The sequence below is a fragment of the Lissotriton vulgaris genome, chromosome 1_2 (assembly GCF_964263255.1).
Source record: "Lissotriton vulgaris chromosome 1_2, aLisVul1.2, whole genome shotgun sequence".
In the NCBI taxonomy this organism is placed as follows: domain Eukaryota; kingdom Metazoa; phylum Chordata; class Amphibia; order Caudata; family Salamandridae; genus Lissotriton; species Lissotriton vulgaris.
Genome location: NC_141686.1, coordinates 170631601 through 171165076, shown reverse-complemented (window position 1 = coordinate 171165076; position 533476 = coordinate 170631601). Strand labels below are relative to the sequence as shown.

Below are 533476 nucleotides of genomic sequence, written 5' to 3'. Positions count from 1 at the left end.
TGGATAAATTGCAGCTGCCGGAAGGGAACTACAACAGGGCGTTATACTCCAAATCGACTGGCAGGAAACTAACAGGACCCACCGGGGTCGCGGTGCGGGTGTGGTGTAGTGCGAACGCAGCGATGGGGTGGTCGGACAGATTGACCCGAGCGACCCCACTTTACGTAGCTGAAAGATTGGGTAGTTTGTGGACAACGAAGGGCTTCGAGAAGTGGGACCTCATCGGCATCAGTAGGGTCGGGGATCTTTGGGTCAAGGATAGGATCAAGACTTTTGAGGAGCTGCAGTCGGAATATGCGCTCAGCGATAGGGAGCATTTCCGTTATATGCAGATCCGTCACGCACTTGACTCGGTTTTTCCTGCCGGGACCGTGATCCCGGAATCTTCTCCTCTTGAAGATAGAGTGCTTGACGGACACGTTCCGGATAGCACTATTTCCCTAATATATAAAAAACTTATTAACGATCGAACGGATTTACTTCTGCAGCTTCGGGAAGCTTGGACCGGTGATGGACTGGAGTTGGATGATGAGGATTGGCAGTCAGCGATATCTTCTCCTAAAGAGGTCGCGATTCCGGCCCGTTTCCGGCTGGTGCAATTAAAGATCCTATATTGTATCTATATAACAGGTCCCCGGCTGCTGCGTATGGGTTATTCTGTGGATGGGTTGTGTAAGCGTGGGTGTGGTTTGAGGGGTACCTTCCTCCATATCATATGGGAGTGCCCTGATGTGGTTGTGTTTTGAATCGTGTGCATGCTGTCATGGAAGAAGTTACGGGAGTCTTGTTGCTGCCTGAAGCCTGACGCTGTTTACTGAATGTATAGGAGCCAAATGATTATAATGTGGCACAGATGCAATGGGCTAGCCTTGGTAACATGGTAGCTAAAAGAGGCATAGCACAACTGTGGGAGTCCCACAGGGCACCTACGATTTCAGCTTGGAAAGAAAACATGGACTGGTTTAGGGAAAAAACTGTGTATGTTGCACGTGGCAGACCTAAGAAGTGGGGGAGAATATGGACTCAATGGAACCTATATCGAGGGGAGATCTGGACGCCTCCTTTTGTAGATATCCCAGAAATGTCGCAGTCCCCATAGCCCAACATTCCTTGTACTGTATAGATTCTTGCTGACGCTGTGATCACTCGCTCCCGACCCCCCCCCCCTTCCCATGGTTTCATCCACTAACATTGCATATATTGTTTCTTGGCACGGCTCTCCCCCCTGGGACGGACACTCACCGTATAGTCTCTTTTGCCTCGTTTGTTTCTTGGTTTGTTTTATTGTTTATTTATATATACTTAAAATGTAAAACCTTAACCTCATCCTGCATAATATCATATGACTCTTACGAATAGTATGCTGAATCGCTGCCGGGCCCCCGGGCTGTCGGCTGAAGAGCTGTGTATCAGTGCAATACCAATTTTCTGTTTCATTTTAGCGACGGCCGGCCCCTGTGGTTGTAGGCCCGCAAATGTATTGCTGCAACTGACAATAAAGGTTTTCAAAAAATTAAAATAAAAAAAATAAAAATAATCTCTGGCCGACCTGTAGAGTGCTAACACCTTCAAGTGCCCAAAATAAACATCCTGAATATACTTAATTTTGTTATTTTAGAAGGGGGGAACAGTGACCATATGCTCTTAAGCTAGATCTGGTAGGGTAAATAACCATTGGTCCTGAGACAATAAAACCCAGCCTTTTAGGTGACTCTGTTCTTTAAAATAGTTAAAAGGCCCTGAAATGGGAGTATGGTGTAGCTCATCCAAACATAAGAAAACACGCATATGCCAAGGCAGCTGATGTGCTGAAGAAATTGCCACCTTTCCCTCCCAAGACTCAGGCTCCAATTCCATTATAGCATCTCATGAGGAATTTTGGAAAATCTGATAGATTTGCTTTCAAGAGAACAACAAACGTTGCCTGAAGGTAAACCGGTCTCACACCCATGCATAATGCTGGGTGTAGATTAGTAAAGCTAAAGACCAGGGTGGAATTCCAGCAGCACAAAGAAACTATAAGGAAATAATGGCTCATGCCAGACTAGGTTGGGAACTTGCGGTCTGGTCAGAACTAGTCCACACAGCCAAAGAGAGACACTAGGACCTTTTCACTATTATAGCACATAGTAGTTGCTCTTTAACTTCCACGGTGGTCATCAATGTCCAAACATATAGATGGATATATCATTTTTATAAGATGTAGTCTAGCAAGGGTGTGGGCTGTCACTGCCCAGCTGGCCAAGACCTAATCAATCATCCTAGAGGCATAGAATCTCCTGAGATTGCCATCTAGGTTTCATATACAGCTTTAAAATCAATATTTGCTGGGAAAAACCTCTGGCCCAGATTGCATACCACCTAAGCCCAACATGTGGACTGCCTATCTCAACCATCTTACTAGGGCAATCATGTATGGAGGGCTGATACCAAAATCATGGCAGAGTTGAAGGACTTGGCTCAGGTCAGGCCTTAACCCTAAGATGTTGAAACAAATTTTGAAATGCACCGCTCCAGAAATCAGATTTGCACCATATATCAGTGATAAAGTCTGTAATCAGAAAGATTGTTCCAAATGAGAGAACGCTGAGTCCGTAATTGCAAAAGAGTGTTCAGAATTCCTTTAATATTCCAATTGAGAAACCAGCCAACGCGTTTCGTTCCGTCAAGCGGAACTTCTTCAGGGCGTGATGGTAGTTGACAAACGTGGATATTTTCTGAGCCGGGATCACGAGATGTAGTAAATATCTATTTCCTCTATCTGGGTTGTGATGAATAAAGTGAATTTCGGGATGTACGTTGGAAATGTGGTAATCACCTTATAGCTTCAAATAGAAATATTCCTTGAGAAGACACTCCTACTTCTTCATCCAAGATGACAATACGTTGTATAATTCATTGTAGAATGTTGACCTTTACTCATGTGGTGTGCACGTTTTGCACTGTCACTTAGTTAGACTCGTAGATCCCTAGTCGGCTCCGAAGGCACAGTCACTTTAAGGTAGTTACCTGTCAGGGTCCCATTCGATACCCCCAGTCGGCGTCTCTACAGTCCGCGCGCCAAATCTTCTCCAGCCAGGTAATACTGAACACTCTTTTGCAATTACGGACTCAGCGTTCTCTCATTTGGAACAATCTTTCTGATTACAGACTTTATCACTGATATATGGTGCAAATCTGATTTCTGGAGCGGTGCATTTCAAAATGTGTTTCAATATTGACCTTTCCCAAAGTTGCTGGGATATACTCTTTGGACAGGGAGTATTTGAAAACTGCACGCAATTTGAAAGATAACTAAAACATAGATAGTGGTGATATATGGATTGGTGCTTATAGGGTGTTAAAAGTGGTCCACTGTCCACATTGTGTTGTAGAAAATTTCTTAACCCTAAGATGGTTGCCAAGAGGGACTGACTCCCCAAGGCATGCTAATACATGATAAAGCTTTCTGGAGACCTCCGCCACGCCTACTGTGGAAAAGTATCGGCCTGAGCCGGGCATGAACAAGGAAGGTACAGAGAGATGAGCTAATACCTGCCAAATGGGTGCGTTATCAGTGCTCCAAGGCCAATGTGCTGGGCTTCAACGTCTCCTCCGTTTCAACGTCTCAATGTCTGTATGTGTAGCAGAACTACACATACAGAAAGGAATGCACGAAAAGAAATTAGCAAATCAGACTTCAACCTTGGAGAGCAGACAAGAAATAATAACCGGTGGGTGGGTATTAATAACGCCATTTGAGCACCCCATACTAATTCATTTGAAACAGACTTCTAGTAGTCACACATTACAATATCGAGGAACACAAGCCAAGGATAACTCGGTGGGTTTCATAATGCTAATACAAATGGCGTCTATTTAGCCACATAATGCTAACTAATATAATATGTATGAATGCATAATGTAAAAGGGAATTTAAAACCTAACAGAGTGGCCAGATCATCCCAATTTATAAGAAGGGCCAGCAGGATAAATATCTGACATTTTAGACCTATTAGCTTACTGGACAGGCTCCAGAAGACTTTTTGCCGGCAACGTTTGGGGAAATTGTCAGACTGGGTTGTAGCGAACCACATCTCAGATTTCCAGGCTGGCATTAGGCCATAAACTAGAACCCTTGACCAGATACTGAGACTCAGTGCAATCTCTTGGAAAACACTAGTGCTTGGAAAATGCTATCTCTATGTAGCGTTTGTAGACTTAAAGTCAGTGTTTTATTTGGTCCCCCAAAATTAGCTGTGGTAGGTCCTAGTCAATATGGGGGTCCCGGAGAACATTTTAGATATCCTCATAAGACTGTACAAGTACAATCACACAAGCATGAGGTATGGGAAGAATGAGGAACAGATCCATTCCTTCAGGATAGTTAGGGTAGTCCGCCAGTCACGTATTTTAGCTCCAGCGCTCTTTTCCTTCTTTATTAATGACCTGGTGGAGTTCTTTGTTTTTCCTGGCAATGATGCCTCAAAAGTAGGCTCCATCAAAATCCCTACTCTATCATTTTCAGGCTAGACTCTCCTTATGTCGAACAATCACAGAACAAAGAAGTGTTAACTCTGAACCTGAAAATCTGCTACTGGAATATATGTGGGTTAAACAACAGTAAAGCTAAAATGTAACTCGAATATAATGAGGGAGTTTTTAAATCATTGCACAACAAGAAACTTGAGACCTGTATTCAGCACTCTGGACTGACTTAACAGCCTATGCAGCAATGGCAATAGCCTCTCAGACAGGGGGCTACATCTCGGGTGGGGTGACCATTTATGTGAAAAATGACTTGCCAGCAAAAGCTACAACACTGTGTAAAGGGCATGGCCATTATATCTTCCTCAAATTGTCACTGACCAAAACCATCAAAGCAAGACCTGAGCCCACATCAGTCATCCCAGGTTGCATTTATTTGCACCCAGCTAGGGCCAAAACAAAAAGCAATGATAAGCACATTACTTCCAACCATGAGGACATTTTCAGCACTCTATCAGGGTGATATATCGATAGTAATGGGCAATTTCAATGCTAATCTTCTGACTATAGGCCAAAACTCCCCTTTTGTGACCCTGGATGATCAGTTTTGGGCTATACCTGAGATAAAGAGGCAATATCAAAGGCCAGATAAGCATGGAGTTATGGTGGCATTTGTTTTCATCTTTTGAGCCTTCGAGTGCTAAATGGAAGATCTCAGACCATCTAGCAAGCGGCTTACAGACATGCCTCTTGTTTTAAAATTGACACGTTGAACTATATCTGGGTGTTAATCGCACATCTTAAGACTATCCAAAGGTTTGCCTTAACATCAACCTTGGAAAGTGACCATGCAATGCTCACCTGTGGAGTGTCAGCCCTGCAACACGCTTGCCCTAAAACAAGAACTATTAGTTCTGATGAACAACTAGAGCCTGCAAAGGAAACAAGGTGGTCGATGAAAAACCAAATCAAGTATTGAGCAAGGGTGGGCCTGCTCATGGATAAAATCCAACTTATGGGAACCAGTAGTGGGTGACCTGAGGGAAAATCTACACATTGTGCCAAAGTCAGGAACAGATAAAGTACCATCAAAATCTCACAAACTAGACAAAAGTAAGCAGTAAATGGTAACCCTAAAGTGTAGCTTAAACAATGCAATGCACAGGATTAGCAAGGAAAAAGGCGAAAAGGCACAACTATGCACACAAGTCAGTCCAATCCGATAAGAATATAGGGCCCGATTCACAGAATGAACTTAAGACTCAATCCTAAACGTATTACTATTTTGGTATTCACAGAATGCACTTACTACTTTTGGCATTCACAGAATTAACTTACTACTTTTGGTATTCACAGAAGTTAGGATTTTGTCTTAAGACAGACTTAAGACAAAATCCTAACTTAAGACTGTCTTAAGTCTGTCTTAAGACAAACTTAAGACGAAATCCTAACTTCTGTGTATACCAAAAGTAGTAAGTTCATTCTGTGAATGCCAAAAGTAGGAAGTGCCTTCTGTGAATACCAAAATAGTAGTAAGTTTAGGATTGAGTCTTAAGTTCATTCTGTGAATCGGGCCCATTGAAAAGCCAGATATTATCACAAGAGGGAGGAGGAAGAATGGAGATGGAAAAATGCAATTGAAGTCGTAAAATTAAAGGATCAGAAAAAAATTATGGATCTGGGTGAATAAATGCTTTAAACTAAACCATCAGACAATCACCACAAACATCATGTCTAACAGCTGGGAAACTCAGATCCAGGCTCTCTATGTGGAACGCAGGAGTGGCAATTGTCTTCGTAGATGCAAAGGGACATGAAATACAGAGCCAATGAAACACATGGATCACAATGGTGACAATAGGCCAGTGGCTCTAGATAATGCGGAACCCCCTAGAGTAACATCAGCCCAAGTAGTACAAATTATTAAGTGAATGCGAGTAGGCATCGGGTCCGCCCCAAACCGCATCCCAGCAGAAGTATGTAAATGGGTGTCGGTTTGCTCCAGGAGTGCCGAAGTTGAGGTCCCCTAGGAGGATGCAGTCTGTGGAGGTGAGGGCGTGCGGACTGACAAAGTGAAGGTGCTCGGCGGCGGTGAGGGTGTCGTCGGAGTTGGTCGTGATGCGGATGGTGCCATCCGGGATGGCTATAAGATCACCCGGAGGGACCGCATCAACCAAACCGGAGGAGGTATCGCCATCGTCCACAGAAACACCATCCGCATCACGACCAACTCCGACGACACCCTCACCGCCGCCGAGCATCTTCACTTCCAGACACACACCGACCCCAAGACCACCCTCAGAGGCACCCTCATCTACAGACCCCCGGGACCACGCACACAATTCAGCGAAGCCATCGCTGACTTCGTCAGTCCGCATGCCCTCACCTCCACAGACTACATCCTCCTAGGGAACCTCAACTTCCACCTGGAGAACAACAAGGACTACAACACCACCGTCCTGCTGGATAACCTTGCCAACCTCGGACTCAAGCAACTGGGGAACACCCCCACCCACTACGCCGGCCACACGCTCGACCCCATCTTCTACTACAGCAAGCACATCTCCTTCAGCCACTCAACCGGACTACACTGGACAGACCACAGCTGCGTCCACTTCAGTGTCAGGAGAACCACGACCCACCACCACCCACAACAGGTTCCCCGCAGAAGCTGGAGCAAGATCACCGGCGACCAGCTCACCACCACCCTCAGCCAGAACCCGCCCACCAACACAACGGACCCCAATGAAGCAGCCCGCAACCTCACACAGCTGCTCATCAACTGCGTCGACGAACTTGCACCACTGAAGAATCCTCCCAGCAGACCCAGCAGCAGGAAAGCCTTGTGGTTTACCAATGAACTCAGAAAACCTGCTGCACCCTCGAGAAAGCCTGGTGCCACGACCAGACAGCAGAACACATGACTGCCCTCAAGAACGCCACCCGCAAACACCACCAGCTGATCCGCACCACCAAGAAGACAATATTCAAAGAACGATTGGACAACAACACCGACAACAGCAAGGAACTCTTCAGCATCGTTAAATAGCTCTCCAACCCCAGCGCCTGCAACAACGACATCACACTTTCGCAAGACCTCTGCGACTCACTCGCCTTGTTCTTCCACCGCAAGATCGCCGACATACACAACAGCTTCGGCGCGCAGACCACGGACCCAACCACTGAACCAACTCCCCCCACCACCACCCTCTGCACCTGGACCCCGGTCAGACTGAAGACACCACCCGCCTGATGAACACCATCCACTCCGGCTCCCCTACCGACCCTTGTCCACACCACATCTTCAACAAAGCGGACTCCATCATCGCACCCCAACTCCAGAACATCATCAACAGCTCCTTCGCATCCGCCACCTTCCCGGAGAGTAGGAAACATGTCAAGCTTAGCGCCCTCCTGAAGAAACCCACCGCGGACCCCACGGACCTCAAGAACTTTCACCCCATCTCGCTCCTCCCCTTTCCAGCAAAAGTCATCGAGAAGACCGTCAACAGACAACTCTCCGCCTTCCTCGAGACCAACGGATCCCTCAACCCCTCACAATCTGGGTTCCGAGCAAACCACAGCACCGAGACTGCCCTCACCGCAGCCACCGACGGCATCAGGTCCCTGCTTGACAACGGAGAAACTGCTGCCCTCATCCTCCTGGACCTCTCAGCAGCCTTTGACACCATATGCCACCGCACCCTGGTACAGCGCCTCAACAACACCGGAATCCAAGGAGCGGCCCTGGAGTGGATCATCTCGTTCCTCGACGGAAGAACCCAGAGAGTCCGCCTCCCCCTGTTCCGCTCCTCGGCCACCGAAGTCTTCTGCAGCGTTCCGCAAGGATCCTCACTCAGCCCCACCCTCTTCAACGTCTACATGAGCCCTCTCGCAGCCATCGCACGCCAAAACAACCTCAACATCATCTCCTATGCTAACAACACCCAGCAGATCCTCTCCCTCACCAACGACCCCGCCTCCGCCAACCGCCAGGAAGGAATGAAAGACGTCACGTAATGGATGAAGGTAAGCTGTCTGAAACTGAACTCAGTCAAGACGGAAGTCCTCATCCTCGGACCATCTCCCTCCGCCTGGGATGACTCCTGGTAGCCCCCTTCCCTGGGCACCGCACCCAAGCCAACGGACCATGCACGCAACCTGGGCTTCATCCTGGACTCCTCCCTCACGATGACCAAGCAAGTCAACGCCGTCTTGTCATCCTGCTTCAACACCCTGCGCATGCTCCGAAAGATCTTCCGATGGATCCCCACCAAAACCAGGAAGATGGTCACCCAGGCCCTCATCACCAGCCAAGTGGACTACGGGAACACCCTCTACGCTGGAACCACAGCCAAACTCCAGAAAAGACTCCAGGACATTCAGAACACCTCAGCACGACTCATCCTGGACATCCCTCGCCACAGCCACATCTCTGCCCACCTGAAAGACCTACACTGGCTCCCCATCAACAAGAGGATCACGTTCAGACTCCTCACCCACGCACACAAGGCTCTTCACGACACAGGCCTGAAGTACCTCAACAGCTGACTCACATTCCACACACCCACCCGCCAGCTCCGTTCCGCCAGCCTCACCCTCGCCTCCGTCCCACGAAGCCGCAAATCTACTGTCAGAGGAAGATCCTTCTCCTACCTGGTAGCCAAGACATGGAACTCCCTCCCCACCCGCCTACGGCTGACCCTGGACCATCTCTCCTTCAGGAAACAACTCAAGACCTGGCTGTTCGAGCAGTAGCGACCCCCACCCATCAGCGCCTTGAGACCCTAACGGGTGAGTAGCACGCTATACAACTTCTGTTGATTGATTGATTGATTGATTGATCAGTGATAGTGTCAAAGTATTTTTGGGGATACCAGGCTGGCGGCTGTGCGATGCCCACAGGACATGGTATATGCAGCAGCTCGGTGGCAGCGGCAGACGTTGTTGTCAGTGAGACCAGGGTTGCGGTATGAAGTGTGGTGTGCCCTCTGCAGTGCCTTCAGTTCACAGAGCCAACAGCAGCATCATTGATGGATTCAGTTTACCTTTTCTCCTCTGTGGCAGCTGAAATATCCAGTTCAAGAAGCCAGTACCCAGAAGAGTTTAAAGTATTTGATTTCCCTGAGACTTCCAACAGCAGGCAAGCTCTACATCAAGCCCTTGGAGATGCTTAGTATGTAGAAAGAACAGTCCAGTCCTTTCCCTACCCAAGACAGAAGCAGCAACTGCAGGCCAACCCAACAAAACACAACAGCAGAGGGGCAGTACTCCTCCTGGCAGCTCGCCCTGCTCTTGTTCCTGGCAGGTTCCTTAGACCTGCAGGAATTTAAATCTCTGTGTTCAGGGCCCAAATATTTATACCACATTTCCCTTTGAAGTTGGCACACACAAAGTTACAATTTCATATATAACCTAGTTCTGCCTGGCTTAGGCCTGGCTCAATCCAAGGGGTATAGACAGCATTGTGAAAGACAGACACCGTCCATTCTGGTGCAAGCAACAACTCCTTCCACTAAGTCCATTTAGCCTGGCTATGAGTAGACCCTGGAAAGGTAGGAGACCACTCAACCCCCCCTGGTGTTGGGGCATGGGGCCCAATTCACAGAATGAACTTAAGACTCAATCCTAAACTTACTACTATTTTGCTATTCACAGAATGCACTTACTACTTTTGGCATTCACAGAATGAACTTACTACTTTTGGTATTCACAGAAGTTAGGATTTTGTCTTAAGTCTGTCTCAAGATTGTCTTAAGTTTGTCTTAAGACAAACTTAAGACAAAATCCTAACTTCTGTGAATACCAAAAGTAGTAAGTTCATTCTGTGAATGCCAAAGGTAGTAAGTGCATTCTGTGAATACCAAAATAGTAGTAAGTTTAGGATTGAGTCTTAAGTTCATTCTGTGAATCGGGCCCATGGAGAGGCTCACAACTGGTCCCAATTCACAAAAACAGTCTCTCGATCACACGATGAGAACTATTGACTGTTCTCTCTGCTAGATGAGATAGGGAAGTGTTATGCCAATATATTACATCAGGATTTGCTAGGTTGGGTAGAAGAAGGAATGCTGATTTCTGCATCTCAAACCGGCTTTCAAAAGGGATGCCTTATTGAAGATAATCTTAATTGCATCACCCATTTGATTGAGGATACATTAGCAGGAGAGAGAAGGGCTCCGTACTTGAATATGTTGACTTTTAAATCACCTATGACAGTGTATTATGCACAAGGCTGTGGGAAAAACCTAAATAATTGGGGCAACCCCAAACTTTACTAAAAGCAATTACTGCCCTCTACTCAGACACTTGGGTGAAAATAAGAGTAATCTCCGGATTTATATAATCAACAGGAGAGAAAGGGTCAGAAAGCCACTCTTGTACCCCTTTAAATTACTCAATATAAATCAACAAAAGAGTGACAGCAAATATTAAAATACAAACAAAGGCAGTAGAATAGTTCAGTTACTACCACCAAAGTAAGAAGACAGGAAAGAAACGAAGAAAAACAAGGAACCGGTAAGTTTTGCAGGTGATAAGTGGTAAAAGAAGAAACGTTTTCGGGCCGTGGTTTTGGACGCTGTAGGTTTCCGGGAGGGGAGTCGCCTGGTAGAAAATGACCCGGGCGTGAAGAATTCCCCCTGCCAAGCGCCTACGGGGCTCTTTCCTGAGTCATATAAAAACTTCATCTCTCACGCTTTGGGGAGGATGCACGAGGAAGTACCTGTGCATTGATTGCATTCAAGTTTGTAATCTGTGTGTTTTTTGTCCCGCCGTAGTTGGTATTGGTGCCTTAGAGAGCACCAGCCACCAGGCAAGGTTTCTTCTTTTTGGTCCTGATGAATGCTGAGCTTACTAGCAGCTCTTTATAGCAGAAACATGTCATGTCGACCTTCGTTGTTTTTCTATGTATAGGACTTATTGGTTTAAATTAACACAACCAAATGTATGTCCGCTCTCACTAAGGTTTTTAACGAGGCTCGAACCAGGTTCCCCAGTTTCGATGTCGATCGCTCTAGCCGTAATACTACATCATCCCCCCTCTCTTCTTAAGGTAATAAGCAGCACATTTCTTCCTACACTCTGGCTTGTAGGGTGATGACATTAAGAAACAGAATGGCAAGCTGGCAGGACAGAGTGCAATCATCTTGCTATCATAGAGTGTTCCTGCTGCTGAAATGTACCTCCCATGCTCAAATGTATTTATAATTCAGGTTGACATGACAGTGGTGGTTATTAAAAGCCAGGGGCCTTATTTATGAAGGCCTTGCGCTACCGGTGCGTCACTTTTTCCCATTTTAAAAGTGACGCACCGGCGGCGCAAGGCCTTCATAAATAAGGCCCCAGGGTTGTAGCTTACTGTGAGAAAGCTAATCAGGCCCAGGATTGTATCTTAAAAAGCCACATCTCGGCTTTTCTGCAATCCTGCAACAAACTGGAACAAGGTCTTAATGCACTCCATGGAGCCCTAAATGCACAATCAATATATACAAATGGACTGCCTACCCTTGTGGTGGGCAAGCTACTGACAAAACAAGCAAAGGCAATATCGGCAGAATGTGATGCACAATTGGTGAAAAACTTGGGTCACGGCAGTTGGCCTCAAAACGATATGACTCCGGGTCTCTACCATCCTACCTTTCTTTACCCCTTAACTTGATAATGAAGCATCAGTTGATGGACTTGCACTTTGGTTTAGTCACGCTGAAGGCATATTGGTACGGACAGAGGAATCTCAAGGAGAAGGACAAACAATGTTGCCTCTGCTCCTATGGGTAGAAATCGCTGACCAAAGTGCTCTGTATATGCAAGGCATTGAACCCTTTAAGAAAGTTCTAGTTTTGCCAAATTTGGACGCATTTTAAATGTCCAGACCTGCCAAGGAGCGTTAGAGACAATGCTTGAGAGGAGATTCTGTACAATTGGAAGCTAGCTTTATGAAATTCATGAAAGCCATTGCAGCCTTGTTGAAGACTGATTGTCATTAGACATAGACCTAAAAACTCACGCTATCATTGGATTTTAAATCCTTGCAGGCATTTTCATACTGAGATTTTATTGATGAGGTATTAATGAGTAATGGTGTATTTTTTATCACAAATTGCTATTTACAAAGATCTCCTTTGTAATGATCACAATAATATTAAGTAATTGTGCAATAGATAAATTAATTTAACTGAACCTTAGCCCTACTTGTAGTACCTTGGATGCTACATCTACAGCACAAACCTGGCAACACCTTTTGGACTCATTTATTTCCTTTTATTCCTAAATCATTTTAAACACTACTTATACGGAACTGTGCTACTCTTAGAAATATTATTGATTGTATTTCATACCTTTTGATAAGCTTTTATTAATAATTGATGTCTAATTGTACCACGTGATTCCATAAATTTAATGATTTTAAACAATCAAACAAGAATACAATAAATGTATAAACTCCTTGGGGTCAATTCCGATCCGGTAATATCCCCCACGATTCGCCGTACGGAGCGTTTTTCCCATACGATTCATACACCTACAACGTCCCTGTACGTGCGATCAAGTACGATCCTAACCCAAAGCAGATCTATGTACGATTCGTACCTAACACCATGCGACCATAAAACACATACGATTCATATCCGGGTCACACTGTACGCGCCGTCCGTACATAAACAGGCAGCAGTTTCCGGACCAGCAAGTACGATTCGTGTCGGCGACACTCCGTACGACCCTATTGCTACGGGAGCTAAAAAACATCCGTATAAGCAGATCCGGCCCGACCCGCACCCCGGTACGGGACAGACACGCCATGAACCCCCTCAGCCGTGTCATCCCAGTCCTGTACGCCTACGACCTGGTGCACAGAAACCGACGACGGCGCATACGGTGAGGACAACCTACCGCAACAACGGAAGTGTACCTGTACGGTGCATCACACGCTCGCGTATCTCACCATTGCAATAGTGATACGAGCCACACACACGCCATCAATGTTGGGGTACGGTGCGTCACACGCTCATGTATATCACCATTGCAATAGTTATACGAGCCGCACACGCCATGAGTGTTGGGGTACGGTGCACCACACGCTTGCCTATATCACCATTGCAATAGTGATATGAGCTGCACACACGCCATGAATGTTGGGGTGCGGTGCGTCACATGCTCCCGTATATCACCATTGCAATAGTGATCATAGCCGCACACACGGAATGAATGTTGGGGTGCGGTGCGTGACATCTGTGGGGTGGGTGGATATGACTCCCAGAAGTGCCCAGACATGAGAGGGGTGGGTGCACAGGACTCCCAGCAGTGCCCAGACATGAAAGGGTGGGTGGATATAATTCCCAGCAGTGCCCAGACATGAGAGGGGTGGGTGCACAGGACTCCCAGCAGGGCCCAGACATGAGAGGGGTGGGTGCACAGGACTCCCAGCAGTGCCCAGACACATGAGGGGTGGGTACACAGGACTCCCAGCAGTGCCCAGACATGAAAGGGGTGGGTGGATATGACTCCCAGCAGTGCCCAGACACATGAGGGGTGGGTGCACAGGACTCCCAGCAGTGCACAGACACATGAGGGGTGGGTGCACAAGACTCCCAGCAGTGCCCAGACATGAGAGGGGTGGGTGGATATCACTCCCAGCAGTGCCAAGACACATGAGGGGTGGGTGCACAGGACTCCCAGCAGTGCCCAGACATGAGAGGGGTGGGTGGATATCACTCTCAGCAGTGCCCAGACATGAGAGGGGTGGGTGCACAGGACTCCCAGCAGTGCCCAGATACATGAGGGGTGGGTGCACAGGACTCCCAGCAGTGCCCAGACATGAGAGGGGTGGGTGAACATGACTCCCAGCAGTGCCCAGACATGAGAGGGGTGGGTGGATATCACTCCCAGCAGTGCCCAGACATGAGAGGGGTGGGTGCACAGGACTCTCAGCAGTGCCTAGACACATGAAGGGTGGGTGCACAAGACTCCCAGCAGTGCTGAGACATGAGAGGGGTGGGTGGATATGACTCCCAGCAGTGCCCAGACATGAGAGTTTGAATGAGAAGTAAAATGCTTTATTCATCTCCAAAAGGAACATGAGTTCAGAAATGAGTCCCGGCTCAAAGAAGGCCAATGGCCAGTCCACAATAATGTCTTTTTTGGTGGTACGTTGGGGAGGATGTCACCCCCAAACTTGCCTGCACATGATGGAGTTAAAGGGTTGTGGACCCATGGGGGCATCATCTGGGTCAGTGACCGGCACCGCAGGGACAGTAGAGGGAAGGGTAGGTGTTGTGGGTGCAGGGGGGAGGAATCCGCCTCAGTGGCTTGTGCAGTGCCAAAGCTGGTAAGATATTCAGCGCTGAACACTGCTGCCAGTTCAGCCAGACCACCACCTGCACCCGGGAACATAATGGGAGTGGAGGTAGAGGGCTCTGAGTCTTGTGGACTTTGTGTGTGTCTGCGTGCCTGCCGTCTGGCCCCAGTCCCTGTGGGTGTGCCTGCATCCCCCAGAGATTGCGATCCAGGAGATCTGCGCTTGGACTTCCGTGGTGGTGTGCTGGGTGGCTCTGTTGGTGTGCGTGATCTTGTGTGTCTGCGTGTTCTTTGGACAGGTATGGGAGAGGAGGATGTGGATGGGTCTGAAGGAGTGGGTTGATGGACCGCTGCAGGAGGGCAGCTGCTGCAATCAGTTAGGAGCCCATGGACGATAGAATCCAAAGTTCGTCCCACATGTTAGCTGACATGCCCATCATGAATGACAACAACTGTGTCAGTATCCGAGTCTGGCCATGGGGGACAGTCAGCATTGATATCTGACCAACAGGAATCTGCCGGAGTAGGTCCACAGACACGGCACTGAGGGCAGCAGGGGAGACAGGGGCAGGAGCTGCGGTGCCGGGGACGAAGGATACACTAGCAACTGGGAGGGTGGAGATGAGTTCAGTATTTTCCATCGATTAGTACCATTCCCTAAGAAAAACGACTGGTCTGCCAACCTTTCTCCCTGTCCTTGCGACGAGCAGTCTGAGCAATCACTTCTGCATGTAACCTTTTTTTGTAGTCTTTACGAATATCCACGGAGACAATGGATTACACCTTTCATAAAATATATGGGATTGCGCCGTTGTCGTCCGGCAATCCTAGCCTTACAATGCCTAGACACAGAATTCTCCATTAAACCTATAGCTTGTTTTTTAAAAACTTACATTAAATATCGCAAAGACTATGATTAACTACCTACAAAAGGATTTGCTGTATTGTTACCTAACAGTACCAGAGACTATAGTGTGTATGGCTTCTTAGTACTAGTATTTATACACTATGCTTCCAGTAACCTGCCCCTTAAGATACCTATTTTAAATGTATACAACTGGTCTAGCTATATAGCATCTTTTCATGTACTTATTATGTACTATTTTAAATGGTTTTTACTATGTACAATATGCTTGCTATTTTTGTACTTTTATGGATATGTTTTCTCTATCTGAATAAAGTTTTAATTGATTGATTGAATCTGGAGAAGATGGTGACAGACACAGTGATGGAAGATAAGAACAGGGGGTTGGGAGCACACTGCCTCACAGTCCTAGCACAGTTCACCCTTTGCATCCTGGTAAATGCAGTACACAGTTCAAACTTCCTTCAAAATTAGCTGGAGTTTTTCACCAAAGTTGTGATGGAAGATGCTGTCGCCGCGTATTCCCCCTCTACCTGGGAGTCAGAAGCCGAGCCGTCCGCATGGTAAGAAGTGTCAGCTTCCAAAGGTCCGGCACCTGACTCCCCTCACCCTCCGTGCCACTGGCTCCCTCCGACTCCTCAGCGCTGGTGGCACTGCTGCTGGGTCCCTCCTCCTGGTCCGTGCTCATGTATCTCCTCCTGTGTCGGTTGATGATGCTGTTGGCAAGGAGAAGACACAAAAATGCATCAGTCACCTGTACACAACTGACACATGAGCACCCAATCATTGGGGCACATTGCAAATCATGGCATGCATCATGAGTAACAGCCACATAACTCAGCACATATTTAAGACTAGTACTGCACAGTTGGTATAGACAGAATGCTACTTGGACACAAGGATCCAAATAACAGACCGGGCTACAACTTGAATGAGAGTCACACTGAGGAGCTTATGTTTGTTTACAGGAGAGCTGATCTATACAATTAAGTTATGCCACCTCAAGTTCACAAATAAATAAACCGTTGTGTTGCCCCTCAGGGCAAACTAACACACCTCACTTCCCAAGGTGACACCACATCCAGAGTCCAGGAAGTACTGTTTGGTGAAAACTAATGTCACACATTCTTGGCATCTTGGGACTCAGCATACTTCACACATTCAACATGTATTAAATGTGCAAATTAGCCATCTTGTGAACATAACACGTATGTTCCTGAATGAAAGATCTCTCACACAAACAACATAGACACATTCATTGAAACAGCTTGCACACTTTAAGATGAAACAGTGTTAGAAACAAAAGGTGTGGACCATATACCATATACATGGTCCAACGGAGGTCTTGATGGATTGACACACCTTAGTCTGTACAATTGACACGAAAGGAGTCTCAAGCACTCAAGACCAGTGTGGGGACATGTCTATGGAGATCAAGGCACACCATTAATCACTAACACTGGCCTCCTTCCAAAGCTTAATGGATGCGGGTTGTGCACTGCATGGTTCCTTTGGGGTAATTTTTGGATATTACGTGCTCCTAGGTATCACTCCCCACTCAGGAGTGTCGAAGTAACATAAATGGTTAGCTGATCCGAAATGTTGGTCTGTCTACCTGGGCACTGTATGTGCTGAGTTCCAGCTCAATAGTAAATAAATGAAGATACTTTGGTTCTTTTCATCAATTTCTTCTTTAATTGTTTCATGTACTTAATCTCAGATGTTGGATTCACATCTATCTTCGCATATAATTATCATTGCTCCGTATTCATATCGCGTTCAAACGTTAACAAATCTACCACCTTTCCCGAGGCATTTCGGCGCCCCGCGCCTTTGTCAAGGGATCAATCTGTCAAAATAACAATACATTTAACTAGTTGCTGTGCATAATATTGCCACCGAAAATGCATTACTTCATTGTTAAATTCAACGTTACAATCACCTAAATAAACAATTTAATCACTCAAATGTGCAGTGTTGCATGTTACCGCCTAGCTATTAATGAAACGATGAGTCCGTTTCGCTGCGTGTAACTGAGAAATATCGACTTTGTTGCTCAAACAGCACTAGGCTTAATGCCTAAAGTTCCAACTTGATCTACTATTCTGAAACTGTTGCCTGTTTGACTAAACTGCGCGTGGGTTTGTAACCTGCCACGTTTATCAAAAGTGCAGAGGGGCTGCGCTTACCGTGGTGGCGTGTTTGGTCCGTTACTCTGTATCCCCGCGTGGTGCACGCTGAGGTTTCTGCAAATGTGTCAGAGGACGCGAGGTCTGAGCGTTTTACTAAAAACTCGTGGCTACGAGTTTATTCACTCTTAAAGTAAAACCGTCTCCTAAATGTTCAATGGCTGTGGGCAGACACCTGCGAGTGTTAATTGGTCGCGCTTGCAAGAGTGCGATCGAATCAATAATTAGTTTCAAATGATTCTAAAAAGATACCTGAGTGAAGGTTCCTCAATGCTAGTATCATTGCGGTAATATGTGTAGTGGTTTAAAAACGTGACGTAATGAAGAAGCTAAGGGGTTGATGCTGTGTGATTAGATAAGAAGGAGGTTTAGTTGGTTCTATATTCTTGCTATTTGGTGCAGGTTTATTTGCTGCCTAAATGTCAAGGGCACTAACTGATCTGACTAGATACATGACATGTTGGATATCGTTTGAAATGCTCGTTCTGTGCATCAAAGATCATAAATAACACATAAATTCAATTCTTTCATTAAGACCCTTAGGCTTCATGGTTTGCAAAAAATATATCCAGTGATTTTCTCTTTTTAGCAAGACTTTTCTGTTGTCACTTCCTGCAACTCTTTCTACATTTTCTAAGATGCAGGCTTTTAATTGTTCAATCTGTTGTTGCGCTTCAACAAAATGAGTTGCTACAGTTGACATCATTTTTGTCCGTATATTGCTTTTGTGCTCGTTGAGTCTGAATTTAGTTTTCTTTCAGTTTGTCCCACATAATTTTTGCCACATGGACAAGTTAGTAGATACACAATGTTCGTTGAATCACAGGTTCCATTTACTTGTAATCTGATTTCCTTGCCTGTTGTGGGATGTGGGATGCTGTCTCCTTTCAAAATGTTGGCACAATTATGACAGTTTAAACAGGGTTTTGTGCCTTTGTATCTCATGATGGTGGTTTTCTGATTGGTTGATTTTAATAATTGCCCAATATTTCTGGACCTCGTGTATGCGAACAATGGTTCTTTCGAAAACAACTCTTTGAAATCCGGCTCTACTGCTAGTAAGGACCAATGTTTTTTCATGATTTTTTTGAAAGGATAACTCATGGTTGAAAATTTGCTTACACACGTGATTCTTTGCTCTTCCGGGTTTTTTTTGCGGTTTTAAAAGGTCTTCTCTGAGTTTATTTAAAATTCTTTGTTTTGCTTGTTGTAGGATGGTGTCTGGATATCCTCTATCTTTAAATCTGCCAATCATGGTGTTAGTCTGTATCTTCAATTGTTGTGGTTCCGAGACGATCCTTTTGACCCTCATTAATTGAGAATAGGGTAAATGTTTTTTGAGAGAAGCAGGGTGAAAACTCTCATATCTGAGTGTGTTGTTTCTGTCTGTTTCTTTCCTGAATAAGTTGGTTTTGAAACCCGTTGGGGTATTGATTATTTCGACATCCAGAAAATGTATGACCTCTTTGTTGGTTTCCCAAGTAAATTGGATCCTGTTGTTAACGGAATTTAAATCTTGAATTTGTTTGATTAGTATTTCTTGTGACCCTTCCCATGCGATGAAAATATCATCAATAAACCGTACATATAGTCGAAAGTGTTGTTTACATGATTCTTTTTTTAAAATGTTGGTTTCTTCAAAGTTTTTCATGAATATATTTGCATACGTCGTGCGGCCGAATTTCCCATGGAAGTTCCACTTTTTTGTAAATACCATTTGTCCTGGTTGGTGAAATAGCTGTGCATGAGGGTGAATTCCAATAGTTCCATCCGAAATATTTTCCTGTCCTGTTCATAGTTACTTTCGAGCAGTTCTTTCCTTACTGCTTCTAGGACTTGGTTACGTGTATAAGGCTTTTACGTCGATGGGTGCCATTACTATTTGTTGATGTTCCCCTATTGTAGTGTAGTTCCTATTTTCCCAATAGGCCCTGTGCATTGGAATAACATAAACAGTAGTATGGACGTAGAAGTGCGGATCTTCCAGGTCTCCACTGACTATGCTAAACGTAATTGGGTTTGTTACCAACAAGCTCAGAGGTCACTGGAAACTTTCTTGACTGAATAGGAAGTGATCAGCTTCCCTGGTACAGACAAGAAGGGATTCAGTTTTCCAACAACCGCATAAACATGACAACTTTGCTCCTTAGAATAAGAGTCAATCTCTAGAGTCGTGTGAAACAATAGACAGTTATTTTACTCAGTCAGTTTTGTGCAGATTACTTTCACCAAAGTGCAGAGAATAGAGAGACGGGCGTTTTCAATAAAAAGGTATTATTTATTGAACAGTCTTTCTTCTCGTGCAAGAGAAATGAATTGCCACAATTGCAAGACTAGTTATTATAAAAAGTGCGTACAGTAAAATGAGGATTGCGAAATAATACTGTAAAAGCATTGATATGGTTTCTTAGCCATACAATGGTTTAAAATGAATAAAACATATATACATTCATATATACATTAGGCTAACGTACTCAACTGGTGCTTCTAACTACGCCTACCCCAGTGTACCTGACCTAAGCCTAATACTTTGGAGGGAGTAAGTAAGTAGCAGTTTTAGTTAAGTTGGTTTTGCCAAAGTTTGCTTCAAGAATTCTCTCTAAGGGTTTAGTCAACACCATACCTCTGGAATAGAATGTTGGAGGTCTTGTATCTCCTTCCAGGACTCGATATCCCAGTCACTCGCAAGAGTAGGCTGGAAACGCCAGAGCTGGATTTTCTCGGCAGGAGAAAAGACAGCGTCTCTCTCAGCGCGTCGAGGAGGAGGAGGGGCAGCATCCGTGGGCAGCTTGCATGTGCTGGGCTTTGCAGGGGACAGCTGTTCTTCTCCTATGTTCACCACACCATCGCTATCATTGATGTCGTTGAGACAGCAGCAGCGGCAGTAGTAAAATCAGCGTTTGCTTAAGGCAACGTTGGTAATATTTATACCTGAAAGGTGCCTGGTTTGACGTAAGTTTTTGGACATAAGACGTCAATAAAGATGTCACTAGGAAGTGATCGTCTCTACTAATCAAAACATAGCAAGCGGGGTTTTCCCAGGTTGCTGAGTTTTATCTTGTTGAAGAACTCGGAGTGTAATCTAGGAATCTTAGATAGTGGCTTCTGCTGTGTCATCCGCTCTAATGAGCTGCAGAGGAAGCTGCAGAGGAAGAGATTCTGAAATGTGGCTCTGATCGTGTGAGGCCAGAGACGAGTTTCTGAATATTGCATTTGATCGTTTATGCCAATATAGGGGAATAAATGGATTATAGCCGTATAGGGGCATAAGGTCACAGTATTGATCGGGGTCCTAGATTAGAACGTTGTTTGCGTTGGATAATTTGTTCAAAAAGTCTGTGGTGTCTTTTATGTATGATTGCGCTGAACTTGCACAGGGTTGTAGGTATTTATCTAATAATTTCCCAATGTGTTCGTGTATGCTGTTTCTAGTGGACACAATTGGTCGACATGGTGGTCTTTTTAAATCCTTGTGCACTTTGGGCACCATATAAAAACTTGGACTTTTAGGGTGTTCTTGCGTGAGGTATCTTTTGACTTGTCCACTGCTTTTTGTATGATTTGATGCAGTGTCTTTTGTCTTTCTTGGGTTGGGTTGTTGTCCAATCTCATGTATAAATTCTCATCCTCCAAATGCTCTTCAACTTGTGTTACATAATATGTCTGATCCATTATAACTAGGGCTCCCCCTTTGTCTGCTTTTTGACATATTATTTTATCATTTTCACTGCTGGCTCGGATGATTCCACATTGTTTCTCCGTCATTTTTAGTAATTTATTTTGGGTTTCGTGTTGAGCTTATGAATATCTTGTTTGCATAGTTGTTCAAATAGATCTATAGTCTTATGGCTCACTTCATCCAATCACTTTCAACATAAGGCCCTGACACACATTTGCATGGTTAAAAATTTGAGCTTCAGCTCCACAACAAATTTGCAACATTGTATAGTTTTGCCCAACTGACTTCTGCAGGACACCTGTAGCACACACTCAAATCTCAGTATCCATGACAACCAGCCTGCATTCTGGCCCTACTACTCGTCCCCTAGGTGTTCCCTATGTATTTTTTGGGATCCAAACACATGTATGGTGCGTTTCACGACGCGCATGCCACCTTTTTAATTGTGTAACGAGGCGCACACATGCACGCAATGTTGGGGTACGGTTCGCTCGCTTATGGCACGATTACAATGGTGAAACGATGCGCACACATGCGCGTAATGTCGGGGTACGGTTCGCTTGCGTATGGCACCATGTTAATCGTGAAACGATGCGCACACACGCATGTTATGTCGGGGTACGATGCATTTTACACTGTGCGTTTCAAGCGCTGAATTGAATGAAGGAGTACGGTGCATTTTACACGGTGCGTTTCACACGCTGATGTGAATGCAGGGGTGTGGTGCATTTTACACGGTGCGTTTCACACGTACCGACAAAATCCTAACTTAAGTTTGTCTTAAGTCTGTCTTAAGTTTGTCTTAAGACAAACTTAAGACAAAATCCTAACTTCTGTGAATACCAAAAGTAGTAAGTTTAGGATTTTGTCTTAAGTTAGTTATGTGAATCGGGCCCTTGATGTGTAGTAGTAGTGTTGCATGTGCTATGTACTTTGGTGTCATTGTTGGCTGACAGTTGTTCTCCATTCTTCCCAAATATGTCCTGCAGGGCACCGCCTCTACCAAGGCCTTTTCCAGACTTGGAGACCATGAGGGAACGTGATTGCATCCGACGTTAGAGATTCACTCGAGATTTGATTCAGAACTTGACGGACAGGCTGGAACCACATCTCCAACCACGTCACAGGTATCTGACTGCGATGACACCAAAGCTAAAGGTGATGGCAGCCCTACATTTTTTTGCTACAGGTACGTTTCAATTTACCATAGCTGATGTGTGGGGTATGTCCCAAACAATGTTCAGCCGTGTCCTACGTGATGTGTTAACTGCCATGTTAGAGCACATTGATGAATTCATCAAATTTCCAACTCCTGAAGAGTTAACAGATGTAAAGGGTGAATTCTATGCCCTGGGAGGGATGCCACATGTCATTGGGTCCATTAATGGAACACATGTGGCTTTAGTGCCACCACTCAATAAATGTCCTGGTGGTGTCTTGCTAACATGCTGATTTCACATGTTTGTGCACGTTTTCAAGGATCGTGCCATGATGCATTCATCATGAGGCGTAGCAGGGTACCACAGATGATGCTGCAGCTGCGCAACGATCTGGCATTTCTTGTTGGTGGGTTAACTCTGTTTGTCCTGTATGTCTAATTTTTTGTTGGCTCTGACGGCATCTTATTACCCAATTATTTACATGATGTTTATTTGTAGGAGACACGGGATATCCCAACATGCTGTGGCTCATGACACCGCTCCGCAACCCAAGAACAACTGCAGACCAGAGGTACAATAATGCACACGGCCAGACCAGGCGAGTGATTGAGCGAACTTTTGGACTCCTGAAGAGCCGATTCCGGTGCCTTAAAAAGACCGGCAGATCCCTCCCATACGCCCCGGTCAAGATGTGTAACATCTTCATCGTGTGCTGCATGCTGCACAACATGGCAGTTGAGAAGGCTGTGCCACTCATCCTGGATTCTCAGGAGCTGGAACATCCACCCGTTGAGGAAGAAGGGCTTGGTCACGATGAAAGTGATGAGGAGGAGGAAGCTGATATCCGGAGTCAGCTCATGCGCAACTTCTTCTCTTAATGGTGAGTCACTGGGAATTAGTGTGTAAGCTTGTGGCTAAGAGTGGCATGTGTTGCATACTGTTTGTCCAGCTGACTGTATGCGAAGTCACTTTGATGTTTGTTGTGTTGTGTCACACAAGTGATGATGTCATGACACACGCATATGCGCAATGAGTGATTTTGAAATGTACATGTGTACTACATTGTGATGTTTTTTCACATGACCATGTCTGTATGGAAATCTTTTTAATGTGTCCCCTCGTGTGCCTGTCATTCCCAGGTTGCTCTGCCTGTTGTCTGTTCGTGTCATCTTAGTACTCCTGCTGTTCATCCTGATGATTGCAACGTGTGCTGAATCAGCATTCCATGCACAGACATGTGGAAATGTCTGTTTAGGTAAGATATCAAAACAGGCTGTTTTGGGTTGGTATGGTTTGGGAATGTGTGAGAACTGTTTCTGTGCATGTTGTAGAACCATACATACATACATCATTAACATGGATCAAATTGCATGTTGCAACACTCCCTTGACTGGACAGTCACACTTCTTGGCAGTTATCTGTTGTTGAGTGTTGATTCTGGTGAATGCATCAATGTGTGTAAACCATGGGCCAGACACATTGCGAATGTCACCGACATTGTGTGTGACATCACAACCACAGACTCCGTGTGGAATTGCAGCCTCACTGTGTGCAGCAGGATGTGTCTGGCTCATCACATTAATGTTGTGGCCCAGTACAGTTTGGTTTACCTAATGACATGTTGTGAAGGTGTGGGCCAGTGTAGGTCCCAGATGTTCTGACAACTGTCCAGTGAGTCTGTTCGTATGGATGCATTGCCCCTTGTTCCATTATGTAATGTCACTGTCACGTTGCTACATCAGTGCCGGTGGAGAACACTTCTTTTCAAGCCTTCTTGGTAAGTTGATGTTAACTTTCTATTCCCATGATGCCAGGAATGTTGCACTGATGACGTACCAACGTAGTGCTGTGGCAAATGTAAACACTTCCATTACACCAGTCGGTTGACGTTAATCCCAGGAATCTTTTGTGCCGTGCTGCATATCCTGGTCCCGGTAGGGGTGGCTTAGTGGCTTTGTTCATCATTCAATTCAATTCAATTCAATTCAATAAATGTATATAGCGCGCTACATACCCAGAGGGTCTCAAGGCGCTTGGAGAAGGGTGGGGGATTACTTGTCGAATATCCAGGTTTTAAGTTGCTTTCTGAATGCTAGGTGGTTCTGAGTGAGGCGAAGGTGAATGGGAAGTGAGTTCCAGGTTTTAGCCGCCAGGTAGGAGAAGGATCTTCCTCCCATGGTGGTTTTGTTGATACGAGGTACAGCAGCAAGGACTTGGTTGGAGGAACGTAGCTGGCGGGAGGGGGTGTAGAAGGAAAGTCGTGTGTTGAGGCATTCGGGTCCAAGTTCGTAGAGTGCTTTGTGTGCGTGGGTTAGGAGACGGAATGTTATCCTCTTATTGACGGGGAGCCAGTGGAGGTTTTTCAGGTGACCAGAAATGTGGTCGTTACGCGGGATGTCTAGCATGAGTCTGGCTGATGCGTTCTGGATGCGTTGGAGTTTTTTCTGAAGTTTTGCGGTGGTACCGGCGTATAGGGTGTTTCCGTAGTCCAGGCGACTTGTAACCAGTGCGTGGGTGACTGTTTTTCTAGTTTCGGTGGGGATCCAGCGAAATGTTTTTTTGAGCATGCGAAGAATGTTGAAGCAAGATGATGAAACGGCGTTGACTTGTCTGGTCATCGAGAGTCCAGGATGACGCCAAGGTTCCGTGCGTGGTCCGTCGGGATGGGTGCTTTTCCAAGGGCCTCTGGCCACCAAGAGTCGTCCCAGGCGGAGGGGGAGGTACCTAAGATAAGGACTTCTGTTTTGTCTGAATTCAGTTTTAGACGGCTGTGCTTCATCCACTCGGCTACTTCTTTCATTCCTTCATGTAGGTTGGTTTTGGGGGTGTTAGGGTCTTTGGTGAGTGAGAGGATAAGTTGAGCGTCATCAGCGTAGGAGATGATGTTGAGGTTGTGTTGGCGTGCGATGGCCGCGAGGGGGCTCATGTATACGTTGAAGAGGGTGGGACTGAGTGAGGATCCTTGTGGCACGCCGCAAATGACTTCAGTGGCCTCTGACTTGAATGGTGGGAGGCGGACTCTCTGGGTTCTTCCGGCAAGGAACGAGGTGATCCATTCCAGTGCTTTTCCTTGGATTCCGATGTTTCTGAGGCGTTGTAGCAGGGTGCTATGACAGACTGTGTCGAAGGCTGCGGAGAGGTCGAGGAGGATGAGGGCGACTGTGTCTCCATTGTCCAGTAGAGTTCGAATGTTGTCAGTTGCTGCGATGAGTGCGGTCTCAGTGCTGTGTTTGGTTCGGAAGCCGGACTGTGAGGGGTCGAGGGATTTGTTGGTTTCGAGGAAGGCGGCGAGTTGGTTGTTGACAGCTTTCTCGATAACTTTGGCCGGGAATGGAAGGAGCGAGATGGGGCGGTCGTTTTTGAGTTCCGTGGGGTCAGCTGTGGGTTTTTTCAGAAGGACGCTGAGTTCGGTGTGTTTCCAGCTATCCGGGAAGGTGGGGAAGTTGAGGGAGCAGTTGATGATGTCTCGGAGATGTGGTGCTATGATGGAATCTGCTTTGTTGAAGATGTGGTGAGGGCATGGGTCTGTGGGGGATCCTGAATGGATGGAGTTCATCAGGCGAATGGTGTCCTCAGTGGAGATTGGGTTCCATTCGTTAAGGATGTTCAAGGGGGGTGAAGGTACGGTAGAAGGTTGGGTGGGGAGGTCTCCGGGTTGATTGTCGAAGCTGTTGTGGATGTCTGCGATTTTGTCGTGGAAGAACGAAGCTAGGGAGTCGCAAAGGGTTTGAGAGGGAGTGATGTCGTTGGAGGTGGCAGTGGGGTTGGTAAACTCTTTGACGATGTTGAATAATTCCTTGCTGTTGTGGGCGTTGTTGTCTAGTCGGTCTTTGAATGCGGCTTTCTTGGCAGTCCGGATCAGTTGGTGGTGTATGCGGGTGGCGTTTTTGAAGGCGTCCCTAGTGCTGGTGTTTGGGTCTTTTTTCCAGGCCTTCTCAAGGGAGCGACAGAGTTTCTTGGATTTCTTGAGATCATCGTTGAACCAGGGGGCCTTTTTGTTGCCTAGTTTGATTTGACGTTTTTTCAGGGGTGCTAGGTTGTCGGCGCTGTTGGTTAGCCATTGGGTGAGGTTAATGGCTGCTTGGTTGGGGTTCGAAGAGTGGGCAGGGGGGTTTTGAAGAAGCGATGAGGAGATCTGGTTGATGGTGATTTTGTTCCAGTTTCTTCGCAGAGTAGGTTGGGGATGGATGTGTGTTGCGGTCTTATTGTAGATAAAGTGAACGCAGCTGTGGTCCGTCCAATGGAGAGCTGTGGTGTGACTGAAGGAGATATGTTTGCTGGAGGTGAAGATAGGGTCGAGTGTGTGACCAGCATGGTGAGTAGGGTTATTAACAAGTTGTTTGAGTCCGAGGTTGGCGAGATTGTCCAGAAGGGTGGAGGTGTTGCTGTTGTTGCTTTTTTCCAGGTGAAAATTGAGGTCTCCCAATAGAATGTAGTCCTCGGAGGGTAGGGCGTGTGGGGTGATAAAGTCTGTGATGTCTTCACTGAATTGTGCACAGGGTCCTGGTGGCCTGTAGAGGAGGGTGCCTCTGCGTGTGGTCTTGGGGTCGGTGTGGATCTGGAAGTGTAGGTGTTCGGCGCTAGCGAGGTTGGCGTCTGAGCTGGTTGAGATGCGGATGGAATTCTTGTGGACGATAGCAATGCCTCCTCCTGTTTGCTTGTTGCGGTCTTTTCGGATGATCTTGTAGCCTTCCGGGATGGCTATGGTGATGTCTGGAGCTGATGAGGCGTTCATCCATGTTTCTGTTAGGAAGGCGACGTCAGGAGAAATGGTGTCTAGTAGATTCCAAAGGTCGATGGCGTGTCTGTGGACTGAGCGGGTGTTGAGCAGGATGCATTTTAGGTCGTTGGTGTCAGGTCTCTGTTTGGTGTTAGTGGATGAGGAGTTGGTCTTGGTGCCGTCAAACTTGCAGGAGTTGCATGTGAAGGGTCCATGGGTGTGTCCAGGGGCGGCTTGGGCGCAGTTGGGGAGTCGACCGGGGTTAAGGGCTAAGAGGGTGGAGGCGGCGTATGTAATGCGGGTGGGGTGGCTGGTACGGGGACCAGGGGGTATGGCGCTGGGCACGGTCCAGGCGCGGACGGGCGTAGACGGGCTTACCTTTGGCGCACCTTCGGCGCAACTGGGGCGCGATCGCTGCGCGTAAACGCTGCGCGCAAATGCTTCTGTCATATGTGGATAGTGGGAGGGGAGGGGCGAGGCAGGCTCAGCTGGGATGCGGGAGCGTGTTGGAGGGACGGGCTTGGACGTCACAACAAGCAAATGGCTGCAACAATAACAACTTTACGCAGGGAGAGGTTGGGGCGAGCAGTGGAGCGCTATTACTAATAATTAATTTACAAATGAAATTGATGAGTGGTGGACGCTATGAGGGGTCACAAAGCAGCGCTATGAGCAGAGCACGTGAAATGCACAAAGCGGCGCTACGATTTTGAACACAATGAAATGAAATTACAAAGCAGCGCTAAGGTCATATCACGCTTAAAGCACAATGCGGCGCAATGATATAGTTGCAGGATGAAAGTACAGAGCACAAGCAGCGTAGGAATAGCGCTACGATACCCAGGAGGACTGAGGGGAGCAACCGGTTCTGCACGGGTCAGGAGAGTCATTACTCTCTGTAGAGTTTGCTCACACCTGCTTGTCATGTTTTGCATTGTAAGGCACAGTTGGAAGAGCCAATGACTGGCTCTTGCTGGGCTTCCTTGTGTTTCAATTATTCCCTTCCTCGTTGGATGAGCTAATTACGGGTGATGTGTAACTTACCTTCATGACTCTCACTGATTCCCAGGGCTAACTACGGATTTTTGACTTTGTGTGTGAGTAGCACTGCTACACATTCAATTCACTGTATTTTTGAGCCTCATTCATACACTGCGACTTACTTGATGAGCACATGGTTCTACTTGCATTGATGCAACCTGGTGAGCGTTAGACCCCCTTCATTTAGATGACAAACTCTGCTACCTTTTATGTGTCCCCTTTAAAACCTCAGATCTAGTCTCATTTCAAAACCTGTGATACCAAATTGGATACAGTGGCTGTGGTTAAACTACACAGGTGTATTTGTTACAGTACAGGTCATGAGGTATTATGTGATTCAGTGACACGAAGTGTTTAATTGTTATGCTAGTTTACCTTTGTTGCAGATCTCCCTCCCTGCTGCTCCCATCCTCTCCTCCCTCACCTGATCACCCTTTTGATTCTGTTATTTATACTCAGACCAAGGGGCTATCTGGAGATGGACCCCTTTCAGCGTCGCACAAATCTTAGGATCAAAGGTACCGACAGTCCATGGCAGTCGTGTGGAGATTGTTTCACCAGCATAACAGGTAACCTCATTGCATGACTGTTATTTTATTCATAGCAATGCCACTGGCCATGTACATTGGCTAAAGCAGCATGGCCTCAGAACCAACTTCATCCATTTCTATAGAAAACGTTTTCCTAAGTGTACATTGGACCTTATTACTGTCACCGCATATCTCTTGTCAGTCTGCATATGTCATCTTTGGTATACTTTACAATTATTGTGCATATGTGGTTATTTGTCCTGGGTCAACATGCATGGTGTTTGTAATAGGTCATGGTCCATAATGTGCTTGACGTACATGGTTGTGTATGTATTGTTTTAGCGTGATACCCACAACGGTCAGGCAACACCTGCTGACACTGTTTGTCCTATGCCCCGCTTGGCATTTTGGTGCCTGATCCTGTGTCCATCATATTTGGTGATTGTCCACCCATTCTCTAGCAGTGACCCATGAGTAACCAGACACTCCTTCCTTTCCATACACATGTAACATGGTGCCTTGCAAAAATCCTTGTCTTTCTGTGCTAGTTTTGCATGGTGTCTCACACCTTCTGCCATCATGTGTTCACACATTCGTGAGGCTGCCTCTCTAGTGACAACGCAACACCGAGGGCCCTGATTCTGTGACACACACACCTCCAATATGCTCCTCCATCCATCTGTCCATTCTTAAGGCAGGCCGAAGCTTGTCAGTGCCACTGTTGCACCACCTTCGTGCCAAAGGCAGCACCATCAGCGCCTGCAACGTGCACAGTGCAAGGCCCTGCGGTCATTCCATTACACAGGTTACAAAACAGACTCATGCTCCTGCCACCCTTCACACAGAGAACACCAGACAATCATCCACCTGATATCAGGCAACCCCTAAGCGCACACATGACAGCTTCGCAGGCTGTGTGTACAACTCATACTGCCAACACCGCACTGCCACATATAACAGTGCATGTCCGTACACGCAGGTCATGTGCCTCATACTGCACACACGCTACTTACACCAGCCCCACATTGGACTCTGTTACCTCATCAACACAACAGCACCACACATCACTTTCATTACTAGGACCTGGTTGTACGTAAGCCCCGCACACTACTTCTACATTGCTATCAGAGGCGGATACTAGATCACCCGCAAGGACAACACCAACAATCCAGGAGTATGATTGGCAGTACTTTATGAGGTAGAGTGACATAGAACACCAAGAACCAATTTTGGAGATGGTCAAAAATTGATGCTCTGACTGGATTTTAGGTGATTAGAAGCTGAATATCCTCAACATACGATATTATTTAGACTTCAGACATGGCAATCGATTCAGCCAGCGGGGTTAAGTAAATATTACAAATGTCTGCAGGCTCTGAGCAGAGCCCTGCGGCATACCCCACTTCTGTGGTTTGAGTGTGGAGTAAAATGTGTAGGTGCGGACCTGATGTGTGCGGTCAGATAGTTAGGACAATATCCAGTTCAGCACTGAGGACCACACACCAATGGTCTTCATGCGGTTCTGAAGAATTTATTTATTTATTTATTTAAGAAGCTTATAGAGCGCACGGCTACCTCCAGAGGGGGTGTCCCGGCGCTAAGGCTACTTGTTTATCACAGAGGGGGTTGCCGAGTTCATGAAAATTTGTCACATGAGCAGATCTGCAAGAGCTTTGCTGACTAGTGCTTAGAAAACAGCCATGTTTTCAGTTTGCGACGGAAGATTTGTTCGGATTCGGAAAACCTGAGATCCAAGGGTAGACTGTTCCAAAGCTTAGCGGCCGTAACAGTAAAGGTTCTGCCACCAGTACGCGTGAGTCTGAAATGAGGGACAATCATCAGGCTAAGACTATTAGATCTCAAATGCCTTACTGAAGAGGCTATCTTAAGCCTTTTGCTCAGATAGCCGGGGCCAATGCCATTAATTGCCCTAAAGGCAAGGATCAGAACTTTAAAGTCAATGCGACGGGCTATTGGAAGCCAATGAAGCTCCTCTCGGTAAGCTCTGACCGAGTTGCGGGGGGGGATGTTGCCAATCAGCCTTGCAGCCGCGTTTTGTATAGTTTGAAGTCGGTCAATGAGATATTGGGGGGCACCGGCATAGAGGCTGTTGGCATAGTCAAGGTGTGACGTGATGAGTGCCTGGACCACTGTTTTACGGGAAGACTGGGGGAGATAGGGAAAGATCTTCCTGATCATGCGCAGTTTATTGAAACAGGCCGCCGCTACTTTATTGACCTGGGTTTTTCCGGACAAGGTGTTATCAAATATAAAGCCCAGGTTACGGGCTGATTGCACTGGTGTAGGAGGTGGGTCAAGAATGGTAGGCCACCAAAGAGATGTAGGGGGAGCGGTTTTCTGGCTGAAAAAGAGGACCTCTGTTTTTTCAGTATTGAGGGCGAGATGGTTAGCAGCCATCCAGGTGCAAATGTTGCCAAGGCAGTTTCGAAAGTTGGAAAAGAGGGAGTCAGAATGGTCTCTAAATGAAAAAACAAGCTGAGTATCATCAGCATACGAGACCACCCTGACTCCTGAAGACTCAACTACCTTGGCAAGAGGGGCCAAGTAAACATTGAACAATAAAGGGCTCAAAGCTGAGCCCTGGGGCACGCCACACAGGAGGGGTTTGTCTTCGGATTGGAATGGATGTAACAGTACCCTTTGGGTCCGTCCGGACAAAAAGGATTTGAGCCACGCTAGGACAGTGCCCTCAATCCCCAGCTGTTGTAGTCGAGATATAAGAATGACATGGGAAACCGTGTCAAATGCAGCGGATAGGTCGAGGAGGACCAACATGGCCTCCTCACCCCTATCCACTGATTCCCTGATTGTCTCTGAGACTTCCAGCAACGCTGTCTCGGTGCTGTAACCGGTTCGAAACCCAGATTGAGAGTCGTGTAATAGTTTATTTGTTTCCAAGAACTGGGCCAGTTGTTTCTGAACAACTTTCTCCAATACCTTAGCTGGCTTGGGCAGAAGCGAGATGGGTCGGTAACTGCAAAATTGGGAGGGATCAGCGTTGGGTTTCTTAAGGATAGGAAGAAGTCTAGCTTGTTTCCAAGCCGAAGGAAAATGACCCTGGGTCAGGGAGGAGTTCCAGATGGAGAGGAGGGGATAAATTAAAACTGGGGCAAGATTGCCCATCACTTTTGCAGGAAAAGGGTCTATGGGTGAGCCAGACTTGACTTGCTGAAGAAGTGATAGGGCAGAATCAAATGATAATTCACTAAAGGAGTTAAAGGAGCATTGAGTGAGGTGAGAAGAATCTGGAATTGGGTTGGGCGAGACAGAGACAAATGAGGAGGCAAGTTTTGTAATTTTGTCCTGAAAAAAATCAGAGAGACCATTGCAAAGATCTTGAGTAGGGCTGCATTGGGTTTTTATGGCCAAAGGAGTAACAAAATCTTTCACAATCGAGAAGAGGGTTTTAGACGAGTTCTGTGCCTGTTGAATGAGGCTAGAGAAATATGATCTCATGGAGGAACGTTTGAGCATTTGAAATTTATTTAAAACAGATTTGTAAGCCAGTTTAGCCACTGGATCGTACTTCTGACGCCAAATGCGTTCCAGCCTTTTGCATTTGCTTTTTTCCTCGCGTAGCAGAGGGGTGAACCAGGGAGCCGATGGACGAGATCTGGCAGACGCAATGGGAGCAAGAGGAGCAATGGAATCAAGTGCTGAGGTAAGGGCAGAGTTGTATCTTGCCGTTTCCTAGTCCAGATCCTCCGTCTGATTAAAGTGGAACTGAAATCGAGAATCAATAGCCTCACAGGTAACCTTGGCCCATTTACGACCACTGTCTCTGTTGAGGGAAAAGGTAGGGGGAGGGGGAGGTCTGTCTATATGAAAGGGGATAAGAAAGTGGTCCGACCATGTAAGGGGAAGAGAAGGAAAGACCGTTATGCAAGGATGATTTGAAAACATCAGGTCTAGTGTGTGACCAATTTTATGCGTAGGGCCTTTAACTAATTGGGACAAGGTCAGTCCTTGAAGGGTTTCCAGAATTGAAGAGGCTTGAGCACAGGAGGGATTATCAATATGAAGGTTAAAATCTCCCAACACTGTGAAGTGCGAGTGTTTAAGGGAAAAGTCCGCAATTGAGTGCATCAGGGCACTGAGAGAGCAAGCAGTAACGGGAGGAGGGGTTATATACCAGGATACCAGCAAAGATAGTGCAAGCGGCGTCCTTAATTTTAAAATACATGGCCTCGATAAGACCGAGGTTAGCAATGGGATGGTCTATGGTGTCAAATGCTGTAGACATGTCTAACAGCACCGACGCCGCCTTGGAACCTCCGTCAGCCTCCCAGCGTATGGAGTCTGCCATTTCTATGGGGGCCAACTGTGTACTATGGGTGGGATGGAAGCTGGATTGCGAGTCGTGAAGGAGGCTATTATCTTCAACAAAGTGCATCAGTTGCTGCCAGGATAATTTCACAGAAATCTTCACCAGAACTGATAAATAGAGTTTGGTGTATGATTGGAAGGTTATACAGGATCTGTGTTGCCTTTACTTAAGATGTGCAGGAGGAACGTGTCCGGGTCCGGGTTACAGACCAATCTGAGGTAAGGGTTCCAAATGACGTTTAAATGTTGATTGGGAATCTTTGCAAGGATGTTGTATTGCTTTGTGGGCAGGGGGTGAGTAGGGGAACTGGATTAACACATATGCTAATCGAGCTGAGAGGCTTCCCCATAAATTGTGTCAAAATCTGAGACCACTGAGCTGGTACACTACTTTACTGATTGCCCCTCGGACATTCGACTATTACTTCAGCACGCAGGCCCACACCTACACAGGATACATGGGTCAGGGATAGAACAACTCCTGGCTGGAGTACAAGCACACAATGTTGGAACCGGAGGTCTCTGGTTGACTTGTGCACTTGTGACAAGCAAGGACCCTCAGCTCCACGTCAGGGCAAGGGAACTACTCCTTCGAATAACCCCTGCTCACCCTCTAGGTAGTGTGGCGCGAGCAGACAAGGCTAATCCTCAGGGCGATAGTAAGTTAAGCATTCATGATCACACACAGTAAACCCACTGACTAAGCATGGGCGGAAAATCCGTTTCGCTCGCGGATTTTGCGGATTTTCGGTAAATTCGCAATCCGCGAGATTCGCGAATCTCCCGCGAAATCCGCAAATCCGCGAGCAGCGGATTTTAAGGCTTGCTCGCACTGTTCGCGTGAGTTCGCGGCTTCCCAGTACAACTTCGCGCCCCGCGAATAAGCGCTAAATTGCAGAAATACGATCTTAGCAAAACTGAAACTACTTACCAGGTTCAAACGTTCAGGCTCATAATTAGTAGCCATTTCCTGTAGTGCTTCCTGAGGGGCCCCTCCAGAGTTCAGTTGCCTACTTGCAACTATTATGTGACCCAGCTCTGAACCTCAGAATAGTTACACATATGCCACAAAGGTCCTGAATTACAGCTAAGGGAGACAAGCAGGAGCCAGGCTGGAAGTTCAAATCCATTAATCAGCCCCTAATTCATTATTGTCAGTTGGGGCAGGGCAGGTGTTGTAACTAATTTTGCAACAATGAAAGCACTTAGCAAGTGCAAAAGATCACTAATCAGGAAGCACTAAGGAAGCAGGTGCCAGCTAAAAAAATATTCTGTGACACATTAATCAGCCCCAAATTAATTCAGGTCACTTGAGGCAGGGAAGGTGTGCTTTGCTTTGCCACAATAATGTACACTGACTGGACAACCAGAGGGTGCTGTGATGAAACAGAGGGTGGCATGGGTGGGCCAGAGGGTGGCATGAGTAGTCAGAGAGTGGCAGTGGTGACAGAGAGTGGCAGTGATGAAGAAGAGTGTCCCAAACAGGCTGGACACGTAGAAACAACAAGTTCGCAAAACTTGCGACCCGACAGGTAAGTTCGCGTTTTGCGAAATTGTACAAAACCCTCGCGAACTGGCAGAAACACTCGCGAACACAAAAAAAACCCGCAAATTCGCGAGAATTCGCGGATTTTGCGAATTGCGAGTTTGCAAATCCGCAAAATTCGCGAACGCGAGATTCGCAAAAGTCGCCCATGCTTACCACTGACCCACCACAAATGGACACCAGTCGTATGGTTGTATCAAAAATACATATACTTTATATAATAGATAGATTCAAGCAGGATTATCACAAGACCAAATAACGTTTAGTAAATTGAGGTCACCAGATTACAATAGGCAAACTTAGTCTTTCAATGTTCGTTGTTTAGCAAGGTACGATGACAGGGAAATAAGAACGTTGCGGACCCTGGATCCGATATGAACTCGAGACGGGGTTCAAGTGTGCCTTGCTGGTGGAAGTCCGAGGCGTTTCAGGCGCGGCTATTTGTGAGGGCGGACCCCGAACGAGGCGGACGGTTCTCCAGAGGATCTCTCCGGCTCAATCCCCCACGAGGAGCGAGGTGAAGGAGCTAGACTGTGGAGGGTTGCGGCGATCCGGGATACACATCCTGGCAGAGGCGGGCTGAATAGTTAGGCGAGCAAAGGCTAACTTTCTAAAAGTAGCATTTGCAAACACAGGATATTAAAATAAACCTTACTAAAGTAAGTATTTTATTAATCTGAGTTCAGGCATACTAAACTCGACCTGCTACCGTGTTCCCTGAGCCTGCCAGGACTATAGCGTGTAATAGCTCCGACAGCTCATCCGGCCTAAGAGAACAGGTAGCCCTTCAATAGTGAATAACGAGAAAGGGCGGTAATTCACAACTAGGACATGCCACACTCTAGGCTTGTCCTACCTTACACTTACAATGCACCCTGCCCGTAGGCCTACCATAGGGATGACTGATATGAAGGTGAGGGAAGGTTCTGGGACTGGTAAGTGTGGGCACTTGCACAGTCAGCGTGACAGTACGAGACTGTACACGGGGTCAGCAATGGCGGACATGAGACATATCTTACGAGGCCGCTTCTGTGGGTGGCGCAACCAGCGCTGCAGGCCCATTAGCAGCATTTGTATCTACAAGCCCCAGCACGCCTCGTGCACTTTACTGGGGACTAACAGTAAACCAAATAATCCAATCGTGGAAATCAATTACACATACACTTTACATTGGGAGCACTTGCACTGCTGCACGGATTGGACGTGGCGCAGTGCCCTGAGCATCGAACACCAGCAAAACATCTGAGGCACATCAGCAAAAAGTGGAAGGGAAACTCACGCCAAGGTGCCAGGTCTAACACGTGTCCCCTCCAGCAGAAAGGTGAGGAGAACTACCCTACCCCAGGGAGTTCCTCATCACTAAGGCGGAAAAACCTCGACAGACCGTCAGCATTGACGTGGTCTATGCCAGGGCGGTGTTCCACCGTAAAGTCCATACTCTGTAGAGAAATGGACCACCTCAACAGTTTCGGGTTCTCACCCCTCATTTGCATCAACCATCTGAGGGGCCTGTGGTCCGTCTGAACTCGGAATGAGACCCAAACAAGTAGGGTCTTAGCTTCTTCAGGGCCCAGACCACAGCAAAAGCTTCTCACTCAATCGCACTCCACTTCTGTTCCCATGGAAGTAACCTTCGACTGATGAAGGCCACAGGGTGATCCCAGCCCTCCTCAGTCGTCTGTGACAGGACAGCCCCTATCCCATGCTCTGAAGCGTCAGTCTGCACTAAGAACTCTTTGGAGAAATCAGGGGCCAGGAGCACGGGCGCCGTGCACATGGCTTTCTTCAGGGTGTCGAATGCTTCCTGACAGGCGTCGGTCCAGATCACTTTCCGGGTCTACTTCTTCGAAGTCAGCTCCGTCAAGGGGGCAACGATTGTGCCGTATCTCTTGACAAACCTCCTGTAGTACCCGGTGAGTCCGAGGAAGGCCCTCACCTCCGTTTGGGTCTAGGGGCATCCCAAGCCAGGATGGTCTGAATTTTGTGTTGAAAGGGCGCCACCTGGCCGCTCCCACCTTGGTGTCCCAAATACACCACTGAACCCTGCCCGATCTGGCACTTGCTTGCCTTGATCGTGAGGCCTGCCTTGCGCAGAGCCGCCAACACTTCGCAAAGGTGCCGCAAGTGTTCCTTCCACGTTCCGCTGAACACTGCGATGTCGTCCAGGTAGGCGGCACTGAACGCGTCCAGTCCGACCAACACCTGGTTAACCAACCGCTGGAAGGTGGCAAGGGCGTTTTTCATCCCGAAGGGCATGACCCGGAATTGGTAGTGCCCATCTGGGGTTGAAAATGCTGACCTCTCTTTGGCCGCTTCAGTTAAGGCAATCTGGCAGTACCCAGACGTTAAGTCAAACGTACTGAGGTACCGAGCAGCTCCCAACCGATCGATGATCTCATCAGCTCTGGGGATGGGGTGCGCTTCAGTCTTTGTGACCGAATTGAGTCCTCGATAGTCCACACAGAACCGGAGTTCGTGTGTGGCTCCCGGCATTGCAGCCTTCGGGACCAAGACCACTGGGCTGGCCCAAGGACTGCTGGAGGACTCAATCACCCCAAGAGCAAACATCTTCGAGACTTCCTCCTTGATGCAGGCTCGTACACTGTCACTCACGCGGTAAGCCTTATGCTTCACCGGTGAGCTGTCTCCCGTGTCCACATCATGGTCGCACCAATCTGTGACACCGGAACCAGGGAGAACAAGTCAGAGAATTGCCCCAGCAGCTGGTGGCAATCACTCTGCTGCTCAGGGGTCAGGGAGGGTGAGAGGTTAACTCCATCCACTGACCCATCTCGCTTGGAGGCCACCAAGAGGCCTGGAAGAGGTTCAGTCTCCTCCTCCATTTCGTCATCGGTTGCCAACAGCATGCCCACTTCGGACCTCTCCAAGTGGGGCTTAAGGCGGTTAACATGTAGGACCCTCAAAGGGTTCCTGGGAGTTTGCAAGTTCACCAGGTAGGTGACAGGACTCTTGCGCTCCACAACCTCAAATGGACCCGTCCAGTTATCCTGAAGTGCACAGGGCTCCACTGGGGCCAAGACCCACACCTTTTTTCCAGGCTGAAGCTCTACCAGAGTGGCATTCTGGTCTTACCACCGCTTCATCTCCTCCTGGCTGGCTTCCAGGTTTGCCTCAGCAAGTTGCCTGAATCGCCTGGTCTGGTTTCGGAAGGCCAGCATGTAGCTATATACATTCTGGGGAGGTTGCCTGGGAGATTGCTCCCAGCCTTCCCTAACCAGACTCCGAGGTCCTCGGACCGGGTGACCGTACATAAGCTCGAAGGGACTGAACCCGAGCAACTTCTGCGGCACCTCTCGGTACGCAAACAGTAGACATGGTAAGAGGACGTCCCACTTACACCTCATTGGTCCTTCTAGGCCCATAATCAATGCTTTCAGGGTTCGGTTGAATCTCTTAACCAACCCGTTTCCTTGGGGGTGGTGAACTTGTAGGTTACACCACACTCTTGCCAAAGGGACTTCATATATTTCGATATGAAGTTGGTGCCCATGTCAGACACTACCTCTAGAGGGAATCCTACTCGTGAGAAAATTCCCATCAGTGCTCCTCCCACCACGGGGGCCGTCATTATCCTCAGAGGGATGGCTTCAGGGTACCGGGTGGCATGGTGCACCAAGACCAGGATGAACTTGTTGCCCATGGCGGTCTTGGGGTCCAGAGGCCCCACAATGTCAATTCCCACTCGCTGGAATGGGGTACTGACGACGGGGAATGGTTGGAGGGGAGCCTTGTTCTTTCCTCCACACTTACCACTTGCCTGGCAAGTCTGGCAAGTCCTGCAGTGAGCGTCTGAGCCCCGGTGCATCTGGGGCCAGTAAAAGTGAGTGACAAGCCTGTCATAGGTCTTGTCCATCCCCACATGTCCTGCTAAAGGCACATCGTGAGCCAAACCCAGTAGGAAGGCTCTGAACTTCTGGGGTACCACCAGCACACGGGCTGACCCAGGTTCAGCAGCCTTAGGCTCTGAATACAGGAGATCGTTCTCCCAGTAGACCAAGTGTTTTCCGGGCCGAGCGCCATTGGCCTGGTCTGCAGCCTGCTGCCGCATACCCGCGAGAGAAGGGCACGTTTTCTGCTCCTCACAGAATTCCTCCCTGGAGGGACCCCCTTCTTGCTGCCAATGGGTCAGCTCAGGCAAGTCTCCCAGTTCGGCGATCTGTTCCCCGGTAGGCTCCAGGGCATCCCCCTCGAGGTCTGCCTCCTCCTGGGCCTTGGGAACTTCGGGGACCGGCTGTCCGCTCCCCCAGTGCCTCCTCTCTAAGGCCGGTTCCTGGGTCTCTCCCTCAGGCTCCAGGACCTCTTCGACACCCCTACTGGCTGCCATGGACCGCGTGGTCACGCATGCCCAGTCGGGTAGACCAACCATCCGCAGATGGGCCGTTTTCTCCACCTTTCCCCAAGGGGAGTTCTCCAAATCGTTCCCTAGCAGACAATCTACAGGCATGGAGGTCCTCACAACAACTTGAAGAGTACCTGAGACCCCCCCCCCCACTCAAAGGGAACCTGAGCCATCGGACACTGGCTCTCAGAATTGTCAGCATTGACAACTTTACAGTAGGCGTGCGGTACTACCTGCTCTTGAGACACCAGGTGCTGCCTCACTGCAGTCACACTGGCTCCTGTATCTCGAAGAGCCTCCGCCTTCTTACCGTTGATGGTTACTACCTGCCCATATTTCTTAGTGTTACTGGGTAGGTAGTTCTTGGGGACCATCTCACTGTCTCCTAGCAAAACTAGGGTCATCTGAACGGGATCCCCACCCATTGGGACGACTACTTCCTCCCCAAAGTTAACATTAGCTAGTTGCCGGGGTGGAGCACCAGTGGGTGCGGGTTTTGCAAACAAGCGACACTTAGGGTCAGAGGCAACGTGACCCAGGTCGCCACACCTAAAACAGGTAATGGGCCCCTTTGGAACAGGTTTACCTGTCGGGGCCCCGGTTGATTTCAGGGGTGGAGGAGGCTGAGAACCTTTCCCTTGGTTCCCTTGGGGATTACTTTTGGGACCTTTGTAGAATCCTTTCTGTTTTCCCTTGTCCCCCCCCACTATTCTGCTGGGGACCCTGCCCACCTTTGGCTGAGTCTCCCACTGGACCTTTGTGGACCCTGGTGCTGATCCAGCTGTCCGCTTCCTCAGTAAGCTTCCTCCGGTTGGACAGCTTGCTATCGATCAGGTGCCTGCGTAACTCAGGAAAACAATTATCCAACAAGTGCTCCCATGCCATCAAATCAAGCAGCCCTTGAAAATCATTTACCTTACTGCCCTTCACCCAACCATCCAGCGCTCTGCAGAAAAAGGTCACATACTCCACATACGTACCCCCTTGAATCTTTACACACTTTCTAAACCGCTGTCTGTACATTTCAGGCGTTAACCCAAATCGATTCATTAGGGCATCTTTCATGTGGGGATAGGAGATGGATTCTTCAGAAGGAAGATCTAGCAGGGTATCCCGCCCCGTGGTCAGGAACCCTCCCCACAACCCCGCTCCCCAGTCTTTCTCAGGGACCCGGTGGGAAGACATCGCTACCTCGTAGGCTCGGAACCACTGCCCTATGTCATCTCCCTTAAACTACTCCTTCACCACATCTTTTGGTACGTAGACCCTTGACTCTACCTGGGCTGGCGTTGTGCTGCCACCAGGAGCTGCGTCCAAGCACTTTGCTTTCAGCTCCAATTCTTTCAGGCGTATCTCGTGCTCCAGCTAGAGCCTTTTCTCCTCCATGGCCATCTGACCTTTCAATCTGGCCATCTCCACTTCATGCGCTCTGGTTGCGGCCCTGTCTGCCAGCTCTTCTGCCGACGGGCCTCCCTGCACTTCGATGAGGCTATCGGGTGGATCCACTACCACCTGATTTTCGGGCTCTCTGGACTCTTTCCAGGCTCTCAGTGCTGTGATGCGCTGGGTTCGGGTTTTGCAGTTTGCTTGAGAAACTCTGAACTTTTCGCATACGGCTTTCAAGTGCTCAGCTTTGCACTTTTCCAGCCCTTCCCAGTCAACATTGTCGATTCCAGAGATAACAGAGAGTGCTCTTGAGGGAAGTGAACCAGGCATGGTTTTTGGAGATTGGAGATGTCTCGGCAAGAATGTAATCTGGTCACGTTATTGGTCTGCTCTCACTACGTGGTGATCAGTAATTCCCTGTATATGAATCTTAAATGCAAATCCGAAATCCCACCGCTGCCACCAAGGTTGGAACCGGAGGTCTCTGGTTGGCACAGGTATGCACTTGTGACAAGCAAGGACCCTCAGCTCCACGTCAGGGCAAGGGAACTACTCCTTCGAATAACCCCTGCTCACCCTCTAGGTAAAGTGGCGCGAGCAGACAAGGCTAATCCTCAGGGCGATAGTAAGTTAAGCATTCATGATCACACACAGTAAACCCACTGACCCACCACAAATGGACACCAGTCGTATGGTTGTATCAAAAATACGTATACTTTATATAAAAGATAGATTCAAGCAGGATTATCACAAGACCAAATAACGTTTAGTAAATTGGGGTCACCAGATTACAATAGGCAAACTTAGTCTTTCAATGTTTGTTGTTTAGCAAGGTACGATGACAGGGAAATAAGAACGTTGCGGACCCTGGATCCGATATGAACTGGAGACGGAGTTCAAATGCACCTTGCTGGAGGAAGTCCGAGGCATTTCAGGCACGGCTATTTGTGAGGGTGGACCCCGAACGAGGCCGACGGTTCTCTAGAGGATCTCTCTGGCTCAAACCCCCTAAAGGAGCGAGGTGAAGGAGCTAGACTGTGGAGGGTTGCGGCGATCCGGGATACACATCCTGGCAGAGGCGGGCTGAATAGTTAGGCGAGCAAAGGCTAACTTTCTAAAAGTAGCATTTGCAAACACAGGATATTAAAATAAACCTTACTAAAGTAAGTATTTTATTATTCTGAGTTCAGGCATACTAAACTCGACCTGCTACCGTGTTCCCTGAGCCTGCCAAGACTATAGCGTGTAATAGCTCCGACAGCTCATCCGGCCTAAGAGAACAGGTAGCCCTTCAATAGTGAAGAACGAGAAAGGGCGGTAATTCACTACTAGGACATGCCACACTCTAGGCTTGTCCTACCTTACGCTTACAATGCACCCTGCCCGTAGGCCTACCATAGGGGTGACTGATATGAAGGTGAGGGAAGGTTCTGGGACTGGTAAGTGTGGGCACTTGCACAGTCAGCATGGCAGTACGAGACTGTACTCGGGGTCAGCAATGGCGGACCCGAGACATATCTTACGAGGACGCTTCTGTGGGTGGCGCAACCAGTGCTGCAGGTCCACTAGCAGCATTTGTATCTACAAGCCTCGTGCACTTTACTGGGGACTAAAAGTAAACCAAATAATCCAATCTTGGAAATCAATTACACATACACTTTACATTGGGAGCACTTGCACTGCGGCATGGTTTGGCCGTGGCGCAGTGCCCTGAGCATCGAACACCAGCAAAACATCTGAGGCACATTAGCAAAAAGTGGAAGGGAAACTCACGCCAAGGTGCCAGGACTAACACACCACCATCCTGCATTTTTACATCAATGTTTGCATCCAGTTCTCCAAATCCACACCATCGCTACCTCATACTGCAAGTCCCTCCACATGCTGGAAATTACCTTCAGATAGATCCACTCCTAGTCAAGACAGGCAGCCACCCAGGTCCACAACACCAGCCGGCTCAACTACGGCAACATCCTCTACACAGGAAAAAAAGCCAGACTCCAGGAGGACATGTGCACACCCAGGGCAAATGCGCACACCTCATCATCAACATCCCCTGCCACAGCCACATGACCGTCCACCTGAGATACCTACTAGAGTCCCACTGTCAACTGCAGGATCACCTTCATACTCCTCAGCCACACACAGTAGGCACTCCACAACCACAGCCCGAAAAACAAATATGGACGTCACCCATCCAACACCCCGTTGCCTGTAGTCCGTCCAGCCACCTTGCCCTGGGCAACATTCATCACTTCCACAGTATAACTCATCATCAAAGCTTTATTTCGATATGTGTGATATCATAAAAGCACATTTACAATTAAAAAACACAGTTCATTAACAGTGCATTTAAAAAAGATTACTTATAAAATCCTTTTATATTACAATAAATAATTAAAAATATATATTAAACTTTAAAAGCTTTGTTGATATATAAGAATATAAAAGAAATTCAGCTTGGACTTAAATCATCAAATAGCCTTCAGCCTAATCAGCGAAGCCCAACTAAGAAATTTAACCACCCCACACACTAAGGCTGTACTACAATCAGCCTTAAGTATTCTAAGTGCAACGGAATGGTCCCTGGTTCCAAGCAACAGGCACACTGGTTTGAGCCATTTCTGTCTAGGTTTTATATAGGCTGGACATACAAAGAAGACATGAGCAATGTTTTCAATGACACCTTCACAATTTGGGCAATCAGCAGAGGTTTGATGTGGTGGCTTCCACTTACTGGTACGATCACGAAGAGGAAGAGTGCCCATCCTGAACTGGATAAAAAGGGATCTGTCTCTGGGTTTCTTAATAAAGTCTAAATAGGTCTCCAGGTGAGTCTTAGGCTTGTGCTGACGGAATACCTCAGGCAGCCTACCTTAGTGTGGGTCCCTCTGTTCCTGATCATCAACCCATGCCCAATAGGCTCGCTTAGTTTCAGCCTTGGATAGCGATACCCCTAGCTCCTAAGCAGTTATAAGGCCCGTTGCCAGTAAAAGCTTCTTTATGTTAGCTATCCAACTAATTTTATGGGCTCCTTGAAGGTTCATGACCTCTCTTAGGCCATCGGCGTACCTTGAGAGCTCCGGGGTACGCCATAGCCGGGCCCAGTATAGAAGAGGGCGCAGAGTGACTAGGTCCTTGATGGAATGGCGACCCAGATCACTCAAGAGTGGCTTAATAGGCGTACCCCTCGGGAGCGATACAAGCTCCCTAAAGAACCTGTTCTCTGCAATAACTAGGGCATCAACACAATCAAAGCCCCAAAGCTCTGCGCCATGGAGGGCACAGCCTACAGCTTTTGCAGCATAAATATCCAAAGCAGGAGCAATGGGCTTGGAAGTGGATGCACGGTGTTCCCTCCCTAAAACTCCAACTACCCTCTTATGGCTTAGCGCCATTTTATCAATATGTGGCTGCCATTTAAGTTTATCCGAGATTCTAATCCCCAAATAGTCGAACTCTTTCACACGTTCCAGAGACACCCCGTCAAGGGACAAGGTTGATCTAGACGATCCACTCAGGTTAAAATAGAGAAGCTTAGTTTTAGATGTGTTTATGGCAAGGCCCTCAGCTTACAAAACAAACAGAAGCGGTCCAACAGCTTCTGCAATCCTGCGGGGGTTTTTGATACCAACAGCGTATCATCCGCGAAGAGTAGTGCGGGGACTTTATCACCCGCCAAGACCGGGGCATCAGCATTAACTTCAAGCAGAAAGGAAACTACACCATTCACAAATAGCGTAAAGAGTGTCGGGGCCAGTACGCAACCCTGGCGTACCCCTCTGTTCACAGGGATTTTAGGCATAGTTTGCGTCATGCATACGAGCCAGGAGATTCAAAATGGGCAAAGGAATCCCCATCTCCTGCAGGACCAGCCATAGGCGGTCTCGGGGAACCAAGTCAAAGGCGGTCTTCGGGTCAATAAATGCCAGATAAAGACCCCCTTTGCCAATGGTAACCACCTTCCAGTGTAAGAGTACCAACCTAAATGCCTGGTCTATCATGCTTGTACAAGCTCTAAAGCCCGCCTGAAAGGGTGATATAATATTGTTCTCATCTGCCCACAAAAGAATCCTCTCCAGGAGTACCCTGCCAACCAATTTCAGCCCAGCATCTATAAGACTAATTGGGCGGTAGTTGGCAGGGTCACCCCTGGGTCCCTTATTGTAAATAGGGATCACTTCTGCCCCCTTCCATGAGTTCGGGACCGGGGAGCCTTCCAAAAGGCATTCGTAAGGATTACAAAGTAAGAGGCCCAACCTTCAATGTTAGCTTTAAAGAGGTCACCTGGTACACCATCCTGCCCCGGGGCCTTAGCAGGTACAATCTTAGTTAATGCAGCCAGGACCTCTTTCTTGTCTACTCTAGTGAATGGAGCCTGAGCAGAATCAATAGCCATGGCACCACAAAAGGGCCCTGGAGTACCGGACTGCTCGTCACCTCCATACAGTTTCCTAAAATGCTCAAACCATTCCCTATCTGTTATATGGTTGGGGGGTTGATCCCGGTCACATCCATTGGATCTTCTAACTAAAGACCAAAATACCTCACCATTTTTAGTTTTGCTTGCAGCTCTAAGACTATCCCAATGTGATTCTTCCCACTCCCTCTTAGCTATTGTAATGGCTTGTCTGTAATGTAATCTGGCCAACCGGACAGCAGCTGGATTACTAGATTTAATAGCAATAATCAGACTGTTTTTTCTCATTCTGCAATTTCTATCAACCCACTTCTGCACTGGTTTGACAATCGTCTGTTTTTTTTTACTGGGAACTACGAACAGTTTACCGATCTGACCTATACTATCAGTATAAATAGTTTCTGCCGCCGCAGACCCAGCTGCATCCTTACATGCTGCAGAAAGCCTTGAAGTCTGCTCACTAAGGAATTCCTCCAATGCACTTAATCTTTCTTCATCCATAATAAACTTTGTCCACTTGAGGAACCTATTACAATTGGATCGGACAACTGTTTTAGTTAATAATCTCACGCTAGTGGAGGGGGTGTACTCCTTCCTCTGCCACAAATCCACCATTGTGAGGGACAAGGGATTATGGTTACTATCTACTGATGGAATAATGACCATATCTTCCACTGACTTCCATGCCCTCCTATCCACCATTATGTAGTCAATTCTACTTTCACACAATACCTTGTTATATATATTTGCCCCCTGAGCATCGGAGATAGTACGCCCATTTACAGCTCTTAGTCCTGATTCAATCATTAAGGCGTTCAGTTGAATGACCACCGGTGACCATCTCTTCACGGGCATAAGCGACAGAGACGGAATACCCCATCGGGCATCTTCCTCATAAACTCCAAGGATGTCATCTACTGCCAAGGGCTCAAACAAACAATTTAGGTCCACAGCAACCAGAACTAAAGAATTAGGGGGGGACACCTTGAGCAAATCGGATAAAGCAGAAATGGTGGAGAAGTTTGCCCCCCCTAGGGTGCCTCTGGCATATATATTAAAAAATTCCCATGTGGTAATACCATTCATACCCTAATGGAAAGTCTCATAAAATCCAATGTTGAGGAGGTGTGGTGAATAATGTTAAGGTTGAGGTCTACCCTTACCCATGCCATAAGCCCTCCAGAGGGAGGACCTCGACCAACCGAGATAGCAGGTGCATGAAAACAAGAAAAACCTGGCTAGTACAGAGGTTCAAGGCACCAAGTTTCCTGAAATAAACATATATCATACCCATCAATAAAATTGTTCCAATCCGGTAATGAGAGCTTATTTCGCAGACCCGCCACATTCCAAGAGACAAGTTTGAAATTATTGGTATGAACATTACATTACAAGAGATTGTCTGGCATAAATCCTGAGTAATGATGTTAGTAACCTTCAGAGGTTCTGAAACCAAAATTGGAAACTCTGGGCCCGAGGACTGTGGTAGTACAGAAGGAAGGGCAGAGCAACTACCCAGGGGGGAAGAGGAACTAGTAATTGCACCTACTCCCTCCTGGAGTCAATCAACAGCCTCCAGACAGTTGAAACGATTTTGGGTAGAGATAGGGTCCAGGGATAAAAAAGGCCTAGGCCAACCCCCCTTAGGTTGCCCCCTCCTATTCCGTTGTCCAGCCATCTGCCAATGGAGTGAAATGACCTGGGGGATAAAAATAGGTCAGTGGAAGGGAACGGATAGTCACACCTGGGCTAGGGTATCTCCAATTACAGATGTACTCGACTGTCCTGGTGTTGTTAAAATCAATCAGGATGCAGTCCCCCCTTATATTTTTGGCCGAATGGCCAACCCATGGTACCCTCCGAACCATAAGAATTTTGATCACAATGTGTAAGGGCAGTGGTCTGTTTATGTTTAACCAGTGGACAACCCTGTTCCGCACTGTTGTAGGGGACTCCACCTCATGCTTACCCAATTCTGGCACCCCTGCTAGAATTACCACAAATGGACAGACCTCCGTTGGTAGATTTAAAATATTTTTCCCCTTGGAAGTCTGTACTATGGGAATCTTTCCACCCTCGCTGTCCTGAGGTGTGTTACGCTGACATGATCTACTTATATTGACAGCTTCTGGGTCCTTGATAAGGGGTGCAGCTGGAACCCCATGGACAGTATTCAGTGCTACCGTGTCCTTCGGGACAGCCGGAGCCTTTGTTCCATTGGCTTTGACTAGTGAGTGAGTAGCCAAAGGAGTAACATCCCTTAACAAGGAATCTGTGATTCCCTTAAAATCGCGCTCAATCCTTTTTAGGTGTAATTCAAGCTTGCTCAATCTATCCTCCAATGGGTGTAGGAGAAGTCTAAGTGTATCATATATGACAGTTGACTCAGGGTCCGTCATCTCTCCCCTGTAGCCTTGGCTTAGCATCCCACCTGCGGCCTGATGCACCGTTCTAGTCAATGCAGGATCTACTATGCCCGGAGCTAGGTTTACAGAATCGCCCACAACGGGCTGCTCCGGAGTAGCTGGAATTATTCTAATATTTTTAGGGGCTTTCTTTTTCCTTCCACCCTTATTAGTAGACAGCCCTTGCTTATACTCCGGAATTGCCCCAGGGTCTCTATCACACAATTGTCTAGTATTGTAAACCTTAACAACATTGGGCACAATGGGCAACTTTTGTGGGGATAGCAAAAGTGATTCTGAAACCGTGGACTGTCCATCAGAGGAGACATGAAATATATCACAGGGTGGTAACTGCGGGATGGGGAGTTCTATGATTGGTGAAGCACCAGTACCACTATTAACACCTTGATGGACAGGAGTCTGCGCATTCGCAATATGTCCCATTGAAGACCTTCTTGCAATTGCGAGGTCCTGGGAAACTCGTCGCTCCATTATCGAGATCCCCTCATCAATGACACAGTTCATCCTCATTATAAACTGGTCCATGGAACCCGTGAGGTTGACAGTGTCCGCTCTCCCCTTGACCTCCTTAGGGGGCATAGATATAAACCCAGGGAGTCAGCAACAAAAGTAAAAAGCAAAAGTACTCACAAGACAAGGCCGCATATAAGTTGGAAAGGGGGTGGCCCATCCCGTCCTTATCCGGTCTTGAACGGGCTTAAACGGGTCCGCCCTTGGCCCGGGTTTCGCCCGGGCGCTCGACTCGCGGGGCGAGAGGCGTTCCTCTGCTTTTGCGCGCCTCCGGGCGCTCTGGTGCCGTCACTCACGCGCCGCGGCCGCCGGGGCACCTGGGAGTTGAAGTCCCTGCCCTCGCGGCGGCGATGGTGCTGGCACTGCGAGCCGTTCCCCTCACGGCGATAGAGTGCGGGTCCTAGTGCAATAGCGAGCCGTTCCCCTCACGGCAGAAAGTAAGGGTGCACCTCCTCCTCCTGACGACAAAACAAGATTCCCCAGTACAACTGCATGTGGGTGATAGTTCTCCCACATCAACAAACAGACCTGGTACTCCCTCCCTGGACACCGACACATTACCCATGACCTGTACACCTTCATGAGACTCTTCCATAACTTTCTGTCAGAGCAGTATGGCAAGCCACCCCCCCCTCAGCAGATAGTAACCATCACAGGTGAGTATTTCCCTCCACGGATGTAGTTGATCATACATTGTGACCTATGTGTGTCCACAACCAGACTCAGATCACAGTGTATGGATGGCTTGAGTTTGTTCAACACTCTGGCATACTTTGACATATCCCCACGTTGTTGACTCTGGGGAAAAATACTTCAACATCAATACGTATTGTGTTTGTTATATTTATTTCTCCATCTTGTGAGTGAAATGTGAGTAGGTGGTAGGCGCTGTACAAAAATGTGGGGAATCCAAAGTTCACAGAGGGAGATGTGAATCCTTGCAGTTTTAGTCATCAGAGACCAGAGCACAGTGTTTGGCATCATTGGTCACACTGCGACCAGCAAGTCCATGTGGGAGAGTCAGACAGTCAATAAGGTGATGCTGTTGCACACAAAGGCAAGATGCCAGACCAGGTGACCTGGGAGATGCGCATGGCCCTTTGCCCGCCAACGTCTTCCCCTTGGGGGACCCTCATATGCAGGCCTTGACGATGCCTGGGACGCTCCGTCGGATGATTCCACCTCCTCCTCCCTGTGCCTGCTGGCAGTCTTTGCCTCGATGTTTCTGGCCTGGTGACACAGGGAGGGTGCTGCAAGTTGTCAGCAATCCGACGGAGTGAATGGCTTATGTCCTTCTGCACCGCCAAGAGCTCAACCAGTCTTGCCTCCATTCGTCCTTGGTGTCGTCTTTGACTGGCGTGTTGCTCGGCCTGCTGGTTTTTTAAAACGATGAGGGCCCCCACTCCCTGGCTAAACTCCCTGGTGTCCCGCCGGTATTCCTCCATGATGTTTCTGTGTTCAGATATACCGGGCCCTGCAGCTTTCTGGTCAGGTTCTCGCCTTCGCCTTGTGCCCCTCCCACCACCCCTGCCCACACGAACCTGGTCTGCTGTTGTGGGAACATCGGGTCGACGGGACCCCTAAGGGTTGACAGTGGTGGTGTTGTCTGCCACCTCCTGGGTGCCCGGCGAACCTTGTCCCTCATTGTCAGACTGGCTCAGTTGTGGATTGTGGGCAGGGCTCCGAGCTGTCTGCTGGGATGTGGCAGGAATGGGTGTGGTGGTTGGCGCAGATGCCCCTGATCCAGCTGCTGCATGGGTTTGGGATCCAGAGTTGCGAGATTGGTCGGGGTCATCCATGGAGTGGTGAGAGGAGTCGCTGTTGGTGGGATCAGGGTCCTGTGGAGCCTGGGACTTTGATCCATCTCTCCCTGGTTGGGGGTAGATTGCGCACGTTGCCCTGTGGGTGTGAGAGACAGACAATGTTAATGCCATTTAATACAAAATCAAATTTGCATATACATTGTCGTTATCACTGTTACACCTGCTTTGGATTTTTCACACTGTTCACTTGTGGTGTCAGAATGATCTGTGTTCAGGACTCATTTTAATGTGAGGGTCTATTTACAATGAATGGCACAGCCAGGCATATCAGCAGGAATTTGGCAGTCATTGTGCACCACAGCTATGCCAGCATGGATGCAACACATTAACACTAGGCATCACCATAGTGTGATAACAGTACAGCTGCATGAAAGTGGCACATTGCTGGAGTTGTGTCGCTGGTGCAACGCAGAACCAGCAGTGCTCTGTGTGGCCCTATCTGCACAATGCTGTGTCAATCCTTACGTCTGCTTCAGGCATGCACAGGGTTTTGCGGCAGCATGCACATAAAAGTGACTGAGTGAAATGTTTAAGATTTCACTCAGCCACTTTTGGAAAGTGTTGCTGCGCCGTGACGGGCAGCCACCACCCACCACACCACGAGCACACCATGACCAGTACACCTACTTCTGGCGCAGGGCTTTAGAACATGGCACATCTCCCAGGTGCATCACCTTGTCAATACCCAGCACCATTGCACTAATATTTGTTTTTTAATTATCGACTAGACATAATACCGAGTAGAAAATATAGAATAGACAAAATATCGACTAGATATAATATAGACTACCAAAATATCGACTAGAAAATTTTAATATCAAATAGAATGGACATAATATCGAATCAAAAATATAGAATGGACATAATATCGACTAGACATAATATAGACAACAAAAATATCGAAATTAAGGTAAGTTAATATTAATTGTTAATTTTTGTGGAATATAATTCTGTAGCGGGTTGTGGGTTTATAGAGGAATAGGGTGGGAAGTAATGTAATTATAATTAACTAATTATGTTATTTTTTTATTGGTATTTATTTAGAATTCATTGTTAATTAATTATTAATTGGTAATTAATTAAAATATAATTGGTAATTTTAATTGATTAATTGATGAATATGTTAATTTTAGTACTTTATTTTCTGTAGCGGGTTGTGGGTTTATAGGGGAATAGGGTGGGAAGTAATTTAATTATAATTAATTTAATATGTTATTTTATTTATTGGTATTTATTTAAAATTAATTGTTAATTAATTATTAATTGGTAATTAATTACAATATAATTGGTAATTAATTTTAATTGAATAATTAATAAATATGGTAATTTTAGTATTTTATTTTCTGTAGCGGGTTGTGGGTTTATAGGGGAATAGGGTGGGAAGTAATTTAATTATAATTAAATAAATATGTTAATTTATTTATTGGTATTTATTTAGAATTAATTGTTAATTAAATATTAATTGGTAATTAATTAAAATATAATTGGTAATTAATTTTAATTGATTAATTGATAAATATGTTAATGTTAGTAATTTATTTTCTGTGGCGGGTTGTGGGTTTATAGGGGAATAGGGTGGGAAGTAATTTAATTATAATTAATTAAATATGTTAATTTATTTATTGGTATTTATTTAGAATTAATTGTTAATTAATTATTAATTGGTAATTAATTAAAATATAATTGGTAATTTATTGTAATTGATTAATTGATAAATATGTTACTTTTATTACATTATTTTCTGTAGTGGGTTGTGTGTTTATAGGGGAATAGCTTGGGAAGTAATTTAATTGTAAGTAATTACATTTTTTAAATATTTTTCTGTCTAATTTTTATTTAATTTTTATATTGTAAATTAATTTATTGGTAATTGGTAAATAATTAGTATTAGTAGGTAATTTTTATTATTATTTAATTTTTATTTGTAATTTTAATTGATTAATATATTTGTTTTATAAAATTGTAAAATATCTTAATTATTTTGTAATTGGTATTAATATTTAAGTCATTTATATTTTTATATGAAGTATTTACTTTCCCTACTATTGCACTCACTGGAGTGGGAATAGTAATTTTTACCCCTACACTATCCAATGCTTTCCCTACTGTTGCACTCTATGGAGTAGGAATAGTAATTTTTACCCCTACGCTATCCAACGCTTTCCATACTGTTGCACTCACTGGAGTGGGAATAATAATTTTTACTCCTACGCTATCCAACGCTTTCTCTACTGTTGCACTCACTGGAGTGGGAATAGTAATTTTTACCCCTAAGCTATCCAACGCTTTCCCTACTGTTGCACTCTCTGGAGTGGGAATAGTAATTTTTAACCCTACGCTATCCAACGCTTTTCCTACTGTTGCACTCTCTGGAGTGTGAATAGTAAATTTAACCCTCTTGCTATCCTACGGAAACAATATTGTATATGTTTTGTTTATAATATCTATATATTACCTACTGGCGGTCTATAGGAAATCTGCAACATTCTATTGGGAATAACTTTGGCGCCGGTTGAGGAATCTGCATGTAATTTTCCTTAAATTTGCCTCGCAGCGCTCCGCTCCTTCACTGAAAGTTTGAGGGGGATTTGTCAAGCGGGGGCCGAGATAAAAGGGGGGTCCCAAAACGTGTTTTCCCCTTGTTAATTTCCATAGGGCGGTTGGACTCACTTTTAGTCCGAACGGCTGAATGGATTTCCACAAAACCTGGCAAAATTGTAGGGACTGGTAGCCCGATGTGCCTTTGCTATGTCTCAAGATATGTGCTCCAGTGGATTTTGAGTAATTTAGGTTAAAAAATATATATATATATCTGGGCGGAGCCTAACCACACATCTGATCTGATTGGCTGTCAACACTTCATCCAAGAAATGTTGGCAGCCATCTTGGGACCAAAATACATGTTAGCACCTCATTAAAAAGCATTGTAGTTAATAGAAGGTTTTAGCACTTTAGTTACATTATAAATGATTTGTTGATGGTACCATACTCATTTTTGGAACTGTGGTGTGTTCTAAGGTGATTTTACCATGTGAAAAAGCCTTCTGCTGTGATATCATGAATCATGTTTGAAAGAAAACTAATATCTCATGATTTTCCCACAGTGGTTTGGAAGGGGATCTAAACTGAAAGCATATTTTCTGTAAATTCACATTATCTTTCTCAGTCATGTGAGAATGAAGTCTGACATTCTCAGTAAAACATGTACATCCAACAAGGACAGAGACTGTCAGTTGATTCCTTTGTGTTCTACTGCAGCCTCCTAGAGTGTTCTAAAGAACAACTAGAGCGCTAACAGTCCTACTTATTACAAAGGTATAGCACACCTGAAGCCATCGTGATGGGAATAAAGTGGTAACTCTTAAAACATTTAATTTAAAAAGGAACAAAATGAGGGGGTATAATATGCCATAGAAAGTATTATTAGTGCTGCAGAAAGAAAAATTAGGGCACATTTTGAGTGACTTCTCAAATCCTCTTCTATTTCATTAAAGAATTTTGACACGCAGTCTCCCAAGATGGCCACCAGAGACAAAAGAGCCTAAATGTAGCCCAATTCTATGGCAGGACGGAGGCTCCGATTATGCTTACTCAATTTCTTTACTGACAAACACAGCAGCCAATCAAAATGCAGTAAAGAAACAACAACACTACCCAGAACACCAGGTAACCATAGAGTATGAGAAGGTATAAATAGGGTCATAGAGGTGAACACTTCCTCTTTCTTTGCTGCTTCGCAGCCAGTTAAGTGCTTTTACATTACTCGCTTTATAGTATTAATGCGTTTTAATTACAGCTTTGTTGCTTTCATTATTACCTCGTATGGTTAATTGTTATTTAGCCCTGTGCTTATATTAACGCTACTTGCTGCTTTGCGCTCCCTTTCCCTTGGTGCGTTGTTGACGCGTCTTCACTTTAGACTCGGCTTCTGTGCCGGTGCTTTGGGAGCGTGGGCGACACCTCCCGACAGGGTTATCTTTCTAACCCGGGTTTTCTTTTGTGGAGCGGGAGCGGGGCTGAAGGGACGCGCGTTCCGCGCAACTCTTCTAGGCGGCAGCGGCTGTTCGCGCATGCGCGCCGGATTGTTTACACGTCTTCGAGCGTGTATTCTTTCAGACGCCGCCTGCGCCACAGCTTCAATTGGTGACTGGATTCACTGCGCCCTTCTTGCTGCCGCTTGAGCTCCTTGACGCCCACAAACGATTGAAAGTTTGGGGGTTGTAAAATTTTGACTAGGCTTTGCCTGGAGTGGTGAAATTTTTGTCTATTAATATTATTGACATTGTGCAGGTCTGCTCCCTCCACATTCAATTCATTGCTTCTTCACAGAGTTTCTGTGTTATCAGACTTGCGCTAGGGGTACCACTCCCCCAATCTAATTGGCTTTGCCTCTATCAACTTAACCTTCACTGGGCATTTTTTGGTAGACTTTGTCGCCATGGCAGATTACTGCGACGAAGAAGGTTATGAATACTATGAGGAGGAGGAATCCTCTACTTCTTTTGATGATTTCATGGGTCAAGCGCTTTCTCAAGAATTCGCGCCTTTGAAAAAACATCTGACAGACTATGCTGCGCAGCATGGCTGGGTGCCTCCTGCCTCAGGGCGTTCCAAAAAATCGCCCAAAACTCCACATTCCAGTCATTTTCAGAAACTTGCAAAAACCCTTTCTGCTCCTTCTACAAGGAAGCGCAAGGGGTCCTCTCGTCCTGACCCTCCGTCTGACACGGATGACGATGCTTCCTCATCTTCTTCCTCCGAGCCTTCAAAGCCTCCTCCTTCCAAAAAATCACGTAAGGAGCATTTTGTTGACGCGCCTTCTTCCCCGCAATTGTTAAACTTCAATCCCGCTGATATTATCCACCCCAATTCTTCTTATTGGATGCCTGCCCCTGAGGTGGCTGAATACATTCAGTCCCACATCCGTCACTCCTACGACAAGGATGTGAGAGCGCGTTTGCGCTCTGAGTGCCCACGTCCTGATTTACCAAACAAGTTGGCCGCTACTCCTGATGTGGATCCTACAATGATCACTTACATGAGGAAATATTCTAAAGACCCTACCAAAGGCCTTGATAGATCGTGGCGTTTGTGTCAAGACAAACTTTTGGATCTCTTGGGCCCACTTACGAAAATTCTGAACTTGGCCTTCCAAGCCAAAGAATCTGGTTCCATCTTTGACCCCGATGCTCTGGTCGGTTGGTCTCAGCGGGCAATCTGTATGCTTGGCAACGCTAATTGTGCCTTTTCCACAGAGCGCTGGCGCTCTATCCTCATGAAACTAGATCCAAGACTTACGGATTTGGCCTCTTCGGAGTCGGGCCCTATGGCCCAAGGTTTACTTTTTGGTAACCCCTTCCTAAAGGAATTGTCAAACTTTGTTTCCACCTTTAGTGGCCTTGACAAAGCCCAGTCTAATTTAAAAAGGGCTTTCCGGCCGGTTTTCGGCAGGGCCGGACGAAGGGGGCGTTCGTCCGGCTGTGGTTCCGACAATGCTCCCCAGCGAGGGAACAAGTCCCAACGTGGTCAACAGCAATATTCTGCAAACAAGTCTTCCTTCTACCCCTCTAAGAGGAATAGAGGTCAACCAGGCAAAGGTGGATACTCAGGAGGTTATGGAGGACGACAAGACTCTTCCCCATCAGGTGAGCTTGATTTCAGCATCAAATGTAATTTTGGGGGGCAGGATTCAATTTTTTCTCGACAATTGGCGTTTGATCTCAAACGATGCCTGGATTCTGGAGACGGTGAAAGGGTACAAAATAGAATTTTACTCTCGCCCTCACCAAGATCTTCGGCCTCGCCCTCTTGTTTTTTCCCAACAAGATCAGAACTTCATCTCCGCGGAAGTCTCCTCTCTTTTGACAAAGGGAGCCATCACTCTTACCTCTCCTCATCCCCAGGGCTTCGTCAGCACAGTTTTTCTCATGGAGAAAAAAGGGGGAGGATCTCGTTTGATCCTCAATTTAAAGGACTTCAACGGCAATGTCGTTTATCGCCATTTCAAGATGGAGGGCATCCATCTTCTGCGAGATCTTCTTCAAGAAGGAGATTGGATGGTTCGTCTCGACCTAAAAGATGCTTATCTCTCAATACCGATTTACGCTCCGCATCGCAGATTCCTTCAGTTCCAATGGTTGGGCAGGTGGTACGAGTACAAGGTGCTTCCTTTCGGCCTGTCCTCCGCACCGTGGTGCTTCACAAAGCTCCTACGTCCAGTGATGGAGTCTTTGCGGTCACACGGAGTGCGTCTTATTGTCTATTTAGACGACATTCTCCTTTTGGCTCAATGTCCTGTTCTTCTGCAGTCTCACTTGCACTGGTCCATAGACGTTCTGCAATCCTTGGGTTTTCTTATCAATCCCCTGAAGTCCGACTTTTCTCCATCCCAATCTATGTCTTTCCTGGGTTTTCAGATAGACTCGGTCTCTTGTCAGCTTCTTCTTCCAGGTCAGAAGATAAGGTCCATCAAGAGGGACTTGAGATCGTTTCTTGCTCAACAGACGGTCTCGCTCAGGTCAATAGCCAGGATTGTAGGTCTCTTATCGTCTTCTATCCAAGCGATCTTTCCAGGACCTCTGCACTATCGGACTCTTCAGCGCCTCAAAATCCGTCATTTGCAGAAGGGTCTTCGTTATTCAGATCACATCCTCCTCTCGGAGGACGCCAAAACGGAAATGAGGAGGTGGTTGGACCACATGGATTCCTGGAACGGCCGGGCTCTGTTTGGGAGGACTCCCGATGTTGTGATAGAGTCCGATGCCAGCCTTTGGGGCTGGGGAGCCCATTGCGGATCAGTGTCAACCGGGGGTCGTTGGTCTCCGGAGGAATTGACCCTACACATCAATTGCCTAGAGCTGCTGGCGGGCTCCTTCGCGATTCGGTGCCTCACCCCTCAGAAGATGAATTGTTGCATTCTTTTCCGAATGGACAATGTTTCGGCGGTTCGTTATGTGAACAAACTGGGGGGTACCAGATCCAAGCTTCTCTCGGAGATTGCAAAGGATTTTTGGCACCTTTGTCTGGAGCGCAAGATCACGATTATTGCAGAATACCTGCCGGGTTCTTGCAATCTGATCGCGGACTGGAACTCTCGTCACCTGAGAGATTTCAGCGATTGCAGACTCCATCCTCGTGTGTTCCGCAAGCTGTCCCGCTTTTAGGGGACTTGTCATCTGGATCTTTTTGCCTCCCGCCTCAACACCCAGCTTCCCCGAGTCTACAGCTGGCGTCCGGATCCGGAGGCGCTTGCCACGGACGCATTTCTCCAGACGTGGCCTCGCCATCTGTGTTATGCATTCCCGCCGTTCCTCATGATTCCCCGGGTGCTGGCCCGAGCACGTCTATTCTTATTGGAATTGATTCTAATCTCCCCTCTTTGGAGGGCTCAAGCGTGGTTTCCAGTTCTTCTGGAGATGAGCTGCTCGACGCCGCTTCTTCTTCCTCACATGTGGAACCTCCTGTTGGATCCGCTTTGCGAGCCTCACCCACTGGTGCTGTCCGGTCAACTCCTTCTGGTAGCATGGAGAATTTCGGGGGACGCTGGCAAATCCAGGGCTTATCGAGCGACGCTACCAGATTTATCAATGAGGCTTGGGCACCTAACACACACAAGCGTTATGCATCATGTTGGAAGCTCTGGTGTGATTGGTGCTCACAGCGGTCGGTGGATCCCGTTTCAGCGGATCTTTCTTTAGTTCTTAATTTTCTGGCATCCTTGGCATCCTCTGGGCTAGCCTACAGAACGGTTAATAACTTCCGTTCGGCACTTTCTGCAGGCCATGTGCCTTTTGATGGTAAACCAGTGGGGGAACATCCCCTGATCTCTAAGTTGTTAAGGGGCATCCGGATGGAAAAACCTCCTTGTCCCAAATATGTAGCCCTTTGGGATGTCTCGGTTGTTTTGCGTTTCCTGTCAGCCTGGCCTTCCAACACTCTTTTGACACGCAAACAACTGTCAGCCAAGCTCACTATGCTTTTGTGCTTGGTCTCTTGCAAACGAGTTTCTGATGTGCGGGCCTTAGATCTCGCCGGTCGTTCTTTTTCTCCTGAAGGTGTTACCTTTGTTATTTCAAGGAGGACTAAGTGTAATACGCCCTCTGTGTCTTACCCTTCTTTTCCCCACAATCCTCAGTTGTGTGTGGTTCAGTGTATTAAAGATTATGAGGTAAGTACGGCGCCTTTTCAACATGATTTAAATGGCCAATTGCTTATTGCATTGCAGAAACCTTACAAACCGGTAACTCCGGCTACCTTGGCACGTTGGTTACGTTGGCTCATGCATGAAGCGGGCATTGACATTTCTCTGTTTGGTGCTCATTCTGCTAGAGGAGCCATGGCTTCTAAAGCTTTCTCCAAGGGTGCCAGCCTTCAAGACATCATGAAGGCTGCAGATTGGTCTTCTGAAACTGTGTTTAAGACTTATTACTTTAAGCCTATTCTTGATGTTGCATCTGTTGTGGTGGCGAAGCTTTAAACAAGCATAATCGGAGCCTCCGTCCTGCCATAGAATGGAAAATTTGCTAACATTCGTGCCAAGAATTTTCAATTCTATTAAGGACAGGAGGCGAGGATTATCCCACCCTTATTTCATGATTGTCTTTATAATGCATCTTGCTTTTATACTGTATAACTCTGGTTCTTCTTTATGAAATGTTTCCCTCCCTGTAATCGTTACTATGTTCAACTTTTGGGGAACAGTTTTTACGGCCTCTGTCTCTTTCCCTCAGGCTCCGACCTTAAATGAGGTGTGCCGGGATTTTCTTCTCCTGATTGGTCTCCTGCTGTTCCTCTGGTTCTTTGAAGTTCCTTCTCCACGTCAGCCAGACGATGACCTCTCCGGGGGACTCCTTTGATGGACTGTTACCTTGATGTTGATTTTTTCTTATTATTGACTATGGACAAAGAAAGAGGAAGTGTTCACCTCTATGACCCTATTTATATCTTCTCATACTCTATGGTTACCTGGTGTTCTGGGTAGTGTTGTTGTTTCTTTACTGCATTTTGATTGGCTGCTGTGTTTGTCAGTAAAGAAATTGAGTAAGCGTAATCCTCGCCTCCTGTCCTTAATAGAATTGAAAATTCTTGGCACGAATGTTAGCAAATTTTCCAATATCACCCAGATGTAGCCAAGTATAGCCCAATGACAGAATGTCCCAGAGTGTTCTAAAGAACAACTAGAGCGCTAACAGTCCTACTTATTACAAAGGTATGGCACACCTGAAGCCATCTTGATTGGAATAAAGTGGTAACTCTTAAAACATTTAATTTAAAAAGGAACAAAACGAGGGGGTATATTTTGCCATAGAAAGTATGATTAGTGCTACAGAAAGAAATATTAGGGCATATTTTGAGTGACTTCTCAAATCCTCTTCAATTTCCTAAAAAAATTCTGACATACAGTCTCCCAAGATGGCCACCAGAGACAAAACAACCTAAATGTAGCCCAAATATCACCTAGAGGTAGCCCAAGTATAACCCAATGACAGAAAATCCCAGAGTGTTCTAAAGAACAACTAGAGCGCTAACAGTCTTACTTATGACAAAAGTATGTCACACCAGAAGCCATCTTGATTGGAATGAAGTGGTAAGTCTGAAAACATTTAATTTAAAAAGGAACAAAATGAGGGGGTTCATTTTGCCATAGAAAGTATGCTTAGTGCTTCAGAAAGAAAAATTAGGGATCATTTTGAGTGACTTCTCAAATCCTCCTCTATTTCATTAAAAAAATTCTGACATGCAAACTGAAAAATGCACTTTGAAGACCAGCAGCAGACTTCCCTGGTGAGCAGTAGCTTTACTACAGTGATCTAATGAGCAACTAGAGTGCTAACATTCAGAATTTATGGCAAATGTGTGACACATCTGAATGCCTTCTTGATGGAACCAAAGTAAACAAGCATTGAAAATGCAATAGATCTCGCCCTCGTTTAAGTTAAAGCCATTCTGTTTGTAATGAGGTGGCTTTTTAGCTTTGCTTTTATTAGTGTTTTTTAAACGTTCATGTAAATAACATGCATCTGTATGCATATATGTATATGTATGCATGCATTTATATTTGTATTTATATAGATATACAGATTATATATGTTTATATATGTATGTATATATATATATATATATATATATATACACACATACACATACATATATATATATGCATATGCATATATATATGTGTATATGTGTGCGTGTAGCGAGAGGTAGAGAGGTAGAGGTGTAGAGGTAGTGAGGTAGAGGTAGAGAGGTAGCGGTAGAGAGGTAGAGACTAGTAGAGAGAGAAGTAGAGAGAGGTAGAGAGGTAGAGAGTAGAGAGTGAGTAATAGAGAGTAAGTAGTAGAGAGTAGTAGAGAGCAGTAGAGAGAGTAGCAGAGAGTGAGTAGTAGAGAGTAGTAGAGTGAATAGTAGAGCGAGTAGTAGAGAGTAGTAGAGAGTGAGTAGTAGAGAGTGAGTAGTAGAGAAGAACCCAGAGAGTCCGCCTCCCCCTTTTAGATCAGAGGCCACCGAAGTCATCTGCGGCGTACCACAAGGATCATCACTCAGTCCCACCCTCTTCAACATATACATGAGCCCCCTCGCATCCATCGCACGCCAACACAACCTCAACATCATCTCCTACGCAGATGACATCCAGCTGATCCTCTCCCTCACCAAAGACCCAAACACCGCCAAAACCAACCTACACGAAGGAATGAAAGAAGTAGCCGAATGGATGAAGAACAGCCGTTTAAAACTGAACTCGGACAAAACGGAAGTCCCCATCTTAGGATCATCTCCCTCCGCCTGGGACCACTCATGGTGGCCACCGGCCCTGGGAACCGCACCCATACCTACGGACCACGCACGTAACCTGGGCTTCATCCCGGACTCCTCCATCTCGATGACCAGACAAGTCAATGCCGTCTCATCTTCATGCTTCAACATCCTACGCATGCTCAAAAAAATCTTCCACTGGATCTCCACCGAATCAAGAAAGACGGTCACCCATGCACTGGTCACAAGCCGACTGGATTACGGAAACACCCTTTACGCCGGAACCACAGCCAAACTACAGAAAAAACTCCAACGCATCCAAAACGCCTAGACTCATACTGGACATCCCCCGCCCAGCTCACATTTCCGATCACCTGAAAGACCTCCACTGGCTACCCGTCAACAAAAGAATAACGTTCCGTCTCCTCACCCACGCACACAAAGCTCTGCGACCTAGGACCCGAATGCCTCAACACGCGACTGTCCTTCTACACCCCCACCCTCCAACTACGATCGTCCAATCAAGCCCTCGCTGCAATTCCGCGCATCCATAGATCCACCATGGGGGGTAGATCCTTCTCCTACTTAGCGGCCAAAACCTGGAATTCTCTCCCCACCCACCTCCGCCTTGTACAGAACCACCTCTCCTTCAGAAAGCAGCTAAAAACTTGGATATTCGATAAGTAAGTACCCCCTCTCCCCCAAGCGCCTTGAGACCCTCTGGGTGAGTAGTGCGCTATACAAATCTCTGAACTTGAACTTGAACTTATGTTTAAGTGACTGATTCATGTCCCTTCAAACTCCCCTATAGGAATATAAAATTGTCTAAACCATAGGTATTTCCATTTAATATAGCTGGTCAGATTCCATCCCAAGTATTCTTGAGCCTGCAAGGTATATGTATCAATTATTAAGCCTGTATGTTTATATTTCCCGGCTTGTAGAAGATCTTAATTCCGCAGTTTTAACTTTAGTGTTTTACGTATTACATTTTTCCGCACATCCCTAGTCATTCGACCCATCTCCTGTATATCAGGCAGATAATAGGATCCTATTTCCATCATTATACTAGATAGTTGCAGATCTCTTACTTTTTTACTCCGAAGTTCTTCCATTATTAGATGTTTTAATGTGCATGAATCGGCCTTAGCACAATCAATAATATAGTTGACACAACTATTCTTATGCAACATTTCCAGAGAATTGAAACCAAATTCCAGCCGTATCATACAATGTGGAGTAGCCTGTCGTAGATGGAGTATGGTGCGTACACATTTCCAAAACATTTTTCAAGCCCAAAGATGACAGGAGATGAGTATAATAAAAACGGAATCATTTTCATTTGTAAAGCTTTGAGTGATGGAATAATTGCATTCCCTCCAAATATTTTCATGAATCTGGCGATTGATTTTGTAATTGTTGTAAGTCAAGTCAAGTCAGAAACACTTTATTCGATTGTTTTAAAATCATAAAAGTATGCTACAGAACCATATTCAATCATACAGACAAGTTTTTAAAACAAGTTAAAAAGTTAAAAAGTTACTATACACATGAAAAATTCATATAAAAATCATCTTTGCAAAACATATTTACAGTGATCACAATCTTATGATCCCTTAGCGGTATTCAGTTTATAAATACAGTACAAAACTAGAAAATCTTTACAATTTTAAATACAGGAGATGCTAGCCGCCTGGGGTAAAGTGCAAAACGTGCCGTTCATGAATTCATATTTGGTACAACTCAGGGTTACATAACCAAAGGCCATTTGTTCAATACAAGCAGTTTAGGTTACGTTAATTATTTGATTTTAGTCTTGCTTGCTTTGTCCGGATTGACATAGTCAAAAAATTTGCTACCCCGTACATTACTACTGGAGTTTCCATAAGTTGTAAGTACAATAGGGCTGGTTTAACCTGCACGAAACCTCTCAGAATTGGTTTAATATATCTTTCCCTCCCGTTCTTATAAAAGGGACAGAAGAACAAGAAATGCAATATATCCTGATCTGAGAAGTAGTCGCATTTGCAGGGAGCATTTTCGTGAGGCTTACACCATTTTTCAAATTCACCTAGCAAAAAATGTGCTTGATTAAAACGAAGTTTGGTGAGGACCCACCTATGAAAAGGTTTATTTACTATCGTTAAATAGGATTGCATAGATAGCGAAGCAATCGTCATATAGTGGGCCCTAACAGTTGGTTTTACAATTTCGATAGCCTCTCGCTCTGAAACCTTTTTCTCAATATAGTTTTTCTTTACCCAATCAATGTCCTCTCTCATAATGCTCTCGGGGTATGTATATAACTCCGGACGGCCTAGATATTCTGCTGTAATTTTAATGTATTGTAGCCACCCGATCTTAGCCACGTTTTCTCTCCCCATGCAGTCCCTAATAATCATATGGTTTAAAATTAAAGCTGGATTAAGCCATATCCTAATCCATGACAGTAATGGGGCCAGAGTCAAAGAGTCCTCAATGTACCCTATCCCCAGTTCCATATGTACGGGAAAGGCTGGGGTGGATTTTGGGAGGCCCAGTAGGGATCGCAAAAATATGTTTTCTTCTCTTTGTATGTGGTCCAGATTTTTATAACCCCATATCATGGCACCATACCTTGCAATGGACAGTGTTTTAGCTTTATAAATTGCTAATATAGCCTCAGGTGGCTTACCACCCAACCTTTTAGCAAAGCCTAGGATGGCGGCAGCCGATCTTTTTACTGCCGCAGCCTTACTTTTAATTTGTGGAGCCCATGTCCCATTCTCATCGAACACCACACCTAGGTAGGTAAAAACTTTTACTTTAGATAACACTGAACCATTACAGGTAAGGGTTTTCATACCATTTTTGCGACTACCTACAGCCATAACGTGGGATTTCTCAATATTAACTGCTAGATCCAAGCCTTGCATAAAAGCCCCAAAAGAATTTAAAAGGCGTTGTAAACCATTTGGGGTTCTAGCCAGCAATACCGTATCGTCGGCATAAAGTTAGACCGGCATTAAGGAGTCACCCATACGTGGTACATCAATGGAGGCCATTTCCAGGGTCTTTCCCAGAGAATTAATATAAACTGAGAAGAGCATTGGTGCTAAAATGCACCCTTGGCGCACCCCCCTTCCTGATTTAAAAAAGGCAGTGCAATTTCCCTCTTGTGACATACGTACTGTTGCCCTCAGATCACTATGCAGTTGTGCCATAAAATTCACCAGTGCTTGGTCTAACCCCAGTTCCAGGAGTATTGTCCACAGCTTTGACCTGTTTACTAGGTCAAAGGCTGTGGACAAATCCATAAAAGCCAGATACATCATACCCTTTGACGCTACAGTGTATTTGCCCAGGGTAAGGAGTAAATTGAGGCACTGATCCTCTGTGCCTCTCCCGGCACGAAAGCCATACTGGGCTTCACACAGAATGTCATTATTTGTCGCCCAGGTTGAAATTCTTTCCAAAATAACTTTACCCAAAATTTTAAAAGAAGAATCTAACAAAGAAATGGGTCTGTAGCATCTAGGGTCTCCCCTTTGACCCTTCTTAAAAATGGGAATTATAACAGACTGCGACCAAGTAGTTGGTGCTTTTGTACCTTCTAAGCTAATGACATTGAAGACATTAGTGAGAACCACTGCCCACATGCCCGAATTTGATTTAAACATATCGGCAGGTACGCCGTCAGGGCCAGGGGCCTTCTTTCCTGCCGTGTCCTCTATTGCCTTCTGCACCTCTTTGATGGTGAAACTGGCCAAAACCTCTTCTGTTTGAAGCAGTATTGGATCTAAGGGGTCTGTAGCAATGTTGCTACCATAGATGTTTTGGAAGTGCTCCAACCAATCTCGTTCCGCAATATTCACTTCTAACGGTGCATTTTCAATCCCGCTAAATAAGGGGGTATTAACAATTTTCCAAAATTTGGCACTGTCCTTCAGGGTGGCTTTGTCATATAGATCTTCCCATGCATTTTTTTTTATTTCGTTTTTACGTCTTTGGATGTTTGCCTTATACTCTTGCCTTTTACTGGCCACTTCCTGCTTATCATGTGGGGTCTTTTTTAGGGCTTTATGTAATTCCCTATGGGATTTGGAGCATTCTTTGTCGAACCATCCCATAACCCTTTTCTCCTTCTTTTTTGTGCTACTTTTGAGGTCGTCCGATACTTGACAACACATTTTTTCAAAGGACTGGATTATATTCCCCTCATACCTAGTAGGATCCATACAGATATTAATTTCTTTACCCATTTTAAGATTAAGAGAGTAGAGAAAGTCCTCAGGGATGATATCGCTCCATTTGACCCGTCTCCCCTGGTCCTTAGCAATCAAATCAGTAATTCCTACTGTGATCAAATCAATATTGTTTACTTTTGAGAATAAAAACAAATTACTATTATCTACTTCTAGTATGACCGGATTATGGTCACTGAAGGACGTCTGTACAGCGCTATAAAACAAAACATTTTGTAACATGCCCGGTGAGATGAAGATGTAATCGATTATTGTATTGCTATCCCTAGCACTATAGGTAGGCACCCGTTCCTTTCTGTCACAGAACTCTGGTTCATATAAATCATTTTCTAAAAGAAGTTCTTCTAGGGCCAACCCCTTTTCCGAGTGCTCAAAGTGTGGTAATTGTGGCATGTCAGTGTTAATTGTATCGATTTGGCACTTTTACTAACCTTATGGTTTAATGATGATAACTTCTTGTTAAATGTTACGCTGAGGTAGTTTTTTTTTTTTAACTTGATTTTTTTTTATTTTCATTAACAAAGATCATCATACAAAGGGAAGCACATAATGTCCATCCATAGCCAGATAGGAGGAAGCATGAGGTAAGTCATTAGATAACAAATGATCAGACACAAATTGTAGGAAGTATGCATTCTGGAGCATTAAAGAGGACAAGGCATTCATGATTACTATTAGTAGAAGCAGATATACATGTCATAGCATTCCATTCCATGCAAATGTAGACCCGGCAGTAGACATTAAGTCATATATTATAAGGAAGGAAACATTCATGCACATATACCAATATCGGACAGTAGTAGGCTACCAAAACATCAATGGCATACTCTAGCAAATGGCTTTTCAAGCAAATATGCCCCCCCCCCCGTACAGAGGATCTAATCCTCTGCTGCAGCTTCAACAGTGGCACTGTGGTATATTAAATAGTTGGTCAGTGGCCCCCAAATGTCCTTAGGTCTACTGGTCAATGGCTGTGCTTCGGAAAAAATAGCACACTGTTCTTGACAATAAATAACATCATTGAGCTAGTCCTTAAATTTTGGGGCCCTCCCCCGACCCCACCGGCATGCCACTCTTCTCTTTGCTAGCAAGAGAGTAATATCAATGAATTTCCTGTACGATTTAGGCACTGGCAGCTTATATCATAGCAACATTAACAGGGGGTTGGCATCTAGGGACTCTCCCACCATGGCCTCCAGGGCTTCGTGTACCTGTGTCCAATAACTCCCAACAGCTGGGCACTCCAAGGCCAAATGGAGAAATCCAGCACTTCTGCATGACAACGCTCACAGCAATCATGATCAGACAGGTGAAATCTAAATTTCTTAGCCGGCGTATAGTACAGTCGCTGCAGAAATCTATAATGAATGATCTTGAGCCGACAACTAGCAGAGATTTTGGCCGTAATGCTACTACAGTACACCCATTGTTCGTCAGAGATGTCTAGGGCCAAGTCTTCCCCCTAGTGTGTTCGGGCAGACCCTTCCAAACCTTTGCGTTGCGTCCTGATATGGCTAGAAATGCCTGACACTAAATGTGCGCCATCCTGCGAGCCTAGCATAAAATGCAGAGGGGTCAGGCTGTCAGGTTCCTGGGGGTAGTCCGGTAAGATTTCTTTCAGCCCTTGACGCAGCTGTATGTAATAAAAATATCGAGTGGCGTAGGTTGGTAATCTTAAAAAAACAGATCTCTAGTCAGGAATTGCCCCTCCGCAAAAAGGTTGCCCCATGTACTCATCTGAAGTCTTTGGCAAAATAATCGGAAACCAGTCTCCTGCAGTAATCCCAACTTGGGATGGTAAAACAGGGGCATCTGTGCAGAGTATAGTAAAAAACATCCTAACATGTTAGCTATGCGGCGCCAAGCATCTATTGTACACGTGACAGTCGTACGTGTATAAGGCCATTTAAGGGAAGAGGATGTGTCACCCAATCCTCCACCGCCAATTGGGGCATATAAGGCTTGGGTATCATCCAGTGATAGGCGTAATGCACCTGGGCGCTCAGATAGTAGACTTTGAAGTCAGGCCGGTCGAAGCCCTCCTGGGCCAGCGGAACTTATGGATGGGCCGCCGAGGTTCAGCAGGAAGCCCGACAGCACCTCCAGCCGTCCAGCGGGCTAATCCTCCAATCCGGTATCTTCTTGACGGACGCTCGGCCTGCACACCACTGCGGGTAGCGGTTCTCGCGTAGCCCTCACTGCCGGACTCAGATAATGCCGCCTTTTCAGGATGATCCCACGCCGATCAGCGATGTGACAGTAAGGGGTCCAGGCTTCGTCCTCAGCTGCTCAGCCGCAGTCAGCCAGTCCGCTAGTACTGAGACATCTCAAAGCATTAGGTTATATGCTTCAAAAAGGGCATATAGCAAGGATAATTAAAGGATAAGTTGGCCGGTCGGCGGGAGCCTCAGAACACTGCGGCCCTTCTGCTTGTGCGCCACCTAGCGCCCCACACGCTGAGGTACTTATATTGGTCCACTACCTCAATTGGGTTTTCTCCTAAAGTCCACATTTTTGATTGTATAGACTGTCCAAATGTCATAATTTTTGCTTTAGACAAATTAGCTATCAAATCCTTCACTTTTTTATATGTGTATAGTTGATTCAGTAGGTGCTGGAGTCCATTTGGAGTTAAGGATAAAATTACTAAATCATTGGCCTATGCTAGGGGTGGTATTGTTTTGTCACCTGATTTAGGTGCCACACCCATATCTGAATTTAGCACCAAATCTATATCTGCAATATACAAAGAAAATAGCAGCAGAGCGAGAACACAGCCTTGCTTGAGACCATTTGTGCTATACATTTTTCGCGATAATGTATTATCCTGAGCCAATGTCACCCTGACCCATTTATCCGAATGCAGGCTGATAATAAAATTTAGAAGGTTCGGATCAACCTCCCATGCCGTTAATTGACTCCACAGCCTTTGCCGATTAACCTTGTCAAATGCTGTGGAATAATCCGCAAAGCAGGCAAATAGCGTTCTCTTCCACATGCTTGCCTTTTTTTCTATCATGGCCAATGAAACAATATTATCAAGTGTCGAGCACCCTAAATGGAAACCGGTTTGAGTTATTGGTATTAATGATTTTTCCTCTGCCCATAACCTTAATTTATTTTGGAGGCGCTTAGCAAACAAATTCCCATTAAAATCCAACAATGCTATTAATCTGTAGCTGAACGGATAATCTTTTGGGCCTCGCTTGTAAATTGGATGGACAATCGCTCCTTTCCAGAAAGATAGTATCGTTCCACATTTAATTACCTCTGAAAACAACTGTTTTAACATCACACTCCAAAATGTTATGTTTAACTTTATCAAGCCTATCCTATTGGGTCCTGCTGCCTTGGATGAGCGAGAACTCTTTATTAGTTTGTCAATTTTTTCTTCAGTTCTTTCTGCAAATAAACCATCCGCATTAGATGTCATATATTCACATAGAACAGATGATTTATATAAAGCTTTGTTGTGATTTTCCCATTTATTGCTTGAGATAAAAAAAGTCATCTGGCTGTTTGTATGAATTTGTGCCATGTCCCACCAGGGACCAGAATGCTTCCTCGTTCCTAGCCGATATAGCGTGATATATTTTGGCATTGGCGATGTCCACACTATCCTGCTTTTCAGTAAATTCCTACTCTTGAATTCTTTCTTTATGTCTTGTATTCATATTGCGCTCATATGAGATTGGAAGTTTTAAGATATGTTGCATCTTCTCTTTAATTCAGTTAATTTTGAAGTCTTTGATACTTTAACATTTGATCGCGGATCCTGCATACTTGCCACAAGACTGGATAATATATATTTTTTAATAGATTGCCAGGTATCCGACCAGCTGTCTCGAGTTTTTAATGTAATCATTTGTTTTTCAGTACCGGCTATCATGGTTGCTTTATGGTTCCATGCTTTCACTTTTAATTTATTTTTTCATATAAGTATTTTCCCATTCACAGCAATTAATCTGTCACTGTTGGCCGTTACATGCGTTTCCCAGTGATGGTCCTTGATGCTCATGACTAACCTTTGAGGATCATGGTCACTCTCGGCTCTTGGTTATAATGGCATACTTTTTACACAAGTAAAAATGGGCATAATGGACAAATGTAAAGTCTATAGTTGAAGACCCCATCAGTCCATGGAATGTTAAGGAAGCTGGTTGGTCATCTTTAAGTCTTCCATTGAGAGTTCTGTATCCTAGATCAGTCCATAGGTCATATGTATATTTAGGAGAAGTACAAATCTTTTTTGCCTTGTTTTGTGAAGGAAATACAACTCGCGGAATATTGTAAGTCATGTCTGGTTCATCACTGGTTATAGGGTTGACCCCCAAGGGCAACAAAGTTTGCTTTAAATCTCCCGTTATTGTGACTTCCATGTGTTCGTTCGCTGCCATTATTTTTTCCAATTCATTCAATGTTGCCTGATAACTGCACTTGTTTTTCACAGATTGAGGAGGGAAATGGATGTTGATTATCAAACATTTAGTGGAGTTTTGATGTGTTAAGATAACTGGCAATATATATTTTGATGGTGTTTTAAGTTTTTTGCTTATCACGCATAGTTTGGTACTTATTGATGTTCACAATCCTCTGCTTGATCTTCAAAAGGCATTTGTTTTGCCTGGATTTCATATGTTGTAAAATTTTGTATATTCAAAATCCCTGAATGCCAAGTTTCCTGTAGACATATCACACATTGATCTTACAGAAAGCTCATCATTTTATCCTCTGCCTTTTTTAGTTGTCGCTCAAAACCCGCTATGTTCCATGACAATATGGCAAACTCACTTTGTTGGACTTTCCTTACGTTAGTCGTATCAAGAGTATTTCTTAGCCCCATATAACGGGTTTATTTGTAAAGTGCACGTTCACCCCACAACGGGGCATCTTGGCACTGAAATAACAGATGTATATTGTTATCCAACTCAGTGGTTCTCATTTTATCGACCTCAAATGGATGAAATGCTGAGTGAACCACCCAGGATTTGAACCTGTGACAATGAGGCCAAACACAGGCCGGTGCAGTGGATCGATTAGTCCACTGAGCCACCAGACCAGACCAGACACTGCCTCTCCCCTAAACGTAGAGCATCATCAGATGGCTGATTATTATCCTTTATTTTCCTTGTGGTGATTTGAAAATTCTCAAATCTGATATTATCTTCAGCACCTTTATACGGAAGTCTGGTGCTTAAGGGTTGGTTTTTCATATTCTGTTAGTCTGTTGGCAGTTCTCAGAATATGTGGATATTTACGTTTCTCCGGCTGTCTGATTATAATTCCCCAGTCGGTTAAGAAGTCTTTAATATTTAGAATCTTTAAAGCCACAGTCTGGGATGCCCATGTTGTTATAGTGATTTCATAATCAGAGTTGGCTTTATTAACCAAGACAAAGCAGACAGCAACAAGTGATTTTGAATTAAGTTCTTTCAAACTTTCAAAACAGTTTAATAACTTTAATATATTTTGCCAATGTAATATGTAGTGAAAGCCTTCGGACTCATATACAGGTATAAAGTCAATTATACAGTTTTCATCACTACATGAGGATTCATTATATAGTTGCTATAGTCTCTTGGCAGAATTTCCCTTTATTTGATCTTTGGGGTTCCCCCCTCTTTATCTGTTGAATTCCCACAAAACCTTCCTTTTGTACATTTTCCGAATCCGTACAATTTTCCACTCCCTCTGGTTTTCCTATAATCACAGTTTTTGCTGGATGTCTTGGATCCCTGTCTTCCAATTTTTTAATAATCCCTAGTATCCCTTCCATAATCTTTTTCAATAAAGTTTTGTCGTTACTTGGTAATAGCATAATTCTATTCTCATTCTGTGAACATATATTAACCGAGGAAGTACTAGTGTTTTGTATTCCCTGTTGTACTACTTAGCTGTGGTACTGTTGATACAAGACGAGTATTTGTTGGTATCTTAATATTGGATAGAATAGGTGAAGTTGATATGGTTCTAGTTACCACTCTTGGTACGGTTTCATGCTCTGATGTTATGTCTATTGATGTTATAACTCTAACTTAGTTAACAGAGTGACAAGATTCTTCGTAACTTGGCCTGTTTCTATCAGACTTAGGAGCCCCATTCAGATTCTCTTATTCCTTTGTCCTTTTTGCCAATTTGTTAAATATTGGGAAGACACACTCTCCTTTGGCACTGGATCATCAGGCAATGTTATTTTGATCTCATTTTTTCTCTTGAGCTTTCTTAGTTTTTTAAAACCCCTTTTGCTTAAATAGGGAGCGAAGCCTTGTTGATATCCATTGACTTGTAATCCACTACAGGGGTTTATCTTATTTAATTTTGGCTCTGACAATATGTTTCCAGCGTCTCTTCTTTGATCGGAGCGGTCATTAATTACGTTGCTTATTTCGTGTTTTGTTTCAGTAAGCCTCTCTCCAGTACCAGGCAAATAGCGTTCTCTTCCACATGCTTACCTTTTTTTCTATCATGGCCAATGAAACAATATTATCAAGTGTCGAGCACCCTAAATGGAAACCGGTTTGAGTTATTGGCATTAATGATTTTTCCTCTGCCCATACCCTTAATTTATTTTGGAGGCGCTTAGCAAACAAATTCCCATTAAAATCCAACAATGCTATTAATCTGTAGCTGAACGGATAATCTTTTGGGCCTCGCTTGTAAATTGGATGGACATTCGCTCCTTTCCAGAAAGATAGTATCGTTCCACATTTAATTACCTCTGAAAACAACTGTTTTAACATCACACTCCAAAATGTTATGTTTAACTTTATCAAGCCTATCCTATTGGATCCTGCTGCCTTGGATGAGCGAGAACTCTTTATTAGTTTGTCAATTTTTTCTTCAGTTCTTTCTGCAAATAAACCATCCGCATTAGATGTCATATATTCACATAGAACAGATGATTTATATAAAGCTTTGTTGTGATTTTCCCATTTATTGCTTGAGATAAAAAAAAGTCATCTGGCTGTTTGTATGAATTTGTGCCATGTCCCACCAGGGACCAGAATGCTTCCTCGTTCCTAGCCGATATAGCGTGATATATTTTGGCATTGGCGATGTCCACACTATCCTGCTTTTCAGTAAATTCCTACTCTTGAATTCTTTCTTTATGTCTTGTATTCATATTGCGCTCATATGAGATTGGAAGTTTTAAGATATGTTGCATCTTCTCTTTAATTCAGTTAATTTTGAAGTCTTTGATACTTTAACATTTGATCGCGGATCCTGCATACTTGCCACAAGACTGGATAATATATATTTTTTAATAGATTGCCAGGTATCCGACCAGCTGTCTCGAGTTTTTAATGTAATCATTTGTTTTTCAGTACCGGCTATCATGGTTGCTTTATGGTTCCATGCTTTCACTTTTAATTTATTTTTTCATATAAGTATTTTCCCATTCACAGCAATTAATCTGTCACTGTTGGCCGTTACATGCGTTTCCCAGTGATGGTCCTTGATGCTCATGACTAACCTTTGAGGATCATGGTCACTCTCGGCTCTTGGTTATAATGGCATACTTTTTACACAAGTAAAAATGGGCATAATGGACAAATGTAAAGTCTATAGTTGAAGACCCCATCAGTCCATGGAATGTTAAGGAAGCTGGTTGGTCATCTTTAAGTCTTCCATTGAGAGTTCTGTATCCTAGATCAGTCCATAGGTCATATGTATATTTAGGAGAAGTACAAATCTTTTTTGCCTTGTTTTGTGAAGGAAATACAACTCGCGGAATATTGTAAGTCATGTCTGGTTCATCACTGGTTATAGGGTTGACCCCCAAGGGCAACAAAGTTTGCTTTAAATCTCCCGTTATTGTGACTTCCATGTGTTCGTTCGCTGCCATTATTTTTTCCAATTCATTCAATGTTGCCTGATAACTGCACTTGTTTTTCACAGATTGAGGAGGGAAATGGATGTTGATTATCAAACATTTAGTGGAGTTTTGATGTGTTAAGATAACTGGCAATATATATTTTGATGGTGTTTTAAGTTTTTTGCTTATCACGCATAGTTTGGTACTTATTGATGTTCACAATCCTCTGCTTGATCTTCAAAAGGCATTTGTTTTGCCTGGATTTCATATGTTGTAAAATTTTGTATATTCAAAATCCCTGAATGCCAAGTTTCCTGTAGACATATCACACATTGATCTTACAGAAAGCTCATCATTTTATCCTCTGCCTTTTTTAGTTGTCGCTCAAAACCCGCTATGTTCCATGACAATATGGCAAACTCACTTTGTTGGACTTTCCTTACGTTAGTCGTATCAAGAGTATTTCTTAGCCCCATATAACGGGTTTATTTGTAAAGCGCACGTTCACCCCACAACGGGGCATCTTGGCACTGAAATAACAGATGTATATTGTTATCCAACTCAGTGGTTCTCATTTTATCGACCTCAAATGGATGAAATGCTGAGTGAACCACCCAGGATTTGAACCTGTGACCATGAGGCCAAACACAGGCCCCTGCAGTGGATCGATTAGTCCACTGAGCCACCAGACCAGACCAGACACTGCCTCTCCCCTAAACGTAGAGCATCATCAGATGGCTGATTATTATCCTTTATTTTCCTTGTGGTGATTTGAAAATTCTCAAATCTGATATTATCTTCAGCACCTTTATACGGAAGTCTGGTGCTTAAGGGTTGGTTTTTCATATTCTGTTAGTCTGTTGGCAGTTCTCAGAATATGTGGATATTTACGTTTCTCCGGCTGTCTGATTATAATTCCCCAGTTGGTTAAGAAGTCTTTAATATTTAGAATCTTTAGAGCCACACTCTGGGATGCCCATGTTGTTATAGTGATTTCATAATCAGAGTTGGCTTTATTAACCAAGACAAAGCAGACAGCAACAAGTGATTTTGAATTAAGTTCTTTCAAACTTTCAAAACAGTTTAATAACTTTAATATATTTTGCCAATGTAATATGTAGTGAAAGCCTTCGGACTCATATACAGGTATAAAGTCAATTATACAGTTTTCATCACTACATGAGGATTCATTATATAGTTGCTATAGTCTCTTGGCAGAATTTCCCTTTATTTGATCTTTGGGGTTCCCCCCTCTTTATCTGTTGAATTCCCACAAAACCTTCCTTTTGTACATTTTCCGAATCCGTACAATTTTCCACTCCCTCTGGTTTTCCTATAATCACAGTTTTTGCTGGATGTCTTGGATCCCTGTCTTCCAATTTTTTAATAATCCCTAGTATCCCTTCCATAATCTTTTTCAATAAAGTTTTGTCGTTACTTGGTAATAGCATAATTCTATTCTCATTCTGTGAACATATATTAACCGAGGAAGTACTAGTGTTTTGTATTCCCTGTTGTACTACTTAGCTGTGGTACTGTTGATACAAGACGAGTATTTGTTGGTATCTTAATATTGGCTAGAATAGGTGAAGTTGATATGGTTCTAGTTACCACTCTTGGTACGGTTTCATGCTCTGATGTTATGTCTATTGATGTTATAACTCTAACTTAGTTTACAGAGTGACAAGATTCTTCGTAACTTGGCCTGTTTCTATCAGACTTAGGAGCCCCATTCAGATTCTCTTATTCCTTTGTCCTTTTTGCCAATTTGTTAAAGATTGGGAAGACACACTCTCCTTTGGCACTGGATCATCAGGCAATGTTATTTTGATCTCATTTTTTCTCTTGAGCTTTCTTAGTTTTTTAAAACCCCTTTTGCTTAAATAGGGAGCGAAGCCTTGTTGATATCCATTGACTTGTAATCCACTACAGGGGTTTATCTTATTTAATTTTGGCTCTGACAATATGTTTCCAGCGTCTCTTCTTTGATCGGAGCGGTCATTAATTACGTTGCTTATTTCGTGTTTTGTTTCAGTAAGCCTCTCTCCAGTACCCAGAAGAGCATTTTTATTTATGCAGTTCACTCTGCAATTCCTGATTTTATTTGGTAATAGTTGTAATAGATCAACAATATCGTCCATACGCTCTAGGTGTTTTATGGCTTTGATTAGTTCTCCCATGTCAAGTTTTATTAATGACAATATAGAGTTATCCTTAATTGATACCATTTCTGCTGCAATTTGTCTGTGATAGTCAACCTGTTCTGTTAATAACTTCGATTGTGTTGTTAAAATTACCGACATTTGAGTCAATGTTCTACTTATTGCCCCCATTGCAGATAGTACTGGGAATTTAGTTGGAGTGTCTCCCACTCCAATTAATTTGCCTTAATTTTTTCCAGTTTCCTGGCTTTTTGTTCCCAGGTCCTGATCTTGCTTACTACATCGTTTTATGTTTGTGCCGTTTTGTGTGGTATTATACTGGATTTTCGGTGTAATTGAGTATATACTCGATTTTGAAAGTGAGTTTAGTGAGTTGGATAAGTAGTTCAGCTTCCTCATTTGACTAGATGAGATTGAACTATTAAATGACACATACGAGCCTTCGACTAGATCAAGATCAGAGTCAACAATATTATCCACTTCCCCTGATATATTCTGATCTTCACGTCCGTATATTGAGTCTGTTTCTGAGTTTGTTACATCTTTACTCCGTGCATTATTTGCAGGTTCTGATTTACCATGTACCGTTACATCCACATCCACATTCTCTTTTTCCAAAACTCCACACTCCATACAAGGTAGACAGCAGCGAGCCTTCGGATGTAATCAGAAGGTCCCCTCCATTAGTATTTTTATTACCCCCTGAGGTGATCTGCGTAACTGGTGTGGATTGTATAGGTAACATAGTTAATGTAGGGAATACGTTTTCTTTGGCTCGAGCAAAGGTGATGGCGCAACTTGTAACTTGGATGTACTTGTGGATGTACTTGTGCCACCCTCATAACTTGCTTTGGCATTATCTCTAAAACCAACATCAGCCGTACTCTCTTTTCTCCCGAAACATTCCTTGATTGACTGCTGTTTCAAGGCTGGTGAGTCCGTTAAAACATTAGATCATGAGATAGCTTTCTTGCAGTATCCTTTATATCTCTAGATCGAGCCTTATACGGTGTGTCACCGACAAAGCTCTTCTCCACACTTCTCTTTTTTGCTCTGGCGGTTGGGCTTGTCTCTCTCCCTCTCCCCATACCACGTCTTGTACAGGTTCCTTTAGTCATACCTTTTTCTGGGATGTCTCACTTTCCCTTGAGACTCTTGAGTCCTTCTGCTTGTATTCTGCTTGTATTTTGCTTCTTCTAAACCAAGGTTTTTGCTGATCTCGTTTTCATCATCCTCTCACCTTCTAATATTATATCAATATGATGTAAAACACTACAATTCAAACAGGACCTGCCTTCTCTGCTGTTTGTTCTGCAGGTACAACACAGATACCGCAGCTGAAGATCAGCTGGAGTTCAGTAAGTGCGGCTGTGCGCCCAGATTCAGGTCCGAGATCAAGAGTGAACACTCCTCTTTGCCATTTCAAAAGACTATGGGCCACTCGCTTATGACCCCAGATAGTCCACTCTATGGCTCTTTTTCTGTTTGTCCCCAATCCCCCTGCTCCACTGACTCACTTGCTTACGGGCTTACTCAGCTGCTCGATTACTCCACCGTCTGCCTCAACAGAATCCGCATACCGCAGTCACAGCTGACCGTCAACTTTCTCCGAAGTGCTCCAAATGCAGCAGTCGCGGTCCAACAACTCCGCACCTCACCATCTTTCCCTGCCTCCCCAGGCTCAATCAGCCCCCCTCGGCCTCTTTCCAATGGCAACTCACGGGGGAGCTCAAGAGATGTGATGAGAGTGGGGGGCCCAGCCTAATCCTCAGCCCGGCGGCAGCGGCGTTCTGAGTGGTGTTCTTTTGACGGTGTTCATAGTCCGGCATTCCTCAGTAGCTGCTGTGCATGTGTTCCACACCTCTCAGCATTGAGCCTTCCAACTCACACCACTGCAAAACGTGTTGCCACCAACTAAGTAGTAAAGCTAATCAGAATGAATGTGATGCCAATAAGCATGTCATACAAAAGAATTATAATCATAATAAAAAATAATGATAATTTAAAAAATGTGGATAAATTAAGGTGTACTGGAGGCATCCCAGATTTTTTCCACAAGAACAATGTTTAGTGAGTCCTGAACTGATTCCTTCTCCTCAGACGATGATTCTGCAATTGCCCTATTTAAAAGCTCCAAAGAACAGACAGTATCCTCATTATCATCCGATGCTGAGGAAGTAGCCTGATGACCTGCATCCATGTTTTAGAGCCAGAGTTCGGTATTCCTGGTGCTAAAATCACCCATCACCCTCAGAGGGAGTGTTGGGTACCATGCATCTGGAACCAGCCACAAGTTCATTGAGTATTGTCAGCAGTTACATCCTATGCTGACGATACTCAACTCGTCCTGGCTATCAACAACAATGGTCTGGAAGTAGCTAACAACTTCAAACTGGGAATGTACGCCATAAGCAATTGGATGAGTAAAAATTGCCTAAAGCTTAACTCGGACAAAACCGAGGTCATGGTTTTTGGCAAACTTACACCCACTTAGTCCCCCATCTGGTGGCCTCAAGAGCTTGGATCTCCACCTGTTCCGGTCAACAAAGTCAGGAACTTGGGAGTGATTTTTGACAATATACTCTCTTATATACATCATGCAAACTCCATTGTCTCCGCTTCTTTCTTTACTTTAAAAATGATCAGGAAATTGCTCCCTTATCTTCCTTTAAATACCATAAAAACTTTGATTTCCACTCTGCTCATGTCCCGAGTTGACTACTGTAATGCCCTACTGGTCAACACACAAGAACAGGTCTTAAATAAACTTCAGCTGGTGCAGAACGCAGCTGCCAGACTTGTCACCTCAACACCCAAATTTAAACCCATCTCAAATGTCATTCGCAAACTTCACTGGCTTCCTGTGAGGCAGAGAATTAAATTTAAAGCTTTGTGTATAGCCTTCAAGACCTTCCATGAAAAAGGGCTGCTTTTTCTGAAACATTCTCTCTGTCCATATAGGCCAGCCCGCACCCTCAGATCCTCTAGGGCAAATCTTTTGGAGATAGCCAGAACAAAGAAAGCAACGTGGGGGGACAGATCGTTTTCGATTGCTACTTCCAAGCTTTGGAACACTCTTCCCAATCAAAGTATTCCAACTTGAAACCTTTTCCGAAAACAGCTAAAAACATGGTTATTCAATCAATAGACTTGCTGGTTACTCATATATACAGCTATATTGTGATCTTCTGTCAAGCGCCGAGACACCTCCGGGTATTCGTGCACTCAACAAGTTTTATAAATAAATTAATTAATTCGACAACTCCGAAAATGGTTCATTATCGGACTCATCAACAGGTTTATGTTTACAGGAAAAGGATATATCAGAGTCAAGTAGACATCCAGAGACCATTCAAAGGGGCACCTCAGGCAGTGAAATACGGGCTGTACATTGGTGGACCAGGCTTGTTGTAATGACAATGACCAGCTAGTGTTCAGTTCCTGGAGCAAAGGCCCCTCAAAGAGTTGTATTAAGTGCTCAAAGCATAGCTGGACCAGTGGTACTTCCGGTACTAATGGGCTACAAAATGAAACATCCATTGCAGAGTAACATAAATAGAACCAAAATGCCGCAAATGAGTAATAATAGAAAACCCATGACACCAAACATACTGGAAAATAATTAATGGATAAATGCTGGTATTAATCCAAAACTCTCTGAAATGTAGTGACTTAGCCGGTCCCAACTTTGTTTTTAAAGTGTGCTATACCGATGGTATTGGAAGCATGAAATATTCAGTGCACAAGCTGACTGAAGTGACATGTATTTAACAAATACTGTAGTTCACTGGACATCCTTGCAACCTGCAGTTCAAATGTTTCTTGGGCAGATATTAATGATACATCTTTTTGAAACAATAAGGCTTTGAGTCAGCTTGGCTTGTTAAAGTCTACCTTCAAATTTGGAATGGAAGGCCAGAATGAACTACCAGAGTCTGCGTAGATTATTGCATCAGGTCACTATCTGGAACACTGTTAGTATATGGAATCCCAGCCTTCATGCCGCAACAGTCTTGGTCTCTTAACATGTAATAGCTTCCATTTGAAAGGACAGTAATGAGGGGGAGAATTGAAGGGGCTGGTATTCCTTTTAGAAAACTGGCCAAATTCACTGCTGAAGCACAGCATGCACTGTGAATGGTAACGTAAGTGAGTGAAAGAAGAGCCCTATTCCCTTCCAGTACGGAATGTCTTTCTCAGCCTCCTCACATCAGTAAGAGAATGATAAAGACATATCTCATGAATACAGCTCTTTCCTAGGAAAATGTTTCATGCAAGTTGTGAACTGGAATGTTGAAATTGGCAAAGATATTATGCCATGTGTCAACCACACTGTGGAGGGTGTCTCTGCTATTGTGAATGAGAGCTGTTCTGAATATTTGAGTGGCATCCTTCTTGGCCATGAGTCAATGTTTACATGTCAAACGGAAAGACAAGAATAGGTGAGTAGAATTTAGGTATTGCTATGGAACATGGCCTCTTTTGAGGACTTGAAGTGTCCAAATAAACTGCACGATAGATCTAAGCTGTCTTTGCCCATGGTATATTAACAACATGTCATTGTGCATAATATAGATGACAGATGAGACAATATTATTCAAATTGTAAATGTGAGGTGACAACGTATCAATATCAATAATAGCAATAACAAGCACACTATCCAAAATATCTTGATCAACTCGTCTTAAATGTGCAGCAGCTTCCATTTGCGATAGTATCCAAATTTCACAATATGTGGCATAAATTCATCTTTTTATGTAGTGGAGATTTAGGACCCAATATAAAAATTCATATAGGTCCATGTTTGCTGCATACATTTCAGCATGCAAGACATGGAAGCCATCATCCTGGAATAAAAAGTTGTGGTAGAAAGTAGGAAAGTAGAGAGAGCCTCTTCTGAGCTCATGGAGGATGAAGGGGGTGCTGGAAGAGCATACACTGCCACAAGAATTCAGAAATATCCATGTTTGTTGCCATATACCCCATACTAATTGTCACTGAATTTACAGACCCACTTGGGGAGTTGTGGTCCCCCTGATATAGATTTTGTTGGTGCAGATTTGTGAACCCGATCTTAGGTCCATTAATATTCTTAATAAAAACAATAATTTTTTGTCTGAAATTCTGAAAAAAAGAAAAGCACATTGCTAACAAATATATATAGTAAGCACTGTTGGAACATTGCCTGGGCGTGAGCAGCTTATCATTACAGGGTATTTCACAGAAGTTCTAATTTAATATGATCAAACTAACTATAACTTTTCTTCAATGAAAATTGTTTAGTGGTTGTAAAACACATTTCCATATAAAATAAAGTTATGAATGAGATAATCCAAACAATTTATCATTCCCTTGAAAAAGATAACTACTAAATTTACTGAAAATAACACTGCTAAAGTGATGTTCTGGTTTCAAATGAAAATCAAAAACCCTTGACACTTTCCAATTATTATGTGGCACACAAACAAGAATTACCCACCTGCCATGAACACCATACCCAGACCACTAAAGCCGCCTTCTTCAGTTATAGACTTAAACTCTGTAGCCTGATGAAGTGACTGGTGTTCTTCCATTGTACTGGTGCATATAAGTATTATACTGAAAATATGTGATGAAGAGAGTCAAGGTACACTCAAGCCACCCTAAGTCTAGAATGGTTTGATAATAATACAAAAAGCTGCATTCTTCAGAGGTAAAGAGTGTCAGTGTTCTATGTAGAATTCTATATTCTAGACCTTCTAACCTGACCCCATTTTTGACAATAAATTGATGTCAACTGTACCACTTCATGCAATTTTTACAACATTGGAAATACTAAATGCTGTGAATAGGGCACAGAAATATATCAAACTCTTGAAAAAATAATCACTCCAAATCTATTCATTTTAATTTCCAGACTTTGGCAAGGAGAGAACCCTCATAGGGGATGCCAGCATTAGGTTTTTCTGGAACCAGGTCAGTATACATAGGTGCTCAGTTCATACCATACTATATCACTGTTAATTGTAGATATAAAGATCTATGCCAACATATTAACCTTACGTTTCAGTAAGATATTGTGCTGTTGGTCATGGCTTTCTACCTGGCAGAGAGAAGGTAGACCATACCATTGCAGATATGGCCTTTCTGAAATGGACCAAGACTAATGTATCAGCCACTAGTATCTGTGCTTTTCAAGGTATAAATGGCACTTGACCATGCACTCTAGTGACTTGTAATGCAGACAGTGGTAATACCAGCAGCCTTTATTGATTGACTTAAATTGATAATTTAAAGGTCTCGGGCATATGCCTACATTACTGGATGTGAGTCAACTGCACTCTGCATCGTTACATGCTTTACACTACATAGATACCCTCTTACCCCAACCCTGTACCATGTTAATGGAAGTAATGAATAGATAAATTACCTCTGTCCATTAGACATCTCCTATTTCAGCATCTGAGGGTTAAATAAAAATAATTTCACAAACTGTTGATTTGTTACTGCATCCACCAGATCAAGAATACTAATATCTTTCATAAAAGAGCTCATAGAAGCAAGTGGTAAAACAGAAGGGTATTAATAATATAGTTGTACATGGCGCTTTTAACTACCAACGAACTCTTATAATTAATCAGGATATGTCATTTGAGATGTCACTGACCAGGTCATATTTGAGCTCATAAGCAGTGCAATATGGTGAGTTGTAGTTAGCTCTGGTAACTATAACTGCAGAATTTCACTGTTTTTGTGTGGGGGAAATCTGAGCCTAACTATAACATATGTATATCTTGTCCTTGGAAGTTGGTGGCTGAAAGAAGGAGCCAAGAGGTCGTGAAAATTCGAACAATTTTGCGGTTTTCCCTTTGCACCGGATCACTTGCATGCTACACCCTGGGACTGGTAGTTCCTGTTATTAGCGTGAGCAAGATTAATCCGGCGCAGGTGAAGCTCCTAACCACTGGGTGGAGGAGTATTTAAAAGAACTGTGAGTGGGAAGCACGTAATGGAACTGTGGCATCTGACGTAGGCACTCCGCCGAAACCGGTAATGCCTGTATTTCCAATAAAGCAACCATTTGAAGCTCCGCTGTGTCCTTGGTTCTTCAACAGCGAGGGAAGGAGAGGCTGATTTTATATTATATATATATATATATATATATATATATATATATATATATATATATATATATATTCCAACAAACCTCCAAGCTTTTAGAAGCGCGACTCCACAAGGGATTGGGTTCAACAGAGCCTTTTTTTAGGAAGCAATTATATGGCCGATTTACTTCAAGTCCCTGACACGTTTCGGTGCCGCAGGCACCTTAATCATAGGGCGGGGCAAGTCGGAAGTACGGTGTTAGGCTGCCACATTTATTACCCTTAAGCAGCTGGGCAGCTCTTTAATTTCGGCATAAAACGGACCCCACCAGAGGGGAAGAATCAGGATTTTTATTACATAAACAACATATTTAGTATTGCAGTTTATAAAATGTCTAATTGCGTATTTTCTGGTTGTGTTGTAGGAGAACTCCTTGATTGTATTCTTCCTATATGTACACATGTTACAATTGAGACATGTGACAAAGCCCATGGGTGGCGCAGGTAGCCAGGTTTTGTTAATAGGGCTCCTATTTTTGAAAAGGGGGTGGTGATGGACAGAGTTTCTGAATGATGCAGAATACTCCTACCCAGTCAAGAGATCAGGGCTTGATCCATCACCGTTTTTTAGCTCACTGCACCATCCCAGCTCAGAACCTGGCTACATGCAAATTAGTCTGTTCCTGTCCCAGTGCATGATGGGGACAGGGCAAACCAAACTACCAAGCCAATTCTTATACTGGGAAGGAAACAAGCTTCCGGGGACCGGTTTCTGGCATTTCAGCCGTCGTCGGTCCGGCTTGCTTGAATCCTGATGGTGAAATGAGCAAGGGACTCACGTCTGAGTATACCCTCCCACACTTAGTGTGGACAAAATCGATTTTGAAAAAGGGGGTGGTGATGGACAGAGTTTCTGAATGATGCAGAATACTCCTACCCAGTCAAGAGATCAGGGCTTGATCCATCACCGTTTTTTAGCTCACTGCACCATCCCAGCTCAGAACCTGGCTACATGAAAATTAGTCTGTTCCTGTCCCAGTGCATGATGGGAACAGGGCAAACCAAACTACCAAGGCAATTCTTATACTGGGAAGGAAACAAGCTTCCGGGGACCGGTTTCTGGCATTTCAGCCGTCGTCGGCCCGGCTTGCTTGAATCCTGATGGTGCAATGAGCAAGGGACTCATGTCTGAGTATACCCTCCCACACTTAGTGTGGACAAAATCGATTTTGAAAAAGGGGGTGGTGATGGACAGAGTTTCTGAATGATGCAGAATACTCCTACCCAGTCAAGAGATCAGGGCTTGATCCATCACCGTTTTTTAGCTCACTGCACCATCCCAGCTCAGAACCTGGCTACATGCAAATTAGTCTGTTCCTGTCCCAGTGCATGATGGGAACAGGGCAAACCAAACTACCAAGCCAATTCTTATACTGGGAAGGAAACAAGCTTGGTAGTTTGGTTTGCCTTGTTCCCATCATGCACTCAGGAACAGACTAATTTGGATGTAGCCAGGTTCTGAGCTGGGATGGTGCAGTGAGCTAAAAAACGGTGATGGATCAAGCCCTGATCTCTTGACTGGGTAGGAGTATTCTGCATCATTCAGAAACTCTGTCCATCACCACCCCCTTTTCCAAAATCGATTTTGTCCACACTATGTGTGGGAGGGTATACTCAGACGTGAGTCCCTTGCTCATTGCACCATCAGGATTCAAGCAAGCCGGGCCGACGATGGCTGAAATGCCAGAAACCGGAGCCCGGAAGCTTGTCTCCTTCCCAGTATAAGAATTGGCTTGGTAGTTTGGTTTGCCCTGTTCCCATCATGCACTGGGACAGGAACAGACTAATTTGCATGTAGCCAGGTTCTGAGCTGGGATGGTGCAGTGAGCTAAAAAACGGTGATGGATCAAGCCCTGATCTCTTGACTGGGTAGGAGTATTCTGCATCATTCAGAAACTCTGTCCATCACCACCCCCTTTTCCAAAATCGTTAATAGGGCTCCTGACATAACTGGGGCAAAGTAGATTACGCAATGTCTTGCCCTTGTGGAAAGTTACTTTTGGTTTAGATGAAACATGTTCTTTCAAACTGAGCGTGTCGTGTAAGGAGCCCCAATGCTTCTGCAAGATGTTAAATAAAGCAGTACTGTTGTTAGTGTACTGTGTAATGAAAGCTAACTATGGATTAGTTGGTTTAGTACGACCTATGTCCCCATTGGCAGCCAATGTGCTTGCTCTTGTGACCTTTTGTATATGTGAATCTGCTTTCTTCAATATTGCTTTATTGTACACTCTGTTCTTAAATCTGTTCTTTACCACTTGGATGTTTTTTTCTGAATATTTGATCATTGCTACAATTCCTACCGACACGTACTATTTCTCCAAAGGGGATGTTTTTGATTACAGATTGTGGATGAGCACGGGTAGCGTGTAGTGTGCTATTACAGGAGGTGGATTTTCTTAAGTTTGTACTTAGGTTGGTGTTATTGTCAATATAGAACAAGAGGTACAAAAATTCCATGCTGTTTTTACTATATTTGATAGTTAAGTGGATATTATGAGGGTTATTATTGAGAAACAAATAATACTGAGAAACTGATCAATGGAACACTTCCATAGTATGATAATGTCATCAATATATCACCCCCAGAACACAATCATGTCCATCCAGGTGAGGCATATCTTCCCCAGGCATGCTCCCTCTCCCACCAGCCCATAAAAAGGCTGGCATACAGGGAGGCAAACCTAGAACCCATGGTCGTACCCTGGATCTGGTGGTACCAAGTCCCATCGTGTAGAAAAAGGTTCTTAGATAAAATAATATCAGTCATCTCCATGAGCATTTCGGTATGATCGGTGTGATATGCAGTGCATCTTTTTAATAAAAAAAAGGAACAGCTCAGATGCCAAATTCTTTCTGAATACATGTGTATAGCCCTGTAACGTCCATAGTCATGAATATTAAGTTGTCAGACCACTCTACTCCATCCTATTTCTGTTAGATGTCTCTAGATTCTTGGATGTAAGCTGGGAGATTGACGACAAAGGGTTGTACGAATTTATCTACATAATGTGAAAGGCGTTCTGTCAGTGAATCAATACCTGCAATGATGGGGCGGCCAGGAGGGAAGACTTCTCCCTTATGAATTTTAGGGAGAATATAAATACAGGGGGACATAGTTTTATGGACTGTTAGATATCTATGTTGATCCTCTGATAGTAGGCCAATTTCGCTCTTGTCGTGCGGTCTGCTGTTGATATGAGTGACAAGGGAGGCAATAGGATTACAGGTGATTCTCCAATAGCAACTTGAGTTGCTTAGTTGTCTTTGAATTTCATCCATGTAGTCTGTGATATTCAGCACCACATTGCCGCCCTTGTCCGGTTCTCTGATAATAACAGAATCATCATTACTTAGGGATTAGAGTGATAGTCCCTCGGCCTTAGTACGTTTTTTTTGTGATGAGCCTGACCATGTGGAGCGTCTTTTAGGGCATATAGATCCTTCACCACCCTCTCTTTAGATAAGTCAATATTAGTGTGTGTATTGACTGGGACAAATTTTGACCTCTGTTTTAGACCACTACTAACCTCCATATTTTCTCTGATGTTAAGATTATCCCTCAGGTCCTGAATGGTAAACTGTTCATCACCTGGTATAGACAACAACATCTGAAGATTATATAAGTCTGAAGCTGTGTGTGTCACAGTCTGTACAGATGTAATCATTGGACATGCATTTGACGGATTTACATGAAAGAAATGTTTTAATTTCAGAAGTATTACAAATTTGTACAAGTCAATAATCATGTCAACTGGATCGCCTCATATGCCTGTCATCACACAAACCTGTCTCCACACCCTGTAGTGTGTCTGCAGCCAGGATAGAGAAAGGCAGGGTTTTGTGCACTATAAAGTCTATCCTTGAAAGTTTTCCTACTTCAAAGGCAGAAACTGGAATAAGTACTGGAGCAGTGACACCATAACTTCAGAATACTTCTGCACTAAGAGGAGATTCTGCCAAGAACAAGAGCTGGAAAAGCTGTAGGAGGGGAATCGCAACTCTGCTTGCTGCTGTGTCGTGCTGGTGACGACTTGCTGCTTCTGTTGTGGGCAGTGGAAGGACTGCACTTTGTGATCTGTATCCTGCCTGGCAAGATTTTCCAAGGGCTTGTGTGCGGTTGCCTCCTATTAAAAAGTCTCAGGGCCATCAAAGACTTCACCTCCAGCCCTGAACTTTTATGCTGCAACGTATGACCTGTCAGTGGTGCCAATTCCTGTCGTAGGCCCTTGGAGGTGACTTTGCTGCAAAGAACTGAAGACAATCCACGCATCGACCTTCAGCACCCGCAGCGCCTGCCATGATGGTGAAATTTCACTGCAGACCGAATCCTGAGCACTGTGCCACTGACGTCTGTATCACCCACTCCAACTCCGACGCAGGCCTTGCTGTGCGGCAGAAGAAATAGCCCATCACCTCCTTTGCACCTGGAAAATCAACGCATTGCCTTTTTCGCCGCTGCGGCATCGACTCTGTGCATCCAGATTTATTTTACACATAACCGCCTCTGCGCTGCATTATGGAACTGACGCATCACCTCCCCTGGGTCTAAGGAACCAAAGCATTGCTTTGCACTTCAGGCGCTTCACCTTCCCAGTCTCAGTTTTCATCTTTGATTTTGACGCATTCCAGGTACTTTGTGATAAAAGTGACACATCTAAATTTTTCTATGGACTGAACTCTTTTGAACCTTTTAAAATCTATATCTTTGCTTAGGTATGTTGGATTTTTGTCTTTTAGGTCTTGTTTTAGTCAGATAAATATTGGTTAATTTTCTAAAGTGGTGTGGTGTGATGTCCTTTTGTAGTGTTTTCGAGGTGTCGTTTTGTGGTGTTTTCACTATTTTACTGTTTGTTTCGTTTATGCACAAATGTTTTATTCATTGCCTCTAAGATAAGCCTGACTGCTCATGCAAAACTTACATGGGCTTTAACAGGGGTTATCTTGGGTGTGTAACGCGCTTACCCTGACTAGAATAAGGGTCTCTACTTGAACAGGTACAAGCCACTGCCAACTAGAGACCCCCATATCTAACAAACAGTACCAGAGACTCATGAACGTCACATGTAAACGCATGTTTAGTTTTTGGAGTGCTTTTACCGGGCAGGTACTGTGTACTTATACCTCTTCTTTCTAAAAAAAAATCTTGCTAATTTTTTATATGGTGCGAACTCCACCAGAAGGTGCTGGAGTCTTTACACGAGCACTAGTTATTTTACACAAGAACACATTCATTTTTAGGTCTCGCCTATGCAGCGCACATGCGCTGATTAGTAAAAAGACCTTTACCCATCGGCACAGCTCTGCGGGCAAAAACGTGTACGCAATGCATTGCTTCCAATGGCAATGCGTGCAGGTCTTGCGATTCCCTTGCGGGAGCGCGCTTTCAAACCATATGTTTTTAATTAACTCTCTCGCTCTCGCAAGGGAAACAGGCCCAGGCTCCCTCCTCTATCCCCTTCCCCTGCTGCGTTTTATTACTTTCAGTGCGCGCTTGTTTTTGAAGTGTAGGGGGACAAAAGTTGAAGGAAAAAATGCCACAGTCTTTGCCTCGCTTGTTCAGAAGTCTTGCTAATGAATACACCACGTGAAACAGCCATGTCAAAGGATACCATATCGACTGTAGAAGGATGAAAGGCTAAAGCAGTGATGCAAGATAGGAAGAAGCGCATTGTACAAAGATCTCCCCAGGAGGTGCGTGAACCTGCTAAGCTACCTAGTAAGCTACAACTTGCAGTCCTGTTCCCTCCTGTTTTGAAAGGGGAACAGCAGGAGTAACTATCAGCTGAGGACGAGGGGAGATGGGCAGAGTAGCAGGCAGTGCAAGAAGCTAGTGTTTGACTTCAAAATCCTGTTTATAAAAACATCATTGATGAAGGCAACCCAAAAAGTTTTCTTGCAGTCCACATGAACCAAGGATATGAACAGTACTTGAGATGGGCATATTATCACATATGCCTAATCCCCAAGGGGAAATGGTAAAAGAAAAACACTAAATTTAGAAAATATATACGGAGACCATCTGGACCCGGAACCACAAAACAATACCTCTCCAAGACATCATATACAGTGAATGGGTACAGGCACCATTCATGTGGAAGGTAGCAAAAGCTGATACAGCCATATGTCAATCTGGTCGAATCTGGCTCTAAGAAAAGGCGAGGGACTGAATCTTGAAATATGTACAACTAGGTATTTAAAGGTAGTAATGCATATCCTCCTCGGTGTTATGCCCTGTTGGACAGGCCACATGAAGGGCCGCTCTCCCCCGGCCCAACCAGGCCCGAGCCCGGTCACGCAAGTACCACACACCACCATTGCCCGTCCTCCGTCCCCTCAGGGACCCCTGCCCTCGAGCATGTCGACCTCGTGGGTCCGATCCACTGCCGGCCCACGCGCCCATCCTGGGGCGCCATCTTGGACACTCCACCACGAGGCCGCCTGGCCCCCGATCGACCTCAACCCTGGGCCTGGCCCGGCCTCAGACATCCCGGCACCACCATCCACCCAGGAGGTGAGCGGACTACTTGGCAAGTCAATGGGAGAAAGAGGTGCCGATGGCTCTCCCCCACCAAGTGCCGCTCGCCCATCGCCTCCCCGGGCGCTGGCTCCACCCCCCTGCTGGGTGTCTGGACTCCCCCATCCCGGACCTCCCGACCTCCAAGTGCGAGGGTCCGGACATCAAAGCACACCAGCCCTATAACTGGGGCAGCTCCAGAGCAGGAAGGCAGTTGTATCTTGGAGTCGAGAGACGTAAAGAGGAACTCATCCTGGACGGACTACTGGCGCTGCCATAGCTCTGTCCTGTGCACCATCGTCCTGCCTGTTGGCGCTGCCACAGTCGTCGTAACCTTCATCCTTCATCGTCGTCGGGATCTGCTGGCGTGGCCGCGGACCGTTGTAACCGTCATCTTCCACCGGGACCTGCAGGCTCCGCCGCGGACCGTCGTCCTTCCTTCATCCATCTCGGGACCTGCTTGGCTCCTCCACGGCCCGATCATCTAGAACGCCGAGCTCGAGGATTGAGAGCTATTTTGTACTCATTGGTAACTAAGACTGTCCCGCTACCCCTTTCCTAAACCAGAGACGAGAACCGAGGGGACCCCTGAGTCCAGACCTCCTTGTATCCATCATCGTGACCTAAGAATTGCATATAAAGTCTCGTTAACCTTCAACCTTGTGTGGTGTCCGTCTGTGGGGGGGAAGTTACTTATCTGTACAGTCGTTGGAGACGGCTCTCCCTGGAGACCTCTCCCCGTAACCTCGGCCGACCCTCCCGGTCCGTCTAACATTGGTGGCCAGCGGCGCGATCCGAATCACCGCATAAACGTACAGAGAGTAGCTCACCCCACGACGGAGTCACAATGACCACGAAAGAGAGCGGATCAACCGAGAAATTCCAAATGGAGAAATTGGGGGAGTACAACCATCGTGAACTTAAACAATTCTGCATCGAACTGGGTATCGCTACCACCGGACTGAGTACCAAGGACGATTTTAAGCATGCCCTAGAATCTTGGGCAGAAACCGGGGCTGCCGGAACCCCTGATCAAAGCACCGTAGAAAAAACGACCACGGCCCCGGAAGAGCAAAGAACGGGTCTCTCGCAAGACGAGATCCAGGAAAGAGAAAGGACCCGACTACACGAACTAGAAATGGCCCGACTTAAAATGGACGTTGAACTTAAGTTGGCCGAACAAAAAATCAACTTAGAGCACCTGCGTCTCCGAGAAGAAAGAGAGGAGAAACAGAGACAAAGGGAGCTCGAGGAAAAAAAACTAGCGTACGAACACGAACGAAACCTAGCCGAGATCAACCTACGCAAGCAGAATAAAGAAGCAGGGGTGCCCGAGCGACCCCCCACCCCAGGGGCCACAGACAAAAAGGTACACATCCCCAAGGATGTTGTCCGAGAATACTTCAGAGAGGACGACATCCAGCAATGGTTTAAAGCCTATGAAATCGCTATGACTGCACACCGGATCGATAGAAGCGACTGGGGAGCCGGTCTCTGGGGAAGATTCCTCAATGAGGGCCGCGACACCCTACTACAGCTCCCGGACCACCAGATGACCTCCTACGACCATATGAAAGCGGCCCTCCTCACCCGCTATGGTCTCACACCCGAGATGTACCGTCAGAGGTTCCGAGACTGCACCCGCATCCCGGGTACAACTTGGGTGGACTATGTAACGTACTTTAGCCGAGCCTTCGAGGGCTGGATCCGAGGAAGCAACGTCACGACCTACGAGCAACTATTTAACCTGATGGTATGGGAGCATCTGTCGAACAATTGCTTCATTGAACTCCGCCAACACCTCCTCGACAGCAAGTTAACGGATCCCCGGCAGCTCGCAGCCGAAGCTGACCGGTGGGAGATCACCAGAGTGGGCCGGAATGGGTCCTACGAACAGAACCGGAACAACAATGGTCAGCACCGACCCAGAGGAGGAGGAGGGGGCCAAGGGCGAGGAAGAGACAACGCCCCGGTCGCCCCCGCTACCAACACCACCCCCCCGGCCAACCAGGGCAGCACCCCAGCGCGACCGGGGTACAGAGCCAATGTCACGTGTCACCGATGTCAACGAGTCGGCCACTATGCGAACGACCCAAACTGCCCGCAGTACCAGAGCCCAAGACCCCGCCAAGTGGCCGCTGCAGCCCTAGGGGAAGAACAGATCTCCGAGGAACAGGAAGAGTACGAACAAGAGCATCAAGAGTGGGAGCCAGCCGCCATGACTCTAGCCTGCTTAGGGGGGAAAGACATGGTCCCGCGGGTCCCCCTACCCGCTAACACCCAGAAGTACAGCCAATGGGTGAGCATCAATGGACACCAGGCCGAAGCCCTTCGTGACACCGGGGCCAGTGTAACAGCCGTCCGCTGTCACCTGGTGGCCCCAGAACAGTATCTACCGAACATTCTCTGCCCTGTACGATCAGCCGATAACTCGGAGAGCCTGTGTCGGATGGCCTGCGTCCCCTTCGAATGGGGGGGGGTCTCCGGCATGTTGAAAGTGACGGTCCGAGACGATGCCCCCGTAGACTGCCTCCTGGGCAATGACCTGGAAAGCTCTCCGTGGGCCGCCGTGGAGCGAAAGGAACACCTGGGGATGTTGGGCGTCCCAGACTGGGCGTGCGTCACCACCCGTTCCATGGCCGCCCGTGCCAACCACCAGCCAGAAGAACCCGAATGGCCGGCGCCACCGCCTCCGGTCGCCCCGGCCGAAAACACCGACCGTAACATTCCCGCCGAACCAGCTCAATCTACCGACCTCGCTAACCTCGACCAGTGGCCTCAAGAAGGGGGGCCCACGCAAGAACAATTTCGCAAAGAACAGAAGACCTGTCCCTCCCTCGAGGGACTCCGCCAGCAAGCGCTCGCCCAAAGCGCAGGGGATACCCCCGGAACTCATTGGGTCTACTGGGACAATGATCTGCTGTACAGCGAGCAAAGAATCGCCGAGCTGGGGAGCAACTGAGTACTAGTGGTACCCCTCCGTTTCAGAGACTTCCTGTTAAACCTGGCCCACGATGTCCCCCTGGCAGGACATCTGGGACAAGATAAAACCTACAGTCGCCTAGTGACCCACTTCTTCTGGCCCAAAATGAGAAACGATGTGCACCAGCATTGCCGATCTTGCCCCACGTGCCAAGCCAGTGGGAAGAGCGGCCGCAAACTAAAGGCTCCCCTGCAACCTTTTCCCGTGGTCACTACCCCGTTTGAGAGAGTCGGAATAGACATTGTGGGGCCCTTGGACCCACGCACAAAACAAGGCCATCGATTCATCCTGGTGCTAGTGGACCACGCCACCCGCTACCCTGAGGCTGTTCCTCTGCGAACTGTGACAGCCCCGGTGGTCGGCCGGGCCCTGATGGGGATCTTCTCCCGTGTGGGCTTCCCCCGAGAAGTCGTCAGCGACAGAGGCACGAACTTTATTTCCAAATACATGAAGTCCCTCTGGCAACAGTGCGGGGTCACCTACAGATTCACAACCCCCTATCACCCTCAAGGGAACGGACTCGTTGAGCGGTTCAACCGCACGCTAAAGGGAATGATCGGGGGGTTGGAAGAGCCCCTCCGTCGCCAGTGGGATGTGCTGCTGCCGTGCCTCCTCTTCGCGTATCGAGAAGTCCCCCAGAAATCCCTGGGCTTCAGCCCATTTGAACTGCTATATGGACACCCAGTGCGAGGGCCGCTCAGTCTCGTCAAAGAAGGCTGGGAGATGCCTCCGCTAAAGAACCCTCCAGATGTCTTCCGGTACCTCCTCACCCTCCGCAACCAGACCCGGCGGTTCAGAGAACTAGCGAAGGCCAACCTAGAGGCCAGTCAAGAGGACATGAAAAAATGGTATGACCAGAACGCCTCATCCATTGAATTCGAACCTGGCCAACAGGTATGGGTGATGTCCCCCACTGAGCCATGCGCCCTGCAAGACAAATGGACGGGGCCCTTCAAAGTAATAGAGCGCAAGGGTCCTGCCACTTATCTCATCGACATGGAATCCTCCCGGAACCCTCTCCGGGTCCTCCACGCTAACAGACTAAAGCCCCACTTTGTGCGAACAGAGCTCAGCCTCCTGATGGCCACAGACACTGGGGTTGAAGAAGACTCCGAGCCTCTCCCTGACCTCCTACGGACTCAAGAGCAAGACGGCTCCGTGGATGGGGTCCGGCTCTCAGAGGCCCTCACCAGAGAACAACGCCAGGAGTGTCAAGCCCTCCTATCACAGTTCGCCAGCCTGTTCTCCCTCACCCCGGGTGTCACTTCCTGGTGTGTGCACGATGTGGATACCGGGGACAGCCCCCCTATCCGCCACCGAGCTAACCGCGTGCCAGACCGGGTACGGGCCTGCATCCAGGAAGAAATAGCCAAGATGCTCACGATCGGGGTCATCGAGCCCTCAGACAGTCCCTGGGCCAGCCCTGTCGTACTGGTCCCCAAAGCAGCTGCCCCCGGCACCACACCAGAACTCCGGTTCTGCGTCGACTACCGGGGCTTGAATGCGGTCACCAGAACAGACGCGCACCCCATCCCCCGGGCAGATGAACTAGTCGACCGAATGGGAGCTGCCCGCTACCTCAGCATCTTCGACCTGACAGCAGGCTATTGGCAGATCGGCCTCACACCCCGGGCGCAAGAACGTTCTGCCTTCTCCACCCCCCGATGGCCATTACCATTTCACGGTCATGCCCTTCGGCATGAAGAATGCCCCAGCAACATTCCAACGGCTCGTCAACCAGGTCCTAGCGGGGCTCGAAGGATTCAGCGCCGCCTACCTAGACGACATCGCTGTATACAGCCACCATTGGACCGAGCACCTCCACCACCTCCGAGCAGTGCTGCAAGCCCTTCAGCGAGCTGGCCTCACGATCAAGGCCAGCAAGTGTCAAATTGGGCAAGGGTCTGTAACCTACCTCGGACACCAGGTGGGAAGCGGCCTAGTGGCCCCGCTACAGCTGAAAATTGCCGCCATCCAGGCCTGGCAGCCCCCCATCACCCAAACCGAGGTACGAGCCTTCCTGGGCCTCACGGGCTACTACCGAAGGTTCGTAAAAGACTATGGTACCATAGTGGGGCCCCTCACAGAACTCACGTCAAAGAACCAACCCAAGAAAGTCACCTGGACCCCAGAGTGTCAAACTGCATTTGAACAATTAAAGGCCGCCATGTGTTCCGCCCCTGTGCTCCAGGCCCCAGACTACAGCCGGGAGTTCGTCGTCCAGACGGACGCCTCCGACCAGGGCATTGGGGCAGTCCTGTCTCAAGTGAACACCGAAGGCCTTGATCAACCGGTGGCCTTCATCAGCCGGAGACTCCTACCACGGGAGCAACGCTGGAGCACCATAGAGAGGGAGGCCTTCGCTGTGGTATGGGCCCTCAAGAAACTCCGGCCCTACCTTTTCGGCACCCACTTTCGGGTGCAGACCGACCACCGACCCCTGCAGTGGCTGATGCAGATGCGGGGGGAAAACCCAAAGTTACTACGCTGGTCCATCTCCCTACAAGGTATGGACTTCACAGTTGAACACCGGCCTGGGCCAGATCACGCCAACGCGGATGGCCTGTCCCGGTTCTTCCGCCTCGACGAGGAGAGTCCCCAAGAGGATGGGTAACTCTCCCCGCCTTCAGCTGGGGGGGACGCATGTTGGACAGGCCACATGAAGGGCCGCTCTCCCCCGGCCCAACCAGGCCCGAGCCCGGTCACGCAAGTACCACACACCACCATTGCCCGTCCTCCGTCCCCTCAGGGACCCCTGCCCTTGAGCATGTCGACCTCGTGGGTCCGATCCACTGCCGGCCCACGCGCCCATCCTGGGGCGCCATCTTGGACACTCCACCACGAGGCCGCCTGGCCCCCGATCGACCTCAACCCTGGGCCTGGCCCGGCCTCAGACATCCCGGCACCACCATCCACCCAGGAGGTGAGCGGACTACTTGGCAAGTCAATGGGAGAAAGAGGTGCCGATGGCTCTCCCCCACCAAGTGCCGCTCGCCCATCGCCTCCCCGGGCGCTGGCTCCACCCCCCTGCTGGGTGTCTGGACTCCCGACCTCCAAGTGCGAGGGTCCGGACATCAAAGCACACCAGCCCTATAACTGGGGCAGCTCCAGAGCAGGAAGGCAGTTGTATCTTGGAGTCGAGAGACGTAAAGAGGAACTCATCCTGGACGGACTACTGGCGCTGCCATAGCTCTGTCCTGTGCACCATCGTCCTGCCTGTTGGCGCTGCCACAGTCGTCGTAACCTTCATCCTTCATCGTCGTCGGGATCTGCTGGCGTGGCCGCGGACCGTTGTAACCGTCATCTTTCACCGGGACCTGCAGGCTCCGCCGCGGACCGTCGTCCTTCCTTCATCCATCTCGGGACCTGCTTGGCTCCTCCACGGCCCGATCATCTAGAACGCCGAGCTCGAGGATTGAGAGCTATTTTGTACTCATTGGTAACTAAGACTGTCCCGCTACCCCTTTCCTAAACCAGAGACTAGAACCGAGGGGACCCCTGAGTCCAGACCTCCTTGTATCCATCATCGTGACCTAAGAATTGCATATAAAGTCTCGTTAACCTTCAACCTTGTGTGGTGTCCGTCTGTGGGGGGGAAGTTACTTATCTGTACAGTCGTTGGAGACGGCTCTCCCTGGAGACCTCTCCCCGTAACCTCGGCCGACCCTCCCGGTCCGTCTAACATGCCCCATTTGTGTTCCTCTTAAGCGACATATCCAAACCACCTCACGGTGACGCAATGCCAATTCCCTGTTCTACCCTTGGGTGCACGGAAATATGATCAATACATTGAAACCACACGCTTTGATCATTAGCGTGATGTTCCCTGACATGGTAAGTCATGGGATACTTAAGGTCATTTTTCCTAATGAACATGCTCCTGAATGTGGCTTTTTAGCGATCAAATTATACTCCGCATATGCTTCCATTTCTAACGATAATGGCATTACTCCTAGTCCTACTCCCTCGCCTTCCTTCAGTACAAATGAGGCCCCGCCTCCCATCCAGACCCACCCCCAGCATAAAAACTCTGCCCGCCCCCACCTCCACCTGTACACAAACAAGCCGAGCTAGCACTCAGTTGAACCGCACCGGGAGGGAGGGAGGGTCCTTGAAGGAAGGCGAGGGAGTAGGACTAGGAGTAATGCCATTATCGTTAGAAATGGAAGCATTACCTCCCGTCCCTCCCTCGCCTTCCTTCAGTACAAATGAGGACATAGCAAGCAGAAGAAAACAGGGACGGACAACTGAGTGACAAAGAACACAAAACAGTGCCCAAAACACAGCAGATCAACATCCCCGGCCTCGCAAAGAGGACAAGACTCTGAGGCCCGAACCCCCACCAGAGGAAAAGCCACCAAGACGGCGGACCGAAACCAACAACCCCACGGAGGGGGAAGCCAAACCCAGGAGTCGGACCAAAGCGAACAGAGTCCACCACCCGGAAGGACACCACAACCAGCAGGCACCACAGCAAAAGAGGCCGGACAGCCAAACAGAGCAAACGAGACTCCACAGCCAAGGAAGGAGCAGGACAGAACACAGGCAAAACCACCCCCTAACAGAGCGAAAACGCCGAGCCACCGGAGGGACAAGGGACGGAACCGGACCCAAAACCAGCAGAACCATACAGACCAGACAGAAGGGAACGCACAAGACAGGGCCCAAACACCCCCAAGTGCCCAGCAGGGGCGACAGCAACCAAAAAACAAGGCCCAAAAGCCGAGAGTCGCAACCCAAGTCCCAAAGGAGCCCAAAGGGCGGACCGGACAGGACATCCAACACAAGCAGCAAAGACCCCGAAGGGAAGGACACGTCAGGGCAGGGAATCAAACACCAGACCTGGTAAAGAAAACCAGGCAACAGACCCCAGGCAACATGCAAGGAAGCCAGTAGCACCAAGAAGCAGGAAAGCCGCCCCCCTGCACCCGCAGAGGAGCCACCGACAATCCCAGAAGAGCCCCAGAAGGAGCGAACCGCTACACAAAAAGGAGGCCAGCACCAAGGGAACAACACCAGAGCAGAACCCCGGGCCAAAAGGGCCAGCAAACACCAAGCATAGGACAGCCGAGAGGAGGACCGACGGGAAGCCCGCAAGCCACCGCCAGCCGGCCGAGAACCCCCAACCCAGCCAAGGCCAGCCGCACAAACGCCAGGCAGCAGGGGCAAGCCCCGCACAGAACCCAGGGGAAGGGCACGGAACATCAAAGGGCACGGAACCCCAGGAAGGAACCCACACTGAGCCCAACACAGCCCGGACAGGAGAGGAAAACAAGGAGTCCAAGGCCAACAGGGAGCAACCAACCCCCGAGAACAGACCCACAGGGCCCGCACCAGAAACGCCCAGAGCAGCAGAAAAGCAGCGAGGGGGAAGGGGAAGGCACACAGAAAAACCCAGAGGCCAAGGAGAGGGCCAGCCGCCGACCACCCCAAGACCCGGGCCCCAGGCCCAGAGACCAGAATCGGGCCACCCAGGCGCCGCAATAGGACCACCACAGGGAGGCCCCAACGACCCACCAACAGGCTGGACACAGGGAAGGAGCGAGAAACCCCAGGAGGAAGGAGGGACCCAGCACAACAGAACAGCCAGCACACAGGCCACCCGCCAAAGGCAGAGAGCAGACAGCCCCAGCACCCAGACCAGAGTCCACAGACACAGGACAAAGGAAACCAAGGAACAAGGACCAGAACCTGGACCAATGTCAGCAAGAGGACCCCCGGGAGACCAGCAGGAACCAGAACCGGAACCCAAACAGAACCCAGCAAAGCCAAGGACAGGCCGGCGACCGAAGCCACCAAAAGCGGAGCCGGAGGAGCCAGTGAACAACCGGCCAGAAGGCAACAGCGGCCGAGCCACCAGGAGAGCACCCCCGGGGACGGACCGACAAGGGCAGCAGGGACAACAGACCCCGGAGACCAACCCAACAGGAGCCGGACGGACAGGCAGAGAAGAAGAAAACGAGCCCAGGCAAACAGAAACACCACAGAAGCCAGGCGCCCCAGCACCCGCAGCCACAGGACCGCCCAAAGAGCCCTGGGACAAAAAGGCCCAAACCCACGAAGGAAGAGAGACCAGGCACCCGGACAAGGGAACGGGGCCGAGCACAGCCCGAAGACGGCACCCCGACAAACCCCAGGCCCAGAGACGGGATCAGCGAAGACACACCCCGGGCCACCAAAAGCCCGATCACCAGAAGAACCAAAAAGGACCTCCTGAACAGACCGAGCAAAAAGACACTCCATCCGTAAGTCGCAAGAGGCCGACCAGAGAAGGAAGAGGGAACACCCCTGCCGTAAGACGGAGAGCCACGAGAGCAACCGGACATGCCGGAAGACCCAGGCTGAAGGCCCGAGGCCGAAGGGGAAGGACGCAACCCAGAAAACGTGCGTACCACGCGCAGAGCCCGCGGAAAAGCCGCCCGAAAGGCCAACACACGGAAGGGAACCGGCCGAAGCCAGGAGCAGACCCCCAGGAGAACCGGAACAGGCACAAAGCCGCCGGACACCATAGCCCCAGCAAAAAATCGGGCCGAAGCCAGGAGCAGACCCCCAGGAGAACCGGAACAGGCACAAAGCCGCCGGACACCACAGCCCCAGCAATAAAACGGAGCGGGCCCCAAACCCTAGCCCCACCGACAGGAACCCAGCAGAGGGAACAAAAGGCAAGCAAACAGGACACCCAGTCCAGGAGAGCCACCCAGCAGGAACCGGAGACGGGCACCGGCAGAGGAACCCCAACGAACCGGAGGAACCGGCACCAAGCTGACCCAGCCCCCATGAACCACCGCACATAGGACCCCGTCAACAGAAATGTCCCGCAGACACAGAGGGAGAAATGCCAAAGAGGACCACCCACTGACAGGGAAAGGACCAGACAGCAGTGACAGGAACCCAACAGGGCACGGCACCCAGAAAAGGAGGCAGCAAGCCAGGGCGAACAAAAGGCCAAAACCATGAGCACCCGAAAGCCAGAGGAGACACCCACAGCGGGGAGAACGGAAAGGCCCCAGTGCAAGGCACGCGGGAAAGGCAGAACTCCCCATCCCAGGCCAGGCAAACAGAGGGCCAAGGCGGCGACACCCAGCCACCACGAGCCGCCGAAGCCAACTCCATGAAACCCAACATCAAGGAGGGCACAGAAGAAGCAGAGAACATGCCAACCAGCGCAACAGCAGCAGCCAAGCAGAACATCAGACCCACCAAGCAGCACGGCCAGGACAGAGTCCGGCAGCACAACGGGAGGAAAGGTGCGACCACCACCAAGAAGCAAAGCCACTGGAGGAAGAGAGGGATGAGTAGCACAGAAGCTAAACCCCAGACACCACCCAAGCGCGCAAAGAAACCAGAAAACTTTCCAGGATCAACACAGCGCAGAAGGAACACAGAGGGCATAGGAGAGACCGCCCTACGGCACGACACACAGGCAATCGCCAGCCGGGCAGGCCACAGTGGACAGAGCAGCGCACAACAGTGGGAACAGCATGGAAAAACACCACGCACGGGCAACGCATGCCACACACCAAACCGGGCACGAAGGTCAAGCCCTAACCAGAAGGGCCAGGAACAGCAAAGAAAGAACCCCACAGTACCAGCCCGGCAGGAAAAGAGCAAAGCCCCCCCAACCCCCGACCAGTGCAGGAGTTCAGCGAAAAAGTCACGACAAGAACCCAGCGTCCTACGCAACGCCAAAGGCGGCAGAAGGACCCCCCAAATCCCAGGAAACAGCCCCGAACAGGAGCCTCAGGATGAAGATGGGAGGGCACAGAAGCCACCCGCCGAACCCCAGAACACTGGACAGAGCAGCCTCACACCAGTCAAGCAACAGAAGCAGACACGAGAGGCAGAACACCCCCATACGGAGCCCCTGCGGTCAGGGCACCCCAGGGGGACCGGAGAACCAGCAGCAGGGAAGAGGCAGCAAGCCCCAACAACCCCCAGCGACCCAGGGGCAGACAAGCGCCAAGAGCACCACCCTTTTTGAGCGCCAGCATCGCATGTATGAGGCCCCGGGTTCAATCCCCGGCATCTCCAGGAGTCACCGTTCCGTATCTAGGCTCATTCCAGAAGGCTAGACTGCCATCACAAGGAAACATGGAGCAGCGGCCGGGGACGCACCCCAGGCAGCCAGAGCCCGAGCCACCAAAGGCACGAGAACCGTCGCCAAGCCACAGCACCAAGGGCCGCACTGCAGGGCAAGAGAACCGCCTAAGCAGGAACAACATAGGAAAAACGGGCCGAAACCCGCCCTACCTGGCCTCCGAGAAGACAGCATACCGGGAGGAGGCAGCCACACAGCCCGACCCGGAAACGCAGCCCCAGCCACAGGAGGACCGCCGGACACCGCCGAGGATTCCTGAGCCACCGCTCCGCCCCCACACCACGAGGGAGACGAGGAGAGGAGGCACCGCCAGGAGAACGCTGCAGAGGGCACCGCCGTAGCAGAGAACCAGACCGAAGACTCCCCGGCACCGCCACAGGGAGGAGCTGAAAGGCAAGTCCCACTAGGGAGACAGAAAAAAACAGGTGGAGGTGGGGGCGGGCAGAGTTTTTATGCTGGGGGTGGGTCTGGATGGGAGGCGGGGCCTCATTTGTACTGAAGGAAGGCGAGGGAGGGACGGGAGGTAATGTATTTTCTTACATCTACAACCAATTACGTAAACTACATATTTAGTATTGCAATTTATAAAATGGGTAATTGCGTATTTTCTGGTTGTGCTGTAGGAGAACTCCTTGATATTATTCTTCCCATATGTACACATGTTACAATTGAGACATGTGACAAAGCCCATGGGTGTCGCTGGTAGCCAGGTTTTGTTAATAGGGCTCCTGACATAACTGGGGCAAAGTAGATTACGCAATGTCTTGCTCTTGCGGAAAGTTACTTTTAGTTTAGATGAAACATGTTCTTTCAAACTGAGTGTGTCGTGTAAGGGGCCCCAATGCTTCTGCAGGATGTTAAATAAAGCAGTACTGTTGTTAGTGTACTGTGTAATGAAAGGCAACTGTGGATTACTTGGTTTAGTAGGACCTCTGTCCAACTTGGCAGCCAATGTGCTTGCTCTTGTGACCTTTTGTATACGTGAATCTGCTTTCTTCAATATTGCTTTATTGTACCATCTGTTCTTTACCACTTGGATGTTTTTTCTGAATATTTGATCATTGCTACAATTCCTACTTACACGTGCTATTTCTTCAAAGGGGATGTTTTTGATTACAGATTGTGGATGAGCACTGGTAGCGTGTAGAGTGCTATTACATGAGGTGGAGTTTCTAAAGATTGTGCTTTGGTTGGTGTTATGGTCAATATAGAACAAGAGGTCTAAAAATTCCATGCTGTTTTACTATATTTGATAGTTAAGTGGATATTGTGAGGGTTATTATTGAGAAACGAATAATACTCAGAAACTGATCGATGGAACCCTTCCATAGTATGATGTCATCAATATACCTCCCCCAGAACACAATCATGCTCATCCAGGGGAGGCATATCTTCCCCAGGCATGCTCTCTCTCCCACCAGCCCATAAAAAGACCGGCATACGAGGAGGCAAACCAGGAACTCATGGTCGTAACCTGGATCTGGTGGTACCAAGTCCCATTGTGTAGGAAAACCTTCTTAGATAAAATAATATCATTCATCTCCATGAGCATTTCGGTATGATCAGTGTGATCTGCAGTGCATCTTTTTAAAAAAGAATGAGCAGCTAGGATGCCAAATTCTTTCTGAATACATGTGTATAGCCAGCCCTGTAACATCCATAGTTACGAACATTAAGTTGTCAGACCACACTACTCCATCCAATTTCTGTAAGATGTCTCTAGAGTCTTGGATGTAAGCTGGGAGATTGACGACAAAGGGTTGTAGGAATTTATCTACATAATGTGAAAGGCGTTCTGTCGGTGAATCAATACCAGCAATGATGGGGTGGCCAGGAGGGAAGACTTTTAGGTAGAATATAAATACAGGGGGGCCATAGTTTTATTGACTGTTAGATATCTATGTTGATCCTCTGATAGAAGGCCAATTTTGCTCCAGTCGTGTAATCTGCTGTTGATATGAGTGACAAGGGAGGCAATAGGATTACAGGTGATTCTCCAATAGCAACTTGAGTCGCTTAGTTGTCTTTGAATTTCATCCATGTAGTCTGTTATATTCAGCACCACATTGCCCCCTTGTCCGGTTCTCTGATAATAATAGAATCATCATTACTTAGGGATTAGAGTGATAGACCCTCTGCCTTAGTCCCTCTGCCTTAATGAGTTTTTGTTCGTGAGGAGCCTGATCATGTGGAGCGTCTATTAGGGCATATAGGGCCCGATGTAGGTGGCCGTTTCAGGCCATTTACCGACCGGTAACGGCCGATTTCGGCCGTTACCGACCGGTAAATGGCCAATCGGTATGTAGGGGCCTAAATCCAAGGCCACATGTTGGTAAATCTACATTTACAGAATCAGTAAAATTACCGATTCTGTAAAATACCGAATCGGTAGTTTTACCGATTCTGTAAATTCCATATGTAGGTGGGACTCTTCTGAGTCCCAAAGGCATTAACGAATCGGTATTTTACCATGAAATCCAACTTCATGGTAAAATACTGATTCCGGTGTGCATGCACACCTATGCCATGTGGCAGGCAGACCTGCCCCTAGGGCTTGTATGCCTGCCACATGGCACCCAATCCTGTTTAGGGGGAGCCAGGGGCTGTCAAAGTGACACCCCCTGCACCCTTGTGAAATTCGGTATTTACCGATTCGGTAAATACCGAATCGGTAAAGCCTATGGATTCCTATGGGCTTTGAAGCCCATAGGAATCCATAGGCTTTACCGATTCAGTATTTACCGAATCGGTAAATACTGACTTTTACCGTTTCGGTAAAAGGGAACATCTGGATTCCCTACATACCCACCCCTCACATTTACCGATTCTTAATTACCGAATCAATAAAATTCGGTAATTTTCAGTAATTAAGAATCGGTAAATGTTACTTACCTACATCTGGCCCATAGATCCTATCTTTAAATAAGTCAATATTAGTGTGTGTATTGACTGGGACAAATTTTGACCTCTGTTTTAGAACACTACTAACCTCCATATTTTCTCTGATGTTAAGATTATCCCTCAGGTCCTGAATGGTAAACTGTTCATCACCTGGTATAGACAACAACATCTAAAGATTATATAAGTCTGAAGCTGTGTGTGTCACAGTCTGTACAGATGTAATCATTGGACATGCATTTGACGGATTTACATGAAAGAAATGTTTTAATTTCAGAAGTCTTACAAATTTGTACAAGTCAATAATCATGTCAACTGGATCGCCTCATATGCCTGTCATAACACAAACCTGTCTCCACACCCTGTAGTGTGTCTGCAGCCAGGATAGAGAAAGGCAGGGTTTTGTGCACTATAAAGTCTATCCTTGAAAGTTTTCCTACTTCAAAGGCAGAAACTGGAATAAGTACTGGAGCAGTGACACCATAACTTCAGAATACTTCTGCACTAAGAGGAGATTCTGCCAAGAACAAGAGCTGGAAAAGCTGTAGGAGGGGAATCGCAACTCTGCTTGCTGCTGTGTCGTGCTGGTGACGACTTGCTGCTTCTGTTGTGGGCAGTGGAAGGACTGCACTTTGTGATCTGTATCCTGCCTGGCAAGATTTTCCAAGGGCTTGTGTGCGGTTGCCTCCTATTAAAAAGTCTCAGGGCCATCAAAGACTTCACCTCCAGCCCTGAACTTTTATGCTGCAACGTATGACCTGTCAGTGGTGCCAATTCCTGTCGTAGGCCCTTGGAGGTGACTTTGCTGCAAAGAACTGAAGACAATCCACGCATCGACCTTCAGCACCTGCAGCGCCTGCCATGATGGTGAAATTTCACTGCAGACCGAATCCTGAGCACTGTGCCACTGACGTCTGTAGCACCCACTCCAACTCCGACGCAGGCCTTGCTGTGCGGCAGAACAAATAGCCCATCACCTCCTTTGCACCTGGAAAATCAACGCATTGCCTTTTTCGCCGCTGCGGCATCGACTCTGTGCATCCAGATTTATTTTACACATAACCGCCTCTGCGCTGCATTATGGAACTGACGCATCACCTCCCCTGGGTCTAAGGAACCAAAGCATTGCTTTGCACTTCAGGCGCTTCACCTTCCCAGTCTCAGTTTTCATCTTTGATTTTGACGCATTCCAGGTACTTTGTGATAAAAGTGACACATCTAAATTTTTCTATGGACTGAACTCTTTTGAACCTTTTAAAATCTATATCTTTGCTTAGGTATGTTGGATTTTTGTCTTTTAGGTCTTGTTTTAGTCAGATAAATATTGGTTAATTTTCTAAAGTGGTGTGGTGTGATGTCCTTTTGTAGTGTTTTCGAGGTGTCGTTTTGTGGTGTTTTCACTATTTTACTGTTTGTTTCGTTTATGCACAAATGTTTTATTCATTGCCTCTAAGATAAGCCTGACTGCTCATGCAAAACTTACATGGGCTTTAACAGGGGTTATCTTGGGTGTGTAACGCGCTTACCCTGACTAGAATAAGGGTCTCTACTTGAACAGGTACAAGCCACTGCCAACTAGAGACCCCCATATCTAACAAACAGTACCAGAGACTCATGAACGTCACATGTAAACGCATGTTTAGTTTTTGGAGTGCTTTTACTGGGCAGGTACTGTGTACTTATACCTCTTCTTTCTAAAAAAAAATCTTGCTAATTTTTTATATGGTGCGAACTCCACCAGAAGGTGCTGGAGTCTTTACACGAGCACTAGTTATTTTACACAAGAACACATTCATTTTTAGGTCTCGCCTATGCAGCGCACATGCGCTGATTAGTAAAAAGACCTTTACCCATCGGCACAGCTCTGCGGGCAAAAACGTGTACGCAATGCATTGCTTCCAATGGCAATGCGTGCAGGTCTTGCGATTCCCTTGCGGGAGCGCGCTTCGAAACCATATGTTTTTAATTAACTCTCTCGCTCTCGCAAGGGAAACAGGCCCAGGCTCCCTCCTCTATCCCCTTCCCCTGCTGCGTTTTATTACTTTCAGTGCGCGCTTGTTTTCGAAGTGTAGGGGGACAAAAGTTGAAGGAAAAAATGCCACAGTCTTTGCCTCGCTTGTTCAGAAGTCTTGCTAATGAATACACCACGTGAAACAGCCATGTCAAAGGATACCATATCGACTGTAGAAGGATGAAAGGCTAAAGCAGTGATGAAAGATAGGAAGAAGCGCATTGTACAAAGATCTCCCCAGGAGGTGCGTGAACCTGCTAAGCTACCTAGTAAGCTACAACTTGCAGTCCTGTTCCCTCCTGTTTTGAAAGGGGAACAGCAGGAGTAACTATCAGCTGAGGACGAGGGGAGATGGGCAGAGTAGCAGGCAGTGCAAGAAGCTAGTGTTTGACTTCAAAATCCTGTTTATAAAAACATCATTGATGAAGGCAACCCAAAAAGTTTTCTTGCAGTCCACATGAACCAAGGATATGAACAGTACTTGAGATGGGCATATTATCACATATGCCTAATCCCCAAGGGGAAATGGTAAAAGAAAAACACTAAATTTAGAAAATATATACGGAGACCATCTGGACCCGGAACCACAAAACAATACCTCTCCAAGACATCATATACAGTGAATGGGTACAGGCACCATTCATGTGGAAGGTAGCAAAAGCTGATACAGCCATATGTCAATCTGGTCGAATCTGGCTCTAAGAAAAGGCGAGGGACTGAATCTTGAAATATGTACAACTAGGTATTTAAAGGTAGTAATGCATATCCTCCTCGGTGTTATGCCCCATTTGTGTTCCTCTTAAGCGACATATCCAAACCACCTCACGGTGACGCAATGCCAATTCCCTGTTCTACCCTTGGGTGCACGGAAATATGATCAATACATTGAAACCACACGCTTTGATCATTAGCGTGATGTTCCCTGACATGGTAAGTCATGGGATACTTAAGGTCATTTTTCCTAATGAACATGCTCCTGAATGTGGCTTTTTAGCGATCAAATTATACTCCGCATATGTATTTTCTTACATCTACAACCAATTACGTAAACTACATATTTAGTATTGTAATTTATAAAATGGGTAATTGCGTATTTTCTGGTTGTGCTGTAGGAGAACTCCTTGATCTTATTCTTCCCATATGTACACATGTTACAATTGAGACATGTGACAAAGCCCATGGGTGTCGCTGGTAGCCAGGTTTTGTTAATAGGGCTCCTGACATAACTGGGGCAAAGTAGATTACGCAATGTCTTGCCCTTGCGGAAAGTTACTTTTAGTTTAGATGAAACATGTTCTTTCAAACTGAGTGTGTCGTGTAAGGGGCCCCAATGCTTCTGCAGGATGTTAAATAAAGCAGTACTGTTGTTAGTGTACTGTGTAATGAAAGGCAACTGTGGATTACTTGGTTTAGTAGGACCTCTGTCCAACTTGGCAGCCAATGTGCTTGCTCTTGTGACCTTTTGTATACGGGAATCTGCTTTCTCCAATATTGCTTTATTGTACACTCTGTTCTTAAATCTGTTCTTTACCACTTGGATGTTTTTTCTGAATATTTGATCATTGCTACAATTCCTACTTACACGTGCTATTTCTTCAAAGGGGATGTTTTTGATTACAGATTGTGGATGAGCACTGGTAGCGTGTAGAGTGCTATTACATGAGGTGGAGTTTCTAAAGATTGTGCTTTGGTTGGTGTTATGGTCAATATAGAACAAGAGGTCTAAAAATTCCATGCTGTTTTTACTATATTTCATAGTTAAGTGGATATTGTGAGGGTTATTATTGAGAAACGAATAATACTCAGAAACTGATCGATGGAACCCTTCCATAGTATGATGTCATCAATATACCTCCCCCAGAACACAATCATGCTCATCCAGGGGAGGCATATCTTCCCCAGGCATGCTCTCTCTCCCACCAGCCCATAAAAAGACCGGCATACGAGGAGGCAAACCAGGAACTCATGGTCGTAACCTGGATCTGGTGGTACCAAGTCCCATTGTGTAGGAAAACCTTCTTAGATAAAATAATATCATTCATCTCCATGAGCATTTCGGTATGATCAGTGTGATCTGCAGTGCATCTTTTTAAAAAAGAATGAGCAGCTAGGATGCCAAATTCTTTCTGAATACATGTGTATAGCCAGCCCTGTAACATCCATAGTTACGAACATTAAGTTGTCAGACCACACTACTCCATCCAATTTCTGTAATATGTCTCTAGAGTCTTGGATGTAAGCTGGGAGATTGACGACAAAGGGTTGTAGGAATTTATCTACATAATGTGAAAGGCGTTCTGTCGGTGAATCAATACCAGCAATGATGGGGTGGCCAGGAGGGAAGACTTTTAGGTAGAATATAAATACAGGGGGGCCATAGTTTTATTGACTGTTAGATATCTATGTTGATCCTCTGATAGAAGGCCAATTTTGCTCCAGTCGTGTAGTGACAAGGGAGGCAATAGGATTACAGGTGATTCTCCAATAGCAACTTGAGTCGCTTAGTTGTCTTTGAATTTCATCCATGTAGTCTGTGATATTCAGCACCACATTGCCCCCTTGTCCGGTTCTCTGATAATAACAGAATCATCATTACTTAGGGATTAGAGTGATAGACCCTCTGCCTTAGTCCCTCTGCCTTAATGAGTTTTTGTTCGTGAGGAGCCTGATCATGTGGAGCGTCTATTAGGGCATATAGGGCCCGATGTAGGTGGCCGTTTCAGGCCATTTACCGACCGGTAACGGCCGATTTCGGCCGTTACCGACCGGTAAATGGCCAATCGGTATGTAGGGGCCTAAATCCAAGGCCACATGTTGGTAAATCTACATTTACAGAATCAGTAAAATTACCGATTCGGTAAAATACCGAATCGGTAGTTTTACCGATTCTGTAAATTCCATATGTAGGTGGGACTCTTCTGAGTCCCAAAGGCATTAACGAATCGGTATTTTACCATGAAATCCAACTTCATGGTAAAATACTGATTCCGGTATGCATGCACACCTATGCCATGTGGCAGGCAGACCTGCCCCTAGGGCTTGTATGCCTGCCACATGGCACCCAATCCTGTTTAGGGGGAGCCAGGGGCTGTCAAAGTGACACCCCCTGCACCCTTGTGAAATTCGGTATTTACCGATTCGGTAAATACCGAATCGGTAAAGCCTATGGATTCCTATGGGCTTTGAAGCCCATAGGAATCCATAGGCTTTACCGATTCAGTATTTACCGAATCGGTAAATACTGACTTTTACCGTTTCGGTAAAAGGGAACATCTGGATTCCCTACATACCCACCCCTCACATTTACCGATTCTTAATTACCGAATCAGTAAAATTCGGTAATTTTCGGTAATTAAGAATCGGTAAATGTTACTTACCTACATCTGGCCCATAGATCCTATCTTTAAATAAGTCAATATTAGTGTGTGTATTGACTGGGACAAATTTTGACCTCTGTTTTAGAACACTACTAACCTCCATATTTTCTCTGATGTTAAGATTATCCCTCAGGTCCTGAATGGTAAACTGTTCATCACCTGGTATAGACAACAACATCTGAAGATTATATAAGTCTGAAGCTGTGTGTGTCACAGTCTGTACAGATGTAATCATTGGACATGCATTTGACGGATTTACATGAAAGAAATGTTTTAATTTCAGAAGTCTTACAAATTTGTACAAGTCAATAATCATGTCAACTGGATCGCCTCATATGCCTGTCATCACACAAACCTGTCTCCACACCCTGTAGTGTGTCTGCAGCCAGGATAGAGAAAGGCAGGGTTTTGTGCACTATAAAGTCTATCCTTGAAAGTTTTCCTACTTCAAAGGCAGAAACTGGAATAAGTACTGGAGCAGTGACACCATAACTTCAGAATACTTCTGCACTAAGTGGAGATTCTGCCAAGAACAAGAGCTGGAAAAGCTGTAGGAGGGGAATTGCAACTCTGCTTCCTGCTGTGTCGTGCTGGTGACGACTTGCTGCTTCTGTTGTGGGCAGTGGAAGGACTGCACTTTGTGATCTGTATCCTGCCTGGCAAGATTTTCCAAGGGCTTGTGTGCGGTTGCCTTCTATTAAGAAGTCTCAGGGCCATCAAAGACTTCACCTCCAGCCCTGAACTTTTATGCTGCAACGTATGACCTGTCAGTGGTGCCAATTCCTGTCGTAGGCCCTTGGAGGTGACTTTGCTGCAAAGAACTGAAGACAATCCACGCATCGACCTTCAGCACCTGCAGCGCCTGCCATGATGGTGAAATTTCACTGCAGACCGAATCCTGAGCACTGTGCCACTGACGTCTGTAGCACCCACTCCAACTCCGACGCAGGCCTTGCTGTGCGGCAGAACAAATAGCCCATCACCTCCTTTGCACCTGGAAAATCAACGCATTGCCTTTTTCGCCGCTGCGGCATCGACTCTGTGCATCCAGATTTATTTTACACATAACCGCCTCTGCGCTGCATTATGGAACTGACGCATCACCTCCCCTGGGTCTAAGGAACCAAAGCATTGCTTTGCACTTCAGGCGCTTCACCTTCCCAGTCTCAGTTTTCATCTTTGATTTTGACGCATCCCAGGTACTTTGTGATAAAAGTGACGCATCTAAATATTCCTATGGACTGAACTCAGGCTCCCTCCTCTATCCCCTCCCCCTGCTGCATTTTATTACTTTCAGTGCGCGCTTTTTTCAAAGTGTAGGGGGACAAAAGTTGAAGGAAAAATTTCACAGTCTTTGCCTCGCTTGTTCAGAAGTCTTGCTAATGAATACACCACGTGAAACAGCCATGTCAAAGGATACCATATCGACTGTAGAAGGATGAAAGGCTAAAGCAGTGATGCAAGATAGGAAGTAGTGCATTGTACAAAGATCTCCCCAGGAGGTGCGTGAACCTGCTAAGCTACCTAGTAAGCTACAACTTGCAGTCCTGTTCCCTATTGTTTTGAAAGGGGAACAGCAGGAGTAACTACCAGCTGAGGACAAGGGGAGATGGGGAGAGTAGCAGGCAGTGCATGATATTACAGAGCTCTCTTTGAACTTAAGGGCAATGTCAGAACGAACTCTCCCTCGGGGAGCTTCCCACCTTCTCCTTCACAAACAGATCGGCATCAAAGACTTCCCTAAGCGACTTGTTTACAAAAACAACTTGCTTCCTAACAGCAATAATATCCGTGGAAACTCAGCGCTGTCATAATAGAAGTAACTTATGCAAAACTCAATTGTTCTCATTTCATACACTTGAGAAGGATGAAAGGCAGAGCCTGCTTTGTAGCATGCAGTTTATAAATACCTACAGTCGCCACCATCCTTGAGCTATTTTAGGAAATCTCTTTATAGGGTCTCTGACGGGACGGGAATCTAATCTGACTGTCTCGTTTACCTGAGAGACAGCTCTGATATTCAATACCTGCTGGCTGCCTAGAATACTTTGGACACTCAAGAGGGGGCTGGGGAGGGTGAGCATGGCCATTTTATTCCGTACTCCGCCTTTCATCCTTACCAGCAGAAGCACATGGCTACAGACGTTTTACTGCTTCTCTATCAACCATAGAAGGTGCCTCTTACAAATAGCGTCATAGCGCTTTTTTCACCTGCACAGCGCTTGCGAAATCTCATGTAAAATAAAAAAATAACAAGCATTTGCAATGCAATAGGTCTCGCATTAGGAAAGTGTGAGCTAATGGTATTGTAAATGAAATTTTTTTTTAATATGTGTTGGCTTTGAAAATATATAAATTAATAGCATTGTTATTCACAAAGCCAATAGCTTACACTTTCCTAATGCGAGTCCTATTGGCTATGGCAATGGTTTGATTGTAGCAAGCAAGGAAAGTGCTGTTGTGGTGCTGAGTGATGATGTGGTTGGGCTGAGTGATGTGGTGGTGTATTAGAGTGATGTGGTGTTGTATTAGAGTGATGTGGTGGTGTCCCAGATTGATGTGGTGGTGTCGCAGAGTGATGTGGTGGTGTCCCCGAGTGATGTGGTGGTTTCCCCGAGTGATGTGTTGTTGTCCCCGAGTGATGTGGTGGAGTCCCAGAGTGATGTGGTGGTGTCCCTGAGTGATGTGGTGGTGTCCCTGAGTGATGTTGTGGTGTTCCTGAATGATGTGGTGTGTGAGGGTGAGGGTGTGTGGGGGGTCTGAGGGGGTGTGAGGGGGTGAGGGTGAGTGAGGGTGAGAGGGCTGTGAGGATGAGGGGTGTGAGGTTGTGAGGGTGAGTGAGGGTGTGTGAGGGTGGGTGAGGGTGTGAGGGTGAGTGAGAGTGTGTGAGGGTGTATGAGGGTGAGGGGTGTGAGGGTGAGGGAGGGTTGGGGTGACGGGGTGAGGGTGATGAGGTGAGGGTGTGTGAGGGTGAGGGAGTGTGAGGGTGAGGGTGAAGGGGTGTGAGGGTGAGGAGGTGTGAGGGTCCGAAGTAAATGGTGGCAAGGCAGACATCATAAGACAGAGAGAAGAGACTGCGTGTTGACTGCATTGGTCAGTTTCAGAATCAGGAGGGACAGAGTCAGCACAGTCTGCGAGGGATCATTGTGTCTAGAGGCAAAGCAGAGCGGATGTAGCATTGCAGCTAGCAAGTTGAGTGTTTTCAAGCTGAGTGTCCCTAGAGAGATGGCAACACAGCAACAGCATTTGAGGAGCAAGGCTACTGTAAACAAGCACGGTAGACTTTCACTTTCATCAAGAAACAAGCTCTCGGCATTGCTGTGGTGGGGGGGCGGGGGAGCTGCAGCCTTTGAAGTCTTATGCCGAGGCACAGACAAATGGCGGTGCACGATGTGCACGCGGGGGCGGGGGAGTGGCAGCCTTTGAAGTCTGATGCTGAGGCACAGACAAATGGTGGCGTGTTATATGGCTGGCGATGGTGTGCACGCTCATAGATCACATGAACAGTATGCGGTCCGCAGCCGGTTTGGTAGACTTTTATTTTCCGCTTACTATAAGCTCGCCGGAGCAATGCGCAAGCGCATTGGCTCAGGCGAGACCTAAAAAATCTTAAAAGGGGCTTACACCCATCCATTACTTACCATTGGGTGGCTTCACTCTAATGTTCTTGCTTCTCATTGGTCAGCAGCATCCTCTTTAACTTCCTCTGGCTGCCTACAGGAAAATGTACTTGGCCCATGCTTCAGGGCACAGACAAACGCCAGGAAGTGTCCTTCAACTGGCTGTGTGCTGTGTGTTCGGTTTTGTTTTTTACTTAAGCACTAGCACTCCGTAAAAGTGCATGTGTTTTCTGACCGTCTCCCCTCCACTGTCACACCCCTTTGCGTTGTTGCTAGCACCACCCACTCCCCGTAGTTGCTTGCAATAGCACCCACAACCAATTGCACAAAGTTAAAAAGTATATATATAATTGCTCTTTAGGAGAAGGCCCCTCTGTTGCTCTGTTTTGGACACCTGGGAACGTTTACTATGTGTAAGTATTTCATAGAAGCACAAGCTGGTTTGAAGCACGGTTTAAAGTAAAAAAAGGCACTATGATGTGGCGACCATCGACCAAGTCATAGAGCTTTCTTTTTTTAAATGTACTTTAAGCCATGTTGCCCACCAGATCTCTGGTGTGGAACATGTATTTAAAAAACATTGACAAAACCAAGAGATCCAGTTGACATCTATTGGCTTTCCCAATGCTTGTTCTCTAGGTAACAGCGGCTCTCGTGGGAAAAATATCAGGGAAAATTGGGTAATCTAAATGCGCAATGGCAATGTAAATGGGTTATATGGAGTTCAGACAAAGAGGCCGCTGAGTACACTGTAGTTGTAAGTACTTTACTTTATAGTAAATATTAAAGTCAAATTGAAATATACAAAAAATACAAGAAAGGTGCTTAGTGTCCCCAGTGTAAGGTAGGAACGAAACAAAGAAAAAGTAGTGACATTTGTGACAGTTATAATCAGGTTTCCTTTGGTTCAAACAAATGATCATTCATTTTTTTGAAAATTATTTCAACACTGTAAGCAATGGTCAGTGTTGATACAATGACTCGTTCTTTCTAAAGTCCACGGCGTTTCGAACCTTCAGGAAATACAGGGTCTCTTCAGGACCTAATATAGGGACATCTGTAAATTAAAAGTCTTCGTTCCAGGTACATCTCGCTATTTGGCCCTTGGAGTAATAGTTTTATACATAATGTTCCCATCGGATTTTAGCTTACGACACTCTCCTTTTAATTTACAGATGTCCCTATATTATTAGGTCCTGAAGCGACCCTGTATTTAGAGTGTTGTAAATAGTTTTCAAAAAAATGAATGATCATTTGTTTGAACCAAAGGAAAACAGATTATAACTCTCACAAATGTCACTACTTTTTCATTGTTTCGTTCCTACCTTACACTGGGGACACTAAGCACCTTTCTTGTATTTTTTGTATATTTGAATTTGACTTTAATATTTACTATAAAGTAAAGTACTTGCAACTACAGTGTACTCGGCGGCCTCTTTGTCTGAACTCCATATAACCCATTTACACATCCATTGCGCATTTAGATTACCCAATTTACCCTGATATTTTTCCCACCAGACCCGCTGTTTCCTGATATAAATATGTACCCTGGGTCTTTGTGAGTAGGGTTTCCCTTGTGTTTCTCTGAGTAGTGTTCTCTAGGGGAAGCAAGAATTAAGGACATCAGAAGGCCTGGGCGAATAAGAAAGAAGGCGGTGGGAGGAATTGGGTATTCGGCAATAAAGTAGAAGGGGGTGGGGAGGACGGGGCCAAACAACAAGGGCAGGGGAGGGGTAGAAAGGGTATGCTAACACATGCACTCTTATGAAGTGCTAGTATTAAACAAAACAAGCATTGGCATAGCCAATAGGTCTCGCCTTTGAGACCTTATAAGTGTTTAGCCATGCAACAGTTGATGTTGTTGCACCAAGGATATTGTGCTGCATAACTAAATCCTTATAAGGTCCCAAAAGCGAGACCTATTGGCTATGCCAATGCTTGTTATTTTTTAGGCACAAAAAGATTAAGTGCTTTGCCTAAAATCACATGATATTGAGCCGATGCCGAGACTCGAATTTGATTCCCTGGTTCCCATGTAGGCGGATCAAGCCATACCGCCAAATCCTCTTTCATTTAAAAGGGAGGGTAGTGTCTGCACTTTTCAGCAGCACTACATGTATAATGGGAGAGTGCTGGCACGTCTCAAGAGCAAACAGGTACAAGGGTGAGTACCTGCTCCAATGTATTTACATTTATAAAACTTGTCTTTGGGGTTTGGGTGTTATGATGCCCCTAAATCAGTGACGTGACATCAGACCCCGGGCCCTTTGTGCACGCCGCTCAAGCCGGAGTCGGCGGGACGTTCTCTCGCACCAGCTCCGATCCAAGCGAAGTGCGTCTTTTTTTTCGGGGGGGGGGGGGGGGCGGATGGGGGGATGTTATATATCACGAATTAGACCCGAAGGTATCAGAGCGGTTTACATTACTAATGTCGATCATTAAAAAAGCAACTTAATCTGTACGGAAACAGGTGCTAATGATTAGCACCCGTTGCCGTACAGAGGCACAGATTAATTTGCTTTTTTTTAATGATTTGCCCTGAATCACAGGACGTTGAGCCTCCCTGCCGAGACTCGAGCCGGTTCCCCAGTTTCGAGGTCGACCGCTCCAAACATTAGGCCACATCCAATCCTCTTAAACGCATTTCCTCTCTCTCACACTCGCTTTTGGTGTTGCTTTATTTTCGCTCCTTTCAACCGCATTCCACCGGGCCACATTTGCTCTCACTCCCCCATCCCCGCCTTCTTCGCTCCTAATTCATCCAGTCAGCCTCGGGGCGCACCGTAGGAGCTCAGCCTGAGCCGGTGCTGCCCGCGGTGTGGGGACCGAGGCTTTGAGCGGGGTTGAGACAAACAAACAGAGTTTCTGAGCAGATGTGCGTTGTCCAAAGGTCAGCGCGAGAACAGGCCGCAGACGCGATGGAGACGGCACCTGAAAGCAAGAAGGACGAGGAGCCGAAAGAGGAGGCCGTGCACCTGAAGAGGGAGATCACGCTGCTGCAGGCCATCGCCCTCACCATCGGCACCATCATCGGCAGCGGCATCTTTATCTCCCCCAAGGGGGTGCTGAAGAACTCGGGGAACATCGGCCTCTCGCTCCTCGTCTGGCTGGCCTGCGGGGTCCTCTCCATGTTTGGTAGGTGCATTTTGAACCCCCTGTCATCAGGGCACTTTGTTTCCAGGCAGTGTATTTTTTTCAAGAAATCGGGGGATTCTGGGAGCTGTAGTCTTGATTTCAGCTCAGTTGAACCAATCAGACAGGTAGTGGCCCTGGAGAGGAGACTGCTTTTCCGAGTGATGAGAAGTGTCTGGTACCGATACCCGAAGGGCAGTACAGAGACCTCGGCCCCGGCCTACTGCACTATCAGCACCAGCCCGTGCGAAGCCTTCCCGTCTCGCTGCAGCCCCCCACTGCCCCCGTACCGTCAGACTCTGCCTTTGTTATTCGAAGAGGATAACACCAGCATGTCCCATCACGGGTACCCCGATACACTGAAAGGTACTGACAGGTCAGAGCCTGGGCCCAGTACTATCCATGGAGAGTACTGGTACTTCTCATATTGGGTTGGAGAGTTGTCACTGAAAAGTTGTGGCTCTTTGCAGCCTGTGTTCAGTTCTTTCATTGGAGAGCACTGGTATCTCTCAGCATGGGTGCGGTACTGACAGCTGATGGGTACCAGTACTTCTCCGCTTCCTGCACTCCGTTTAACGCAGATGATCGGTGCCCATCAGGCCGGTGCATCAATCAATCAATCAATGACACTTATAAAGCGCGCTACATACCCGTAGGGTCTCAAGGCGCTGGGGGGGGGTGCCGCTACTGCTCGAACAGCCAGGTCTTCAGCTTCTTCCTGAAGGAGAGGTGGTCTTAGGTCAGGTGCAGGTCGGGAGGGAGGGAGTTCCAGGTCTTGGCGGCCAGGTAGGAGAAGGACCTTCCTCCTGTAGTCGCTCGTCGGATGCGGGGGACGGCGGCGAGGGCGTGGTTGGCTGATCGGAGGTGGCGTTTGGGAGCGTAGAAGTTGAGTCGGCTGTTGAGGTAGCTCGGGCCTTGGTCGTGTAGGGCTTTGTGTGCGTGGGTGAGGAGGCGGAAGGTGATTCTTTTGTTGACGGGGAGCCAGTGAAGGTCTCTCAGATGTCCGGAGATGTGGCTGGTTCGTGGGATGTCGAGGATGAGTCTGGCTGAGGCGTTCTGGATCCGCTGGAGTCTCTTCTGGAGCTTGGCGGTGGTGCCGGCGTAGAGGGCGTTGCCGTAGTCCAGTCGGCTGGTGACGAGGGCCTGGGTGACGGTCTTTCTGGTCTCGGTGGGGATCCACCAGAAGATCTTCCGTAGCATGCGTAGGATGTTGAAGCACGCCGAGGAGACGTTGTTGACTTGCCTGGTCATGGAGAGGGAGGAGTCCAGGATGAAGCCCAGGTTGCGTGCGTGGTCTGTCGGTTTGGGTGCGGTGCCGAGGGAGGGAGGCCACCAGGAGTCGTCCCAGGCGGAGGGCGAGGAGCCCAGGATGAGGACCTCCGTCTTGTCCGAGTTCAGTTTCAGGCGGCTGGTCGTCATCCACTCGGCCACCTCTTTCATCCCTTCGTGCAGGTTGGCTCTGGCGGCGGCGGGGTCGTTGGTCAGGGAGAGGATCAGCTGGGTGTCGTCGGCGTAGGAGATTATGCTGAGGTTGTGTTTGCGTACGATGGCCGCGAGGGGGCTCATGTAGACGTTGAAGAGGGTGGGGCTCAGAGATGATCCTTGAGGGACGCCGCAGATGACTTCGGAGGCCTCTGACTTGAACGGTGGTAGGCGGACTCTCTGTGTTCTTCCGTCGAGGAAGGAGATGATCCATTCCAGCGCCTTGTCCTGGATTCCGATGTTGCTGAGGCGCCGTACTAGGGTGCGGTGGCAGACCGTGTCGAATGCCGCGGAGAGGTCTAGGAGGATGAGGGCCACTCCATTGTCCATCAGGGCTCGGATGTCATCGGTGGCGGCGATGAGGGCGGTCTCGGTGCTGTGATTGGCTCGGAAGCCGGACTGTGAGGGGTCGAGGGATCCGTTCGTCTCGAGGAAGGCGGCCATCTGCTTGTTGACGGTCTTCTCGATGACTTTAGCTGGAAACGGGAGGAGCGAGATGGGGCGGTAGTTCTTGAGGTCGGTGGGGTCTGCTGTTGGTTTCTTGAGTAGAGCGCTGAGTTCGGCGTGTTTCCAGCTCTCAGGGAAGATGGTGGTGTCGAAGGATGTGTTGATGATGTCTCGCAAGTGGGGTGCGATGACAGCGTCGGCCTTGTTGAAGACGTGGTGAGGGCAGGGGTCGGTCGGTGATCCGGAGTGGATGGAGTTCATCGTGCGGCTGGTGTCTTCGGTGCTGATCGGGGTCCAGGCGTGGAGGGTGGTGGTGGGGGGTGGTTGTTCGGTCATGGTGTGCGTTGGTTGGTTGTTGAAGCTGTTGTGTATGTCCGCGATCTTGTTGTGGAAGTATGAGGCGAGGGAGTTGCAGAGGTCTTGCGATGGGGTGATGTCGTTGTTTCCTGCGCTGGGGTTGGAAAGCTCTTTCACGATGTTGAAGAGTTCCTTGCAGTTGTGTGCGTTGTTGTCCAACCGGTCCTTGAAAGCTGTTTTCTTGGCAGCGCGGATCAGCTGGTGGTGTTTCCGGGTGGCAAGTTTGAAGGAGGTCCTGTTATCCGGTGTCGGTTCCCTTCTCCAGACTTTCTCGAGGGCTCGGCAGTTCTTCTTGGAGCTCTTGAGTTCGTCGGTGAACCATGGGGCCTTCTTGCTGCCGGGTCTGCTAGGCGGGGTCTTCAGTGGGGCGAGTTCGTCAGCGCAGTTGCTTATCCACTTCGTGAGGTTGTCGGCGGCCTGGCTGGGGTTCGCTGAGCTGGCAGGAGGGTGCTGGCTCAGGGAGGTGGCGAGCTGGTCTGCTGTGATCTTGTTCCAGCTTCTGCGGGCGGCCTGTTGCTGGTGTTGGTGGGTCGTCGTTCTCTTGAAGGTGAAGTGGACGCAGCTGTGGTCCGTCCATTGAAGCTCTGTGGCGTGGCTGAAGTCGATGTCTGTGCTGGAAGAGAAGACTGCGTCGAGTGTGTGTCCGGCGAGGTGGGTGGGGGTGGACACCAGTTGCTTGAGTCCAAGGTTGGCGAGGTTGTCGAGCAGGGTGCTGGTGTTGCGGTCGTTGTTGTTCTCCAGATGGAAGTTGAGGTCTCCCAGGAGGATGTAGTCAGCGGAGGGGAGGGCATGCGGGCTGACGAAGTCGGCGATGTCCTCGCTGAATTGAGTGCGTGGTCCCGGAGGTCGGTAGATCAGTGTGCCTCTGAGGGTGGTGTTCGGGTTGGTGTGGATCTGGAAATGCAGGTGTTCGGCGCTGGTCAGGGTGTTGTCGGTGCTGGTCGTGAGACGGATGGTGTTCCTGTGGATGATGGCGATGCCTCCTCCCATCTGGTTGGCGTTTCGGTCCCTCCGGACGATCTTGTAGCCCTCTGGGATAGCGATGGCGACGTCGGGAGCTGAAGAGGCGTTCATCCAGGTCTCCGTGAGGAAGGCAACGTCAGGGGCTGTGGTGTCTAGAAGGTTCCAGAGTTCGATGGCGTGTCTGTGGACGGAGCGGGTGTTGAGCAGGATGCACTTGAGGTGGGTGCTGCTGGTGTTCGACTTGGCGGGTGCTGGTGCGAGGCTGGTCCGGATGCAGGAGAACTTGCAGGCGTGGCAGCTGAAAGGTCCGTGGGTGCGTCGTGGTGTGGCCTGGTGGCATTCTGGGAGTCGGCCGGTGTTGAGTGCGATGAGGGTGGCGGCGGAGTACGTCAGGCGGGTCGGTCGGGGTCTTCGTGGGCCAGGGGTCCTGGCGCTGGTCGCGATCCGGTCGCGGACGGGCGCAGACGGGCTTACCTTTGGCGCGCCTTCGGCGCGCCCGCTGCGCGTGACCGCTGCGCGTTCGCACGATCGCCATTTAAGGCGAAGTGCGCGGGTGGGCGGAGCAGCTGGGAGGTGGGAGCGGGGAGGGCACAGAAGAGAAAAGGGGCGGGGCTAATGGCGGTGGCGGGAAGCGGGAGCGGGGAGGGAGAGCGGAGGGCGGCGAGGTAGGCGGGCAATCAGGAAGGAGACAAGCACCAATACCCAAATGGAGGGCAAAACACAAGGAAGAACGGCACAATAAAATACAAGCACAAATGCAGGTCAAAACGGGGGAAAAACAGTTCAACAGCGATCATACGGCATACACAGCAAACAAGCACAAATTTCGGTCAAAAACCGGCAAAAAACCAAGGGGAGCGCTCAAGGCGGCAGCGAGGCCGGCGCTGAGGCAGAAAGCAGGCACAGGGGCACACGCAGCAGCTGGTGGCCGTGCGGCGCGGGGGTGTCCCACAAGTGCCCCACATCACTCCTCTCAAAACAGATACTTTGGTCATGTCAGTGCCTGCACTTTCATCTTAACATCGCACACACTGCTTTGCACTTTGCACCTTGCACCCCAGACTTGACGGCCACGATTTGCACTTTTCAGAATTCAGAATTGGTCACTTCAAACTAGGGTGGATTAAAGGTTTTGAGATCAAGACTCAACAATTTGGCATTTTCACAGCAATGGCTCTTTAATGCTTGAGGTCTTTCTTTATTAACAATAATAATCGAACTCAGGCCTCACATCCAATCTACATTCAGCTCTCCTTTGCTGTCTCATTTCTAGAAAGAAACAATTTGTGAGGTTGTTGGGGGATGGGGATTGGTCCCCCGGTCTCCAGGAGAAACTGATTGGATTGGATTGCCCATCCTGTTAATAATTACAATAAAAGAGCGGCAAGGCTGCCTACCTCTTTCGAATCCAAAATCCAAGTCCTGGGCACACGTTGGTCAAATAAAAACAATGATTGTTGATGTTCTCAGCAACTGTAGGGCTGCTATTAAAGTCCCCTCGTATAGTCAATGTGAATACGTTTAATTTCAAATAGAAAAGAACAAAAGTCTTTGTGGTTTTGTTGTGAAGTCATCATTATTTGCCACCACACTACTCTTCTAGGGTTTCCACGTTTATTGGTGTTTTTTTCACTTCACAAAAAACGCTGCCCTATCCTGCATGGGTGTTTTTTCTAGTTATGTTATGTTATGTAACGAGTTTGTTGAAGCGCGACAGCTGCCCCAGCAACGGGGCGTCCCGGCGCTGAGAAACCATAGCATAATCTACTGAGAGGGGGGGGTCAAGGGTTTAAGGCAGTGGGAACAAGTGAGTTTTTATTGCCTTGCGGAAAGCGGGTAGATTGTCAAGGCAGCGGATGTTCGGAGGAAGGGAATTCCAGAGTTTTGCTCCTATAGCTCTAAAGGAGCGACCCCCGACACGGCAGAGTTTTGTGCGGGGAACCACTACTAGATGTTGACCTAGGGAGCGCAAATTGCGCTGGGGGGTGTAGGGTGTTAGAAGCGGGCGGAGGAGTTCAGGGCCATCGGTTTTGAGGATTTTAAAGGCAGTGGTAAGTGCCTTTAATTGGATTCGTGCTTCCACTGGGAGCCAGTGGAGTCTTCGTATGGTGGCTCTAGCAGAGCATCTCCTTGGAAGGCCAACTATAGCTCTAGCCGCAGAATTCTGAATACGTTGAAGCCTAGTTGTCTCTGCTTTGTTAGCGCCTAACAGTAGGACGCTAGCATAGTCCAGCCGGGAGAGGATGATGGATTGGACTATGAGCTGACGTGTTTTGGGATCGAAGAACCCAAGGATGGGATTGAGGCTTCTTAGTAGGCCAACACACGTAGCTGCTACTCTTTTGGTGTGAGTTTGGTAGCTCAGCGAGGAGTCCAGCCAGACTCCCAGGTTTTTTACCAAGGATTTAGGGGGAGGAATGGGGGCTAGCAAGGATGGCCACCATTGGTCGTTCCAACAACTGGTGTTCTTGCCAAGGAGCAGCACCTCGGTTTTCCCTGCATTGAGTTGTAAGCAGTTACCCGTCATCCAATGGGCGACTGCAGCCAGTCCATCCCTGAATCTCTTGGCAGAGGTTGAGGGGGCCTCAGTGAGGTTGATTACCAGCTGTGTGTCGTCGGCGTACGACACCAGCGTGAGGTCCCATTCTCTGGCCACTGCTGCGAGGGGCTGTACATACAGGTTAAAAAGGGATGGACTGAGAGCCGAACCTTGCGGGACTCCTTGGCCGATAGAGTGAGATTGGGAGGTGAACGGGGGTGCTGAGACACGGAAGGATCTGCCCGTCAGGAACGAGCGGAACCAATCCACTTGTAACATGAACTTTTGTATAATTCCCAGCCCTGAAGAAGTCACAGGATACTTCCCATTGTAACGAAACACGTGTTAGAGGCTGGTTGTCCTTTGTCCTTTTCTATTTGAGATTCAAACTATTAACATTGATATTCGAGTGGACTTTACTAAGAGCTTTACAAATGCTCAGAACATCAACAACACTCATTGTTTTTATTATACCAACGTTTGCCCAGGACTTGGCTTTTCAGTAACTTATGTGGGTTGACATCCACATATACACACAGGGGTTATAAGGTATTCCCTCCGACCTGGCAGCACTGTGCTACACACAGACTACTATCACTATACACACATACAGCAAGCCACCACACTTCCTGGCATATCCAAAACCCTATCTCCAAGAAACTCCTTCAAATCCAACTCCGAAATGTTGTCTCAAATGGTTCGAAGGAAAGTACCAATGTCTTGGCTAAGAAGCCCCATCTACTGCCTTTGCCCCAAAGGCCTCGCTGCTCCCAGATAGTTTTGAAATCTAATTTTGGAGAGTAGTTAATATGGACAGCTCTGGTCCTAGGAAGCTGGTAGACCCAAATTTGGGAGAGGAAGTTTGGAGGGAACACTTCAATTCCCTTTATTCATTAGAAGGTGTAGCGGCCGAAGGCCCAGAGGGTGAAAACCAGTTAGGGGTTGATACACACGTTTCCCCAAAGGGTACTAAACCAGACATTGATGTCCATGATATTGAAACTATATCTCTAAAAGAAATCAAGGGAGCCATAGCAAAAATTGCACCCGGAAAAGCCCCGGGCCTAGATAAAATCCCTCGGAACCTTTTCCGCAATGAACCTTCTGTATGGGTGCCATATTTTTGGGTTCTTTTTAATGCGATACTGCAGGGTATGAAAATTCCACAAAGTTGAGCTGGAGCAGAAATAATACCGATTTTTAAAAAAGGTTCCCCACTTTTGCCATCAAATTATAGACCAATCAGCCTGATTGATATTTCACAAAAGATCTTTGCCCGTGTGGTGCTTTTTAGACTTCAGTCCTGGATGGAGAAACGGAACAATCTTACCCCCCTACAGGCGGGGTTCAGGGAAAAAATGTCCACTATCAACCAAATACTTAGGGGGTCATTATGATGACGGGCAGACTTAGTCCACCTGCCATCATACCGGGACCCGGGACCGCCCGCCCTAAGGGCGGGTTTCCGATCAGGGCATTAGGATGCGCCCGCCACACAGGCGGGCGCATCAGGTATATGTACCATTGCGGCAGGCGGAGCAGAAATCTCCGCCCGCCGCAATGGTAAAAGTGCAAGTCGTGCTTTTCTAAGCGCGACATGGCAGGCACCGTGCGATTCCTGCCATGTTGCACTTAGAAATGCGGGGGGGTACCCCCCAAGTCACGGACTCCCAGGGGGCCCGCAAGGGGCCCCCGCAGGGAGTCTCCGCATGCCTTTGCCGCCACGGAAAAGCATCAGCAAAATCCCATTGTAACAGACACCGCCTCCATATTAATCATTTTCCGCCCGGGGCCGCAAGGCGACCGGGGCGGAAAACAGGCGGGCGGTGTTTCCCACCGCCATGGTCCCCTCCGCCATCCTAATATGGCGGGGGGAATTGGGCAATAGATGTCGGGGGGATTTCCTCCGCCAGGCTGGCGGTGGCCACCGCCAGCCTGGCGGAGGAAATCCGCCCGACATCGTAATGGACCCCTTAGGCTCCAGATGTTATACTGACCGTCCCTTTAGAGGGTGCCAGCCTTTATTTAATTTTCGTTGACCTCCGGTCAGCCTTCGATCTGGTCCCTAGGGACAAACTCTCATCTGTTCTTCAAGAAATGGTGGTGCCTTCACATATAATTTGTCTTATTAAGTTACTTCACGAGGAAAATTATGCGCAAATCAGGTTTGGCAAAGAGGGGAACCTTACTGGCCCAATTCCAGTCAAGCGAGGAGTACGCCAAGGCTGCGTGCTAGCCCTCACCCTGTTTTGCTTCTATATCAATGGCCTAATAGATTACTTAGCAACAGGAAAAGACCTTGATGCCCCGAAACTAGCCTCCCACCCAATATCCGCATTGATGTTTGCGGATGACACCCTGCTGGTGTCTAAATCCCCCATGGGGATCCAGAGGGTGGGGGGCGTGGCTTGGGGGCCGATGTGAGCGTTAGAGGATCCTCCACGGCCGCCCTTCTCCCGCAATTATCCTGGCACTAATTTCGGGCCCTCAACCCCGAAATAAGCATCGGAAGGACTGGGGCACCTGGGGACTGCCGTGAAGAGAGCCGCAGTGCCCCGTAAACCGAGCTGAGGATATTTTTCCCCTGCACCCGGAGCAGGTGCGGCCTGAGCTTCCAAAATGGCGGCCGGCGTTGCCGGAAGATTTGCCTGACTGCGGCGGAGCGCTGGTGGTGAGAAGTGGCTACCAATGACCGGAGCAGTGTAAGTGTGGGCAGACTGATCCCGCAAGTTTCCACAGGTGGAGTGCGGCTCCCTGTGCCCTCTAGAGTCGTCGTGGGCAGCCTGGCAGCACGGTGCCTGACTCCAAAATGGGGGCGTCTCACCGGGGGTTTTGAATACACCTCGTCGGTGTTGGGAGCAAGCAGAGTGACCCCTGCAGCGAGAACGCCCAGATGAGACACCGCTGGTGCTCCTGCCCTTGCTGTACTCGGGAGGGTGTGAGGAGTAGCTGGCGACTGAGTGCACCTCCTTAGTGAATGACCACACGAGAGGGCAGACTGGGACCCTGGGATCTGGTGGCGGTCTACTAGATCAGCGCCGAGGTGAGGGAACAGAGAGGAGTTGAGCCGCGGGAAGATGTTGGCCTGATGAGGTTCGCCACATCCTCGAGCGTCTGAAGCAGCAGTGGAGTGTGGGGTCTGAGCCAGAGGATGCGGCTGCGACACTGACCTGCAGGGGCACATTTGCCACGTGGAGCCGCGGGCAAGCGGCCTGGTTTTTCCCTGAAGGGCTTCTGAGGTGTTTGGGTCCATCGCTGGCGGACAGAGCCTGATAGTGCGACTGGTCTGCAGTTGGCTGGGGCTGAGAGAAGAGATCTCAAGTGATCCTCCCGCAACGGAGTGTACACAGGTGGCGACGAGAGGCTACGCTTTTCAAGATGGGCAGAGTGACTACTAAAAAGAAGGGGTATGAGGTTCTCCGGCTTGACGACCCGGGGCATGCCATGGAAGAAGGGGGTTCTACGACTGGGAGTGGAGTCCCTGTGCAACCACAAGACCCCTCACTGGGTGACATTATGCAGGCCATAATAGCCTCGCGTGAAGCTCTGGAGAAAAGAATGGACTCTATTGAGTCAGACCTTTCCTTATTAAAGGATGACCATCACAAACTTTGAGAATGAGTGGCGGCCAACGAGACCACTCTGAAGGACGTCCCTGACACAGTTGACGCCCTGCAGAAAACGCTGAAGGAGGTGGTACTCAGGGGGCATGTGCTAGAGCTCCGAGCAGAGGACAGTGAAGGGTGCTCCAGACGCAATAACCTACGTGTGGTAGGAGTGCCGGAACGGGAAAGGGGACCCGATACTCTACAATTCATGGAGACATGGCTAAAGACTGAAGTGGCGCCAGAGGGACTCTCTCCATTTTACGCGCTGGAAAGAGCCCACAGGGTGCCGGCCCGGCCGCCGAGACCTGGGGCCCCGCCGCGCCCGATATGTATGTATGTATGTATGTATGTATGTATGTATGTATGTATTTTAATGCTTATTAAGCGCAGCTGTCACCCAGCGGGTATCCTGGCGCTGAGATCAGTTCCACCATCAGTTCTACAATTTATTCTGCTCTAGGGAAGAGAAAGGTTTTAAGGTCCTTTTTAAATAAAATCAAATTTTGACTGCTCCTCAGTGTTAGAGGTAGAGTGTTCCACATTGTGGCGGCCGTGAAACTGAAGGCGCGGCCGCCCATTCTCACTCTGTTTATTCTTGGGACTTTCACTAGGAATGCTGAGGCGGATCTCAGAGGTCTGGCAGCCTGATACCACGAAAAAAGATTTTGCAATGGTATTGGTCCTTGACCATGCAGTGCTCCAAAAACCAGGCACAAAGCCTTATAGGAGATCCTCTGCTGGACCGGCAACCAATGTAAGGTTGCCAGGGCTCCGATAGTGGTGCATCTTCTGCATAATCGAGACCGGGGCCATATCCTGCGATCTGCCAGGGAGCTACAGAACCTGCGTAGTGGCAACAGTAAAATCATGATCTTCCCGGCTTACACTCGAGAAGTCCAGCGCCACTGAACCTCTTTCTCAGCGGTGAAGCGGAAACTACGACAGCTACACCTTTCTTACTCTATGTTGTTCCCGGCCCGGCTCCGAGTGTCTGCTGACGGAGGTACGCATTTTGTCACCACGCCACAAGCCACCTGGGACTGGTTAGAAGTTCGAGGGGAATCGGCTGAGCAATTGCAATCCGTTGTCCCGCCTCGCACTCACTCCCCATCTGCACGGTCGATGCAGCGGCCCGTATCGCCCATGGCTTGACGCCAGGAACGAGACAAGGCGGTATTGACGGTGGCGGCCATCAGTCATGGAGAACTTAGTCCGGCCAGCAACGTCTCGGAGGGTTCGAAAAGTGGAGCAGGGAGCCCCGGTTCTAGTAGTGTCCACGGACTTTCGGAGGCTGACCTGCCTGACGTAACCCCGCAGATGGTGGAAAGGGTGTTTGGCTGAAGAAGCAACGTGGACACTGCACCTGACTGTCAGGGGTAATTCTAGCGCCTAGTGGGTCTTGAGCCTTACTTTGATTTGGGGGTGAGTGGTTTGTGAGCGGTATCGGCACCTAGAAGGGGGGCCTGAACTGTGAGTTAATAACCTGGGAGGGGGGGGGAGAGGTAGATGGAGATCTGGGGTTATTGAAGTTGACATCCTAAGCAGGCTAACCTGAATAGATTTTCTTAGTTTAGTTTTGGTTTGGATGGGGATGCCATGTTGGATGCCTGTCCTGGGGAAGGGGAGTTGGGGTTGTGTTATGAGGGGGAATAGGGAGGGGGGACCCGGGCGTGTCAGGGGGGGGGGGAGTGGAGTGGACCTTCGCCTGCGTTACACACAGCAATGGGACCCGCATTAGGTTACACTTGTCTCACATGGAATGTACGGGGTATGCATACTATGAATAGACGCCACAAGAGAAACTCTTTTTTAATACGTAGGGGTATACATATCGCCTTCCTTCAGGAAACCCACTTCATAGCAAAAGAATGGAAAGCTCTTCAGCGCCGTTGGAGAGGTCAAGTCTTTTACACTACATTCTCCGCATATGCGAGGGGGGGTCTTGATCTGGGTAAGGGCGGGGGTTCCCTTCCAGTGCACCTCACAGATGTTAGACCCTGAGGGCAGGTATGTGGTGGTACAGGGGAAATTTGATGGTAGAGACTTAACGCTGGGATTTGTCTATGCACCTAATGCGGAACAGCCGGCCTTTTTCTCTCTCCTATCCCACAAACTGGCATCTGTACTGGTAGGGCCACTGCTACTTGGAGGAGATTTTAATTGTGTAGTGGATATTGACCAGGACCGGTCTCCCCCGCCCTTCCGAATGCACCACCCGCAAGCTCGCAGTGGCGAGATCTACCTGGCAGCAGACCTGGGGGCTACTGGATACCTGGAGGGTTTAACATCCCTTGGTCAGAGACTACACCTTTTTCTCTGCCCTCCACGAATTACATGTCCGACTTTACTCTTTTCTCTGTTCCCTGGACGTACACGAGAGATAGATTTCCCGGAGTGAGTATCTCACTCGAACATTTCAGACCATAACCCATTGCTGGTTCAGCTGGGATGGTCGTGGCTGCACCCTAAAATCCCTATATGGCGTTTGCGCCCGGAGGCGCTCGAGGATCAAGTATTCCGTACTACTATAGCCTCGGCCATTGAGGATTATTTTCGAATCAACAAAGGGTCTGCAGGTTCGGTGGCTGTTAAATGGGATGCCTGTAAAGTGGTTGTGCGAGGCAGATGTATTTCGGCAGTGGTGGGAACCCGGAAGGCTCTACTGCAGGACATACGAAGAGATGATGAATGTTTGAGGGTTTTAGAGAGGTAGCGACCTGAACATCCGGATATGCAGGCTGAATTATTAGAGGTAAAGGAGGCAGTAGCAGCGAATGTAGAACGATTAAGTTACTTTGATTATAAAAATTATATCACACGGGCGCATTCAGAAAGAGACAAATCGGGGGCGTTCTTGGCCTGGTGGCTAATCCAGCTCGGTCATCCTGGAGCTGAGAGACCAAGGGTGGAGGGCCCAATATGACCAACAAGGGATTAACGAACTGTTTTATGACTACTACACGGAGTTATACCATAGCCGTGTGCTTCCATTTACCGAAGAGTTGCAGGAATTCACAGTGGGTCTGAACTTGCCAGAATTGGAGGAGGAGGTCGCAAAGTTGCTGGGTCGGGCCGTTGAGGTGCGGGAGGTTAGGGTAGCCATCAAAGATATGGCCCGTAATAAAACGCCCAGTTCTGATGGCTTCCCAGAAGAATTCTACCTTACTTATATTGATCTCCTTGCCCCTCGCCTTGCGGGATTATATAATGAAGCCAAGAAATTGGGTAGGTTACCGGAGTCCACCAGAGAGGCGATCATTATTCCTTTATTGAAACCAGGCAAACTACCCTGGGATAGAACAGCCTACTGTCCGCTGTCCATGCTCAACCTAGATTATAAAATCCTGAGCAAAATATTAGCGACTCGGCTGTTGCCCCATTTGGCCAAGTTGATACACGCTGATCAGTCTGGGTTTATACCTGCCCTTAATATACGACGGCTTCTGCATGTTTTGGAGGCAGATTCCTACGAGGCAGATACTGCTGCGGTCTTTGCTGTAGATATCGAAAAAGCTTTCGATAGTTTAGAATGGGAATACTTGTTTCATGTAATGTGGCGGAGGGGGCTAGGTTCTGACTTTTTTGAGTTGGACGGCTTTGCTGTACGCGGCTTCTACGGGCAGAGTTAGGACAGGGAGAGTAATATCAGAAGCCTGTAGGGTGGGTCGTGGAACGCGGAACGCGTCCGGCTTGTCCTCTCCCCCCAATATTGTTTGCCTTAGTGATCGAGCCCCTCGCGGCGCATGCTCGATTGGGGCGGGCGTATCGGGGCCTGGACGTATATGGACAGGTCCATCATATAGCCCTTTATGCTGATGACCTCTTAATGTTCCTGGTGGATACGGATGTGGATCTGGAAGGTGCGAAGTCGCTGTTGCGAGCCCTTAGTGTGGTGGTGTGGCTGAAGTTCAACTGGGCGAAGTCGTGTCTGTTCCCGGTGCGGGGGGTAGGACTCGCTCTCGATCCGTAGACGGGGTGAACTGGGAGGAGCAGCGGCTTCCGTATTTGGGCATGGTGATTTACCATGAGCAGGCGGACATTCTGGAAGGGAACGTGGGGAAGGTGACCAGGGGAACCAAAGCCAACTTTGAGTTCTGGAGCACTCTACCATTGTCAGTTGCGGGGCGAGTGGCTCTACTTAAGATGGTGACCCTCCCGCGGCTACTATACTTTTTTAGGACCCTCCCGATATGGATACCGGTGGGTTATTTTCTGGGACTGAAGTCGATGATTACCACGTTCCTGTGGGGAGCGGGTAGAAGTAGGGTAGGACTAAGATCTCACCTGTATCATTTACGCTCCAGACCCCGTTCCGCCCCGGCTGAGTGCCGTTTGTGCGGAGGGTCGAACGGTAGAGCGCCATTCCCCGCCTTCTCTTCACCACTTCCGCCCTGCCTCACCTAGTGCAGGTTAGCGATCTAGTGCCTATTGACCTAGGAGTATATCTTCTGCGCTAACGAGGGTAACAGTTGACAGACGCGGCGATCTAGGCTGCTGATGTGTTGTTACACTCTATCTCTCCGCTAATGCTGCTAAGCTGACTAAAAGCTTTTTAACGCGGCTCTCCGCATTTACTGTTGTGTTATTTTAAAAACCGCTACTTTTAAAACTGCAATTTGTGCTTTTGCTACTATTGTCAGTGAGAGATCTCACCTGTATCATTTACGCTCCAGACCCCGTTCCGCCCCAGCTGAGTGCCGTTTGTGCGGAGGGTCGAACGGTAGAGCGCCATTCCCCGCCTTCTCTTCACCACTTCCGCCCTGCCTCACCCAGCGCAGGTTAGCGGTCTAGTGGTTAAACGCTGATCCACATAAAATGACGATATGGCAGAAGGGCAGTGGACGAGCGCAGCGGGAGCGCCGACTTCGCGCCGAAGTCGCGCCTAAGTCCAGCTCGTCTGCGCCCGTCCGCGGCCGGTCGCGACCTGCGGCCTTACACCCTGCCCAAACTTTTACGTACTCGTCGGCTGAGTTATGTACTCTGCAACATGTAGTTCCTTTACCGCTCGACGCCATCAGGATGGCCCAGGAGTGCGGTATTTCGACCTCTCCATGCACGGCAAATCCCTCTTTGCCTGGACTTGTTCCTACCCCCTGAGCCCGTAACTCCACCTCTCCTAAACCTGAGACCTGCTCCCTAACCATCCTCTACCTCAATACTCGTTCCATGGTGAAACACCAATTAGAAATCCACCGCCTACTCGATGACACCAATGTAGATATCCTTTTCCTGTCCGAGACCTGGCTGACAGATGACTCTGTACCCGAAATCCTGGCCACCACCCCTAACGGTTACTACATCTTACAAGTTAACCGCCCTGGGGGACGAGTTGGTGGTGGAGTTGCAGCCCTTATCCGCAAAGAACACGTCTTTTCCAGCTTAGACTGCACTCCCATTCCTAACACTCAAATTCTTGTCATCCAACTTCGCTCGACCAGGACTTCCCTTATTTGTGTTCTCATGTACAGACCCCCTATCTACATGCCCTCCTTCCCACAATTAGTTGGAGACCTTGTCTCCCAGCTTCTTATTAATCATGCCAAAGTCATCATCTTGGGCGACTTTAATTATTGGCCTACCGACCCTCAAGAAAGCCGATTGTCTGAGCAGTTCTCAGAAACTTTAACCAGCATGAACTGTCAGCAACTGATCTCAACTCCTACCCATTGCAAGGGCCATATACTAGATCAGGTCTGGGCGGCTAATTTAGACATCTCGCCTCCATTGGTCACCCCCTGTACTTGGTCAGACCACTATTTTATCTCCTTCTCAGTTGACCTTTCTAGCTTCCACCGCCCTCCGCTCCCTGCCAACATCAAAGCTCGCAATTGGAAGAATGCCAATTTGACTGAATTGCATTCCCACCTGGCAGCTTCAGTTCCATCAACTTCCGGATCAGCTTCCCACCAAGCCTCTACTCTTGAGCACTGGTTGATGGCAGCCTCCGACTCTGTAGCTCCTCTAAAAACTATAAAAGCTTTGCGTCCCCACGACGCCCAGCGATGGTTTACCGACCAGTTAAAACTCGACAAACTGGCCCTCCGCCAAGCCGAACGCCGCTGGCGCCATAAGTATGATCCCTTACTTAAAACAGAATTCACGACCTTACTGAATAAATATAAATCTTCAATATTAGAGGCAAAAACATCCTAATTCTCCTGCAAAATCTTGGAGTCGGCCTCCAAAGCCAAAGACATCTTTTCAATCGTCAATGAGCTTTCCCTCCCCGACCGCATCACCCTTCCCCCTATGCCCACTCAGGCCTTGTGTGACGAGCTCAATGCCTTCTTCCAGGACAAAATCTCCACAATTAAAAACAATATCCCTCCACCCTCTCCCTCTCAATCATTCCCCCTCCCCTCTGTAAACCCCCAGCAATTTAATACTTTTCCTCCCATTTCCATCACCGAATTTCACAGTCTTCTTCACAAAGTTAGTTCCGGGTCTCCCAAAGACTTCTGCCCCCCCCACATTCTTAAAGAAATCTTTCTGACCTGCCCTGATCCTGCCTTGGCTCTTCTCAATACCTCTTTAGCCACAGGAGTTGTCCCAGACTCCTTCAAGCAGGCCGTGGTGCTACCCATTTTGAAAAAGCCCAACGCAGACCCTCTAGTGTTGAGCAACTATAGACCCATCTCCCTTCTCCCTTTCTTGGGAAAGATCTTAGAGACCTATGTAACTCGGTGTCTGAGCACTTTCATGGAGACTTCATCTTTCTTGGACCCCCAACAGGCTGGTTTCCGCCCCCTCCATTCCACAGAGGCGGTGATTGCGGCAGTCATGGACACTCTAAGAACAGGAGCTGACAACAACACTACTCAAGCCCTTGTACTATTGGACCTGTCGGCGGCTTTTGACACGGTCGATCACACCATACTGATCGACCATGTCACCAACGCCGGCATTCAGGGCGTAGCCCTCGACTGGGTTCGATCCTTCCTTCAAGGCCGCTCCCAGGCAGTCCACCTCTCCACTTTTTCTGCCCCTCTTTCCCCCCTTTCCTGTGGTGTCCCTCAGGGCTCGGCTCTATCCCCCCTTCTTTTTAATTTATACATGCAACCACTCATGGTTTCTCTCCGTCACTCCCCTGCCACTATTTATAATTATGCAGATGATCTGCAATTGATCTTTCCTTTGGATACTTCACCCTCTTCCCGCACTAATTTCCAAACCACAATGTTACACATCTCTGACTGGATGGCTCACAGCCAGCTCAAGCTGAATCTGTCAAAGATGGAACTTGTTCTGGTGGGTGGCCCGACCAATCCTTGGGATGATAATTACTGGCCCCCCTCTCTTGGCATCCCCCCTCGCCCGGTCAGCTCTGTGAAAAGCCTTGGAGTGGTCATCTCTGAGGATCTATCTATGAAATCGCAGATCTCGGCTGTCACATCTTCCTGCTTCTTCCAGCTGCGCAGGATCCGTAAGATCTGCCGATTTCTTACCAGAGAGGCACTCATATTAGTCATCCTGGCTTTGGTCATCTCCAGGGTTGACTTTGCAAACATCTTATATGTGGGGATTCCTGCCTACCAGCTTCAAAGACTTCAGCTAATCCAGAACCAGGCCGCTCGCTTGGTGTTCCATCAACCCAAACACCAGCATGTTTCCCCTCTCTTGAGGAGCCTTCATTGGCTCCCAGTGGCCAAACGGTGCTCCTTCAAACTCGGATGCACCATTTTTAAATCCCTCCATACCCGTGCACCTGTGTTCATCTCCTCCAGGTTAAAGCGGTATCTCCCAACCCGCAATCTCCGTTCCTCTGCTGACAATCTTCTGTGCATTCCATCCAACCGCCGCAAGAAACATGGCGGCCTGCGTTTCTCTTTTTTAGGTCCTTCCTTTTGGAATTCTCTCCCTTCCTCCTTCCGTCACTGCCCCTCATATGAGCTGTTCCGAAAGACATTAAAAACTTATCCCTTCAAAGCTGCCTTCGAGTAAAACCTCCTGCCCTGGTCCGCTACGTCTGTTATGAGCGCCAAGAAACCGTTTCGGTGTACGTGCGCGGTATAAGCTTTTTAACATAACATAACATAACTACACTTATGAGGCCCCGGGTGGAAGGAGGGCTGGCGGTCCCAGATTATGAGATGTACTACTTAGCAGCTCAACTTCAGTAGCTCACGCAGTGGGTAGCGAGGGCTACTAGGGGGGAAGAATAGTCAGGAGAACTAACGGGTCCACTGTTGGTATTGTCCTGCATTGTCTTGCGCCTTCCAATTGAATTGGGGATATGCACTTTACTCAGGAGTTTGACACAGCCCGGAAGTGCTGGAACAGACACCTGCGGCGAGGAAATATATCGACCCCCTTATGCGCCGGATATCCCATTGAAGATGTGCAGGGCGCTGCCGCACAGAGGAACTTGGCAGAGACTTGAGGTATGGGAGCAGCAGGGCTTGTCGATAATGGGTGACCTGTATGAGGAAGGCACCCTCATGCCATTTGATGTCTTGCCGGACCGCTTTGGATTACCGGAGGGTGACTTTTTGTTGCATGCGACACTCACGGCAGCAGTGCAGAAACACTGGAGGTCGGGGATGGCAGAGCCGCCTACATCCATGGGGTGTCAGTATGTTGTAGTTGCGGCGGGCACAATTAAGGCAGTAACATGCTTATACAGGCGTATGACCTTAGAAGCTCTGGTCCCCTTAACGGCTTTAAAAACAAAATGGGAAACAGATTTAGGTTGTGACATTCCAGAAGCGGCCTGGGGTGGTAGAGTGGAGGGAGCTTGGAAAAGTATGCGCACTGCGCGGTTCCAGTTGGTGCATTTTTACATCCTGCATAGGGCTTACCTCACACCTGCCCGCCTTCATAAATACTTCCCAACCCAGTTGGCGTCCTGCCCTAGATGTTCCATGGATGAGGCTGATTTTAAGCATATGCTATGGGACTGCCCGCTGCTTGAGCCCTTCTGGCAGGGAGTGACGGCTTTGCTGAGGGAAATCACTGAAAGAGACCTACAACCCTCTATGGCACACTGCATTCTCCATTGGTTTCCTCACACCTCAAAGAATAAAATCACTAGTAAATTTATAGACCTGGGGCTCCTTCTAGCTAAAAGATCCATAAACTCCCAATGGAAGGCGAATAAAGGCCCTAGCCTAGTTCAATGGAAAGCTGAATTTAGTAAATGGGCTGGGTGTGACGGAGATGTCCGGCTTCAAATTGCACACCGAACAGGCGTTGGAGAGGGCGAGAGCACGGGAACGACTGTTCACAGAGCTCACACTCCCAGAGGATGAGGAGGGGGTGGGTCTTGAGGATGGTCTTGGGGTAAGTCCACACTAAGTTGAAAAGGTAGCTGGGGATGTTTTGTTTTTTTGTCCGAGGGGGAGGAAGCCGCTTGCTTAGAGGCCTGCCCCGACATCCACGTCCCAATTACACCGACATTACCTATGCAACTGACGTCCGAACTCGGTTCCTACTAGTTGGCCGAGCATTTGGCCTTCCAGAGCGGTTGTCTTGGACGTAGATGGGGGTGGTTTCCCATCGACACGTCCTAACCTGTTGATTTGAAGTACGTTCTACCTGGTTTACCCTGAAACATACCCACTGTATCATGTCACAGTGATCTTAGGTACCTAATTTTGCTTGAGTGTTTAAACTGCTATCCCCTTCCTGTACAGTGAGACGTCCAATCCACGCGATATGCTTTGGTCCAGTTGCTGAATACGATCGCAGCTTTAGGCTCCTTTACACTCCAATGAAGACACTCTGTGACAGGCCCGGGAGGGGAGAGGGGGTGGGATGTAGTGGGGGTTGAGTTAGGGAGGAACAGTTGGGGAATGTTACAGGTGGGTGGGGGCATGTAGGGGTGTGTGAATGGGGGACTTGATCCTGTTTCCACACTTGGCTTCCTCTGTAGATGTTGTCGGAAAATGTATGTCGCAAAGGGACTATTCTGAAGATGGCCGTAATGTTTGTCACTTTAATTGCCTCGAGGAATGCCACTGCACATGGTACCTATTCACTTGCTGGAATGATATATTTTGGGACAATAAAAATTGTTTTAAAAAAATAAAATGGGGATCCAGAGGGTGCTTGATAAATTTGAACTTTTCTGCAGACAAAGGGGACTAGAAATAAATCTGCAGAAAACCAAATTTATGGCATTTAGCTCCCCTAAAACCACAAGATCAAACCCCACACTATCAGGAAAACCCCTAGAAAGAGTTACCTCATTTGACTATCTAGGGGTCACAATATCAGAAATCATTGAATGGGGGGCCCAGGTTAGAAAATCAGCTCTTAAACTAACACAATCTTCTGGAGGCCTCATGAGGGTCTTTTGTAAATGTAGCTCTAAACCACTGAGCCCGGCCATTGAAATTTACAAAGTACAAGCACGAGGTGTGGCATTATATGGAGCGGAGCTCTGGGGGCATGTAAACCATGAAAATCTTACCCAGGTAGAGAACAGTTTCCTGAGACAGTTAGTAAACCTCCCAAAGAGCGCTCCACTTATTCCATTACGTTTAGACCTAGGTCTCTTAGCCATTATAGACATAATAGCTCAGAAACCCCTACTCTATTGGCGTAGATTATGGGATACTCCAGAATTATCATCTTATAGAGAGGAAGTAAGGGAAATAATGCATTTGAGAGGGGCTGCAAGACTTCCGTGGCTCTCCTATATTAAACAGTGGCTGCTGTGACTCGGACTTGACGAAAGGTGGGATCACCCTGACACCTATGGTGCCAGCCTTCCAAGGAATGTATTGAAAGCATATTTGACGGGTTAAAATCAGCCCAACTTCAGAGCTGTGCTCGAATTGGTCGACTAACATCAGTTTTCCTAGAAACCAAAGACAGGTACAGCTTTGAATCAATTCTAGATGAAATAAAACCAACTGTGGCTAGGAAGTTATATCTCCAGTTTAGACACAGGACCATCCCTCTAAAATATTTTACCCATAAATGGGGTGGGGGGGTGCAAACTGCAAACTGCCCTGTGTGAGAATCGAGCGAGGAGACCATCCCGCATGTCTTTTTCATCTGCCCGCGTACCAAAAGGCAAGGAAACGTTGGTTGCTCCAGATCTGTAAGAACCTAGGCACACGATGTTGCTCTGAGGCCCTTAGGATACTGAAGCATGGCCCTAGTATGCCGATAGTGTACTCTCTTGCAGGGTTTCTACATTCTATGTGGCATCAGCGCCGAAAATATTTGAAAGCGTGAGAGAAGAATCACTGAGCCCTTTCTCTCCTAGTCTGTGATATATTTTATCTGCTGTATGTCATTAATCATATTATATGACTCTACTATTTCTTCTAAAAGGTTGTAAATATACCAGAAAAATGTTTGAGTGCTATTGACCCTAAACCTTGGCGTAGGAAATTTCGAACTTCTGGGTTCCACGCGTGAGGTAGAGTAAAGATCATCCTGTTTTTATACTTTTGTAATGTAAATGTTTTTAGGTAATTTATTTATTTATTTAGCATATTTGCACACCCCGACTATGGAGTCCCACAGATTGCCATTGATAAATTTCAGCCGCTGCACTATTTTATGACAAATCCAGAAGATGTACATTCCTCCCCCCCTTTTTGTTGTCACAATTTTTTAAAATGCATTACTCTGTTTTATGATTGTACTTTTTGAGGTTATGTTAACCGAAATAAAGTTTTCTGACGATGATGATGATGAAATTCATAACCACAAAGTTAGCCTAGAGGTAAGAACTGCTGCCGACCGTCACTTATTCCTACGTAAAGCGACTCTTTGAGCATTGACTGGGCCCTCTACCCGAGCTATTTTTTCTTTCTGTTCCCAGCCCTTCATAGCACTATTTCTTATCCACGTAGCGATGCATTGCCACCCAATGCCAGGGTCAGACTGGCACATAAAATAGGCACAGGTAAATAAACGTGACCCCATTAGTTAATTCGAAAATTAAACAAATATCGACAAAGCCAATATGTCTGGGCAATCAAAGAGCTAAAGGCATTGTTAATGTTAATGCGTTTGTGTGCGGCGCTATAATTGGGGGCAGTCCACAAAATGACACAGTCAAGTCACAGAAATATCAGGGGCATGCTTTCTTTCTGTTGCACCCTGATTCTATGTCAGGACCGGAGGCTTCAGATTATGCTATATCTTCCTTCGCTTTATTAACATAAAGACTCCACAGCAGCTTAGAAAAAGATATAATAAGAACAAAAAATGCTTTAAACATCAAGCATTGACGTAATGTTCAACAAAAAATCAACAACAACTCCCAAGAGTCTCTTTGCGTAACCATAGTCCATAGTCCTATTACTCTGTCCATCATCACTATATAACCGGACCTCTCCTCATCTTCCTCCTCTTTCTTCGGTGCTCCCGCAGCCAGATAAGTGCTTTTCTATTTGTCTTCTTTTTATTGTGATTGATTGTCTTGTGTACGATCTTTTGGGGACTCCTTGCATGGTTTATTCCCTTTCAGAGTCCCCGGTTGCGGGAACGTTCTTCGTTCCTACACGACTTTATTCCCACTTGTGTGCGGTGTGTACATAGACTGCACGGGGGCGGCCTGTCGTCTGGCCGACCCTCCGGCACGCCTCCGCGGTGCGAGGAGCCACGCCATGGGGTCTGCTTGCGCAGGGGCCGTCCCTCGCGTACCCCTCTGACACCTGGTGACCCGGGTCTGTACTTTGCCAATTTTGACGCCCTCTGGGGTCTGTATAGCGGTTCTGACCGCGTGAAGCGCCTTCGGGCGAGATCTGTGCACCTCTTTACCCGTGTGTGGCCTAGCGCGCTTGAGGGGTACGTAGACCCGGTCCCGGTGAGGAGGGTCTGCGCGCTTGGGGGTTGGTGCAGCCCACCTGCCACGTCAGCTGGCCCAAAACGTGATCGCAGCCGCTGGGCCTGCCCACATTCGAGAACTTTCTCGGTTGCCGCCCTCTTGGGTGCCCCGCATTTGCCCTTGGTTCCGAGATGGAAGGGGAGTACGATGAGGAGGCTTGCCCCTATCTGCAGGATGATGAGTTCTATCAAGCGGTGGACAATTCAATCTATCGTTGTGTGACGGAGGTGGTTGGGCCCATGGAGGACCGCCTTCCGCTCGCATCGTGGAGGAATGCGCGAAGCTGGCAGCGGCGCAGGTGCCTCCGTCCCCCGAACTCCCGGGGACGTCCGGCGGGTTGCCACCCGCTCCGAAGAGACCCCGTGGGGAGGGACCTTCATCGGAGGCCCAAGGCGTGGACAAGGGCGCTTTCGAGCGGCTTCGGGACGCCTTCCTGGCCAAGGCGACGGCGGTGCCCCCTGCACCCTTGGCGGACCCTGGCACTTCGGGCGACGTGTCTACGGCGCCCGCCTCCCCGATCTACGACTCTCCGGACACGGATGACGATGGGGAGTCGACCCGTTCTTGGCTTCCGACGCCTTCAGCAAAGGAGATGCCCCGAGACGAGTCGGGCATGCTGGACCCGGACGAGATCGTCCACCCCCGATCCGCGGCCTGGGCCCCGGGGGAGACGGTGGCGAAGTTTGTCGCGGGCAGGCTGCGCAAGCCCCTGGAAAAGGAGGCGAGGGGTTGCCTGCGGGGGGAATGCCCTCGGCCTACTCTGGAGGGGAAAGTGGCCATGACACCGGAATTGGACCCCAAGATGGCCACCTTCCTAGCGAAATTCATGAAGGACCCCCGGAAGGGGATCGACCGGTCCTGGCGGGCTTGCCAGGACAAGTTGTTGGATGCGGTCGGGCCCGCCACGAACATCCTTGATATGGCGGAGGAGGCTCGAGCGAATGGCACCGCCATTTCACCGGAGGTGCTCTCCAACTGGGCCCAGAGGGTGATCGTATTTTTGGGCAACGCCAACTGTGCCCTGTCCACGGAGAGGCGGCGTTCGCTCCTTATCAAGCTGCATCCGAAGCTGGGGGACCTGGCCTCGTCGGAGGCAGGTGCCGTGGCTCAGGGTGGCCTCTTCGGTGAGCCTTTCATCCGTGAGCTGGGAAAGTTCGTGAATACGTTCACGTCACTGGACAAGGCCATTCCAGCATCAAAAAGGTGTTCCACCAGCGTTTTTCTGGAGGGGCCGGTCGCGGCAGGGGCCGCGCGATCGGCCGTGGTCAGCAGACCAACAACCGTGGACAAGGCTCCGGAAGAGGTCAGTACCAGACCTCAGCCAACTACACCAACTTCTACCCCACGAGGGGACAGCGCTATGGTGGCAGAGGGTTCAAGAAGAACTCCGGACAAGGACATGCCCCCGGTAAGTGTACTTTGCTTGGATCAAGTTCCGATTGGGGGGGCGGCTGGCAAGCTTTTACGGGGAGTGGGAACTGCTCACTGCCGACGCTTGGGTTTTGCAAACTGTAAGAGGTTTCCATATCGAGTTTTACGGCCAGCCAACTCAGGCGAGGCCCCCGCGCCCGATGGTTTTTTCAGAATCCGACGCGCGATTGATAGACGGAGAGATCTCGGACTTGCTGCGCAATGATAAGCGTGGCTCAAATCCACAGGAGTGACTTACAGCACTCACCTATAATTACCTTACAGGAAGTCAGCCGGACAGTGGAGAAGTATAAACAAAAGTCTTTATTAGGCCAAACAACACTCATATGAGAGGGCCCTGTCCGACCTCACTCCTAGGAGTGCGAACGAGAGGACTGGCTCTCTGCATCACAGCAATACATTATAATGCAATACAGTAAATGGGGTACGCCCCTTGTGGAAAGTTACCGAGCCTCAGACCAGTGGACAATGCTCTCATACAGCAGGCATCTGCACCTGCAAGGGATACATTATTATCTCTGCTCAAGGCCATGGAGCTAGGCTTCGGCGTCTCTGGGCATAAGAACATTACAGATAACGAGAAGTGTTAGTTTCGGTCACAGTGAGCCGAGAAACGAAAACTGCTGTCTTAGTATATTTCTGTATTCCTGCGGGAGGGGCATGAGCGAGCAGAGCCCGCAGGCACAGAGAGTTACACAAAATGGTGGCACACAGGCTAAGCTAAGAAACTAATATGGTCACGCATACATTTGAATATAAGTAATAGGTAAGAATATGAATTCAGCATAAGTGCATATACGAACTGCATTAGTTAGTCATATGATGCTAACTCGCACGTCATCATAGGGTAATTAGAGCATCGAAAAGTGAATTCTATCAGACCCTCCTTTTAGCATCATTGGCTAACTATAGCCTCATTTATTTGCATAAAGGTAGTGCTGACATCCATTCTAGGGGCAGGACTATATGTCTTCAGTCTAGAACATCTTCTGCAATAAACATCAGCCAACTTGCATCAGCAGGAATTTCAGTAATCATAGAGGTGGCATATTGACCCTGTAACTTCTTTTTCGGACGTATATTTGCAGCACACATTGAACAACATGGAGGGAGGCAATATATGCAAAGGCAGCAGGACAGAATTACACTCACCACTCCAACTAAGCCCATCAATATTTTCCAACCCCAAGAAGAAAAGGCACCCCAGAGCCACCCTTGTAGAGACCATGTCCCATTGTCTTGGTGCAGTTCAGCCGCTAATCTATGCAATTTTTGTACTGCCAAGTTAACAGTCGGGGCGGAGTCTGGGATGTAAACACAGCAAGATGTCCCGATGACGCGACAGGCCCCGCCCCTATCAGCTAGTATGACGTCAAGGACCATCCTATTCTGGATCGTAAATAATCTCATAGCCTGAACTTCAACAGATATGTTAGTCGTAATGTCAGCCTCAATCAGAACCACCTTTTCCATTACCCTAGAGAGTCGTCTAATAGCTCTACTGTTGAATATAGGGCCCCAGAAAGGAAGCAAACCCTTAGAAAAGTCAGTCCATTGTTGATACGAAGTATCCGTCTGATCAACGTCATCTACCTGAAGTTCCCTCCTTTTACGCTGCTCTTGCGGCTGCTCCTGGGGACTGGGGAATCGTCGATGAGTTCTGTGATAATCAGAGGGAGCCACATACACGGGAGGAATCATATAAGCCAGGTAGCACACCCCACCCCAACCCTCGGGCAACCATAAGTACCCATTTTCACCGCAAACAAACTAGACACTGGGTGGGGCAATCAAAGAGGGGCTAACGGGCAGGCGTATTGAAGCAGTCACATTACAAGAGCTATTTCCAACCTTTATGGGACCCCTTCCCTCTATACAGAAAAATGGAGGAGGACCCACCACAGCCAGGGGTATCAAAGACTTGGAGCTGTCGTTACTCTTAGGGGGATGCCTATAAGACAAAGTTGCGTTCAATTTCATGAAACTATCCCTAAGTCGATCAGTATCATTAGGTGTCAAGAATCGACCCAACCTTTTCTCACATGTCTCTATAAAGGTCTGGTCAAAACGTCCGTCAGTATATATTCGTCCAAGGGAAGCTGAAGGCAAAGGGCGTACTCGCATGGTCATTGTCCACCCCCTATTCTGCAGCCGTGGAGTTAGGGAATCTGGCTGTTGGAAATATTTAACAAGACCTATAAGGGTGTACCATCCCACACAACTATTTACCGGAGTCAAAGGAAGAGCAAGGAATCTATCTTTCTTATAAGCAGCAGAAGGCAAAAGCCCATAAACCCAGCAATCTGTCATGTTGGTAGTGGCATGTGCATGATGCAAAGTCTTAATAAAAACATTGTCTTTATAATTTTTACGTATCATTCTCTCACCATAATCGACAGTGATCATTTTGTGTTCTGGAACAGCAGTAGGTGTGGGTGCAAATGTATGAACGGGATAGTGTTTATCTAGGAAAAACAGTATTCCAAGAGTCACCAGAAAGGCAATTAAAACAATTATGATAACTATTATTTTACCCTTTCGGGGAAGGGCCAACCAGGGGGAATCAGGCTCACGTCTCGGGGGAGCTGCAAAAGGCTGCTCCTCATCAGTAATGGGCCGCCCAAAGGGATACATTTCGAATAATCGTTCAAAATTATCAAAAATCAAAAAGATAAAAATCACACTGTTACTAAAAAAATAGTCCCAGACAATCCTCAACCGGCCAGAGGGGTTCTTCAACCCTTAAAAAGGGATCTTCTCCCTGTGTCCTTCAAAGCCTCACAGGCAGGCTTTTACCGTCCATACCTACTCCAACGTCGCTGTTCAACAATTTGAAACAAGGGAAGCACTTAATTCGGGCCCCGCGCCACTCTATAGTCTCAAAGAACACAATCTTCGGCTAAACACCAGGGCTCTTACAAGTCCATCCCTACCACTAAATCTTCTTTTTCAGAATGTCCACTAAGCCCTTCTTCCAGTATTTAGTCCATCATATTCCAGCACTGTTACTTATTTTCTTCGGGGCCGCAAATTATAGCGAGTGCTCCCTGGCACTTCGGGGTCAGAAAACAAAGCAGGTGTATCAGTGGCAGATGCTGAACTTTCCGATATCTCTTTGCTAGCAACAAAAGGAGTGGTAGAGCTCACAGTATTCTCAATTCCGCTTCGCTCTTCTCCAATCAGTGAAGCATCCGAGAAAGGAACATACCTCGGGATATGTTCAGACTCCTGGTCAGCGATGCCATCTTGTACCCATTGATCATAGGGCAACGGGAGCGGGACCCTCTTCACATGAGAGGCATGGGTCCACGCTTTCCTGCCGTCAATCCGAAGCGCCGTGCGCGTAGTGAGGAGCACCTGGCGAGGCTCTGACCACCTCGGTTCCAAACAAGACTTCCGCTGATATCTTCGGACGACGACCCAGTCCCCCGGGTGGATGGTGTGTCCAGGCCCCTCTGGCAACGGCTTCAGAGTGTCTGCTACCTGCTGATGAATAGAACGAAGATCTTTAGTCAAAGCATACAGATAATCTGTCAACAAAGGGTAAGGTATTTCAGTAAAACATTTTGGCCTAGGCACTCCCCAGATATTGGCCGGGCGGCCGAATACCACTTCATGTGGAGAAACGCCCATTTTTGCATTTACAGTGACTCTCGTGGAAAGCAAAGCTAAGGGAAGTGCATCTGGCCAACGGAGACCTGTACTCTCACATATTTTGGCCATCTTGAGCTTGAGCGTGCCATTAAACCGCTCCACGAGTCCTGCTGCCTGAGGGTGTAAGGCTGAATGAAACTTCTGCGATATGTGCAAACCTTTACTAATTTGTTTCACTAATTCTGCATTAAAGGACGTGCCATTATCACTCCAGATCACCCTAGGTAATCCGAAGCGGGAGAAATACTCCTTTATCAACATTTTCGCAGTAGACATGGCCGTGCAGTCTTTCGTTGGGAACGCCTCCACCCACCTACTAAAAGCACATACGACTACAAGGACGTACTTCAAGTTATTGACTCTTTCCATTTCGATGTAATCCATCTGAATCACCTCAAAAGGGAAAGAGGGGGGTGCAAAATTTCCAGTTGGGACAGGGGTACCCTTTCCAGGATTGTGTCTCAAACACACCATACACTGACGAACCAAATTGGTGGCCATCTTAGAGATATTTTTATTGCTCCACACCGGGTCTAACAATTTGCAAATACCCTTGGCACTCACATGGGCAGGCCCGTGTGCCATCGTCACTACTGGAAGGACATACGCATTCGGTAACATCCATCGTCTCTTGTCTGTCACATCTGTCCAACATTCATCCGCATCCAGTCGTCCCTGCCCATCCTTCCATGCTCTCAATTCCTCAGCCGTCGCTTTGCTTTGTATGTTTTTGACACTCTGTACCATGTCTGCGAACATATGAACATCTGGGACCCATCGTGCTGGTCCTGCCACAAACATTCGTGGTAATTTTTCTCTAGCAGTCTCTTTTGCTGTCTCATCGGCAAAAGCGTTGCCTCGCCCGACATCGTCCACTATTGTCTTGTGTGCGCTACATTTTATCACAGCCAATCTTTTGGGTAATGTCAGTGCCGTTAGCAGACATAATATCAGTGGACCATGTTGTATACGTTGTCCGTGAGACGTCAGAAATCCCCGTTCTGCCCAAAGTCGCCCATAATTATGAGCCACGCCAAAGGCGTATTGGCTATCGGTGTAAATGTTCACATCCAACCCTTCACTCAACTCACATGCTCTCAGTAAGGCAATAATCTCGGCAGCCTGAGCAGAATTGTAAGGTATTCTAGAAGGCTCTACCACCGTCTGTAATGTTGTTATTGCATATGCTGCTGTCGATGTACCGTCTGGTAATTTAAAACAGGATCCATCGACATACAGTTCCCCGTCTGGTTCTTCCATGGGCCTGTCTGTCAGATCCACCCTCCCCTTTGTCTCCTCCTCAGTCCTATACAGACAGTCATGTATGTCATCATTATTTGTGTCAGTATCTGTGGGGATAGGTAACAAGGTGGCGGGGTTCAATGTGGCACACCTTTTAATTGTTACATGGGGTGCGAAAAGAGTCATCTCGTAACCCGTCAGACGAGCGCTTGTTAAATGCTGCGTCTGTGTCCTGTTCAGTAAAATGTCCACAGCATGCGGTACCATTACTGTGAGGTCTGATCCCAGCACGAGCCCTGCCGATTGCCTTATGGAGACCGCAGCAGCCGCCGTAGCTCTCAGACAGCTCGGCAGCGCTCTTGCCACATTATCTAGCATTGCAGAGAAGTACGCACACGGTCTCTGCTTCCCCCCAAAACACTGAGTTAAGACAGACAACGCGCAACCTTCCGCCTCGTGCACGTAAAGAACAAAAGGCTTCTGGTAATCAGGTGTTCCAAGAACTGGCGCAGAACACAAAGACGTTTTTAGTGACTCAAACGCTTCCTGACATGCGGGGGTCCAGGGTAGGGGTTCGCGCACTTCTTTGGTAGTCAGATACAATAGGGGTTTTGTTAGTAACGCATAATTAGGTATCCACTGGCGACAATACGATGTTATGCCTAGGAACGCGCGCACCTCTCGCTGCGTGTTAGGTATTTGCATGTTAGTGATCGCTTTTATGCGCTCCGGCGTCAATCTCCTCCCCACTTTCGAAAGGAGGTGACCGAGGTAGGTGACCTCCGTTCGACAGTATTGAAATTTCGGAAGGGACACTTTATGCCCCCTTTTTGCCAAATGGTGTAACAATTTTACAGTAGCATCCCGACAACCCTGCTCATCATCCGATGCTATTAGGATATCATCCACATATTGCAACATGACGTTGCCAGGTGGAAGTTCCAGGTCATCCAATTGTGCCTTTAGAGCCTGACTGTATATACTCGGACTCTCAGTGTACCCCTGAGGAATTCTCTTGAAGCGGAAGCTTCGGCCAGCCAATGAGAATCCGAAGAGATAACGGCTTTCCTCATGTACTGGAATACTGAAGAAAGCATTTTTCAAATCTAGGACAGAGAAATATTTGGCCGAAGGTGGAATCATAGTCAATATTGTAGTGATGTCCGAGACCACCGGATACTGTGGCTCCACTACTCTATTTACTTGCCGCAAATCAATCACAAATCTATAAACATCAGGAGTATTATCAGTAGCATCAGGTGACCGTCTTTTAAGTACAGGCAAAATGGGACTGTTACATATATTCGAATCAGTCTCTTCCACTACTCCAGACTGTATTAAATCCTGAATTATTTGTAACAAGGCCTTCTCACCCTCCCTTGGTATTCTGTATTGTGGAATTCTGGGCAATTTGGCTCCCACCTTCACTCTTATTGACACCGGGGCAATATCCATTTTCCCTACATCATTATCACTGACAGCCCACAAGCTGTCGGGTATGCCTCGAAACTCAGGTGGCAGCGGGTCGTCTTTTGAAAAGCACTGTAGTGGGCGGGCAACATTCGGGCCTAGAGTAAGGTACACGCCATCCGGAGAACAATAAATGGTGGCATGCAATCTCTTCAATAAATCTAAACCCAACAAATTTTCTCCACAATTTGATGTCAATAAAAACGGTGAATCAACAGTAAAAGGACCAATCGTTAACGTGAGAGGTTTAGAAATGGGGCTAATCACCGGAGTTCCTGCGAAACCCACGGATATGTTATTCTTGCCAGACAGAGCCGCCCCTGGGACCCGAGAATGAGCCACTGAACTTTTCATTGCACCCGTATCCACTAGAAATTTCTGTTGAGACCCTAGTAAGTCGGCTTCGACATAAGGTCCCCTCTGATCAACTTCCATAAGTACCGGTCCCATGCTCTGTCCTACGCTGTCCTAGTTGTGGGAAAACCCTGTCAAATCGTCCACCGAGTAATCATCGTTGTAATACTGGCCCCCGCCCCTCTGTGACTGTTGTCTATCTGTCCCGTTGTCAAAGTAATTGCCTCCCGGTCTCCCGCCTCCTTCTGATCGCGCAGCCTGTCTCCCAAAATCACCACTACCTCGTCCTCGTCCTCTTCCTGGACCGGTACCTGACTGGAGCAGCGGGCAGTCTCGCCACCAATGCCCTTCCTGCTTACACTTGGCGCACTGGTTCGGTCCCAGCCTTTCCCTACTCTCACCTCTCCCAAAACCACCTCCGCGACTCAGCGCCGCACCTCTTCCTCTGCCTCTTGCCACCTGCTGCAACAAAACCCTCGTCTTCAAATCCTTAGCCTTCTTTTCCTGCTTGTCCTTGTTCTCATTTTCCCTGTGTTCGTAATATTGCGCCATACTTAGTATTCCCGAAGGAGAGGACGTCGTCCACGTGCTCTCCGACGCTTGCAGTCTAGCTGATATTTCAGGCAATACATTTGTGACAAACCTGTTAACAAAGAGTCGTAACCCTCCATCCTGTGACACATCCTGACCACTAAAATCCATGAACGTTTCCTCAAACCTCGTAAAGAAATCTGAGACCGCCTCATCCTTTTTCTGCTTGCAAGCCGTCAACTTGTCCCAATCCACCTTTTTCGGGGGAATAAGGGAGTGCATATACTTTATTATGCGCCCCGGTAAAGCTAATATTTCAGCCTTCGGCTTCTCCCCTGGCTTACGCTCCTTGTCCCAGTCCTGTAACTCCTGCCATGTACCTCCCAGTTCCTCCCTATGATCCGTACCTTTCACCTGCCGCCACACATCAACCGGGACCAAAAGCCCGAAAAACAATTCAACATCGGCCAACGTCATCACCGTAGAAGACGCCGCTTCCGTAAGCTCTTTGTAATAGGCGGTCGGATTCTTTCTGGAATCCGGCAGCTGAGCCTTCAATGACAACACCTCACTTCTCTTCCATGGCGTATACACCCATTGCTCCTGAAAATGCGCATCAATTCTGTTCCTTGTAACAGCCCTCGTGACTGGGTCTAACAACTCGGGGACCTCAGGATAAAAAATAGGGTGCACCTCTCGCATTGGGTGGAGACCTGGGAAGTGGGGTGTACCGACAGAGGGCAATTCATTCCTGTATTGCAATAGCGCGCGCAGACTACTCATCACTTCCTTCACCCCCGTGTTCGTTCTGTACGCTCCAGCCTGTATATCCCGTAAAACCGCCGGAGCCACGCCTCCATACCCCTGCTCCCATAGCGGTATCAATACATTAGACATGTGCCACAAAGCGTGCTGCTGCATCAAGGGCTCAAAATCTTTCATGGTGGACCAAATATCTTCAAACGAATAAATATTATTCCTGGCCCATTGGCATGCCTGATTAGCCACCATACTTTTTTCATCTAAACCAACTGTAGAACGTGTAAGCAGCTTCCGTACCTGCGAAAACAATCCGCTACCTGCGCCGCGACTCGGTGTTAGCATCTCCTGACTGGGGGTGGTACTAGCTGAAACAGTAGGGAGTGCTAAAGAAAATGGTGAGGGGGCAGGTGAAGTGGTCTGGAGTAGAGAAACGAGGGGTGTCGAGGGCAGGGATTGTTGGGGGGCACTCGCTGAAGGACCTGGAATGGCACTACTAGGGGCCGAAAGTGACAAGGAGGGGTACAAGGGCTGCGGGTCATAAGGGGGAGGGGGTCGGGCATTCAAAATGTCCTCCATCTCATCTGGGTCGTCCTCTCTCACTACGTAACTTTTATTTTCCTTCAACCTACAAAGTCTATCTGCGCGCTCCATGCGTAGTGCATTCTCATTCCCCACCTGTTCCTTCGCTTTCTGCGCCATAGTCTGGGTGGACTTTTTATACTCCTCTTTCTCCTCTCGCATCTTACGTTTCCTGGCCTCTTTCTGCAACACTCGCAAAGAGTCAAACATACTCTGGCGGCTACGCCTAGCAAACAGTTTGTCTTGCAAATAATCCAATTTAGCTTCATCAAAAGAACCCGTCAAAGGCCATTGTAAATCCACATTATCAGCAGTGTACCGATGCCACAAAGTACCAAACAAAATCGGGACCAGTCCATGTTTAACATACATATAAAACTCGGTGTCCCTTCAGGGGGTGCAGGTTGGCTCTCGGCCAGTCTAGTATCTGAGGGTCGACAACAGCATCCAAAACATCGTAACTTGCTAAAACACGGCATCTTTACTTTATCTTGAATCACAACTCGAGTTCATTCACACACAAACATATAGACGGACATCAGAGAACCACGTACACATATACAATATCTCCAAACACGTGTTACCAAATGGGACAAGGCCCGTCGACCAAGTCCTGGGGAACCTGGACTCTACCGCAGACCGAACAGTACGCTAACTGTTCTGAGGACGGGGAACGGATCCGCCACCCGTGCGGCACTATGGATCGCTGCGCACTTTACCGCGGGAAACCCGGATCACACCTCCACTGAATCACCACACTAGGAGTCAGGGTAAGCGCACCAGAGTCTACCCACAATGAGCCACGCTTTCACCACAGTACCATTCGGTCGGATCGCTACAAACAATTATCTCGAAATACGTCCCCAACCCCGTCAAGTCTGTCAGAGCACCAACTCGTACTCTGAGTTCCCCGGAGCACGCTAGCCCCAGGAGCACACCGGCTCCTCAAACCATCGGAGACACTCTAGTCTCTCGGAACACTCCCGTTCTTGCAGCAATCACAGGTGGACCACTCACCTTCCGTAGGCGGCACCGACCTCTACCGTTCTCCACCTCCGGCTGCCAGGACCAACACGGTCAGCTTCAAGTTCCGCCTTCTGGACCCCGGCGTAAGATCCGAACCGGGACCTCTCCCGATCAGCAGGGTGGGGCAGCGCTGCGAGAACCAAGCTCGGCATCAAATGGGATCCCGGGCCCACCGTGCCGACCAGCGGGTCCCCGGTCTTCTGCTACCCACTTACGGGTGAGAAAGATCCTTATCGCGGGGTCCCTATTCGGGCGCCATCTGATAAGCGTGGCTCAAATCCACAGGAGTGACTTACAGCACTCACCTATAATTACCTTACAGGAAGTCAGCCGGACAGTGGAGAAGTATAAACAAAAGTCTTTATTAGGCCAAACAACACTCATATGAGAGGGCCCTGTCCGACCTCACTCCTAGGAGTGCGAACGAGAGGACTGGCTCTCTGCATCACAGCAATACATTATAATGCAATACAGTAAATGGGGTACGCCCCTTGTGGAAAGTTACCGAGCCTCAGACCAGTGGACAATGCTCTCATACAGCAGGCATCTGCACCTGCAAGGGATACATTATTATCTCTGCTCAAGGCCATGGAGCTAGGCTTCGGCGTCTCTGGGCATGAGAACATTACAGATAACGAGAAGTGTTAGTTTCGGTCACAGTGAGCCGAGAAACGAAAACTGCTGTCTTAGTATATTTCTGTATTCCTGCGGGAGGGGCATGAGCGAGCAGAGCCCGCAGGCACAGAGAGTTACACAAAATGGTGGCACACAGGCTAAGCTAAGAAACTAATATGGTCACGCATACATTTGAATATAAGTAATAGGTAAGAATATGAATTCAGCATAAGTGCATATACGAACTGCATTAGTTAGTCATATGATGCTAACTCGCACGTCATCATAGGGTAATTAGAGCATCGAAAAGTGAATTCTATCAGCAAGGGAGCCATCCGTCTATCAACGCGCCACCCACATGGGTTCCTCAGCAACGTCTTCTTAGTAGACAAGACGGATGGGGGCAAGAGACCTGTGATCAACCTCAAAGAGTTCAATGGGTGGTTGGTCTACCGTCACTTCAAGATGGAGGGGATCCACCTCCTTCGAGACGTGCTCCTCCCTCGGGATTGGATGGTGCGACTGGATCTCAAGGATGCCTACTTGGTCGTTCCCATCCACCCCCCTCATCGTCGTTTCCTGCAATTCCTGTGGGACGACAAGGTGCTCGAATTCACCGCCCTGCCGTTCGGTCTTTCTTCGGCCCGTGGTGCTTCACGAAGGTCCTCCACCCGGTAGTGGAGTTTCTCAGAAGTCAGGGGGTCCGTATGCTTGTATACTTGGACGACATTCTCCTCATGGGGCAGTGCCCAGAGGTACTGGCAGGCCAGCTGCGACAAGCTGTCGGCCTGCTTCAGAGACTGGGGTTCGTCATCAACGGCTCCAAGTCGGTTTTGGTTCCCACTCAGCAGATCGCCTTTTTAGGTTTCGTGGTGGACTCGGTGCAGGCGGTCTTGAGCCTGCCGGGTCGGAAGGTCGCAAAGATACGACACCTGCTTCGGCAGACGATCGCAAGGGATCGTACGTCACTGCGCCATGTCGCCAAGGTGGTGGGTCTTCTCTCGTCCTCCATCCAGGCGATTTTCCCAGGCCCGCTGCACTACAGGGCTCTTCAACGCCTGAAGGCGCAGCATTTGCGCCGCGGAATGTGTTACGATCAGTGGGTCCCCCTCACGGCCGAAGTGAAGGAGGAGATGTCATGGTGGCTGTCTCACATGGAGGCATGGAATGGGCGAGCGATCTTCGGGTCGGCTCCAGACCTGATCATAGAGTCCGACGCCAGCAGGTCGGGTTGGGGCGCCCGGTGCGGGGATTTTTCCACCGGCGGCGCCTGGTCGTCAGACGAACAACAATTGCATATCAATTGTTTGGAGCTCCTTGCGGGCTCCTTCGCGGTTCGCTGTTGGACCAAAGATTCGGTCAAGGCTTGTGTCCTGCTACGGATGGACAATATTTCGGCGGTCCGGTATGTGAACCACCTAGGAGGTCCTCGTTCCCGTGCCTTGGCGGACTTAGCGAAGGACTTCTGGGATTATTGCCTGTCTCGTCACATTGCGGTGACGGCGGAGTATCTGCCAGGTCAGTGCAATCAGGTAGCGGATTGGCACTCTCGACATCTCAGGGACGCCAGCCAGTGGAAACTGGATCCGGGAGTCTTCCGGTGGCTACACTCCCTTTGGGGCCCCTTCTCGGTGGACCTCTTCGCGTCCCGTCTCGACCACCAGCTGCCGCGGTTTTACAGCTGGAGGCCGGACCCTCTAGCGGAGGCCACGGACGCGTTCTTGCAGGATTGGAGTCGGGAACAGCCGTTTGCGTTTCCCCCGTTCTCCATGATCATGCGAACGACGGCTCAAATACGCCGCCAGGGTGCGGAACTGGTGTTGGTTACACCGCTGTGGAGGTCTCAAGTATGGTTTCCGGTTCTTCTGGAACTTTCTTGGGATTTTCCAATCCTACTCCCCCTGTTTCCTCTGCTCCTGACGAGCCCGGATCAGGAACCTCACCCTCTCGTCATGCAGAACACTCTCCGCCTCGTGGCGTGGAGGCTCTCAGGAGACGCTGGTCGCTCCCGGGCCTTTCGGGGTCAGCTGAGCACTTGCTCTCCAAAGCATGGGCCGATAGTACGACGAAGCGTTACAGATCCGCTTGGCTTAAGTGGGTGCGTTGGTGTTTACGAAGGGATTTGGATCCCATGGTCGCCGGCCTTGTTCCCGTGCTAAATTTCCTGGCACATTTGGCCGACAAGGGTTTAGCCTATAGGACGATCAATGCTATCCGGTCGGCGATTTCTGCGGGCCATGATAACATCGATGGCCATCCGGTGGGGGAACACCCTTTTGTGTGCCGACTTCTGCGAGCTGTTCGCCTCGCACTGCCGCCAGAACCCAGGTACTCCGTCCTTTGGGACGTCAATTTGGTTCTGAATTTGTTCCTGTCGTGGCCAGCCAATTCTTATCTGTCGCTTACAGAGCTCTCGGCGAAGTTAGCCATGTTGTTATGTCTGGTTTCTTGTAGGCGCGTCTCGGACGGGCGCGCGCTGGATGTCTCTGCACGCATTTTTTCCCCGGATGGGGTTACTTTTACGGTGGGCCGACGTACTAAGACGTCGTCGCGTTCCGTTTCTTATCCAGCCTTTACTGACACTCCTAAGCTGTGTGTCGTGCAATGCCTCAAAGCATATGAGGACCTGACCTTGGATCTGCGCCCTCCGGGCGAGCGTCAGTTGTTGATTGCCCTGCGGAAGCCACACAAAGCTGTCTCCTCCCCCACTATTGCTCGGTGGGTGCGTTGGGTCATGCAAGAAGCGGGCATCAATACTTCTCTCTTTGGAGCGCACTCCGCCAGGGGGGCCATGGCCTCTAAGGCATTCTCGGTGGGTGCTCGTCTGGAGGACCTTATGCGAGCAGCGGATTGGTCCTCGGATTCCACCTTCTAGAGGTTTTATTTTAAGCCGGTGGTGGATTTGGCTCAGTTGGTGGTAAGTAAGCTTTAAACTAGCATAATCTGAAGCCTCCGGTCCTGACATAGAATCGAAATTTGCCTAGCTTACGTAACGGTAAGTTTCAATTCTATTAAGGACACGGAGGCGAGGATTATCCCACCCGGACTACAGTGGTGTCTCTACCCACCCGTATGGCAGTAAGTAAAGCGTTTTCCTTTACATTGTCAGTGCTGTGTTGTTCACTGAATGCTCCTCGCCTTGTTGTCGCATTTCCTGGACCACCTCGCTGATGCTGTTCCTTTTTTGGCAGGCAACGACGGTGCTAAACAGGACCAATGATGCTCCAGCGTGATCTGCGCGAAGAAAGAGGAGGAAGATGAGGAGAGGTCCGGTTATATAGTGATGATGGACAGAGTAATAGGACTATGGACTATGGTTACGCAAAGAGACTCTTGGGAGTTGTTGTTGATTTTTTGTTGAACATTACGTCAATGCTTTATGTTTAAAGCATTTTTTGTTCTTATTATATCTTTTTCTAAGCTGCTGTGGAGTCTTTATGTTAATAAAGCGAAGGAAGATAATAGCATAATCCTCGCCTCCGTGTCCTTAATAGAATTGAAACTTACCGTTACGTAAGCTAGGCAAATTTCGATTCTGAGTAGGTATAAGATTCAGAGTTAATTATACATGTGCATTGCACTGAAATATATTGTTTATATTTTTTTTAGCTTTGATTCTGTTGACTGCATTTATAATATTTTGAGCATGCACAAGATAGTGTGGGTTTTACTAAACTTCTTCCAGGTTTGTTAATAAACATTGAAGAGCTGTTGACAAACAGTAGGCTAATATAGCCTTATTCAAGTACGAAATTATAACTATCCCTGTTCGATTTTGTAGATTATTTTAGATAGAAATTCACATTTTAAGACAAAACAGGATTAAAGGGGTACAGTACAGACATGAAGGGCTAAGGTGAACATCAATCATTGGAAAATTATATGATGCCATAGTGAGCTACTGGACATATAGAACTGTGGAAATGACAAAAGAGAGAAACATGGTTACGAAATTATTACACTATTGAGAGGAAAATAAAACGACATTGAAGATATAGCAGTAAAACAATCCAAGTTGAAAAAGTTAAAGGCAATATAAACGTGGCCCAGGAAGCTGCTCTCTGTAGCTGTCATTTTGGAAACGTCTCACGTCCGGCTGTGTGGCCAGTTACTGGCCTCAGAATACAAACTCTTAAACAATGGTTGAAATGCATTACAAAAAAATATAGGATCTGTGACTCTGCATGAAATGGGGCGGAGTCAGTGGTTGTGGGATGAAAGGTGTGGCTGAAAAATAAAATATTCAATGCGTTTTTTTGAAGTTCCACAGTCAGGTTGCTACATATAAAATAATGTGCAGCTTAAATGAAAAATACATTAAAAAAAGATCCTACTGGAGGAGGAGCTACGCCGCGAACCAAGATGGCCGCATAAGCTCCCGGCTCCGCCGACCTCCGCCGGCGGCTCGTCTATCCTGTTGTTTATCCTCTACCCACGCCCTGTGCCTGGATGTATGAAGGTTACCTGATGCCAACGGTGCCGTCCCGGACTTCCTACCTTATTCAGCGACGGAGTTATGTCGTGTCCCATTTTCGGCCTACTCCTGGGCTGCCGCCGGGACCTCAATTTCTGAACTGTCCGATCGGGAACTAATCAACATCGGCTGTGGGACCGCGATTGTGGCCGGTCTTCCAGATTTGAATAATTCTTTCCGCTTTCGACTTGTGACCTCGTTGATGGATGGTGCCGGAGGAGAGACATTGTGACGTGCTGCGATCCTCCTGCACCGTGGCTGAGGGGCTGTGTTCCTGACCCTCGTTTCCCGGTCCGGGGGCTGACGGGCTGCACCCACGGCCGGTGGCTGTGTTGAGCGTGCCAGTTCGGAGCGCCCCTGTTGTTGAGATCGCTAAATGTGTGCCCGGAGCCCGGCGATGTGGGCTGGAGATGATGTCCCCCTCCGTCCTTTGGGCTCCGGGATAGAGGGGATGGATAGCGCACATTCATTGAGTTCCGTACTGGCAGTGATTGGGGCGCTCCGCTCACAATTTACCGTCGCATGTGTCTCCCTGGCGGCAAAGCTGGATGATGTCTGCTCGCGACCGGCCACTGACGCTGCAACACCTGAACAGCAGCTTGTGGTCCAGTCGAGCGATTTGACCCGCCATCTTAAGGTTCCCGAGCGGCAGCCCGACTTCGTTCCTTTGGGAGTCGGCCTCACTTCTCCTTCACCCGCTACAGTGCCTGGTCTTCCCTTCACGTTTCCCATCCGATGGTGTATCATCGCTGGAGGTTCTGTTCGTCAATGCCGAGTCTCAGGGTCCTGTCGAAGGGGACTGCCATTTTTCTTCGACCCGGCCCGTCTGTATAACGGAGGCCGCCATTTTGTGTCCGGACTTTGCTCCATCTTCAGTGCCTCGGGCTACCATGGACGCCTTGTCTGCCTCTGGTCGGCTGTGGCTTGGTCGGCGCGTGCTCCGGAACGGATTCGCACTGGTCAGGGCTGACTCCGACTTTGAATTGTTCTTGCTCCTCGCCACTGCTTCGGGCCACCTGAGACGCTTCCTCTGATTGCATTTGTTGTGACCTTGGCGATAGATCTCCCCGTGATACTTGCAGGGTTGACTTCTACTTTCCTGGGATTGCTCAATTCACTTTTGCCGGGATTGCACCGAGTATCTCACCGGGCCAGGGGTGGGGTGGTTTTTTTTTTATTGGTGACTGTCCTCCCCGTGATAATGCCGAATGTTTGCTTTGATTGATGATGATTGTGCCTTGGGGGGGCCACTGCCGACGGGGGGTACCGGGTGTCCGGGAGTGTGTCTGTTTCTCTCCTCCTCCACTTCTTGTACTTTTTCCCTTCTGTGGGGCAGTTCCGGGGCGACAGGCACGCTGTTAGTGGGTTAGGCCATAGCCATTACAGGGGTGCAGGGTGGCGGGTGCGGGGGGTTTGTTATTTTAGTTTGTTTTGTTCTATGGTCCCTATCGCTCTTTTCCGGCTTTGGGAGGGTTCTTTCCTCTTTAGTAGGGTTGGCTGTCTCTTGGTCTTGCACCTTTTTTCTCTTTCCGGCATCTCAACAAGCCTCTGTTTCTCTGTTCTTGGGGGGTGGGCTCTCTGGGGTGATACTTAGAAATGTTGCTTTCTGTAATATTGCTCATTGTCCAGTTTTACCGCCGCGGCTGCCTAGATTACATAGTTGCTGTAGTCATAGCCTATCTCCGACTGTACATGGGGTACGTCCCCCTCGTCTCTTTTGTGTATTTCTCATGTAAGGTGTGATGTCCTTGTTGTTGCAGCCCCTACTCTTCTTCTAAAATTTAAAAATGAAAACCTCATATCCTGTGTTGCGAGCCTCACAGCCACGTCTGGCGTACCTTAACATATCCTGATTGCTGATTGGCCTAAGTTTCTCCTGCTTCTATTGACTGTCTTTGCGGCCGGCCATGGTGGTTGTGGGCCTGCGCATGTATCTCCTTACTTTTTGAATAAAGGTTTTCCAAAAAAAAAAAAAAAGTTCCTACTGTGGGAAATGCAATATAGTACATTGTAAAACCTCTATTAGTTAATGCTTCTTAGATGTCTGTGTGTAACCAGAGAGCCACAGAATGACATCTTGATTGGTGAAGGGGAAAATAGTAACTTGTGTATTTTAAGTGTTACGAGGTCACAAACTGTGACAGAATGCACTGTGAACACGTAAGTGATTCTTTTCCACTTGCATTATGCAGTGTAGGGTAGACAGCTACAAAATGCGCATAAACATTTAAGGTTAAATGCTGCTTGCAAATTTGTAAATAATAGCAATACACAGACTGTACACACTATTTTTTTACCCAACTGTCGCTTCAAAACCTCAGTGTTGTGAGCGCAAAATAAATACAATTATTAAACCCTTGGCCGCGGCGTTAATTCCGCTGGGGGGCTCCACGCAGTGCCGCCATGCTCGTGACGGAACCACTCCGTCAGGAGCCTTGGGCGTGCTGTGCTTGAGATGGAGTGGTTCCGTCATGGCCCTGCCCGCTCAATAGAACGCCCGCGTAGGCGTGGAATTCCTGCAGCGTGGGCGGGGCTGCCACGCCGTGACGTAACGACTCCGTTACCTGCACAGCTTGTCCGTGGCTCGTGACGGAGTGGTTCCGTCACCAGCACTCAAGAGGTTAAAAGCACGCACTGAACATCTCAGTAGTCATCTCCTTGCACTACCACTTAAAAAAGAATAGATCTTTGCCATCAGAAAGCTTCAAACGCTTCAATTAAAGCCAGTACCAACTCCCAAGTATCACGTACGTTTGCAGATTACCCTTTACATTTACAGATTAATTCACTGCACAGATTTGCATTTCTTTCAGGCAAGCAGGCACCCTGGCAGGAAAGTGTTTAGTTGAATGCCCAGCTTCAGTTGTATTTGAGCTTGTAAAGCGCACTGCTACCCATAGGTTTCCTGGCGCTGTATAACGCTGGGGAACCCGTCCTGGCTTTGCCTGTGAGATGGTCCCTATTGGGCACCCCCAAGGTGAAGCCAGGCATCCCCGGCGTTGATGGGGCTGTTTGTGGAGATTAAGCAAGCTATTGCCCAGAGTTGCTGAGTGGAACCCATGGTTAGAGTGGCACCGAAGGCGAGATTTATCGAGCCTGCTGACATTGGCCCAACACCCTGCCGCATCGGGAATTGAACCCTGGTCCAGGGTCGACCTCTGCTTCCGGGTCTGCCGCCTCTAACCAGTGAGCCACACTACTCCACAGTAGTGTGGCTCACTGGTTAGAGTTTCCCAGCATAGGAGACTCCCTGAATGACACATTAGCTGAGGGATTGAAAAAATCTGAATTATATAACCATCCTGGGATGGTCGTCTTTTTAGAAAAAGTAGGAGAACAGTTTTTTATAACTCCAGAAAAGTCCCAATGACTAAATACATATTAAGAAGCATCGTCTCACATATGTCATTGATTGTTTGACTAAGAAAGCAGAGGTTAGCTTCTTTCTTGTTCTGGGTAATAAATAATTACGTGCATTACAAATCGTGGCCTCGGTTGTTGAGCAAACATTCTGCCTCTTGCCGATCCTCCAGCAGAGATAGCTTATTTGCAACATCTCATCAGCACAGCTGCCCTCAGCTCTGCTTGGAGCATCCTGTTAAAACTAAAAACACTCTACAAAAAGCAAAACCATGTGAACAGCAGCATATGCAAAGTAACATCTAGGTGTAGGAGAGACAAGGAAGCTGCCTAGAGAGAACAATGATGACGGAGAGGCAAACAACGAAAGGGGGTGCAAACAATGATGGGAGGCATCATGTCACGTAGTTGAAAAGGAAGAAAAGCTGATGTTTGCTATGAGGACAGAGAGCTTTGGTGGGCTAAGGGGTGTATTTATATTCAAAGTTGCTTCTGTATGGGCCATCGCTAAGTTTATGCTTTTGAAAAGCAATATACAAGCAACAAAAGCCAACCGACTTAATATTTCATTGAATTGATGAAACTGTATCATGTGCCTATCTCAACTGTGAGTGAACAGATTATGGGGTAAAAACAGGGGGATTAGTCCACATAGCCAAGTCCCCAGTTCTGGAATGTGGTACTCACCCTGTAACACGGGCGCAGAGGCAAAGGGGTTCCCTCAGTTGCATGGGGCACTCCCGGATGAAAATGAGGGAACGCCCTCTGAAGATAGAGCTGACGCTTTATGTGCACCAGCGCTATTGGTATTATAGAAAGGGGTGCACACAAGTCTGCGGTCCCTTCTGTAATACCAAAGTGCCCCTGGGGAAGCATAGCAGGCGCAAACTCCTGTTGCGCTCCAAGGGCACTTTCATGATACGGCTCCAGGTGTTGCAAGTGGCATTCTATGCAGGTACTGTGGAATGCAGCCCGGGCTGATTCTGTCAGTGACCTTGCCTTGTTACTGTTACTACAGCGGTACTGACAAATTTGGGGCCGAGGCTGTCCACATCACACGGAGGTGGTAGGGTAGTATGATTTCTTAAACTCCATGCCAGGAGAGGACATTGAATTAGGACTACAGCATACAACCTGCTCTATATCTAAGATTTTCTTGTTAGCTGATGAATACAAAGCCTTGGTGGATTTGTTTGTTGGTTTTTGACACATTATTTACTGCTGTATTGCCGCATACAATGCTGCCAAGTGGCCATATGGTTAATGTGGCACCTTAAGCCAGTCCTAAAATTCTAGCCCCCCACAAAAATACAAAGCAAAAAATACAAGTCCCAGAAACCTGCTGCTGGTATGAACGGAGGGTTAGCTGAAGGTCTCACACTTGTCATAGGACAGCTTTCGAGCACTAGCATGGATGCCCCATGACCCTCACATGACTTGCACCTACAGGTTTGAGCTTCAACTTCTTATGCTGCAGAACCACCTACTGAGCTTCATGCAAGAGAGTCATCATCAGGTCCTCACAAATTACTGTAAGTATATATCACTCATGGATTAACAATTCATGCATTCTAATCTCTAGATGTATGGAACAAGTCTTGCTGAAATACACAATGACAAGAAATTGTTCTCTTATTCTCCTATTTACCCTACCAGTTTTGAAGTGAACGTTTTGGATTTCCATTCAGCAGTTATGATTTCACAATCTATAGGGATTGTTATTTGCTGCCAAATGCATTGAAAGTGATATTTCTCCTAATTTCTTATAGTATATTAACATATAACTGATTTTTAGGTCGAGCCTGAGCCAGCGCGCATGCAAATAGAAGACCTGCCCACTCTCAGCCCATGTTTGCCATTGGCTTGTGTCATTGTCTGTCCTAAATTCTGGCTTCAGATTCATCAATAGGCTTGTTAGTCCCTCCTTAGTACTGCCTCCTCTTGATTTGTCACCTCCCATGGCAACTGGCCCCCTTACTTCAAGTATTACACGATACGTTTTATTCACACTGTGAGCATTATTTTCTTTAATAAGGTTCTCCTACTGCCTCTTTCACTCCCCTCTTCACTCCTGTTGTCCGTGCCTTTTCCATCCTCCCCCGCCCGCACTCCTGCTCGGGCCTTCTCGCCCCGCCCGCCCGTTTTCCGTGCCTTCTCTCTACCCGCACTCCCTTCCATTGTTCGAGATGACTAACATTTGCAATGCAATAGGTCTTGCGTAAATGACCTAATGCATTGCATATGCTTGTTATATGAATGCTTTGACTCTATACTACAAAGACAACAATTGATGGACGGAATGTTGCACAATGGCAAAACATTCACCCCCAGTTACAGATCTGGGTTTAATCCATCGTTATTTCACTCACCACATCACCCCAGTTCAGACATGGCCATATGCAAATCAGTCTTGACCCTGTGCCTCATGGGAACAGTCTAGCCCGAACTGCCAAGCCATGTCTTCCCTGGACCGGAATCAAGCATCCTAGTACCGGTTTCTGGCTATCAGCCGTCATCAGCCATGATAGCTTGATTCCAGTGGCATGGAGAGCACGGGACTCACGTCTGAGCATACCCGTCCCACTCGGGGTGACGAATGCAAAAACAACAATTGATGGACGGAATGTTGCACAATGGCAAGACATTCACCCCCAGTCACAGATCTGGGTTTAATCCATTGTTATTTCGTGCACCACACCACCTCAGTTCAGACATGGCCATATGCAAATCAGTCTTGACCCTGTGCCTCATGGGAACAGTCCAGCCCGAACTGCCAAGCCATGTCTTCACTGGACCGGAATCAAGCGTCCTAGGACCGGTTTCTGCCTATCAGCCGTCATCAGCCAGGATAGTTTGATTCCAGTGGCATGGAGAGCACGGGACTCATGTCTGAGCATACCAGTCCCACTCGGGGTGACACATGAAAAAATAACAGTACTTGGCAGTACGGGCTGGACTTTTCCCATGAGGCACAGGGTCAAGACTGATTTGCATATGGCCATGTCTGAACTGGAGAAGTGTGGCTCACTGGTTAGAGCAGGCAGACCCTGAAGCAGAGGTGAGACCCGGGACCAGGGTTCGATTCCCGACGCGGCAGGGTCTTGAGCTCAAATGTCCAAGGACTCGATAATTCTCGCTTCGGTGCCTGACCTAATCATGGGTTTACACTCTGCAACTCTGGGCATTAAGCTTGCTTAATCTCCACAACGCCCCCCCGCGGCGGGATGCCTGGCTTTCACCTTGGATATGCCCTGTAGGGGCTATCTCACAGGGAAAAGCCAGGACGGGTTCCCAAGGCAAGCGCGGAGATACCCCTTCGGGGGTCGATTCTGGCGCTATATAAGAAACATAATAATAATAATAATAATAATAATAACTGGGGTGGCTTGGTGAGCAAAATAACGATGTATTAAACCCAGATCTGTGACTGGGGGTGAATGTTTTGCCATTGTGCAACATTCCGTCTATCATCTTGTGTCTTTTGCTTTTCTCCCTATGTGGGAAGGGTATGCCCAGGCATGGGTCTCGTGCTCACTAAGCCACTAGAGTCAAGCTATCCTGGCTGAAGATGACTGATAGCTAGAAACCAGTCCTAAGATGCTTGATTCCGGTCCAGGAAAGACATGGCTTGGCAGTTCGGGTTGGAGTGTTCCCATGAGGCACAGGGTCAAGACTGATTTGTATATGGCCATGTCTGAACTGGGGTGGCTTGGTGAGCAAAATAACGATGGATTAAACCCAGATCTGTGACTGGGGGTGAATGTTTTGCCATTGTGCAACATTCCTTCCATCATCTTGTGTGTTTTCCTTCACACCCTATGTGGGAAGGGTATGCCCAGCCATGGGTCCCTTGCTCACTAAGGCACTGGAGTCAAGCTATCCTGGCTGAAGACGGCTGATAGCCAGAACCCGGTCCTAGGATGCTTGATTCCGGTCCAGGAAAGACATGGCTTGGCAGTTCGGGCTAGACTGTTCCCATGAGGAACAGGGTCAAGACTGATTTGCATATGGCCATGTCTGAACTGGGGTGGCTTGGTGAGCAAAATAACAATGGATTAAACCCAGATCTGTTCCTGGGGGTGAATGTTTTGCCATTGTGCAACATTCCGTCCATCATCTTGCGTGTTTTGCTTTTCACCCCATGTGGGAAGGGTATGCCCAGACGTGGGTCCCGTGCTCACTAAGCCACTGGAGTCAAGCTATCCTGGCTGAAGACGGCAGATAGCCAGAAACTGGTCCTAGGATGCTTGATTCTGGTCCAGGAAAGCCATGGCTTGGCAGTTCAGGCTGGACTGTTACCATGAGGCACAGGGTCAAGACTGATTTACATATGGCCATGTCTGAACTGGGGTGACTTGGTGAGCAAAATACCAATGGATTAAACCCAGATCTGTGACTGGGGGTGAATGTTTTGCCATTGTGCAACATTCTGTACATCATCTTGTGTGTTTTGCTTTTCACCCTATGTGGGAAGGGTATGCCCAGACATGGGTCCCGTGCTCACTAAGCCACTGGAGTCAAGCTATCCTGGCTGAAGACTGCTGATAGCCAGAATCCGGTCCTAGGATGCTTGATTCCGGTCCAGGAAAGACATGGCTTGTCAGTTTGGGCAGGACTGTTCCCATGAGGCACAGGGTCAAGACTGATTTGCATATGGCCATGTCTGAACTGTGGTGGCTTGGTGAGCAAAATAACGATGGATTAAACCCAGACCTGTGACTGGGGGTGAATGTTTTGCCATTGTGCAACATTCCGTCCTTCATCTTGTGTGTTTTGACTCTATACTACAGCAGCAAGCATTTGTTGGTTCTTTCTCAACACAGCCAACACAACCACTCCACTGTGCATTTTTTTAAAACAAAGTGCTCTGCCTCCTAGTTTGCATACACACATACGTATGTATATAAAATCTTTTCATTATGATGTTTTATTTAGAACATGAGGCTATTGAGACAGCTAAAACATTATAAAACAGTCTGTAGGCCAAATCTAAAAAAGTCATCAAAAATTGGAAACATTATACAATGCAGTGCCCACCTATCACTTCTGCTCCTATTTGATTATTTTTTATATGTTATATGTTGAAGGATAGCATTCTTTTTATCTGCTCTACTGGTGCTTTTATCCTACCTTCTTTAATCAACTCTCTTCCATTTGTCACACCAAAGACTTGTAGACCTGCAACAATTTTGTGATCTAAATTTCTTTTTGAATTTCATGTTTAGGTGCTCTTTGTTATGCAGATCTTGGAACTACTATCAAAAAGTCCGGGGGGCATTATATCTACATCTTGGAAACCTTGGGGCCGCTGCCAGCCTTCCTTAGGGTGTGGCTGGAATTTATCTTGATACGGTAAGGAAAGTATTAGCACCACATGAGTGCATAACCAATTTTTCGGTTCCAGAGAGGGAGCAGTGCCAAACAAAGAATTGTATGCAGTTGGAGAAACTAGGAAGAATCAATTTATGATGGGAATGGATGGAAAACAGCACCAGTTTTGGGATTCCATTGAAATCTAGCTTCCTGAATCCATTCTACCCTTTCCGTGCTTTTATACTAGACTCTACACATTTGCAGAAATCCACCTACACTCCCCATCATCACCATTATGGTCCTTGGTGAAGCAGACTGATCATTCTTTCTCATATCGCGATGTATACTTACGGAAATATTTGCCAGAGATCTGTTCTGTTTTCCTCAATCTTTCCCAGGCTGCACTGAGAACTACCTTCGCAATCCCTGTGGCAAACAATATGTCTTCTTTCCTCACCCTGCTTAAATACTTTTCTTCAGCATGGTTCCCTACTCAGGAAAGTCCATTTGTGATATAGCCTTTTCATATTTTTCTTCCTTTCTAAAACTTTATTCGATCTTTGCATTTAAGATCATAAAAACACATGGCAAGTACTCACAGAGATACAGATAAAAAGTTATATAAACATTTTGTAAAAGAGAAAAAGGAAGCAATAAAATTCCTTTCTCTCTCAAGTGGGTATACCTTTACACACCTATCCATTCTTCAATGAAGCTTTGAGCCATCTCGGTTAAAAAAACAAAATAAAATAAAACGATCCAAAACCTTTCAACAGTTGCATATGTCGCCTTTTCATTCAAACCTGTTCCTCTGATCAAGCTCCATGTTAGCTAGTTTCCTTGGCCACACGTGCTCTACGCCTCTTTTGGTGAAGTTTCAGTCAGGTATCTTATTTGACCAAAGAACAATCCACACATGGCCTTGGCCCCAACCCACTCAGTGTTTCATTCATCTTATTCCTTTTCCTCAACAGGGATTTCCTCTGCAAAAAATATGAACAGACATGTGACAAAGGAGCAACTGAATGAACAGACTGATGGCAACACATACTTGAAATTATACTGTAACTTTTTGTGACTTGTCTTGTATTTTGCAATAGGTCACAATTCAGACTTTCTAGTCACAGTGGTTTAGAGAACGACCTCTCTAATTAATATTAATTAGGCATGTCACTATTTGCAACCTCCTGTGATTGGGTATAAACACGGGCTCATGGCCTGCCAGGAACAGCATGCCACCTCTGAGTGTGCATTAGTAGATGGGATTTTTATTTTTTAATTAGCTTATGTTCCTAAGAGAAGCCAATGCTATATTACAACATGTTTTCCTTTGTCCACTGCTTGCTCCCCACAAGGCTGCACGACCTGATTCTCAGAGGGAAACGGGTCCAAAGTGATATCTTCCATTTTGTACTTCAGTAATCACCGTCTTCCAGTTGTCACAACTGATCCATGGCTTGCAGCTGTGATATCTATAATTTTAGATAATTTAAATCTAATTTAAAAAAAATCCTCATTATTACTATATGTTAAGTTCCTACCGCATTTGATTTATATAGGAGGGTGTTGCAGTACTAGTGGTTGGCAACGTGTGGTGCTGCACTTAATTCAGCTCTGTACTGAAGTAATTTACTACTGTTCACTGTCCCCTTTTGGCTGTAGAAACATTCAGAAGTGCAGTTTGTGAATTGCAGTGGGCTTACTATTTTGTGCATGTGACCCTTTCCCTCCCTAAACCTCTCCTTAACCCTCCCGTAAACACTCCTTACTCCTTCCTAATGCCCTCTCGTTTGATAGTAAGTATTCCCAATTTTCCTGCCATTCTTCTCTGTCCCTCCCACATTTTCTACTAAAATGAATTATTACATAAGCGAAGATGCCAAAGTTGAGATGGAGATCTCTGTGTCGTAAAAGAGAGGTGTAGCGGAGGTGTAAATTCTGCATACAGGTTTGTGAATAGCATTTTGTGGAATGTTTGTAGTCCTATTGTAGTACTACAAAATGCAGTTCATGGACCCCCATATCCATTGCTGTGTCCCAAATAAAGGATCAATAGAGGAAAAAACAAAAGTTGATATGTGACTTTTTTGGTGTCTTTCAGACCTGCAAGTTCTGCAGTTGTGGCTTTGGCTTTTGGACGTTATGTAATCGAACCTCTTTTTACCCCCTGCCATGCACCTATCTTGGCTGTAAAGCTCATCACTGCTCTAGGAGTCTGTAAGTATGTCTGTAGACATGTTTGTGTGTGTCTGTGTGTTTGTGTGCATAACATTAAGCACCCCTAACACTTGTGTTACAGCTGGTCTATCTAAGTATACCAGATCATGACATGCCTCGCTCCCGGACCCGCCGTTTTCAACGCGCGTGAAGGGTGTTGTCGAAAGGAGCACGTTTGATTTCCCTTTACATAAGAAGATGCCCGGAGATCGCCCTGTGGTTTGAAAGAGGAGATTTGCTTGTTGGATACTGTGTGCGCAGAAAGGAGACATTTTGTGATTGGGCAGAGATGAGTGAGGTATCACTCCAAGAAAGCCCAATCGTATTGAGCGTAAGGGGATGGTAGGCGGAAGACAGCAGAGAGAAGTGACGCGGCCGTCAAGTCGTGGTTTCAGCCGTCGTGGTTCTGGCATTCATTGTTGAGCAGTCTTCGTTGTTCTCTCCTCGTTGGTCAGGTTTCAGGAAGGAAAACAGCCGAATTGCTGATGGACAGAAAAACCCCACTGCCACCTGCATCAGAGGAGGGTTTCCACAAAAGAGAAGCACTTCACAGAAGTGGAACTGAATGTCCTGTGGAGGAGACCTGCTGACCTGTGACTGTGCCTGGTGCCGGTGGACTGTGGAAGCGCGGCTCTGTTCGTTGGAAGCGCTCTGAAAGGCGCTACTCTTCGCCGGACCCGCTCCGCGGGTCCCGCTTCACAGCTGGTCACTGCTATCACCTTTTCCTGGGCTGTAGGCAAATCAGGGCTGCGAGCGTAGGCACTGCTGGACTCCAACTCCCAAGAGTCCCAGCAGCCTCAATCACCTATCCCATCTGGTGACGCTCTCCCTGGAGGCCACGCCCCCTGCTGCTGTTTGGAGAAAAGGCCCCGGATCTGCCTAACCTGCGGATTTCTCATCCTTTAGACCTGCTGACCTGTGACTGTGCCTGGTGCCGGTGGACTGTGGAAGCGAGGCTCTGTTCGTTGGAAGCGCTCTGAAAGGCGCTACTCTTCGCCGGACCCGCTCCGCGGGTCCCGCTTCACAGCTGGTCACTGCTATCACCTTTTCCTGGGCTGTAGGCAAATCAGGGCTGCGAGCGTAGGCACTGCTGAACTCCAACTCCCAAGAGTCCCAGCAGCCTCAATCACCTATCCCACCTGGTGACGCTCTCCCTGGAGGCCACGCCCCCTGCTGCTGTTTGGAGAAAAGGCCCCGGATCTGCCTAACCTGCGGATTTCTCATCCTTTAGACCTGCTGACCTGTGACTGTGCCTGGTGCCGGTGGACTGTGGAAGCGCGGCTCTGTTCGTTGGAAGCGCTCTGAAAGGCGCTACTCTTCGCCGGACCCGCTCCGCGGGTCCCGCTTCACAGCTGGTCACTGCTATCACCTTTTCCTGGGCTGTAGGCAAATCAGGGCTGCGAGCGTAGGCACTGCTGGACTCCAACTCCCAAGAGTCCCAGCAGCCTCAATCACCTATCCCACCTGGTGACGCTCTCCCTGGAGGCCACGCCCCTATCATCTTGTAACTTATATATAGAGTGTAGCAGACCGCTGCGCGGTAGCGCGCGGGTAGCGCCCGGGAGAAGCCCGGGACAAGGGCGGGCCCTCTGAGGCCCTCAGAGGCACGAGAAGGCTAGGCTAGGCCCTGTCCCTAACAGTTACCCCTTTTAGCCCCATAAACTATTTCGGCTATTTAGGATCTGTACTTTTCTTTTGTGCACCTTAGATTCAAACCACTCATTATCTTCACTAATGTTAGATAGCTATATTGATCATCTGAGACTTATAATCTGGTAAACTAATTCCACTTACATCTCCCCAGCCCCCTTTCTGATATTACTGGAGTGGGATGATGACAAAGAAATTGAGGTCTGGGAGAATATTGGTAGGAAGATCAAATTCTAAAACCAGATCGAACCCCCTCCGAAACAAGCTTGGTCAGGCCTCTAATCTGAAGAGTACTTGTCAGATTTTTAACTTGTGGGAAAAGGGCAAGACTAAAGCTGCAATGGAGGATAACAAATCAGTGGTCCTTATAGAATCTGGTGTTACTCCCACGGACACATTGTCCAACACACCAAGAGAATTGCTTGAAAACAGAAAGTAAATTGCGGTTACCAGCATAACGGAATCTAAAGTGGTTCCTCTGTCGAGAGTGTTTTCTCTCCTCCCGTATTCTCCACAGCGAAAAATAACACTGAATTAGAACCAGAAGTAATCATAAAAACTAGGGATGGTATAGAAGAGGATAATATGCACATGGGGGAAAATCCGCCAGTTATCTCCAACCATACTTTAAACACTTCTTTGACAAAAGTTTCCTTTAACAATGGTCTGTCTCCATTGTTGTTGGATAATGACCTGTGTCAAAGGTATATAGAAAACGACCCGGTCAAAGCAGAGATAGATCTAAAAACTCCGCTAACATCGACCCACGCTGGCTTGAAGTTGTACAGTAGTACCCCTTCCAAATCTTCGCATTCAAATTTTTCCATTAGTCCTAATCTAAATTTGACTGGGATGGAGGCACTACAATGTCAGGGAAAAGACAATCCTATCTCTGACTCCCTACTTTCATTAGAATATTTATTGTCATCCATCCTACAACTTTTGGAAAAATTTGTGGGGGGATCCGATTGTGTCTTGGACACAGTGACCAAGATTCTAAAGGTCCTATTGGCCACTCAGAAAGAGAAGGATATAGTCCAAGTGCAGTCCTCTTCTCCTCCAGCACTAAATGGGGAAGATATAAAAGATCAGCAGTCCAAAAGCAATAAAACTGTGATTGAAGTAATTGAAGAAGGAAATCTAAGTGTCAACGTTATAGAAGTACATCCCTCTGAAAATCCCCCCCCAAAACTAGGGACCGACCTTTTTCCAATCTTTAAGAAGCAATTGGGTGAGGGAGATATAGAAGTGGGGGAGGCTTCAGAAGAAAACGGCAACAAAGGGAAGTTACGGGATTTAAAGAAGAAGGGAAAAAACAAAAGAAAATTGCTGAGACGGATAGAAAAAAATAGGCGGAGGAAAATCCTCTTTAGAAAACACCTTAATTCATCCTCAAATAATTGGGTTCCCTACATTCAGGCGGTAGCTGAAAAGGAGAATAATACTGAACCCAAGAATAACATGGGAAATTTCGCACCCCTATCTGTGATCATGCCCGCAATATCCCTGAGTCCCGCTCCCCCCCTCTTATTAAAAGTAGACCCAAATATAACCTCCCAACAAGCTTTCGTTGCTAGGGACATAATAGGGTCCAACACTCCCACATTTTTGGGTCAAGATCATAAACCCTCGAGCAAAGCGGGCGCAACACTCAATCCCTTGGCGCCATCTTTCTCGGGAATAGTAGCAAAAGGAATTACACCAGCTGAGTCTAAAGAAAAAGGTATAGATACTCTATGGGTGGAATTCTGTCCCCTGTTCGATACCGAATGTATTTTGAACAGATCCCTCTTACTCAAATACTTTCAAGAATCGGCCAACTTGAAATTGATACAATCGGCTGACTTAGATAGAGTACAAATATTACAATCAGAAGTGGGGATGACAACTAGGGTGAGGTTCTACTCTAAGTTAGTAGCCAACCTTATTCTACAACGTTCAGAAGATTTACAGAGCAGAGGGATAGACGTCATTCCGGTTTTGGGTCATTCAGGTCAAAATAAGGTTTCTTCCAAACCCTCCCAGAAACCCCCATTCTCCCTGTTGCATGCAGCCACAGGGCGTATAAATAAACCTGGGGAACTAACAGAGCTAAAAATATGTAAGTCTAAGGACTCCCGTATGGTGTCCTATCTTGCCCCTCCTCCGCTATCTTACCAACCAATCTCAGGAATCGAAAGTGCCCAATGGAATTGGCTCCCCCGAGTCTTGGCAGAAAAAACCTCAAACAATCACTTAAATAATCAGGATCTTTAGCACAAAACTTTCCATAATTTCTTGGAATGCAGCGGGCATAAAAAATAGTCCAGAGAAACTGGCTTTTCTTTTATCTCTGGAGCAAAACATAATATGTCTCCAAGAGACATGGTGCCCTGGGGGGATAGCCTGCCTTTTATCAAATAAAATAAATTGGAACTATGAACATTATCTGGACCCCAGTAATCTGTTCCAAGCAGTAACTATACTTGGGCTAGATAATTCTAAAACTACCAACCGTCTGGTCCTGATTAATGCTTATATTCCTCCAGAAACAGGCTTTAATACAATACTTAAAAAGGTTTTCTTGCATGTCCAGGCTATCAGGGAGAAAGATCCGATGTCAGACATAATTCTAGTTGGGGATCTAAATAGTAAGATTTCCAATCTAAGTTTAAATTTATTCAGTGATAAATCGAGAGAGGAAACACTCTGTATTCCCCGGGCAATATTCCCTGAAAGCATAAAAACAAATAAACGGGGTAAAATAATTCTAAAGGAGTTGGTAGAAATAGACGGGCTCATAGTTAATGGGAGACTCCCATCAGATTCCCCGGCTAATTTCACACACAAATCATATAGAGGAAAATCGATTTTAGACTACGTAATAACGGGGTTTCACTCATTTGTGCTGCTGAAGGATCTTAAGGTAATTAATACCCCACTAAGTGATCATAAAATTCTCTCCGTTTGGTTAAATATAAAGCCCCCAAGTTGTGATCAATGGTCACTGAACAATGACCAAACAAATTTCCATTCCAAAACAGGAAGGTGTTTTTGGAACGCGAAGGCGCATCGAAACTTGGAGGTAATGCTGGACGCAGCAATCTCCGATCTTCCGTCCTGGAATGGTTTTGAAATCGAAAACTTCTGTGTTTTTATGAATTCAGTGGTAGCAGAGACAAAAACACTCAATAAGAAAAAAACTATTAGGATTTCCCCCAGCCCTTTGAGATCTCTAAATGTAGAAATAAATAAACTAGTTAGGGCTCAATATCTGAATAGATTACCGGATACAGCACAAAAAATAACTACGTTAAAAAGGAAAAGGAGAAGGTTATTGACTAGATTACGTAAAGAAAAGGAGGATTCTATATGGGTAAAACTAAGAGAAGCAGCTATCCACGGGGAAATGAGGCAATTTTGGTCCCTCATAGGTGAAGGGTGCGGAATGAGAACAAGTCCTGCCCCCATTGCCATTGAGGAACAAATATGGAGGGAGTTTGTCATCAACCTCTACGCTAGTAACAACGAAGCGAATCCTCAAACATGGCAAATAGATACGAGGGTACCATTAGAACCATTCACAGAAAAGGACATAGATTTGGCAATTAGTGAAATGCGTTTTTCCGGGGCAATGGGCCCGGATGAGGTGCCCATCAATGTATTGAAACAGAACAGGGCTAAATGGTGCAAGCTTCTCTGTCCAGTTTTTAACATTTGTCTATCAAGAGGTAAGGTGTTACCCTCTTGGAAGGGAAGCATCCTGGTACCGTTGTTTAAAAAAGGTGACCGTCTATCTCCCCAGAATTATCGCCAGATTGCATTACTAGATGCAGTCGGCAAAGTCTTCACAAGGTGTCTGCTCAAGCGGATAAATATCTGGGTGGAGCACTCGGCTGTTCTTCCACTTGAGCAGACAGGCTTTAGGAAAAACCACGGTACCCTGGATAACCTGGCAGCCCTCCAGGTGATAACAGATAAATATATCGGAGCCAGAAAGGGGAGAGTCTATGTGGCATTCATAGATTTCTCCACGGCTTTCGATAAGGTCGACCGACAGCTACTGTGGAGAAAGCTACACGATCTTGGCATGCCGCATGGTCTTTTAGGATTGGTTCAAGACCTACACGACAACACATGGTGTAGAGTATTATTGGGGGGGGAAAGAGGCCTATCCCAGCTCATACCATCCGCAAATGGCCTCAAACAGGGTTGCCTCCTTGCCCCCCTGTTATTTTCCCTATATGTAAGTGACCTTCCCCGTATAATATCTGCAGGTGACGGTATTGCCCCTCGCTTAGGAGACTCATACATCTCTTGCCTAATGTATGCGGATGACATATTGATCTTAGACCTCACCCCAAAGGGACTTAACAATCGTCTCCAATTATTACATGCATTTTCCGAAGAGCATTACCTGAAAATAAACATCTCTAAAAGTAAGGTAATGTGTATGGAGGGGAGGAAAAAACTAAGATTAGAAAACATCAGCTGGGAATTGAGAGGAAAGAAATTAGAAAGAGTAGTATCCTACGTATTCTTGGGCAAGGTTGTGAACAGCAATCTAAGCAATAAATCACATATTGAAAATAGCACCCACAAGGCAAAAACACAGGGAAATGGCTTAAGAGCACTATATAAGTCGACTGGTAAAAGGCACTTTGATTACCTATTGGAGGCATTCCGGGCAAAAATCCCCCCAACTTTGCTTTATGGTATAGAGTTTATTGAATTAGCTGAATGGGGCTTCTTAGATACAGTTGAGGGATCCCTCTTGAGAAGCTTAATATCAGCTAATAATAGCTGTAGCACTGCAGCTCTTCGTCTGGAACTCGGGCTAAGAAGCAGCTGGGCACAGGCTCTGGCAGGAGTCATTCGCTGGGTAATATGTCTGATCAAGGGAAAGCCGGCATCATTAAGATCCCTAATTAAAAAAGAGTTGATGGGCCCATTAAAAGAGTACTCTTCGCTTATAAGGAATTATAGGAAGGCCCTCAAACTCTTGAATCTGGAGGAAGTTTCCCTCCTAGCCCTTTCTACTCAACAACTAAAGCTCACATTAAAGCATGCCACCTGGAAGTTGAGCTATGAAAGGGATCGTACCCTGACCTTACAAAAAAGGGGGACAAACCAAGCTGTTGATTCTTGTATGGTAAAACAATTACAACCATACGTCACTTGGAATATGCCCCATGGCTTGCGCCGCTTCTGGCTACTCCTTAGGCATGATATACTTCCATTGAATAAGCTGCTAGCTAAATGGTACGGCACTACCAATATATGTAACTTTTGTAACAGCTCAGTCCAAGACTCCCTACATGTCTTGATAGTTTGCCCAGCTCTAATGACGCAGCGTCGGCAGTGGGTAAAGCCCGTATGTATCCAATTTGGTATTTTAAATGCTAAATCTTTGATTAATGCAATCATCTGTCCCCCGAATGAAATTTTCTGTAACAGAATTTTTAACTTTTTTAAATGTTTCTTAGAATTGTATTAGACGAATGGCATATCACTGTTAAACAGGTTGATAACATGTGGTGTTATTTTATTATGTTTAATTTGTATTATTGTAATATGTGGATCTCCACGGAGTTCCAAAATCATATTCAAATAAAAAAAATTAAAAAAAATACCAGATCACTACAAATTATAGATAGCCAATAAGTGAGGACAAAGTTAATTAGGTCACCCTTTAACTTGAGCCAATTTGGCATTCTTTGCAATTGGCTCAGTTTGCAAAGGTTGAAGAGTTTACTAATGTCCCTAACTTGCTTGCATTAGTAATATGCCACCAAAATTCTGAGGATGACATCTGCTGTGGTTAAGGATAGCACTAGAGCTTACAAAAAAAGTGATGGGTGGAATGCTTGAAATAATCTCAGCCTCTGGTAATTACTCAGGCCGCGTCCTAGTTGATTGTTATTTTGCACTCCTCGCCACCTCAGTTTTGACCAAACTATATGCAAATCAGGGATGTATGACGTTACAACGCATACTTTTACCACGCATACCATTACAACGCGGTTTTTACAACGCATATCATTACAACGCATAGCGCTTTGGGGTGCTGGATAGTGAATAGTTTAATTTACTATTCCAACTCCAGTCCCCGTGGACACTAGGGAAGGTGTTGGATAGTAAATTAAACTTATTCCCTATCCTAGAGCGCCCCCCAGCGCAATGCGTTGTAATGGTTTGCCTTGTAATGACTGCGTTGTAATGGTAGTGCGCGGTAAAAGATTTGTTGTAAAGGTTGTATACCGCAAATCAGTATTGATCCTGTTCCAATGGGAATAGTTCAGACCGAATTACTAGGCCAGGTCCACCTTGAACCAAAACATAAGCAACACAGGACAGGTTATGCCAAGTTAGGGCTGATCAGCCAGGTATAGCTTGGTTTCAGTGGCCTAGTGTGCACATGGCCTCCATCTGGACATACCCATCCCCCTTAGGGCAATACCGTAAAGTATAAAAAAAAGTGGTAGATGGAATGCTTGCACTAATCTCAACCGCTGGTAATTACTCGGCTCACATGCCAGTCCATTGTTAATTTACACACCAAGCCACCTCCTTTTGGACCAAGCCATATACAAATCAGCCTTAACCCTGCTCAAATGAAAACAGTCCAGCCCAAACTGCCTTTCCAGGTGGTGAATGCCAGTAACAGGACCAACACTGTGTGTCTTTGATTTTAACTGGATATCCTTGTCTGAGTTGGGATGGTACCTAAATGTATGGTGGAGGACATGGCCTTTAGGTGTAAAGTGATTGCCTCTTGCTGAAGAGGGCAACAGCTTCTCAACATGGAGCTCATACACAACTGATTTGATTGTATTTATTTATATGGAACATGCATATGAAGCATGAGAATGGCACAGCTATGGACGTTGGTGGTAAGTCAGGGAATTGAGGGATGAAAGAAGTGAAGGTCAACAATTCTGAGAGTTTGGCGATATGGTATCTCAGTAATGGAGACACTGGGATGACAATCATGTTAGATTAGCAGGTAAAGCCAATGCTGGATATAGTTTACCATTGTGGGAGCCAAAGATTGGACACCATAAAATGTACCATATTTTGTTTTCCCCCTGTTTACTGGATCAGAGACGGTGTTAACCCTCAATTTTTACGAGGCAGTGTGTCCCTATATTTAATCCAGAACATCAAATTAGCAGAGTAAAAATATTTCAATATTTAATGAGGTTCACTCTAGAACCAAGTTCTAGACCAAGGAAAAGTTAAAGGGTCTTACTACAAACATTCAAAGCAGTACATAGTCAATGCCATAAAGGCTCTCAAATGCAAATGTATTCAGAGTATGGTAAATTGGAAAATATTCTAAGTTACAATAAGCAACAAGTCCTGAATTTGGGAAGAATCCACAGTAGAAGAGGAACGTCTTCTGACTGACTCCCAAAAGCAAGGGTTTCCCTGTACAAAAATCTTGCATAACAAATTCATAATTTTGAAAAATCATCATGCTGTGAGCAAAAGTAGCAAATCAGAGCACACTAATACATGTCTTGATCTTCCCACATAAGCACCATCACAATTCTAAAAAAAATGATTCAACACCCTATGTGCTAATGTCATCCGGAAATGTTTTAACAAATATGAAATATTAGACAAAAAGACATTCTATTAGTGAATGTTTCCAGTGAAGAAACAAATGAGATATATATGTGTTGCAATGTTACAGTGGCACCATACAAAGTTCTTTGTGAGTAAAACCATTCAATTAAATAAACTAAAATGATCTCAAATCAAATCAAATATCTTTATTTAGATATAACACAGATATCTTTAAAAGAAGAATACAAAATTCACATTAAGTTCCAAATGTTAAAATAAGTACAGAGACGCTATCAATTATTAACAGTCGTATAAAAATAGAGATCATCCACATCTTGATCCTTCCTATTCCATAACATTTTAAAATAGGATAAAAAAAAATAACAAATATGTACTCAACCTGAGGGAGGGTAGATTAACACATAATGTACAATTATTCTTCGCCCCTTTTTTATTACTCTCACAATCAGTGGTATCTTGCATATAAAAACAACCCAATATTCTTAGGGATACTGCTCATGCTCATTTCATTTTATCTTCCTTAGAAGTTGGGGTATATTATAAGATGCATTAAATGGTTAAAAGGGATCAGAGGGAGGCTTTATGGGACCTCTTTTGCTTAAAATTACGATATGCTTGCTGAATGAAATTTGCTAGCCTTATATTTAAGACTGTATTTTCAGGGTTCAAAGCCACAATAATGGCTTCCCTGCAGGTCCGGGCACCCAACCTATTCCATTCAGCTTTTAGTTTGCACCTGTATTGGGAATTAAAGAGTGGGCAAAGGCAGACCACATGCGGCAGAGTTTTGGCCGTTTTACCACACCCTCTGCAGGTTGTGTCTTCCTCCGTACATTGCCAGGAGGTCAGGTCTTGCAAAAATCGCCAGTCACCCATTCTAATGGCTATAAGGCTACGTTTTACTTACAGTGAGTATGTACAAGATAGGTAAGTAGCGGGGGCTAACCGTCTGTACGAATTTATGAGAGCCCAAGCGTGGCTGCGTTTTGCAAAAAGTGCTTTATCTGTGATAAGTGATCTCATTCTCACGCATTTTTTAATGGCCATTTTAAATGCTGTCTGACTGGGGTTGAGGACCCATAGGTCACTCGCTGACATTTGATGAATGGCATCCTTAAAAGGGCGACCAAACGTTCCACCTGGATTATTCTGGGTGATTTCTAGCCAGACTAAAGATTCTAATGTGCCTGGGTCCGCTTGTCTTTGTTTATGACAGAGCTTTAGGTAAGTGCCCATGTTGGAAGCCTCATAGTTTAGTAACCCCATCTCTAATCTTATCTGTGCTGGGGATGCGGAATTTGGCAGCCAGAGAACTCTTTTACATATTCTGGTCGTGTGTTGGTTTAAACCAATGTTCCATTTCCCCCTGAATATCTCTATGCCGTATGATAGGGTGGGGCCAATTTTCGCTCTCATGACTTCCAAGAGAGGCTTAAGTGTTGGACCTGATATATTTTTAGAGAGCTTACTTAGTGACACCGCCAGGGTCGTAGCTTTAACTGCGATCTCATTGCGCTGTTTTATAAGATTACATCTGGAGTCCAGGTGGACACCTAGATATTTGTATGACTGGCCTATAGCGAGACTTGTATTGTTAAATGTCCACCCGCCACCGGTGTATTCTTTTTTACCAAAGGGGACAACTAGTGTTTTCTTAAGGTTGACCTCTAGTTGGTTCGTGATTGTATAACTAAGCAGTTTGTCGAGGAGCCTTTGCAGCCCGACCCTGGTGAGGCTAAAGAGAACCAGGTCATCGGCGTGCAAAAGGTTGCTTATAGCCGTGCCTCCCACCTTTGGGGGGTGACTGTTTGTATCGTCCAGGGTGCTTGACAGATCTGATATAAACAGGTTAAAAAGAAGAGGGGCCAGCACACATCCCTGCTTCACACCTCTGTTTGTCATAATTTTCCGCGAGAGATGTGTGCCGGACCCCAACTTCACCCGGACCCAGGTATGGGAGTGGAGTTGAATGATTGCCTCCAATAGTTTATCAGGGATCCCCCACTTTCTTAGTTTTTCCCATAGAGCTGCCCTAGGGACCCTGTCAAATGCTGCTTTGCAATCGACAAAGCAGCAAAGCACTGACCTAGATGTTAAAAGTGCTTTGTCGACAATGGTTGAAACAGCTAATAGATTGGTCTTGGTCCCTGAGTTGGCAACAAACCCTGTCTGGTTCATCGGGATCAAGTTGTATTCCTTTGCCCATAATCTCAAGTCCTCCAAGAGGAGGCCTGCCTAATGCTTGGCCTCAATGTCCAAGCGGGCAATGAGTCTGTAATTGTTCGGTGAGGAGCGGGATCCTGATTTATAAATTGGGTGGATTATGGCTCCCCGCTATGAGTCAGGGATTGTTGCAGTTTTCAAAGCATAATTAAAAAGGTTTGTTAATGTTCCTGACCAGAAGGCTGAGTCAGATTTAAACAGGCTCTGTGGCAGGCCATTTGGGCCCGGTGCTCTGTCTGATCTTGCTTTTGTCACTGCTGTAGCAACCCTTTCTTGTGTCACCTCAAGGTCCTCATTGACAGAGTGTGAGCACTCAGTCTCTCTTAGGGGTTTGTATCCTGTTGGTCCTGGGTGTTCTGAGGATCTGAAGTGGTGAGTGAGGAATGTTGCCCAGTCTGATTCTTGGATATTTGCTGATCCGAAGCTCGATGTACTCGGGTTTGTGTGGTTAATTAGGGCCCAAAATTTTCTTGAGTTTTTACTCTTACTCTCCCACACCAATTTGCACCAGAATTGGTTTTCGTGCGACTGTTTATCTTTAGTCATCGCCAGCCTGAAAGACTTCTGAGCAGCTTGATAAAAGTTTAAGCATTCGCTATTCCCTGGAGATTTTGCGAGTAACCGCAAAGCGTTGTTTCTGGCTTTCTTAAGTGAATTTGTCTGTATTGACATTGTGAACTTGCGGTGGTGGGTTGGCCTTTGGGCCTGCTGTTTTGCTGGAAAAAGGTTGGTCAGGTGAGAGCAGAGCATCGACCAGGTCGCAATCGGTGAGGCTTCTTGATCGATTCTGCCTCTTATGATGTCCATGCTTTCTTGCAGGATGTTCAGGCTGATGTCTTCACTCCACTTGAGGCGCTTTAGGTTCTCCGTGTATATTCCCGGGCAGGTTGAGGTAGCAGGTTTGTGATTTACTGGTTTTGTATTGAAGGATATGACCTGGCGTCTATGATCACTTTCGATTCGTGGATGGATATGGAAACTGGCCAGACAGTGAAGCAAGGCTGAATTGCAGATGGTGTAGTGACCTCAATTTTAACTGTGATGTAAAGCTTGTGGGGTGAAGATGTAGGTAGCGAGGAAAACACAAGAGTGAGTGATAGATATGGCTTCCATTTTGTCTAAAATGGCTGCTAACAGGGCAATGGGGCGTAAATAAAAAATATTAATAAATACACTTCTACACATGAATTTTGTTTCAATTGCAATTGTTAATTTAGTCTGTATATGTAAAATCAGGTGTAAAAGGAATACTTATCATCATTTTTATTGTACAAAATATAAACTCCGGAAAACCATTCCACAAATCTGTGCTCTGATTATTTTATAATCACTAACAAAAATGAATAAACTTTCTTAATCAGGAATTCGTTCAGTCCCCATCACTTTCTACTTCTTTCTAGAACTCTCCACCACCATCTTCAACTGGTTGTAAACACTATCCTTGATGTCGTCCAGCTCAAAACTTTCAGACCACTTCCTCTTTAATGGTCTCATCTCATTTATATGCCCACATATTTTAACAAGTGAAACAAAATAATGGCACAATTCATTATAATTATTATAGGGGCAAATATATTTCGTAAAGCCTCCCCACCCAAATTATTGATCAACTCCCAGATTCAGCGACCCCAACCGGGCTGGACTGTTCCCATGAGGCACAGGGTCAGACTGATTTGCATATAGCCATGTGTGAACTGGGGTGGCAGAGTGGGCTAAAGAACGGTGATCGATTAAACCCAGATCTTTTGACTGGGTGTGAGTGTTTGATTGATTCAGATGCTCTGTCCATCACCACCCCCTTTTGTGCCACTGGGGACAGCAGGCAGCAGGACGGGGCTCCGGGCAGGCTCTGCAAGATGGTGACTTCCGCCTGAGGGCCTTCACCGTCCTCGCGCTGTCGGTCCCTGCCTTCGCTGCAGACTGTAAAGGAAGAGCCCCCAAGGCTCCCCGGGATGCACAGGTCTGTGGCTACCACCGGGTAGGTAGCGATCGCCCCAGGCTACTCTGAAAGTAGTTTAAAATGGTGGTGGATGCCGGGAGCTCCCGTGAGACACGTCCTACCACATTGCCGGTTAGACCACGTCCCCGCTATCTGCTTTTTTGATTAAGGCTATCTGCTGGGTTCTCGAGGTATCTTGGCCAGTGGCGTCACTAGGGTTGGTGTCACCCGGTGCTGGTAACTCATGGTGTCACCCCCTCATAACTTACCGCATGGCCCTCCTCCGCTCTGAGTCCGCCAGTGGACACAGATGGCAAATAACCGCGGCTGCTGCCAGGAGCCCCTATGCAGGGCTGCAGAAAGTCGTTGCAGCGGGCTGGCCCTTTCCTCTGATGGTGCTGCCTGCTACAGAGTACAAGTAAGTGTCTGTGTCACAAGGTAATCTCCAATTCTTCTCCAATTATTTTAAACATGTCTGATACTGAGCAAACTAAAGTTGAAGCAGCTGAGCCTGAGGCCTCAAAGCCTGTAACTCCACTATAACAGTGACCATAATGAGTATACTCACTCTAGCTGTGGCTGGTGCCTCACCAGCTGTGGGGCTGGGGCAGCAGAACAACACTGCACCTGCTCGACAATCGTGACAAGCCACTTCTCATTTGTAAGACGCATTTGATGCCCTCAAATATCCCCGTTTACATGGGGGGGGGGTCCCCATCATCAGGCAGAACTGTGATCCTAGGTAATGTTGGGACATGTTCTGCTGTGTGCTGGGGTGCCTGTCAATTCCACACCCAGAGAAGGTGACACAGAGCGACCCTATTCTTTGTGGTCTTTGGGGCCTGTAAGTCGTCGTGCTCCTGGGCCAAGCCATATGTCTGAACACCGTCCGTCCAAGCCAAAGAGAAGACCTCCCACACTCTGTACCCCTGTGATCCCGCAGTATGGCCCCAGTTTGAAAATGATTACAGCTATCGCCTGGATCAACCGATTCTGGCTGTCATGTCTGGTCAGCATCGGTGTTCGCAGTGCCCAAGTGTAAGGTATAGGCACAGTTCACTTTAAACTGCATATAAAATCATAGCACACTTTAAAATGAAAGACAAGTAAAACTTAAATAATCAGTAGGATTATTTTTTTACATTACTAACTTCTGACCTTTTCCATTATGAAATATTTTCATCGCATCTATCATACTACATAGAAGAGTTAAAAGAAAATTTGCATTATCTTTTGTTATCTATTTTGTTTTACATCTGCAATATTATGTAATTCTGAATGTTGTGTAGTGTTGTGTTCCAGGCGCTACCGTCAAGTGCTGGCTGGCTGGCTGGCTGCAGAGTGCCCTGTTCTTATTGGCGTTTCTCTGTACTTTAGGTAAACATTTTTAATAACACTAATGTGCATTCTGATATTGTTGCGAGCATGGAAGCTGAGACTTCCTAGCAGAAACATGTGGCCTGTTTGGGGGCAGGGCTCTCTGTGTCATATTAGTTAGTGTCCTTCCATTTCTGGTATAGCAGCAGTTTTAAGATTTTGTTTTTTTTAGAGTTTCTTATTCCTCACACGGGTTTAACTTCTAACATTTATATTTTTCAATCGTCTTCATTGCTTGACTGTGTTCGTGAGAAAGTGTCACTCATAGTCATAGTCACTGAAATGTCACTCATAATAACACTGTAATTACGAAAATGTCACGCATAGCAATCTGAAACCTTGGCAGCTATGTAAAAGCAGACAGGCCCAGACCGCCGGCCAGCTCCTCATACGGTATTGTGGTGCTGCCATTTCAATGGGGGTTTTGAGTTTGGTGGCACGCATTTAGTGCCTGGTTATACTTGGGGAAATGTAGTGACCTTCAGTACCAAACCCGACCCCCAAAGAGTTGACAGCAACGCCAAGCCAGCGCACATAAATAATGAAGCGATAGCGAGCACCAGCCCTGAAATCATTAGTTCGCTCCTTGACATGTCTTTAAAGCTTTCTTTTTTATAGCACCCACTGTGTGACTGTCTTGGCCCGACCTTGGGGACTGGGACTCGATTGCGAATGCAATCTGATTGTTGTGTGCCACATTTCCATTTGCACCCACATCCAGGCACCTACTCACCGACTTCAAACACTTGATACGATCGGACACTGGATACTCACAACACAGTAGTGCGCGACACCGCTCCCTCCCAGTTCAAAGCAGGTCAGGCACTTTTTACATGTGTGTATTGGCGCTTTTTGGGACACCGGATCCGATCTTTCACTATGGTAGACACTTATCCAATTTTACTACCAATTATTCCTACAAGCCCAATTAAGAGCTTGAGCACTATATAAAAAACACTCTCCCCAAATCCATTTACCACCATTTCTAAAGTAAACTCCTTCATAAAATAAATAACATTTCTTCTCACCTCGGCCTCCGGACCCATTACCGGATGAAGGGGAGATGACGGCGCGCGATATCAAACACTGACAGAGACTGTCTCTCCACAGACGTGATACGTTGGCGCGCGACCGCCGTGACGCGTTGAGGAGCACAGCGCGCGAGGGCTGTCCCAGGGCCGTCATTGGTAGCTCTAAAGATTGACGGCCCTGGGACCCACAAACTGGGTAGGCCGCCGTGCATAGCACCATCACATCACCACTATAGTAGGTGGTGGGTGCGTGCGTTGCGACGTGCATTGGCAGCACTGCAGTATTTCAATTTGCAAGCAGAAGCAGATGGGGGCGCTGCGCACCATAATAAAGCAGCACACTCAGAGCACAGCGAGGCGAGCCAGCAGTGTAACCAGATTGGTGTCACCCCCATGATGGGGTGACACCCGGTGCGGTCCGCACCCCCCGCAACCCCCTAGTGACGCCACTGATCTTGGCAGTTGGTAATTGTGCCTTGAGAGGCCTGACCCAATGTCTCTGACATATGCGTTTCACAATTTGACTCTGTGCTCTTATTGATCCTTTTTTGCGCTCCTGCGTACTCTATATGGTCATTGAAGTGACTGGAAAGGTATTTGATCCAAATCTCTTCCATGATATGAGATCCTAATTCTTTGTGCTGTGGGCGCATGATCCCATTCACTGATTGCCAGAAGCGGGCGCTGTTGTTAGTTTTTATATCGTATAGTCGTTTTGCCCAGACCTCATTTTCAACATCTTTTTTGGTATTCCATTTTGTTCGATTAAGCACAGCCCTTTGATGTTTCAGCTCTGCTCGTAGGCTGATATTGTTGGGGGCTAATCTCAGCTTCCGTAATGTCATGTTTACTGATCTTTTTAGTTTCTTTATTTGTACTCTCTGTTCTTTCTTTAGGTTGTTTTTGCTACACTCTTTGTGAGGATTAACTTTTGGGGCAACATTGATTGCAAGTTCTTTTAGCAGTGTTCCCATATAGTGCTCCCAATAGATTGTGTGCCCGGCAGCAGTTGAGTTTTGGATGTTGAAGAGTTGGAGTGCAGCTTCAGCCAGAATGGTCGAGTTAACTGGCGTACATGTGATCCTTTTTTGATTCATGGAGTAGGTCAACCCCAGCGTTGTGTCTGGCCTGGTTACGGTTGGCGTCTTTGATATTATATGGCATTCCTGGGGCGATGATCGCTTTCACCCTTATCTCCCATTCTAAACCCCAAGATGTATGGGAATAACGCAAGACTAGCAAAAGTGTAGTCCAGGATGGAGCTTGCTGTGATCGAGTAGAAGGATTCTACTGGAGAAGAGTCTGTAAAAAATCTTCCGTTCAATGCCCGAAGGTGGGCAGGAGGTGATTGCGGATTGGAGATAGATTCATGGGGCTTTTCACTTACAGTTGGGGTCCTCTGAACTGTGCCGATATTTCTGTGCTTCGAGATCCCGCCTAGATGCAGTTGTGCCATGGGTTTTTCTGGAAATGAAGGGCTTGTGATGATTGCTAACATTGGTGATGGCGGATCTAATGGTGGCGGTGGCGATGGTAACAATGGGGTTTGCAAGCCTTGCAGGGATTTGTTGCTCGAGAAAATGGCTGAGCCCGCGTCCTTTAAAAAGTTAAACTTTGTGTAAATCTTTGGTTGGTAGCAGTGGTTTGTGGCTTGCAATTTTATTACTGCCGTCTCATGGGCCTTGACCGGTTCCTGCTCTGTTGTAATGAGGTTTGGCTCTGTGCCGGGGTGCGCTTGGGTTTGTTTTTATTTCTTTCCCTTTTTTTGCCTTCAGTTTCGGCACCAGGGACCCCCTAGTCCTGCCTGATCTCATGAATTTGCCTCAAGTCACCTTAGATCTCCAGGAGTCGCCTGGAGGGCGCCAAGTGGCCAAGGACGTGGTTCAGTTTGCAGACCTGCGACTCTTACAATCCTTTGGCAGGTCCTTTAACAGGATCTTTTGATCGCCAGGCGTTTTCCAGACCTTCACCATACGTTCCGGTGCTTAATCGACGTGTGGTTGTGATTCAGTTTGCTATTTAGTGCACTTGTGGCAAGTTGGGTTTGCAGCATACCACTCCTGTGAAGTTAAGAGGGGTAGAGTGCAATGAAGAGTGATCATATAGAGAGTACGATGGGAGTACAGGAAGTACCGGACACTCGGGGCTCTGAGTTCATTATGCAATCTGCAATCTATGATCTGCGGTATGCAATCTGCGGTGTGCAGTATGCGATAATTCAAAGATTAGTAACTTGGTGCTGACTGCGCTAGTGTGCCCTGCTCCCTGCTCCCTTATGCCCCTGTTTGGAGAATGTTTTAGGGTCTGTTTAGCGTCCTCAGAGTCATTAACTGGCCTGAAAATCCTAAAGCTGAGATTTGAGGATTTTAAGCACTTTAGTGGCTTTTGATGACTTTTAGGAGGTTGAAACCATGTGTTGATGAAGCCTTTGAGGCCTTAGGTGTAGGCACAAGTTTGAAAACCAATATGCATAAGTTCGTGGAGTGAGCAGCTCGCAGAGTAAACAAATGCCCGTCGTTACTTGTTACGGAGCTTTTAAAAGTACTGGAAGATTAGGTAATGAAAGATTAAGTGGCTTCTATGTAACAAGGTTGCGGGTACTCACAGTGCTTGTGGAGAACTTGTTGAGGGCTGACCCACTATTGCCCCGCAGCCCTCCCGGAGCCCAAAGCCCAGAGCCGCTGGTGTCCCGCGAGCCAAGCTGAAACCGCAGGTCACGGGAAACTTGCCAGGTCTGCGGGAGCCGTGCCAGACGCCGCTGCTGATGTCTGGAGTTTCCATCCATTAGCACTATTAGCTAATTCCGCCTTATTATTGACCTAATCTTTCTTTCATGTTTGTTATATGCAGTTATCAATCTGGGGGCATTATTAGCAAGGTTGGATGCTTCTTTTATCAAATTGGTGGTAAGCCGAGATTCCCTAGATCTCTCATTCACTTTCCTGACTACCTCCTTAAGAATGGCCTCACTGTATTCTCTCATTTTAAATCTAGTGAGAGCCTGCTGGGTACAAATATTGATGTCCTCCTCTGTACTGCAGATTCGTTTGAGGCGTAAAAGTTCACCAAATGTAATGTTGTTAATAAAATGTTTTGGGTGTGCACTGCTGGCATGGAGTGTAGAATTGCCAGAAGTGACTGTTCTATGTAGCGTAGTAGCTATTTCTCCATCTTTTGTGTACACTTTTACATCCAAAAACTCAAAGCTCTCTTTGCTGATCTGCGAAGTAAATTTGAGGTTAGCAGTATTCGTATTGATGTTGTGAATAAAATCAATTGCACTCTTTTCGTTCCCTCTCCACACAATTAAAACATCATCTATATACCTTAACCAGTCTTTTACATGATTAGCATACTCAGTGGAGTGTGTGCGCTTAAGGACCTGTTCCTCCCACCAGCCAACATGAAAACACAGCATAGTTGGGGGAGAAACAGGCCCCCATTGCCACTACCCTCTTTTGTAGGTAAATGTTGTTGCCAAATGAAAAAAGTTGTAATACAGACACCATGCTGAACAGCATCTTATTGTGGTTATAGCAGTCCAAGGGCTAGTGTTAAGAAAATGTCCAACTGCATTTAAACCTGTAGCATGTTCGATACTTGTATAAAGTGATTCGATGTCCAGAGTAATGAAGATCAAATCTTCTGCCCACTGGACATCATGCACTTTTTTAAGAAAGTCCCATGTGTCCTTTAAATATGTAGGTAGCTGCTTTACAAAGTCCTGCAAAAAGAAGTCCACATATTGCGTCGCTTGTTCCCCCACACTATTTAAGGCTGAAATAATTGGTCTGCCAGGTGTTGGTGAGGTCTTTTTGTGGACTTTTGGAATCAAATATAGCCTCGGTAGTACCGGATGTTCAACATTTAAAAATCTGTATTCTTCCATGGAAATTACCCCCTCTCTTTTCCATTCAAGAAGACTCTCTTTAAACATTTCTTTGGCTAGATTGTATTGCTTAAAGTTGGTTCTTTCATAGCAGGATTGATAACCAAGGTGTCTGCAGGCTTTCAAAAAATAATCTTTTTGCGGCCAAATCGCTATATTGCCACCCTTGTTGGATTTTGCAATGACTACCTCATGGTTGGCACTTAATTCTTTCATCAACCTGGCATATTGTAATTCTTGGCAGCTTTTATAACGTTTTCTATGTTTCACATGATGATGTAACATTTTGTTCCGTGACCACCTCATCGAAGATATCTATTGCATCCTTTGGCATGGCTGGAATGAAATTGGATTTGGGCTTGAAAGGGCTCATACCAGCTCCTCGTTGTCTGATATTGGCATTAGGCAATCTTTCTTGTGTTGACTGCCCAATAGTAGACTCCTGATCCATTATGTTGCTATTACTGCTGAGATCATGCAGAGCGAGCAAAGTTGGAACATCAGATGCTAGGAGTTCTGTACTTGGTTGAATCATATTTGCATTACTTTGTTGTGTTACTTCATGTCCTTATTTGATGGCACAGAACTTTTTAAGCTTTACCTTATGGATGAACCAGAAAACGTCTACTCTTTTGCGCGCATAAAGATAGTAATTGTTTTTCCGCCTCGGTCAGCACCATTGTAGGCAGATTGATAATGGTGTTGTCATCAGCCTTCATTTCCTGCGCCAATATGGCTTTTTCATTTAGTTTTTCCGCCTTTTCCACCTTTCCCTTCTTTTAGCGATGGTCTGACACTAAAAAATCAATCTCTTCTCCTATGTAAAGTTTTCTTGCTTATCCTGATTCACCAAAGCTGCTAATACTTTCACTTTCTGATGACATATCGCTGGTGAGTGAATCGCCATCCAAAATGATAGAGGTTTCATTCTCTATGGAATTTGAGCATTGTGCCGAAGTTGTTGCAACATTGGTTTAGCATTGAGTTTTACTTTTTTCGTCATAATCAGACTTGTCACTGGAGAATTTATAAGCTTTACAGATTTTAATATTTTCTTCTTGTTTAGTTGTTCCTGTATTTCCTTTCTTGGACCGCCACCCCCGGTGCTTCTTTTAAAAAAATGAAATAAACCTGTGTGGGGGTCTTGAGCCCCCCTACACGCCCTGGGGACCACCTCCTCCCTAGGGCACTAATCTTTAAATTTGGGGGTCCGTAATGGACCCAAGAGCCTTGGGGACCACCAACCCCGGGGTTTTGCAATATGTGGAAGGAGGGTCACGCGGCCCCCCTCATTGAGCCAGTTATGGCCCTGGCGACCGCTACCCCCCAGGGCCAGATCCTGCAGTGTCTCGGGCACCCCAGGGAAACTGGAGTTTTCTATAACAGGGCGGGAGCCGTGTGGCCCCCGCCCTGTCATAGCAAACTTTGGTTTGGTTTTTGGAAGAGAGCAGGGAACCTGCTCTCGCTTTCAAAAATCATACCACATTGCTTTTCCACACAGGGAGCTGCATCTTGGCAGCTCCCTGGGTGGAAAAGCAATGCCGGCTCCTGCAGAGGCGGAGAGCCGGCAGGGACTGTGGGAGCATTGGGGCTCCCCCCCCCTGTCCCCAACGGAGGGGGCCAGCCTCGAGGGATGGGGTCCCCGGGGCTAGAAGTGGCCCAGGAGGGGGGCCCGCGGCCCCTCTCACCTACAAAAAATTTTCAAAAAAGGAAGGCTGGCCTGAGGAGGGGGGCCACATGGCCCCCCTCCTCAAAAAATGTGTACAAAGCAATGACCAGGCCCCAGGGGATGGGGGCCACGAAGCCCCCCAACAACATTTTAAAAATAAATGCCGGTCCCCGGGAAAGGGGTCCCCGGGGCCAATAGAGGCCTCAGGAGGGTGGCCACCCCCCCCCAAAAAAATATTTATATTTCCATGCTGAAAATATATAACAATGCAAAACACTGTGATCGTGCCAGAGGCCCCACCCTCCCAGCAATACCCTCTGGCGCATTTCCCAATGGGGAATTAATTCCCCCATCAATTCTGAGGGTCCCTGGGGGGCAACTAGCCTATCAGGTACCTCCAGTAAGCGCCAAGGGCTGCGTTGCAGAGAGGTGGTCCAGGCCACACATTTTTTTACACCTCTCTGCAACGCAGCTCTGTGGCGCTTACTGGAGGTACCTGGTGGGCTAGTTGAACCCCAGGGACCCCAAGGATTCAAGGGGACTTAATTCCCCAACTTAAAACGCACCACGGGCGTGTTTGCACACATGTCACCTCAGGTCCCCCCTCCCTTCACCAGTGTGCAAACGCTTCCCATGTCATGAGTGATGTAATATGTGTCGTCATCAGCAGTGCATTGCGGGGGCGCAAGTTATAGTTAGCTGAACTAGATTGATAGATTGATAGGCTTTATTTTGGTATACAAATACCATAAAAGCAGTACAAAAATACAATTTATAAAAAAATGTCACATACAATCTATTTATACACAGTTAATAAAAGCAGGTACAATAATTGATTAGGCGAATTAAAACAAGGATTAAATTGACACAGAAAGCCTTCTATTGCGAATCAACCAAGCCCATTTCAAAAATTTTGACACAGCACATACAATCACAGGGGATGTGTCAGTCATTAAAATGCGCATTGCCACTATACACTGTCGGATGCCCAGCAGTCTACAGAGTGGTTTAAGCCATCGGATTTGCGGGACACGATAGTCCGGGCATTCGAAGAAAATGTGGACAACTGACTCTACACGAGTGGGACAGGATGCACAAAAAGGTGAAAGTTGGTGAGGTCCCTTCCAGCGGGCGACTACCTCCCCAACTGGTAAGGTCCCCACACGAAACTTGAAATACAGAGTGCGGTCAAACAGGATGGTGATAGTGTTTAGGTAGGGTTCGTATGCCACCACATCCTTGATTCTCACAAAAGCTACTGTTGTGTTGTGTAGATGTAATTTCGCAGAGACCCAGTTCCAAGACAACGTTTTAATAGTAGCCTTGGGTGGGGCAGATTTTGTGGACCAAGCATAAGGTAACCCTTTCTCCATTAGTAGTCTTTTGACGTCCCTCAACCATTTGATCCTAGACCACCCTGCCATATCCATAACCTCAGACAAAGCCTCCGCGTAGGAGACCAATTCGGGCACCCCCCACAACCTTGCCCAAAGAAGCAGTGGGCGAAGTTGCGCTTGATCCCCAATAGGTCTACAGCCTAGGTCCAATAGCACTGGCACAGTTGGAGTGCTTCGTGGCAAGGCCATCAGGTCTTTCAGGAACTTGTTCTCTGATTTGACTATTGGGTCCAGGTTGCAGGTACCCCACAACTCTGCCCCATATAAAGCGGCACTGACCCCTCTCGCTTTGTATATATCCACTACCGGGGCAATGGGTTTTCAAGATGAGGATCGTTGTTTCTTGAGTAGTGCTCCTCCTACCCTTTTGAGGCCCAGTAGCATTTTATAGATATGAGGATTCCAGTAAAGGGAGTCGTTGAGGCGGATACCCAAATAGTCAAATTCGGAAACTCTCTCTAATGGCTCTGAGTTCAAGGTCGGAAGTCTGCCAAGATTCCTGGGGGGGTTCATGACCAGAAATTTGGTTTTGTCTGTGTTGATTACTAGGCCTCTCAATAGACAAAACTCCTGGAAGCTATTTAAAAGGCGCTGCAGACCCATAGGGGACTTTGAAATGAGGAGAGAGTCATCCGCAAAAAGCAAAGTAGGGATCCGTTTGCCCGCCAAGGAGGGAGCATCCGAGAGAGTGCCAAGCAGATGTTCAACCACTCCGTTTACATATAGCGAAAACAGAGTGGGCGCTAGGACACATCCTTGTCGGACTCCCCTTCCTACAGGAATTCTTTCTGTTTTTTCGCCCTTCGTGCCCCAACGCACCTGTGCAAAGTTGCCATCGTGAAGTTTTACCAGCAGGGAGAGAATGTAAGAGGGCAACCCTAAGTCTGACAGGACCTTCCATAGTTTCTCCCTGGGAACCAGGTCGAAGGCGGTTTTTAAGTCTATAAAGGCTAGGTAGAGACTGCCCCCTCCCAACACCACCACCTTCCAGTGGAGAAGAGTTAATCTGAAGGCCTGCTCGATGGTCCCGGTACCAGAACGGAACCCAGCTTGGAGGTCCGACAGAATGTTGTTGTCGTCCATCCATTCGAGCATCCTTCGCAATATCACCTTCCCCGCCCGTTTTTGGGTGGAGTCAATTAGGCTTATTGGCCTGTAGTTGGCAGGGTTGTCCCGACACCCCTTCTTGAATATCGGGACAACCTCTGCCCCCTTCCAGGATTCAGGAATGGGCGTGCTCTCATTAATGGCATTTAACAGTGAGGATACGAGAATCCCCCACTCCTTGGGGCTTGCCCGTATTATGTCACCTGGTAACCCATCAGGCCCGCTGCTTTCAGCGGAACCAGGGTTTTAATTACGTTCATCACCTCTCTAGCGGTAAAAGGTTACATTTCTAATCCCGATATGGGAATTCCTATGGGGGGTGCGTTATTGGTGGGTGGGTGGGTCGCTTGCAACATAGAGGGATGAGAAGTGGTTGAACCAGCTCTGGGGGGGGGGGATATTGCACGTCATTAATGTGCTGTCTGGCCTGTCCTTAGATCTTATAAGGGTCCAGAAACCTCTAGCATCCCTGTCCAGACTTGCTTTCCTCAGATCCTCCCAGAAGCAGTCCTCTCATTCCCTCTTTGCTGCGATCACAGTCAGTGAGTAGTTTTTCCTAGCTAAACGTATGTCGGCCAACGACTTGCTCTTCACAGCGCAAATCAAGGAACTTTTCATCTCCCTGCATTTTTTTGTACACCAGGCATAGGGATTCTGCCTAGGTTTGGCTTTCCAGCACGAGAAGCCATATTAGGAAGATAAAAGAGTTCACTCAGAGCCTTAGTGGTAGCACAAAGAGTGATGTTAATTCCTCTGGATGTAGCGAGGATTCAGCTAACCTGCACTGGGCAGAGGTCAAAAGTGTTGAAATGGATAGGACTTTCTCTTTGTCCATGACAATATTACCCCATTTTAAACGCCTACCACAATTGGAAGGGTAAAGCTCCTGGTGAGCTAGCGCTAAGGAGGACGCATCTACTCCCGAATACTCCCTCCAGAAGGGGCGTAGAGCAAGGGAGAGCAGATTATGGTCGCTCTCTACTGAAGGGAGTACCTCCATGTCCAGCAAGTGGTCCCAGGAGTTAACATCAAGAAGGATATAGTCTATTCTAGACGTATGGTCCACCCTATTGTAGGTATGCACTCCAAAAGGATCCAGAGACGTCCTACCATTCACTGCCCGAAGATCGAATTCCAAGGTTAGGGAATAGATTTGTACTGCCACTTGGGACCACCTTCTGATAGGGGGTAAGGTCAGAGCTGGTATACCTCTCCTGTTATAATCCTCAATAGTCCCTAGGGAATCCTCCAGCCCAAGAGGCTCGAACGTACAGTTCCAGACATTGGCCTAGTAATATGGGCCCACTGCCTACCCCCGTGCCAGTTGTTCGTAACCTCGGCTTTCTAATCGACGAGAAACTCTCGATGCGTCAACAGGCAACTAAGGTCGCTGCAATCTGCTTTAATACTCTACGCTGGTTGCAGAAGATCCTATGGATGCTGCCTGAGTCTACTCGTCGAACTGTTGTCCAGGCTCTTGTAATGTCTCGTATCGACTACGGCAATGTGCTCTATCTGGGAGCTGATAAAGCTACAATGAATGTTCTCCAAGTTGTGCAGAACTCAGCTGCCCGCCTTCTGTGCAATGTTCCTCGCAGAATGTCTGCAACACAAGCCCTATGTGACCTTCATTGGTTAAAAATTGCTGACCGTGTAGCTTTTAAAACTTTGTGCCTTATGTTTAAGATCCATCAGGGTTCTGCTCCTGCATATTTGCACAATCTTGTCCGACCATATCAGCCAAATCGTTCCCTTAGGTCATCAAATCAAGAAAATTTTGTAATTCCTAGAATTCGCTTGACAAAAATGGGAGGTCGCTCTTTTGCCCATTTGGGGCCGAAGATGTGGAATGCTCTTCCATTGACGCTCAAAGCGGAGACTAATCTTTTGGCTTTTCGCAAAAAGCTAAAAACCTTTCTGTTTTAGGTGATCAAATGTTTTCTGCTTTCCCTGCTCCAGCAAATACCTATCCCTCTTCTTTAGGCTGTCCCTGGCGCCGGGAAACCCTTTATGGGTAGCTGAGCGCAATATAAATTCAATAAAATAAAAAATAAATAAATAAATAAATGTCACCTGCGACTAGAACATGGGAACTATCGGGGCCCCCCTTAACCGGGATTCTAACTCAGAAACAATGGGGGACAGTAGGCCTCCCTTTGATCCCCTAACATAGATGTTAAAAATGTCTAGGGCTGGCCCTCTCTTGGGTCCTGTAAGCGATACACTCAAAAGGTCAAGTGAGTCAGTCATGCGCTGGGTGACCTGACAACCAAGTGAAATAGCGACCCATATGAGGAGACCTCCAGAAGGGACTGCTGGCAGGAAGAAGGATGAGTATCCTACCTTGTGGCATGGTTCCGTACTCCAAGTTTCTTGGAAGATACAGATGAGAAACCCTCCACTAAGATGTTCCATTCCAGGATAGCCAACTTCCTCGCAATCCCAGCAACATTCCAGCTAAGAATCTTTATGACAGGATCGGCCATAATTGGCTCGGCGTAGGGGACAAGATTGGTATCCTGCCCTCCCTCAGGGAGTGAGCAAATAGTCTGCTTCCCCCCTCAGACCCACTACCAGGACTGTCACCCTGAGGCTGGGGACCACTCTCAGTGGAGATGGATATCCAACTGTTGATGGTAGTCTCCAAGGAGCAGGGATCCAAACGTGGGCTCATACCCAGGGGTAAGAGAACTGTCCCAGGGAGAATATCGTTTCAATAGCCTGCGGTTCTTCCATAAGTCCCCAGCCATGGGGTTTGCTGATAAGGCACAAAGAAGGGGTCAAATCCGGGAATGGGAAGATTGTGATAACAACTTGGTTCTGGGGCGATACCAAAATGAGTGCCAACTGATCTCGGGTAGAAAAAGGTCAAATCGACTTCTCCAATACCAGCACTGATAGTGCCTAAATTCTGTCTAGAAATTAGCTGAGCTACCCTGGGATCCTTGAAGTTGACAACCACACAGTCCCCCTCAAAGCGCTTGTGACTACTACCTATCCAACCTACCCTTCTGAAACCAAGAATCATCCCATCGACTTCCCTGGGCAGTGGTCTATTAATCCTTAACCAGTGCATGGTTTTATTTTTTAGCATCTGGAAGGATTCTTGCTGGCCAACCAACAATGGTGGTAAGTTGGTAAGGACGGCAACAAAGGGATGGCAGTCTGGGAGCAGATTCATAGGAGATATTCTACGGGGCACCTTGGGAGGAACTGTATCGAGCTGGCTAGAGGGGAGAGGGACGGGCAAGTCAGTGTAGTTTGGGCTAAGGCGTTGCAATTATTGGATCCAGTATTCCTAGGTTTGGATCTATCAATAGTGCCCGTGGCCTCGATAGCTAAGCGCTTCTTGGGTTGTGATATGTTTGCCCGGGAATGGTCTGGAGGGTGGGGATTGGTCTTATGGTTTTGACCTGGAGAACGAGGCCCCCCTTTGGCAGTAACAACAGCAGGAGGAAGGGACTGTGGAGCAGGTACCCCACTAGCCAACCCACTTATGTTAGAAGAATCTTGTGGAGTGATGGAGGTCGTCGTGGCCGCTTGGACCCCCCCCCCCTTTATTGCTGGCCCCGGTTCTAAGGTGTGTTTTAATTAGAGATTTGGTTGAGAAAAAGTTGTTTAAGGTAGCTTGTTCAAAACTGTCCAAACGGTCAGCTAACCTTTTGACTCTTTCTACAATAGGGGTCAGTAGAGATTTCATCAGTTTCTCTATCTGCGTGAGTAAGGGTGAATCTGGGGATATAATCTCAGCAGGAGCCATCGCCAGAGTGTCGCTTAGGTTGCATAGTGAATCACCAGAGAACACCCCACCATTGACAGCTTGAGCCCCACCTGAACCAGTCCCTTTAGACTTATAGGGAGCTCCTGTTGCTAAACCAAGTTTCCTGAATTTCTTGGGGTGTTTAGGGTGACAACCTTTTCGGGGACTAGTATTTCTTTTTCTTTTGATATGAGGGTTTTTGGGTGCTGCATGGGTTAACACGCCGTGTACGGCAGTAATTTCCTCGTCAGTAGATGTAGTATTTAAAGTGGTAGGCATGGGGGGAGGTAAGTTGGTAGAGACTGCGACCGATGGCTTGTTTCCGGTCTGAGAGTCAGAACCTGACGTACCTTCCATCCTGACCAAACTGGGCGACAATGATGAATCCTGGGGCTTTTCCACTGAGTCTGGCACGGTTGAGGGTGGAGATGAAGGGACCGATGCCAGAGAACCGAGGGGTGCCCGCTTCTCTAGGGGGAGTTCAAGGAGTTCAATAGACTGCCTGTGCTCAGTGCGTCTCTCAGCTAGGGCAATCTCTCTATCAATATCACGAGTGGCCCTAGAGAAATACTTGTCTAAGGGACCCAAGATTGCAACCCCTACCGTGGGCGGGAGGGGATTCAATGGAGGAGTGGTTGGAGGTAAAGACATGCTTAGCGGCCCTTACAGCACGAGGGATAAGCAAGAACGCTGTAAACCGCAACTGGACCACTCGAAATACAGAAGGAAACTTAAGCTACGGACCGTCAACAAGGCTACACAATATAACAGTTCGGTACACCTTACGCAGTCGAGTCCAATGAATAACGCTGGATGTCAGAGAGTGGGCCCAGCCCAGCCTCCTGCAGCCCCTGACGGCCACAGACGGCCCGCCCTTGTCCCGGGCTTCTACCGGCGCGCTCCCGCACAGCGGGGGGTAAGTCAAATTCTTATTGGGTGTGGACCGCCCAGGGGGCGGGGCTAGCAGGCCGAGCGGGCCAGGTGTTTCAAGTTGGCCGAGCAGGGACTCCTGGGAGATGGAGTCCCCGCACTCACGCTCGCAGCCCTGCCCCGCCCCTAGGCTCCCCAGTGACAGCAGCTGATTCCTGCAGCAGACCTCCTCCACGAACGGGACCCGCGAAGCGGGTTCCGCGAGCAGTTGGCTTGGAAACACAGCGGGCAGCCCAACAGAATCGTCCAGTGATGCAGCAACCTTACAGGAGCACAAACGCGGTACAAAGAGTCCCGCCGGTCAGCAGCTAGGGAGAGTTTTTTATGACCAATGCACAGGGGGCGGGGCTAGCAGGGAGAGCGGGCCAGGTGTTTCAAGTTGGCCGAGCAGGGACTCCTGGGAGATGGAGTCCCCGCACTCACGCTCGCAGCCCTGCCCTGCCCCTAGGCTCCCCAGTGACAGCAGCTGATTCCTGCAGCAGAACTCCTCCACGAAGCGGGACCCGCAAAGCGGGTTCCGCGAGCAGTTGGCTTGGAAACACAGCAGTTGGCTTGGAAACACAGCGGGCAGCCCCACAGAATCGTCCAGTGATGCAGCAACCTTACAGGAGCACAAACGCGGTACAAAGAGTCCCCAAACTAACTATAACAGGAGAATTTCTATGGTTCTTTGAGTGAAATTTCCAACTAACTATAACTTTCCCTAAAACCTATGTTTTGTTTCAGTGAATATATTTAAATATACACAAGCTCAATGGAAATGCTCCATATTCTGATTTATTATGCTGAAATAGAAAGAACTGAAGTACTACAGAAAATATATGACTATAGTGTTGATATAGACAAAGATAGCAACCAAGAGAAGGTGTCCAAATTCAAAACCAAGGAACGCTTGGGTAAATATGAACAGAGAATAAAGGAAAGAAAAGCTAATAAATTCCTGCATCACCATTTTGATAACTTTTTCTAAGAGACTCGATACAATCAGAAGACAAAAAATTCAGGACATACATAAAACACATCAAGATCAATCCAACAGTGACTTCAGCTCAGACACCAGCTCTGAAGTGGACCAAGAAGATTCAGCTAAGGTTGATAGTGGATCAATATGGATGCCAGTAACAGGCAAACTATGTTTTTTACAGAAAGATCAAAAATCAGATTACAGACCCCAAAAAGGACGAGGCAGGCGTGAAGGCAGAGAAAACAAAGGAGGGGAGGCCAATGAAGGGAAAAAGCAGTAAGGAAAATTCTCCAAAGGATAATCCCTCTTCAATTGCAAAAAATAAGCGAACACAAAGAAGAAAAAATAATCATTGTCAACTTAAGTAATACTCCTCTTATGAACGAGGCTGCAGAGGTGCTTGAATTGGGAATTTCTTATTTTCACAGAAGTCAATTTAATTATACGCAAAGTAGAAAAGACTTGTACAAATCTGCACACAAATTGAAATTGACCAAGTTCAAGTTCGGGTATTCGAATAGCGCACTGCTCACCCAGAGGGTCTCAAGGCGCTTGGGTAAGGGGTTCATTATTTGTCGAATAGCCAGGTTTTAAGTTCTTTTCTGAAGGAGATGTGGTTTTGAGTAAAGCGGAGGTGAGTGGGGAATGAGTTCCAGGTCCTGGCAGCAAGGAAGGAGAAGGATCTGCCACCCATGGTGGATTTTCGGATGCGAGGGACAGCGGAGAGGGCTTGATTGGACGATCTTAGTTGGCGGGTGGGTTTGTAGAAGGACAGTCGAGTGTTGAGGCATTTGGGTCCTAGATTGTAGAGGGCCTTGTATGCGTGGGTGAGGAGGCGGAATGTAATTCTTTTGTTGACGGGAAGCCAGTGGAGGTCTTTTAGGTGTCCGGTGATGTGATCTTGGCGAGGGAAGTCTAATATGAGTCTCGCTGATGCGTTTTGGATGCGTTGGAGTTTTTTCTGTAATTTTGCGGTGATTCGGGCGTATAGTGTGTTACCATAATCTAGTCGACTCGTGACCAGTGCGTGGGTGACAGTCTTTCTTGTCTCGAGGGGGATCTTTTTGAGAATGCGAAGTACGTTGAAGCAGGAGGATGAGACTGCGTTGACTTGTCTGGACATCGAGAGAGAGGAGTCCAGGATGAAGCCAAGGTTACGTGCGTGGTCTGTGGGTGTGGGTGCAGTGCCCAGAGCGGAAGGCCACCAAGAGTCTTCCCAGGCAGAGGGGGAAGATCCTAGGATGAGCACTTCCGTTTTGTCTGAGTTGAGTTTTAGACGGCTATGTTTCATCCATTCGGCTACTTCTTTCATGCCTTCGTGAAGATTGGTTTTGGCGGTGTTAGGGTCTTTGGTGAGGGGAAGGATTAGCTGGGTGTCGTCGGCGTAAGAGATGATGTTAAGGTTGTGTTGACGCGCGATGGAGGCGAGTGGACTTATGTAAACGTTGAAGAGGGTGGGACTGAGTGAAGATCCTTGTGGTACGCCACAGATGACTTCAGTGGCCTCAGAGTAGAATGGGGGAAGTCGGACTCTTTGAGTTCTCCCAGCGCGGAATGAGATGATCCAGTCCAAGGCGTTTCCTTGTATTCCGATGTTGCTGAGGCGTTGTATAAGGGTGCTGTGGCAGACTGTGTTGAAAGCGGCAGAGAGGTTGAGTAGAATGAGGGCCACTGTTTCCCCGTTGTCCAGTAGTGTTCGGATGTCGTCAGTCGCTGCAATGAGGGCGGTTTCGGTGCTGTGTTTGGCTCGGAACCCGGACTGAGATGGATCGAGGGAGTTGTTGGATTCAAGGAAGGCGGCGAGCTGGTTGTTGACGGCTCTTTCGGTGACTTTGGCCGGGAATGGGAGGAGGGATATGGGTCAGTAGTTTTTGAGTTCAGAGGGGTCTGCTGTGGGTTTCTTCAGAAGGGCGCTGAGTTCGGCGTGTTTCCAGATTTCTGGAAAGGTGGCAGAGTTGAACGAGCAGTTGATGACATCACGGAGATGGGGTGCGATGATGGAGTCCGCTTTGTTGAAGATGTGGTGGGGGGAGGGGTCAGTTGGCGAGCCAGAGTGGATGGAGTTCATTAGGCGGATGGTGTCTTCAGTGGTGATTGGGTTCCAGGCCGTAAGGTTGTTAGTTGGCGGAGTAGGATCTGAGGGGGGTGGGGCGGGTTGAACGCTGGGAGTATTCTCGAAGCTGTTGTGGATGTCGGCAATTTTGTTGTATAAGAAGGAGGATAACGCATCGCAGAGGTCTTGGGAAGGAGTGATGTCGTTAGATGCTGCGGTGGGGTTGGTGAATTCTTTGACGATGTTGAAAAGTTCCTTGCTGTTGTGATTGTTGTTGTCGAGACGGTCCTTGAGTGCTGATTTCTTGGCGGATCGAATCAGTTGGTGGTGTTTGCGGGTGGCTGCCTTGAGGGTGGACATGTTGTCGGTGGTTGGGTTTTTTCTCCATGTTTTCTCCAGGGTGCGGCATAGCTTCTTGGATTTTTTAAGGTCATCATTGAACCAGGGAGCTTTTTTGCTGGCTGATGTGATCTGTTGCTTTTTCAGGGGTGCTAATTCGTCAGCACTGTGGGTGATCCATTGCTTGAGATTGGTGGCCGCTTGGTTTGGGTCCAATGAGAGGGTGGGAGGGTTTTGGCTGAGTGATGTGAGGAGTTGGTCTGAGGTGATTTTGTTCCAGTTTCTCCGAGGAATAGGTTGTGGGTCAGGGAGTTTTTGTAGCTGAAGTGAACACAGCTGTGGTCCATCCAGTGGAGAGCTGTGGTGCGATCGAAGGAGATGTGCTTGCAGGAGGTGAAGATAGGGTCGAGCGTGTGTCCGGCTACATGGGTGGGGGTGTCAACAAGTTGTTTGAGTCCGAGATTGATCATGTTGTCCAGAAGGGTGGTGGTGTTGCTGTCGTGTTTGTTTTCAAGGTGGTAATTGAAGTCTCCTAAAAAATGTAGTTCTCGGAGGCGAGGGCATGTGGGCTGACGAAGTCGGTGATGTCATCGCTGAATTGACTGCGGGTACCTGGAGGCCTGTAGATGAGGGTACCTCTAAGTGTGGTCCCAGGGTCGGTGTGGATCTGAAAGTGGAGATGTTCGGCGGTTGCAAGATTGTCATCGGAGCTGGTCGTGATTTTGATGGTGTTCTCATGGATGATGGCGATGCCTCCTTCTGTTTGATTGGTGCGGTCTTTGCGGGTGATCTTGTAAGCGTCCGGTATGGCTATGGCGATGTCGGGTGCTGATGATGTGTTCATCCATGTTTCTGTAAGGAAGGCGATGTCCGGTGACGCAGTGTCGAGTAGGTTCCAGAGTTCAGTTGCGTGTCTGTGGACCGAGCGGGTTTGAGCAGGATGCACTTCAGGCGGTTGGAGTCGGAGCTGTGTGTGGAGGAAGTGGATTTGGTGAGGGTCCTGAAGCAGTTGAACTTGCAGGAGAGGCAGGCGAATGGGCCGTGGGTATGTCCTGGGGTGGCTTCGTAGCATTGTGGTGCGCGTCCCGGGTTGAGGGCGAGGAGAGTTGCGGCATCATATGTGACACTAGTGGGCTGGGTACGGCGGGGACCAGGGGGTCTGGCGCAGGGCGCGGTCCAGGCGCGGACAGGCGCCGACGGGCTTACCTTTGGCGCACCTTCGGCGCACATGGGGCGCGACCGCTGCGCGTGAACGCTGCGCGCAAATACAACTGACATATATGGATAGTGGAGGGGGAGGGGCGAGGGAGGGTCAGCTGGGAGGCGGGGCGGGCTGTGGAGGACGGGCTCCGAGGCAACAACAATAAAGATGGCGGCCCGAAAGTAAACTCGAGTTGGCTGGTTCACATATAGGCCAGCAAAGGCTGAGATGGTGTGTCTAGGTAGCGCGATGGCAATCTGCACAACAATCAGGCAATGCAGCATACAGTACACATATAAACAGTACAAATATAAACAGTTTATGCGAGCGCTAATCAAAGCGCCGTGAAATATAAACAAAAGCGTTACAAATTATAATTTGAGTCGACAGAGGCACTCGCGCTATAGCGCTATGCAGTTAGGAGGCGCTATGCAGTTAGTATGAATGCACAGGAGCCCGGGTAACGATACCAGGCAGAAATTCATAAAATCAGAAAAATGGACCAGCGTGAGACTAATTCAAATCAAAGAACAGTAGACAACCAAAGGTCAACTAATCTTTTGGTATTAGACAGAGACATGCACAAATGGTTTGAGGGCCACACAATATTATCTGAGAATGAGAACCATCAAATACGCAGCACACAATAGGATGTTGTTAGAAATAATGTAGCGGTGCATCAATAAGAATATTTTTCTTTTCAACAACAAACTATTCCATCAACTAAGAGGCACCTGTTTCTCTTCGAGCTATACTAATTTGCTTATGGGCTGGTGGGAGGACCAGGTGTTTAGGGGCCCAAGAATGGATCAATGGTGAGCAAATAATGCATTCTTTTTTAGGTTTATCAATAAACCCTTCATGCTTTGGAAAGGCACAGAGGAAGAGGCTAATCAGTTTATAACTGAAATAAACGATAACCACCTTAACCTAAAATTCACAGGCAAGACAAGTAGGACCACAATAGAGTTCCTGGATGTACTGGTGCGGGCGGGGGATGAAAGACTGTAGAACCTTTTATACCGAAAACCTACTGCAAGGAAACCCATTCTCCAGGCCAGTAGTTTTCATCCAGCCCCCCTCATTAGAAGCATTCCAAATGAGAAACAGTATAGAGCCAGAAGAGTCCCAGTACTGAATCAGACTGTAATATTGTAGAAACATAAATAATAGATTGCTTTAAACAGATGGGCTACTCAGAGAAAATCCTCAAGATAGCATCAGATAGAGCAAGAGCACAGAAAACAGAGACAGTCCTTTTTGATCTTACACGTACAAAATAAAACAAAATGGAGAATCAACCACATAGATTTATCACAACCTATAACGTTGAACAATCAATAGTATTTCACACCTTACAGAAGCATCGACACCTTATTAAATATGATCCTATTATAGGCTCCTTAGTAATGAGCCATCCACAGATTACATACCAAAAACATAAATCACTAAGCAACCATCTGGTTAAAAGGGACATAGAGACGGAACTGATCAGAGCAACATGGCTTGCTTGCAAAGAGGGCTTTCTAGAATGCACGTAATGCAAAGCCTGCAGAAATGGCAAAACACGTCAAAGATCCTAACTCCTTTTAAGAAATCCATCAAAATCAAGGGGCACCTGACGTGCAGAGCTATCTTTGTCATTTATGTCCTTAGATGCCCATGTGCTAAGTAATCTCTGTACTGGGGTGAATGTATGAGATTGTTCTGCATTCTGTCCATCAACTGTTGTTTTTGCATTTGTCACCCGAGTGGGATAGGTATGCTCAGACTTGAGTCCCATGCTCTCCACACCACTGGAGTCAAGCTATCCTGGCTGAAGACGGCAGATAGCCAGAAACCAGTCCTAGGATGCTTAATTCCGGTCCAGGAAAGACATGGCTTGGCAGTTCGGGCTGGACTGTTCCCATGAGGCACAAGGTCAAGGCTGATATGCATATGGCCATGTCTGAACTGGGGTGGTGTGGAGTGCACAAAAACGATGGATTTAGGCCCAGATCGCTGTACTGGGGTGAATGTATGACATTGTTCTGCATTCTGTCCATCACCTGTGTTTTTGCATTTGTCACCCCGAGTGGGATGGGTATGCTCAGACGTGAGTCCCATACCCTCCACACCACTGGAGTCAAGCTATCCTGGCTGAAGACGGCTGATAGCCAGAAACTGGTCCTAAGATGCTTAATTCCGGTCCAGGAAAGACATGGCTTGGCAGATCGGGCTGGACTGTTCCCATGAGGCACAAGGTCAAGGCTGATTTGCATATGGCCATGTCTGAACTTGGGTGGTGTGCAGTGCAAAATAACGATGGATTAAACCCAGACCTGTGACTGGGGGTGAATGTTTTGCCATTGTGCAACATTCCGTCCTTCATCTTGTGTGTTTTGACTCTATACAGAAACGATGGATTTAGGCCCAGATCTCTGTACTGAGATGAATGTATGACATTGTTCTGCATTCTGTCCATCAACTGTTGTTTTTGCATTTGTCACCCCGAGTGGGATGGGTATGCTCAGACGTGAGTCCCATGCTCTCCACACCACTGGAGTCAAGCTATCCTGGCTGAAGACGGCTGATAGCCAGAAATCGGTCCTAGGATGCTTGATTCCGGTCCAGGAAAGACATGGCTTGGCAGTTCGGGCTGGACTGTTCCTATGAGGCACAGGGTCAAGGCTGATTTGCATATGGCCATGTCTGAACTGGGGTGGTGTGGAGTGCAAACAAACGATGGATTTAGGCCCAGATCTCTGTACTTGGGTGAATGTATGACATTGTTCTGCATTCTGTCCATCAACTGTTATTTTTGCAAGTAATATGTGGTCAGCACGACTTTAGCCTGCCCACAAGAGTATATTGCAACACATAAGAGCAATCACAAACAATGTTCATATCTAGCCTGTGCCCTGTCACTTTGAGAAGGTAAACTAAATCAAACCCATGGAATTGACGTAAAGCTGCCTGGCACATGTTCCCAAGAGAAAAAGAGGGGGGGGGGGGGGATCTGAGAAATATAATTCTATATACTAGACACTTATTTTATATTCGAGCTTGACAGCAAAGAGCCATTTGGCTATGACATGGATGAAGAAATACAAAGATATTCTTATTATTAATTAATAATATTGCAGAACTTGTATAGCGCATAGCTACCCAAAAAGGGTTCCTACGAAAGGTAAGCAGGGAGTGACAGTTCCTAAGAGAAACCGGCCAGTGTTTTGGGCCCAGGTAGGAAAATGAGCAACACTTCAGGCGAGCAAGATGAAAGCTGGACATTGTGAACAGTGAGAGGTTGGATGATCTCAGCTGTTGCCTGTCACGATTCATACCCGAGGAAGGGCTAGATAGCGGGAAACATGGTTGAATGCATGAACTACATCTCCCAGAAATCTAGGTATGGTGTTAGTCCTATCTTCCTTTCTTATCTTCTTTTAATCGCTTCCTGCCAGGGGAAAGGTGCTTGTCACCTGAAAGAAGAAGCCGACTTGGGATCCTATATTCCTTCGCGCCTGGGGCGCTTTGTTCCTTCGAGCACCGGAGGATGCTGAATTCTTCGTTGTCACCTTTGCATCAGGGGAGCCGTGTGATTTTCCTCGCTCCGAAAGGTGTTGAAACCCTAATTACTCTTCGCGCCTTTGGTGCCTTGTTAATTTCCTTGAGTGCCGAACGGCGCTAAGTATTTCTGTACTCCCAGCGCTTGGGGCACTTTCATTCTCCCGCACCAGGGAGCGCGAGAGCCATTGTTTGTTGTGCGCTGGACGCTTCTGTTCTCGTAAACGTAGAACGGTGTTTTTTGGTTGTTATTATTGCACCCGGGACATTTGGCCACAACGTGGCCTCCTGAGCAGAAAGGAGCAATCTCCTTCGCATAAAGTACGTGACCTTCAAGCCTCTGCTACGAGGTAACGGATCTCCTAGCCCTTTTAGCTGTTGAGGGCTCGGATTAGTTGTGCATGCAGCATTGGATTGGTCTACACTGTGGATATAGAAAAGAAACATTCAAATATTTTTACTACAAGAGTACCAGAGAACAGACTGGTGACAGATAAGTGCATAGTAGGAAAGAAGTATCAAATTACCTATTATGCCTTAGAACTATAACTGCTATTGAAGTGATACGACCTCTATTTGCTTTCTTTTCTTTCTTTTTCCTTTTTGTGCCTTTTTTTGTTATGTGGTGCTGGCAGCAGTTATAATTGTAAGTGTATCACAGACACATATTACATTGATAGAGCACTGCCAGTGTTGTCTGTATATTTATGTGTGGATTATTATATCTTTATACAGGATACACTGAGTCACTGCAGGGAGGGAGGTCTACACAACTCCACAACAGTACTCAGACCACGTCAGTTGACTGCTGCAACTTTATGGTTTCCTTTGTCCCTTTTTTCCCCTTCCCCAACTGTGGTAGCATCTGGCGGGTGTTTTAATACTCCTAGGTGGTTCCATATAGGGGAGGGAGTAAACCAGCTTCTCATCGCTCCTGCTGTATCCGGCTGAACAGATTAGTGATAACCTCATTCGTGACAGAGTGACAAGCCCACGGATACTTACAGACTGAGCGATGGACACTAATACGGTACTCACTTCGGTGTTGGAAACGTTAACTGCCTTACGCATGGAAGTTGATGCCTTCAGAGGGGAAAGTCTAAAGTTGAAAAATGAAATGGGCACCCAAAGAAGGGAGGTGGCGGGTCTGTCCAGTGGTAGTCCTACAAGCGCTGAAGGGGTCCCTCTTATTAGGAACTGGACTCTTCCCCCTCCCGCTCCACATGACATAGGTCAGGATCAGAGTGGAGAGTCGGACCATCCACCTCTTCAGTTGCCATTAGCTCCCCCTGAGAGGTATTTTGGAGATCCCAAAAAGTTTGGAATTTTCTTAGAACAGTGTAAGTTGCACTTCATGTGCAAGCCTGCAGTATTTCCCGATGATCGGTCCAAAACAGCATTTGTTATGTCCTACTTGGGTGGAAATGCTGCCAGTTGGTCCTTCCCAATTATAGAGAGGAATGACCCTATGTTACTCAATTCAATTCAATTCAATGAATCTTTATTCGGTATTTAAAAAATACCATAAAAGTGCATAAATCAATTCATTCATTAAAAATACAATTCATAAACCCCATAATTATACAATTTATACAAATGCCAACACTGTCCCCTCGAAATCCTCAACCTTACAGCAATCCTAATAAAATTCATTATGCAAAACAGCGTGTGGGAGTCATTTGCCCTTTGCAAAAACAACAGTGCCAGCTTAGCACATTTGAACTTTAACTGTTTTAAAATACCCACTAAAAACTTGCACCTAGGTACAGAATAAAATGAACATAACAATACAAAATGAAGGGTATCCTGCGGAGACCTATTGTCGCAGCCGCAGGTACCCTTCTGCCCAACAGTGTGTGTAAAACCTGCTGGGTTTTCCAGGATGTGATGTAAAAGGTTGCGCCTAAAACGCGTCATATAAAATCTTTCTTGGGAATTATACAATAGAGCTAAATAGGGTTCCATCTCCACTTCTATTTTTAGTACTCTATAGGCGCGCACTGTAGCTTTTGATTCTTCTCTAACCTCCCTGTGTGCAACAGCCTGCTCCCTGAATATATTTTTCACTCTCACTTTGTCAAAGGTAATCATTTTTTCAGGGTTGACAAAGAGGTTCAGACAGCCCATGCCCTCCAGTGTGGTCTTTACATATCTAAGCCAGGGGATGATCATTCCCTTGTCCCTTTTTAGTCAGTCTAAAATAATTTGCCTGCTAAGAGCTGCCTCCCCATTAATCCAAATCTTCACCCAGGCTAGAAGCGGTCTAATCTTTATTAAATCTTCAATGAACTCAGCACCTAATTCATCGTGTACAATAAGGGCCGGTGTGCTTTGCGGGGTTTTTAATACCTTTCTGAGGTATTTGTTTTTTTCCACTTGTATCATTTCAGTGTTTACAAACCCCCAGACTTCTGCCCCATAAATCACTTTGGAGCAACAGATTGATCTATAAATATTCATCACTTGTTCGGGCGACCATCGTCCCAACCTCGTTCGTTATCGCCCCTGTTGCAGCCACCAATTTAGAGCAGTGTTTTTCAACTAACAAATTGAAGTTTAATAACCCATCAAACAACAAGCCCAGATAAGTAAAAGACTGAACCCGGCCTATTTTATGGGTACCTATCCTATACGTAAAATTCGTGCAGGCTATGGCCCCTGCTAACATTACATAGGATTTATCCAGATTTACATATAAATCAAGTGAGGACATGAAACTGACGAACCCATCAATCAGCTTCTGCAGGGCCTTTGGGGTGCGGGCTAACAGCACCGCGTCGCGTCGTCCGTGTACAGCAGAACGGGAACAGGGCGAGAACCTATCTGAGGGGAGTCCGCTCTTAATTTGCCTAATTCCATATCCAGATTGTTGATATATAAGGAAAATAAAAAGGGGGCTAAAATACAACCTTGCCTAACCCGGCTGTTACACGGGAAAGGCAATGCACAACCTCCTTCTGCACTAAACCGCACTTTTGCTGTTGTATTCTAATATATTAATCAGGTCAGGTTCGACCCCTAGCTTTGTCATCAGGGCCCACAATTTTTCTCTGTTGACATGATCGAAGGCGGCGGATAAATCCATAAACCCCAGGTACACTGCCTCATTACTTGCTATGTTTCCATACTCAATTTCCATACTTTTTGTGAGGAAATGCGCACACTTTTTGATAGGAAGGCGCACCAGCTGTCCCTGGATAGGGAACTCATCACATTAAAGCAGAGTTCACAGGACCTATTGTCGTACATAACCACATTTAATAGGCTGGTAGTAGAAACGCAGTGGTCTGTTGAAAAAAGGACGTTGTTATTCTATCAAGGGCTAAGAGCCGAATTGAAAGATGTGTTTGCTCAAGTAGTCCACATTCCTGCTACTTGTGATGAACTGATCGACCTAACTGTACAACTGGATCACCGTCTTCTTTAAAGGAAAGGTGATCAACAGCGTTCAGAACCTCGCTTTTTGTACTCTCGGCCAAGGGCTGTTGTGGAAGAACATACACCTGCTTCTCATGGTACCGAACCCATGCAAATCAGTGGTATATGGGGACCACTGAGTCAGGAAGAAAGGGTCAAATGGCGTACCAAAAGCTGTGTATGTATTTCAGGAAGGCTGGACATTATATCAAAAACTGCAATTCGAAATTTAAGAACGCCTCCAAAGATCACCAAGGATCCAAGAGGTGCCAGTGGTAGAGTACTTTCCGGAACTGTCGGAAAACTAAGGTACTCAAGCAAGAATGAGACCCCTTGTTTGAGTCAGGAATTGAATGAGGTCTTTTCTGCTGTAGCTGTGGCCCAGATGAATGTGTGTGTTACGTTGGAATTACCAGGGGAGACCCCGGTCCTGGTCCACGCTCTGTTGGATTCCGGGGCTACTGGCAATTTCATCGACCAACAGTACGCGCATGAACTGGGTATACCAGAGACTCCAGAACCTGTGAGAGCACTTGAAAGGACCCAATGATGATGCTTTTCATGTAGGTACACAAGCGGATAATCAAGATCTCCCGCCATGGTACCACATACGTGAATGAGGGTTTTTTGAGACGGCTAACACCCCAGACCCTGGTAATAACACAGGACGAATGATCCATTATCCTATAATGTGAAATACATTGAGGCAGAACCATCTGTACCACAATACATTTGGTGAATTCACTGGAGGGCCAGGAGGGCAGAACTGTATTTAAATGGTAATCAGGTGGCAGCAATGATGCTGCTGCTTTGCTTTTCATTTTACCTGTGAACAAGGACTGCTGTGGCCGAAACATGTTAGGCAATATGTTTTTAATCCCTTAGAAGTTGCTGACTTTGCTGTTGGTTAGAATAAAAACTGGAAAGTTTGTCTGAGAGTATGTATGTATCTAGGTATATAAGTATATATATACTTTTCTATGAAATAGTTACCAACTAAGTTTTTACCACACTTATACATTTACCAACCATGCCTTTCAATGAAATTTTCATTGTAAATGGATGCGTGGTAGTGACACATGCGTTGTATTGATAGCTTTGTAAAGGCATACAAGGTAATTGCATGTGTGGTTCCGTCATGTAACAATAAGTAATAACCTATGTACATATTAACACTTCGTAGTCTCATAAGCAGTGAGTGCACAAGATGACCAGAATGACATGCCACTTAGAAGTGTCTTGAAGACATGAAGGTTGGGCATAGCCCTATACCCTAACAGAGGGCATTCCAGTAAAGAGGGTGTGAAAAAATTTAAAATTGTGTGTAGGGTATTTATGTTGGATACATTGTAGTGATCAAGTTGGGATGTTGTAGGGAAGTTTTTGACAAAGTCATCATTTCTTTGAAGATGAAGGGGAGGACCTGAAGCAGGGTGCTGCTACTGGCTGATATGTGGACACATTTTAGACATTAAGGGAGATAGGTTTGTGGCATGTGTGAGTGAATGGAATTCAGATTGCAAAGTTTATGACTTTATTAAGGGAAGACTAGGTGCACTTGATGAAGCCGATCGTTCATTCTATAGTCGTAGCCCAGGTTTCTCCTGATGTTTGTACTAATGATGCTTTTGAAATGTTGGGCGAAAGATCAGCTGAATTTATTTTTAGCAGCAGTCATTTAGAAGCAATGACCAGGGTGAATATAAAAGATATCCTGGTATGATTTTGGAATCAAAGAGTACACTGAGAATGTAGAAATAAGGATGTGCAATGCTATAGAGCTTGGGTTGCTTCGAAATGGAGGCCGAAATGTGATGTAGCGCCAGCAATTGGCATTACTGAGAGACTGTGGTTCTATTCTTAATTGAATTTAGCATTTTTTTTGAGAAATGAAACATTATGTTACCCATGTTTTAAGTGATTAATAGTTCTTCGAAAGTGAAAATATATTTAAAGTGGTATTGAAGCTCTTAACCTCAGTTCATCATGGAAGCTCTGTCAGATCTGAACCATCTCTCTTTTTACCCATAGGTCTAGTTATAGCATTGAATTGCTGGAGCGTTAGATGGGCCGCCAACCTACAAACTGCACTTATGGTTCTAAAACTAGTGGCCATCACCCTGATTATTGTTCCTGGAATGGTGGCTCTCTTTTCAGGTAAGACAAATAGGACAAATGTGTAAACAATTGAGAGAGTGGAAAGAATAGCAGGGATCTGAGGAATTCCTCCTGCTATGAGAGTTTGCTTTAGTTATTTTGTTTTATTGGTTCCATCAGGTCTCTATTTTGTATTTTATTTATTATGTTGTAATGCTCTTGTCATAAGGTGGTTGGAATATCTGTCTCATATGTGCTGAAGTATTCCATCTAAATCGTGCCCTTCACTGCCTTTGAGACTTTTAAAGGAACTCAGAGATATGAGTAATTTGTCTGTCCCTCAGCACCTCTTGAGTAGCTGGGGAAAAATGGCTTCCTATATTTTGGTTGCCAGATGCTCCTAGCTGAAATATTGTGCATTACTTGCACCCGGGTGAGTAGCTTTATTATTAATGCATCAGCATTGGTGTGGGAAAGTAAGTCAAATTCTTTCCTCCGTATAATATGTCACATATTCAGGATATGTGTCTAGTCTAGTCTGGCAACTATGCTGCACCGCATCGCACTTTCCTCATATGGTTATCGCAAAAATAAACCTTTCTGTGTTGGTGATATCTATATGAATTTGGTCTGCGTCCGCTAATTTGTCACTAGACAGATTGTGAATTTGCAAAGAAAGCTTTTCTAACTAGTTTGATGTCAGAGAAATGAAATAAAGTACAATTTCCTTGTTTTTTAGTTGGATTCAAAGGTATATATTGCCGCCTGTGAGAAGAAGATCTTAATTATAAAAAAAGCCTTTGTGTTCTATTTTCATTGATTTAAACTGATTTATACTCCTGTATACCAATGAAAATAATCAGTCTCTATATGAATGTGTTTGTGTGTATATATGTGTGTGTGCGTATATATATATATATATATCTATCTATCTATATATATATATATATATATATATATATATATATATATATATATATATATATTCACTGAAAAAACCTTAGCTTTCAGGGGTGTTATATTTAGTTGGGCATTTCACTCGTACAAAACCAGTGAAATTCCCCTGTTATAGTTAGTTCAGGTAACTATAACTCACGCCCCCTCAATGCACTGCTGATGACGTCACATATTATATCACTCATGACATGGTCAGTGACATCACTGATGACATCTCAAATGACATCACTGATGACATCATCAAGTGAATGTGGTTTAGTTTGAAATATAAATATGTATTATATATATATACCAATCTGTATCGAAGAATGAGTGGATATATAACTGTCTGGATGGAGGATTTAGTAGCTGTTTGACTGTTTAAGTGAGTAATTAAAAGTGCCTCACTTAATACATGGATTAGTAACTAAACTATCAGAATGTGTTCATCACTGTCTCTGTTGTTGTATAACATGCTGCATCAGCTGGTCACTAACTACATGAGTGTGTATATTAGTTATTGATTAGTTGGGTGAGTATTTGCATGAGACACTGAGTTTGTGTGTGGTTGGATGGGTTTCCTTAAAAATCACTACTGTAACCAAAACGCTTTTACTCAACTGTTTACAGGAGATGTCCAAAGACTGAATCTAGGATCCAGTCCTGTGGTTAGAAAAGTAATCCATAAAGTATCTAATTGCATTGAACTAAAAATTCACATTGAGCTCAATGTTGCATTGTGTTTGAAATTGAGTTTCCCATTGCAACAACTGTAACTACTGCACTTAAAAGTCTATTGCCTGAGACATGAGTGATGTCACTGACCATGTCATGAGTGATGTAATATGTGACGTCATCAGAACGCATTGCACGCGCAAGTTATAGTGAGTCTAACTAACTATAACGTGGGAATTTCAATGGTTTTATGCGAGTAAAACTTCCTGCTAACTATAACTGGTGTGAAACCTATGGTTTTTTCAGTGAATTTAATAGGTTTTTTAAATGCTAATTCCCAACTATAACTGATGTGAAACCTATGGTTTTTTCAGTGAATATATATATATATATATATATATATCTTTTTTGTCATTTTGCTAAAATAAACACTTTTGGATGCATTTGGGCTCGTGTCTTTTCATACGGAGAGGAGCGTGTGGAATCACGAAGGTATTGCAGGGCTCGCCACCCAGCACGAGCCCACATCGTACGAGGTCTTGTCAAGGCGGCGTTTTTCAGCGCTAGTGGAAAACCAAATTGACTTATATATATATATATATATATATATATATATATATATATATATATATATATATATATATATATATTCACTGAAAAAACCATAGGTTATAGGCCATATATAGTTAGGAATTCGCATTTACAAAACCTTATTTTACTCACACAAAACCATTGAAATTCCATATATAGTTAGTTGCACTAACTATATATCGCGCACCCGCAATCCACTGCTGATGATGTCACATATTACATCATTCATGACATGGTCAGTGACATCACTGATGACATCACTGATGACATCTCAAATGACATCACTGATGACATCTCAAATGACATCACTGATGACATCACTGATGACATCTCATTTGACATTACTGATCACATCACTGATGATATCATTCATGTGATAATACGATGAACCTCTTCAGACTCTAATATAACCTTAGATACAATCAGTGTAAACAGACACTCACAGACTGTCACTCATCCATGGAGTTACTCACACACCTAGTCAGTCATGCAAAGAATCAATCACACCTCCATTTCCTCAACTATACAGTTATACAAACTTTACTTATTCAAACATATACTAACACATATTTACTCTCTTATACAATCCCTGATACAAGTTCACAATGATCCATACAGCCACTCACACATTCACTGGCTCTAATGCACAGTTATTTATATATGTCAACTCTCACATGTACTGTGTTTTACATATGTACTTACTTTGACATGTAGCACTGAGATATCCATTCACTCACCAATACACTCATGCACACAGTCAACCGCCCATACAGCTGTTTCCACATGCACTTTTGAAACCATACATCTAGTGAATCAACTGCTCACACAGCTATGCACAGAGTCATACACCTCCCAGCCACCCACACACACACTCAGTCTCCCATACAAATACTTGGGCAACCAATCAATAACCCATATAGTTACTCATATAGCTACTTATCAACACATGCAACAGTTTACAGAACAACAGACATAGGCCCACATGCATCATTGTTACGTTTTGCACTTCCTAATTTGCGAAAAATAAGGAATCGCAAATTAAGAAGTGCAAAATGCTATGCATCATTGTTTTCGGTATTCATTTGGGATTCGGTAAAAATCGCAATTTTTACCGAATCCCAAATGAATACCGAATTCTTAAGTGCATTTTCGCAATTCCTATTGATTCCTATGGGCCAAAAGGCCCATAGGAGTCAATGGGAAGGCATCAGCAAATTGCGAGTGGCACTTTGAAAATTTCTTGGGTGCAGGGGGGGGTCCAAAGGACCCCCCCATGCACCCCTGAAATGTATTTTTCGCATCATGTTTCACACACACATGTCCTAAGGACATGTGTGTGTGAAACATGATGAAAGCATATTTTCTGTAAATTCACATTATCTTTCTCAGTCATGTGAAAATGAAGTCTGACATTCTCAGTAAAACATGTACATCCAACAAGGACAGAGACTGTCAGTTGATTCCTTTGTGTTCTACTGCAGCCTCCTAGAGTGTTCTAAAGAACAACTAGAGCGCTAACAGTCCTACTTATTACAAAGGTATGGCACACCTGAAGCCATCTTGATTGGAATAAAGTGGTAACTCTTAAAACATTTAATTTAAAAAGAAACAACATGAGGGGGTATATTTTGCCATAGAAAGTATGATTAGTGCTGCAGAATGAAAAATTCGGGCACATTTTGAGTGACTTCTCAAATCCTTTTCTATTTCATTAAAACATTCTGACATGCAGTCTCCCAAAATGGCCACCAGAGACAAAAGAGCCCAAATGTAGCCCAAATATCACCCAGATGTAGCTCAAGTATAGCCCAATGACAGAATGTCCCAGAGTGTTCTAAAGAACAACTAGAGCGCTAACAGTCCTACTTATTACAAAGGTATAGCAGACCTGGAGCCATCGTGATGGGAATAAAGAGGTAACTCTTAAAACATTCAATTTAAAAAGGAACAAAATGAGGGGGTATATTATGCAATAGAAGGTATTATTAGTGCTGCAGAAAGAAAAATTAGGGCACATTTTGAGTGACTTTTCAAATCCTCTTCTATTTCATTAAAAAATTCTGACATGCAGTCTCCCAAAAAGGCCACCAGAGACAAAAGAGCCCAAATGTAGCCCAAATATCACCCAGATGTAGCCCAAGTATAGCCCAATGACAGAATGTCCCAGAGTGTTCTAAAGAACAACTAGAGCGCTAACAGTCCTACTTATTACAAAGGTATGGCACACCTGAAGCCATCTTGATTGGAATAAAGTGGTAACTCTTAAAACATTTAATTTAAAAAGGAACAAAATGAGGGGGTATATTTTGCCATATGAATTATGATTAGTGCTGCAGAAAGAAAAATTAGGGCACATTTTGAGTGACTTCTCAAACCCTCTTCAATTTCATTAAAAAATTCTGACATGCAGACTGAAACATGCACTTTGAATACCAGCAGCAGACGTCCCTGGTGAGCAGTAGCTTTACTACAGTGATCTAATGTGCAACTAGAGTGCTAACATTCAGAATTTATGGCAAATGTGTGACACATCTGAATGCCTTCTTGATGGAACCAAAGTAAACAAGCATTAAAAATGCAATAGATCTCGCCCTTGTTTAAGTTAAAGCCATTCTGTTTGTAATGAGGTGGCTTTTTAGCTTTGCTTTTATTAGTGTTTTTTCAACTTTCATGTAAATAACATGCATCTGTATGCATATAAGTATATGTATGCATGCATTTATGTTTGTATTTATATAGATATACAGATGATATATGTTTATATATGTATGTATATATATATATATATTCACTGAAAAAACCATAGGTTATAGACCATATATAGTTAGGAATTAGCATTTACAAAACCTTGAAAATTCACTAAAAAAAACATAGGTTATAGACCATATATAGTTAGGAATTAGCATTTACAAAACCTTGAAAATTCACTGAAAAAACTATAGGTTATAGACCATATATAGTTAGGAATTCGCATTTACAAAACCTTATTTTACTCACACAAAACCATTGAAATTCCATATATAGTTAGTTGCACTAACTATATATCGCGCACCCGCAATCCACTGCTGATGATGTCACATATTACATCATTCATGACATGATCAGTGACATCACTGATGACATCACTGATGACATCTCAAATGACATCTCTGATGACATCACTGATGACAACATCCAGTGACTGTATGTTTCTGTAAAGTTAAAATATGTCTTACATATTGAAGAATGAGTGGATGTATAAGTGTCTGGATGAAGGATTTAGTAGGTGCATGACTGACTGTATGAGTGAGTGATTAAATGTGTCTCACTGAGTGCATGGGTTAGTGACTAAACTGTCTTACTTTGTGCATCATTATGTCTGTTGTTCTGTAAACTGTTGCATGTGTTGATAAGTAGCTATATGAGTAACTATATGGGTTATTGATTGGTTGCCCAAGTATTTGTATGGGAGACTGTGTGTGTGTGTGTGGGTGGCTGGGAGGTGTATGACTCTGTGCATAGATGTGTGAGCAGTTGATTCACTAGATGTATGGTTTCAAAAGTGCATGTGGAAACAGCTGTATGGGCGGTTGACTGTGTGCATGAGTGTATTGGTGAGTGAATGGATATCTCAGTGCTACATGTCAGAGTAAGTACATATGTAAAACACAGTACATGTGAGAGTTGACATATATAAATAACTGTGCATTAGAGCCAGTGAATGTGTGAGTGGCTGTATGGATCATTGTGAACTTGTATCAGGGATTGTATAAGAGAGTAAATATGTGTTAGTATATGTTTGAATAAGTAAAGTTTGTATAACTGTATAGTTGAGGAAATGGAGGTGTGATTGATTCTTTGCATGACTGACTAGGTGTGTGAGTAACTCCATGGATGAGTGACAGTCTGTGAGTGTCTGTTTACACTGATTGTATCTAAGGTTATATTAGAGTCTGAAGAGGTTCATCGTATTATCACATGAATGATATCATCAGTGATGTGATCAGTAATGTCAAATGAGATGTCATCAGTGATGTCATCAGTGATGTCATTTGAGATGTCATCAGTGATGTCATTTGAGATGTCATCAGTGATGTCATGAATGATGTAATATGTGACATCATCAGCAGTGGATTGCGGGTGCGCGATATATAGTTAGTGCAACTAACTATATATGGAATTTCAATGGTTTTGTGTGAGTAAAATAAGGTTTTGTAAATGCGAATTCCTAACTATATATGGTCTATAACCTATGGTTTTTTCAGTGAATATATATATATATTTAGCAAAATAAAAGGCAACAGGGGCATTATAGTTGGGTTCAGATTTTGCACACACAAAAGCTTAGTAATTCTGCCGTCCTAGTTATGTCAAGTAAAGCTCATGCCCTATGCTAACTATAATTCACCCCCCCGCCATGCACAGTTTTCTCCTCAATAATTCACTGCAAATGTTGCAGTGATATTATCAATGATGTCATAGAAGAGGTCATGAGAGATGTAAAATGTGTGGTAATTAGCACTGCATGGGGAGATCATGAGTTATTGTTACCTTAGGGAATGAGTTATAATTACTTGAGATTACTATAACTGCTGAAATTCTATGGTTTTGTGTGTATAAGATCAACCTTACATAAAGTGGGAATAGGGGTTTGTGTGTCGGGGTGTGCGCAATGGGGTGTGGCTGACCATTGGAGGGGAGGAGTTGGACACAGGGCCTGGCCGCTGGAGCCAAAGCATGGAAGTATACCTCATACCCTAACATATTTATAACTTGCACCCACGCCATGCACTGCTAATTAGGTCATTGTTCATGAAATTATATATGACATCACTGGTAACATAACTGCAACATCTGAAAGAACCTCGAGTTTTAGTTACTTTAGTGCACAAGTAATAGGTCCTTGAGTTAACTATAACTGGTGAATTTAAGTGGTTTTGTTTGTTTAAAACATTATGTTTTACTGACATTTTCACCTAATTACCTAGTAGCACCAGTAGTTCTGGTTAGATCTGCTTTGATATAGAGAGAGCGTTTTTTTGTTTGTTAATAACCTTTGCTCTATTTGATGAATCTTCATAAACTTTCACAAACAAGTTAATCCACCTCGACTCCTTCCTGGAAATTTCAGGGGGTGGTCCATCAAGCGGGACCTGAGAAAAAAGGTGGTCCCAAAACGCGAAAAATCCCCATGTATTTTCCATTGATTTCCTTTAAGACAACAAAAACTGCTGAAGGGAATTAAACCAAATTTGGCAGGAAGCCAGATCTTGGGCCGTAGGCTATGCTTTTTCTCTACTTGGTGTAAATCCGTTCAGTCAATTTTGAGATATTAAGGGTGAAAAAAATATATAGATATCTGGGCGGTTGAGCTCATAAGACTTTCGCAAGAGTGCATATTAAAAAGTGGAGCCTTGTGATTGGTTGAGGGGCCAGTTTTACACAACAGCCTTCACGCTTTCACTGGAGCAAGAGGCTCTTGCAAGATTGAGCACTCTGATTGGCTAGCTGTTGGAGTTTTAGAAATTGAAATGGCCCCAATTACTATTTACTGTGAAAAATTGCAGGTGTTGATGAAAAGAAGTAAAAAATACTGTGTAAGTTGGTAGCAAAAAGGGATCCTGTACACCTAGATTTTGAGAAGAGTCCTGTTAGGTATAAGTACTGGGTTGAAACTTAATCTATATTGTTTAAAAAAAGATTATGGTCTTCTGAAACTCTTGCAGGTTTGTGATTACAATAAATGAGCAAATGAGTTGTGAATGCACTCTAATAGGAGAAATGGATATTGTGCACCTTAATATTCAGAGGATGTGTGTGAGACATAAGTACTGTAATCAATAGAATGTTTATTCTTTTAAAAAATAATTATGCTCTAAAAGACGTGTGGAATCATGAACAGTAGGAAGGAGTAGGTGATCTTTTAATTAAGTATGGGCGGAAAATTCGTTCCGCTCGCGGAATTTGCGGATTTTCCGCAATTTCGCGATACGCGAATCACGCGAAATCGCGGCAAAATCCGCGAATTTGCGAGTGGGATGAATTTTGCTCTTTTGCTGGAGAAGTGTGGCTCACTGGTTAGAGAAGGCAGACCCTGAAGCAGAGGTCAGACCCGGGACCAGGGTTCAATTCCCGACGCGGCAGGGTCTTGAGCTCAAATGTCTATGGACTCGATAATTCTCGCTTCGGTGCCTGACCTAATCATGGGTTCACACTCTGCAACTCTGGGCATTAAGCTTGCTTAATCTCCTCAATGGCCCCCCGCGGCGGGATGCCTGGCTTTCACCTTGGGGATGCCCTGTAGGGGCTATCTCACAGGGAAAAGCCAGGACGGGTTCCCAAGGCAAGCGCGGAGATACCCCTTTGGGGGTTGATTCAGGCGCTATATAAGAAACATATTAATAACAATAAGCACCTACAGGGTTACAGCAGGTGCCCAAGTGGAAGCTAATTTCTTTGTAACCATTTACAAAATGGTTACAAAGAAATTAACTTAAACTTGGGCACCTGCTGTAACCCTGTAAGTGCTTCCTGAGTGGCGCCAAGTTGCCTATTTGCAACTATTCTCTGACCCTGCTCTGACCCTCGAAGCAGGGTCAGAGAATAGTTATAAGTAGACAACGAGGCTCCGTGAACAGGAAGCACTTACAGATATAGATAAAGCAGGTGCCCGAGTTGAAGGTCAAATTCAGTAACTCCTTTATCAGCCCAACAAAATCGTGCGCTTTGTCGAGGCTGGGCAGGTGTGCTTTCTCCCCATATCTACAGGAGAAAATTAGCTATGATGCTTGATGGAGGCCTTTGCATCCTTGACTTTCAAAAGTGCAATCCCTGTGCAGTTCCTGTAACCAGTAGCTTCTTTCTCCTCATCTGCTGCTCTGATCTGTGCCTGACCTTTTATACACACAAGAAGAGGCATGTGAACTCCAAAGAAGCCCCCCCCACACACTAGCGGTGTGCACTGTCTTCCCGTCCTTTACACACTATGATGGACAGCTCACTCGAGGGACCCCGGCGCCATTCGGCGCGATGGCAAAGTTAATCAGCCCCAAAAAATTGTGCGCTTTGTCGAGGCTGGGCAGGTGTGCTTTCTCCCCATATTTACCATCGAAAATTAGCTATGATGCTTGATGGAGGGCTTTGCATCCTTGACTTTCACAAGTGCTATCCCCGTGCAGTTCCTGCAACCAGTAGCTTCTTTCTCCTCATCTGCTGCTCTGATCGGTGCCTGACCTTTTATACACACAAGAGGCATGTGAACTCTCAAAGAAGCCCCCCCCCCTTGCCCCCACCCACACTTGCGGTGTGCACCGTCTTCCCGCCCTTTACACACTATGATGGACAGCTCACTCGAGGGACCCCGGCGCCCTTTGGTGAGATGGCAAAGTTACACACACTTGGTCACTGGAGGCAACTCTTCTGGCCCTACACAGCTGTAGTGCAGGAAAAGCACTATACCTTTACCCAATGAGGTAGTACTTACTGATTAGCCAGCAGAAAGTACTCCAGTTAAGTATGGTGCAAAATTGCAAAAAAATCCGCGATTTCGCTGGGAAATTCGCAAATTCGCAGATTTTTTTGCGATTTTGCGCGAATTTGTGAACCGCTGATTCGCAAAATTCGCCCATACTTACTTTTAATACACTTTGGTATACCCACTGTAGGAAGGAGTGTTAGTGGAGATGATGTATATCTGAACCTACTATTTTCACCCATCAGGTTGGGAGGAGTTCTGAGCAGACAGTGAAGTATCTCTCCATACTCTTCTACAAACAACTGTCATACAACTGAGGGCTTTCAGCAGAAAGGTCAGTTCCTCCCCACTCCCTATCATGCAAATCCATCTTCTGAGAGAGAAGTCTGAAAGGAGAGGCCAGTCCCTTCTCACAAGCTACTACACACATCTGTCATCTGAGAGAGGTGTCTGAAGGAGAGGCCTGTCCCTTCTCACACACTACAACACACATCAGTCAAATAAGAGAGTGGTCTGAACGGAGAAGTGAGTCCCTCCACACACACTACTATGCACACCTGTCATCTATAGGAGAGGTCTGAATGGAGAGGCCAGTCCCTCCCCGCACCCTGCTTCACACACCCATCATCTGAGAGGGGTTGGAAATGAGAGGCCAGTCCCTCCCGACACCCTACTATGCACACCCACCATCTGAGAGAGAGGTCTGAAAGGAGAGGCCAGTCCCACTCCACACCCTATTACATAACCCTATCATTTGAGAGAGAGGTATGACCGGAGAGGCTAGTCAAATTCACTTAAAAAAACAATGGTTAAATTAAATGTATAGTTTAGTGTGATAGAAAGATCTCTTTTTATATAAAAAAAACTTTACAAAATCTCTGAAAAAGCCAAAGGTCAAAGTAGCATAAGAGTTAGGTGAATTTCTCAGTGACAACATTAACGTTTTGAACTAAAAAAATAAAGTCACAGAATTTCACGAGTTATAGTTAAGAGTGCCTGCAATTTTGATATTTGTAAGTGCTTCTAGTTGAGGTTCAATGTGCCAAAAATGTCTGACCAGCTGGAGTATTTTCTACTGGTTAATTACTAAGTGTTACCTTGTTTGGTAAATGGCAAGTATATATTCATCACTACAGGTGTGAAAAGGACCACAGGGTAATGTCTCTTGTGAATTTGTGTACATGTAATTTTGGAAATGTGATCGTTCATGCAACGTCTTCATCCAAAAATCTGTGAAAACATGAATCCTCATCATAGGGAAGAAGGACAAGACTACAAAGAGGTGACTCTCCACAAAACAGAGGTACTACCTGTTAACTATATGAAGTTAGTGCTTGGTTGTTTGGTGGAGTAGTTCTCGTATTCCTCTTCATGAAGAATGCATCACCAAAATCAGTGGGAAAAGTGCTGGGGGTCTTTTAGTAAGCTGTTCATTAGTTTGGTAAAAAACAGCAAGACCTTTGCATACTAGTAAGGAAAACTGGGTGGGGCCAAGCAAGCAGAGCTTGTGGGCATTTGCATACTCAGGGTAATTGAAAGAGAGAACTATGCTCTCTTGTTTTGTTATATTCCAAGGGGAGGTTCGTTTTAGCCTTTAGGACCTCAACCCCGGATCCCAGGCCAACATTTTTTGGGGAGGAGGGTTGTGCCCAACCCCCCCCCCCCCGGGCCAATTTTGGCGCCTAGTTCTCAATCATGGGTGCCCTGGAGCTCATGCATGGCACCTACTATGTAGCGCTGTGGACCACGGTGGGAGCCTCAATGCCCCATGGTCACTGCTGGCTGGCTGCCTCCATTGGGAGCCTGCATTGCTCCCACACATTTAGGGAGCAGTCAAAAATGCTGCTTCTTGCATGTGGGGATAATTCTTTTATCTGTGAAACTAGATAAAAAGTCAGTTCCCAGCGAGAGGGAGCAGTTTACCTACTGGCTGGGAGCAAACTTACTGTTTGGTCTCGCTTGGTGGGAGCCGTCAAAATTCCCACCAAGCTAGAGCAAAGCGCTATATCCATTGATTGAGCCGGCCCTGGGGGGTGGCGATCCCCAGTGCCATTGATGGCTCCAGGATGAGGGCCGCCAATCTCCCCTCCTTTGTTCTTCTTGGGCCTGCTCTGGGGAGGTGTGGGTCCGCTGTGCCTAATTTGACCCAGGAGAGAGGCCGGGCGGCCACTCTTCGCTTTTATTCTCTACGTCTGGCCCCAAGAAGGTAGTGGTCCCTGCGGCACTACAGGTTCAAGGAGGGAAGTCCAACAATTAAAGCCCGGGGGAGGTGGTGGTCCCCGGGGCACAGTTGTTGCTTATGAGGGGGTCTGCACCCCGCCAATATATTTATAAAGCCCTGGGGAGGTGGTGGTCCCCCTCAAATTTAAATAAGAAACAGCCTGCCCCGTGGAGGTGGCAGTCCCCGGTAAAAGGTTGGCCATGTGGAGGGGGGCCCTGTGCACCCACACACCATAATATTTACAAAAATCAACCCCTGGCTTCTGGCCTACCCTGGGGCTCAACTAGCAACAAGCACGTTTTTGCTGCAAATTCACTAATCCATAGCGAAATTGCCACAAACTTGGAAAAAGCGCCTTTTTGCCCAGGTGCCTCAGGGACCCAGCATCAGGGCGTTTAGGTATTTCTACCATGCCTCTTCTCTTATTTTTAGCTTTTTGTTTGAAACTCGACTGAGATCGAGTCCAAAGATGGCAGCTAACACTTCCTGGTTGAACGGCTTCTCTCCTGGTTGAACGGTTGCAGCCGATCAGATCCCTGCACAAGATTGAAAGGGTTCACCTTTAGATATATAAATATGTTTTTCTTAATTTCTCCAAAACGACAGAATGGATTTCTAGCTAATAACAAAAAGGCTCTTTCTGAACCAAGAGCTATCTTTCTGCCAGATTTTGTGTTAGTCCGATCAGCAGGCCATAGTCGTGTTCAAAATCCCTATGGGAATTAACATGTCAAACATGCTTTTTTGACCCCCCCCCTTCTTCTCAGGCCCCTGCTGGACGGACAACCAGAAACTTTCCATGCACAATATGACACAGCTGCCTACTTTTTTGGTGAAATTTTATGAAGATTTGTCAAAGACAAAAGTTTTGGGCAAGTCCAAAACTTTTCTGATGGAAACTAGGTCCTGATTATCGGCGACCACCAATAGGATATATATTTTATGTATGAATGGTTTTGGTGGAATGGGAAGGCCACCGCCAGTCCTGTCAGCCAGCTCACAGTACTTGCTCCTCCACTCTTTGACAACCCTCTTCAAGTCATGCCACCGCTTCATGATTCCCTCTTTTGATCGACAGGTGGTCTCTACTGCATTGACCTTCTCAACTATCCTTGCCCACATTTGTGTTCTTGTGGCTAATGGTATCGGTTAGACCGGGCTACCAATTGTGGTTCCACTCTGACTATCTCATCTACCATAACCTTCAACTCACTCTCTGTGAATTTGGCCATTTTATGTGTTGCCATGGTGTGTGGTGTGCAAATTTGTTGTGGGTGCATGGTTGTGAATGGTGGGTGTGGTAGTTATGTGTATGGTGTGTGATGTACCGGGGGGTTAGTAGTGCCGGTGTGGAAGTGTTGGTGGTGCTGTGTGTTGGGTGGCTAGTGATGGGTTCTTTGCCTCTCCTTTCAGCTGTGGTGTATGTCCCTTCACTTCTGGAGTATTGCAAAGGATTCTGGTCAGGGAAGGGGCTGGTTTTATATTCCGCTATATGAGTGTTGGTAAACTCGGGGTCTCTCGTTGGCACAGGTATGCACTTGTGACAAACAGGGACCCTCTCCTTTAGTCAGGGTAAGAGGACTACTCCTTAGAAATAACCCTTGTTCACCCTCTAGGTAGTGTGGCGCGAGCAGACAAGGCTCAGGGCGATAGTTAGTTATGCATTTATGATCACATACAATAAACCCACTGACTCACCACAGACGGACACCAGTCGTAAGGTTGTATCAAAAATACGTAGACTTTATGTAAAAGATAAACTTCATGTGCAGGATTATTACAAGACCATATAACGTTTAGCGATTGAGGCCACCAGATTTAAATAGGCAATAATTCTTAGGGTTCTTGTCAGCAAGGTACGCTGTGGGTCGATGCGCGCTTCGCGCTGGTGAAGCGACCCGTTGGGGAATGATGGACGACAGGGAAAACAAACGTTGCGGACCCTGGATCCGATGTGAACTCTGGATCGAGCTCAAGTGTACCTTGTTGCGGGTCTCCGAGGCATTTCAGGCGCAGCCTCAGGTGAGGGCGGACCCGGGACGAGGCCGGCGGTTCTCCGAGGATTTATCCGGCTCAAAGTCTCCTCGAGGTGAGAGGCGGGTGAGCGGGACGGTGGAGGGTTGCGGCGATCCGGGGTCTGGAGCAACTCGCGAGGCGCCGTTCAGGCCTGCGGGACGTACTTCTTCTTAGTACACCGGGTCGTACCTGTGGATCTGTGTGGGTCGCCGCGTTCTTGGGCAGACAGGTGCAGCACCGGGCCTCCGGTACCAATGTACGGAAGGCCTTCTTGAGGTGCGGCACGGGCCTTAGTATGCAGGAGGGCAAAGCGAGACCGTTGGGTATGTATCGACGTATGGACCGTCCGGGGCTATCAGATGCACTCTGTGCAGATTCCGTCGGGAGAAGATGAGAGTTGCACAATGGGCTCCGTAGCAGGCGGGGTGTCAGGAGAGTGGGCGGCCCGGAACTGATGCGGAGAGCGACTCGAGCTTGAGCGGGGCTCTCTGCGGCGGGGCGACCAGGCTCCGAGCTGTCATGACCTTAGGAGGTTGAAGGCACCCGAGTCACAACTCCGGCGAGGGAAGAGAACTTAAGGGCCCAGCAGCAGACGGGCACTGGCAGAATTGAACCCACTGATCCTGGGGTTCAGTTCAGGGGGCAAGCTCGAGATCAAGCCCTTGGAGATCATTTCAGGCACAAGTCTTCAAAGTCCTCTCTAGTCTTTTCCTCTCCGTTCTCAGCGAGGCACCACTGCAGGCCAGTACGTAAGGTCAGGGACAGGTTTCCTTCCTTCAGCTTCTCTTGGTCCTTCTAGTCAGGCAGAGGTTCGTCGTGGTCAAAACAGAATCTGATTTAGTAGGAGCGGAGCTCCTCTTTTTATACACTGTTTCTTTTGTCTTTCCCGGCCATGGGGGCCTTTGCATAGTCCATCTCAGCTCTTGAGTACTTTGTTTTGCGAAGTCTGGTTTTTCCTTTCAGTGAGCAGGGCAGGCCCGCAGACGCTCCGCTGGAGGTGGAGCCAGGATTGTGAAGACAAGTACAGTCCAGGAGTACTCTGTTGACGGACTTCCCCTCCCTTCTTACAAAGTGTAGGGCAGAGTCGTCAGCCGCTCTCCAGGGGGCGGAGCTGGCATTGAGGTGGCAGAGCACAGATCTATTCAGAGTCAAGGGGCACTTCCCCCACCCATCCTGGTGTAATCTTTCTATTCACCACCTGTCTTCCCCCAGCCCTGTCACGCACACAACCCAGACGGCAAATAGACATAAGAGCAGAGGCGGGCTGAGATGGTTAGGCAAGCAAATGCTAACTTTATAAAAGTAGCATTTGCAAACACAGGATATTAAAGTAAACTTTACTAAAAGAAGTATTTTATTATTCTGAGTTCAGGCATACTAAACTTGACTTCCCACCATGTTCCCTGAGTCTACAGGGATTATAGAGTGTAATAATCCAGCAGCCCATTCTGGCCTACGAGAAAAGGTAGCCTTGCAATAGTGAAAAACGAGAATGGCTGTAATTCACTATTAGGACATGCCACGCACACCAGGGCTTGTCCTACCTTATGCTTACAATGCACCCTGCCCGTGGGCCTACCAAAGGGGTGACTGATATGAAGTAAAGGGAAGGGTTAGAGGCTGGTAAGTGTGGGCACTTACCCAGCCTGCATGACCGTACCAGACTGCACGCAGGATCTGCAATGGCAGACCTTAGACACATTTTACAAGGCGGCTTCAGTGGATGGCGCAACCGGCGCTGCAGGCCCACGAGCCCTATCGGCATTTACAAGCCCTGGCACTCCTGATGCACTTTATTGGGGACTGACAGTAAATCCAATAAGCCAATCCTGGAAATCAATTACACGTATACACTTTATATTGGGAGCACTTCCACTGCGGCACGGATTGGCCATGGCGCAGTTCCCTGAGCAGCGAACACCAGCAAACCATCTGAGGCACATTAGCAAAAAAGTGGAAGGGAGACTCACGCAAAGGTGCCAGGTCTAACAGGTGTGTCCAAATGCAGGAGTGCTGTCAGGTTTGTTGTGTGGGTTGTCCTGGGATTTCCTTTTTCTTTTTGCCATGTGGCTTTGTCATTGGGGTGTGTTTTGTGTTTTTGGGGGGCATGGCTAGTTTGCAGCAGCTCGGAGTACTTGAAGCTCCGTTATAGACCCCCGGTTCTTTTGTTGTTAGGATTAGTTTGCTGTGTGCACTTTGTGTCCTTAGTGTATTTTTTTTTATTCGGCCGACATATTTGTCACGGAGCGTCCCCAGCAGTGGCTCTGCTGTAGCTCTTCCGCCGGCTCTCCCATTCTTCACAGTTTGCGACCACGGCTGTCGGAAACAGTGGACCGTACCGCGGGACCATCGGGGATATCATAATTTCCTGTGCGGTGTCTCCGCTAGACTTGCGGGCGTTGATGTTTTTCCGCCTCGATTCCGACTGCCGGGGACGTGTTTTGGCCATCTTCGCCCGCTACAGATGGGTTTTCTTGGCTTCCTTCCGCTACGGTCGGATTTTTTTGCCGGTGTATTCTAATTTGACCACTGGTTTTTCCAGGGTACTGGTTTGTGGTTGTTTTCTGCTTCCATGGTGGTCGCAGTGGTTTTCCGACAACACTTCACAACAAGAGAATCCCACATGCACACATCACAATGGGCAACAAGTGCCAACATACACATCCTGTAGATATTCCTAAATGAACTGACTCAGAAACATTGTCAGCCACCACTGAGCCTACAACTGGCTGCTTTCACAAATCGCACATACAACTTCACAACAACAGCAACATCATCAGGCAATGGTTATGTTGTACATTGTCACCCACCTTCAAGTGAAGTAGCGGGTGATGAGCTGTTGACGCAGGTCAACACTTTCCTCCTCGCCACTGTCCTCATCACTAGACACGGGTTGGTTTGCAGGCGTGGGCCTAGGCTGTTCATCATCATCCAGGATCAGGGGAATCTCCTTGTGAATGGTCAGGTTGTGGCGCATGCAGCATGCCACTACAATCTGACAAACCTTCCTGGGCGAGTACATCAGTGCACCTCCGGGCTTGTCCAGGCAGCGGAAACGTGACTTCAGCAGACCAAAAGTACGCTCCACCACACATCGTGCAATCCCATGGGCATCACAGTAGCGGACTTCAGCCGGGGTCCTGGGATTCCGCAGTGGGCTCAGCAACCAAGGATGGTGGGATATGCAGAATCACCTAGGTGTGACAGCCACTAATGAACATTGCAATGTCGCTGAGGCAGAGGACAGCAGGTCACACACACACAGCATGCCAAATAACTAGGTATACCCACCCACACAGGATGCTGATTAGCCATCAGCTGGGGTACAAGGCTGTTATGCAGGATGTATGATTCATGGGCTCAGCCTGGGAATTTGGCACTCACGTGTGAGATGATCATATCTGCCTGGAACACCACTTGCACATTTATGGAGTGGTAATGTTTACGATTCCTGTAGATGTGCTCATGTGCCTGTGTTTTTTTTTAGAAAAAACAATGGTTTCTGGTGGCCAAAAAGGTCCTTATGTAGTAAGGTATAGTTATGTTATTTGAGTCAATCTTGGGAGAAAGGCTTTTCTGTAGGGTAACATATAAAAAGATACTTTATTTTGTTTTTTGAAGACATATGTTTCAGGTGCTCATATTGGTGACAAAGTGCATAGGGTGACTGAGTGAAAAATTACAATGAAACTATATACAAATGTCACACAAACAAGGATATATTCCACAAAAATATATACAGTAAGGCGGGGGAATTTCCTTGGTTGGGTCGATGGCGTTTCGATCTTGATAATTTACGATCATCATCAGGACATGGTGAGCTTTTCTGAAACAATATTAAAGAATGGGGTAATTTTAATACTAATTCCCTACACAAATAAATTCTTAGCATAGTGATTTAGTGCTCCCAGTGACATACTCACTTTGTTTCACCACTGCTGCTACTGGCACCCCTTTTTGGAGCAAAAACGAGCGCTTGGAAGGGCGAAATCGCCGAGCTTTCCATCGCCATTCCCCCACGCCCTGACCAGGACACACCCACTCAGAGGCCACGCCACCCGCCCGTGTCATTAAAGGCGCGCTGAACTACAAGCGCGCTGATTAGATTCTGACTATCTCCTGAGGCACAGCCGGGAGCCACAAGCTAGATTGTATTTCTTGTGTTTTTAAACCTGTAAAATCTGCAATTTTAAATCGATTGTGTACTCACTTTGTTTCACCACTGCTGCTACTGGTTCCCCTTTTTGGAGCAAAAACGAGCGCTTGGAAAGGCGAAATCGCCGAGCTTTCCATCGCCATTCCCCCACGCCCTGACCGGGACATGCCCACTCAGAGGCCACGCCCCCCGCCCCATGTCAATAAAGGCGCGCTGAACTACAAGCGCGCTGATTAGATTCTGACTATCTCCTGAGGCACAGCCGGGAGCCACAAGCTAGATTGTATTTCTTGTGTTTATAAACCTGTAAAATCTGCAATTTTAAATCGATTGTGTATTCACTTTGTTTCACCACTGCTGCTACTGGCACCCCTTTTTGGAGCAAAAACGAGCGCTTGGAAGTGCGAAATCGCCGAGCTTTCCATCGCCATTCCCCCACGCCCTGACCGGGACATGCCCACTCAGAGGCAACGCCCCCCCCCTTCGCCCTCCCATTATAACAATGTGCTTGGACCGGAAGCGCAGCTGACGAGCGCAGCGGGGGCGACGATTGCGCGCCGAAGGCACGCATAAGGCAAGCTCGTCTGCGCTCGTCCGTGACCAGGACGCGAACGGGGCCGGCCCCCCTGTCCGCTCCACTAGCCTCAACACCGCAGCATACACCTGGAGTGACCTGCTGTCTTTAAGACCTCCCCCCTGTGCGACTCACCTTTGCTCTCTCTTGGACACCCAGGCCCAGAACTATGTCTGTACAGTGTGTCTTTTCTCCCTCTTACCCCCAGCTCTTATAACCCGCCCAATCTCTGCTCCTATCCCGACTTCTACCTCTGATGCTCACCCCCCCTTAACCCTCAGATCGGCGCTTATTAATTGCAGATCGCTGACTAAACATACCTTTGACATCTGGCAGTCCCTCCGAGACAACAACTGGGATTTGCTTTTCCTAACGGAAACCTGGCTGAACGACACCACAAACCCCGTCATTTCCCTTGCCTTACCGGAGGGCTACAGTATCAGCTGTGCTAACAGATCCACCGGTAAATCGGGAGGTGGTGTTGCCCTAATCTTTAAATCTACATGGACAGCTACCTTCCCCCAATTCGACCAAATCGATTGTATAGAAGGTTTGCCTTTTAGTATCCAAACCTCTCCGACCTCTTCCTGCTCAGGAATACTCATCTATCGTCCCCCTCATTCCAATTTATCACACTTACCGGCCTTGATGGATTACATTATCCAGTTTAGCACTCGGTACGCCAACTTCACCGCTTCAGGAGATTTCAATCTCCACGTTGACAACGAATCCTGCCCGCACAGCAGTCACTTTATCTCCACGCTAGCGGCCTGCAATCTAACCCAAATAATAACCCTACCTACACACAAAGCGGGTCACACTTTGGACCTAATTTGCTCCAATCTCCCCTCCATCCGGGTGGCACCCCCATGCCGGTAACCTGGTCGGACCACTTCTTTATCCCTTTTGAGATCGACATCCCCCGCTCTATCAGACCTATTATCAATCCTAAAACCTCAGGCAGAAACTGGAGCCGCATCACTCTGGATGCGCTCCAGAAACACCTTAATAATTCCCAACCATGCCCGTCGTCTGACCCTGACCTAGCCATCAACCATCTGGACACCTGGATTGGTCAGGCTTTAGACGCCCTGGCCCCCAATAAACCCATCAAAACTTACAGGGCGGTACCATCTGCCCCCTGGTACTCCGACGAACTTCCTCAGAAAAAGGCTTTCTGTAAATCTCTTGAGCGCCACTGGAGACAGAATTACTCTCCGGACAGCAAAACCACCTGTAAAACTGCCCTAAAAGAATATCGGAGAATGATAGAGAAGCACAAACGGGACTTCCTGGCCTCCAGAATCAAACTTGCTAGTAATGGCGCCAGGGAGATCTTCAACATTGTGAGATCCTTCACAGACCCTACCTCATTGATCCGAGCCCAGCCCGCCTCACAGACGCTATGTAACAAACTCTCCCAATTCTTTGAGGACAAAATTGAGATCATTCACTCTTCCTTCCCTCCCTCTAACCGAGAAGGAGGTGATGAGCGATTCATCCCTCTCATACCGCCACCACCCTCCCTGTGCGAATTCACAGTAATATCGGAAGCTGAGTCTATGACAGAGCTACTCAAATGCAAATCAGGTTCTCCCAACGATCCTTGGCCTGCCAAGGAATACAAAAAATTGGCACCCTTACTTAACCCCTATCTTAATCTCATTTGGAATGACTCCCTCAGAACAGGAAGTTTCCCTTCCAAATGGAAACTTGCCTCCTTAGTCCCCATTCTGAAGAAGCCCAACCTGGACCCCGACCTTCCCAGCAATTACAGACCTATTTCCCTTCTGCCTGCCCCAGCTAAGATCTTGGAAAAGCTGGTCCATTCCCAACTGGCGACCTTCATCGAGTCCAATGGGCTCCTCCATGACTCCCAGCATGGCTTTAGGTCGGGCCACAGCACGGAGTCGGCCCTTATTGAAATGGCCGACTCCGTGAGGTGGACGCTTGACCGAGGGTCGAGGGCGGTGTTTGTGCTGCTGGACCTCTCAGCAGCATTTGACACCGTCTCCCATAAGATCCTGCTGAGAAGGTTGGAGGACTTAGGGCTGGGTGGCTCTGTGCTGAAGTGGTTGTCTTCCTACCTGTCCGACCACACACAGCAGGTTTTCACCCCTCCCTTCACTTCCTCTGCTAGACCGCTTAGATGGGGTGTCCCACAGGGCTCTTCCCTTAGTCCGCTTTTGTTTAATGTTTACTTTACCCCTCTGGCCAAGCTGATTGCTCAGACTGGGATTAAGTCCATATCCTATGCTGATGACATTCAGCTTCTTTTGACACCCCTTCTGCCTCTGCCTTCGAGGCACTGAAATCCTGCCTTAGAGACATCTCTAAATGGATGGACGCCAATTCCCTCCGTCTCAATGCAGGCAAAACGGAGATCCTGTTTTTTAAATCTCCATCCCCCCTTGACTCAAGTCTGTGGTGGCCCGAAGACCTGTGCCAAGCACCCACGCCCAAAGACTCGGTGAGAAACCTAGGAGTTCGCTGGGACAACCATCTCAGCTTCAACACCCAGGTACAAACAGTTGCAGCCTCCTGCTTCGCCAAAATTAGAACAATCAAACGGCTCATTAACTATGTCAAGTCAAGTCAAGTCATAAAATTTGTATAGCGCACTACATACCCAGAGGGTTTCAAGGCGCTTAGGAAGGGGAGGAGGATTATTTGTCAAATATCCACATTTTAAGCTGCTTTCTGAACGCTAGGTGGTTCTGGGTGAGGCGAAGGTAAGCGGGGAGTGAGTTCCATGTTTTAGCAGCCAGGTATGAAAAGGATCTGCCTCCCATGGTGGTCTTGTTGATGCGAGGTACAGTGGCTTGGCTTGGCTGGAAGAGCGTAGTTGGCGGGAGGGGGTGTAGAAGGACAGTCGAGAGTTGAGGCAATCTGGTCCGATGTCGTAGAGTGATTTGTGTGCGTGGGTAAGCAGTCGGAAAGTGATCCTCTTATTGACGGGTAGCCAGTGGAGGTCTTTAAGGTGACCGGAGATGTGTTCGTTGCGTGGGATGTCTAATATGAGCCTGGCTGAGGCGTTTTGGATTCGTTGGAGTTTCTTCTGGAGTTTAGCGGTGGTACCTGCGTAGAGGGTGTTTCCGTAGTCCTGTCGGCTCGTGACCAGAGCGTGGGTGACAGTTTTCCTTGTTTCGGAGGGGATCCAGCGAAATGTTTTTCTGAGCATGCGAAGAATGTTGAAGCAGGAAGAGGATACGGCGTTGACTTGTCTGTTCATTGAGAGTGAAGAGTCCAGGATGACGCCAAGGTTCCGTGCGTGGTCTGTCGGAATGGGTGCTTTTCCGAGGGCTTCCGGCCACCAGGAGTCGTCCCAAGCAGAGGGGGATGTGCCTAAGATGAGGACTTCTGTTTTATCTGAGTTCAGTTTCAGACGGCTTTGTTTCATCCATTCAGCGACTTCTTTCATTCCTTCGTGTAGGTTAGTTTTGGCGGTGCTGGGGTCCTTGGTGAGAGAAAGGATCAGTTGAGTGTCGTCCGCGTAAGAGATGATGTTGAGGTTGTGTTGGTGGGCGATGGCCGCGAGGGGGCTCATGTATATGTTGAAGAGGGTGGGGCTGAGTGATGATCCTTGAGGCACGCCGCAGATGACTTCAGAGGCCTCGGACTTGAATGGAGGAAGGCGGACTCTCTGGGTTCTTCCGGTGAGGAACGAGGTGATCCATTCAAGTGCTTTTCCTTGGATTCCGATGTTATTGAGGCGTTGTAGAAGGGTGCTGTGGCAGACTGTGTCGAATGCTGCAGAGAGGTCGAGGAGGATGAGGGCGACTGTGTCTCCATTGTCCAGTAGAGTTCGAATGTCGTCTGTTGCTGCGATGAGGGCGGTCTCAGTGCTGTGTTTAGCTCGGAAGCCAGATTGTGAGGGGTCGAGTGATTTGTTGGCTTCGAGGAAGGCGGCGAGCTGGTTGTTGACGGCTTTCTCGATGACTTTGGCCGGGAATGGAAGAAGCGAGATGGGGCGGTAATTTTTGAGTTCGGTGGGGTCCGCTGTGGGTTTTTTCAGAAGGGCGGTGAGTTCAGCGTGTTTCCAGTCTTCTGGGAAGGTCGCGGATATCAAGGAGCAGTTGATGACGTCTCGGAGGTGCGGTGCTATGACGGAGTCTGCTTTGTTGAAGATGTGGTGAGGGCATGGGTCTGTGGGGGATCCAGAGTGGATGGAATTCATCAGGCGGATGGTTCCCTCAGTGGAGATTGGGTTCCAGGCGTTAAGGGTGTTTACGGGGGGAAGATGGTCAGCAGATGGTAGGGTGGGTTGGTTTCCGGGTTGGTTGTCAAAGCTGTTGTGGATGTCTGCAATCTTGTTGTGGAAGAAGGAGGCTAGGGAGTCGCAGAGGGTTTGAGAGGGGGTGATGTCGTTGGAGTTGGCCGAGGGGTTGGAAAATTCCTTGACGATGTTGAAAAGTTCCTTGCTGTTGTGGGCTTGGTTGTCAAGTCGATCCTTGAATGCTGTTTTCTTGGCTTTTCGGATCAGTTGGTGGTGAGTGCGGGTGGCGCTTTTGAAGGCGTCCTTGGTGCTGGTGGATGGGTCTTTTTTCCAGGCTTTTTCAAGGGAGCGGCAGAGTTTCTTGGATTTCTTAAGATCATCGTTGAACCATGAGGCCTTCTTGCTGCCAGGTTTGCTTTGACGTTTTTTCAGTGGTGCTAAGGTGTCAGCGGTGTTGGATAGCCATAGGGTGAGGTTGGCTGCGGCTTCGTTGGCGTTAGAAGAGAGGGCTGGGGAGTTTCGAAGGAGCGATGCGGAGATTTGGTCCGTGGTGATTTTCTTCCAGTTTCTTTGCAGGGTAGGTTGGGGGTGGTTGATGGATTTCGGCTTGTTGTAGGTGAAGTGAACGCAGCTGTGGTCGGTCCATAGGAGGTCCGTAGTGTGGCTGAAGGAGACATGATTGCTGGAAGTGAAGATGGGGTCGAGTGTGTGACCTGCGATGTGGGTGGGGGAAGTGACTAGTTGTTTAAGTCCAAGGTTGGCGAGGTTGTCCACGAGGGTGGCGGTGTTGTGGTCGTTTATCTTTTCAAGGTGAAAGTTGAGGTCTCCCAGAAGAATATAGTCTTTGGAGGGGAGCGCGTGTGGAGAGATGAAGTCCGTGATGTCTTCACTGAATTTTGCGCGGGGTCCTGGTGGTCTGTAGAGGAGAGTGCCTCTGAGAGTGGTTTTGGGGTCGATGTGGATCTGGAAGTGAAGGTGTTCGGAGTTGGCGAGGTTGGTGTCAGAGCTGGTTGAGATGCGGATAGATTTCTTATGGACGATAGCGATTCCTCCTCCTGTGTGGCTGGTACGGTCTTTGTGAGTGATCTTATAGTCTTCAGGGATGGCAATGGTGATGTCTGGTGCGGAGGAAGCGTTCATCCATGTTTCCGTTAGGAAGGCGACGTCTGGAGAGAAGGTGTCTAGAAGGTTCCATAGGTCAATGGCGTGTCTGTGCACCGAGCGGGTGTTGAGAAGGATGCATTGTAGGTCGTTGGGGTCGGGAATCTGTGGTGTAGTCGTATCGGAGATGTTGTCGGTGCCGCTGAATTTGCAGGAGTAGCAGGAGAAAGGTCCATGGGTGTGTCCAGGAGCGGCTTGGACGCAGTTGGGGGCGCGACCGGGGTTAAGGGCTAGGAGGGAGGCGGCATCGTAGGTAATGCGGGAAGGCTGGGTGACGTGAGGGGCAGGGGGTCTGGCGCTGGGCGCGGTCCAGGCGCGGACGGGCGTAGACGGGCTTACCTTTGGCGCACCTTCGGCGAGGCCGTAGCGCGTGGACGCTGCGCGTGGAGGCATTGGCCATAAATGGATGGTGGAGGGGGCGGAGCGTGGGAGGGTCAGCAGCTGGGAGGCGGTAGCAGGGAGGAGGGGCGGGCCAGGGGACACACAACAAGATGGAGGGTCACAGGGCACAGGGGGCTAAAGGCTAAATTAATTAAACAAACACAGCGCGAGGCTGAAATAAATAAATAAACACAACGCAAGGCGGAATTAATTAAATAAGTGCAGCGCGAGGCGGAATTAAATAAATAAACACAACGCAAGGCGGAATTAATTAAATAAATGCAGCGCGAGGCGGAATTAAATAAATAAACACAACGCAAGGCGGAATTAATTAAATAAATGCAGTTACAGCTCTGTAGTCTCGAAGCGGTACCACCAGCCGGCCAGATCGTCAACAGGAGCTGGGATCAGGGAGCATGGGGGGAGCGACCGTGCTGGATGAGGTCCAGGTGATCACAGCGCGTCAGAGGAGGTAGGGAGCACTCTGTTCGTGGGTGGGAGGGTCAGCAGCTGGGAGGCGGTAGCAGGGAGGAGGGGCGGGCCAGGGGACACACAACAAGATGGAGGGTCACAGGGCACCGGGGGCTAAAGGCTAAATTAATTAAACAAACACAGCGCGAGGCTGAAATAGATAAATAAACACAACGCAAGGCGGAATTAAATAAATAAGTGCAGCGCGAGGCGGAATCTGCTGGAGGACTGCCGTAAGACTGTGATCCAGGCACTAATCATTTCCCATCTTGATTATGCCACTGCTCTTTACCTTGGTATCACAGCTGGCCTGTGTCACAAACTACAGACGGTCCAAAATGCCGCCGCTCGGCTGGTGGAGAGAATCTCCGCCAGACACCATATCTCTCCACATCTTCGTAAACTTCACTGGCTACCCATTGCGAAAAGATGCGTCTTTAAAGCAATGACGCTGGCCTTCCGTGCATCTAAAGGCAATGGGTCGGCCCATCTGAAAACCACCCTACGTCCTTAGGTCAAATCCAGGTCACTACGCTCCAACTCTCTACTTCTCCTGGAAACCCCCCGATTTAAACGTTCCTGTGCAGGTGGAAAAACCTTTGCGGTCTGTGCCACTCAGCACTGGAACAAGCTCCCGCTAGCTCTTCGCACCTGCCAAGCAGAGCATGTATTCCGTAAATCCCTGAAAACCCTTCTCTTTTCCTCCTAGTTTGGTTTCCCGACCTAAGCCCCCCTGTCGTCCGAGCTTTTCAGCGCCGGGATGCCCCGTTGGGGCCGCTGCGCGCTTTACAAAATACACTAATAATAATAATAAACTTTGAGACATGCACTTTGTTCATAGTTTGATTTGGTTGGTAAGCGTGAAGTAACGTGCTTTTGTGCCTATTCAATTGAATTTAGGTAAAGATACATGCGTGGTCGCGCGCTCTCTTTGAGATGAACGAGGCTTACTTGAATTGATGGCAGAATGAATTTCCATCAGAATAAACAAGTTGATAATTAGATTGCTCAGTTGGTTAATCTGAGAACGTGGGAGACAAAAAAGAGGGGGGGGTGTTAGAGGGATTAATTATGATACTCGTGGGGGTATGCCTTGGTTGCTTTAACCCCTGAGGGTAGTATCTTACTAGTAACTGGTGTCGTCAAAATTTGACAATTATTTTCTTTAGTCTAGCGTTTAAGATTTTCTTGTCTTTATGACCTAATCTGTGTGCAGAAAAATGTTAGTTTTTTTAAAACATTTTTTTTTTTTTTTGGTTGTCATTAATTAAAGAAACTGATATATTTACCAGTTATTTATACATCGTCACGGCGGGAGCTGGGGACAAAATGGAGAAATTTAACCATTAAAACCTCGACCATCAGAAGATAGGTCGAGCAAGGGTTCGCAAGGGGATACACTTACTAGATCTTTAATTAATACCTTAAGCCCCGCGATGTAGAAAACGCTAAGTTTCTAACTTCTTTCTTCATTCTAGATCGAATCCAAACACGAACTGAAAACTGCCCCTTCTGCCTTGCATGATACAGTACCATAATACTAATGGTAATTCCATTGTATTAACTATCCCTTGTCCCAAGATGACAACCAAAAAAAAATAAAAAATAAAAATTACTTTTTTAAAAAAAAATAACAAACTTTCTGTTCTGCACACAGGTTATGTTAAAGACAAGAAAATCTTAAACGCTAGACTAAAGAAAATAATTGTCGAATTTTGACGACACCAGTTACTAGTAAGCTATTACCCTCAGGGGTTAAAGCAACCAAGGCATACCCCCACGAGTATCAGAATTAATCCCTCTAACACCCCCCCCCCTCTTTTTTGTCTCCCACGTTCTCAGATTAACCAACTGAGCAATCTAATTATCAACTTGTTTATTCTGATGGAAATTCATTCTGCCATCAATTCAAGTAAGCCCCGTTCATCTCAAAGAGAGCGCGCGACCACGCATGTATCTTTACCTAAATTCAATTGAATAGGCACAAAAGCGCGTTACTTCACGGTTACCAACCCAATCAAACTATGAACAAAGTGCATGTCTCAAAGTTTATATGCCACTGGGAGCACTAAATCACTATGCTAAGAATGTATTTGTGTAGGGACATAGTATTAAAATTACCCCATTCTCTAATATTGTTTCAGAAAAGCTCACCATGTCCTTATGATGATCTTAAATTATCAAGATCGAAACGCTGTCGACCCAACCAAGGAAATTCCCCCGCCTTACTGTATATATTTTTGTGGAATATATCCTTGTTTGTGTGACATTTGTATATAGTTTCATTGTAATTTTTCACTCAGTCACCCTATGCACTTTGTCACCAATGTGAGCACCTGAAACATATGCCTTCAAAAAACAAAATAATGTATCTTTTTATATGCACCCTACAGAAAAGCCTTTCTCCCAAGATTGACTCAAATAACATAACTATACCTTACTACACAAGGACCTTTTTAGGCCACCAGAAACCATTGTTTTTTCTCAAAAATACTTCAACCCCAGGTTTAATTTTTTGGGGGTACCCTTGTACTTCAAAACTACTCCACGTGCCTGTGGTGGCACAAGCCCAACATGGGTGCAATCTTTGGTACCAACAACATGGGGGATGTGTCCGTGGGGACAGGAATCTCCCTTCACAGCTGCCAATTCAGGCCCACTGGGGAAAGAGTTAAATCTGTCCTTGTAGATCCTCATAGCAGACAGAACATCACACAGCACCAAGCTGAACATAGGTTGTGACATCCCACCTGTGCTGGACTTTGTGTGCTGGAATGATCCAGTGGCAAAAAAATGCAGGGCCACCATCACCTTATACGTCGAGGTGAAAGCTGTTGGATATGTTCTGCGAGGCTGCAGGTGGGGCTCCAACATCTCACAAAGGATTTGTAGGGTGGCTCTATCTAGATGGTATTTCCGGATGTTCGCCTCATCCTCCATGTCTACCAGCACTGTCAAGTGACAACGCAGATTTGGTCTTCTCCTAGTTGAGATGAAAGTGGACACATGTCAATGCAAGACATCGTGAGATGGGCACAGCATCTTGCGTTCTGACTGTCATCAAACTTGAGTCACAGACCAGCTTACATGTAGGGACACCTTCAGCTACACTAATCGCACACTTGCCAACTTACACACAGCAAGTACCTCAAACACACCTCGGTCAATGTCAATGCACACACGGAGATGGGACATTTCCCATGGGCACGCCTGGGAGTAGAGCATCCAGCATATGTGTAACAAAGCAACCCCACCGTCTCATACCTAGCTGCTTTACCTGACACACCGTAGTGCTCACCTGAACCTGGCACATATCAACAACACAATGACCACAGTCGGAGTATAAATGACGAGTGTATGCATGATCAAACATAAGAGGAAATGCAAAACAATATTAATTGAGACAAGCAGTGCTGTGATTGTCACTGCACCTCAACACATTGACATGTGTACACATTGTAGAGTCCATAAAAACACAGTCCTGTGTACAGGCCCATCAATTTCACAAGTGACATGTGAGGGAGTATATGCCAATCTTGAAAATCACATACACAAACATGGCATGTGTAGTCACCAGTGGAGTAAATGGAACATTGGCATTGTGTGCACAATGATGTGCCATTAACCATGTGGCCACTGTGCACTGTTGATGTTTGCCTGATGCCCATTGACACAGCATGATGTGGTCATTGGTTTTGGAAAAGTAATCTGCCAACACAATCCCGCACACCTATGTCACTATATGGCACCCAAATCACGTTAGCTACCGCCTGGCCCCAGCGGTGTGTCACCACCAATCCCCAATACATAAGTGCGGTAGTTATAGCCATAGAGACATGCCCAAATGGCGGTTGGCATGCTCCGCCACTCAAATTGCGGTGCCTCATGTGAATGTATGGCACCCACATCGCAGTAGCTACCGCCTTGCCCCAGCGGTGTGTCACCACCAATCCCCAATACACAAGTGTGGTAGTGATAGATGTCACTGTAGCTACCGCCTGGCCCCAGTGGTGTGTCACCACCAATCCCCAATACACAAGTGTGGTAGTGATAGCCATAGAGACATGCCCAAGTGGCGGTTGCCATGCTCCACCACCCAAATCGCGGTGCCTCATGTGAATGTATGGCACCCAAATTATGGTAGCTACTGCTTGGCCCCAGCTGTGTGTCACCACCAATCCCCAGTACAAAAGTGTGGTAGTGGTAGATATCTATGTATTGGCAAATGGCGATTGGCATGCTTCGTCACTCAAACCGCGGTGCCTCATGTGAATGTATGGCATCCAAATCGTGGTAGCTACCGCCTGGCCCCAGCGGCATGTCTTCACCATGGAGTATGCCCTTACAGCCAATGGGAAACTTAATTGCGGTAGCATGATGGAATTTTTCAACATCGTGGTGGGCATGCTCCCCCACCGGATGCATTTGATGCATTTGAAAAAGGCAGACCGGGAACACCAATTACTGCTGCTTCAATCAATCAATCAGGAGTTTGTTAAAGCGCGACTACTCACCCGTAAGGGTCTCAAGGCACTAGGGGTGGGGTGGGTGGGGGGGTGCAGGTACCATTCCATCAAGGCTGGGGTCTGTCGAAGAGCCAGGTTTTGAGGTTTCTTGCGAAGATGGGGAGCGATGTTGTCTGTCTGAGGTGGAGAGGAAGGGCGTTCCATGCTTTGGCCGCGAGGAAGGAGAAGGAGCGGCCTCCCGATCTGGTCTTTCTGGTGCGGGGGACCACGGCGTAGGAAAGCTGGGCTGATTGTAGGGTCCTTTGGGGTGCGTGGAATTTGAGTCGTCTGTTCAGATATGCTGGTCCGGTGCCGTGGAGGGCCTTGTGTGCGTGGGTGAGCATCTTAAAGGTGATTCTCGCCTCGACAGGGAGCAAGTGGAGTGTGCGCAGGTGCTGGGAGATGTGGCAGTGTTTGGGCAGGTTGAGGACCAGTCTTGCGGCGGTGTTCTGGATGTTCTGTAGCTTGCGGATGAGGTTTTTGTTTATTCCGGCGTAGAGTGCGTTGCCGTAGTCGAGTCTGCTGGTGACCAGGGCGTGAGTGACTGTCTTTCGGTGTTCGAGGGGGATCCATTTGAAGGTCTTACGAAGGAGGCGGAGGGTGTGGAAGCAGGAAGATGAGACAGAGTTGATCTGGCGGTCCATTTTGAGCTCCGAGTCCAGGATGATTCCCAGGTTGCGTGCGTGGTCTGTGGGGGTTGGCGGGTTTCCGAGGGCGGTGGGCCACCAGGTGTCGCTCCAAGCATCGGGGTTTGGGCCCATGATGAGTACTTCTGTTTTGTTGGTGTTTAGTTGTAGGCAGCTGTTTTTCATCCATTTGGCGACGGCTTCCATGCCTTCTCGAAAGTTGCGTCTGGCGGTGTTGGGCTCGTTGGATAGGGAGAGGATGAGCTGGGTGTCGTCTGCATATGACACGATGTTGAGTCCGTAGGTTCTGACGATGGAGGCAAGTGGAGCCATGTAGACGTTGAAGAGCGTCGGGCTGAGGGAGGAGCCCTGGGGGACTCCGCAGGTGGTAGGTGGGGGGTCTGAGAGGAAAGGGGGGTGTCTGACCCGCTGCGTCCTGCCGGAGAGGAAGGAGCAGATCAGTCGAGGGCCTTGTCCTGGATTCCTGCATCGTAGAGTCTGCGTATTAGGGTGCGGTGGGAGACTGTGTCGAACGCCGCTGATAGGTCGAGGAGGATGAGGGCTACTGTTCTCCTTTGTCCAGTAAGGTACGGATGTCATCTGTTGCGGCGAGGAGGGCGGTTTCCGTACTGTGGTTTTTTCTGAAGCCGGATTGGGAGGAGTCGAGGATGTTGTGTTCTTCAATGAATGTGGCGAGCTGGCTGTTGATGGCTTTCTCGATGACTTTCGCTGGGAACGGGAGCAGGGAGATGGGTCTGTAGTTTTTGAGGTCTGTGGGGTCCGCTGAGGGTTTCTTTAGGAGGAGGTTGACCTCGGCGTGTTTCCAGTCATCGGGGAACGAGGCGGTCGCCAGGGAGCGGTTGATGGTTTGGCGGAGCATGGGTGCGATGGTGTTGGCGGCTCTGTTGAAGATGTGGTGGGGGCAGGGGGCCGTGGGGGCCCCTGAGTGTATTGACTTCATTGTCTTCAGTGTGTCTTCGGTGGTGAGGGCTGTCCAGTCATTAATCGCTGGTTTCCAGATGTCGGGGTGGTTGGTGAGGGTTCAGTGTGTTGGTTGTCTTCGTCAAAGTTGTCGTAGATGCTCTTGATTTTGTGGTGGAAAAAGATGCTGAGTTTGTCGCAGAGGTCTTGTGAGGGAGGGATGTCGGTAGACTCGCTGGTAGGTTGGCCGAACTCCTTGATGATGCTGAAGAGTTCCTTGCTGTTGTGTGCGTGGGTGGAGATGCTGCTTGGCACCTTTGAAACGACCCAGGGGGCTATATATGTGCGGGAGGGAGCCTCACATTCCCACTGCTCACAGAGCCTGCTCCTAGAGACCCCTCACCTGCTGCTGCCTCCAGGGACTGCTGCCAGAGACCCCTCATCTGCTGCTGCCTTCAGGGACTGCTGCCAGAGACCCCTCATCTGCTGCCGCCCCCAGGGACTGCTGCCAGAGACCCCCCACCTGCTGCTGTTCCAGGGGCTACTGCCAGAGACCCCCAACCTGCTGCTGTTCCAGGGACTGCTGCCAGAAATCCCTCACCTGCTGCTGCCTCCAGGGACTGCTGCCTGGCACATTGTTACCCCCTGACTGTGTTGCTGACCATGGAAAGGTACAGTCGCACACATTTCCTGTACAGATTCACATGTACTCACTCTGCACTCTGTCCTGCCCACTGGCCTCGTCCTTCACTGCTGTGTGCCCCTTTCCTGTGCAGCTTCTCATGTCCTCACTCTGGATCCTGGACTGGCCACTGGCCTTGCTGTTTTGCCCTTGCCTGTGTAGCTTCTCATGGACATACTCTGCACTTTGCCATGCCCCTTGGTCTTGTCCTTCACTGTAGTGTGCCTTTTGCATGTGCAGCTTCTCATTTACTCACTCTGCACTTTGCCCTACCCACGGGCCTTGTCATTCACTGCTGTGTGCCCCTTGCCTGTGCATCTTCTCATGTACTCACTCTGCACTTTGCCCTGCCCACTGGCCTTGTCCTTCATTGTTGTGTGCCCCTTGCCTGTGCAGCGTCTCATGTACTCACTCTGCACTTTGCCCTGCCCTCTGGCCTTTTCCTTCACTGCTGTGTGTTCCTTACCTGTGCAGTTTCTCATGTACTAACTCTGCACTTTGCCCTGCCCACTGGCCTTGTCCTTCACTGCTGTGTGCCCCTGGCCTGTGCAGCTTCTCGTGTCCTCACTCTGCACCCTGGACTGGTCACTGGCCTTGCTGTTTTGCCCTTGCCTGCGCAGCTTCTCATGGACATACTCTGCACTTCGTTTTGGCCACTGGCCTTGTTGCTCTTTGCTGTGTTCATCTATTCCCTGAGCAGCTTCTCATGAACATACCCGGCACCCTGGACTGGCCACTGTCCTTGCTGTTTTGCCATTGCCTAAGCAGCTTCTCATGGACGTACCCAGAACTTCGTTTTGGCCACTGGCCTTGTTGCTCTTTGCTGTGTTCAACTATTCCCTGTGCAGCTTCTCATGGACATATTGGCACCCTGGACTGGCCACTGGCCTTGCTGTTTTTGCCCTTGCAGCTTCACATGCACATACTCTGCACTTTGCCCTGCCCACTGGCCTTGTCATTCACTGCTGTGTGCCCTTTGCCTGTGCAGCTTCTCATGGACATACTCTGCAACCTGGACTTGCCACTGGCCTTACTGTTTCACCCTTACCTGTGCAGATTCTCATGGACATGCTCTGCATTTTGTGCCTTGCTCTTATCTACTCTTTGTGCCTATCTGTGCAATATGTGAATGAATACAGTTGCTCCTGGTGTCTGTTTTGTCATTGTCCTTACTGAATAAAGTTAATTTGCTTTGTGTAAATGGTTTACTGTGCCACATGCTCTGTGTGCCACTTCAACATGGCCAATGGCTTGGCTCACTTACTCTATTTTTTACAGGGGTGACGGGGACTTCAGTTCTTCCTGAACCTGATACTTGAGGGGGCAATGCTGTCAATTTTAAATGGAATACAGTTGTCATTTTCTGGATTTGTTCATATTGGCTATATTGTACACATGTCAGGTTGGGGGGCACTGTCATCACAGAATGGGATTCTATTCACAAAATTGCAGGCAGGCTGTCCAGGGTCATCATGTATGTGTGTTGTTCCTTTATCTGTGCCCAGTAGTGTATGTGTGTGGTCATCTTGTGATGGCCAGTCATCCTAGTCCCATGGCTTACTTTCAATGTGTGCTCTTGGGTGGTCAAGAAGTGTGCAGTGTGAAGTGCTTGACTTTGTCGGGAGTGTTGATGTGTGTGTGCCCCTGCATTTTCAACTGCACCCATGTGTCACCCAGGAGTTGAGTGCCTGTTGTTTGGATTGTTCAGTCCTGTGGATGTGGTTGTATGCACATGTGTGAGTTGTATGTTGTTCACTGTGCAGCTTGTTGGTGTGTACTTGCAGTTCTGGCTGACTCCTAGTTGTTGTTTTTGTCACTTGTGAGTATGCAGAGTGTGTGACTGGCATGTCAGTGTTGTGATTTGTTAATCATCCATGTGTCTTGATACTGTTTTTGGAGACTGTGCAAACCTGCTGCTCCACACTGCCACTGTGGTTGTGTTTTCTCATGCATTGCTGTCACATGGTGCCTTTTTGCCTCCAGTATGGCATGTTGTGTTTGGTGTCATTCCATGCCCCATCTGTGCTTCAGATGCCTACCCATTGTGAATCTGTACTCCCTCTATTTGTGTATGGTACACTCCTGCCATGTCTCCTACTGACATGCACACCACTCCACTTTGATGTCAACTGTCCCCTTGGTTTACATGTGTGTGTGCCTCCCGATCACTTCATTTCTGACACTGTTCTTTGTGGTGCAGTTCTTTGGCCAGGAGCAATGTGTCACTCAGGACATTTCCCCAATAGGTTATATGTGATGTTCTTGTGCTGTTTGGCAGTCATGGTTGCTCATATGCACTTCAACTGTGTGTGCTGCCCAGTCCTCTGGTCAAGTTGTTTCCACCTCTCTGTCCCAGACCTGTGCATCTGTTGGTGTTGTGTTGGATGTATGTGTGTTTACTGTGGTACAGCTTCACTTCCTGATTGTGATGTTGTCTTTGTGCTGTGCTGATTGGTGTTGTGAGGGTTAATTTTATGTCACTCATATCTGTGTGGGGCTGGTATGTTTGGTGTGCACCCACACCTTGTTGTGCATGAAGTGCTGTGGGTGTATGTTGCCTTGTCATTGCCTGGTGTGCATTACCTGATGTCCTGCTGTGTTTGCTATGTGGTGTGTTTGCCTGTGCATCTGTTTGTTTGATGTGGCTGTGTGTTTCTGTGATGGTGCACTTGTTGTCTGTGTTGTGGTATGTTGTCTGAAGCTAAGAAGTACCTCTAGTCAGACCTATATTTCTTTTCCAGTGATAATCTTCACAGTATCTTTCAAAAAGGATGCTATATGCAGAAGAAGACATTTAATTTATTCAAACGTCATTTTTATAATTTTTCTCATTTTGCCATTCGATTTATATTTTTTTATCATAGATACATATTAATTTGTTTACATACAAAAGATTTAAGTGCCACGTTCTATAAATCAAGCTAAACAAAACATGATTAAACTTGAGAAAAAGAACCCCAAACAAATCATCTTGTCCTAATATCATTCATTCCATCATGCATACTGCTACACTCACTACCCGATCTAAAAGAACAGATTAGACATAATTTACAAAAAAACACACTAAACAGACACTGAGTTGTTATTGAGAGACGCCTATGAATTACTTTGAGAGAGAAGTCCTAAAAACTAATCACTTTTTGGTTTAGACATTATTTACAAAAGGTTGCTTCTTTCTCTGTATATATGACAAATTGAGTTTACATATGAGGGTCTTTGATGCGTACGGCCTATGTACGTTTCGGTGACTGTTGATATTTAAATCACCTACTTCAGGGCCAAAAACAAACTAGACAACAAACAACTACATACACCAACGACTAAAATCAGGGGGTTCTTGAATTTCATTATTTAATAGTAGCGGTGGAGAAAAATCCCCAGCTGTTTAATATGGAGAAAGGCTCAGTTTATCCATATGGTTTCTGCATCTGTTTGAGAAGTAAGTCCTGTCTTTATTTGGGTTTCTGAGTGCTGTACGCAGACCTACTCCTCACAGGGTTTCCAAATTAGTTTAAGTACTTCAGGTGATTCATCCTGAAATTCGTTTCCAGTAAGCAGAAAGAGTAAGGCAGGGTCAGACTGTCCTTCCTGGCCTTATTGTGAAGGTGGCTGATGTCGGTAAATCACATCACCATCGGTTCCGTTCAGTAGCCGGACGTCTACAGGGGGTCTACAGCACGCATACAGGAGGACCCCCTGTAGACGTCCGGCAACTGACCGGAACCGATGGTGATGTGATTTACCGACATCGTCCACCTTCACAATAAGGCCAGGAAGGACAGTCTGACCCTGCCTTACTCTTTCTGCTTACTGGAAACGAATTTCAGGATGAATCACCTGAAGTACTTAAACTAATTTGGAAACCCTGTGAAGAGCAGGTCCGCTTACAGCACTCAGAAACCCAAATAAAGACAGGACTTACTTCTCAAATAGATGCAGAAACCATATGGATAAACTGAGCCTTTCTCCATATTAAACATCTGGGGATTTTTCTCCACTGCTACTATTAAATAAAGAAATTCAAGAACCCCCTGATTTTAGTCGTTGGTGTATGTAGTTGTTTGTTGTCTAGTTTGTTTTTGGCCCTGAAGAAGGTGATTTAAATATCAACAGTCACCGAAACGTACGTAGGCCGTACGCATCAAAGACCCTCATATGTAAACTCAATTTGTCATATATACAGAGAAAGAAGCAACCTTTTGTAAATAATGTCTAAACCAAAAAGTGATTAGTTTTTAGGACTTCTTTCTCAAAGTAATTCATAGGGGTCTCTCAATAACAACTAAGTGTCTGTTCAGTGTGTTTTTTGTAAATTATGTCTAATCTGTTCTTTTAGATCGGGTAGTGAGTGTAGCAGTATGCATGATGGAATGAATGAAATTAGGACAAGATGATTTGTTTGGGGTTCTTTTTCTCAAGTTTAATCATGTTTTGTTTAGCTTGATTTATAGAACGTGGCACTTAAATCTTTTGTATGTAAACAAATTAATATGTATCTATGATAAAAAATATAAATCGAATGGCAAAATGAGAAAAATAATAAAAATAACGTTTGAATAAATTAAATGTCTTCTTCTTGCATATAGCATCCTTTTTGAAAGATACTGTGAAGATTATCACTGGAAAAGAAATGTAGGTCTGACTAGAGGTACTTCTTAGCTTTGGTTTTTTCTCCTCCCTCCTCTGGACCTAAAACTATACTGGGAGAACTCTTCCTCTGTAATTCGTGGTATGTTGTCTGTACATTGTTCCTGACTGACGAGGTTGTGCAACTTCTGTTGTGTATGTGCTCCCAATGCCTTTCCACAGTTTAGCTGCCCAGGGCATGTCTGTTCTTGTTGTGGTTCTTCTGTGTGTGTTTCTGTTGGGTTATGTGTTTGTCTGTTGTTTTTGTGCAGACATTTGCTCTGGTATCCCTGTGTGTGTGTGTGATGTTTGTGGCTACCCCCAGGGTGTGTGATGTTGTCTGTATATTGACTGGAAAATATTGCCACCCTTTAGTGTGTTTGACACTGGTGTTGTGTGCTACTGGTGTGAGGTGGGAATGTGTGTAGATTCCTACTAGTGTTTGACAGCCATGGAGTGTGCCAATGGGCCATGTGTGTTGTGCTGCTGGCATACTCCTGTGAAGTAGTTGTATTCATATGTGTGGCTGTTCACAGTTTGACTTCAGGGCCTTCCTTTCATCCTTGTACCTATACATGGGTTGCCTTGCTATCTCCCTGGGTTGTTGTACTGAGCTGTCTGTGGGTTGATTTTACTCACTGTGCCAGCCATGTGTGCTTTGATGGGCTAAGGGTGTTGTTCTATGTTCCTTGTCTTACATGTGATGTACACTTGCTTGGTGGTTGTCTCCATGGCCTTCCATTTTGGTGCACCTCACTTTGGCTTTCCTGTTTGTTGTGCTCCATTGCTGGTAGCATGTGGTCTGTGTATGTGTCTGTGTGTCAGTGTGGGGTATGTCTCTGTGATTTGGCAGACTGTGTGTCCAGTAGGATGTTTGTTCCTTGTATGTGTGTGTGTTAATTTAATGATTGTACTCGGATTTCTTGCCATGAGTGTGGTGGTGTTGTGGTGTATGTGTTGCCCCTGTGCTTCTGTGCTGTGGGTTCCTCTGCAGCCACTCCTGCTGTGGCTGTCTCCCTGGTTGTTTGGTGTGTTGTGCAAGGTGCACCGTGTGGATTGACCTGGCTTGTTGTTGGGCATGGGATTGCACAGGAGGGGCACATGGCATGTCCCTTCGGGGGTGCTAGTGTGTGCAGGGTGGAGGTGTGGCCCTGTGGTCTTTGTGCCCTCCCCATGAGTTTGGCTGGCCCTGACTTCTGAATCGTGCGCATGTGTTCCCTTGTCATCACCACTGCAATGACGTGACTGGGACATTGCTGCATGATCGCGGAAAATGTGTGTCCTCGATGCGGAGGTGTGACTTGGTGGCAGGTGGGTCATGTGTGGGTACACTTGTGGATGTGTTCCTGTCCCCACCTGGGTGTCTGGATTTGGACCGTGTATCATCCCATGAGTTGTGTGTTGTGGTTGTGTTATTGCGTACCTGCGGCCACGGTGGTCCATGAGTTGCTGGTGATGTATCAGGAACAGCACCGGAAAAACTTGTAGGGTTGGGTCCATTGCAGTCGTGTCCGGGTGGTGTGGACCGGGACTTTGATTTTGCGCTCCGCTGTCGAGCTTCCACCGTCTCCGTTTGGGTGGTTTCTCTGCTGCGGTGCGACTGCTTGTTTGGGGCATCCTAATTTGTGGAACGGGGTGGACGTCATTTCGCACGGTGGTGAGTCTCCATTGGCTCACACCGCCGCTGTAGTGGTCATACTTTGATGGCGGTTTGCGTCATACCGCGGCGGACAGGAAATGGGCTATGTTTGGCCACACTAATATGGCGGGTGTGAAGTCCGCTGCTCGCGGGCGGTAAAACGCATTTTTCGCACTGCCAGAGCCATGGTGGTGCCACCGCCCGCCATCCTAATATACCTCTTGGTGTCTGATTCTTAGTGAGATATGAGGCACAGTATGCCAATAAATCATGTGGTGTTGGTCATATCAAATAAATGTAAGGACTGCCCTCACACACCACCTGGCGTCATGCGTCATCATTGGCAGTCATTGCTCTTTAAAAACCGTGTTTGATAAAGAGTGCGGGCCTACACCTGGAGACGGGGAGGCACTTCTATAACTAAGTGGGGGCCCGTGCTAAGAAAGTAAGTGAGTGATGTTAAAAACCGATGCAAATAACTGCTTGTGAACTTTAATAATGCAAAATGTGCTCAGTATTAAAAATTAAAACTGGGGACTAGGGGAATTAGTAACTCATCTCCAACCATGTTGCCAAATTGTTTCTGCCGTATCGGCCAGGAGGGGCTATGGCATTCATCAGGGCTTGACAGAAAAGGGCTCCTATCTTGTCTCTAAGAGACTAAGATGAAGCCACTTGGGTAGCTTGACCTTGTTCCCATTCTACCATCTCATTTCAGAAAAACCTGTTAAGAAAAATATATCTCAGCATAAGTGAAAAATTTGACTCACACTGGCAAGGAAAGAATCAGACTGAAAACATGCGTGGAGTACATTGAGGCACATCTGGTTGTGAGCACGTGTGTTACGCTACATACGTGGTCCTCAAAAGATAAAAACAGATGTGGGACCAGCTCACATGCTTACCCTGGGTGAGGGGTAGGGATGTCCCATGGAAAGGGAGGATTTAAGGGCAACCCTGTAGTCTCACTCTACAGACCAGGTTGGAAATAGATCACAAAGCAAAAGTAAATAAAACATGTATCTGTGCAAGTTTTCAATGAAGCATTCATTCAAACAAAACAGACTATGGAGCAAATAGCTCCCAGGTTGTTCATCAGGCATTCATGCAACCCCTTACTGCCTCATAGTGCGTCCCTTTTGGTGCTCCTATCATCCGTCTTTGTTGCTTCCCCACTGTTAACTGTCTCAGAGCGAGAGTGTGGTATATATAGGAGCGCGGGAAGGTAATTAAATGATTAAAGTATTGGCGGGTGCTTCCTAAGTGGTCAAATGAGATGCGTTCATATACTAGGAGTACAGAGGGATTTGTAGGACTAGGTCGCCCTCCACTCATACAATCAAGAAACACAGTAACCTAGTCCACAAGGCAATAGTTTTTATGTAAATCTGTGGGTATATGTGGATATGTCAAGAGATCATTCCAAACACACCTCTGAATCTAACAATAGGTGTCTGACTCCAGATACTTGCCAAAAAATTATAAAAGTAGCCAATCTCTGATACATCTAACATTAGACACCACAGGACAAACATTCAGTAGAGAGACGACATCTGAAAAAATGTGTGAGTAGCTAGAAGACACCTCACGGGCGCACCACCATTGGGGCCCCTGGTTGTTACTCACCAGGGTGGCCCTGTTCTCATCATACAGAAGAAACTGTTCATCCACGGACGTATACAAAGAACAAGCCAAAGACTTAAGTAGTAGACTAAAAGCACGAAATTACCCAAGCAAAGTTATCCAACAAGCGAATAAGAGAGCCTTGAACACACCACGTGCTGCTCTCTTAGAACCACAAACAAAAGAAAAATCAGAATGTCTACCTGTGGTCATGAATTTCGACCCATTGGCTTCTAAAATCCGGCAAGCCATTAGAAAACACTGGCATATTCTGTCCACACAAGAACATAAAATGCCACCACCTCGGTTTGCGTTCCGTAGAGCCCAAAATCTCAAGGACAAATTAGTCCACACAAGAATGATAGAGAGAACATCAACTGAAAAAACCACTATACCAAATGGTCACTACCCCTGTGGGAATTGCTCTGTTTGCCACCTTACGGAAAAATGCACCACAGTCACACTAAAATCTGGGAAGGTATGGTCATTAAACCATTTTAGCAACTGTAACACTGCAAATGTTGCGTACAGATTGAGCTGTGAATGTGGGCTTGAATACATCGGACTAACAACGCGCAAGGTCAAGCTCCGCATTCAGGAACATCTAAGCACCATACGACAAGGAAAATTGACCACTAAATTGGTGCAGCATTGCCATCGCAATAAGCATGCATTCACCTGGGTGGTTTTGGAAAGAGTGGTAGGCGAGACCCAAACCATGGAAAGACGTCTGTTGACAAAAGAGGCACGCTGGATATATCAAGAGCGGAGTGAACAACAGGGGTTAAATGAATTGTTGGAATGGAACAAGCTTCGCTGAACTGCATGTACAGCACCTCTGGAATACAGATATAGTTGTTCCTTGGCTCAGTACTCTAAGGTCTAACAATCGGACAGTATGAAAATACGCTGTACTTTAAACATATCAAGCTATTCCTTTTCTCAGGCCTCTCTCACTATGGGGGTTGAGCTGTTTTAAATAAAACCTCCCCTTTGTTTAAAGAACTGGCATAGTCTTCCACCATCATAACATGTATGTGATAAATATAAGGCCCTTCTTACTAAGGGGTTTGGCTACCTTCCTTCATTAACTGCATATATGTTTTTGTAAATCTTTGCGATTTTTCGAACATAATTAATGTAGTACATCTCACTGTAAGGGCGTCTATATTACGTGTTATGTAAATATCAAAAAATGATATCTGAGATACTCCACATAGAGCACTTTTTTAATATGCCCGGCGCGCACTTTGTAAATACATTGCTGGGGGTATTTGTTAATGATTGCCACATATAACAATATCGCGGATGTGTTGACATTTAGAAAGGAATCCCCGCAATACATTGACACGCCAACCTTTTTTGAGGCTAGGGCCAATCAGAATTGAGATACCACGGCATGCGAAATCGTGAACCAATCAGATTCACGTTTCGTATTTAGCTGGTTGACATGCATACCATGTGACGCTACGAGCCAATGAGAACCTGAGACTAAGAATAAATACAACACGCCCCAAACGCTCGGTGATCCGGTGCTGAGAAGACGCCGGTGAATCATTCTCCACTGGTATTTACCTTGCTGTAAACGAAGCGTTTGAAAACGGAACACCCGGTGAGACTAGAAAAGCTACCTCTAATGTCCGCCCTCGCTGGGCTGTTCTTCTGTCTTGTTTCCTTCAATAGATAAACTTTTATGGGAGGATAGACTACACTTACCGACTGGGAGTGGGTCCCTGACTTTTCTAAAAAACGTGGCTATAATGGTATGAAAGTCGAAGCTGTAAGCCAGGTAATTTACATTCCTGCAGTGTGGACGTATAGTAACAATACACAGCACACAGTGCAATCGCAGATAGTTCCTCATACATGCTTCCCTCCTTTCTTTGATTTACAGCACCCCAAACACAGTACTTTGCTGGCAGTGGCTTTCCATAAACACTTTTGCCCTGAAGAAATTGCCTGAATCTTTACCATGGCAATGAAACATGTCGGCAGCGAGTTGAAAGCGAATCGATAGGTAGTATTCGCTTCTCTCTTTGTTTTATATATGTGTTTACTGTTGGCAGACAAGAGGATACAAATAAAAAGGTTCCTATTCTTGTGTGCCCAGTATTTGTTGTGTTATATGTTGAATGTTGTTAGTCCTTGTCACATATAAGTTTGTGTACACTGCACCATTCACTGTCTTTTACTTTTGGGAGTCGGACACGTTTACGTTAAGCTAGTTGACACCAATGATGAGAACAGGGCCACCCTGGTGAGTACCAACCAGGGGCCCCAACGGTGGTGCGCCCGTGAGGTGTCTTCTAGCTACTCACACATTTTTTCAGATGCCGTCTCTCTACTGAATGTTTGTCCTGTGGTGTCTAATGTTAGATGTATCAGAGATTGGCTACTTTTATAATTTTTTGGCAAGTATCTGGAGTCAGACACCTATTGTTAGATTCAGAGGTGTGTTTGGAATGATCTCTTGACATATCCACATATACCCACAGATTTACATAAAAACTATTGCCTTGTGGACTAGGTTACTGTGTTTCTTGGTCAAATGAGATGCACCTGTGGTCGATCGCCATTGTAATGCTGTAGCACCTCATGACACTCTGCTAAATCGACTCGTTTCCAGAGTCCCAAACGGCACAGTTTCAAGCGTGAGGCAAACACTGTTTTCGCTGCCTGGAGGTTACCGTAGTGAGAGAGTGGGCTGCAGTGATCATGCCCGCTCGCAGGAACCGGCGGAGTGTTCTTGGTTCCACACATGTGCTGGGAAGGCTAGAGTCCTTAGTGCAAAGTGCGCATGTGTTGTGCAGCCGAAGAGGAATACTTTGAAAAATATGCAATTGTCATGGGAATAGAAATTAACTTCCACAGGAATATAGGCTTCCTAGCCAGATGTTTCTATAAAGGGAGAGGAAAATACACCTTCAATATCTGTAAAGACTCGGTGGATGTGCTAAAATCCACCGTCATATGAAGTGCCAGAGTCTTGGGAGAACACAACACCCTATTATGTGGTGGAGATAAAAAGGGTTTATATTTATGTAGTTGAGGCCAAGATGCTGCAGAGCCTTAAATCCTCCAAACGGACTGGATGTTATATGTGGTGAGGATGTCACAGAGGCATATAAACATGTACAGCCCAGTGGGTCATGTGATGTATTTTACCAAATTATCATCGGCAATCCTGTCTGCTTCAAGAAGTTTTAGTCCATGTGGAGCCAAGGGATTTCGCAATTCAGACCCTTATCACATAATTTCAGGCAGTAAACACATCTCTGTTCACGGATGTGTAATTTCCTTTGTATATTCGGGATGCTAGGGTGCATTTTCTCCAACACTACCCGCTATAGGTCTTTGTCACAGTGTCCTAGCTCCAAGAAATGTTGTGTTAATTTTGTGTTGTTCATTTTGCACCTGATAGTGCTCCGGTGTTCATTGATTCTTGCTTTAACTTTACGGAGTGTCATAACTACGTAAAATATGTAGCAGTGGCATTTTATTAGCTGTAGCACAATAGAAGTGTGGGGCGAGGTGACGCACGACTCAGACCCCCACAGAGAGCAGAACATTTATCTACTAACTAGGTAGACGCTCATTATGTTTGGCCATATCACGATGACCAAGGGACTGTGAAACCTTAGATCGTCCCATTAGGTTATCTTTGTGAAGCCTAAAAGAGAATTACAACCGCAACCTTCTGCAACATAACCCGTCAGAAGTGGAGAATTCGTGATATTTATATTTATACATGGCAATTGTGACCTGATTGCATATAATACTTATGGTCTACAACACAACCATTTTTCCTTGGTCTCCTATGGTCAGGGGGACAACAAAAGATCGCATTTATTCAGAACAGAAACAGAAATATACTACTACCAGCAGCATTGTATAAGGCGACTACAGACGCCCACGCTCCAATTAGGAAACGTGAAGTGATCCCTATAAAGGATCGTCAATATTATCCCAGGGGCGATTTTACATACCCTCTGGTTCTGGCAGACAAAATTTATGTTTTGACAAAGGTGATCATAATAAGGAGTTATCACCGAAACGCGTTGATGCAACCTAAAGCGTATAATTCAAGTCTCCAACACCATAATAGATACGCTGATTTAGTAGTGATACTACTCTGGTGATATTAGAGTGGAGAAAGAATATACAAACCTGTATCCAACAAATGTATGTTGTAACTGTTCTGTCTGCTTGTAATTGTGCAGGTCGCAATTATATGTATTGTCTCAATTTTATCTTGTTTTAGTTCAGGGATTCAGTTTAGTTATCCCAATTGATTGTTTTTTTAATATATTCAAATAAATGAATCTTTAACTTTTCCATATTTGGTTGTATGTATTTGTTAAGTCATAAGGTACGTTATTTTATACCTGTCTTTATCTGTGCCTTAAGGGAACCCTTTCTCTTACCTTAGTCCATGTGGAGCCAAGGGATTTCGCAATTCAGACCCTGACCACATAATTTCAGGCAGTAAACCCATCTCTGTTCACGGATGTGTAATTTCCTTTTTATATTCGGGATGCTAGGGTGCATTTTCTCCAACACTACCCACTATAGGTCTTTGTCACAGTGTCCTAGCTTCAAGATATGTTATTGTAACAAGTTGACCGGGACATTGTGTGACAATAAGGGCGGCGGCAGAGAAGTTTCCTGGTGGTCTGTACCTGATGAGGATATGGTTGCTCCTTTTTCACAGGACGATTCTTTTGCTTGGGGAAGCACCTCGCCAGAAATACAACACGGCCCCTTTAACTGGCCGACGGAACAGGACGCCGGGACTGCCCATCGTGACGTATCCTTCCTCGCATTGGATAAAGCCCCGGGACCTTGGAGATCGGCGTGTGACGTCACCGACACGGGAGGAGGCCGCGGAGAGGAACCCAAGGAGGAAGAACGCCGGAGAGACGAGGAGAACGCCACGCCAGGACGAGAAGCAGACGAGGCTGGAAGCGGAGAGACCCTGTCCGAAGAAGACGTGCCAGGAGGCCAACAAGACCGCGCAGCGCCGTGCCACACTCCCGAGGGAGGAGTGTGGCTACGACAGGTACGGGACAGAATCTCGAACTGGGTGGGTGGCGGGGACATTCACCCGCGGTAAAAAGCCTCTCAAACCCTTAGTATCCTGCACTTCCCTTCCCCGTTATAAGCTACCCTCCCTCACGCCTGTCACTTAGCCTCGGTAAACGTGTACAACACTTGAAGGTGTCCCTCACTCCCTGGTACCCCGGAAAGGAAAAGTATAGGACGTGGCAGTAATTGGTCCTTTTCTGTGTTTTATTTCCGGTATAACCGCTGAGAGAGGTCCCTCTGGAAGAAGCGCTAATCTTACCCATGACGCTCTAGAGGAAAGAACACCCCTCCACAGTCAGCACCACGGATCCTGCCGGTTTTGCAAGAGAAAGACTAACCTTACGCAAAAAGAAACTTTATGTAAAAATAAAACCCTCGTTACCAAGACCCCGTGTCCAGTCCATTCCTGACCCCCCTTTACAAGTGGTGTCAGAAGTGGGATCGCCTGACCCCCACCAGCAATCCCTGATGGATCAAGTAATCCAACATCTAATTGATGGACAAGACAAGCTGGAATGGGCTATTAAAAATCAGATTACAGTAGCTGACGCGGACCGGTAACTGTTCAAGAACGCTCTTACAGCCCAGATAGAAGGTCTACAGAAAGTGGCCCAGACCCCAGTACTAGGAGGCGAGCGTAGAGCCGGAAGTCCCCATCCTTCAGGGGTAGCACTACAAAAATATGTTCCTGGGGAAGACCCGGATGCTTTCCTCTCAAACTTTGAGAGAGCAGCCCAAGCGTGTGGCTGGCCCCCAGAGAAATGGCCCTTTTTCTTTGCCCCTTTGTTGACTGGGGAAGCTCAGGCCGCCTACCAGGTGGCCAATCATGCCGGCAATACCCCTTATGCAACCATTAAGGAAGTTATCCTGGATCACCTGGGATTAGATCCCAAGGCCTACCGCGTCCGATTTAGAAAGGAAAGAGGAGTGGCTGGGGAAAACCCCAAAACCCTGTATCTAAGACTGAAAATGGCGGCAGAAAAATGGTTAAAGCCCGGCCAAAGAAGTAAAGAGGATGTTATGGACAGCATAGTCTTAGAACAATTCATGGAGGCGTTGCCTTATGGTACTCAAAGATGGCTACGCCAACACTCTGGTTTAACAGTAGCCCGAGCTATCGAAATGGCTACCAATTATGCACGAGCCCAACCCAGGACTTTTGCTTGGGACTCTGAAAAAAACAGCAAACCACCGTTAACCTTGAGAAGTGACAAAAAGAAACCGGAGTTACCACTTCCTGTCAGGCAAAAACCGTTGAGGCTGGATAACGTACCGTTTAAAGGACCCCAGTGCTTTGACTGCGGGGAGTGGGGACACATCGCTCGGATGTGTCCAAAGAGAAAACCGACCGAAGAACCCATGGAGGTTGGCTACATACCCCGAGCTGTCATGTACTCTGCAGAAATGGGTCCCTCATTCTATGTACGTATCCGGATTAATGATACCAATATACGGGGGTTGTTAGACTCAGGGTGCCGACAATCCGCAGTACAGGAGAAATTAGTTCGACCCACACAGATTATTCCTAATGAACAAGTGCACATAAGGTGCGTCCATGGTGATGTGCGTCCTTATCCTGTAGCGCAGTTGGTCATTGAACCTCAGAATAGACCCCCAGTGCAAATCAAAGTTGGGGTTATATCAACCCTGCCGGAAGACATCATTCTGGGCGTTGATAACCCCGACTTTATGTCCCTCTTCCAAGATAAATTGTCAGCTCAGGACAAAACAGCCACCGCTTACCTGGTAAAGGAACCATGGGTACTGGATAGGAATTTTAGATTTGCACAGGCTAATGACTCCACACTGCTGAATGCTTGGGAAGCCGCACATGTTGCACAAACTCTCACTTCCCCGACGTATCCCAGATTCCTAATCCAAAAGGATTTACTGTACAGAGAAGGAAAGGCAGGGGATGAACTTCAGTTAGTAGTGCCATCTGCCTTTCGGGAACAGATCCTTTATTACGCCCACTCACATCTCACAGCAGGGCATTCAGGGGCAGAAAAAACTACCCAGAACATCGTACGGCATTTCTTTTGGCCAGGCCTTTACAAAGAGGCGGAATTATATTGCAAGAAATGTGCAATCTGTCAAAAGAAAAACTTGACGCGTCCTCAAGCTGTCCCAATGCAACCTATGCCTTTCATAGGAAAACCGTTTGAAAGAGTTGGGATGGATCTTATCGGACCCTTACCCGGGTCTTCCAGTGGTCATACATATGCCCTGGTCATAGTGGATTATCATACTAGGTTTCCTGAGGCGTTTGCATTAAAGGCCCCCACTACCAAGAACATAGCGGACAAAGTTGTTCGCGAGAGTAGGATTCCCAAAAGAGATCCTTACAGATCAAGGTACCCCTTTTGTATCAAAGCTAATGAGGGAAGTATGTAAACTGTTAGATGTACATCAAATTAAAACCTCAGCTTATCATCCTCAGACGGATGGCCTCGTGGAGAGGTATAACAGATCATTGAAAACAACTTTGAAGAAGATGCTAACTGTAGAAAGCAAGGATTGGGACAAACTTCTACCCCTAGCCCTGTACGTGTTGAGGGCACAAGTGCAGAGTAGTTTGGGATGTTCCTCCTTTGAGTTATTGTACGGTAGGCAACCCAGGTCCCTCCTAGAGATAACCAAAGAAGCCTGGGAACAGGAAGGCTTTGAGGAACAAAGATCTCTCCTAGAATATACACAACAACTACAATCTAAGTTGGGAAAACTCAGGGATTTGGCCTATTCCCATGCAGAACAGAGGCAACGAAAACAGAAGTTCTATTATGATAAGGGGAAAAGGTGGCGCACTCTTGACAAGGGAGATTGGGTGTTGGTGTTGCTTCCCTCTTCTACACAGAAGTTTAAAAGCGAGTGGTTAGGACCATACCCCGTAATAGACACTATAGGACAAACCACCTACAGAGTCCAAATATCTCCCTCCAGAACCCAAACCTTTCACATAAACCTGCTAAAAAAATGGATTGGACCCCCTCCTAAAGCAGCCCATTTTGGTTTACCGGTTTGTGGTTCCCAAAGTACTATAGAGCAGTTACCAGTCAACCCCGAGTTAACGGAACAAGAGAAAGAGGGTTTATTACAGACTCTCAGCCCCTTTTCTACAATATTCTCGGACACCCCTGGCCTAACTCATCTGACAGAACACCACATTCAGACAGAGGAAGGAAAGATAGTCAAACAACGTCCATATAGGATTCCAGCCGCTAGGCGAGAGGATGTAAAAAGAGAAGTCAAAGAAATGCTTAAATTGGGAGTCATCAGGCCCTCTCATAGTAACTGGTCATCTCCTATAGTAATGATACCAAAACCAGATGGCTCCACTCGTTTTTGTATGGATTTTAGAGCTTTGAATGCCATATCTGCCTTTGATGCATATCCTATTCCACTAGTGGACGAGTTAGTTGAAAGGATTGGAGAAGCCAAATTTATAACTACGCTAGACCTCACAAAAGGTTACTGGCAAGTGCCCCTGAGAGAAGAGGACAGGAAAAAGACAGCCTTTGCTACAGAGGAAGGACTCTACAAATTCAATGTACTACCCTTTGGCTTACATGGTGCACCTGCCACCTTCCAAAGGTTAATGAACAGAGTCCTCTCTGACCTGAATCAGTATTGTTCCGTCTATCTAGACGACATTGTAATATTCAGTAAGACATGGGACGAACATTTGAGACATGTACAAAACGTCCTACAAGCCCTCAAAAACGCAGGTTTGCATGTTAACGCAAAAAAATCAAGAGCAGCGTTTCCCAGGGTGAGGTACTTAGGTTTTCTACTAGGTGAGGGGGTCATAGCTCCCCAAGAAGAAAAGATCAAGGCTATTATGCAGACCCCTTTTCCATCCACCAAAAGAGACTTGAGGGGATTCCTAGGCCTCATTGGATACTACAGACGCTTCATAGAGAACTTTGCTGCTAAAGCCAGCCCCTTGACAGACTTACTCAGCAAAGCGTCCAAACCCTCTCAGTTGACGCAACCATCAAAGGAGGCTAGGGAGGCGTTTGAGGCCCTCAAAAGAGCGATCACTACGAATCCAGTGTTGATACCGCCTGACTACAACAAGGAGTTTTCCCTGGCTACCGATGCCTCTGAGGTGGGGATTGGTGCTGTGTTGTCCCAGGAAGGGGAGGACGGTACCGAACACCCTGTACTGTTCCTAAGCCGCAAGCTGCACCCCAGAGAAAGGAAGTACCCTACCATTGAAAGGGAATGTTTGGCTATTAGGTGGGCTGTAGATAAATTAAGGTATTATCTGGAAGGCCGTCCATTTGTACTCTATACAGACCATGCTCCCTTGCAATGGATGCAAAGAAACATCTCTCTCAATCCCAGGGTCCTCAGGTGGTCCTTGTTTTTGCAACCCTTCTCTTTTGTAATTAAACACCGCAAGGGGAGGGACAACGCTAATGCGGACTTTTTGTCTAGAGCACCCCTTCTCCCCGATCGGGAGAATCCAGGGGGGGAGGTGTGTAACAAGTTGACCGGGACATTGTGTGACAATAAGGGCGGCGGCAGAGAAGTTTCCTGGTGGTCTGTACCTGATGAGGATATGGTTGCTCCTTTTTCACAAGACGATTCTTTTGCTTGGGGAAGCACCTCGCCAGAAATACAACACGGCCCCTTTAACTGGCCGACGGAACAGGACGCCGGGACTGCCCATCGTGACGTATCCTTCCTCGCATTGGATAAAGCCCCGGGACCTTGGAGATCGGCGTGTGACGTCACCGACACGGGAGGAGGCCGCGGAGAGGAACCCGAGGAGGAAGAACGCCGGAGAGACGAGGAGAACGCCACGTCAGGACGAGAAGCAGACGAGGCTGGAAGCGGAGAGACCCTGTCCGAAGAAGACATGCCAGGAGGCCAACGAGACCGCGCAGCGCCGTGCCACACTCCCGAGGGAGGAGTGTGGCTACGACAGGTACGGGACAGAATCTCGAACTGGGTGGGTAGGCGGGGACATTCACCGGGCTTAAAAGCCTCTCAAACCCTTAGTATCCTGCACTTCCCTTCCCCGTTATAAACTACCCTCCCTCACGCCTGTCACTTAGCCTCGGTAAACGTGTACAACACTTGAAGGTGTCCCTCACTCCCTGGTACCCCGGAAAGGAAAAGTATAGGACGTGGCAGTAATTGGTCCTTTTCTGTGTTTTATTTCCGGTATAACCGCTGAGAGAGGTCCCTCTGGAAGAAGCGCTATCCTGACCCATGACGCTCTAGAGGAAAGAACACCCCTCCACAGTCAGCACCACGGATCCTGCCGGTTTTGCAAGAGAAAGACTAACCTTACGCAAAAAGAAACTTTATGTAAAAATAAAACCCTCGTTACCAAGACCCCGTGTCCAGTCCATTCCTGACCCCCCTTTACAGTTATGTTAATTTTGTGTTGTTCATTTTGCACCTGATAGTGCTCCGGTGTTCGTTGATTCTTGTTTTAACTTTACGGAGTGTCATAACTACGTAAAATATGTAGCAGTGGCATTTTATTAGCTGTAGAACAATAGAAGTGTGGGGCGAGGTGACGCCCCAATACCGGACGCACAGCATTGCTCCATGAATCACAAGGATACCACAGTTGAATCACTTTCTCAAAGTTTTATTTGATTTTAATCCATGTATTTTTTAATTCATCACTTCTTTTCCAATCACATGAGAGACACTTATCCACTATGTCCTAAATCCTGTCGAAGTACCCATCCAGGCTTAATTCTGAAGCACTGAATGTGCATAAGTAATCCTCAAAGGTTAATCTGCATTACCCAATGCATTTCGGGCCGTTCTTGGCCCTTCGTCAAGGGTTATCTACAAATTCAAAACATACCCATTAAACTTTACAATGTAGCTCAACGTGTTAAAATCATGCATCAGTTATTGTGATTCCTGGAGCAATGCTGTGCGTCCGGTATTGGGGCGTCACCTCGCCCCACACTTCTATTGTTGAATTTACACGTGTTTGGGCACCACGTTTAAACCGGACTTGCACGCAAATTGATTACAAGTAAAAACAGTAAACAAGAAGAAAAAAGTAGAAGAAACTGGTGTGTACTCGGTCACCCCCCTTCTTTGATTTTATTAGCTGTACCACATTCTGACTGTTGCATATTGTTAATTTTTTAAGGACCTGTGGCCTGTCTGTGTGTATGTCGACTTCCTTGGTATGATGGGTATACTGACATGCCACACAATTACTGCAAGAGTAGTTAGCCCACCGGTCTGTTATGGTCCCATAGGGTTGTCTGGGTCTGTGTTTCTTCTGGAGTATTTTTAGAATGGACCAGTTTGTCTCAGATGTTTGACTTTCTTTTGAAAGCGAACATCGGTGCAGACCATTGTTTCCCTGCCCTGTTGAGTATGCGCCAGTGTGATCGGATGATGTTCTGCACTTTGTTGGAAATCGGGGTGTATGTAGTAACACATACTACTTTTGTCACTTCCTTGTTTCTCATTGTGTTCTAATAATGCTTCCTTGTTGTTGTTGTGGGCTCTTTTCCTGGCCCTCATGACCATCCTCCTTGGGTAGTGATGCTCACTTTGCCACTGGATTCAAGCAAGCCGGGCTGAAGACGGCTGGAATGCCAGAAACCGGTCCTCGGAAGCTTGTTTCCGGCCAGGGAAGACATGGCTTGAAAGTTTGGGCTGGACTGTTCCCATCGAGGCACAGGGTCAGACTTATTTGCATATAGTAATGTCTTAACTGGGGTGGCAGAGTAGGCTAAAGAACGGTGATGGATCAAACCCAGATCTTTTGACTGGGTGTGAGTGTTTGATTGATTCAGATGCTCCGTCCATCACCACCTCCTTTTGTACCGCTTTTGGCCGCTATAAGTGTGGCAGGGTATGCTCAGACGTGAGTCCCTTGCTCACTTTGCCACTGGATTCAAGCAAGCCGGGCTGAAGACGGCAGGAATGCCAGACACCGGTCCTCGGAAGCTTGTTTCCGGTCCAGGGAAGACATGGCTTGGCAGTTCGGGCTGGACTGTTCCCATGAGGCTGATTTGCATATAGCCATGTCTTAACTGGGGTGGCAGAGTGGGCTAAAGAATGGTGATGGATCAAACCCAGATCTTTTGACTGGGTGTAAGTGTTTGATTGATTCAGATGCTCCGTCTATCACCACCTCCTTTTGTACAGCTTTTGGCCGCCATAATTGTGGCAGGGTATGCTCAGACATGAGTCCCTTGCTCACTTTGCCACTGGATTCAAGCAAGCCAGGCTGAAGACGGCTGGAATGCCAGAAACCGGTCCTCGGAAGCTTGTTTCCGGTCCAGGGAAAACATGGCAATTCGGGCTGGACTGTTCCCATGAGGCACAGGGTCAGACTGATTTGCATATAGCCAAGTCTTAACTGGGGTGGCAGAGTGGGCTAAAGAACGTGATGGATCTAACCCAGATCTTTTGACTGGGTGTAAGTGTTTGATTGATTCAGATGCTCCGTCTATCACCACCTCCTTTTGTACCGCTTTTGGCCGACATAAGTGAGGCAGGGTATGCTCAGACGTGAGTCCCTTGCTCACTTTGCCACTGGATTCAAGCAAGCCGGGCTGAAGACGGCTGGAATGCCAGAAACCGGTCCTCGGAAGCTTGTTTCCGGTCCAGGGAAGACATGGCTTGGCAGTTCGGGCTGGACTGTTCCCATGAGGCACAGGGTCAGACTGATTTGCATATAGCCATGTCTTAACTGAAGTGGCAGAGTGGGCTAAAGAACGGTGATGGATCAAACCCAGATCTTTTGACTGGGTGAGAGTGTTTGATTGATTCAGATGCTCCGTCCATTAGCACCTCCTTTTGTACCGCTTTTGGCCGCCATAAGTGTGGCAGGGTATACTCAGACATGAGTCCCTTGCTCACTTTGCCACTGGATTCAAGCAAGCCGGGCTAAAGACGGCTGGAATTTCAGAAACCGGTCCTCGGAAACTTGTTTCCGGTCCAGGGAAGACATGGCTTGGCAGTTCGGGCTGGACTGTTTCCATGAGGCACAGAGTCAGACTGATTTGCATATCGCCATGTCTTAACTGGGGTGGCAGAGTGGGCTAAAGAACAGTGATAGATCAAACCCAGATCTTTCGACTGGGTGTGAGTGTTTGATTGATTCAGATGCTCCGTCCATCACCACCTCCTTTTTTTTCGCTTTTGGCCGCCATAAGTGTGGCAGGGTATGCTCAGACGTGAGTCCCTTGCTCACTTTGCCACTGGATTCAAGCAAGCCGGGCTGAAGACGGCTGGAATGCCTGAAACCGGTCCTCGGAAGCTTGTTTCCGGTCCAGGGAAGAGATGGCTTGGCAGTTCGTGCTGGACTGTTCCCATGAGGCACAGGGTCAGACTGATTTGCATATAGCCATGTCTTAATTGGGGTGGCAGAGTGGGCTAAAGAACGGTGATGGATCAAACCCAGATCTTTTGACTGGGTGTGAGTGTTTGATAGATTCAGATGCTCCGTCCATCACCATCTCCTTTTGTAACGCTTTTGGCCACCATAAGTGTGGCAGGGTATGCTCAGACGTGAGTCCCTTGCTCCCTTTGCTACTGGATTCAAGCAAGCCGGGCTGAAGACGGCTGGAATACCAGAAACCGGTTCTCAGAAGCTTGTTTGATCACAGTTTCGTGGGGGGCTTGAAGAAACTAGAACTATTGTCCATGGATTGGAGTGGCCCAAGAGGTTCTGAAGTCATGCACCACTGAAGCAGCCTCCCTGTCCCCTGATTGGGGGTTCTACTATGCACTGTCCGCTGCTGCTCGAGCCCTCCACAAATCCCCACAAGTCCCTATTTCCTTAACACTGTGCCGGCTGCCTGACACAAAACCCCACCTGGTTGACCAGTGTTCCCCAGCAGCTGCTGCTTCTGTTCCTTGTGAGAGGGTGTGGAGGGCTTTAACTGGGGCCCATCCACTCTGATGTACCTGGGGGACAAAGGAGGGGCCAATGTTGTAATCTCACCATGCGACTCTGAGACATCACTATTTTTCTGGATCTTACCTCTTTTGCCCATCAGCAACTGTACTACACAGCACGTCACTGCCAAAGAGATGTCTACAACAACATGTACCAGTAAAAAACTCTCCCTGCCGCTCTGGGCACTGGGCTGTACGTCTGTACCAGGCCAGGATCAACTGTCCTGAGCCCCTCCCACTGATAACCTGGATTTGATTCTTACGGCAGTCCAAGAATCAAAACAAAAATTGATACACTCTCCATAGACATTATTCGACTCCGTGAAGATGACCGCAAAACTAAGAACAGAGTTACACTTACTGAACAGGCCCTATGGGAGCTGTGCCCTCAGCACGCCGATGTGAATGCCAATAGTGGTTAAACTCTTGAACTACAAAGACCACATTCTGCAGCAGGCCAGAGAAAGACACGCCATCCATAGTATCGGTTTTCCTATTATTAACTTAAGTGGTTTAGCAAAGCTGGGCCTTTTTCCAGGTGGTCAAGAAGAAACTCTGAGTATTGCCCTTAAATGATGCACTATTATTACCCATTCACCTGAAAGTTATATCTGCAGAGCAAACCCTCTTCTTTGCAAATGCTAATGATGCCCAGGCCTTGGTAACCGAGGTACAAGGCCCTGAGGATCTCCAGACTACCCAAGAAACAGACGCTGGTAGGCAAAAGTGGCTGGGACGCCACAAGAGGTCCCTGCCTCTGTGAATAACCTCCCCTCATATGCATAGGCAGGATGCCAGGGCATCATCAAAACTGCTGCTACACTTTACAATATCCGGAGATCTTCTCCTGACTCATCATCTAGTGAAAAATCAATGGGCAAGTCCTCTCTAGTGAGCTCGGCTGCCACCTCGGTGTCCAAGCCTTGACTCAGAACTGCCTTAATGTTATAACCAATTAATTACATGGATGATGCAGGATGGCTGCTGGCTGGCTCCCCTTCTTGTTACTGCCTGCCTCTCAGAAGCAAAAAGGGTTTCCTTTCTTATCTGCTTTCTGTCCTGCAACTTCTTAGCTGTGTTCATCCTAGCTGAAAGTTAGTTATAGTGTGGTATGATGACTGATTTCTTACTGGCCACAATGTTTTATCCCAAAGGGTGCGCCTTATCAGGAGGAGGTCATCTTCTTTGTCTCCAGAGTCTCTGTCCAGAATTTTCCTCTGCTATTATGGTTCAGAGGCATATGGTCGGCCCCAGATACTCCTGTAACTTCATCACTCATGGCCACCACAGAAATATGGGCTAAATAAACACTCTTCAAATGTAATGTGCATGGAGTGGGTAGTGCTAAGGAATATAACATAGTCTGATGTGAACATTACACATGTTATATTGAATATGACAGGTGTTAAAATGAATTGAATTGAATTGGCATTTATAAAGCGCACGGGTACCCAAGAGTATCCTATCGCTGAGACCGTAACTTGAGGACAAATACCCAAGGGGAAAAGCCAGGTCTTTAGCTGTTTTTGGAGCATCAGGTGATTTGGTTCCCTACAGAGCTTCAGCAGCAGGGCATTCCAATGTATGGAGGCATTGAATGAAAAAAGCTGTCTGTCACTTCTGGCTTCCTTAATCCTAGGGACCCCAACAAGGTGAAGTTCGTCTGAGCAAAGTTTCTTTTTGCCCTGTAGGGGCGTAACATGGCTTTGTTAATGGGAGTCCACGCCCATCCAACGACTTATGTGCTATGCAGAGAGCCTTAAAGTTGATTCTCTCTTGCACCGGGAGCCAGTGGAGAGAGCGTAGTGCAGGATTTGTTGAGCATCAAAAGGGGGTCTTTGTAAGTAGTGGCGCTGCACAATTTTGTACGAACTGCAGTTTCTCAGTCACTGTGTTCGGTGCGCCCAAATAAAGGGCTTTCCGTAGACTATCCTCGCTAAAATTAGAGCCTGGATCAGTAATTTATTTGCTTGGAAGGGTAGGAGAGAAGGGATTTTGGAGATCATTCTCAGCAGGCCATAGCATGTAGCAACTGTCTTTCTAGCCTGTACCATAAAGGAAAGGTCCTGGTCTAGCTAAATTCTTAGACTTTTAATCTCTGTCTTGGGAACCGGAACATGGCCCATGGAGGGAGGCCACATGGTGCTTGAAGGCAGACTTCTAGAGTTACCAAGGATCATGAGCTCAGTCTTTTCCCCATTAAGTTTCATGTGGGAAAGATTCATCCAGTTGGCGACTTCCTTAAGGCAGGAATGGAGGTCATTGGTCTGCTGGTCTGCTGGTTGGGATGGCTCAGCGCTATGACCAGCCGTGTGTCGTCGGCGTATGTCACCATATGAATCCCAAACGGAGCTAGAACATCCACCAGCGGAGCCATATAAACATTAAAAAGAGTAGGACTCAACGAAGACCCCTGCGGTATTCCTCACTGTAGGGGGATGGGTTGTGATTTGGCGCCACCTTCAAAGACCTGGAAAAATCTTCCTTCTAGGAAGAATTGTAGCCATAATAGGGTTGTTCCAGTCACTCCTATACTCCTGAGGTGGTGGACCAGGACACAGTGGTTGTCTGTGTCGAAGGCCGCATTCAGGTCACAGAGGATTATGGCTGCTGCCCCTCCTGCATCAAGAATTTTTCTGGTTTCTTCCACCACTGATAACATGGCAGTTTCTGCCCCTTGACCAGGGCGGAAGCCCATTTGGGAGGAGTAGAGAACATGGTTGGTTTCGAGAAATTCGGAGAGAGTAAGGTTGGTTTATTTCTCCACTATCTTGCTGATTCTAGGAAGGAGTGAGATAGGGCAATAATTGCCTAGATCAGCTGGATCCAGGTTAGGTTGTTTTAACAGTGCATTTATCATTGTCCTTTTCCACACAGGAGGGACCATGCCCATCGCGAAAGAAACTTTGATCATGCAGTTGGCAGTGACGGCAATTGTTTGTCCAACCAATTTCAAGATGTTGGGAGGTGAGGTGTCTAGTGGCGACCCACTTTTTACTGATGACAGGGTGGCTAGGAATGATTCCTGAGTCATTGTGGGGAAGGTCTCCAGTTCATGATCCACTGGATGCCCACCACTTATCATGTTCTTGATTAAGATGTTGCTATCTTTTTGGGGGAGATGCTTAGGGATATTTTGGACTTTAATGGAAAAATGTTCGGCCGATTCAGTGCAGTGGAGACCTGAGGTGCCCGGTGGGGCCGAGGGGCCAGGTACTTTCAGTAGCTTTTTGGCAATTAGGAAGATTTCTCTGGGAGGGTGAAGGTTCCTGGCTGACACAATCTTTCCCTCATAGTAAGAGGCTTGAGCCATTTTTATTTCTGCCTTGTACCGTCCGATAGCTGCCCAATATTCCGATTTTTTTCTCCTGAGAGAAATCTTTCTTCCACATCCTTTCCAGTTTTTTGCACTGCTGTTTTAATGTGCGTAATTTTGGAGAAAACCAGGTGGACTTATTAGATCCAGCTTTTATCTGGATTGAAACTTTAGGGAGCACCAGATTGAGCGAGCCCTCACTCCAGATGCAAAACCTTTCATTAGCTGCCATTGGGTCAGAGACAGTGTTTGGTGTGGTCTTTTCAAGTTCTAAGGTCCACCTCTCCAACAAGAGTTTGGATAAAGTTGAGTTTGAGTTTGTATAGATGAGGTAAGTGGCACTGTGCTTGGTGGCACCCAGAAGAAGGGAATCATGGCGTTGTCCGACCACGTGAGGGGGATGGTCTCTTTCACTTTTAGGTCTCAGAGGTTAGAGAAAATGGGGTTGAGGAGATGTCTTTTTTCATTAGTTGCATGCAAGACCATCTGAATCAATTGATAGACCGAAAGGTTTTGGGCTAATTAAGTTGCGGGTAGAGCTGAGGGATCGTCGACATGCAGATTAAAATCTCCAAGGAGGGTAAAATTTGCTGTGAAACTGGCAACGTTGAACACTGTTTCTAGCAGGGTTTTACAAAATTGACCTATTGTTCTTGGTGGGTGGTAGATAAGGATGCCTGACAATGAGAGGGTGGGTATAAATTCAACAGTGGACGACCTAACCAGCTGCAAGTCAGGTAATCTTTGTAGATAATAGCGATGCCCCCGCCCTTGCCTGTCGCTCTGTCCAACTCCTATGAATCAGATATCCTCTGAATCAGATATCCCGTGGTAAGCGCTTGAACAATATCCGGCTCTGAGCTGGAATTGAGCCAGGTTTTCGTGAGAAATAAGACTTCTGGGTCGGAGTCTTTTAAAAACATGGACATTTCAATATGAATATGACTGAAATTGAAATGAATATGATGCATATTGAAATTAATATCACACTATATAATGGATGCTTCACTATGATTGAGAAACATGATAAAATGAATGAAAGCCACACTGAAATGAATGACATGTTAAATCAACATGATATTTGCTGAAATGAATATGAAAAGTGCCAAAATGGGATCTGATCTAAGCTAAAATGAATGTAATATCTATTGAAATATGGAATGTCTGGAAGGAATACGATAGACAGCGACAGTATAGCATGCATGGAAATGGATATAATATACTTAAATGGTATGGACAACTTTGACATAAATATGAAAAATGTTAAAATCATGTTCAAAAAAACAATGTGTTGAAATACCTAAGTCACACATTGACATTTATGAAATCTTTCCCATCAAAACTTTAGTGTCATTAGGGCATGGCACAAGACTCAATCGGCACGCACCATTCGGATGAAAGAGACAAGTTTGAGAAATTGGTATAAATGGTGTGCATCCTGCCCCCCTTTACAGTGCATCTTTCCCATCTCCACATGAAAATGACAATTATTAAGATGAATATATCCTATGCCGATATGAATATCAGATGCATTTAAATAAAGATTGCACCCGTTGAATATGAATGTGACCCCTGTTCAAAGGAATATGATTTGCATTAAAATGGATATGACATGCACTGAAATGTATGACAATCGTTAAAATAAGAATGACATGCATTGCAATGAACAGCCAAATGTACACACACACTGACAAACTTACAACTACAATGACAGAACGAAAACTGGAAACCAAATGAACAAACATTTTTGTTCACAGCAAAGGTCCATGCCTTAACAAAATACTGAACTTCAATTAGCAAAAGGTGACAAGGCAAATGTGCAGGCGCAATTCAATACTATAAATAAATCTTATCTAACCTTTCCTTGCACATACTCACAAAGCCCATTTTGTTATGTTGAATATATTCTTAATTCAGGTTGAGCTAGTCCTACAGGGTAGGAAACAGCAAGAAGCTGTCCAGTACCAAGGGGCTCTGCCACCCTCCAGATCGACGAGAAGCCCAGACACATTAGGAGATGCCTAAACACTATCAACATTTCTAAATACTGGCTCAATATTGGGAGCATCCGGAACTTGTTGAATACAATTGGGTTTGAAATGGATTCCATTGCATGCATTGAGACTGCCATCATGTCCATCATAAGAATATTGGTTGTGCTGCAGTGTCTTACCATCGGGTATTTTGTGTACTAGTGTGCAGTGGGCTGGAGAACCGCAGGCTTAAGGTCCGACGGCGCAGGTTACGCCTGAAATCCCCGGGATTCACCTGCCTTGTCAAAAACAGAGAAGGGGTCTTAGTCTGGCGTAGAAGATGGTATTTATTAGCTGCAGCTAGTACAGTGGTCTTAGAAGTCGTCAGTACAACGAGGGTCAAAAGAGACTGCCACTTAACTCCGTGGCGCACAGGTCTATATACGATATAATACAATGCAAAATGCAATCGCACAAGAGCATGAGCTAAAATCAAATGTTATAGACAATGTTTTAAGACCAATGTAACTCGAGTTTCCCGGTTTCGTTTGTCACTCGACCCCTTAGGTAAATTACAAATGAATCCACACAATTCAATTTACAAGTAGAGAAAACACAGCTGCGTGCTGTAGAAGGACAGTCGTGAAACAGGAGAATGCATGAAACATGTAACGAAGGACAGCAGATAAGATAACTTAAAGGAAACAATGGTGTGAACCAACAAATAGTCCGGACGGGGATTAATCAGCTCAGATAGGAATTAGTGTACTCGGCCAGACCCTGACACTCATTAGTAAACATAGGCAAAGAAGCCACCTGACACGCAAAGGTAGAAACGACAAAAGCATCGCGTTTGCCGAGCTGCCTGAGTGAGGGCAACATAAAATGGCGGCGATCACAAAATGGAGGCTGAGCAGGAACGAATTCGCAATTTACAGAACCTCAGACCCTCCTTTTGCCATTACTCAGGCAAAATCAATCCAACTCATGCTAATCTGAGTCGGAATCAACACTGATGTTCATGAAATCCTCAGGCTGTTGCTGTACCATCATCCTAATATTCTCCGTCTTTTGAGTCGCAGATTGTGGAACACATAAAGTAGCCAATAGGCCACAAACTGCAGGACCACTTTGGACGCATAGGCAACAAGAGAATATGCTAGCCAAAATTGCTCCAAGGAACGTTAAGATCTTCCATCCCCAAGCTGACAATATTCCCCAAAACCATCCCATAAAAGACCAATCTCCTTCGTCCTGATGAATCGACTCGGAGACCGTGTGCAATTTTGAAATGGCTTGGTATACTGCTGGGGCGTCATCTGGAATATAAATGCAGCAACTAGATCCGATCAATCTGCAGACACCTCCTCGGTCTGCTAAGATCACATCCAGCGCAATCTGATTTTGCAACGTCATAAGACGGTCAGCCTGAAGCTCTGCTGTAATGTTACCTATCGCACCTGCGGTAACATTAATAGGGGTCTCAACCACTCAAACCAGTTGCCTGATGTGTCTGCTGTTGACCATCGGACCCCAAAAGGGAAGGAATCCTTTAAGGAAATCTCCTCCCTCTTGTTCTGCCGTGTCTTTGGCATCAAATACACCTCTGCTATGTCTAACTCAGTGGTGGTCTGATGGAGCCGTATATGTAGGGGGAAGGAGAAAAGCTATGTAACAAGTTCCAGAAAGGTTGGAAGGGAGCCAAGTATAAGCTCAGTCGTTACAAACAAAATATGTTCCTTGAGACGGAACTAACGGAGGGAAATCAGGGGACGAGAAAATGTACATGTATGAACATTTCTGCTTAATATCAGCTTTCTTGCTGTTGACTTGGAGACAAAAATTACCTTCATGGGGTACAGCACATACTGGAGAAGACTCACCCTTCTTAGTTTTGTCACCAAGGATAGAGACAGAGTACGTCACAATTTATCCGTCATAAGCTCTCTTCTCTTCTAATGGAATCTAATTCTTCTCTATAATTTTAGCCATTACCACTATACCTTTAATCAAAGAGCTGTGACTGAAATCTAATCCATTCCCAGAAGTTCTTACAGGGCTTCTAAGTCTGTTGTGGTATGTGGCTGAAAACATTGTCAAATAGGCCCAAGCTGAACCTTCATATGTAAAAGGAAGAACCAGATATGGCATTCCCTTTTGTGTATTGTGTGGCATGAGTCCTCACACCTAACAGTCAGTCATATTAATAGCCAACTGATGTTGGTGCAACAACTGAACAAACATATTATTCATATATTAGGCTCTCCTTATCTGTTCATGAGGAGGTAGAGTATGCATTTTGTGTGAAAAGACAGAAAGACGAGAAGGCAAAGAGGTTGTAGAAATAGCAACATTTCTTGATTGGAGAACATGTACGATCCAACCTGTGCAGGCTAATAAAATACACAAAAACATAAGAACACACAAAGTTACGCCAAATCGACTACGCAATAATTTACAATACTTTGATCTCATTTCCTGCTTCCTATTTTCCCTACCTACAATTGTTGTACCATCCATTTTTATCTAAAAAAAATGTCGCTCACGGCAATCTTCCTTAATCACTCAGCTACTCACTTCTGTATGTCCTGAGGGACCTGCCACTTACTAAAAGATCAACAATCAGGTTACAGTCTGAGTCTCCTACCGTGACCCTGCGATGGAGACAGATGGCACATCTAATACTAATATCATACTAAAAAACAAGGAAGCAAAAAGGACCCAAAAAGGAATGTCTTTAAGTAATAAAAAAGTGTTAAAAATGTTCAGTTCTTTTTGTTAGCTCTCGGTCTTAAGTTGTAGCATGTTTTGCTCAGCACGGTCTGGTCTTTGAATAGCGTTTCTGGATCGGTGGTGTCTATTCGACGATGCACTGGCACAGCGGCTTGAAGAATATCATCATCTGCTTTATCAGACTGAGTCCCATAAATTTGAGCATCACTGAAAGGAACAAAACAAGGAACCGCTGCAGTGTCCGATTCCCTTACACCACTGCGAATCCACTGGTCGAAGGGTAATGGCAGTGGCACCTTTTTACAGTGCACGCCATGCACCCAGTTACGCTTGCCAACCACTTTCACAGCCGTGCGGGAGACGAGCAAAACTTGCGTAAGCGTAGACCAGCGAGGCTCCAAGTTCTTAGTCCGTTGAAAATTCTTTATACAGACCTAGTCACCGGGCAAGATGGTGTGACCTGGGTCTGTGGAGGCCTCAGGCAAAACACTTTGTACCTGTTGGCGAATAACACTTATTTAGTGGTCAAATCATGCAAATAGTCAATTAACAGAGGATATGGTATGTCTGAGTATCTTTTGGGGCGGGGGACGCCCCAAACATTAGCTGGGCGTCCAAATACCACTTCATAAGTCCCATACGAGAGTGCACAGTAGTTCTGGTTGACAAAAGAGCTAAGGGCAAAGCATCAGGCCAAGCGAGACCCGTACTGACTTGAATTTTGGCCAGCTTAAGCTTGAGTTTACCATTGTAACACTCAACCAAACCCGCTGACTGCGGATGGTTTGCCGCATGGAATTTCTGTCTAATACCAAGACCAGAACATACTTTCTGCATAATCTGGCCCACAAATTCACTTCCATTGTCATTCCAGACAATGCGCGGCAAACTAAATCTGGGGAAGAACTACTTAATCAATACTTTAGCAGTCGACAGAGCAGTGTTATCTTTCACGGGGTAGGCCTCTATCCAGCGGGAAAAGGTACATACCACCACCAGAACATACTTAAGGTTGTTGCAGCGATCCATATGAATGTAATCGATCTGCAACACTTCAAAAGGATATGACGGGGAGCAAAATGACCTGCCGGAGTTGGGGTACCCTTTCCTGGGTTATGCATTAAACAAACAATACAATGCTTAACCACATTTTCTGCATATTTCGGAATTCCTTCATTTTGCCACACAGGAGCCAAGAGCTTACATATGCCTTTTGCACTAATGTGAGCTGGACCATGAGCCATAGTCCTGACCGGTAACACATAAGCGTCCGGTAACAACCATCGCTGTTGTTCCGACAACTCCGTCCAACAACCCATCGAATCTAACATTACAGTACTTTCTTTCCACGTACTCAATTCCTTCTCAGTAGCCTCTCCCTGAATCATTTTCACACTCTCAACCGTGTCTTCACACATTCCGATTTCCCTAACCCAGTTTGTAGGACCTGCCACATACATTCGACTAGTGGTGTTTCTAGCTGTAGTTTTTACTACCTCATCTGCAAACGCATTTCCACGACCTACATCATCTGTGACTTTCTTATGTGCGCTGCACTCTATGATCGCTATTTGCGTAGGTAAGGTAAGTGACTCAAGAAGATCAGTCACTAACTGACCATACTGAATCTTTGTCCTGTGGGAGGTAAAGAATCCTCTCTCCCTCCACAACTTGCCAAAACTATGTGCAACACCGAAAGCATACTGACTATCTGTGTACACATTCACTCTCTTTCCCTTCGACAACACACACGCTCTAGTCAAAGCTATCAATTCAGCTGCTTGGGCTGAATTATGTCCAATACGTGCCGTCTCAACAATTTTGCATAAGGTGGTGACAGCATAGGCAGAAGTAGTTTTTCCATTTGGAAGCTTGAAACAAGAACCGTCCACCCATAGGATCCCGTCCGGGTCCTTGAGCGGAGTGTCCTTTAGATCAATCCTACCCTTCGTTTCTTCTTCTGTTCGAAGAAAACAATCATGCTTTTCCTGATTGTCTTTCTGATCTGGGAGTGGCAACAGTGTAGCTGGATTTAACGTGTTACATCTTTTGATATGTACATGACTCGCTAGAAGTGTCACCTCGTAACCAGACAAACGAGCACTCGTGAGATGCTGCTTCTTGGTTCTATTCAGCAAGGTATCCACTGCATGTGGGACCATAACAATGAGTGTGTTATCCAAAACTAATCCGGCAGAATGTCTAATAGAAATTGCCGCAGCTGCCGTAGCTCTGAGACAACTGGGCAAAGCTTTAGCTACTGGGTTTAGTGTAGCGGAGAAATAGGCACATGGCCTCTGCTTATCTCCGAATTGTTGTGTCAAAACTGACAACGCGCAACCTTCTCTCTTGTGAACGTACAGTGTAAAGGGCTTACTATAATCTGGGGTACCCAACACTGGAGCAGAACACAGGGCAGTACGTAAGTCAACAAAACTGTTCTGACATTCATCCATCCAAGGGAGAGGATGGGGCGTATCTTTCAACGTTAGTGCCACCAATGGTTTTGCCAAAAGTGAAAAATTGGGAATCCATTGTCTACAGTAGGAAGTGATACCCAAAAAGGCATGCACTTCTCTCTGTATCGTAGGTACAGACATCTGTGTAATAGCATGAATACGTTCTGGAGTCAATCGCCTTCCCTCCTTCGACAAGAGATGACCTAAATAGGCTGCATTATTGCAGCTTAGAGGGTGACACATTATGATTTAAAGCAGACAAATGATGCAACAACGCAACAGTCACACTCTTACACACATCTTCCATATCAGCAGCCACCAACAAATCATCCACATACTGAATAAGCGTAGCACTTGAAGGCAAAGATGGATGGAGGGACTCTCACAGTAGCCTTGAGGAGCTCTTTTAAATCGGAAACTTCGGCCAACTGGAGAGAAACCAAAGATGTCCCTACTTTCTTCAGCAATAGGAATACTAAAGAAAGCATTTTTCAAACCAATCACTGAAAACCAAGCTGCCGAAGCAGGAATCATCGTCAACAAAGCTGTAATGTCCGGAACAACAAGGAACTGTGGCATCACTATTTTATTGACTTCTCTCAGGTCAATAACAAATCGATAGACAGGAGGCTGCTAAGGATCGGTTCTCCTAAGAATCGGAAGAACAGGACTGTTACAAACATTGCCTCTCGTTTCTTCGACCACACCTTTCTGAATAAAGTCATCAACAATAGCCAACAGTGCTCTCTCTCCATCGCTAGAAATACGATATTGAGGAATGCGTGGCATTCTAACATTCTCTTTAACTGTGACAACGTACGGTGGGATCGCAAGATGATCCACGTCATTCGGGCCCGTGGCCCAAAGACTTTCAGGGAGAGAAAGCAACTCGGGTGGAAACTGGTCTTGGGACAAATACATGGAAGACATCAATTTCTTTCCCAACGTAAGATGCACACCAGAAGGAGAACAATACAATGTTGCATGCAGTCTTTTCAACAAATCCAAACCCAGCAAATTCTCACCACAACCAGTTGTCAGGATAAGTGAAGCATCCAAATCATAAGGACCAATCGACACAGGCAAAGGGCAAGAAACCGGATTACGAACTGGGGCGCCAGAAAATCCCACAGAAGTACTCATTAAGCCAGACAAAGGTGCCCCAGGGAGTTTAGAATGAATGATAGAACTTCTCATCGCACCAGTATCCAAAAGAAACGGTTCTGAAACACCCATAGTATTGACAGTGACATACGGCCCATTTTGATCTACTGGAATCGACACAACTCCCTTACTTCGTCCATGGATGTCCTATTCAATCTGAAAATCGTTAGCCCTATCCTCAACATGATAATCATCATTGTAATACTGTGTGGACGGAACTATCTGTTGGTCAAAGTAATTCGAGGTAGATGGAGGAAAAGAATGCTGCTCCTGAGAGGACACCCCTCGCCCTCTACCTCTAGATCCTGTCTGAAAATTACCACGACCTCGGGGAGCGGACATCCCATTATTACGCTGTAATAAAACCGGGCAACTATTCTTGAAATGGCCTACTTCCCTACAATTTTCACATTGATTAGGCCCTAACGAAGGTCACGGCGTAAAATACTCGGGTTTCTGCAACAATCTCTGAAACTGTGGAGGCTGCTGAAACTGGGAAAGTTGCTGATGCTGATTCGAGCGAGGCGGATACGCCTGCTGCAAAAGAACCTTTGTTTTCAAATCTTTGTTTTTCTTCTCTTGTTTCTCCTTCTCCTCCTTATCCCTATTCTCGTAATACTGTGCAGTAGCTAATATTTTAGCAGGGGAAGAGACAGCCCATGCACTTTCAGAGCTCTTTAATTTATTCGATAACTCGGGAAGAAGCAAATTATATACAAACTTTTCCACAAACAATCGCTGACCACCCTCTACACTCAAATCCTGACCACTGTGGTCAATAAACGTCTCTTCAAAGCGAGTGAAGAAATCTGAGACGCTTTAATCTTTCTTTTGCTTGCATGCAGCCAGCTTATCCCAATTTACTCGCACTGCAGGCATCATTGTCTGCATCAATTAAATTATTCTACCTGGAAGAGCCGTAATCAAATCCTCGGGTTTCACACCACCCACCTGATTCGCATCCGCAGCTCTACTAGCAGCCCAATCGCCACCTAATTCAGCCACATGATTTTCCTTACGAATCCGTGCCCATATGCCTTGCGGAACAACATTTCCAAATAACATATCAATGTCGGCCAAATTTATAATACAGGCGTCAACTGTTTGGGACAATTTTTTGTAATATCCAGCAGGATTTTAACGTGGGTCTGGAAGAGTTTGTTTAAGCGCCAATACTTCAGACCTTTTCCAGGGTTCGTGGACCCATATACGCTGGAAATGAGCAGCGACAGGAGGTGGACCATTCACCGCTTCTCTCCATACAGGAGGAACTTCAGGCATTGGATAATTCTTACTACCTTGTTTATTGGCGGGATCAGCCTCGGAAAAGGACAGAGACAGGAACATTGTTCAAAACGCAATGAGTCTATTCACTGCCTCTGCAGCTCAATGTCCTACAATAAAACCCTTATCAAAATCAGCTTGTAATTTCAGTCGTTCCGAAGGAACTGTGTCTGACTCCATATCTTCCCAACCTCTAATAAGAGTTTGACACATAACATTGAAAACATATCTCTGCATGGGCTCTACCCAATGATAGAAACAACTCATGATATCTTCGGTACTATATTCTAGTCCATGCTCAATCCATTTACGAGCGAGAGAACCCAAAACTACTTTCTCGTCCGTAAGAGGTAGTTGAGAACGAGATTGTCATTTAGAGAAAGCTGGAGACAGATTTAAAGACCCAAGAAGAGGAGAAAAGAAACTTGAAACAGCATCTGCTATCCTCCTCTGTGAAGTAGGAGAATCCCTCAAGAGGATAGGAGGCATTACGGATGTAGAAGGCAACGGGGACTGAAACGTAGCTGACTGAAGAGTAAGAGCGGGGGAAGGTGGCGGCTGAATTAGACTGTAAGGACGGAGCAGAAGCAGTCAAAGAAGCATGAAGAGGCTCACCATCTACTTCGTTATTTTTAAACTGTTGGTCAGCCTGTAAAATCGACATGTCTTGTGCTTTCTTATCCTTTTTTGTTTGTTTGATTTCTTTCTGTTTGGCTTCTTTACACCAAATGCAAAAGGAGTCTAACATGGCCGGCTGGGCTTTTCTTCTAAACAGAATTGTTTCCAAATTATCTAGTATAGCGGAGTCAAAGCTACCATTCTGGGGCCATCTCAAAACTCCACTATTTTTCGTGTATCGGACCCATGTCTCGTTAAAGGTAATGGGACCAATACCGTGTTTTGAATAAAACTCATAAGTGGGAGTTCCAACTGGAGGGATCGGACATGATTCCTCCAACTGGGAATCCGTCGTACAACCTAAACAACAAAATCTCTTGAACTTACTCAGCCCAGGCATCGTCAATTCTCTAGGCTAATCACAAACAACAAGGGGTAAAGATCAATGGAAACAGTACAAACGTGCTTACCCCTTGGCTTCAGCTATTGCAATACCTGAATAAAAACCCAAAAATAAAACAAAACAAAACAAAGGTCTGTGGGAGGGACCCACCAAATACTTAACTAAGAATCGTTCTACACCAGCGAATGTCCGTCTATCGTCTTGCTTTACCAAACATCTTTAGAAGGGTCCAAGGCAGGGCGACAGTCAGGGCAGCAGTCGTCAGCAGCCGTCGGAGAGGAGTAGCCGTGCTGTCAAAGATCTTCGGTCCACTTCCGACATACAGGGGTCGATCACGTGGTGCGCTTCCTCCGGAATTTTCTTGCGGGGCTCCTCACAACCCTCGGGCTCAACCGCTACCGCTGAAGTCGCCCCACGTTGGGTGCCAGTTGGAGAACTGCAGCCTTAAGGCCCGGCGGCGCAGGGTACGCCTGAAATCCCCGGGATTCACCTGCCTTGTCAAAAACAGAGACACAGACTCTTCGTCTGGCGTAGAAGATGGTATTTATTAGCTGCAGCTAGTACAGTGGTCTTAGAAGTTGTCGGTACAACGAGGTTCAAAAGAGACTGCCACTTAACTTTTTGGCGCGCAGGTTTATGTACGATATAATACAATGCAAAATGCAATCACACAAGAGCATGAGCTATAGGCAAATGTTATAGACAATGTTTTAAGACCAAAGTAACTCGAGTTTCCCGGTTTCGTTTGTCACTCGACCCCTTAGGTAAATTACAAATGAATCCACACAATTCAATTTACAAGTAGAGAAAACACATCTGCGTGTTGTAGAAGGACAGTCATGAAACAGGAGAATGCATGAGACATGTAACGAAGGACAGCAGATAAGATAAATTAAAGGAAACAATGGTGTGAACCAACAAATAGTCCGGACGGGGATTAATCAGCTCAGACAGGAATTAGTGTACTCGGCCAGACCCTGACACTCGTTAGTAAACATAGGCAAAGAAGCCACCTGACATGCAAAGGTAGAAACGACAAAACATTGCGTTTGCCGAGCTTCCTGAGTGAGGGCAACATAAAATGGAGGCGATCACAAAATGGAGGCTGAGCACGAACGAATTCGCAATTTACAGAACCTCAGGGCATGTCTTGGCCCTGCCTACTTGTTAGAAAGTCATTGTGCAGGTCTTAACAACCCTCCATAGGTTAGTGTTGCACCATTAAATCAGGTTGCCCGGCGGACCTCATTCCTGCCCGAGAGATGCATCTCATAGGGAACGTTCTTAGTCCCACTATTCAGACCCTGATTAACCGCTCGCTATCTGAAGGATTAGTTCCACTGGAGTGGAAAAATGCCCTGGTCAAGCCTATAAGGAAAAACTCCTCTGTTCCTTGGTCTGACATGTCCAATTTGAGGCCCATCTCCCTCTTGCCGTTTGTCGGCAAACTGATGGAGAAACATGTCAACTTTCACCTCTCCAGTTTCATTGAGCTGACCGGTTGCCTGGACCATTCCCAATCTGGGTTCAGGCCAAAGTATAGTACCGAGACTGCTCTCCTTTCGGTCACGGATACTATATGTATGTCCTTGGACAGGGGTCTGTCTGTGGTGTTGGTGCTGTTGGACTTGTCCGCAGCATTCAACACCATATCACACACCATTCTTCTAAGAAGACTAGAGGAGATCGGCCTAGTAAAAATCAGCCCTGGCGTGGTTCACTAGCTTCCTTACAGAACGTACCCAGCAGGTGAACATGGGCACCTTCAGTTCCAATCCCTCTAAAGTCACTAGAGTCCCGCAGGGCTCCTGTCTTAGCCCTACGCTATTTAATGTTTATGTTGCCTCTTTGGCTAATATTATGAGGTCGTATGGGTTTCTACCCATTTCATACGCAGACAACACTCAGTTGTTGTTTACCTTTAAGACCTTTACTCCTGAGGTAAGGCAGGCCTTCTCGAGTGGCATGACGGCAGTCGCCAGTTGGATGGCTAACAACTTTCTCCAGTGTAATGTGGGAAAGTCAGAAGTCATGTTGTTCGGGGAAGCTAAAATCTTGTGGACCCCTGACTGGTGGCCTACTAGTTTGGGAGAGGCCCCCTCCCCTAAACAGGTGGTGAAAAATCTGGGGGTCCGCCTTGACCACGACCTCACACTTGCACATCACATCAACGTCACGGTGGGGTCTTGCTTCCATGTCATCAGCCTCCTTTGGAAGGTGTTTCCTCTCCTCCCTGACAGCTCGAGGAAGACCTTGGTTCAGGCCCTCGTGTTGAGTCGCCTGGACTACTGTAACGGTCTTCTCCTAGCGGCCAATGAAGGCGTATTAAACAAGCTCCAAGTGGTACAGAACACCGCAGCACGCCGGGTGACAAATGCCCCCCCAGAACTCCATCCCGGCCCCTTCTTAAACTGCTCCACTGGCTGCCCATCCGGAAACGGGTGGAATTTAAGACCTGCTGTGTGGTGCACAAAAGTCTGCACGATCTAGGGCCGTCCTATCTAGCTGAAAAATGTGTCCATCATTGCCCCTCACGCAACCTGCTCTCTAGTAACCAGCTGTTACTGGAGATTCCCCGTTTCAGCAAGACCAGACAGGGAGGACGTGCCATTTCTCTGTTATGCGTCCACGTCTATGGAACAGCCTTCCCTTCTCCCTTAGGCAGTGTACCAGCCACTCAATTTTCAGGAAGAGTCTTAAGACCACTCTGTTTCAGTACTAGAGCCTCCCTCTCCTTGCACTCTCAGACAGCACTGCGCGGAGATACACCTTCTGGTGTGATTCCGGCGCGATACAAATCCATAAATAAATAAAATAAAATAAATAAATTGTCTTCCCTAGATCCTCCATCACACAAAATGTTTTCAAGGCAATGCTATAACCAATTTGGGACTTCATTTAAGTCACTTGGCTGTCAGACTATACCCATGTGGTATTAGCGTAGGGCCAGCGGGTAGATTTACTGCAATGGGAAAATGCAGAATGCAAAATGCCTTGATGATATGGACCAGGCCATTCCTAATTGCTGTGCCCATTTCCCTGGATACACCAATTATTTAGTAAATCTCTGAAACTATAGGGACCCGATTCACAGAATGAATTTAAGACTCAATCCTAAACTTACTACTATTTTGGTATTCACAGAATGCACTTACTACTTTTGGCATTCACAGAATGAACTTACTACTTTTGGTATTCACAGAAGTTAGGATTTTGTCTTAAGAAAAACTTAAGACAGACTTAAACAGACTTAAGACAGACTTAAGACAAAATCTTAACTTCTGTGAATACCAAAAGTAGTAAGTTCATTCTGTGAATACCAAAAGTAGTAAGTGCATTCTGTGAATACCAAAATAGTAGTAAGTTTAGGATTGAGTCTTAAGTTCATTCTGTGAATCGGGCCCTAGGAGTCCATATATTGTGAAAAGACACCATTGCTCCCACAGAAGACATCAACAAGTATGTTTAATATACAGCTTAACATAGGCGAGATGTGAAATATTGTCTTCATAATGAATGTGTGAACTAGCATTCATACTCTCCAAAAATATATCAACATTAGTCTACATTTACCTACACCCAGACAAACTCACGGAAAGTAACTTACACACACATACATGATCTATGAGTGTTGCAAACTAATTCCTTACTGCCTTCATAACAGGCGCTAACAACTCAGGTAAATAACAGTGATGACTTTGTGGCCTTCTTGGGCTTTGGCTGACCAGTCCCAAAAAGCTGCACAAAATGTGTAGACCTCCTGTGAAGCCTGATAGGTGAGGCTTGCTGGGTGGCAATTGAAGTGGTGGAGGTCTATTGTGGTAGGGAGTGTGGTGATGCTCCAGTCTAAGACGCGGCTAGGCAAATGGGCTCTATGCAAAAAATGCATCTCATACCTTTCCTACGGAATTATGTGTGCCTGAAGAACAGATGTCAAAGCAAGCTGTTTATGCTGTTCTTAGTCATGCTGCTCTCAGAATGTCAGACTCAGGAATATGCACCAGTACATCTGCCTCATCTGCCCAAGAGTCGGTGTCCCATGCCTCATTTAACAGTGGTGCAAGGATTGGTGATTGACAAAGCAGAAGATGTTGCAGCAGAGGCAGATAATGTGGTGACTACAAGTGTTGAAACAGAGATGGATGATGTGATGGCTGAAGGTGTTGTAGAAGCAATGATGGTCACAGCGGTGGCAAGAGGACAGTAGAAATGGTGCTTCCTGTCATATTTGCTTCCCTACAGCATTCACATGTGTGTGCACTCCTCATTTTCAGCCTTCTTCATCATGTCACCTACAACACGAGATTTAAATTTAATGATAGACAGATGATGTTTGGGTAAAGTTTGACTTGTGTACATAATCTCTGATACTGATAGCCAATTTATTTTTGGAACCTGTTGTCTCAATGTTATTGACATGGGAACTCATGTTGCTAAAGACTGTACTCTCAAGGGGTTAAATATGTATCAGCTGATGGGATATTTTTGTTGCCTTCTTCTCAGGCCATCATAATATTTGCATTTTTCCTGGGAGTTTTTGGTACTGATGACTACAGAGTCACTTGGATGCTAGCTGCATGTTCATAGGTGATAAACCACACCTACTTTTGAAGCAACGTTATCAATAACATGTGCAAGGTGTATTGTTGTGATGTTAGATTGGTTTACCATTCGGTCCCGTTATCAGCGTGTGTGTTTATGTATGTGCTCATGAGCAAGATTTGGGAACATCAGCTTGAATACAAGAGCATCTTTAACCTCAGATTAGATTAGATGCTCATAAATAGTTGTTTGATGATCCTCACAATAGCTACTTGGAGGGGGTTACCTCACATATTTGCGCTTTGTGGATGTTTACCAGTTCTGAACCAACTGTAATTCCAGCATGCCAAAATGTGCATGCAGAACTTGCTACATGAACTTTCTTATTCTTATTCTTATTATTCAGATTTGTACAGCACATGGCTACCCAACCAAGGGTTTCCCAGCCCAAAGTTACAATAGGGTACCAGGAACATAGAAGCAAACCCTTTGGATAGCAGAGATTAAAAGAGCCAGGTTTTGAGTTTCATGCGAAAGGCAGAGCGCAAGTGACATAATCTCAACTCAGACGGTAGAGTATTCCATAACTTTGGGCGTAAGAAACAGAAAGCTCAACATTCTTGACTGGCTTTTTTACATGGCCTACGGATAAGCATTAACAAATGGTATAATTGTATTTGAGTTGGTATTGGTCAACTTTTCAATATCACTGCCACTCATCTTGTAATTATGTGTCCCATTGCCTGATCAAAAAGAGGATAAAGCAGTAATTAATGATAAGCTTCTGGTACTTCTTTATCCAAACTACACTGAACACCTATTTTTAAAGTCTACATTGATTGTATCATGTTTAAGATATGATCTGATTGCCACTGTATGCAGTAATGAGTATTCTAAGAACAATTTCTTCCTATGTAGGACACACAGAAAATTTCCAGGATCCTTTTGACAGCAGCTCACTGGCACTGGACAAACTACCCCTGGCATTTTACTCAGGAATGTTTGCTTATGGTGGTTGGTAAGTGGTTTAATATGTTTGTGTCTGCTGTCACCTTATTTTGTTGTGTATCGATTTAGATTCCATATGAATTTTCTTATTCATGCCCATATATAGGTACATTTCACATTGCCCTTATATAGGCATAGAAATCCAGTCCTTATTTAGGCATAGTCTATGCTACCCAAATTCAGGCATGGTTACTTACATCCATTCATCTACGTCACAACGAGTTCCTGTAAAACCAGACTTTTAAGCCTTTAGGACTTCCCCTTGCCAGGATATTGATTTCTCCAAGAACTAATGTATTATACATGAACATTTATTCCTTAGGGGTTCATTCATGACATTCATATGCCCGACTTCTGCGTCAATACTGTTATTCCTAAAGATCTTCAAGGTATAAATATACCTTCACTTGCTATGGCAAGGAACGGTTCGGTTCGGTGCGGTTCGGCTACATACTTGCAAGACGCGGATCACCACAGCAAGTCCCGAAGGATGTCATCTCCCAACTGACACACTGACCAGACGCTGTCGTCCTCCTTGCCAAGAATCCAGCTCCAGTGTTTCTGACTCCTCTTGCGGGGTGTTAGAGATAGAGTCCCGGGAAAGAGATACCAACCTCTCTCATTCTAAGGCATGGAGCTGGTTAGAACCTAGAGAAACCTTTGGCAATTCCTGGCAAAACTAAACTAAACTAGACTATAGCTAAAATAAACTTCTACTTCTTTCCTCGTACTAGACTTAGGTTAGGTACACTGGGTTAGGATTATTTTAGAAGCACCAGTTGAGTATTTTAGCTTGTGTTATTTATGTATGTATTTTTAGGTCTCGCGTGGACAGCGCTTGCACTGGGAGACCTATAGTAAATTCAAAATTGAGGGTAATTTCTCCTGCCTCTTGCCATTGGTTAACTCTAACATTGCTGTTGTTGTCTCGCTTATTGTTCGATGGCAATCCCATACGTCACTTCCGTTTTGGGAGGAAGCTGCACCGACCATCTACAGTTTCCCTACACTGAGAGTGTTCATATATTATTTCGGGGACTACTTTTTTTGAGGTCAAGCATCACACACACACACGCGCATACATAATCAGCACGGCGCCCTTTCATGAGCGCCGCGCTGTTAATGGTCTCATTGTTTCCTCCACCCTCACTCTACGCTCTCACACCCCCCCGCCTCCCCCTCCCTGCTCGTCTGGTACTGGTACTGGTGAGTTGTACAATAAGCGTGTCCATGTCAAGAATCCTTTGGGCATACCTATACATTGCAATATGTTGAATAATAGTCCCATTTGACCGAATCAAAGGCCTTTTTGGCATCTGAAAAGACAGCTGCAAGTGACAAATTGGAGTCCACATTATGCAGCATAGAGAATAATGTACGGAGGTTATGGGATGTCGCCCTCCCTGGAATGAAGCCCTCCTTATCAGGCAACACTAGTTTCTCCATCAGGAGGCTCAACCTATTGGCAAGCATTTTAGCAAGTATTTTGGCGTCATTATTAATTAAGGACAGAGCTCTGTATGGATTGCATGAATCTGTGGGTTTGTTCGGTTTTAAGAGAGAGGTAATGAGGGCTACCCTCATAGAGCTCGGGAGAAGGCCTGTTTCTTTGGCTTCTTCATAGACATAGTATAGAGTTCAATTGATCTATATAGGTTTTGTAAAAGTCTATTGGAAGGCCATCGGACCGTGGGACTTTATATTTAATCTGTATGATGACAGTACGTATCTCATCTCTCATCTCATCTAATCCTTCAGTTAGTTAGAAAGGTCTAGTGGGAGATGCCTATGAGTACTGGACAAATGTGTATAATATACTGTAAAAGTGTCTAGTATGGCTCTGCTGTCCCTATGCTCATCCCAGCATCCGCTGTTAATTCTGCAACATAATTGAAGAAACAGGGTTTACGGATCTGTTCCACCAGGGCTTTGCCTTTGCCGTACCTACGTGCCGTGAAATATTTCCCCCTGAAGCGGGTCTCCCTGTCTGCAGTAGCTTTATATTCCGAGAGTGTGCCCCTAAAGGTTGCCTGGAGTGTGCCATTGACATCATTTCCCATTTCTCCTTCCACTTTTTCAAGCTCTCCCTCTGAGTAATGCAAGTATTGTTGTATGTCTCGCAGGACTCCGAAACTCTTGGCCGTGCAAAAGCCACGTATTGTGACCTTGAAGGCTTCCCATACCATACCTATATGTGTGACAGTGCCTACATTCCTTTGGAAAAAATCTGTAATTTATTGTCCAATTTTGGACTTAAAAAACGTTTCTAGCAGTGTTTCTGGAATTAGTCTCCATCTTCTGGGAGCCATAGCCCTGGAGGGGATAATGCCAAGCAAACCGGGGCGTGATCGGAATATGTCCTGGCCAGATGTTCAGCGTTAACTATCCATTGCCCAGTGCCCCAGGTGACTACCAAAAGTCCAGCCTAGCCCAAGTTGGAAGCATTGTTGTGTAATGTGTCCCTTCCTTTTTCTCTGGGTGAATATACCTCCATGCATCCAAGAGACCATTATCAGCAAGCATATTATGCAAAATACCATGGGTCTTAGTGTAGTGGTGTGGGAGAGGGTTAGATCGATCATTAACCAGGTTTATAACCGTGTTAAAATCTCCTCCCCATATTACATGCGTGGAAACTATTTCAATAATTCAACCCCAAAGTGTAGAATAGAACTCTGGATCATCTACATTTGGGCCATAGCAGATGCTTTTTTCTCTCGGGACAGTTTCAAAGCCATGTCACAGTCTCAAAAGTTGAGGAAATGAGCAATGATCAGGTGCCGCTGGCTACCAGGGGGAGGTTTGGGGCCCAATGAGTGACACGCCTTTCTATTGTCAGGTGCTGCGAGAAGGCTTCATTACCTAATGTTCCGCGCAGTAGGTGTTCTATGAATTCCTCCATCTTACTTTCTGGAAGTCCAATAATATACACATCATCACGCCTACTGCGCACTTCTAAGTCCTCATTTTGTCGGCAATTACTTTAAGAACCTTATCCATTTGAGCGATATGCTTTTGCATTTGTGTCGTGTTGTCTTCGCTGTCCGAAATGTGCTTCTCTGCCTCCACGATCCTCTCTTCATGTTTGTATAACATGATCAATCGAGTCCAATCGGGCATTCATGGAATCCATTTTGGACTATGAGGCTATGTTGCATTGCGAGCAAGACGGCTTTGACATCATCTTCCCGGGAGAGCTCTGGGTCTTGTGTCCGCTCTGCACCTGCGTTATCTAGGTTATCCACACTGTACCGCATGACAGTTTTTCTGGCTTGCCCTCCGTTTTCCCCATAATGGGCTCAAAGCGATATTGCTGTGCACAATACGAATTACCAAGTGGGCATGCCGATGTGATCATCAATTCAGCATTTCCCAAGGGGCGTAGGAAGATCTAGCATCCCAAAGTGACAACAGGTCTGTGGTTTAGATATTTAGCAGATGACTTCTAGTGTGCCCGGATTGCGCCACTGTATTTATTTCAATCTGTACTGTTAAGTGGAGTCAATGTATTATAGTCATTTAGTTGTGTTGGGGTGCACCATGTGGTCACTCACCCAGCCAGCAGAGACTGTGCATGCTACACCACCAAGTCTGAGACAGTGACCCAAGCCCCGGAGCTCAGCACTCTCCAGGCTGTGTGCGCATCTACCAGTCTGCAATAGATGAAGTTCCTTGGCAAGTGTGAAACACTGCAGGTCAGCACTATATGGAATTCTTCCACTTAACATATGTACCAGGTTCCACTCTATATGGGGCACATGGATAATGGCAAAGCAGGGGGTATTATACTGTCCAAATGGCATACTCCAGTCGTTAGGGCTGTAGCAAGTAATAGAGCCTTCGGGATATGGTGAGTCTTTACTGTGCAGTAAGCGTCTGCACCAGTGCTCACCAGGCACACATCGAAAGATTATAGCTGAGGTCAGGTGTTCCGTTTCTATGTTTAGAGGCCGTGGTATCACGCAAGATGGCTGCGACAGTTAGAGCTGCCTCAAGTGAGTTCGGCAATAGTCTTCCCTAGGCTCCCCATTTCACTGTTGCATATTGCCTCTGATACGCTAGGAAGCGTAATATGTTACGTAGGTGGAGGATCAATGAGTGGCCTTACTTGTGTGGCGATGCTCGCTGCTACAGCACGATTCCTCTGGAGCAGCCCAGCTCCCACGTGTGCACTGGGGGCTCAATTGCCAGTGAATTCTGGTGTGCTGTCAAGTAGTTTGCACCAGCTCACCCGCGCTGCTAGATCTGCGGGCGCTGTCACGTTCTTGGGGCTCCATACTCCCCTATTTTGGCATCATCGGGTCGCAGAAAGTGATGCAAATAATCGCATGACCTCAGGGTCGATTCAGTCACTCTTGGACAGGATATTGATCAGGATAATGCTGCTAAACAGCAAGAGCCTCACTGCAGTGCAGCCATATTGGTCCTGTGCCGCTTTGCGGCCCCCACACCTAGATATGTATACAATAACAAAAAGTCAATGAAAAAAAAAAGTACACAACTAGCATATTACATCAAAATAATATTTAAACATGTGATTAAAGCATTAAGACAACATGTATAGTGTTCTACAGTTAGTCTATGGGGTAGTAATATGTTTTAACCCTCCGCTACACAGTCAAAAGCGTACTGTTCGGCCCTTTCTAGTGGTGGTCGGAGCACTTTGTCTATTTTGAGGTGATGTTGTGGTTTATGTCACCGATATTGCGCAAATCAATATATAATCTTTAAGGTTAATGATAGCGCTTGGCCACACCCAAATATGAGCCGACGTGTTTCGACCTTCGTGTTGAGCCTGGAGTGCATTTCAATGAAGGTCTTCTTCCGGACTAGGAGACTTTTCAGAATCTGGCTGAATTTTTATGTAACTGCGAGTTCAGTCCACCCTTAGTAGAATGTTTTGAAAAAATGCAATATGATCCAAGCCTTCCAAGCCCTCTGCCAATCCATAAATGCAAAGATTATTTCTGCGATTTTGATTTTCAAGATCTTGAACATGTTTTTGAGATGCGCAACTTCAACTTGATGATGGTGAATATGTTGAGTAACTTCTTGTATGTCTCCAACTCTGTGTTTCACTTCAGTGACTCTAGTATCAGTTAAAGTTCATTTATCATCCAGTTTCTGAAGTTTTGATTTGTTTCCCCCATTTAGGCTTTAATAGCCCTTATTTCCTCTAGAAGAAGCTCATTGTAGGAGATGTTACACAAGAAGATGTGTCTTTTTGATAGGTTTATGAGCAGCGACAGAGGAAGATGCACCATTTTTCAAACCAGATTTAGCGGAATACATGCTTGTGGAACGGGGGCTCCAAAACATTTACTCCTGCAAAATACGACAGTTGTCTTTCATGGTATACCAGCATTGTGTTGAGAAAGAGGGAATAAGGGGTGGAAGTGTCACAAAACACCGAAATATAACAGCCAGATTTGGAAGATGGAAGTTGCCTCATATGTATAGTATGACCCATAGAGGGTAAGCAACTTAGAGATGAGATTAGATTAGAGATGAGGAGAAGATTCACAGTATATATGAGATCAAACTACATATGAAAGAATAAGGTGGCACAGTCAGGAACCCTTAGGAGAAGAATTTCAACAGAAATGGTAGTGAAAGAAGCAATGTCATTACTAGTACGCCAGCAAAACCATTGTGAGTTGACATTTCTTTTCAGCTTGATGCATGCAAAATGGTGCTTGTCAAGTTCCTCAGATGTGTTGCCATGAGCATTGTTAAAGAGGGCTAATAAGTGGAAAGAGCATCTTCCACTACTTGCGACTTAACTGTTTTTTGTTGGCTGGCTGAATAAACACGGGAAATAGCCCATTTTACCTCCTGACCTCCGCTGAACTTCGGCAATGAGCGGCCATCTTCATCAATACATCCAGTCAGACTACTTTCCATACCTCTACAATCATTCATTTAAAACAGATACCTCTAAATGGCCCTCAAATGTATTGTGACTAACTACTGTGTCATCTTGAGTTCCAAAGCTGCTATTGCCTACTGCAACCACTGACTGCTTAACCTAGCTACCCCTGAACAGACAACAGTTAACAGGAAGAAAGGTTATTCTATTGGAGACAATAGTGCCTTAGGCTGTTGTACAACACTGGTAAATGACAAAATCAATTGTCCAACAAAGTGGCTGGGATTCATTTAAGTAATCTTCAATTAAGTAATCTTCAGTTATGACACAAAATCAAACAAGCCACCAGTTTTCTATACGTTGCAATCATCATTTAGGCTACCAGTCTGTTCTTCATATCTCTTTGTTTCTAATCACTTAGTACATGCACCATGCCCTAATTACTTATTACATGTACCATGCATCTTGTTTCCTTTGATCCAGTTCTATGCCATGCCTAGCATCCCTTTCATATATTACAACTGCATTCACTATGCTTCAGTTGCTCTCCCTTATACTTAGATTTACACCTTTCTCATTTATTTGGTCAGGTTTTTCACCAGCTATGTAACCGAGGAGATTGTAAACCCTGAACGGTGAGTTGATTTTATAATGTCAGAAATATCATAACAGTGAATATTTTTACTATTTCTATCAGTGATAAGAACAATTTCACACCATTTAAAATGTACACCTAATATTTGATGAAATGTTCTAATACTGTGACTTTACAAGTTTTGTTGATAGTCAAACCAAAGGAACCTTATCATCTGGCAGGCAGGTATAGTTGGTAATTTGACAGGGAGCTGGCAAGAGTGTAAGAAAAGATTGCAGAAAGGGAAAACAATCATATAATCAGATATACACATTAAATGGATCAAGGATCGTGAGTGCTTGAGACAAAGTTGAAGTTAAATGTCTCTTAAGGTGTAGAAGCCTTTAAGGATAATGTCTATATTTGCAAGATATCTAGCACATAAGTGTAGATGACCCCAAGCATAGGATCACCCAGGGGGCCTGGTATTATGGTTTATCACTAATAGTGGTTAATCAAAGTCACCGTTGTTGGTTTTGGATTCAATATTTTTAGTGAATCCATACATGGAAAAATAACAAGGGGTCTAATGAGGAACAACTTCTGTCCTTCAAAGAGGAGTTGAGAAATGTGATGAGTTTTCAATCGAATAGCTTCATTATAATAATTGGTGATTTGAATGCCAAATTTACCCTGTCAAGGTAAAGGGTAGTCAGGGAGAAATTATGTCTGCATATAACATCATTGAAGCGTACTTCACTAGTTGTAAAATATCATAATGTGTTAGGGACCTAACTCGGTACTAACCAATTCAGCATTTGCTTGCTTGAACGGTTGTTTTATTACTGGCAACCCAGCTTTTATGTGTATGTAATGCAACTTTGCCCTAATGATTATATAAATGTTCTTCTGGTATCTTGAATCGATAAAAAGGTTTAGCTTACTAAAATAGGGGGGCAGTGATCACTTTGCTATAACTGTGCTAATTGACCAATTTAGAATTAATCGTAAAAGGGTATCTTTTCCAGTATGTTCTGCTTGTTCAAAAGAATTGTAGTTCGAATTGAAGAAATTAAGTGTTTCCATTGATTGTTACTCTTTTAATAATATTGAAACCATGAATGGCCAAACTGAATGGATCAAATTGTACAGAAGGTTGTAAAACGCCCAGTGTAGTAGTAGTAGAAAAATAGATTATTAGTTTATTAAAACCATAAACCTTGTAAAGGACATACGTAGCATAACATTTACCCTAATAAAATTCAAAATTCTAATCAATCATAATCAAACCTTATTGTTTCTTATATGGTGTGCCGATATGAAATTTAAGGTGACAGGCCATGAAAGCCTATATAGTTAATTAAGATCATGGATCTCGCAAAGAACATACATAATAAGACATATACCTACAAATTAAAAAAATGTTGTCCAACATTATCGTTTCTTATTTGGGGAGCAAATACAACATTTACTATACATCCTATTAGTAGTTTGCAGATAAGAGCCAGTGTGCAAGATTAGGGTGACAAGCCGAGGAGGCCTATCCAATGTGCACATTTTATGCAGGGAAAGGGAGGTTCTAATAAGACTGGTACAGGTTTAACAAGATGAGGCAGTCACGTTTGTACATTTATACAGATTGTGCTGGGGTGCAGAGCATCTGAAGTCAGACATGCATGATATTTTATTGGTACATGGCTTGACAAGATGAGGAGCAGCTATTGTTAATTTCCCTAGCAGCCCGTCACTTAGTGGTGGGACCCCGTGGGTTCTGGGCTGGGGCTTTCTTCACCTGTCCACCCCAACCCCACTAGTGTCCAAGCCGGTGCCTTGACCAGGTTTTTTAAAACTGGTCAGGAACTGTATTAATCTAATGTTCAACATTATATTTCTTGGGCCCAATAATTCCGTCAGTATGGACAAACAGGTCCTGACTCCTAAGTTGTTAAACTCTCTTCTTAACAGTCTTCTTCGCTCTATGGCCCTGTCAAGACAAATACAAATAATGTGCTCTAAAGTCTCATTCCCCCGGTGACATAGGCATCAGCTCTGGTCTTCTCCTTGGCCGTCTTCCCTCCATTCTGGAGGAAATCTAACGTGGATATTTCACCTATCCTTAATGCCAGGTAAGTCTGCTTTTTCTTTCAATGGTAGGTTGCTTCCAGAAGAGGTGATCCTCTTAAAATACTTACATTGAAAAAATAAAGTTTCCCATCTGATAGACTCTATGAATAGCTATATGAAATATTTATATATTTCGGTATCTGACAAAGATTTAAAAAATATAGCATTGGGGTTAACCCTATATTTACTTACTCTGTGCTATCTAGTAATATATATAAAGTAGGGGTTACTGTGGATGTGATTTAAATACGAACTATTCAAATGTATATATTTTATTGTATATATTTTATTTTAAGTATGGCATGAAGTCTCATAGGAATGCAATACATTTGTTATTTTCCATGTAATACCATGATGTAATAATTAATTTTGGAATGTTTCTAAAGACGATAATAAGGAAACAGATTCTTTTAGGAATTTTTTACAAATGCTTAATGTTAGAATAATAGGTGAATATTTAGACTTACTAACTTCAGGGTTTACGAACTAATTCAAAATATGTGTTTTGAAGGGGGGCGCTAGAGGGCGCACTGCGGAATGGCCGCACTGTCGTGAGGCTCCCGCTGCCCGGAGCTATTATCCGCCTAGGGATCCTGATTATCATCGCTGCGCCCTGATCTGACCCCACAGATCTACTGGGATATCGACTGACTACCCACGGTCCAACTCCTGGGCCATTCGGAGGTTGCTGGCCGAAGTTACGAGGATCCCAAGTTTCTCCGACTTGCGCTCTGGAAGTCTGATGCCCCCTGGCCCGGCGCCATCGGGCATGCCAGTCCGGGGCTCTGCACGTGGGGTTTAGGCCTTGCTCCGCCCCTCTCCACCGGGCCCGCTCGCTGGCCGGGCAAGCCGTTTGGCTCTTCCTTGCTGTCGGACTTATCTCTTGGATCCTACATCTGCCCGCCCGAATACCATTGCTCACGGGGGCGCAACGGATCTACTTCTTATTTTCTGGGGGCTCGCCCCTTTGGACTGGAAGTGGAGACGGCCATCTTCTCGTCGTTGGGAGTGGCGGGGCGCGCTGGCCTGCTCGTGCCCCCACGATTCGAGCTTTTCTGGCCGTACCATTTGTCCGACCTATATCCTGAGTCCTATTTGCTTTGGTCCCCCATTGCATCATTAGCGCACCATTATGGGGAAGCCAGACACTAAACAATCCAAATTGTCCTTTGACTCTGGAGGGGCTAGGCGGGGGACGCGTTTGCTCCAGGAGGCCGGGACTTCGCGGTCCCCCCCCCGAATGTCGCTGACAGTGTCCCGCAACCACCACCACCGGACTTTACCCAAATGATGCAGGAGATGAGGCAGGGGTTTGCCACGATAGTGGACAAAGTGGACAAGATATCGTCACGCATGGATGCGGTCGTCCAGAAGCTGGACGTGCATGAGGAGCGTTTGACGGCGGCGGAACAGCGCATTTCGGACCATGATGACACGGCGGCCACCCATACCACCCAACTGGCGAGAATGGACAATATCTTGCGTGTCATTGCCGCTAAGAATGAGGAGTTGGAGGCGAGGAGTAGGCGCAACAACGTGCGCATTGTAGGTGTGCCGGAGTCCACGAATGTGGGCAAAATGGAGGCTTATGTGGAGAGGCTACTGGTGGGCGCCATTGGGGCGGAAGTGTTCTCATCCCAGTTCATCATTGAGAGAGCGCATCGGACACTGGGACCTCGGCCGGCCTCTGGGGCTGCACCGCGCCCCATCATTGCGCGCCTTTTGAACTATCGTGACCGAGACGCCGCCATCCAGGCTGCCCGCACTAACAGGGCCCTTTCCTTCGAAGGGGTGTCTTTCACCATGTACCCCGACTTCACGCCGATGGTGCAGGACCAGCGTCGTAAGTTCCTGGGGGTGAAAAAGAAGCTTCGGGATCTACAGGTGGACTACGCCTTGCTGTACCTTGCTAAACTTAGAGTGACGCACCAGGCTAAACAACATTTTTTCACCAACCCACAGCATGCTGAGGATTTTGCGAAGCGCCTCCAGCGCGAGCGAGCAGCTGCGGATCGGGGAGGCGATCGAGACCCTGAGGATGAACGTTCGGCGGCTGAGGAGGAGGTCGCTTGATTGTGGTGACTTTGGTCGTTGTCTCTCTTTTTACTGTTTTTTTGGAGTATTCTGGATGGGTACCTGTTATATTGAGTTCTACTGCCTTCCTTCTCCGCATTTGCTGCCTAACTATTGCCCACTTTTACTTTTGCTGGTGCGGGGGTCATGTCTTTATTGAGATGAGTGAGTGCGTTTTGTTTCTTGGGGTCGGTCTGGCACCGCAGGATGGTGCTATCTGGTGTCGCGCTCTGGGCACCCACCCCCCGCGCTGCGCCTGGGGCCGTCTGACACCTGTTGGCGCGGACACTGGCGTGGCGTGAGGGAGTGGTGTCGTGCACCTCTGGAAGGTTCCCCGGAGGGTGTGCCCCATGTGTACCTTTGGTTTGGATTCTAGTCCTATGTTGTTTGACTGGATGGGTGTTGGGGAATGGGGGGGGGTGGGGGTGCGTATGGCCTGATGGTTGGGGTGGTATCAGGTGGGTGGATGGGGCGGGAATGAAGCTGTCCATGTTTGTTTGCCCAGGACCCCTGGGTCGATATGAGAGGTGCTGCTGTTGTCTGGGTGCACAGGAGTGGTGTCGCGCCCGCTATCTAGGCTGGTCCGCTTCTTTATCTGGCGGAACTGATCCTGGGGTCCGTGCTCCCGTCCATCTTGGGCCCGAGTGCACCGGCCGCCATCTTAGGCTGCCACGTGACGGGGAGCGCTATGCAATGGGAACACGTGTGCGAGTTGCGGGTTGCGTAAGTTGGATTGGCGGCGTGCGGCGTGCAGTATGCTCTGAGTGCTTGTTGCATGGATGGTTTGGCTGGGGGGGGTTGTTGAAGTTTTGGTTGAATGGTTCGGAGATGGCTGGGGAATGTGTGGAGTGTATGTGGGGGGTTGTCCGCGCCCTAGGGTGTGGACCTGTCGCTGGCTGTTGCTGGTAGTTGGATGCCCTGTATTTGCTTATTGGGTCCCGTGGGGCCCTGAAACTGGGTAATGTCGACTGCTGTTATAGATCAGATATCGATTCTATCCTGGAATGTACGGGGACTTAATGATGCCAGGAAATGTCGTTGTGTGATCCAGTACCTGGACAGGCATGCTATTCATGTTGCTCTCCTCCAGGAGACGCATCTGCGTCCCGCTCCTTCCCCCAACTTTGGCGGGAGGTGGGCTGCGGCCAGGGGGTTAGCTTCCTATTCTTCTTATGCTCGAGGGGTTGTCATCCTTGTTAAAAGATCGCTCGCATTTCAGGAACTGGGATTTGTGGGGGACCCTGAGGGGCGCTATGTGCTACTGTGGGGGCGGCTTGGGCAGCACACTGTACTGTTTGTTAATTGCTATGCTCCTAATGTCGATACGCCAATCTTTTTTGTCACTTTGTGGGGTCATGTTCTTGCGGTGGATGCCACTTACATTGTGTGGGGGGGTGATTTCAATTTTGCATTTCAGGCCCAGTCTGACAGATCGGAGGGGAGTCCTCAGTATAATGTACAGGCTAGAGAAGTATTGCGTGGGATTGTGGAGGAGGCTGGGTTGGTCGACAGCTGGAGGTACGCCCACCCTGCCACCAAGGAGGGCACTCATTACACCACACATGCTCGTTCATGGGCGAGACTGGATTATGTGTTTCTCTCTAGAGGGTTGGCAGCTGGCCTACGGGAGGCTACACATCTGGCTCGGACGTATTCTGATCACTGTCCGGTGAAGGTTGTTCTATCCGTCCCCGGGCTGCATAGGCCGCGCCCACCTTGGCGTCTATTTCCGACTGCTTTGCTTGACCCGGTGTTCAAAGAGGAGCTTGGTGCAGAGGTAGAGGCGTTCTTCCCTAGAAACAAGGGCTCTGTGGACAGCGTCGAGGTCATATGGGAGGCGTTCAAGGTTACGATCCGGGGTGTCACTATTTCTAAAAGTTGTGGAGTACTTCGACTGATTGTTCGGACCCTCGAGAGCTTGGAGGCTGACTTGCGAGACTTAGAACGCAGGATGCAGGTTGACTCTGATCCCGATCTTCTGGCGCAGTTCCGTACTAAACTCTCCGAATACGAGGAGGAGGCTGCTAGAGAGGCTAAGCATAGGGGGAAATACTGGACGGCGAGGCGATACTGTGAAGGGGAGCGGCCCGGTAAGGTCCTCGCTGCCCTTACTAGACATCCAAGGCATGGGTCGGACGTGTTGGAATTGGTGTCACCGGATGGCACTCGCTGTCGGGACACTTCGGAGATTCAGTGTACTTTTATTGACCATTATGCACAACTTTACACGACACAGCAGACGGGTGAGACTCGTTATGGCGGATTTCTTGATGAATTGGCACTTTGTTGGTTATCGGATGGTCATCGGGAGTTCTTAGGCAGGCCCCTAGAGGTGGAAGAGGTCAGGAATGCCATCATGTCTCTGTCTAATGGGAAGGCCGCCGGTCTGGATGGCCTTCCTGCTGAATTTTATAAGTGTTATGTGGACACCATGGCCCCTGTTCTCCGTGAGGTTTTTGAGGAGTCCCTGGAGGAGGGACGTCTGCCGGGTTCCATGCGGGAGGTCGCCATTACGTCGCTGCTTAAGCCGGGTAAGGATCCGCTGGATGTGGGCTCCTATAGACCCCTCTCATTGCTCAACTGCGATGTCAAAATTCTCGCGAAGGTTTTGGCAGTAAGACTAGCCGAGCTCATGCCCGTTATTGTATTGCCTGACCAGTCGGGATTTGTGCCCGGCCGTGCCACATCCCACAATCTTCGCACCTTGTTTTCGCTTGTGTCGACCATTGCTCCTACTGTCCCGGTTGCTGCTATCTTTCTTGATGCCACTAAGGCGTTTGACTCTGTTGAATGGGGCTATCTTATTGATGTTCTTTGTCGGATGGGTTTCCCCAGGATCTTCATCTCATGGGTTAAGCTCTTATATACCGATCCGATGGCGAGGGTAGTGGTGAATGGGGTGTTATCCCCCTCGTTCCCTCTTACCAGAGGGACCCGACAGGGATGCCCCCTCTCGCCACTTTTGTTTGCTATAGCCATTGAGCCGCTGGCCTGTAGGATTCGTCAGTTTCACCAGCAGAGCGCCTTTAATTGTCTTCAGCGACAGGTCGGTATTTCGTTATACGCCGATGATGTTACGCTCTATGTCAAGGACCCTGAGAACAACCTTAATTCGCTCTTACGGGAGCTGGTTGCTTTTGGGGGTGTCTCCGGTGTCCATATCAACTGGCGGAAGTCTCAATTTTTCCCCCTCACTGCTGCTGTAGCTAGATTTCCCCTTGACTACCCTCTGGAATGGTGTGATTCGGAGTTGCGATATCTCGGCATTGTCGTGTCCTTGGACAGAGAAGAATCGATTCGACTTAATTATGGTGTGGCTATTACTAAACTTGCAGACGATGTCACCAGGTGGATGTCCTTGCCTCTCTCCATGGCCGGTAGGGCGTCCCTTATCAAGATGGTAGTTTTGCCCCGCTTTCTTTACCTCTTTCAAAACCTTCCGTATCATCCTGGTGCTTATTTCTTTCGCAGACTTCGTTCTGAGCTCATTCCGTTGTTCTGGGGGGGCAAGCAGCCACGGGTGGCTTGGGCTACCCTTACGTTGCCCTATGCTGATGGCGGTTTCGACGTCCCCGACTTTGAGCTTTATTATCTCAGCGCTCAGGCGCATTACGCTTATCACTGGATGCGCCCCACGCCGTTTATGCCCCAAATTGCTGCTGAACATTGGGTTGCCCACCCGCTCCCATTGGAGGGGATGGTTTTGGGCAAGGTGTCAGATGTGGAAACGCCGCGCACGACGGTGACGTGCACGGTGGATGCTTGGAAACGGGTGGCTCAATTGCTGGGCGTTTCCTTTCTTTATTCGCCGGCCTTGCCTCTGTCTTATCATCCTGATTTGTCGCTGTTGTTGGAAACGGGGTTTCAACGAATGTGTAGGCGGCTAGGTATCCTCACGTGGGGAGACTTGTTTCATGAAGGTGCCTTCCGTACGCAGGCTCATTTCTTTGGAGCGGCTGCTTGCTCCCTGCTGGAGCTGTTCTACTTTATCCGCTTGCGGCAGGGCATGCGTGCTCTGCTACCAGACTTCCCTTCGGAGCCTGGGGTTACCCTCCCCCTCCACGTGCTGTTGGTTTCAGATAGGCGACACCTGGTGTCGAAATTATACGGGGCTATTCGCAGACAGCGTTCGGTCCCGGCCAATCGGGTGCGCGAGCAGTGGGTTGCCGAGTTGGGTGCTCCTATTACCGACGAGCAATGGAATTACTGCTGTGGGCTCACGGCTAATGTTTCCTCTAGTTGTCGCCTTAAAATTATCCACTACAAAATTATTCAGAGGTACTATTATACCCCAGCGAGGAAACTACGGTTTCATTTGGCGGAGGATGACAGGTGTGCTAGGTGTCGTGCGGAAGGCGCTGACTTCCTGCACTTGGCTTGGAGTTGTGCGGGGGTGTTAGAATATTGGACTCAGGTTCATGAAGCCCTGCAGATTATGTCGGAGGATGGGGTGGCATTTGACCCCTTAGTGATGTTGCTGGGCTACTCTAAGGACGTGCCTGCCTCTCACCGTAGGTTTGTTGAAGTGGCCCTGCTGCTGGCTAAGCGTAGGGTTGCTTGATGCTGGGGTCGTGGCAGGGTGCCGCGCTTTCAGGATTGGTTGACTGACCTCATATACTGTCAGGATCAATACAATATCTATTCTGACCTGATGCCTGTCAGATGCAGACCAAAGGACTTTTGGAGCCCGCTCCAGGTGTACCTCCTAACCAGAGCTGCGCAGGACTCTGATTCTGAACTTGGGGACCGTGTAGGGATTGGTTGATGGCAACATGATGGGCTGGGATTTTACATTACACCTGCTGATCTTCCAGTATCGGGGGAGAGGCTGAGCCGTCTCCTTGACATGCGAGCTGCTGGGGGCTGTAGTTCCCCTTACGACAAGTGTGTGGCTAGGAATTGAAATCGTATCCCTGTAGGGTACCTTTATTTTATGTGTCCCTTTTATCTGAGTCTCCTTTGGTTTATTTGCTATACGCTAACAGAATGTGTCCATACTGTATTGTCTTATTAGCCTGCCTGAACATGCTGGATCGTTGCCCTCTAATTTGCACTGTACATTTCGATGTTGCTCCTTGTATTGCCTGGTATGCTGCCCCGTACTTGCTTGTATCTCATTTTTTGGTTCTGACGTACCATTGTGATGGCCATATGTGACTGTATGTATTGTGTATGCACTTCCCTTGACCCTGCTTGTCTCCAAATAAAGGTTTAAAAAAAATAAAAAAAAAATATGTGTTTTGAAGAATATTTATTTCTATGTGTTGATTTTACAGAATCATAAGCAAATAATTGTAATTCGTCCTGATTACTGTGTATTCTATTGTTTAATAGACTATTAATAATAGAACATTACTCCACACTGTATTCCTCTAGACCTGACTCTGATGGTTCTGCCCAAACTTAGACGAGATTGCACTAGTTTTCCTGGAGAAATATATGCTCGACTTTATGGCTGAACCTATATCGGTCACCGACGTTCTTCTAGCCATTGACACCCTACGAGGCTCCTCTGCCCCGGGCTTGATGGCTACATAGGTGATTTTTATAAAGAATTCAAAGACTAAAACTTCTTTAACAATGAAATCTTTACTGCGCATGCGTCAACTGCATCTACTCAATTTGAAGTAGTAACCCTTGGGGTGAAATCTTTGCGCATTAGCAGAAGGCACAAAAATGGAGTCTTAAAGACTGAAGCGGAACCAATCTATTTTACTACTGCTAATGTGGGGAAAGTATTAATAATTAAAGGGGAATAAAGTAGAGATGGGTGGAGTACAGTGAAGCCAATTATTTTTTAAAGTAACATCTGTCTTTCTGACTTTATCACTAGTGTGCATTTGGGCCTTTTGTGTGTAGCTGAAGTGAGCTGAGTCATGTGATAGTGGGGCATGACAGCTGAAAGTCAACCCGAAAGAATGACATCAGGGTCGGGAAGAGGACAAGGTTGCAGAGTGCCCAAGCCTGAGAACCGACATTGAAAAACTTAAATGATACGTCTTCATGTTCGATTAATACAATTGTTGCAGATAAAATGTGAAAGCGGGTAGGAAAATAAAGAGCATGAATAAAAATTAAGGAGAAGAGTCTATTAACAATGGGTTGACTGAAAATGTGATATGTAAGCATGGTGTGATGATCTCCCCCCCTTGCCGGACCAATCAGAATTAGTATTTTACAATATTTAAACTTTAGTGGGTAGCACATGAAGAACAAAAAGGTATAATTGAGGTAGTTTTTAGTTAGTTAGTTAGGAGATTTGCTGAATGCTGCAGAGCTCGGGGTGCTGTCGGTGTAGTGGGTGATGCTGATGCTGGGAGAGATGCTGTGAGATGCTGATGAAGAATCAAAGGCAGAACCTATTATCTTAACTTAATTGAGTTAGAAGAAGATCGCAGAAGAATCTTAAGGAGGAAGAGACAGTCAGAGAGGGGTGCGACGCAAACATCAGTGTTAGAGAGGCCATCTATCCTGTCCAGGTTCCTATCCTGAAGCCTTTGCCGCCTGAATCTATCTAGGGCACCCTTACCAGCAATTTGGCCAGGGGGTTGGTCTTCACACCATTCTTAGTAAATATAACTTTATGTATTTGCAGATGTTCTCTTCTCTCTGTCCTCTCCGCATTGATCATTGCGTGAATTTAAAGTATGTGTCTAATTGAATTATCTCTTGTGAAATTGATGGTAACTGCAGTGTGTATTTGAGATGGTTCACATGAATTTAATTTAAGATTTAAACCTTTCCCGAGTCTGTGTTTTTTTCATTATAATAAATAGAAGGTTAACTTATGTCATTTCACGGGGCTTGGCCGAGCCAGCGGCGAAGATGGCCGCCAGCTAGTGAAGCTCCAGAATCAGGCCGGCCTACTTGGAGATCTCCCTCACACATCGCCCACATGAGATCCTAAAACTGGACACAAATGCAGCGGAAGCGATGCGGCACGGGACCCGCTGATCGCCGGGCACCTGCATCATTCAGCGAGGGAGATTTGTCGTGGGGAAGACAGGGGGGGCAGAGCAGCTTGGCCGTGTCTGGCATCCCGGCTTACAGAGTGAATCGCCCGCCTGCCTCCCTTGGGGACGCTCCACTGGACTGTTGAACCTCGGACCTGGTGAGTCTAGCCCGTGGTGGCTGCACCGCCCCCCTCCACTGCTGCGCTGGTTTGCTGTGGCCGCTGGGCCGGCAGCCCTGCCCCCCCTTCCCACTTGACCGTGATGCTCCGAACCTAAGGGGAGAGGGCCCTGACACATTTTTATGCGGGGGTCGGGCGCTTGCCTGGAGCCGCGGCAGCCCCGACAGGGGCGGGTGAGCATTTATCGCTGCCTGGCTTGAGCCGGCACCTGGTCCATTTAGACGGCTCTTCCACATACCACAGCATGCAGCTGATTGGCACTGGGCCTTGCATGCAGCAAACTGGTCGGCACCTTCAGTGCACTACATCAGGCCTGGGACATGCTACTGAACACTGAAGCGCCATGAAGCCAACAATATAACTCTCTGCGCACTGATGGGCAGCGCCCTACTCGCTTTTCACTACCCACTTCTGACTGCATTGGGCTCACAGACCCAAGGGGCGACACCGCCATCTAGCCCAGCTCTTACCAGTTAATTTTGCCCCTCACAAGTTGCCTGCACTGTGTCCATTCTGTTCCTGGGCGCCCTGAGACACCTGGAGCCTGGTTCTCGGCAGCTGGCCTGACATCCCGGAATGGGACACAAAGATCCCAAGCAGAGTTACTTACCTTTTGCTAAAGTGGCCGAGCACGCAACCACTCGCAGCACGACCATGGCGGAGAAAAGGCCCTAAACCTACACCTTCTGAAACTGCAGATACTCCTGTTGCCTCATTGCTGCTAGAAATGACGGCGGGATTCAAGGCGCTGGACTCGCGCTTCGATTCCCTTGACCAGACAATTGCATCTTTGGGTGCCAGGGTACAGGGACACGACAGGCGCCTGGACGTTGCTGAGGCCCGGGTGTCTGACCATGGAGAACGGGACGGCACAATCTCTGAAACGACTAGAGAGGGTGGAGCGGCTGTTTAAAGAAGTGGCCATTAAGAATGAGGACGTAGAAGCGGGCAGACGCCACAACAATATTCGCATAATGGGGGTCCTGTAGACACCATCTATGGGCCGTATGGACCTTTTTGTTGAGAGGTTTCTGTCTGAGTTATTTGGGAAGGAGACCTTCAGTCAAGGCTTTGTTGTAGAGCGGGCCCACAGGTCACTTGGACCCAGGCCAAACCTTGCCCCCCCCCCCAGACCCATAATAGCGCGCCTCCTGAACTTTAGGCACCGGGACACAATGCTCCGCCTTGCCAGAGAACGCGGCAATGTGGAATGCAGGGATCCAAACTGTCGTTCTATCCGGACTTCACCCCGATGGTTCAGGACGCAAGGCGCAAGTTTCTGGGGGTTAAGGAAACATTGCGCAATCTTGGGCTCAAATACGGCATGCTCTACCCTGCGAGGCTCAAGGTAGATGTGGGTGGCATATCACAGGTATTTGACTCCCCTGCAGAGGTCCAGGAATTCTGCCGCTCGTACAAAACTCAGAACTCACAGGACTCGGCTGGCGCCGCACTTGCTTCCCCACATCACAGCGGCTCTGATGCAAGTGTCGAATTGTTTTCGAACACTAGTGCTAAATAATAGACGCAGAAATTGCTCTTATGTGTCTCACATTGTCTCCGAGGGAGACTGCTTTGCTTACTTTGACATGTTTTAGTAATATGTGACATCCGGCTGGCTTGGTTCTGACCTGCCACTTTCCTCTGGTGTATCCTCAACGTTGATTAATTGCTCTTATTGGTTCCCCGGTTGGACCGTTTTGCCTTGCCCGGCGATCACTATGATTCCAGAGCGTGTATTTTTGCTAGGGGTGGCTGCCTAGGGGGCAACAGGTGGCTGGGTTGAGGGTTATGGGAATGGTTACCCTAGTTTTCTTTTCAGTCTCACATTGCATGCTAAGTTTTGCTTACATCATAGACCAGATGAAAAAGTTTTTAAGTACACCCTAGATGTCGCGCTTAGGTAATATTCATGGGCCCACTCCTCTCGCTCTAATGACCTGGGATGTCAGGGGCCTCAATACTACACGCAAACATCGCCAAGTGATACACTATCTGATTCGACACATGGTAGATATAATTTATTTACGGCATGCTCTACCCTGCGAGGCTACAGTTCGGAGCTAGCTGGGGCACACATAGATATTTTGCTAATTACAGCAACTACGCTAGAGGCACCGCCATTCTGATTAGCAAAAGACTCCCCTTTTCTCTTACTGAAGTGACCTGCGATCCGGGGGGCAGATTCGTTATAGTCACAGGCATCCTATATGGACACAAACTGTCATTGGCTAACATACATGCTCCAAATGTTGACTCCCCCAATTTCTTCCTCGACCTCAATGCCCGAATTGTGAGGCATGACCCTTGTGCGCTTCTTCTTGGGGGGGACGTGAACTTATTAATAAACACCAAACTAGACCGCACGTCCAGGGCGCCAGTCGCTAAACCACGGGCTAGACGGGCACTGGAGGAACTCTGCGTTCAGTATACACTCATTGATATCTGGCGACAACACAATCCCACCCTCACCAGCTACACCCACCACTCTGGCCCACACAACACATGGTCGAGAATTGATTACTGGCTGCTATCACCCTGCATGGTGGGTTGGTTCAACTCTCTCACTACGCTCCCCTGCACATACTCTGACCATTCCCCAGTGCTCCTGTGTTTACTTTTCCCGCGACCTGAGGGGTATGAATGGCAGTGGCGTTTCCCCAGTAGGGCACTTCTTGATGAAGTCTTCAAGACTGAGGTGCGTGAGGCCATTGAGGACTATTTTGAAATAAATACCGGCTCAGTGGACACGGCTGCAGTTCTATGGGAGGGATTTAAGGCTGTTATGAGAGGGGTTTGTATCGCCAAAAAGTCTTGAGTGCTAAGGGACCTTCGCAATACTCTAGCCCGCATTGAACAAGACATTGCCAGACTAGATTCACGACTTTCCTCCTGCTCAACTCCGCAGGATCAGGCAGCAAGACTCGCCCTCCTGAAGGAATACAGAGACACGGCAGAGAGGGAAATATTGTACATGGGAAAATACCAGACAGCACGTAGATACGGCGAGGGCGAACGTACTGGCAGAGTGCTAGCACAGATGCTGAGACTGCCTTATAACAAATCCTACATTACGGAACTGCGCTCTTCCACCGGCGCCTCCCTCACCTCTACATTAGCCATTAGGGAGGAATTTTTACAATATTACTTCACACTGTATTCCTCTAGAGCTGACTCTGATGGTTCGGCCCAAACTCAGTACTTAGATGAGATTGCACTAGTTTACCTGGAAAATATATGCTCAACTTTATGGCTGAGCCTATATCGGTCACCGACGTTCTTCTCGCCATTGACACCCTACGAGGCTCCTCTGTCCCCGGGCTCGATGGCTACACATGTGATTTTTATAAAGAATTCAAAGACATCCTAGCCCCTCAATTAATTGAGGTATATGCGGAGGCTTTAGAGCTGCAGGTCATCCCCCCACACTACGGGAATCCGTAATCGTACTCCTTCCGAAACCAGGCAAAGACCCCACACAATGTTGGTCGTACAGGCCGCTGTCCCTATTGGATTTAGACTACAAAATTCTAGCAAAAGTATTGGCCAATAAACTGTCACAATTAATGAAATATATCATCTCCCCCATGCAATCGGATTTAGTTCCTCGGCGCTCTACATCCCTGAATCTACGCACGCTGTTCTCTGTATTACACAGGATACAACCTGATGTCCCCGCGGCTGCGGTGCTGCTGGACGCTGAAAAATCGTTCGACTCTTAAGTATGGCCTTTTCTTGTTGAGGTGATGAAATGCATGGGATTCCCCTATGGCTTCATTTCAACAGTTTCCCTACTGAATAGTGACCCGTCGGCTAGACTTTGCCTAAATGGCACCTTGTCCAGGCCATTTTGGCTATATCGCGGGACTAGACAGGGTTGCCCCCTGTCCCCTCTCCTGTTCATCCTGGCCATAGACCCTTTGGTCCAGCATCTCCAAGAACGACATTTGCAGAGAGGACTACAGTTCCACACAGGGCCCCTACTTGCCTCTCTGTATGCCGACAACACTATCTTATACGTTAGGGAGCCGCACATTAATCTATCCCAACTTATTCGAGAGATTGTCTGTTTCGGGCGCTCTTCTGGTCCTGGCATAAATTGGCACAAATCCACCATTTTCCCACTTACGTCTGGCACGACCCGATGGGAATGTGAGTTCTCCCTTGATTGGTGCCTAGACTCGGTAAAGTATCTTGGCATACATATTCATCTGGACACCTCCCAAATCATCCGAGTAAACTATGGGCAGGCCTTTTACACCCTCACCCACTACGCCGGCCACACGCTTGATCCCGTCTTCTCATCCAGCAAGCACATCAGCTTAAGCCACTCCACTGGACTCCACTGGACCGACCACAGCTGCGTCCACTTCAGATTCAGAAAAACCACAACCCACCACCACCGCAACAGGTTCCTCACAGGAGCTGGAGCAAGATCACCGCCGACCAGCTCACCACCTCCCTCAGCCAGAACCCACCTGCCAGCACATCAGACGCCAACAAAGCAGCCTGCAACTTCACGCAGTGGCTGACCGCCAGCGCAGATGACCTCGCACCATTGAAGAACACTCCCAGCAGACCCAGAAGCAAGAAAGCCCCCTGGTTCACTGACAAACTCAAGGACTCCAAGAAGATCTGCCGCACCCTTGAGAAAGCCTGGCTCATCGACCGGACCACTGACAACATGACCGCCCTCAAACATGCCACCCGCAAGCACCACCAGCTTATCCGCACCACCAAGAAGAAATCACTGAAGGAGTGACTGGACAACAACACCCGCGACAGCAAGAAACTCTTCAGCATCGTCAAGGAGTTCTCCAACCCCAGCACCGGCAACAATGACATCACCCCTTCACAAGATCTCTGCGACTCCCTCGCCTCGTTCTTCCACCGCAAGATTGCCGACATCCACAACAGCTTTGGTGCACCATCCACGCACCCAACCACCGAACCAACGAACCCCACCGCCACCCTCCGCACCTGGACCATGGTGACCACCGAAGACACAGCCCGCACGATGAACACCATCCACTCCGGCTCTCCAACCGACCCCTGTCCCCACCACGTCTTCAACAAGGCCGACTCCACCATCGCACCCCAACTCCGGGACGTCATCAACACCTCCTTCAACACCGCCACCTTCCTGGAGAGCTGGAAGCATGCCGAGCTCAGCGCCCTACTGAAGAAGCCAACAGCGGACCCCACCGACCTCAAAAACTTTCACCCCATCTCGCTCCTCCCTTTTCCTGCCAAAGTCATCGAGAAGATCGTCAACAAACAGCTTGCCGCCTTCCTCGAGACGAACGGATCCCTCGACCCCTCGCAGTCCGGTTTCAGAGCCAACCACAGCACCGAGACCGCCCTCATCGCAGCCACCGACGACATCCGAGCCCTGCTCGACAACGGGGAAACAGCGGCACTCATCCTCCTGGACCTCTCCGCAGCATTCGACACTGTCTGCCACCGCACCCTAGTCCAACGCCTCGACAACACCGGCATCCAAGAGAAGGCACTGAAGTGGATCATCTCATTCCTCGCCGGAAGAACACAGAGAATCTGCCTTCCCCTGTTTCGATCCGAGGCCACCGAAGTCATCTGTGGCGTCCCGCAAGGATCATCACTCAGCCCCACCCTCTTCAACGTCTACATGAGACCTCTAGCTGCCATTGCACGCCAACACAACCTCAACATCATCTCCTACGCCGACAACACCCAGATGATCCTCTCCTTCACCAGAGACCCCGACACCGCCAGAACCAGCCTACACGAAGGGATGAAAGACGTCGCCGAGTGGATGAAGAACAGCCGCCTGAAACTGAACTCAGACAAGACGGAAGTCCTCATCCTGGGACCATCACCCTCCGCCTGGGACGACTCCTGGTGGCCCCCTGCCCTGGGCACCGCCCCCAAGCCAACAGACCACGCTCGCAACCTGGGCTTCATCCTGGACTCCTCCCTCTCGATGACCAGACAAGTCAACGCCGTATCCTCATCATGCTTTCACACCCTTCGCATGCTTCGCAAGATCTTCCGATGGATCCCGACCGAAACCAGGAAAACGGTCACCCAGGCCCTCGTCACCAGCCAACTGGACTACGGAAACACCCTCTACACCAGAACCACAGCCAAGCTACAGAAAAGACTCCAACACATCCAGAATGCCTCCGCCCGACTCATTCTGGACATCCCCCGATGCAGCCACATCTCCGGTCACCTGAGGGACCTGCAATGGCTAGCCGTCGACAAGAGGATCACGTTCAGGCTCCTCACCCACGCACACAAGTCTTTCCACGACCTGGGCCCCAAGTACCTCAACGACTGCCTGACCTTCTACACGCCCACCCGCGAGCTACGGTCTACCAGCCTCGCCCTCGCCCTCGCAACCGTACCACGCATCCGAAGATCCACCGCCGGAGGCAGATCCTTCTCCTACCTTGCGGCCAAGACATGGAACTCCCTCCCCATCCACCTCCGGCTGACCCAGGACCACCTCGCCTTCAGGAGACAACTCAAGACCTGGCTGTTCGAGCAGTAGCGAACCCCTTCCCCCAAGCGCCTTGAGACCCTTCCGGGTGAGTAGCGCGCTATACAAATGATGTGATTGATTGATTGATTACAAATTAGAGGAGCAGGTGGAACATTTTCTATGGCTGCCTCTGTCCTTGGCTGGCCAGGTAGCCATTTTAAAAATGGTGGTACTCCCTACATTTTGATATCTATTTAACAACATCCCGATCCCCCTCTTTGATGGATTCTTTCGCAACTTGCAGACACTCATGACTCGTCTTGTGTGGGGTGGAAGGCGGCCACGAGTCCGCTGGACTACCATGACATTACCGTATGATAGAGGCGGATTCAAGGTGCCGGATTTTCAGCTCTATTATTTAGTAGTGCAGTGCCACTATGCATTCGCCTGATCCCACCCTGATGCGCGGGTTCCTTTCCTGCGACCAGAAGCAGGCCTAGTGCTGCCTGATAACCTGTGTGAGGTTCTCCCTGGGGGGTTTCCACGTGATAAACATGACATACAGACGGTATCCACAACTGCTTGGGCGTGGGATAAACTGAGGAAGTGCACTGGCATCTCACAGCTATACTCCTTTGCCCTGCCTACTACTAATGCCCGATGGTTCCCTATTTCCGGGGAAAGGTTGGTGCAGAATGCATTGACTGCATTGGCTAACACAAAAAAAGGGTGATTTTTATCGGGAGGAGCACGCTTTTTCAATGGACGAAGACGGTTCACTGGTTGCAACTTCATGACAAAATTCCTTTTAACCCGCTTGAAGTCCGCACTGTGCGCACCCTTCCCCATGTACCCTGCAGAGCCAGACTCTTTCCCTCCACTCACCCTGGTGGTGGAGTCACTTGACGGCACACACCTTATCTCCAAAATGTATAGGCATGCACCGAGATGCTGCTTATCACTATCACTATCACTGATGACCAATGGGTCAAGTGTTGTGAAGCCACACAAGACATTTTACTCAATAGTCGCCATAAGCTGCTACACTTTAAATTTCTCCACCGCGCTTACTTTACTCCAGCCCTGGCACATAGGATTGACGCTGAACGACCGCATAACTGTCTCAAATGTGATGCGCCGCACGCTGATTTTATTCATCTGGCATGGTCCTGTCCACGTTTGCAGTCCTATTGGTCGGAGGTGCACACAACCCTTGGGGGGATAATTGGACTGCCTTTGATTCCCATTCCCGAGATTGCCCTGCTGGGGTACACTGTGCAATTTCCTAAGAAAGTCAGGAAGTTAGCGTCACTGGGGCTACTTTTAGCTAAACGTGATGTGGCCATCCACTGGGGCCAAAAATCCACTCCTACCTTGCAGGGCTGGCTGGGAAGTCTGGCACACTGCAACATTACTACTGAAACATACACCAGTCTATTGCCAGCTGCGTCCTGGCCACAGGACATATGGGGGCAGCTGCGATCCTACTTTGAGGCCGCCAAGCAGACTACTACATCCCAGGTGGAGGACGGGTTGGTGCCTGAGGGGGTGGGTTGATGTGATGCTTGTTTACTTTTGTCTTGCTATGATTTCACTCTTAATTCAGTATGTGCATCTAGACCGGTTTATATTGCTATAGCCAGACAATATTGCTTGTGGAGATCTGGTTAATTGAGTTGTGGGTGACGGGTGTGGGACTGGGCAGGAACACTTTTTATACTGGACTGCCTCATCAGGGTTTATAATGTACGATCACTACTGAGATTGTTGCTGTCAGGGATGATTCGGTTGATGTGTTGGACTACTGTTCACAATGCAATGTGTCTACTGGAAAAATAAAGAAAATAAAAATCTAGTTCCACTAATGGTCCATTGACCAGAGGAAAGAACTTTTTGATCTGTGAAAGCTTAGTCAGGAATAAGAGGTAATTAATCGTGAATTCCGAAAAACATAAATTTCAACTCCAGCGGTTTACTCAATTGTGAGTTTGTGTTGATGGGCCCAGGTTAGTATATGATATTGAAGTATCTATTGTTGGTACACCGCTGGATCAGTTTTCTGGTAGCAGAGTTATGGTTATTGTTGACTAGTTTGGTGATGAGTATTAATTGTTGATTATTGATTTCTGTTTAATAAAAGAGTTAGCGTCTTTGTTTCATGTTGTCCAGAAATCCCTTGAAATGAATTGGTGACAGAAGCCATACTACAGTGAGGTTACTCGTCTGTTGGAATAGCACTGAGAAGCTACACAGGGCTGGAAGTGTTAAATTAGCGACTATTTCATATAAAAGTAGAGAGCGAGTGATAGCAAAAGGTTAGCTGGGGAAACTTTAGTATTATTTCACCTAGTAAGAGTAACACTGAAGGAGTAGCAGGTTCTCTTGAGCTTGAATGAAGGGTAAACAGAGGTTTTTACTCTCAGTAGAAGAGGAGCAATTCTGAGACTCCAGAATAAGTCGGAAATCTATCCTTTGTTTAGCGGAACAGGCAGAGTAGTGAATGTTTTTATGTTGTTACTAACAGATTTCATTTAAAAGAAGAAAGGTGAAGAAATAAGTTTTCGTATTACCTTGTGAAGGGAGGGTCAGTTGCCGGAGTTGCACGGACATCACAGAGAGCTGCGCTGGGATAGGTTGAAACAGCGGGCGTGTGACAGAAGCAGATTGTAAAGGAGGGGTCAGTAGTAAGGAGCAAAACTGATGTCACAAAAAGGCCGCACTGACTTTGGTCAGACCACGACCGTGAGCCTGAGTTCTGATTAGTTGAATAAATAGAAGCTGCGCTAGGAGTGGTCAACGAACATTTGTATGTTTGATTCTGATTTGGCTGCTGGTGTGAGTCACCCTGACAGAAAAGCTTGAGGGTCTGCAGATTATTGTTTCTTGCATCGAGCATCTAGAATGTATGGAGAAAAGAGGGAAATGTCATTTATAAAGAAAATTAAGAATTTTTTCAAAAAAGATAAGCCTGTGTTGACTAAAGAGGGAATTCCTATTCCACCACCAAAAATGCCTGCTTCATTTAGGATGATAGAAAGGGGATATCATAATTGTGTATGGTTGGAGAATTGGATAGAATATACGAAAGGTGATGGAGTTCCAGCTTTTCCAGAGAATGGTAAATTTATTGGGGGAATTCTTCAGAATTTAAGGATGAGGATGAATGATTTGGAACCAAGACCTAGATTAACTCAGTATGAGACTTTAGAAGAATGGGAGACTGAATCATATGAATGAGAGAAATTCAGAGGTGGGAGATATAAAGGTTTTTTTTTCCCCGATATTGACGTGAGTCGCGTGAAGGTCAGATGAAACAATGGAGAAGAACCATGGTATCAGAAGGAATATATCCAGTCTTACTGGCTGAGGAACAGTCAGGAAGCAAGTGTAAGGAGAAAACAAAACATACAAATGATACAGGATATGGTGAGTCAGATGAATTGCTGAAGGACATTTTAACTAAAAATCCTCCTCCGTATCAAGAAGGACTCAGTAAAGTCATTTCAAGTGCATCGGGAATTGGAACACCCTTAATTCCTCAAAATTTAATAGTTAATAGGGTACCTCAAAAAGTAAGTGAAGCTGTAAATAGGACTAGAGAAGATGTCGTACAGAAGATGAGTCAATTGAATTTAAATACTGAAGCCTTGAAAGTACCAGTAACTATAGGTCCTGTTATCCCACTTTTTGGAAACAAAGTGAGTGGCCCAGATTCCCAAGAAGTAACCATATCTTAGAGTTGATGAATATCTTGCAAAAACGGGGAGACATTGACAAATGAAGAACTAGGTGGACAAGAAAAAAAGAGGAAGCATAAGCAAAGGAAGCATCATCCGCATTCTTATTAAAAGAATCAGAACAGGCAGAAAGATTGTGTCCTATGAGAGAGATTCCTGGGCGTGGATATGTTCATGTTCCATGGAGCAGACAGGATATGTTGTCATTTACAAATGATTTCCCTAGGTTGAGGGAAAACCTGTTGAGTGGTAGAAACAAGTTGAAAGATTTGTGAAAGTTTCAAAGGTAAAAATAGATAGAACAACTCTAGAGCTTATGAGTCTGTGCATGCATATTATGAGTGGTTATTGAAGGTATTTAGGCAGTACAGTGGTTTTGAGAATATTGGTGATAAGGATATGGGACATTTTGTGTATCGGTTTGTGTATGGTCTGAAACCGGAGATTAGTCAGATGATTAAACAACACATGTTGTGTTGGCAGGAAAGTTGATCAATGACATTTTAAAATACGGTAAATACTGCGGAGACGACATTGAGGCAGGGCATAGAAAGCTAAAAGAAAAAAATTATGTGGGCACAAGTGAAATTGGCAGAAGAGCAGGAAATTAGGTTGAATAGTCAAACTGATAGTCAGATGAAAGAGCAGAATCAGAATGATAATGTGATGAATGGTGGTAAATTAAGAGGACAAATGAATAGAGAGGATGCGAAGAAGAAGTTTCCTTGTCAAGCGTGCGGACAAGACAAAAAGAGGAAGCATAAGCAAAGGAAGCATCATCCACATTCTTATTAAAAGAATCAGAACAGGCAGAAAGATTGTGTCCTATGAGAGAGGTTCCTGGGCGTGGATATGATCATGTTCCATGGAGCAGGCAGGATATGCTGTCATTTACAAATGATTTCCCTAGGTTGAGGGAAAACCTGTTGAGTGGTACAAACAAGTTGAAAGATTTGTGAAAGTTTCAAAGGTAAAAATAGATAGAACAACTCTAGAGCATAGAGTCTGTGCATGCATATTATGAGTGGTTATTGCAGGTATTTAGGCAGTACAGTGGTTTTGAGAATATTGGTGATAAGGATATGGGACATTTTGTGTATCGGTTTGTGTATGGTCTGAAACCGGAGATTAGTCAGATGATTAAACAACACATGTTGTGTTGGCAGGAAAGTTGATCAATGACATTTTAAAATACGGTAAATACTGCGGAGACGACATTGAGGCAAGGCATAGAAAGCTAAAAGAGAAAATTATGTGGGCACAAGTGAAATTGGCAGAAGAGCAGGAAATTAGGTTGAATAGTCAAACTGATAGTCAGATGAAAGAGCAGAATCAGAATGATAATGTGATGAATGGTGGTAAATTAAGAGGACAAATGAATAGAGAGGATGCAAAGAAGAAGTTTCCTTGTCAAGCGTGCAGAAAGCTTGGACATTGGAAGAACGAGTGTTAGAGTATTCATGATAATAAAGGGCCCAATCAAAATTGAAATTCACAGACCCAGAATGAGGTGATTATGAATCAGCTGGAGCAAGTAGTCACTCACTGCACAGTATCAGGTGCCACCAGCTCCTATGCCCAACTTTGTGAACTCTCAAAGACACAGTGTGAACACCGGATTTCAAGGAGAAAGTGGTAAGAAAAATTCTGCGGTTATGCAATATTTTGTACAGAACATTGCTGACGGAATATGCGCAATGCCAGTGCCTGAGGGAGGCGGAAGAGGAGTGTGTACTTGGTGCACCCTTGCCGGTAGATCAGTCAGGTCTATTTATTGACGGGAAAGTGGAAGGAAGTGATATCACTTTTATATTGGATACTGGTGCTACCAGGTCTACTGTGAGAAAGGCAGACATCTCAAACCTACCCCTCTCGGGAGAGTAAATCCAAGTTGTAGGAGTATTGTATCAACAGATTAGAACTCCCCTTACAAAACCTATGAAAGTACATATTTGAAATTTTAAAGATATGTATTGGTACGTATTGTGTGATTCCAGTCTAGGAAATTTGTTAGGTATAGATTTATTGTGCAAAATGAACTGCACTATCTATTGCACATCCGATGGTGTTGCTTTCCAAACCCCTGATGAAGATGTAGTATGTAAAGTGATGCTTGCTAAGCAAGGCACTGAAGTCAATGAAATGTATTCATTAATGACTGAAAATGAATTACCAGAAGAGTTGAGGACAACAGTAAATCCATAAGTGTGGGATTTTACAGGAAAGGACATTGGTTTGAAGGTAAATATAGACCCAGTGAAAGTGACAGTAAAAGAAGGTGCAGTTATTCAAACACCAGGCAGTATAAAATGAGTCCAGAAGTTGACTAAATGATTAAACAAGGCATTTTGAAACAAATAATAAGTAGTCCTTGTAATTCCAATCCAATCCAATCCAAATGACTTTATTTCCGCCACTAGGGCCATCATAGTACAGTTCACAGTAAAACAGGTGTAGTACATTTTGTAGTTAAAAAATTATACATTTCTCAAAATTCATATATTAAACAAGTCATCCAGTGGACATACACAGATTAAAAGTCTCACAAAAAGTAAAAAAGCTCATGATACAGTCATCAGCCAATTAAAAAGACAAAAGATAGATGCAGCAGACTAGGTGAAAGCAGCACTCAAGGATTAATACACAGCTAAAAATGTGGGACTACAGCACTAAACCCAGAGCATGCATATAATTAATGAACCTTATCTAAATTCAGTGCATTTCTACAGCCCCATGGTTCTGCTTAAGAATAGCTCATCGAATGTGCCACATGCTATTTAAAAATCAGGATAATTCGAAGACTATTGGTGGATGAGTATCATACTTTAAAACTCTGTAGGCCTCTGTGCAGCGCACAAAGCCTAGGTTTTTACAGAGTTGTATTAACCAGCGCTAACACAGCAACTGAAAGGCTGGACAGAGGAACAGAACATGTATTTCAGACTCCACCTTATAATTGCATTTAGGGCAATCCCCCTTTTGTTCTTTGACCCACTTGCTGGTAATTGCTAATAAGGGGAGGGTCCCTAGTCTAAATTGCACATAAAGTTTCCTATCCAAACACCCGACAGTATAAAATGAGCCCAGAAGTAAAAGCAAGAGTTGCTCCAGAAATCGACTAAAGGATTAAACAAGGCATTTTGAAACAAATAATGAGTATTCCTTGTAATTTGCCTATAATTGGGCTTAAAAAGCCTAGCTGAAAATGCAGATAGTACAGAACCTGAGAAAGATGAATACAATTGTAGTGCCTTGTTGCCCCTTAGTGCCAAATCCTCCAGTAATTCTTTATCAGATACCATGGAATGCAGGCTGGTTTACAGTAATTGATTTATGCCAAGCCTTTTACTCCATTCCTTTGGACCCAGATAGCCAGTTTTTGTTTGCATTTAGGTTTGAAGACCGTGTATTGGTATGGTGCTGAGTTCCTCAAGGGTATACAGAGAGCCCTTTGATCTTAAACCAAATCCTGAACAAATGTCTTGAAACATTGGTCCTACCCAGAAATTCAGTCCTGGTACAGTTTTTTGATGACCTACTTATGGCATCAAAATCACGAGAAGATTGTGTCACTGACACAGTTGCACCGCTGAATCATTTGGCCAATGGAGGACACAAGGTGACTCCAGAAAAAAATGCAGTTTTGTAAGCAAGAAATTAGAAAAGTAACCCCAGAAATTTCCATGCACAGTTTAAGGGTGAATTCTTCTTAACAATGAAGTCAATAGATATAGTTAATGCACACACGAATAATTTAACATGTATATTGCATGAAGAAGATAAAGAATTTTTGAATTTAGTTGAGAGAAGGAGACAGGGTTTCCAAAAGAAAGCTGCTGAACAGAAAACCCATGTACTGCCATGGGCTGTGAAAGAAGGAATTTATGCAACTGTCAAAGCTTATGTACCTAGACTTTGTAAAGAAAGGGAAAACCTGCCTCCAATGATTAAAGACAGATTATAATAACATATTTAATGGTTCCAGTGACTGTGAACATAATGTCCTAATTTTGGGAGGTTGGGGACTAAAAGGGGGAAGTGATCCAGTATTTCCTGGGGTGTACTGCGTGTGTGGGACTAATGCCTCCTAAAAACTGCCTGCACGGTGGTATGGAAGTTGCTATTTTGGGATTGTATTTCCTAAAATTTATCACAGAAAAAGAATCACTGGAAACAATGAAAACTCTAATGGACTAAGACAAAGAAAGAGAGCAAGTTTTTTAGAAATAGAAGGTGACATATTTGCTGCATTGATACCTTCAGTGTGAGACATTCTAAATTCACATAAAATGTGTCAATTGTCAATAGTATTTTATCGTCTCTCGACGGATACTGCCAGAGGTTTCTTAATGATAAATACAGAAATGGTTGCAATCAGGACTATTGTTTACAAAATCGACTTGGTCTGGATATCTTATTAGCAAAAGAGGGCGAAGCCTGTGGAATGCTGAAAGTTCAACATTGTTGTTCTTATATTCCTGACAAAAGTAAGGACATTAAGGGATATATTAAGAATATTATAAACCTTCACGAAAAATTGAAACCACTGGAGGTTGACAGTGTATGGGAGAGACTAACAAAGAGTATTTCTTCAATAGGGACCTGTTTGACAGATTTAGGGGAAAGTGTTTTAGGTCAAATATTTCTTCCTGTAGTTAGTATAATGACGATAATTTTAGCAATAATGATTTGGTGCAAATGTTGTAGAAACAAAGGGAAGGGAAGAACATATAAAGTGAATGGAAAGGGAAAGAAAAGAAAATATGGAGAAATCCAATTCGAGGAAATGAGAGGGAGAATCTATAAAAAGATGAAAGATTTAGAAGACAAAGATGAGATTAAGAAAGAGAATGATGAAGACAATGAAATTGAGAGATACTGAAAATTTGCATCTGATTGGGTATGGGTAATTTAGTGATGGCTCAAAAATGTCATCAGAGAGGGGATTGACGGAACAAGGACTCGTAGAAAAGAGACTTGCTTGTAAGCAATCCACTCCTTTAACTCACTAACATGCTAGTAAATATGTTTGTGAATACCTAATGGTCACCACATAAAAACACGGGTTAGTGAAGCTTGCATATGTGTTTGCTAACGTTAAGCTCTTGAACGAATGACTAAAACCACATTAACAGAGAAATCTTTACTCCGCATGCGTCAACTGCATCTACCCAATGTGAGGGAAATTCTTGCACATGAGCAGAAGGCACAAAAATTACGTCTTACAGACTTGTGTGCATGGCATCTGCTTAGTTGAAGTGAAACTGAGCTATTTTACTAATGCTAATGCGGGGAAAGTATTAGTAATTAAAGGGGAATAGAATAGAGATGGGTGGTATACAGTGAAACCATTTATTTTTTAAAGTAACATCTGTCTTTCTGACTTTATCACTAGTGCGCATTTGGGCCTTTCGTGTGCAGCTGAAGTGAGCTTATTCGTGTGATAGTGACGCATGACAACTGAAAATCAACCCGGAAGAATGACATCAGGGTCAAGTAGAGGACAAGGTTGCAGGGTGCCCGAGCCTGAGAACCGGCAGTGAAAAACTTAAATGAATGGGTCTTCATGTTAGATTAATACAATTTTTGCATGAATAAAAATTACGGGGATGGGTCTATTAACAATGGGTTGCCTGAAAAAGTGATATGTAAGCATGGTGTGATGATCTACCAGCCCTTGCCTCACCAATCAGATTTAGTATTTTTACGATATTGAAACTTTAGTGGGTGCTACATGAAGAACGAAAAGGTATAATTGAGGTAGTTTTTAGTTTGTTAGTAAGGAGATTTGCTAAATGCTGCAGAGCTCGGGATGCTGTCTTTGTAGCGGGTGATGCTGATGCTGGGAGAGATGCTGTGAAATGCTGATGAAGAATCGAATGCAGAACCTACTATCTTAACTTAATTGAGTTAGAAAAAGATTGCAGAAGAATCTCAAGGAGGAAGAGAGTGTCAGAGAGGGGTGCGAAGCAAACGCCGGTGTTAGAGAGGCCATCTATCCTGTCCTGATTCCTCCCCTGAAGCCTTTGTCACCTGAATCAATCCCGGGGGACCCTTACCAGCCCTTTGGTCAGGGGATTGGTCTTCACACCATTCTTGATAAATATAACTTTGTGTATTTGCAGATGTTCTTTTCTCACTATCTTCTCCTTTCTGAGCATTGATCATTGCGTGAATCTAAAGTATGTGTCTAATTGAATTATCTCCCCTGAAATTGATGGAGACTGCACTGTGTATTTGAGATGGTTCAAATGAATTTAATTTAGATAAAGGTTTAAACCTTTCCTAAGTCTGTGGTTATTTCATTATAATAAAGAGAGGGTTAACTCATGTAATTTCACCATCAACTAGTTCAACTAATTGTCCATGGACCAGAGAAAGTACTTTTTGATCAGTGAAAGGTTAGTTAGGAATAAGAGGCAACTAATCTTGAATTCCAAAAAACATAACTTCGACTCCAGCGGTTTACTTAATTGTAGGTGAGTATATGATATTGGAGTATCTGTTGTTGATATGCCGCTGGATCTCTACGATCAGCCCAGCTCTCCTAGGCTGTGGTCTCCAAATGGGGAGGTAGCTACTTCTCCTTCCTCGCGGCCAGAGCCTGGAACACCCTTCCGGTCCACCTCAGAAATACAACATCGCTCCCGATCTTCGCGAGAAACCTCAAAACCTAGCTCTTCGACAGACCTCCTCCTTGATGGACTGGAACCTGCCTCCGTCAGAGCCTTGAGACCCTTACGGGTGAGTAGTCCCACTTAACAAACACCTGAGTTATTGATTGATTGATTGACAGGTAAGTCAATAATCAAAACTACTTTTCTGTTACTTTGTAGATTACAATACTCGTTACTTATTGGATAACTTTTTAAGTTACATATGCTAATCAGTGTGATATGCCTAGATATCACAATGAGACATTTCCTAGACAAAAGGTAAGTAATTCACTTTTGGGACATTTGCAGTTTTTCAAGTTTTTATGCAATCCAACTCCACACTAGGAAGAATTTTCAAAGAAAAGCAGTCAATGCAATCCTATGGGAGAAAATAAAGTTATAGGTTTACAGGTAAGTACTTGTATGTGGAAGTTGGCTAGAACCAGGGTTCTCCCCAGGGTCAAGGACACACTCTCGGAACACCCTCAGGGGCACTAGTGTGGCCGGGTGAAATGTGCTGAGGCCCAATGTTATCCAATGGGGAATAGGGAGCTCGGGTTGGTGGCTGCTCCGAAGCGGGCCACAAGGTTGTGGGAGCAAGGCTCCCAGAACTTAAGCTCAGGGCAAAGGGGGATCCAGTTTAGCACACAAGGTGCACCCACAGAGGCACAGGGCTGCTGGGTGCAGGGTGCTGTTTTGGCATTGGGCGCTCTGCTGTTTTCAATGGGAGCTGCCAGTTTTGAATTTTGTCTGCACGCTCGGTCCAGGAAGACTTCCGGGAGAAACCAACAGCTGGACAGTGAAGTTGGAGGGCTCAGGGACGTAGGTGCACCTTGGGTTCTCTTCTCCAGGGCGCATTGTGGCAGGATGCAGAGGTGTCTTTTGAGATCGGATTTAACCTTACGAGGCCACTCGCGGTTGCGGAGGGGGTCTCCATGTAGAGGCTGCAGGCGATGTCGGGGAGTCCTGAATGGGTCAACTGGGGGACCTCGCTGGGACCAGTGGGCTTCGGCTGTAGGTGTCTGGTGCAGTGGTTGTTCCATGCATATTGTTTTTTTTGCCCTCAGCAGGTTCCGAGTCTTTCTGTTTCTTTTAAACAGAGCTGCTGTTCACAGGAGATCCGGTCTTTGTGGAAGGCAGTCAGTCCTCCCAGGGGTTCTGGAGGTTGCTGGCTGCGGGACTAGGTGCAGAATCCTGGAAAATGCAGATGGGCCGGTAAGCCTGGGGCCAAGTTAGTTCTCCTCTGCTGGCTGTGTATTTCATCCTTCTTTGTAGGTTGTGGTAATCTGCTTCTTGGTTCAGGGGGCCCCTAAATACTGTGTTTATGGGGCATTTTAGGGGTATCAAGGTCAGTAGCTGATGGGCTGCCTCCCCCTGGTGTGCTCACCCCACATGGGGGAGTGGGCACAATCCCTAACCTTGATTGGAGAGTGGCTGCTATCAGCAAGATGGCTGGCACTGAAGAGTGGGCTTCACTTCGCCTCCCTAATCTAAGGGGTGGAGTTGGCAGAGGTGGGCATACCTTCTGGGCTATTCTAATATTTATCACCTGTCTTATTACCAAAAAGGGGGTGAGACAGGAAGGGGGCCTGCTCGTGATAGCAGGAGAGGCTTGGGGTTGTGTTACGAAGGCAGCCATGCCTTAGAAGCTCCCCTCCACAGATGGCTCTTGATGATATGGGGGAGGTATGAACACCTCCGCCCAAGAAAGGCTTTGTTTTTGGGCTCAGAGAGCGAAGGCTCCCACCCCAAGGGTCCAGAATCATGTCTCATTGTGGCAGACTAGTGTTTACTCTGAGTGCATTGTATAATAAATGTCATACTGGCATCAGTGTGGGTTTATTATGCTGAGAAGTTTGATACCTAACTTCCCAGAATTCAATAAAGCCATTATTGTATTTTATTGTATTGTAATTGCATTTATATAACGCTTACTACCCCTGACGAGGCTTTGAAGTGCTTTTTCGGCAAGTAGCACCCTTCTCTGGGACCCATAGAGGATTAGTGTTGAATTAGTATAGTGAAACATGCAAGTAAATTTTAAGTGGTGGGTAGGTTAGTCAGTAATTTGGATTGAGAAGGATAGCAGAAAGATAGAAGAGGGGAAAAAAGGTTTGTATTTATATAGCGCTTGTTACCGTTGATGGGGTGTTGAAGCACGCTACTCCAGAAACCCATAAAGGATTAGTGCTGAATTAGTATGGTGAAATAGGAAAGTAATTTGAGTGGTGGATATTAGTCAGTTATTTAAAGTGAGAAGGATAGCGGAGGTATAACATATGGGACCATGTGTGTTGACACGTGCATATACATCATTAAATTGGGGCCATTGTAGCGTCATAATGCATAGATGCACATGAGGGATGATGCATGCGCATGCAAATATCACCAAGATGAGCTCATATATTTATAATTTTTATTTGTCGATGCTATCAGTAATAACCCTTTTTTACTTTTTTCCCCAAAGCAAAGCCAAAAGGTGAGACATACTATCTAAACTAATTTAGACAGAGTTGAAAAAAATAAAGTAATTACCCTTGTCTCCTCTTTCGCCTAAAAAGCCTTGCTCACCCCGGGGACCTTGTGGTCCTTGTTGGCATATCCCAGTATGGTGCTGTAGAGTTTGTAATGATAAACTCCCCCACCATATTCTCTTTAATGGATTTACTGCACTTACAATGTGAATGAATGGACTTCGACACTGTAGGGCTACAGTGCCCATGCAACTGTACCCTCACCAGTGGTATAGTGCAACAAGCTAGAGGGGTGTCTTACCTATACCATAGGAAGTGGTTTGCAGGCATGGCACATAGGTATGTGTGCCATGTCGACTCTTCACTTTTCTCGGCACCGAAACACACAGCCTGCAATTGCAGTGTGTGTGCGTGTGTGTTAAGGTACAGGGGGGCAGATTTATGTTAACTGGCGCATCCCCAGGGATGCACCAGTTAACATGCGCCACAGTGCGCCACAGCTCCGCCAGCCATGGTGCGCTGCATTTATAATGCGGCGCACCATGGTGCAAAAACGGCACAGATGCGTGACGCATCTGTGCCGGAAATGTGTCGCACTGCTGGAGTTGCGTCGCAAGCGCGACGCCGCTCCAGCAAGGCTCGGGGGTGCCCCATTTTAAGAATGCTGCGTCAAGACCTACGCCTGCTTCAAGCAGGCGCAGGCTTTTGACGCAGCATTGGCTTAAAAGTGACTGAGTGAAATCTCATAGATTTCACTCAGCCACTAATGCGAGGCGCACCTGCCCCGGAACGCCCACCCTGCGCCGGAACGCCCACAAGCGGCGCAGGGCTTTACAACGTGACGCATCTGCCTAGATGCGTCACGTTGTAAATCGTTCGTAGGGATGCGCCACGTTTACGCCGCCTTGCGTGACGCAACAGCGGCGTAAACGTGGCGCAAGGACCTCATAAATCTGCCCCAGGAACTTTAATGGTTGCCAATATGTGCTGCAGCCCTTGGAGGCCTTTCCCGGTGACAGTGCCCTTGGTACCCATGGTACCTTTTACTTGGCACTTACATGTGGCCAGAGAGGTGTCAATTTGGGGTACAATGTACAGTTTTGGGAAAGAACACAGGCCCTGGGAACCTGATTGGCAGGGACCAGGGCACATCAAGTCAAAGTGCATGAAAAAGCTGGCAAAATGTGGGGGGAGGTTACTGCAACAGAAAGCCAGCTTCTTGCACTACACTCCCCATCAGAAGAACACAATTTAGCAGAATTAAACAGAAATAAGTATTGGAAGTATTTGGAACTGACTTCTATGGCAAAAAGAGGGCAAAAACTGGAGTTTTATACAGAAAAAGTTAAACACAGTAAAGAGAGGATATGCATAAACAGACAAAAAGACTCAAAATACAGAAATATAATGAAATGCAAAATCATATAATATATTAGTTCCTAGTTAACAGAATACAAGAAAATAATCTAAGTGTCAAACTAAACTCTGTTTTCCCCTACAGAGTCTAAGTCAAATGGACAGAAGAAAATTAAAGTCTCCAGAAACAGCAGTCTTAGACAGCTATAACATCCCACATATCTCAAGCAGGATCAATAAGTAAGCCCTACTACCCTATAACAGCTATAGTCCAAAATCTTTTATAAACAAATCACACTTTATAGAAATAGATTCTGTAAATTCAGCATGGCAAAATTATGGATTGGGTGATATTGGCAAGTCAGGAACATTTACTTAGTAAAAAAAGACATTAGAACTAACCCATCGCTTAATGTAGAATTAATTTTCCATCTTCTCCCTTAGCAACCACCCTCTAGTGGACGTCCTTGAAAATGATACTTAAGGTACATGGTAGAAGCTTCATTCACAATACCGCCATTCTAATAACGTTATACATCACCATTACATGAATGTTATTTGATTAGTGCATGGCACTGATGGGAGATGGAGAATGAGCAGGAGCAAGTTGAACAGCACATCAGACTCTGCATCCATATTAGAAATATTACTTCTTATGCGGAAATGTGGTTTAACTATTTGCCTCATTGGGGGCGTGGCATGACAGCATTGCTGGCTAGTTGCATATCTGCGTAGCTCCTGTCCTGTATGTCGAAATCCTACTGAAATCCTGGTGGAATAGTAACTTTTTGCACACAAAGTGGCATCGGAACCCCTCCCCCCCAAACACCCCCTGCCCCAAAGGTCCCTGTTGGGGTGTGAAAAAACAGCCCGTGGACGGGGAAAACATATTTAGACACCCGGAGCCACAGCGAAATGCCTATGCACAAGATGGCGGCGCCGGCCTGTCCCGTGAGATAGAGGGCCTCCCTGTAAGCTGCTCCGGACTGACTTCGAGATGAAGACTCGGATCCGGGACCTAACCGGAGCCCCTACCCTCGCTTCCCCAAGTGAGGGCCCGGCAGAAGTAAAGCCAGAGGTGAGGGGCTGCCGTGGATCGCCCGGCCGATACGAGACCATAGACCCAGGTGCGCGCTCCACCCGAGCCCGATGCTGCATGAGTGCAGCGACCGGCCCATCCGGTATCCTGCCGCACACGCCCAAATCCACCACTAATTCTGATGCATGTCCACGCTACCAGGCGGACATCTGGACTGGGAAGCCTGGGCTCCTGCCCAGGGGTTAAGTCTACCGGCCCTTGTGAGGACAATAGCTTAGGCGACTGGGCCGTACAGCCTGCAGCAGTAACCGGCAGCTGGGGCACTCGCTCCACAGATCGGTGGAGATGCCCCCCGGCTGTACACCTGTGGAGGTGGACTGGTGCGTGAACGAGTGGCCCATAACGGTGATCAGGCCAGAGGTGACCACTGGCAAATCTCATGCATTGAGAGAGGAGGACTGAGAGGCGAAACATCATGATGAGACATATTGTCCCGGACTTAGGGTAGCGCAGGGTGATTGCGCGGATATCCTTCGGTCCCGGCTGTACCCTGGGCTGGTCCTTGCGCCCTTAGCCAGCGAGCGAGAGGCCATGGGGGAAAACCTTGCTACGCTTCCACTAGATATGGGGAAAGATAGACCCACCAGAGGAGCACAAACAAATAAGGACATGCAATACACAGTGCCGTGCCCGACCTCCTCTGACAGCATTAGACCAGATCCTGAACAGTTACCGCATCAGGGATTGGTGGCAAGCGACAAGTCAGTCATTTTGGATGCCATAAGAGAATCTTGAGTGGCTCTGGAGACGAAAATGGATGGTATAGCCATGGACATCAATCATTTGCGCCTAGATTTAAGGAAAGTGGCGGACCGAGTTACTACCACTGAAGGGGACCAAGGCACATTGTTGAAGGAAGTCCAGTAACTACGTGCGACAGTATCCGCACTCCAGGAGCACACTACCTGTCTCAAAGATAGGGCTGACGACACAGAGGGACGGTCAAGGAGAAACAACCTCCGATTTGTGGGTTTTCCAGAAAAGGCAGAGGGTCGGCGGCAGATCTATTTCTGGAAGAATAGATTGGCTCTGCCTTCCCGAGCCTCCGGCTCTCTAAGATGTTCGCAGTAGAAAGGGCCCATCGCTCCGTCGGTCCCCCGCCAAAACCGGGGTCCCCACCCAGAGCTCTGATCGCTCGTTTGTTCAGGGACTGGGACATGATCCTGCAATTTATTGGTACGAACGGTCCTCCTAGGTTTGAAAATCGTGACATTCACATTTACCCGGACTACACCAAAAAGTGCAAGACTTGTGAAACCACTTTCTAGCTGTCAAACAGCGATTGAGAAACCACAATGTCAAGTACAGTTTAAATGTTTCCGGCCCGGCTCTGCATACAATATGCGGACAAGGTCTACTTTTTCAGTAATCCGCAAGAGGCAACGGACTGGATGGAGAACGAGTGGTTGGCAATGGAACGAACAACTCCACACTGAAGAACAACGACCCAGACCACGGGACTTATCGGACAGAGGCTGAATCATGGTGGGACCGGATTGCACCCTACAAACGGAGGGGGAGGCAATCCCGATACAGAACCAGTTTTCCCCATTGTGTCTGGTACAAGAAACTCCACCGGAACAAGAGGGCACTGCCAGCCCAGTCGAATGTGGCACCTGAGACACTTGAGGGCCAATTAAGGGACTGAAGCATTGGGGTAACTGGTCATTGGTATTGTAAGTACGGGACTTGACCCTTATGGGGTCTGACTCTGCTACAGAACATCTGAGAAGGGGCTCCCAGCCCCAGGGACTGCAGGGGGGGATTGAAATGTAATTGAGGGGCGGGTACTTTTCTGCCAATCTACAGTTCAGACACTCGAACTGTAGTACCTTGCTAGACCCCCCGTTGGGCGGGGACGCGCGGTGCCAGACAGCTTGGCTGTATACCAGAGATTTTTGTTAACGTCCTTTTGACTATAGTTGTTGACTATTAAGTTGTGGGGGTGATTTTCGGGGAGGGTGACAGTTGTGGGGCGGAGTCCTGAGTCCTCAGACCAGCATTGGGTTACGAGAATGAAGTACTGCTGCCTGAGGGAGGGGGGAAGTGGGATTGGGAGTTCACAATGTTATGTTTTGCAATTTAACACCGGGAACATACCATGCCGAGTCACCAGAGATCCTTAGAGATTTCAGAACGAGGGGTCACAATGTAACACTTTTGGGTCCCCCCACATACAACGGGTGTCACCACATCATGAGATGTCAGACTCATGCCAGGCGATAAACAGAATTATAAACTCATAACATGGAATGTTAGGGGGCTTAACAACATGGTCAAATGGATTCGGGTGGTGATGTATCTTAAACGATATGGGATAAGTGTAGCCTTTCTTCAAGAAACACACCTCTGGGGAGACTGTCTTAAATTTAAATAAGTCCAACATAGGTGGAGAGGCCAGTTTTTTGCAACCTCCTATGCTAGAGGGGAGCTTACATGGGTGGCGGCAGGAGTCCCCTTTAAGGCTGTAAACACTAGTCTAGATCCAGACGGGAGATATGCTGTGGTGGGAGGGACACTAGATGCGCGTTGAATGTACTTGGTAAACATATACGCTCCGAATAGTGACAATAAGGAGTTTTTGGGAAAAGTCCTGGGACAGTTAGATCTGGCTCCTGATGCAGAGCTGATTGTCGCAGGAGATTTTAATTGTGCCCTTGATGAGGAGCTAGACAGACACCCCCCCAAATTGGAATCCAAATCTAAAACCAGAGAGGCTATGCACCAGACGCTCCAAAACTATAATTTGCTGGATATATGGGGGCACTGTAACCCCTGTTGTCGAGTGTACTCGTGTCACACACCTGCTACCAACACTTATAGTAAATTAGAAGACAAAAACACCAGCTCACATCACAACAAGTCACTTTTATCCTTGTGCTTTCTGCACTTTTCTTGAATTTGTATCCTTGCACAGACACTTCCTAATCCAAAGGAGTCGCGTTGTGTAGACATATTTGTTTTTTATTTCTTTTAAAATAAAGTTCTTCACAGCAGACACGCGTTTCGCCCTTTGCGGGCTTCCTCAAGGCAGATTTCCAATGTAATCAGCACTGTATTTATCAATGCTTGTCACTTTAAATCACTCTTAATACAAGCTTCACCCAAAGTATGATCCTATCTATTCAAACACCAGCAATGAAAGCAATAATCCTTGTTTATTATTTCTCAGGAGCCATGATAGGTTCCATCACAAACGCCGTGAGTTCAATTAAACCTCGATGTTCAGTTTCCGTACAGGAAGGGAGGGGACTCCATTACGGAAACTGAACATCGAGGTTTAATTGAACTCACGGCGTTTGTGATGGAACTTATCATGGATCCTGATAAATAATAAACCGCTGTGGGTTTCTTCAGTAAGGCGTTGATCCAGCTCTCTGGGAAGGTGGCGGACACGAGGGAGTTGTTTATGACGTTTTGTAGGTGGGGAGCGGTGATGGTGTCGGCTTTGTTGAAGATGTGGTGAGGGCATGGGTCGGAAGGAGAGCCGGAGTCGATGTTGTTCATAGCGTGGGCGGTGTCTTCGGTGCTGATGGGAGTCCAAGCGCTGAGGGTGGTTGTAGGGGGTGTTATTTCGGTGGTTGGGGGCGGAGTCTGGGCACCGAAGCTGTTGTGGATATCGGTGATCTTGCGGTGGAAGAACGTGGCGAGGGAGTTGCAGAGGTCTTGCGACGGTGTGATGTCGGTGATGTTGGCGTTGGGATTGGAGAGCTCTTTTACGATGCTGAAGAGTTCCTTGCTGTTGTGTGTGTTGTTGTTCAGCCGTTCTTTGAGCAACACTTTTTGGTGGTGCAGATCAGCTGGTGGTGTTTGCGGGTGGCGTTCTTGAGGGCTGTCATGTTTTCTGTCGTCTGTTCGCGGCGCCAGGTTTTCTCGAGGGATCTGCAGTATTTCTTTGATTCTTTGAGGTCATCGATGAACCATGTTGTTTTCCTGTTGCCAGGCTTGCCTGAGGGGTTCTTCAGTGGTGCAAGGGCATTGTTGGTGTCAGTGGTGGTGATAGTTGGGTTCTGACTCAGTGATGTGGTTTGCTGGTCTGCAGTGATTTTGCTCCAGCATCTATGGGGGATCTGTTGTGGGCGGTGGTGGGATGTGGTCTTTTTAAAGGTGAAGTGGATGCAGCTGTGGTCGGTCCAATGTAGTCCGGTGGAGTGGCTGAAAGCAACGTGGCTGCTGGCAGAGAAGATGGGGTCGAATGTGTGGCCAGAGTTGTGGGTGGGGGTGTTCACCAATTGCTTGAGTCCGAGGTTGGCGAGGTAGTCCAGTAGGGTGGTGGTGTTGTTGTCATTGTTGTTCTCCAGGTGGAAGTTCAGGTCCCCTAGGAGGATGTAGTCTGATGAGACAAGGGCATGTGGGCTGATGAAGTCGGCGATGGCTTCACTGTGCGCATTGGCCCGGGGGTCTGTAGATGAGGGTTCCTCTGAGAGTGGTCTTGGGGTCGGTGTGGATCTGGGAGTGTAGGTGTTCGGCGGTGGTGAGGGCATCTTCGGAGTTGGTCATGACGTCGATGGTGTTCCTGTAGATGATGGAGATTCCTCCTCCGGTTTGGTTGACACGGTCCTTTCGGGTGATCTTGTAGCCGTCCGGGATGGCTATGGCGATGTCAGGGGCTGAGGAGGCGTTCATCAGGTTTCTGTGAGGAAGGCGACGTCTGGCGCTATTGTGTTGAGGAGGTCCCAGAGTTCGACTGCGTGATTGTGGACGGAGCGGGTGTTTAGCAGGATGCACTTGAGTTGGTTGTTGTGGTTGCCTGGTCTGGGTGGTGGGATGTAGGTTCGGACGCAGGTGAATTTGCAGGTTTGGCAGGAGAAGGGTTCGTGGGTGCACTTCGGAGTGGCTTGGTAGCAGGCGGCTGGTCGGCCGGTGTTAAGTACGTGGAGGGTGATGGTGTCGCATCTCAGTCGGTTTTTTTGGTTTCGGTGGGGGCCAAGGGTTCTGGCGCTGGGCTGCCTGCGGCCGCTGCCCGGCCGCTGCGCGGACTCCATAGGAAGGGTTAAGGGAGGGCGGAACAGCTGGGAGCGGGGTGGCAAATGGGGCACCAGGGGGGCGGGGCACCAGGGTGGCAGCGGCGGGAAGCATGAGGGAGGGGAGCGGATGGGGGGCAAGGGGGGAGGGCACAGGCACTAGGGGCGAGGGGGAAAGGAGAGATGAGGCCAAAAAGTTAGCAAGGAAAGGCAGAAAAAAATGGCACAGAAAGGAAAGGAATGTCACAGAAAGGAAAAGAAGGAAAAAATGTCTGGGGCAGACGAGAGGACTTGCAGCTAACACAGGCGACACAGTGGGCAGCGGCGGCACAGGGGGAAAAGAGAATGGCACAGAAAGGAAAGGAATGGCACAAAAACGAAAAAAAAGAAAAAGTCTGGGGCAGACGAGAGGACTTGCAACTAATACAGGTGACACAGCGGGGCAGCGGGGCTTCGCGGCACAGGGGGACCATGTGGCGGCTGAGGGGGCGACCTACCTGGTGACAGGGTCAAAGGTCGATCCCTTCATCACCGCGCGGCCTCGATAAGAAGGGTTAAGGGAGGGAGGAGCAGCTGTGAGGCGGGAGCGGGTGGCGAATGAGGCACCAGGGGTGCAGGGTGGCAGTGGTGGGAAGCGCAAGGGAGGGGCGCGGGGGAGCGGGGGAAGGGCATGGGCACTGGGGGTGAGGGAGAAAGGAGAGAGGCAACCAAAAATTTAGCAAGGAAAGGCAGAAAAAGGGGGGCGTGGCTTGGACGCCGAGGGTGATGGCGGCGTGAGCCCAGAGCTCCGCGCCTCTTCCCCTCGATCATCCTGAATCAGACGGCGGTGAGCCCACGTGAGCCCCGGAGCAGAAGGGGCGCATCGCGGAGGCTTAAGGGTCACAAACAGAGCCGCTGCGAGGGCTGTTTGACCGAGAACGGCCACCGAACACTGGAGCGGCCGGAGCCGGAGGAAGGAGGCGCTCAAGATGGCGGCCGCGATGCGGAGCCGAGGGCGCTAAGACTGGCCTGGCCGCCCACCACAACGCGGCTCTGCGGTCGGGCACGCCCGCTGGCTACGAGGCGCCCGGAGACAGACATCCCTCGAGAACGGAGGGACCAGCGGACCCGGTGTCTGCCACTGTTTCAGTAGGAGGGGCCGGCCATTGATGTGACGCAGGCGGCCGCGCTGGGGAAGACGGCCGCCCGGAAGCGCCTGTGCTAGCGAGAGAAAGGGAATGTAGACCGAGCCCGGAGCACCGGAGTCTGCCCTGAGACCCCCCCCTCCCGGCGAGACAAGAGGTGAGAGGAGGGGACCGCGCAGCAGGCCTGGGGCGGACGAAACCGAGCAGGAGGGGCTGGCGCCATCACCCCCCCCAGCAGACTGCGACCGACTGAAGGGGGTAAGAGCCGCTCAGGGGACCGGTCGGCCGAGGCCCAAGGAAACCGTGGGAAGCGGCGTCGGCCTGCCAGAGAGCTGCGGAGGGACCCCGAATTTGCCTGGTAACAGCTCCCTGGGGCGGGGAGGCACGCAGAGCGAGCGCAAGCGGAGAGGGGCGAGCAGGGAGCGGTCCCCGAAGGCACGAGACGGAGAGGGCCGGTTGGAACTCCCGATAACCCCCCCCAGGGGCCACAGCAACGAAAGCGGGAGGGGCAGCGGCAGCCGCGCAACGAGACCGCACCACAGATCGGGAGCCCGTGGGACAGCGGAAGCCCCAGAGGGGCACCGGGCACTGACCTGACGCCTGAAGCGGGATCCTGCTTACAATGGGGAAGCCGAGAGGCAAGGTGGAGGGGGCGGCGACCTCGGATGCAGCGGAGGGTGACCCTGCTGAGCCTACGGACCTGCAGCGGCTGCAGGATCGCATCCTGGAGGCCATAACGGCCACGCGTGACACGCTGCAAAACGACATTGCGCAGGTAGCGTCGGGGCTGGGCCTACTCCGGGCAGACCACGACAAGCTGAAGGACAGGGTCAAGGACACTGAGAACACGCTAAAGGACCTGGCGCCCGCTCAGAAAGTGTTGGAGAGCAAACTCACGGATGCCCTGGACCGCATTCAGGCCCTGGAAAGGCGAGCAGAAGATGCGGAAAATAGGAGCCGACGCAGCAATGTCCGGATAGTAGGCGTACCGGAGACTGAGGGGGAGAAGGACATGGTGGCCTACCTTGATAATTGGCTCAGGACAGTGGTGGCACCGGAGGGGCTGTCGCCATTTTTCACATTGGAGCGAGCGCATAGGGTCCCATCTGGACCTCCTAAGCCGGGGCTGCCGCCCAGACCGATCATTGCCAAGCTGCTACATTATAAGGACAGAGACCTGCTCTTGCAAAGAGCCCGGGACGCTGGCCCATTTCAGATCGCGAACAGTAAGGTCACGCTCTTTCCTGATTTCACCTTTGAAACGCAAAAGCAACGCGCCTCCTTCTTGACGATTAAGAGGGAATTGCGCACCGAGAGCATTTCCTACTCCTTGCTCTTCCCAGCTAGGCTCCGAATAGTGGTGGATGACAAGACGCTCTTCTTCAGCACGGCAGCGGACGCTTGGGACTGGTGGGAAACATACAAGGCAGGGACGGATGGAGCCAAGGTCCAAGAGGAAAGGGAAAAGGAACGGGAGCGCTCATCAGCAGGCCTACGGAAGTCGAAGAGGTTGCGAAAACGGAAGCATGGGTCGCGCAAGCCGACGGCCTCCCAAACTGAAGCTGAACGGAAGGCCGCGCTGCTAGAGTTAGAGAAGCTGGCACGAGCTGGGGGCTCCGGCTCCAAACAAGGCACGGACACGGACACGCATGTTTCGGCCTAAGGGTCGGAATCGGACCTGTCTGGAATCCATCACGCCAAAGGCCCATTGGTGATGCCACAGACGTCGGAGGAGATCCTGAATGTCTGATTTGCACACTACAGGCGAGGAGTAATGGATGGGGTACTGGACGGGGGCTCATGGACTGGCAGACATGAGGGCTGGGGAAGGTCACTGGGCTCACAGCCGGATCCATTCATGGGGGATTGGGGAAGGGGCGGGGGGGTGGGCGGCGTAGCTCCCTTCTGGCCAAGGCCGCGCTCCATAGGCCCTTAAGGCACCCACGGCTACGGCTGTGTAGTAGCAATCAGGTGCGGGAGTTTGGATGGGAGCTGATATCTTGGTATTGGGGCCTGTTCTGGGGGCGAGGGGGGTTGCATTGTTGGGGTTTGTTTGATCTCTTTACCACCTTTGACCCTGGGCATGCTGGGGGGTGGACAGTTGGGAGGTCACGGTTCGTTTGGGGGGGGGAACCACCATCGGCGAGGGACTGGCACTGGAGGGCAGACATCGTTCTGACCAATGGGACAATGGCTAATGTGAACGTTTTGAACTGCATAACCTGGAACGTGAGGGGGCTACACACAATGCAGCGCAGACACAAAGTGCATGCCTTTTTATTGCAGAGGGGGGTGCATATTGCATTACTACAGGAAACACATCTTAGGAAGCAGGAGGGAGCAGCGCTGCAGAGGAGATGGAGGGGCCAGCTCTTTCACACCTGTTATTCGGCCTATGCTAGGGGAGTTTTGATTTGGATCAGGGCAGGCACACCGTTCCAACTCACACGCCAGCTGATAGACCAGGAGGGGAGGTATGTGGTGGTGGAGGGGAAGCTTAGGGGCAGAGACATTGCTCTGGCTAGTATATATGCCCTGAACATTGACCAACTGGCTTTCTTTGCGGAACTGTCGGGGACACTGGCACACTCCCTAGCGGGCCCGATCCTACTGGGGGGGACTTTAACTCCATAGCGGACGCTGCCCTGGATAGATCTCACCCGCCGCTGAGGGACTCCCCAGTACACCGACTAACTAGGGGTAGGCAGGAATGGCAGGAGAGTTGGGAGCTGACAGATGTGTGGAGGGCGCAGCATCCAACTGACCGTGACTATTCTTTCTTCTCTGGGCTCCACGACCTTCACGTCCGGTTGGATGCGGTGCTGTGTTCTTGGGGCGTACTGCTGGCCGTTACCGGGTCGGAGTATATATCGAGAACGATCTCGGACCACAACCCACTCCTGGTTCGGCTGGCCTGGATGACTGAGGCGCCCAGGGTGCCGACCTGGAAACTTAGACCGGAAACTCTGGAGGACCCCCTACTTGGTGCGGCCCTGGAGGAGGGGATGTCCCAGTATTTCGCGGACAATGAGGGGTCGACGGCCTCTAGGGCTACGGATGGGACGCCTTTAAAGTAGTGATGAGGGGCCTATGTATCACGAAGTATGTAGGCACGAGGAAGGTGTTGATGGGCGATTTGGATAGGGCGGACGCCAGACTTAGGGAAGCAGAGAGGAGACGGCCTGGCCGTCCAGATCTCCAGGAGGCGGTCGGTTCGGCTAGGGAGGCGGTGGCGGCCGAGGTGGAGAGGCTCCGTGCTTTTGACTATAGAACGTACATGCTGTGATCCCACGTAGATGGGGATAAGTCAGGCACCTTATTGGCATGGCTCTCGAACCCCACTAAACGCTGCACTCCCATATTGCATATGCAGGATGGGGTTAGCCTCATGCGGTACACTCAATCAGATATAGTGGATGGTTTCCAAAAGTATTATGAGGGCCTATATAAAAGTGCCCCAGGTGACCGGGGGGGAGCGGCCGAGGCCTTTTTGGACGGCTTGACCCTACCGCGGCTGGAGGAGGAGCAAGCGAAGGAGCTAGGGACGGACATTGATCTGGGCGAGATTAGGAGGGCTGTGAAGAAAATGGCTCGCAATAAGTCGCCGGGGATAGACGGGCTGCCCATAGAATTCTATAGCAAGTATTTGGATATTTTAGCGCCGCGACTCCAAATAGTTTACAAGAAGGCCAGGAAGGCTGGCCGCCTGCCCCAGTCTATGCGTGAAGCAATAGTGGTGCCGCTCCTGAAATCGGGCAGGGAGAGCAGCAGCCCCGCGTCTTACCGGCTGCTCTCTATGCTCACCACCGACTATAAAATCTTGAGTTCCATTCTGGCGGCGAGGCTTCTACCACACATGTCGGGTCTGATACACGAAGACCAGAAAGGGTTCATACCGGCCCGCAACACCACGATTAACATTAGGCGACTTCTCCGCCTTATGGATGGTCTGGGCGAGGAGGATGGGACCGCGCTGGTCCTCTCAGTTGACATAGAAAAGGCATTTGACAGCCTAGAGTGGGATTATCTATACAGGGTTATGGAACGTTTCGGTCTAGGCGCCGGCTATATCCAGTGGACGCGGGTTCTTTACGCGGAGGCAGTGGCGAGAGTGAGAATCGGGACAATGGTATCCCACCGATACTCAGTGGAAAGAGGCACCCGACAGGGATGTTCCCTGTCCCCACTTTTGTTTGCGCTAGCAATTGAGCCCCTAGCGGCTGAAGCCCGAACGGGACGGCATTTCGCTGGGGTGCGTGCCAGGGATGGGCAGCAGTTCATCCCACTGTACGCAGATGACTTGTTGCTCTTTCTGAATAACGGGGTCACGGAGCTGGAGGGTGCAGAAGCACTGCTGGAGCGGTTTGGAGGACTATCGGGGTTAAAGGTTAACTGGACCAAGACGAGCCTATTCCCGCTGCGGGAGGGCACTGCTCGGCCGGACCATCGGCCGGCGATTGCCTGGGAACCCACTTGCATTAAATACCTGGGGGTCCACATCTATCACACGGCAGCGGACCTGCTCGAGGGTAATTTAGGGCGCTGCGTGGGGGGGCTGAGAGGCTGCATGATCTTCTGGGCCACGCTGCCGCTCTCTGTAGCTGGCAGAATATCCTTATTAAAGATGGTTGCCCTCCCGCGATTGTTGTACTACTTCCGCACGCTCCCGATATGGATACCTAGCTCCTTCTTCCGGCAGCTCAGGTCCCAGATAACCGCGTTTCTATGGGGAGCTGGACGATGCAGAGTGGTGCTGGTGACGCTCACCCGCCCGAAAGACGAGGGGGACTCGCGGTGCCGGACTATGAGCTTTACTATCTAGCTGCCCAACTGCAGGTCTTTACGGAGGAGGTGGCGCGAGTATATAGGGGCCCGGAAGCTGAAGCGCCGAAGGGCACGCCCCGCCACATTTTGGCCTTGAGTGCTCGTGGTGTCCTGAGGCAGAAAGCCGGGACTTTGATAATTTGTATGTACATGTAGACTACTTGCCTGTACATTTAACTAATTTGCAACTCGTTTTTAGGGCTCGGGCCTACGTCACCACGAAGTGGGGGCGGAGCTTCCGAGATCTTTTGAGTTCGAAAAAAAAAAGAATTCTGAAAGGGGTCCGGGCTGCCGCATTCTTTAGTGCGCGCCGCGTTTTTAATGGCATCTGCCTAGTGATTGGTCTTCGCTGTGCTGTCTATTTAGTAGCCTTGACGTGAGAGGCTATATTTACTTTTCGTCCGTCATTTATTGCAGTTGTATGGCATATTCTGTGCGCGAACGAGCACGGCAGAGTGATTAATCCTAATTAGGAGCTGTCAGAGTGCCCGTGTAATGCAATCCAGATGGTGCAAGCGCGTTCACCATTGCATTGCATGTATCATGCGCGTGTTTAACATTTACCTTTCGCGCACGGCAGTCCATTCATTTTAATTATGAGCTGTCAGGGTGCCGCGTTCACGGCGGAGATAATGGAAAGAAGTTTCCTGTAGCTTCAAGGGCAGGCACAGTATTTTTTAAGATACCTCGCATACAAGCACCCTTGCCTTGCCAATCCGCGTGTCTTCTAAAATAAAAGTGCGCAGTCTTTCAAGATTTCTGAAAAGATATTTCTGTTGTTGCACGAACATTTGCCTCTTCTCTGCGAGGAGTGATTTCCCTAGCTGTTTTCTCCTCCCTTCAATATGGTAGAGTTTAACAGAGATTGTCGCAATAAACAAAAACACCTATGTAGATTGCGGCGTGTTTTATTTGCCATCACCTTGAGTTGATTTTTACGTACGTTTTTCACACACACACAGTAGTGAGGGCAGAATGTAGAGTAGTGAGGGCAGAGTAGTGAGGGCAGAGTAGGGAGGGCAGAGTAGGGAGGGCAGAGTAGTGAGGGCAGAGTAGTGAGGTCAGAGTAGTGAGGGCAGAGTGCAGAGTAGTGAGGGCAGAGTAGTGAGGGCAGAGTAGTGAGGGCAGAGTAGTGAGGGCAGAGTAGTGAGGGCAGAGTAGGGAGTGCAGAGTAGGGAGTGCAGAGTGCAGAGTAGTGAGGGCAGAGTAGTGAGGGCAGAGTAGTGAGGGCAGAGTAGGGAGTGCAGAGTAGGGAGTGCAGAGTAGTGAGGGCAGAGTAGTGAGGGCAGAGTAGTGAGGGCAGAGTAGTGAGGGCAGAGTAGGGAGTGCAGAGTAGGGAGGGCAGAGTGCAGAGTAGTGAGGGCAGAGTGCAAAGTAGTGAGGGCAGAGTAGTGAAGGCAGAGTAGTGAAGGCAGAGTAGTGAGTGCAGAGTAGTGAGGGCAGAGTAGTGAGGGCAGAGTAGTGAGGGCAGAGTAGGGAGGGCAGAGTAGGGAGTGCAGAGTAGGGAGTGTAGAGTAGGGAGTGTAGAGTAGGGAGGGCAGAGTAGTGAGGGCAGAGTAGTGAGGGCAGAGTGCAGAGTAGTGAGGGCAGTGCAGTGAGGGCAGAGTGCAGAGTAGTGAGGGCAGAGTAGTGAGGGCAGAGTAGTGAGGGCAGAGTAGTGAGGGCAGAGTAGTGAGTGCAGAGTAGTGAGTGCAGAGTAGGGAGTGCAGAGTAGGGAGTGCAGAGTAGTAGAGTAGTGAGTAGAGTAGTGAGTAGTGAGTAGAGTAGTGAGTAGAGTAGTGAGTAGTGAGTAGTGAGTAGAGTAGTGAGTAGTGAGTAGAGTAGTGAGTAGAGTAGTGAGTAAAGTAGTGAGGGCAGAGTAGTGAGGGCAGAGTAGTGAGGGCAGAGTAGGGAGTGCAGAGTAGGGAGTGCAGAGTAGGGAGTGCAGAGTAGTGAGGGCAGAGTAGTGAGGGCAGAGTAGTGAGGGCAGAGTAGGGAGGGCAGAGCGCAGAGTAGTGAGGGCAGAGTGCAGAGTAGTGAGGACAGAGTAGGGAGGGCAGAGTAGTGAGGGCAGAGTAGTGAGGGCAGAGTAGTGAGGGCAGAGTGCAGAGTAGTGAGGGCAGAGTAGTGAGGGCAGAGTAGTGAGGGCAGAGTAGTGAGTGCAGAGTAGTGAGTGCAGAGTAGTGAGTGCAGAGTAGTGAGGGCAGAGTAGTGATTGTAGAGTAGGGAGGGCAGAGTAGTGAGGGTAGAGTAGTGAGGGCAGAGTGCAGAGTAGTGAGGGCAGAGTAGAGAGTGCAGAGTAGTGGGGGCAGAGTCGTGAGGGCAGAGTAGTGAGGGCAGAGTAGTGAGGGCAGAGTAGTGAGGGCAGAGTGCAGAGTAGTGAGGGCAGAGTAGTGAGGGCAGAGTGCAGAGTAGTGAGGGCAGAGTAGTGAGGGCAGAGTAGTGAGGGCAGAGTAGTGAGGGCAGAGTGCAGAGTAGTGAGGGCAGAGTAGTGAGGGCAGAGTGCAGAGTAGTGAGTAGTGAGTAGAGTAGTGAGTAGTAGAGTAGTGAGTAGTGAGTAGAGTAGTGAGGTGAGTAGAGTAGTGAGTAAAGTAGTGAGTGCAGAGTAGTGAGTAGAGAAGTGAGTAGTGAGTAGAGTAGTGAGTAGTGAGTAGAGTAGTGAGTAGTGAGTAGAGTAGTGAGTAGAAAGTAGTGAGTAGAGTAGTGAGTAGTGAGTAGAGTAGTGAGTAGAGTAGTGAGTAGTGAGCAGAGTAGTGAGTAGTGAGTGCAGAGTAGTGAGTAGAGTAGTGAGTAGAGTAGTGAGTAGAGAAGTGAGTAGTGAGTTGAGTAGTGAGTAGTGAGTAGAGTAGTGAGGTGAGTAGAGTAGTGAGTAAAGTAGTGAGTGCAGAGTAGTGAGTAGTGAAGTGAGTAGTGAGTAGAGTAGTGAGTAGAGTAGTGAGTAGTGAGTGCAGAGTAGTGAGTAGTGAGTAGAGTAGTGAGTAGTGAGTAGAGTAGTGAGGTGAGTAGAGTAGTGAGTAAAGTAGTGAGTGCAGAGTAGTGAGTAGAGAAGTGAGTAGTGAGTAGAGTAGTGAGTAGAGTAGTGAGTAGTGAGTGCAGAGTAGTGAGTAGTGAGTAGAGTAGTGAGTAGTGAGTAGAGTAGTGAGTAGTGAGTAGAGTAGTGAGTAGAGTAGTGAGTAGAGTAGTGAGTGGAGTAGTGAGTAGTGAGTGCAGAGTAGTGAGTAGAGTAGTGAGTAGTGAGTAGAGTAGTGAGTAGAGTAGTGAGTAGTGAGTGCAGAGTAGTGAGTAGTGAGTGCAGAGTAGTGAGTAGTGAGTGCAGAGTAGTGAGTAGTGAGTAGAGTAGTGAGTAGAGTAGTGAGGTGAGGTGAGTAGTGATTAGTGAGTGCAGAGTAGTGAGTAGAGTAGTCAGTAGTGAGTAGAGTAGTGAGTAGAGTAGTGAGGTGAGTAGAGTAGTGAGTAAAGTAGTGAGTGCTGAGAAGTGAGTAGAGAAGTGAGAAGTGAGTAGTGAGTAGTGAGTAGTGAGTAGTGAGTGGTGAGTAGTGAGTAGTGAGTAGAGTAGTGAGTAGAGTAGTGAGTAGTGAGTGCAGAGTAGTGAGTAGTGAGTAGAGTAGTGAGTAGTGAGTAGAGTAGTGAGTAGAGTAGTGAGGTGAGTAGAGTACTGAGTAAAGTAGTGAGTGCAGAGTAGTGAATAGAGAAGTGAGTAGTGAGTAGTGAGTAGAGTAGTGAGTAGAGTAGTGAGTAGTGAGTGCAGAGTAGTGAGTAGTGAGTAGAGTAGTGAGTAGTGAGTAGAGTAGTGAGTAGTGAGTAGAGTAGTGAGGTGAGTAGAGTAGTGAGTAAAGTAGTGAGTGCAGAGTAGTGAGTAGAGAAGTGAGTAGTGAGTAGAGTAGTGAGTAGTGAGTAGAGTAGTGAGTAGTGAGTAGAGTAGTGAGTAGAAAGTAGTGAGTAGAGTAGTGAGTAGTGAGTAGAGTAGTGAGTAGAGTAGTGAGTAGTGAGCAGAGTAGTGAGTAGTGAGTGCAGAGTAGTGAGTAGAGTAGTGAGTAGAGTAGTGAGTAGAGTAGTGAGTAGTGTAGTGAGTAGTGAGTAGAGTAGTGAGTAGAGTAATGAGTAGAGTAGTGAGTAATGAGTAGAGTAGTGAGTAGTGAGTGCAGAGTAGTGAGTAGTGAGTAGAGTAGTGAGTAGAGTAGTGAGTAGAGTAGTGAGTAGTGAGTGCAGAGTAGTGAGTAGTGAGTAGAGTAGTGAGGTGAGTAGAGTAGAGTAGTGAGTAAAGTAGTGAGTGCAGAGTAGTGAGTAGAAAAGTGAGTAGTGAGTAGTGAGGTGAGTAGTGAGTCGAGTAGTGAGTAGTGAGTGCTGAGTAGTGAGTAGAGTAGTGAGTAGTGAGTAGAGTAGTGAGTAGAGTAGTGAGTAGAGTAGTGAGTAGTGAGTGCAGAGTAGTGAGCAGTGAGTGCAGAGTAGTGAGTAGTGAGTGCAGAGTAGTGAGTAGTGAGTAGAGTAGTGAGTGCAGAGTAGTGAGTAGAAAAGTGAGTAGTGAGTAGTGAGGTGAGTAGTGAGTCGAGTAGTGAGTAGTGAGTGCTGAGTAGTGAGTAGAGTAGTGAGTAGTGAGTAGAGTAGTGAGTAGAGTAGTGAGTAGAGTAGTGAGTAGTGAGTGCAGAGTAGTGAGCAGTGAGTGCAGAGTAGTGAGTAGTGAGTGCAGAGTAGTGAGTAGTGAGTAGAGTAGTGAGTAGAGTAGTGAGGTGAGGTGAGTAGTGATTAGTGAGTGCAGAGTAGTGAGTAGAGTAGTCAGTAGTGAGTAGAGTAGTGAGTAGAGTAGTGAGGTGAGTAGAGTAGTGAGTAAAGTAGTGAGTGCTGAGTAGTGAGTAGAGAAGTGAGAAGTGAGTAGTGAGTAGTGAGTAGTGAGTAGTGAGTGGCGAGTAGTGAGTAGTGAGTAGAGTAGTGAGTAGAGTAGTGAGTAGTGAGTGCAGAGTAGTGAGTAGTGAGTAGAGTAGTGAGTAGTGAGTAGAGTAGTGAGTAGAGTAGTGAGGTGAGTAAAGTTGTGAGTGCAGAGTAGTGAGTAGAGAAGTGAGTAGTGAGTAGTGAGTAGAGTAGTGAGTAGAGTAGTGAGTAGTGAGTGCAGAGTAGTGAGTAGTGAGTAGAGTAGTGAGTAGTGAGTAGTGAGTAGAGTAGTGAGTAGAGTAGTGAGGTGAGTAGAGTAGTGAGTAGTGAGTAGTGAGTAGAGTAGTGAGTAGAGTAGTGAGGTGAGTAGAGTAGTGAGTAAAGTAGTGAGTGCAGAGTAGTGAGTAGAGAAGTGAGTAGTGAGTAGTGAGTAGAGTAGTGAGTAGAGTAGTGAGTAGTGAGTGCAGAGTAGTGAGTAGTGAGTAGAGTAGTGAGTAGTGAGTAGAGTAGTGAGTAGTGAGTAGAGTAGTGAGGTGAGTAGAGTAGTGAGTAGTGAGTAGAGTAGTGAGTAGAAAGTAGTGAGTAGAGTAGTGAGTAGTGAGTAGAGTAGTGAGTAGAGTAGTGAGTAGTGAGCAGAGTAGTGACTAGTGAGTGCAGAGTAGTGAGTAAAGTAGTGAGTAGAGTAGTGAGTAGAGTAGTGAGTAGTGAATTGAGTAGTGAGTAGAGTAGTGAGTACAGTAATGAGTAATGAGTAGAGTAGTGAGTGCAGAGTAGTGAGTAGAGTAGTGAGTAGAGTAGTGAGTAGTGAGTGCAGAGTACTGAGTAGTGAGTAGAGTAGTGAGGTGAGTAGAGTAGAGTAGTGAGTAAAGTAGTGAGTGCAGAGTAGTGAGTAGAGAAGTGAGTAGTGAGTAGAGTAGTGAGTAGTGAGTAGAGTAGTGAGTAGTGAGTGCAGAGTAGTGAGTAGTGAGTAGAGTAGTGAGTAGTGAGTAGAGTAGTGAGTAGAGTAGTGAGGTGAGTAAAGTTGTGAGTGCAGAGTAGTGAGTAGAGAAGTGAGTAGTGAGTAGTGAGTAGAGTAGTGAGTAGAGTAGTGAGTAGTGAGTGCAGAGTAGTGAGTAGTGAGTAGAGTAGTGAGTAGTGAGTAGTGAGTAGAGTAGTGAGTAGAGTAGTGAGGTGAGTAGAGTAGTGAGTAAAGTAGTGAGTGCAGAGTAGTGAGTAGAGAAGTGAGTAGTGAGTAGTGAGTAGAGTAGTGAGTAGAGTAGTGAGTAGTGAGTGCAGAGTAGTGAGTAGTGAGTAGAGTAGTGAGTAGTGAGTAGAGTAGTGAGTAGTGAGTAGAGTAGTGAGTAGTGAGTAGAGTAGTGAGTAGAAAGTAGTGAGTAGAGTAGTGAGTAGTGAGTAGAGTAGTGAGTAGAGTAGTGAGTAGTGAGCAGAGTAGTGACTAGTGAGTGCAGAGTAGTGAGTAAAGTAGTGAGTAGAGTAGTGAGTAGAGTAGTGAGTAGTGAATTGAGTAGTGAGTAGAGTAGTGAGTACAGTAATGAGTAATGAGTAGAGTAGTGAGTGCAGAGTAGTGAGTAGAGTAGTGAGTAGAGTAGTGAGTAGTGAGTGCAGAGTACTGAGTAGTGAGTAGAGTAGTGAGGTGAGTAGAGTAGAGTAGTGAGTAAAGTAGTGAGTGCAGAGTAGTGAGTAGAGAAGTGAGTAGTGAGTAGAGTAGTGAGTAGTGAGTAGAGTAGTGAGTAGTGAGTAGTGAGTACAGTAGTAAGTGGAGAGTAGTGAGTAGTGAGTAGAGTAGTGAGTGCAAAATAGTGAGTAGTGAGTGGAGAGTAGTGAGTAGTGATTGTAGAGTAGTGAGTAGTGAGTAGAGTAGTGAGTAGTGAGTAGATTAGTGAGTAGAGTAGTGAGTGAAAAGTAGAGTAGTGAGTAGTGAGTAGAGTAGTGAGTGGAGAGTAGTGAGTAGTGAGTAGAGTAGTGAGTGCAGAGTAGTGAGTAGTGAGTAGAGTAGTGAGTAGTGAGTAGAGTAGTGAGTAGAGTAGTGAGTAGTGAGTAGAGTAGTGAGTAGTGAGTAGAGTAGTGAGTAGTGAGTAGAGTAGTGAGTAGTGAGTGTGAAGTAGTGAGTAGTGAGTAGAGTAGTGAGTAGAGTAGTAAGTAGTGAGTGCAGAGTAGTGAGTAGAGTAGTGAGTAGAGTAGTGAGTAGAGTAGTGAGTAGTGAGTAGAGTAGTGAGTAGTGAGTGCAGAGTAGTGAGTAGTGAGTAGAGTAGTGAGTAGAGTAGTGAGTAGAGTAGTGAGTAGTGAGTGCAGAGTAGTGAGTAGAGTAGTGAGTAGAGTAATGAGTAGAGTAGTGAGTAATGAGTAGAGTAGTGAGTAGTGAGTGCAGAGTAGTGAGTAGTGAGTAGAGTAGTGAGTAGAGTAGTGAGTAGAGTAGTGAGTAGTGAGTGCAGAGTAGTGAGTAGTGAGTAGAGTAGTGAGGTGAGTAGAGTAGAGTAGTGAGTAAAGTAGTGAGTGCAGAGTAGTGAGTAGAAAAGTGAGTAGTGAGTAGTGAGGTGAGTAGTGAGTCGAGTAGTGAGTAGTGAGTGCTGAGTAGTGAGTAGAGTAGTGAGTAGTGAGTAGAGTAGTGAGTAGAGTAGTGAGTAGAGTAGTGAGTAGTGAGTGCAGAGTAGTGAGCAGTGAGTGCAGAGTAGTGAGTAGTGAGTGCAGAGTAGTGAGTAGTGAGTAGAGTAGTGAGTGCAGAGTAGTGAGTAGAAAAGTGAGTAGTGAGTAGTGAGGTGAGTAGTGAGTCGAGTAGTGAGTAGTGAGTGCTGAGTAGTGAGTAGAGTAGTGAGTAGTGAGTAGAGTAGTGAGTAGAGTAGTGAGTAGAGTAGTGAGTAGTGAGTGCAGAGTAGTGAGCAGTGAGTGCAGAGTAGTGAGTAGTGAGTGCAGAGTAGTGAGTAGTGAGTAGAGTAGTGAGTAGAGTAGTGAGGTGAGGTGAGTAGTGATTAGTGAGTGCAGAGTAGTGAGTAGAGTAGTCAGTAGTGAGTAGAGTAGTGAGTAGAGTAGTGAGGTGAGTAGAGTAGTGAGTAAAGTAGTGAGTGCTGAGTAGTGAGTAGAGAAGTGAGAAGTGAGTAGTGAGTAGTGAGTAGTGAGTAGTGAGTGGCGAGTAGTGAGTAGTGAGTAGAGTAGTGAGTAGAGTAGTGAGTAGTGAGTGCAGAGTAGTGAGTAGTGAGTAGAGTAGTGAGTAGTGAGTAGAGTAGTGAGTAGAGTAGTGAGGTGAGTAAAGTTGTGAGTGCAGAGTAGTGAGTAGAGAAGTGAGTAGTGAGTAGTGAGTAGAGTAGTGAGTAGAGTAGTGAGTAGTGAGTGCAGAGTAGTGAGTAGTGAGTAGAGTAGTGAGTAGTGAGTAGTGAGTAGAGTAGTGAGTAGAGTAGTGAGGTGAGTAGAGTAGTGAGTAGTGAGTAGTGAGTAGAGTAGTGAGTAGAGTAGTGAGGTGAGTAGAGTAGTGAGTAAAGTAGTGAGTGCAGAGTAGTGAGTAGAGAAGTGAGTAGTGAGTAGTGAGTAGAGTAGTGAGTAGAGTAGTGAGTAGTGAGTGCAGAGTAGTGAGTAGTGAGTAGAGTAGTGAGTAGTGAGTAGAGTAGTGAGTAGTGAGTAGAGTAGTGAGGTGAGTAGAGTAGTGAGTAGTGAGTAGAGTAGTGAGTAGAAAGTAGTGAGTAGAGTAGTGAGTAGTGAGTAGAGTAGTGAGTAGAGTAGTGAGTAGTGAGCAGAGTAGTGACTAGTGAGTGCAGAGTAGTGAGTAAAGTAGTGAGTAGAGTAGTGAGTAGAGTAGTGAGTAGTGAATTGAGTAGTGAGTAGAGTAGTGAGTACAGTAATGAGTAATGAGTAGAGTAGTGAGTGCAGAGTAGTGAGTAGAGTAGTGAGTAGAGTAGTGAGTAGTGAGTGCAGAGTACTGAGTAGTGAGTAGAGTAGTGAGGTGAGTAGAGTAGAGTAGTGAGTAAAGTAGTGAGTGCAGAGTAGTGAGTAGAGAAGTGAGTAGTGAGTAGAGTAGTGAGTAGTGAGTAGAGTAGTGAGTAGTGAGTGCAGAGTAGTGAGTAGTGAGTAGAGTAGTGAGTAGTGAGTAGAGTAGTGAGTAGAGTAGTGAGGTGAGTAAAGTTGTGAGTGCAGAGTAGTGAGTAGAGAAGTGAGTAGTGAGTAGTGAGTAGAGTAGTGAGTAGAGTAGTGAGTAGTGAGTGCAGAGTAGTGAGTAGTGAGTAGAGTAGTGAGTAGTGAGTAGTGAGTAGAGTAGTGAGTAGAGTAGTGAGGTGAGTAGAGTAGTGAGTAAAGTAGTGAGTGCAGAGTAGTGAGTAGAGAAGTGAGTAGTGAGTAGTGAGTAGAGTAGTGAGTAGAGTAGTGAGTAGTGAGTGCAGAGTAGTGAGTAGTGAGTAGAGTAGTGAGTAGTGAGTAGAGTAGTGAGTAGTGAGTAGAGTAGTGAGTAGTGAGTAGAGTAGTGAGTAGAAAGTAGTGAGTAGAGTAGTGAGTAGTGAGTAGAGTAGTGAGTAGAGTAGTGAGTAGTGAGCAGAGTAGTGACTAGTGAGTGCAGAGTAGTGAGTAAAGTAGTGAGTAGAGTAGTGAGTAGAGTAGTGAGTAGTGAATTGAGTAGTGAGTAGAGTAGTGAGTACAGTAATGAGTAATGAGTAGAGTAGTGAGTGCAGAGTAGTGAGTAGAGTAGTGAGTAGAGTAGTGAGTAGTGAGTGCAGAGTACTGAGTAGTGAGTAGAGTAGTGAGGTGAGTAGAGTAGAGTAGTGAGTAAAGTAGTGAGTGCAGAGTAGTGAGTAGAGAAGTGAGTAGTGAGTAGAGTAGTGAGTAGTGAGTAGAGTAGTGAGTAGTGAGTAGTGAGTACAGTAGTAAGTGGAGAGTAGTGAGTAGTGAGTAGAGTAGTGAGTGCAAAATAGTGAGTAGTGAGTGGAGAGTAGTGAGTAGTGATTGTAGAGTAGTGAGTAGTGAGTAGAGTAGTGAGTAGTGAGTAGATTAGTGAGTAGAGTAGTGAGTGAAAAGTAGAGTAGTGAGTAGTGAGTAGAGTAGTGAGTGGAGAGTAGTGAGTAGTGAGTAGAGTAGTGAGTGCAGAGTAGTGAGTAGTGAGTAGAGTAGTGAGTAGTGAGTAGAGTAGTGAGTAGAGTAGTGAGTAGTGAGTAGAGTAGTGAGTAGTGAGTAGAGTAGTGAGTAGTGAGTAGAGTAGTGAGTAGTGAGTGTGAAGTAGTGAGTAGTGAGTAGAGTAGTGAGTAGAGTAGTAAGTAGTGAGTGCAGAGTAGTGAGTAGAGTAGTGAGTAGAGTAGTGAGTAGTGAGTAGAGTAGTGAGTAGTGAGTGCAGAGTAGTGAGTAGTGAGTGCAGAGTAGAGAGTAGTGAGTGCAGAGTAGTGAGTAGTGAATAGAGTAGTGAGTAGAGTAGTGAGGTGAGTAGTGAGTGCAGAGTAGTGAGTAGAGTAGTCAGTAGTGAGTAGACTAGTGAGTAGAGTAGTGAGGTGAGTAGAGTAGTGAGGTGAGTAGAGTAGTGAGTAGTGAGTAGAGTAGTGAGTAGAAAGTAGTGAGTAGAGTAGTGAGTAGTGAGTAGAGTAGTGAGTAGAGTAGTGAGTAGTGAGCAGAGTAGTGACTAGTGAGTGCAGAGTAGTGAGTAAAGTAGTGAGTAGAGTAGTGAGTAGAGTAGTGAGTAGAGTAGTGAGTAGTGAATTGAGTAGTGAGTAGAGTAGTGAGTACAGTAATGAGTAATGAGTAGAGTAGTGAGTGCAGAGTAGTGAGTAGAGTAGTGAGTAGAGTAGTGAGTAGTGAGTGCAGAGTAGTGAGTAGTGAGTAGAGTAGTGAGGTGAGTAGAGTAGAGTAGTGAGTAAAGTAGTGAGTGCAGAGTAGAGAGTAGAGAAGTGAGTAGTGAGTAGAGTAGTGAGTAGTGAGTAGAGTAGTGAGTAGTGAGTAGTGAGTACAGTAGTAAGTGGAGAGTAGTGAGTAGTGAGTAGAGTAGTGAGTGCAAAATAGTGAGTAGTGAGTGTAGAGTAGTGAGTAGTGATTGTAGAGTAGTGAGTAGTGAGTAGAGTAGTGAGTAGTGAGTAGATTAGTGAGTAGAGTAGTGAGTGAAAAGTAGAGTAGTGAGTAGTGAGTAGAGTAGTGAGTGGAGAGTAGTGAGTAGTGAGTAGAGTAGTGAGTGCAGAGTAGTGAGTAGTGAGTGCAGAGTAGTGAGTAGTGAGTAGAGTAGTGAGTAGTGAGTAGAGTAGTGAGTAGAGTAGTGAGTAGTGAGTAGAGTAGTGAGTAGTGAGTAGAGTAGTGAGTAGTGAGTAGAGTAGTGAGTAGTGAGTGTGAAGTAGTGAGTAGTGAGTAGAGTAGTGAGTAGAGTAGTAAGTAGTGAGTGCAGAGTAGTGAGTAGAGTAGTGAGTAGAGTAGTGAGTAGAGTAGTGAGTAGTGAGTAGAGTAGTGAGTAGTGAGTGCAGAGTAGTGAGTAGTGAGTGCAGAGTAGAGAGTAGTGAGTGCAGAGTAGTGAGTAGTGAATAGAGTAGTGAGTAGAGTAGTGAGGTGAGTAGTGAGTGCAGAGTAGTGAGTAGAGTAGTCAGTAGTGAGTAGACTAGTGAGTAGAGTAGTGAGGTGAGTAGAGTAGTGAGTAAAGTAGTGGGTGCAGAGTAGTGAGTAGAGAAGTGAGTAGTGAGTAGTGATTAGTGAGTAGTGAGTAGTGAGTAGTGAGGAGTAAAGTAGTGAGTAGAGTAGTGAGTAGAGTAGTGAGGTGAGTAGAGTAGTGAGTAAAGTAGTGAGTGCAGAGTAGTGAGTAGAGAAGTGAGTAGTGAGTAGTGAGTAGAGTAGTGAGTAGAGTAGTGAGTAGTGAGTGCAGAGTAGTGAGTAGTGAGTAGAGTAGTGAGTAGTGCGTAGAGTAGTGAGTAGTGAGTAGAGTAGTGAGGTGAGTAGAGTAGTGAGTAAAGTAGTGAGTGCAGAGTAGTGAGTAGAGAAGTGAGTAGTGTGTAGAGTAGTGAGTAGTGAGTAGAGTAGTGAGTAGAAAGTAGTGAGTAGAGTAGTGAGTAGTGAGTAGAGTAGTGAGTAGAAAGTAGTGAGTAGAGTAAGGAGTAGAGTAGTGAGTAGAGTAGTGAGTAGAGTAGTGAGTAGTGAGCAGAGTAGTGAGCAGTGAGTGCAGAGTAGTGAGTAGTGAGTAGAGTAGTGAGTAGAGTAGTGAGTAGAGTAGTGAGTAGTGAGTAGAGTAGTGAGTAGTGAGTAGAGTAGTGAGTAGTGTAGTGAGTAGTGAGTAGAGTAGTGAGTAATGAGTAGAGTAGTGAGTGCAGAGTAGTGAGTAGTGAGTAGAGTAGTGAGTAGAGTAGTGAGTGGAGTAGTGAGTAGAGTAGTGAGTAGTGAGTGCAGAGTAGTGAGTAGTGAGTAGAGTAGTGAGTAGAGTAGTGAGGTGAGTAGAGTAGAGTAGTGAGTAAAGTAGTGAGTGCAGAGTAGTGAGTAGAGAAGTGAGTAGTGAGTAGTGAGTAGAGTAGTGAGTAGTGAGTAGAGTAGTGAGTAGTGAGTAGTGAGTAGAGAAGTGAGTAGAAAGTAGAGTAGTGAGTAGTGAGTAGTGAGTAGAGTAGTGAGTGGAGAGTAGTGAGTAGTGAGTAGAGTAGTGAGTGCAGAGTAGTGAGTAGTGAGTGCAGAGTAGTGAGTAGTGAGTGCAGAGTAGTGAGTAGTGAGTGTAGAGTAGTGAGTAGTGAGTAGAGTAGTGAGTAGTGAGTAGAGTAGTGAGTAGTGAGTAGAGTAGTGAGTAGAAAGTAGAGCAGTGAGTAGTGAGTAGAGTAGTGAGTGCAGAGTAGTGAGTAGTGAGTGCAGAGTAGTGAGTAGTGAGTAGAGTAGTGAGTAGAGTAGTGAGTAGTGAGTAGAGTAGTGAGTAGAGTAGTGAGTAGAGTAGTGAGTAGAGTAGTGAGTAGTGAGTAGAGTAGTGAGTAGTGAGTGCAGAGTAGTGAGTAGTGAGTAGAGTAGTGAGTGCAGAGTAGTGAGTGCAGGGTAGTGAGTGCAGAGTAGTGAGTAGAGTAGTGAGTAGTGAGTAGAGTAGTGAGTAGAGTAGTGAGTAGTGAGTGCAGAGTAGTGATTAGAGTAGTGAGTAGAGTAGAGTAGTGAGTAGGACATCACAGGCAGCAGCTGTGCATGCTTCTTACACTCACAAGGAGACCACAGTCAGCTGAGGTGCAGACTTCTCCCACTCACAAGAACGACATCACAGGCAGCAGCAGTGCAAGCTTCTTACGCTCAAAAGGAGACCACAGGCAGCAGAGGTGCAAGCTTCTCACACTCACAAGAAGGACATCACAGGCAGTAACGGTGCAATATTCTCACACTCACAAGGAGATCACTGGCAGTACACACCACATGAACACACTTCATAACACATAGAAACAATACATTGGCATTTACAATGCCATTAGCTCAAACTCAAATAAATCCGAGCCCGATTGCATTTCTAATGCTTGTTAAAACTGTCACTGCGCCGTATTTTAATACATTGCACTGGTTGTTAAATTGGGGGCATATGGTTCCTTGCAGTTAAGGGATCACATACACCCTCTACCAGCCTCCCGATCAAGCGCTGACCTTTGTAGCCGATTTCGGTGCTACCTGGGGTCCGCGTTTTAGGCTCCGCCATCTTAGGTGAGGGAAGGAGTAGGCAAGCGGACTAGTGCTCGGACCCTCCCGCCCTCGCAGCTACAAAAGCCCATTCCCAACACGAACCCAGACTGATTGAGTGCTCGTGGTGTCCTGAGGCGGAAAGCCGGGACTTTGATAATTTGTATGTACATGTAGACTACTTGCCTGTACATTTAACTAATTTGCAACTCGTTTTTAAAACTGTCACTGCGCCGTATTTTAATACATTGCACTGGTTGTTAAATTGGGGGCATATGGTTCCTGGCAGTTAAGGGATCACATACACCCTCTACCAGCCTCCCGATCAAGCGCTGACCTTTGTAGCCGATTTCGGTGCTACCTGGGGACCGCGTTTTAGGCTCCGCCATCTTAGGTGAGGGAAGGAGTAGGCGAGCGGACTAGTGCTCGGACCCTCCCGCCCTCGCAGCTACAAAAGCCCATTCCCAGGGGGAGGAGCTTCGCGGGCGACCAAGATGGCCGCGTAAGCTCGGAGCTCCGTGGACCGTCCGATCCACCGCAATTATCCTGCTTGAAATCCTGGTCCACGTTGGTGGCACTGTAAAGCTGGCGGCCTGCTGAGGCGGGGGCTGCAATCGGTTCCCGAATCGGTGGCTCCTGAGCAAAGTTACGTCGAGCTGAACTCCGCTCCGTAACGGTGCCATTGTCCATCCGGACTTCGTCACTTCGCCACTTCGCTCGATCGTGCTGCGGGAGCCTTGATTGCCACCTCCCTGGTGAAGACGCGGTGATCTAACCCTGCCCTGGTCGACCTGATTGTCTTTCTGACCTGATTGACTCCTGGCTGTGGACCCTGACCTGCGACCACCGGTCCTTTGTTCTTGGGGACCCAACATGGCGGGCAGGGGCGCTCCGGAGAGGGCATCGAATAAAGGAACTCGGGGCAAACCGCAGACGCAGAACAACCGTATGGAGCGGTATGTCAATCTCAACTCGCCACCTGCGTCGGGTGCTGGCCCCAAGGGAACCCCAGTGACTGCCCCGCCGGACGGCTCGGATCCTACCCTGGTGGACATTATGGGCGCCATCACCAGCCTCCGTACTGACGGACAACACCAACATGAGGTTCTGTCCCACAAGGTGGATTCCATGGCCATTGATATTGCTTTGATCAGGACTGACCTGGGGAAGACAAATGACCGTGTGAGAGCGCTGGACCTTAAGACCACTAGTCTGACCTCGGATGTCTCCGAACTACAAACAGAGGTCCGGAACTTGAGAGCGACCGCCGATCAGTTCTCTAAAAGGCTGGAGGATTTTGAGGGGCGAGCCAGGCGGCAGAACGTCCGCATAGTGGGGGTTCCGGAAGGGTCCGAGGATGGCGCAGCGGACCTTTTTGTTGAGGAACTGGTTAAGACACATCTGGCGCCCTCTGGGCTGAGCAACTTCTTTTCGGTGGAGCGTGCCCACCGTGTGCCCGGGGGTCCACCTAAAACAGGGGCGACGCCGCGACCCATTGTGGCGCGCCTTCTTAACTTCAGAGATCGAGATGCGATCCTCCAGGCGTCCAGATCGCAAGGGCCATTACAATATCAGAACGCGGAGGTTCATTTTTACCCGGATTTCACCAGGCTGGTGCAACGCCAAAGACTGAGCTACGCGGGGGTCAAGAGACGCCTCAGAGATATGGGACTCAAATACTCTATGCAATTCCCTGCGAAGCTCCGCGTGGAATTCAAGGGCCGTGCCTACTTCTTTGATTACCCGGACAACGTGAGCGAGTGGCTGGACACTGTCACACCAGAACGGGAGGAGCGTGAGGAAGATGTTGGAGGGGCCTCGGGCGGAGCGGAGCGGCAGGAATGAACTGGGCGCCGGGGCTGCCCCTGCCTCGAAGGACCGTCGGACTACTGTTTTGGTGTGATTACTCTCTCCTTTTTTTTTGAAGGTGGGTGGCGGGACGACTCCACGGGGATTCCTTCCTCCTCTGGGTCTTCGGTAGAGTAGTTAATGGGGCGACAGGCACACTGCAAGTTGGGGGGGCTTTCTAGTCTAATGCAGGGGTGCAGGGTGGGGGGTTGGTTGGGTACATTTTTGGTTTGTGTTTTGTTTTTTGTTTTTTTCCCCGTATTGTGGCACACGGACAATGGCGATCCTGGACTTTTTCTGATGCACGTGTCTTTGGGTGATGGAAGGGGTGGGTGGTGGAGGGATGAGGGGTAGGGTGTTGAAAATTCTCAGTTGGAATGTTAACGGGTTGGGTGATCGTATCAAGAGAGGGGTGGTTATTCAGCTGGTTAAGCGGCATATGCCGGATGTTGTACTTCTTCAGGAAACACACTTGGTGGGCAATGCCTGTAAAGCCCTGAATCGCAAAGGTTACAAAATGGTGGCTCATTCGGGGTTCTCTTCCGGCTCCAGGGGGGCGGGGATTCTTGTGCGCGCATCCCTTCCCTTAGAGATAGGGACCACCTTGATAGATGATAGGGGGAGGTACGCAGCCGTATCCGGGAGATGGGAAGGGCGTTCCCTCACGCTGTTGTCTGTGTACGTCCCTCCAGGGCTTCAATCCGGTACTTTCCAGGACCTTGGTGTTGCCATTTTGTCTTTGCCGGCTGGTCGTCTGATCGTGGGGGGTGACTTCAATGCGGTTTGCTCTGGCCTCCTCGACCGCCAACCGCCTCGCGACCTGAGTGGACCACAGATGTGGTTGCCGTCCTTCCTTGACTCTACTGGGCTGGTGGACACGTGGCGGCTTTTACACCCCACGCTTCGCCAATTTTCTTTTCTGTCGGGCGCGCACGGAAGTCTCTCGCGCCTTGACTATGTTCTCACGCTGGCCTCAGATGCCCTAGCTGTGTCGGAGGCCCGCTTCCTTGCCCGAGGGATTTCTGATCATTCCCCGTTGTGGGTCTCTTTCGACTTTGGCGTGACTCTGTCGGACCGCCCGGCAGCGATCAATCCCTGGTACTTTCGAGATTTTAAGTCCCGCACCCTTTTGGCCAAGTCTATTGACCTATATTTTACCGAAAATGTGGGCTCGGTGGAGTCGGCCGTTACACTGTGGGAAGCTTTTAAGACGGTGCTCCGTGGTGAGGCCCAGGCACTCATCGCGGCCACCCGCCGGGATAGAGACTCGGCTATGCTGGCCATTGAACAGGAGGTGCTACACCTCGAGGCCCAGCTGCGGTCCGATTCGGACCCCCTGGCCCTCCATACTCTATCGCTGAAACAAGCGGAGTATCATGACTTGGCCACTAACGCCGCCCTTGTTCTCGCCAAAGAACAGCAGGGCCGCATCTATGATGTGGGCGACAAGGCCGGGAAACTGTTGGCTTGGCTCGACAGGAGGGAGATGGCCAGTCGAGTGGTGCCGGAGCTCCTCGGAAACGACGGTACGCTCCTTACTGACCCCAGCGCCATTGTTGACTCTTTCGCGGACTACTTCCGTGGTATCTATGAGTCTGTCTCGGAGTTCTCGGAGGCGGATAATACGACCTTCCTCGCTGACATAGACCTGCCTAGTCTCTCCGAGGAGGAGAGGGAGGACCTGGATAGGGACATTACAGCGGATGAGATCGACCTTGCGATTCGCTCCCTTAATTCGGGCAAGGCCTCTGGGCCCAATGGTATTCCAGTGGAATTATACAAAATCCGATCGGATGCGGTTTCCCCGCATCTCCGCAAGATGTTCCTTGAATCCTTTGAGAGAGGCTCCCTTCCCCCTGACCAGCGACTTGCTACCATCGTGGTCATCCACAAGGAGGGCAAACCACGGGACGTTTGTCGCTCCTACCGTCCCATCTCCCTCCTTAACGTGGAACCTAAGATCCTTGCCAAACTGCTGGCTAATCGGTTGGTTGGAGTGATTAGTGACCTTGTCCACCCCGATCAATCGGGATTCATCCCACACCGCAACACTGCCCTGAATCTGCGTCGCCTCCACGGGGTTATGGCCCGGGCACACACTCTTAAGGACCCGGCGGTGTTGGCGTCCCTGGACGCTACCATGGCCTTTGACTCCCTGGAATGGCCTTATTTATGGGCGGTTCTGGCTAAACTTGGGTTCGGTCCGATCTTCATTGGCTGGGTGAAACTCCTCTATGCGGACCCGATGGCCAATGTGACGGTCAATGGACGCCTATCGGCATCCTTCCCCCTGCGCCGTGGCACCAGACAGGGTTGCCCCTTGTCCCCTCTGTTGTTTGCCCTGGCTCTCGAACCCCTTGCGGCGCAGTTACGGTCCCATCCCGACTTGAGAGGTATCGAATGGGCCCCCGGATTTGAGGACAGGGTCTCCCTCTACGCTGACGACATACTGCTGTACATGTCTTCGCCGTGTAGTTCCCTTATTGTGGCCTGTGATGTCATCAGACTATTTGGGCGATACTCCGGCCTGGTCATTAACTGGGCCAAGTCTTCCCTCTATGTCCTTAAAGGGGATACCCCGCGCCTCCCGGGGGGCTGCGGTATCCAGATCGCCTCGCGCGGCTTCAAATATCTGGGTATATACATATCCGGTAATGCCAAGCTCAGATATGATAACAATCTGCTCCCTCCACTTCAGCGGCTGCGGCGTGACGTCGATAGCTGGCGCCACCTGCCGCTTTCCCTCCTAGGCCGCGCGGCCCTTTTTAAGATGATGGCTCTTCCCAGGTTCCTTTATGCACTGCAGAATTCGCAAGACCCTGTCCCTGCCCGCTACTTTCGCGATGTTGACGGCCTTCTCCGTACTCTCCTCTGGGAGGGCCGCCCTCGTGTGGCCCTCCACAAACTCACGCTCCCCTGGTACGATGGGGGCATAGCCCTCCCCGACGTGCGCCGGTACTATTGGTCGTCCCAGCTCGCTGCCCTGAACCATGGATTCTACGGCCCAGTGGAGAACCCTGGTTACGCCATGGATAGATGGCTGATGGGAGGCGGTAATTACTACCGTGCCCTATACTCCAAGTCCCTTGACCGCAAACTGACGGGCCCCACTCTAACGGCGGTTCGTATCTGGAAAGCAGTCACCAAGGCGCAGGGATGGCAGGGCAGACTCACGAGGTTCACTCCCCTCTTTGATTCCGACATCCTGGGTAGACTGTGGCACACCAAGGGCTTTGACAATTGGGACCTCATTGGCATCAGCAGGGTTGAGGATATGCTTGCTAGGGGCGTGATTAAGACCTTCTCCCAGTTACAGGCTGAATATCAGCTGGGCGCGGCGTAGTTCTTCCGCTACGCACAGTTGAGACATGCGCTGATCTCGGCCTCCCCGCCGGACGGCGCCATTCCGGAAAGTTCCCCGCTGGAAGATAGGATCCTGGATGGGCACGTGCCGGACAGTGCGATTTCCCTCTCGTACAAGAAACTGATAAATGCACGCGCAGATCTCCTCCTTGACCTGAGAGAGCGGTGGGTGGCGGATGGCCTTGAGCTGGACGACGAGGATTGGCAGTGTGCGGTTTCCTCTCCTAAGGAGGTTGCCATCTCTTCCCGTCTCCGCCTTGTGCAGTTTAAGATTCTCCACCGAGTGTACGTGACTGGGCCCCGATTGATGCGCATGGGTTTCTCCTCAGATGGGCTTTGCCGCAGGGGGTGTGGGGCTCCTGCCACCTTCCTACATATCCTCTGGGATTGCCCGGTGATCGCCTCCTATTGGAGGAGGATCCACCGCGTGATGGCGGAAGTTACTGGCGTGGCCGCCCATGCGGAGGCCCGTCGGTGCCTCCTAAATGTCTGGGAACCGTCCGATCATAATGTTGCACAGACTAGGTGGGTCACCCTTGGGAACATGGTGGCGAAGAGGGACATAGCCCAGCGATGGGGTGCGACAGCGGCCCCGCTACTGGTGCAGTGGAAGGCCAACATGGACTGGTGTATGGTTCGGGAGAAGACGGTCTATGTAGCCAGGGGGAGACCGCAGAACTGGACGAAGATCTGGGGAGCATGGAACGAATATAGGGGGGATATTTGCCAACCACCTGCACCAATTGACCAACAGGAGGCTGGGTTCCCCTGACCTGTGACGCCAACTGAACTTCGAAGTGCTTCTTTCTCCTGATGCCCTTCCCCTCCTCCCTCCCTCCCGTCCTGAACTCTTCCTTTATTGATCGTATTCCTGCCCTACTCCCTACCCATCCCCGACACACGGCGTCATGCTTTACGTATTGCCACTTTCGCGCCCACGGGCGCCAGTTGTTGTTTTCTATAAAAAATAAAATTAACCTCTGATGAGTATGTTCCTAATGTTGGACGCTAATGCCCTCCTTTGCTTATGCTGCCTTGCCTCCGGGATGTTAGGCTAAATAGCTGTGTGTCCTGATTCCGAATAAAGGTTTTCAAAAAATTTAAAAAAAAAAAAAAAAGCCCATTCCCAACACGAACCCAGACTGATTGAGTGCTCGTGGTGTCCTGAGGCGGAAAGCCGGGACTTTGATAATTTGTATGTACATGTAGACTACTTGCCTGTACATTTAACTAATTTGCAACTCGTTTTTAAAACTGTCACTGCGCCGTATTTTAATACATTGCACTGGTTGTTAAATTGGGGGCATATGGTTCCTGGCAGTTAAGGGATCACATACACCCTCTACCAGCCTCCCGATCAAGCGCTGACCTTTGTAGCCGATTTCGGTGCTACCTGGGGACCGCGTTTTAGGCTCCGCCATCTTAGGTGAGGGAAGGAGTAGGCGAGCGGACTAGTGCTCGGACCCTCCCGCCCTCGCAGCTACAAAAGCCCATTCCCAACACGAACCCAGACTGATTGAGTGCTCGTGGTGTCCTGAGGCGGAAAGCCGGGACTTTGATAATTTGTATGTACATGTAGACTACTTGCCTGTACATTTAACTAATTTGCAACTCGTTTTTAAAACTGTCACTGCGCCGTATTTTAATACATTGCACTGGTTGTTAAATTGGGGGCATATGGTTCCTGGCAGTTAAGGGATCACATACACCCTCTACCAGCCTCCCGATCAAGCGCTGACCTTTGTAGCCGATTTCGGTGCTACCTGGGGACCGCGTTTTAGGCTCCGCCATCTTAGGTGAGGGAAGGAGTAGGCGAGCGGACTAGTGCTCGGACCCTCCCGCCCTCGCAGCTACAAAAGCCCATTCCCAACACGAACCCAGACTGATTGAGTGCTCGTGGTGTCCTGAGGCGGAAAGCCGGGACTTTGATAATTTGTATGTATGTAGACTACTTGCCTGTACATTTAACTAATTTGCAACTCGTTTTTAAAACTGTCACTGCGCCGTATTTTAATACATTGCACTGGTTCTTAAATTGGGGGCATATGGTTCCTGGCAGTTAAGGGATCACATACACCCTCTACCAGCCTCCCGATCAAGCGCTGACCTTTGTAGCCGATTTCGGTGCTACCTGGGGACCGCGTTTTAGGCTCCCCCATCTTAGGTGAGGGAAGGAGTAGGCGAGCGGACTAGTGCTCGGACCCTCCCGCCCTCGCAGCTACAAAATGGACCCCTCTACTAGGGAGCGCAGCGGACGGGCGCAGCGGGCGTGCCGGCGGCGCGCCAAAGGTAAGCCCGTCTGTGCCCGTCCGTGCTCTGGCCGGGCACAGGGCAGGAAATTCTGCCACTACCATGCCTTTCACTACCTATAGCAGACAGGAGCTCATGGCTATTGGTGCCACCTCTACCACTTGTAGTTGCAAACAAGACATTACAATACTGAAAGGCCCGGTGAGTTGTAAAGAATGTCAAAGAGTCTTCCACTGGTCCGCGTTTTAGGCTCCGCCATCTTAGGTGAGGGAAGGAGTAGGCAAGCGGACTAGTGCTCGGACCCTCCCGCCCTCGCAGCTACAAAAGCCCATTCCCAACACGAACCCAGACTGATTGAGTGCTCGTGGTGTCCTGAGGCGGAAAGCCGGGACTTTGATAATTTGTATGTACATGTAGACTACTTGCCTGTACATTTAACTAATTTGCAACTCGTTTTTAAAACTGTCACTGCGCCGTATTTTAATACATTGCACTGGTTGTTAAATTGGGGGCATATGGTTCCTGGCAGTTAAGGGATCACATACACCCTCTACCAGCCTCCCGATCAAGCGCTGACCTTTGTAGCCGATTTCGGTGCTACCTGGGGACCGCGTTTTAGGCTCCCCCATCTTAGGTGAGGGAAGGAGTAGGCGAGCGGACTAGTGCTCGGACCCTCCCGCCCTCGCAGCTACAAAATGGACCCCTCTACTAGGGAGCGCAGCGGACGGGCGCAGCGGGCGTGCCGGCGGCGCGCCGAAGGTGCGCCAAAGGTAAGCCCGTCTGTGCCCGTCCGTGCTCTGGCCGGGCACAGGGCAGGAAATTCTGCCACTACCATGCCTTTCACTACCTATAGCAGACAGGAGCTCATGGCTATTGGTGCCACCTCTACCACTTGTAGTTGCAAACAAGACATTCCAATACTGAAAGGCCCGGTGAGTTGTAAAGAATGTCATAGAGTCTTCCACTGGACGCAAACCGCTGCATACACTACTAATGAGGCAGATTTAAAAGGGGCACTGATCAATGCCAGATCACTATCGAAACACGCACTTGACATCTACGATGTAATTTTAGAAGAGAATTTTGATTGCTTGTTTGTCACAGAAACGTGGCTCAAATCATGGTCTACTCCAGATATAGTGCATGCCCTCCCTCTGGGATATCAGATTCTGAGGATGGATAGGGAGGAAAACCGGGGGGGGGGGAATAGCAATTATATACAGAGATTCATTTAACTGTACTATAATTAAATTACAAGAGCTTAAGGATGCGGAAGGGATGGGCTTCTTACTTAAGCTTAATGATTCCTTCACGTTTGCAGGTGCCTTGATTTATCGCCCCCAGGCCCATGTAAAGACTTCCTGGAAGGCATTGGGGAGGCGCTGAGTTCTCTGGCCCTACGTTTTTCAAATTTCACATTACTCGGTGATATCAATATACACCTTGAGTCCCAAACCGATGCTTCAGCAATTTCCTTCAGGGACACAATGGATGTGTTAGGCCTTAATATATGCATCACACAGCCCACGCACGAGGCTGGACACACGATTGATTGCATATCAACCAACCTACAAGAATTACAAATCAAATGCCCCATAGTCCAAACATGGACAGACCAGGGTTGCATTTTAGCACCCCTGTTATTTACCCTATACATCAACTAAATAGGACATTATCTCAGGGACTCACAGCACGATTACCCAGTAATTGGTGGGACCCACACAACAATATTATTATACGCAGACGATGCAGCACTAATGTCGCAAACTAGGTTAGGACTACAGAGGACTGTGGATAAATAGTTTCATGAGCGACAGAGGCTTAAGAGTCAATATATCAAAAACCTACACAATGTCCTGTGGGAAAGGGACTAAGAAGGTGCCCTGTCCAATCTATCTTGATGGCAAGAGAATTGCAACCACGGACATGTTCTCCTACCTAGGCGTGATTTTTGATAGGAGGGGTAGTTGGCATACAGCAGTAAACGCTAGGCAACTAGCGTTTACGCATACCATAGGAGCATTAAGAAATGTTTCATCCAAACTAGGGGGAAAACCGGTAAAAGAACTAATTTATATTTATAAAGCCAAGTGCGTATCAACAGCTACTTATGGTGCAGGAGTGTGCGGGGATAGAAAATGCTCAGAGCTGTGAAAACCAGCTTATTTGCCACCTATTGGGTGTCCCCAAAACTTCCTCTACATACATGACACACAAATCATGGGGATTTATAGAAATTAATCAAGATAAAAAGTCATGAAAGGCTGTACATATGAATTCACAGATCAATTCATAACAAGACATCAACTCCGTAAAATGATATGGGAACACCAGTTCATAAATGCAAAAAAGGTTTCTTCCAATGCACAAAGGCTGTGGATATGATGTTATTGGTCGACGTTTCTGTCTTCTTTGTTGTCATCTATGAGACCATCATCAGGACTAATTTTTTTTCAAAAAGAAAGCCCCTTGAGGTAACTGGGCACAAGTTGCCACTGGTCTCCAAAATGAACGATTATTTTCTCTTGAATCTAGGAGATCTGAATTGGTAATACTAGTCGCTCAGTATTACAGAAATATAAGCTCCAGTGGTAGCCGCAATTGAAAGAGCCAAAACCGTAGTATGAGTCTCACAATCGGCAGTTAAGACCTTCCACAGTGGCGAGTAGACCTCTATACATCCCCATGATTTGCTCAAAATACAGGTTTTTTGGAATATAATTAGTTTGTTGTGTGCTTTGTAAGTTCATATTCTCCTTTTTCACTTCATTGAATGTATGATTGTGAACAACATTGAAATACATTGGTTATCCTATGGATACAGTCAGGTTCAATCGATTCACGAATCCTGGAAATAATCTTTTTTAATCAAATATACTCAGTCTAAGAAAAAATCCCTTGTAGATACGTTTTACCTCAAGAATTTGTAAACTAGCAGCGTGAGCAAGGAGTAAGCTGAAACTCGTCGTTTTTCTAGCCATTAAATTACTTTATTCAGCATGCTGGAGTGTCTGAGTACTTTCCGCCAATAAGCGGAGAATTCTGAAATGAAAATATATATGTATGTATACATATATATATATATATCTATATACACACACACACTCTCTCTCTCTCCATTCTGAAATCACATTTGACCCCCCAAAATCACAGTACCCCTCCCCCACTTATGCCAGCTAGAACGTCACAATGTAAAAGGGGTATCACTTTAAATGAAGCAAGCCTATTGACTTTGTCAAGAAGTCAGCACATTAAAAAGGTCAATAATTCACAGGTTAGGAAACATCATTATAAACATTGAAATCAATACCCATGTTTAAAGGCAATCATAATTGTCAAAAAAGCATTACACTGTTTATCCAAAATGACCGTAATATATTGTAAAAAATTGCATGGAAAATCAATCAACATAAGTGTCTGTCTTTAGCATATTTAGGCCGGATAACAAACAGCTGTAAAACCACCATTCAAGAGCGCTGCACTCCCAGACGGTAGAACACATTTTCAAGCCTTCAGAATACTTGAAAAGTAATGAAACATCTCACCAGGTCATGTTTCTTATGGCCTGAGAGACATAGGGTAAATTTTCTAAAAGTTAAAGGTTGGGGATGCTGCACCTCCTGCAGCCCCACATTATTTTCAAAACTTGTTTGGTGGTCCTGGGGATCCACAGTGCACAATTCCACATTTAGAACAAGCTTCACAGGATCGATGAATAATAAATGAGTATCCCCTGTCACTTCCGTTTTCAGTGAGATTTCACCCCACGTGTTTTTCTTTCTTTATTTCAGTGAACTACATGTGAGTGCCCAATTCCATCTAGGACACGCCATTGATATTCTTGTTGGGGAAACGTAGGGAGCCCACTCCCCACTTCCCGCTGACTCTCCGCTCAGTTGGTTCTGTTGTCTTGCAGGAGCTGGCTCTTGTCTTCATCTGGGTCTGGGCTGGGTGCTCTTCTTGCTGTGGCTTTCAGACTTCCCCCAGAAACGTGCACGAGGAGCAGGAGACAGCACACTGTCATTGTAAGTGAGGGCGCAACAGTGCTTCCCTTTCTCTTTCCTCATTGGAGGACTGGGCCCTACCTTTGAATTCAGGACCCATTTTTCCATATGCCATTCCCTGGGAAGGGGTTGCCAGGCCTCGCCGAGCTCTAGGGAGAAAATACTATGCACACCACCTCCCTGGATCGTAAATTATTAATGTAGCTTAAATGAGCCCCGGGCACTGACCCAGCCCGGGGGTAATGTTTGGAAATTGGGGCAGAGCCCCTCGCCCTCCATTTCTACCAAGGGGTAAATAAATGGAATCCTTTTAAGATGAATACCCCCAGCCCCATTGGACCAGTTTTGATCATCTCAAGTTACATTTTTCTCCTAGTGGTGAGTTGTACTCAGGAGTATTTTCAGAAGGTCGCTAGCCCAACAATGGGTACATTTGGCAGGAAGCTGTTTTTGCTGGCTCCCTACACTGGTTTTCCCCTGTGCTGCAATCTCCACAGCCCCATGGCCTCCTGTCTGTCTGGCAGGGCATAAGGGTAACAGTGGAGACCATTACTTCCCCTGAATGGTCCTCAAGGGGTATAAGGAGGCAGCATCCCTGCCCTGGAGATACCCACTAGTCCTGCATTCAGCTGCAGACAGCGTCTTTAATCTATCAGGGGGCTTGTTCAGCTGTCACAGTCCAGGTTCACATTAATGTTTCTCTCCTTCATGTTCTGGGGTGTGTCTTTTGTGTCTCATCTTGCTTGTGGGTAGGATATTCCCTCTTTATTGTTTACTTTTGGAGTTTGATATAGCGCTGACCAGACCTGTGGGTATCGGAGTGCTTTACAACATAGTTTCAGTATAGACCAACATATTAGAACAGCCCTCAGCAAAGAAATTAGGTAGCCCAAAGAGTGCTGAGGTTTCTAGAGGTAGGGTCGGGTCCAGTGGTCGTCTTCTGGAGTGCCAAAATACGGTAGACCAAAGAAGTTCAGCAGTTCAGCGGTTCAAGAGTGTTGAGTCTTCGAGAGGTAGAGGTAGAGTCCTGAGGTAGTCTAGTTGAATGCTGAAATTGAGGTAGACCGAAAGGTGTCATTAATAAAGTGCGCAATTAGTCCTGAGGCGGGTTGAGGGGGATGTGAGCAGAGTATAGTCGGAGAGCACCGGCAACAGGGATAGCGTGGCCATCCATCGGGAGGGCGCGGGTCAGCAGGAGGGTTTTAAGGTGTTTTTTTAATTTAGTTAAGGAAGGGATAGTTCTTATGTCTGCTGGGTTGGAGTTCCAAATTTTGGGGGCTGTTCCAGCAAATGATCTTGCAGCTGTTTTATGTTTGTGTGTTCTCAATGGGATGAGAAGGAGGGAGTTTGAGCACCTGAGGTTTCTTGTCTGCTCGGCCCTTTTAAGTTTGGCGGCTAGATAGCCCGGTTTTCCAGTGTGGAGGGCTTTGTGCGTGAGGCATGCCGTTCTGAAATTGGCTCGCTGTTCAACTTGGAGCCATTTTAGTTCTCTAAGAGCTGGTGAGATGTGGTCATACTTCCCGATTCCAGTGCCCATTCCGGCTACAGCGTTGAGGGTTGTTTTGAGGGGAACCAAGTTGGATTTTGTGGTGCCGGTTAGGGTTGCTTTGCCATAATCGAGCCTGGATAGCACCAGCGATTGAGTGGCTTGTTTGAGGTCTTTAGCAGGGATGAATGGTTTGATTTTGTATAGAAGCTTTAGATTGAGGAAGGCAGTCTTGCAGAGTTTTTGATGTGGTTGGTCATGTCCAGTTTGGGGTCTAGGGTGATTCGTAAGGATTTTACGGATTTGGCCAGGGTGAGATTTGCGGGTTCTCGTCTTTTTTGGAGATGAGGAGGGTCTCCGTTTTGTCTTGATTGAGTTAAAGGTGATTTGGGGATAGCCAGCGTTGAATTTCTTTTAGAGTGTTGTTAAGTCTGAGGATGTCATTTGGGGAGGAGGTTTCTAGATAGATTTGGGTGTCATCTGCGTATAGGTGGAAGGGGATCTTTGCCTTTTTAAGAATGGTGGTGAGAGGTTCCATGTATATGTTGAATAGTTGTGGTGAGAGCACTGAGCCTTGGGGAACACCTCTGCTGAAAGGGTTGAGGTCAGAGGTAAAGTTTTTGCTGTTTATGTTTTGCGAGCAGTCCTGGAGGAAAGATGTGAATTATCGGAGGACCATTTCATCTTCACCAGTCCTTTATTGTAAGGCTTTGATGAGAAGTTAGTGATCTACTGTGTAAAATGCTGCCGATAGGTCGAGGAGAATGAGAAAGCAGCATTGCCCGGAGTCTAGTGATTGGTGGATGTTGTCTGTGATGTTGAGGATCGCTGTCTCAATGCTGTAACCTTTTCTGAACCTCGATTGGTGTGGGTCAAGAAGGTTGATGTTGTCCATGTGTTGAGTCAGCTGAGAGGGGACGCATTTCTCCATAATTTTTGGATAGGAGGGGGAGATTGGAGACAGGTCTGAATTTGGTCAGGTCTGTGCAGTCAAGGCCCGTTTTTTTGAGTAGTGGCGTGACTTGGCCAACTTTGAGGCAATCAGGTATAATACCAGATTGCAGGGAACTGTTGATGATTCTGCACCAAAAAGGAGCTATGGAGAGTTTGAGATTTTTGGTCAGTTAAGTAGGTATAGGGTCCAGGAGGTGAGAAGCGTGTTTGGACGTGAAGATGAGCTTGGTAATCTCGGCTTCTGTGATGGGAGTGCAGGCCTTCCATGAAGATGTGCTGAGAAGGCATGTGTTTTCTATAGTATCTAGGGGAAGGCTTTCGTTGGCGGGATTGATGCGGAGTGTTCAATCTTGGTGAGTTCAGTGGAGGCCTGGGTGAAAGTTGTTGTGGGCTTAGTGGTTTGTTGCTTGATGATTTTAAATAGTTCTTTCAGACTTTTTTTGCATTGTCTAGGGCAGAGCAGAAGAAGTTTCATTGTGGATGTGTTTTTTGTAATTTCTTAGGGCTGCTTTGAGTTGTTTGAGAAGGCTAGCGAAGGGGTTGTTTCTCCAGAGTTTTTCTGTAGCTCTAAGTTGTCTCCTTTCGTTATTCATATCCGCATTGAACCAGGATCTGGATGGGATGTTCCTGGTTTTTTTTTTGTTTCAGAGGGGCTATCTGATCAAGAATAAATGACATGGATGTGTTGTAGTGGGCAGTAAGGGCCCGATTCACAGAACTAACTTAAGACAAAATGCTAAACTTACTACCATTTTGGTATTCACAGAGGCACTTACTAATTTTGGTATTCACAGAAGGCACTTACTCATTTCGGTATTCACAGAAGTTAAGAGTTCTAACTTTAGGACTCCTAAATGCCTTCTGTGAATACCGAAAGTCTTAAAATTAGGATTTGTCTCATTTTAGTAGTAATAAACTGAGAAAAATCCTAATTTTAAGACTTTCGGTATTCACAGAAGGCCTTTAGGAGTCCGAGAGTTAGGAGTCCTAACTTTACTACTACTAAACTGAGAAAAATCCTAATTTTAAGACTTTCGGTATTCACAGAAGGCATTTAGGAGTCCTAAAGTTGTTAGGTCCCTTTGTGTGTGCTGGTAAAAGACCCATTTGATGTGCAATCAGGCAGGGCCCAATTGCTCCCCAAGCCACCTTGTCAGAAGGTCCCACTCCCTATATGCCCATGCCTTTTTATGCACTCTCAGGTTTCAATACGCATTACCCAATGAATGAGTAATTACCTTTTTTAAATGAGCCATTTTAAAAATAATAATTTAAAATCCAACCTAGCCATTTAAAAGGACTTTAAATTACAATTCAAATGAGTGTAAGAAGTATTTTTCTTGCTGCTACAATCCGAATTGAGCATTTAATAAATCTAACAATGTTTCCCAGTGACAGCAGCCAGCCTTGCTCCATTGAATATTGTCTTTGGGACTATGTCACTGTAAGATAACAGGTTTACCATTCATTTCTACATGCCCTACTATTAAATTTCTACAACGTGCCTTTATGGGCAATAAGGCCTACATATAAGTGGCTTATTAACATTTGAAATGATTACATTATACATGGAAACAGCACTTCCCATAATCAAGGCCTCTTAAGTGCAAATTCACCTTACTGCTTTTGATTTGCTTAAATGCCTTGTCATAAAACAAATGTACCGCAAAATGTCATGGCATAAACCATATAAATATAATAAAACAAGCTATTTATCACCACGGTTAAGGAAGGAGACAATAATGTTAATACATGGTATATTAATCTCTGTACATATAGTTTCTCTCTCTATACATGTGAGAGTATTTGTGCATTGTTTTACATTTTTATTATTTTTGATTTGCTGATAATATAAAATCACAGAATTAATATTCACACATCTACCAGTTTACTCCTTGAATGTTTTACTGGTCCTCAGCCATTCTTATGTTACACTGTTCCAGAAGTTGATATTTACTGTATCTGGAGGGCAACGTGTCAATCAGATTCTCTCTTTTATTTCAGAAACATCCCAATAGCAGTGATAGTGTCCGTCTCAATCGTTACTGTTGCTTATGTCCTTGCAAATGTCTCCTATTACACATTCCTGACAGTCGAGGAGGTGCTGGCATCAAAAGCTGTGGCCATGGTAAGTTGGAGTTTGTTTGATCCAATGCAGGTTCTATTTAACCCTATTAACCTATTTGACACATTGGTTCTTTCATGAGTCCTGCTCACACATCCTGACAATGCATGGATTCCTTTGCTGGTAAGGCATTGATTCTCTTAGTTGGAGAGCGTGCTGAATCTGATACACTCTGAATAACATGAGACTTGGGCTTGTGCTGTGGTTGTGAACTTTATATGTTCTTGGTCTATGAGTGAGCAATCTGCACAAACTGTGAGTTCATTGAGGTGGAATATGTCCTTTGAGTGCTGGAAAGGAGGTAAGACAGTTATTGCAAAGAACATGGCTTCAGGTGGGCAGACCAAAAATCATGTGGTGGAAAGCTTTAGTGGCATGTCCAGAAAATAGTGAAGTCTCTTATGCATGTGATTCTTCAGATGGAGAGCCAGCAGTACCTGTACCATGGTGCACATGCAGTCGTGTTAAACAGAGAATGCACGTTGTCTGATGGAGGGATTGTGTTATGCAGAGTATATTTTTGTGGACAGGTGCATCATGTTCACAAGGGATATGAATTCTAATGTTGTGCATGCGAAACATGATAGATATTAAATTGAGTGCCAAGTTCCATAGGAATCATTAGCAGAATGCAGAAAAGCTCAATAATATTGATCTAGATTTTATGAATATTTATGTTCACTTAGATGTTTCTTTAACTGCTGCAAGTCTCCTATGTGCCTATTTAGACATACAAAAGTTAAATACAGACGTTGGCGACTTAGAGTCCAGCTTCTGCCCCTTTAGGTGTGGGGTGTAGTTTAATGCACTCTCAAACATTTGTGTTTTATGCCTCTCATAAAATGTTTATTTCCAACCTAAGGCTAGGGTTCATTGACTTCAAAATTCGGGGCCTTGGACTCAGAAATCTTCCTCCTTATTTCTTCCATCTAACTATCATTGCTAGATGTAATCTTATTAAAATTGTATTTTTCCCTAAGTTCTTATATTTTTTCAGAACTATTTGTCTAATGTTTGACCGACAAATTTTAAAAGAAATTGATGGTATGTTTTCTCGCTTTATTTGGGGGTACAGTAGATCGCGTAGAGCCATAAAATGTATTAATCTACCCAAAGATAGAGGAGGACTTGCCTTTCCAAACCTTAAAGTTTATTAGTGGGCGACCATTCTCAACTATAGCAGAGCACTTTTAACCCCAAACTCGCAATTAGATCAAGTGAGGGGGGTCCCGACTCCACAGGAACTTAGTTTGGGCGAAGACATAGGAAATCATCTTTGGCGTCTGACCTATGATTGTCACTTTAAAAAGGTTTGCTTTAAAACTTTAAAGGGAATATATACTACCTGGGGCAATGTACGCAAAATCCTGGGGATTGGTAAATTTTCACACAATACGACTATATATAGAAATAGAAATCTCCCTGAGATTTTCTCTGATTTATGTATGGAACGGTGGGTTGGGTTGGGTATCACTAGACTTGGCTCATTTTACAACTTAACAGGGCTCAGCTCATTCGAATCATTAAAAAATAAATTTGGTTTGGATCATCGTGATTTATTTAAATACTTGCAAATTAGAGATTTTTTAATGAAAAAGGGTGGCGGCAACTCGGCATTGCTGAAAATACAATTAAATGAAACGATTATCCAAAATAACACAATTAAAATTGGGGAAATATACAATAATCTGATTATCATGTTCCCCGACGACTTAGACAAACATATTCAAATATGGCAGAACCTATTAGAAATACCAGAAACCTTTTTCGCCAATCAGGAGGGAAGGGTTCCCCGCAGGGTGGGGGGGTGGGTGCTCCAGGGGAAGGGGGGAAAAAAAACAAAAAATGTCCTCAGACACCATAAAAAAGTTATTTTTTGTGATCACTTATTATTTAGATAAGATATTAAGGTGTGCTATCAGCCACATTCAAAATTTAAAACTAGAGTATGCAAGCTAGCCAAACTATAATCCTCTCCTGGAATGTGAATGGATTAGGGAGTTATAAGAAACAATTTAACATTTCCCATTTCTTAGAGAATGTCGGAGCATCATTAATTCTCCTGCAGGAGACTCATTTGGAAGCCAATAAATGCAGAGATATTTTTTATAAAATGTAAGTGGGTTCAGGAAATCTTTTGTTCCAAACAATCGGGTACTACTAGGGGGGTGGCAATTATTATTTGTGCCAATAAAGGAATTGTTGTCCATGATTGGGCTACAGATCAGTCAGGGCGGTGGTTGGCGGTAGTGGTATCAGTGGGCCCTGTTAGACTCCTATGTGGGGTCTATTACGGCCCAAATGAGGATAATCCATGTTTCCTTCATAAACTAGCAAGTTATTTATTACAATTTCCAATTCCTATAGTACTAGGGGAAGACTTTAACTTGCTACTGGATGTAGAACTTGACCGCACTTCAAAGGCTAAATATAACTGTCCAAAAAAATCGATTTGTACGCTGCAAAATATTATTAAGGAGTATGCGCTGTGTGATGCCTGGAGAGTCAAACATGGCTCCCAGAGAGAGTATTCGTTCTACAGCAAAAAAAATCATCAGTTCTCCAGGATAGATTATTTTCTGCTGGATCGAACGATGTTATCAAATATTCATTCTATTGCATACATCCCTAATGGATTATCAGATCACTCCGTGGTTAAGTTGTGTATTAGTATTCAAAAAAGGAACCCACTAGATCATAGGTGGACTTTGGATAGGACTATTTTATTAAAAGCCGATTTCAATACTAGCACTAAGAAAAGTATAAGAGAGTTTTTCCTATTTAATAATGATTCAGCCCCAAATCGAACTATATGGGATGCTCTTAAATCTTTCCTGAGAGGAATATACGGCTCCCAAATGGCTCTAAATAGAAAGCTAACTAAAGAAAAAGATGTAAACAATCTCAATTTAATTAAAATAAAAGAGCAGCAACTTCTCCATGCCATCTCTAATGATCGAACAGAAGTATCGAGGCTAGAAAAAGAATTAAATGACTTACAAACTAATCATAGACTATGTTCTGAAAAGATACTAAGAGATAAATGGGAGGTAAGCAAATTGCGTAATTTTGAATATGGGGAGAAATGTGGATCACTACTTGCCTGGAAAGCCAGAGCTGACAGGTCCAGAAACAACATTAAAACTTTAATACAACGAGGAACTGGTGCAGTTTTATCTGAGGATGAAGACATTAAAGAGGAGGCCAGATCTTTTTATGAAGACCTTTATCGTGAAAGAGTGAATATTTCATCGGAAGAAATAGACAATTTAGACATTCTGAGAAATCTAACTCGTTTAAGTAATGAAGAAGTAGCCTTCTTAGGAAAAGAAATCACCGAGGGGGAAATTAGATCTCAAGTCGAGAGAATGGCAAGAAAGAAAGCTGCGGGTCCAGATGGGCTTCCAACAGAAATTTACAAGGATAATTTGGATGAATTTATTGTTCCAATGCTTAAACTATTCAATGAAATTTTCATCCAAGGTCAGCAAATTCCATCTTCTTGGCTGGACGCAACCATCTCACTAATTATGAAGCCAAACAAAGATCCACAAAGGATAGAATCATACCGACCTATATCTTTACTGAACTCAGACTTAAAAGTTTATTCAGGTATCTTAGCAAATAGGCTCGCCAAGGTGATCAAATCCATAATACATCCGGATCAACGCGGATTTATCCCGGGCAGACAACTGAATGAACTCACATTTCAGGCAATCGGAGCTATTGACTATGCAGTTCAAAACAAAAAACCTTTGGCCATAGTCGCAATAGACGCTGCGAAAGCGTTTGACCAAGTAAACTGGAAATATCTATGGTCAACAATGAAGAAATTTGGTTTTCCTGAAATTTACATTAAAAGTGTGGTGGCTCTATACAGAAGTCCCAGGGCTAAGATTCTGGTCAACGGAGGACTGTCAGAATGGTTTAGTGTTGGTAGAGGAACAAGGCAAGGATGTCCCTTGTCTCCGTTGTTGTTCGATGTCTACATTGAGCCTTTTGTTTGTTCTTTAAGGCAGGATTCTATTATTTCTTCATTTAAAATTGGGGACTTATCAATTAGGACAGCGCTATACGCAGATGACCTCTTGTTGTATACCTCAAACCCCCTCGAAGCAATTCCCAGGTTATTTTGGCTTGCGGAGAGCTTTGGCTTGGTTTCAGGTTATACTATTAATAAGGAGAAAACCGAGGTAATGTGTTGGAATAACCCACTCCCTATTCCAGAAGCCAAATGCAAGATGAGATATCTAGGTATTTATTTAACCCAGAATATAGATGACACTCCGAAGGTTAGTTGGGAAACTGTAATAAAGGAGATTAAAAAACTTCTCTCCAGGTGGAACACTTTACCGTTAAATATTTACGGCAGAGTGAATCTTGTTAAAATGATCATTCTACCTAAGGTCACGTTTTTGTTTAATGCTATTCCCTTAGTTTTCAGTAGAAAAGATATCCTTAATTTACAAGGTAGAATAGGGTCGTTTATTTGGGCAACCAAATCTCCAAGGATAGCTTGGAAGAAGCTAAGGAGAGGACTAAAATTAGGTGGTTTAGCTCTCCCTGATTTATTATTTTACTGTTATGCTTTCCAGCTCAAAAACTTTAGGATACTAGCTAATAGATTGGATTTTACTTCAAATAGTTTACTATTCCAGGCTATGCTACAGGATCTCCCTTTTGGTACTGATTACTTCCTGTTTAAATTTGGTGACAAAAAATTTTTCAAAAAAGTTAGGTTGAAAGTTTTAAAGGCTGCTTTATACTATTGGTCGCAGACGTGTAGGCTGCTGTGTATCCAATATTACCATCAATACTCCCCAATTTGGGACTCACCAGGCACCCCAGAGTGTTTATTGGATCAATTGGCTCTCCCCTTAAAAAGAGCAGGTCTCCTGAAGTGGGGGGACTTATGTGATGAATCGAAAGTTTTAAAGTGGGAATTTCTTGAGGGGGTAACCGGAGGGACATTAACGAGGTTCAAGTTTTATCAACTATCGGCCTGGTGGGGAAGTCAAAATTGGGTCTCAAATAATGAGGAATCATTCTTAGAGATATATAGTAATTCTAGAGAAATAAAAAGAGAAACGGCACAATGGTATAACATATTACTGAATAATAAAGACAATTTGGAAACAGAAATTAAGAATATATGGGACCCCACTTCAGTCCAGATAGCGGAGGAAGTAGAGAAATTATGGATTGATTCCTTTTCTTTATCCCAAAAGATAATTAAACCATCTAATTTAAGAAGGAATCATTTATATACATTGCACAGAGTGTATTGGACCCCAGCGAAACTCTCTAGAATCTCTGGGGCGCAATATTTTTGTCCTAGGTGCAATCTAAGGAGCGCAAATGATATTCACATGTTCTTTGAATGTCCAAAAATAGCTAATTTTTGGGAACAATTGTGTAAATTCTTAGAAGAGGTTTTGTCGGTTCCAATTCAGTGTTCACCCAGATTGGTTTTCTTTGGTTTATTGCCTAATTATGTGTTTAATAGTAATTTGTCACAGTTTATTTTTTATGTTATGACCATCGCTAGAAGAGAGATCTGTAAAGCATGGAAGTCTGCATCCCCCCCGAAATTCGCAGACTGTCTTAAATATATCGTGGCTGTGAGTAAATTTGATATTTTATGTGGGGGTGATAAAGCAGTTAGGCTGTGGTCAGCATTGAATGCCTGGATCGAAAACTAATAATAGTCCAATGATTATGCCAGAGGTAAGTGGTCCTGTCCTTCCTTAGGTGCAAGGATCAATCCGAAAGGAAGTTGGACGGGTAACGACCTTTCCTCTGGGCAATCTTCTACAGCTATCCACAAACACGAGGGCTGGAAAGGATAGTTTGTGACAGTGGCTTGAAGAGCGCCTATCTTAGAGCAGTCATTAACTGGTGGCATATATGAGGACAAAAAAAAAAAAAAAAAAAAAAGAAATACCAGAAACCTCTGTTCAGATGGGTTTTGATTACTCTCAATTACTCCTAATATCAACTAAACTACAATCACAATATTATAAGACCTTTTTTCAATTATATTATACGCCCAAAAGAATAGCCAAGTGGAGTACAGGCAAGGGGACTCAATGTCCGAGATGCTCACTACCTTAAGTCGATATAATACATATGTTTGCCACTTGTAAGGAACTCTATATTATAAAACGGGAAATTTCTACTTTTCTTTCTAGAATTTTGAAAACAAATATAGAGATAACTACCGCTGAAATAGTACTGGGGGTAGACGGAGATACCCGACCAACCCACATAAGGGGACTGATATTTGTAGCAAATGCGGTATTTAGAATATGTCTAGCATCAGCCTGGCTCGACCCATATTCACCTACATTTCAACAATGTCAAGCTCGCATACTAGCAACCTATAGTTTGGAAATTGCTATATACAGTCGGAAGGGTCGGAATAAGAAAAAGAAAGGGTTAGAAATATTTGATCCCTTAGCGCAATGGATGGAACATACAGATTAATCAAAACCGTAAAGTAAGTTATTATATTTTAATTTGTTCAATTATAATTTTTGTACAATTACATGCTTATTCTGACCAATGTATATATTTGTTTAATTGTCATGCCTGTATCAGGGTGAGGTGGGGGGTGGTGGGATGGATTGCTTCAATAATGTAAAAACTCAATAAAGATTGCTTAAAAAAAAACGAAGCTCACTGTGAGATAAGGTGTTCCATTGCTTATTGAGGTTTTCAGTTTGGCACATAATTTGCAACCAGCTTCCTCATGTGCTCTGGATTACATTCTCAGAAGCCACGTTCATGATACAAAGGATATTAATTACATGTTTACTTCTACCAGAAGCTAGTGGAGCTGTTTTAAGGCTGGTTTCATCTGGTTGTGCTGCAGACACTTTAGGCATCTTCTAACTACTCAAATCTGGGGCCTTTTAAGCCTGCCAATGAGCTGACTTTTGAGTCCTGAGTTTGCGATGTGACAATGGTTGGGGTAGGACATCACAAAGCCTATGGTCATCTCTACCCAGCGGTAGGTTAGTAGGAGTTGCAGGATTCGCTGGCAAAAGGAGAGCTGCAGATTGATGTCTTGGTCCATGACATTGATCTGGGGAATGTATGTGTGTATGTATGAAACTTATATAGCGCAGGACTTACCCTGGGGCATCTCCGCGCTTGCTTAGGGAACCCGTCCTGTATTCCCCTGTGAGATAGCCCTGGAAGGGTATCCACAAGGTGAAAGCCAGGCATCCCGCCGCGAAGGGCCAATGTGGAGATTAAGCAAGCTATTGCCCAGAGTCGCAGAGTGTGAACCCGTGAGTCGAGAAGGCACCGGAGCGAGAATTATCGAGTCCGTGGGATTATTGAGCCCAAGACCCGCCGAGGCGGGGAATTGAACCCTGGTCCAGGGCCGAAACTCAAGCTCCAGGTCTGCCGCCTCTAACCCCTGAGCCACACTTCTCCATGTCTAGAGCTCAAAGTAAATAACTTTGGGTTTTTAACTTTTGCATTTGAGTCTTGGTGATGGAAGGTGGCGGGCTGGCATATCAACTATATTGGCTTGCAGTAAGCCTCTGGTGGTCCGCTGTTGGTGTCTGATTATTGGGGTCTTGTTATGTGTGTGCTTCTATGATTTTTTTGGCTCGCTTTAGTTTGCCTTATGTGCCTTTCAGACTTCCAAGGTTTTAGTCCCGGGATCTTGACTTCTCCACTGGAGTAGATTTTAAACGTGATTTTTCAATGTAATTTGAAGAGGAGGCTCTCACGATCATCAAGTGTGATGTATGCTTCTTTGACAAGTCAAGATTTTGGGGGTGGTGAAGCCCTTCTGAAATATTACATTTTTTCTTTTCAGAATACAGTGTTAGTCCTGGGTATTGTTTTGAATGTTTGTACATTTATCAGCAAGGAAAGTTTCATTGAGATATTTTAAAGCTTTTGTTTCAGATTCTGGATAATGTGGTTGATTATGGAGAAGCTTTATGGGGCAATAATTTGGAGTATGCCTACTGGGATCTAGCTGGCTCTATTGTAAGGGTGGAAGATAATGTTCTTAGAGTGGTTGATTGTGAGGCCTCCATTGAGAGTGACAGATTTTATGGTTTTATTGAATGTTTGGCACTCGTATGTTGATGGACGTTAGTATGTGGATTTGTAGGGAAGCCTTTCTTATCCTGACTACATCTTTTACAGGTTAGTGAATTGTGCTATTTGTGGCTTTTGAGGAAGTAGCAAGAATAAATAAGCATTTGAGTACTATCGATTTGATGGGCTGAGTTTTGCAAATAACAAGTGTCACTATTGATCAATTTGGTGGAGTCAGAATTCTGGTGGTTTTAATGCATGATTCTTATTCTGTTGGATACATTTTGTTTTTTATGTTATGTTATTTTGGGTATTTATTGAAGCGCACGTACACCAGCAGGGTTCTGGCGCTGAGGTTCCGAAAAGAGATCTGCCAGGCCAGGAAGCCAACTAGTTATGGGACAGTGTAAACAGCCATGTTTTGAGCTGCTTTCTGAAGCGCATGTAATCCACCTCAAGCCTCATTGAGATGGGCAAAGAGTTCCAGAACCTCGGGTCCAAGAAGGAGAAACGGGTCCTGCCAATGCGCTTGCATTTGAATCTGAGAATCACCAGGAGATTCAAGTGCATAGATCTCAGAGTGCGCTGGGGAGAGTACTTGCTGATACGTGAGGAGATAAAATTGGGCCCTGTTCCCTGAATAGCTCGAAAAAGAATGCAGCTGGTGTTAAACATAGCTCTCCGTTCCACTGGGAGCCAGTGAAGGTCTTTTAACAATGCGCTAATATGACATTTCTATTCTGAAGATGGATTATTCTAGCTGCTTGATTTTGAATCATCTGAAGATGAAGTTTCTGCTTTTGTGGGAGGTCGAGATAAAGCACAATACCATAATCGATTTTAGATAAGATAAGAGCAATCACTACTTGAGTGCAAGTCTCTTTGCTGAGAAAGATTCTGAGCTTGTGGAGTTGAACAAAGCAAGAGGAGGTAACTGACCTGATCTGGGCAGTCATTGTGAGTATCGGAGTCAATGTGAAGTCCTAAACTTTTTATCGCAGGTTTAGGGAGAGGAACCCCTGCTAATTCCAGAGGCCAGTGAAAAAGTGTCCAACTTTTGTAGTTGTTTTTATTTAGTTAATCCATATTAAATGTAATATGGTGCTGATTTCCTCTCTTTTTCTGAGACGACACATAAGTAGATGTCTGCTGGTAGGCAATGAAAGTATAGTTTCAGGTCTAGTGGGATGTGGGGGGAGGGGATGGTATGCCTGCCCTCAACTGTAGCAGGGTTTCCGTTCTCCCACAGAACTGTGCATAGAGATCTAGAACCTCAGTGAGTTAGGATGATCCAAAAACTCGTCTCAGTGTCAAAAATCTCCTTACCTAGCTAGCTACAGTGTCTCATGGATCATTATGGAATGATCCATGTATTAGACAAACCAGAACATGATCTTTAGAATACCTCAGGAGTCGTGGAACACATGAACACTCTTTCGTCATATAATCATTTCAAACCAAAACTGAGAGTCAGAGAACACAAGTGCAAGTTTGAAATATTTATTATTCAATGCAAAGTTCTCAAACGCAGTATCTTGTATAATACCAAAATGCAGATTATAAAAATCAGAGCCAGCAGCATAGTCACTAATCCATAGTAAGCAAAAGGTGCTAGCATGTTATAATGCAATTTCTATAGAAATCTATATCACCTATATTTCGCGCACCCTATCTAGCATATTATATTATATCTAAGAAGGTCTCATTTGGGCTTTAGCAGGGCGGCCCCATACCTCTCAATGTCAGTAGGAGCAGTTCACATCAACAGCTACCAGCTCTCTTCATGCGCATCACCAAGTGTCTGCGTTCATTCCGTGTAACTCTATCTTAAACCCGCGTAGAGCCCAAAATGTTGGCATCAACATTATTTGTGTTATGTCTAATGTGGTGCGAGGATCAAGCCTCCCAGCAACCTTGTGTTAGGTTAATTTTAGAGTGTGCAGCTCTCAGTGTGCAGACAGTTGTACCAAGTGTACCAGGCAAAGCTGATAGCATAGAAATAACATATTATTCTCAAATAAACCACCTCACCGTTTCTAGGGTGAAGGCGACAACAACAAGTATGTGTCGTGTGCAAAACTGAAGCCGAAGGAAAAAAGGCTGTTTAAACATGTAATGCACTCATGCTAACTTAACGCAATATATGTAACGAAGTATCCATATGACACAACATGGACGTGTTTCAGCTTGTGGAGCAGTAGTAGCCTTTCCTAGCAAAAATGATTGCCCCAGTGCATTGTTCATTTTCATTTTGCTTGTGGGAGGCTACTCGCCGTATCTGTCAACCTCTAGTGCTGGGAAGCACACAGCCCTGTTATAAAGGGTGATTGAGGCCTGTGTGAAGAACAGGAAGGTGTAGTGCTGGGGAGTCCTGTGCCATAGGGCATCGGAATAAAACGCTGATGCTCAGGAGAATGCTCTGCCTATGGAGCTTCATATTAGAGTGCGCGCTTGTGGGCCAGTCTTTGCTACAGAGCATCACAGGAGTGCTGGATGGCATGAAGGTGAATACTACAAAGCATGAGACTATTACACTAGCAGAAAAGGCTTAGGCATCATATACATTAGGAAAGTCCTGTGCTATACAGCCTTCGTACCTAGTCTTGCAGAGTATAGCATCTAAGCTTGCAAAGGATCCCTGCCTTATAAACTATTAGAAGATATGCTGGAGATCTGGGGAGTTCTGACTATTGACTTTTCAAGGTAGGAATTGGGAGATGTGGGTAATATAAATTAGGAAAGTCCTGTGCTATACCGCCTTCGTACCTAGTTCTGCAAAGTATAGCATCTAAGCTTGCAGATGATCACAGCCTTCTAAACCATTAGAAGATATGCTGGAGATCTGGGGAGTTCTGACTGTAGAGTATTCAAGGTAGGCATTGGAAGATGTGGGTCATATAAATTAGGAACGTCTTGTGCTATACGGCCTTCATACCTAGTTCTGCAAAGTATAGCATCTAAGCTTGCAGAGGATCTCTGCCTTATAAACCTTTAGAAGATTTGCTGGAGATCGGGGATGTTCTGACTATAGAGTATTCAAGGTAGGCACTGGAAGGTGTGGGTCCTTTTCTAAAAACAATCAGCGTTAAGAGCCATAGAGTACGAGGTGGTGCCATCAAACATACACATCAAGTGATAGGGAGCAGAAATTGTGTGCTGTCCAGTAACCAAACATAGCGATAAAGTATAGGACGCCTATGCCACATTGTAACCACATTTAGTGATAGAGAACAGTAGCCATGGAGTATCCAACAACCTCATCTACTGCAGAAGAGGACTGGTCTTCTGCTGAAGGACTACCACATTTAGTGTAAGAGATCAGTAGTTCTCTTGTATCCATTGACACCATCTAGTGATTGACATTATAATAGCAGTGCTATAGAGAAACCTCATCTTTTGCTGGAGAGCAGTAGTCCTGTCCCTGTGGGATGCAGCAACCTCATGTAGTGCTGGAGAGCATTGGTCATGTGCAATAGGGCAACCACATCTAGTGTCATAGAGCAGCAGTCTTGTGGTATCCAGTGCCCTCGTGTATTGCTGGACTATGCTATAGAGCATGCTTATTCAATGTTAAAGAGCAGTAGTCCTGAGTTATACAGCAACAATGTCTAATGCTGGAGAGCATTGGTCCTGTGCAATAGGCACCCACATGTGTGCCTTAGAGCAGGAGTCCTGTAGCATGTAGCAACCAAATCTAAAGTGTTAGATTACTGATTTTCTTCTATAAGACTACAAAAAACAGTGCTAAAGAGAGGTAGCACTGTAGTATCCAATAAGCCATCTACTACAGATGGGGACTGGTTTTCTGCTATAGAACAACTCTATCTAGTGCCAGAGAGATGTAGTCCTGTGGTATTCAGCAACCACATCTAGTGCAGGAGATTATAATTGATGTGCTCCAGTGCACCCTCATCCAGTGTTGCAGAAGAGTAGACGTGGGGTATACAGGAGCTTCATCCAGTGCTGGTGAGCACGGGTCTTGTGCTATAGGGAACCCAGCTGGTGTCCTAGAAGAGGAGCTATCCAGAGACCACCTCTAATGATGTAAATTATGAGGCTTATGCCAAAGATGAATCTCATATACTGGCACATGCATCAAGGTAGGCTTTTGAGATTCCTTAATTGCGATTATTAAGGAACAGCAAAATCCTATGCATGTAGGAATCGCTATACAAATAGCGATTCGTAAACATTTCTTAATTGCGACCCGCAAATTGCGAGGCGCAATTAAGGAATGCCTTCCGCTTCATTCCAATGGGCTTATATTTACGAGTACCATTAGGCTCATGGAATTTCACGGGTGCAAGGGTGTCAAAATGACACCCTGTTGCACCCCTAAAATTGATCTGTGCACAAATGTTGGGCACACACATGTCAAAACGACATGTGTGTGTATAACCTACGACTTTGAAAAATGCACTTTAGTGCATTTTTCAAAGTTTTTGCAAATTACCATGAAGTTCAACTTCATGGTAATTTGCGCCCCCTAGTAGCGAAATCGCTACTTCAAAGTGGTTCTTGCATTGCATTTAAAGAATGGCAAAATGCGATTCCTTCAATGCAATCGCAATTTGAGAACACGCAATTAATTGCAAATTCTCAAATTGCGAGTGCCTTGACCCTTCATGCTTCGCAAATTCCCTTTTTGCGGGCGCAAACGGACGATTTTTGCGAATGACACAGTTGCGCTCGCAAAAATGGGTGACGCATGTACCTGATAATGCTTTAGAGCAGCAGTCCTATGGTAGACAGCAACCTCATCTTGTGCTGGAAAGCACTAGTCCTGTGCAATAGGGCAACCATATCTAGTAAAAGAGAGCTTATTTCCATTTTTGAAACTGTAGTGTGTGTTTGAAAGCCATTGTGAATGTATTTTGAACTGTGCTTAAGAGCAGTAGAGTCCTGTGTTCTGGACCCCATGAACTACATGTGCATTATGACCTGAGAGACCTTCCTGAAAATTTGATGAGTCCTGTGCTTGGGAGCAGGTAAGTCTGATGCTGAATTTATGCAGAGTTCTACTGAAGAGCTGCTGATTGTAGCAGAACAACAGCTGCATTTTAAGTAGTGAGACACGTTTTAAAGAAGTGCAAAAGGTGTATGAAGTTGTGTTATGACTTAAAATTTGAGATAAACTACCATATATGTTCTCTGCTCTGGTCGGTGCTCTAAACATATCTTATTTTCTATTCTAGAGCTTTGCTGATATTGCTCTCAAACGATTTTCACCAGCCATCCCCATCCTGGTGGCATTCTCATGCTTTGGAACTCTGAATGGAGGGATTTTCGCATCTGCAAGGTTATGAATTAGGGGTATCCTAAAACGAATACAGTCTGGGTGCATGGATTGAATCATGGTACGAGGCAGGAGTTGCAGATGTATCTTGCCTTGAGGATGGGCGTGTGGCCATGAAATTGAGCACATTTTAAGAAAAAAGTAACCTTCTTGTGGGACCTACATACCTTCAGTGGGGGAGTAACACTTTTTGAGGATTGGGGTTGTTTAGATCTGGGCAAATTGTTTTTATATAACTATTTAAAAATGGGAGAAAATCCATCACCTGAAAGAGTCTAGAGAATATTTTCATTCTTGAATATATATGAGACTGAGAAGGTTTAAGGAGTGAAGTGGTTGAATGTCCACTTCACCCTTATACAAATGATTCCAACTCTGTTATCTCACGAGTAATACCAGTATCAGATCTTGTACACATTGGTCCTGATCACAGGCTGACAAGTAATCTCAGGTCTTCACAAACTGTCCCCTTATGCAACAATATTCTCGACCATTAGTCCAAGGATGCCCCTGAAACAGTCGCTAATTGTAAGTTATCTTTAATCATCTGATTGGTTCTATCTACTAACCTATTGGCTCTCCGACAGTACAAAGCTGTGGTTAAATGAGTTACAGATAAACCTTTTAGGAAATCTGTATTCTCCTCAGAGGTAAATTGCACTCCTTTGTGTGATATTAAAGTGTTTGGCATGCCCTCCATAAAAAATGTGTCCATGAGAAAATGGATCATCACTTTAGTAGTAATGGAATGAACTTCTCTGGTTACTATCCAATGGGAATCGCAGTCTATTGATACTATCATGTACCCATCATGCCATGTACAGTTTTTAAGAGGTCCTATAATATCTACTGCTAATCTGTTCCCTTTTTTAAAAAATATATTTGTATTTTTACTGCTAATCTGTTCCATGGTTTATTTGGTACTTGTATCTGGGACATTGGCGTTTTCCTTACTTTTTATGTTTTGCCAACCTGAGCATGTTATGTGCTTTCCTGTATTCTCTAAAAGGGTGATCTTGTCTGGGAACCAGTAATGGGCTCTGACCTTGCTTTTGGTCTGACTCCTTCCAGAATGTCTTTCATGTGCAAGTTCAGCTATCCTATCCCATAACTTGCTGGATGGTAAAAACTTGTCTACCCCTTTTATTAGTTTACCCTCAATGTTGAATTCATGCCTGACCCTCCAAAAACTCTGTAAATCTTCTGATAACCCATACTGTTTGTTAGGCCCGCTATGGGTAAGTTTGTCTCTCACTCTGGTTAAGGTGCTGTCCTCCTCTGTTCCTGTCTCCAATTCTTCCTTACTGATGCCTGCTAACACTACTTCCAAAGCTATATTCACTTGACACTCTTCATGGGCTTGATGATTCTCTATGGGCATTCTTGAGAGGCAATCGGCTGCTAGGTTCTTACATCCTGAAATGCATTCTATTCTGTAGTTATACCCTTCCAGCCCAAGCACCCATTCAGAAATACCTGGTGTTGTGTTTTTGATACCTTTTGGTTGAAATAATGTGCATCACAGGTTGTGAACGGTGGATAGGGTAAAAGGTAGTACTTAAAGTGTAGGATGGCCCAATAGCAGGCCAGGGCTACCCTCTTGATAGTAGAATAATTAGTCTCTACCATTTTCAGTGCATGTGATGCAAATGCTGCCACTTGTTCTACTTTATCGACAACTTGTGTAAGGATGGCCCATAACCCCCTAGCGCTCGCATCAGTGTCAATATTGTCTTCCTCTTGACATCAAAATTACGTAGGGTGGAGCTGCAGCCATAGCTTTTTTAGTCTTGTCAAATGTGCCTTGCTCTTGTTTATCCCATACAAAGTTTACTCCCTTTTTTAATAATTCTTGTAAAGGTGGTACTTTTTTTGCAAAATTTCTGATAAACTTGGACATGTATTCAACCAGTCCTAAAAACAACTTCTTGTGTTCCTCTTCATTAGAAGGTGGAGGTGTCTCCATGAATGTTTTAATCAAATCAAATTCGGGTTTTATTCCATCTTTGGAGATAGTGCGGCTGAGATAGGTGACCGATCCAACACCAGTTTGACACTTATCCAGCTTTAGCTTATGACCAGCCTCCCCTAGTACTGTCAAAACAGACCTTAAAATGTGGTTATGTTCTTCTTAGTATTGCCATAAATCAAACTGTCATCTTAGAAAACAAGAAAATTTTTAGGGCCCTGCAAAATTTGTTGCATTATACGTTGGGAAACCACTGCCGTGGAAGCTAGGCCACGAGGCATTCTTAGATATCTGTAAGCTCCAAAAAGAGTTCCGAAAGATGTGCAAGACCAAAAGTCTGGGAGCTCTACTTGATGGCATGCTTGTGACAAATCAATTACACTAAAATAGCCAGCCTTCCTCAAAGTTTACAATAATTCATTTATCCTCTGGAAGGGGAATCTATCCATCCAAGTGCTAGAGTTGAGGTCTCAGGAGTTCATATGTACCCTTCATTCCTTTTCCCCCTGCTTTATGTGTGACTGCAATTGGAGCAAACCACTCAGAGTTTTCTATCTGTTCCATTACTCCTTGTGTACCAGTTTCCTAAGTTTCTCCCTCAAAGGTTATTCCATTAGATGAGGAATAGGTCTAACTTTGTGTACCACAGGACATGACTTTTTTATGTGATTTTATGTTGAAAGGATTTTAAGCACCCTAGATTGTCATTGAGCTCTTCTGAGAATTCCTTGCAAATGTCATCGCCTGTGCACAACCTCGCACATAGAAGTACTTGTTCAGCATTGTTAGGGTCTAACTTTATCCCCAACTCCCTTTGATATCTCCAACCCAGCAAATTGGAACCCTGTGCTGTCACGTAAATCTTCCAAATGGTGAAATGTCCTTTGAAATCTATCCTCATAGTGGCCATGCCCAGTAAAGTAATAGGATCCACTGGTGTGAGAAGTTGGTGTGGTATATGCTGTCCACTAATTAAAGTAGGCCTCTTTCAACAGTCTAAACAAGCCTTATGGTGATTTAAGAGGTCAAAGGTAACCTTCGAAAGCAATTGGTAGTTGTGGAGAGCAGCCTTCAGGCTTAGTCTTGAAGAATGTTAAGCAGCTTGTTTTACCAGAATGCAACCTTATAGTATTTGGTTAAATGAAATTAGAACCACACAGTAGTTACAGAAAATATGAATGTATAAATATAACACTCTCTAGTATAACACAGTATCTCCTACACAGAGATAATCACAAAATACTTAAGCATAGGAATGACAGTAAATACACTGTGGGCCCCAGGGGGGACCAAACCATATACTAAAATATTGGTATAAGAACCACAACTCAAGTTAAGACAGTGTCTAAAGATTGTAGAATTGCTGGGATGCCAAGGAACCACCCAAGGTGAGTAAGTAGGGACCCTACGGCGGACAGTTGTTGTGGGGGAACACGACCGTGTGCTCTGTACAATTTTATGGGGAAGTTGAAGTTGAAGTTTTAGAGTTTAAGGACCCTTTCCAGTGGACTTTGAAGAAACCCCATGGAAGTTAGGAGGTAAGAGAGCCTCCCCATCCGTGAATACAAGGTACCCAAGTTACCTATCCCAGGAAAGCCAGGTGCATAGGTCTGGAGTGGCGTCAGAAACCGCCATTGAACCCGATGGAGGACTTGGAAGAAGAGCCCCTGCTGGAAGGAAGAAAAGTGTCAATTGGAATCCAAAGGTGGAGTCTTGTTAAAGGGTACCTGAAAAAAGAGGGGACCAGTTATTGCAGATTTCCCCACTGCGACTCTGGCTTGTGCATTTTCTAGACCCCCGCTATAATTGTCGCAATTGACTTTCGGCTTCTGCTAATTCCCTATATAAATCCTGTTCTGATTTATTATTCTTCCTCTGTTCTGCCCAGCCATATCTTAAAGTCTCTCCCCTTATGGCAGCTGGGAAATACATGGTCTGGCACAGTTATTTATATGACAATAATGAAAGGATAGGACAGTTATTGGCCCGACGCAGAAGGGAGAGGGTTGTTCAGGGGGATATCTCAGAAATATAGGATCCTATCCTTGGCCCAATTTATGATCCTTTAGTGATTTGCTCGTCATTTCAGAGGTTTACTAACATTTATACACGGAAGATACCCGCTATGAGGATAAAGTATTGGCGGAATATCTTATGGGTTAATCTTTTAGAGGGTCAACTCCGGAGGAGATAGTGCTTCTTTTTTTTTTTTTAAATGTATTTTTATTGCAGAATTAGAAACAAGACTTCAGTATATGCCAATCAGTACACTCCCATCATCCCAACCTTAACAATGATAGACATTTAGTACACAGCCATTCAGCCCACATCCCGGAGGCTGGGCGGCGGGTCAGGTCTGTCCTTCCAGGAAGATGCTACTGTGTACTCCTTGTCCCGGTATCCGATCAGCTTCACCTCTCAGTATCTGCTTTTGCCCCCCTAAACCCCCACCCCCAATCACCGCCCAGCGAAATCAGAATTCTCATGGGAATTACGCTAACCGCTCGTACCCCAGCCAACACAATGCCTTCTATAGCCCTCCAGCTTCCTCCGACCGGATCCTCCCAGTGTTGTAACCAGCGTGCCTACCTTCCATCCCGGGTGCCCCCCGCCCCCGGGTCAGTCCCAAGGTCTATCCACTAAGTCAAGGCCATCCCGCTAGGTCGAGCTACCTCCTGTAAAACGCCCCCCCCCCCCCAACTACTACTACTACTGCTGCTAATGCGGGCATTCTAAATCCGTACTGTCACTGGGGCACGTCACACATCAAGAGTCATTTGCAATCGCTAATAGTACACGGAATCCTCACGGACTATAGCTCCTCCTCCTCACCCTCCACCAGGTAATCACGCAATGCCTGCACCACCATCTCCCAAGCCCTTGCCAGCTCCAAACAGCTCTCCTTGCCAAGCCTAGCAGCCTGCCGCATCCTAATAATGCTTTCACAGCCCGCCCACTTCAACAGCTCATTCGTCCATCTCCTCACCGACGGGCCTTCCTTAGATTTCCAGTGCCAGGTTATCTCCCTTTGTGCCAACATGAGTCCCAAATCAATAAATTTACTTGTAATTCTCGTTTTTTTTGTATGAGGGAACCAGAGCAGGAGACACGCCGCCATATCAAAGTCCACCTCCCTATCAGTCACCGCATTTAGCAGTTCCCCCACCTCCAGCCAATACGTACCCAATGTCGGACACCCCCACAACAGGTGATCCAAGTCTGCCTCGGGCGCCAAGCATCGTGGGCACACCGCGTCAAGCACCTGGAAGTATCGCTTTATCCTCTCCGGAGTCAGGTACGCCCTGTGTATTACAAAGAAATGCATCTGCTGAAATCCTGCATTTCTCGTACCCTTCCACGTCCGCCTCAGGATCTGGCTCCAGACCGTGTCCGGTATGGGTTTGCCTAAGCTATCCTCCCACCGCGACTTCAAAGCCGGCATTGGCATTAGCCCCTCGGTCAACATCCTCGTGTGGAGGCATGTTACCGCCTTAACCGTGCCCGCAGCCATCACCACGTATTGACACGCCATGGTCACTTCCGGCTCCGCAAGCCCTACCCCCCAATGCTTTTGCATCGCCGCCACCACTGCCGCGTGCAATAGAAAGGTACCGTCTGGCAAGCCAAATTGCTCCTGCAACGTTTGATAGGGGACCAACGCGCCATCAATGTATAAATCCCCCACCATCTGTAGTCCCAACGCCTCCCACTCCATGAGCCTAGACCAGTCGCCCCCATGCGGTAGCGCGGTCAACATCCCCAGCGGTATCTCCGGGGCATACGACCGGACTTTCCTCGCTCTTTTCAGACTCCTTTGCCAGCACATCTTAAGCGTCCTCTCTTCCACCGTGAGATCCCTCGAGTCCAATTTCTGTTGCATGATAATATAAGATAGGATGTACCTCTGGATACCAGTACCATGGGCACTCTCAGGACCCCTGAACTCTCTGGCCACATTCTGTGTTAGGATCTGTAGTTGCGCCGCCAGGTAGTACAGTTCAAAATCAGGGACTGCCATCCCCCCCTCAATCTTAGGCCTCATTAGGGTTTCCAGCGCCACCCTCCGCCTGCCATGGCCCCAAAGGAAGCCGGTCACCAACATCTTCAGGTCCTTGAAGACCCGCTGTGGGACCCACACCGGCAGAGTCCGAAAATAATAGAGCAGCCGTGGGAGCGCCACCATCTTCAACAGTGCCACTCGACCCAACACAGACAGAGGGAGAGAGGCCCAGAATGCCACGCTGCCCCTCAGTGCCCGAATGCAATGCCCTATGTTCCCCTCCAAGAGGTCCGCCGCCGTGTGATAAATGCACACCCCTAGGTAGGTGAAGCCCGAAGGCTCCCATCGTACCTCCCGCACTAGCGGGGGACAGGGCGTGCCCGCCCGCAGTGGGAATATACAGGTCTTAGTCCAATTCACCTTAAGGCCCGACAACCGACCGAATCCTACCAGCATCTCTACTGCTCCCTCCAGAGACCGTTCGGGATCTGCTAAGTACAGTAGCAAATCGTCAGCATATAACGATATATAATGCGACTCCGGGCCTTGCGCAATCCCATTGTACATTGTGCCTGACCTCGCCTGCGCCGCCAGCGGCTCCATCGCCAATGCGAACAGCAGGGGGGACAACGAGCAGCCCTGTCTCGTCCCTCTACAAACAGGGTAGGCCGAAGATACCAGTGGCCCCAGGCGCACCCTTGCCCTAGCCGACGTGTAAAGCACCCTCGTCCACCTTCGAAATCCCTCTCCGAGTCCGAATTTCAGCAGCACCCCATCTAGATACTCCCACTCGAGGCTATCGAAAGCTTTTTCGAAATCAACTGCCAACACCACGGAGTCAAGATCCGAAGTCCCGGCACCATCCATAATTCGAACCAGCCGTCGAATATTCATGGAGGTGTTCCTAGTCGGGATAAACCCCGCTTGGTCACTATGCACTAGTGTGGTCATGTACGGCAGCAACCTGGTGGCCAGAATTCGACTCAAGATCTTATAATCCACCGTCAGCATTGACAGAGGTCGATAGGACGTCACACTCAGTGCATCCTTGCCTGGCTTCAACAGTGGTACTACTAGCGCCTCCCTCATCGACTCAGGCAGGCAACCCAATCGCTTGGCCTCCGAGTACACCACCAATAGTTTCGGTGCTAGGGTGTCAACGAATTTGGCGTAGAACTCGATCGGTAAGCCGTCAACCCCTGGGGTTTTATTCCGAGCCATCTGTTTAATTGCCACTCTCACCTCTGCTAGCGTTATGGGACCTCCCAGTTCCTTAGCATCCTCACTGTCCAGCACCGGCAGCGGGATCGAGGCCAAGTGGTTGCCTATCTCTGCCTTCTCCGCCTCCAGGTGGCATTCATATAGTCCCGTGTAATAGGACTGAAAGCACGCCAGCACTGCTGTCTGCGAGCACACTACCTCCCCCCCCTCCGTTCTTATACTCATGATCGGGCTCCCCGTAGGCTCTGGGTCAGCAAGCTTGGCAAGGAGTGCACCCACCTTATCACGCTCCTCATGCGCCTTAATGTTATACAACTTGTAGTCATAGCTCCTCAGCCGTTCAGTCTCAGTCGCCACTATCTCTTTAGCCTCCACCAACCTCTCCTGCAATTCTGGTTGTTCCGGCCTCGTTTGTTCCAAGTCCCTCAACACCACTTCCGCTTTCACCAGATCATTCAGGACAGCCGTCCGCGCATTCGAGAATTTACCCATGCACACGCCTCGCACCACCACCTTCATCGCATCCCACTCTATCGCTCGGGACGAATCTGAGCCCCTGTTCTCCGCAAAGTAGCTGTCAATGCCCTGTTGAACCGTGTCACTAAACACCAGGTCTTCTAGCGTTTCAGGCCTCAGCCGCAACGATGGGACCGCCGACCTGGCCTGTTGCCACTGCACTGACACCAATAAGGGATTATGATCTGATATGGTTCTGGTCAGGTATTCAGTATGAGTCACCATTGTCGCCAGCGTGCCACTACACAGCACCGCGTCCAATCTAACATGCAGTTCGTGTATTGTAGAAAAGTAGGAGTAATCCCTCATCTCAGGATGCTGCCCCCGCCACACATCAAGCAATCCCCACTTTTCCTGCCATTCTTTCCTGTGAGCTGCCAGCCTGCGCACCGGGGAGTCGACTAAAGGTGGGTGCGACCTATCCAGTGCCACATCAGTAATCGAGTTTAAGTCACCCCCCAATAAGACAGGGCCAGACAGAAAATGGGCCAGCGAACTCGTTAAGCCGTCGAAAAAGCGGGCCTGATCGGAATTGGGGGCATACACAGTGCACAATACCACCTCCCTACCATAAAGCCGTCCCTCAACCGCTACATACCTACCCTCGGGATCCACCCGCTGCGCCGTGACTTGGAACGGTGTCCCCGCTCGTACCCTTATTAGGGCCCCTCTGGCAAATGCTGAATAGGTTGTGCCAAACACCTGACCCCGCCACCTCTTCTGTAAGGCTCCACATTCTTTCTTAGTTAAATGAGTCTCTTGAAGCATTGCTATCCGCACTCCCCGCCTCACCAAGTATGCATGCACCTTATGGCGTTTCACCATCGTTTGAAGTCCGCGGACATTCCATGTAATACACTTCACATTAGGTAACGCCCCATAATAGACATTTCTGTACAGTATCAGCATCCAACAGTTGTACCCTGCATTGCAGCAGTCGTGTCGCCCATCCCAACCCCCCCGCAAAACACCCCAAACCCCACTCCCCAGGACGGGACCTAATAACCCAGCTTCAGCCCCGTTCCAAACCATCAAAACCACACACTTACACTAATCTGTGGTCATCACCACAGAAGGCCTTAAGGGCCACAAGAGGGTGATAGAGCACCGACCCAGGGCAGGTAGAGCTCCCACCCCGCGCCCTCAGTCCCATGTTGCCTGCACAGCCCCATACCTGATGGCACCAAAAGTCCGGAGAGTCTGTCCCAGCAGGTACCCCAAGGTGACTGGATTCACCAAAACATTACTCATTAAACAGTCCATCTGAAGTCTGTGGGGTGACCACTGGCCCTTTCACACTCCCCGTCTCCAATTCATCGCCTCCAGATTTTCCTCCTTCCTCCTCCGAGGCCGACCCCTCCGACGTTCTGTCCAGCTGCGAACCTGTAATGTTTGCCGTCGCAGCTACTGCCCCTTTCTTGCCATCCGCCATCTGGGCATCTCGCATGGCCCGCTGGAGTTTGTTCCGCGAGCGAATGCGCTGCGATTTCCGGACCCGGATCGCTTTCGGCCTGTCCCTTTCGCTCGTGCGTGTGCGGTCCGTTCCAGCACGATACAGTTCCAGCCATGACCAAGCTTCGTCCGGAGTCTGGAAGAAGTGCGTCCTATCGTCAGGGATAACCCTCAGTTTACCAGGGAAGAGTAAGGCGTACTGAATCCCCTCTTCCCTCAGTTCTTTTTTAACCGCTAGAAAGGATGCTCTGTTTTTCTGTACTTCCTGCGTATAGTCCGGAAAGATCGTAACATTGCTATTGTCCACTTGGAAAGGGCCCCGGGATCGTGCGCTTTGTATCAACAGGTCGCGGTCCTTGTAATGCAGCAGTTTCACCACCATTGGTCGGGGTGGTCGGCCCTCCAGGGGCGGCTTGGCCGGGACCCTATGCGCTCTTTCCAGGGAGAAGAAAGGAGAAAGCCCCTCCGGCGCCACGACTGTTTTAAACCAGTCCTCCATGAATGCCACTGCATCACCCTTTCCAATCTTCTCCGGAAGGCCTACCACCCTCACGTTATTCCTCCTGTTACAACTTTCCGCATCCTCCGCCTGTCGTTCCAGAGTCGCCAAACGCCCAAGAATATCAGTCAGCTTGTGTTCCGCCGTCACTACAGCAGGTTTCAGGTCCAGGAGTAATTGTTCGTGCTCCTTCACTCTATCAGAAAGCTTGGCATGGTCTGCTTTCAGTAGGCCCAGCCCCGTCGCTACTTGCGCTATATCGTGGTGCAGCATTTCCTCCGTCGCGGTAATCGCCTCCAGGATAGCATCAAGACGCAGATTCAACCTTTGTTCCGGCGAGGAGTCCTCCCGTGGGGACCGAGTGCCGCCAGTGGGGACCAGGGTGGGTGCGCCATCATGTTCTTGGGGTGCCTCCAAGACCCCGCCAGAAGCGGCCATCTCGGCCATGGTGGATGCTCCTCCTAGATCACCGCCAATAGCCTTGCCGCCCACTGCGCTCCTGGCATGGGCCCGCCAACTATTGTCACCAGCCAGGGAAGACCGCCTCCACGCCGAGCAGGGCGCCACACACCTCAGCAGCTATTGTTCCAGCCCCCTCTTCGCGTCTTTCGTGACCCTGGGGCACCCCCTTAGGCTCCGGTCGCTACCGGTAGTTCACAGCTGGCAGGCACCATCAGGGCCCCGGGCCCCTCTCCAATTCTTGCTGTCCGGGACAGGGTCAGCAATGACTCCCCGGACAAGGCGGTGTGCGCCCCCCGGTGCCAAATGTGCCGTCTGCACGATCCAATATGCGGCCGGGGGTCAGCCACGCAGCTCCAGTCCATGCACCAGTTTGCTCCGCCCCCACACTTGCCGTGGCCCTGGCAGGTGATGTCCTGCCTAAATAGCCCCCCCGGTGTGTAGGGCGCTTCGCGCTTCCCGCTGCCTACGGGTATTGTTGTGCCCCTCTATGACCAGGGGTCTCGGCTGCGCCCGCTCCGTCACCACCGCAGCTCCAAAGTCCGCTGCCTGCCCGGCGTGGCAGCTCCCCAGGCTCCCCAGGCGGCTGGCCGGTTCCCTCGTGCGGCCCCCTCCACTCGATCCGGTGCGGCGCTCTGAGAGTGTTCCCGCCGCCCGCTGCAGGCACCGCAGCCCCAAGTCCGCCGGTCACGCTCCAGCCTCCAGGATGGGGAGCGGGGGGGGGGAGGGGTGAGATGGCGCCGCACTCACCGCTGTCCGGGGGACGATGGCAGCAACCCCCATGTTCGGCACTGATGATGCCTCCAGGCACGCCTCCACCTCCCTCGCTCTGCTCAGCCGCCACCAGCGCTCCAGCCTCAGGCGTTCCCCAGCTCCGGACCTCTATGGAGCCTCATGCCGCCATCTTGTCCGTGTTCTCTGCTCGGCTCCTCCGGATTCCGGGACTTAGCTCCACATGTCCCCGAGGGTCCGCCAGCTACCAGACACTCCACCCCGGTCTGCTTTCACCGCTGGTGGTGAATCCGCGTCTCCAGAGGCACTACGGGCTTCAATACCAGGAGTAATATCGGGACTCGGCGCGGAGCTGCACGCTCACACGGCCATCCCGGTCGGCGCTCAGACCGCGCCCCCAGATAGTGCTTCTTGAGGCTCCAATCTCAGAGGATGAAGTAAGGAGGGCATTTAATTACTTACCAACAAGGAAAAGCAGTTGGAACCAACTCCATCCCGGGGGAATTTTAATGAAATCTTTTACCCATGCTTAAATGAGGGTATGGGCGAGATATTTACAAGTGTCCAAGCAGGAGGGGAGGCCCCGGATTCTCGAAGGTCGCCCAATATAGCGATATTTACAAAAAAGGACAAGCCCACTAATGAGTTAGGCTTTTATCAACCCATCACGTTGATTAATAGCGATATAAGAATGTATGCTAAAATTCTAGCTAATCGCTTAGCTAGGGTGGTCAAGAGATTTGTTTCTCCGATCCAGCATGGCTTTGTTCCTGGCCGTAGCACAGCTGATCATATTCGGCGGATGATTGCTCTGTTCGATGCCTCAAAGAATGCCAGAGGCCCTATGGCTCTAATTCTGTTAGACGCAGAAAAAGCATTTGATAGGGTCTCCTAGCCTTTTTTATGGGCTATATTAAAAGGAAATGGCCCAGGAAAAGGCTTTATCAAGGCCATACAGCTGATGTATCGAAACCAATTTGCTTGAGTGGTTGCAATGGGAGGTATGTCTAACCTGATTACAATCTGCTGGGGAACTCAGCAAGGGTGTCCTTGTTCACTCTTACTATGTGAGCCCTAGTTAGAAAGATCGAGCAAAATATTAGTATTCTAGCTATGCATAACAAACGGGAGATACTAAGATCCTTGTTTATGCGGAGGACTTGGCCGTCACCACCCCCAACCCTGCTGATAGCTTGGGCAAAATTGGAAGGGAAACTATCCATTTTGGATGGGTTTCTGGATATCTACTCAATCAAAGTAGAACCCAAGTTGTGATAAATAGCTTAGTTCAACTTGTCAATTATCGGGTAGCCCCTAAGGCGAGATATCTTGGGGTAGATATAACAGAAAATGTGGAGAATATTGTTGATTTAATTTTAGGTCCATTACTCCGGAGGCTTAAAGTTGATTTTTCCCAAATTGATAACCTAAAATGTACATTATTAGGGAGAATTAATGTGATTAAAATGATATTTCTTCCTAGAATTTTGTATTTTTTAGGGCCATTCCATTAGAGGAAGAAAGCAGATGGTTCAAATCCCTAAATCACATGACGTCCTGGTTTTTGTGGGCTGGTCAACACCCCCGAAGGGCCTTCAAATTCTTGACTCTTCCAAGAGATCGAGGGGGTGGGTCGTCCCTAATTTTCAATTGTATTATTGGGCATCGATGTTACAGCAGATGGCGACACTAGTAACATGCACTTGAAATGGCTCTGAGGGGGGGATGCAGTGTCTATTTATGAATTAGGGATGGGCACTGAAGCTAGAGGACGTCTTCTACAACAGATTGAATACGGCTATTTTTGCACAAGGATTTCTTTTTATTGTATGGAGTGATTTTTTCCCATCTATTGCTACCAGGTATGATTAGAATAATTGTACCCACTATATCCAGAGAAATAATGGGTCACCTATTTCATGCTTTCAATTGCCATATTTTAAATTTACATGGGTTGTAGAAATAAAACAGGCAACTGAGTAGGATGAATAATATAGCTAACTTGGAACTATAATCTACTTTTTATGCAGAAGTAAGGTTCTTTTATGTTGCATTGTAATGTGACACTACATACATCTGTAGCTATATTTATTACACAAGTCGAAGTATGTCAAACACATGTACTATTAAGTTGAAATGTACTATACTTACAATATGGCTGTTCAAAATCGAGATAAATCATGTTGTAGCTTTTATCACATGACATACATGAAACAGAGGTTAAGGGTGAAGTCACACATCTAAATTACAGGTGAAAAAGTTCACTCCCTCAAAGTTCGGGTTGATCCACTACTTGCACGTACTAGTGGGTAACTAAAAATAATAGTGTATCTTAAGTTAATAGTGCAGACAAGTGATATGGCGCTACTACAGTGAGTGAATGCCGTCAGTATGAAAGAGCAATGAATTGATGCCTACGGCCAACCTAAGCAATTTCATAAGATGATTGTGTGGCCTGACAAGTGCATTGTTTTGCATGACTTGAGACTTCTCTTATATTTTTGAACAACAGGATTTTTTTTGTAGCCTCGAGGGAGGGGCAGTGGCCCCATCTCTTCTCCATGATCCATATTGAAAGACACACACCTTTGCCTGCTCTAATATTGATGGTGAGTGATGCCTCTTAATACCTAAACACCTACCTTTTTCTTCCAAATCTTTAAGTTCCTTTCGATACCAAGTGTTTTGAAGTATAGCCTTATAGCCTGCCATAGTGGGCAGAAATCAGTGATATGACCAAAGGGAACAGAGAACAGAGGTGGCTTACAACTTTCAAGAACAATACTGAAACTCTTTACTGTGATGTCTATTTGTTTCTGCTTGTATTTTAGAGACCCGAATACCGTGCGGATGGTGTTACTGTACTAGGTATGTTATGTGCCGTGTCTGTACTACAGGAGCAGCAGTAGACCCACATGGACAGAGACATGGATATGGTCAGGATAACAAGTTCCATATAGGTATCGGTATTGAAAAGAGATATTGGGCCCGATTCACAGAACTAACTTAAGACACAATCCTAAACTTACTACTTTTGGTATTCACAGAAGTTAGGATTTTGTCTTAAGACAGACTTAAGTTAGGATTCTGTCTTAAGTCTGTCTTAGGACAAAATCCTAACTTCTGTGAATACCAAAAGTAGTAAGTTTAGGAATTTGTCTTAAGTTAGTTCTGTGAATCGGGCCCATTGAATTTAGCTCAAACCCCATCAATGTTGAAACATCGTTGAGATCGTTCATTAAAAAGACTTTATTGACAGACTTTAAACAGTTAAATATTATCCAACATTCATAAACTTTGCTTTGTGGAATGTGACTCTCTTTATTGGAATAAGAAATTGTTTGGTTTTTTAAAAATCTTTGCTCTGTTTTCTTTGTTTTGTGATCACCCTTGCACCATCTTTACTCTTTCCAGAGCACTGTGTGTTCAAGTATCTCACTGATCAATTATTTTAATTGTTTGTCAGTGCTAAATTCTAGAATTTGTTTTCAATAAAGATATCTAAATGGACCTGGTTAAGATGGAAACAGCTATGTTGTGTGGTCAAGAACAGTTCCTTTGCCAAGGACTTGAATTAGTCCCTGGACTGCAGAGCAATTGACCTACCTTCTAGTGTCAATGTTTAATGTTGTTTTTTGGAGCCATCATGTGCTTAGAATGAGATAAGACAGGACCAAATACAATTACAATGCCCTCGGGAAGTAAGGATTCAATTACTTGCTGGAAATCTTCATTACTCTGATTACTCTTATTCTCGTACCAATCCTTACTAGATGAGGTGTTTTAGCAAACCGGTAATGAAAAAGGTAATACAAGGCGACAGAGCCTACAATACTTCCTGTACTTCCCCAAGCCATTCAAAGGAAAACGCGTTGTGAAGAGGAACTGAAGGGAGGGTCATAAGAATTGGTACGAGAAGAAGGGTGTTTGGAGTAATTAAAATTACTGGTAAGTAATTGATTCATCACCTCCTCAACCCCCTTCTCGTACTACTAATTATGAGATGAGGATATACCAGGGCAATTGTCACAACCTGTTTCCTGACAGACAACAAGTACTCGCAAATGATGCAACACAAAAATTATTTAATGCAATCTTAAGGAGAGACAAACTTTTGGGGCATTTCAGCTGTCAATTCCCGAATACCAAAATTCATAGAATCAAAATTCTGTACAACCAGGCTGTAGTGAGAGCATAAGTAGATGATGTAGCCAAGGTAGTGGCCCTGCATATATCCACAACAGAACTCCACTCACCTCAACCCAAGAAGCAGTCATACCGTGAGTGGATCTGCCCTGTATTCCACTCGGCAGGGCAGTGTGCTGAGCAGCATAAGGGAAATGAGAGACCATATCCACCTGTTCAAAGTTTGGGTAGAAGTCTTTTGTTCCATATGAAATTCACATTGTCTATATTGTTGGGATCTACCCAAATACATTTTAACAGCTCTCAGCACATCCAAAGTATGTAAGGTGTCTTCTTCTGGAGTCGAAGGAGCTGAAAAGGAAGAAGCCAAAAGTATCTCCTGATCCTGTTTAAAGGGACTCAAAACTTTACGGCAAAAACCTGGACCCAACTTAACAAATTACCTGTCAGAAAATATTTTCAAATTATCGGGTCTGATTGACAATCAACCCAACTACACCAAGCCTATGAGCATATGTGATAGCCACCAAGAAACACACTTTAAAAAACAAATGTTGGGGGTGTGACCGAGTTGGCTCTCACGAATGAGCCGATCCTCAGCTTTGAACTTGACCCCCCTGAACACCAGGCCTGACTGAGCGGTACCTCAGGATGACCCACATCATAGTAGAAGCACCCGCCTCGATCCAACACCAGAGTGTAGAGTTGCAGACTACAGCGGAGGCCAGCTGCAATGTTCTTGCAGACATAGGTCGGATGTTTGGCACGCTTCCCCAGCTACAACCTACTGGGTCTCCCCGATGATTTGACTTATCGCTTGCAGTCCTCTAAAGGGAGGGCCATTGCCATAGCACTCTGTGCAGATAAGCAGGTTCTCTTGTTGAAATGGGGCATGGAGGCATATGGTCTGAATGCACAAATTATGGGACCTTCCAGGCATGGAGAAATTGACAGCCTTTGTCTCAAATGAACTTCCTCAGTTCGAGAAAACCTGGGGCCCCTGCCTTCAACACCTAGCACGGAGCTTTTGAGAACTAACCTGTCCAGCGTACCTCCGAGTACTACGCCTCACAGCAGAAATCCCAGACCTAGCCATCTCCTTGTGGCAGCACCCTTGTTTGGACTGTAATGAGAGACATTAAAATGTGTGATATTCACTTTTTTTCCCTTCCCTCTTAGTTCCTGCCCTCTCCCACAGTATACCTAGGAACACTTGCGCAACCTCCCCTCCTCTCTTACTCTCCCTGTCTGATGGTTCTTTCATTGTTTTTTGCCTTGCTGGCCAGTGGTTGTTGGTGAGTTGATATGTTATTGCTTACTACTTCCATGAAAATCAATAAAAATCAATCCTAAAAAACAAATGTTTTATATTCACCACATCTAGCGGTTCAAATGGAGGAAGTTGTAGTGCCCTGAAGACCAAGGGAAGAGCCCAAGAAGGGGAATGAATTTTAATATCTGGTATCATTAACTTAAACACCACCTATTGCACCAATAGCATCCATTTCGAGAACACCCTCTGGGACTCTGATTGCTCTTATATCTGCCCATTAGACCTTTAACGTAGCTACAGCTAAACCTTTGTCAAAAATATCCTATTGGAAATGAAGAATCCATCAGGATTCACAGTCTGTGAGATTTATATAGTGTTCAGCACATCATCTAGCAAAAGATAACAGTCAGCTGTTTTTTGACAGTCTTCTCGATAACTTTAGCCGGGAATGGGAGAAGAGAGATGGGACGGAAGTTCTTGAGGTCCTTTGGGTCTGCTGTGGGTTTCTTCAGGAGGGCGTTGATCTCTGCATCTTTCCAGCTTTCAGGGAAGGTCGCTGACGTGAAGGAGCTGTTAATGACATTCCACAGGTGGGGTGCGATGGTGGTTCCGGCTTTGTTAAAGATGTGGTGGGTTGCAAGGGTCGGAGGGGGAGCCGGAGTGGATGGTGCTCATGACGTGGGTGGTGTCATCATTGCTGATGGGGGTCCAGGAGTTGATGGTGTTGGTGGGGGTCGTTGGTTTGGTGTCCTGAAGTGGAGTTTGGGGTCTGAAGCTGTTGTGTATGTCTGCAATTTTGCGGTGGAATAACGTGGCGAGGGAGTTGCACAGGTCTTGCGTAGGGGTGCTGTTGTTGTTACTGGTGTTGGGGTTGGAGAGCTCTTTGACGATGCTGAAGAGTTCCCTGCTGTTATGGGTGTTGTTGTCCAGTCGCTCTTTGATCGATGTTCTCTTGGTGGTCCTGATCTGCTGATGGTATTCGCGGGTGGGGGTTTTGAGTGCAGTCATGTTTTCTGTCATTCGTTCTTGGCGCCAGGTCTTTTCGAGTGTTCGGCAGGTTCTCTTTGCGGTTTTGAGGGCGTCTGTGAACCATGAGGGTTTTGTGGTGATGGTTGTCGGCGCAGTTGGTGATCCACTGTGCGAAGTTGCGAGCTGTGTCGTTGGTGTCATGGAATGTTCCCTGCTAAGCCTTCCCCAAAATGAAGAGTCGGTCAGACAGTAGAGTATTCAAATTTACTTTATTCAGTATATACTCTGCAGAGGATCCCAGTCAGGCCTTCACCCTAAGATGTCTGCCGAGGGGACTGAGGCCCCAAGGTACCCTAATACATAATAAATGCTTCATGAGACTTCGGCCACACCTCTAATGGAAAGTTACCGACTAGAGCCGGGCATGAACAAAGGAGGTACAGAGAGATGAGCTAACACCTGCCAGATGGGCGCACTATCAGTACTCCAAGGACTCTCTGCAGAGTCTCAGCATCTCCTAAAGTGGGAGCAGAGCTGCACATTGAGATTGGAATGCAAAGAAAGAATATCATCTCATTAGCAAGTCGGGTTACAGACTTGAGCAGGAGAGAAAATAATAACGAAGTACAGTGTTTTGCTAAGGCAAGCGGAAAGAGAAATTAGGCCTAGTAGAAGCACAGCCCAAGCAATCTTATAGGGATTGTGAAACACAAAATGGAGTAACACAAGGTAACTAAAGCCTACATATTGCAAGCATAACTTAGTGGGTTGCCTTACATGAATACAAATGGCGTCTATTTAGCCACATATTGATAACCTAAGATAAGTGCAAAACGGGAAGGGGAATTTCAAACCTAACAGACCCTCCTTTTAGCATATGTGGTTAAAGGTTTTATTGCTATCCGGCAGTGTCTTTACAATTCTAAGTGGGAAGAGGAGCATTACATAGTCATTCACATTGCAAAACGGAAACATAGCAAATGCAAGCATGAAAGAAACGCCATTTAGTACTCTAATATTCCTTCGTCTAGCAACATAATTGACTGAATTTCTTGCATCATCATAGGGGAGTACTTATTATCCTGTTTGGACAGCATTATGCTGGGGGTGAATTTACTCACACAATACGTACAACAGGCTGGGAGGCAATTGATGATCAAACAACAGGTAAATATGACCCCTGCGATAGTTATCAGGACAAGAAATATCTTCCTTTTTGGTTTTTTTTTCAACACGAGAAAGAGATTCAAATTCACCAGACAAAGCAATCAATGGCATAAAGAAAAAGAAAAGCAGAATGACGATGAAAACAGTTACAATACGATTCAATACTGTTCGTAGTATAAAGGGAAAAAGAACAAGTAATACAATGTTGCAGGCATTACACCAAAATATGTGCAAAAGTCTTAAAAAAAGAAAAAGAGGAGGAAAAAAAGAAAAAAAAGAAGAAAAATATGAACAACAATCATAAAATAAAAAAACCCCACATTTTGTCAAATTTCAATAACGAACAGGTACCTTTTAACTTGGCCAAGGCATGCTCCATGGAATAAATATCGTTTACCAGAGACCACCATTCCATTATATGTGGGGGGTTAGGGGTGATCCAGGCACGGGCAACAACTAATTTAGCGCATGATAATGCAATGGCGACCACTGCTTGCTGTGGGATAGTGATGGAGTGTATATCAAGTAATATCGAAGATGCAGTGAGAGAGGGAAAACAGGGCATTTTTATCTTCATTATCTTATCTACAGCAGACCAGAGCTCGGATAGAATAGGGCAGGAAAACAGCATATGTTCCAGATCCGAATGGAAAAGACTGCACTTAGGGCATTTGGTTTGATCACTAAACGTATTGTTCGTCGCCCACTTTGAAATCCTATCCGGTGTATGATAAAGCATACAAGTAGTTTTAAATTGTTGAAGCCTTAAACTTGAGGATTGAACTAAATTGTTGATATTACGAAAGGATGAAGTAATCATAGTAGGAGTTATAATGAGCCCCAATTTAGTACTCCATTTTTCTGCTAGTTTGGGACAGTCATTGATTTTATAGGTATTGAGACACTTATAGCCTTTACTAATTAGAGATTCATTCTTAAGTGAGTAAAAGCAATCCCAAATGTCAGGATCCAGTATTTCACGTATTTTCATCTTGCGAATCAAAAAATCATAGATTTGCATATATTTGAACCTCATTGAATCCGTGACTTTATATAGGATTTTTTGTGTCTCAAAACTCAAAAAGCTGTGAATACCGTATAAGTCCCCAAGTGTCTTTATAGCATGAGCAAGCCAAATATTTGCTGTGCCACCACTAAAGATCCCAGGAAGCCCGGGGTTGCCCCATAGCGGAAGTTTTGGATGATAAGGACAAGAAATATCTTCCAACCCCATAAAGTTAGCAGGTCCCAAAGCCACCATGTAAGGGACCATCAACCATTGTCTTGATAAATCTCTGAGGAAAGTCTGCGTAATTTCTGTATGGCAGATACTGTCGGGGCAATATCGGGTATGTAAATGCAGCAACTACTACCGATGACGCAACATGCTCCACCCCTGTCAGCTAGGATGACATCTAAAACCATCTGATTTTGAAGCAAAACGAGTCTCGTAGCTTGGATCTCAACATTTAATATTAGTCCGTATCAATCAATTAATCAGCAGTTTATAAACATGCTACTCACCCGTGAGGGTCTCAAGGCACTCTGGGGGAGTCCGGTGCAGCTCCGGATCAGTCCAAGAGCCAGGTCTTAAGGTCCTTCCTGAATGCGTGCAGGGACGGGGAGCACCTGATGTTCACAGGGAGCTTGTTCTAGGTCTTGGCTGCGATGTAGGAGATGGCTCTCCTGCCTGCTCTGTTTCTGCGGATGCAGGGGACCTCTGTCAGAGTGAGGTTGGCAGAGCGGAGGTTCCTCTTCAATACGTGGAAGGAGACTCTCTCGTTGAGGTATTTGGGTCCGATGTTGTGGAGGGATTTGTAGGTGTGGGTGAGGAGTTTGAAGGTAACCCTCTTCTCGACGGGGAGCAAGTGAAGGTTTCGTAGGTGTTAGGTCATGTGTTCATGACGCGGTGTCCCGAGTTCGAGTCTGGCTGCGGTGTTCTGGATTGTTTGGAGTTCAATGTAGAAGAGTTCTGCTGATTCCTGCGTAGGGGGTGTTGCCATAGTCTAGTCTGCTGGTTATGAGCGTGTGGGTGACGGTCCTTCTGCAATCGAAGGGGATCCATTTGAAGGTCTGGCGGAGGATGCGCAGGCAGTTGAAGCTGGTGGAAGCGACAGCATTGCTCTGGCGGTTCATGGAGAGGGAGGAGTCGAGGATGATGCCGAGGTTTTGTGCATGGTCTGTGGGGGTGGGTGGACTCCCGGGGGGTAGAGGGCCATCAGGTGTTGTCCCAGGCGGAGGTGCAGGGTCCAAGGATCAGGACCCTGGTTTTTTCTGAGTTGAGCTTCAAGCAGCTGTCTTTCATCCAGGCTGCATCGTCCTTTATTCCTTCCTGGAAGCAGAGTCTGGTGTCTTCGGGATTCTTCATAAGTGAGAGGATGAGCTGGGTGTCATCAGCGTAGGATACTATGCTGAGCCCATGCTGTCTGACGATGGCAGCGAGGAGAGCCATGTAGATATTGAAAAACGTAGGGCTGAGCGATGATCCTTGGGGTACTCCACAGTTGATTATGTGGGTTCGGAGAGGAAGGGAGGGAGTCTGATCCTCTGGGTTCTGCCGGAGACAAAGGATTGGAGCCAGTCAAGGACGGATACCAGCAGTAGTGTTAATGACTCCCTCAACTACTCTGGCAAGGCGACGTATGTTGCTGCTATTAAACATGGGACCCCAGAAAGGCACAATACCCTTCATTATATCAGTGAATTGCTGTAGACAGGTATCCATTTGATCAATATCATCTGTATTAACAACTCTTTTAACACGGCACACAGAGAGATCCCTATGATGCAACTTATGGTCTTTGTGGTAAGTGGATGGCAGAAGGCAGGAGGAAAGAGAGATAACACCGCCAGACCATCCCCTAGGGAGCCAAGTATAAGCCTGTTCCCACAGATGAAATATACATTTGGAGGTGTCAGCAAGGGTAGACTACTGGTGGTATTCAATTGATAAGTATAATACAATGACTCTATCCTACGGAAACATTCCCTGACCCTTGAATACAGATACTAGCTGTTGCATTTATCACTGGACCGGACATAGCTTTAACTTCAGTGATATTGTGCTCATGGACAAATGTAAAATATTCAGTGAAATTAAAACCTCGGTCTAGAAGTTCATTTCCTAACCATGTGACATTTTTTGTGGACTAAAACATTCATACAGGCATCAGGATGTATGGTACCCTCCTTTACATCTGCCCCAAGTGTATATCCTTGATGTACCACTATATAATCTAAAACTTCCTCCTATTTAGCCTGTGTCAATTTCATCGCATACGCATAGTAATGCATATAGACCATAGATAAAAGTTGAAACCCCAGACATTAGCAGGACGCCTGACGATGACTTCATAGCAAGACCTGGGCATAATTTGCGTGCAGCACTACACGTAGCTACACGTAGTATACTTTGAACTTCACGTAGTCTGCATAGCGTAGCTGATGACACTGTGTACTTGTCTGCACTGTGAAAAAATTGCAAAAGAATTGCAAATGGAGTCCTGTAGAGTGCCAGTTAAGATAAAATAAGTATCTCTATATGCTAAAGTGCATATAGTACTTTCACAAAAGTGAAACTGAAAAATTATCAAGCAGTGAGAGAGGTGATGATTTGGTATCCTCCCTAACTTAGGGGGAGTACCAAACAGATGCCTTGAAAACAAAAAAGCACATCTTATTGAACGATTTGGTGGTGATCCCATCCTCTTAGGACCACCCCAAACACATTTATTGGCAAAATAACATTCCCAACCAAAGGCCCTGCTAAGCATTATGGGATGAGATTAGCGGTGGGTAGTGAATATTATATAGTATCCAATATCAAAACAATTCTACAAAGAGCTGCAGTTCAACTGGGGGTTACTAGATGTCCCTCAGGAGTCAAAAGCAAATGCTTGATGAAAGGGTTTTAATGGTTTTGACTTGTGAGGAACATCTAGTAACGACTAGTGGAACTACAGCTTGATGTAAGAATAATTTCAATCCTTTGCATTCGACTCGTGAGGGACATCTTGTAACGACTAGGTGAACTGCAGCTCTTTGTAAAATTATTTTGATATTGGATACTATAATATTCACTGCCCACTGCCAATCTTGTCCCATAATGCTTTGCATGGCCTTTGGTTGGGATTGTTTTTTTGCCAATACCTGTGCTTGGGGTGGTTCTAAGAGGATGGGACCACCACTGAAGTTTAACAAAATGTGCTTTTTGCTTATGCTCTTTGTGTTTAAGGCATCTGCTTGGTCCTCCCCCTAGGTTAGGGGGGACCCCCAAATCATCAGCTCTCTCATTGCCTAATGTTTTCATTGTAAAAATTCACTTTTGTGAATTGGTTATATGCTTTTAGGCATGTAAAATTGCTTTTTCAATCATCGGAGGATGTTGTTGAATTAGCTGCTACGCTATGTGAAGTGCTCCGTTAGCGTAGGGTAGTATTACGCCCAGGGTTAGTGACAGCCCTGTCCTGTCCTGTCCTAAAATGCGCTGTCACCTTCGTGGATAATAATGCTAAGGGCAATGCATCTGCCATTGCAATCCTGTACTTTCATGGATTTTTGCTACCTTTAGCTTGAGAGCACCATTGTACTTTTCAACAAGGCATGCTTATTGGGGGTGTTTAGCTGCATGGAATTTCCGCGCAATTTGTAAGCCCTTACACACCAAATCAATGACTTTCGCATTGAAATGGCTCCCATTGTCCCTCCAGATCATGCTTGGCAATCCGTAGTGTGGGAAGCACTTCTTTAAAAGTGCCTTCGCCGTTGCCATGGCCGCATTCTCCTTAGTTGGATAAGCCTCTAGCCTCTTACTGAATGCCCAAACTACCACTAGAACATATTTCAAATTATTTACTCATTCCATTTCGTTAAAAATCCATCTGGAGAACCTCAAAAGGAAAGGAAGGCGGTGCAAAATTACCAGCAGGTGTAGAGGTGCCCCTCCCAGGATTATGTTTTATACAGATTATACAGTGCTTCACCAATTGCGTGGTGACCTTAGGCATATTATCATTCTGCCATACTGGATCTAGTAGCTTGCATATTCCTTTGGCACTAATGTGCGCTGGGCCATGGTGACTACAAGGAGAATAAAAACATTAGGCAATAGCCATCTCTTCTTTCCTGATGAGTCAGTTCAACACCCATCCTCATCCAAATGACCTGTCCTCTCCTCCCACCTTTCCAGTTTATCTACAGTCGACTCTCTCTGTATTTCCTTCACACTTTCCAAACATCCTATTGTCTGAAACTCATCTAGCAGGACCTGCCACAAACATCTTGTTCATCTTTGAACTAGCTGTCTCTTTGGCTGTTTGGTCTGCAAATGCATTACCCCTCATCCGTCACTCAATCCACAAGCCCTCAGGATGGCAACTAACTTTGCTACTTGGGCTGACTGATATGGAATGCGAGATGCCTCAACTACAGTGTGTAAGGAGGTGATTAGATATGCTGCAGTAGTAGTGCCATCCGGCAATTTAATGTCAAATTTGTTTTATTGAATTCAAAAGCAGAGAGAGGCATTACAAAACAGCGGAAGCATAGCAGGTGCATAAAGCGTGCGAGACAGACAGGCACGTCTTCTCTAGAAATCGGCAAGAGAGCAAAAATAATACACCAACAAAGGGATGTAGAGCCTGTGCTGTAAATAACGTGCCAAGTAAAAGGGTCAAATGACCAAAACCCGAGAAGCCCATCCCCCCACCCCCTTCCCAACTCCCCCACCCTCCCTCCACCCCGACCAGTATGCCTTGCGCAAAAGATCTGTGGAATGGCACTGCGGGAGCCTCGCTTTGAAGGGCGTTGAAGCTCACTGCGGGTTACGCGGTGGCTCCGTGAGTCGCAAAGGCGAAGATACTTGGGGCATGTGATTTCATTAAATTCTTTGGACAATAAAGATAGAAGTGGTTGCCAGGTCTTCTGAAAGGAGTTTGTGGAGTGTGTCAGAGTGGCTTGGATGCGCTCCATGCCTAAAGTGAACCATAGTTTGTGTAGCCAGCCCGTGTGGGTAGGGGCTGTGGGTGAGCCCCAAAGTGACAGGATGTGCTGTGACGCTGCTTGCATGGCGATGCCCATTTGTTTGCCGCGCGTGGACCGTAAGGGGAATGTAAGCGCATTGGGCAATCCTAAAACTGCATATGCGGGGAAGCGTGGAATTTCCGTTCGGAAGGAAGAGTCAATGTCATCCAGGACTGTCTTCCAGTAGTCCCGGACAAAGTGGCAGTCCCACAGCAGATGAGTCAACATGCCCTGCTTACCGCATCCTCTCCAGCACATCGCGCTGCGGAGGGGGTTGCCCCGGTTAAGTCTGACCGGTGTGAGGTGCCAGTACATGGCGAGTTTCATTGCTGATTCCCTGGCAGCTGTGTTGCGGGTGGTATGTGCCGCTCTGTAGTAAATAAACCCCCATTTTTTGGGTGACAATGCCCTGCCAAGCTCCGATTCCCAGCGTTTCTGCCCTGCCGTTTTGTGTGGGCCGGGGGTCAGAGAGAGCATCTTGTAAATATCAGAGATAAGGTGTCTGTCGGTTTCTCTGGTGAGCAGCCATTTTTCGAACGGGGTCAGTAGCCGGTACATCAAGGGAGCACGATCAGGGTGCGTCATCCAGTGACGAAGTTGGAAGTATTGGAACATGTGAGGGTTGGTCACCCCATAGTCTTGCACTATGTCGGCAAGAGAGAGGAAGCTTTCGGATTCAAAAAAGAAGCCAGCGGAGCGGCATTCCGTGCCGCGCCATTGTGGAAAGGCGCGGGGGTCGTTACCCGGCGGGAAATCCGGGTTGTCTATAATCGGAGTGAGTGGGGATGGAAAAGACGTCAGCCCTCTCTTGACCGCCACTGCGTCCCAAGCTCTCAAGATGGTGCGCATGATGGGTGAATGAAGGAGATATTTTGGCCTATGTTGACGAGCGAGGAACGGTATCTTCCATAGGGAGGTCTGGGCCATCGCCCTGTCTTGGAACAGCCACCTCTTTTCGGATTCCGGCCTGTACCATTCCACCAGGTAGCGGATTTGCGAGGCGCGGAAGTATTATAGGAGGTTGGGGACCCCGAGGCCACCCTCATCCACCGTCCTGTATGCGACCTGTTTGTGCAGGCGCGCACGCTGTTTTCCCCAGATAAACTGGTGGAGAGCGGTTTGCAGATTCGACAACGCCCCAGCCGGCGGGGGGATCGGTAAGGTCTGAAAGATGTACAAGATCTTAGGCAAGGCAGACATCTTCATCGCCGCCACACGGCCTAACAGGGAGAGGGGTTGTTTTGACCAACGGGCAAGGTCAGCCTGGATCTGGGAGGTGAGCGTTTTATAATTAAGGGATGCTGTCTCAGCAGTGTTGGAGGTGAGGGTGATACCCAGGTACGGGAGTTGCGAGGAGAGCTGGAGGTCGCAGCCAAAGGTTTGTGCAGGGGTGCGTGAATGAGCATTGCTGCCCAGGGGTAGAATCAAAGATTTCCCCCGATTGATCTTGAAGCCAGAGATAGCTCTGAATGTGTCCAGCTCTTCCAGGAAAGCGGGTATGGACCGGGATGGGTCATTGAGAGTAGCAATGATATCATCAGCGTAGAGGCTCACCACGTGTGGTTCACGGCCAAAGGTGATGCCGTGGATGTTAGGGTTATCTCTCAGTTTCTGTGCCAGCGGTTCCACGTAAAGGGCGAATAGAACAGGTGAAAGAGGGCACCACTGACGCGTTCCCTGCTGTATTTCAAAGGGATTAGATTTAAGACTGCCTAGGCGGACTCTGGCCTGGGGATGATAGTAGCAGGCCGCAATCCACAATTGGAATCGATCGCCCAGCTGGTAATGCTGCAGGACTTTTCGCAGGTAGGCCCAGTCGACACGATCTAATGCTTTTTCTGCGTCTATGGCTAGCAGAGCCGAATCCGAGTCCTGAAAGTGCGTTTTGTCTATCAAATGCAGGAGTCTTTTTGTGTTTTCACTGCATTGGCGGTTTGGGACGAAACCCGATTGATCTGGTTCGAGGATACCCGGGAGGCAGGGGCCTAGACGTGCTGCTAGTACCCCAGTGAATAACTTCAGGTCCAGGTTGAGTAAGGAGATGGGACGGAAGGCTGAGTAATGCGTAGGACTCTTACCCGGTTTTGGCAACACTACTATGTCTGCTGCAAGCATGTCGGGGGGTATGGAACTCGGGCCTTCGAACGAGTTGAACAGCTTCGTAAGTGTCTGCGCCAGAAGTGGGCCAAACAGTTTGTAGAAGCCCGATGAGAAACCATCGGGGCCCGGAGATTTAAGCGGCTTTAAGCGAGAAATTGCGGTCAGGACCTCGTCCTGTCGAATGGGAGCGTCCAGGGCATCCGAAATCGACTTGGACAGCGGTGTGATATGCGCGGAGCGTAAATAAGCATCTATATCTGTAGGTGGTATGTGGTCTTCCTTATATAGTGAAGCGTAAAATGAGAGGAAGACGTCAGCAACTGTCGCCTCGTCAGTGATGGTCTCCCCAGATTCATTCAGGAGAGTGGTGATTTTGGAGCGCTGGGTTTTGGCTTTGAGTGCGCTAGCCAAAAGGCGCCCAGTGCGGTTGCCTCCCACGTAGTAGGAATGGCGGAGCCTGAGGGCAGCGAATTCAGCCCTGTCAGTGTCAAGGCTAGCTAATTGGGCCCTGGCGGTCTTCAACTGCCTCCAGATCCTCGGGGCACCAGTGCGGCTGTGGACCCGTTCAAGTTCAGCCACTTGAGCCGTGAGGGCGTCCCGCTTTTATTTTCGTAGTTTGGCGTCTGCTGCCGCTATGGCAAGCAATTCCCCCCTCACTACGGCTTTCAAAGCGCCCCAGAGGGCCGAAGTGGAAGTGACAGAGCCATCGTTGGTGGCAAGGTATTCCGAGATGCATTTACGGATTTGCGCAGCGACAGCAGGTCTCTGCAGCATGGTTTCGTTGAGCCGCCACGAGGTCGGGGTGCACGCGGTAGCAGGCACTGTGAGCGTCAGTTCCACCGCATCGTGGTCGGAAAGAGCTGCAGGGACTATGGAAACATCGGTGACAAGAGGTGATAATTCGGAGGAACCTAGGAAGTGGTCTAGGCGCGCATAGGTACGATGGACATGGGAGAAGAATGTAAACTGTGTCGAGTTGGGATGCGCCGCTCTCCATAGATCTGACAGGCCCCTGTCCTTTAGCCATGACCCTCCCGCTGCAGATAATGCGCCAGTGTCCCCATGGGGATGCCCAGACCTATCCTTGTGTGTGTCCATTACAAGGTTGAGGTCCCCCCCCAATGAGTAAATAGGTGCTAGAGGGCTGCAGCGCCTCAGAGAGTGCGTTTTTAAGAAATGTTTCTTGGCCAGTGTTGGGGGCGTATATGGAGCCAACTGTCATCGAGCTAGTGCCCACCAGTAGCGTGTATGATATCAGGCGGCCCTTGATTTCTCCCGCTTTGACCCCCACCTGGCCTCGAAAGCGTCGGGATATAAGCATCCCCACCCCTGCTTTTTTGGTAGTAAGAGAGGAAAAGAATTGTTGGGGGAAGGCTCTTGAGCGCATCCTGTGCCAATCCTTAGCTAAGAGGTGAGTTTCCTGCAACAGGCATATGTCCGCCTCTGAGTGTTCTAGATATGAAATCACCGCCCGTCTCTTAATGGGGTTGTTGAGGCCCTTCACATTGAGAGAAAGTATCTTAAGTGTATCAGGCATCTTGGGATGTTGTGGGCACAGCGCAGAGCAGTGGCAGAGCTATCCTTATGCACAGCGAGCAATCCATAGTGTGTGAAGCTCGGCCCTGTCCCTTGGCATACTGGTCCCCTCCCGCAGTCCCCCCCCGTGCCCCCTTTGTCCACCTTGTCCAGAACCATCCCAACTCCCCCCATTCAACGCCACGCCCTCCCTTTCCCACCCTAACCCCAACTTCCAACTCCCAACCAGTAGTCATAGTCCCGGGCCTATCCAAAGTCAGTTCAGGCCCGTGGAGTGAAAAAAGTAGAAGAGGCTGTGGCTGTGGCTGTGGCTATCCATGTGGCCCCCACCCCCACCCCGTCCCCCACTTAGAAGAAGTGAGATGATTGCGGCTCCCCCATAGAGGCTCGCTCAGGAAGGAGAGGTAGTGTCTTTAACGACTTCTTCTATGGCTGCAGCTTTGTCTTTGGCAATGGTCCCTGGGTCTGGACGGAGGCGATGTTTGGGCGTGCGGCGTCTACGCACCTGTTGCCAGTCGCCGCCCGAGGGACGTGCACGGTTAGCTGGGGAGGAGCCCACGTTAGATTCACTGTCAGAAGCATCCTCCGGCATCTCCAGTCCCAGCAGGGCACACGTGTCTTGCAATGAGCGGAGCTGGTGCAGTTTGCCTTCCCATTTAAAGATCAGGCGGAACGGATGTCCCCAGGAGTAAGGCACGCCCTTGTCTCTCAGGAACGTGGTGACTGACTTGAAGGCCTTGCGCTTCTGGAGAGTGATGGCGGAGAGGTCTTGGAAGAGCTGAATAGAGTGGTCCCGGAAGCGAATAGGCTGCGCTCGGCGCGCTTCTCTTAGTATTCTCTCCTTCACGGGAAAGTCCGGGAGGAATGCCAGGATGTCCGGAGGGGGTGCGGGGGCACGGCGGGGCAGTCCCACTCGGTGCGCCCTATCAATGCGGATGGGGAAGTCGGCGGGTTCGTTGAGGATCTCTCGAAAAAGGTCTTGGAGGTATTCCGTGACATTATTCCCCTCCGCTTTCTATGGCACACCTCTGACCCGTATGTTGTTCCGTCTGGAACGGTTTTCGAGATCCTCCGCATGTGCCTGGAGGCCCACCTGTTGCTCCTGAAGGCGGAGAATTTCTTGCTGGAGGAGGACCAGATCTTCGCCACGGGTCTGGCTAGATTCCTCCATTGCCACCACTCTTTCCCCCAGCCCGTCCAGGTCTCTGCGCAGCTCTCTCTGTTCACTGACCAGTTCTTGTTGCAGGGTCTGGAAGTCGGTGCGCAGTGTGTTGAAGAGGCCTTCAAGGAATGATTTCGTTATAGGTGCGTCGTCATCTTCCTTGGTCGGGGTGGCCGAGGGCGATGTAGGTGCACGAGATTTCTCGGATTTAGAGGACGCTTTCAGTAGCAGTTCGTTGATCAGTCGGCCCCCTCTGCGGTTGGTGGAAGACATCGTGAAGTAAGGAAAGGGTAGGTTCAGAGCTTTGGGGCCAGGGGCGCGCTGCCAGAGGGAGAGCGCCAGAAGGACAGTCCAGGGAGGGCTCAGAAGCCGCCACCAGGCGCGGTGGACCTTGGCGCGAAGGGAGGAGGGCTAGATGCCATAGCTTGGGTCGAGCGCCAGGGCACGGTGTCAGTTGAAGGTGCCGGCGAGGTGTGGGCCGCGTCCGCCTCGGTCTGTAGTGTGTGTCCCAGGGGGGAGAAAGGTGGGCAGTGGTTATGCACCAGTGATCCCTCCGCCGGGGGCGCGACCACCAGGCCCCCGAGTAGTCCCCCCTCTCACCTCTGGATTCTGTGGACGTGGTCCGCCGGGCGCCGCCCAGATGCCGCCAAAGGGCCCGCTCTCTTCCCGGGGAGGGTCCGACACCCTAGAAGGGAGTGAGCGCCGTCTGCTCACCGGGACCGGGGTGCTGTGTTGTAGGCCGCAGTGATTCTCCCTCGGTGCACGTGGCGCTGTAGATGTCGTCCAGAGGGTCCCAGGCCTTGGATGGCTCGCTGTAGTCCGGCCCCGTGGAGACTGGCTGGTAGCATGGGTGCCTCATGGCAGTAATAGAAGCGGGCCACCGGAGAGTCTGGCCCAGGCCGTCCCTTAGCCCGGGCCCCGACCGGAGAGCAGCGCCGCCAGCGCCCGAGCCGCAGTCCGCCCAGGCCTCAATCAAGCACCCGCTGCAGTGGTGCTGTGTGGAGGGGGTGGGTGGCAACTCATGTGTAGATGCAGAAGTCCCGCGACGGGCGGGTCCCGCTGCCAGGTAGGCCGGAGACGGGGGCTCGAGTAGAGGGCCCAGCCCGGGAGTTGCGACCAGGCGCCAGGCTCCGCCTCCACCCAGCAGGCAGCTCACGGCCCCGGAGGGGCCCGCCGGCACGTGGAGCCGCTCCGGCCGTAGATGTCCAGCACCGGATGGCAGCGCCGTCGGCGGGTGCCGTGCCGCCGCAGAGAGTCCCCACAGACGAGTAGGCCAGAGCCGGGGGCTGAAGTGGAGGGCCGCCCGGCCCGGGAGCTGCGATCGGGGCTCGGGCCCCACCCTCGCCTGGCAGGCAGCGCACGGCCCAGGAGATGTCCGCAGGTCCGAGGGTCACTCCGGCTGAAGGGGAGGCCGGGTCGGGAGATAGGGCGTCCTTGTCCCTTGTGGAGCAGGCCGAGCGTCGCTCGGTCCAGGCGCGGGCCGACTCCCGCCGCGGCCGGAGGCTGTGTCAGCCGCGATGAAGGAGGGCGGCCGCTCCGCTTTCAAGCGACCCTGCGGGGCCGCGGATCACTCCATGATGTGGATCGAGCAGGGGGAGCCAGCAGAGGCTCAGAGAAGGGCGATCGCGGGGGATTCGGAGACCGAGGGCGAGGAGCTTTGCAGTTATGCCTCCGTCCCGGTCGCCATCTTGGCCACGCCCCCCCCATCCGGCAATTTAAAACAAGAAACATCAACATATAGTTCCCCTTGGGGGTCAGATGAGGGAACATCAGTCAGATCTACCCGTCCCTTCGTTTCCTCCTCAGTCCGATATAAACAATCATGGACATCATTGTCCTTTTCTTCTGAAGGGAGGGGTAATAATGTGACTGGGTTAAATGTAGCACATTGTTTGATGGTAATGTGCAGACCAAATAATGTTATCTCATATCCAGTGAGGCGCGCACTGGTGAGGTGCAGCGACTTTTCTTGTTCAAAAGCGTATCCGCAGCATGAGGTACCATAACTGTGAGGTCCGTACCAAGGACGAGCCCTGCTGATTGTCTTATAGATACCACTGCAGCAACTCTTAGTCAGCTCGAGAGCACTCTGGCGACATTATCAAGGATAGCAGAGAAATAAGCGCAGGGTCTCAGCTTACCACCAATACCCTGTGTTAAAACAGAAAGCTCGCAACCGTCCGCCTCATATACACAGAGCACAAAAGGCTTCTGGTAGTCAGGAGTGCCAAGCACAGGAGCAGAACAAAGCGCAGCCTTAAATTGTTCAAAAGCTTGCTGGCATGCAGGCTTCCAAGGTAGGGGTCCATGCACATCCTTGGTGGTGAGCTAAAGAAGGGGTTTTGTTAGTGAGGATAAATTCGGGATCCAGTGCAGACAATACAAACTAGAAACGCGCGTACCTCACGCTGGGTCCTAGGAACAGACATATTAGTAATTAGTAATAGCAGCTATGCGCTCAGGTGTTAGTTTGCGATCCTCCTTCAACAGTTGGTGACCTAAGTAGATGAACCTCTGTCAACAATATTGGAATTTAGATAAGGACACCTTGTGTCCACGGTGTGGCCTCTTTAATCCCGTTTCAGAGTCCGAGGCAACAAGGAGATCATCAACGTATTGCAGCAACACATTACCAGGGGGAAGTTCCAAAGAATCCAATTGTGTTTTCAAAGCTTGACTATAAATACTCGGGATTTCTGTATAGCCTTTGGCAGCACAACAGAATCTAAAGCTCAGACCGGCTAATGCAAATCCAAACAGATATCTGCTATCTGGATGAATTGGAATGCTAAAGAAAGCATTATTCAGATCTATCACTGAAAAGAATGTGGCTGTTGGGGGAATCATGATCAGGATTGTGGTAATGTCTGGGGCCACAAGAAACAGCTGAACCACTATTTTATTAACCTCTCTAAGGTCAAAGACAAAGTGATAAACGTCGGAATGGGCATCAGAAGTGTCTAAGGGTGCCATTTTTAGAATAGGAAGAATAAGGCTATTGCACACATTTGCTGGTGTCTCTTCAACCACGCCGGACTTAATCAACTCCTGTATTATCTCCAGCAAAGCCCTCTCTGCCTGGGATATCTTGTATTGGGGAATTCGGGGCAATCTGGCATTATCCTTGATCTGTATAGAGACTGGCGGGATCTGAAGCAATTCCACATCATTATCACATGTAGCCCATAGCGTCTGTGGCACATCTCGAAACTCGGGGGAAAGGGGGCATCGTTGGCGAGGCATTGCTTAGCACAGGCCACTTACAGGCCAAGAGTCACATAAACACCATCAGGGAAACAATAAATTGTTGCATGCAAACTTTTAATAGATCCAGTCCAAGTAAGTTTTCCCCACAATGTGATGTCAGTTAAAATGGTGAGTCAACCGTAAAAGGACCAATAATCAAGGCAAGAGGCTTGGAACTGGGGCTAACAACCGGTAGGCCTGATAAACCCACCGAAACGCTGTTTTGGCCAGACAGAGCTGCCCCTGGGACCAGTGAGCGGGAAACAGAGCTATTCATAGCACCTGTGTCAACTAAAAAAATTTCGGTAGTACCTTGTAAATCTGCAGTAACGTAAGGTCCACACTGATCTACAGGCACCTGAACTGGTCTCTTTCCCTGCCCCTGGCTGTCCTAACTGTGAGACAACCCCGTCACCTTGTCCATATCATAGTCGTCATGGTAGTATTGTCTTCCCCGTGGGTCATCAAAATAGTTCCCTCTCTGTCTATTGTAAGACATATCCGCTGACTGCATCCCCCCTTGGCCTCCTCCTTCACGTCCTCATCCTCCGAAACCCCGACCCCTCAAAGCCCCACCTCTCTGCAACAATTCAAGGCACTCATTCCGCCAATGTCCCTCTTTTTTTACAGTATACACATTCATTGGGTCCCACAGGTGTACCTAACGCACCACCTCTGTTAAATCGAGGTGGCAGTGGACCTGAACCCGAACTACGTCCTCTCCCCCACCTCTTGCAACTTGCTGCATCAACACCCTAGTTTTCAAATCTTTCGACTTCTTCTCTACCTTTTCTTTGTCCTCGTTCTCTCTATGCTCATAATACTGCACCATACTCAATATTACCAACGGAGGGGGAAGTCATCTAGGTACTCTCCGAGGCCGGCAAACTATTTGCAACCTCAGGGAGCAGATTAGTAATAAATCACAAACAAATGTATACCACCCTTCTGTGACAAATCCTGACCACTAAAATTGAGAAACACCCCTTCAAAAAGAGTAAAGAAATCTGGCACACTCTTGTCTTTCTTCTGATGACACGCAGTCAACCTATCTCAACCCACTCTCTCTGGGGGATAAGGGAGTGCATATAAGCGATAATACGCCTGGGTAAAGCCAATAGCTCATCCTTTTGCTTCTCACCGGGCTTGCGCTCCTTATCCCATGCTTTGATCTCGTCCCATGTGCTCCAACACATAGTCCTGAATGTGGACCTGTCTCCATATATCCACTGGTACCAACAAGCCAAAAAATAACTCTGTCAGCTAGCGTCATTACTGTGGAGGAGGCCGCCTCCATCAATTCTTTGTAATATGCAGTGGGGTTGCTCTTGTAACCGAGCGTCGACTCTCGATCTTATTACAGTATCCAAGAAGTCGAGCATCAGGACCTTTCGGAGTAATGTGCCTCGGTAACTCACCAGTGTAGACATATTGCTAAAAAATTCATTTGGAGCCATGTCTGTAACATACACTCTGTCTCGTATGTCATAAATAATCTGCGGTGCGGAACCCTGGAAACACTGTTCCCACAATTCTATCAGTGTGGAGAACATGTGCTTAAGGGCATGCTGCTGGAGAAGTGTGGCTCAATGGCTAGAGCGGCAGACCCTGATGCAGAGGTCTAGCCCGGGACCAGGGTTCAATTCCCCGCCTCGGTGGGTCTTGGGCTCAAAATTCCACGGACCTGATAATTCTCGCCTCGGTGCCTATTCCAATCATGGAGTCCCACTCTGCAACTCTGGGCAATAGCTTGCTTAATCTCCACAACGGCCCCCACAACGCTAAGGATGCCTGGCCTCCACCTTGGGGGTGCCGAGGAGTGGACGCCTCACAGGGAAAGCCAGGATGGGTTCCACAGCGTTATTCGTAGAAGCGCCTTGAGACCCTTGCAGGTGAGTAGTGTGCTATACAAGTATCAAATTTACATTTACATTTTATGAAGGGCTCATAATCTTTCATAACACTCCACACATCCTCCACACTGTAGATCTGGTGCTGGTCCCATTGAGCTGCCTGATTCACCACTGTCTGTTTCTCCTCAGTACCGACAGCAGAGCGCACTAGCACTTTCTCCATGCGATCTCACGTTGCTGCCCAATTGGCTCCAGGAATTCCACGTGCAGGCGTTTCAGTATTCAATGGAGTTTAGAGCTTTACACACACACGGGAAGGGACGGATGCAGAGATAGGTACCATCATGTAGGGAGACAGAGTTATAGGGGTGAAAGGGGGTGTAGTGGATGAAACAGAGCCAGGAGAATGGGCAGGAGAGTGAAGAGACGGTATACAGGAAGTAATAGTATCCCATCATGTGGCTGGCGGGAATACAAGGGAGGCAAGTGGGGCTGGGGCCGGGGCTGAGGTAGTAGTACTAGAAACGGCCGCATCAGAGGGAACAGCCCCAAGGGCTGGGATGTGGGGACCATTGGATATATACGCCATGGAGCATAGGGTGGTGGAGGGCGAGAATCTAAAAGTTCCTCAACTAGCTCATTCTCCTCCCTAGTAACATGACACTTTTCAGTCTGAAGTCGGAATTTCCTATCTATGCACTCTATGCCTTTCTCCGTCTTTTCTCTTTCATAGGCTACCACCTTTTGCATAATAGTTTGTGTTTGCTTCCTTCAAACCTCTTTCTCTGTTTGCATGTGCCACTGCGTTTCTTCTCTCTGCCACACTCTCAAAGAGTCAAACATGGACTGCCTACTCCTTTTAGCAAACAGTTTGTCCTGCAGGAAATTTATTTTCTGTTCATCAAACAAGCAAGTAAGTGGCCGTTGCAGCTCAGCATTGTCCCTCGTATATTCATTCTACAATGTGCTAAACATAATAGGGCATATACCATGCTTGACATATATCTCAAAATTTGGGATACCCTCCGGAGGCGCGTGCTGGCTCTCTTCCAACCGAGCATCGGTAGAACAACATCGACATCCGAAACATCCTAAATTACTTAAACAAGGCATCGTAATATAAGACACACACTCTGTCCCTAATGGACAACAGCACCAACAACTGCACTAAAGAAAAAAATGAAATCACTCACAACTCAAAACCAACTGTCTGAAGAACACAGTCGCTACTCACTCAACCAAGCATTTTCAACCAACACCACCCAGACATGCAAACAAATCACTCATCAGCCCAGATGCTGCCTCACATTCAAAACAACAGTCTAAAGACCATACCAAGTTCAAGGGCACAGGCTTTAGCCCCAGACCTTTTTCAATATGCTAGCCGAATTACCAATTGGTCTGTCAGACTGCTTGCAAGCACTCTGTGTCATTTAGAAGGGTCCACAAACTCACCAAGTGCAAACTCAGACGGTATTAAATTGTACCAAGACACTTTCCATCCACTCGTGTCGTTCAAACAAGGCAGTTCAGAAACCGCAAACAAGACAGACCGCAGACTGCATTAGGACACAGCCCAAGGATCGTGTCAACCAAGAATGGCGCCATTTTCCCAAGAACCAATTTGCTCACCTGGTGCACTCAAGTCGAGACAAGTTATCCTACACGGCTAACACTTCAGATAAAACAGTCAGCTCCAAGGTTTCTCCATCTCAGGACCACAGCCGGTGACCACTAGCCGAGGATCCGTCTGATCGGAAGGGCGGGGCAGGTGCGAGAACCAAGCTTGGTCTTGTGCATACTGGGCCCAATCCGCCCAACCGACCAGACACCACCCCGGCCTCTCCAACCCGGTTATGGATAGGAGATCACTTCGCGGGGTCCGTGTTCGGGCGCCAACTGAAGGACGGGGTCCTCTAGGGCCACGCGGGTTATATACAACCACCTGCTATGCCTTGCCCAAAATGAGGAGTCGGTCAAACAGTAGAGAATGCAAACTTACTTTGTTCAGTATATACTCTGCAGAGGAGCCCGGTCAGGCCTTCACCCTAAAATATCTGCCCCAAGGTACGCTAATACATAGTAAACCCTTCTGGAGAATTCGGCCACGCCTATAATGGAAAGTTACAGACTTGAGCCAGGCATGACCAAAAGGAGGTACAGAGAGATGATATAACACCTGCTAGATGGGCGCATTATTAGTACTCCAAGTCCACTGGGCCGAGTCTCAGCATCTCCTGGGACTCGGCACAGCGAGATTGGAATGTTAGAAAGAATATCAGTTCATTAGCAAGTTGGGTTACAACCTTAGCAGGAGAGAAAATAATAACAAAGTACAGTGTTTTGCTAAGGCACTCGAAAAGAGAAATGAGGCCTAGTACAAGCACAGCCCAAGTAGTCTTCTAGTGATTGCGAAATACAAAATGGAGTCACACAAGCTAACTAAAGCCTACATATTGCAAGGATAACTCGGTGGGTTGCACAACATGAATACAAATAGCGTCTATTTAGCCACGTATTGCTAACCTAAGATAAGTGCACAATGGGAAGGGGAATTTCAAACTTAACACCCTGTCAGGACCTAGTACATAATAGGGCAGAGGGATCCAAACTACCTTTAAGTCTATAATATATAATAGTGCTTGCAGCCCTTTCTGCACTTTCATGGATGTACTGCTGACTGCTGAGGCCTGAGGTCAGTATGCCGAACTCGACTTTGGTGTTTGGGGCACTTAAAAATTAATACACTACAATATTTTGGAACATTAGGTACCCACAAGGTTTCACCTAGGTGTCCCAGTGGCAGGGAGGGTCAGGTCCTAATAAGGAGGACCCATATAAAATAGGTTTTATATGATGTGGGTTTAGTTAAAACCTTGTGAGGGTTGCCAGACCATCAGTGTTGGACTATCTGCCACTAGACTAGGCCTGAGCCAAGAGCTGGCAGATTCCCTATTGCCATCATGGTCCCCACACATCTTCACTAGCCATGAAGGCATAGAAGGTAAAGAGCAAGAGGAACGTGTGCAAATATCTGATTAGACAGAGTGTGTTGAGCTGCAGGTCACCATTGATAGAGCTTCAGACCAAGGTGGGTGGTTTTAGACATTGAGCAGAACCACAATCTACTAACCAATGGTGGGGATAGCTATTTCTCAGGGAGGCGATCTCGTTTAGCAGTTGGATTTATAGGCATTACACAATCTGACATAAATTGTTTAAAATGGGAGACCATGTGTAGGACAATCAGGGTTGGAGATAGTGATCATGTCCTCAGCAATGGAGAAAAATCACTGGAATGATACTGCATCTGTGTGACTATAACATTTTCCAGCACTATTACCTCTTGGCAAGACTGCCATGTAAACTAGTGCAAAGAAAAAGCTTTCAGTATGCCAAGGACATTTTTAATGTACAATTAGTCCTTCGTGTCTGCAGTGCAGATTTCTCGTGAATGGCAGAGTCAATAGAGTATCATGTAATTAGCCTGTCATGTGGATCAGTGTCAGAGGGTATATCCGAGAGGAGACCAAGTCACCCTGGGCCAAGTCCTTAGGTTTCTTCCCCCTGTGGTGCTCTAGCTGTGATAATAGTATCTGCCACGGGACAATGTCTTCCTGTTGCTAAATGGCCTTTTCTGAAATGGTACTAAATGGAAGAGGTGCCTAATCATTAATATAACCAAATAGTTCATGTTTTCTGACTGGTAAGAACACTTTTCTCTCAGCCCATGTTTAATGAAGCGGGTATGTAAGTTGTTGTATGGTTTATAACTAGTGGGCTAATAACTTCCATGCCAGAGTTGGATTAGTGGTGCCAATTTTACATACATTGACGAATAGGAGGACTGATCACTATGACAAACACACATTGGCAAAGCCCATAGGTCTGTCATTGTCCCCCAGCCTTTTGGCTTTGACAACTTTTGTTTTGTTCGTTTGTGGTTTTTGCAAAACGCTATTGTTGGGGAAACTGCCAGGTCCTCATCAATCTGAAAAATAACAAACCATTGGCTTGTCGTGTAGTTCCTATATTTCCCATGCAGGAACTGTGCGTTCTGATAACATAAGCTGTAGGGTTGGTGGCAGACTTACTCTGAGCACCCCCACCAAGAATGTTTGCCTTTCTGTTTTAGCTAGCTAACAGTGCCACTAGAATCTCCTCTTATTGGGGAGAGAATATATTCTGGCAACCTTAGACCATGACAACCCTGATCCCCCAGGATCGTGGAAACAATATACTACTTTTCACTCAGCCACTCGTGTTCACTTATTCGGTCACAGAGAGTTACACAGAAGAAACAGTCAGGCGTGTTACAATAAGATTTTATTGCACAGTTGTACTTCTAGTGTATAATAGATGTTCTACAACAACTGTTAGACAGTAGCAGATATATATGATTAGCAATATTGTGGAAATAAAAGGATAGTACAGTTCTACCATCTAGCAATAATCATGAATACATACATGGATAGAAAATGCATGATGAAAGTGCGGGTACTTCTACGATGCCAATCTAGATGTACCTAAGTATACCCAGCCTGTGAGCCGATGTGAAGCCAAGAATCCCTGTAGGAATTAATCTAACCCCATTACCTGAAGTGAGAGTCTGGGACCACGTCCTGGTCTCGAGTTGGACACCCCGCGAGGGATGTGTTAGAACACTAGCAGCTGGAGCGTCTGCATGCAGGAGCCTCAGCTTCTCTGGTCAGTGAGTTGGCCTGGAAGTCTCGGTCTCCTTTCTCAACCCTAGCAAGATATGCTGTTTTTATGCAATACGTTTCTAGGGTTTCTTTGTCCTTTGTTTCTTGAATTAGCCATTGTTGAATTTGAGGATGACGTATGGGATGAACATTGTACGCAGATATTATGCAGGTGGTGTAGCCTCTGCCTGGTTTCCAAGACCCTTATGAATATTCACTCATACTTTATGAGTCTATTGATGAAGTGATAGGATGCTATTGTTCAGGGAAAACCCCTCCTTTTGTGCCCATGACTTGAACCAGGTAAAGGTTCAATCCTAAAGGCTTGTTACTGTGTGTGTAAGGTAGATAATGTAGGTGAAGGTATATGATATTACTCGGGCCTATATTAGGGTACCTATATGAAACATAACACCTAATCCTCTTCCGAACAGTCAACAATGATAAAAAATGCTAGTGAACTACTCGTTTTTACTAGGTAACGGTGCATAAAACTATCAGTGAGCTTCATAAAATATTGTCCTTAAAACCATTTAAAAAATAGTCTAACAGGGGGGAGAAAAATCATTTTCAAAAGTTAGTATTAGAAATGTGACTTCTAAGCCAAAGTCCTAGTTGAGATTGTTTATATAAGTCAAACCACTACAATCGTCAGAAGGTCATGCTTTCCCAGCGAAAGTTTCAGTTAAAGGGAATGTTCCAAATTTAGTTGGGTTTTCAAACAAAAAGAAACAAAATGAATTCTTTCCCAGCACAAGATGAGCCAACTATAGATTAAGTGTCCTGGCTGGGAGATGTAACATCGCCTTTGCATGCTGTTGCAGAGGCGTCTCACGTCAATTGAGCACAGATGATACTCAGAACTGCCAGTAACTAGTGTAGAGGCAGCTGGTGCTGTAGTCAATACCTGAGTACTAGTGGAAGAGCTGATGCTCAACTCAGTTGTAGCAAAAGGTACCTGTGGATTCTCGAGGAATGCTGCTATCAAGATAGGAATATGCTGGAGACATTGCCGGGCATGGACCCTCACCAGTTCCAGCATGGTATTCATGTCTGGTGGCGTTGCCGATGGAAGTGTCAGACAGAGATCTAACACAAATTTTTCTCCGCAAAACAGACATCGAAGAACAGGTAAGATGCAGTCATCCAGACTAGTCTAAATAATAAGAACCAAGAAGCAGGCAAGGTGTGCCCAGATTTTGTACCATGCGTTCATGGTATTTACGCTCAAGGAGTGCTTTTGCCATCTTGTTGGTAATTGGGCCGTTTATTGCGTAGCAGAAAAATAACAATCAGGATACCTGCTATTGAGAGCAGGATCAGCAGAAGACCTCCTAAAATACTTCCCAATAGGGAGTGTATAAAGTTTTGAATAACTCCGAGGACCGTATGAAAGGTGCTTAGAAATCCTGATCCTGTGGTCTTAAATAGGTGTACAATACCACTCGTATCCGACATATTAAAGATACGTCCCACCATTTTGGTGAAATGAGAGGGGCAGTTTGTAAGTGTGAGTGCCTGTTTCTCAGTCGAGGTCCTTGGGATTTGAAGATCAAGGGTCTCTCGGGCAGAGGTTAAGGGCCCAGTTTGCTGTAAAAGCATGGCTTTCATTCTTCTCAAAGTATCACATTGTATAAAGGAAACATTTAGCGAAGGCCATAATGAGAGGGCGAATCAAAGTGTTCTTGCAGTTTGTACCGCTTAGAAAAACTTCTCGATTCCCACTCCGACATCGAAACAGTATTCCCAAGATTCCTTAATGTATTCCTTACCCATTTTATCATATTTGCTTGTCTGATTTTACTCAAGGCAATATTGAAACTGAAACGTTGTGACCCGTAAAGTTATGTGGCCATGGATTAGCCATTCCATGGATGGTGATTCCGCTACTGTGAATGGTAATCTATCCGGTTTTTCAATACGGAGCGTTGTATATTTTGCTCACCTTTGGCCATTTCTACCTGTTTATCTGTTAGATTGTATTAAAAAAAAGAGATGTACTGATGACAAAACACCAAGGCACATAGCCTGCACTCAAAGATTGCAGCGTCCAGCTTAACAACATGATAGAACGTAACTGAGATTGCCCGTTTTGTAATATAGCCAAATTTTGTTACAGTATGTCTATTGCAGAAGATAGAATGTTGCCTAAGGCCAAAATTGTTAACCCATTATCTACTACTGCTAGTGCCTTCTCTAAGTTAATACAGTCTATTTCCCGTATTCTCTCTGCAGCCTCTTGTTGGGATATTTTCCAAATTTCATTGTAGGCAGCATAAATACCAGCATATATGAAACATTTCTGATGTGATTTCCTGGGACCTAGTAAAAAATCCCTAAGATCCATGTCATGTGTGAGTAGGGATAAGTGCTGTTTTTCTTCTGTTAGTGTTGAGGTGTCTAGCCAATCAAGGCACAACTTCCCAACACTGTAGGATATCACTACCCCTGGATCTCCTCTTTGTACATAGCGTGGGTCTGGTCTATGGATACTGAACCCTTTGGTGGTACCCCAGAATCTTTGCTGACACCTGTTTGTGTCTATGGGCCAAACCAACCATCCTTTCCAATTGGGGTCTGATCTATTGTCCCGAAAAATGTCATCTAAATCTACCCCTTCTTGTGAAGTTGAATGTTGCCACCCCTCCATCTGTGATGCTGTTGGAAAGCAAGGTGTGTTCAGGTCCTTATTCTTGGCTAGCCGAAGACAAGATGTTTTTTGCACAGTGTAATTTAGAAATATCATCTGCTGCGGAATGAGGCTTGCTCTAACTAGTGCTTCTGTTCCCTACACTCACAGGCACAAATATGGTGACAATCACATAGAGATGCTGCAATATGCACCTCTAGACAACAAATGGCATCAGATTTCACGCGAAACATACAGACCAGGTCAGCCTTGGAGTGGAACAGCCACAACCATCACACGCCTTTTGGCTTCTAAGAACCCAAGACTGATTTTAACTCTATTGTGTCCTTCTATTAGTCAAAATCCTGTTCAAACAATCGGGCGATAAAGGTAGCAGAGTAAATCTGTTAGGTGTTAGTCAACATAATTTTCTGTGCCGATGTGGATGCGACTTTATAATAAAATGACGCGGGTCAGAGGTGTTAAACCCTGGAAAATATAAGAATTTCTGTGCAAATGTTTGCGAACTACCTGTTGGTGGTGTAGGGCAATGTTCCCACTGGTGGTACTCAAAAACATTTCTAGGTGTTACAGATTTGTGCAAGAAATGATGACCATAATGTTGGTAACAGTACAAAGTGTCATAGTCTGAAGTACTTTCTAGCATTTCAGTGTTTGGAAATTATGTCACTCAATGAAATTTTAAATACATGAGAACTTTTTAAAAGTTCAGTTGGACCGAAAACATCAAAATCAACCTTGTCCCATACTATACTGTCCGGTATACGAACTATTGTAATGTTCACTGATGACAAGTGTCTTTGTTCACGATGAGAATATTGATGTGGTTTCAGAATCAAATTTACTTTTTCAGCTGCAGGTCTTTGTTGACGGTAACGTCTATTAATAAGCATGCTAAAAGGTAAAACTAAGCCTAGACAGAAAAGAAAAAACAGTAACCCAGTAATTACCCAGAGTTCTACCCAAGGCGATATCAGGCAAGTCTTTTTGAAAAAGTTCAGAAAGTCCGCAATCTGCTGCTTGCGTGTTCATGAAGTAGCTAGAAGCAGTTCAATCAGTTGTAGGAATTGCATCGGGATCTGTTGAAATCGTAGTTTGCTCTTGTCAAGGCATGTTGACATAAACATCAGTATTTGGTCTTATAGCAACTTGTGTGTTATTTTGAGTTTGATTTTGAGGTTAAACTTCGTGTTAAAGGGGAATGAGTTCCATAGCAATGCTGCATAGTCCTTCATTCCGTACAGGAGGCTCTTCGAATGTGATGAGTTTTTCCGTTTGAGCTTCTTGAATTGTAGCTAGAAGAAAGTGTCTGCTACAGCGGAGTCCACGAGGCCTACTGTTCAGCAATGGCCCCATAGTGTGATTTGATTAAGTCGATTGAGACAAATCATTTCTCCTTTTTTCCGGCAAGAGGCGGTAGAAGTACAGTTCTTGTTCCTTGGATTGCTAGGACAGGTACAGGCTTTCTGTATGATGGTCTAAATTCTTTTTTTTATCCTCTATTTTCTCTCTGGCCAAACCTCCAACTTTTGGGATCCAGACAGGTCTTGCAGTGACTGCCTTGACTTCTCATATGGTGGTCTGGTACGGGTGGATGTTACTTTGGTGTGTCCTGGATTCATTTTGATCCTGTAAAACAGCCAAACGATCATGGATATCTAATGGTTTCTCATCCGCCACTGCGCCTTCACAATCAAGATCAGGTACCCACATTCTTGTCCCGAATAGGACCTCATATGGAGTGACACCCCCTAGAGAACTTCTTGGCTGGTTATTGAGAGCTCATTGTACCCCAAATATATGATTGGCCCAACTACTGCCGTTGGCTAATCCCTAGCTGTTAAAGATTGCTTTAGATCCCAGTTTTTCCTTTCCACATCCACATTTCCCTCAGGATGGTACGGAGAGGAGTACTGCGATGCTAAGCCCATACTTTCCATGGCCTCTCTGTAAGCCTGAGAGCTAAACGCTGGGCCACGGTCAGATTGTAACATGCCAACTGCGTATGTCCCTATAAACGCTGAGGCCAAACAAACAGAAATCTTGAGCATGAATCTACTGCAACCATGATATACTTGTAGGCCCCATCTGATTGTAAGGGGCCGCAGTCGTCCAGATATACACAAGCAAGAGATCTGTGCCGGGCGTGTTATGGTGGAGCCTTTCATCTGCTGGCAGATGTCACATTTCAAGACTAAGGCCATAATTAGGATCCTTTCGTGGAATGGTATCGCCCGCCACTGGTGCGGGGGTCCCGTTGTTGACATTAGGATGTGCCTGCCACACTGGCATGTGCATCCTGCATACTTGACATTGCGGCGGGCGGTGCTGTCAGCACAGCCCACTGCAATGCCAAGAAGGCATATCGTGCAGGTTCATGCCCCACGTGGCAGGCACCGCGCGGTGCCTGCCACGTTGTGCATGGAACTGCCATGTGCATCCCCCACTCCCCAGAAGCCCTGGCGGCCCGCTACGGGCCGCAATTGTTAGAACCGCCTGCCTTTCGCCACGGAAAAGCATGTCCCCGCAGATATGCTAATATGGATTGACTATCACCATGTTAACAGCTTTTCCGCCCGGTCGACTCTTCGACCGGGCAGAAAACTATTGGACGGTCTTTCTGCCCACCGGGGTCCCCCCGCCATGGTAATGTGGCAGGGGAAATTTCTATGTGGACGGTGGTTTTTAGCAGGTCGATACCACCGCCAGAAAGGCAGTGGCGATCCGCCCGCTATCCTAATGACCCACTTAGGGCCCTATGTAGGTAGCCAAATACCGGTCGGTAACGGCAGAAAATCGGTAATTTCGTCCCGTACCGACCGGAATAAGATTATCGAGATGTATGTGGAAAAAAAGTGTCCGAATCATTAAAAACTTGTCGGTAAAATACCGATTCGGTATTTCACGAATCGGAATATACCGAATTCATAATTACCCAGTCAGTAAATTGGAAATGGGTAATTACCGATTCAGATTATACCGAACTCTTATTTACCGAATCGGTAAATCAGAAATGATAAAAATGGCATATCGAGATGTAGGAAACCCAAAAAATACCGAATACCATGAAAATCGGTATTTAAGAGTCGGTAATTACCACGGAATGAAAGCAGGTGGAAACCAGGTGCAGGATATGAAAGAAGGCCCCAAAATGCAACAGTGCAACCACAATGGCGGCTTTCTACATAATGACAAGGCGGCTACGGATACAGGCAGCAGGATAGAGGGTCTGGCTAAGGGAGGAGCAGGTATATAGGCAGAGGATCACCCTATTCCAAATGACTGAACCTGAGAGCCTGAAAAGGTACAGGCTACACCCCAGAACCATCCTGGACTTGATCAGGGACCTCCACCCATATCTGGAACACCCAACCCCAAGAGCACACGCCATCCCACCCCATGTGCAGGTGCTGTGTTGCCTACACCTTCTTGCTTCTGGGAGCTACCAGCATGTGATTGCTGTGGTAGGTGGGGTGTCCCAGAGCTGCCTGTCACGTTTCTTCAGGACATTTCTTGACGCCATGATGCAGAGGATGGGACACTACATTGAGTTCCCTGACACGTGAATAAAGTACTATCCCATCACATGGTGCAAAATCACGTCCTGGACCCATCCCAAAATGGTTTCAGGCCAGGTCACAGCACTGAGTCGGCCCTGCTGACCACCACTGAACACCTCCGGAGCGTTCTGGACGCCGGTCAAAGTGCTGCGCTGATCCTGCTGGATCTCAGCGCGGCCTTTGACACGGTCTCACACAATATCCTGCTGAAACGACTTGAGGCCATAGGGATCGATGAGCTCGCCCTCGAGTGGTTCCGGTCCTTCCTGAAGGACAGGTCCTTTCGAGTTTCAGCCCCACCATACATCTCCCAACCCCATTCCATCGAACAGGGAGTCCCTCAGGGCTCGGCGCTAAGTCCATCCCTTTTTAATCTTTACGTCCAGCCTCTAGCAGTAGTGGCAAAAGAGTGGGACCTCACGCTGGTGTCGTACGCCGACGACACACAGCTGGTCATCACTCTTTCTGAGGGCCCATCTACTTCAGCTGCTAAATTCAGGGATGGCTTAGCGGCAGTTGCGCAGTGGATGACGCGCAACTGCCTTCAACTGAACGCTGGGAAAACTGAGGTGCTTCTCCTCGGCAAAAACCCCGGTCACTGGAGCGATCATTGGTGGCCCTCTCTGCTTGGCCCCACTCCCGTGCCAAAAAATGTTGTGAAGAACCTAGGCGTCTGGCTGGACTCCTCACTCAACTTCCAGTCCCACACAAAGAAAGTGGCAGCTACGTGTGTGGGTCTACTGAGGAGTCTCAGTCCGATACTCGGTTTCTTCGACTACAGAACTCGCCAACTTATCATCCAATCCATTATCCTTGCTCGGCTGGACTATGCCAACGTTCTATTCTTAGGGGCGAATAAAACAGAACTAGCACGCTTGCAACGAGTTCAGAACTCGGCCGCCAGGGCTGTGGTTGGCCTTCCGCGCAGGTGCTCTGCCGGAGCCACCATCCGGAAATTACACTGGCTGCCAATTGAATCCCGTATTCAATTCAAAACTCTCACCACTGCATTCAAAATTCTTAATTCAGACGGTCCTGAACTCCTACGCCCGCTTTTAGTACCCTACACTCCCCAGCGCACCTTGCGCTCGCTGGGTCAGCACCTGGTGACGGTCCCTCGAACCAAGCTTTGCAGAATGGGCGGCCGCTCTTTCAAAGTTTTAGGGGCAAAACTTTGGAACTCCCTGCCTCTGCATATCCGCACCCTGACCAACCTTACTACCTTTCGAAAGGAACTTAAAACCCACCTTTTCTCCGTCATCTAATTCCTCTGCGGTTTTCTACCTCCCCTCAGGTACTGTTTAGGTTCAGCGCCGGGACGCTCCGTTGCTGGGGCAGCTGTTTTGCGCTTCAACAAATTGTTAACATTAACATTAACACCTGCTGAACTAGCAAAGACCAAAACCGATTTCTACCAACTTGCAAACTTCCCGCACATCATAGGCTGTATCGATGGGACGAACATCCCACTATGTCCACCTGCAGCAACAGAACACATTTATCGAAACCGGAAGTCTACGCATTCAATCAATGTGCAGGTGATCTGCAATGCTGCCAACATCATTACCGACATTGTTGCCAAATTTCCAGGGAGTACCAATGACTCCTACATCTTCCAGAATGGTGGGATATACACACGCCTTGTTGCTGGCGATTTCGGGGATGGATACCTGCTAGGTAAATAACTGTGAGACACCCTGATAGCCAATGCAGAAGGATCTATCATGAGTATGTGACTAATTATAATTTCATTTGCCACACAGGTGACAGTGCGTTTGCCCTGCGTTCATTTGTCCTCACCCCTTACCTGAATCCATCCACCAGGAGTGAAAGACGTTACAACGTGGCACACAGAACAGCACGTTGCGTGGTGGAACGCACTTTTGGACTGCTTAAAAGCAGATTTCGCTGCCTCCGTAAGAGTGGAGGTGCACGGCAGTACACGCCAATGATCTGTTGCAAAATTATTGCGACCTGCGCCATGCTGCACAATCTTGCCACCAAGGAGGGCACAGAGGTAGAAATCACATATCATGAGGATATAGATGATGGGACATAACAAGCTGATCAAAATGCAGCAGGAGCAGCGCCAGCAACAGATAGCAGACTGAGACGCACAGAAATCACAACCAGATATTTCTAATAAAGTGAGGAAACACAGGCATGTGTAGTTCTTGAAGCACTCAGTTTAATATGCACTACTGCACTTCACATATACCAGACCACATGAATCAAACAACATCCGCTTTTCACACTGGGTGGCCAAAGTTCACTGTGACCTGTCCTGTGTTCAGGATTATTTGTTAATGCTTGCGCTTACGCATTAAGGTGTGGTAGCCACGGGGCAGGGGGTCAACTTGCGCAGTGGTGCCAGGGTCTTTTGCATGGAGCCTGCTGCTCCGACGAACGTCCTGTAAAGGCGTGCTGGATCCACTCCTGCTTGTGGACTCCTCTGTGTCACCGACACACGTGTTACCAGCAGTGGCTGTCTGCTGTGTCAGCAGTACCTCCATAGCAGAGGTCACTCTCCCCATCCCCCTGGACAAGTCACTGCAGCAGTGCACAATGTCAGTCTGCATGTTCACTCACCGACGGCATAGCAGGGTGGTTGCAGTTGCCAGCAGGTTGATGGTGTTATTCTGCTGCTTCAGTACATGCCTATTCCTGCGCCTTCCTGTCTGTCACACTCCAGCATATCACAGAGGGAACCCATGCACACACCCATTTCCCTCACCCCCTCTGCCATGTACTCCATTCCTATTGCCATGGACTCCATTCCTAGGGCCATGGAGCATATCCCCCGATCAATGTTTGACATCCTGCTGTTCAGGATGCGCACCTGTCTGTGCACTGACATGATCCCTTTGGCCTGCATGCGCTGGATCTTCACCATAGTGGTTTCGAAACCAGCAAAGACCCCCTACATTTCCTGCCCCTCGTCTCGCTCACGTGCCCTACGACCACGGACACTTGCACGCACAGATCCTGATGACCCCTGATGCCCTGCGTTGCCAGCCAGTGGTGGAGAGCTGTGTGTGTGAACCTCCACCTCTTCTTCAGAAGAGCTTGCTAGGATCCTGCGTGGTGGAACATCCTGCCTCCTTGGCCTCACATGCACAGAGTACCCTGAGCTTGGTGTTGTGGCACCTGCAGGTGCTGCCGGAGTCTGTGTCTCAAACAGCAGGGGTGACAGTGGCTGTGCTGTGGTGTCTTCCTCCAATGCTGTGGGTGCCTGCACTGTGGAAGTGTCCTCAGGGACAGTGCTGGGTCCTGATGTGTCTGAAGGCTTCTCCCGCGTAGCCATTGCTGGTGCACTCGCCTCCCCTCCCTGCGCTGCACTGCGCGATGACTCTCCTGTGGGCAGACATGGACAATGATCACCTGTGTGTCTTCATTATACACATTCCTATCACACAATTTCCTACGCCTCAACTGCTTGTGTATGGGGAGTGTGGCCTGGCATGCTGAATTCTGTGTTGGCTGATTTGATGTATGTTCCTATGACTACAACTACCATGATGCATTGGTGGTGTGTACTGACATGTGTTCTGGATTGTGATTCAGTCAACCACATTGGGGAAGGGGCCAGGGAATGGGTGGGGATTCATGTCCATGCATCTTGCCTTTCTTTCTTGCAGTTCTGGCTGAGCTGTCAGCATCCCCAATCCCGTGTATGCATTCCGGCTCCATGGTGGATTCCACCAGCTGCTCCAGTTCAGTGAGGCTTGGTGCACGGCTCTTCCCTCCACCTGTGGCTGAGGATTATTTCCTCTGGGTTGAAATCTTATTTTTGGTGGTGATCCTCAGATCATATCACCTTTATCTTCAATTTCAAGATGTGTGACCCCTAGGGCATTTACTTTGCTCTGGATCGCCAGCCAGGTGTTTCTTTTGACAGACTCTGCTACTTGCAGGGACTGTCTCCCAAAAAGCTGGCTGTAATGCTGCACTACTTCCTCCACCAGCACCTGGAGCTCAGTTGTGCTGAATTTTAGCTTCCTTTTTCTATCACCTCCATCCTTCTGGCCTTCCTGGGACTCCATGGTGATGCTCTGCTGGGCTCAGTGCAGCCTGCTCCTCTGTCTTCCCTCAAGCTCTCCAAAACAGTTCTGTGACTCTGCACCTGCATGGGTGTGGCCACCTCAAGGTACTGGGGTGTGGTACTTGCATCTGATTGGATGATTTCTCAGTTGCTTTGTTGTGGGGTGTGATGGGTGTCCCTGATTGGTTGACTGGCTCACATGTCTTCTATTCGAATTTTCGAGAACGGATTTTACCGATTCGGAATACCAAATTGGTAATTTACGATTCGGTATCTCCCATTCATTCCTATGGGCCTGGAGGCCCATAGGGTTGAATGGGTGATACTGAATCAGGTATTACCGATTCGGCGATTACCCAATCAGTATTTACCGAGTGTAGATTCCGATTGTTACCGGTTCTGTATTTTTTACAGACTTTTTTACCTACATTCAGTTTTCCGATTCATAAATACCGATTCGGTATGAATCGGTATTTAAGAACCGGAAAAATGAAATTACCTACATCGGGCCCTTAGTCTTTAGTTTGCTTAGTTAGACCTGGCCAACAGTAGCTCTGTTTCAACAATGAGATAATCGCTCTAACACCTGTATGCACAGAGCCCAAACCCTGCCTATGCCATATGGAATGTTGTTTGTATCTAACTTGTAGGATTACTTAAGTGGAAATTTCTTTGGTACCACTGAGCTGCCTTTGCGTGAAGCAATGATAGCAACCATAATCTCACTGTCTATCCTCATTTTTGAACGAGTGATTGCAGCTATGGAAGCTGTGCTCACAGCCCCCTTTGCGGCTTCATCAGCCAATGAATTCCCTTCAACGTGAATGCCATCACGTTGATCACTTAGTGTATGAATCACGTGAGCCTGTGGTAGTTCGTTTCTCAACTCAACTACCTGTTCCCATAGCATTTTATGCTTAATTGTGCCACCTTTTGCGTCTTTGAACCCGTTTTGTTCCCAATGATGCAAATATTTTATGATTGCACACAGTAAAAATAATCACATGCTATCAGTGAGGGGAATTTGTGATCCCTATTCACCGGTGCCAGTATCAGCGCTTTTAACTCTGCCAACTTAGCCGTGCAGTCTCCTAGAGATTGCGTTTTGGTGCAACTTGGATGGAATTTTTCATCCCGCATGCGACCTTCAATGATAGCACATGCTGCACGGTATTGTTGCTTACTCTTTGTGGCCGGTTGAGCAGATTCGTCAGTGTAAATTATCTATTCATACTGATCTAGAGGCAAGATTCATTTGATAGAGGGTATTCTTGTTCATATTGCAGAAATGCTTGTGTTTTTAAACTTGGATCAAATCTGTATTTAAAATCTGTTGCAGTTATAGAATTAGCCCATTGTATCCATCTCAGATGTAAGGCCTTTGCATTTAGAATGCTAGCCTTTGTAACAGCTTCTAAAGCTGGTACCGGTGTTACGACAATTATATGTTTTCCCTGAGCTAGTGCTCTTTCTCTTGCTGCAGCGGTCTGCACTGCTGTCAGGATTTTTTCTGTTGAAGTGCAACGCATTTCTGCGTTTGTTTACAGGTGTGATTTGTAAACAATTAGTACCGATTTGCCTTCATTGAAGGTTAGTTAAGTGTACCCGCATTGACCTGCTATTACACAGATCACTAAGTTGCCTACGTATATGCGCGTCTGTGTTTCGAAGCTATCATGTCTTCTTGTAGTGAACGTAAGATGTTTGTGTGTTCCTGTGTTCATTGTCTAACTGAAAAGTCAGGTTTTATTAAGTTGTAAAAAGGTTTTACTCTTTCCGTGTAATCCAAAATGTATGTTCTACCAAAATTTAGGAATCCCAGTATTGATTGTTTATATTTTTTTATGATTTTGGAGGTTGGAGCAGTGCTGCCAGACTTTTTCCTTCACTTGAAAGCTCATATCCTAAAACACGACATTAAGGTGGGCGATTTTTGATTTTTTAAATTGATTTTGTAGCCCTTACAGGCGAATTTCATAATTATGGTGCTCACCCTGGTCAAGTGTTTTTTTGTAGTCATTGTCCATCAGATAAATATCATCCACAAAGGACAATGCTACTTCATCAAACTTTTGGAGTAATTCGGTTACTCTTGCTGAAAATAACCCCGGGCTGTTCTTATAACCTTGGGGGAGATGACAAAATTGTCGCTGGGACCCCAACGCTGACAATGCGGTCAAATACCTGCTTTCAGGCGCTATATTTTGGCAGAAAAATTCATTTGATATATCAAGTGTATTTTTTCTGCACAATGTTATTCATTAATTCGGCACTTTGTGCATTTTGGACAGCGAATGTCTTTGTACGCATGTTTAAATGTCTGTGATCTAAAACTAGACAATATGTGTTGTCAGGTTTCATGACAGGAAACAAAGGATTGTTCATTTGAGAGGTGTAAGTTTCAATCACCTCCTGGAACTCAGGTTGATCTAACATCTCCCTGACTTGTTTTTTTAGCTTTTTGCTTTATTGGATGTTCTCTGTGCATTTAGTGAAACTTTTAACGGGATGGTGGGGTGGGTTGAATTCTCATTCCATCCAGCATGGTTTTTGTACAATGTGAGAGATAGGGCGACTGCATACTCCCGTGCATATTGTTGTTTAAGATGAATGAGAAAAAGGTCAGAGAAGGCTTGAAAAATGACTGTCTCTCCCCGAGGGCACTCTATAACGCATGCTGGCAGCCAATGTTGTTCAGCTAATAGGATGTCATAACCAGATGACAGGTTCTACCAAAAGAGACCTTTAACTTTCCTGGGCTTGTCCCCCTCCATTTGGAGTGTTATTTCAAATAACTTGTGTGGGACGCTCTCCCTCGTATCTGGTATTTCCACCGTGATGTAATCATTCAAGTCCGTTGTCACTAGAAATTTCATCAGTTTCTGGTGAGCTATTGTTACTTCTGCCGCACTGTCTAGCATCATCTGAGCCTATACCCCTTTGAGAAGTTGCGTTCTCAGAATTCTGGGCATGTCTGATCCTCAGGCCTGCAACTTTCTTCTTCTTAAACTGAGGATTTGGGCTTTTCTTCTTTTTTGGAAGTATAGTCTTGAGCGTGCTGTTTGTCTCTGGACTTTGTACGCTCTTCTTGTCTTTCTGACCGTCCTTCCCACTCAGAGTTTTTCGATGAACCCTGAAAGGAACGAGAGGAAAGTGAATCAGTATCCTGATACCTGTCAGGTTTCCTAATATTATTCTTATCCCTGAGATTGTACCTCTTTTCAGAGGGCTCCTGTGGAGGAGATCTGCCTTGGGATTGAGATCTGTTTTCTTTAAAGTTTTGTCATTTTTTGTTATCCCAGGAAAAGCAGGTGTCTGCTTGGAAGTGTCCTTTTCAGGACTGCCCATCAGTTGTGGTTTTAAAGCTTTCCCACCTAAACTGTCTCTTCTTAATTCTACATTAGCAGTTTTAATTATTTCAGGTAGTTTGTGTTGCGGATCTATAGGACTGAACTCCCTTAGGCGTAGGCGGATTGCCACTGAAGCTGCCCCCCCTTTATTATTAGCTAGTATTATGGCTGATACCTGGTCAATATTACCTAGTAACTTCATCCCTAAGTTCAGAGCAGGTTCTGCTCTGTACTCGTTTTGTATTTGTCTTAATACATCCGGTGTTACTGCTAATGAAGGAATACTGTGAGTCCTGGTATATATGGCAGCAAAGACTGTACCCCAAGTGGGTCAATCTTCTACTTGTGGTGTTATCCCCATGGGCATGCAGATAGTTAGCATTCTGTGTTTTTCATACAGGGTAGTATTCGGGAATACTGCTTCAAGCGGAGTTCTTTTCTGAGCTACCCAGAATGGCATTTGTTCACGTTTTGTGGGCATTTTGCCCATTACCGCGTGTAACGTTTGTGGTGTGATTTTAGTTGCTGTACCCTGAGATTGAGTTCCATTTGTTGCAACTGTTGCTGGTTGGTCTGTGAAAGTCCTAATGACGAATTGTGTCACGTTTCTATAGATTTCAATTAAATCCTTGTGTTGTATGAGTAAGTCTGCCTGTGTCATTGTTTCAATGTCAGATGTGGTGTGTAGACCGCTAATATTGGTCAAGTTGCCTCCTCTCTTCCGAGCATGCCTAATCTTATTCTTCCTCTGATGTGGGGTAGGGCGCCTTTAAACCAGTATAAGTGTTCCTGGTAAGTGAGTGGAATCTCTATGTCCTCAAGTGGACCATATTCCATTGGTGCATCTCCCACTGTGTAAGAGTGAAATGTCTGTGTTCTCGCATCTGCTGCTGGGAATGTAACTCACAAATAAAATACCTCTATTTTGTTTGATTTGTGTGCCTCAATCACTAAAGCTACTAAGCCACCCCTAGATGCTAAACCATTTTCTAACAGTTGCAGGGTGATTGTATGCCTGAATTTTGGTGCAATTTACATTGCATCACATCTTCTTCTCCTGTTAAGAGGTCAGATCCACTACTGGGTCATTTCCTGTCTCAGTCATTTTTGTAAAGAAGAAGTATGTTCAAGAGAACTAAGATAAGGCTTTATTGCACAATTTTAGGAACACTTTGTCCTTAAAGCTTGATTAACCAACAGCTAATAAATAGAATGTTTTACCTATTCAGCTGTGGCGGAGTTTGTGCCCACCCACTCCAGACATCTCTGGTGTTTTGTGAGTAGGGGTCTCTGAGAAAAGCATGACTGAGCTAGTCAGATTCTACTGTTAAATAAGTACCCAACCAAGGTTGGCGGTGCCATGTCGTGTAATTCCTATATTACCCATACAGGATCTGCAAGTTCGGATAACATAAACTGTAGGATTAGTGGCAGACTGAATCTGAGCACCCCCACCGAGAATGTTAGCTTTTCTGTTTTAGCTAGCTAACAGTGTCAGTAGAATCTCCTCTTATTGGGGAAAGAATAGTTTCTGGCAACCTCTGACCATGACAACCCTGATCCCCCGTGATCGTGGACACAATATATAACTTTTCGCTCGGTCACCTGTGCTCACCTATTCGGTCTCAGAGAGTTACACAGAAGAACAGTCAGACGTGTTACAATAAGAATGTATTGCACAATTGTTCTTCTAGTGTAAAATAGATGTGTAGCAACAACCGTTAGACAGTAGCAGATATATATGATTAGCAATATAGTGGAAATAAAAAGATAGTACCGTTCTACCATCTTGCAATAACCATGAATACATACATGAGTATAAAATGCATGATAAAAGTGTGCGAACTCCTACGATACCTATCTAGATGTACATAAGTGCACCTAGCATGTGAGTAGGTGTGAACCCAAGAATCCCTCTAGGGTTTAGTCGTTCCCCTTTAACTGAAGTAAGAGAGTGAGGGACCCCGTCCTGGTCTCGAGTTGGACAACCCGCGAGGGATGTGTTAGACCGCTGTCAGCTGGAGCGTCTCCTCTCTCAACCCTAGCAAGATGTGCTGTATTTGTACAATAAGTATCTGGGGGTTATTTGTCTCTTGTTTCTTGTATTAGCCATTGTTGAATTTGAGGATGACGTATGGGATGAACTTTGTACGAAGATATTATGCAGGTGGTGTCGCCTCTGCCTGGTTTCCAAAAACTCTTATGAATATTCATTCATATTGTATGAGTCTATTGATGAAGTTATAAGATGCTATTGTTCAGGGGAAAACACTCCTTCTGCGCCAAGGACTAGATCTAGGTAAAGGTTAAATCCTTAAAACTTGTTACTGTGTAGTGTAAGGGAGATAATGTAGGTGAAGGTGTATGATATTACTTGGGCCTATATTAGGGTACCATATGAAAAATAAAAGGCTAAAAGCTAAAATATATTTTTGGTATAAAAAAAGCCCACATTACCATAGTATTCCCTGGCACTGAAGGTAACTACTTTGTGTATGAATGTGCTCTTTGTGAAAACTCAAAGTGAAGTAGGCCAATGGTTGAAGTGCAATGAGCCACTACCCCATGGTGCATGTTAAAGTAAGCGGAAGAAAAACATAAATGACACCACGACAACTAATATATTAAGTCTGGTTAAAAAAAAAACTATTAACTATGTTATATACCTTAAAAAAAAGAAACATCGTATGGCAAGAACTGTCTTCCTTTTGCCTTTGCTACCGATTTTTTTTATAATGTTTTGTACAACTTTACTTCAAATAAATAGGGAGGGTCGAAAATATGGCTACATTGAGATGCTTGCAAAGACATATCGAAAGGGTTGTATAGATAGTGTTACAGATATCGATGTATACATGGTTGCATAGATAAAGATAGTTGCTTACATAGATAGGTAGATAGAGAGGGTTGCACAAATAGAGAAGGTGCATAGATAGATAGATTTATGGATAGACAGACGGACAGACACACAAATAGATAGAAAGAGAGGAAAGTTGATAGGTTGGTAGACATATGGACCGGTAGATGTATAGGCAGATACGGTTGCATAGATAGATGAATACAATAATAGCTAGTATTACATTTTAATAAAAGGCACTGCTTCACTTGGTAATATAATAACTGAATATCAATTTAAGCACTCATACCAGGGCACTAAAAACAAACTAGAAAACCTAGGGCATGTAGACTAAATGGATTTGGAAAGATAACTGTAGTCCTCGATTAAAATAGATACCAGCATGGCATAACAATGTTCATTTATAAATGCACTTCATTGCATGCGTACTACTAAGAGGAAAACTTTATGAAGAACAGTTTCAAATGGGCACAATCTAGTGTGCTGTGAAATAGAAGACAAAAAAGGAACGCTCCACTTGAAATTTGCAACAGCAGGAGACTATAGGAAGCTGTCTCTGTATATACTATACCAAAATGAGTTATAGTGTGCACAGAGTCCAGTGGAATCCCAAAGTTAGGCTGAGGTAAAAGGAGATAGCACCTTACTCTCTCTTTGTGGTAGTGTGAGCAAGCAGTAAGGCTTTATCAGAGGGCAGTGTTAAGCATTTGCTGTACACACACAGGCAACACATGATGCCACACACTAAAAAACTGAATTTGTTTGTATCACAAATATTATCAAGTTATTTTAATTCTAGAACCAAGCCAATCCTGGTGCAGATAAGTGACATAAATGCTTGGCAAAATCTTATGCAATGTTTTACAGTTGAATGCAGGTTCAAATGCAGTTGGTTGAAATACAGGTAAAAACAACAGTTGATGGACAGAATGCAGAACAATGTCATACATTCACCCCAGTACAGAGATCTGGGCCTAAATCCATCGTTTTTTTGCACTCCACACCACCCCAGTTCAGACATGGCCATATGCAAATCAGCCTTGACCCTGTGCCTCATGGGAACAGTCCAGCCCGAACTGCCAAGCCATGTCTTTCCTGGACCGGAATCAAGCATCTAAGGACCGGTTTCTGGCTATCAGCCGTCTTCAGCCTGGATAGCTTGACTCCAGTGGTGTGGAGAGCATGGGACTCACGTCTGAGCATACCTATCCCACTCGGGGTGACAAATGCAAAAACAACAGTTGATGGACAGAATGCAGAACAATGTCATACATTCACCCCAGTACAGAGATATGGGCCTAAATCCATCGTTTTTTTGCACTCCACGTGCACTCCATGTTTTTGCATGAATTACAGGTAAGTCAATATGTTGAAATTACTTTTCAGTTACTTTGTACCTTACTTTTTAGATTACTTTTAGTGTTACTTTTCTAATCAGTGTGAGTTAGTCTTGGGTTTGGAAGTCAGGGCAGGTCCTTCAGGTTCTTGAGGCTGCTGGCTGAAGGACACACCGAGATTTCGCTGGAGCAGGTTCAGGATGGGGACAGGCCAGTAGGGCTATGGCCAAGTCAGTGGGCGTCCTCCTCTTCTTAGTTTCAGCACTGCTTATTCAGTCCTTCGTCTTCTATTCTTCGAATCGGTTCTTGTCTGAGGAGCCAATGTTCAGGGTTGGCCTGAAATACTAGATTTAGGGGTGTAACAGGTAATTAAGGTTGGGACCATTGGGTTATCCCCTATTACGCCACCCTCCAGTGGGAGGGGGGCATATGCCTCTCTCTGGTTTACTGGGTCCCCAAATCTGCAGATTGGCGGGGACTGAAAATTGTGCTTCACCTCCATCCCCCACCTGAGGGCTGGGGTTGTCAAGGTTGTGCAAACCTCCCTTCCTCACTTGGTTCTCCCACTGATTCTCCCTCCCAAATTTGGGGTCAGAACTGGTGGGAGCTAGTTGCTGGAAGCAGCAACGGGCTGGTGTAGCTCACAAAGGTTGCAAGCCTTCGAAGCTTCCTTTTCGAGCACCCTGCCCATCCTGTGGGAGAGAGCTTGGCACCTCGTCCGAGGAAGTGCATTGTTTCAGACCCCCGAGAGCAGCAGGCTCTTGACCGAGGGGTACAGAAACATGTTTAATCGTGGCAGCTGCCGAGCAGCCTCTCAGCCAGGACACTAGAGTTAGGTCATTTTATAAGGGGCCAATGGCCGATGGCAGCACGGAAGGGGTTAAAGCATGCATTCGTCTTTGATGCAAAGTCAATCTGGCTATCTTATTGGATCAAGCTTTGTGTGTGCGTGATCCACCCCAGTAATGCTTTGCCGCCTCAACACAAGGAGATCCAAAGCCTGGTGCTGTGAAAAGGCCCTGTTTCCAGCAATAAAATTGCACAACTTGCTTTTCTTTGTGTCATTAGTAAATCTGGCCCTTGGGTTACTGCTTTGTATTTTTGACTATGTCCACCTACTTTAATCATGTTTATCTTGTGGTTTCCAGTTACCTGTGATATTTTTGATGGTATCGATTGGAGATCTCTATGGGCTGTTGAATTTCTTTAGCTTCTGTCGCTGGCTTTTCATTGGACTAGCAACTCTAGGTCTGGTCATCCATCGATTCAAGTATCCGGATCTACCTAGGCCATTTAAGGTAATGGGAAATGCTCCTTATGCCTTTAATTAATATAATTGTTGCACTCTACTCTGTTTTAGTGAGTTTTATGAATTCCTTCTTATGGTTGTAAAAATAAGCACTATAGTTTTAGTCAATGAATATCTTAATTCTGTCTTTGATAGTAAACTACAATCACAAATATTTCACTGATATATTTTTGCACCAGGCCAGTCTTAAGGAATGACGTTCTCCATGTTCTTTGTGTTCTAATATTGAATGTTATTAAAACCTTACATCCTAAAACTGTGAGCATAAAAGCAAGAGAAGGATAAAAAGGGTAGAAAAAAGAAATGTGACTAGTCAAAGGGGGACTTTAAAAAAATGCTAATCAGTTGTTAATAATAACTATCGGTCTAGCTTGTTGGACATTCAAGTGGTGACCGCCATTGCCATTGTGACATTGCGAGGATTAAAGAGTCAATACTGAAAAAGTACAAGCACGCCATGGGTGGAAAGGACAGCAGGGATTCTTAGTTCCAAAGTGCACTCAAGAAACATCAGGATGCGTGATAACTGTGTCACTGGTTATTCGATAATGGCGCAATGCTACACAATTAAAGTGCCAGATGCTCGAAAAGTGCAACAAATAATGCGTAAAAGAAAACAGCTGTGGGTCTTGATTGGGTCATAAAGTGCATTCAGGTGTAGTCTAATTGTCTAAAAGAGTACTCAATACTGGCAAAACTTTGAGGGGGGCCCCTGCAAAGTACATGGGGGGGCTACCTCCAGACCTACTCAGGTTCGCTCAGGCCAGGGTACATTGCCGAGGGGGGATTCCTTGGAGCTCAGGCCCCCCCACACTCAAGTGAAATCGGGATGCATAGCACCTGCTCTGCAGACTGATTGTTGGTTCGACTAGTGGGCAACGCCATTAAGCAGTTGCAGCAGTTATCCGATGATAGTACGGTGCCTCGCGATTAAAGTGCCAAATGCTTGAAAAGAGGGCCCCTTAAATATTTGCAACTGGAACTTTTTTTTATCAAGTTGACTCCCAAATGCTATGTTCTTCTTGTAGCCACCTCCAAAAATTACTTTTTCCCCCCCTAGATTTACTGTCATGCAGTTCTGTTTACTCTACAGCACAGAGACAGCGCTTTCCTCACATTTTCAAGCCATTTGGAGTTGAATTTTAGCAACATTATGTCATCTGCAGCACTTTCAGCAGTTGTTTTCCCAGTTTTGGAGGGTGAGAATGCACTTCATCCAGTAGTTTGCTCAGGTCCAAGATAAACAAATTGAACAAATGTGGCGTGAGAGCAGACCCTTGTTTTAAACCTGGTCCATTTCTAATTGTGGGGGATAGGCCCTATTTCGCACTAAGGCTCCCTTTTTGTTCAGGTTTTCAGAGTTCAGAAGCTGAACTGCGCTAATGAGCTTTGCATGTATGTTCCACAATGTCAGTTTATTCCACAGAAATGTTTTATCCATGTGGTCAAACGCTTTTGAAAAATTGATAATCCTTGTGTAAACCACCTGCTTTTTTGGAGTGTATTTCTCGATGAGGGTGGAGAGAGCCACAAGATTATCAGTTTTGTATGCCTTGGGGTGTTGGCCTGCTTGGTTTTGTGGGATAAATTCTTGTAACAGGATGGCGTTAAAGATTCTTAAATCGATGACAAATAGTGCAATCAATCGATAACTATCTGGTTTGAGGTGGGGCTTTTTAAGGTCTCACCAACGCAGCGCGCATGCGCTGCATAGGAAAAAGACCTTTAAAAATCGCTTTGGCTTTTCAGCCAAAAACGTGCAAGCATTGCATTGATTTCAATGGCAATGCGTGCACGTTTGGAGATTTCCTTGCAGGAGCAAGCTTTGGCACCATATGTTTGTAATAAAATTGCAAACACATAGTGCCCAAGGCTCGCTCCCGCAAGGGAATCGCTGTGTGTTCTCTCACCCTCCCCTACCCCTCCCACTTGTTAGGCCAGAGTACTGTTTCACTTTCGCAGCCGCGGGGCCGCATTTGTGTTTCAGTGCTTGTTTGTAAATGAGAAGAGGAATGAACCCACGCCAAGACTCAGGTATGTTGTTTTTATGGAGACAGAGTTAAACAATTGGCAGAGTTGTTTGTTCCACTGTCCAGGATCGTACGTGTAAATCAATGCTGGTAGTCCATTTGGGCCCAGAGCCCCATTTCCTCTGATTTTCTTTACTTAGGACATTATATTGTCTGTTGGTCCCTTATCGGGGAATCATGTTGCTGTGGACCAGCTGGCTACTAACCTTTCCTGTTCTCTTGCTATCACTGTGTACACCATTTATTTTCATCATTCTTTGTGAAAAGCTTTGGGAGTCTTTACTTTTTGCTTAGAAATGTCAATGACAGACGAACAACTCAGATTATCATGAAATGGATCAGTTAACATTCATGTCCCCCTTAAAAAAAGGAAATTATTACATTACCACAAAAATGGAATTATAGATACAAACCATGTAGCAGTAGATGTTCTAGTTCCGAAATTCAAACTAGACAAAGGGGCAATCAATGAGAAGTCAATAAAAGCCCTTGAATTTTTAGCTTACAAGATAGAAGTGCAAGTAGATGTTGCATTTTAATTATAGGCCTAAGTGAGGGATCTGACAACTAGATTATTTAGACTCACAGATTCCCTGCATACCTAAGCTTCCTTTTTCATGAGCACACTCCCTGGTCCAATTATGCTGCCAACGCAGATTTAACCCAACATAAATTAGGGGTTCTCATGAGGACACATAAATTCAGGACACTACAATGGTTAAGAAACAGTGAAAAAAGACAATTAGTGGCTATTATTATGTGGGTAAAATAATCTAGCAACAACACCCTTCTTCTGCCAACTTACATGAGTTTTAGTATCTTAATTTCATCCTGCTCAAATACTCTTCTTTGATTAAAGTAAAGTATCTACTTGCAGTCCTAGGTTGTAAGCCAAGGATTGAAGGAGTTTTATTGGCTTCTCATTGCTAACCCTTGACCCAGAGACTAGTGTGTTATTGTGGTGCCGGGTACCTATTTAGGATGGGTTGACATCCACTACATTACCATACCTGGGAACGCCATGCTGATTAGAGGAGGACTGCCATCTTAGGGTGGGTAGTCAATGTGTCATCACATGGCTGCCATTTTTAACTGTCAGTTGTATCGTTTTTTTCAGTACCTAAAACATGTAGGGTAGCTCGTCTGTATTTAAGCCCCCCTGCACTGTAGTCATTCTATGGGAAAGCAACAAGACCACTGCATGTTTTACAGAGGCTAGTCTGTTTGCACCATCAGCACTGAGCTTAGTGGTCAGTATGGGATATTGCTTCTGATTCTACAGGAAGACATCCTGTGGCCAACAAGTACCCTCTCCTCTAAACTCATTGGACTTTGTCCAAGTGCTGCCACTCTGCTTCATGCAGTAAATTGTTTATCACATGTGCAACCCCACTGTCATAAGGAGAACCCTGCACTTCCCTCCAGTGCAAATTCTCAGAAGCAGATGACCGTGCAGTCTTTCACCTTAATTAATACACTCTTCCTGTGAAACATATTGGGAATCCTTAGGGGTTAGGTTGATATCATCTGGTTGATATCATGGGAGTGGGATTTGTTATTCATCACAGAGACATGATTATGTGAAGGATCAGGCCCCAATCATTCAATAGCTGTTCCTAATGGGTATGGCAATCTATACCTTAATTGCTGTACAGTGTGAGGGTGTTGGGGTGTATTAATTTTAAGGATGTACGTTGTTACAACGCATGCTTTTACCACGCATGCTTTTACAACGCAGGTTTTTCAACGCAAGTCGTTACAACGACTTGCGTTGGGGGTGCTTGATAGTGAATAGTTTAATTTACTATTCCAACTCCAGTCCCCGTGGATAGTAGGGAAGTTGTTGGATAGTAAATTAAACTATTACCTATCCTAGAGCGCCCCCCCAGGGCAATTCGTTTTAATGACTTGCGTTGAAAAACCTGCGTTGTAAAGGCACTGCGTGGTAAAAGTTGCGTCGTAAAGGATGTTTCCCTAATTTTAATGAGACCTGACCCAATGCACCACTAGGCAAGATGGGACTCACAGATAATGGGTTCAAGGCTGTTTGGGCCTTATGCCCATGAGGCTCTAGTCTGGAGGCCAACTACCTAGTCTTTGGAGTTACTCTGGGGGCCTGTGTTCAACAGATGCAGGTGCAGTCCTTCCCACCCAGGCAGGAGGGCAGCAGGCTGCAGGTCAGCACAGCAGGCAACAGTCTTTCAGAGCAGCAGTCCAGCAGAGTGGCAGTCCCTTAATCTGCAGAGCAGTCCTTCTTCCTGGCAGGGAATCCACAGGTCCAGGTCTAGAAGGTGTAGGACCCAATTTGAATGAGTACATTTTCCATAATGGCATAAATGGAGAGCAATGGGGAATATTATTTCAAGAAAGGCATAAACATGTGGGAAATACAATGTTATTCAAACCACACAGAAATAGATATATATAAGAACTGAAACTTATTGTTACTGTAAAGAAAAGGTTAATATAAATGCTCATATAAATGTCAAGGTTACACAGTAGAGAGCGCTTTCTGTAACTTTTCTAGTACAGGTTGAGGTGCTCAATGTTTGCCTAACTCCGGTGTTTGCCTAGTTTAGGCAAAAGCAGTTACTTTGCAACTCTGACAAGTCAGAAATTATTTTCTTTGGACACGTTCCAGGTGACGAATGGCGTCAATGGTGGCCAAAAAATGTATCTCCCCCTGTTAGTCCAGTCTCCACCGCAAAAAATCTAAGAGCGAAGTTGGACTCCGACATGACTATGAAGTTCTAGGGCTATTCGTTTGCTGGTACCTGTTTCGGGCTTTTAAAAATGATAAGGAATTTCCTCCCTCTGCTTCCTATCCCGCACAGGAAAACCGTGGTCCAAGCACTGATTACATCTAGGCTGGACAACGTAAATGTGTTGTATCTGGGCCTTCTGGACTACCTACTGAACCGCCTGCAGGTAGTTCAAAATGCGGCAGCTAGGACCGTGCTCATGGTTGAACCCAGGTCACACATGTCCCCCCACCTTCGATCTCTGCACTGGTTACCAGTGTAACAAAGGGTCACTTTTAAAACCTTGGTGCTAACCTTTAAGGCCCTAAATAACATCGGGCCCCATACATCAGAAATAAAATTTAGCCCTACAAACCGTCCAGAACTCTGGGGTCATCGTCCCAGCAACTGGCAATTGTGCCTACGTTTTGCGGTTCTTACAAAGGAGGACGCTCCTTTCAGGTAGTAGCGGCAAAATTATGGAATAATCTCCCTTTTTCTCCTAGACAAGAACATGATCTCCTCAGCTTTAGGCGAAGCTTAAAAACCTGGCTTTTTCAACAGTAGAGTCAACTAGTTGGCTACGGCTGGCTGTTCTGTCATTTGCTCTGTTCTGGGGTCAAGATAGTGCTCGGACACTCCCCGGAGTAGCTGTGGGCTTAACAAATACCCTATAAGGTAAACATTAAATTATGTTACTAAGATTACATCACAAGAGTACATAAGGCCATACATACACATGCATGTGGCTTAATTAAGCAAAAAGGGTAATTCAATATTACGCTGCTTCAATAGCAACAGATGTTAAATGTATGCATAGTAAATACAAATATCTTGTAACAAAATTCCAAAACACTACTTTGAATGTTCTTGTATTTTTATTTCTAACCTACAGTGTTGGTACTTCTTAATTGACCTTTTATCACTCTGAAGGTTTATCTTTTACCCTTTTCTTCCACTATGCAGGTTCCTATCGTTATTCCAGTTGTCTTCACTGTGACGTGTCTCTTCATAGTTGGAATGTCCCTGTACTCGGACCCTTTTAACACAGGCATGGGTTGCGCCATAACCCTCAGTGGGATACCTCTGCACTACCTGATGGTTAAAAATCCCAGAGTCCCAGAAAAATGTATGGCAGCATTCAGTAAGTGTGGGCATATCACCTTCATTCTTTTAAATGTGAGGATCTCTGAATAATATAGAATGGGCACATTCATAGGAAAAGTAACTCTGTACTTCTGATGTGAGTGTGCTCTGACAAAAATCTACTCTGACTGACTCTGTTAACTTTTTATTGACATATTCAGCTTATCAATGATGGATTGATTGTGGATTTATACGAAACCTGTTTTTGAGTAATCTATCACCATAGTGTTGTTCTACAACCTGCAAGGCATGGTGAATTTGAGGTATTTGCACTGCCATCATTGAAGCTGGCTGGGAACCCTGTAGACGGTGAAGAAGTTATCCATCCCTAATTACTAGGTTTACAAAGCATAAAGATGATCAGAGTAGGAAAGGGTTACTTTGAAAAGGTGCCTACATACCCGATGGGCTGCTCCAGTCATCCTGTGTGAAGGAGAGAGCTTTACACTTGAAGAAGGACTAGAACAGGAAGCAACCTTCAGCTTTAACTGGTCCTTTGATGCAAGAGTGCTAATCATGTCAATGCATCAAACTGATACTTATCCTCTACTTGTAAGCAACCAGAAACAAGCATTTACAATGCAATGGTTTTGCCTTTGTTAAAGTTAGAGCTATTGGCATTGCTCTTGACATTATTTTTATTTATGTTTTTTTTAAACATAAATAAATGGCATTGTCATTTACAATGCGAATAGCTTATTCTCTCGCAAATGACACACACAAACACCCACAGAGAGCCCCCCCACACACACAGAGCCCCCCACACACACACCCACACAGAGCCCCCACACACAAACCCACACAGAGCCCCCCACACACACAGCCACACAGAGCCCCCCCACACACACCCACCCAGAGCCACACACACACCCAGAGCCACGCACACACACCCAGATCCACACACACACACCCAGATCCACCCACACACCCACACACGCAGAGCCACACACACACACCCAGAGCCACACACACCCACACACCCAGAGCCACACACCCAGAGCCACACACACCCAGAGCCACAGACACCCACACACCCGGAACAACCAAGGTCAGCCTCTTGTGCTAAAGAAATGGCCAGGAAGGACACAATTTCAGATTCTCGAGTGGCTAACTACCAAAAGAATGTTTGGAACTCAGATTAAAATTGCCAGTTCTTAATTTAGCAAGGCCATTCCTAGGAAACAGATCATTCATTGATTTAATAACGAGATGGGTTCTCCAAATATCTATGCATAGACAGAACACAGTCTAAAAACAAGCGTTAAAATAATTTGGCAGACACAAATACATGGAAACGGGTATGACATGGCTGTGTGGGATGTAAATGATGGTTGCAGACAGTCAAGGTGCCACAGTTGATCATATGGTCACGGGTACAAAGCAGAAATCAGCGCTTTTACGTCAACAATGGTTTGTTTGCTCTGAGAAAAAAATTGGGTGTAGGTCATTAAGAACTGAGAACCTAGTCTTCATGAATCCTAGAAAGGCAAGAGAGTTGGGTCCAAGTAGAAGACCATGTAGAGGAGCACAAGGCTTTGCGCCTATAAAAGGGTTTGTTTTAGGTGTGTGTCTGAAGAACAATAGAGAAATCTTACTGGAGACTGGGTGGTTATTTCAGATCTGCTGCTGCACCTTAGGTCGTGAGATCTGTATTGTTAAATTAAATATGGTAAACTTACTTTCTCTATGTAGAATATTTAGACTCCGATAGGTTTTCGCCATAGAGCTCTACAAATTAGAAAGCCCATTTCACCTACAAACATGGGTAGAATACAATCCTTACTTATATGCAAAACTAAGACGCAAAAGTAGTTCCAATTTTACTTCTACCCACTAAGTTATTACTTTAATAATATGTGGATGAGAAAAATATTTATTTGGGGATATACAGCTTTAAGATGCGCAAGAAGTTCACTGATAGGTCCTCTTTTTGTGTAAGGGTTAACTGTCAGAAACAATGATTGAAGGAGCATTTGGAGACTGTCAGGGACCTAACAGGGGGGAAAAAAAGCCATCTGTTTTTTGCTCACCATGCTATTCCAGTTTGTACCCACCCATATGCAAATCAGTCTTAACCTTGCACCCAATGGGAACAGTCCAGCCCGAATTGTGTGTCATTTGCTTTCTTGCCATGACCTCTTCCCTTGACCTCAGTCCCCTATCTGGCCTCTGCCCATGCCGGGCACACTGCCTGTAGTCTCTCACTCCTGCCTCTACTTCTTATGCATTAAAAGCCTCTCATTCACAGCCTGTCATCACTTTGTAACATTCAGTCACACTTGGCAACCCCCGCAGTGAATCTCTGCGCCGCTTCTTGGGACCTCGACTCCAGCCCGGTTCCTTGTCACTAACTCGCGCGCACGTACCTCTTGCGCGTGCACCGGTCCAGGATGAAGAAGCGGCAGAGGTGCAGACGGGCGCAGTCCTGGCCCAGGCACCATTCCCTCGAGCACGTGCGGATGGCGGACACCGCCAGCACCAGCCCCGCCGGCTCCAGCAGCAGGAAGCGGGAGGCCTCCTCTCGGAGGATGCTTGTGATGTGCGTCGGTGAGAGGCTGAGGTGCTTCTGGATCTCGGGAACGGCCAGGCACCCGCCACGCTCACACAACACCTGGGTCAGGAAGGATGAGATGGCAAGGTCGGACATGGAGGGCTGCTTGGCCGAATTTGACTCTGTGCTCTTCTTCCACATGGCGAGGATGAATGACTGAAATCACGTGTATAGCGCCTCGTACGCCCAGGGTGCTGGTGAGCGCTTCTGAGTTGCGTTATCTAAGGCTGTCAACAGGAGCAGTAGATGTGACAAGTCGCTTCCGAGGCCATCAGTGTAAATAACTGCATGCAGCCTGGCATTTCAAAGCCAGTGCGCCTCTCTGAGTAAGAGTGCGGGTCACTTCGCTAGCTTGTGTGGAAAGTATCTCCTGGGTTTTCCGGTGCCACCAGTCACTCGTAGAACTGGTGCTTTTTTTTTTTTAGATTATCACGGTTTGTCAAATCACTCCTGGAGTTGGTGAACTGAGTGCCTTAGGGAGCGTGCCCGTCACTGTCTAGAATTGGTCTAAACTCAAGAGGCGCCGCAGACGAGTAGGTCACTCCTACAGGTGGTGTACTGTGTGACGCCGGGTGCGTGCCAGTCACTCCCAGAGTTAGTGCACCGGGTACAGCCTGGGCTGCCGGGTGCGTGCCAGTCACTCCTAGAGTTGGTGCACTGAGCACAGCCTGGGTTGCCGCGTGCCTGTCAGTCGCTCCTGAAGCTGGGACAGGTCTGCCTTTGGTTTGCCAGGTGCATGCCGGTCACTCTAGACAACAGCTGATGTTCCTGTGAGGCTGGTCGGATACCGGTCACTCTCTCGCTCCTCTCTGTTTGCAGGACGCTCGTGCCTCCGACTGGCTCCCGTTAGTCTGTTGTTTCCCTTCAGTCGTCCTCGCCCTTCCTCTTCTTCTTACAGCAGACTGAAGAAACGAAACCGAAACAGGGAGGGCAGCAGAGGGCGGGGCAGCGGAGACTGCAGGTGCGATGGAAACAACGCAGAACCTTGGTCTGTCTTATTATCCCCAGTAAAATGCCATTTTCAAATGTTTGTAATTTAAATGAAGTTATTTTGTGTCAGTCCCATGTGCCTTGTGGTGGCAGATCGCCCTATTTATGAAGGGAAAACATCCGTTTGGTTCATCTATGAATCTGTGAGTAGGGGCCATTTTAGTTATTGATAAAATCAAGAACACAGGGGCGTAATAACCCCGCAGCCACCGCGATGGGGGAGGTGAGGGGGCTGACGAAACGAAGCTGCGGCCAATCGCAGCGCGGCTCCAGCGATGACGCGGCGGCTCGAGAACCAATCCTAGCGCGGCGGCACTGACTGGGCTCGACCGCCTCAGCCAATGGGAGGGCAGCTCCTTAGTTCTTGCTCTCCGCGGCCCCGGCGAGGTCCTCAAGTTATTCTCGGCCCCGGGCAGTGGCGGCAATCAGGGAGGCAGCGTTTGCACCGTAGTAGGAGGCGGCAGAGCGCTCGGGGTGCGACTAGTGCCTTACCAGATTCGGGGGCATTCCCGAGAATCGGCTTTCGGCTGACGTATCGTGACGTAGCCAAAAGGGAAAAATTCTCGGGAACGCCCCCGAATCTGGTCCGAGATTGACGGACAGAGCCCTCTCCCAATGGCTAGCCTCCATTTATGGAGCTAGCCAATGGGAGGAGGGGGCAGATACCCAACCCCACAGAGCAAAACATAAGATTTTTGCTAGCGCATGCGTACTTCGTACGCATTGCTAGGCAAAACCTAAAAAGGGAAAACAATCCTGCTCAAAATAGATTTTCCAAATTAAATAGATTGTTGCATCACAGATGTTTTAATGGAAACTTGTGTACAAGATCCCAAACATTAATTCCCTATAATACATCTTCTCAAGAACTCTACAATTTTTCTCAGTTATAATGTGTGTACATTTCCCAATGTAAGCCCATAACACCTCACTGACTTTCCAAAATAGAGCCTGAAATATAATACCTGACTTCTTTTGCATATTGTAAGAAATTGGGTTGTGGTTGACTGGGTGTGAGCCCTGGTCAAGCAGCAACCACAGTCCTTGTCAGGGTAAGGCACAGGCAACCTCAAATTAACTTATGCTCACCCCCTTGGTAGCTTGGCAAGGAGCAGTCAGTCTTAACTCAGAGACATTGTGTAAAGTATTTGTGCAATGCTTCAAACAGTAAAACTGTGAATACACAACACAAACGGAGCCCACAACAGGTTTAGAATAATAGGGTACATTTCAATAAATTAGACAAGACCATAATGACAAAACTCCAATCAGTAGAACCAGAGTTATTGAATGTTTAGGTTTTTAGATAAATTTATGTCAAAAAGAACAATGCACTAACTGTGAATATCTGGTCCGTCCGAAGACAGAGCCACAAGCTCAGGCTGACTACAATGGAGCGCAGCCAGCTACATGGACACAGTTAGGCACGATAAAACAGTTAGGCTGCACAGCCAAGGTGATGCATCACCTCTGAGATGCAGCGAGGCTGCAGTGTGAGGCCCTCTTGCATTGTTATAAAGGATCCTTTCAACGGGGCCTGCGATGTAAAGTCTGGCGTATGGGATGAGGCATATAGTCAGGGTGATCGGTTGGATCTGAGCACTACTATGCGAAATCCGTCGTCTAGGCTGCTCTATAAGAGATGCCAAGGCCAATGACGAGGATGTGCTGCGCCATTGAGGTGATAGGTCCGTTCTAAGAACTGCAGAAGTAATGGAGAGTTTTGCAGGCAGTCCAATCTATGCAGCATCAACAGTGCATCGGTTCTACTTGGGCATGCGCCGCTCAGCAGATGAGATGCGTCAGATCTGCCAGTAAGCACCTTTGGCCTACTTTCAAGGGTTCAGGGCTGGGGCTAGCACCACTTGGTAGGGTAGACTCACAGATTTCAGAGAGTAGGTTTAAGGTTAGTGGAAGCCTGCTATGTCCTTGAGGTTTCAGATCTAGAGAAGGCCACCTAGCCCTTGAAGTCACTCTCTTTTCTGGGTCCCAGGGACGCGGGCCCAGTACATCTCACTCAGGCAAGAGAACAGCAGGCTAGCACTGCAAAGCAGGAGTCCAGCAGAGTGAAGTCCAGAAGAATGGCAGTCCCAAAGTTCCAGAAATGTGCAGAACAGCTGGTGTCTTTGGTCCCCTTTTTATACCCTATTGCCCTGGTTCTAGAAGGTGGGAGAAGCTTTTAAACAGTGTCTTTGCAGTGCATTGATGCCCTGCCTTTCCTCCCCTGCAGCCCTTTGTTTGGACACCGCACACAACCTATTCAGGTGCAAGAGATGCTAGGCCCAGCTCCTCCTGCTCATTACAGCCAATGACAGCCCATCCAATCATATTGGTCCTGACAAATCCCCATGACTCAGAGAGGGTGTAGATGGGCTAAAACATGTAGACCATTTTGTATGATGCATAGTTTTCCCTACATGATGGGAGGAACACATCGTACATCCCATATAACATCTACAACGCTCCATCACGAAGCTCAGCGATTACATCAGTGCACAAGGTCTGCAAATCAATTACAAAAAACCAAAGATAGTCTGTTTTGCCTCTCGGCCAGGGAGGAATTCCTTTAATTGGCATATCGCAGGCAACACAATAGAGCAGACCTCTTCTTACAAATACTTGGGAGTAGTAGTCGATGCCAGGTGGTCGCTGAAAGACCATCAGTCATACAGAAAGGCTCAGGTAATCAAACTTCGCTTTGCACTAAACCTATTAAAAACGAAACTGAATTGTCCATCTAACTTGCATTTGTTGAAGGTAATAGCTGCAAAATTTCTTCCATCTCTTACATATGGATCGGAACTGTACAAGGGAAAAGACGCTAACTTTTTGAACACACAACAATCAGAGCTGTTCAAATATATTTTCCAGATTCCAAAGTTTGTTTCCCAACCACAGATGCGCTTGGAATTTGGTTTACTAAATCAGCACCAAAGCGGACAAGCAGCCATATTAAAAACATGTTGGAAACTAAGATCTGCTGAAGAGAACACGCTCATGGGCCTCTGTTGGTCTGAGATGAACAACCAGAAAAAGCCAAAAAACTCATGGAAAATGGCATGGGAGAGCGCCGTGTCAAACCTCAAGTTGGAAAAGGCATGGAACACAAATCAATCATTTGCGGCCTTCAAAAAAGAGACCAACGCAGCAGCAAAGCAAAGATCATGGGCAACAGACAAAGCTGCTACAGCGAAGAAAAAGCACGGCTGGACTGTGCTGGCAACGTACGGGAAATTGGAGCCGCAACCATATTTAGTTAATCATATATCCCCAGCAGCCCAAAAAATACTTCTAAAATTACGGCTGGGAACCTCCATATTAAGATCAGACACCGGCATGGAAACAAACATGGCCGGCACCTCTTTGCAGACTATGTGGGCAAATGGAAGAAACTATGATGCACATGCTGTGCATTTGTCCGGCTTTGACAAACTTGAGATGGTATTATTTACTCCGCGTATTCCGACTTTCCCAAATTAGATCATGCCGCCCGGCTGTTATGCTAGCTCTGAACAGTTACCAACTACAGATAGCCTGCAGGGCCGCTAAATTTTATCAAAAGGCACTTCAGTTAATAGTGAACACTGAGAAAAAGGATTCTAAAGGTCTGAATTTGACTGTGTGAATGTGCAATTAATCAGTTACATCCGCAAGTACATCATGCACACAGACATTACGGAACGTTTTCTTTTTTTAATGATTTGTCCGCTTGTTCATTACAGTTTTAAATCACGTGTTTTTTCTTTTTCATGTCATCAATATTGTAAAGGTTTTAATTAACTACATACAATAACATTTTGCTAGTTACTAGTTACTAGATGCTACTTCCATTTTTAACCTTCCTCTTATCTAAATATTCCATGAAATCACTTTTTCTAAATAAGAGGTCATTTTAAGTCACAGTCCCAATTCTGGATCTCAAACAATCTCTTAGCTGAAGAGATTACCTCCTGGTGGGGGAAATAAGACCCAATGATGACGCTATCAACTATAAGTACGTCAATGGCAAAGCATATACCATTGATGGAAAATAGCTGCTGAGGGTCCCATAGAAGTATTTCTATTGAGATCCTTCCAGCTAAAATGATCCCACTTCCAATTTAGTATCTTGGTGGTTAGAGGACTGCATGCATAGTGGATAGGCATTTGAAGCACTCCATGTGCTAAGGCCTGGCTCGGTGCATGAGTACTTGGGTAGTGACTAAATGATTAAAGTACTGCAAGGAGAGTGCCTGGGTGAATTTTGTAAGTGGTTGGGTTTTGGCGCAGGGAATGGATTAGTACATGGTGCTGAATGGGTCACTAGAGAAGTGCAAGGGGAGTGACAGGGTGTTTGCTGGAAGTGTATGGTTACTGACTGGGGAAATGAAGGTGTGAAAGACAAGTGTATAGGTGCTTAGAGGACTGCATGCATAGTGGATAGGGGTTTGAAGCAGTCCATGTGCTAAGGCCTGGCTCACTGCATGAATACTTGGGTACTGACTGAATTATTAGAGAACTGCAATGAGAGTGCCTGGGTCAATTTATAAGTGTTTGGGTTTTGGTGCAGTGAATGGATTAGTACATGATGGTGAATGGGTCGCTAGTGGAGTGCAATGGGAGTGACAGGGTTTTTGCTGGAAGTGTATGGATACTGACTGGGGAATTGAAGGTGTGAAAGACAAGTGTGTAGGTGGTTAGATGACTGCATGCATAGTGGATAGGGGTTTGAAACAGTTCATGTGCTAAGTCCTGGCTCACTGCATGAATACTTGGGTACTGACTGAATGATTAGAGTACTGCAAGGAGAGTGCCTGGGTAAATTTATACGTGTTTGGGTTTTTTGGGCTTTTGGTGCAGTGAATGGATTAGTACATGATGCTGAATGGGTCACTAGAGGAGTGCAAGGGGAGTGACAGGTTGTTTGCTGGAAGTGTGTGAATACTGACTGGGGAATTGAAGGTGTAAAAGACAAGTGTGTAGGTGGTTAGAGGACTGCATGCATAGTGGATAGGCGTTTGAAGCAGTCCATGTGTTAAGGCCTGCTCACTGCATGAGTACTTGGGTACTAACTAAATGATTAGAGTACTGTAGGGAGAGTGCCTGGGTGAATTTATAAGTGATGGGGTTTTGGCGCAGTGAATGGATTAGTACATGGTGCTGAATGGGTCACTGGAGGTGTGCAAGGGGAGTGGCAGGGTGTTTGCTGGAGTGTATGTATTAGAGAACTGCAATGAGAGTGCCTGGGTCAATTTATAAGTGTTTGGGTTTTGGTACAGTGAATGGATTAGTACATGATGGTGAATGGGTCGCTAGTGGAGTGCAAGGGGAGTGACAGGGTTTTTGCTGGAAGTGTATGGATACTGACTGGGGAATTGAAGGTCTGAAAGACAAGTATGCAGGTGGTTAGAGGACTGCATGCATAGTGGATAGGCGTTTGAAGCAGTCCATGCGCTAAGGCCTGGCTCAATGCATGAGTACTTGGGTAGTGACTGAATGATTAGAGTACTACAAGGAGAGTGCCTGGATGAATTTATAAGTGTTTGGATTTTGGTGCAGTTTTTATAATTTTTTCAGGTGGGTACTGGTGGTAACTGACTCTGACTAACCAGTCCTAGTGCCAGTGCTATGCTAAAAGACACTTAGAATACAGTTAAAACCCCTACATACACTAGGGAACACTATGCTCCTGGTACATAATAGGGCTTGGGGATTAAAACTACCTCTTAAAAGGCACCACTGGGCTGAGCTCACGTTTGCAAACAAGCCCTGAGGTCATTTTAATTTGCGGCATAAAGTCCCCTTGAATCCTGAGTGTCCCTTGGGTCCAACTAGCCCACCAGGTATCTCCAGTTAGCACCACAGAGCTGCGTTGCAGAGAGGTTAAAAAGTGGCATGGCTTGGACCACCTCTCTGCAACGCAGTGAAGTGGCGCTTACTGGAAGCACCTGGTGGACTAGTTGACCCCCAGGGGCCCTCGGGATTGATGACAAATTATTTCCCCATCTTAAAATGCACCACAGGGCATGCTTGCACATGTCACCTCAGACCCCATCCCCTCCCATCACCACTGTGTAAACGCACCCTGTGTCCATTTTAATTTGGGAGATTAAGTCCCCTTGAATCCTGAGTGTCCCTTGGGTCCAACTAGCAAACTAGCCCCTAGGTATCTCCAATAAGCGACACAGAGCTGCATTGCAGAGAGGTGTAAATAGGGGCACAGCCTGGACCACCTCTCTGAAACACAGCGCATTGGTGCTTACTGGAAGCAACTGGTGGGCTAGTTGGCCCCCCTGGGGCTCTCAGGATTGAAGGGGAATTATTTCCCCAACTTAAAACGTGCCACAGGACGTGTTTTCACACGTCACCTCAGGCCCAATCCCCTCCCTTCACCACTGTGTAAATGCGCCCTGAGGTCATTTTAAGTTGGGAGATTAAGTCCCCTTGAATCCTGAGGGTCCCTAGGGTCAAACTAGCCAACTAGGTAATTCCAGTGAGCACCGTTGCAGAGAGGTGTAAAAAGGGGCACGGCCTGCACTACCTCTCTGCAACGCAGCGCCACTTACTGGAAGCAACTGGTGAGCTAGTTAGCCCGCTGGGGCCCTCAGGATTGAAGGGGAAATAATTCCCTAACTTAAAACATGCCACAGGGCGTGCTTGCACACGTCACCTCAGGCCCTGTCCCCTCCCTTCATCACTGTGTAAACGCGCCCTGCGTCCCTTCTAAGTTGGGAAATTAGGTCCTCTTGAATCCTGGGGGTCCCTAGGGTCAAACTAGGCCACTAGGTACCTCCAGGAAGCGCCACAGAGCTGCGTCGCAGAGGTGTAAAAAGGGGCGTGGTCTCTGAACACCTGTCTGCAACAGTGCTCCCTCGCGCATACAGGAACTACACGGTGGGCTAGTTGGCCCTCTAGGACCCTCAGTACTTACAACTCGCCAGGGGGTATGTTTACACAATGTTGAAGGAAGGGGGCCGGACCTGAGGTGACGTGTGCAAACACGCCCTGTGATGCATTTTATTTTTCTAAGACTTACGGGGAGGGGGGCCACGTGGCCCCTCTCCCAGGCCACTTGTAGCCCCGGAGACCCCATCCCCAGGGGCTGGCCACGTCCGTTGGACATCACTCCACAGTATAGCATCCTTCGGGAGCCGGAATTGCTTTTCCACATGGAGAACTGCTAAGATTCAGCTCCCCGTGTGGAAAAGCAATCTGGTTTGAATTTTGAAAGAGAGAGCAGATTTTCCTGCTCTCTCTTTCAAAATCCAAACCAAGTTGGCTATGGCCATAGCAAAGAGCAGTGTCCCGGGGGTGGGTACCCCAAGACACTGCAGGAGCTGGCCCAGGGGGGTGGCAGTCCCCAGGGCCATCATTGGCTCCAAGGGGGGCAGCGCGACCCCCTCCCACTTAATTCAAAGCCCTGGGGGTGGTGGTCTCCGGGGCTACAAGTGGCCTCCCAGTTAATTCAAAGCCCTGGGGGTGGTGGTCTCCGGGGCTTGGGGGGTCCGTACCGGACCCCCATTTTAAATATTTAGTGCCCCAGGGAGGTGGCGGTCCCCGGGGCATGTGGGGGGCTCAAGCCCCCCACACAGGTAGTTTTTAATTTTAAAACAAGCCCCGGAGGTGGCGGTCCACGGGGTTGCGGGGGGCAATGAGCCCCCCGCAAATGTGTTAATAAAGCACAGCGCTTGGGGGGGCCTTTCAAGGTCCCCCACCCATTTAATTTTGTAGCCCCGGGGGTGGTGGTCCCCGGGGCTGGGGGGGCTGAGAGCCCCCCACATAATTTTATAATGCCCCCCACATAATTTTATAAAGCCCCTCATTACAATATGCACATTGCCCCAGGGACTTGGCCCCCCGGGCTAATTAGAAATGAAGAGCAGGAGCCTGCGCTTCATTTTTTTTTTCGGCAGGGGGATGCGCGGATCCTACATGCATCCTGTGATTTAAAAAATATATATATATTTTTGGGGGCCTTTGGGGTCCTTGTGGGACCCCCTGAGCAGACCTAGGGGGTCAGGGTGTTTCTACCCTGCCCCCTTTGCATGTTTTACATGGTTTCTTTCACTGCTCTCTTGTGCCTCGGTGGCTGCCAATACTTCCTGGTTTGAAGTGTTGACAGCCAATTAGCATAAAGCTTGTGCTGGGGAGGATCCATGGCCCTAGATATATATATGTTTTTACTTTTAAAGTTCTCACCAACTACTGAACGGATTTACACCATTTAACAAAAAGCCACGACTCTCAACCAAGGGCTACCTTTTTGCCAAATTTGGTGTAATTCCGTTCAGCAGTTCGGGCTGTAGCTGTGACTAAAGGTTCCTTTGGGAAATTGCATGGGGAAAAAACGTTTTGGATCCCCCCTTTTTTCTCCGCCCCTGCTTGACGAATCACCATGAAAAATGTTAGGATAGGACCGGACTGGAGATGGCCATAAGTTTTTTAAATTTCGCGAAGATTCGTCAATCGGCGCCAAAGTTATTGGGAATAGAATGTTACAGATTTCCTATGGAAAATAGGACCGCCAGTAGGTAATATGGATATATATATATATATATATATATATATATATATATATATATATATATATATATATATATATATATATATATATATATATATATATATATATATATATTCACTGAAAAAAACATAGGTTTCAGACACGTTATAGTTAGGAATTCGCATTTAAAAAACCTTAGAAATTCACTGAAAAAACCATAGGTTTCACACATGTTATAGTTAGCTGGACATTTCACTCATACAAAACCATTGAAAGTCCCCCGTTATAGTTAGTTCAGCTAACTATAACTCGCGCGCCCGCAATGCACTGCTGAGGACGTCACATACTACATCACTCATGACATGGTCAGTGACATCACTCATGACATCACTCATGACATCTTAAATGACATCACTGATGACATTATCCAGTGAATGTGTGTTTTTCTGAAACTTAAAGATGTTTTATATATGTATATCTCAAGGTCGATGGAAGAATAAATGGGTATATAAGTGTCTAAATGGATTATTTTTTTGTAAAATTAATTGCATAACTGATTGATTAATTGTATCTTAGTGAATACATGTGTTAGTGAGTAATGTTTAAATATGTAAATATCTGTATCAGTCACACACATTTTTTGAATAAGTGGCTGAATGAGTTGGTGAGTAGCTACATGAGTATTAGTTGTTTTTTTGAGTATCAGTATGAGTGTTAGATTGTCTATATGGTTCGGTGGGGGATATTACTTAGCGCATAGATGCATGAATGAGTGACTCACTGTTTGTATGTGTTTTGAAGACAGCATGTGTGCAGGACTGTATGGGTGGATGGGTATGTGTATAGGTGTGTTAGTGAGTGAATGACTGTCTCAATACTGTCTTTATGACTAAGTACATATGTTTTAAACTACTAAATGTGAGTATTGGTGTATATAAGTGAGAATATATGAGAGTGAGAGATTGGAAGAGTTCCTGTATTAACTAAGTATGTGTTTCTATAAGTGAATGTTTAAGAGTGTACATTTCTGTACAAATAAATGTAGTGGTGGGTGTATAGCTATATATGCAAGGAAATTGATGTTTGAAAGTTTATTTGCATGTGTAAGTATGTGTGTGAGTAACTCTATGTACGAGTGTAGGTGTGTAACAGGATATATAGGTGTATGAGTACATATGATGAGTGAGTACATGTATGAGTGACTATATAGAATTGTTGGTGAATGAGTGGATGTGTATGTAGATTTTGGAATTACTGAGTAGGTTGTTCTAACTAGTATTGATATCTCCATTGTTTTGAAAGTTTTTGTTTCTATTTTTGAATGTATGTATCAAAGGTTGTATTAGGGTAAGAGGAGGTGTGCCACTCTTTCACAAGGAAGATGTCATCAGTGATGTCATTTGAGATGTCATCAGTGATGTCATCAGTGATGTCACTGACCATGTCATGAATGATATAGTATGTGAAGTCATCAGCAGTGCATTGCGGACGCCCGAGTTATAGTTAGCTGGGGGAATTTCAATGGTTTTGTATGAGTGAAATATCCAGCTAACTATAACATTTCTAAGATTTTTTAAATGCTAATTCCTAACTATAACGTGGCTGAAACCTATGGTTTTTTCAGTGAATTTCTAAGGTTTTTTAAATGCTAATTCCTAATTATAACGTGCCTGAAACCTATGGTTTTTTCAGTGAATATATATATATGCACTGGAAAACTAAACACCCACTTCCCTCACAAACAAAATGGAAAGTTTGCATCTCTGCAGCCTCTCTTATTTTTCACCTTATTCATCTTACGCTCAATCAACACAACATCCACAAATACACACACCTACTTGCTGCATTCCTTACCTATGATTATCAACTATTGTTCTATTTCATATTCCTAATCAAAGTGCAGGCCTTTAACAAGCCTTTTTATTATAACAACAACCCCGGCCAAAGGCACTGTAAATTTCCACACTTGCTCCCTTTCTTGCCTGAAATTATCAATTATTCTTCAATTTCATATTCTGATTCAAACTCAACGCCCTTTATAAAGCCTTTTTGTTGTAACTACTGTTCCAGGAATTCTGCTCCTACACAGAACTGTGCATAAAGACTTAAGACCTCAATGAATTACGGTGTACCAAAACTCACCTTAGTACCCAAACCACCTACCAGACTAGCAATCAGTGACTCATTGGTTCTTCGTCCTATAGCAAAAACACCAATGACTAGTCAACCCAGAACATGCGACTTAGATTACCTCAAGTAAGTTGGATAACTAGAGCACTCTTTCATTATAGTCTTACACCAGTGCAAAACAAGGAGTAAATAAAGGCACGTGCAAGTTTGAAATGTTTATTTCTAACGCCGTAATCTCATGCACAGTACCTTGGATAATACACCCAAACATATTATCAGAAACAAGGTTGTCAGCATTGTTACTATTCCATAAAATACAAAGGGACAAAGCATCCTATAATCCTAAAGGTAAACAAATTTCAAATATACCTACATTTCACCCTCCCTACCTACCAGGTTAATTTATAACTACAGAAGGTCTCATAGCATTAAATGGGCGGGCCCATACCTCTAGTACTCAGCAATAGTAGATCACATTGAGTTGTGGACAAACAGTCAGGATACGAATGTTCTCCAATTGTGGAGAAGCATGGCTCAATGGTTAGAGCGGCAGACCCTGATGCAGAGGTCTGGCCCGGGACCAGAGTTCAATTCCCGCCTCGGCGGCTCTTGGACTCAATCTCTCCGGACCTGATTATTCTCACCTCTGTGCCTAGTCTAATCATGGGTCCCACTCTGTGACTCTGGGCAATAGCTTGCTTAATCTCCACAATGGCCCCAGCAGCGCTTAGATGCCTGGCTTCACCTTGGGGGTGCCCAGGAGTGGACATCTCACAGGAAAGCCAGGAAGGGTTCCACAGCAGTATGAATATAGCACTACGAGACCTCTGGGTAGAAGGCGCTATATAAATACAAACACACACACACATACCGTGGATAAGCCACACAGCTGAATCGGATCTCCAGTGAGTGACCACTTGTAACTACTCTCATAGTGCGCCCTGTGCTCTGATTTGACAGTGAGAGAGTGATCGCACCATAGTTTATACTGCTAATCATTCTCGGCATACACTATCAATACGCTTTCACGTTACGCATCGCATCAAAGCTTCCGTGTGACATCCCCGTACGCAAATAGGCGAATGTTCTTAAATGTTTAAAAACATATATTTATGTATTTAATGAACATACTTACAGAAGACATTATCTAGGATAATTATTAAAACATTTTTTTTTAAGTTCCAACAATCCTATATTACTTTTAAAAGCAATTACACAAATCGATGGTGGAACGTCATGCATACTCGCATCGTAACAGTACCGTAAGCACAGCGTACGCAAAGCCAAATGACTTTAAAAGAAGAAATTTGATTGGTTCATAACACTTCCTATCACAACTGTTGAAACTTCTGTCCCATTTTAATATTTCACTTTCACTTTCTAAGAAGAAGCATCTTTTCTGAGAATGTTGTCAAATAGATCGAAGTTTACCATAATAACAGCAATCGACTCATCTTCCAGCCATTCTTCAGACAGAGTTTTCTTTCCTGAAGAACCTCCAAAGAAGAGGAAAGAAGATCTAATTTGGAAGTTTTTTACTTTTCCTGAAGGGCAAAAAAAGGTTAATGCTTCAAAAGTAACCGGTAAAATTTTCCAAACAACTCTTTCAAGGGGTGATCCATCCAAAAAATACTTCTTTGGCACAACAAATATGGAGCGACACGTTAAGAACTTACACGTCAACAACTTTGCTCGAGCTGCAAGACGGAGGTTCAAGGACAGCCCACCTGCTACACCAAGCACATCAACTGCTGCACCAGCATTTTCAGCAAGCAGTACACACCCACAAATTGATCCTGATTTTGCTAAAGTTAAAATTCTATGCATTTATTGCAATAAACATTTGTGTTATGGGGAACACTCTATCGACCTGATAAAACGCAGGAAGCAAGAGCATTGCTGTCCGCCACATTCGTTTTTTTTCATTCTTTTGTTCCTGTTGGAGAGTTCCAAACCCCCCATTATAGAAAAAAATTGCCCCCGGGATTTGGCCCCCCGGGAGCTAATTAAGAATAAAACGAACTTCTAGTTTTTTTTTTCCTTTTCCACCGCGTACCAGTACCATACGTGTAACACGCGTTTTTTTTATTTAAAAAAAAATTATTATTTGGCGCCTAAAGATCCATGTGGGACCCCCTGAGCAGGCCTAGAGGGCCAACATGTTTCTACCCCTGCCCCCTTTCCTCATTTCTCAACTTTGTTTTACTGTTTTTTGTGACTCGGTTCTAGCGACGAACAAGATGGCTGCCAACACTTCCTGGTTTGGAGTCTTGACAGACAGTTGACAGCCAATCAGCATGCAGATCGTGCTCGTAATTGTACGATTTCCGTACGCGTGCTGTACTTCGTCTCTAGATATCGCTATGATTTTACTTGTAATTTTCTCAGAAACTACTGAACGGATTTACACCATTTAACAAAAAGCACAATCTGCGAACCAAACTCTACGTCTCTGCCAAATTTGGTATAATTCCTTTCAGCCGTTCGAGCTGTAGCCCTGGCTAAAGGTCCCTATGGAAAATTGCATGGGGAAAACACGTTTTGGGAACCCCTTTTTTCTCAGCCCCCACTTGACAAATTACCCCCAAACTTACAAGGAAGGAGCAGAACCGAGCAGGCTGTTTTCTTGGAGAAATTCGCAAAGATTCGTCCATCGGTGCCAAAGTTATTCCAAATAGAATGTGGTGGATTTCCTATGGAAAGTAGGTGCTAACTAGAACTACCTAATGGCGACCACACTCGGTGATATATATATATATATATATGTATATATACATATACATATATATATATATATATATATACACACACACACACAGTTGGGGCCCGATTCACAGAACTAACTTAAGACAAAATCCTAAACTTACTACTTTTGGTATTCACAGAAGTTAGGATTTTGTCTTAAAACAGACTTAAGACAGACTTAAGTTAGGATTCTGTCTTAAGTCTGTCTTAAGACAAAATCCTAACTTCTGTGAATACCAAAAGTAGTAAGTTTAGGATTTTGTCTTAAGTTAGTTCTGTGAATCAGCCCCTTGGTATTTAGAGACCAGAAACTACTTCAACATGTAATTTCAAATCATAGGAAGTAGCAAAATGTTGGTGCATCTAAAGAGAGTGCATAAAGCGAAGTAGGACAGAGCTGAGTAAAAGGTCATACTCTGGTCCATGACTAGGTGTACCTGTCAAAGCTAACCACGTCGTCCCTTACCTTGTCTTGACTGAAGTTCTCTTGGAAGACGTGGATGATTTCGCAGGGACGCAAGGGACCAACTTCCCAAATCACTAACTAAAACTTACTGAGTTAAATATTAACAGCAAGATTTTAAACTAGGAATTAGGGAGGAGGGCCGGTACTGGGCGTTGAAGAGGAGACTTTGGTTCTTGCTGTCGACCTGCGAAGCAACAAGCACCAAGATTTTAGTGTTCAGTTTTAGGAGTCTGCTTTCCTAACCTCCTTAGCCTCCTTCACCACAATCTCTAACTAAACGGAACTCCTATAACCTAGTTTAGTTGTTCGAAAATCCCCCTACCTGCAATCAGCAAGTTGAAGGCCCTCGCCCAGTATGTCTTGGTAGGGATGTAGGGTTGTGGTGATAAAGTTGTCAGATGTCCTCTAGGATAGTTGGTTGTCCGATGTTAAGTCAGCTTGTTCGTCTGTAAATGTTCATAAAAGAAAGGAAGGATTAATTACTATTTTTAAGAAGCCCTTTGCATTCTTTCTGTCTCTTTCCTAACACTTACTTGGTATTAGCCTTTGCTTCTTTGTCTCGGGGTTTCTGTTCCTTTTTGTTAATGGGGCTAAAAAATAAGCTTTAAACAAGACACACCAAATCCTAGGTATCTTTCTTAAATCCCACTTTTCTTAAACAAAATCTAAAAGTTCCTTGTAAATCACTTCACAATTTTACAAACATAAGTTCTTTGTAATTCTCTTCACAAAATAACAAATATAAAGTTCTTTGTAATTCTCTTCACTTTCTAATAAACATAATGATCTGGCAAATAATCCTCAAAATTCTGTTAGGCCTTGAATGTCCGAAGTCTCTTCTTCATGAAGGCTTTCACAAAGTAAATGTTCCAAAAATTAACCTTTCTTGCGAAGGGCGCCTTAAATGTAGCAAAAGTACTTAGCTTTCAGAGTTAGTTCCTAAGACTTCAATCTCCAGGAAATAAGAAGCACCGCCGTGGAGTCCTGCCAGGATAGAATTCTCCTTCAGGTGAGTTCCTTCCACTGACGCGACCTTCTCCGAGGGAAACCTGAAGGCAAAGCGCCTTCCAGAAGGCTGGGTGCGGTTTAAATACCTGGCCGCACCCAGCCGCTCCCAGTCACGTTCTGCTAACGTGCGCGGGGACGCTGAATGCAGTCCCAGTTCTAGCGCGCACCAAAAGGCAGCGTGTAGGGATGCGGGGAGAAATCAGAAAGACCTTCGCGAGGGCGTTGTCTTTCACGGAGCCACAAACGGAGCCTACCAAGCACATTAAATGAGCTCCAGAACTTCGACAAGCATATAAAACAATACCACAGTGTACAAGCAAAAAGGGGGATATGCAAAGTCAAGAGTAGTAAACCTTAAGAAGGTGACCATCATGTAATAAGGCACATATAAATGTAAGCACCGAATCACACTGACAAGAAGCGTGCGTGGAGCACGGGACAGGGGTGGGTTTTCTAAGGGGGATATCAGCACATGTCTTAGGACGTGTGTGTTAGGGGTAAGTGGAATCATGACAGTACTCCCTCCTCAAGATCCCTCCCAGAACGGTTGAAATGGGCTTTGGTTTCTCAGGATGCCTTAGATGGAAAAGTCGGATCAATCTAGGGGAGTTTTTTAGATGGTCTAAAGGTTCCCAAGACCTTTCCTCTGGGCCATAACCTTTCCAATCTATGAGGTAAAACAGTTTTCCTCGAACTCTTTTGGAATCTAGGATAGTTTTTACCTCGAATTCCGGGTGATCATCAATCATGATGGGGGATGGGGATTTGGACATGCGGGTCTGGGGATGGAATGGCTTAACCAGGGAGACATGAAAGACCGGGTGTATCAAATACTTATCAGGGAGATTCAGCCTTACACATACCGGGTTAATTATCTTCTCAATAGGAAAGGGACCAATGAATTTTGGATTGAATTTCCGATTTCCTTTGAGTTTCAGATTTCTTGTACTCAACCATACTTTTTCACCTACTTGGTATTGCGGTTGCTCAGATCGATGTCTGTCCTTGGCCTCTTTCTGAGATTCTTTCGCCTTTGCCAAGTTGAATTTGGCCTCTTCTTGGATAAAAAACACTTTGGATACATAGTCAGAAATTCCAGGTACTGAATCAGAGCTTAAAGAATTCTCAGGAATGCTTTTGGGATGGAATCCGAAATTGCAAAAGAACGGAGACATTTTGATAGATGAATGTTCTGAGTTATTATAAGCGAACTCTAGGGGGCTCAAAAGGTCAGACCATTCTTCAGGAACATTGGGTAACATACATCGGAGATATTGCTCGATTGTCTGATTAGTTCTCTCAGTTAAACCATCTGTTTGGGGATGGTAACTAGAAGACAAACGAACGTCCATTTGTAACAATGTACCCAACTTTTGCCAAACCTTAGAGATAAATTGGGAGCCTCTGTCTGAAATGACCACAGATGGGATTCCGTGTAATCTGATCACGTGTGACATAATTAAATGAGCCAGCTCTAAGGCAGTGGGAAGTTTCTTTAAGGGAATGAAATGGGCCATTCTTGTGAACTGATCCACTACAGTTAAAATTGTATTAAATCCCTTCTTGGTTTCAGGTAGTTCAACTATGAAGTCTAGCGATATAGTATGCCAGGGTTGAGGTGGGATAGGAAGAGGCATTAACAAACCACTAGGAGCTTGATGAGAAGTCTTATGTTGTATGCAAACACTACAAGTTTCTACAAACAACTGAATGTCTTTGAACATCAAAGGCCACCAAAAGGTTCGTCTTATTAGTTCCATGGTCTTCAAGATGCTAGGATGGGCAGATAACATTGTATCGTGGTGAAGCTGAATTATGGATTTTTGAATTTTTTCTGTAGGAACGTAAATCAAACCATGTACCATCATCAAATCATCTTTCTCCAGGAGATAAGGATGATCTCTTTTCAACATCTCAACATCCTTATCTTTCAAGGCCTCCTTAATATCATTAATGATGTTACTAGTGGTTAAACTTCCCTGAAAACAAGAAGTCGGGATTACAGGATGGATAACTTCAGTTTTTTCTGGGTCTTTATCACCAATTCTAGATAGAGCGTCCGCTTTCAAGTTCTCTTTTCCAGGGCGATAAGTTATCACAAAGGTATAGTCATTGAAGAACAGAGACCAACGTAACTGTCTAGCAGTCAAAGCCTTCACAGATCTTAGAGCTTGAAGATTACGGTGATCAGTATAAATTGTTACAGGATGTCGAGCCCCTAACAGGTAGTGGCGCCATTCCTCAAAAACTGCCTTAATTGCTAATAATTCCTTATCGGCAATGGCATAGTTCTGTTCTGCTTCAGACATTTTCCTGGAAAAGTAAGCTATGGGGTGCATTTGGCCTGTATCGGAATTTCGTTGTGAAAGAATCCCTCCCAATGCATATTGAGATGCATCTGCTTCTACAATAAACGGTAGATTGGGGTCTGGATGACACAAGATTGGGGCCATAGTAAATCTTTTCTTTAAAATTTGGAAGGCTTCTTCAGCATCAGAGTTCCACAAGAATTTCACTCCTTTTCTCAACAACTTGGTTATAGGTGTAATTATTTGAGAAAAGTTCTGGATGAATCTACGGTAAAAGTTTGCAAAGCCTAGGAAGCTTTGGATCTGCTTCACAGAAGTTGGACTGGGCCAGGTTGTTACCGCCTCAACTTTTTTGGGATCCATTTCAATACCTTCGGGACTGATTATATAACCCAGAAAGTCCACCTTGGAGGTATGAAACAGACTCTTTTCCAATTTTACATAAAGAGAGTTGGAGAGTAGTCTTTGAAGAATGGCGCGGACCTGTTGTACATGTTCTTCCTCAGTGTCTGAGTAGATGAGAATGTCATCAATATACACCACGCAACAGATGTCAATAAATTCATGCAACACTTCGTTTATAAAAAACTGGAAGGCGGCAGGAGCGTTACACAGTCCAAAAGGCATGACTTGGTATTCAAAGAGACCGAACTTCGTGCGGAAAGCCGTTTTCCATTCGTCTCCTTTTCTTACCCTGACTAAATGGTAAGCTCCTCGCAAATCCAGTTTTGTATAAATCTTAGCTTTCTTAATTTGATCCAAAAGTGTTGGGATCAAGGGTAAAGGGTACCTGTTCTTGATGGTGACATTGTTTAACTGCCTATAATCAATGCACGTGCGCAATTCCCCTCCCTTCTTTGGAATGAAAAAAAGAGCTGAAGATACTGGAGATTTAGAGTGCCTAATGAACCCATTTGCAAGATACTCGTCAAGGTATGCTCTCAGGTGAACGTTTTCAGCTTCCGTAAGAGCATAAATGCGACTGCAGGGTAAGGTTGCTCCAGGGACGAGATCTATTCTACAGTCGAAATCTCTATGTGGAGGTAGAGTGTTGGCTTTTCTTTTGTCAAATACATCAGATAAGTCGCTATACACCGATGGAACCCCTTCCAAAAGCAGGACATTGGGTGATTCAATTCCGAAATCAAAACCTTGAACTATGTCCTGGGACCTATTGATTAGGAAGCACTGCTCAGTACAAAAGGTGGACTTAAAGGTGATTAACCTGGTTACCCAATCTATGATTGGGTTATGTTTTATTAACCAAGGTATTCCTAAAATCATCTTGAATTGAGGGGCATCAATTATGTCAAATTGAATTCTTTCTCGATGTATGGGAGAACAATCCATCTCTAACAGTTCGGTTTGTCTGTTTACCAGCCCTGAAGTTAATTCCTTGCCATCAACTGCTCTGACTGTTTCTGGATGATCTTTTAACACAGACTGAAAGCCCAACTGTAAGAAAAATTTGGAATCAATAAAATTACCTGTAGCCCCAGAATCTATAATAGCTTCCACTTTTCTTGTGTTAGATTTAGGAAGCAAATCCCGGAGTTCTACTAAGATTGAAAAGTGTCTGAAACCTGCAGGGGGAAGAGTCGAGGCCAAACTAGAAAGACCACCCGATAAACTGACCTCTCCCTTTACCGAGTGTACTAGTTTTCCGACTTTTCCTGTGTGATGGCTACATCGGAAGTCTTGGTTTTAAGCTTGTTAGGTCGAGTAGGACATTCTTTCACGAAGTGTCCTGTCTTTCCGCAATATAAACACTGGTTTAAACGTCGTCTTTTATCTTTCTCCTCCTTAGTTAAGGGTCCACGGATCGAACCAATTTGCATGGGTTCGACGGAATCAGATTTTGGACCTGATTCTCGATTTGGGGTTGACCTTTCCTTAAAGAAAACTACTTTATGCTCAGTCTTCCCTCTTTCTCCCTTTCGTTCGGAAATACGATGATTAAGTTTTACCACTAAGTCAATGAACTCACTTATGTCTTCTGGGGGTTCAAGAATCTGAGTAATCATGTCCTTTAATTCTTCTCTTAGACCTCTGTAAAAGATGGAAACTCTCTTGTCGTATGGCCAGTCAGCCTCTAAAACCAGACGATTAAAGGTGGATATGTAATGTATTAGATCCGAAGATCCCTGCTTTAAACTTAGAAGCTCATTGTCTGCAGATTGAACGAAGAGATGCTTTGCAAACATTTTCTTTAAAGCCCTCTCGAAATCTTTAAAATTATACAAAATTCGGTCGTCCTTTTCTACTAATGGAACTGACCAAAGAGCAGCATCTCCACCCATATAGGATAACATAAAAGCTACTTTAGAAGAATCGTCTGGGAAGGCTGTAGTCTTGGCAATAAAATGTAGGTGACATTGCTGTAAAAATACAGAAAACTTATTACAATCCCCATAAAATCTTTCTGGTGGGGCTAAAGGAGTGGGGAACGGGGTTACCACTTGGATCTGGGTTGTGGTATCTGTACTGGATGAGGGACTCAGAAAAGTGGTTGGTTTTTGCTGAATAGAGTCTTGTAGAGAGGATAAATCTCTACGTAAGGCTGCATTATCCTGCCGAATAGCTTCTAAAACTGCTGCCAAATCCTGCATATTTACTTGATCCATTGCGTCCGGGCGAAATTATCAACGTGGGCTTTGCCTTCTGTCAAAGCTAACCACGTCGTCCCTTACCTTGTCTTGACTGAAGTTCTCTTGGAAGACGTGGATGATTTCGCAGGGACGCAAGGGACCAACTTCCCAAATCACTAACTAAAACTTACTGAGTTAAATATTAACAGCAAGATTTTAAACTAGGAATTAGGGAGGAGGGCCGGTACTGGGCGTTGAAGAGGAGACTTTGGTTCTTGCTGTCGACCTGCGAAGCAACAAGCACCAAGATTTTAGTGTTCAGTTTTAGGAGTCTGCTTTCCTAACCTCCTTAGCCTCCTTCACCACAATCTCTAACTAAACGGAACTCCTATAACCTAGTTTAGTTGTTCGAAAATCCCCCTACCTGCAATCAGCAAGTTGAAGGCCCTCGCCCAGTATGTCTTGGTAGGGATGTAGGGTTGTGGTGATAAAGTTGTCAGATGTCCTCTAGGATAGTTGGTTGTCCGATGTTAAGTCAGCTTGTTCGTCTGTAAATGTTCATAAAAGAAAGGAAGGATTAATTACTATTTTTAAGAAGCCCTTTGCATTCTTTCTGTCTCTTTCCTAACACTTACTTGGTATTAGCCTTTGCTTCTTTGTCTCGGGGTTTCTGTTCCTTTTTGTTAATGGGGCTAAAAAATAAGCTTTAAACAAGACACACCAAATCCTAGGTATCTTTCTTAAATCCCACTTTTCTTAAACAAAATCTAAAAGTTCCTTGTAAATCACTTCACAATTTTACAAACATAAGTTCTTTGTAATTCTCTTCACAAAATAACAAATATAAAGTTCTTTGTAATTCTCTTCACTTTCTAATAAACATAATGATCTGGCAAATAATCCTCAAAATTCTGTTAGGCCTTGAATGTCCGAAGTCTCTTCTTCATGAAGGCTTTCACAAAGTAAATGTTCCAAAAATTAACCTTTCTTGCGAAGGGCGCCTTAAATGTAGCAAAAGTACTTAGCTTTCAGAGTTAGTTCCTAAGACTTCAATCTCCAGGAAATAAGAAGCACCGCCGTGGAGTCCTGCCAGGATAGAATTCTCCTTCAGGTGAGTTCCTTCCACTGACGCGACCTTCTCCGAGGGAAACCTGAAGGCAAAGCGCCTTCCAGAAGGCTGGGTGCGGTTTAAATACCTGGCCGCACCCAGCCGCTCCCAGTCACGTTCTGCTAACGTGCGCGGGGACGCTGAATGCAGTCCCAGTTCTAGCGCGCACCAAAAGGCAGCGTGTAGGGATGCGGGGAGAAATCAGAAAGACCTTCGCGAGGGCGTTGTCTTTCACGGAGCCACAAACGGAGCCTACCAAGCACATTAAATGAGCTCCAGAACTTCGACAAGCATATAAAACAATACCACAGTGTACAAGCAAAAAGGGGGATATGCAAAGTCAAGAGTAGTAAACCTTAAGAAGGTGACCATCATGTAATAAGGCACATATAAATGTAAGCACCGAATCACACTGACAAGAAGCGTGCGTGGAGCACGGGACAGGGGTGGGTTTTCTAAGGGGGATATCAGCACATGTCTTAGGACGTGTGTGTTAGGGGTAAGTGGAATCATGACAGTACCCTAATATTCAGTTGAGGTAAAAGACATGTTGAGAGCCAGGGTCATGTTCAGCTTCCGGTGTGGTGGCTACAATTAAACAGAAACTGAGTGCTTTTATACTTCTTGAATTCTCTTTGACTAGAATAAAGTTCATCTTCAGTGGTAGGGATCTGGAAATGGAAAAAGTAGCTGCTCAGAGTGTTGTTTGTTTGTGGTTAGAATTGGTTAATGTATTGCTATGATATGTCTGGAATTGTATTGTTGTTTATAAAGTGCATGAATAGGTCTATCTAGTACCCTATCCATCTATTTCCAAACCTGCTCACCCTACAATTGAATTTTATATGTGAGACATGCCTGATACAAACACAGGTTCCAACAGAATTCAAGAGGTTATTTGAAACAATATTGGTTAGTGGGGGAGGTCAAACTGGCAGATGTTATAAAAAGAATTCCTGAATAAGGTCTGGTCAAGGGTTGGGATACAGGTCTTTAGTGGATTGAAAATAAGAAAGAAGGTGTAGTTTAAGGCAAATATGGTTTCTGTTGAATGCAATGTCAGACAGTTTGCAAAATATGGCTTGAATGCATGTAAAGCTGATGTTACATAATGATTCTATATCATGAATGATCAGTGGACCACTTCTGCAGTTTAGTTTACCAGGTTCAATGTGTGCTGGAATGTGTTGATCACTTCTATGATCCAGTTAAACTAAACTCTAAAAACAATGATTCATATCGTAAATAACTTGGACAGGAGTATTGTGTCCATGGTGACATGGATTCATTCAGTAACCTTATGTTTGATGAGAGGAGGAGTTATCATACTCATGGCTATTTATCATGTCTAGGAACAAAAGGATACCATGATGAATAGAGTAATAGAATAATTCTAAGTGGTAATTAAGACTAGAGATAAAGCTGAAAGTAGGGAAATTCTCATTTTATACAAATACAGAAGTAATAAGGGTATCATGGATATGATGAGAATAGAGTCATGGATCAATTGTACAACGCTGTAGGAAACTGGAATTCTGAGCTGTCTTTATGTGAGGCTTGATGTGAGCTGTGAGTGAGTTCTTACAAGGCTCAGGTTGCTCATAGAATTAACCTTATTTCAAGAAGGCATCCTTAGCTCTCCCTTGGTATCTTGGCTGAAGTTAAAGGGAATTACTCAGAGAATGTTTATGTTGTATGAATGCAGCAGTTATTGAAGTAACACTACACTTCAGACAGAAAAGACATAAATATCCAAATCAAGTCTACTAAAAATAACATGGGTAAAAAAAATTCCTAGTTAATCTAGAAATCGTGTTCATTTTGAAGTACAGTTCACAAAAAAATCAGACCGTTAAACTTCACTTCCTTACTATTTGAAGTGGCGTCTAATCTAGTTTATGTGAGTCACCTTGGATACTTAAAGATGCTGGATGCAGCCACATCGCTCTGCTTCAAAGTAGTTAGGCCACCAGTTGGAAAATGTCACTTGGCACAAACTGGCAAACAAATGTGAATGTTGGGCTTTTTAAACAACATCAGCTCTAGCATTGATGGATTGTAAGCAGTGCTACTTTTATTTCCTTGTAGACACACTGTGTCAGCTGTAGGAGATGCCTAGTTTCTTCTTCCTGCATGGGGACCATACTGCAAGGGTTTGCACCATCTTTTAATGAATATATGATTTTCAGATCTCACACTTTTTGATTAGTTTGCCTTTGTTTTCCAGTACATTCCTTTCACATGGGAGCCTGTGTAAAGGAATAGGGGTTGCTGGACTCCAGTTTGATTTTTAATTCCCCCCACTTGTTTTCTCATTTGGGTAGAGGACAATGTTAGAACAGATTCTAAAGATAAGGACAATTCTTGCCCTGTAGAAATATTAAAGGAAGGTAAAATAATTGACACACTTATCAATGCAAGATCCTTAGTTAAAACAAAATAGAATTTGCTGACTTTATTGAAAATCATACACCGGACATTGCATTTTTTACTGAAGCCTGGGTGGACAAGACCTCTGACCAGATGTAGTTTCTACCATTCCAATGGGCTAATCTTTATTCAGATTAAACTGAAGCAGGGAGGGTGTTTAGCAAATATTTACCACAACCACAGGACAGCCACATTTCTGCCTGTTTTCTACTGATAGCGAAGCTCGTTCCATTAAAAGAGTTATCTAAAAGTCAGTCTTTTAACAGAACTTGAATATACCATTCCCCTGCACTGAATGCCTTCTTTGTACAATCATTGAGCTCTTTCATGTATTCCTGCTTACATCTATCTAATTTTACCCAATAGGGATTTTACCTTTATTTAGAAGCCTTAGCGGTTAAGGACACTAAATATTTGGTTGACAATATATCGAGTCTGGTCCTTGGCTGATTAGGATGTGCTTCAACACACTCAGCTGGTCACACTTTAGAAGGTATTTTTTGAACAACCCATAATTAACAGTCACGCCTACACGTGGGGACACCATATAAACTGCCCCTCATGAGCATACCGCATCAAACTTTGGAATTTAATGCCAGGCACAAAATTCAAGCAGTTAAGCTTAGCCAGATTCTATGAGAAACCCAACCAGACTGCATGAGCGATCTAGATTTAGCAACATCAAACTACACTAATTGGGTTGGCTATGGGGTGGACCGGCTAGCCCCTTTAAAGTCTCATAGATACCATAGAAGCAAACTTACAGCTCCATGGTTATCTAATAAATTATGAACTCAAAAACAGCTCTGTCTATGACAGGAACCAAAATGAAGGAAAACCTATAATATCAGCGAGAACGATAAATACAAAACATTTACCCAGGACTAAAAAGCCATAATCCAGACTTAAAATTGACATACTTTAATAATAACAATCAATTGGCTAAAAATTCAGCCAAAACACTTTTTCAGACGGTCAACTCGCATAAGAAGCAATACTTTTGTGATCATTTTGCTAATCACTTTTAAACAAAAGCCGAAGAGGTCGATAATGAATTTCCTTTGAGCAACCAAGCCAATCACTGTCACTAAACATATATGATCCCCATAATAACTGAGGCATATAACTAATTCAACCCTCTAATGGTTGAGCAAGTAAAAAAAAACTGATAGATTCAATAAAAGTGGCCTCTCCATCTGCTCCCTGTCCTGATGCAACATTGCATCTTGCCCTTAGAGACGGTAGCTCCCCATTTTACTAACATCTTCAACAAGATGTTTAGATCTGGTTATTTTCCTGAATCCTGGAAGAAAGCTTTTGCTCTACCCTCAATAAAGAAACCTATGCCTAATCCTTAGGAACTCAGTAGCTAAAACCCTATTGCTCGCCTACCAATGATATTCTCCTTGTTAAACAATAACCATCTGTTATATTCTTCTCAGTTTGGTTTCAGAAGCAATCACAGTACTGAATAGGCACTGGCTTTGGCACTGGATGAATTCAGGATGATACTAAACAATGGTGGTAAAGTGGCACTTATTCTTCTAGCTCTGTTGGCTGTGTTGGATATAAGAAACCACTCAGTGCTACTGGATCTTCTCAATAACATATGGATCAAAAGCACTACTCTAAACATTGTAAACTCTTTTCCCTCTGACAGAAAATAGTCAGTCGCTGTAGGAAGCTGGCTCTGCAATACAATGCCAAAGTAAGGTACAGTGTGCACAGATCCCCAATGGTATAGCAGAGGCTAAAATAGATATTCTCCAACAGCTCTCTTTATGGTAGTGTGGTCAAACAGTAAGGCTTATCAGTGGGATGTGTTAAGCATTTATTGTGTTCCAATAATACTTATGTTTTATTTTGAGAACCAAACAGGACTTAGTACTGGTAATTAGAATATACTTTCAAATGCAAAACCTCACAAGGAAATACAATTGTGAATGTAAATGGAATTGTTACCTATTTATTTATTCGAAATCTATACTAATATAAGAAAGAGAGAGCCCAAACCTTTGAGGCGGGTAATCTCAGGAACCACAGCACCTATAACAACACCCAATACAGTGTTGGAAAGGGCAGTTGCAGCAGAAGGACATAGGCTATGCAGACGCCCACCATATACATTTAAAAGGTAAAAGAACCATGCCAGCAAAGTAGTCCCTTGTGGCCGTGTCTGCATTGTGCTGTGGGTGTATGCTGGGGGCGTGACAATCGCTGGGGGCATTCCGTCACGAGTGCTGTTTTTTCTTCCCAGGTTCTATACATTCCTGCTCCCTTCAGTGGCGGTCCCATTCTCTTAGAACAACCCCAAGCACAGTTATGGGCAAAAATACAACTAAAAGGCCCTGCAAAGCATTATGGGATAAGATTAGCATAATTTTTAGCATTCATGAAAGGGTTTCAATGTTTTTGAGTTTTAATCATCAGGGACATCTTGGGACGACGAGGTGAACTGCAGCTTGATGTATAATATTTTAAATGCTATTGCATTTGCCTCATCAGGGACATCTAGGGACGGAGAGGTGAACTGCAGCTTGATGTATAATATTTTAAATGCTATTGCATTTGCCTCATCAGGGACATCTAGGGACGACGAGGTGAACTGCAGCTTGATGTGTAATATTTTAAATGCTATTGCATTTGCCTCATCAGGGACATCTAGGGACCATGAGGTGAACTGAAGCTTGATGTATAATATTTTAAATGCTATTGCATTTGCCTCATCAGGGACAACTGGGGACAACGAGGTGAAATGCAGCTCTTTGTAGAATTATTTGGATACTATAATATTCACTTCCCACTGCTAATCTCGTCCCATAATGCTTTGCAGGGACTTGATCTCAAAATCATCACCTCTCCCACTGCTTGCTGGAAGCTAATTTCACTTTTGTGAAATGACTATATGCATTTTAGCATGTAGAAATACTTGTTATTTTTCCTTGAATATATGAGGTTTCTGTTTTAATAATTGGAAATCTGACGGAACGAAATATTGCGGATTTATTGTACCAAGTTCGCACCAATTCCGCCCACCCCTACTTTAAATACCCCTGCACCCCATAATCATAACCCACCCTTACTCTATAAAATACCCCAACACCCTTAAACACTAACCCATCTTAACCCTATAAATATACCCTGTACCCTGTACCCCAAAACCCAAACCTATCCCTAAACCCTATAAATACCCCTGTACCTCAAAACCCAAACCTACCCCTGAACCCTAAAAATACCCCAAAACCCAAAACTACCCCTGAACCCTAAAATACCACTGTACCCCAAACCTAGCCCATAACCCTTAAAATACCCCTGTACCCCAAAACTCAAACCTACCCCTGAACCCTAAAAATACCCCTGTACCCCAAAACCCAAACCTAGCCTAGAACCCTAAAATACCCCTATATCCCAAACCTAGCCCTGAACCCTAAAAATACCCCTGAACCCTAAAAATACCCCTGTACCCCAAAACCCAAACCTAGCCCTGAACCCTTAAAATCCCCCTGTACCCCAAAACCTAAACCTACCCCTGAACCCTAAAAATACCCCTATACCCCAAAACCCAAACCTAGCCCTGAACCCTAAAAATACCCCTGTACCCCAGAACCCAAAACTATATCTGAACCTTTAAAATACCCAAACACCCCAAAACATATACCTTAGTACCCCAAAACATATACCCCTATACCCATACTTGCCTTATCCAAACATTTAAAAAAAAACATGCTTTTATCATTCATGCATTTACAATGAATTTCGTTGTAAATGTATGCGTGGTAAAAGCGTATAAAATGTAATGCAGCGCGTTATAATGGCATTGCCGAGTCATGGTACTTTCGTAATGAAAGTATGCGGAGTGATGGTATGCGGAAAGAAAGTTGCGGAATAATGGGTGTTTACCCTCCCCCGTAAGTACATTGGTGGCACGGCGGCCCACATCTCCAGCAACATACTCATATTTTTTCACCACCGATTGGAAAAATGCACAGGTCTCTCTCATTGATGCCCAGCACCGACATACACTTTTAGACACACCTCCAACCACAAGTTCTAGAATTACGAACTTTAGAGCTGGGGAGCTACGTTCAAATCTCAGCATCAGCTCAACATCCTGTGATTCCAGACAAATCGCTTTGTCTCCCCGTGCCTACCACAAATTAATGTGTTCTTCTGTAATGTAAATTGTGCTCATGCCATGTTGTCGAGTTCGCGCTATATAATATTGCAAGGAAAAAAAAGTAGGGAACCTCTAGTTCACACACTACTGAACGCGCACTCTTAAGTGCATCAGCAGTGCACTGTGAATCGGAGCAGTTCACAGGCCTGTCACAGATAAGAAATGCTATCAAAACGAAATCCTACGAAACAATATACTACTGGCCAGCAGCAATTCATACCCAGACAACGTCGGGACGGGCTGCTAGTCTATTATAACGATTCAGAAAAGGGGGTGGTGATGAACAGAGTGTCTGAATTAAGCAGAACACTCTTACCCAGTCCAAAGATCAGGGCTTGATCCATCACCGTTATTTATCTCACTGCACCAACCCAGCTCAGAACCTGGCTATATGCAAATCAGTCTGTCCCTGGCCCAGTGCATCATGGGAACAGGGCAGACTAAACTACCAAGCCAATTCTTCACCAGAAAGGAGACAAGCTACCGGGGACCGTTTTCTGGCATTTCAGCCGTCTTCGGCCCAGCTTGCTTGAATCCTGATGGTGCAGTGAGAAAGGGACTCATGTCTGAGTATACCCTGCCACACCTATAGTGGCCAAAAACGATTCCGAATAGGGGGTGGTGATGAACAGAGTTTCTGAATTAAGCAGAACACTCTTACCCAGTCCAAAGATCAGGGCTTGATCCATCACCGTTATTTATCTCACTGCACCAGCCCAGCTCAGAACCTGGATATATGCAAATCAGTCTGTCCCTGGCCCAGTGCATCATGGGAACAGAGCAGACTAAACTACCAAGCCAATTCTTCACCAGAAAGGAGACAAGCTACCGGGGACCGGTTTCTGGCATTTCAGCCGTCTTCGGCCCGGCTTGCTTGAATCCTGATGGTGCAGTGAGAAAGGGACTCATGTCTGAGTATACCCTGCCACACCTATAGTGGCCAAAAACGATTTAGAAAAGGGGGTGGTGATGAACAGAGTGTCTGAATTAAGCAGAACACTCTTACCCAGTCCAAAGATCAGGGCTTGATCCATCACCGTTATTTATCTCACTGCACCAACCCAGCTCAGAACCTGGCTATATGCAAATCAGTCTGTCCCTGGCCCAGTGCATCATGGGAACAGGGCAGACTAAACTACCAAGCCAATTCTTCACCAGAAAGGAGACAAGCTACCGGGGACCGGTTTCTGGCATTTCAGCCATCTTCGGCCCGGCTTGCTTGAATCCTGATGGTGCAGTGAGAAAGGGACTCATGTCTGAGTATACCCTGCCACACCTATAGTGGCCAAAAACGATTCAGAAAAGGGGGTGGTGATGAACAGAGTGTCTGAATTAAGCAGAACACTCTTACCCAGTCCAAAGATCAGGGCTTGATCCATCACCGTTATTTATCTCACTGCACCAACCCAGCTCAGAACCTGGCTATATGCAAATCAGTCTGTCCCTGGCCCAGTGCATCATGGGAACAGGGCAGACTAAAGTACCAAGCCAATTCTTCACCAGAAAGGAGACAAGCTACCGGGGACCGGTTTCTGGCATTTCAGCCGTCTTCGGCCCGGCTTGCTTGAATCCTGATGGTGCAGTGAGAAAGGGACTCATGTCTGAGTATACCCTGCCACACCTATAGTGGCCAAAAACGATTCAGAAAAGGGCAGTGAGCTAAAAAACGGTGATGGATCAAGCCCTGATCTTTGGACTGGGTAAGAGTGGTCTGCTTAATTCAGATACTCTGTTCATCACCACCCCCTTTTCTGAATCATTTTTGTCCACCATAAGCGTGGAAGGGTATACTCAGATGTTCCAGATGCTCATTGCACCATCAGGATTCAAGCAAGCCGGGCCGAAGACGGCTGAAATGCCAGAAACCGGTCCCCGGTAGCTTGTTTCCTTCCCAGTATAAGAATTGGCTTGGTAGTTTGGTCTGCCCTGTTCCCATGATGCACTGGGCCAGGGTCAGACTAATTTGCATATAGCCAAGTTCTGAGCTGGGATGGTGCAGTGAGCTAAAAAACGGTGATGGATCAAGCCCTGATCTTTGGACTGGGTAAGAGTGGTCTGCTTAATTCAGACACTCTGTTCATCACCACCCCCTTTTCTGAATCATTTTTGTCCACCATAAGCGTGGAAGGGTATACTCAGATGTTCCAGATGCTCATTGCACCATCAGGATTCAAGCAAGCCGGGCCGAAGACGGCTGAAATGCCAGAAACCGGTCCCCGGTAGCTTGTTTCCTTCCCAGTATAAGAATTGGCTTGGTAGTTTGGTCTGCCCTGTTCCCATGATGCACTGGGCCAGGGTCAGACTAATTTGCATATAGCCAAGTTCTGAGCTGGGATGGTGCAGTGAGCTAAAAAACGGTGATGGATCAAGCCCTGATCTTTGGACTGGGTAAGAGTGGTCTGCTTAATTCAGACACTCTGTTCATCACCACCCCCTTTTCTGAATCACGCTAGTCTATTATAAAGCGCGAACATGAACCAACAGGTTATCAGAGCGCTGTACCTTGTCAAACGCTTGTTTAGGTTAGAGCGGGAAGGTATCATCAAAATCAACGTAACAACAGTAAAAGCAGATTACAGACCAAGGTAGATCGACATCAGTGAGTTGCACAAAAGGTAGCTTGCAACGAAGGATAGGTAGAACATAAGATGTGAGCAGCATTTCAAAATGTAAGTGGTGTTACAAAGCTATTTCACAAGTCTAATCATGATCGAGCCTAAGGTTGCTGACCCGGTCGGTACTGGAGCAATGTACAACGATGTCTGCTGGTTGAGATTTAGCAAGCAGAAAACCATAATAAAAACTATGCAAAAACATTAAAAGCATTAAAGGCGAATGGAAATGGACATCAGCATATTGAACAGTAAATGGATTGCATCGAGGTGGGAGAGGACAATGAAAGGTAATTTCAAAGGTTTAAGAATTTACAGAACTATTGTCTAAAGTGGCTGTTCATAAGCAGGCGTTTGACTTCTTTTTTAAAAGAGGAGGACAAAGGGATTGTTCTGATTTCTGGCAGGAGAGCGTTCCATAATTTTTGATGCAAGACCAGAGAAAGTTCTCTTTTTTTTTTTTACTTTGTGGATTTCAGCAGTAGAGTGTTTGTACTTCTTAGAGCCCGTTTCCCACCAAATAGTTCTATTTAATTTGCTAGGTATGAGGGTGTGTTATGGTGCAGAGCTTTGTGAGTCAAGCAAGCTTTCTTATATTTGATTCTTGCGTCAATGGACAGCCAATTCAGTTGGCATAGATTAGGTGTGATGTGGCACGCAGGTATATATTTGCTTTTAAAACAGTTCAAAATACAAAGGAATTACTTTGGATTATGAGTAGATTACTTTTCAGTAGCTTTAACTACTTGGGGTGATATGCTGAGGTATCACACAATGGATCTTACAAAATACAGGTAAGTACTACAGTTTTTGATTCAAAGATAGTTACTTTGGTTTTCATACAAAAAGTCAGTTCAACACAGAATATTTTTGGGACAGAAATCACATCATTGGTTCCTATGGTAGTAAAGTTGGTTATCGGATTGCAGATAAGTAAACAACCTGCAAGAATAGAGTTGGGGGGTCAGAACCAAGTGTAGGAGAGTAGGATCTGCTTCTTATAGTTACCCCCACTTTTTGCGGATGTTTCACTGTTTTATGACTTTAGTCTGGATGGGGTCCTGCTATCCAGGACCCCAGCCTAGCTGATTCCTCTTTAAAAGGATTGCATGTACTGTAAGTACACCACAGATTGGATACTGGGGTACCCTTATAAGTCCCTAGTATATGGTATCCTATATACCCAGGGCTTAGGTACCCCAGAGGCCTCTCATGTGCTGCACCATGCATTATGCTACCCCTGAGAGACCACTCAAAATGACACAACAGGTCTGCTACAGCAGCGTATGTAAGGTGGTGTATGCACCCCTTACTTAGATCAAGGTTCCCTATATCTACCTTATGTCACTACACATATGAACCCATCAGTCACCCCTATGGCAGGCCTTCTCAATCCTGAAGGTAGGGTTCTGGGTTTTGTGTGAGAGGGTGCCCATGCATGAGCAGGGCCCCTCTGCAGCCTTCAAAATCTATTATCCGGTGTTGTTCTGTGATGCAGCCAAACCATATACTCTTAAGTGCATTGTAACCTCGTGGTAAATGCTAACTTTGGAATGGCTGCAAGGAAAAATGTTGTGTTTGGTGTCAAACACCTTGGAATCATACCTACCCATCAGTCCTGGCGGGGGAGGTATGATTCTACCCTCCTAGAGGGAGAAATATGACTACACCGGTACACCCAGTACCAGCTTAACAACCCTGGTACAACAAAATGGATGCTGCAGCCACAGACATGAGTCTGCCCTCCTGCTGCTGGACGAAACTCTGGCAGGGTAGGCTGGACAATAGGTTTCTTGTCACAGGGAGGTGTAGCCACCTCCCAGACAGGCTTTAGTGTATTGGGGCTGGGTGGGTGCACTCCAAGAGTGCTTTGATGTCTGCACTGGGGGGACATTTGGTGTCCCTGTGCATAGTCCAGCTCAAACCAGGTACAGGGGCTACCAGAGTTTGTCCCACCCCTTCCTTGGGTATAAAGTAGGAACCCCGTACTACAGGACTTTAGATTTACCTGGACGAAACTCTGCTACAGAATCCCAGAACTTCAACTATCTACACTTCGTTGGATGACCCAAGAATCTCCCTTGGAGTAAAGGAGTTACTCCCCTGCAAGGCAGGCACCAAAGACGCATCTGTCTGGTTTGCAACTACGCAGCTCCTGAAGGACACTGAAGATGTTGCAACACAGGAGGTGGGTTTCCAAGATTCCCGAGGCCAATCCATGTTCTCAGAAAACCTGAGATCCAAAGCCCTCGTGGGGACCGTGCAACCCGAACCCCTGAACACCGTGACCATTTGCAGCTGCATATGCTTCTTGGCGATCCTTGAGGCTGAGCATTGGGCTACTTGTAGTCCAGACCCCGAGTAGTGATTCCACTGAAGATTACTGGCCTACACTCCACGAGTGAACCGTGGGCTGGGATTTAGTGATTCCCCGTGAGGTCCCTTCACGATCCCTTGTCCATCGACTTGTGGGTCCCTGAGAGGGGTACTGTAACTCTGAATAGGCTTACCTTGTTGCTCCAGATTTGCCCTGACTCTCCATCGCTTGGGGAGTCACATGGACTTTGCTGGTCAATCCCGAAGCCTTTTTACTCTCACCACATGGGTTGCTGTTGCCAAGTCTTGTTGGGCTCCGATCTGGACACAGACCCCCCCCCCAGCACTCAACATCCTTTGTGGGACAGTTCGCCTGTAGACTCTGGTCATTGTCGATGTCTCCTGGTCCCTGTGGCAGTCAAGCTTCACCTCATCGCACCTGAAAGACCCGACATTGGTGGGCATTGGTTTACCGTGCCCCTGGTCACCCTGAAGTGACCAAGACTCTATCCCCTCTGCTTTCAGGTTCTTCACATCTCTAATCCAGGCTAGCATTACACCGGACACTTTTCCTTTCCATGGCAGCTGCACTTTGCAGCAACTCGCCATTGAAAACAGCGACGATTCCCGACACCATTTTGCACCAATGCACCCGGCTTTTCTGGGTGAGGTAACACGACTATTCTGATGCTCACATGGGTGCTGGCCTTAGAACCTTCCAAGTCTAAAAGGGTTTGCTCCAAGTCCTCCCTGAAGTGTCCTTATTCTTTAAAATTCCAACTGCGACTTTCCCAATGGATTGTACGGAGCTCGCGGCTTTGTTCTCATACTGCACGTGTCCCCCGTGGGTCCCCCTGTGTCACTACCTTGGGTGGTTCCTTGGGGTGTCAGTGACTCTACGTGCACTAGGCTCTGTGTCTAGTCAAGTCGGGGTTCTTATACCACCTTCTTAATATATGGTCTGGTCTCCCCCCGGGGCCCATTGTTCTATTTCCTTACGTTCTGATGTGTTGATATTGTGTATCTTGTTCTCTAATGTCATAAAGAAGTTAGTAGAGAGTGTTTAGTAATATATACATATATTTTATATATATACCTTTCATTTGGTCAATGAAGAGGTTATAATCTGGTAAACCAAGCTGCTTTACACTCCTTCAAGACTTAGCCTGAAGGTTGTTCTCCATAGCTACTACTAGGATAGCTTTCAATAAAGGTTTTCTTAAACCTATCATCAAAAAGGGTTGTTTGGACTGGTGAAAGGTGCCCATTATAACGAGTGGACTGCATATGACAGGCCAACTTCTCACACCAAGGTTCCCGTAGGCACTCAAATGTCCCTACCTGCTTATGAGCAGGCCACTCGATTGTGAGAGGGAAGCTCCTGGGGTCAGGATCAGCACTGCAGGGTCCAACAATCAGCACATGAACTGCACCACCAGCAGCACATAGGGGGCTGGATGCAGAGTGCCTAGGAGGCGTCAGGAGCCCTGTGGTTTGCAATGGAGATCAGGGGGATTCCTGAGGGCGAGTACTGGCAGGGGGAGTAGGTGATTCTTGGAGGATGTCTGGACACTGTTGGTTGGGCAACCCAAGGCTGTGGAGTATCGAGGAAAGGGGTGTCTTTAGGTGCCAGATCTTCTTAACAGCTCCATTTATGGACAGGGGACTGCTCAGTTTGAGACTGCAGGCATCAGTTTGAAGCTTGATGTAGATCAGGGATCACCAGATCCCAGGTCAGGATCACTGGGGAAACCTCTTTGTGTGTTTGTCCTTGTGTGTTTGGGCCACTTGAACTCGGGCATCTGGTGCAGAACTGCAGAGCCACCTGGATCCAGGTTCTGTTTTGGAGTCTTGGATTGAGCAAGTTCGGTGTTCCTAGGAGACAGAGTCCTTGAGATGAAGGCAGTGCTGGTCCTCCGGGTTCTGGGGGGTGGGGGGCTGTTGGCTGCTGTACATGCCAGGGTTTTGCTACAGGCATGTTAGAGTTGGGACAAGCTGGGAGGGCTTGGGCAAAAACAGTCGGAGTCCTCTTATTCCTGGGTCAGCATGGCTCTTTGGCCCTGCTTCAGTCTTCCTCAAATCGGAGGAGGCAAGGTTCTAAATTTAGGGGTGTTTACAATGATGTGCTGGTCAAAACCAATAGGTCCATTTCTTAGGGTGAGTACACCTCCTATTCTGCCACCTTCCAGTGGTAGAGGGGCATGATCCTCTCTAACTGGCTGGACCCCTCATCTTCAAGATGGAGGGGACTGAGATATGTGCTTCGCCTCGCCTCCCCCCACCTGAGGGTTGGGGTTGGCAAAGGTGGGCACACCTTTCCTCTTAACTTGGTTTCTCACCGGTTATCCAACCCAAAGTGGGGGTCAGAACTGGTGGGAGCCAGTTGCTGGGGGCAGGGATAGCTTACATAGTCAGCCGACCTTTGAAGCTTCCCCTTCATGGACCCAGTTCATCCTGCGGGAGGAGGTATGACACCTTTGCCAAGGATGGGCTTTGTTTTTGGACCGAGAGAGATGAGGACCTCTACCCAGGCAACCAAAAACCTGCCTGGTGTGGCAAATGGTGGGCAGACATTCAGGAACCACACCAAGGCTGGTTGTTTTTCAGTGGGCATCTCTAAGATGCCCTCTGAGTGCATGTTGCATGACAATCCCACAATGGCATCAGTGTGGGTTTAATGTGAAGAGAAGTTTGCTACCAAACTTCCCAGGTTTCAGTAAAGCCATTATGGAGCTATGGAGTTCATAATGATCAACTCCCAGATCATATACTCTTTATGTCTAAGAATGGACTTAGACACTGTAGGGGTACAATGCTCATGCAACTATCCCGCCACCTAGTGAACCCTGCTAGAGGGGTGACTTACCTAGGCCTCAGGCAGTTGGTTGCAGGCATGGCACACAGTGATGTGTGACCACAGGACTTAAGAACTCTTCCAACGCCCATAAGGAAAGTCAGGAACTTGGGTATTATATTTGGCAACAAGCTAACCTTCTCGGATAAAATCAACTCAGTCATTTCTTCCTCTTTCCATACTCTGAAGATAATAAACAAATCTTCCCTGCATCCTGTTTGAACTTCAGCAATAGTGACCCTTTTGCAAGCCAAAGCTGATTGCTGTAATACCCTATACATGAATATCCAGCAGCGGCTGTTCCAGCCAGTCTTCCATGCATTGCCTAATCTTCACTGGTTACTGTTTCGAGACTGGATTGCATTTAGGGCACTCTGTATTGTCCATGAGGCTCTTCATGAGGCTGCCCCAGAATATCTAAAGTATAGCTTTAAATGGCACACTCCTATCAGGAAGCTTTGGTATGCCTTAACTAAAAAGTGTTGAGGTCCCAAAATTTAAACACACATCCTGGGGATGCAAAAGTATCATCTGCTGCACTGCTAAACTTTGGAACAACCTTCCTTTACATGATAAATCTCTGACATTTTAAGAAGCACTAAATACATGGTTGTTTTCCACCCATTAGTGGACCAGTGATATTTTCTGACAATTTGAGGTTCCGTGACAATTGTAAGTGGTGTTTTCGACTCGCACGAATATGGTCGAGTCTGGTATCTATGAACCGCAAATGACGAGTTTAGTAAGTGTGCGCAGTTTCGCTGTGCTAACTTAAACCGTTCGTTTGTTATGTGGGTTTCTCATCTGTACCCACGGGTTCCATCTTAGATACGGCATCCATTTTGTCTCTTGCCCTCAAGTAGCCAGCGAACGGACGCTGTCCGCTTCGCGACCCTGGGACTCCCAAGATATCTGCGGAAGACACATGTTCTTTGAAAGTGTCTTTATGACGAGGGGGTTGCTGCTGTAAGGCAGGTGGCGCCGCTCGAGGCTCATCTTGCCGCACGGGCTTATTGTCTCAGCCGTGCATCTCATTAGGCACGTCCCTTTGATGCCTGTATCTCGTGCTTCCCGACACCTCCCCTTTTACACCCTTTCCGATCTCCCCACTGTCTCCGTCTTCCTCTGCACCTGTCTTCGTTCCTATTTCGATCTACTTTACTGCTGATTGGAATTTGCTAATGGTGGGAAGATGGGTTTTTACAGTTGGGAACCGCCAAATGTTTCCGCACTTATGTTCCGGATCTTGTGTATTTCAAAGTGACCAAAGCGACCCCTCTGAGAGCTAAATGTGGGAACCGGGTTGTAAACTATTGTGTATCATGTTAGCCTATGGGTAAAAAACTGTATAAAAGGAGCGATCCACATAACCAATTTGAAGCAGTCTCCCCAAGTTGCACGTGTTGTACTTGTCGTGACTTCTGTGTTCCCTGCAGTAAATAAACCTTGACTCTTTGACGCCGAAGGAAGTGTCCCGTGTCTCTGTGACTTGTACGCCGGAGCAGGTTACCCACGAAGGTTTCAGGTGTTGTGCCCTGGCACCGCTGGGTCCAAAAGAACCCAGTCCTTCAGTTGGCGCCCAACGTGGGGCTGCATCAGTGGTACCGGTCCAAGCCCGACGATCGTGAGGAACTTCGTGTGAAATCTCCGAGGGAAGGTGCACCCCGCTTCATCGATCCTGTTGTCGAAATAAGTGGCCCGAAGACTTTTCCCGCGAAGATTCCCGCCTCCTAACGGCTGCGACGGACTGCTGCCCTGACTGTAGACCTGTTTTGGCGCCTGGCGTAGACCTTGGTATAGCGAGACGATAGACGGGCCTTCCTGAGGACGCCATTGATCTTTGAGTTAAGTATTTGTGGGTCGCTCCCAGAGTTCTTGGTTGTAGACACTTTAGCGAGTGTTTTTGTTGTAGACACTTTAGCGAGTGTCTTTGTTGTAAACACTAGTGTTTTTGTTGTATACGCTGTGTGAGTGTTTTTGTCGGTGACACTTTGCTAGCGTACCTTGTTGTTGTTGTATTTGTTTGACGACTGCAGCCGCCAAAGACCGAGGGTTTTGTTCTTGCTGGGACTTGGTAAATCCCGTAACCCTTGAAGTTTGTGAAACTCGGCTAGTGTGCAAGATGCCTGGTCGCAGTACTTTGTTCAGTTGCTTTAGACCTTGTGGTGCGGATTCCCTGCTGGAGGACTCGTGTCCGATACCTCCGGTTGGAACTCCTACTTATGATTTATATAGCAAACATGGGCTAGGCCCGATTGCTTTTAACGATTATTGGATAAAATATACAAAGAAAGACGGCGATCTTCGTTGGCCACCTCACGGTAGCTTCGAAGCGTCGATCTTAGATAATTTGGAACTAAAGTTGTTCGAACGTAAATCTAGGCCGGCCATGTTTGATGCCTTTCGGTTGTGGCGCAAAGAAGCCCGACAGAAAGAGATCAGACAGAATAAACGTAGTGAGCGAGATAATGTTGCTACCATAGTGAAGAAAGCTGAGCAGTTTCAGCGTGATAAGGAGGATAAGGATAAGGAAGTGTTTGAGAGACTACAGCGTATGACCATAGATAAATGCTATCCTGCTTTGCCTACGGAGTCGGATAAGAAGGAAGAGGCAGTTGAGGATCCTTTAATGTCCTATCTTATGAAGTCGCCACCTCCGTACGTACAGGGTACCGCAGCTCCTGTGGTCCCTGCCGTACCTGTTCTTCCACCTGTTATTCCTCCACCAGTTCCTCAACCTGCACCCGCTCTTCCGACTGTTCCTGCTCCTGTGCCTGTTTCTATTCCTACTGCTCCTCCGCTTCCACATACTCCTGTTCCCGCTACTGCTCACGCTACTGCTCCTGTGTTGTTAACCCCTGTTGTTGCTAATGTCTCTACTCCTTCTCTTGTTAGTCCTGTGTCTTATTCTTGTCCCTCTACTCGTAACCGTAATTCTCCCATTGCGACAAACTTCTTTCAGTCGCTCGGACCTGTTTTTGGCTCTGCTGGTTCTGATGGTCCTCAGAGACGTAGTCAGCTTCCTGGTAATAGAGAACGTGTTGCGCTATACAATATGGCGATGGGTTGGATGGACAACCCACTTAGAAATCCACCCCGAGTTGTTCTTGAAACATTTAGTCAATTCAACATACCGACTCAGAGATATGTGTTTGACGAAATGTGTAAACTCTTACATGATCAGATAGCGGCCGTTGCGCCTGACGAGGTGCTGACCGCCCTGTCTAATCTTCGGCTTCAATTCGCAGCTGGATTGATAGTCGATACTAATGTCCGACGTGCTATTGAGCAGTTACTGTCTTTACGTCCCGCTCCCATTCCCCACGCACTGTTTGTTGAGGATCTTGAACGCCAACAAGCCGAGTCTGGCCAATATCCTATGCGTGAAGTTCCGCCGGTTTGGGTACCCGCTGATAATACTAATGCTAATGCTCCAGTGGCGGCGCATTTCCAGAGAGTGTGGATACACCTCCCATGGAAACGATCGGAAGTGCTTCAGGTGAAACAAACTTTGCCCGATCCTCGCAAAAATCCTGCAGGGTATTATAAGGAATTGTCGCAGCTCGTAGATGCTACGGTAATGAATCTTGCCGATATCGACATGTTGTTTGGTAACGTCGTACCGCAACCGGTATGGGCTAAGATTCGTCACCAAGATCACGCAAATGAATTAGGTGGTGATTGGGCTGCCATTACAGCGGCAGATGCTGGACAAGCGGCTGCTACTAAACCCGACCAATTGATTGAACTTCTTCCCCAGCGAATCATTACATTAATGAAAACGCTCATGCCAGCTATGAGGGTGAATTGGGACAAGTTGTCAGCCTGTAAACAAAAGAAAGATGAGAGTGTTTCAGACTTCTTTACGAGGTTTGAGGAAACATTCGTCGATCATAGTGGACAGGATATGGGTACTGAGGGTGGACAAAGGTTGTTTGTGGATAAATTTGTATCGAACTTATTGCCCGACTTGTGCAATAAATTAAAGAATTCAGAAAGTGCGTGGGCCGTTTCTACCTCAGCTCAGATATTGGCTACGGCACAATATTACGAAAATAGAGAAAAGGAGGAAACTGACCGTGCTGATAAAAAGACGAAAGAGCTAAAAACTAAAGTGTTGTTGCAACAAGCATATCCGCCGCGTTCTAATCAGAATGCGCCTCAGCAGAATAGATCACAGTCGCACTCGAATCGATCGCAGTCGCGTAATGATTCCTCTTTCCAAAGATCTTCGTTAGGGTACAATCAATGTGCTTATTGTAGACAGGAGGGACACATTAAATTTGATTGTCCTGTTTTAAATGACCGTAATAGTGGTAATTCGTCTAGAGGAGGCCGTGGTGGTTCGCAGAATGCATCACGTGGTAGAGGTCGTGGTGCGCAGAACGATCGCTCTGACAACTCATCAAATTCTAATAACTGTTTCGATCAACGTGGATCATCGCAAGGACGATCTGCGCAGTACAATGTAGACGATTATTACGTCGATCAGGGAACTGACGACAGTAATTACTAGGACAGCCAAAGACAAGGAGAGGGAGTGGTATCAGTTCCGGTTGATCAGAGAGGGCCTTACGTCGCAGTTGCTACATCGGGCGTCGTTGAGCCTTTTCTGTTGGACACTGGTGCAGCGAAAAGTTCTATCATGCATTCGAAACTCCCTGGCGCACCTTTGTCTGGCTTAACAAATGTATCCGTTGGATTCTCTGGCGCCCCCGTTAGCAATCCAGTTTCGCGCCCTTTGCCCCTTAAAATTGGGCCTCGTGAGCTCGAAGCTCCGTTGATTTTAACCACTGGTTGTGGTGAAAATCTTTTGGGTCTGGATTTGCTTAAACGTTTGTATGCAACTTTGTATTGTTCTCCTGCGGGTGTCAAGCTTACGTTCGGAGAGAGAGTAGTCTCTCCCATGTATTTGTCCCTCGATAAGCTTCCACCGGAATTGGATTCTCTTCCTGCGTCTTTGTGGGCGACGGGTCCAAATGATGTGGGCCTACTTGATATCTCCCCTTATGTTGTTCAGTTGAAATCGAATGTACGATTGCCACGTATTCCCCAATACCGTATCTCCCTTGATGGTGAACGAGCTTTGTTAGCGATCATCTATGATTTGATCGAGAAAGATGTTATTGAGGAGACTCGGGGAAACGTGTGCAACAGCCCTGTACTGCCCATTCTTAAACGTACTGATCCTACCAAACCGCCTGTTTATCGTTTTGTTATCGATTTACGGGAGGTAAATAAAATTGTGGTTCCTCAATTCCCTGTTGTGCCTGACATCACGGCGCTACTGACTCTGATTCCAGCTACTGCTTCGTGGTTCTCGGTGATTGATTTGAAAAATGCGTTTTTCAGCATCCCGATCGCCGAAGAGAGCAGGGACCTTTTCGGTTTCTCTCTTGGTGGACGTAGCTTCCGCTTCAAACGCGCTCCTCAAGGCTACTGTGAAAGTCCATCGATTTACAGTCAAGCTTTGAAGGGTCAACTGGATGCGTTTAGGTTGCCGGTTGGTGCGGCTTTAATCCAATACGTCGACGACTTATTGGTGGCTGCTGATACTCAGGACATTTGCAAAATTGCTACGGTATCGTTGCTGCAACATCTCTGTGAGTTAAATCACAAGGTGTCACCTTCTAAACTCCAATATTGTTGTCAAGAAGTAACCTATCTAGGTCACTTATTGTCAAAGGAGGGAAGGAGATTGACCCCAGAGAGAATTGCAGCGATTGCGCGAATGGCTGTGCCACAAACCCAAAGAGATGTGCGTGCCTTTCTAGGTATCACGTCGTACTGTAGGCAGTGGATTCCTAATTTTTCATTGCTAGCGAAACCATTGGTGGCTCTTACGTGCAAGGATGTTTCAACTCCTTTACCATGGACGGAAGAATGTCAGAAAAGTTTTTCTGAATTACGTGATTCATTGTGTTCGGCTCCTGTGTTAGGTACTCCTGATTACAGCAAACCGTTCACGTTATATGTTCACGAGAGGGAAGGTTGTGCTTTGAGCGTTTTAACGCAACCTTTTGGTGGTAAGCAACGTCCATGTGCATATTTTTCCTCGACCTTAGACCCAGTAGCTAGAGCATTGCCGAGTTGTTTGAGAGCAACTGCGGCAGCTGCGGTCTCCATCCGACAATCAGCAGGATTGGTCATGGATAATATGCTTACGGTGATGGTTCCGCATGCAGTCGATACTCTTTTGAATCGAACGAAAACTCAGCACTTGACGAGTGCGAGGTTGTCTGGGTACGAATTGACGCTCTTGGCAAGCCATATTCAGATAAAACGTTGTAATGTCCTAAATCCGGCAACTTTGTTACCAATTAGTGCAGAGTCAGATGAAGTAGCAGAACATGACTGCTACTTGCGGACAGAGGAGGAAACAAAAGGTCGAGTGGACCTTAAAAACACCCCATTGGAAGACCCTGATGGCACCCTGTATGTGGATGGGTCATGTTTTAAGTTGCCGAATGGCGATGTGACTACTGCTTATGCTGTTGTGACGTTGAATACTGTTGTTGAGACTGCGAGATTGAATCAGAACTCTGCCCAAGCTGCAGAGCTGATTGCTCTCACTAGAGCATGTGTATTAGCAAAAGGGAAACGTGTGAATGTGTACACCGATAGCCAGTATGCTTTCGGTGTAGCGCATAGCTTTGGACGGTTGTGGCGAGAGCGTGGTTTCTTCACGTCACATGGCACGAAAATACAGCATGGCCAGCTTGTGAACGATCTTTTGGATGCATTGACTTTGCCCGCTCAAGTTGCAATTGTTAAGTGTAGTGCGCATCGTAAGGTGACGGATGATGTTGGTCGTGGTAATGCGTTTGCAGATGAGATTGCTAAGGAGACTGCCCGGAACCTTAGCACTCGAATGTATGTGACGAGTTCGGTTAGGTGGCCTACAGAATCGAGTATGTGTGAAAATACCATAGAGAGCGTGAAAGCAATTCAGAATGAGGCCACCGACACGGAAAAGACGAAGTGGAAAGAAAGTACGGGAAGGTTGGATGCGAATGGTTGCTGGATTGATTTGTCGGATCAGAAAAGATGGATGTTACCGGATGCGTATGTACTGGCCGTTGTGACAATGGCACATGGGTTAGCACATATTAGCGCGAAAGGTATTTGCAAGTTGCTGGCTGATGTGTGGAAGAATGATGGTATTACGAAGTGTGCTGAACGTCTGGTGAAGAATTGTATGGTGTGTATAATGTACAATCCTGGCAAAGGAACCCCAACTCCCCCTGGCAGTTTTGCTCCTCCTTCGTATCCCTTTGAGGTGATCCAATTGGACTTCATCCATATGGAGCGATGCAATAACCTGAAATACGTTTTGGTTGTGGTTTGCGCATTCTCCCGATGGATCGAGGCCTATCCCCTCAAAGATAATACTGCTTTGTCTACTGCGAAAATCCTACTGAAGGAATACTTTCCTCGGTATGGAATGCCTAGAGTCGTGTGGTCAGATAACGGAAGTGAGTTTGTTGGAAGTGTGATGAAGAGTGTGTGTAAGGGCCTTGGAATTAATCAAAAATTCCATAGCGCCAATCATCCCCAGTCAGCTGGATTGGTTGAAGGGTACAATGGCACCCTTAAACTAAAATTAGCGAAGATTCAGGCTACGACTGGACTTTCGTGGCCTGACGCTTTGCCTCTAGCACTACTGTCAACTAGGGCGACTGTACACTCCCGAATAGGGCTTAGTCCCTATGAAATAGTGTTCGGCCGTCCTGCGAATGTGTGGGGGGTTCCTAGGCCAGGTATATTCACTGATCTTGAGTATCCGATGTTGATTGACTACTTACATGACTTGACTGCTAAACTGAGGTTAATTCATCAACAGGTTTACGACGCCTTGCCGACGCAGACGGAGGGTCCAGGCCACCAGCTCCAGCCCGGTGATTGGGTAGTTACCCGTAACTTCTCACGTAAGAAGAATCTGGACCCCCGCTTTGTTGGACCTTACCAGGTGCTCCTGGCCACGAGGACTGCCGTTCGTCTTGAGGGGCGGAAGAATTGGGTACATGCTACCCATTGTAAGCGAGTCCCTATTCCTTTGCCGGCAGACCCGTGGGTGAGGAAAGGCATTGCGTCAATAGAAACAGAGACATTGCCGGCGTTTGTACCTTTTAGCGACGCACAGCTTGTTGGAGAACCCTCAGCGCAGCAGAAAGCCACTGTTGGAACATTGTCAGCAAAAGACTCAAGACCAGCTCAACCAACTGATCAGCAGGACGCTGTCTCCTCAACGGATCCTTTGTTCGACGAGCAGACACGTCCCGGGAAACATCGATATTCTTTGCGTTCTCACACTAAGGACAAATAAAATTTTCTTGCTTTGCTGAAATTGATAACTGCAATATCTTCGTTTCCCCTGATCAACTTTGAATATTCGTATCATTGAAACTTGTTTTGTACATGTATCAAGCTTCTACCTTGTATCTTTTTCCTTCCACAGCTGAACTATTGTGCTAAATAAATACATATTGTGTATTGAGGGCCGTAGGGCCGCGCGCGTACTTCCTTCTGGACAGTAGGTCTTGACGCTAGGTTAAAGACCGTCGGTTCCTAGGAACTCCTGGGGATTGACTATTGCTGCACAGAACGAAGTGCGTCAAGAAACGTTGCGGACGGTCGTAGGGAAATGGCATTTTCGAAGCTGAATGATTTGGAAGGAGCTCAGGTGTACAGAGTCAAGCTGCAGAAACTCAGTCGTACTAAATGTTTTGTATTCCAATTGTTTGTATTGTTTTTAACTGCTTCTGCATTCTTAGCGGGTGGGGTGTATTACACTATGTCTCACTTCTTACTTGCTACCCCTACTCCTACTCCTTACCCTAACCTTACTTCTACTACTTCTACTGCTTCTCCCCATTCTTTTCACATATTGCCGGAACACGAACAGGCTAGACGTGTAGAATTCCGCAACAATTCCTTTATCCAGCTCCTCCATCAGCATCAGTTAGTGGTTAACACTACTAATTGTTGGGTGTGTGGGTTGATGCCACATACTACGGGTAAGGGAATTCCATATCTGGTGTTACCGTATAGTTCCCAAGGGTCAGCTCGAGCATTCCAAACAATGCTTCGAAGCGCACTAGGTTTCCACCCCACTTCAGAACAACGTTCCCCCAACTCTGGTCCTACCTCGTATCAGTGGGTGCTATCGATGGCAATAGAGGATATGGAAGATGAGATCCATGATGCTTTTCTCATCCCTAAAGAAGAGGTACAAGCCTGTAGGGTCCTAAGTAGAGGGGAATATAGTATGTTCACTAATGAAAAGCAGCTTAAAAGCTCGTCTCCAATATGGGTCGTACCCCACACTGGTAATCTTTGTCTTGTGGGTCGTGGGTCGCAAGCCTCACTTGGAGCAAGTGCTTGCACTGAAAGTTACGTTCTGCCAATGTCCCCGTCCCCTGTGTTTCTGGCTGCCAAGGGTACGTACTTCATCTGTCATGATCGTGCATACACATGGTTGCCCGCAGACTTCACGGGCTCATGTTTCGTTGCAAATCTGTTGCCTCCGACATTCACTGTAGATGCCGATTATCATAAGACTAGAGTTGTACGAGGCGTAATTAGCGAAGAGGATACTGCCGGTCAAGAGGCAGGAGACTTTTTCAAGGGTTTCCTCCCGTTTTGGGGACCTATGGTTAATAGTAGGAACCTGAGACATTTGACTCGAGTGGTAGAATCGACAGCTAATGTTACTGCCAGTGCCCTTGGTAATATCACCACAGAACTTCAGGCGGAGAGACTTATGACGTTACAAAACCGTATGGTTTTAGATGTCGTCTTAGCAGATCGCGGTGGGGTATGTAAAGTGATCCATTCGAGCTGTTGCATTTTCATTCCAGATAATGCTCCTACTGTCTATCAAGCCATCTCGAAGTTGCATAAGATCTCCGAATCCATACACGTGGATGTAGGGGATTGGACGCTACTTGGTTGGTTTTGGGGCCTGGTATCGACTTGGGGTTGGAAGATTCTGATGATCATCGGGGTTGTGGTAGTGTTCCTGTTCACGTGTTGCCTTTGCGTGCAGTGTGGTCCTGCCTTATGTGGCCTCTGTGCTACAACGTGTATGAGACAACCACCTGTTACCAAGGGGACTCGGTTGGACAGAGCTATGCTACAACGACATCTTGATGGTCTGATGAATATCGAATATGATTCCGACTAGTGCTTGCCTACATGAGGGCAAAAGGAGCGTCTGAGGTTCCGTGACAATTGTAAGTGGTGTTTTCGACTCGCACGAATATGGTCGAGTCTGGTATCTATGAACCGCAAATGACGAGTTTAGTAAGTGTGCGCAGTTTCGCTGTGCTAACTTAAACCGTTCGTTTGTTATGTGGGTTTCTCATCTGTACCCACGGGTTCCATCTTAGATACGGCATCCATTTTGTCTCTTGCCCTCAAGTAGCCAGCGAACGGACGCTGTCCGCTTCGCGACCCTGGGACTCCCAAGATATCTGCGGAAGACACATGTTCTTTGAAAGTGTCTTTATGACGAGGGGGTTGCTGCTGTAAGGCAGGTGGCGCCGCTCGAGGCTCATCTTGCCGCACGGGCTTATTGTCTCAGCCGTGCATCTCATTAGGCACGTCCCTTTGATGCCTGTATCTCGTGCTTCCCGACACCTCCCCTTTTACACCCTTTCCGATCTCCCCACTGTCTCCGTCTTCCTCTGCACCTGTCTTCGTTCCTATTTCGATCTACTTTACTGCTGATTGGAATTTGCTAATGGTGGGAAGATGGGTTTTTACAGTTGGGAACCGCCAAATGTTTCCGCACTTATGTTCCGGATCTTGTGTATTTCAAAGTGACCAAAGCGACCCCTCTGAGAGCTAAATGTGGGAACCGGGTTGTAAACTATTGTGTATCATGTTAGCCTATGGGTAAAAAACTGTATAAAAGGAGCGATCCACATAACCAATTTGAAGCAGTCTCCCCAAGTTGCACGTGTTGTACTTGTCGTGACTTCTGTGTTCCCTGCAGTAAATAAACCTTGACTCTTTGACGCCGAAGGAAGTGTCCCGTGTCTCTGTGACTTGTACGCCGGAGCAGGTTACCCACGAAGGTTTCAGGTGTTGTGCCCTGGCACCGCTGGGTCCAAAAGAACCCAGTCCTTCAAATTGCCAGCACTAAGATGCCCCTGGGCATTTGTGCACTTTATAAGGATAAATCCTATATCACATCATATTATATAATATCATGAATCATAATGTTTGCAGAGTCTATGACTTGAAAGACACAGGAAGACTCCGAGCTTTTCAATTTCATGCATATAATGTACAATTAGCTATATAGTTGAAAGTATCTTTGGATATCGTTCTACTGAAGTACTATAAAGCAAGGTGCCCACCCAAGCCTACACTTCCAGTAATTAGCATTAATCAATACACTTAGAAGGAGCATTTACATAGGCGGCATTAAAATGTTCTCTAATCAAATAATTGCAGGTTAAGGTACAATGAGCCCCAGTGCACATAAATGAAGGACCACCTCTTCTATGGCTACATCTAGGGGTATCGATGTGAGTGATTATTTTTGCTAGAGTACAAAATTAGAAAACACGTTTTTGTGAAAATGGACTGATTTAAGTGGATGTTACTGATTGGGTATTTACTATGACTGATGTTACTCTTACACTGTGGTATGTGTTTGGATCTCTTTTGTCCATCATATTATTGTAATCTACATTATATTCAAACAAATTATTTACAAATAATAACTATTGATAGTGTAAAAATGGTGAATAAAGTTTAGGTAGATTTAGAATTCAAATTAAAGCCAGGATGTGGGTCATGAATATTGTAGTAATAGAATTATGGTTAGAGCCATGTCAGGGGTGTGGTTAGGGTATTAGCCACATGGGTGATGTGAATAGGCTGGGTTTCGCTGCTTGGAGGCATTTTGAACACTGACCTGTTGTTCCCCCGTGGCTGGGCTTGGCTCCGCCCCCCCCTGGATTACTGCCTCCCTACTCTCCCGGGATTGCTCTTCCTCGGCGCTGACCGGCCGGGCTCGGCGCTGCCGGTCAGCCTGCAAACTACAGCCCCCATCAGCCCTTGGGGCACGACGCATCAGCGGTACGCGCCAGGAGGCGCATAAAGCCCCGTCCGGGGCCGAGCCCCCTGTGATGTGAATAGGCTGGGTTTCGCTGCTTGGAGGCATTTTGAACACTGACCTGCTGTTCCCCCGTGGATGGGCTTGGCTCCGCCTCCCCCCCCCCCGGATTACTGCCTCCCTACTCTCCTGGGATTGCTCTTCCTTGACGCTGACCGGCTGGGCTCGGCTCCGCCGGTCAGCCTGCAAACTACAGCCCCCATTAGCCCTTGGGGCACGACGCATCAGCGGTGCGTGCCAGGAGGCGCATAAAGCCCCATCCGGTCCCTCGTCCCGCGATGACGCGCACATGACGCCCCGGGCAAAGGACAGGCCGTCTGTGGCCGTCTGGTGCAGGACGTGGCAGGGCTGGGCCACTCCCCTGAATTTTGAGCTACCATCTCCACTCACCCGCAACTCAACTGTTTTGATTTGCTGCACTGGCTTTTTATTCTTGTTTTAATCTTAGAACCCCATTTTCAGTCATAGCTTGTCCCTATTGGCCGATGCTCAACGGCTAGGGACCGCACCTTTTATTATCTCCTATCTTGACCGATGAAACGTGCCCTTTTTTAAGCATAGTAGTGTTCCCCCTTTTGTCTCTTTGCTCCCAACCAACTAAGACCAATATGGGGAAAACCACCCTTAGCACCACTTCACGTCCTGTGACAAGGCAGCTAGCTGCTTCCACTCAACCTCTCCCTACCCTTACAGCGATAGACAAAATGCTGCAAAAAACAATAGGCGTCGTCTCTACTGCTATAGAGAATACCGAGAGGCGCCTTTCGTTAACCCCGGCGCTTATCCCCCAACAGGTAGAAAGTGATCTGCAGGAGGCCACACTAAATCCCTTTGAAAGTACTTTGATTCACATGTTCTTTGCAGAACTACCTTGTGCGCAGCAGGACCTAGATGTTAATGTCCCTACTATAGACCAGCTGCCAGATTCCAACCCTGCGACGAGGAAGGTTGTAAGGCACAACAAGAAGACCAGGATTCAGAAACCTGGACACAAACAGGCCGATAAAGTAGCTCCTACAACGGCTGCCCCGTCGTTGGATCCCTGGCCTGGTTAAACCTACCCCAGGGCCACCACTTTGGGCTTCCCACATGATTATAGATCTCCAGGCCCATATGGAGCAGTTGATAAATTCCCACTTTAAGACACTGTCCTTTAGGATAGACCAGCTAGCGACCCTCATTCATAACAAGGGTGTGGGGAAAGCGCAGGCTTTTAGCACCTCGGGGAGCTTGGAAGCGAGTGCCGGTCCCGGCACTAGTAAGACACCTGCCCCAGATGCTAGGCAGGGACATAGTATCCCCCCGGCTACCTCCCCAAAAAAGCCAGGCACGGGCCGTAGCTAAGAATTCCACTAAAAACCTTGCCAATATCGGACCAACCAGGTGCACCAAGATGCCAACTGTGGCGCCGGGTAGTTCGATTAGCACCCCTTTTCGCCCCCAGGTCCCTGTGAGGCAGCAATGCACTACTGGCAGCAGCCAACCTCCCTTCCCTACTAAACCACATGAAGCTAGCCAAGTGAAACCCCCTCCCTGCCCCCAGCTACCCCCAGAATTTGCATCCTTTGTGGTGGTGCTCACAGGCGTCCCACCACTAGATAATGCCGAGGGGAAACCTACTCAGCGCTGAAAAACAGGGTCATCCACTGGCTAAATAGGCATCGACCATTGATGGGACAGGGCCAGAGGGAGATTATGTTCGTACGTAGGGTCAATTGGCTGGGAACCAGACCCAAAGACATCGAGGGGGATTGCATCCTTGTCATCTTCAGGGACCCAGCTGCAGTTAAACAAATCATGGAGAGTGGTGATCAGGCTATCCCGGGCCTGGTCAACACTCGCCATCTGAGTTACTTCTACAGCACATATCGGGGGCCGGCGCAGCGCGAACACCAACCCCTCTTTTCTTATGGTTATTGTGCCCCTCAATTTAACATCCCCCTGGGTAATCGCTTCAGGGCCCTGAGCAGCGTGGACTGACTATCGCCAGCCCGGGGATCTCTCACCCGGACATACACCCCCGAGGATAGCCAGGCGGTGGGAGGAGACCGTAGGGTTGTAGAGCTCCCTCAAAGTCAAACATGTATCTCCCCTGGACCCGCACACCCTATTATACCATCAACAGAGCTCGCGGTGGCCCGCCCCACAATGATTGGGTCTTGGAATGTGGCTGGGTTGGGGATAAAGCTACAAAATCCCGAATGGGGGGGAGTTGGTGGATACTTTTGACCTTTGTCTCTTTCAAGAGATCTGGCTTTTGTCTCCTCCTGCTAGGGTAGGCTTTGCATCATACCATGAAGCGGCATCCCAGGGGCCAAGGGGAAGACCCCAGGGAGGGCTGTGCACGTGGGTGGCGGTGCACAGTTAAGGTAATAGACACCAAATGCCTAGACATCTTGTGCATCACACTCATTTGGTGAGGGGTTGGTTTTGGCAGTGCTAACTATTTACCTGCGCCCTGTCCCCATTCAGAAGGCCCTATCTACCCTGGAGGCCCTGGAGATGCTACTATCTTCCTCCCCCCCCCCTCATCATATTATTATTGGGGCAGATCTTAACTGTCATTTTGAGCCATTAACCGGGATCCCTCCTATTACTTCTGAAGAGGATGAGGCTTGCTCCATCCCCGAGTGCATTATGTACGCTGCAAAGCACCTGACGCCGTTGGCCCTCACCATCAATAAGATGGTTGTTACTTTCTCCCTAAGGGCCTGCAATGGTAGACTTTCCCCTGATGTACCTGGTGCTTGTACTTTTAACAGGCCAGGGAAAAGTACGACCATCGATTATGTCCTTGTAGACGTGGGCTTTTGGGCACGTCTCAAAGAATTTACTGTAGTACCTAGGGTCGATAGCGACCATAACTTACTTTCACTCGAATTAGTGAACCCTTTGGGGAACCACTCGCGATCAGAAGATTCTGGGACCACACCTGCTCCTAACCTCACCCAGACCTCGGGAGGCAGGCGAGTTAGGTGGGAGAAGGTTGCCCAAGCCCCGGATAGGGTAGCGGAGATCTATAATCACATAGCAGGGGCACTAGAGGTGGTTATCAAGCTTGGGGGATGTGACTATGAGCCCTCTTACTTCTTGGCTTTGCAGGCCACTCATACCTCGCTATTCAACCTATTGGCTGACTTTTTTGTAACATCCCATAGTGGCAGGGGAAGGCAGCTATGCACTCCCACTGGTTTAACCAAAGTTGTAGGGAGGGCAAATCCACCTTGATCAAGGAGGTGAAGCATGGCACCCCGATGTCTGTTAGAAACGCTCGCCTTGCCTATAAAAGACTAATCTGCGCGGCCAAGGCTGAATGGGAAGCCGACAACTGGGAGAAAATTAGAGAAGCCCTTGAGGCCCGCGACTTCAGGCTATTTTGGAACTTGGTCCGTGGTGGCTCGGCCTCAGGCGCTTCTGCCATCGTCCCTAATCTTAGCGAGGAGGTGTGGCTTGCCCACTTCAAGCCCCTCTACGCACTAGACTCTCCGAAGGCTCTGGTGCCCCTCTGTGTGGCCGTAATAATCTCTGATCCAGCCGTCGTGTTGGGCAGGGCCCTCGATGGCTATCCCTTCACGATCTTGGAAATTAAGGCAGCAATTAGGAGTCTGATGCCGGGAAAGACTCCGGGGTTGGATAAAATCCCTGGGGACCTGTATCGGACCGAGGATGGGGTATGGGCACCATACATCTGCACTATTTTTAATGCCATCATGCAGGGTATGGATATTCCGCCAACCTGGCTAGGCGCCGAAATCATACCTATATTCAAGAAAGCTTCTCCCCTGGACCCGGCCAACTACCGGCAGATAAGCCTTATTGACGTCCTCCAGAAGCTTTTTTCCAGAGTCCTCCTGACCAGGTTGCTGAGTTGGATGGACGATAACAACGTCCTGTCATCTCTGCATGCCGGATTCAGGGCGGGGGTGTCGATGATGGACCAGCTCTTTAGACTCCAGCTGGTCCATTGGAAGACTGTCACTCTGGGGGGCGGCAGTCTGTACTTGATATTTGTGGACCTTCGGTCAGCTTTCGACCTGGTCCAGAGGGACAAGCTCTGGGTCATCCTAAACGAGATGGGCGCTCCGGCTTACCTGTGCGAGCTTTTTAAGCGGCTGCATACAGGCACGTACGCAAGGGTGAGGTTTGGGAAGGGGGGGCACTGACTTCCCCTTTCCCAGTGGAAAGGGGAGTCAGGCAAGGATGTGTACTAGAGCCCAGGCTCTTTTCCCTATTCCTCAACGGCCTCATTGCCCATTTACTGGGAGTGAACAATCTGGACTCCCCTACACTAGCTGGCAGGAAAATCCTGGCATTAATGTTCGCCGATGATACCCTCCTACTGTCCAAAACACTGGGGGGTATCCAGCGCACATTGGAAGCATTTTCCAGCTTCTGTAAACTGAGGAACTTGGAAATCAATTTCGCCAAAACGAAATACATGGTGTATAACTCGATCCATCTGAATTGTTCCCACCCACACCTGGAGGGTACGGCTCTTGATAGAGTTTCAACTTTTGAATATCTGGGGGTTACCCTTAATGATAAAATGAACTGGGGTTTGCAGATTGTTAAAGTCAACCTCAAACTCACCCAGTCATCAGGCGGGATCTTAAAAGTCCATAGTGAATCTTCCCTTAAACTCGCGGGACCTCCTGTAGAAATTTACAAGGTGCAGGCAAGAGGTGGCGCACTCTATGGTGCAGAACTGTGGGGGCATGTAAGCGTGACCCCTCTTTCCCTTACTGAGAACAGCTTTATAGGACGCCTTTTGCGCCTTCCCCAGAGCACTCCCCTCTTCCCCTTGAGGTTGGACTAAGGTCTGGCGCCAATACACGAGGTTGTTTCAAATCGTTCCCTGCTATATTGGAGACGGCTTTGGGCTACCCCAGAACTTGAGAGCTATAGGGAAGACTTGCGGGACCTGCTCGCCAGAGGGGGGTGGGTAGGATCCCATGGCTGAAGTATATCCGAAGCCTCATACAGAACCTGGGCAGGGGGGACCTGTGGTCCTCCCCAAAGGAGGCTTGCGCCTCGCTCTCTAGAAAAGCTTTGATCATAGCACTGAAAGAGCATGGTAGGGCTCTTCTATCATCAAACCCGTCTCTGGGCAGGCTCACCAATACCTTTCTAGAGATTAAGACCCACCCTTTTTTTGAAAGATTCTTAGACCAAATTCAGCCACCTCTGGCTAAGAAACTTTACCTCCAGTTTAGGCATGGCACACTTCCCCTAAGGGAAATCACCGACAAGTGGACAAAAACACCACCCTCTGCAAGTATTTGCCCAGGATGTGAGGTTAGCAGAGAGACAGATCTTCACATTCTGCTCTCCTGCCCCTCTTATTCTAGGGCAAGAACCAAAAGGTTAATCCAGTGTTTTCGGTCTAGAGGCATAAGGGACTACAGAGAGGCCTATAGACTCTTCAAAGCAGATACGTCCTTTATGTTCGTCCTTGCCACCTCAAAATTCCTTTTGTCGATGTGGTTCAGTAGGTGTGCAACTCTAAAGGTTTTTAAAAGATATAATACGGGTGGTCCCCTTTTTACTTACTTTGCGAAGTGGGTCAGACTGTAATTTGTTTAAGAGTGAGAGACACCATCCTTGTTTATAAACTCAAGTACGCTGCTTTTTTAGGTATTTTATGAATTTTTATAATTATTAACTTATTTGTATATAGTATTGTTGTATATGATGTGATATTCATGCCTTTTATATGGTTTTTAACCGATAATAAAAGCGTTTTGACTGACTGGTATTAGCCACATAGTGATTCTCCATTGTTAATTAAGGAAATTAAACTTCTGTAAGACATTACCCTCTGGCTACTGTCTGTTACACTGATTTTGCAATAGTAAAATATGTTTTCTGTGTTTGTTTCCAGATTCCCTGACAATGAAGCTACAGGTTTTGTTGACGGTGATTCCACAAGAAATACAGACCTTCTAAAAAGGAGGATTCAGAAATCCAAACACCTGTGTATAGGAAAATACGCACATCACTGTGGAATCACATGACTCTTCCCTTCTGCACCATAGTAATTAACCTCTCCTTACATATAGAGGGGCTGAAACATCAGTGTGATTTTCGAGCATCCATAGAACAGCAGCACACAGCCATAAAGGAATGTAGCATTCTTCACCAATCTTGTGCTCCAGCACACAGTCCTACCAACAAGATACCAGCTGAACGCTGCATCTTTATGGCATCATTTACACTGCTCAAAAATTGTATCATAGACAACTATATAAGAAAGTAATGTAAGCACCTCACAATAACATGACATTCTGCTCTAACATCCATCCTCGAGCCCAGTATCTGCTCTACCACTGTAGAATTATAGCAGGCTACACCAAATTACTGATATCACTTTTCATTGCACAATAGCCCACATCACCCCATACACATCAACAGGACACTGCTACCCCTTGCCTGCACAGCTTATTATTTCTCTAGGACACATTGAGCCTCCTCAGAAACAATGTACACTGCACATTTATGATTTTAAAGTGATCCATACCACTATGGCAGCACAGCAAACTGTGCCCCAATGGTCCCAGAACACTCGGTACAATCCTATCGCTGTACAGTACAGCCCCACAACAGTACCAAATTGTGCCGCGCAATACCACCAACTAACAAAATACTACTATGGACCCATGCAATCTTTGCAACCACACATTACAGTTTAGGAGTGCCATGTGCGTAGGACCCAGCTACGCACATGTACCCAATGATTCACCATTACACAATTACATTTCAGGATTTCTTAATTATGTTAGGTTTACCTTCTTTTTAGGGCATTGTAAAAAATGACGCAAGCATGTAAAGTTAGATTTGTATTGGCTCCACCCACAAGTTGAAAGTCATGATGTTTCTCAAACCAAGGACCATCTTCATAAACAAAGAAGCGAACATTTTTTTTCATAGATAAATGAACAGCTTTTCTCAGGATCACAAAAGTGTGTTACACATACACTATATATCATATACATCTTTGTATGGGAAGCCTCCTGGCTTGTCAGGTGCCCTATTTTAACTAGCTTGTAGAAAGACACTCAAGATTGTGCCATTTACTTAAAGAACCCTACCTTTGTGTATCTCTCTCTACACATCTGTTTGTAGTCTACCATATATGCTTTAAGGGATGACACTGTGGTGGCTGGTGAGCTTTGAAAGTTGTGGGTTGTGAGCCCAAGTCATAAATCTGCCTGCAGGAGCCAGGACAGCAAGTGCGCATGACTGACCTAATGGGTGCTTAGAAGGGATTTTCTTTGGCTCTGGCATTAGCCAAGACCTGCTGATTTTACTAAGATTACATGTATGATATATATATATATATATATATTACCTACTGGCGGTCGCCAGTAGGTAGTTATAGTTAGGATTTTTTTCAATGTTAAATCTCAAAATTCTATTTGGAATAACTTTGGCGCCGGTTGACGAATCTGCCTCAAAATTTCCTCAAAATGGCCTCGCGGCGTTCCGGTCCTTCCCTGAAAGTTTGGGGGGGATTCGTCAAGCGGGGGCCGAGATAAAAGGGGGGACCTAAAACACGTTTTCCCCATGTTAATTTCCATAGGGCGGTCGATTTCACTTTTAGCCCGAACGGCTGAATGGATTTCCACCAAACTTGGCAAATTTGTAGGGACTGGTAGCCTGATGTGCCTTTGCTATGTCTCAAGATATGTGCTCCAGTGGATTTTGAGTAATTAAGGTTCAAAAAAATATATATATCTATAGCCGCGCTCCGGTACGCGCACCGGTACGCGCACCGGGCGCTTACCGCGACTTGCGCGCAGAAAGCTGATTGGCTCTGGGGTGTCTGTAAACATTCTAAACAGTCCGGAGCGGCCGCCATCTTGTGTCTCGGTAGGATCGAGACACGAGAGGTGGCCAAAACAAAGAGGGAAATGACCATAAGGGGGCAGAGTAGACCCCCCTTGACCCCCTAGGTTTGATGTGGGGGCCATAAAAGGGCCCCGCGGAGCAAAAAAAAAATAAAAAAAAATTTTGATTTTCGCGGGGTGAGCGCCCGGTACGCGCACCGGTATGCGCACCGGTAAGCGTACCGGGGAGCTTACCATGGGGAAAAAGAATGACAGTTTTAAAAGTAGCTGTTTAAAAAAAAAATAGTTTGTTGTTTTTTTTATACATACACATACATATATATAAATGCATATGCATATATATATATATGCATATATGTGTATATGTGTGCGTGTAGAGAGAGGTAGAGAGGTAGAGGTGTAGAGGTAGAGAGGTAGAGAGGTAGCGGTAGAGAGGTAGAGATTAGTAGAGAGAGAAGAAGAGAGAGGTAGAGAGTAGTGAGTGAGTAATAGAGAGTAGAGAGTGAGTAGTAGAGAGTAGTAGAGAGCAGTAGAGAGAGTAGCAGAGAGTGAGTAGTAGAGAGTAGTAGAGTGAATAGTAGAGTGAGTAGTAGAGAGTAGTAAAAGTAATTTACAATCGTTCGGAATATCGGTGTTTGGGCAGATATGATCCAGGGACCCCCAGTATGCAAGGGGAATTAGTCCCCCTCTACAAACGCGCCAGTGGCCTGCATTGCAGAGAGGTGTAACAAGGGTGTGGCCTCATTACACTTCTCTGCAATGCAGCTCCTTCGCGCATACTGGAGGCTCCTGGTGGACCAGTTGACCCCAGGGACCCCCAGTATGCAAGGGGAATTAGTTCCCCCTCTGCAAACGCGGCAGTGGGCTGCGTTGCAGAGAGGTGTAACAAGGGGCATAGTCTCATTACACCTCTGCAATGCAGCCCCTGGCGCATACTGGAGGTTCCAGGTGGGCTAATTGGCCCCCAGGGGCCCCCAGTATGCAAGGGGAATTAGTTCCCCCTCTTCAAACATGCACGGGGGCTGCGTTGCAGAGAGGTGTAAAAAGGGTTGTGGCTTCATTACTCCTCTCAGCAATGCAGTCCCCTGGCGCATACTGGAGATTCCTGGTGGGCTTTCAGGTCTTATATAGTTAGGAATTAGCATTAAAAAAACCTTTGAAATTCACTGAAAAAACCATAGGTTTCACACCAGTTATAGTTAGGAATTAGCATTTAAAAAACCTTTGAAATTCACTGAAAAAACCATAGGTTTCACACCAGTTATAGTTAGGAATTAGCATTTAAAAAACCTATTAAATTCACTGACAAAACCATAGATTTCACACCATTTATAGTTAGCTGGAAATTTTACTGACATAAAACCATTGAAATTCCCACGTTATAGTTAGTTGGACTCACTATAACTTGCGCGCCTGTAATGCACTGCTGATGACGTCACATATTACATCACTCATGACATGGTCAGTGACATCACTCATGACATCACTGATGACACCATCCTTGTGACAGAGTGACAGACCTAATTTCAGTGTAATGTAACGCTTGAAACACATATTCAAAAATAGAAACAAACATTTTCAAAAAAATGGAGATACCCAAACCAGTAACAACAACCAATTCAGTAATTCCACCATCTATATACACATCCACTCATTCACCAACAGTTCTATATAGTCACTCATATATATACTCACTCATCATATGTAGTGATACACCTATACATCCTGTTACACATCAGCAGTCATCCAAAAGTTACTCACACACATACTCACACATGCAAATAAACTATTGAACATCCATTTATTTGCATATACATTTATACACACACTACCACCTTACTTCTAAGGAAACTTACCCATACTTACTCTCCTAAACAATCACTTATAGAAACACATACTTATTTAAACAGGAACTTCTACAATCTCTCACTATATATACTATACTCACTTATATACATCAATACTCACATATACTAGATTAAAACATATGTCGTTACTAATGAAGACACTAGTGAGACAGTCATTCACTCACTAACACACACATATACACACTCATCCACCCATACAGTCCTGCACATATGCTGTCTTCAAAACACATACAAACAGTGAGTCAGTCACCAACCCCTGCAGCCACTTATACACAAAGAGAAACACTGATACAAACATTTAAATATTTAAACAATACTCGCTAATATATGTATTCACTAAGATACACGTAATAAGCCAGTTACCCAACCAATTTTTTTTAAAAAAAACATCCATTTACACACGTATTTAAACATTTATTCTTCCATCGACCTTTACAAATACATATATAAAACAAATTTATTTTTCAGAAAGACACACATTCACTGGATGGTGTCATCAGTGATGTCATGAGTGATGTCACTGACCATGTCATGAGTGATGTAATATGTGACGTCATCAGCAGTGCATTACAGGCGCGCAAGTTATAGTGAGTCCAACTAACTATAACGTGGGAATTTCAATGGTTTTATGTCAGTAAAATTTCCAGCTAACTATAAATGGTGTGAAATCTATGGTTTTGTCAGTGAATTTAATAGGTTTTTTAAATGCTAATTCCTAACTATAACTGGTGTGAAACCTATGGTTTTTTCAGTGAATTTCAAAGGTTTTTTAAATGCTAATTCCTAACTATAACTGGTGTGAAACCTATGGTTTTTTCAGTGAATATATATATATATATATATATATATATATATATATATATATATATATATATATATATATATATATATATATATATATATATATATATATATATATATATATATATATATATGCTTAAAGGGACTTTCAGCCACCTTGTTTCATCCATTGGTCAGTTATTGCACCATTTCAATGTTGCTTCCACCCACTTCAGCCTGGGGCAATGCGTAAACCTAATTTAATCACTGGTTAACCTTACCTTGAGTGACTGCATTATGCTCTCTCACAATGAGAACATTCACACACAAGGTAGTTGCCTTCAGTGCAAGGCTTTTTGTTTTTACTTTATTATTACTTTAGTGCTGCCTTTGTGTTTAGAGTCTGAGATGAAAGCAGGTTGTATTATACCAGATATGAGCACAGGCAACATTCCACGCTTCGTCAGTTCCTGTCTCCTGCAATGCAGTTGTAAATTCCTTCTGAAGTGTCTGACTACTAATATTTCACAACATACAGATTGTGTCCATTTGGAACCGTTCGGTATTAAGTTGTCCTCTTTTTACTTGTAGCACAAACTAAAAGCTTCAATATTATAATTCTGAATCAATAAACAGACAATTCTTCACAAAAACATTTATTCTGAACTCAATTTCACCAGTGGTCCTTTATTATCCATTGCCCAGGAAGAAGACTAGCCTTTATTGTGTTTAATTTGATGCACTTTTATTATTTTTTTTATTTCCTTTTTTCCTCCCTCTTTTCTTTCATTCTCCTTTTCTTTCTCTCTGTCTTTGGTGCTTTCTTTCTTTTTTCTTCTCTTCTTTCTTTTATTCCTCTTGTTACTTGCTTTCCTTATTTATTTCCGGCTTTCCCTATTTCTTTCTTTCCTTCTTTATTTCCTTCTTACCTTCTGTCTTTCTGTTCTTCTTTATTTGCCTACTTTCTATCCTTCTTTCCATCTTTCTATTCTTCTTTCCTTCTCTTCCTTACTTCTTTCTTTTCTTTCTCTTTCTTAACTTTCTTTTGTAGTTCTTTCTTTATTTTTCATTTGTTTCTTTTTCTTTCTTTCTTTTCTTTTCTGTCTTCCTCCCGTTCTTTTTCATTTTTTTGTTTTTTCTTTCTTTCCTTCTTTGTGTCTTCTTTCTTTCCTTTAGTTTTTTCCTTTCTTTCATTTTTTCTTTCCTTCTTTTTGTGTTTTCCTTTTTATGTTTCTAATGTTTTCCTTCATCTTTTCGGTTTCTTCCTTTCGAGTTTTTTCTTTCTTGTTTTCCTTGTTCCCTTCTCTTTTCTTCCTTTTTTCCTTCTTTTTTCTTTCTTTCTTTCTTAAAGGCAAGAGGGTGACAGCCAATAGCAGGACAATTGGCTTTTTTAGGTCTGTGTTATCCAAGACATTTTGAAATTACTAGCACCTCTATTACATAGTTGCTTATAGGGGTTTTCAAATACATTTCATCAGTATGTCTGTGGTTATGCCATTCACATTTACCTCCAGTGGTGTTAAACCGCCCTTTCACAAGGAGCTCATCCACACACAAAGTAGTTCCTTTCTGTGCCAGGGGCCACTATGGTAATGTGCGCTTTTTTTTTTTTTCGACTAAAAATTATGTGTGCCTTTATTCAATGTTTTATTTGTTTTTTAAATTGACAGAAAGAATTTAGAGGAGCTCCAACCTTCCTATTAAAATATACATTTTGAATGTATTAAATGAAGTATTTTAGCATTTGTGTATTTGTTTGGTTAATGTTTGTTTCTATTATTTATTGTATTGTTTGGCAATTCAAATTATCAACATTTCTTAGGTTGGGTTACCCAGATTTCAATAATGACTTAGTCGGGAGTCCCTAGAACCCAATAATGAATAAGTCAGGGTCCACAGAAATCACAAGGTTAAGGACCACAGGCCCTATTCACAGAACTAACTTAAGACAAAATCCTAAACTTGCTACTTTTGGTATTCACAGACGTTAGGATTTTGTCTTAAGCTTGTCTTAAGACAGACTTAAGACAGACTTAAGACAAAATCCTAACTTCTGTGAATACCAAAAGTAGTAAGTTTAGGATTCTGTCTTAAGTTAGTTCTGTGAATCGGGCCCCACTAGTCTAGAGTTTAGGAAGAGGTTATACTCTGGTCCGTGACTAAGTGGAACCTAATATTCTGTTAAGGTAAAAGACAAGAGAAAAGCAAGGGTTAAGGTAAGCATAGAATGTGGAGGCTGTAATGAAATAGAAAGTAGATGCTCTTTTTACTTCTGGAATTCTCTATGACTGTATCAAGGTGTACTTTTGAGGTTTTGTTAATGGAAAACGTGGTGGCACAGAGTGTTTTGGTGGTTAGAATCGTTTTTTTGCTATGACATTCATACATTGTGTATTGCTGTTTGTTTAGAGCATGAATAGGTGTATATAGGAACATATCTGTATTTCCATACTTGCTGTACATGGCCGTACAGTGGGCATTCTAGAGTGAGGTTAACTTTTAAGAAATGTTTGGTGCAGGCACAGGTTCCAACCGAATTCAAGAGAGTATTTGAAACAGTACTGGCTATTGGGGAGCTCAGAATGTCAGAGGATAATTCCTAAATCAGGTCAGAACAAGGCTGCCTGAAATACAGATCTTTAGGGGCCTGAAAATCATAGACAAGGTGTGGTTTAAGACTGTACAAGAGTCTGGTTTCTGCTGAAAGCAATGTCAGACATTTTGCAGAAAATGGCTTGGATGTATGTATAGTTGATGTTACAAAGTGACTCCATATGATGAAGGATCATTGCACCTCTTATGCGGTTTAGTTTACCAGGTCAATGTGTTCTGGGGTTTATAGGCCACTTCTATTGATCTAACAACTAAAAACAACGATTCATATAGTAAATACCTAGGGCAGGAGTATAGTGTTCATCGTGACATGGATCCATCCAGTAACCTTTTGTATGGTATGGGGAGGAGTGATCACAAGCATGGTTATTTATCATGTCCAGGATTAAAAGAATAACCAGATGAATAGAGTAATATGGTAATTCTTAGTACAGGAGTAAAACTAGAGATAAAGCAGGGAGTGCGGTAATACTTATGGTATAAAATACAGAGGGGTTAGTGTTATAATGTATAGTAAAATAATAAACGTATGTAACCAGTCTCTCCTCCAATGCTTAATTTGAGACTTTGGTATTCAGTGCTCGGAACCAGCACTTAATTGTCAACACTGGCACCTGTTACAGTCCACCACATGGTGGCGCTGTTTGTCTAATTACGAAATGAGCACAACAACAGTTGAATAATTTAATTTACAGTGAAAATTAGCAATACCTGCTAGCCAGGCCATTCTTATAGCTTTGGGTGGCCTTAAATAGCGTGAATTGCCACACGTGTAGGATTGTGATGGTTGGTAGTTCTGTAGGAACTGTCATTGGCAGCGCAGGCAGCTTGCACCTGCGAGGGCCCTGTCACCTATTTATTTATCTAATTTTACAAATTAAGCACTGCTCTCCTTCACCTCAGAGTAATGTGACGGAAAGAAAAAAGTAGGGAGAGAGGTGGACTATTCCACGGGAACAGTAAGATCACTATCAGCAGAAAGGAAGCAAAAGCCTGTAGCTCCAATTTGCCAGAGAAGGTGGTGGTAGACGAGGGTTGCAGCTCCCTGACAGCCCACAGCACAATCACAATGAGGAATACCATTTTAATGGTCAACAACCTCAATGAACAACTGTGCGTAGGCTCGAAAGGCATGCACTTCAAGAAAACAAGAAACAAGTTCAGATACCATGGAGGCATTAAAAAGGGCAGCGGGGGACGAATAAGTAAGACTTGCATAACAAAGGCTGCTCAGGCACAGGCAGAAAGGTTAAACAAATAACCTTGAATGTTTCCCAACAGCTAAGCCTTGCTAAGCTAGTGACAAAACAAACATCAGAACATCCAACAACTTGGTCTGAAGAGGTTCAATCCCTACTGTCTCCCACCAGCTAACAAATGTCGCCCAAACACCAAAATAAATGGACTTGGGAGATGGACACTGGGCCGCAGTGATAGCAGCTACTACTTCCGCAGGCAGGTCACACCCGGTCAGCTGGTTCCAATCAAACCCCACGCATGAAGGTGTAAGTTATGTAAATTCGGTGCAGAACCATGCCCAGGTCCGGGCACAGAAGGTCCTCCCAAAAAGTTAGATTGAGCAGACAGCAAATGCTCAGCAGATTTGGGTACTGTAATCTTTTGGCCCAGTCCAGGGCCATAAGGATGAAATGGGATCGGCCCTCCTAACCTTCTGCAGAACTCTAGGCAGAGGTGGAACGGTATTGAAGAGACTTTAGACTCCCACTCCAGGGAGAATATGTCTCTCGTGGAGGTTTCAGGTGGAAACTTGTGTGCAATAAACAACCAGTTACCTGTAAAAATGGTTCAGCAACTTGAAGCTCTTCTTGATTTGTGTTGAGCAGGGCTCATCATAAATAAGCATGTTCAGCTGGTTGTGCTGAACCTCCGGCTTAAAGCCAGAGATACAGAGCCAGGCGTGCCCGCGACGTAGAATACTGAAATGTACTCCCATGGCAGTGGTGTTGGCTGCATCTAGGCCACAGCGAATAGAGGTGTTGGAAATCCGCTTGCGTTCAGAAACTATCTTTTGTCCTCCTTTTCTATGCTCCTCTGGGTGGTACTGGAGGAACTCCTCCGATTCGTCCCCATGGGTACCGTGCGGGAAAGCTGACAGAATTAGCCAGGCGCCAGTGGTTAGCGAATTGTGCAGCCACCAGTTTTCTTGCCGCTTCTATGCGTTTGCTTCCATTCTCCGGTGGTGCGGAATCCCTGCTGGCCAGGGAGTTGGCTCGCTTTTGGGCAGCAATGGTTACCAGAGAATCGGTGGGAGATGGCAGCGAACATAGAAGGGGTCAGAAGGGGAGGCTTGATATTTTATTATCCAACCCAGGTGTTATAACTGTAGATCAGAAAAGGTCTTTAAAAATGTCAGTAGCGTGGTGTAACCTGCCTTTGAACATGGTGAGGCACTAAGTGTAGCAGTGAGTGGAGGAGATTGGTATAGTTCTTAGCACCATTTGCATACCAACCAAAGGCCCCCAGACTTCCATTTTGTCCATGTGGCTGCCACAAGCTAAAGAATATGCATCCATTTCCACGAACTCTGGGTGCAGTAGGGACAACGCCCTACCATAGGTCAGGTTGTCTTCTGTCAGCCAGGCGGCATCTTTAGAAATACAGATGCTATCAGAGAGGCAATCCCAGGGCCGGGCCCATTGAAGATGAACGTTCCGCAACAGAGTCCACTCGTGCTAATGGGCACGAGGGAGCAGCAGAATGAAGGACAAGAAGCCTTACAAGAATCCGAGCCTGAACCTAGGAGAAAACCTGAAACTGAACAGTTGCTGCAGGGGTGCAAAGTCCGAGAAAGCCACCGTGCTTAAGATGGCTCCTACGAGGTGAATCCTCTGCATCAGCTGCAGGTGGGATTTTGGCTCATTGTTGGGGGAATCCCTGGGATGCCAGCAGGGTGAGAGCTGTCTGTAGGTGGTACGCTTATGATTGCAGTGAGCAAACCTTCAAACAAGCATCCTGCACGTCCAAAAAGACCTTCCAGTTCCCCAGACCCAGGACAGGGACAATGTGGGTTTTAAAATCAAAATTTGAACTTACCCTTCCAAATTCCAGTCCTCTATTTTGGGTTTTAAAAAAAAGTACACTCCTTACCCCTCCCTGTCCCTTGCCACCCCTTGTCCCTCCCTGCCTTGGCAGCACTTTCTCTGGGCCCTTTGGCCAGCAGTCATTGAACAACCTGGGCAAGGATGAGTGCCCGAGCAAACACGGGTGGAATAGGAGGCTGGGATGTAAAAGGGAAGTTGTAACCGTATTGAACAACTTGCTGCACCCACTGGTCTGAGGTAACTGCACATCAGTCAGACACGTAAATAACAAACTCTGCCTCTTGTCCACAGTGCAGGACCATGAGAGGGGGTAATCGAAGCAGTTTGTGTGCCAGGCGATGAAGTGACCCCCAAAGCATACTTTAAATTTGCAGTTTTGTTGGTGGATTTCACATGCTAGGGATAACAAAGGAAGGGATGGGATATAGCCAGGCTCTCTCTGCATCGCTCTAATACAGAATCAGCTTTTTGGAGCCATCATATGGCATACATCCAATAAGGATGACTTCTTGTTCCCAGTAAAGCCTGTGGCGCGCACTGAAGAATGATGCCCGATCAGCACACTGGTATCTAAACTGCCACTAAACATATACAGACCATCTTCAATTGACTGAGCAAAAGCATTTCTGAATTCCTCAGGAATGGAAGGTAGATCTGCTGGCCATGTGGTACTGAAAATTCTGGACCCGTGTTTTAAACTTCGTCGTAACATGACGATTTTGGTATCAGCAGACCAGTAATGATTAAGATACTATGTACAAGCATTTCTGTCATATTCGGGTGACGACATCACCCTGAAATCGGAGTTTTCGTCCTGAACCCTCGGGTTCCATTTTGTGAACGGCAGCCATTTTGTGATTGCCCTCACCTAGGCCAAATGACTAAGCCAAAATCGAGTCAGAAGGACATGTACACCTTCGCTGACTCCTCTTTGACCGCGAGCTGAGTCCACTGCCTAAAGCCAAACCTGTTCGGCCAGTTCCTTTACCAGTGGCCGAATGAGATTAGCATCGAAGCACAACATGTCACAAACCTTTCATCGTACACAAACCATGCCTAATCCTACGCACACCTATCCCTGTTTCTTTCTTCATGACTTGCTTTACGAGGAGGAGGTGCCCGTTTTTATTGGGGGTCCGTTGATATCTGATGAAAATACTGGGCCTTGCCGTATAATTGATTGTGGGCTGAACGAACTGAAATATGGGCTTGTCATCATTGCTCTGCTTTTTCTTTGTAGTGAAAATATGTGAATGGTCAACTGTAAAATAAGGAATGTTTGCCTAAAGCATAATATTTTGTATAAAAGAGAAGGCTGGCTTTGTAAGATTGAGCAGTCTCCTGAGAACATACACCGTGTTGTACTTCTAGGATACCTATTACTGGCTGCAGCCAATAAATACAAGACTTTTACTTCACCTAGAAGACTGTGTTTCTGTAGTCTGAAACAGGAAGGACTCGAAGTCTTCGGGTGTGTTCCCTGGCACCGCTGGGTTCTTAAAAACCCAGTACTTCAGTTGGCACCCAACGTGGGGCGATTTCAGCGGTACCGGTCCAAGCCAGAGGTTCGTGAGGAGCTTCGTGTGAAAATTCTGGAGGAAGGCCGCCACTTCATCGACCCCTGTATGTCGACGTGGTCCGAAAGTCTTTGCTGCGAGGTTCCCCGCTTCCCGACAGCTACGAAGGACTGCTGCCCTGACTATCGCCCTATTTTGGACCCTTGATGATTGGTAGAGCGAAACGATAGATGAGTCTTCTAGTGACGTCATCGATACTTCAGTTAAGTATAAGTGGAGCGTCTCCCAGTCCTTAGTTTGGTTCGTAGTTTTTGGTGTCCCTTTGGGATCGCTTTGATTTGGAACTTACAAGTACCAAAGCCGAGGGACTCGTGTATTCACGAGACTATCGTATTCGATAATCCTTTGAAGTTTGAAGCTAGACTAGAGAGCGAAGATGCCTGGTCTTAGCAGACTTGGAAATATGTTTTGTCTTGGTTGTAATAGGGATTCCCAATTGGAGGACTCTTGTCCGGTTCCTCCGATTGGAACTCCAACCTATGAATTATATGGGAAATATGGCGTAGGCCCCATCGCATATAATGAAGTATGGATCCGATACACCAGAAAGGATGGTGTTTTAAAATGGCCCCAATATGGTAGTTTTGACACAGAGATTTTGGATAATCTGGAGGTTAAAATTTTTAAGAAGACAGCCCGGCCGGCAATGTTTGACTCTTTTCGCATATGGCGCAAAGAAGCCAAACAGAGAGAAATGAAATTAGCGAGAAAAATAAACGCGAACGAGGTATGTCAATGGTACAAGCTGCTGTTGCGTTTAGGGATAATGAGGAAGAGCAAGAAAGCGAACATATGCTTAGGGTGAAGAAGTTAGCGGTAGATAGATGCTACCCAGTTTTGCCGAGTAAAGAGCAGGAAGAAAGGAAAGATCTTGAGAAAGATCCTTTAATGTCACATCTCTTGAGTTCGCCACCCCCTCGTGCACAGAATGCTACGGCACCACCGCCACCAGCTGTGATTACACAACCCCCAGTTGTTGTGCCAACTGTGATTCCACCACAGCCAGCTCCTTTTCCGTTGGCTACTATTCCTTTGGCGCAGCCTCCTCAGGGGCCGCCACCTTTGTCTCCTTCTTCGTCTGCTACCCCTACGCCTCTTCTTAATGTTCCTTCCATTTCGACTTTGAATTCTTCTGCTATTGTTCCGTCTTCTCTTATTCTTTCACCTTCTCCTTCTGCTAGACAACGAATGACTACTGCAGTTACTGGTTTCTTTTCTCCTTTGTTGGGACAATTGGGTATGTCCCCTGTTACTGAGCGTAGACAGTCACGTAGTCAGTTGCCGAATATGGATGAGCGTACGATTTTGGACCACATGGCGCGTAAATGGATTATGTACGATACACAGTATGATCTTGAGGGTGTTACGCATGTTTTCCGTCAATGGGAAGCACCAAAGCAACGGTACGTTTTCGATACGATGTGTGCTTTTCTTGTTGAAAAATGGGATGAGGAAGTAGGGCAAGCTCCTGCCAAGTTGTATAGCATACGTTCCGAATTTGCGAAGGGCACTATTGTTAGTCCGTCTGATGTTGGGAAAGCGTTTGCAACGTTGTTGTCACTTAGGAGTGAGTCTCCTTCTCGACAATTGTTTGGGCCTGATTCTTCAGTTGGGAGAAAGGCACAACAATATCCGATGAGAGAAGTTCCTCCTGTGTGGAAGGAAGAAGTGCCTGCTGGTGCAGGTAATAATCCGCCAGCTGTACCGGCTCATTTTCAGCGTGTCTGGGTGCATGTTCCATGGAAACGTGCTGAGGTTTTAGCTATTAAGCAGTCTTTGCCCAATCCACTCAAAAATCCAGCATGGTACTATAAAGAGTTGACTCAAACTGTGAGTTCGTGTATTATGAATTTGGCGGACAATGACATGTTGTTTGGCAATGTAGTTCCACAACCGATTTGGAGTAAGATTCGTCATACGGATCATGCGGTTGAATTAGGTGATACCTGGGTTAATCTTAGAGACGCCGACAATAGACAAGTAGGCGGTGCTAAGCCTGAGGATTTGATTACTGAACTTCCTGATAGGAATATTACGTGTATGAAGACTCTAATGCTTGAATTGCGTGTCAATTGGGACAAGTTGTCTGCATGTAAGCAGAAGAAAGACAAAACGGTGTCTGACTTTTTCACGAGGTTCGGAGAGACCTTCGTAGATCATAGTGGTCAGGATATGGCCACTGAGGGTGGCCAGAGATTGTTGGTTGACAAATTTGTACATAATTTGCTTCCTGAATTGTGCAATAAGTTGAAGGATTCTGAAAGTGCTTGGGCTGTTTCCACGTCAGCACAAATTTTGGCTACTGCCCAGTACTATGAAAATAGGCGCAAAGACGAGTTAGAGAAAGTGGATAAGAAGACTAAGGAATTGAAGACTAAAGTTCTTCTACAGCAAGCTTATCCACCCCGTACTACTAGTCAGCGCGATTATCAGCAACCTCAGCAGTATTCGAGAAACTCGCAAGGAAACGAGTCTTCTCAACAGCGTTTTCCGTATGGGCCTAATCAGTGTGCGCATTGCAAAGAAGAGGGCCATTACAAGAATAGTTGTCCGGTTTTGTTACAACGTACGAATGGTGCTTCTGGTGTGAGAGGTAAAGGTGCTCAACAAGCGCCTAGAGGTAGAGGTCGCGGACAGAATGTACATCCTTTGCCTCCACAGAACTCGATGAATAGTTTTGATCAACAGCAGAGTTCGTCTGGTAGGACAGCACAGTACTACGTGGATGATTACTATGTTGAAGGTGATGAAGCAAATGGTAGTGATTGTTAGGACAGCCATGGACAAAGAGAGGGAGTTGTTTCAGATCCAGTAGATCAGAGTGGACTTTATGTTGAAGTGATTGCATCAGGTGTATCAGAACCCTTTCTGTTGGATACTGGTGCTACAAAGAGTTCTATTATGCATTCTAAACTCCCTGGCGCACCTTTGTCTGGCTTTGACAATGTTTCTGTAGGTTTTTCTGGCGCCCCCATTACGAATCCGATTTCTGCTCCATTGTCTCTTTCTGTTGGTCCTCGTAAGTTCGAAGCACCCCTTTTTTTGACTACAGGTTGTAATGAGAATTTGTTGGGATCGGATTTGTTGAAGAGATTGTATGCGACATTGTATTGTTCTCCATCAGGAGTACATCTTACTTTGGGTAAGAGTGTGATCTCTCCGATGTACGTGTCGAAAGATAGTCTTCCATCTGAATTGTCTCTCTTACCAGATTCATTGTGGGCTACTGGTCCAAATGATGTGGGCCTATTGGACATTCCCCCATATGTTGTGACACTGAAGGTGAATGCTAAGTTACCGCGCATTCCACAATATCGTATCTCGAGTGATGGTGAGCGTGCACTTTTAGCGATTATTTATGATCTGATCGAAAAGGGTGTCATTGAGGAAACAAGAGGTAATGTGTGCAATAGTCCTGTTTTGCCTGTTCTGAAGAGAACTGATCCTTCACAGCCTCCTGTATATAGGTTTGTCATCGATCTTCGCGAAGTGAACAAGATTGTTGTTCCACAATTTCCTGTTGTGCCTGACATTACAGCTTTGTTGACTCTGATTCCGGTTACTGCCACCTGGTTTTCAGTGATTGACTTGAAGAATGCTTTCTTCAGCATTCCAATTGCCATGGAGAGTAGGGACATTTTTGGTTTCAGTTTAGAAGGTCGCAGTTTTCGCTTTACACGCGCTCCTCAAGGCTATTGTGAGAGTCCATCGATCTATAGCCAAGCTTTGAAGACACAACTTGATCTGTTGATTTTACCTGATGGTGCAGCCCTTATTCAATACGTCGATCTGCTAGTTGCCGCTGATACTGAGGAGATTTGCAGGGAAGCCACTTTGTCGTTACTACGCCATTTGTCTGATTGTCATCACAAAGTTTCTCTCTCCAAGTTGCAATTTTGTCGACAAGAGGTAACCTACTTAGGTCACCTCTTATCGAAGGAGGGAAGGAAACTGACCCCAGAAAGAATTCAAGCTATTGCGAAAATGAGTGTGCCTACAACACAGAGAGAAGTACGTGCGTTTTTGGGTATTACGTCGTACTGTAGACAGTGGCTCCCTAATTTTTCTTTGTTAGCATAGCCTTTGATAGCTCTTACTGTTAAGGATACTCCAAATCCTATTCCTTGGACTGACGAATGTCAAGCGAGCTTTTCTGAATTACGCAATGCGTTGTGTTCGTCTCCTGTGTTGGGTACTCCCGACTACAGTAAGCCTTTCACATTGTATGTCCACGAGAGAGAGGGATGTGCATTGTCAGTTTTGTCTCAGCAGTTTGGCGATAAGCAACGTCCATGTGCGTACTTTTCATCGACTTTTGATCCCGTAGCTAGAGCGTTGCCGAGTTGCTTGAGAGCTACAGCGGCAGCGGCTGTTTCAATTCGACAATCTGCTGGTTTGGTTATGGATAACACGTTAGTTGTCATGGTTCCACATGCAGTGGATACCTTGTTGAACCGTACGAAGACACAGCATTTAACTAGTGCTCGGTTGTCGGGTTACGAGTTGACGTTGTTAGCGAGTCATGTGCACATTAAACGATGCAACACGTTGAATCCAGCCACGTTGTTGCCGATTTCAGTTGAGACAGATGATGATAGTGAAGAACAGCATGACTGTTTTCTGAGAACTGAAGAAGAGACGAAAGGGAGAATAGACCTTAGGGACACTCCTCTTCCTGAATGGGATGGTACTTTGTGGGTTGATGGTTCATGCTTTAAGTTGCCGAATGGTGATACGACTGCAGCATATGCTGTTACGACTTTGCATAAGATTGTTGAAACTGCACGTATCCCACATAATTCAGCACAAGCAGCAGAATTGATTGCACTTACGAGAGCGTGTGTGTTGTCGAAAGGAATGAGAGTGACCATATATACTGACAGCCAATATGCCTTTGGCGTGGCTCATAGCTTTGGACGTTTGTGGCGTGAACGTGGATTTTTAACTTCGCATGGGACGAAGATTCAGAATGGTCAGTTGGTGAATGAGTGTAACGCCCTGAACGTCTCAGGATCGTTTAACAGACACGATAATGAGGACGCAACCACTTGTGAAGGGTTAGTTATTTTAATGAAGGCACAAATAATACAAAGAGTAAACAAAAGTTATAGTCACTGGAATCCTCCAGGCTAAGTACGTTACCAGCCCACAGCACGGATGGTCCTAACCGTCCTCTGCATATACGCCGATCCCGGCGTATGCCAACAGAGGGCAGAAATGAAATGGCCGACAATGCCAATCGGTAGGCTGTGAGGGGCACGAAGAGTGTTGGGGAGAATCGAGGAGTCAGGGAAACACCCAGCCGGGGTCTCTACCTGAAGGGAGCAGCCGCTCAACCTCTTCCTCAGACTGCACCGGGACGCGGAGTCACCTCCTGGTGATGCGTCACCGATACCCCAATCAAAAGCAAGAAGACTGAACCGAGAGCAGCCGCTCGATCGATCCTGTGGACTTCCGAGTCTGTAACGCGGCAAACACCTCCTGGTGTGCGTTACAGCTGGCAGTCCCTGTATCTCTGGTCGGGCTGGGAGTTACGACTCCAACCAGCATAAGCGCCACTGCGCCTTGACTCAGCGAAGTCAAAAAGCGAAGCTCCATGGTTGACCGGTAGAGCTTCCGGGTCCTTCACAGGTGACGATGGGGCAAGACACGGCCCAGGGAGTAACGACTCGACCTACCTCCGTTCTTGCCTTACTGGAGCACCACTCCGGAACGCTGCTCTTCACAAAGCAGGTACGTCGGTGTAAACACAATATCCGACAGCGTTGTACCTCCAGGTTCCTCCCTTTATAGGGCGTGTTTTCCTTGAGTTATGTAACAGCTCTCCTGTTTACATAAGGGCGTGTTTTCCTTGAGTTATGTAACAGCTCTCCTGTTTACATAAGGGCGTGTTTTCCTTGAGTTATGTAACAGCTCTCCTGTTTACATAAGGGCGTGTTTTCCTTGAGTTATGTAACGGCTCTCCTGTTTACATAACCTCTCAACCGCTAAGCATCCTGGGAGATGTAGTCTGTTTTCGCTGGTTACCGTTTTCCTCCCCTCGCATGACAGGAATTCTTGACAATGAGCTTCTTGAGTCACTGACCTTGCCGTTACAAGTTGCGATTGTGAAATGCAGTGCACATAAAAAGGTTACTGATGATGTTGGTCGTGGAAATGCATTTGCTGACAAAATCGCAATAGAAACAGCAAAAGATGTAATGAATCGAATGTATGTTGCAGGCCCTGCAAGATGGGTTCGGGACGTTGGAATGTGTGAAGATACGATTGAGAGTGTGAAATCCATTCAAGCTGAAGCTACAGAGAAAGAGTTGAATGAATGGAGAAAAAGTAAGGGTAGATTGGATTCGAATGGTTGTTGGACTGATTTGTCAGAGCATCAGAGATGGTTGTTGCCTAACGCGTATGTGCTTCCGGTTGTCACAATGGCTCATGGAGTGGCACATATTAGCGTGAAAGGAATTTGCAAGTTTTTGGCTCCGGTTTGGCAGAATGCGGGAATTCCTAAGTGTGCAGAGAACTTGGTGAAGAATTGCATGGTGTGTCTGAAATACAATCCTGGTAGGGGAACTCCAACTCCAGCTGGTCATTTTGCGCCTCCAAGGTATCTGTTCGAGGTTTTGCTGCTAGATTTCATCCACATGGAAAGGTGCAACAATTTGAAATACGTACTCGTTGCTGTTTGTGCCTTTTCGAGATGGGTAGAAGCATATCCCTTAAAAGACAACACTGCCATATCCACAGCTAAAGCCCTTGTCAAAGAATTCTTCCCTAGGTTTGGAATGCCGAGAATGGTCTGGAGTGATAATGGGAGTGAATTTGTGGGTCGAGTGATGAAGAAAGTATGTGAGGGGCTAGGTATCCAACAAAAGTTCCACGCTGCAAATCACCCCCAATCAGCTGGACTAGTAGAGTGCTATAATGGCACACTAAAATTGAAATTGGCCAAGAACCAAGCGAGTTCTGGTCTTAAATGGCCTGACGCTCTGCCTTTAGCACTCCTATCAACGAGAATGACTGTGCATTCGAGAGTGGGACTTCGTCCCTATGAAATTGTGTTCGGCCGTCCGGCGAAATATGGGGAGGGCCAAGGCCGACAAAATACAGTGAACTCGAACAACCTGTACTGCTTAATTATTTGTATGAATTGACGGCTAAATTGCGTGTTTTACACCAACAGGTTCACGATACTCTGCCTCCGGTCTCTGAAGCTCCAGGACATCCTATCGATCCTGGATCGTGGGTGCTGATCAAGAACTTCCAGCGGACAAAGAATGATCAGCCCCGTTGGACCGGACCCCACCTCGTCCTTCTCTCAACAAGATCAGCTGTTCGAGTAGAAGGGAAAAAGCACTGGATCCACGGCGTATATTGCAAGAGGGTCCCTTTACCTCTACCGTACGACCGGAGGGTCCAGGAGGGGATCGCTGACTCTGAAACTGAGACTGTGCCTCGTTTTTTGCCTTTTAGCGATGCACGTGTAAAAGGAACAATTTCTGAACAAGAAAGCGACAATATCTTGCAAGAAGCTGTGCCACCGTCAATTCGATTGAACACCACAGAGCCTGAACTCTTGTTTCAGAACCAGACAGTACCTGAAAAAAGCAGTTATAATTTGAGACCGAGAACTATGGACAAATAAAAATTCTTTTTTTCTATTTTTGAAAGTGCAGCTCTCTCATCTGAGAAACTTGCTTGTTTTTGTTTTTCGAACCATCATCCAGGTTCAGCTGCTAGGGTCGCGGTTGCCCAAGTCTTTGGAGTGCAGCTGAACACGTTAGGTCGACAGTTCTGGTCGGTCTAAGGGAGTTGCCCTGGACTGACAGAAGCATTCCTTAGCATAGAACACCCTACCGCCGCGGGCAGCAATTTAGAGTGGATGTTGTTTTTCGAGATGGAGAGACCTGCCAAACAGATAAAGCCAGAATGTGTATATTGATGACAAAAAAGCGATTTTTGATATTATGCATTTTTATGTTGCTTAGTGTAATGATGTTTTTAATAGGATATGTTTTATTCTCTCTTCAAGTGACGTTTGCACCCACTACACAGCCCATACCTCCTTCTACTGTTGCTTCACATTCTTTTCACCCTCTGCCAGAGCATGAGTCCACTAGAAGATTAGAGTTTATCAATAACTCCTTCATCCAGCTTTTACACCAACACCAATTAGTAGTGAACACAACTAACTTTTGGGGGTGTGGTCCTATGCCACATACAACAGATAAGGGTATCCCATATATGGTTTTACCATTTAGCTACAATGGTTCTTTGTGGGCGTTTCAGACGATGTTCATATATGCCATCGAACCATATCCCCCCACGTTCCACGAGAAGTAACTCGAGCAACAAGGTATTGGTAGTGGGAATCACAAATATGAGCAGAAACATTGACTCGTACAGAACGATTCCCAGAGATGAGTTACAAGCTTACGATAGATGGAATGTAACAAGATTTAGAGTTGCTCTGAGTGAGAACCAGCGAGCAAAGAGATCCTCCTCGATTTGGATTGTACCCCATCAGGGTCACCTATGTCTGCAAGGTAATGGCAAGAATTCCAGAGTTCAGCTAGGGAAAAGTATCTGCACTGAAACATATGTTTTTTCGTCTCAGACTTCCCCTTCGTTTCTAGCAGCTAAGGGTACCTATTTCATCTGCCATGATAGAGCCTATACATGGTTGTCCCCTGACTTCTCGGGCACATGTTTTGTTTCGTTCCTGTTGCCTCCTACCTACACGGCCACGGCAGATTACCACAAGACAAGGATAGTTAGAGGTGTCATTAGTAAAGAAGACACTGCAGGACAAGAATTTGGAGATTTCGTAAAGGGTTTTCTGCCGTTTTGGGGACCTATGGTTAACAGCAGGAACATAAGGCAATTGACATGGGTGGTTGAATCTACTGTAGTTGAAACGGCAGGTGCCCTTAGTAATTTGACGGCTGAGCTCCAGTCGGATCGCCTTATGACTCTTCAGAATAGGGTCGCATTAGACGTCATACTTGCAGACCGAGGTGGGGTATGTAAAGTGATCCAATCAAGTTGCTGTATTTTCATCCCCGATAACGCTCCGACAGTTTACCAGGCCATTTCCAAATTGCATAAGATCTCTGACTCTATTCACATGGATAAAGGAGATTGGTCATTGATGGGGTGGTTCTGGGAACTGATATCCGCCTGGGGATGGAAGATTTTGATAGTCATTGGGATGACCTTAGCCATTATTTTCCTGTTCTGTCTGTGTATACAGTGTGCTCCTGCAATATGTGGCCTCTGTGCTACATCGTGTGTAAGGAAACCTGTATCAAGAAACAAGCTAAGTAATAGGATGATGCTACAGCAACATCTCAATGACTTTATGAATATAGACCTGGACTCAGATTAGCGTGAGTATAGGTTATTGCCTATGTAAGGGCAAAAGGAGGGTATGTGGTACTGAAAATTCTGGACCCGTGTTATAAATTTCGTCGTATCATGACGATTTTGGTATCAGCAGACCGGTAATGATTAAGAAACTATGTACAAGCATTTCCGTCATAATCGGGGGACGACATCACCCTGAAATCAGAGTTTTCGTCCTGAACCCTCGGGTTCCATTTTGTGATTGCCCTCACCTAGGCCAAATGACTAAGCCAAAATCGAGTCAGAAGGACACGTACACCTTCACTGACTCCTCTGTGACCTGGGCGAGCTGAGTCCACTGCCTAAAGCCAAACCTGTTCGGCCAGTTCCTTTCCCAGTGGCCAAATGAGATTAGCATCGAAGCACATGTCATAAACCTTTCATCATACACAAACCATGCCTAATCTTACTCACACCTGTCCCTGTTTCTTTCTTTTTGACTTGCTTTACGAGGAGGAGGTGCCCGTTTTTATTGGAGGTCCGTCGATATCTGATGAAAATACTGGGCCTTGCCGGATAATTGATTGTGGGCTGAACGAACTGAAATATGGGCTTGTCATCATGACTCTGCTTTTTCTTTGTAGTGAAAATATGTGAATGGTCAACTGTAAAATAAGGAATGTTTGCCTAAAGCATAATATTTTGTATAAAAGAGAAGGCTGGCTTTGTAAGATTGAGCAGTCTCCTGAGAACATACACCGTGTTGTACTTCTAGGATACCTGTTACTGGCTGCAGCCAATAAATACGATCTTTGACTTCACCTAGAAGACTGTGTTTCTGTAGTCTGAAACAGGAAGGACTCGAAGTCTCGGGTGTGTTCCCTGGCACAGCTGGGTTCTTAAAAACCCAGTACTTCAGCCATATATAAGAGGGCATGAGCATAGCTCCCCAGGAGGCCGGCATTGTATGAATGAGCTGTGCTCTTCCATTCAACAGTAGGGAATGCCCTGGGTGAGGTTGACCTTGCTCGTAGAAGCATGAACCACCAAGCACTTAGGAGTCAGGAGCAGGGTCAGAAAGGCGGAGCTTCCAGGGGTAGAACAATGAAACTTAGCCACAGGGCGACTTACAAGAGAAGCTAGGCATGGTTTAGCCAAGGTTTCCATCAAGGTCTGTCCACACGACATTAAAGTAGCACATTAAAGTAGTTTCTAGGCCACTGGCAATCTGTAAAGGTAAATATAGACCAGAATCAAAGTAACGAGGGAGGAGTAACGAAATGTTTCTTATCTGAAGTCCCATAAGAAGACTTGCATATGTTATGAGAGGTATGCAGGAGGCCATTTTCCCCACAACCTTACCTTAAGAGAATGACCCTTCTGGCATCAGCGAGTTTCTTGCAGCAATTACATTGTTTACTCGCAAGGGTAGACTCTTCCATCTATTGAACCCAGTCTTGCTCGGAGGAACTGCTCTTCTCGTTCCATTTTTCTGTTTAGAGAAAACCCAGATTGTGTAGCAGTGACATCACAGCGTCTATGGGTTCCTTGCATTTGTGCTGGGAATTTTCTTTTACCACTCAGTCGTCTAAATAGGGTATACAGACTTCTTAAATGTGCCACCACTGCTGCCAGAAACCTTGTAAACACTCTGGCTGCTGACTTTATTCTGAATGCCAGCACCTTGAACTGATAGTGCTCTCCGTTTACCAAAAAACACAAGTATTTTTTGTGCCTGTGGTTCATTGGAATGTGGAGATACACATCATTTAGATCTATTGTCATCATAAAACCCCCGTCTCACAGTTGTGGTATTAACTCATGTAGAGCGGTCATTTTAAATTTCTGGGTCTTTATGGATTTTCTTAGCAATCGGAGATCTACAATTGGGTGAAAAGAGCCATTCTGTTTTGGTAAGAAGAAGTTTTGGAGTAGTTTCCCTGGTTAATCTTATTTTGAGCACTTATTCTATTGCATCCTTCTTAAGACATTCCAATACTGCATGTAATATGTTCTCTTTTGTATGCACCACTTTCTATGGGCCTTTTACTTGTAGTTTATTAGATCCATATAATTGCCAAATTGCATGATATTTGGTATACATTTGTATGTTATCTGATCCCATTCTTGAAAGAAGTCCTTTATGCTCCCTCCCGCAGGTGGTGTATGTGTGAGGGGCCCTGCTGTGTTAAGTTACTAGAAGGTAATGCTGCTCTCCTTTGCGGCAGTGGTCTCCCTCTCACTCGACCTCAAATGAGTTGTGATTGGGTAGGCTGGTACCTCCGTTGCAGCACCAGTGTCTGTGCTTGAACTCTGCAGCCCTTGATGTGTGGTTCCGCCTAGGTAATGAACTCTCCCTACAGGTTTTCTTGTAGGTTTGGATCCTCTTCTTAGGTTTCCCCTGAATTGCAATGTCCCCATGGATTTTGCGGTTTTATTGTCCTTTTTCAGCTGTTGTAGTGTTTCATCAACTGCACTGCCAAATAGTTCTCCATTAAACAGGGTGTTATTAGCCTGGACCCCGCCCTTAAATCCGACACCCTTAGCCAAGTGGGTCTTCTTAGGGTGGTTCCCACCAGCATGTGCCTGCTTACTGTACCTGCAGCATCTAAAGCGGATTTAAGACAGATATTAGATATATTTGTTCCCTCCTCTGTGATGGGTGTCATTCTTCTCTGGTATTGCTCAGGGAGGTGCTTTATGAGTTCTGCCACTTTCTCCCAATATCGGTAAGCATACCTTCTTTAACAGTGCGTTAAAGTTTGCAATACACCACTGAGAATCAACTCCCCTCAAATTTTCTTCCCACCATGTCCATTTTCTTGCTCTTTGTCTGAAGGCAGGCTGGATGTTGTGGGAATAGTTTCTCTCTTTCTTTCTGTTGCTGCAATAATAAGAGTCTGCTGGTACTGTCCCTCTAATATATGGCGGGTCCTTAGACGAATGGTCATGCTTCTTTTAAGCCCTTGGATTTACAGACCTGCACGTTGCCGGTTCTTTGGTTCTACCTTGGCATGTTGCAGGTTCTTTAGTTCTACCATGGTCCCGTATACTTGGCAGCATAGGGAGTTATCGACTTTTACTTTGTAATAGTAGTAAACTCTCCAGTCATCTGCGGCGTACCACAAGGATCCTCACTCAGTCCCACCCTCTTCAACGTATACATGAGCCCCCTCGCGGCCATCGCACGCCAACACAACCTCAACATCATCTCTTACGCGGATGACACTCAACTGATCCTTTCTCTCACCAATGACCCCTGCACCGCCAAAACTAACCTACACGAAGGAATGAAAGAAGTTGCCGAATGGATGAAACACAGCCGTCTGAAACTGAACTCAGACAAAACAGAAGTCCTCATATTAGGTACATCCCCCTCTGCATGGGATGACTCCTGGTGGCCGGAAGCCCTCGGAAAAGCACCCATCCCTACTGACCACGCACGGAACCTAGGCGTCATCCTGGATTCTTCACTCTCAATGAACAGACAAGTCAGCGCCGTATCCTCTTCCTGCTTCAACATTCTTCGCATGCTTAGGAAAACATTTCGCTGGATCCCCTCCGAAACAAGGAAAATAGTCACCCACGCTCTGGTCACGAGCCGACTGGACTACGGAAACACCCTCTACGCAGGTACCACCACAAAACTCCAGAAGAAACTCCAACGAATCCAAAACGCCTCAGCCAGACTCATTTTAGACATCCCACGCAACAATCACATCTCTGGTCACCTTAAAGACCTCCACTGGCTTCCAGTCAATAAGAGGATCACTTTCCGACTGCTTACCCATGCACACAAATCACTCTACGACGTCGGTCCAGAATGCCTCAACTCACGACTGTCCTTCTACAACCCCCCCCGCCAACTACGTTCTTCCAACCAAGCCCTCGCCACTGTACCTCGCATCAACAAGACCACCATGGGAGGCAGATCCTTTTCATACCTGGCTGCTAAGACATGGAACTCTCTCCCCGCTTACCTTCGCCTTACCCAGAACCACCTAGCATTCAGAAAGCAACTTAAAACTTGGATATTTGACAAGTAATTCTCCTCCCCTTCCTAAGCGCCTTGAAACCCTCCGGGTATGTAGTGCGCTATATAAATCCTCTGACTTGACTTGACTGGGCAAGTGTCTATCCCCCTCTTCTAGGGAGCCTGTTTAGAGGTATTACCACTGGTTCTCGAGGTATTCTGACCCTCTCTTTCCTGAAACATGTCATGTGAATCCATGTCTTCCCCTCCCTAGAAGAGGATCTCTTGTTCATCCTCCTCCAGAAGTTCTGGTGTTGTTGGGGCCTCGAGTTCGTAGACCTCCTTTTCCCCTTCCGTCTGTTCCGTAGAAGCTTTTGGTGGGAGTGTGAACTTCTTGAGAGGCGTCAAAATCTTTATTCTTAAGAATTACAGCCATCTCTGCTTCAAGATGCCTTTTCTTGCATTTGATTTTGGCCGAACGATCTTAGGCTTCAAGCGGGGGTGTAGACTTTCCTTTCGACGTTACCACTTTCTGTGGTCAGGTCTCGCTCAAAGGCATCTTTGCCTTTTCTCGACTTCTATGGTCCCTCGGTGCTGTATCCCTCTCTGAAGCTCTTCCACCTGCAGGATCCTTTGAAAGGGACAAAAGGGGTTCCTTTGACTTCTGCTTGTTCCCGGTCTACAAAATGTTTGAGGCCAGGGCAGCTTTTATAATTTGTCGAGACTCGCCCCTGCAGCAGTTTCTACTTCAACTTATGATATTCTATCTAGAAGTTGCGGACCTTCATCTTGACACCTTCATCTTCGGCCACCTCAACGATATCTTCCTCCTCGCTCGCTCAGATCTTTCAGCGACAGAGTTTCTTTCTGGCTTTGCATGGAGTAGTGTGCCTGTCTCAGTTTCTCCCTCACCTTCAGAGTCTTGAGTTTGAACACACCACACAGGAGTTACAGTCGTCACTTCGGGGATCAATCAGGAGACAGCGGTTGGACACTTGGTCGCTATCCTTCTTCACAAACGTGTGGTGGCACCTGTGATAAAAGCAAAACGGTGTGCTTCCCATGTCACATGAAACGTGGGCCCGCTGCCCGAACATCTTCTCATTTTCTTCCAGTATGTAGACAGTCCATGATCTCATCTGATGTTTTTCTCCGGTCTCATCTTCTTACTTTGAGGAACTTTCAATGCGAACTTCCATCTTTTCAATGCTTTAAAGCCTTCAGCGATGCTTCCAGACCCAACAGTAGAAAATAATCTAAAGATGGCAACCACATGTGGAAGTTTCCAGGGAGGGAATATGAAGTCATGAAAAACTAGATTGAACACCAGATAGGATTGTCTATGCCTGTTGTACCTGTTCCTTTTTGCAGGGTTATCCCTAAACCTTTTGCCTTCTTCACCCTCTTTTTCCGACCTTTTTGTTGGTTTTAGGACTCTGGGCACTTTAACTTAGCAGTGCTAAAGTGCATGTGCTCTCTCTTCTAAACATGGCATTATTGGCATTCACTTTTAAGTCCCTTGTAAAGTGGTATACCATATACCTAGAGCCTGTAGATTAAATGCTAGTAGTGGGCCTGCAGCACTGCTTGTACCACTCTAAGAAGTAGCCTTTAACCCCATGGCTGCTAAGGCAATTCCCCTCCTGTGCTGGGAATCGCTGTATTCCTTTATTTCATGACGAGCTGGGCTCGTCATCAGTGTTTGAGGAGGCTACACCATGACGAGCCCAGCTCGTCATGAGTGTGGAAGGGGTTAAAAACTATCTCAGGCCTGCTACGGAAGGGCCTATGTGGGCAGTTTACTGTGACTTGGCATTCAAAACTACTTGCTAACCCTTAAACTCACCTTTTAGTACACATAGGTCACCCCTAAGGTATGTCCTCGGTATCCCTATGGGTAAGGTGCTGTGCAAGTGAAAGGTAGGATATGTGCCTTTATTGTGTGGCATGTCCTGGTAGTGACAATCAGCTTATTTTGTTTCTCACTGCTGTGAAGATTACTCTTCTCAGAGTAGCTTTGATAATTTGCTCATGTACGTGTCATAAGCCACCATATCTGGATCCCAGGTGATTCCAATGGGGTAGCAATGCTAGTTACCTGAATCTCTTTAAAACCTGCCCTTGGTGTACAGAATATCACACTGCTCTGGTGGCAAATCATAGGGTAAGTTGGTTGGAATGGAGAGAGCATGGAGAATCACAATGTGCTGTAGCTCGTCGACTCAACTACAACAATACAGCAGGCATTCTCACCAGTCTGATGAATGGTACCGACATATATGTTATCTATAAACAAACAAATGATAAGGTTTTAGTCTAGTATTAGCTAGATCTTTTAAGTTATCACCACACAAAAGCTTGTTATATCCCAACAAAACTTTAGTTTTATGGTCAGTTGTTTTTAAGACAGTCCATAGAGATTCCTTCCTCAAAGTTTTGAAACTGTAGAGAGTATGATTCCAGCATCAAACCCACAAGCTAATTTGGACAGGGTTAGCTTCACCCAAGTCCTTTCCGGCAGAGCCGTGCCAATAGAAAGTACAGGCTGAACAAAAACACTGGTTACCTTGGCTGCAACCACGATGTTGCGACAGAGCTCAGCACGCAGTGAAATCAAGTCTGTTAATGTGTCTCCTTTTCTGCTTGTTTTCCCATCCAGGTGCAAGACTGATGCAGGACGTCTTTTGCAGTGAGGTCGAAGTGGTAGTAACACTTGAGCTGGCAAGACAGTATTGGAATATAGTGGCAGGTGAAGAGGCTAAGCGAAAGGGAGGAGTGTAACCTGTCCTTAAATAAGACGGCTTTAGAATGTTCATATAGGTCACATACTTATTTGTAACAAGAAACAGGTGCAGATAATTAGCTTTATGAGGCTGCCTTCAAGAAAGCTGCATTAGAAAGTCATGTTCCAATTGCTTATAGCAAGGAACAGGTGCGATGATTAATTTGATGAGGCCGTCTTCTAGAAGGTGTTTTAGAATATCCACAAAGGTCGCATTCTAATTGCTTACAGGAAGGAACAGGTGCAGGGCATTAATTTGATGGGGGCAGTCTTCTGGAAGGCTCATGTTGAGGTCATCTATGTCGGTTGCTTGAAGCTTATTCTGGTGGATTTTATGGATGTTTCCGTGGTGCCTGAAACCTGACCTTGCATATGCATGGCAAAACATTTGTAAATGTTATTAAGCCGTTTCAAAGCAACCGGGGACCACCAGCTGAATCTAGCTATTCCTAACAGCATGCAAAATGTAAAAAGGTCAGGGTACAAGCCGTCTGTTCATTCATAAGTGTTGGGAGGAATTATATGAGTCATGCCAGTATATTGTGATAGTCCAGAGAGGTGAGCTGTGGCAGGAATCCTGACAACACGTTTAAGTGGCAATTCCTGATCATAAAGGAGTGGCGTTGTCATGTTTGGTATGTTAAGAATAGTGGTGATAAATCCTGCTTATTGGTGTAGTTGGATTTAACATTACTGTTTCAAAAACGTCACTTTTAGAAAGTGAGCATTTCTCTGTGATTATGACTGTGCGTTGCAGCCTGATTCCAATCTACATCTTGCCTGGTTGACAACTACAATTTGTGCTTACTTTCCAGACACAACACAGGAAGGGCTGAGTGTGACAGGGGACACATCTTCATTTATCTCCATACTGATAGTCTTCCTGGGCTGGGAGAGGTCTTTCACACTTTACATGAGTATAGGTTGTGTCCTGTCCTCACACAAAGGGCTGATTTACCCCCTACTGATTGTCTAGAGTCAGGGATGGGTGCAAAGGGATTGTTGGACACTTCTAAAGGGTACCTTTGAAGTCACTCCTACATCAAAGACAATTTTGAGTATAATTACAAGAGCTCTGACCCCATGTTTTTAGACACTGCATGCAATTTGTAACCAGATTGCCTGATTTGTTGTACTGGCATGTTGGGCTGCAGGAGGAACTACCACTTTGTCAAGAACCTTTAGGTGCTGGCCTGCCTGTCTGATGCTCCCTGTGTGCCTCCCAAGTGTACCCCAAGTGACGAGCACTGGTTACTGATCTTTCTGTTTTACAGCCAATGCTAACAGACAGCACTCCTCAGTTACTGCTGAGTTGTATTAGAGGTGGGAGGGCCATGTTAAGGGACCCGCTTCCCTGCAAACATTCCGCCATTGTCAGCAGGTGCTGAGCGCCCTTCATTATTGCAGAGTGGCATTGGAAGCGGGAGTGTCTTGTCGAGACACTCGCTACCTATTCATTGCATCACCATTGGCCCAAGGGAAATCCCTCACCAGCACGGACCCCCTCCCTTCCAGCAACGCAAGGTTGCCGAGTGACACCAATTTCAGCAACACCCAAAGAGCCTGACCGCAAGCACAGCACCACCCCCACTCTGCTGCACCAGAGGGGGACAGAGAACAGTAACACAATTCTGTAGCTGAGGCCGCAGACACCCCCGCGCCCCCATTCCTACTCCAGGACAGTTATTGGGAGCATTGAAGCCTCCAGAACAGACAAGGTACCTTGTGTGCACACTGCAGTGGGCAGGCCCGGTCTCCTACCAGCTTGCCCAGCCCAGATGCCGTGTGACAAAAGGGTTTACTAAGTTTCTTGGCTTGGACCCCAGCAGTCTAAACATTGCTGGGTTTCTGAAAGGCCTTGCAAGTCTGCGGGGTCACAATAGGTTCCGGACTCGCTAGTGTGTGTTCGGCATTCTGAGCGTCATACCTTGAAACCACTCACCCGGGCATTTCAGAGCTCCACCCGTGGTTGCACAAGTAGGTGCCTCCTCCCCTTTTCTCATGTGGTGATAGGACCATCGCTTGGACCTACTCAGGAGTGCCCTGTGCTGGGGCTTGGGGGACACTTCCTGGATTGTCGCATTAAGGGGTGAGTCCTCGAAAGAGCCCCCCCATCAGGAACTTGCCACAGTTTGGGAAATTGCCTGAAATTACTGCAACACATTTAGTAGTCGCCCAGGTGTTCCAGCCCCCTACACTGTTTACTAATGCACTCATTTCAGCTAGGCCATAGTGAATATTGTAAACCTGCTAATAGGAAGGCAGGGGCTTCTGGATCCAGGTTTCCTTACTGTTACTGATGTGCTTATGGTGATATTTGGTGATTTATGCATTTTTCCCTAAACTAACTGATGTTATGATGCAAATCATTTTGATTTTTTGCAGTTAAAGATAGCTAGTACTATTTAAGTGACTGCATAATAGTCACAGTTTTTAGTCTATGTTATGCACATTATACTAGATATTTTTATATAATCCTGTGTGGAGTCTTTTTTGCAGTGAATATATTGTGTTTCTGTGTGAGTTTGTCGTGCAAACTTTTCACACACTGCCTCAGAGGATACGCCTGACTGCCTGCGCCAAGCTATCAGACGGTGAGTGTAGGAAACTAGTATTTTGTTGCAGTACACCCCACTTTTTGCCTGGTTTTTGATGCAACTTTGACTGGAGTGTCTTGGGTTCCTGCGAACCAGGACCCCAGTACCAGTGTTCTTTCACTAAAACTGTACACTTGTTCCCCCTCAATCGACAATGCCTTTAGTACCCTCTAAAAGGTACTAAAGAGGGCCCCCCAAGGGCTGTAGGACAAATTGTGCCATCCCAAAGGACCCCTCACCACTTATGCATAGCTGCTATCACAGGCTGTGTTTTGGTGCAGACAAAAATGTAAACAGGACCGGACACACATCCCTGAGTGCAAGGGCTCCTAACACTACAAGTATTGCTTGCAAGTCACCCCTACTGCAGGCCTTACAGCCCCCTAAGGCAGGGTGCTTAGCATTACACATGAGGGCATACCTGCATGAGCAGATATGCCCCTGTTAATGCCAGTGCAAGTGATCAGGGAAGCAATCTTAAGACGTGCTGGATACTGGTAGAAACGAATTCCTCAGCTACATGATGGCTTGACTGAAAATAGGGATGTTTGGTATCGAACAGCTCATATTTACAAACCCACCCAGAGTCCAGTGGTGGATTTGTAAATACATGCACACAGAGGCCACCTTAGAGGTGGCCTATGAAAACCTACCTGCCTCCGGTGTCTTGGATGACTGGTCTCTGCCAGTCTGCCACATGAGACAGATTTCGAATCTCCTAGGGTGAGGGCCTTTGCTCTCGGGAGGTCAGAAACAAAGCTTGCACAGGAAGAGGGTGTTTACACCCCCTCTCTCAGGATGAATTACTCATTAGCACTCTTAGGCCGGCAAGCTTCAAAGAAGCGCCAGCCTTTGAAATGCAAATCTGGCTCCCCCCACAGGAGAGCAATCCGACTCCCCTTTGTCCAGAGCACCCTGGCACCTAGACAGACAGGAAATTTGCTCGTCAGGCAGGTGTGCCCATTCCTCAGGCTAGTACCACCCCCCAGGTGACCTAACCTGATGTGGGTTTGATTTTTAAGAAGTGGCCATCTTTGTGTTGGCAAACTTAGGAACTTCTGGGAAAGGGTTATGCCCACTTCCCACAGGAAGTGGTCATATAGGGGGGCATAGTGACCCCAAGGGTAAGTAGCCCATTGGCAACTAAACTACACTCCTCTAATGTCCCGAAATTCAGTATTTAGGGGTGCCCCTGGCACCAGGAAATCAGATCCTGCAAACCTGAAAGCCAAAGAAGGGAATAAAGAGTCGCATTTTGCAAGAAAGGAAGACCCAGCAACTGACCTGGCACCAACCATGCCGGCCTGCCTGAGACTTCGACAATTGCAACAAAAGTCAACTTGTCCTGCAGCTGCCGAGTCTCCCAAAGCCTGGGAGGCCCGTCTGCACTTCACTTAGGAAGGATGAACTCTCGAGAAGTAGCGGACCTGCTTCCCTGCAAACCTGCAGGCATCCAAAGACTACTGTGAGACTCTGAGCGCAGAAACCAGATGCTGAAGGAACCACTGCACCCGTCACTCCAAGTCGGAGTGGGCCAACTGTGTCATCATGGTTCACCAGCCCTCCAGAGACCGAGTCCACCATGGTTATGCCCCCAGTGAACACCCAGGCCCCCTCTACTGACTCTGCTCCTGGTAAGGAAAACCAGACAAATTAAGACACCTTTGCACTCATCGGCCGTGGAGAAGATGACTTAAGCTGCCCCCAAGTACCCGAGCATTGCGAGACCGGAGTACCCCCTGTTGCTTCAGCCTGACTGGACTCCCAGTCCAAGCCTGCAGCCTCTTTACACAAAGCCCAACCCCCATGGAATAACATTGGACACCCAACGTGGATTTGCACCTCTGTACCCGGCCACCCTACTGTCACTGGTGGTGTTCTTCTGGTGCTGCCTTGGGCCTTTCCCATCACTCACCTTAACTCCTGGAGATTGGTCCCAGAAGTCGCTGTACTGTACCTGAATGCCACCGTGACTGTTCCTCCCGTAGGATAACACTGCAGCTTCCAGAAATTGAACTGTTGACTTTCTGAACTAAAAATAATTCCTATTTAAAAACGTACTTACATAAACAATGTTCTTCTGATGCCTAAACATATATAAAGATACTTGCAGTTTTTATAAATTGATGTGGATCTCCTTCTTGAGTCGTGTATCTCATTTAATGACAACTATGTGTATTTTCAGATGTCTTGCACCCCTCTGTGATAAGCCTATAGCTGCTTGGCCACACTAACCCCTAGAATAGCACCTTGGGATTGCCATAGCAAGCTCCTGCCCACTTATAAGGGAACCCCTGGACTATTTACACAATATATATTTGTTGTGTATAAAGAACCAGCTTCCTTCAGTGAGCATAGTTAATCTTTGGTGTGTACCTTACTTGCCATGACTAGAGTAGTAGGTTCTGCCTGGCTTAGGTGCATACCCTTGCCAATCAGAAACCCAATGCAGGAAGTTGGTTCTGTATATGGTATACCACTAGGTGGTTATACCGTGCACAGAGTCTAGAGATTCCCCCAGATGTGTACAGGGCTCAATGCAAACCCAAAGTGCTCTATTTGTGGTAGTGTGGGTGAGCAGCCCTAGGCCATTTGCTCTGCACACAATGACCAATAAATAATATAAGACTCAAAAAGGAGATCCATTTATCAACAAGAGGTATTAGAACGGGCTTTTAGTCAGGTCCAGCATACTTGCCCGAGTGATAAGAAACAGAAAGGGTATGCAGTTCCTCGGGGGGTCACCATAAAGGTGAGTACAGAGAGGTAAGAACTGTTCAATTTCCTTTGGGACATCGCACCATTCAAGGGAAAAAGGTGGAGGGGGAATTCCTCCTTTCGGAACCAGGGCCCTCACACACCCAGCCAGCTAGGTGTCATGCATCATCAGCTGGTAGGCGCTGAAATACCAGACGGGCACCCAATGATGGGGCTCTTTGGCAGAGATCTTTTGTTCCTTGCCGTTTGATGAGGTGTGGGTGAGCGGCCTAGGCTAGTGTAGATGTAGTGTAATGAAGGCTAGGTAGTCCAAAAAAGTTACTTTAATAAGATGGCTCCTACCTGATTTAAATAAAACTAGAGTGGCAAATTGTATCTAAAACTATTAGTTCAAGATTCTAGCACTGCTCTACAACGGTCAACATGTTTCTTGCCTAAGTGTCTAAAAGATCAGACGGCAATTCACCAGGACCAACGTGCAAACTATCTACATATAGTGGTAGTGACTGGGACAATCTACCAACCACGTTTATTATTAGGGAAAGTACCTAAACACAGTTGCGGGTAATCTAAGGAAAAAAGATAAGACACCACGATCAACTGTATATGGTTACTGTGCATCCTTGATAACACTGTAGCTCTCTCTAGAATCTAAAAAAGTGACCCCAATGTGCTTGCACAGGTGACTTACAACACTGGTGGTGGTGTAGTGGCAGGCACCATAAGTGGTGACACATACATAAAATGTTAAAAACAACTCTCAATATTACGCAATGCAGTAATGTTTAAAAACACGAATTTATCGGTATTAGGATGTAATGTTGACAAACTCACCCTAAAAATCCAATGTGTATGCCTCAACAGTACCAGCGGGATTAGGACACCTCAAGGATTAGTGTCCTAAATAGAAAGTATCACAAGGTTTGTAGGGTTATTGAACTCGATATTTGAAAGATTTTCCAGCCATCGATTAGCAGCTGGATACCGGTGGTGCCCCGGTGCAAAAGGAAACCCCTAATGCACCGCCGTACATTGGAGGAGAGAGAACTAGCTGAAACCTCCATGTCATCGCTGCTTGGGTAGCAGCGTGTGAAAGACTGGCCACGCCGGTTCCTCTCCTCAAGTCCTTACCGACATGAGGAAGTGTCTGCTGAAAGAAATAATAAAGTTGCGTGTATTGTCGGAGTCTAAAATGCCGCCGCGTGGCCCTAGTAGACTTACCAGTAAGCATCGCTGAAAAGGGGTGGAGGAGCAGTTCAACAAGCGTGGTTGGGGGGCGGCCATAATCACCTGTAACTCAGCGTCACTGCGCAGGATGACCTACCCCTGCCGCCGGTCCGGGTGGTGATGTGCTCTATTGCGGGAGAAGAGTTATACTCGCTGATTCCTGCACAGGAGGCGGGGCTAGGAAAAAACCAGAAGTAACACACGTAAAGTGCTAACCCAACTTACTATGGGAACAGAAAGTGTTCCTGTTTGAAATCATGGTGGACATCTTGGAACGTGTTATTTGGGCTGATGAAGTATGGTCACCCCCAACCATGGAGGAACAACAAAACCACCTACTGAGAAGGAGGAGCACGGAGCCCCGCAAGAAGACACTGAATGCTGGAGTCCGCATGAGTGTTAAACAGAAGGACCCCGTCAAAGGGTATATCAACCAGACGTTCCCTGATATTTTCACTAAACACAGCATCACACAGCCAGGCATGGAGACGTAAAGCCACAGAAGTGGCCATAGCACGGCCTAGAGCATCAGCAGCATCCAAGGCCGCACAAAGAGTAAATGCAGCCTACTCCCTACCATCCAAACATGGCTCCGTAGGTCAGCATGGGCACCCTCATGAGAAGGACGGGACTCCACAGAGTATCGCAGACTGGAAGTAGCCTTGGTCAATACACACAAAGTGTTAAGCGCTAGAAGAAGCTTGGACATTACGCCCCCATGAATCCAACCACCGGGCCTCCTGAGACGGAGGAAATAACACCACAGGCAAACATTGAAAGGCATTCCGCAGAAGAGAGCCTTGAGTAGAAGGGTGGAAAGAAAGACAAACAGGGTCCTGCGGAGCAGGGCGGTGATGATGCAGAAGTGCCTGAGGCACCGGATCACCTGTGGCAGGGTGTCCCCATAAGGGAATTGTGGAGTGATGCTTCAAACGGAAGGGACAACTGCCGTCCACCAGAGCCCTGGTGGAGAACCTCCAAAAGGTTGTCTGTAAGAAACTGAGTGACAGGCTCACCCATCTTCAGAATACCAGCGGCTGAGGAAATGGCCCGAACAAAGGCAACACTAGCCTCTGTAGGGCGTCGAGGAGGAGGAGAAAGTAATTCCTCCGTGGGCAACGGCTGCAGGATGAGCCGCCCGTCCCCAGGTCCAGGGGGAAGCGGCCAGTTCCAGAATCGTGGGGGATACCCAAATGAATGAAGAACCTGAGGAGACTCAGAAGGCCGAGGAAAAAGCCATCCGCAAGTCACAGAAAGGAAGGCTCGAGGATTTAGGCCATGGAGACAGCGAGGAGCCCTCCCTGGAAGATGCCGGTGAAAAGGCAACTACACTGCGCCCTTTCTCCAGGGAAAAACACACCAACAGATGGCCGACCTCTGGAGAAGAAGGGACCTCAGGTGACTAATCCAGAACGCAACGCCGGTGTGGCTCCATAGAGTCCGCCACCTGTGCCTGATCGGTGTCAGGCGGCTCCGGGCCGACTCCTGCCACCACGTGCTCACCAGGAGGGTGGGGCAGGGTAGAAAATTCCAGCACCGGCTGTCATTTGGGCCCTAGTTGCCTCTATGCCGGGAAACAGTGGGTAGGAAGGCGGGGCGCATGTCCCGGGGGAGCAGGCGCCCACCGCGAATGGAGGACAAGACCTTGGAGATAAACTGAAAGACCTACCAGCTCACGAGCCACGCCCTCGGGGCTACGGCGAAAGACGATGTCGCAGATAAAACCGGTGGTTCCTTGTTTCCGAGGTAGGGGACGGATGCTGGGATGACAGACCTAGACAAGCGCGCCAACAGCAACTTCATCCTGCGCTCCCGCTGTGACTTAGGCTTACGGTGTTGGCAAACGTCGCAGCTCTCCGAGTCGTGGTGCTCACCCAGGCACCACATGCAAATTTGGTGAGGGTCCGTCGCTGACATGGGATGCACACAGGAGGTACACGTTTTAAAGCCTGCAGGCATTTGCACGCTGTTCCACTTTAACGCCAAAGCGTGTAAAAGAATAGAAGGTCCGAAAACAGGCCAGGACACAATCCGGATCCGCGTTGCACGCGGAAAAGAGAAAAAACTGACGTAGGCACGCCGGGGTGGGACTTATGTATCCTCACTGATGTCACAAACACGTACGACAGGGCAGGGTCACGTGGTGCCGTCCCCCCGGCGCGCAGGGATGCTGTGGCAAAATGATTACCGGATCCAGTCTCACGCCTGGGGATAATTCTACATCAAGGAATCTGCGGCTGGTGGTCTCTATCAATGTAGCTTTTTGGACTACTTAACCTGTTTTAAATCTCACCTTCATTACACTAGCCTAGGCCCTTACCAAACGGCAAGGAACAAAAGATCTCCCCCAAAGAGCCCCATCATTGGGTGCCCGTCTGGTATTGAAGCGCCGACCTGACGAGGAGCAGACCCGATGATGAAGCAGGATACCTAGCTGGCTGAGTGAGTGAGGGCCCTAGTTCCGAAAAAAAGAATTCCTCCTCCACCTTTTTCCCCTTGAAGGGTACTGTGTCCCAAAGGGAATTTAGGACTTCTCACCTCTCTGTACTGACCACCCGAGGAACTGCATACCCTTTCTCAAAAAGGAGATCAACATCAGTCTACTCCATGTCGATCATCGGTGTCATGTCCACGTGTCTATTTGGACGTTGCCCCTGCACGTGGACGTCAGTTCTTTTTCCACACCAGCCTAGTCTTTGATGTCATTCTGGCAGCCAGGCGTCCCTCTACTAAGTTGGTATACGCCTGCAGGTGGAATACATTTGTGGCATGGTACACAGCAAAGGCTGTGGATCCCTCTTCTGCCCCTCTTTCAGAAGTTCTTCTGTTCCTTCTTTCTTTGGCTCAGAAGGGCTCTTCTCTGGGCACTATTAAGGGCTACCTTTCTGCTATTTCGACCTTTCTCAGCTCCCTGATCAGCCCTCTCTCTTCAGGTCCCCTGCTGTAAATCGATTCCTCAAAGGCATGACTCATCTTTTCCCTCCTATTCCTTCCCTAAGGCCACAGTGAGACGTGAACCTGGTTCATACATATTTAATGTGTGCTCCCTTTGAGCCTCATCACAACTGTCCTCTTCGTCTGCTGACTTTGAACACTGCTTTCCTAGTAGCCATCACCTCTGTCAGGAGAGTGAGTGAGCTCCAGGCTCCGAGAGTGAGTGAGCTCAAGGCTCTTTCTTGTAAACCTTCTTTTCTATCTGTCCACCCGGACAAGATTGTGCTCAGAACACGTCCATCCTTTCTGCCAAAGGTTGTCACTGCCTTTCACATCGGGCAGACCATCACTTTGCCCACCTTCTTACCACCTCCGCATCCTTCCTGAGAGGCTCTACCACCTGGACCCAAAACCTGCGCTCTCTTTTTACCTGAACCACACACAACAGTTCCGGGTGTATGACCAGCTCCCGATAGGTCGTCTTGTGTATTACAGCTGGTTATTCCCAGGCAAAGGAGCAGCCTCCAGGGGGCTGCGTGCCAATCCCACCAGGGCGACGGCGGACACTACAGGCCCGATTCACAGAATGTATTTAAGACTCAATCCTAACTTACTACTATTTTGGTAATCACAGAATGCACTTACTACTTTTGGTATTCACAGAAGTTAGGATTTTGCCTTAAGTCTGCCTTAAGTCTGCCTTAAGTCTGCCTTAAGAAAAACTAAAGACACAATCCTAACTTCAGTGAATACCAAAAGTAGTAAGTTCATTCTGTGAATGCCAAAAGTAGTAAGTGCATTCTGTGAATACCAAAATAGTAGTAAGTTTAGGATTGAGTCTTAAGTTCATTCTGTGAATCAGGCCCTACGGCATTGGGATGTGGTGTCCCCTTACTAGACATCTGTCAGGCAACTAAATGGGCCTCATTGCACACTTTTACTAAGCACTATTGCCTGGACTGCCAAGTATTGAGAGACGTCTTCTTTGGCCGTACTGTTCTCCAGGACTTCCTGCTGTGATCTTAGCTCGCAGATCCACCACTGGGGTTGGTATTGCTGGGACATCTATTCTAGGGTAAGGAATCTATCACAAACTAATGTTGCTTGCAGATATATCGTTACCGAAGGTAAGTAACTAACTTGATCGTTGGGGTCGAAGTCTCGATAGACAGCCTCAAAGTTCTCTACAAAAAAAAGGTTTCTGAAGCTCGAAGCTGGCCCCAGAACGTCAGTTTTCCCGTCTCCACGACTGGCTGTTGAAGGCAGGATCACCCTTGGCTGTTTACCCACCTCCAGACTACGGCGGCCCTCCTGCACTCGTTGAACAAGTTACTTACGTTCGGTAATGATATATCTGTAAGAAATATAGGTTGGTTATAGATTCCTTATGTTCGAATTACCCCAAGGTGTCAAATTGGATCTGGAAAGCTTTTCTTCAGCAGTACACCTGCGCGTCGGAAGGGGGTGTTGGTCGACTCCGCGTTCGTCATCATGATCGACCGGAATGATGTTGCGGTAGCTACATAGACGCCGCCCTTGCGCGCTGTCAGTTCTGTAGACTACTTTCCATGCCATTAGCGCAGAGCGATGAGAGACACTGACCACTGGAACACAAAACTAGGGGACAGAAAGGAAGTCCTTACCACTAGAAGACAGTTCGCAGAATGGGGAGGATGGGCGGGGCGGTAAGAAATCTATAACTAACCTAGGTTTCTTACAGATCTATTGTTACAGAAGGTAAGTAACTTGTTCAGCTGAAAGACACAGTTATAGATTCCTTACCTTAGAATAGATACCCCAGCAATACCAACCCCGGAGGTGAATCTGCGAACTAAGTTTATACCAGAAAGTCCTGGAGAACAGAACAGCCAAAGAAGTAGTCTCTCTGGACTTGCCTGTCCAGGCAGTAGTATTTGGTGAACATGTGCAGCGATGCCCACGTAGCTGCCTGACAGGGGGGACTCCTCGTCCCAAAGCAGTAGTAGCTGCCGTACCCCGGTGGAATGGGCGCTTAGCCCCACTGGAGGCTCCTTCTCTGCCAAGGAATAGCAGGGTTTGATCAATAGAACAACCCACCTGGGGATGGCAAGTTTGTGCACTGCCCGATCTTTCTTAGCGCCCACATAACCAAGGAGCTGGTCGTCCACCCGGAATTGTGTGGTGTGATTCAAGTAGATAGAAAAAGCATGTTTTGGATCCAGACGGTGGAGCCGCTCTTCCTCTTTCGAAGGAGGCAGAAAGAAGGTGAGCAAAGTGATGGTTTGGCCAATGTGGAAAGAAGTAACCACCTTGGGAAGAAATGAAGGCCTAGTTCTAAGGACGACCTTGTCCGGATGGACAGCAAGAAAGGGAGGCTTGGAAGAAAGAGCTTGTATCTCACCCTGCGTGCAGAGGTGATGGCCACCAGAAATGCAATTTTCAAAGTGAGAAGTCTGAGAGGACAGTTATGTAGCGGCTCAAAGGGAGCACACATAAGATAAGTTAGAACTAAGTTCAAGTCCGACTGGGGCATTACAAAGGGAACAGGAGGAAAAAGATGAGTAATGCCCTTAAGGAATCGGTTTACAACAGGGGACTTGAAAAGCGAAGGCTGATCAGGACGCCTAAGCAAGGCTGAAATGGCTGAGAGGTAGCCCTTTAGAGAGTGAGCAGAGCCCTGCTGGGCCAAAGAAAGGAGGAACATGGAAACCTCAGAAAGAGGGGCGTAAAGGGGATCCACAGCCCTTGCTTTGCACCATGCCACAAATTTGGTCCATCTGCAGGCGAATACCGTCTTAGTGGAGGGACACCTGGCTTCCAAGATACCATCGCAAACTTCGTGAGGCAGGTCAAATGACGTCAATTACCGCCGCTCAATCTCCACGCAAGTAGGTGGAGGCTGGACAAGTTGTGGGAGGAGGACCGTCCCCTGCTGCTGCGACAGAAGATCCTCCCAAAGAGGCAGTTGGAACGGAGGATCGATGGCCATGTTGAGCAGCTCAGGATACCAGACGCTTTATGCCCAATCCAGAGCTACAAGGAGCCCTTGGGCCCGGTCGCGCTTGATCTTCTTCAGAACTTTGTGTAGAAGTGGTATAGGAGGAAAGGCATATAGAAGACC

At 46.6% G+C, this 533476-nt stretch overlaps 1 protein-coding gene across 1 annotated transcript; it reads left to right on the top strand.

Moving 5' to 3' along the window:
• Window positions 1-114300: 114300 nt before the first annotated feature.
• On the top strand, window positions 114301-493002 carry LOC147734775 (cystine/glutamate transporter-like). The gene is made up of 12 exons (XM_086953633.1): window positions 114301-114517; window positions 161424-161550; window positions 163613-163728; window positions 205824-205949; window positions 278759-278858; window positions 285308-285352; window positions 358634-358757; window positions 372014-372117; window positions 385475-385571; window positions 430083-430232; window positions 435981-436158; window positions 492938-493002. The coding sequence occupies exons 1-12, from the start codon at window positions 114301-114303 to the stop codon at window positions 493000-493002; spliced, it is 1449 nt and encodes a 482-aa protein (XP_086809759.1).
• The last annotated feature ends 40474 nt before the right edge of the window (window positions 493003-533476 follow it).

Coding starts and splice junctions, on each gene's coding strand:
- LOC147734775 (XM_086953633.1), top strand. CDS start 114,301: ATGGAGACGGCACCTGAAAGCAAGAAGGACGAGGAGCCGAAAGAGGAG. Junction 358,758..372,013: donor CATCAAAAGCTGTGGCCATG/GTAAGTTGGAGT, acceptor TTTCTATTCTAG/AGCTTTGCTGATATTGCTCT. Junction 385,572..430,082: donor TGCCTGCTCTAATATTGATG/GTGAGTGATGCC, acceptor TGTGGTTTCCAG/TTACCTGTGATATTTTTGAT.